The sequence below is a fragment of the Bombus flavifrons genome, chromosome 6, assembly GCF_040668555.2.
Source record: "Bombus flavifrons isolate JBK064 chromosome 6, iyBomFlav1_principal, whole genome shotgun sequence".
In the NCBI taxonomy this organism is placed as follows: Eukaryota; Metazoa; Arthropoda; class Insecta; order Hymenoptera; family Apidae; genus Bombus; species Bombus flavifrons.
In genome coordinates, this window is record NC_138447.1 from 11,531,799 (window position 1) to 12,018,109 (window position 486,311).

At 41.1% G+C, this 486,311-nt stretch overlaps 8 protein-coding genes across 36 annotated transcripts; 6 read left to right on the plus strand and 2 right to left on the minus strand.

The window, feature by feature from the left end:
- Positions 1–73,983: 73,983 nt before the first annotated feature.
- On the plus strand, positions 73,984–250,786 carry LOC138180910 (irregular chiasm C-roughest protein). 4 transcript variants are annotated; one of them, XM_069115262.1, is made up of 14 exons: positions 73,984–74,102; positions 94,526–94,659; positions 196,094–196,434; positions 217,637–217,869; positions 231,417–231,617; positions 232,421–232,548; positions 234,751–234,902; positions 235,846–236,156; positions 237,352–237,592; positions 238,620–238,775; positions 239,372–239,619; positions 240,311–240,546; positions 241,218–241,347; positions 241,643–250,786. In XM_069115262.1, exons 2-14 carry the CDS (start codon positions 94,532–94,534, stop codon positions 241,739–241,741), a joined length of 2,604 nt encoding a protein of 867 aa, XP_068971363.1. In that variant the 5' UTR covers positions 73,984–74,102; positions 94,526–94,531; the 3' UTR covers positions 241,742–250,786. The 4 variants fall into 4 exon arrangements, with proteins under 4 accessions (XP_068971363.1, XP_068971362.1, XP_068971364.1 ...); XM_069115261.1 differs by lacking the exon at positions 73,984–74,102 and having other exon boundaries at positions 93,707–94,659; XM_069115263.1 differs by lacking the exon at positions 73,984–74,102 and having other exon boundaries at positions 93,707–94,659; positions 238,632–238,775.
- A 1,417-nt stretch (positions 250,787–252,203) lies between these two features.
- LOC138180914 (GPI mannosyltransferase 1) lies at positions 252,204–253,609 on the minus strand. Its single transcript, XM_069115272.1, has one exon. The coding sequence runs from the start codon at positions 253,473–253,475 to the stop codon at positions 252,324–252,326; it is 1,152 nt and encodes a 383-aa protein (XP_068971373.1). The 5' UTR covers positions 253,476–253,609; the 3' UTR covers positions 252,204–252,323.
- Positions 253,610–254,601: 992 nt separating this feature from the next.
- EMC6 (ER membrane protein complex subunit 6) lies at positions 254,602–255,926 on the plus strand. The gene is made up of 5 exons (XM_069115275.1): positions 254,602–254,823; positions 255,138–255,298; positions 255,365–255,457; positions 255,564–255,583; positions 255,704–255,926. The coding sequence occupies exons 1-5, from the start codon at positions 254,787–254,789 to the stop codon at positions 255,732–255,734; spliced, it is 342 nt and encodes a 113-aa protein (XP_068971376.1). The 5' UTR covers positions 254,602–254,786; the 3' UTR covers positions 255,735–255,926.
- A 926-nt stretch (positions 255,927–256,852) lies between these two features.
- Positions 256,853–263,959, plus strand: LOC138180911 (transforming growth factor-beta-induced protein ig-h3). Of its 3 annotated transcripts, none has more exons than XM_069115266.1 (14): positions 256,853–257,049; positions 260,977–261,031; positions 261,134–261,232; positions 261,302–261,366; positions 261,443–261,588; positions 261,665–261,838; positions 261,909–262,209; positions 262,277–262,486; positions 262,562–262,699; positions 262,778–262,893; positions 262,965–263,155; positions 263,221–263,392; positions 263,459–263,581; positions 263,658–263,959. In XM_069115266.1, the coding sequence occupies exons 1-14, from the start codon at positions 256,920–256,922 to the stop codon at positions 263,811–263,813; spliced, it is 2,076 nt and encodes a 691-aa protein (XP_068971367.1). In that variant the 5' UTR covers positions 256,853–256,919; the 3' UTR covers positions 263,814–263,959. The 3 variants fall into 3 exon arrangements, with proteins under 3 accessions (XP_068971367.1, XP_068971369.1, XP_068971368.1); XM_069115268.1 differs by lacking the exon at positions 256,853–257,049 and adding an exon at positions 258,725–260,570; XM_069115267.1 differs by lacking the exon at positions 256,853–257,049 and adding an exon at positions 258,726–260,570 and having other exon boundaries at positions 260,767–261,031.
- An 86-nt stretch (positions 263,960–264,045) lies between these two features.
- LOC138180915 (U7 snRNA-associated Sm-like protein LSm10) lies at positions 264,046–267,094 on the plus strand. The gene is made up of 3 exons (XM_069115273.1): positions 264,046–264,306; positions 264,376–264,493; positions 266,563–267,094. The coding sequence occupies exons 1-3, from the start codon at positions 264,167–264,169 to the stop codon at positions 266,755–266,757; spliced, it is 453 nt and encodes a 150-aa protein (XP_068971374.1). The 5' UTR covers positions 264,046–264,166; the 3' UTR covers positions 266,758–267,094.
- Nt5a (5' nucleotidase A) lies at positions 264,751–266,566 on the plus strand. Its single transcript, XM_069115269.1, has one exon. The coding sequence runs from the start codon at positions 264,967–264,969 to the stop codon at positions 266,446–266,448; it is 1,482 nt and encodes a 493-aa protein (XP_068971370.1). The 5' UTR covers positions 264,751–264,966; the 3' UTR covers positions 266,449–266,566.
- Acat2 (Acetyl-CoA acetyltransferase 2) lies at positions 266,754–269,919 on the minus strand. The gene is made up of 8 exons (XM_069115271.1): positions 269,714–269,919; positions 269,062–269,183; positions 268,716–268,828; positions 268,255–268,454; positions 267,913–268,142; positions 267,656–267,844; positions 267,430–267,592; positions 266,754–267,354 (listed from the first exon to the last, which is right to left on the minus strand). Exons 1-8 carry the CDS (start codon positions 269,760–269,762, stop codon positions 267,236–267,238), a joined length of 1,185 nt encoding a protein of 394 aa, XP_068971372.1. The 5' UTR covers positions 269,763–269,919; the 3' UTR covers positions 266,754–267,235.
- A 197-nt stretch (positions 269,920–270,116) lies between these two features.
- LOC138180909 (ensconsin) lies at positions 270,117–479,403 on the plus strand. Of its 24 annotated transcripts, none has more exons than XM_069115235.1 (19): positions 407,339–407,486; positions 411,728–412,296; positions 413,149–413,411; positions 456,224–456,292; positions 463,642–463,701; positions 465,131–465,199; positions 465,526–465,715; positions 466,398–466,744; positions 468,326–468,508; positions 470,448–470,882; positions 472,321–472,500; positions 472,972–473,279; positions 473,362–473,575; positions 473,641–473,762; positions 473,845–474,086; positions 474,181–474,304; positions 474,410–474,741; positions 478,139–478,395; positions 478,477–479,403. In XM_069115235.1, exons 2-19 carry the CDS (start codon positions 411,998–412,000, stop codon positions 478,488–478,490), a joined length of 3,708 nt encoding a protein of 1,235 aa, XP_068971336.1. In that variant the 5' UTR covers positions 407,339–407,486; positions 411,728–411,997; the 3' UTR covers positions 478,491–479,403. The 24 variants fall into 24 exon arrangements, with proteins under 24 accessions (XP_068971350.1, XP_068971354.1, XP_068971359.1 ...); XM_069115240.1 differs by having other exon boundaries at positions 407,340–407,486; positions 470,448–470,603; XM_069115251.1 differs by lacking the exons at positions 407,339–407,486; positions 411,728–412,296; positions 413,149–413,411 and adding exons at positions 279,189–279,322; positions 279,773–279,845.
- Positions 479,404–486,311: the final 6,908 nt, after the last annotated feature.

Below are 486,311 nucleotides of genomic sequence, written 5' to 3' on the forward strand. Positions count from 1 at the left end.
GGAATATTTTTTACGAGTTATACAAAAGTCCAAAACGGGAGGAAAAGAGAGAAAACAAGTTAAGAAACGGACACTCGCCGAGAAATTTCTACGGTTTATCTTGACCCGTTCTCTGAGTCACATTTAAGGCTGTGCACGATTCGTGTTGAATATTCTTCGTTCTTAGGCCGTGTCTTACTTTCCAGGAACGCGGGAATAAAAGTATGCCATAACTCACAAGCTGAACACCGCCGCTCCAAAGCGATCGTACTTCTGCTCGAATATCATTGTTTTCAACTACCGGATGATAGTTGCGCCCGACAAATTTCTCCCGTTTTGTTCTCTTCCTTCTCTTTCCGTCGTTCGCAGCGTTCTATCCGCAAAATTGTTCCGTTATAAATGAATTTCCATTGACCGTTGCTGTTTATCAGTCGTGGAACATGGTAGAGCCACGATCGGAGAGAAGCTTTTCATTTAAAAGTTCCACGCGACCGAGGAATCTCGCAACGAGTCCCATTGTAAACCGAGCCGACGCGACGTCTCGGAAATATCTTCGGTGGAAACGATTCCGTTTGATCGTCGTCGCGCATTTCCTCGAGTTCTTACAAATCGAAGTTGCCTGTCTGTGCAAGACTAAACAAACAAAAGGGGGAGGAAGAATTTATTCCACGTTTAATAATCTTCGTTGTGGATAATATTGGATAATAACGCGTTAGCATTATTACACAGCGAATCGTCTCGACTCGCGTCTATTATAAAGCACGTACGCACCCGGGGCTGGTTGACAAAGAGAGTCGTCGTACAATCAGTCTCTGAAGCGACGTTCCACGCGGATACCCGGTCGCTTTGTATATACTCATAATTGATTTCTAGTCACGTGCCGGAAAAACACGGTCTCGCGGCCCTTCGACCGATCGCGTATTCTTGCAAAAGCAATTTCATCGCTCTTCCCCTCGAAACGACCATGATTCGCGAATTGCCTTCCGTCCCCCGCTTTATTTATTTTATTGTTCGCCAGCCTTCCGTGTACACAATGATGCTCCGACTGCTAGCCTATTTCCGATCGGCTTTGTACGATGGTCAGTTGCAAATATCATTGACAAATCCGGTCCGCGCGGTGTGGCGCGGCGCCTCACCGTCTCCCAGATCCGAATTCGTTGTGTTTTTTTCGCGTATCCGTTCGTTTCGCCTCGTTGTCACGTATAGCCGGAATCAGAGATATTTTGTTTTTCCTATTTTATTCAAACTCACGGGTTCCCATATGTTCCATTTTCTTTTTCTCTTTAAGCATATGTTGATCATTCGTGAATAAATTATCTCTGATTTTTGTACAGACTCCGGATGCAAATATATCTAAGTTCTATTTATAAGCAAGTAGTAGGTCGTTTGAGAAGTTCATGGCGTATTTGACACTTCGTATACGTTTCATGAAAATGGAGAAAATATGATAAAAGAAAGGAGGTATTATTAGAGCGGATTCTTTCATGATTATTTAATTACAGTTATTTTATATTACACGCTATTTTTACGATTTATAATATAACGAGGAACGTGTTTGCGGTATAAAATCCTGAAAATGTCTTACAGTACTCTTGCATTTGATCGATATCCTGGATATCGGTAAGGATCGATCGTTTTCTTCATGTTCTATCGTCTACCGCGATACACACAGGTTTTGACATTCCACGCGGTAGCTGTCACATGCTCGCAACACTATCAAGTTCTCTGCTCCTAGTTGAACAGAGAAATATGCGGAATTGATTAACTATTTAATTCCGTTCGCAGAACGTAGTATACTTGTAATCATCGATTTCGATTTTTATAAAGCTCTTTTTATTACGAGATATTAAACGTTTTAAGGATTTGAAGGATCTCGTTGCGGATGAGCAGCTTCTTGAAAAAGATTCCTGAAACTACCATATAAAAAAGTCACCAAAAAGAAAAAGAAAAATACATACATTATTTAATTATTTAATAAAATATAACAATTTTCTCTCGTATAATCGATATTTCCACTTCGACTCTCATTTAAGAAAAGTAGATGGTATAGATAATGAGAATTCCAACGAAATAATAAATGCTTCCGGTAATTTGAATAATTGACAAGCCTCATTCACGACGATTCCCTGGAAGGATCGTAAGTTCTATTCGACAGTAGAATTTCGAGTACGAATACCGTCGTTAATAAGACGACTTTAATTCAACGGAAGCTTTTCGTCCAGCCCTCTCAATAATTTAATTTGTCGCTATGCAGGCTGGGTGTCGTGTGCCAGGTAATAATGCAATTTGTTAACCGCCGCAATTTGTTGAGCCCGCAGACAACGGTTAGGGACGCTTGGATAGACCTTTTAGCGAAAGGTATGCACCTTGAACGTTAAGACACCTCCTCCGCAGTCAGCGAAGTGTTCTCGCTCCAGGTATAATACCATTCGTATTTACCTATTCGCCATCGTCCTCGTCGCAGTCAGCATCTTAGGGCCACCAACGCGTCGACGGTGGCCCGGGCAATAATAAGAAATTGATAGTAAAGGAGGCATAATTCCGAGTATACCGGCACTCGGCCTCATGAATTTTTCATGAATTCCAAGGCTGTATATATGCAAATCGGACTATTTTCACGATTCGGAATGCTTTAAACGGTTTAAATATACGACTGGGAATAGAACGTAACACGGTTTGCCTCTCGAGGCCATTAAGTTTTCACTTAACCCTGGCTTTCTTCCCATTATCTTGTGTCACAACGCCACCAAATTACGCGTCCCATTGTCTCGACCTATGGCTTTTTTTCGTTCGACCGTGACCATCATGCAACTTTTCAGACAATTGCGCTACGAAGTATTCTCGGTTATGCTACACCTTGAAATAGCTGTACACTGCCATTCGTACGTATTAGTATATCTTCTAGTGTATATATAAGACTCGATATGATTATCGCCAAAGAATCGACGAATCGATGACGATTTTGCATTTATGCAAAGTAACGATAGGAAAATTCATAAAAGCTAATTGTGAGAATTGAATCGTTCGGAAGCCACATTGATCGACTCCATAAATTGTTACAGGGAAGTAATACCGTCACGATTATTATTATTAGTTTATGTTAAGAATAACTCTTTTAATAATTTCCTAGTTATCTCTAATATTAACCTCGCTCTCTATCAGTATACCGATATTTATGAACGGTGGTGTACGTTTCATAATATCGTTTCGCCCAAGAACGAACGTTCGATCTATAGTTACTCGATTTTGAAGCCAATATGTATGTTGTATATATGTGTAGCTATATCCGAGAGATCATCGAGCAGCACGTTTGAAATTCGTGTCGGATTGCAGTTTCGTGAGCCTGGTAACGCTAGACGAATTCTGTCAGGATGGAACATCGGCAACAGGATATCCTGCTGCCTATACTTGGTCTTCCATCATGTTGAAATTTAACAAAAGTTTACGTATCGTGAACTACGAAAAAGACTAGAATCGGTCGGTGTAGCTCACTTTGCGCGCGCCACTACGATGTTAACGGCCCCATAAGGATACGCGTAAACCGTGGAACGCGTAGCCGGCTGACGTGCATACACCTTAAACGTTAACGACTTCATAAGGATATAGGAGATGCGAAGAAACTGTCTGCGTTTTATTGGCAGTAAAATCGGCGGGTGAAAAACGAACGAAAGGGAACTTTTAATAAATAGATCGCAGAAACGTAGTTATCGACGTACCCGACAACGAGCTTCTCTTTCCTTCTCGAATATTACAACCGAAAGATAGCGCCGTCTTATAGTCTGCAGCTGACTTCGTAATTTACTGGAGAAGTAATTTGTTTAATTAAAGAACCTCTATAAAAGAGGAAAGACTGTGTGATAAAACTGATGGCGAAAAGAAAGACGAAACTTGCCGAAGGTTGACAAGCTGTATACGAGAAATAATTTAGTCAAGTTGAAGGAGAGGGGCGTAATTAGAGTAGAGATCGTAAAGTTCCTTGCGGTTCGCGGTACCACGTCGCGTTACGAGTTTGCGAATTTTATTTCTCTCCGAATACCACGCTGCTACGAGACGATCGTGCGCGGCTGAATAGCATGATCAAGCGTGTCCGGTATATTCGGCTCACGTGGTATTGATTAAAGGGCCCTCTTTGAACTCTTTCACCCGGTTCTTCTCTTCTTCGATCCATCGTCAGAATTCCCGAAAACCTTTTTACTACCCGTTCCTTGTGTATTGCGAAATCTGCGGTTTCGAAGGTAACAGTTTGGAAGGCAGCATGCATAGCCGAAACGTAGCATCGGTTATTTGGCCCTGCAAATAGCGGTACAGATTTAAACGTTCCCTCTGACGTAAAATCGTGATCGCGTGCAGTACCTACGTAAGATTACCGTAATTTTCGGATTTTCTGTTCCGTCCAGAGGTTTTCGAGTATTCACCACCTAACAGACGATCCTTCTCGAGAGCATGTTACCTGGAAGATTCGAACCGCAGCTTCTTATCTTCGAATCGCACGAAAAATTCGATGCCCGAGAAATAGACGATGGCTTGAATTAATAAAAAATCCGATCGTTCCCAGCACGCGCCTTGGACGTAATAAAAGATCCGTTGGATAAATAAAACGACCCGGAGAAGAACACGCGGTAACTTCGAGATAGTCTGGTGCAGATCGATCGAAATACTTTAGCGGAGGAACGTTCGCCCGCGGCGAGCCAAACCCCTTCCCACTCTTTCCATACTAACTGGAGGATCTATAAACGCAGCGATCTTCTGAAGGTATTGTGCAAACCGAGAAATCTGTGCCGGATAGAGGGTGGGGTTTTAGAAAGGGTGGCTTGGTCGCCGGTTAAAGACGGCACCGATTAGGGTAAGCGATCCCAGAGGATTTCTAAACTACCTTCACCGATACGACCTTCCAATCTTGTTCACAAATTGACATTAAAACTTCTTCGAATGCCGAAACGCGTCTGTTTTCAGAACATCTTGCTATTGTCGCGACATACGACCCGATCCTAATTTTTCATCCCTCATCTCCAACTAGTTCAGCTCGTGTACTTTGCGTGGATTAGAACGTCTATCCGATTTTGTGAGATATTTACCCTCCGATTTGCATAGCGATCTGGTCTCGTTCGACGATTCCATTGAAAAGTCTCCGTTACGTACCTACCGTGTCCACTAGGCGGGAAATTTATCCGGTTATTACTGTTTCGAACATCTTTACGATCGACCATTGCGACTCGTTATACTTTGTTACGGTGTTATTCCGCGGAACAACATAGATTAAAGGAACAAAGCTGGTAACAACGAGGTCACCGGGGGTTGTATTTCGCGGGGTATATTTCACAGTATATCGGGTTGAAATATTTGCGGAAGAAAATATGGAAACAAAAATTGTGTTTGCGAGCAACCAGGCGCCTTGTTTCCTACCCGAATCAGTCTAGTGTTTCCTTAGTTTGACGAAACTCACTCGTCGCTCGCGATACGCTTTGCAGCGGAAAGTTCGTTGCGAGAACTGAGCTTGTTATTGGTTATCCACGTAATTCGTTCGTTTAACGATACTTTAAACACCATATCAACTAACATCGTACGATTCGATGAAAGTTCATCGAGCTGGATTTTTGCGTTGGTTGACGTCGAACGGGAGGAAGGATCCTGGTCTTGCGCGTGCAAAAGGACGCGAGTGCGGTTGCAAGATGCGGTCCTTTTTTCGGTCTTTGAGTCCGGACATAATTCGCGGCGTGCTTTTCATCTTTTCGAAGAAATCCGCTTCTCGCGGTATGCGAATTTTTCAAAGCCGCGTGTCTGTTGCGCGACTTTGCACGGGCAAATTACTTTGCCGAATGAAACTTTTATTCGACGTTTCGAAGTTTGTCAGTGATGTATGACTCCGAATTTAGGTTTTTAATTTGCTACTCGCGGCTGTGTATTTGAGTTCGGTTGTTTTCGCTACACGCGTAGAGTTTGGAAATGCTACGTGGTGAATTCTCCCTCGCGTTATAAACGTTATGAGAAATTCTTCTGAAGTTAATAACTTTACGAGTAACCACAACTTTGCTCAAGAGCCAAGTTCTTATCACCTGTTTTGGAATAGGGTATTGTAGAGCCACACAATCATGTTTCCTGCTAATAGAAAATTACCTTATTCGTAGAAGAAATACACCTTACTATTAACAACAGATTATTTGATTTTCAATCGTCGAAAATACAACAGTCTCTGTGAGAAACAAATTAATGCTGGAACTACTAAACTGCTCAAAATTCTGGTCACTTTTTTATAGATATTTTATAGGTTTATAACAGGTACTTGAGGGCTTGTTTCCCTCTTCGCGTTATATACTTAATTCATTCGATTTACTTAGATTTCAAATTGATTTTTTGACCACAAATAGTCGGATACCTAGTGGTTGGTAGTTTCAGAAATAAAGCTCTATGGCAAGGATAATTTAGAAAACAAAATATTCCACAGATTACAACGACGTTGATAAATAATCTTTCACCTTATACGATTAAATTTACAAAAAAATCCAAATGGTTGACGTTACACCGCGAAAAATAATCTCGGAGAAAGCTGTTCATGCGAATAATTGAACACAGCGCCTCCGCGCCGTTTGTTTGAAGGACCGCGACATGGACGCTTGAAACACGGCAGAATTTCTCTCCTCGAAATTCAATTTTACCGATGTATTTCCGTAGCTATGGCACGAAACCGTTGGAAGAAGATTCTTTTCTCTCGTACAATCAGCCGCGTACGTGTGCACAAGGCCGAGCTCGTAAGTTGCCGCGCCAAGAACTTTCTCCTTTTTTTTCGCTCTTTCCTCCTTCTTTCTCTCGTCCTACCTTCCCTTTATTCCGCGTCTTCTTCTTCTCTTCGTGTATACTTCTTTTTTACCCTTGAGTGCGAGACGTGAAATACGCGATATGCATTGCTTCCTCCAGGAAAAACAGTGGAGCTGCTTTTGTGCGAACCACGACGTCGATAGGCGAGAGTCGACTCCGCAACTTGTGTACGGCGGCAGCCATCTGAAAGCAAAACAAATGTTTTCGCAATCACAGCCTTTGTGACGGAGCGCAAGATTTTTACCCCGTCCTCCCCTCACTCCCTGCCGGGAAAAACTGGAGCGCACCGAGAATTCGTTTATTCGATAGAATTGCAAGGAACCAGGCGCCACCGAGCGAAAGAGGTAGTTCAGAGGGTGGAAAAAGGTTAGGAAGGGGTTGAAAAAGGAAACACGCGGTGTAAACGCGTTTTCTCCGGCTACCGGAAAGAAATATCATTCATGAAGACCTTATGAATGGAAACAGCGATTCGTCGCTCTAATAGGATTCCATATCGGATCCGTCTGTAAGCCTTGAATATTTCTTTTCGAGGATCGAGCGCCTTTGACGATGCCGCCGTGCGAGTGAAACGAGGAAAGTCGTAGAACCGCCGGAAACGCCTTTTGTAGGTAGAAAAGCTCGCTGTCAGGGTGAACGACGATATTTATGGAGTGGTACTAATATTTCACGCAGCCCCACTTTCCTCCCTGCGGTGTCATTAATAATAAAATACCTTGCGATTATTTCGCGATATTATTCGCGAACGAGTCGTATAAATAATATATGTATTCGAGGGGAAGTAAGCAACAAAGGACCATGGAAAATATATATGACGGTTAATTTATGAAGCAGAACCCCGCCAACCACTCTCTGTCCACTCATTTTTTCCAATGAGAACGAAAGGATCGCTGATGGATTTTAGAATTTTCTAGCGAGATCTTATTAACGTGTAACCATTTGCCCACCTCTGTCTGTCTCTCTCTCTCTCTCTCTCTCTCTTTGTGTTCTTGTTGGATGATTTATTTTACATTCTGTTTGGCCGATTCAACTAATTAAAATGAAATTGACCGCATATATCTAATTGTAATCATGGCGGAGGAGAAATTCGGGCTGGCGTTGCAACATGCCATTGAATAAATCAATATTTCGATATCGTTTTCACACAAAGGAAGCAAACGGTGAAAGGTTTACGATGGCTATTGTAACTGGCATTTGGTAAATGAGGAATAGGCAGTGTTATGTACCCTGTTCGTTTATTATTTCGGAAGAACCTGTGGATAGGAGAATATAATACGAATAACAACGAGGAATCGGCTGTGGAATATTATTTAAATCGGATCGACTATTTAAATCGGCCACCGTGGCGTTACGTAATCCCAATCATTTCGAGTTATTATTAAATTAAGCGTGAAAACATCATCATCTTATATCTCTCTTTGCTAACAGGTTGAAGGCGACAACGCTGTGGTAGCGATATCTCTGAACATTGTTACACGATCGTTGATTGTACACGATTCCGCACTTACTTTTAATTCCTTTCTATGTGGAGAACTCACTTTCCTCGTCAGGATTAATTTTTACACGTCAAACGATTCCACTAGCGAGTCGATCCAATTATATAGCTATTCTTTATAATAAAACGTGAATCAAATAGTCTATAATATAAAGTTTCGCGAAAGACGAGTAACGGAGATGCGAGGCGAAGGGGCGAACCGTTCGAAATGCAATCCATGAGCGGTAATTATCTGTAAAGTAAAAATCTATCTTTAATCACGCCGGTTCTGGTGAGTTGTTAATTGCAAGCCAATCGCCGGTATACCTCCCTATGGAAAATATAATTGAAACGTCGAGAGCTCGTACACGATCGAACCTCCGTGTAACCAACAAAAGGTGACCATTTTCGTGCTTCCATTCTCTTTCGTGTATTTCTTTGGACATGGTCAGAAGACAGATAGGAGAGAAGCCGAACGATCGCGTGTTGTATCATTGAAAAACCGTAGATCGTGAAGGATGAATGATGGGAATTGGAAGAAAAAGCGTGACCGTTACTCCTTCGATGATATTCTTCAGGCGAAACGAAGGAGCGCGTGTACGCGTTCGATATGGAAAATTGTATTGCGCTCTGCACGCGATAACTAAACGTTTAACTTAAATTAATACTAATTTCCAGAGTAAACGCGTTGTCGCGACTGTCGTCGTACGTGATATTGACTGTCGCTATCTGAAATTAAATGTCCACCGACTAATTTCCTAAAGTGAACCCGGTCGAAACATATACGAAGGGGAGTAAAAGGATTTGATGTCGTGCACCGATGGCAGTGACGGGATGCGAAGAAATGAAACGTTCTGTCCCTCGGAAAGATATCATCTTATTCGAAGACGCGGTACCATATCACGTGTCGTTCGATACAACGATGCGTATCGATTTTGACAGCGAAACGACATCGCACGGAATTGCATATAAGGAAACGATAGCGCGAATTTTCAAATGTAAATAATCAATAGACGATTCTAGAGGAACGGCGCGTTTAAAACCAATCGAAGCAGTCCATAAATTTCGAACTTTGTGTGCGTTCATAGCGCATTCATAAATTTCGATATGAATATTTATATATATGTATATGGTCTTGCAGGATTTTAACAACTGTATGGTAAAACGAGGCAGGTGTTAATTTTGTTCTGGAAGAGCGTCAATTGGAGCGACACAATTTTAATGCAGACGAATACTGTTCATGGTAAACTAGGATATGTGAACCTTCATGGGTCCTGTACATGCTCTGCTGATCAGAAATATCACAACATGTACTCATTTACATTTTTTTAACAAAATTTGTTTTACTCGATATTCCAAGTTATACGGCGTACATAATACAAATGAAACAAAGAAATTTCTAATACAATAACAAGAGAGGATTCGATTCATACTCAGCAGGTATCAATTAGGTATTCTATACACCCATTGCTGAAATTGGTTTTTAGATGATAGTTTTAAGATTCTTACGAAGAACATAGATACAGAAGAACATCGAAAGATTATTTAACCAAAATCGACAGACAATTTACGCAATTCGATCTTCGAGCAATATCGTCCAGGCTGGTACAACAAAATACTGCTGAAAACGAACATGATCGAAACTCGATAGACGATTTAGGACAAGGAGTCGGATGTTGTTGACGCGAGTCAGATATCAGTGCTCGGGAAAGCATTAGGTAAAAAGATACCTTCCACGAGAAAGACGGTTAGAGGGACGATAATTAATTTCAGTTTCGGAACCAGGGCTTTCTCGTTTCACTTCCCATTATACTTGGTAGCTTCTCCGCTATATCGTCCTACATAGTTGAACACCGATGATTGAACAGGAGAAGCTGTACAAACGAGAAAACTCGTTCATAGGAGAGAATCAGGACGATAAAGGAAAGGAACAGATCAGAATTCTCGCGAATCGCGAACTCTTTGTTATTGTTCCAATAGTCGTTATAATTAAATTTATCGTTCGAATCGGCTTCTGTGTATATACCTGTATACATACGTATAGGGCAATTGCAACAATTACGGTCGTCGATCGCCTTGGCGTTTCCTTTACGCGCTTTCATACCGTTAATCACGTAACGCTACGGATCTCGATTGATTCCTGTTCGGAGTTCCGCGCTGAATCGAGCATCGTCGATGCTACGTCGCCCATTTCGCGTTCAGGAAACATTTTCGTTGGAACCACGCCGGAAATGATCGCGTCCCAGTGCTATTATGGAAGCGAGGGTGCGGATCGACCGATCACAGAGAGGGGAGACAGCGTATTAGCGAATACATGCCCGTACACATCATAGTCCTGAATTCGTGTTATGATTGAAACCAGACAGATTCTATGGGCCGAAATTAGAGGAATCTTAAGAATAATAAAACTACGTCGAAGACGTATATTTTCAAGAAAATCGGGTATGAAAATTTGTCAAGTGTACTTGAATTCGTCCTAACTTGGAAGAAGAGAGGTGCAGAGAATCGACAGAAGATTATTCGATATGCGACGTATGAATTAAATTTTCAACTAATTTTCATTTGTAGAATAATCTCCTCTCGTATATTTATATCAGCCTAGTTAAGAATTGAACAAATTCACGCATACTTGATAAATTTCCAAGCTCGATTTTCTAGAAAATAATATCTTCCATGTAATTTTATTATCCTCGATGTTATTTTCTACCGTACGATTTTCCTGGCTTCAATTGTGCATATTACGAATATAGGGGCAGGCTGTGTAACGGTAATCTGGTCGATACGTTTGATTGGATGTTAGAAACAGTTACAAAACACGACCAGAGAAACAAATTTTGTAGAAGAAACCTGTTAAATTTTCATCGTTATCGTACCGCACTGAACAACGCTGAAATAAAAGGCAGAATGGGTGAAACGTGTTACGATATTTAGCAGCAAACTTTTCGTCCGATTGCCGTCGTTATTACGATCATTGCCGCTTCTCCCGTTCTTATTTCTCGCTGGGATCCTGTTCAGAGTCTCTTTTATCCAATCTAGCGAAGCGCATCTCGAAAATCCCTTCGCTTATACAGTCGCTCAACGATACTTCGCCCCACTTCTTCTCAGCTTTTCTCATCCTGTGTCTCTTTCTGTCGACGCTGGTCCGATCCCAACGTTGTCGTACTGGAAGCAAGCTTCTTAACAGAGTTTTCGCAAGAATCTCGTAAATGCTGGGTTTCCAAGCTAGACGCGCAGCAACAAGAAAGCACGCACGTCCGAAATGGAGGTGGGGTAACGTGAAGAATGGCGTGTTACGGTGTCCGTAGAGGGATGCTCGAAAGGGTAAATGGACGGGCGCGTTGGAAGCTCCGGCGAAGCGCCAGAACCAGCAGGGATGCTTGAAGAAGAGGAGCTGAGACTAGGGGAAAGACGAAAGACAGGAGAGAGACAGAGAGAGAGAGAGATAGAGAGAGAGAGCGAGAGAGAGGGACAGAGAGGGCGAGGAGGGGTTAGGCAAGAGGATATGGAGGCTTCGTTCGCAAAGGAATGATGTATGATCTATCCGTGCCACGCTCTGCGGTAGCGAGATTTTCAACCCCTTCATCTTCGCAAAAGGCTGTGCCGTAGCCAGCCATCGGACGAATTGATGGTGACGCTGCTCATAAAAATGGCTCTAATGTATCCTCGTCCAAAAATTTATCCGCTTTTGTATTCGATACACTTGTGGGCCATTCTTATTTGTTGGCCAATTCGAGAAATTCGTAACACCGACAACGATCCGCGTCTTTATCTATCGGGTGGTTTGAGTTAACTCGACCGAAACAGATTTAACTCTGACTAGCCCCTTAATGCTCGCATTTCTCTCGATAAAACTCTGCTGTTTTCGAGTGGGATTTTTTCTTCTTTCTCTCTTCAAAATTATAACTTCGTATCGTATGCGCTTATGACGATTCGTTCTCGCTATAAAATATAATTTTTAATTGTTATAACGTAAATGTTGAGATTCAAATCACAGTGGGAAACACGAATCAACATTGGTTTTCGGTAACGATATCGTATTTTTCTGCAACCAGGTTTCACGTTGATTGCTGGAATTGTTATTAATTGTTTATCGATACGTTAATATAATATGAGAGGAAAAAGGAGACTTTAAAATATATGAATCTACAACCTCAAACTACGATACACAGGAGCTTACTCTGAGAGCTGGAATAAATGAACCGCTAATAAAAGAGCTTATATATCAACTGCAGTTCGCGTGGGAGCGGAACATGCACATTTTGCATGCATTGCAGGGGATAGAGCGTTAAGAGGTTAAACGTGTTGTGCGATTCACGGATTCAAGAAACAAGGAGTTACGCAAGGAACGCGCTATTTATTACCGGTGACGAGCGTTCATTAAGGTTGTACAGCAGAGGTAGTGGGCAGGTGGAAACGTAATTACTCGACAACAATTTCATTTGCCGCGTGAAAGCGGGCCTTCCATAAAATTTGTCCGGATGCTTTCAACCGTGACATTCACCAGTATCGTTTAAAGCGGTTCGCATACTTATATTTTCCGCGGCGCTTAATTTGATAACTAATGCCGTGCGGCTTTCGATAAATCGTGCAGCGGTCGGATGTCCGTTTGCACGCGGAGAATTTTGCCGGCTCGCTTGCTCGCCCCTTGTCAACTGGATACACCATTAAAATGTGTAATTGAGCCGGTTATTCTAGATGCATTGCGGTTTTCTAACGAACCAGGTTCGTATCAACTTATTGGTGTGCACCATTCCCCGTGTTTTATCCAGTTATTTTGCATTTGAGAGATTTCATATCGTAACGAACGCCGGCCATGTTCCAATCGACGAGTTTTTAATTGCATATTTTCGCGGAAAGCCCGGTCCCATGCTGCGTTACACGTGTCAACCGTTTGATATCCGCAGACGGATAACGCACACAATCGAGGAATATTCAAATCATAACGAATTCGTTATTTCAACGGCACCGTGGCTTTAATTTCGTATCCTTTCGAAAATTGAACTAGTCTCGCTACGTTTTGCGCCGACCCGCGAATCAGGCTATTTTTAGATGGAAAATGGCTGAATTTGCCCCCGATGGGGCGGTCGCGACCTGAAAAGCCGCGCTTTTTAATTGTTTCGAGTCCCAGTGCCGCCATAAAAGCCGTGCCAGTTAATCATACTTGATTAGTCCGTTTGTGCCGAGATATCTGTCAGTCGATACCGCGTAAACCAGGCCGCCGCTGGCCAGTGCTCCATAAATTCCAAAGGGAATAAACGTGTCAGCATATTATATGGGCGTTCCGCCGGCTGAGAAAGTCGTTTTTAATGTCGACCTCGCGAAACTGACAATTCTTTTTTCCAATTTAATGGACAAATAACGAGTCGTAATGAAGTTCCTGCGTCGAGCTCGCGTGAAAATAATAGCGTCCCTGGCGGGATGCCACGCTATCTCGGAAACTTCCAACCGGTCCTGTATTTCGACGTATTTTAAAAGTAAAAGTTCCTGCGGTACGTGCTGTTCGAACACGTTCGCGAATAAATATCGCTGACCGTTTTCATAGTTTTCTTTGTCGAACGTAAGGAACATCGTCGAAAAACACGCAACGATATCCCCATTTAAAGATATTCCGCGTCGCGTGCTCGGTTTCTCGACGATCGGCTTCGAATTAACAACGGCGAAACGAATCAACGATACTCAGAGAAACGAGACCGGTCGGAGTCATCGATTCCGTGACACAAAGCTTCAAGATCGTCGATGCAACAAGAAAGAAGGGGGAGAAAAAAGCAGAACAGAAAGAAAGGCATAGAGAGATAGCTCTGTATAACGAACGCGGGATTTGAATTTTTGCGGCTCGTGGATGAGCGATTAACGAGAACGAAAAAGGGGAAGAAAACAGATACCGCGACAACGTCAGAGGTGAAAGGGTGAAAAGGTGGAGTGGGTTAAAAGGGGCTTGCGGATGTGTACAAAGAGACAGACAGTGGAGTATCGCACAAAGCTCCAAATCTTCAGGCCACCATGAATGAGTCGTCGAAGGGATGAGAAAATGGAATATAACCCTTTGTGCAACACGACATTGGTGTTTCCGTCGGCATGGGATTTGTGCGGTGCATGCAGCTAACATAATACAGGAAGATTGTAGATACAACATACCTGTAGGTCTGTAGGACGTGTGGCGTATATCGTTTGAAGGGTGGCTGGCGAGATAGGGGTGTATTGGGTGGCAAGAGGTGGTCGTGGGAGTCAACAGTGGGTGTCGAACGGAGAGTTAAAGTGGTCCCAGGCATAGGACGACCAGGGATAGTAGAGAAGTAATAGAATCAGGTGCCGCGTGCCGTGAATCGTATACGTTTGTAGGGGTTCTCATTTATAGACAATGGTCGTAACAGTCGCAATTCCACCGTCTAATTACCAGAGTAACTACCATGGATAATAAAAAAAAAAAAAAGTTTTATAAACAGTTGCCTGTAGCTGTTATGCCTAATATCCTCCGCGCTCGAGTTCGTTCGATCGTCGATTCCACGATCAGAGCTTCAATTCGAAACCAGTCGACGAGTCAAGATTGATATTCTCGTTGTTTCGAGGACGTCTTTTGTCGCGTTTCATTCGGACCGATGTTTTCATCGCTGTTTATCGGTTTATGTATGCATCGCGAACACGTTTCAGGGTTCTCGTGAATACTGCGATTTTTTCGAAAGATACGTGATGATTACGTGGACCGCGGTATTGTGCAGCTGGATTCCTTTAAACAAGCGGAATTTTCTTCTTTATCTGTTCGGTATGGTTTAATCGCGCAGCTTCAACGGCGATAACCTACTTTCACGAACGATAACCGATGACGTTTTTTCTTTCAATGACAAAGACTCGCGTTCGATTCGATGACATATCGAAGTCTTGACAACAGACGAGCTCTTTACGCCGCTATGGCGGTTGAAACGCCGTTATCGCGGTTAGAAGCGTCGTGCCTAGAACGTGAAGCCTACCGTGAAACGCGATCATGCGTTCGCTAAGTGCACTCGTTTGCGCCGCCGCTATTTCAATGACGATCCGACCGCTTGGAAACGTTTTGCAAAACGCGCGATCGAGTCATTGACGTGACGTCGAATACGCTTGCTGTGAAATCACTCGTCCCCGTTTTCTACTGTTACTTATTCGTGGGCGCTATTAAACTCGTTCAGTTTCGATCGAATCGATGGCTGCAAAATTGCTCCGCCGGAAAAATCTATCTCGCACCTCTCACCCTCACTTGCTTTTTCCAATTTAAACCTGATTTCAGGTCGTAAACTAAGCGAGCGTTATACCGTCGAAATAATGAAAATATTCTAGTTAACCTTTTAGGTACGATGCGCCACTATAGTGACTTTCGCGGATGTCACCGTATATTACGACGTGCCACTATAGTGGCTCACTCTACTGACTCATTCGTCCACCGTTTGAATTAAATGATCCATTTCATTTGTCGTACTTCACACTTTTCTTGTTCTCGCAATGTTTTATAACAGTGTTAACAATATACAGGTAGAATGTTATATATAGTCTTTGTTTTTGATGCGCCAGTGTCAGATATCAATTGTTGTTTTCTGTTAAAATAAACATATCATTATTGGATGCTCTTTTTAACATGCCGATCCGTATCCTTGTAATTTTTTAGAATCTTCAAGCTGAAAATGTCGCTACAAAATAGAAAAGGAATAGCAATTTGAAAAACACTATCGCGCTATGAGTGTGAAAATTGTGACGTAGGTCTATGTGTCGTACCGTGCTTTGAAATATAATATATCACACTCAATTGTATTGTTAATTATTAAAGTGAATTATTCGAGTTAAAGTATATACACCATATCTTTAAGAAAAATTATAATTCAATTACCAAGAACTTCATTCCAATGTGCCTGCGTAGAGAATACCATTATCCGTCATACATTGCAATGCTGCTGTATCGTTTACGCGTAATTCGCGTCAAACTCTGCCGTACAGAGAAACAGCCTCGCACAAAATTCAACTGTACCTAAGAGGTTAACAGCGTCGAGATATCGCCTGTCTCGTAAACTTGACTTCGCAACAAGTTTTATGAAACGTCGTCTAAGAAACGATTCATGGCGACAAATTACAACTTTGACTATGCCAAACATCGTACCTTACGACAAAGCGTACGACGATACGCTATAGTCGCATGATCTCGACGATATGTATCTAAAACGCATTATTGGAAAGTATGTTGTTTTTTCACGGAGGTTGTCGCGTCTTAGGAACCACAGAAAGAGGCATGAAACATGTAACGTACAGTGAAAAGCAAAACTTTATGGAGTAACGAGGGTTCTTTAAACTTTATGTTACGATTTCTTCGCGTAATCCTTTAGATGGCCGTTTTCTCACGTTCTTAAATCGCCGTGAAAAACTGTTGTATTACGATATTAAAAGCTATAGCTATGGTTATACCGCTGTTTGCTTTACAAAGAAAACAAAATTTACATCGTAGCGCGTATGCCTTTTAGATATTTCGATCGTAAAATATTCAACGATAGAGAAGGCAATAGCAAGAATAAAAAAAAAAAAAAAACGAGAAAGGAAACAGAGGAAAACCCGCGTATCGCGTTGGATTCGAGGAAAATTCGTCGTTTAACGCGACCCGTTTTATCGATGAATCATTTAATAGAACAGAATTTATCATCTCGTGGGCAAAGGTGTGCGGGAACCGGAAAGCTCCGAATACCCAGATGGGTTTTGTTGGACGGTTTCCTGTCGGAAACCCGAAAGTTTCTGGCTTTAAATTTTAGCTAGCCGTTCCGGGCCAGGCTGAATGTTTCGGATTTGCAGTTTTCCCGTTGCCCCCTGTAACAACGATTCGCGTCACACCGGCAACTTTACAACGGTAAAACTTTATAATATAAAATAATATTTTTTATTAGTGGTGCTGCATTTTTATTCGCCACGCCAAGCCGTCTGCGCGTTCCCGTCCGCTTCAGTTCTCGCTCGTTCCCCGGCGTGTTCTTCGTTCTATTCTTTTTCTGTCTTTTCTTTTCATCTTTTTTTTCCATACCGCCTCAGTCTCCTCCTGTTTCTCCCTGCTGTGGCTAGTTCTCGAAGCACCGCGAAAGTTTCGAGCCGACCTAGTCGCCATGCCGCACCGGAGTTGAAACTGGCGAGCGAGCAGAAGCTCGAACGATCCCACGGTGGTACACGGCCCGCATTATTTAATGAAACGCGAACTATCGGTCTTTGAGTGTGTTTCGAGTTTGAATTTGCATGATGAAGTCAGTCAGCGTGCACAGAGCAGCGCGCCGTGCGGCCGCAATTTCCGTGTCATTGACATTATTCCTGGCGAAGACTATAAATACAGGGAGTCGATGCACGACCTATTCATACAGCCGTAAAACAGAATTTATCGAAACCGTTGGTTAACCCATCCTTCCGCTAAAATCGCCCCGTCATTCCTTTCCCGAATCCCATCCTTCTTTCGTGAGAATCTCCTGAAATATTTTATAGTGGTTAAATTACGTAAAATCTCGTTTGGCAATGTTCTGTCATCTTTTTCAATTCTGCGTATCCGGATATTTTCGGTTGCCCGGCTGTCTCTTCTTCTTTTTACGGCAGCACCTACCTTTCTCGCTGTTGCATCATTTGCTATTCCCGCATCTCGTCTCTCTGGGGTTGGAACGAGAACCGAAACGCCACCCATAATTCCTCTGTGGCCGCGTACCCTTCGTTTTCCACGAACTCGGTCTCATTTTCGACACGACTTTCCTCTTTTAAATGTTTCCTGTTACGCGATCGCCACGCTCATACTGTAAGAGACCGACTTCGTGACTGGCGCGAAGTTTCTTTTCAACTTGTTACCGGCTATGCTCCCGTATCGGACTCTTGGCTTTAAATTTTTAAAAAGAGCAGATAAAACCTGCTGACCTTCTTAATACTTTTTCCAAATCATCTCATATTTCCACAGCAACTGACACGTCGATAAGGTTTCTCCTTTTGGTATACAGCCGGTCGAATTTGTTCGTATACCTTCGAAAGAACGACGTACAGTCATAACACGAGAATTATTATCTTATCGGATCGCTGACAAGAGCCCTGTTCCCGTCAACGTCCCGAGACTGGCTGCTTCGATGAAGTAAGGTCGCTTCATCTTGCCCCTGTAATCTGTCCGCTTCCTTTTCAGCCCTCGAGCCTCTGACACCTCGAATTTCCGCTTCTCTCTCCGCTTCTCCCTTTCATACTCTCTCATAACCTCTTTCTTTCTTCCCTCGGACAGATCTAGCTGTTCTCTTCAGCTTCTCGAACAATGTTACTACCCAGTGAATGCGTGACGTTCGCCCATGTCCCATTTCACATTTGATAATCTTAGGATAATCCCGGCCATATCTCGACGCTCGAGGAATTTTCGATTAAGGGTTTTCAGAGTGAGTCGCGTCATTGTTCTCTCGTTGAGTGCTCATTTCTTTTTTTCTTTTCGGATTCGTCGACGCGTGTGACATCGAAATCGACGAGAGAGAGAGAGAGAGAAAAGAGAGAGAGAGAGAAAAGAGAGAGAGAGAGAAAGAGAACTGAGATGCAGTAAACGAAAAAGAAAATCGATGTCACGCGGAAAGCGTAATCAAGAGTTTCCACGCAACGAGTGGGAAATTTCTTTTATTTCTAGTGGACTGTTTGTCGTGTAGATAACGAAACGACCTTCTAGGCCGACTTGATTCTCTCTGATCAAGCGGCGCATCCGCTGCTCTCGGTTTTTCATCTCGTGTCAGGGTAATCTGCCTCGAGGTACAGCCAACTAGAATTCCCGTTCCTCTTCCTTTTTCTTAACGTTTTCTCTGCCACGCCTTAGTGTTCTCCTTTACTCCCCCTTGCTGTAATGTACGTCGAGTTAATTGGATGAGGCGGCCTCATCATGACTGTGTTCAGGCCATTTCTATGGCCGGTCGCCAGGTTAAAGTCGCAGAGACTCGCGATTCTTAAGCATGTTACCGTTCCCCGCTGTGATGGAGCAGTCGAACCGATTAAATGACTGCGCTCGACATTAGCGAAAAAAGGTAATTAGCTCTAATTTGATGTTTCTGCATTTACTTTTTAACGTCTGGAACCAATTACGAGATGTTCGAATTTATCATTAGCCAATGCGTAAATGTTTGAACAACGCGACGCTCTTCTTGGTTAACGTCTTATTTTTCTCTTTTCATGATCTCGATATACACATAATAAATTCGTAACGACAAGCAAAAGTTCGATAACCATTATCGCGTAATACTTATTTAATAAATTTCTACCGAAGTTATTTGTTCCAGAATTATCGTTAATATCATTCTCTGCTAATGTTTTGAGTGACGTTGACAGAAATAAGATACGTTTCCGATAACGAATTTAACTCTGCCGCGATTCTTTTTTGTACCGTAATCTCGTTGCACACCTTTCCCGTTTCGTCGAACGAAATGACTTTTCATATTAAGGGATGACATTGGAACAAAATTGAAACGTATAGGTATTAATCTTTTCTAGGCAAACTGAATTGTCAACAATCAAAATGAAATTTTATTTGAGCTTTGTCGGAAAATCTTTCAATTATTAGTTAGATATTATTTGATATCGTTGATAACCTTTTTTTTAGTCTCATTCCCGATGAGGTAGATTTCTACGTTTTAATTTGACAAAATCGCGTATTTCGATAGAAATTAACATCGAAGAATCATCATTCGCTCGCGACAACATTACGTCGTGCTTTCTTTCTGTATCGCTTCACATTTTTACCATAACACTCTTTTGGAAATTATATAAAGTGTACGAGAATATCCTAAAATCGTTTCAAATATTGTACATAAGGAAACCCATAAAGAAAAGCGTCTGCTGCACGAGTACAAAACGGTCAATAACCTACAGATCGATCTAATATCGTTTTTAATATCTTCGATTTCAAAATAACAATATACAACGTGTATATCAGTTTTACACGTTAGATAACTTTTTAGATCATAGGACTGGGATATTAAAGGGTTAACGATAGAAAAGCGATTGGATCGAAAACGATTGAACGAGTATAGCAGGGTTAATCTGAACCTTCGAGCCTCATAAACGTATCAAGACTTTCAGCTGCTATTGGCTATTGACCAGTTGGCGTTCTTCTTAATGCGACCCTTGTCTCTCTTCGCAGTCCTGTTAACGATTCAGGCTATCTCGACTTCGATCTGGCCGTAAATCGGCCAGTTGGAAACGGTTCGACGGGAAAACGAGCCCGATAGAATTTGCGGACCGGAGCGGAAACGCGCGCGGAATTCTTCCTCGTTCAAAGGCCGTCGAAATTAACCAAGGTTTTATCGGTTCGTAAAACGGAGGAAAGATAAATTCGCTTTTAATGCGGCACGATCGCGATCCTCTCGTTTTAAAATTCCCTTCGGCCGTGGCGGCGCGGGCGTGCCGAATGTGGCCAACCGCGAATTCATTTTCGCGAATCCGTTTATTCCCGGTTAGCACGTTTCGCGGACGATTTTCTTTCGTTAACAAGCTACACTCTGAACTAGTAAAAACTTGCACTCTTCCGCGAATCGTTTCCCATTGGGACTATCCCACCGGGCAATCATCGCGGGACGTCGGAAAGTGTCGTTCGTTGTGTTCTCACGGCCACACACGGATTAAGTTATTCCGACTGGTATAGTAGTAGTTTTACTTCTGCTATACGCTCCAGGGAAACGAATGTTTTATGAGCCTGTTATTATTATTCATCTCGTTGCTGTTAATATGTACTTGCGATTGAGATACAGTGGCTTGTGAAAGTATTTGAATATTTGCACATAAAAGATCTTTTATATATACTATCGTCCATAATCTATTTGCACGCTCTGGCAAACTGTTGAAAATATGTATATGAAATGTATTTCTCGACTGAAACTCTGATCTAATATTGATGTTATTCCAGGGAACTATATATTTGTAGGTAGATAGTATATCGATAAAAACAATATCTAGTTAATATCAATCGATCTAAATAAAGGAGCGACGATGGAACGGTAAAATATTTCATTTCTTCTTTTTCGTCGTATTATTAATATCTCTATAATAATAAAGGTTCAATATTTGAAAGGCTATTACAAACTGAATTTTACCCGTACTTCATGGCAATTTTGTTTCAATACTATCGACCCGTAATAATTCTATCGTAAGATTATTTATAACTGTGAAAAATAACTTCTCTTATTCTCATGTAGATAAATATTGAATAATAAGAGATTGAATTACTATTGTTTAGCTTTATTCATATTGCTGAAATAAAAGTACATATAATAAGGTACAATTTCGTTCAGAAATGCTACTGTAGCTTCACGGACATGTCGATGAAGTTTCGAACAGGCATTTCTATTTACGTGATTATTCGTTGTCGACGAGCATCGGGAACACGTAGCTTCCGTAATTTGTTCCTTTGTTCCTCAGAAAAATTATATTAGCCGCTGGCTGTTCCAGTAACAAGCCGGTGAGTATCGGTCAAAGTGGGGTCGAGAGGGGATTTTATTTAGAGTTTTTTCTCTTTCGATGTCGCTTCTGTTGCCCAGCCGCAATGGAAGCAAACTCGCCTTGTGCATTCTGGCGGTAGGTTGTCACTGTTGTCAACGTGACAACACGCGTCGTTGTTACATCGCTAAAGTATTGGGCGTACGTGTTTACATAGGCAGATCTCGTAAGCGATGGATATCAACCGTCAGGCGGCCGCGCGCAAAATTGCTTCGTGACGTGTTTGTCGTTTCGTTCTGTACTGTGTGCGAACTGCGGCAAAATCACAAACCATTCGTCGATGGGAAGTGAGCCAACGGGACAGAGGAACGCGCGTACCATGGGAGGCAGGGAATGAAAAGCTGCATGAGGGAAAACGAGCCCACGACCTTCCAGTTCGAAGCCCCCGCTCGACCTGACCATCCAATCATCCCTTTATGCGAAGACGTCTCGTTCTTCATGCGTTTTATACGATATCTCTTTACATACATATAGCTTGTGTACGTTTATGGAGTATATAAACGTGCGAGACACTGTTGACCCCATCTCGTTCTTCGATATTTCGGGATGGAGCAGTAAAGCTGTTTGCTAACGTAGTTTGCTGTCGTAGCGATGCCGTGGACTTTACGAAAGGTGTTCTCGTATTGTGTTATATGTTTGCTGGATACGCGTGTGATAACCGTGACGAATATCAAAGAAAGGAGGATTTATCGACGTCTCCTGTATAGCTTAATAATCGTGAATAGAAAGGAAACACGTTGTCCAAGTATGCGGTAGGTTATACGATGGAAAGACGTGTATATACACGTTTACAGTTCGTTAGCCAGTCTTCGGTGACCAGACAGATGCGCTCTTCGTCGTCTATCATCTAGTTGCTATGGAAGTCGAGGAATACATTATCGACGATGCAATCTCCCGGTGGTTAAGACAGATATATTGGGACGAGGGGCGCGTCGATCTATCCACAGATTGAAATCTTCGCTGACGAAAATTGCCGCACGGTAGCTACGTACGATCAGCTTTATTGAAACGTTCGCGTGTTTGGAGACCCGACCTTGCCGATCCCCGCGAGATTGCCGTCGATTAAGTTGTTATCCGCGCCAGGACGTATTTACTAGGTAGGGACTGCGATCTTTTCTACCGATCAGGAAACGATTAAGATGGATCAATGCGTGCAACGAGTTCTGTGTGTCTCGGGAAACGAAATGGCAGAGAAAACGAGCTGCGAAGTGTTTAACTAATGAACGCGTACGTTCGTACGTGCTGTATTATCCGTTTACGATCTCGATATCGCCAACGTAGGTCATTAGATTCTACGTTCATTTAACGATATTGCACGTCTCTTCGAATGAAAGTTTATTATTACATTGATGTCGATGCGCGTATTAATTCACCGTGTAACTCACGGAATGAGCATTCACGGCCCATCCATTGAAGCACGTCGCTTAAATAGGCCGGATGTTTCGTTTATTTAAGCGGATGTCCTGCCTTTTCTACGAGCTGCTTCTTCTTTCCTTGCTTTTACTTTTTTCCACGAGTACGTTTTATAAATAATATCCTCTTGCGCCTTTGACGTAGTTGCGTAGAATTAACGATGTGGCCGTAGAAGTAGATTGGAAATAATAAATAATTCATTTATTTTCATACGTATACGTTGTGTCATAATATAAAATCATTGTTATTCCGTCTTGTACACTCTACGTCATAATTAATTACGCAAGCCATTTAAATAATCACGCGTGTATTTTTTTCGTATTAAAAAGCACACGGCACAAAAGTAATGCAGACAGATGAGAAATACATAGGAGGGACTGTTTGTTTAATCGCTAGCACGTTTATCCGCGCATATTATTTTCCTTTCTCCTTTTGCTCTAGCTATTCTTTTATTCTTCTACCTATGCAGCAACAGCTCCAAGGGTACCGTAACGAAGGGGCTAATTGCGCATTTTACCTTTGTCTAAACGCACATCGTATCCGATCAAACCACCGAACATCAACTACCAAAGAGAGAGAGTCATTATAACCCAACCGCTCCTCTTGTTCTTTAGTACTTTAAATATGAAACATAATTAAACACGACGAAGTAACTTACTAAGGGCGTCCTTTGAATTTTCAATTACATCCTTCGAGGTACCTCGTCGCCGGTCGTTTATGACATAAGCGGCGCCGCGAGCGACCGACCAACCCCTTCACCTAGTCTCCGTTGAAAACGCAACATACGTTTTTACGCTCTCGTTTCACCGAATTGCTCATCTTGCGATTCACTTATTCCGTAGGACAACGAGCTCGTTGTAAGGGTTGAACCGCTACTGACATCAGCGTAACATGGTTTCCGGTTCCGATACGCGGCTTCGTTCGCGATAAACTAAACCCGCGTGACTCGTCTTCTACATGCTACAACCTTATGGTCCCGTTATAATTCATCCCTTATGTCTCGTCATTTCCATTTCAACTAGTGGGCGAAGAAAAAAGAAATGTACGGTGGAAGTCAGGGCAAATTACAGGGACGTAATTGGAGAGAAATACACGTTGCGGGAGGAGAGCGTGTCGATTAATCGAATTAGTAAGAGTAGCTTGTTGTCAAAATACACCACCGCAAATGGTACCCCGACCAGTGTAAACGCGCGCCCGTCGCGTTTATTTTCCAGTTACAGTTCGTATCGGCATTTCTGCTTCAATCAACGCTTCGGATGTTCGATTTTCGCGCGATTGACCGTGCCGTTGTTTCGTGGCAAGATATATCTGTACACGCGGTGGGATCATGGTATGTAGCGATTAATGGGAAAGGAAAGGGAAGTTAAATAGGGTCATAAGATCGTGTGAACTGGAAAATATTTAAGGGACGGAAAGAGCTATAACATTGTTACGAGTTGTCGATATTCGGTTTGAATGGCTGAAAGTTTAACGATCATCGATTGATGCGTTCACTGTGTCCATCGCGGATTCTGATCGGCACATATTTAAATTATACGTATGATATCAATTTTAATATAGGACGTGAATCAAAAATTACAGCATTCTGCAATCAGGATTTTATAATAATTTATATCAAACATGTAATCGATCTCATAAGCATCCATTGATATACGGTAATCGACATTTTCGATACATTATGATATATACATTATATAACAAGAATGAATGAATCTCCCGTATGAATTTCACAGAACGTTGCTTCCTTTCTATGTTAATAAAGAATAACTTCTGTACTTTTTACGTGCATACGTTTGTATAATATACAGTGGCTGACAAAAGTATTCCATTTCATAAGTATTTCATTTACCATAAGAAACTTTTACGTATTTACTGTATATTTTTTCAAAATTTCATTAACACTGTAAGGAGACATGGCTATCGTGATCGTACTGGACAAATACGAAACAAATCTGGAAATGTATATAGAAATTACAAATCGGATTCGTAGTAAACGCGTGAAATCAGAGAAATCGAACTGCGATTCGATGTCCTACCGGAAAGAGGCGAGATTATCGGCACTGCACGATTATCAAGGGATCAAGATACCTCTGATTTACATCTTCGAACACATCGACTGTCGACGTGGCCGTAAATCTATCCGTTTGCTATCTCTGTTCAGACACCGAATCAATCCACGGGTTTGTTGTTTTATGCAAGTTCGATGAAACTTGTCGCGAAGATGCGATTAGGACGGAGCTTGGCGTTAACCTGAATGTTATTAAAGTTACTGCACTGTGTCGTTATCGCTTTCCGTGGATCGTATAATCGGACCGATAAGTCGATCGTTCGAAAATGACAGAAAAGGAGAAAAAGGAAAAGGAAAGAATAAGCGGATCGGAGAAACGTGGCTGTTGCGATAAGTAAATGAAGGAAGCCACGATCAAATTGACTTAGAGAAATTTCCGATTCTTCTGAAGCAACGACGTTTGAGAGGATTCTAAAGACGCCTCGCGACAGACATCGATTTCCTCTTGGCCACTAGTGGAACGCAATAATTCCGTGTACTTTTCTCGATCCTCTGTCTAAAGCCTCGACGACGAATCAATCGCTTTAGAGTTCATTTCCTCTACGACCCGATCTTTCGCGCTCAATTTCCGAACGCTTGACGCGAGCCACGCGGAAACAGATCAACGCATTCCCATCGTGACTCTTTCAACGACTTCGACGACTGACTATCTTGATTGCATTAGTTAAAACTGCTCGCTTACTTTTATCACGTAACTATTGGATTGGAAATTAAGTGATTGCGGATTTTGTCATTAGGTGGTATTGACAAAATTCGCAATCGCTTAGTTGCCAACCCAATAGTCTTTCAACTCAAGTCGACTAGTAGTCAACTCAAACTCGATGAAATCGTATTTGTTTCTGACAAATGGAAGGTAATAAGCGATAGAAATATTGAGTTGACAACTAAGTGATTGCGGATTTTGTGAATATCAGCTAATGACAAAATCCGCTATCACTTAGTTGCCAACCCAATATTTCTATCGCTTATTACCTTCCATTTGTCATAAACAAATACGATTTTATCGAGTTTGAGTCGAGGAACCAAACTTTTCTGCAGACGTTCAAAGTATATATGTCTGTATACATGTGTATATGTATATGTATATGTACAAAGATTTTAGGTGGTCAGCTGAGCAATTGAAAAATGTAAAGAGAGGGTAGCCTAAGCTGAATCAGCTATCCAAGAATACTTGGTATCACGGGTTTGGTCGAATAATCCATTATCTAAAATTGTTCGTTTATAATTAATTCATCGATGGAAAGATTGAAATCTATGATCACCATGGCCAATACCGATGTTGTTAAAGTTGCATATCCATTTTCTGATGAAACTAGCTGCAATGCGTACAATGAAAAGCTTCGAATATTATTGATTAGTAGATACGTCGTTCGAAATAATTAAACTATTGCGTTTCATGGTTGATGCAACAGTTAAGTACATGTTAGAATTATAGATACATTTCGATTTTTTTACATTTAAAATTTATATTCTACTGGGCATAAATTCGTAATCATTTTGCTCGGTGTACCTATATTGAATGTACTGGTAATTTTATTATTAACTCAAATTATAAATTTATTATTATATAAACTAATCCTGCGAAAATATTTACAGTAATTTATTTTAATTCCTCTTTCAAGACTTCATCAATTTCCGATGAAAAGATGTTGAGAGATAGCAGAATTCTGAGTTGATATTTTTTCAAATTTTTTACTTTTGTAGGACACACAGCAGTTCCAAACTTTTGGACGTCCATGTATGTATATTTCCCATTGATTTATTTTGTTTCAATTTGTTGCGTGATATGGAAATACTCAACTTTAATTATCAATATCGTAGAAATCGGAAAATGGAATACAAGTTTACGTATTTGGTGTATCGAGTTGTACAAACTGGCTCGTTAAAAAGTTGAGTCCTCTCTTCTCGTAAAACCACCTTGCCGCTTATTTCGATAATAATTAAGTTTTACACGGGAAAACCCGTTTTTCTTTGGCCACGAGCAGCAAACCGTAAAAACGAGCCACGTTTCTGTTGTGTACCGGGCGTAACGAGGCGCAACGAGATGCAACGGTACAAAGTAACGAGAAAGAGTAAAGCTGTCTTCGAGGTGCGCGTAAATTTCCGGTCGCGGAGGTGGCAGTGCATGATCGGCCGTACGACCTGACGAACACTTTCGTGGCCATTTTTACCGATGAATTTTATTGTGATTTTTATGATTTTTCTCGTCGTGATGAAATCTACTTTCATTATTTTTCATTTCTTCCTGATTGGTTTTCGATTTTTAAACAGAGCTTTCGAATAACGTGACGAATGAATCAGAGGTTATTATTACTATTTCGGAATAATTTATCTATCCTATCGAAGGAGATTCATTTTAAAACGTTAAATTGTCTTATTATCAAACGTTCGATATTAAATTGCAAGAAATCAGTATGAGTCTTTTTCCTATATGTATACACGTAGATCACCTTTTTCTATATATAATAATTAATTTTTCTATCTCTGATCTATAAAATCTGTCTGATCTAGAAATTGGTCAAAATTTTGTGGTTAAAATTGTGTGGTATCTATAAAAATTTTGCATCAAGGATCAGGAAAATCATCGTCGTGCGAAGAATTCACCCGCATAATTTAAGCTTTTGGTTGTCATTCTTTACGTTATTTACGAAATTTGCATTAATTGAGGATCGAGTACTAATTTTAAAAAGTACGCAATTAAAAGACGATTTATATTATAGAACGCATAATATAAAATCAACAGAACAACAGAAATTTTAAATATCCTCTTATTAATATTAGGTGGATTTTATCTCGAGCATTTCCTGCAACGAGCAACAACTTTGCAGGAAATATTCCGCATAGACTGAGGATATTTGTGAATCTTCGAGGCAGAATACGCGAGACTAACAACTCGTTATCGTCATCGAGAAATTTATAGGACTTTAAAAAGTTTAATCTTTCCTAAACGGTCGTGTTCGACGTGCTGGTGCGAGAAACGCGTTTTCTCGTAAGTGGTATGGTGTGCGCTCGTATTCCACGGGGAATTATCTGGCAAGTATCTTCGAACGAGCAAAGAACGTTTCATAATAAAACAAGGTCTCTTTGAAAAATTTCACTTCGCCAGACAAGATATTCTAAGGAATTATCAAGGCATTCGTCGCACGAACGATCGTAAAAGTGAAACACCTTGCACTCCTCTTCTGCGAGGTGATGAAATTATGCAAATATCGCGTCTCCGATTCGAAATAGTAGAAAATCTACCATTGAAAGAAAAATATTCTCACTTAACTGTTACATTATCGTCCATAAGGCCTTAGCTATCTTTATTTTGCGGGAAATATACAAAATACAAGTGAAGATTTTCTAACGTAACTTTTCCCATTGTTCCTATCTTACGTGGGTCTTTCATATATAGTAATTAATAACAATTAATAATATAGATATTGAAACAATAAAATATATTTCATAAAGTCTAGACAAAAATTAATTCGATGAAGGTATGAGGTGTGGCGATTTCAAGCGTGTCTTTAGAAACATATCGATAGATGAAATTGTCCAAAATCAGGGAAGTAGTCGTAGATATATTACAGGTCATCCGAAAAGTCACATTAAAGGTAGACACATTAAAGAAATTTGTTGTTAGATCATTTCGAATCGTAAACGCTATTGGTATTTAGCGTGATGAATATAAGTACATAAATACGTATAAACGAACAAAATATTTAATAACTTTCGTAAATCTGTAATACATTCTATATTTCGACACGTCTGTAACACAAATTGCTAATCGTTATACTTAGAAATATTCATATTATTATAACAACGATATAAATCTTGTAATCTAATTTCATCCAGTGACAAGATATTTAGCACGTGTCATCCAAAAGTCTTTCGCAAATGATTAATATCACTTCGGAAATTTTCGACGCGAATCGCCAACCAAATTCCAAAGTAACATGAAAGAAAATTCACGGGAAAGTGAAAATTGGAGGAGAACTGGAAACGTTGGGAACGGCGAATTGTCGGAGCGCACGTTTACGCGTTACCGGATCCCTTCAGCCGAGAGTTCACGAAGTGTCGCAACGCAGAAGGGAGGATTTGAATGTTAAGGATGCTCTGGGCGAGATTAGCGAAATCTTGGAGCCAAAGTGTACAACGATTTTCGGCTCTTAGCAGGCGTCGGTAATCTACGGGCAAGTCCGCTAGAAGAGACCGGAAGACTACGAAGAGGAGAAGAGTAGAAGACTCTTTGCGCTCTGGGAAGTCCAACTAAGTTTCAAACTAAGTTAGTAACGTAGATCCTATTAACTAGTAGGGTAATATGGGCCAAGAGTCTTATCGTGAAAATTATCTTCGCCTTATACGATTCTTTTTTAAACTCCACTTCTTAAGCTTTGCTTCTACCCCTTCTTTCTTTCTCTCTTTCTGCCCCCCCCCCTATCTCTTTTTCTCTGTCTCTGGTCTATTTTTCTTCATTCGTCCTTCTTTTCGGGCGAAGAAACGAAAGTTTCCTTTCCCTGAAAGGCAATCCAGAAATACGTTTTTCTTTGAGCTCTCTTTCGCGCATAAATTGAATAGACGCGATTTATCGCGAGTGACACCTGGTAATTGCGAATAGAAACACGATCTTCGACTTTTTTCTTTCAGCCACTCTAGAAGCTAGGCAAGATTCTAGAAAGATTGAAAGAGAACCGGTTGAAATTGACTGTAACATCGTCGCCCATAATTTAGTTTCCTGACACTTATATTCGAAATTGTACTTCGCATGTACCGTTCTCTTGATACCTTCTTTTTCATTTTAAAGCTATAAAAGGAATGATTTTATACGCTTTCGGCTTGAACCAAGAGCATGGAATAACGTTAAATTCGTTTTCGTGAAAATTGAATAAGCAATTTGTCGCAAGAGACTATGTGTACGTTTACGTTTATCCAGCATATTTCTAGCTCGCCCTTAAACGTACACAAAATTGGAAAATCCGAGTATGGTAATAGTTATGACGGTGGTGGCGTTCCACGCTAATTTAACGAAGCCCGGCTTCTTTGGTTTCAGGATTAATTAAAGCAGGCTTGTAGCTTCGGTTGCGGGACAGCGGCCGTTTCGCTCGCGTATATTTTATCGATTCTTGGTAATTCGGTCGAAACGTCCGAGGAAAAAGGGAGGAAACGCCAGCGAAAAAAAAAGACGACTATGTTAGTCCACCGACTCTTTGCGATCCAATGAAACGGGGGCTTTCCAATCTTCGACCAATTAAGGATTCGATTGCCTCGCGGTTTAGCCAGCGAATTCCAGCGATTTCCGTTTCCACGTTTTCGGCTTCTAAAAGACGACGTTAATCGATGGTATACGATAATAGAATATTCTCGGGACGGTGGAACCGCGCTAGACGATCCGATAAATCGGAGTTTCTCGATTAATTCGCTATTCGAATTCGTATTGCCCGAGACCGCTGTACGTGTGTGTCGGTGTGTACGTATCGGACGAGTGTGAGTGCGGCAGTAGTGAAAAGCAAGTTTTTCAGGAACCCCCCATGGTCGATGATAAATTCCGTCCGTTCTTCGGCTTCGTACTTTTGTGCACGCTCGCTGCCGGGGTCAGGACGATTCCGGTTGTCAGGTAGGATTCATGGTGACGCAGGTGGCGGACGAAAAAAGTGAATTTTCGGCGTGACATCGGTTATTCCGGTCGTGGCTCCGACGACATAAATCGTAAGCCACCGACTGCCGAGCAATCAATACCAAGTGTCTGGTCGCGTGTATTCCTACGCGCGTCGATATACGTATATATGCCTGTGTTACGCGTACGTACGCCTATGCGCGTGTCACGTTCGTATGTGGATCGCTCGACAATCAGACCTGCAGATCCCCGGAGATAAGACCGGGCAAAATGTAACCGGAGAGTCCATCATCTTCGATATGTTCGAGCTGGATATTCGCGAACCGATCGATGCACGACCTGCTCGCATCAGTCGCCGGAAAGTACAGACGATCTGATCGTAAACAAAGAACAGAATCACCTATAGCGAGCAACGCAATTCGCGTATCCTCGAAAGCAAAACGCTCGTTCGACGTTATTTCTGTACGGTATTCGACGGGTGAAACAGATTTACGACGATCGAAACGTCTGGCGAGCTCATTTCGTAGTCATTCTTCCCCTTTTCATTAGTCTCCTCGAATCGTTTGGAGAAAATCGTCAGAAGTTCTCTCCTTACCCAGGACTTTCTTCTTTCTCTGGCACGCACCATGGACGCCCGGCGTCTCCGTTTCCCGCCACTCGAGCAGAAACGCTGCCGCGGCACTCGCCACCCTCGCTCGCCGCTCTTTCCAGCCCTTCACCATCCTCTGTACCAGACCTCTCTCCCTCCCGAGACCCTTCACATCCAGCGTCGTCGACGCCGTTACCACGACTAACACCCTCTTTTCCTCTCTTCTATTCCACACCCTCTCTCGGACTTGCAGTCACTACTAGTCATTTCAGGGGCCACCACTCGCGCTATCGAGCACGGTTGAAGCGCGTCTGAAACCTCGCCGACGTCTGCGAGGTTTTTTACGATTGCATCGAGAAAAAGTAGGAAACTCTTGTTCTTTCTCTCTATCCCTTGATCCACCCTCGCGCTGGTACGCGCCTCGAGCGCGCCGCTAAACGCCACGGTAAACGTCAAGGGCAACCGGTTACGGAGGGGCGTCGAACGGAGTGCAGGCTGTTTTGTAATTGGAAGATTATTAAGCTGCCACGCTTGTCCGACACAATACGAGTTTTCTACTTTCTTTCTCTTCGTTCTTTCTCTTCATTTCGGCTGACTTTTTCGCACGATAGCGCGAGATGCGGCGCCACGTTGCATTTCGTTAATTGAAACGCGCGAAGAACGTTATCAATCGGAAAGATGAAGGTGTCCCGGAGCAACGCCAACGGAATAAACTACCACGTTGATTCTGGAAGGCGTACGAGAAAGTCTACTTGACTCGCTGTTAATTGAGATGAAATCGCGCCCTTTCTCTGAGATCTCCATGAACCCAGGCACACTCGCAGCTTCTTACAACTCTACAACCGTGTAATTTCATTCGGCGACTGACGTTTGATACGGGCCGTGCCGAAACGAGCAAAGTTTTTTCATTCGTATTGGAGTTCGACCACCACAGTTTGGTGAACACGCTCGCGCAAACGTTATCAAAACTCGTAGTTTATTCTTGCTGAAAGCACTTCTGGTTAATCCGTTCCATATCCCTAAGCTTTTTCGTTTCGCGACTGGACCACCGACCGAAAGCTCTTCGAATTTTTAATGTGGCTTATTTTACAGAGAGTAAATGCTTTGTAAATCCGCTTTTCGCCAAATCGCCGTTTAAACTGTTCGCTTCGCGTCGTTCCATGAATCCAGTATTTAGAGCCGTACAATTGGATGATAAAATTCTTTTTCTTTCTCTTCCATTCTCTCCCCCCTCTCTCTCTCTCTCTTTCTCTATTTTCTACGTTTTTTAAACGAACTTCTCTATCAAAAAGTTCACCGGAAAGCCTCTGTCGAGTGTATTTCTTCGATCGACCATCGAATGGCTAGTGCAGCGGGTGTGCGTCTTCACCGACGAGAAAAGAATCCGGACGAAAGAAGGAAATGCTGTCGGTTTTTCAAGATCCTCTCGTCAGCCTCTTCGTCGACCCTTTTACATCCACTCATTTCCGGCATGCTGGTCTTTGCCAGTCGTTTCATGGACGAGAACCTGGTGCTCGAAACCGAACCATGTATATACAGGGATTCGCGCGATTGCGCCGGTACGCGTAAGTCGCTCGCGTCACTACTCTCGTTATTAGCCGTAGGATTTAACGGTCGCATGGAAAAACCGTGGCCCACTCGAAGAAAGATGAAAGGAGAGAAGAACAGACGAGAAGAACACGGAGTAGAGTAGTCCAGTGGATAGACGATGATGGGATAAGGGAAGAGGGACGTTGTCTGTTTCGCGAGGGTCGTTCGAAAGTTCGGGAACCCGCGTAATCCAGCGGGCGTTCGCTGAATGGCGTAATCGGGACTCGTTTGAATTTAAAATGCCCTCCCTGTGAATGTTTTTCCCCTCTTTCCGGAATGCACGCTAAAAGGACCAGCGACCTATTTGCCAGTCTTGACGAGGGAAAAGGGAGAGAGAGAGAGAGAGAGAGAGAGAGAGAGAGAAAAGGGGGTGGAGAGAGATGGTCTGGATCGTAGAAACCTGCTGAAGCTTCCGACATTCTCTTCCGCGCCTTCACTCCGGCCAACGTTATCTCTCCTCATCGCTATTAAAGTAACCACCGGTTACAGGCGGCGCGATTTGAATACTAGGATACGTTTAAAAGTTTACGCTCATCGAAGGTAGGTCTCTACCGAAAGCGGGACAAAGGGGATACGCGAGGAGAAAACCCTGTCGGGGGGTGGCCGAAGGGAGGAGAAAAAAGTTATGGGACGAAAACAACGTCGATCGGTTTCGAGGGCCTGCCGGGGCGAGATCGAAGCATCGATATGATTGCAATTTGCATCTAAATTGCGTCCCTTTTTTTCTCTCTGACGTTTTTCGAGGAATACGCTACGAATTTTCCTGCGACCAACTATCTCGCTACACCGAGAGTTCTGCATGTTGGTTAACACGATACGGAACCGGTATATGTGTATTCCCATTGCATTTTGTACTTTGAAAGCGAGAAGTGTGTACGCTATTTCCGAGTATATCGATTATAAATAATAGAAAACGTACGCTCGATCCGGAGTCGTGTGTTGAAACATGCTTCGTCGAAAACATACGTCGACAAACGAACGAAAATTTGATGCCACGTCGCGCTAATAAAACGTCCGCCAAAACAATTTCGCTAGATCGTCCAGCGATCGTTTTACGCGTCGAGTACACCTTCTTTATATTCCGTCAACATTCGTCCCCGGAGCGCCTTCCCGCGTGGCCGATAAGATTCTTCGTTTTATAACTCGACGAGGAATCGAGACACCAACTTAATACTTCCGGCAAACCGATATACGAACCGTTGCGAACTTTCTGTCATCTAGTTGACCTCTCGGACTATCGAACGGGACGCACCGTCGCATGTCTATATTCAGTCGTATTTACGGCTAAACTGCTCGTAAACACGAGGAAGCCGCTCGTAAAGCAACCAGTTATTCGCGATTTCGATCACTGGATTCTCTACTCTTCGAATCTGCTCGACCATACGCGTGCACGCGAGTTCCGTTTTCTACGTGTCGTTCGAGGATTGGAAGGTTGTTCAGAGACATCTACGTTATAGATCAGGTGCGTTTTATCGCGGCTACATCAGCTGCGTCCGCTTCGCAACTTCGTGGTATTCAATTTGCAACACGCTCGAGTGGAACGCAATCGAGGTTACTTTGCTATGGTAGAAAATGACCGCTGTCGACACACATTGCGAGTAAGTTAGACGTGCGTTTCTCAGATTATTCGCGATAAACGTTCGTTTTATTTACTTTAAAGCGTATAAAGTAGAGTCGACCTTTGTTTCGATATACAGACGTATTCGAAACGTATAGAAATATATACGTAATATTATAGTATACGTAACAAATATAAGTTAAAGTTACGTAGGCTACTTTATGTTATAAAGGCTAATTTATATCGTAGACAGATTGTAGGAAGAAAGTTCGACCGATATTCCGCGTAATTACATAATTGAGATTCGCTTTAGGAACACCCGAGACAGAATATTACGTAATTTCCATACTAGCTTGTGCATCATGCTATTAAGCATCGCTTTAAAACCGTCGAACGTAAATTCCTCGGGCTCGTTTTTCATAGATCGGCCGTTATACGAGAACGGAGCGTCACCTGAACGGTATAACGTTCCGAGCAGACTCAATACGTTACGTTTCGCATATTATAAACATATCGCACATGTTTCCTCTAGCTCTCTATTAATATCTCCTCCGTACGATATCTCTCGATAATTTCGCCATAATATCGTCAAATAAACAAACGCATGCTTTTTCAAAGTTTCCATGAAATCAGCAGGATAAGAAAATCGATCGGTAACGGGTTACGACTTTCGAAATAAGTAAATCACGAGGAGCCTCCGGTGAAAATAGTCGACGCCCGACGATCGGCAGAGAGCTTATTCTCGAAACAGCTGTTCTTGCGACGCGAACGACGCTCGTGCTCGTTGCTGGAAAACTCATGGAGTTTCTTCCCTCCCGAAGAAGGAAAAAGGCCCGAGGGTGGCGAGAGAGAAACGGAGGTTGGTTAACTCGTCGAGGTCAGCCCCTTTTCCCTATGAAAGACAACCCTTCGATAAATCTACCACGAAAGACCTTTGACTTAACACGGTGTTAGCCGGCTGGAGAGAGGAGAGTGTACAGTCAACGCGAAAATCCAACCCCTGCGGCCCTGTCTAGACGCTTACCCCTCTATTATTGATCCTGCCGCGGCAATGGGATGAAAATCCCATTGACGTAAAGCGTCGAATTTGTGGGAATTTCTAACACGGTGGATAGAATACACAAACCGCAGGATTTCACATATTCCGCGACTTGGACGAACAACCCTCTTTACAATGCCAGATTTTCTACGTTTATACATTTATTCGTTTATTTATCTATTTATCTGTTTGTTTCTTCTCTGTTCTAGCCGGTGGTCAATTTCCTTTGTACGTGAATTCGTCCAACCTGAGACCTCAAAGAACACTTTGTATCCGTACACCCTCCTTGCAGCGCAATCTCGCGATGATCGCCTCGAGCGTCGCTCGGTTTACGAACTTTACCCTGGACGATGAAAGACCCCGACGTGGAGTTAACGAGCAACTTCTTGATGGAATTTTGCGTGTTTTTAAGAAAAGACCAAGGTAAGGGTAGCTCGGGCTAGTTTCTTTTGCCCGTTACGAGGGTTGAATCTAAAAAGGTAGAATCGGAGCCCGAGGTCCCACCTGTTTGATGCGTTCCTTGAAACGACCTGGGCGGGATGGAAACTTACACAGGGACTTGGTTTACGATTATTGTCCGTTTCGAATTGGCGCCATCGGCTCTGCCATTTGTTAGTTACTTTATCGTGCTTTAGTAGCGCTATGTAAGCCTACGATTCTTTTCTTTTTTTTTTTTTTTCTTGAATACAGGAAGGACGTTCGATCTTTGTATTCTTATCTGATCCTCATATTTCCCATTTATATTTACAAATTTTTGCGTTATGTTCAATATTCTTTCAAGAAAGAAATAAAAGTAGGATTCACGGAGGAGGCCAATTCGGGATACATTTACGTATCCGTCATTCGATAAATTCGAAGGTAGCGACGTTTACTACACAACAAGCAACCATCCGAGTCGCGGAAGTTACGTCGTCGGAAAGAAAAACGAGAAACTTTTCGGTGTTTGTTCCCGCCGCGCGGTCGGGCGCGAATTCGTTTCAAACTTCGAAGTTTATCGTCGTTTTAACGACGAACCTCTTACTCGAAGATTCCGCGCATGTGTCGCGTATTTAATCCTCGAGGAGCATCGTTGTCGTCGCTCGAATCGCACCGAGGATACATTTCCTTGATATATCATCTCGTGAAACGGAGCAACGTTGTCGGCCATTATCGTTGGCCATTATGGTCGAGCAAGTTGTCAGGGCTAATCGACGCCTCTTCGTAGCCGACGATCGTTTTGTAACGGTGGCGCGTCCGGAACAGAGGCACGGCGAAATCGCGCGTACACGCGAGAGAGGAGATTTGTTTCGAAAGGTCGGTTGACAGGGCCGCCCCGTTGCCCCGTTGGGAAATGGGATCTCGATTGAATGGAAATGACGTTCGTACCAGACACGTGTATGCCGCGCGGAATGCACGTGAATAGTACTAATCGGTGTCTATAGCAAACGGCCGCGGCTACGTGTTCCCTTCGTGGAGTGTTAATTTCGGAAACAACATTCAGCATGCCCTTACACCTTGTTCTACAGCTACTAAAGCCTGCTTGATAACGATAATGCCGTCGGTTTTCGACAGTAATACGATTTCACTGATAACCCTATATTATACGTTGTATCCTCGTTTGTGATTCCTCCGCTATGGTTCCTGGTCATCGAATTAGAATCACATTCGAAAACTGCAATTTTCTAATCGCGATACTACGTCACATAAGTGATAAATTCTCCTTGAGTATCTAAATTGTTGTTAAATATATGGACGACGCATATATGGAAATTATTTAATTTGTCTAATTTATTGTTATACTATCTCGTTAAAGAATATCATTGCAGTGTCAATTTATCCTGATTCAATGAGAATGGAAATTTTTCTCTCTGCCACCGATATTTTTTTTTCTTTTTAATTATTTAATTTGTACTTTACAATTTGTGTCGCTGGATATTCGATAAATTTGTCTAGCTTAATTGTCAAATAACACGTGGATGGCTACCCGCAGCGGGATACCATATTCCAGTTTGTCTATTTTATTTCTTTGGTGAGGTCAGTGGGCTGTTTTCTCTTTAGTCTTCTTTTGCTACCGATATTACCCAATTTAAAAATACAAGTTTTGTTCGTTAAGGTTTTTTTTATTATTATTTAATTTGTGCTTTACAATTTGTCCAGCTGGATATTCCGTAAATTTTTCTAACTTAATTGCCAAATAACACATGGATGGCTACCCCCAGTGGGATACCATCTTCGAGTTTGTCTATTTTATTTCTTTAGTGAGGTCAGTGGGCTGTTTTCTCTTTAGTCTTCTTTTGCTACCGATATTACCCAATTTAAAGATACAAATTTTGTTCGTCAAGGTTTTTTTTTATTATTTAATTTGTACTTTATAATTTGTCCAGCTGGACGTTTGTTAAATTTTTTTAACTTAATCGTCAAGGTGATGAGAATTAGTGAAAAGTGTGAAACGGGCAAGCATAAATAATGCGTATCTATAATACTTTATTAATCCGTAAACTTTATCATTAGAATTCGTTCGTGTTTCTTAATTTAAAAAATTGGAAAGTAGCGGGAATTTTCAATGATCCTAATTTGATAATCGGAGGCTATACCAAAACAATTTGAATCAAAATGATCTGTTAATAGATCAGCAAATTTTACTTGTCACAATTGCAACATTTTGATTTCAGGAGCATACAAAGTATTCTTCTATAACGTTTAAAGATAACAAGAAATTATATTTTCAAAATCCTTTCTCTCGTAATAATTTTAAAAAAGATCTACTTGATGGTAATACTTGCTGACAGTATAAAGATGTAATTACTATTCTCACTGAGATAGTAATTGGTATATTTGATAGAACTAAATGAAACGCTGGTATTTCTATTATTAACGACGATTGATTCGCGACCCAGAGATATTTCTTGAAGGAAATTTCTTCTGCTTCTTAAAATCTCTGGTTCATATACTTACAGAATATTATATAACGCTCAGCTAGGAGCTTGGCGCCCTAGTGTACGAAGGACATCCACGGCTCGCTGCACATTCTCGAATGACACTTTGGGGAAACAACCTCGAGACTCCACGTGTTTCTTCATAAATCAGCCCGATAATTCTTTCAACGCTACTTTCCTTCGACCGTCGAGTAGCCTTGGTAAAATTCCTGGAATGTCTGAGCCATTGTAATCGAAAGCCTGTGACGCTAAACGGGCAAGCAAAAGTTTCAACCGAGCTCGATACTTTTCGAAGAATCCGAGGTTTCATCCGGCGATTCGACGAAGCGCAGATCGAAATCGATGTCGATGCAATCGGGGTGCAGAGTTTCCAATTGGCTACTCGATCAATTTCTAAAGCTTCCCTGAAGCCAAGGGGACGTCGTTCAAAAACGTGGCTCGCGCTGTTTGAACACGATAACTTGTCTGTTAAAAAGAAAATCTGATGGAAGTTGTAGGTTCGAACAACGTTCGGAACAACGCTCGCGGATATTTTTCAACAGGAAGAATTTGTAATTAGAGAAAAGAATTGAAGTAATTCGAGCTATTTGGCAATAAACATCGAAACGAATAAAATTGCGTAGAGTTTTTGCCGAATGTGCTCTCGAGATAACGAATACTTAAACATCGCCGTGTAACAGGTACATCGGTCGAAGACTCTTACCCCCTAAGGTTCGGTTTCTCAGCTTGGCGCATTATCGAGTTGCGGTTAACACGCACAGACAATGTAACGCAGTTAGTAACGTCAATATTAATTTGTGCCGATGTGCAATTTGATTACAGCACCAGGGTGTTCGGTTAACACGCTATAATAGCGGGTTGCATTAATATCCACGCCCAGTCGTAAGATCCCCCTCTTCCCTCAGCTCGCTGACAAACACGAGAACGAGAGCGTGCAACGTAATTTTTAGCTTGGCAGGCCGGGCCCGGTTCACCGTTGCTATTTGCATAATTCTCTTCGCCGCAATACACCACCTTCTTCTGCTAGCAATACACCGTTCCGCGACGATCCTCCAGGTTTGGAAGGAGGTTGTCCATGACAGCGGAAGAAGCGAAAAGTATGACGAAAATTTTTCACCGTTTTAAAGAGGACTTGGCGATGTCAACGGTACAACAACGAAGGGATCGTTCTCGTTGATACTCGAGCTATTCGTTAAAAGTTTTTCGTTGTCGTACTTTCGTGGCCTCGTTTTAATTTCGTTTTACCGCTGAGATCGTCGAGTGGGAGGTTTGTTCGAACGCGTGCTCAAACGTGTCAAAGTTCGAGAAGCTCGTCGGAAGGTAGAAGTAGTTGGAAAAGTGTACGTTAAAATTCACTTAGCCGCGACTCGCGTTATGCAATTCGCACGATTTCGCCCGACTTCCTCGTCCCGGTTACGTCCTCTTCCGTCTAGTCGCGACCGCTCGTTAAACATTCCTCGCGCGTCCTCGCGTCACGTACTTCGCTTGCTATCTTTGCCGATGCATCCGTAGAACACCTTCCGAGCGAGATTCCTTGTAAAACATCAGCCCAGCCGCTCGTTCGCCACCGTCTTTCCCTTTTATCTAACGGCTCGACTGTGTTTAAATGGATCCCCTTGCTCTCTGGTTTTGCAAAGTGCAGCCGAAGACGTGGCATCGGTAAACAGGGTGATAAGGGATGAGAAAAGCAGCGGGAAAGATCAATCGTTACGAGACAAGTAAAAGTCGCAAAAACAAAAGACATCGTCTTATTTAGTCAGCGGACAAAGATTTCTCGCAATAGCGAAATTTATAAGGTAAGATCCTCGTGATAAATCCGTACTTCTTATTTATTTTTCTTGATCCCATTTTCGTTCCTCGTTGCTTGGTATCGATCTTCCTGTCGGTATTTTTTCAAGCACCGCGTGCCAGGATAAATACGGAGAGAATAGTCTGCGGCTTTCTATGTAGATGGGTGAACGTAGTAAGAAACCAGGACGCAGCTGTTACGGTGTCACGTTACACTGAAAATCTTTGGCGTTTTCGGTGGGTTCTGATTCTCTGTCCTCTGTCATTCGATTGCCACATAACGAACGATAAACGAAAGATGGAGAAAGGATCGATGGGAAAAATCGGACCACGCGTTTTCCATACAAGGTTTCCGTTCGTTCGTACAGTCGGTTCGTTTAATGCCCTTATCTAAATGCTAACTACTTTTAATCTCGACCAGTTTCCACGAAGGGCGAAACTACGAACGCCGGATATTGGCTTCGTACCGGTAACCAATGGTTCTCACGCAACTGCGGTTTCACACGATATTGGAAACGGGCATAAGCCTGTAAAGGAGCCGGTCGTAGCGGCACGGATACGTTCGTATCGGGGAACTCGCTGTTAAACAATGCAAACGGACTGCTTCCAATTGAGCGGAAGCCGCTAGGAAAAATTGATTTATTCAGGATGGACGATTTATCGGCGATGCTGGGCTTCGAGACACGCTCGAATAGAGACACGTTGCTTTCATCAGTGTTATACGTGTTCTTTATATTGGAATGAATTTGTTTGTCCGGCGAAAATTTACGCGGTGTTACGTTCTCGTTACTCATCGCTCTTGGATAATTTACACGGTGTAATTCCTCTTCGATATTCATGAAACGGAGTTACTCGTCGTTTATCGGCAGGAGAATGCTTTCTAATTATGTGTTCGCGATTTGACGCGATTACAATCGAAGAAATTGATCTTTAGACCAGCAGTCGATGATCGGATGCTACATTTTAGATGCTAAATTATTCAGGAAACCAGTTTAGGAAAAATTGCTTCGAAGATAAATGCAGCAGATTATAAATACATACATCGGTGCATTCCGGAACAAATTGCCGTTAAAACGACTGACACGATCGCGGTGAATTGTTCGTAGAAATTAAAAAGGCCACGAAATTTGGCAGGTCGCCAAGATTAATTATTGAGAAACATTATCGTCGAGGCGGAAAGAATTCACAGACATTTAGCCGGAATATTACGCAGGCTGTTTAATAGCGGAATAATGCAACCTTTTGTTGCCTGGGTTATTATAATGATTGAGGACGCGTTAGCTATTTTACCTCTGCTGGTTTTTTAATTGTACGTCGTAATGAAGCATTGGGCGTGACGCGTAATAAAAGCCAGAACAGACGTATCACGTAACACGAGAAAGATACGTAAAAATTTACGAACGACGCGGGAGCAGAGAGTTTGGCGTCTGTGTTTCTCGTGGGATTTCGCGCGCTCCCAACGTAGATTTTCACGTTCCACCGGTCTTATCTGACGATCGTAATTCATTGTGACCGTTCTCGATGATAAGGTTAAGCTAATTAGGGCATTTATCGTTGAGTCCGGGATAATTATGGGGTTCATGCGGTTCATGGGGCGCGGTACGAAAGAAACGGTGGCGCGTTATCTTATCGAGGGTGGATTTGTCGCGAGTTTGTCCGATGTATCTCGGTCACGAGCTTCTTTCGTTTCGCTTGTGGCCTCCATCGAGTTTCCATTAAACGAAGCGGCGCCCAATTACGAGCGTCTTCCTGGCTATCGCAACAGAAATAAACGATCGGTGTTTCGTTTGTTCAACGCCGCGCACGCGTGTAGCGTTAATTAATGATACTCTTATTTTTTTGCCGATCGCCGCTATACAGTTTAATTACGGCATTCATAGACTGTCGTAATTAAACTACCCGCGATCAAACATTATACGAGCCTGACCAGCGTCTTCTCCAGCTAGAGATACCTTCGGTAGCCGCGTTATTTGTCATTCTGCAAGTAGAAAATTATCATTTCACGGCTAATAAATCCCGCTGCTTCGAGTATGCCGTCGAGAACGAGTCGATTCCCTCGTATTAATTTTTCAAGCTGACTCAAAGAATTTAACGTGGGTGTTCTCATTAATAGCGGAAAACGCGTACATCAGCCGCGATCGATATTATCAAGCTTCCTATCGATAATATCGGAGCAGCAGTCTTTCTATCGGTACGTTAGGATACCTCGCCGATGATTCTGCGATTTCAATTTGTCGATCGCGCGTCTATCATCCGTGGAACACCCATGGAGCGTCCGAGGCTAGCCAACAGAGAATCGAATAGCCCGTTTCGCGACTCACAGCCATTTATATTCAGCCGACGCCAATGTCGAAAAGAAACAAGTTGGATCGTTGGCGAGATCAGAGCACACTCGAGGCCATAATTCTCAGCTGCCCCTCGCGACGTTTCCACGTCCGTACGCAGAAATAGAAGTTCGGGTAAGTTCAGGGTCGTAGCCACGGTCTATGCCCAGACCTATCCCTATGCAAAGTTTAAACGATACGCGATACTCGGAGCGTCGGATCGGTCTCACAGTCGCATTTAACTTTCTCTCCCGTGTATATACTCCTTGGTTTAAAGAAACCTACTCACACGCGCCCCACATAGAACACATGTGTTCACACAGACACGACCGGAGTCCATCTTCTGTCTGAAGAACATCGTCACATCCGTCGCATCTGTGCATCACCATTCACTTCTCTTTTTTTCGGGGTCTTTCCTCTTCCCTTGTCTCGCACCCCACCCACTTACCACCACATGACGCCCTTCTCTCGTGCCACGACCCCGTACCCTTAAACGTTCCATCAGCGCGGTCCGTACAGGTCCGTACAAAAGAGACGCTCCCGCCACTCGACATTGAAAGGAGCTACCAATAAAGAAGGAAGGACATGGTTCAGCGAGCCCTTGCTCGCGCCCTCGCGGTGTTAATGCTTTTTATGGACCTTGACGCGCCTAGTCACCTCCCGTTGCACCTGCAATATGCACTCTCTATGGGGAATTCACGGTCCCTCCCTCGCCTCTCTTTTTTTTTCTCTTTTCAAGAACACCCGTCCTCTCTCTATCACCGTACTCCCTTTTGGGGTCTCGATGCGTGCATGCTTCTTTTTCGTTAATATTTACGCGCGTCTCTCGTTGGCTGAATTTTCTCTTTTTCAGACGCCGCGTTCCACCCTCGGTAGTTGGGTTCGTGACGAGTTAATTAGCAGCGGATGCGCATTGAATCCGCAAGGTTCTCGTACCGCTAGATTTATTACATATTCGACTGCTTTAATCGCTTTTTCTGCTGGTCAATACGAATAGATACGTTCTTTTTAAAGCCAATAGAACGGACTAGACCCTGGATCCTTTCGCGGATAAAGTTCTTGTTCCGTGTATTTCGAACTGTATTGTAAATTGACGTGAATTAAGCGGTGTTAGAACGGCTGAAGGCGGAACGCTTAATGCATTCTTCGTTGATTTATTCGCGTTGATTAGGAATTTCACACCGGCGACTTTATCTAGCAATTACTCTTTGTTACCGAAGCAAATATTTCACTGGCGAAGTTTCAAGCGGCCGCGATAAATAGGGAGCGAAATGAAAAAGCACGAAAGTTTGATGACACGGTTAGCTCGGTGCTACCTTTGAAAGTAAGTTAGCACGAACAGACTATAGGGAAGGCAGAGCGGGGTACGGCGAGGCGGCCAGAAATTTTAACAGGCCGGCAACCCGGTAGACATCCGCTTTCATGAAAATGAATACGCGACGTCCATTCGCTGTGAACGCGAGCGAGCCTTCAGCTTTCAGCCGTATTCGATTTATTTACATTAAACCCGGGCTTGTACATAAATTTGTCCTTTTTGGTTGTCTTTCCTTCTTTTTTCCCCTCTGTCTCTCTTTTTTTATGTTTGTTTTTCTCTCCTTTTTCGCTTCATTTTTTATTTCGTTAAAACTCTGTACGCCATAAATGACGCATCGCGTAAACGTCAGTCAAGTGGCGCGTAGACACAAGCCGAAATATAAGCGCGATATCATTTCCCCTTCGACACGGGTGCAATTTAATATTTCAACGATGCAACTAGTAGGCATCTCGTTCCGTGCAAATGAATTCGTCGGCCTCTGGCCGCGATCCGGAACATCGGTTTAAATTTTAACCATACTCTCTCCCTTCGCGTTTCCCAAAGCTCTCGTGTTTTATTTCGTTCGAGCTGCCAAGCAGAATAGAGATTGGGCGGAGTAAAGAAAGAAAAAAAAAGAACAAATGAGCGAAAAAGGGAATCGGACGAGGCCGCCTTTGATAGCAATTTTTCGCTTCCATAGTCCTCCATGAGAGCCTTCGTTTCCTGTACAACGCGTACTCCGCACGTTCTAGCTTTTCTACCGGGTAATTCGACTTTTTGATTTCTCTTCGGTCTTGTGCTCGCTGTCCAGGCACAATTTGCCCCGATACCTTTAATTTTCCCTCGGTTGTTATTATTTTGTGAAAGGATTTCGGGTAAGTTAGACCTTTGAAAATATCACCGGACGAAAGGAAAGGCGTCGTAGCGAGAAGCTGTGAGAAAACGTCAACGAAATATTATACCCGCGTGAAAATAACGGCGCAATATCGCAGCCGGCAACTGCTTGATATTTTAACAGAACATCTAGTAGATGTCCGGCCACACGAGAATGAATGCGCAGTCCTGCTGGCAAGTACCGTGGCCATGAAGAGCACGCTGTTTCGTGCCAGTTCATGGCACTTTTTGCACCAACCGTTACCCTCTCCAGGCTTCGTACGATCAACCAAGCCAGCCCGAATTGTCGTAAACGCTGGTTACGCTATTACGTTTATTAGTACTTTTATCGTCGTCGTCGTTACCATTGATAACATTTTTCTGGCTCCCGAAATGAATTATCTCTACTTACATCTTTTTTTCGAACGTATTACGATATTCAGAAAAACTTTATAGATACTAATCGAGGTGTAAAGTTAAGAGAGAATTTAATTTTTTTTTTTTTTTTGGAATGAAGGGGGATCAGTTCATCCATTTACTTTGACGATGGCTTTCAAAAGGTAACGTTCATCGGCTTACTTTCTGTTTTGAAGGACTAAATCCGTGCGAAGTCTGACTCGTTCACTTACAGCAGCTGACGGCTCGGGGTATCCTTTCCCCTTTAAATACTCTAGCATTCATCTGTCTGCGAAAGCAGTGCTCCTCTCTTACTCAGTCACCGTCAACAGCAGTTAGCTCGTGTCAGAAATTCGTCAGATTGACTTAGCCTTCGAACTTTGCCGTAACCCTCGTTATCGTAGGACGCCGTTACTGAAACACACTTTCTTATTGGAACATAAATTACCTTCTCTTATATCCGATGAACCAGTTTTGCATCTCCCGCGTCGGTTCAATTGTTCCTAGCTTCTTTTAACTTTTTTTAGATAACTAAATATCTGCCACTGTTGCAATTATTTATAGCGTTTTTATTTGAGGCGAAAGAATTCAAATAGGAATCTATCCGCCAATCGAAAGAATTTTATTAAAAATGTCCACGTTAATCCATTTTTACGTCGATGAAATTACGTTAATTATTTCATAGTACTTACTTTCATATCGATCAAATTAAATTAATTACTTCATGGGCAGTTCTTTCCACATAAAATTATTTTACTCGTTCATTATTAATTAAAAGCATCGTATTAAAGTTATTCTTCTCATATGAAATATCAAAAATTCGAAAAAGGTACGATCCTTCCGTTCGTAAAAAAAGTAATACGTGTTCAAGGGAATGAAATTAACACTCGCAGAAGGGAAGGACCTCTTTTGATACGGTACGGTTTTAAAGGGCGCGCGAGAAACGATTGAGCGTCGGCGTCGTCGCGTGGCACCGCGGCGAAGTCGCAGCGTCAACATTTTCTGTGACAGGCTGGCAGAAAAATTTGCCGAGGAAGCTCGTTACTTTCGTTTCCGCGGAGCTCCCCCTTTTGCCTTGCTTCCTTCGCGTTCTTGAATAAGCGAGCCCAAAAATAATTCCAGTTCTCAGTCATTGCGAGGGCAGCGCGCCGAGACCATCGCTATCCATGAAACGTTTCTTGCGAAACGTCGAACGACAACTACAGGAAATGAATCCTCGAGCGTGGCAGTTTCGTGGAGGAACTCTTCAGGAACTCTTTTCCACGGTCGCTGCGCCTCTGCAACGTTTCTGCAGCGCTTCTGCAGCGAGCGAGCGATGTCTGGCGTACGCTGATCTTTTCGACTTCTTTTTTCTTTTTTCCTTTCTTTCTCTCTCCCTCTCTTTCTCTCGCCCTCGTTCGTCTTCCAAAAGGAAGGGAATTCCCCTGGACGAAATTATTGAACCGAAGCACATCTTCTCGATTCGGGTTTTCTTCCCTTCTCGAAGTCACGGATAGTACGTGTCGGTTCGCGATCGAACCGAACAGACATAGAGAGATGCTAATGGCATCTCGATAAAGCCTCGAATTGTTTTACGAGGACGCGACTGTGACGTTTAAAAGGATTCTTTTACCGTACTATTGTCGCTGTTACCTTCAAACGACGCGTTAGGGGGTAACAGCGATGCTTTAAAAATAATATCGACGAATGAAAGAAAAATGAGACAGGAAAACCGAGAAGGAATAGGAACGAAGAAAAGAGAGAATGCGGTCGTTACGAGCGTAATAATGGAACCGTCAACTACTACTACGTATCAAATGGGCCTGAGCGCAAAATGAATACGAGGAATAGCCGAGGAAATAAAACACTCGAAGGTCGGTGGGAAACGACTTTATCCAGCATTACGTACGCGCAGCATCGGCCTCGCCCGCGCTGTTTATTACATTTTGAATACAAAGCGAAACAAATTGCCGCGGCGCATTCGACGATGTTATCGATTTAGCCGCCGAGTGCCGGACTCGTTCGGTGAGAATGAAATAAAAAAGAAAAAATGAAAAAAAAGCGCGCCAGACTTTTCGGCTAGCAGTTCGTTTCATTATACGGCTCGCGGGATTTTTCCACGACTATTAAAGCACGAGCCATCGAAAACGGCGAAGAATAAAAAGAGGCGGCTCACGCGCGTTTCGTTGTATCGAGTGGCCGAAGAAGAATCGATTTTATCGGCGCGCCGCACCGCGCCTCTTGCCCGCGTCTTCAAGGTTTTATTCGACAAACAAGCTCGATGAACGGTGGCTCGCGCCGCTCTTAAACGAGCCGCGATTAAATCCGTCGGCGTGCAAACATTTGCCTCTCGATCCTCAAGCTCCTCCATCGTTCCACGAGCGCACTCGCAACCACACAGATTTTTAAGCCGATCGAAAAAGATCTTGACGGCGTTTCTAAAAAAGATGACGGTGACACCGGCCGAAGGATGAAACCGATAAAGCATCATGGATTCGTTGGCTAAATCCGTTGATAAAACCGAAGCGCGCCTTTTTATCGTGTGCTCCATTTGAAACGACATGGGGGATTTTTAGCTTTCTCTGCCTCTCCTTTTCCCTCTGCCTTCCGCTTTCGCCATTCTCCATCAGATCCCTTTTCTTTCACCCTCTCGCTCCTTGCCTGTCCCCTCGAGTCGGCTCAACTCGACTTCACTCTCTGCTCGCCATTCGCGAACTTTCTCGAGGACTTTCTTGCCAAGCCAGAGAGGGACAGAGACAGAGAGAGAGAGAGAGAGAGAGAGAGAGAGAAACGAGGGAAGGATCGAGAGAAATAGGACGATAAAGGGGTGCAATGGACGCGGAGGATAGGGAAAGGAACATAGAAGAGCGACGAAGCTGGAAGGCGAAGGGGGAAGAAGGAGCAAGGAGAAAGGAAGAAGGAAGAGGGCGCAATTAATCTCGAGGCTGAAGTTTTCTGGTGCAAGTCGGTCAACTAACCGGGCCAGGCAAAAGGGCTCCCTTTGTTTTAGCCAGAAAATAATAAAAAGGGGTAATGGTCCAACAGGGTGAGCCTTGGCTCCGGTACCGAGTACCGGCTCTGTCAGTTGTACGCCATTCACCACCACCACTTGCTCCCCCCATTCTCATCCCTTCCCCCAAGTTCCTCGTCGTCTCGTTTCTTTTTTCCTTTTCTGTTCTTCTTTTTCTTCTTCCCTTCGCTTCCTTTGCTTCTTTTTTAATGGCTTCTCTCGTGGCGTAGGTATTACCGACGCGGCCTATTTTATACACTCTGTATATTTATCCGCCTTTTTCGTTCTTCGAAGACGCTGACTGTCGTTGCTCCGAGTTTTATTGTCCCAGCGTTTCGCATTGCAACGCCACGAAAGACGTCGGGTGAATCGGCTCGAAAGGAAAGAGAGGAAGACGCACGGCACGGCATCCCTTGAATACATCTCTGTGAAACAAACAGCGAATACGGTCTGGCTCGTGTTTCTCTTGAATAAGCGCTGAAAGATCCCGTTCGTCGAACGTTCCGCTCTGTGTTCTCTTCTCTACGTTCCCTCGATATTATCGCTCACCCCATTATACCACACAGGTATCGTCTCGTATCCTTTTCGCATACACATCGAACTTTGCAATATCACGTCAACGAAGCGCGATCGTTTAAACTTTTGTATTTATCATTTCATGATTACGATGTCGATGTTGACGGGCTCGTATCAGGATTAATTTATTTCCTACCGTCCTCTCGTTATTAAACGTCCGATCGGCGAAATAACGGGCGATAATTCGAAAATATTTGCGTAATTATCGGTAACGTGGCATTGCGCGCGCGTTACTCGATCGCATTAATCCAGCCACGATAGAAGGCAACCATTGCAACTCGAAACGTCCGAAATCCCGTTCAATATCAATTATGGATTACGAAATCGTACGCCAGCTTTTCACAGTCTCGGCTATATGACCGTCCACCCTCTCCACCCTCTTCACCCTCTCTGCCATCTCCGGTTGCCGCCTCTCACTCGTAGTTTCATATTGCTCGTGTGTTCGAAACTAACCAGCGCTGCTGGCCGCAGTATAATTTGCTTAATTCTCGCGGTGCACCGGCAACGAGCTAACTTACGTCTCAGGTGTAACGACCTAACGATAACTCGGTTTCCATCGGAGAACACGTCGTGGCTGGGCAGCTTCGGTGAACTCAACTATTTGATAAGGCTCTCTGTGCGGTTTCGCGACTGGATCGGCACGACCCGTGCACGAGTATTGGTGGAAACGCGTTCGCTGTTCACGCGGGACACAGCACCGTGGAATTATTCATCGAGGTCCGATCAACAATGGGAGAACGGTCGACGTCCTGTGGAGAAGAGAGGGATGCACATATATACAGAACGTGCCTTTCCAGAGGAAAGCAATTTTTAATTGTCCGAGCGTTGGGTCGCTTTTGCGTCGCATCGTCGCTCTAATTAACTCGCGACCGCGTTGCCACGGAATAAAATTAACCGTCACAAATTACGCGAAGCCCTAAAGGTAATTTTCGCGAACGTTGCACGTGTCAGCCCGAAGGATGAAAGGGAAAGTAACGATGGTCTTTTGTCGTTCGACGCTGCGATCTCAACGATCCGGCGATGTTGAACTTTTCAGCTCGCCCGTCGTCGCAACGTGAACAGGTTGTCTCGGAAAAAGTATTCGGTGTCGCTCTGTCTACCGTTTGTGAAGTGCCCGTTGCTTTAATGATACCGCCGTCGAGGCTGGTTCAGATAGCTCGCCGTATCGGAGATTAAGTCGAAAGTTGCCTAACAGGATCCTACAGGATGGGTTGGTTCGATGTTGTTGCTGGACCAGATTTGGCTTCGGTTTATCCGACGATCGGTCTCGACTAATTCACCGAATCTGCCAGCCAATTCCACACGATCGATCTCCTCTTTCTCTCTTTCTCTCTTTCTCTCTCTGTGCTCGATATCTTTTCACATCTCTGTATTTCGATATCGATCGATGCTCTATAATAGTTTTCGAGTTTCAAGGTTGTGACGTGTCTCGTTCATACAATATCTTTAGCAAGTTTTTCCGAATCTCAACAGAACAAGATTCCAAATTCTCGACAACTTTTAAATCTCGTACGTGGCGGCGGATTGGAATTTACGAGATACCGCCGCGACCCATACGGAACGTAATTTCGATGCCGTTTTAAAAAGTATCGATCGAGGTGGAAGAGGGAAATTGAACTGTAGACGAGCATCGGGGGGAAGCTATCGCGTTGGTTTTACGGGACTTCCTTCGCATCGCGGAGAAGAGAGGGTGGATCTGTTTAAATGGTATCGCCGTGCTGGAGCCATCAATAGCAAGCAAAAGCAGGAAAAAGAACGATATATAAATATCGTTTTCGCGTAAGCGAGACTCCTCTCGGTTCAAACCAGTCGCCTTTCATAGAAATTCCGCGGCGATATTGAGAGGCCTGCGTACACTTTATGCCTTAAACTTCGATATAATGCATCTATATTTAATCTTTCTATACCGTGTCAATTACGAAGTTAAATTACTTCATTCGCGTTTCGCGGCGGATTATTTATTTTTTCCTCTTTTCTTTAATCACTTAGACCCTTCGTGTGGCGGACATGAGAACGTGGCTCGACGCTTCGACTAAGACGGATTAATTACCGAAGACGCTGTGTAACCAGTCTTTGAGGACGTCGAAGGGAATGGGTCACCATTGAAAACGAAGAATCACTGGCGTCGAGAGGAAAAAAAAGTAGGTGGAATTGGAGCAAGGATTTAAAAAAAAAAAAAAGAAAAAAGAAGGTTAGCGATGGAGAGGAAGGCGATGGAAAACGAGAAGTCCAGACTTTGTTCGTAGCATTCAGACTCGTTCCCGGAGCATTGGAATCCTTGCGACTCACCTAAGGAACAACAGCAGACGGGACTGGTTGAATTCGTTTAATTACCCTCATTATTCATTTTAGCTTTGTCCGATTCAAACGAGACTTAGGCCACGCTTCGTCTGCGAAGCATCGTCACGGATGGTAATTACATCAGTCTTCCGGCTTGCAGTTAGATCGCGCGCGATCCGACGATTTTTCCAAACGAACGTTTCCTTCGTTGCTCCCTACGTAGAAATAAAACGAGAAGGCCGAATTATGGAATTTCACGTATAAAAATGTCCAATAGTCGAATTCATTTCAGACAGCTAGATATCGAAACGTTATCGTTCAATTCACTGAGACGCGGCTGTGTTGTAAATAAAATACGAGAGCTGCGGTGTTTTTAATATTGGAAATTAAATGTGAAATAATATACTGATTGGTGAACTGATGAAGTGTAGTTGAAATAAATGAAAATAAAATGGAAAATTAACGGTTTGTAATTTAAGCGTATGGAGATGCAAAGTCACTGACCGATAGAAGTTCATTTACAGGCTCGAACGAGAAGGAAATGTTTCGCTTAAAAATAACATTTCGTTATATTCCGTTATATCATAAATTAATACTCGTCAATCTTTGAGTAAGAAATAAACGGCCGACCTTTCGTATAAATTTCCATTACTTTGGAGTAATTCGAAATTTCTAGCATGACCTAGAATCGACTGGAAAGAAATGTCGCGTGTTGTCACAGGTTTTTTCATGCCCCATTTTCGTCTCAACTGCTGCGTACACTTGCAAGTGAGTGCACGTATTTCGTTTAGATTTTTGAATCGCGGGACGAGCACATTGTCCCATCGTTGTTTTGTCCTTAAACGTTGATACGTTTTCGCGTGACGACCGAATGAGTCAACCATGGATAGAATATCGTCATAAACTGCGGGCAAAAATATGGCGTTCGATGAGCAACACTCACCCTCGCTGTGAGTCACGACTTGGTCGCCGGTACACTCGTTAATTCGCCGAAAGATTCGCACACGAAGCACCGATGAAAAGATCGCGAAATAATTACGCCACTACCGATCATTTGAACATGGCGTGAGGTAAAGAAATATCTAGAAAAAAGAACAAGTATAAAGAAAATATATGATATATGAAATATATAAATAAATATATAATCGTCATAGATGGTCGTAGAATATTCGTATTAATTTATTTCTGCACATTTTTGTACCTTTTCCCTCGCCTCGGTCGCTGCCTGGTTAGTCGTTAATTAATGGGAACGTTACGATGAGATTCCACGAGCCAAACGGTATTAATGCCGAAACGAGCACGAAATTACATTTTGCGGATTTTCAAAAGCTTTCGGTTTGTAAACCAAATTAATATCGTAAGGTAAATACTAGCGGAAACAGCGTTTGAAAGGTATAACGGCTGATTAGCCCGGCACAGGTATTATCAAATCTATTCGATTCGTTCGTTGATACGCACGATATTTTCTATTCCACGCGATTCACCAAATACAATTCCCTATCAACCAAAAACTACCTAATTTTTCGCAAACACCAAAGGAATGGTTAACTTTTCTCTTTGTATTGCGAAATCGTGAAAACAATCGTGAAACGGACATTGAAAATCCCTGATTCTATCGAGTTTCCGAGCAATTTGTTCTTAACACGAGCTCTGTTCGGTGCGATTGATCGGCCAGCAGGAAGCATTACCACGATTCGCTCCAAACGATTCGACATCGGTGTCCGTGGTCGATGTCCGAACGGCACGCATCGTCTGTTATGACTCATTACTTTGGCCCGTGTGTACACGTTAATGGGCCGACAGAAGGAGGCGAGCTGCGGACAGCGTACGCGAGACCGGGTGTAATCACTTACGCCTCCGCGTTCGCTAGATGGTGGCTCGTCCGAGACAGGGCCAGTTGGGGTGAGACAGAACGTGGAGGGGTGAGTCAGAGGCGCTCGTGCTGTCACGCACGTGACGTGTTGCGCGATTATCATATAGCGAAACCTCACGTTGGTCGTGTAGTCGCCGACGAGGAAAGTGACACGCGACACATTTCCGAAGGTCGGACGATACAGTGTTTGTCGTTCCGTGTTATAGACAAGTCGAAGAAAGGGTGGTTACGTTAATTGGGTGGCACGTGCACGTGGTTGCTGAAATTACCTCTCCGTTGTTGAACGTCGAATGTATTACGCGCATTTGAGGTTAATTTTGAATTGAAATCGTAACGTGGAATCAATCGATAACGTGATTTTATTAATTAGACAATTAATACTTAATTAATATTGGCCGCGTTAATACGATACGATGAACGATAATTAAAGCTACATTTAGTTATTAATTGCACAGCTTTCAATTCTTTAGCCGTTTACACGAAACCGCAGGATATTCGTTAATTACGCTCGTCGAGCAAACTTTATCTTCCTGAACGGCGCGTGTTTGTTGAATCACGCGTGCATACTTTTACCACCCTCTTTTTTCTACAAATATATGTACATTTCTCCCTCTCTCGGCCCTTTTTATATTCTAATTTCACTTATCGACAAACCTTTATTCACGTTGCCAGCGATATGTCCATTCTCGGGGTTCGCCACGCGAGCCAACACAAAGGAAATTACAAGGCTGAACCTTGAAGATAATATCGAAGCTAAATATTTGAGCAGAAATAGCGCGCGATCGCTTGTTTGTCCTCCATGTTTAAAATAGATTTAAATCGTCACGATTTGAAAACCAGCGAAAATCAAGATTTTACCCTTTGAAGATTCTGTTCTGTTTTCGTTCTCCGACGTATTCCACTTTTTTCCTTTCTGCCTCTAACCGCGGTACGTTCGTACGCCCGCACCATGTAACTATCGTGTGAGTATTAATAACGCACAGAAGCAGGTAAATTTTGGAATTATTAACCAACGGGATGGAACGCACGTATAAGCGCAAGTATATTTAGCAGTCGTTATATTCGGGTTAACGTGGTAAACGTCGTTGAGCAAAGCTAGTAGTTGCAAGTGTCGTAACTCCGTAGACTGGACCGCATTGTCAAAGGACATTATCGATTGAATCGATGGCGAATCGATATTCTAGCAGCGTTATCGGTGCCAAAGGAGAGGAGAGCTTCTTTCGTATAGTTCCTCTGGCTCCGCTCTACGAAGGGTAGATTCTTCGAAGATCAATTTCGCGGTCCCAAGGACTCATGGTCGAGGATTTATTAACGCTGTAAACTTTGTCCTGGTCCCGTTTACGTGAAATTTAACGGTGGCACGTTCAATCGGTGAATAAAAGCTCTTAAAATACCTTACCCGATAGCCGCGAAAGCGGTTTTGGCGCATCGTGGTACGCGCGCGAACTATGGCACGCGATGCATCCGGCAGTGAATTATTTTTTCTCTCCTCTCCTCTTCCTCGTCCTCCACTTGCCACTGCTGCCACCCCCCCCCCCACCACCACCACCCTTTGCTCAACCATTTCCATTCGCTTCGTTTTCATACCGTTGATCGAATCAATTTGCCATGCGTCGCCTGTGTATTCCGTGTTTATTAAATGGCCTCGTCGAGCATTTGCATGAAAATGTTAAAAAATCCAAATTGGCCGAATTATCTGCGAGCACGATCTGCCCAGCCCGTCGTGGTCCGCCTCGCAATTACTTTCCACTGGTAATGCATTTCCGCTGGCCGCGTGACTCGCCAACGAAAAACGAGGCGTCCGACCAAAAGAACAGAGTAGAAGACAAATAAAACAAAAGAAAAATACGTGTAGAAAAGAATCTGGAAAAAACGAGAAATACAGGCGGTCACGAAAGTATCCGGCTACCTGGGAATTTCACATTATCACTTAAAATGTAATTTTGCACCTTATACTCTTTGTTCTCCGATCCTTAGACCGTCGCTGTTTAGCGAAACAACAAGTAATTATCAAAAATAGATTTTCATTAATTTTCTCTTCGTCATTCGTATGCAGTACTTCGTAACAGTAGTTCGTCAGCATTTTTCCTTTCCAATTATGCGATATTAGTATTCTTCCGTTTAGTCATAAAGCCACGTCAATCAGAAAATCAACAAAAATGTACTCGTCGCGCGTCTCTCCCGTGATTCTCATGTATATAAAATACGCTATCTGTTCAAGTACTAATACGTTCCTGCAGCGCATATTATTTTCATTTTCTTTTTTTCGTGGAGCCGTTCTTCCGTTTGGGAGTTGCAACTGTCAATGGGCGCGTTTCAATCAATATTCAGGAGGAGTCGTTGCGGTCGTAAATCAGTATCCACTGGGTGCACCGAATCATGTTCGATCTTGAAAATTGGTTAACCGCTCGTCCCGAAAAAGCCAAAAGTCAACCTCCGATAAGTCGCGGGCCATGCGCGCAATAAGTTCAAATCTCAATTTGGACTTTCATATTTTACACGAGAGAATATAAACGGCGCTTAATACGCGTTGGAAATCGCACACGTTGTCGATCTCTATTGCTTGCTGCTTGCGATAAGATATTTCTAACATACGAGTCCGTTAGGTCCATACGTTTCGCTCGATTATGTGCTCGATAGTAACTATTGCGCCAAAATGGGCTCGCGAATGGACGATGATTGACTCGTTTCATGGCTGCTGTTACGATCAATTAATATCCTCGCCGTGTATGGTTACGGCGTAACGAATTGATCGTTTAAGATCATCAGGAAGCGAATTTCCAAATTGTTACTCCGTCACCGTTGAGATTTAAGTGCACTGTTTTCGAATATATCTTGAAGTAGTTTCGGAAGCGACAGTAAACTTGTGAGCGAGGAAAAAAATGGTCACGCGTGGCACCGTTCACGGTGGGTGGCTGGGTGGCTTTGAATTCACTCGATGCGAAGCAAACAAGCATTGTATTGTAACGATACACGAATGTTTAAACTGTAGGAAATTAAAACACGTTTGCCGAGTCTTGATTCATTTGTTTTATCGACTCTATTTTGTTTTATTTTTATCTTCTTTCGAGTTCCATCAAGTGTACAAAATTCCTCGTGGTTCTTTCATCCTCGGTACTTTTAGTCGGTCGCGTTTCCTATAGCAAATTGCTTGTAATATACGTTTCCAGATTTGGTTTATACTTCAACAACAATAGGACCAATTAATGTTGCGTATAACACATAATATATCGATAAAAGATTTCTACAAGTGGTCGCATACTTTCGTAATATCTATTGATTTTCTGATTTTACGTTGCTTTATGATTAAGAGAGAACGTTTTAATTATTAAAAGTGAGAAGAATCTGTTATAGCGAAAGATATAGTTAATGAATTTTTGCTGAAGATATCGGTATACGTATTGGGCTGAGTAATATTTTAACGTTAACGGTCTTTTATAATATTTCGAAAATTTTTGACGAGATAAAAAGGCGCACTTTAAACTCCAAAATCAAATGTAAAGACAATTTGGTGATATATCAGGTCTGTAAGTATGAAACCGGAATTTGCCTATAGATGGCCCTAGCTAATAATGTAGTTATCACTAAACTACGTCATTGATGCCAAAAGTCTTTGTTGACATCTCACAAACATTTTCGACTCAGAACAATACAAGTTTCAGACAACAGCATAGGTTGTAATAGCGTTGAACATGTCAAATTTTGTGCCTGGAAACTACGATTTGCGGACAGCATTGATTTTCTGTTACCATTTGAAAAAAACTACTGCAAAATCGCATCGAATGCTTGTCGAAGCTTACGGTGAGCATGCTCTTGGTAAATCACAGTGTTTTGAGTGGTTTAAAAAATTCAGAAGTGGCAATTTTGACGCGAGGAACGAAGAACGTGGAAGACCACCGAAAAAGACCACCGAGCTGTTAAAACCTGGCGAAACCGTTAATACTGAGCGCTACCGACAACAAATGATCGATTTGAATCAAGCTTTGCGTGAAAAATGACCAGAATATCAAAAAAGGCAACACAAAGCAATTTTGCTTCGTGATAATGCACCATCGCATACAGCAAAACCGGTCAAGGAAACGATTGAAGCGTTCAGTTGGGTAATATTTTCGCACGCGGCTTACTCACCAGACTTGGCTCCGTCCGATTACTATTTATTTGCATCGATGGGGCACGCACTTTCTGACCAGCACTTCACTTCTTACGAAAATGTACGAAAATGGCTCGATGACTGGTTTACCTTAAAAGAGCGACAGTTTTTTTGGCGTGGCATCCACCAATTGCCAGACAGGTGGGAAAAATGTATAGCTAGCGATGGGCAATACTTCGAATAACATATTTTTAATCTTTTTCATACAATAAACGTGTATTTTCTATACAAAAATTCCGGTTTCATATTTACATACCTGGTAAGATCGATTAACAACGTAATGAATCTCAAAACTGCTTCTCTGTGAAAGGATAGGAAATATAACGCATCGTTTTCTTGCTTTGTAGTCTCTATATTATATCGATATAGGAAATATTTGGAAGAATTTGACGATGATTACACACGCCGGCCAGTAATGCCTTTAATAATTATCTCGATGATATTTCAATTTCCAACGACAATGTGGTAAAATGGCGAAAGAATTTCACGCGGCTTTTCGGGGATTTGTCGGGGATGTAAGGCGCGCAACTTCAATTTCTTCGTTTCGTCGGCTGGAACAACGTATTCCCGCGGCGTGTATTCACGGCATATTCGAGGAAAATGAAAACGCCCACCGACATTGGCTACGAACTGACGTATTTCCCCGTGTATTGGGAAATATCCCGGTGATTCTCCTCCTCCCATCCTCTCGTCCATCGTAGTCTCTTCAAAGCCGCGTTTCCAACTAGAAATCATTCGCACCGTCAGCTTGGAGAAGAAATCCGGGAAAGTCAAGTGTCTCGGTTGAAGATTATACTCTTACGTCTGTGTCGCGAGGAAATTCGGGAAAAACATCGAAAAACGTCAAACTTGCAGTATGACGCACGCTCTCTGGCAATACTCACATGTCATGTTAACAGTTTGCTGAGACACGAGGCTGTGGATAGGATGCTGTTCGATCTTCTCTGTGGATGCTGCCTAGGCGTCCCTGTGATGGATTGATCCAGCAGGGATAATGGGTGAAGACCTGTCTAAATTTCCAGATTGACAGAATTCGTGTGTTTATAGAACGTGCGTGGTGTAATATTGGATGAACCAGGTGCGTCTGTGATGCGCGTGGAATCAGAATCTGACGCGAGGTTTAGCCATGCCACGACTGGGATTTTTGTGTCCGAATGTCGATCTCATTTTTCCTTTCAACGGACGATGCTTTTGGAAAATTCGTAGGCATAATTGGAAAGGGAATTGACACGTTAACGACATTCACGATAATTCTTATATATTTTTCTCGGAAAGAATTTGTTAACGATAGAAACACGCTACATAACTGAGATAAAAGGATCCCTGGAAATATTAAAAGCGATCTTTCATTTTATAATGCTTCTTCAAACGATATCAAACTAGGCACAAGAAGAAAAGGCAAGATAAAAGGAATTGAATTTAAAGTTTAAGAAAAATAGCATATAATTGGATCGATAAGTCAAGATATGTTAATAATAATACTTCTTCGATATTTTCCTCTAAGACTAAGAGAAATGTTTTAACAATAAAAATAAAGTTGAAAGTGCCTTAAAGAACGTAGCAGGGCTAAGGACCTATAAATGTTAAGAACGTTCTTTCCTTTTATAATTCTTATTCGAATAGCATGAAAGCACGCGGTGAAGTAACAAGGAAAAAAGAACTAAATTCGAACGATCGGCAATTGTAGTCGTTCCGTTGATAACACTCGCAACGGTCGAGCGTTGTCCCGGCCCGGTTTGACGAGTTTATCAGTGACACGCCTCCGGACATTTCGCCGGAGTTACTAATAGATCCGAAAGCGCAATGCTCCGTCATTTCCATGATTAAGCTGCCGTTGGCGGTGTTCCTCGAACGAGCCTGAACGCGAACCGCGTAATTGCGGTGTTGCGACGAGCGAATGGGTCTGGCGATGCCATTTGGCTCATTATGATCGCTTTTGTGAGATAGTTGCCTTCTCTAGTGGAGCAACGTGTATATTTTCGTGCGAAGATTATCTAATCGATGATGTCTAGCACTTTACGAAAGAATTCATGTTAAATTTCTTAATTCGTTATTTTCAATTTTCCTCGATAACGATTCTTACCCAAACCAATCGTAGAAATTGATAGTCGATCGAACAATTCAGTCAGCGATCGTGACAATTATCGTATCATGATTGAACGAAACGACTAGTTAATTTTAAAATCGACTTGTCTGCCAGTTGATAGATCCGACGAAGAATTGAACAATCGTTCAAGTAAAACGCCCCAAACGTTTGAATTATATAACTGGATCGATTGTATCGCATTTGACTTTAAATCGAGTCGTACCGATGAAATTTACGTCTGACAATTGTGGAAGCGACATTTAGTGAATGAAAAAAGTAAGTGATCGAGGTCGGAGAATACGATTTCATTTAGACCTCGTAGAAAGTGAAATTTCCATGATTTGTGTATTTAATGAAACGTCAATCTCTGTCTTCTTGACAGACGAACGACATAGACGTGGTAGCTGATGATTTATCGATAGCACACGTTCGACGCGATGCTGGCTACATCTTCGACGAGCATCGAATCGAAGCGCGAATTAATCGTCGTCGAAACGGAGTGAAATATCCGACTCTTCGTTGATTTTCAACCGATGCATTCTGGCGGCTATTGTTTCTTTGCGACTTATTAGCACCGAGTCAGTTGAGAAATGTTCGAGAGCACCGTTTTGCAAGAATCGAAATCCCCTGTCTCTCATTCTCTGTTGCCGCCTCCATTTTCGGGATGAACGAGCACCAGCGTTGCTTATTCCGCGTGTGACCGCGCTGAGGTACGAAAATTTTCCAATCGAACTTTTTCCCGCTCCCCTCTTTTCTTTCTCGTAGAGTGACGGCCAGAAAAACTAACCGACAGACATTGATTGTTCTCGCGCGACCCGAAATTCGATTTCGCGCTCCCTCCGTCTCTACAACCTCTAACCGTACATTGGCGCTGTTAATTGATCCATTTACGATTTGACGTTCGATCGAAGTGGATTTTAAACGACGTTTGCGACGCTGCAAATATTTTCTAGTCGATTCGTATCATAACGACCGTAATCTTCCGCGTGGGCTCGTCTGGTTGTTAACGAAGCTGAAAATAAACGATGGACGAGTTGAGCTTCTTCGATATACAAATAGGAATTTGTCGAGACGTTCTTTTTTGAATAACGACAAAAACTATAGTTAAAGGATAGGATGATTATAGAGCAAATAGCAGTTCCTAACAATTTCGATCTTCAGACGTTAAGTAATGGAAAGATAATGTTAGACGCTAAGTTAGTAAGTAAAGTAGTTAAATGTTTTATATCATGTTTAGATATTATCGAATTTATTCTCTTGAGATATACCATCAAGACGCTAAAGTTCTCTTTCATGCATACGGAACAGCATCGTGCAACGTACAGATATTTCATTTATGCAAATTGTATGACTAATCAAATCAACCTTGTCCATCAGCCAGATTTATCTACCTGGTCAATCCCTATTACCTTTGAAGCGACTATTTCTTTACGAGTATATCATAGTAATTTATATGTAACTTATTTTTTATTCCATCTTTTATAGCCCCCTAGAATTTATCTTGTAAATAAGTAAATAAATAAATGAATAATAATAGTAGAGATGTACCGAATAGAGCTTAATAGACGTAATGAATAGCTGACACCTTTTGAGGTTTTGTTATCTCGAAAGATGCACAAGATGACCGAGTAGATTATTCGGTTGTACGTCGAGTGACTTGTTTCGAATTCTCTAGAGACCGGGGTTAGTCTAACCTTATCTTATGTAATTTGCCTTTCCCAAAGGACTTCTTTGGTCAGTTGCTCGAATCGAGTGTATCTTCAGAAATGGAAATACCAAGCGATACGGTTACCTTTGAAGCGTTATGGACGGATTCTATCTTTATCTCAAAAGTGATCCGAATTTTCCAAGCTGTATTTCATATGCACTTGTTGGCAAGAAAAGTGTTCGAATACTCGACATATTATATTATTAATAACATATTACATTGACAATTTTTATGAATATACCATGTACATTGTGCAAGACTTTGAAATTTCATTAGCGTTAGCAGACTACAGTGGAAAATCAAAATGTATATACAAGTTACAAAGCGTTTATCCCAAACATTTGATTAAGAAAAAGTTACTGTATAGTGTGAATAATTATCTTAATGGTTCCATTAAATATTGAGATTTATATAGTGGATAATTAAGTGATGTTTAAACTAATGTTAAAAACACACTTGATCAATGTGTCATACAACTTTTCTTTACGTTCCTTTTAATTAAATTTCGTACATTTCATTTTCAAAGTATCAAATAATTTTTGTAATTATACAAAAGTACCTACCGTTAAAGTGATACCAAGAATAATATTTAAATTAGACTTAATTAATACGTAAGTAAAATGGCATGCAATATTCCAAGTACAGTCACTGTAGCCATATCAAAGTAAGTTTCCACAGATGTTCAAATACTTTCACGAACCTGTATTTAACCTCGACTGTTCGAACTCTACCACGTTCGATCAATTCTAACGTCTTGTTATAACCTGTATGTAACTTTTAATGTAACTTGAAACATACGAAATCCTTCGGGTCCAATTTATCGTAATATCGATACCTGGATGGGATAGGCAATGATACGCGCAATATGTGCGCGCAAACACCATCTGCATCATTCGCTGACGTATAACTACCGCGTTTACGGCTCGTTATTTCGCACCGTCGTCGTCGTGTCACGTATACTTCACGCGTATTTCGAAAACCAGCCCTCGTGTCACGGCTTTCTCGCGAAACGTAATGCCGCGGCCTGTTTATAGCGTTCGCAGCGTCGACTCGTTTTCCCTAGTCGGCTCTTTTGCTTACTTTTTCAATCTTCGTCATGTGGAAATACGACCCACGGCTTCTCTTCCTGTGGAACTTGTTCCAGCCGATACCGGTTCATGCGAGTCACTCGACGTCTTAGACTAGTCTGGACAATGTGTCGTTTTCTCTACTTCTAGCTGGTTACCTGTAATCACGCATTATGCCGCGTTCACGTTGATCAGAAGTATCCTGAAACAGTTGATAAGCTGCTTGCGTATTGATTGTCGATGAAGGAAGCATTGTGTTCACGTCTAGAGTGCGCAACATAAACTTTGATACACAGTAGAATTCCATGTATATGAATCCATAGGGCATAACTGATCGTATAACTGGAGTTTATGCAATAAGAGTTCGGTGTTGGAAATTATCGAGAACCTTAGTTACATTCATACACTTGGGACGCTCGTACGAACGATTTACACGCTCGTGTTACGTCTAGAACTACAACGTCTTTTCTATATATTTCAGTAGCAACGCCGTACGAAACTTTATAGCGTTTTTGCTAAGATAAATAGGGTGCATACTAAAAACCAGTAGTTCCAGTGTTAACGAACGCTATTCGCGACCTGTTTGCTAATACCACTTTAGTTTTCCTAAAAGCGCATAACGAGCATCCTCGCACTTCCCTTTCTTTCGAAATAATTGAATTGCGCATCGTTAACCACATAGCGCTACGTACGGACTACCAGCCTTCGCAATAACATCCATCCAACATAACGCCGCCAAAACTCTATGTCGTAAATCCTACTTTACCCGTGAACGAAAGACACGAACGAGCCGGTCGATCGACGGCCCGAAATTTCGTCCAGAAACGTTTCGCGCTTTTACGACGTCGAACAGGGTAGTAGAACTCGTTGGCCCGGCTCGTTTACCGTTCACCGGATTACTGGGTCCGTAAACGTTCTCGGGCCGCCGCTTAACGGCGAGATCCTGGCTGTATTTAAGCCCATAGGATATTACTCGGTTCGGTGGAACGCTAATTACGACCACCGTGTTCGTGGTAATTAGAATTTACTTTCTTCCTAAGGGTGCCACGGCTTCGGGTCGCGCAATTCGTACACTACCTCTCCTCTCTCCCTTTCTCTCTCTCTCTTCTTCTGTCTCTTTCTCTGTCGCGCGAATAGTGGCGAGTTTCATGCAAGCTCGTCTCGGAGCACCGCTGGGAACGCGGCATTATTTCGTAGATTAAGCGGTAACGCGAGAAGGCAACGGCGCGGTAACGCGAGCCCCTGAGTTCACGGTTGCGCGGATTTTCGCAACTCAAGGAAAGAAGGGGTCAGCTCGAAAAGATCTTGGAGTTTTTAATTCCGGTATAATTGTCTCTCGGGGTCTGCGGGTTTCGTGGCCAGCCTGGGACGAGTAATCCTCCCGGTGAAACCGGCCGTCTCGATTGTTAAAGTTTCTAGCCGGCCGGATGGTGGGAGAACAAACGAAACTCCGGAAAACGGAATATCGAGTTGAGGAACAGCGTGCTGTCCGTTAATCCCGGCGCAAACGAAAGCGTTTTACGATAATATTAAATAACTCCGGAGCTTTGTTCGTTGTCGTTGTCGTTTGATCTGGCGACAAACGTTTGCCCTTTGTAACGAAACATGTTTCGGTGCTGGAGGAACGGGCACGGCTCCAATCCTCTGATTCTGAACGAAATTCCATCGTAGGATTAGTCGTATTCCTACTTCGTTCTTGCAAAAACATCGTATCTTTTTATATTTTGGCGAAACGAAGCTTAGGAATCACGAGACCTTTCGAGTTTCCAACTTTTCGCCAATCGACTCGCGCTTCTCGCGCTATCACCGCGACTCTACCGGGTTGCTTTGAAATGCGACGTGGAAATCCTGCGGTTGACCCTGTTCTCGCCCGCTTTCCAGGTTACGTCACCTTTCTTGATCGCTTTTTGAATGTTTCCGAGAAGAGAATTCGACCGTGTGGCCTGGCGCCGCGCTGGTTATTTACTATCGTAACTTGGGGAGGAATAGGTTCGGGGTCGAAAACCCGAAGGAAGACACGGGCGGGAAGACGAGAGCGGGAAGAAAAAACGGGGTGCTGAAAATCGCTAGTTCCGTAGAACGCTACCAACTCTTGGTATTTCAGACATCGAACACGTGATTGAAAAGACAAATAATTTAAGATTCATTCCCGGTTTCTAAGCAAATTCATTGACAACGAGAATCAGTAATATCATCCTCACTATGCCAATTTTAGACTATAAAATTCCAGCCTCGGTCTAAACATTTCACACGAGTCAGGAATTTCAAACAAACCACGGAACAATTTACATTCCGTACGAAGTAGAGCCCACGCCAAAATTCCATCCAATCAAACAACGTCTATAGACATTTGTTTATTTTCAAACAGTATTTCAACGTGTTTCACTTGTAAATAAATTTGCAGTTCGTAAAGGGTAGAGTTGGTTTTGTGAAGGAATGTCGATTTTGTTCGTGGCTCGTTCTCCATAGCCGTGGAAGCGCCTCGTCTAGGGGTAAATGGTTAACGGCTGAGGAAGCTTAAAAGGGCATCGGTTTGAACGGGATTCCGTGCAAGCAGCTGATCGACTCGAGCCCCGTAGGGTTGTCGGAGCGTCTGGCCTGGTTATTTTCGGAGTTCTCTCGCCTCGAGGAAAGGAAACGGAGACGGATGGCGCGAGACGGGGATCGCGAGCCGAACGTCTCACGGATTTCCGGACAGCGGAGACCGTTCGCCTGTAACCCGCGACGGAAATAAAAGCAACCGGCGCGGCGAGCAGGGAACCTGGGATACGTGTACGTGATGTCCTTTACGTGAGCCGCAGCTAGAAAAAGCCTCCCTCCACGTACGTACGCGCGCTTCGCATTTATTATCGTTCGAGCCTCGAGATTTCGACGTTTAGTTTCCCCGAAACGCAAGCGCGTGTCTATTTTCGAACGGGCGAGATTTGCGTTGCTTTCGGGCCAAGTTGGATGAAATTAGGGCTCCCTTGCGATCAGGCAAGGAGATTTCGATGGAAACCAAAGTGAACTCTCTGTGGAAGCTCGAGCATTCGTGCGAGACTAATTTGGGATGAGCGATGTTAGCATCTTATTGTTTATTTATTATCACATTTACGACGGGCTATGCTAATTGGAGTTTTGTGTGAAATGATCACGTTGGCTCGAAATATTTCAAGATTTACTTGAAGAACCTTTCGTGAATGTATCGTTCGTGTTACTCGAGGTATATTATTCGAAGAACACATTTTGAAATTTCATCGACGGGACAACGACTGTTCTAATTATATTAACGAAACGTATCGTTATATTAATAAGTTTTAATAATATGCAGTGAAACCATCTTCAGCACTAATTAGGTACATGTATGTTTAAGATAACTTTCACCAATGCTGTATTTAACACATAGCTATATTACCTTCATGGAATCTACGTTTGCGGTAGATCTTGTAACTTCTAATTCTAGGTATATATGCACGTATCCAGATTTGTGTAAAATCTTCTCGATACAATCATGATATTCGTGTCTTATTACAATATTAACGCAGCTTTAAAAAGTTTTACATGGAACACTATATTTCGTTTCTATATATATACATGAAGATTTCTATAATAATGTTGAAATTATTGCAGTTGTTTTGTATATTAAATAATAAAATCCTTTTTAACGTATCCTTAAATTTTTATACTAATGGATCGATTAATTTAAATGACGATAATATAATTAATTACGTTTGTACACGAATAAATTGTTAATAACGTAATAACGCAATAGTAAAAAGCGCATTAGAAGTGATAAACAAAAAATAATTAAGCAATAAATAACATACAAGTAATAAAACAAGGTATAAAAACGTGAAAAATAAAGCACTGTAAACGAAACAAACTTTATACAACAGCGAAGAGACAAAAACTAAAATAGATAGCGTGGGTTGATATAATACGTCCGGTCTATTTTCTTTCTACCTTCTTCCTTGCGTACTTCCGCTGGATTCGCAGAAAATTTTATAAAAAGCACAGGTTAAAATTTGCTATCGTTTCCAGAGCATTGTACCAGACGATTGTCTCTCGGCGATGTATTAGTTGCTATTCTAATTTCAGTGATTATTAGTCTTCAGTTAATATCCAGTGATTATTCTGATCGTTACTAATTTATTGGAATGGCTAAATCACGATAAAAGGTTCTTCTTAGAGAGTTTTATACTTAGCTGACCTTGACTGACGGAATCGAAATAACTTGCGCGATGTTTGCTGACTCGTACAGTTGCACACGTTCGACTTCATTTACGTATACCGCGGCTACGTTTATATTCGTATCAATGTCAGTAGGATCATCGATACTATTTCGTATTACGGTGTAATGTCCTGAGGATTCGAATTATCGTATTATCGATCGTTTAAAGAAATCCTTTTTGTCAATGTTGCGCCATTTAGGTGTAATCGCGAGGCGAATCTAAGAAAAAAAGAAAAAAGGAATGAAAATGGACAGAATGAACGAAACTCTCGTTGAAATGAATCGTCCATGATTTCATCTGTTAAAATTCCACGAATCTTCGATGCTGTGGATCACCGTCAGGCCTTTTGAAATCTCAATTATCGTTTAACGTAATCAACAAACGAGCAACCAATCCGACTGTTTGCAATTGTCGTGATAACGTATCGTGAACCCTGTAATATCGGTGGGCGTTCTCTGGCGTTGGTAACTGGATCGTGTCTCCCTTTTCGTCGCTCTTTCCTCTCCACGTTCTCTTCTCTGTTTCGTTTATCTCTGTTCATCTGGAATCGGCGCGACCCTCCGAAAATCTGCAGGTGACAGGTCGTCCCTGATCGTATCACTCGTAATTAAATGAGTCACGTGCATCCTATGTCCGCGAATATTCGAACGAACGAATATTCGTTCATCAGTGAACTTTGTAACGCGTTCTCTAATTCATCAGAGCGTCGGATAGCCTTATATTAGTTGAGTTAAGCCAGCTACCAGTGACGCAGCTGACCCTTTTGAAATCGCAGCCATGGTATGGCACGAATGATTCAAGAGTAGAGAATAACTGGTTTAATACTATGTTTGTGTCTCGAGGCGTGATGTTTTTGCACGTTTGCGGAAAACGTATCCTCTTAAGATTAAACGAACGATCACCGCGAATCGAGTTAATAGTTTCAACTTGCTCTCGTGAGAATCGCGCGGTCTTTCAAAGAACAATTTACTTTAAACATCGCGATGATGTTTATCAAAAACGAGTACGTAGAATCTGAACGCGTCTCTTGACGCTTTTCTAGTCGCGTTTCTTTGCGCGTTTCTTTCCATGCACACGCGGCTGGAAATCTTCGGATGATGATTCTTTGGAATCACGTATCGTACGACACAGGGCGAACGTTGGCCCCGCAATTACGATTTGAGAAACGCATTGCAACGCGAAACATTTTATTGCCGTACGTGACAAATCCCGCGGCACGTCGCCTTAACTCCGGTGAACTCATAAAACTCGCGAAATGATTTTATAGCTCGAAGTTTCCGCGACTTACGGCCCGGCGTCTGGTTAAATCGTCGAGGGAAGCACGAGAGAAGGCTCCGTGAAATTGTGCCGTGACCAATGGTAAATAGCTATCGGCCGATCTTGTACGCCGCTTTATACGTTTATCTTTATATCGTCGTGTGTCGGTAACATAAATCGTCGATTTGTTTGTCTACTAAGCGAGGAAAAATATCGCTTGATTATATACAATCGGCGAACAATGCTACGTCGATTAACCTATTTTCGGTGTGGCGAAACACGAATAGGGGAAAAACAGCAAACCGCCCTGCTTTTTTTTAAGAATAAAACGAACCGACATATACTAGGAGCGCGATATCGATAATCCTTGACGGATTCGTTGTATTTTTTAAAATTGAAACTATGTTGCGATTTAAAAGGATTACGATGTAAAAATAATTCGAAAATGGAACGCGCGCTTGCTCTATGTTGAAATTTATCAGCGTCGGAAACCACTTCGTACGCAAGGTAGTGCGAGAGGTATTGGTAAATGGATGCGACAGGTCACTGATCGGAGAGAGAGAGAAAGAGAGAGAGAGAGAGAGAGAGAGAAAGAGAGAGAGAAACTCCTTTTTTAGATAACAGATACATAAAAGGATGAATGCCGCCCAAGCTGCAATTTTAGGATTTCAATTTACTAAATCAATAAATCCGCGAAGCTTATTATTCTTTTTGATAAAGTACGTTAATATATCGACAGAGATAACGATTAAAGACAAGAGAATTTTTTTAATTTGCGCATCCAATGATGGCGATGCGTAGTTCAGGCGCAGTTCAGTCCGAGAAGTCATTAAGAGCACGTAGCACAATGTAGTTGTAGCTGATCGTACTTCTCGTTCTTTGCTCTTTGCACTTGGCAGTGCAAAATTTCTGCTAGACGCGTTAAAACGCCTATCCGTTCGCGAGAGTAACGCGGGGGCGGTATGCCAAGTACACTGGCCAGATGGAAAAAAGACGTGGAAGAGAGTAAACGGAGACGAAGGGGACGAGCAGGGGCAGGAAGGAGGGACAAAGTTTATCGTCCGACAAACGACACGGACTTCGCGCCGACGAAAATATCCCGGAGCAGAGGAATTCGTTACCGCGAGAATCTTGTCGTATCCTACTCTTTTTCTCCTCGGTGTGTGGCGGCCGTTGGTTTCGCGCGGTTTTAAGCGACCCTCCGGCTCTTTGATGCACGCTTTCCGGTACCTTTTTTTTCCGGTCTTGGTTAATTACTCGCGTTCGGTAAAAATACTCGACGCTGGAGGAGATTTAAGGATATATGCACGGCCGATCGTCAGAGTTCGACATTCACCTTGGGTTCGCTACTGTCGTTAACCTTTGCCCCGGCCAGTTCAGCATTGGCGAATTTTATTCATAGATTCGCGGCGTGGAAGATGAAAGATTCATTTTTTTCAAAGGAATTCGCGTGAACGCCGGGCGCTTTCACGAATTCCTAGCCTTCTCGCGTGTTCGTTTAAATTCAGAGCGCCTCGCCTACGTGAAGAGCGAGTCGACGTTGACGAGAACGTTCCAAAGCGAAGACCCAGATTTCAGCGAGGCGTGAAAGCCCAATAAAGCGGTGCCATCCGTCAAAACGGATGTTTACCAGCGCCACGTGTCCGCGAGACGTTTCTCGATCAGGCGTGCACCCGCGCTGCGGAAGATTCGTCAAACGTCTGGGGATGCCTCGGGATTCCTCCGATCGCAGGAATTCTCTATTAACTCGGTGAAGAGCGATAGGAATTCCGCGTTATCGAACGGTTTGTTCATCCTTACGTGAATCAAATACTCGAGTTATTAGCAGTCTTGCGGAGTTCTAAAAAGCGACTGAAATGCGAGGCGCCACCGTGGGTGACGCGCGACGAGAATCGCGAGACGCAGAGGAGAAGTGGGAAGCTGGAGGAGGAAAAAATGGATCGCTGGTCGAAAGCCGGTTGTTCATGGAGGAACGAAGACAGTTGGAGAGATAATTTTAGGCCACCCTCCTTTTCCGCGTTTCCCCTCAACTTGCTTTTTTCCTTCGATCTTCGCATCCGGCTTCAGCCACGAATATTTGTAGAAGTATCGTTGACGCGATCGTCCGATGCTCCCGATGGATATTTTAGGTTGAATGACCTTGAATGGTAATAAAAAGTAACATATTAAATTCTCCCATACGTTTGTAGGATTTTTAGAAATTACATAGTTACATAGATATCTTTCACTATCGTTTGTAACTTCGTTTCGACAGCTTTCGAACTTGTTGCTTGAAAAATGCTGTTCTTTTTAAAGCAAATCAATTTCCAAAGCATATTTGGAATTTCACATCGTCGTGAAAGATAAGAAGATTTGAAACATTATGGAAGGAAGAAATAAGATAGTAGTCCACCAAAACGAGAATGTTAGAAAGCTTCTCATCCAAGATCCTGAAAAGCCACTTTCGTTAAATTGTCGTCGTACGTGTCGTTGATACGAATGTTGTTGACAATTCCACGATATTCAAACGTCGACATGAAATTTATATCTTATCATTAAAATAAAAGAACGACTCGAAAGATATCGAATGGTGTATAACAGATGGATAAATATTCCATACAATGCGATAAATATTCCAAGCCATGCGAAATTATGGACCAATCTAACGGTACGAGCGGTAATAAGCAATGACTATAATATTATCTAAAGAAGAAAGTATTCAGCTTAATAGTCGTGGAGAGTCGGTGACATCAGGACCGACGGTCGTAACCTTCCACTTACAGTCCAAGCATCCACTTAAACCGTCCGTCTTATTAAAACGATCTCGAGAAATCCGACACGGTTGCAACAGCTGAAAAACGTTAAAAAGTTAGACCGACTACGCTATCTTTACTGTGCCGATTCAAACTTCCTTATAACTTCAATCGCGTGCCTGCGAGATTTTAACCTACCGCCAGTTCCCAAGAACTCGCGAGTTTTCCTAAAAACTCGAAGGTGGCCAAAGTTTGATTGCTCGGAAACCTTCTTCCACGTTCTACGCTTCCAAGTGTCTCCAGCTTCCTGTCGCACAACCACCCTCGTTCATCCCTCGAAAACGTCATCGAGGTCTATAGCTTTTATTTCACGCGTTTCCTTGCGACAGCCTCCGGTACGTTCTATTCTCGTTCATTGGGGGAAACACGACGACAAGAGACAGATTCCAACAGCCGGCGATGAACTCCCTAAAAGGCGGCGAGGAACGCGTAACGAGCGCGTGCCACGCTGGTATTTACGAGATAGCGGGTATTCCCGCGTCGATCGTTCCCGGGTTCTTGCGACTATTCTCCTGGAATTTCGGTCTTTTCGAAACAGGAACGCTAAGCGTCCGAAGAATCGGTGAGAATACGCGGTTAAAAAGAAATTACCGGACAGACTGTATTTTTAAGCAAGAACCTGTTGTTTAGGTAAGTGGCGAGTGGAGACGATTCGAGTTTGGAAAGGTGAGAGAGTAAATATCCTTGTTAAAATTCCATAAAGGCTCGTTGGAGAGATGTTTCGCTTTGTCTATCGTAGTATCACTGTCCCACCTCGGCGACGATTATTGTCGTGTGACGCGTGCTACACTCGTAAAAAGCAACCGAAGAACGCGGTTATTTAGAACGTCGCGGCGCAATTATAGCCTCTCGTGATTTATTGTCGACGTAAAATCCACGCTTCATCCTCTTGCATTTCCCCGATGCTTAGATTCTCTTAGATTCCGACCTTTGTTTTCAACGTACACGTACACAGAAATTCACATGTAATTTAGACAATTTCTATTGTACGTATCTAAACGATTTGGAAACGCAGCATGTGCGACATTGGAAAAGTAGTCAAGAAATTAGATCATAGCAGCCGTATCGCCGATAAAACCGTGCGAAGCAAAATACACGCAATCTGATATAGAGCCATCAGAAATGTTCGTGATGCCGGTCAAAATTGTCTTTCGACTGGATACCTGTTCGGACCGAATCGATTAGAATATTCAAAGGGATTTTCATGGTTATTCGTTGCGTGCACCTCGATTGGATCGATTAGGTCCAAAACTGAATGTATCCAAGAGCAATCTCCCGGCTCGCTTGCGGTTGAGTCAACGAGCGATATCCACGTAACAGTACAATTACGATCGTAGACGCGGGCCGTAACTTGTCCGTTTGTCTCCGCTCAATCATTGCCAAGATCTCTGCCGTGTATTCAGCTGGGCATGGGATGAGAGGCAGCGACGTTCCGTGTCGTTGAGCGCGTCGTCCACGTGCACGAGAAGGGACACACGATTCGCTGCGACGGCTAGGCTGTCCGAATTCGCCGAAGCAATTACTCCGGAGGCGAGAGTTAAGGTAGGCCGCGCACGAAGATGAATTTCACGCGGCTTCTTTCAACAGGTTGTCCTTATACGGACAAAAACTTGATTGCATCCGAGAATATACAGCGGTTAGCTGGATGGTCTGGATTAGACGAACCGGCGGATGGCCAGCGGATAGAGTAAATCTCGGTGGTGCGGCGAGTCGCGCGACCCGCGAGCAAAAACCTTCCCCTAATTAACGCGAATGAATCACGCAATGCTTGGTCGGCGGCGTTTGATCACGCGTTTCCCACTGGCCACCGCTTCTGGGGGGCTTTTATAGTCGATAGCGTCTAAGGAGTCTCGCAAATGCTTCCGGCGGCGGGCATATCGCCTTGCCACCGCTTGATAAACGGTTCGCTGGCAGAACGAAAGAGACAAAGCGTTTCGTTTATTACGTGTGTGATTGCCTCGACGAACGGAAGACGACCGTGCAACGGATGAGAGTCACTGGCTCTGCAGACCGATTGATTAACGATGCGACTCCTTTCTCAGCGCCGTTTCCACCATCCGAAACCAAGAAACGGATTAAGATCGCTAATCGGTTTTGATTCGCGATAAATCGTTCGGGAATCCTTTGTTCACCACCGATACGCTCGACCTATTCGTTGTCTTACCGCTTGCAGGTTTATTTTCCCCTGGTTGATCGTCGCGCCTCGTTTTACCGTGATTTAGGACGAAGTGGGAGGTTAGATACTTGAACGGCTTGGTCGCGTTCAGCCCCTCGACTCGACGAATCGCTGATCGAGGAAACGATCTATTTCCATTTTCTTGACCGTTTTCTTCGGACAATAGCAGTCTAGTTTAGTTTGGTCGGTAACGATCACGTATCTTTCAGATTTTAGACCCTTCTCCTTACGATTAAACGTAAACGTAAACGAGTCATGGAATTCAACGAGTGACATTTTACGGTTTCTACGCTGATAAAATACGGCAAACGCTCGGTGATTTATGTTTTCTAGCGTAGTTTCCAGCAGGAATATTACTCTTTACTCTGCTTTAGTATCGCGAACTAGATCGAACCGGTGCGCGACTACGAAGGACGCCCGATAGGCCGAGACGTTTACCAAGAGAGAGAATCGAGAGGGGTAGTTTGGAAATCACGAACCACGATACCTTGTTTGCGAGCGTTCGAAACGGTCTAGTTACCGGACTCGGATTCGAGCAGTCGTAAAATACCCATGTCCCCGGGGGCGAATAAGATCGATACCGCGATGGCTAATTAAGGAAGAAAGGCAACGGTACGGGTTCAATATTTATACTTGTTTGGTAGTATGAAAGGCCGGAACAGAGATCGGAGTCAGACCGAAAGAAGAGGTGGAAAATATTCTGAGAAGAAGAAAAATTGAATTGCTCCATTAACGTAATTCGCGTGACTATTTTTCTTTCGCTCCGTAATTATTTGTATTTTACTTTTGCCACGGCTTCTCTATATATTATACTAATATACTTATATATTATATTAATATATATTATATATATTATACGTGGCGTCCCTTTCATCGGCGACCCTAACGAAGTTAATAGCTCTATTTACACGACGCTTGAAGTTATTTCAATACGCATACTGCACGGGCAATCAGGACGCGCGTTTTATACCGCGAAAACTCATTTCATGCATGTACCACGGTTGTAACATTGTTTCGTTTATTAGTGGATCAATGCCACGCGCAATATCGCCAGATTTTACCGTGGCAATCGCGCGACTGCCACGGAAATGCAATTAATTCATCTCTTTCGCCCTTTTGCGTATTGTCGCGAACGTTGTCGCGTTGTTACGATCGGAAGCTCGTTCCTAAATGAACGGTGTTCCAGCTTTCTATCCTCCGTCGTTTTGTTATTATTTTTTTAATCATTTTTCTCTTTCTCCCTCTTCCTCGCTACCATCCCATTTCTTTTTCACTGCTTCGTTTTGCGTCGTGTTTCTTTTTTCTCGCCTTTTTCACCAGCTACCACCGCTTCAATGGACTTTCGATTCTAATTGAAGCTGGCTTACTCGCGCGAGCCGCGAAACACAGAAATGCTTATAAAATTTCAATTAATCGACGCCCGGAGGGCTGAGCGTTGCTATTTCTGGTCGCGCGTACGAAGGTAAAACTTTTCGATTACGTAATAGGATTACCAGCTGCTCCAGTTATCATCGTTGCCGCCGTTTTATCGTCATTACGGACCAACAGCTACTTTCGCCAATAGCCAGATATCTTCCACGGTACCCTCCTCCTAACGAGCTTGCAGAGAGCGCGTAGACAACGACTGTTTCTGTGTTACAGGGACGAGGACCGCGCTGCGTTGTTGAAAACGAACCGTTCCACGGAAGACCCGCTACGGCATTTCCTACGAAATCCAACAGAAATCCAATCCTCGTCATGGAAACGTTGCACTTTCAGGTAAGCTCCTCATCATCCTGCAGCGAGACAAGTTTCTGAATTCGCAAATTGCGGCCCGCCTGCAGATCCTCCAACCGAATTCCAGTTTTCGTATTATTTACATTTTGCACGTAAATGCCTCCTGTCTCTTCCGAAATGAGAGCTCGAAAATACGCATGGCGCTACTCTATTGCGAGAACTTCTTCTTTCCTTCGCTTCTTTGATACATTTGGAATATGACATTATGAGAATAACCGTGGAGGTCGGATGACACGCAAAAGGATTTTCAACTACAATATTTGGGTAGGTTTTCAGCCACGGTTATCGACAGAAAGACAGACATCAGCTTTTTTATTCGATCTAGATCGTCGAATGACTCGTTACTCTTCGTTCGAGACGTCTCACGCTGAGGCATCTGAACGAGGATTCAGGACAAAGACGAAGAGACGCATGTTGTAATGTGCAGTTTGTTCGAAAATTGATATCAGGGGATCCGACGCGAATAAAAATTTGTTTATCAAATCGTTTTTAGTATTTTCCCTACTTCCTGGCTCAGTTGAAATATCTTCTTTCCATCGCTCAAAAATATCGGTCACCTGCGATCGTCTCATGAAAACCTACCTTAAGAACAAATTCTAATACGTAATGAGGATCGTGCGCTTGCGAAATTCCCATCGTCTTTACACTCTTGCGTTTTTCTCGACACACGTTTAGGATACTTGGCGTAAGTTCGGTTATTAGTTTGATATTGGCGAGTGCGGTGGAAGAATTGATCGATCGACGATATAAAAAAAAAAGTATGATTAATGGTAGAAGCTAGTGACGTATGGGTGATAGGTACTAGGTGGAAGTTAGCGCGCGTGTGGCTTTTTTGAAGGACATAGCTTACCTCGGCTGATCTAAATTACTTTTCGAGGATATATGCACGTACTGTGCTCGAAGCGACGAGTTTACCGCAAGTGCTTAAAACGTCGTCCAGCGAGGTTTAATGCATGCACGGACACGTGTCTTCGTAAAGTACTGAATCAGATCAAAACTGCCGGAATGGTTATTGAGACGCTTTGGTGAGTCAGGATAATGCAACATCACGAGCAAAAGTTCGATCGTGTTGAATCAGGAATATTCGAGGGTTTGATACCGACTGGAAATAGTTTTTATTTAATACTCACGAATTAAAGAAATATTTGCCTGAATTTATAAGGCAGAAGTGGACATTACTGTTCGAAACTTTGCAAAGTAACTAACCTGTGTTCCAGCATTTTTAATCTACTTTTTACTATTAAACGACACTAGTCTGTGTTTGACAGATCGCACGTGTATTGTTATTTCACACCTGTCGATTATATTTCAAGAGTGCCCAGTTAACTGAATCTCAAATAGCGATTATTTGTATAAAATATTTGCACTGCGGAACTCAATGGCTAGCCGTTTAAACAGTCCGAACACGTTTAAACAAGATCTTCCCATCGAGCTAGACCATCCTTCGGTTGATCTGACGCGAAACCATCGTCTCGCTTCGTTGAGTTCTTCGTCCATCGTCGATCAAACCTGCGTTATACACACACACACGTATATTCTTTTTACATACGTGAAATGAACGGCAGATGTTACACGGTTTAATAAAATCGCTGAAACGAGGAAAACAGAGATAATTCGGGGCGTTAAAACCATCGACATAAATCTTCTCGAACGATTTTTGCAATTAGCCCAGCCCATACCGTTTGTTAACCGGTTCGGTAAAATACGACGGAACTTTCGGTGAATTATGTCTCTCCAGGTTGGTCCTGACGATCTTTAACTAAAACTTCTCTAAGGCGCTAGAAAAGATGCCGCTTAATTCGCTCTACAAATTAACCTCTCTTGCCTCGGTAAATTCGTAATTAGAACACCGTTACGGCGACGAGCTACAGCCAAAAAAAAAAAAAAAAAAAAGAAAAGAAAAGGAAAGAAGATGACCGTATGTATGTTTCTCGGTCGCGAGACTATGCCGATGATCTTTGGCAGACGACGCGACGCGACGCGGTTGTCCTGGAGATCCACGATCGATAAATCTTTGAAGAAACGAGAAGGAAAAATGTCTCGTGTTGTTAGACGATCGCGAGGGGATATAAACGGAGGGATCACGAGAGAGTTGGGCGTCGTTTCAGCGCTCTGAATTTCCATTTAAACTCCTAATTAATTTTCATCGCTCATACGGCCTGAGCCAGTGGTATTTATTACATGGTTTCGTGGGCGGAGCGCAAAGGTTGTTTCTCGAAGCTAGGCGGTTTCGTGAATCGTAAATAAAATTCGTCGCGCGATATTATCGCGTAAACGGGCTGGCTGGACCGGCCATTAGTATTCTTTCGGATTACAGAAACGTCCCCTGGTGTGTTTCTCAGCGGCCCTAGGGTATAATACCCCCTCCCCCCTCTCGATTAATGGCGAGCAAGCTCAGAGAGATAGATTCTTCGGTTAGCGTCTTAATGAATGCTCGTGCGAGCCTGGTGGGTTCGTGGTTCGTCACAGGAAATACGGGAGGATGAGAAGGAAACAAATAATCGAGCGACAGGAGACGCGCGAGGCGCAGGGGAATCAGCAATGAATATTCAAGCTGATTATTTTGCAGTTATTCATCGGTTAAGTTCGGGAGACGAGACTACCAGCAAGTTAGTTACAGTGGCGCAGTTAAGAAGTTTGTCGTCTCGTGCTCCACTACGGCAAACCGATCCTGGATTTAACCAACCTAGCGGAACCGCTTAATTTATCGCGATCTAATATCGCGACAACGGGACCCAACGCGGGTACTAGCTTAAGGTTCCACGGTATTTCGTTGTATGTCGATCGACATAGGCTAAGAAGACAATGAGGTTGAACACGCGAAACGAAGGTAGAGCGTTCGACTTTCGTCGCGGAACAGGCATCGAAGTAGCCAGGCATATCGGTGCAGTTTCGATGTTAAATTCAGAGGCAAGAGGGACGAGATGCACTCGAGACGTCTCCAAGGTGGAGACTAAAGTTTCTCTTGGCTCCGAGGAGACCCTTCTTCCCTTTGAACTCGCTCACCGGGAGTAAATCATGGATTTAGCGCATGGGCGTAGGAGCCGCCCGATCGTCGACTGGCTAACCGGTTCATCGTATGAGATGGTGCTGCTTGTTTGTTTCTACTTCGTTATCATTGTTTTCCTTCTTTCTTCGCTTCTTTTTCGTCATGTCACGCGTTGTTTTCTTTTTCGACGCGATTAGCAAACTAACGAATACCAGAGTTTATTCGGATCTCGTGGAAACTTTGGAAAAAGTGAGGGGAGAGAGAGATAATTCCGCGCGCGCTTTTTGCGAAATTCCCGGTGGAAATTTTATTTTCGTACGTTTCGAGAAACTCGCGGCTCGACTGTATGTCGTATAGGTTCGTTTGGAGAAGTTTGAAGCGGCTAGAATTGAAAAAGTTGCGGCTCGTCTCCGCGGTCGAAGCTACGGGGGATTTTAATAATTCGCGAGGTGACAGAGGGCCAGGTAAAACGGAAAGTGAACGAAAGAACCGTTCCAAATGCGACGAAGCTGGAATAGAAGAAATCAAAAGTTAGCCGGAGCCAACCCTCTTCGCCTTTCCCATCCCCCCGGCGACTGTCACCTCGTATGAAACAAGTAGCGAATCGTCTATGCACAAGTTCGAAAACTACGTGGCGATGAAAGAGTTTACCTTTGGGGATATTCGTTCTAACTCGACGTGTTGCAAAAAAGAAACGGAATGGGAAAAAGCTACGAAAGTAGAGCACACTGGACGAGTTTCGTCGAGTAATTGACGTATCTACTCGTGCGGCTACTACGTTCAAGGTGCTCGATATCGTAGTACGGTGCCTGAAGTATCGCGAAAATTCTGTTGGTCATCGCTGTTATTTATCGAAACAAACAAGAAAGGAGCGGAAAATATAGGATCGATAAAAAAAGAAAAACCATACATATATTATAAAAAAGGCACGAGAAAAGCACGGAGCTTCTGGTGGTAGCATTTTGTCTTTTGAAAACACATATACATACATATGTATGCAAGCGCACACGTACGAACGCGTATCCACGTTTCGACTGAGGTATGCACGCGTAACAAGCGACGTAAATCAACGGGAAAATTTGTATCGTGCAGAGTCCAGGATTCGCGGAGATCCCCGGACGAGACAGAGTTGCGGAGAGCATCGACGTTATCCCAGAAGAGGCAAATCGATTCGATCCGAATAGAGGAAACCCGGTCGACTGCGAAAGCTTCCGTTCGCTTTTCGATCGGTGTTCCTTTTTGTTTGAAACTTCCCGCCCGAACCTCCCTCTTTCATCACTGACTCCCCTCTTCCTGTCCGCTGTTCAACCATCCGCCCCACATCTCCTCTATCTTTCTCTTTATCCAAGAATAGCTCGACTGCCATAATAACCGCGTGGAAAGAATACACGAGAGGAGAGTAATTTCTGCTCTGTGAAGAGTCGCGTCGCGATATATATTCATCCTCTCGGCTCTCTCTGGCTCTCCTTCTCCCATCTCTCTGGACTGCTGGCCCGCTCGACCGGCCCCTACCTCACCCCATTGCGCGTTTGCGCCCCTCTGCCACCTCTTTGCTGGCTGCAGTCCACTGTTTGTCACCGCAGTCTCTCCGGTTAGCATTGTGCTCGCTTTTCCCCTTCTTCGCATTTCCCTTCCCTCTGGCCCGCACCCCGATCTCAGCCCTCTTGCCGCGATCGTTGCCGTCGTTCCTTCGTTCTCTTGTCGTCTGCGTTACGTTTCTCGTTACGACTCTGTCGTTCCTCCCTGACTCCCCGTGTATTTTTGGGCGCGGACCCGAAGAAACGGTTCAACGACCCCATTCGTCCCCGAACTGGGACGTGTACGTATGCGCCGACTGACGAGCACCGAGGAAAATCGTGATTGATCGTCGTTTTACCAACCACGTTTTCGCCAGGCTTGCCCTTAACGAGGCCTTGATACGATTCCTTGCTTCTTGCGGCCGACTATCCCGCTTCGACGCTTCTATCGTCGTCGTCGTTCTCAACGCCCGACGAAAAATAATCGCCCGATTTCCACACCTCTACTAATTAGGCGGAAGTCATAGTTATGATCCGAGAAATCCACTGATTGGTGTTCTTCGATCGAGTAGAATCCCGCGTCGATCGAATCGATCATCGATGCAAATAATCTCCTTTCACATTGTTCCTGGTATCCTGGCGATTTAGTTTTGCTTCACTTTTGAAACGCGTTTAAAAGTCGCTTATCCCCGTTGCTTAAGATTGTCCCAAATATCTTCGGTTATCCAAAGTTCCACCCTTCCGCTTTTTAATTTTATTCTTCGACGAAATTCTACGTAAATCCGAATTTTCTTTGGATTCGGTATTTTTAGACTCGGAAGAGGAAATGACGAGAAATAAAGGGTTTCTTTTATTCCATTTTTCTTTGTCAGCCAACCTCTTCTCCGGTATCGTTGAACGTGACGATTTCGACGATTATAGTCGTCGCGGTTACATTGCTCGCGTGTAGACAATTTAACAGTTGAAAAAAAGAAAGGAAAGGAAGAGTAGGGAAATAAAACGTGGCGACATTGCAAAATCACCGCGCCCACAAAACCGTCAGAAGTTAGACAGGCATCATGGAATTACATCTAACTTGGCGAAAAGCTGGGAAAGTCTGCTAGTGGCACTTTTTCCGCGTGCATCGCGATTTCTCCACTAACACACGCAAACCGGACACGTAGCGTGTTTTCTAAATTTTCCTCGCTGCCGAGCTGCTGTCACGTAACCGATAAATAATCCCCGATTCTCTCGTTCGACGATGACTGGCGAGAAAAAGAACACCGAGACGAATCGTACTTGCTCGTTTCCTCCACGTATTTGCGATTTGCATTCTATAAACGCGCTCGTCGCGAAAATTATCGTTCGTCGCTAACGTTAGCAGTCCCGGGAAACGTGTTTCCCTCGAAATTTTCCATCTCATCGTCGAGTGTCCATGTCTATCATCGCGATACAAGTGGTTTCTCAAATATTTGAGTATGACTCCACTCGAATATCTTTCCCCCGTTACGATACACACGTGTATTTTAAAATATATGCGTTTCATCCAACCGAAAGCCATTTTCAAATAAAATTCATGATACCGCGGGAAAGTCGAGCGAAATCAACTTGTACGAGAATGGGTTGCATAATTAAAATCCGTATTTTCAGCTTTGGGCGGAGTCATGCGCCTCGCTATATGAAACGCAAAATTGATATTATGGGTCGTTCGCCCGTCACGATGACGAGTAATTAAATTCCATTAACGTGTATCTAAAGATACGAGCATAAAGTAGAACTTCATTTTGAATTTTCTAGCCGAAAGTGACGTTTCAGTGATAACGTTGCCTTGTTCTTACAGTATAGCAGCGTTGTAAGCTCAAACATCTTAACATTCGATCTTGCAGTGTGATCCAACCTATCGTATGAGACACCATTGATCCTTGTGAGTGAACTAATACGATGCTATTTATTGGGTTGGCAATTAAGTGATTGCGAATTTTGTCATTAGTTGGTAATGACACATTGTTGTCAACCCAATAAATCTAGCAAGAAATACCGTCAGAGAAGTTAGGGTTATTTGAGTCAATGACAAGATATTATATAAGAACTAATAAAATAAACAACAAAATAATTTTCAGAAATAAAGTAATACATACGTACTATTAAATGATGATAATTACAATTAATAAATAGATGTTACGTTCTGGTAAAAAAACTATGATCTTCTAGCTTGCAATGTATGTATTATTTGTATCGCGCTACAAATAATAAGCTAGTTAACCTTTTAATAATAAGCTTAGATTTTTCTATTAGAATTCGGCGAATTACAAGATTAATGGCTTTACCCATTCGTTTCTGTACCAAGAACAACGTATGCTTAACCGAGATATTCCTAACTGAAATTTATTTATACTGAAGAATATCTAATACGAATAAACTTGTGTTATTTATTTATTTTTCTACCGATAATAACGTACGAGCAAGATATTGAAATATGAGGTCCCAATTTGAATCGTTAAAGGGTATGCTGCGGAGAGTAAATCGATAAGATTTCACGTTTCAGTGTCTCGTCATACGTCCATTCTCCGAGTGAACGTTCCTTCGCGGACGTGGTACCGATCGCGAAACAGCGTGCCGGCCACGTTTATCGATCTAGCATCAGATTAATGCGGAGGGAACAAGTGTAATCTCGTGCATGAAGTCCGCCGCCGCCGTTGGCCTCTGCCTGTCTCTTTTCCGCCGGGGATAGAGGGACGTAATTCCGGGTCTGTACGCGTTCCGGACAAATTGACCCCATAGTTTAATGGCGCGCCGAGTTTCGAGTAGTTGCGCCGCGCCAGATAATGGAGTCCCGGGCTATATTCGAATGATAATATTCGAAAGGCGGCCTCTGCCTTCTATTTCGAACGAGTGGAAATGGGTCGTGGCGGAACCGCTTCGTTGCCGCGCCATCGTCGATGGCGAAACGGACCGTAAATGACTCGTATAATCGGATCCGCCGTTAATTCGTGGTCCTGAAAGCAAGGATAACAAAACGACCTGACCATCGAGGTTGGTACGTACGCCCGCACGTAACCTTCCTCGTTCGATTTTCGAACGTCCCGATCCAGAAGATGGTTGGAGAAAGGAAAAATAGGTCGGCGAATGGTTTTCGTTCGGCTAGGAAATTGAGAGAGGATGAAGGTGGCACAACACATGCCGCTTTTTACGAGGACATTTACGATCGCAGGCGATTCGCGTGTACAGTTTTTTATACGTTCAACGGTACGAAGGATAAAGCATTTAAGAGTGGTGTTTATGGATTCGAATCGAACGATAATTTGCCGTGGTTCGGTTCGTACGCTCGTGATCCGAAGAATCGTTAGATGTTCTCATGTAGTGGATGTTAACGTGTGCACGTGTGCAACGAGCGAAGGGAAAAAGGAGAAAGAAGCAGAAGGCGCAAAAGAGAATACCGGCTAGTCGTTCGTCGAATGTACGATACTTAAATCTCGATAATCACGATCGGTCGGGGAACTTGTATTTCTCGGCTATCGACGGTCCCGATCGTTAAATCCACGTAGGAGGCGAGAGAGAAAGGAAAAAAAAGGAGAGAATAGGGGGAAACAAAATGGTCTTGCTTAATAACGTGCACGTAATGAAAGTAACAGAGGTAGACGAGTAGCATGCTTGATAAGAAATACCTTTGCGAAGAGTTAAGAACGATAGAGAGAGAGAGAGAGAGAGAGAGAGAGTGAGAGAGGATGAAAATACTGAGGGCGGCTGCCGTTTAACCTCGACGAAGAGAACGAGCCGTGTAATCGGACTGTCTACTAATTCAAACTACTTAACACTCGATAGACGTACCCCGTGGAACTTGCGTTGCTAATTACTTCGGAACTTTCGATAACTTTGATTATCCTTTTGAATAATTCCATTAAAATCTCGTAACTAGACCCCTCATAGTTAATGCATACGCGCTGCGTCTCGTGAACGAATCATACGCCGACCATTACGTTCACTTTCATCGAACAAGTTGTTATTAAACTTGAGTGACACCGATGAAACTGCTACACTTCGAACTCAAACCCGTATCTTCTGCTTGTTAGACAACTGCTTTAGCCAATTAAACTCTCTTTCTCTCTCTGTCTCTCTCTCTCTCTCTCTCTCTCTCTCTCTCTCTCTCTCTCTCGAATTGTCGACGAAATTCCTTCGCAACAAACAAAGTTCAGTATGTACAACGAGGAGCAAACTTTATTTTGTTGCCTACGAGACGAGGACTCTTCAACGTCTGCCGGTTATGTTTTAACACACCTCACGCAGCTTATCCTAACCGTTCTAATCACCGATTTAGCATCGTTTCGCCGTTTCCGTCGCATTTGCCGCGTCTCCCCTTTCTGTGTCCTCCTGTTTAATTTAATGACCAGCAGATAACGATTTAACGTGAGATATTTTAAGCAAATTAGTTTTCGCAGAAACGCACCGTGTCATCTCGCTCGAGGGTTAACGGTCGTGTACTTCGATCGAGCTACGCGGCGTAATGTGTCGCGCGTGCACGCATAGAAAATCAGCGACGACGCGTACTTATGGCAGCACACAGTTCGTTCCTCGTGACTTGGTCCCGCTACGCGTCAAAAGAGTTCTTTGGAATTTCGATAACGGGCACGGATCACGCGACCACCGGCATGCACGCAAGGACGAGGGTGGCGCGAATTTCAGGGGAAACCACGCTCTCGTCCGCATCTCTGGATCTTCTCGTTCGGAAATAACAGTGATCCTCGACAAAAGAGCCACGCTTCTCTCGATATACCTGCCTCGAATTTCTGGCATTACGGTATCAAATTGCAGCCTTCATACCCGTGGCTTTGATCCCGCGTAATCATTTTTCCCTTCCCGTTTCTTTTTTCACCTCTTTTTTCCTTTTACCCTTCTCCCTGCTTTCTCTTTTTTTTCTCTCTTGTTTCGTGGAGTTATCACAAAGGAGAATCCGGCAATATCAGTGTCCACGGGCGCTTATTAATAGGCGAACATCGAAACAGGGAGAGGAGAAGCAAGCGAGACGAGAAGGAAAAGAGGGTCACTGACGTGTCCCACTAAAAGAATTCATTAACGCGGAAACCGCGCGACGGTGACCGATCAAAGTGTCCGTCGTTCCTTTCAAAAATCGTGGTTTAACTTGTTATCGTACCTCTGTCGTGCCACGTGCACACAGATTTCCCAGAACTATTATTTTTTGCTTCCTTTGACTTGCCCGACTTTCGATTCGATCCTCCCTTTGCCTCTACCAGGTACACTTTCCACCAGGCTACCTACTAACGACTTCAAGATCTGTAACTCTTTCTTGAATTGGTAATTTATTCGCCAACACTCTTTCGAAATAACGTACAGTACCGAGAAGTTGCCGACGACGAACGTAGAAAGAGAATGTTTGATTCGCGACGGGCGTTGATAGAAAAGGGGGCGAGGCCCGTCGCGAGGGGTGGTAAAAGAGCAAGGGAACTGCAAATAGAGTGTGGCAGGGATAATTGCTCTCGTGATGTCATGGCATTTATCAAATCCACTCCCCGAGGCTTGTTCGAACCCCTTCCGACCAACTGCCCCGACCAGAACAAACTCAATGCTTTCCTTCGCCTTTGCCAACTACCCTATCGCAGCCCTTAACGATAAGGCCAATTCTCCCTTCGACGCAGTCGGCCGATCGTTTTCTCTTTCCTCCCTCCATTTTTTTCGCGTTGTTCAGCCGTCAAACTTTCGTCCTCGTCGCTTATTCCGCGATTAACGTCGCTACGTGTCACTAGAAACCGAGATGGCGTCAAACGAGCCATCTGGTCTCGGAAAATTTGTGAAGGCTTAAGAAGACAAACGGCTACGCTGTGTCTTGCTACGTAACGAATGGCTGCGCCCGACGAAAGTGTATAAAGACTCGGTAACGATTTAGATTTAGAAGAATATTTCTCGAGAAGAGACTGCAGGACGCGTTACATATCAAACAGTCGGAGTCTTTCATGTCCTCGACTATATGCGATCTTCGACGTTCTTTGCCGAGTATGGAAACTGAAATTAGTCAGATCGACGAAGACACGTGTAATTCTCATGCAGCGAAATAGTTTGGATCGCTTGGAAATTTGGCAAGTTTGAAAGTGTCGTTGGAAGGGAATGCGCCAACCATGGTCAGACTCGTTTTAACAAGTAGTCACGGTCGACTATCGACACCGGCTTCCTTTCGCTCTGTCGCCCCACTTCCAGGCCAGTTTGTTCGAACCGTTTCACCTGCGATTCATTGGCGTCACGTGCTGCCTTCAATTAAGATACAGAGGAACGTGTTCCCCGCTGATATTAGGATCAGGGATTAAAGAAATCGCGCACGGCTAGGCTGGCTTGATTGGTGGAGCAAACAAATGGTTACTTGTGCAGAGAGATTCGTTTCTAGATCGGATGAAATATCTTCTTTGTTTCGAGGAAACAATTATTAATTGTGAAGGAGATTTTCTTGGATTATTTCCAGCAGAGTGGAAAAGGTTAATCCAGGAAGAGTTAAAACAATTCCAAAATAAAAAAATACTGAAAAGTTGTGCTCGTTCCTATTCCGATTCGTAAATATAACTATTTCATCTAATAACGAAAATGCGTATACTTTATTTTTAAGATTTTGCCATGGAATGTGACTGTATTACGTTAGAAACCAATCAGACCTACATAGCTTCCATTAGTCAACTTTCCAGTCACGAATGGGACAATGTAAGTTGACAAATCTCGACTACTACTGTTCGTAGATTATATCAAGTACGCATCTTTAATAAATTCACGTGCACATTTTTCTCCTTGTATTACATTTTCTTTCGCTTATTTCAAGCAAGCTACGCTCTCGCTACATTCTCACAATACATTCCACTCGTGTCCATCCAAAGCCTCGAATAGCCAGCGCGCTCATCTTTCCTACCCTAACTCCAAATATGTACTTTCAGTCGTTCTTCTTCTTCCCACTCATCCTGAAACTCACAATCAGTATTTGAAATTCGATACTCGAAACTGATCCGAAATAAACAGTACAAAATTCCCATTTCGACAGTCGTAATATTTTTCAACAGATACATTTTTATACGATGATCGGCACTCGAAAACGATTCGAACGATTGCAATATTCTCGAACAGGGAGAACAGCATTAAGCAGAGCTATTAAAAATGATGCTCAGCCCATTTTTCCCCTCTCATTAACATGGAGTATTCGCGTGATTCGCGCGTTTCCACGATTCTCGGCCGTGCTGATTTCGGATGCTTAATTGAAGTGGACGTAATTGGTTGGAGCGAGAAAGGAAGTTTCCGGTCGCGGAACAATGGAGAACAGTTCCAATACGACCGCATTATCTGACATTTAGTCCCGACGAGTTGCGCATCGCTGCTGTAGCTTCGATCGCTTTCTCGTTATTCTATTGCACGTTTGCGATTGGGCATCTCGCTGGATCTGTCGATTGATAATTAATCTACGGTTACCCCGAAGATACCTGGGGCGTAACTTCTTGATCGGTTACCGTAGAAATCATGTTCGTTGTAAAATGATTTCGCTCGTGAAACAGGATTTCTCTTGATCCACGTACGCTCACCGAAAATTCATATTATCGACTTGTTGTATCGTAATACGTGTCAAAAATCGGCAATTTTTAAATATTTGAAAAAATTAACTTTGAAAACGAGCTACTTATTATCATAGCAGTATCATAATTCACTCTGAAAATTATGCTGTATATAACAAGAATAACTTTACAACTCGATTACTAAATTTATTGAAAAGATCGAAACGAGACGTACATATGAAAACATATATTTTAGAAAAATCCATTTAAGAAAACAAAATTGTTAAATTGTTCAAATGGTTCTATAAAATGGAATGAACCGTTGAATCGTTGGTAGTACTTGTAAATTAGGAGTTGTCGCTATAAATGTTATGCCACCGTTTGTTTATGTTCGCTACGTTTCGCGTAGTTATGCAGTAAATGGTCTCGACGATATATGAAAGATTATCTGGATAATGGGATAAATAACAGGACAAAGATTACGAAGTAGTCACTGTAGTAGCACTCGTGAGTGTAGATTATCGCACAACGTGACAAATACGAATGGCACTCGTAGCGCGTAGCAACGAATTCTCTTGCCATCTGCCATAATTCGAGCCGCACGACTGGTGGAAATGTAATTTTTTTCACTACTGTCTTTATCTCGTCATGCATTATTCAAGAGGCTTGGTCGCGAAAAAATTCGCGAGGCAACAGGTTAACGGAACATACGAAGCTGTAAAAACGACGAAAAAAGAATAATACATAATCGTGAGGAGAAGGAGGGGGCAAGTGAAGGATCGTTTACAGAGTTTTAAGAAAGACTCGAGGGGTTAAAAATCTGAGACAAATACATTACCACCGCATCTATAACCGATGAAACGGCCACTCGAGAAACTACACAAAGTCGTTAAAGAAAACTCGCGGACAAAAGTAATAAGCGGTTTTATCGTCTACTCGATGCGAGCGCCGATTGGCTTTTCAACTTTATCGAAACTACTTTCGAGTCGTAATATTAATTTCGACTTATCCGGAGTTGAGCTGGAACGTCTGTGTCGCGCGGAGCGTCTTTGGCGCGAGGAAATGGGAAACGATTAGGAGAAGAGGCGAGCGGAACGGTTGTCTCGCGCATAAAAGTCGGGAACAGAACTGAGCGACCCTTTTGAACGCAATAATTCGACAAATTGGTATTTCTTTGAAAGCGCGCCACCGAGCGCGTCGCATCGGGGAATGGTAGGCGAATAAAGGGATGGATAAGACGGCGGTAAGAGGCGAAGGCAAAGGGAAACGCGAAGCGTCTCGAGGCCGACAGAAACGGTAGGCAGAAGGAAGAAGCTCGAAACGTATCCAACGCCACTCGACACAGTTCTCCAGTCGAGAAGAGGGTTGTAGAGGTGGAAACGAGCGACGCTGAGTCGTAACATTGCCGCAAGAGATCGCGGTGAAAATGAAATGGATGAATCGTTGGCGATATATCGTTACGGAAATCGTTTTCCCGGCTGTCGATAATATAACTTTCAATAAAAGCTAGGCCATTGTTCGTGCTCTTGATCGGACGAGAATAGAAGTAAAAAATGAAAAAAAAAAAAAGAAAAAGAACGGAGTGTAAAGATGAAGAAAAAGCTGCTATTGTTTCTCGCAAAGATGCTACGATTCGGTGACTTGAACAAAACCGCGTTTATTCGTAGAACGAAGTTTTCCTGACACGCTTTTTACCACTTTTTATATACGCTATTCCTTCTCCTCCTCGTTTCTTTCTCACCACGAGAAAGAAAATAATGGTTTCTCTTTGATAAAATGAAAACTGCTCTTGGCGCGCAACGCGAGTACGTTGCGTACGTTGCGTGAGTACGATCCGAATCTGTTTTTACAGGATCGCTGCCGCGATGTTTGCTATCGACGCCGGTAAAGGATTACTACCACCGAGCTGCGAAGCCTCAGCGCCAGGCGGAAATTCGGTTTAATTCCTCCCCGAACACATCTTCGCCCGTTAATTAACTTGCAGCGGTGTAACTTCCATGAAAATGCGGCGCATTAATAAAGCTTATATCAATAGACGATGATAACGAAAGATTCCGAATGGAGATACACGTACGGTCCGCGTACGGTATCATTACACATATTTGAGCACGGTAGAATAATATTGACTAGAGAAAATTGCGAAAATCGCCGATTAATAATTCATCGTACTCGACGAACTGAATGGTCCAAAGTCAAACAGGAAAAACGGAAACGATACGAAAAGGAGAGAAGGAGGGAAAGAAAGTACGATAGGCGAGAGGAATGGTTATTATAGGTGCATTAAGGACAACCACAAGTTGGCTTCTGAATGATCGTCTCTTCGAATACACAGCACCGAGAAAATCTGTGAGAATTATTCAACGTCGAAATGCACGATCAAATTTATGTCGGCCTCGGAATACGCAGCGAAGCGTGATACACGAGAAAATGTAGTTAGGAAATGGCGTGCATGCTACCGAGTGACGACAAAATAGCTCGATTAAGAGCCTATAACCCTACAAGGAAATATATATTTCTCCCCTCTATAGCTTAGCGTTATTGGCTATCATCCCCGTTTCAACCTGAAAAGCTTCGGAAATGCGAAAGCTCCTCTTATCGGGAATAAGAAATCAAACGTATCGTAAAATAAATATATATTCGGCACGAAATAACGATGAATTTCGAGACAGATATAGATCTTTTCGCATAGGATCTGGAAAGAAAAAGGGAAGGGACGAAAAAATCCATGACACTGAAAAGGGAACGATCGTCGTGTTAGGAATCGATAAAAGTCAGTTTCGTTCGCCCTCTGATTTTATTATTTTGGAGAAAAGAGCAGCAGCAGCAGCAGCAAGCTTTCTGTAGTCGAGACCAAGCTCGATTGAATATCCAGTGCGGGGGTTGATATTGCGATCGAACGTGGCCCGTAATCGAGTTCTTTGGTTCCATTCGTTCGGTGACATTACGATGGCTCCGTTGCAGAGCAGATCTCGAATTATCAGAGGCTCGAATTTATAATATTATCGGAAAACACTCCGATTCTCTCGGGAATCCTGGTACCTCTTATCTCGATAATACGTTGGCCAGTACGTTAGGTGTCCTGAAGGACGCCTAAACACACCTACGTAATCACTCCAACTATTGGCAAAGATTAGACACGAATAAAAGCCAATAGTTTGGCATCGGACGAGCCATAAACATACTTTCGTATTTATCCAGAAGACACGGGATGCATCGATTGAATTCACGTGCGACCGAGTCGCGAACGAAATTTCAAGTTGGCCTTCTGCCACAATGGCAATATGTCCGAGCGTTTTTTCGTTCGTCGACTCGTTTCTTGCCGTCCAAGTCCTTAGGCAAATACGGACGAAGTTTATATGGAGGCGCGTGCTGCAAAAATCCTTGTCCCAGAATCACCGTGGCTGACCACGTTTCTCGTTCTTGCCGTCTACCCCTCGAATAGAGCGATTTCGAGGCGTGACCTGGAATTTGTCCGACTTTTGAAATTTACTCCGGTGTACGTCGCGCCAGGAAAGAAAAATTCTTCATGGAATAAGTAGTTTTAAATCTGGCTTACGACTAACGCTCTCCTGTAACATATTGTTCCAGTATAAATTCGCCGTTTTAATAGGCGCGTCGCGATATTTCACCGGCGGTTGCGCCGGAACTACCGGATATACAGGGGATGAACATTACAAATAACGATCCACCGTCGTGACACAGGGGCAACCATTAATTTATGAGCCCGCGAATATTCTTGTTAAGAAAGTTGAATAAAAGATGAGCGAAGAAATGCAGCGATACGAATGAAGACGTTCCTTCGTTAGGAAATGTGACGGCTGAACAGGACGAACTTGCGATTCTCGTTTCTTTATTAATTCTTCCTTTATCGTGGAACTCGTAGAGAAATTGTTAGTATCTTAATACGGTAGCTGGTGAATTTAATAGAATCAAATTCTGTTATCGATAAAATCGATGTTAGGTGAATATGTCAAGTCATCGATTTACAAACCCTGCTAAACGGTTCTGTCGTCACGTTTGTATCGATTGTATTAATCGTCTATGATGATGCTTGTCTGACGGGAGATATCTTGGTGATGCTGGGGTGCCCGGAGCAAAACAGGAAGACGACGCACGGCGCTATCTTTTTAAATCATTGGATCGTAGATGGAGAATCTACCTGGTACAATATCGCGAATCGATCTTAAACGCTTGGACGGCGTGGCAACGATCGTTGAACGTTCCCGTGATGAAATCTCTGCGTGATCTAAAGTGCACCTTCTAATGTATCGAGTCACGTTACACGTTGCATTACAGCGGAACGGGCGCACTCCCGAGGCCCGCAAAATGTTTCTGGCACGATCGGTTTTAATGGCGTCGCTCGGGACCACTTTTACGCTCTGCCTGTCGATTTCCACGGTACGGAGATGAATAGTACGGGGAAAGATGGAACGGAGGGCAAGCAACAAGAGATATCGGAACAGATTTCAAAGAAAACATCGAGAACAAGCAAGAGTGACGAGTGAGCAATAAACAGTTTGAAAATTTAAATCGTACGAAACGTTCGGGCGGATACCATTAAGTCGAAGAAATTCGCTCCAAGCATCTGTAATATTTAAGACTAAGTTGAGCTGAACGAAATACGTAGTATTTTTCCACGAAGGAACAGTAGAAGAAAGCGAGAGTTCTCGGTGAAAGCTGTTAGACTAACAAGCAGTTGTCACTTTTTATAGACGGAAGCGGAAGCGTTCTTCGCATTTATGACGGAAAATCGTGCAGCCGCGAAGCGATGTTCCTCGTGTTTGTCACCTGACAAATACCGGTCGAATAAAAATTTCCTCGTCGTTGAAGAAAATCGAGGAAGAAGTCTCCTTGTTACGAGAAATCGAATGGGATTAAAAAGAGATTGCGTATTAAATTAATTGCTGTATTAAAGTAACAGAATTTTCGTGGCATTACGTCGTTTCTTGTGACGTGGTCGTTACTTTCGGATAATTACTCGTCGTTTCGCGCGGTTCATCGGTTCTATGTCGCTGAAAGCGATAGCTAGGTGGCTGAATGATTTCTAAGGACTGGCGTGTAGGTGGGTAAAGGGTCGATATTCCCGTTGGTCGAACGCGCGACAATAGCAAACTTCGAGGTCGTCGCCTCGGATCAATCCATTAATACGGCACATTAGAAAATCAATTAAGCCGCAGTCCCGCTTAATCTCGTGTCCGAGGATTTGCCTGGTAACCTCCCAGCCAGGAAAAGGATGGAGGAACTCCACGTCGTCGAGAGCTGACGGTTCTCACCGTTCGGGGCAAAAAGAGAGAGTGGTGTTCCAGAAGAGATCGAGACTTAACCTTACTCTCTCTCTCTTCCTCTCTCTCTCTCTCTTCCTCTCTCTCTCTCTCTTTCTCTCTCATCCTCTCTTCCTTTATCCCATACATTTTTACGATCCCGCAGGAGTTCACTGCGCAAGCGTTGTTCGCCTCTTACGAAAATAGAAGAAGTAAATCACTTCGTTGCTCGAGATTTAAAAAGGGAAATTATGCGGTAAAAGAGAAAAAGCCAGGAAATATGAAATTGCGTTTAATTAAAGAAACTATCTAACTACATACGTCACAAAGATTGTCGCAGATTTGATTTCCTCTAATCATTATGTTGTTGTTTTACGTTCGAAAGCATCCTATTATCGGTATTCTGTCTAACAAGACAGACGCACGACAGACATCGAGTCAGTATCCCTCAATCAATTGATACGGCTGGTAACATTTTAATCGAGAAGACCAGGATCGATAAGGTGCAGTGTCCCGATCGAGTGTATTGACAGTATTCATGAGGGTGAATTTCAATGAAACTGGTTGCTATCGCGAACGCCAGAGTTGCAAGTTCAGATCCCCTGTCGCAGTACGCGGCGCGCGCTCTTCCTTGGCCTCCGATATCTCTGTGTCTGCATCGCAGTACGCAAACTTGGAAGATCCAGGCAAGCTGAGTGCATCATTACGGATTAATATCCTCTCGAGGAAACACGTAACCTAGCACTACCACTTCTCGTTATCACCGTCGGTTACGTCAAACGAAATGTCATTTTACGGTTCCCTCTACCGTCTCATGGTCCTCTGTTGAAGTCTGGCTACTACTCAAACTAAATTAAACAGGATCGTGGGTTTCTTCTAAATTCTTAACATAAAGTTTTCAGATTAGCCGACTAACCTTCCAGGCGAACGGCGTTCCTTTTCAAAGTAAAAATACTCCGACTCTTTCTTTCGTTTCGCTTTACATTAGCCGACGTTGATCTATAAATATCCTGGCAAAATGAAATTTGAATTACAAAAAGAAAATCGTAAAACGGATAACATCTCTATTTGTCCTCGAACGGTGATTTCGAGCCATTCAGTAGGAATCGAAGCATTGCCCGTCAGGCGTTGTCTGCCCTTACCATCGCGTATGAATGTAAAATATTCAACGGCGCGGAGTTGCCGGTTACGAGATGATATTCCCTCTAGACAGCGCGTAACACCGGCGTAACTCTCGTTATCATCATCGTCGCTGTCGCTGAAGAGCTTCCCACTGGCACGATCCCCGTCATCGTCACCGTCGACGTCGACATCCCTGTCATTCTCCTACCTATACGCGTTTACCTACATTTCTTCCTGAGGACGCATGCCGCAGGATCGAACGGCGCACGCGCGCCGATCCTCCCGTTACAAGCGCACGGCCAAACGATACCGAATGTATTCGAAATTTAATGACGAGCCTCCGTACGAGTCAGACACGTTTTGGTCCGAAGGAAGCGGCCAAGTATCCTTGCCGCGAACGTTGACAAATATTTGTCGATGGCAAACGTTTACCCTTCGGCAGAGCGAAACCTAAGCTCTAAAGACATATCGCGCTCAAGGCTGCGCTATTATACGAGCAAACTTCTACCCAGCCTGTTTGACATTCCTCTATGTCCACCGAGCAGACGCTAGGAATTCTCTTGTCCACCGTCTTGTCCAACGCTCGAACAGTACGCCACGAGGCGCGAACGTAGTTCGAACGGGACATCTCGGCTTTCGGTATTTTCATCGGTAGTCGCGGCGGTTCATTTAAAAATCCCACGAGCGGATCAGCTGGCTGTTTTTTAACCTTTAAACATTTCAAGAACATGGATCATGGTATACGCTGTATACGGTACAATGGTGTCTGTACGCCATCAGTGGCGTAGACCGTAGTAGAGGTCTCTGCACCCCACGGTCTTCGTTATCCCGTACGTACTTACCGTACATTTCACGGGGATACATTCCCGCAGGAGAGCAGTGCGCCTGCGCGAACGCGCCGTGTCTACGTATCTCTCTCGTACCGCGTGTCGCTCCCTTTTCGTACGGATTGTACCCCTTGCCCTCTCTACCCCCACGCGAGAGCAGCCCGCCACGCGACCATTGCCCCCACCAGAAGCGTGAGCGTGTGTCACGCTCCGGGTAGCTCGGTGCGTGCCCATTAGAAGGAGGGGGTAAGGGGCGCGTGTGCCCTACGCGAGGCCAGTGGTGGGGTGCAGTTGCGCGACCAGTGGTGGGGATGCAAGTACGCTCGACGAAGAACTCGCGAGTAGTTTCCTACCAACTCTCGCGCGAGTCGGATGACGGGTTACTTATGTCGAACTCGTTCCGTTGACGTCGTAGCTCCGAACAAACAATCGTATTCGAGCGAGCACGAAACCACGCTAAAGAAACTTGTTCGCCGATCGGACGCGTCACTTACCGTGTTCTCATCTTTCGTGTTGTGCACCAGTCTTTGGATCTTTGCCTCCGTCCGTCAGTAGAAACGCGTAGTCGTCGTCGAGTGCGATTTCGTGTGACCCCCATCGGTACGATCTACGGAAGACACGCGAGTGTGAGAAAGTTCCGCGACGCGAATGCCGTGATGCTGCACGGTGGTGGCGGAAGAAGATCGTCGGGGCCGCTCGACACCGTCTCGATCGCTTCCTCCTGACAGTATGAGCCTCGTGCATCGTCCTCGCCGATGAGATAGAGTGGCGTACCCGCTCCTGGGACGATGTCATTGCAGTGATTTACACACACGACACAGTGGAGAGGTTCCGATTCTCGAGGTTTTGTGTGAATGGATCGGGACTACGTCGCGGACAAGTGGCACTGAAGTGAGAAGCGAACAGTGTGTCCGCGACGTCGGATAGTGATTTGCGTACAACCATATAGTGAACCGTGGTAACTCTGTAACACGTGTGACAGTTCCCGTGAGGGATAGAGCATATCCGGGGTGTCGGGAGGTTGGCTAGCGAAGGAGTTGATTTCGGACGTGGCTGTATCGTGTCTGTCTGTCGTGAGATTACATTCTCTGATGATCTGGTTAAGTCGGTGCCGGTTCAAACGCCGATCGTGTCACGTTATGCAATGTTGATATAGTGCGTTAAACGTTGATTTCCAGTGAACAATGGTCGGATTCCTCGCGGCGTACACCATGGATTTCTCTATTTTCAACGCGGTGCCGACGCGACGCACTACGACCAGGGATAACACGGATCTTGCAAGAAGTAGATCGAGACGACACACGACCGGCAGGTAAGTGCAACATTCTTCTTTAATCAGTCAATGCGAATGGTTATCGGCGTTCTTGTTGGTTTAGAGGGTTAAGACTGTTATTGCGGCGTTACGCCAATGTTCCTATATATACTGCTGTGGTATTTTGAACGGGAATTCCTTTCCGGACAAGTAACTCCATTGACAATTCTCCGATACTCATTCTCGTGGATATTTTGGAGCGCATGTGTAGTCGTAGGGAACATACGGCACACCGTGCAACCGCGTGCTGACATACACGTGATAGCAGAACGGTACTTGAGAAAATCTCACGTCATTCGTAGTCTTTCAGACGATCGAGGAATATAAAAACATATAAAAAGATATCACCCGATCCAGTTACCGCGTTCGTTCGCCGATGGTATATAAAAACGCGAAATACACGAAAAACGCGCGAGAGGTCTTTCACAACAACGATTTCCGGCGGCTGGTACAACGCACGTTCGTGCCGCGCGTGTTAAAACATTCACGCAGGATCGATATTCAACGATTGTCGCGATACGTGACTTGGACTAAGGTATATGGGACCGAGCGTAGAGATTGCGTTTTCGGTGATTCCAGGACAAGGGATAGCGAGACTACGACAGGGAGATAAATGTAAGGCACGCGTCGTTATGGTATCGATTTCTGTGTGGAATAGGCTGGCGCTGCATACAGGGCGCGGGAATTAAATGGCGCGCAAGGGAATTTAATGCCATTAGCCTGCGAAGAAATTTACGCGGTCGATATGAAAACGCGTAGCCCGTTAGATACGCCACGGGCAAGACGTGCTTTAGATTTTCGCCCCGTTGATTAATGGTTGCGTTAATGCTTGGCGTATAATTAACGAGAAGAAGGATTTGTCGAAAACGATCTCGCCAATTTTCTACGTGCTCATCCTCCCACTACTTCGATGTACGAGAAGACGCGTAGTCTCTCAAGGGAATAATCACTTCGCCGTGTTGTCGTCAAATATTTTCAATTTGCCCTATGGAACGGCGAATCGAAATTCCATGGAACGACAAATTTCAATTGACAGATATATATATACACGAGATATGTCACACCGTGCTTCTAGAGTCTTTAATAAGCGCTGCACGTAGATACGTCAAAAATCCCTGATAAGCTCCTTTGGAATCGTTTTTGAAAAGGAATCAACGAGAAAGCTCGTATCCGGAGCATTTTATTGCTTCAATAACGAACTCACGTCGGTCGTTTCAGCTCCGTAGAAAATCCTGAGTCACCGGATTACTAAAGCAGTTTCACGGCAGCGTGCACGTACAGAGATAGGAGAAGATACGTGGTGCGCGCGATGTGTTTCGTCCGCGTCAAAGCCACCGGGAGTTGGTCAAATTTTAATTTCATTCGTTCTCCGGCCACGATATTAAACGACGGCTCGAACGAGGGCATCGTGTAATCTCACCTTAAAGATACAGGATTAGGTCTGGCCGCGTGCGGTGAAAAAGCCGCGGGAGCCTTGAATAATTTCAGAACAAAGGCAACACGAAAGCTGCGGTTGTTCTCGGCTGTTCGCCGCCGCGTCAGTGTACCCTTTTTGCTCCGGGGCCACGAATGTCAATGCGTCCTCTGCGTATCGCATTTGCCTAATGCTTGAAACCCTCATGACCCGGCATCTCGTAATCCGACCGTGTATTTTAATTGGCTCACCGCGGCTACATTTTCGGTGACGCGACACGAAATGACGTCAGAGAAGATGTAACCCTAGTTTTAATTCCTTCGTTGTACGACCCCCAGCTTATTTCATCCTCTTTCTCCGACTCTGTCTCTCCCCGAATGCTTTTCTTTTTTTTTTGTTCTCTTCAAATTCGCGTACTTACACGCAGTACTCGTATGCGTAGTTCCTTCGCACAATGGCGAAACACGGACGAAGCTCTCTGTAGCGCTCGCGTCTCGCAATCCCATAGTTTCAATTGTATTATAAGAAAAAGGAGTTTTTCGAAACATCGACATTTTTCCCGCGTAGCTGAATTTCTGCGCGAAATCAACCGAACAAACGAAACGAAAGGAGATAATCCAATTTTCGTTACCGCCAGTTTTATCGACGTATCGCCGTATTAACTTTCGCTTTTACTTTTTTTGAAGCCGCGTATTGTTCCGGCGTTTCGATGATAAAAAAGAGGCAAATAAATAGGAAATAGATTTTCAGGCTGAACCGAACCACCGGGTACCCATCCTGTGTTCTCCTATGTACACGAGGTCGTTATATCATCTCCTTTTTGTCGATTCACTATTCCCGACCCAAAGAAAGTCTCCGCGTATACACGAGATTGATTAACAAAGTTCTCTTGTACTAGCATCATCCGTACATGGATGAGAAGAATGGATGAATGCAAATAAACTCGTCGTACGAACGCCAATAACGGATCATACGTATTGATAAGTATATTATCCACCCATTACCGCTTCGAGAAACATCCATTATATTTTCTGAAAATTTTAGTAAAATAGGACGGTACGGTACCGAGTGGTGTAACAACCGTAAGGATTATTATTATTCGCTTTTATTTGAAAATAATAAGTCACGTCGCGTAAAAATCAACAGGGCGGTCAATGCTGATGAGCGCGATACCCGCGCTTATCTCTCCGAAAGCATAAATATTTTCATTTTCAATACAGCAGATTGGTTTCACCGCAGCACCTAGTTATTTACAGTCGTGTCGCAGAAAAAATAAAAAATAACAGAGAGACAGAGACAGAAAGAGAAAGATAGAAAATAGGGGAAAAGCTCAGAGAAACATACGCACAGGGCTAGAACGATACAGAACAGAGGAACGAACGTAATACGCAAGGGGAATGGGATATTACTGGGACATTTTAACGGGCAACAAAGACTCGTCTCTGCTGAAAATTTGAACTTGGATACGACCCTCTCGTTTCGCGAAAACGCGCCCTGCCCCGTATCACCCCCAATACGATTGTAAGGGACGATGACACGCAGTATGCTCGAATCACTGTGCCAAATCTCGTGCTCTCGCGAACAGGAGCAATTTCGAATCGAAAATAATCCATTTATCTCTCTCGACTCGTGGATATTCGGAACTCTCTTGGCCAGAGCCAAATCCTTTCGTAGGCGTCTCTCGGCGAATCAAGTTAGGAAATATAATCATTTAGGAGAAAGAAATAAAGACAGGGAAGGGTGGGGCCAAAGTGAGTGGGATACAAAAACGAAGTTGCTCGTGATAAAACAAGGAAAAGGAAAACGCGCCCGACGTACTCGAGCGTCGAAAGTTTGACCTGGTTTCGCGAAATTATCCCTCCATTTGGCAGCGATGCAGTCAAAGGCTTCCGTTGCGCCGTAAAAGCTTACGAAAAGAAGGGTAGAGGAAGCACGATGCGTCTGAAAGTAGTAGAAGTGGAAGCGGGGTTTACATTTCGTCTGGAACCAAACGAAAGGAATCGTAAAGTAACATATGTCGTCGCAAAGCTAACGTAACGTCGGTAACTTGGCAATTCTTTTATGGTATAGACAAACGGTCCAGCGTCTTCCTACTTCTTACTGGCCAGGCTGTTACTCTGTCACCAACGTACAATGCATTGAAAGCTACGAAGAGCAAAATTAGAACGAAACGTTCTATCGCGAAACTCTGGTCATCGTGAAAATCATCAACTGCGTAGATACATCATTATTGGTGTTCGATGGGCGAATGACGGCATCCTACAAAGGAGTATCGAGGATTGGTGATACCATGGATACGCCATTTCGAAATCGAAGGGAACTCTGTGTGTTAGCGCGTTATTAACACAGCTCAAATTCGCCTTAACGCGTTGCGTTTCTAACGGCTGCGTATTTCCGCTGTACAGAATTCGAGCTATATAGAACGAGAGAGAGAGAGAGAGAGAGAGAGAAAGACAGAGACGTGTTGCATAGTTGCAAAACATTTCATTGGTTAGGCCGAATGAAACGTTGTCGGAATATCTAACGCGGTGGGAACTAGCGCGAATTATGTGCGGATTTGAATGATACCGATGGAAACACCGTTGCGAACAGAAGTTACCGAAAGTTGGAAACCACCACCGCGATCGAGCCGAGTAAGGGAGGTGTTGCATTGGGAACGAGAAGTTGCATCGGCCTGATCGAGCGCACGAAAACCTTCGGTTTGTTATTTTCGGCCAGCGAATTTGTGAAACAATTTTCAACCAGTCAGCGATAAACAGGTTAAACTGTGTTTGTAACTCGAACACGATCTTCCTACCTGCTAACTTTAATTTCATTCCGCAAATTGTTTCAATTCTGAACATCCGTTAACGGGTAATGCGTATTCTCGACGAGCTTCGCCGAATCTCTCCTCTTCTATCGATATATCCCCCTCCTATTCATAACGTCGAGGTCCTCAAGAACGTACCGAAGAAGTATCTGCACCTTACTACCGTGTCAGCGTTCACGATATCATCGATTGAGTTTCGTACGCGTCCCGTATCGTGATCCGGTTGCCGGATATTTCGAGCGTGGCGAAGAGTAAAGAAAATCGAGCAGCAACGAATGGAAGATGGAAAGCGGAAGGATGGATGGAAGAAGAACGCGGAAGTAGATCGACGGGACTATCGAAAACATTGATAAACGAAACATTATGAAGACGGCCACGTTCGAGCGAACATTATATTACAGTAATTCGGTGGAAAGTGCGGCAAGGCGACGAACCGTGAAACGTCAGACAGAGAGAATGAGAAGCAGAGAGAAGCAATGGGAGAGACTGAGAGGGTAAAGATCGGTGGCGATGTTCGGGCCGATTTGTCTGCGTAAATTCACGGTCTCGAAGGAAGTAGACGATGATATAACGTTAGAGAAGCGAAAGGCCGGCGGGGTAGTGAGGCCACGTAACTCTTGGGTTCGCTTTGCCAGGGTTGCCGGTGACCCAGCAACCTCTCTTCTTCCCTGCCTCTTGGCCCAGCCTCTTTCCTTCGTCTTCCGTGGTCGATCGATTCGCTAAAAGTAAATAAAATTCACCCCTTCGATTGCTGGCGTAGCAGGCCGTGGGCGTCGGTGTAAGTGTCAGTGCTAGTTGTAATGCAATAAATCAAGTCAATGGAGAGCCGAAAGTCATCGAACAACCGAGGTGCACCTGATTCTCGGTTTCGCTTCGCGCACCGCTGAACAAAGAGAGGGGCAATATCCGCAAATAGGTTTTTGCCACTATGGTAACCATCGATGATTCTTCTTGTAAAAGCAAATCAAGTAAAAGCACATAAAAACGGATCCTCGGCATGGTCGAGTTGACCCAGCTTGTTAAGGTTCGAGTTTAAAAGATGTTTCGTACCGCGTCACGTTTACTGGCTCTTTGCTACTTTACGATCGAACAGACGTCACTGTTGCGCCGTTTTACTTACAAAGTCGTTTCGATAGTTAGGCCTTAAAGGGCAACGAATTCGTCGATGGCCTAGATGGCTCAATTGGCTCAATCCTTCGTCGGAGAACGAGCCACGTTTATATCTAATAATTCAACTGATTAATTTCTTTTCTTCTGGCGGGGCAGGCTGCTGTGTTTTTCCTTATCTCGGTCTCTCTCTCTCTCTCTCTCTCGCTCTCGTTCTGTCTTTCTACTCGATTGTCGAGGAACTTTTCTTCCAATACTACGTTTCCAAGTAACGAATTTACCTAGGTTATTCCACGGTGCAATCCAGTTTGGCGAATTGAGTTTTAAACTTGATTACCGGGCCGACAGATATTCTCCAATATTCATGAAACACTTGTTCAACGAAAACCGCGTTATGAGGCGAATTAATTTCACACACGGTTAAAATACGCGCAGGCCCATCATTTATGGATTAATAATAGTGAACTTATCGTCTATTTGTCAACGTCACGACGCGTTAGGATTTAGCACAATTTTTATAAGGAGCTTTTAATATCCGTGCATTTCGCGGCAGACTGCGCTCGATTTCCGAGCTCGTTGAAACGTCGGATAGAGGGGCAAAAGGAAAAGAAAAGTAACTCGCAAGCCCGCCGGGATGCAGTTCGCGGTACGGGCGAGAAGAGGAACGCTTGTTTCTTCCAATTCCTCTGGTTGTTATTCTTCTGCGACGACAACCCGCACCGCGCCAGGTATCGCGCGCCAGAATACCCGTCGATAAATCAGGCTGCGAACGAAAAGTCAAGTGTCGTCGAGAACATCAACCGACGAGTGCATTTCGCGCTGAGGTGCGACTGAAAAGATGAAACAAGTCACAGACGAAACAACCTGTCGAAATAATATTACGCGAGCACAATCGCAAATCGTGTAGACGTTTATCCATTTATTAGTTTTCCAACGTAACTGTTGGAATTTCTTTTCTTTTTAGAATGAAATTGTTTCTTTAATTATATAGTAATATGTTTTTCCTGTAATATTTGTATTCTACATTTTTTTATATAATCGTATTGTAAGTATTAGAAGTTTAGTTGTGCATTTATTTCCATGTGATTACACTTTATAACGATTGGTAGAAGGATAACCAGATATATCAATGTCAGAAATCGTCGAAATTATTAGAGTTCATATATCTCGTCCGTAGATATATTTTCTCAAAGAATCATATACGCTACTTATTTCAACGACTAGAATAAATAAAAACGTATGAATTGCTATCCGTGTGTCACAGGGATTAAGAAGCAAGCAATGAAATTGTGCATAAAAATTGCACATACATAAAAGCAACGTTATTGGAGGACATAAATAAAGTAAATTTAAACATCGTTTTGTCTAGATACGAGATATGCATTAGCATAGTGGATACCCTGAAAAACCTACTATGGAATTTAGAGACAAAAAGTATGTTCACGATTTGAAAAAAGAAATTATCACGGTGTTATAAATATTTTAATTTCTCCATGATATTATACATGGAACAAGAAACGATGTTAAAATGTTAAACCACGAATAAAATATTAAACATTCACTTTAAATGTTAAATAAAAAATTTTTAACGTTGAATATCCCACTTCATAAGCACGATATCAAAAAGCAGAATTCAATAATGTAAATTGATTGAAGAAAAGCTGCGTTAATACACCCCGTTGGTCTGAACGAGTTAAAACGACTAATGCATTAAAGCGAACGACGAAAGAAGGAATGTCATTTGAAATAACACTTCGTTCTGATAAAATACAAAGATCCACGTCCACCTTGGACTTTTCCATCGTCCTCGCACAGCCGCTTGATCGATATTTGACGAATAGCAAATACATTAAGAATTGGCGCGTTAATTTCTACGTATTAATAAAGTTTAAACAATTTCCATGGTTATTCTCGTATGAAACAATATTTTACGAATACATAAGAAACATAAGTCTGCTTCACGTCAGGCGCACGGTTTGCGTAACAGGTGGTTCTTCGCGGAATGAAATAAAATTAATTTTTGGTTCGGGACAGCACGGTATAACCAGTGTACGACACAGTTCGTCACTGTCGGTGTTAATGGAATTACGGCCGCGAAATACCAACGATCGAAGGTTGGTTGATTTCTTTTCGAAGGAAAGGGACAGCTTGAAAGGTCGACGAAATTAGTTTCTCACAATACGATAAATTGCAATAAAAGAGCGATGGTGGCGGTTGGAAAAAACGTCAGCCCGAAAATCTATTGAGATCGATAGCTTCAGGGATGTTCGCCCGCGCGATAAAACCAGTCGTCGTACCTTTTTCCTACTTTGTCGATAATCTTGACTTTAACTCTGTATATATTAAGAATTCAATGTATGAATTTTCCATTACTTACCATACGATAAACATTCAAATTCTCCCGATTAGTTTGTTAAACGTTGGTCTAACAACCTCTATTCGACTGAAATTCGTCAGTGAAAAGAGAGAAATGCAATGATCCGAAGTGTGACTGTTTGCTTCCAATCCTTACGCAACGTCTCGGTTGAATTTGCATAAATCGAGGAAAATTCAACAACCGGTTCACCGGCTCCCGGAACGAAATGCAAATATCCCCTGGCCCGGTCACGAACTTATAAATCGAGATCTCGAATCCGGACTCTGCTGGTAGTGGTGGAGTAAAAGTCATCGAATGCGGCGGGCTAACTTGATTCCGGCACGAAGGGGAAAACTTGCTGGCGAACGGTTTGATTTTCGTCGAGATTCGATTCGCGTCCGGCGGATTCGCGCGGGGCTAAACGACTTACCTGGCGACCCAATGTATGGACGCTGATCGAATGTGTGTACTTTGAACGGGTACTCGAAAGGAAAGTGTCGAGGAGATGAAAGCGTCAGGATATGGAAGGAGATTCGTTTCGAAAAGAAGAGAAAATTCATGCACGATGAACTGAACGCATGTGGTTTAACGCGCGACCAAACGACCGAGAGATTTGTCGAATAAAGAAATGGCGAAGCATTGGAAATATAGTAAAAGCAACCATCGGATGAAATTAACGTTCATTTGTTTAATAGTTGTGCCGGTTCTTATTAAACGGTACGAGAGCTTGTTCCGCATGTCATCGCTTTTCTTCGGTCGTCGTTTTAATACCGTATGAGTGTCGTATTTTTCCAGTGATTAACTAGTTGAAACAAGCTTCCAGCCGTTAGTTGAGAGTTCAGACCAGTAGAATTTCTTTCGACGATCGACGAAGCACGGAAAAGCTTTCCCGCAGGTAACGATTTTGTCCTAATGATCAACTAGCTTGGTGTTCCAACATGGGATGACAATTACGCGTAATCGATTAATTTGCGAATACTAAATATCCTCGTGGCTCGCGTTATATTCCCATTCCCAGTCGCGCGAACAGCATAGCCGCGTGCTCGTCCATCACTTTGTCCAGCCGCAAATTAATTATCTCGTAAGCATTATTTTAATTAACGCAGCCACCTCGAAAGCCCAGCCCGGCTTTTTTAACCCAACCAACGTTTCCGTTTTTCGTCCAACGCTATCATTCTTCTCATTTTCTTCTCCTTTCTCCCCCCCCCCTCTCTCTCTCTCTTTCTCTTTCACCTCATTTGTTCATTCTTGATGACTTTTCATGGAAATAAAAATAAACGATATCGCGGAAGAATTAGTACGTTCATTTCTTCCACTTTAAAACGAAATCAATCAAGTATAAACGGAAGTCGTCAGACGGACGATGAAACATTTGCTCGACTTTGTCGTCTGCGAGTCTTTTCTCCGGCCGCAAAGGGAATAACTATAATTAAATGAAATCAAATAAAGCGGCTCATACGTTTTTCATGTTTGTTCTATACGTTTTCTTTCTTTCTTTCCGCCTTCCTCTCTTTTTCTCCGGTTTTTCCCTCTTGCTTTCCGCTTTACGCAATACAGAACATCACAGAGAGAAAGACGAGCCATACGCGTAGCGTCGTTCTCTGTGACTCGTCGTCGTTAGAAGACGCTAATTGCAAGTTAGGCACGAGGATGCTCCATCTCTGAGAACAACGTCACTTTATCGTCGAAAGAGAAAGGAAAGAAAGGCTGGCGAATCGCAAACGTCCAACGTAGACGACGACTTTGCGACGATTTACTCGTAGCAAAGAAAAAAAGAGATGAAAGGGAAGGTAAAAACGAGGGGAAAAAGAAAACTAGAGTGCGACGGAACGTTTGCGAAGGAAACGTCTACATTTTTAATTTCTATCCGTCGTCGCCCGACGATCGCACACGTGTGTGTTAACCGTAACATGCTTCTATACACGATGAAATATGTTCTATCGTTATTACGTGTCTCTCTCGTTGTTACTTTAATTATCGATATTTAATGTATTAATAATTATCGCGACTCGCGGTAGCGACGCGTAATCAATTACACATGTTAAACGAACATGCTTAATTGAGAATAAGCGAGTAGAACAGAGCGAGAGAAAGAGGGGAAAGAAGAGAGAGAGAGAGAGAGGGGGGTCTCTTTTCAAGCAGGGTCGTTACACGAATAATTCCATTTAATGCCGTTTCACGTAACTCGAAACGAAGCAGAGACACGAATAATAGAGCGGAGAACAGGGTGGTTAAAGGTTAAGGCTACCTTCGAAACATAAATAAATGTTTGTATGGATTACTTGCATAAACATACATTTTCTCATCGTATATTCCGGCTGTTTGCATAAATAACGAACCGGGAAATATGGAATGTAAAATAGCTCCAATATAGTTTCCTCTGGCGCGCTAGTTTCCACTCGAGGGATGCAACACTTGAATTAATCGTAAACCAAGAAGGACGCATGGTTTTTGCCTGCGTCTGCTATTCTCGTTTTTATTTGACGCCCCCCCCCCTCTCTCTCTCCTCACTGCCAGATCGATCACGAAACAACACGTTTATTGAAACTGCTCCAGCCTAAATGCTGGCGTTTAAGTGCAACGTGCGCCGAATCGACTCGTCGTTGATATCGTAATCGTGACGTGGCTTTCCAACTGGTTGACCGTTGATTACTTGTCTCTCCACGCGTAGCCAAGCTTGTTCACATTCGAATGGAAATCGTACGGTATACCAGTAGAGTTTGCAACGACCAACTGTAAGATAATTTTGTAGTCTATCCGGTCTTCGATGACTGAGAATCATGACCGTTAATCAATAAAATCGCATTCTAGATAATCTATTGCTAAAAGTAACGTAGATAAACGGATAAGAATAAGACACTTCCTGTTTGTATCGCTTCTCTTCAAACGTTCTGTTTTTATATCTCGTTAACGTTTCCCATCGTTGTACATCTCTAACCGTGATTAAAAATAGTAAGATAACAGGTTACTGACTAATCGGGATTTTCAATCAGGAAACAAAGGGAACAAAAATTCGCGTCTTCACCAACGAGTCAGATCTCTTCCTTTCTCGGTGATGATCATTTAGATTTAAATGCGCAAGTTACAATTCCGTGTCGACGAATCGAAAATGTTGGTAATTTCATATCGATGAATTACATTACGCCTGGTCTCATAAGTTGTTTGGAAGTTGAGCAAAGGTTTACGCTGACACAGCTGGATCGTGGTCATTGATAAGGTCGTGAAACCGGGGCGGGTCGAGAAGTTGGAGGAAAATAACGGCGCGGGAAAGTTGCTCAAGGCAGGGTGGCAATTACCGGAAGGTCGGCCAGAAAAACCATCAGCGCCTGGGCTAGCGCGGATTGTTCAAAGTGTGCCGAGGTAAAGTAACTATTCTCATTGCGGTGCGATAAATGGCGATCGTTTAAGCGTCCACTTTTTCCCATCCTTCCGGCCACGGCGATAAATGACCGGGCGTTCCAAGCGTCTTAGCATCGGTTTGCATTTCCGGCCAAAGCTAGCTTAAGATCACAGAACTCGAGCATCGAGAGCGTTCCTTTCGAGGACTCGTCCCTTCCCACGCTTTCGACCCGAGACGCCATTGAATCCTCGGCTAATCCGTGACACTTATTATCCTCCTACTCTCCCTGCTTGCGGATAAATCGATCGTGTTGGCATCTCCTGGCAAATATTCGATTAACAAAACACCCTCAATGATCGTCGCGTAAAAGAAAAGAAAACGCTGCAACGAATTGTCTTTCTGTCTCTCTACCATCCTGCTTTCCCTTTCGTTGCTTCATCTCACATCGATGTTCTCCCACTTTCCATTTCGAGGGAATTTTCTACGTCGTGGTCCCAGGGAACGATATATCAAATGAGCACGCCGCTTTCTGAAGTCCGCCTTATCGTGACGGCTCGCGTGCTCAGACGCGTTCGGGTAAATCGATCAATTGCCGTGAATTGGCCCTTTCGTTGTAATATCGCGGCGTTGGTCGTTAATCAGCTGGCAACTGCCACCCACGCGGTGCACCTGGTAATTTTCGAAAGGACGAACAACACGAGACTGAAACGTGTGGAACGAGCTCGTGTGCTACCACTTCCAGTCATTTCGTAAACCGAAATCTGATTATTTTTTTTCTTCCTTTCTTTTCTTTTTTAGCCAATGTGACACGTGGTTTCTCGACCTGCTTTTTTCCCACTTTGTGTATATAGAGCCTGAAATCGATTCGTTGGAACAATCCGAGGCGACGCGTGAATCGTTGTTCGTTGTTGTCGCTCGACGAAGCAACCCCTTTCGTTCTCTTTTTTTCTTCTCTCTGTCCTGCCCGCCCTGCCACCGCTCCTCCACCTCCGGCTGCCTCTTTTATCGGTGGCCGTGTCTCGTTTTCAACGGATGTATGTATACCCTTCGATAATTCATTGGCCGTCGATACTACAACAGGTTCCACGCAGCGGTCGCGACAGATCAATACGCTTTTACAATCGCTGCATGGAACAATAATTATTGCTACACGCGCGATAATTCACGACGATGTCCCTCGGTAGCCGTATATCGGTGCGCATCAACGATAGAAAGAGACACAGAGAGGAAGCAAATTATAGAGCGCCGGTGTATAGCACGGTACATTGTATTTTATTAACGTCAACGTATTAACGCGACGATGCCCGGGTTATCGATGCTCGTGACGCTCGAATTTTGCGGCGTAATCTCCAGACGAACTTACCACCGACCCGACGATACATATCTCTATAACCATCGTAACCGTGTTTCGGTGATTCTAGAGTATGCATACTTGCAATTTTCAGCCTCGAATCGCCGACTAAATTTTAATATCGCTAATTGAAAGCGTATTACCGCAAATTTCCAAGGATTTCACGTAAATTGGTTGGATCGTGATGAGGTATAGTATAGGCAGCATCTTGGTGGCAGATAATTTTGATTAAAAATTCATAGCGATAGAATATACATCGTAATCCTAAATTCGTGGCACAGATGCAGTCAGGGAAATTCTATGATTGAAAATATGACGAACATAAAAAATAACAAGAATTAATAATTACAAGAATACGAATTTCTTTACTTCGCTGGTAATACGAATTTTAAGAGCGACGTGTAGATACGCGTTCATGTCGTGAGCGGTCGATCAAAGTGAAACGTTATCAGCGTTCATTTACTAAGAATCAAAAGTCCCCTCGAGTACTCGATTCGTCGTCAGCGGAGATTCGTTTCTTTAGTCAATAATCGAATCGTCGTTTGCGAATGATAATCGTCTTCGCGTCCTTCCGTTTCGACGAGAGACGAACGAGCAATTTCACAGATAATACCGTACGATAGGAGCAACAGAAGATCCTTCTCCCTAAAGACCATCAGCAAACGGTGATTTATCAGAATGTACGAAAGGATGGTTTGAGGCGTGCATTCGCGTTAGGCACCCATCAGCTTTATCCGTTTTCTCCGTGACGCCTTCTCCCCGTAATCGGCGAACGATTTATTCCGGATTCTCTCTCGATCGCAGCTACACGTTTCACAGCCCGCGTTTCATTCTGGTATAAAGACCCGTATACTCGTATCGATTCGTTTGTATTCAATCAACTCGTTAAGTGGTCTCGTCCGTTGATTCTAAGTCGTTCCAAGAAGATAATTATGAAACTTCAACTAAGCAACCGGTCCTGTTTGCGCAATTCAAATACCATATCGTGGATAACGTGTTTCATATAGAAATAATGATTTAATGTATAGAACCATTTGCTAGAAACATTCCTAAATCTTAGTAAACTTACAACAAATAGCAGCATGAAGTAGAATTTTATTGACATTGGTTTTTTAATTCTCTAATATAGCATAAGCGACAAATCTACCAGTTTTATGACTTTATTTCCCACCGTACTTCTCAATTCACCGTTTCTTTCTATACTTTTTACATGTGATACAAGCCAATTTCATTTACAAGATTTTCTATCTAATTAAAGGTTGTCGACTCTATCGTTTGACAAAACTTCACGTTCTTTTCTATATATTTTATAACGTTTGCAGCATAATATGTTGCTGTAATTTTCTTATTTTTATTATTTACTATATAATATTATTTAATTAATTATTATACGTATGATATACAAGCCTGCACATATTTTTATATTCTGTATTATACATTTTTATATTTTTTATTACATAGTGTTATATTTTGTCCGTAACAACATACATATAACATCGTAGTAATATAATCTTCGTTTCAAGGCTTTGACAAAGCTGTGTTCGCAAACCTGGTGTTTTTACACACGCAAAAAAATTACTCTATTGTGCGAAAATATGAATATCTCACACAGTATGATAATAATTAAAATATAATAACTAAACTACAGAACCTTTATGCAAATTCGTATTATCATAATCACACTCGAAGAAACGGAACCAAACCGGGCATTTCCTCCGTTCTCTAAATATTTTAACGAGTATTTTAACTTTAATTTGAATATTTCATATATTATGCGCATCCTGTATATTTTCGCACATTTAAATTTCCCATAAGCGTGTAAATATCCGCGGTTTAATGATAACATGACAATTACAAATTCGTTTTTTCATATTTCCTAGAATTTCTAAGAGTCCAAAAAAAAGTATTCACCCGATCGTACATTCATATATTCATGTGTATTGATACCAGATCTGCATTAATAGAGCGGTTCCAGTTACCATGAAAAATTATCACTGGAAATGTAAAGCGTTCTTCAAAATCCCGATAAACCAATGCTACGTCTCTCAGTTGTCTAATAAGTGGAATCACATTAATCATTCCTTTTTAGTTTCCCGCATACTTTTTCTCGGCCGAAGAAAGGTCTCGTCGCGAGGAAATATAACGGGCTGCTATTCCGGCCAGATTGCATCCGACGTCTCGTATTTATGGCGCGGATCGGCAGAAAGTATTGCAGCGTTGCATGCGCGGCCAATATGCATATCGCGTTGAACGTATAATTAACAAGCCCGCGAGAAACGGGATTTCAGTGTGGTAATCGAATTACTTGGTTCTACTTGGAAGAGCGTGGCGAGTACGCGGCCGCCGATAGGCTCTCGGACCACTGTCGTCCGATCGATTTTGCGGCCGCTCGTCGCTGTCGAGTCTAGCCAACCTATTACCTGACGTATCTATGCAGTCTATCATAAAAGAAGGAACAAGTTCGCCAGAAAGTGAGTTCCCTTCCCTTCGAATCAATAATCACGTTCTAACCTTCGTAAAAAGTGACAAAAAAAAAAAAAGTAAGAAAGAAAAGCGAGATGGTTTCGTGGTCAGCTATCATCGGTTCTTTTCGTAATGTACGAAACATGTCTCTGGAGTCGAACATAATTATTATGACGGTCATTCGACCATAATCTACGATCGACGATTATTTCAGGCAAAGTTACCAATCCAGTCCAAACCGCGAATTAAACGTACCGGTAATACCTGTTAAGCGTTCTCAGTCGTCCATGTAAATTGACGTTAAGCGACCTTGATCATCCGACATTACTCGCTCGTCGAATCGTTCTTGGATACTTAACAGTTTAATGGACTTCTATCATCTCGTGGGGAAACTTTATTCTAAATGCGAGCAAACGTAACTCGTACGTCTGCTAATGAATATCGGTAGGTCGATTTATATTCCAACGACGTTGATCCGTAAAACGCTTCTACGATATTTAGTTCGTGACAGATAGTACCAAATAACTCGTAGGGGAACGAACATCTCATCCTGGTAGCCGTTCGAATCACAAGCAATTCCGGGTACGACGGACGGTCGTTTCGTTCGATTTTCGTTGCGCGATACACGAGTTTGCGGGCGCAGGGCACACGGGCCTCGCGTGCGCTACAATCGAGCGAGAGAAAAAAGAAGCAATGGGAAGGGAAGGGGGAACAGGGCAAAAAAAATCGGAATGGAGGAAGGGATATATATATATATATATATATATACAGAAAGAGAGAGGGGATTGAGAGAAAGATGAATGGCAATAAAACGTATAGGATTCGAATAACAAAGCGGTAGAACCAAATTGATCGTTAAGTGCGTGGACTGCGTGACTCGACTGATCGGTCTGCTGGATGGTCGAACAAGAGGCGCGGCTCTTCGTGCCTGCAAACCTCTGGAGATGCTTGATCATAGGGACGAGCCAATTAACAGTGGATTATGCGAATCAAAATTAGCGCGTGCATCAATTTCTGCGTGGCTACCGGGACTACGATAGCGGAGGGGAGGGACCAGCAGCGTTGTTAATTACACGCCGTTAATTGCATAGATATCCATGATACACGGGCAATCTCGGTTGGAGAAGGCGCGGAGCGTACGATCGTGTGCGAGGAAACGTACACTTAAACGACGATTCGTTGTTCGACCGATTATCTATTCGCTGGTCGGAAAAGGGTTGGAATTCGCCGCACGTCGCCCGTACGCGATATCCTTGGTTTATATTGTGTATTTTGGGTTTGTTTGATCTGCCTGCAAGGCGTTCGCAAATTGGATGACATCGGTACCACAATGTAACTTACGATTACGGTTTTCATCTCGCTGGTATTAACCAGAAGATTTCGCAGACACACTCACGTAAGGTAACGAATGGTTCATCTAACTTGTTACTCCTCGAGATGGAAGCTGCTCCAGTAGAGTGTTCGGTAGAGGGAAGATCCTTTAGTCCTTTAGTGGGAAGACTACTTCAGAGGAATTTGAAACACGCTGTTTGTCTCGTGAAATAGAAATTTTCAAGTAAAGTCAAAAGTACCAACCGATATCTTGTCAGATTAACCATCGGTATACTTATATTTACCATGCAAGAAATTGCACCAAATATTTCTGCTTGCACGACCGTAGAACCGTGCCAAACGGTTTGAATTCCAAGGCGCGAATGCAACCGATCTTATCGTTGGGCTGTTCTCGTACACGAGAACGATTGTTTCGACCGATAGTAAAGGCAGAGCCGCGGTGTGTGCCGTGTTCGCGAAGAGTTCTCGAGTCTTCCTGCGTGGAGCAAGAAGCGCACGCCTTTTCGTGGGCCAGCGTTGTAGTAGCACGGCCGATAGAAACTGCCGGCTGGGTATACCGCCATCCATCTCGAGTAGAAATAGAGCGGAGGATAGAACGGTGAAACTAAGCGAACGTCAGGTCCGCTGGACATACCCGGAGGATATTCGATAGTCCGATTGTAAAGCTGGTTCGGGACGTGGAACAAATAGAGAGCACGTCTGTGCGTCGTTGGAACTCTCTGCCTAGAGATAGACATATATGTGTGTGTTTCCACACGTTGAACGTGCACGCGAAAGTGGGAGAATTCGGAATGGCGCAGCGCGTACCTAGACCGCGTCTATTGTACTACCATCGATAATTTCCACGAAAGCAATTCGAGAATTCTCTCGAGGATCCCACGCGAACTTATCAAGGAACGAAGGAAAAACCGCGAGTCGTTCGGAAGAAACCAGATAATTAGCCGCGTAACGAGCGATGACATTTATTAGCGCGAAACAGTGGATGTTCGGTCTGCTAGCCATATTTAGCTATGCTACGCACATTCCTCTCATCCCGGATAGGCGAAACCAGTTTTTCCAAGGAGATTCGTCTTCGGCCATGGAACACTTAATGAGAACCTTTCCATCCGATATCGATAAGATATTCTCGTATTCGTAATGCGTATGTCTTCGTTCCATTCACGGTGTGCTCGTAATCCTGATTTTCTCTTCTACTGGTCTCGTGGGAAGAGACGAGCACCGAGCACCGAGAAGAGCTCTATTCTTTCTATAGGTATCCCTTGGTCTTTCGTCTGCAGCTTGTTTCGTTGGCAAAAGTGAAAAGTCGCGCGAAGCTATGAAAGGTAGGAGAATGGGAATACGGGAACGGGAACGCGACGAAACCGAGTATAAAAACGCGAGCTCCATTACGTCCCAGTGGATATATCCGCGTTTGGCCAGCAGAGAGTATCCAGCGCGCTTCGTCATAAAACACTTTAAACGGAAAACATTGTACAGCTTTTCGTCGGTGGGAGTAGCTAACACAACGCAGCTGGCTCGGTTGACCAGTTGAAAATTTATCGGCGAGCGACGCCACTACGCCAGACCACCCTCTTCCTCTTTGCTCTCCTTTCGAGTCAGCTTTATGAGTCGGTGCCAGCACGACGACGACGTGCCTCGTTTCTTCACCAACCGCCACCAACAGATGCATTTTTATCGCTGCTCGTTCGTCTCGCGTAATTCCGTAGAGTTACGAGGAAAAATTGCCACGGCGCGGCGCCAACGTCGATCGAACAAAGTATTTTATACTTCGCGGGAGACATAGACAAAGTTTGAAATAATCGAGAAATTAAACGAGACGTCGTTAATCTTTCTCTCTCTATCCCCGTTTTCGCCTCTTTCTCGAGGTTCCATGTAATCTCGTCGAACGATCGATCCGTTCCTTTTGAAAATTCATCGCGAAATAAAATACGTCGAGCGTGGTCAACGTAAAGGCTCTGTCACGCGCATTTTTATCATACCTCCATCATCCCACGTACATTTTGTCGTCGAACGTTCACAGGCTACCCAAGCGACCGGGCAAGTGGCGCGTGTGTCAGTTGAGTGCATCCTCATTATGGTCACGTTGTGTAATGTGTCGCCGAGAACGTGAAATTTTCACGTCAGAATCCATCCACGTCGTACTACCTACGTTCATTCAGAAACATCGATTCGTTCAGACATTCGTAGTTCCGGAGAACTAACTCGTACATATGATCGATGCGAGCGTGAAACGTCTAAAGTTGTACGCGAAATTCGTAAACGAAGATAGTTCTCTCGAACCATCGAATAGAACGTTATTCGAACTTTCGTGGTGTAACCGTTGCCGCTATTCTCCGCATTCAACGCAAATTCGTCTGGGCGTCCTTGCGTTCCTACGTGGTGCGATGCGATCGAACGGATTCGAACGCATTCTTATTATTCATAGCGGTGCACTCGGAGCAGTCACCCGGTGCACGAGCGAACGCGTGAAATTTTCACACCGTTGCTAGCTTCCTCGTTCACTTTAGCCGCGTTCTCCCTTTTTCTCTCTCATATGGTAACACCACCCATATCCGATTCTATTCCGTACGCCGGATATTCCGGGACTAGCAACGCCAGATATCATTCGCCTTATTTTAGCCCATCCACCTATCCGTCATGAATTTCCACGCGAACGATGCCGCACCCTGCCACGTTTCTCTGTCCAACGCATGCCGTTCATTCTCTGCTGCATCCTGTCCTTTTCACGATACCCGGCCGGTCGAAACACGACCATCTACGCGGCCCGGAATCGGTCAAAGGGAGCGGCGAGTTCCAATCGATCCACACCTTCATTATCCGTCGCGGACGATTCGCCGTCACACGAATGCCGATTGCGTGAAATTTTCATCCTGGTTTTCTCTGTGCTTCCTGTGTACGGCAAGTTTTCCATGCTGTAACGAAACGATGATCCATGTGGCATCGCATCGATCTCTTGTCAGCGATGCATCTGTACATTCCCTCTGTCTCTCGAAAGTTTCCCTCTCTGTCTTTCTCTCTCAAAAGTTTCTACCTCTATCTTCGCGTAATGTCGATGAATCGAGCCACTAATCTCTGCGGCAAATACGTTTCATGCTCTGACGTTTCGCACGGAGTCCTCCTGAAACGTTTCTCGCGAAGCAACTCGTTACAAACGCGATCCATTTGCGTCACCGTGCTTTCGAAAGCTTTCCTTGCAATCTCGATCCTGTCATTCGAGAGACACGCTGCAACCCGAGTTTTCAGGAGGAGCATCGCTCGACGGCTCTAGATGATCGAACGCCTCCTCGATCGAGGATAGAACGATCATCGCGACAGTTTCCTCGTTCATTGTATAGTAATGAATTGTCACTTTTACGATATGTCATTGGGCATATATTACAGGTATACAGGAGCAGTTTCGATCTTTCGTCTGTCTTGCTTGTCGCAGTCGACGATGGTGGAACCGAGAGGAGAATCCATTGAGCGATTGTATCTCGGATATTCGAAACTCGAGCAATTCTGATACATCGTAGGAAATGTATCACGTTGTTAGCACATTTTTCCTGTAAATTTCTATAACGTGATATCTAGATATTTTTGATGAAATTTTGGTAATAATTTGACAATAATCGCCACTCCATGATACATGTATCTCGATTTAGTATTCTGTACCACGTATTTAACGAAAATTGATACTTTGGTAACGAAACCTATTATACGTAAATAGATCAGTATACATATAGTCTATATAATAATAATTCATTGACGTCATATACCAGGATAAAGTGTCGTTATAAAATAGGTGTAAAATACGTGTAAATAAAAAGATGCAAAAGTTTAATTACGTACGTATGCTTTAAAAAAATTTGTAGATGGAAATTCCGAAGACATTGGTAGAACCGAAGTAAAGATCTAATATATTGCCAAATAATATATTCACGGCATTACATAAGCGATTCGTTCTCAGTGTCTGAGATAAAAAATTTTGATTTACAATGACAAGGGAGAAACGGAGATTGTGAGAATTTACGCGATCTTACGAGAAGCATAAAGATGACGAATAATATGCCGAACACGTTGACCAGATTTGTCGATCATCATCACACAGAACACTCTGTATATCGCAACGAGTTTAAAAGTAATCGGAGCAAAACATTGGCCCGTATAACGTCGTTATTCTAAACCATTCCAAACTGCTCTGGATGCCTCTCGATCTCTCCCAGAAGCTCATCGAAACCATCCTATGTCACTGTTAACAAATTCCATTTGTTTCGCTCGTTACTCGAGTCCGGTGTTCTGACAGGCTCATACACTGATAATTGGTTCCCTTGAATAGTCGCGAGATACGAGACCCGTCGATTGTGTCCATTGTACCGCGAAGAGAGCTCGATGCCAATCACCGTTGACCAGCGTGACACGAGGAACGTCGCGTTAGAGAGCCCTTCGAAAAACGCGGGCAACGCGCGAGGATCGTGCGCCTCGAATCGATCAATCGAAGCGTGTCGCAGTGCCAAGACGAGCCGCGCCGCTAACAATGGGTTAAAAACAATTATCGAGCGACGCGGCGGGAACGAGACCAACCTCGCACACCCTATCCTTGTTGATCCCAGCCGGACGATCGTAATTGTCCGTCGTGGCAATTAATAGTCGTCGGACCGAGCCAGTTATGCGGGACGCGAGCAAACGGGCCAAAGGTAAATATAATTACAGTTGTATTATTCCTGTAAAATCGAGTGTACGTATGGCGAGAACGCTAGAGGGTGGTTTAGAATGTAGACGAGAATAGGCGAGAGAGCAGAAACGAGCGGGTCCTCGAAAATTATGAGTCCGCGCGTTTTCCGTAACCACCTTTCCACCGCGTCACTTCCCACCCCCCAGAGCTTTACGTTCTTCGTTCGGCCTGTTCCAACGGGCGGTGCATTCATGCGTCGTGCTCGTGCAACTGCAGCACAAAATCTCCCTCTGGCAGATCTCGCCCCTCACAGCCCATGGTCGCCATTGTACTCTACTCCCCGCGAATTTTTCATCACTTCTCTCTACTCTTCTCTCCTTTCCTCTTTTGTTTTTCCTTTCTTTTTTTTCTTTTTTTTTTTATTTTTTTGTACAGGCTTCTTCTTTCATCGTAGACGTTTGTTCGTGTCATTGTGACTAGGTTTAACCCCTTCGAGTGAGTAATTGCAGCGGAGATTTGACATATTGGCCATCGTTTTTATTAGAATCTTCGTGAGAACGACTTTTTGTCGAATATTAGCGTTCTTATGTACGATAAGATGGTGACACGGATATAAATATTTTATGCAGCAATTGAGTCGTTGAAAGAGACAACCTGTAGGGCTTTGAATGGCAGACGCGAATATCAGGCTGTTTGGAAAGGCGAGGCGAAACGATGGCGTGTTAACGAAGTTTACAACGTAACACGGCAACGTTATCGCGACTCGTTACAAGGGAATTAAAACCGCGAGATAAACGAGTCACCTGCACGTACGTTCCGTAGAATGTATCCGACGCTTTAGTCCGTAACTCAACTCCGTAATTCCGCGTAATTAAAGCTTTCGATTTCGTACGTGTCCCCGATTCAACGGGTTTTCAGCCGAGCATCGATGGAACCACGGATTGAAATCAATCTCGTGTACTTTTCTTCTCGTTTTAACGCACGATTCGTCGTGGATAGCGATCCACGCTCCCATGAACAGCAGCCACTCGAAACTACCGCACTCTCAGTCTCGTTACTGTATCGCGAAACTTTCACCCACAACCCCCGTCGCTGGCATTGTCCCTGCTACGTCGCTCGAAATTCCTCTACAGTAATTCGCGATCTAGTTCCGCGAGTCGACCAATTATCAACGAGGAAAGTTAAACCTCTTTCCTACTGAAACACGCACGAACGTCGAACGAACGACACACCGCGATCGTAGCGATAGAAGCGTCAACGAGTATCTTGTAAAAGCAACGAAGCGACAGTCGTGAAAAACGAATTAAATAGAAAACGTTACTGCTATACGTTTTAGTAAGCCGCGTTCACAGAGTTTTTATATTTGACTTATTCAAGTATTCGATTCTTCGTACTCGTAACGATTGCCACTTATCGTCTGTAAAGCGAAAAAGGCAGCGGTTATATCGATTGTGGGAGTATTACGAATTTAAAGCGATTTCGACGCAATACCGGAAACTTGTCGGATCGAATGCGTATCAATAACACTCGAATTCGAGGAACTTTTCTAGGTAGCTTACAAAGGGGAACCAGTATTAGAAAAGTTGACCTCCTTGGAATTTATACCACATTTTTTCGACCTCTCTCTATTATGACCTCTCAACCGGAAGCCAAGACATTATTGCTAAAGGCAAGACGAAAAGCGTCCACTTGGAATCGAACGACAAAGGGATTTCTCCGGATGCAGAGACTAACAATAGCAATTTTTTATCGTATTCTCTACCGGTACCCTTCTAATGCTTCACGTCGTATCAATGAAATGGACGATCTCTCTGATTAACGAACCGCGATACGTTTGTGAACTTGGATCGCGGAAACTTACTTTCAAAGCCGTGTGTGTACCGGTGACGGCGTGGCAGAACCTAAGGTCGCTTTCCCTTCCATTTCATTCGGGCCGGACGTGACTTTTCACGTCTCAACAATGGTGCAAGCTGTGTTTCCGCAGTAGCACGTGATACGAAAGCGTACGCGGCTCGTTCGTGTTCCGAGAGACGCGGTACGGCGACCAGCACACGTAGCAACGACCGTTAATTTCCACCCTTCGCCCAAAGAAGTTCGGTGGAACTTACTTTACTTATGTTTCAGGTCGTGGCACGAGAGCCACGCTTATCGTCATACTTTTTCCCCTTGTCTCCGTCGTTTCGTTTCGTTTCTCTTCCGACCGGCGCGGCGCTTGTTTTCTCTCGTTCCGGCGGCCCATTTCCTTCCGTGACGCCGGATGTTGGCACTTGTTGCAGAAATTACGAGTTAATCCGATAATTAGTCGGGCAGGACCTTGCACTTCCGCTTCTGTTTCTCTCGTGGTCTCTGCCTTCGTCGCGGCATTTACGCGATACCTACGTGTCTCAGAATGGCCCAGTTTCCTCTTGGTCTCGCGTCTCCAAACATGCCCGTTCATTTTTCAAACTTTTAACGACGCAATCTTGCGACGAGTCACGGAAACGCGAGCTTCGCCTTCCGCGTTCCTTGGAGAAGCTGTCGTGGATACGAGCGCCTCAAACTCCGAGACTCGTACACGCTCGGAATAATGGTGAATTGTACGCTCCAACATGCCATAGAACGCGCAATTGAAACGCTATCCTCATTTCTGCACACCGCGGAAAATTCGTTCCGCGGTTTACAAGTTTCGAGGTATTCTACGGATTCGTTAGATCGTGCAGCTTCTTGCATTATGCTCGCAATAACGATAGTATTACTCGGTCGTCGAGTTTCTCGTCTTGTAAGCGAACGAAGCGAACATTACTAGTTTATTGCGCGGAGATGGCAACAGTTCCAAGAATGCGTTGCGCCAAACGGAATTCGAGTGTATGGGATGATGATCTTCTTACCTTTCGCATCTTACGAATAAGTATACCGTATGTATCGCGTCATACATAGAATGTCTTTTAGAAACGCGAAGCTTTTGTGATTTTTATACGGAAACCTACATATATCGGTTAGACATCTTTTGTTCTTTTCTCAACGAATGCTACGTACATTTCCAAAATCCTAAATCCTTGTTCTTCAGTAGCATTCTGTACGACCAATGTTTTACTATTTCATTTCAGTACCAATTCTAGATGTTTCTTAAACCTCATCAGATCGTGACCTGCGTATCGACAATTCGTTTCGTTACCAACGTTTCCGACGAACAATCGTCTCAATTAACCTCCCTCCCCCGCGCGCATCCGATCGAATCGATTTCGGAAGCTTCGAAGACCAAATAGTTACAGAAGTAGTTTACCTTAATCAAGATCCGCGATTGCCTATTACCGCACAAACGGCGTTCGATATTATTGGCATTATCAGGTAGAAATTGTGACGCGACTCGTGGGGGTCCGCCGCAGGCTTCTTAACGCGATCCCGGATCTCGAGAGATCCCACGACCGCGGTTATCAACGCTGCTTCCACTGTAATTGGATCGTTTCGTCGCAGCCGGAACGCGGCCGGATGAACTGGAAAGCTCGTTCGAAAGAACCAAGCTCCCCTACCAGGTTCTTCCGTTTTTTAATTACGATCTCGTCAGACGTTAAGGAAGAAACCGACTTGAGGATGATGGGACAAGTTTCTTTCGGTAAACGTTACGGAAATGTTCTGATAATCGACTCGGACTTCGACGTTGGATGAAATAATTAATTTGCACGCTAAATCGTGTAAATCGGGGGATCTTATCGAAATCGTACGACAATAATTGGAGACTCGTTCACCCTTGCTTCCAACCTTAAGTTACAATAAATATAACGAAACAAGTTATTTCTGTATAATTGTCGTTAATCAGATAATAAACTGTCGAGAAAAACAGGAAAGCTGGGAAAGAGACGGTCGCTTCTCTTCAAGCACGTACTTTAAAACCTCGATTATCGTGTTTCTTATTCGAGTGGATATTAGAATTCACGGCAACACGGAAGAAATTTTTAACCGTATTCCGATCGTATCCCGTCAAAGTTCATCGACGCGTGGCGGGAATACGAGATCGCGATCGCGATATTTACGCTGTTGAAGGCCAATTAAAATTACAAAGAGAAACTGATGCGCGCGGAATCAGTGGACATTAACGAGTGAGACCTAATTCGGCGGTTCGAAAGCCAGCAAGTTCCATTCGATCAAGCGTATCCTCGTTTTCAGCTAGTTAAGCTTGCCAGAATCTGGCGAGCAAAGGGCGTATCAACGGACGTTTCCGATCCAGTTGATCCGCGAATGAGAAGGAAATCAACGCTCGTTCACCACCAAGTATTCCTCTTTTCACGCGCGTAATAAAGCGATCTTTTCTTTTAATTATCGTGGTTCCTTCGGGAGTCGAGAGAAGAATCAACGTAAACGTGGTTAAGTTCCAACCTCACGAATTTTCTTCCTATCTTGATAGTACTTGCGTGTGAATTGTTACCGATAACGTTAATTAGGTCCTCGTTTCAATTAAAAATTTGCAGATTTTTCAAAGTCATTGCTGTTGTGGAAGATTTTAGTCTGAGAATGGGTCGTTGAAGTGGAAGTTTAATATTTCAAATGAATATGGATGGCGACGAATAAATCTGAAATTTATTTCTTGAAATAATAAGGAGGAAGGAAGAGATTAGAAATAAACGAATACTTTGAATGTAGGGATGTTCTATAGATCTTTCTGTTGCTTCTTTTCGCAGCAAAACACTCTACTTTCTTTACATTTGTCCGCGTTAGCCTACAGTCAAGATCCCAAGTAAGGGAAGATACGCAAAGAATGTTTTATTTGAGCATCCCTTACGTAAAATTCTAATCTATGATTTTTCATCCGTGATACGATCCTTGCACGATTCAAATACCCATCAGAGTTCGTCCCTATTCTTAGACTTCACTTAGACAAAATTCTCTTTTAGGTAGCTCGAAAAGACCAAACGGAATATCAGAAGACACATCTACGTCAGTTGGAACTTTTACGATTCGGTGTAATTGTGGTCATTAAAATTATATCAATAGAGAAGTTCCAATTTTAAATAAAGCTCCTTTAAAACATTCTAAATATACTAAATATTCGCTATCGATTCCCATCCACGAATTCTTAATCATCTGCCATCCATTTGCAAACCATATATAGAACTCCATCGACATTTATCACATTCTACATTCTATAAATACATTCTACATAATACACATCCTATAGTAACTAGAAATTCAATCGAATTGACCTATCTGTCTGTCATCCATTTGCAAACTATATATAGAAGTTCTACAGGCACTTACCACACTTTACATAAATTAATAATCACGCAAATCAAGTGTGTTTGTTTCTACATTTCGTTCGACCAAAAATAGAACGAATTATTTTTATCACAGCCATAGATGCTCGCTACCTGACGAGGAATAAAATCACGATAAGATATTGCGAGAGAACGAAAAAACGCACTAATTTTTAATGCTCTGCCGAGAGAAAAGAGGAAGGAGAAGACACTTTGGCACGACTTTCTGAAGGGTTGCGACTGTGTCTGGTATGATTTATTCAGACGGCCAAGCGTATACGAATAAATAATTCGCGGACTTGCAACGACAACGAGCCAGCGGATAAGAAAGCATCGGAGTTTCATAAACAACAGGCTCAACCGGTCGAGCAAAAACGCTCGTTCCCCGAGTACTTGCATCGATTTCGTTACCGGTAAAACCATAGCCCATTGAACGTCGGATCGAATCGCGAAGATATTAAATTCAATTACGTGTTTATCGGAAAAAAGAGGATGGTCCGTCGACAACGGAGGTTAGATCAAATCCGCGATTCAGCTCGCATCTTCGATCGCCATATTCGATGCGGTTGCATTATCAACGCAATTTTCGGTGGATTTCGCTGAATCAGGGGAAAATAAGGAAGATTAGAAGCAATTCGACGGGAGCGGAATAAAAATAGAAATAAGGATGCCTGGTTGTAGAAGAAAATATTTGAAACAAAACGGTAGGAACCGAATGATCGCGTTCTCGAACGGTTTTGTTCCGTTCCAAGTAATTATTTGCCAATACGTTCCCCAGTGGTTGTTTATATTGGTATTTTATCCCGTTCGTGCCGTTTCTTCGATAATTTGTTCGATACCCTTTTTGTTCGATAATATAACAACGTGGAGTTTCAATAACAATGAGAATAATCCATGAAAATCACGTGAATAAAAGGTAATTACCTAGACGGGGGGATAGGTAATCGAAATAACCAACAACAAATTTGCCCGACGATATCCAATGTACATAAGATAACAAAATTATTCGATTCGTTGGCTGAGCACGAGGGCTAATATTAATGAATTCTGCTCGGCTCGAGAAATAAAAGATTGCCGACCGATCGGAATCGATGCGGCACGAAATTTATCAAACGATTTGTTCTGGAAATCTAGTTTGTACGGTTCTCTATCCCTGGAAAACGGAGGTACATAGCGAGAGCGCTTAAAAGGAATCAACGAAAATTTGACGTCCCTTCTCTGCGTTTTTGCACTCTGGTAGGATTTATTTCTCGGTGTCGGATTTAACTACAACTAGAAAATCGCTGCGATTTTTTATTCCCGTTTCCGCGCGAACTCGCGACACCGGTTCGTTGCTTTCGATAATAAAAATTTAGTGCAGTTACCGCAAACGCGATCCCCATTGTTACCGGTGCGCGGACATCCGCGCGAAATTGCCTTCGATTCGGTCCACCTCTCGATACAGGCCAGCTCGAAAATGGTGCCTGTGCGACGTGTTTCCCAGTTATATTTTACGCCTGGAAACTAGGCAAAATGCCTCCAATAAGCGTGAATACGCTTACTCTTCGTTTGCATTGCGTCGGGTATTTTAAAAGATAAACGCTCGTTAATCCGCGGATTTAGGAATCAATTTTCGTATATTCATAGTTCAGGATTTCAAAATGCATTAAAATCGGATGTTAATCATTTTTTAATCATTTTCAGCCTTAAACTGTTAAATTTCCAATATCTGAACTACCAATTTCGTAACCCAGTTTATCGTCAGATTTGTCCGATAACTTGTTAACTGCAGCAGATGAGTTAACTCTACGGTCAGGTTGCTAATCTTTTAAACACGGCAATTTTTTTTTTGGAAATCTCTTCTACCTTGTTTTATTTTCCTTAAAATGTCGTCATACGTATAACGAATTCACATTTGCAAGGACGAAAACATTGATCTAACTTTTAATTCTGTGATTATAGATATTTCTATTTAACCCTCTCACGTGTCACGTTGCAGTCTACCAAATTATTAACGAACTATTATTGCATCTTCTTCGCAAAGACATTGGAAAAGACGCGTCTCTACGATTAATAATTCATAAACAAAAATTGTTGTCACAACGCGTGAAACATCAAATCTTTAAACTGGTTAAGAGCCCAGTTGTCTGGTTAGCCGAATACAGACCTGTAACTTGTTCCTCCAGTATAAGTCACTTTAAAGTTCCACGTTATCTGTTTGCTATAAAATTTAATCACAAGAAGGGATCATCTGAAAACATCTTAACCTTCTTGAAGTGATCCTAATTTTAATATATTACCTTTTCTCTACAAGTACGTCGGAAAAAGCGTGTTTCTATCACTAATAATTCCCTAAAACATCGAATGTCTTGGTTCACGGATTACCCAAGCTCAGATTCTTTTTTCTTCAAACACACATCATCGTGAAGCTTTCTCTGTATGATGTGGTTCTTACGAAACTTAGCCACAGGAAGGGATCATCTGAAAACACTTTAACATCTTCGAAACAGCAGGGTCTTGGAACCCTAGCTTCAACCTCGATACACACAATACCTCAAATTCCCTATATCAGTGCTCAAGGCGCAATCAACCGACAAACGAGGGACTCGGGTCCGGCTGTCTGTCAAGCACGGATCGTAATACCTATCTCCGCCTATATCGCACGCTCGATTAGCCTCACAGTCGGCGTACGATAGTAAATACCCTTGTCGACTTGCCATCAGTTTGCGGAGAGAACTTGGCGCGAGCCGAAGCTTCGCGAGCTTCGAGAACGAAGTTTTCCAGCCTCACCGCGAACGCGTTTAAGCGATAGAACCGACAGCGATACCGCGAGCAACTCGGTAAATACGATAATAGACAATGTCGGCGATGTAAGTTGCACCGCTGTCGAGCTATAAATTTCCCAAAGTTACTGCCAGTTAAGACTTTCTATACGGCCAGCTCCGTGCGTCCTGGATAGATACTCTCGGTTCCGGGACCGTCGATCGTTTCTCCGAGACTGGCCTCTCAAAAATGTTCGATCGATGGCAAAAATGAAATAAGCCACAGCACTACGCGCCTGAAATTCGTCAGTTTTTGATTCGCTAATGTGTACCGATAATAAGTTTCACGTGGAACAAGCCTTTTCGATCCCTTTAATGAACCGTCCTTTTCGGTATATAATTTCACGCGAAATTAATATTTTACTCTTAAAGTCGAAGCTCGACTTCTTGTTTGTGTAGAGATAGTTCCGTGTCAAATATCGAGACTGGATATTTCCAAATTGGGTATTCTCTTGTGCGATGGAATTTAATATTCTTAGAGAAATTGTATACGTCGCCAGTTACAAGTTACCAGCGCTGATAAATTCTCTTGCGTAAGAGGAGCAAGATAATTTTACAAATTATTGTAATATATGAAATACCTATCTACGTTAACAAGTCGTACTTCATCGGATCCTAAAAAGGATGTACAGAAAATAGGAAATTGGTAATTTTCAAACGATATGTAAAGAGATCTGATCGTTGAAAAAAGAAGGTTCGGAAAACGGATACAGCAAAATCGGACATTTCATACGACACTATTTAATACAGGATAGTAAGTTAGATCGTAGATACTATCGATATAAAATTGTGAAATTTTCGACACAAATCTACGATTTCCAACTGCTCACTTTTCAATTTACCTATTCTATTAGTTACTAAATTAGTGTGCAAGAGGGTCTCCATCGATTTTGGACGATCAAGGGGTCGCTAGAAATCCATGCAAAGCATCAAGAATTAGAACGGGGTTTCTACACGCCACTGTTCTCTCCGATCTGTGCGATGAAGCTAATTGTAAGACAGATCGCGTGATAGTCCCGTTCCCGTGGTTTCCGACGTAGTGTAGTGTTCGGGCTGAAAGGAAGGGCGCGTTTGATCGAGCAACGGGGCCGCTCGCAAATCAGTGAGCGACCGGGTTAAATGTATGCACGAGACCTGGTAAACTCGTTCCATGCTGGTCCTGTGAATACGTGGCACTTGTTAACCGAAGAGGCCATTTCGGCCATGGCGCAAAACACGCGTGACTGCTTTTGCAGCCGATGGAATTGCGACAACAAAGATGACCAATCGCGGAGGATAGGTGGAATGGTCGTTGACCTTGAGGTAGTCGAAGAATTTTGGTCGACCTGTAAACGGGTTTCGAAATAATGAAACGTGTCCTCTCCTCTCTCTCTCCCTCTCGTTCTCTTTCACTCGTTTAGTTACTCTCTCCGTTTCACGATCAGTTGGCTGAAGAGGTACGTGTTGCATCGGCGTAGCCACGGTCAAAGTATAGTCGAAGCTTTGTCGAGGCTTTTGCGGCACTTTTTGCGAGCGGAGCTTTTAATTAAGGCGAGATATCGAGCTTTTCCTTTTGCCTACGGGCTGGTCAGCTTGGCTGTTTCGGTGTTCGATAAATCGAGCACAGGGATAGGCGCCATGGTCTTTCCAACTTCCACCGGGAATTTGTTACTTCAGAGACAACGATAAATTTCAACCCGGCAAAAACAGCACGAGCTTCGTAAATCGCAAAACGATTGGAGAGGCGAGAAACTGAAACGTATCTGCATATGTATACTTGGTGTGTAACAGCGTGTACTCTTGGGACACGTTTCTGCAATTTCGTTTTGCGGGTATTATATATAAAAAGAAAAGAAGTGTGTGCCAGTTGATCGATAAGATCGGAAAGCAGTACGGTTTGTATCTCAACGACGAGCATTAACGGGCACAACGTGGATCGATAGATCCATTCGGAATATTCGATGTCGCCGTTTTCTTTTTTTTTTTTTTCTTTCCTCGTTTTATTCGTTTCGTTTGTCATCTCATTCTCACCTTCTCTCTCTCTCTCTCTCTCTCTTTCTCGCTTTCTCTTCCCCACTCATGGCCTTTGATCGAATCGTTTCGCGGTAAAATTAGCAATGTCCTAGCTTCGTTCTTCTGCTCCTTTTTATTCCATGTCCATCTTTTCAACGAGGTATTCTTTCTCGCTCCGATGGTCCCTTTTTTTCTTCTTGTGCCTTTGTCCGAGTTGGGGACAAAAGGAGAATGTAATTTCTCCAGCTTGCGTTATTTCTACGACCCTCTGGGCACTCGCGTTGAAAAGAGACCACCGATCCTTCTCTCCTCTCTCTTACACTTTCACCAACCTCGCTCCGTCTCTCCCGCCATTCACCCGCTCGTTTTTCTCGTTTCCTTCTTTTTTCCTCCACCCTTCCTGCCTTCCCTCCCTTTCTCTCCTCTTTCCTTTTTTCGTCTCTTTTTTTTGTTTTAGTCCTTTTCTCTTTGCAGACGGTTGTTGTTCCCGTCGCTATTACCGTGCTCGTCGTTGTCGATGACAAGATTCACGGAATCACCGGCGTCAAACGCTTCATGCCGCGATGGGCGACTTTTATTTCAGCCCGCCGACAGCTTCGGCTTCGTTCTTGCTTGAAAGAAACCCACCCTCGTTTCCACCTGCGTCCCCTCGTCTCTACCTTCTAACTACCTTCGTATTTAACCGAGACTTGAAATTTGTTTTACTTCTCCACCCTCTAATAGCGACGAGACGGAACCTTAAAAAATACGACGAAATGTCTAGTACGTTGGATTTCGCGAAAAATTACTCCCCCGACTATATGTTTCCCTTGTAAACTTTCAACCTTGTTACTCCAGTAAACAGTTCACCTCGTTTTGAGAAAGGAAAGAAAAGATTGAATTTTTCTTTTTTGGTTTTTTTATTCACACTTTCGTGGCAATGTCAAATAAGGATAAGGTATCCGAAGAGCGGCACAAGCCAAGCACAGACGTGTACGAATCGTCTCGCAAGTGCACGCGTCTCTTTCGCAATGAAGAGACGAATGGAATGCGTTGAAAGTTTGAAAATGAGAGGTTCTTGGTTTCTTCGTGACAAATTTTTCTCGATCGTGTCGACATTTAAATGTAGGTCGCCTGTTATGTTAAAATCTGTCGAGTTTATAAATTGTCGCATTGGATTTGTCAAGTTAAGTTTCAATATTTTATGTTTCAATTATATCGGTTTGTCAATTATATCATATACTATTATGTATATTAAATGTATATTAAATGTATATTAAATGTCAGACAGCGATCGACGAACGATCTTCATCGATATTTTGAAGGATATCGTAGACAAATTTTTATCTTTGCATAAATACTTTCGATAAATATGAAATAAAATTTTTATTCGTCGTATTACTTCGTATTTCACTTCTATCATATTTTTACTGTATCGCTCAATCTCAAAAATCTGCAGCACACATTTTCAATGATAAATAAATAATTATTATATTAAATTCAGTGTTAACGTAGTATATAAATTATTCGACCAATTGCATACATAAAATACATATCAAATACATCTTTATGTAACAAAAAAAAATGCGCATCTTGTTAAACGTAGTGTACTCTCGAATAAATAATTATACATTCAATGTCGAAAGTGTTAAAATCGTTTATCGATAGCAGCGATTTTCTGGACACAAACTTTTAGTTTCTTGAATGTAGTTACTTTCATTTCCAGCTAAGTGTTTCATTATCTCAGCGATTGTAGAAATTATGAAACTGTGTTCAAGCTTGACCGATCATGCAGGACGTGACTACATGATGAGCGGACAAACCGTTATACTGAGACTATTTGCGAGATTAATCGAGTTTGGAAACGAGCTAACGGTGTTGCAATCATCTTTTTTTTTTTATCTATACACCTTTCTTTGCTGGAACCGAATATCTTAATATTTTATTGAAAATAAAAGGAACAACGTGGGCCGTGTTGAAAAATGACGGAGAATAGAGTTTGATACCGGTCGTTGCTGTCTCGTCAGGTTCCCTCCACGGCCTTCGTAATATATTTTACTTGGTCTCGTTTTATTTCGTCCCCGTCATCGATCAAGACACTCTCCAAGGCTCGAGGTGGAACGAAAAGCCTCCTGGCGAAAGAGTAAACCTCTTGCACCGAGAAGTAAATCGAGCAGGGAGAATAAATTTCCGCAATTTGCGCGGTATGATCACCGTGCCACGTGATTCATTAATCATCACGAAGCATTCGAATTCGGATTTACCAATAACACCATCCATCTTGACAAATCCTATCTCTCTTAAAACTACTTAATCAGAACGGCTATTGGTACACGTTGGTTACTTTCAAGCAACTACCGTATTTCTCATATAGATCCAAGTTAATTCTCGAAATCATCAGTAATATCACCCATTTTGAGAAATTCTCTTTTCGTAAAGCTTCCTTAGTAAAGCGGTTTCCGACACATGTTGGCCATTTTCTAAAAACAACTTCTTCTTTCATCGTCATCTATCACGAGAAAATTTTTCTCTTAAATTCTTCAACCTTCTTAATCAAAAGTATTGCCAACACGCTTCGGTTATTTCAGAGAAAAAAATGATCGTTTCTCTAGGAGCAAAATTTCATTCTTAGATACATCGATGAAACTATTCGTCTCAACATATTCTTTTCTTCTAAACCTTCAAAACGTTCACAATACGCGTTGGTTGTTCTCAAGAAACAAGCACCTTCCCATCTGGATCGAAGTTAATTCTCGAAATCACATCGTTCAAAGGATTTCCAGCTTTTTACCAGGACGCTGGTGGACGTCTGGCATCCGGTTCCGAGTCCCCTGTAACCGGCTGCCCGTAATCTTGATGGTCACCGGTCTGATCGACCGCCCGCGGCTAGAACGAAGCTAGAACAGAGGGAAGTCAAAGAGAGGATGATCTTCTAACGAAGAGAATCGATCTTCGGACGACGTGTCCCGTCGATCCTTCGTCAGCCACCCATCCAACGTTTCCTGTTCTCGCGTTTACCCTTCGTGCGGCGTCAGGTCGCTTATAAAAGTGGCGCAGCATCTGCTGGAAGACTTGAGGGACGACTACAGTTCCTACGACCAGCTGTACGCTTTTCCATCTTTAATAGACGTCGTAAAACATTTTACAACGGCCTTCCTGGGAACCGACTTTTCCACCGTACGAAAGCATCATCGCACCGAGCTGTCTGTTTTTTTTCCATCCACGAGGACCACCGACAGCTTCAGAGAAGATACGACAAGGATTATCCCACTCTATCGATGGAAATATGGCTGTCACGTATGGACGACTCTTTCACGACTCACGTACTTGTAATTCGAAAGGTTACGGTTACGGTATTTGTCAGCTATCGGGATTCAGTTGCAGTACGATCGTAAAGCTTGCTGCGAGATGGTGAAAACCGTTGAAAATATTTCCCAGAGATGTAGGGACTAGAGATGTAATCGGTGACCGACAGTGGATTTCACTGGGGGCTGGCGATTTCTATCTCGTTTAACGCTAGAACTACCAAATCCCTCAAAATGGCGAATATCAATTATTACTAAGGGTGTGCACATATAGATTCCGGGCGAATTAGAGCCACAAAGTTAAGGGTAACTACAACATCATGTCATGAATGACAAATTGTGCTTAGTTGGCCAACTTGATACTAAATACGAAATGATAGTAACTAATTTATTACTACACCATGTTTCGGTGCTAAACCTGTCACAGAGTTCCTTTCAGCGAAGGATATTCCAATACTCTCATTGCCAAGCAATTTACTCAACTTAAGTGCTATTAGAAATGTCTACAGCTTGTTCAGATCATTTGTATACTAAAACTCCAGACCATTGTATTACCTGGTTTGAAAGGAAAGAAATTCAACAGGTTTGATAAAATAGTAGGGAAGTAAATCGCTTAATACGGTAGAGCGTATTGTATTGCGTGGAACATGTTAGAAAAAATATAAGCTTTAATCTCAGTGCTAGAGAAGAGAACGTAAATTATTAACACGTATATATATAACACCTTAGATTAATAATATACTTAATTAATAGAATTCTTAATTTTGCAAAAAAAAAAAAAGAAAAACTAAGAAATGTTGAAAATACTGACAGTGTCAATACCTATTCTCATTCAAATGAAATTTATTTGTAGCATAACATTTTCATTAATTACAATCGTCCACGTACAATATACCTACTCGGGTACGTATCAGAGATCGGTAGTTTTTAGTTTTGCTAACAACAGAACTACTTTCCTTTTTATTCCCGCAATTGAATAGTAGCAAAAGAAAGTCGTCACTTCGTTTTCATTCGCCTTCATCCAGGGCTTCATGGCGCTGTCCCGCGTAGAAAATAAATGTCGTCAGCCGTGCTCCTCGTCCGTTTGTAACGTGATTACGCGCAAGGTTCCTCTTAATCCTCCATAGACCGCGGTGCCGTTGATCAAACTGGCCGGACAGTTTTTAATTCGTCGACTCGCCGCGGCCTGTGCGTCGAACACGGCGCACGAACGAAACCAAATTACCGCGTGGGTAATGAACGCGAAATTATGGCAATCCGATGTCGGTAATTCAGCCTCGCAGTGACCGTGCGCGTAGAGAGAGGCCTCTCCGAATCGTGCACGCGTGAAAGACCATCCCCGTAATTGACATGTTCAAAGCGTCCCGACTCGAACGCATAGAAGTCGTTCGATAATTGAAGAAATTACGCCGCGTTTTTTCGCTGTCTCATACCATCGCAATCATGCCCTCTGTTATTACGAACTTAGCTCGCTTAACTGCGAACGATATTTGTTCAGCGGCGCGGCGCGACCGTGAGTCGTGACCAATTTGTGCGAACGAATCGATTGGTCGTGCAGGATCGTTGCTCAATGAGGATTAAGAAGCAACGGAAGCGCAAAATTGCCACGAATCGTGGCCAAGATAAGGCCGTGATGGCGTGTCGAGCATTCGTTGAGAATGCCAGGCTCGATCATTGCGGCTTGACCACAACGAACGGGGCAACGCGTTCAGGACGAGGCACTAGATTCCCGAGTTATGCGCTGGCTATTCGAAACGATGGATCGAGCAAAGGGAAAAAGAATCAGGTCGATCGGATTGCTGGAATCGAGGATTCCCTGCTCTGCATCTTTCGACTGCTCTAACGATCCAGTTGCGAATATTGGGTTGGTTGGAACATTCCTTCTTATCAAAAAGAGGGCATTCCTGCGCGATACGACTACTGTTGAGATAAACTCGACAATTTCGTAAGCTTAAATTGTAACTAACGTTTAATATGACGATGTTATTCGCTAAATTTAATGTAGATATGTTATGTATGTAGAATTAAATTGTTTGCTAGAAGAAATGGAGAAATTAAAGTAGAAGATGATAAACCAATGCAATTTAAAATTCGTAATCTACGTAAAACAGCGAAATCTTTATAGAAATAAAAGATATTGCATGATTTTTTAAGCGAAAGTGTGTATGTGCATGTATATAGATTCCCTTTCTCTTGAAATTAGAAAGCTTCGATAAAAGGAAATCCACTTATCGATCGCTTGATATTTAATTATGGAATAAATCGGCAAAGAGGAAGAAAGCAATTACGATATCGTGGACTGATCGTTCTCTAAAATGTACGTTACAAACAACCGCGACGGCTTTTGTTTTAATTAGACGAAATAACGAATGATAGATAACTGTTTGACAATGGCAATAAAGTGCAGACTGGCGACCGAATGAAATAACGTTGAATAACCATAGGCCAGGGGATGAACTAGGAATTACGCGGTGATTTGAGTGAGTTACATGCTGTATCGGCACGACCGTATGAAAAATTAGTCCGTGGTCGACATTGAATTTTCAACAGCCGACTGAACTAATCGATCACTCGTTTGTATGACACGCGATACATATCTCAATGTCTATATATATGCATTTTATTAGCTCTCCCGTGAAACTAATTATCAAGGCCACCTTATACAATTGAACTACTGTCATTAGTGAAGTTTTATAAATCACAAGGTATAAATTATCATTATTAATTACTTTCGCATAAAATCAACAAGTTTGATAATAAATAACATGGAATTTCACAAGTAAATTTTACAAATTACATCGAGTTATCTGATTATCGTATTCGATGAAAAATCATAAATTCGTCGGAAGAGAGGTTCATAATCTACGCAGGTTGATGAAAATATTCGAACATTTGTAGAAATTTATTCTGAATATGGTGTTCGTGCTATATCAACCAGTTTATATGAAATATAGTTTATGTGATATAATTATCACATCGATAAAGTTTAAAACAAACCCGAAAATGTATACTTACTGAAATCACAAGATATTTATTGCGAACATACAGTTGACAAAGGTTAGAAAATTATTTAAACAATGAATGAATCATTATAGCAAGAAATCTCGATATTTAATATACGACCTTCGGTATTAAATATAGTTTATACTATATACTCATTTTTTAATAAGTGCGTGTTCACGATAAACACCTTGTAACTTATATACACATTTCGAGATTGACTTCAAATTTTACTATAACTATGGCAGTCATACACATATTCATAAAAATTGTCTATAAGTGTTCGAATGCTATACTATATAAGTGTTCACAAACCACTGCACGTATATGTCACATATTATTGTCACATATTATTGTATAATATTAACATGTTTATGTTAATTACGTTTGCATTAATCGCATTTAAATACATTAATCGCATTTAAATACATTAATCGCATTTACGTTAATCACATTAATTGACATTGTATTATTAGTGAATAAATTATCATACACGGGAGGCGAGAATATACCATTACAACTACTATCTCCAATTTCGCAGCGAAGATTGGTCGTAGTAGAGCCCGCGCAGTCAAAGTAGAAGTAGAAGTTACTAGGTCAGACAGCGCGCTACAGGAGCTTCCTTCTCACTAATAAAACGTGTATTACGACGTTGAAACGCGGGGTAATATTAAACATGGACCGCCAACGTTGCCCTCGCCAGCAAATACGCTGTCTCTCTCCCGAAACAACTCTTGTAGCCCAACTAGAAGTTACTTCCCGAACAGGGCAGCGCCTCCGTTTTCGCAGACGTTAAATGTTAATCCGACAAATCCACCGAACTCGTTTGTTTCACCGTGTCGATTCGTCGAAGAAACTTTACCCGCAAAGGCAAGTTAAACATTACCTCGCTAAGAAAACCTTTGATGAAGGGTGAGGATAAAGAAAGAAGGCAGAGGAATAACGCGCTATTCTGCTTCTTCCCGCTTGACCACGAACGTATAAACCGTGCCACGGTTTCGCGTCCACCTTCACGCTTCCTTGGGCATCGAAGCAAACGAACGCTCTCGTATATCGCGAAGTTCACTAGACTCCGGCCCGTAAAAAGAAGAATCGAATGGTTTCGCGTCGAACTGGTGGAAACTACGCCGGTTAAAGAGATGAAAAAAAGGGAAAAGATGGGTACGCCGAACGATACTCGTGGCGCCATGTGTAGAATCGAATTAACACCGGTTAACGCAGTTACAATTACTATGTCGATCTGACAGTAATTCATTGGAACTAGCCCGGCTGTTGCGGCACGTTTACGAGAATGTCGAATATCGAGAACAGCGTCGAAGACAGACGGTTGTCATGAATGGCGGCGGTAATGACGATAATTCATCGCGTTCTATGTCACGCTTATGAAAAGCTGGAATATCGAGAGAGGGAGAGAGAGAGAGAGAGCGCGTGCTTGTCTAGTCGTCGCGGCTGTGTAACGCGTGGCAGACTTCATGCAGAGAAAGGGATGAGGGAATGAGGATGTAGAGAAGGAGAGGCAGCGGAATAGAAGGGACAGAGAGGAATTGGAACAGGGAGAGAAAGAGAGAGAGAAACGGGGAGCCATCGACTCAGTCCGGCGTAACGAAATATCCAAGTCCCGAGGGCGAAATAAAAGCAAGATCGTTTCCTCGATGGGATACGATCGGAGGAGGAAAAGAAGCGCGGGAACGAACGGAAAAACCGGCATTTGGAAATCGATACTTCCGATGTCGTTCAGAGACCGATGCCTTTGAACCAACTTATTTCCTTCGTTGGTTCTTGCGGTGAAAATTCCCTCCCATTGTACGCTCCCATAATTGGCTACTTCCGTGCGTCGCTGTACCCACTCTGGGTTTGCCAAAAACTCGTCGAATCGAAAAACCAATGAACTTCCTCTTGTCTCAACGCCATCTGTATCTTTCTATTCACAGCTCTGCGAAACTTCTCCGTTGATTTCTCCGATCCTTTCCCTCTCTCTCTCTCTCTCTCTCTCTCTCTCTCTCTCTCTCTCTCCCTCCCTCTTATCCTTTCCTTGACGTTGCTCAGTTTCACTCTTAGCGTCTATTTCTTGGGATTTTTCCATGAACGATGTTAATTCATTTTTGAAATAATATTTCGAAATACCGTAACAGGAAAGTCAGATGGCATTAAAGCATCGAAAGCCAACAGTGTGTTCTCTGCAAACTGTATACACTGGCGGACCGTACAGATTTAAGTGATTGCCATCGGGAAAGTTCCGACAACAACATCCCAATCGATCGTGATCCATCTCTTTTATTGTCATCTCGACCGATCTCTCTCTCTCTCTCTCTCTCTCTCTCTCTCTCTCTCTCTCTCTCTCTGAAATGCTCTCGTCTGCTGCCAGAGTCAAACGATACTTAGCTATCGTTGGCGTTGATCCGTTCGTGGGAGACGGCTTCGAAGCGACAGGTGCTGAAATTTTTGACCTTCGGCTTATTCACGTGCCACCTGTTCAAGGTTCGTTTGTTATACGTTTTTCGACCTTGCATGTCCTTGGCGAAGTTGTTCCACTGGTTTTTCGACGTAGCGACAACCTTCTCCGTATCGAACGCTATACATATATACACACATACACGCTTTCTACTCTGCGAACAGGCCTTCGATACAATTTACCAAGTTTAGGTATCCTGTGATAATAATCATCGACCATCCAACAATAAGTACTTATATGTTATTTTCTTTTTCAACGAGAACCAATTTCATTTTCAATTAAAGAAACTATCTTTGTTGAATCTTTCCAAGCTTATTGACCGAGAACAGTACTCGACCGAGTTTCAATTTCAGTCTCTACACACTGCTCTCATTTCACTCGATTCGCTCGAACAGAATACTTCTTCTTTGGTGCATTCTACGAATTCGTGGTCACGTATCGTTTAACGCCTCCTGGATCGTAGATCGCACGGCCGTACGTACGTACAGTCGTCGTCCGTTACGATCGATACACAGCCCGTCTCTTTATAATACAGAACATTCGATTTATGCACTGTTCGCGCTGCTTAGGTATATCGTTCGATAACATTGTCGGTGAATATCTAATTCGGCCGATGTTGTAGCTCGTTCGTTTCCATTGCGTTTCGGCCGCGACGACGCCTCTACTCGAGCTTTGTATTCGTGGAATATCGCATTTTGACTGTTCGTGCAACACAATTCGTGATAGCAATTATGCAGCCATACAAAGACCAATATACGTATACGTATATACGTATATACGTGTAATCGTAGTACAACCGGACAAGAAACGTTTCCTTGTGAAAAAATATACACGTGGAAAATATACAGTGAGGTTTTTCCAATGGAAAGAGGCTTGGTTTTTGAAAAAATATTTTGTTTATTTCAAAAATTTCCTCCGTCCAGTTGCTAGTAATTGTAAGTTTCGGTGGATTTCTGTTTCTACTCGTGTTTGTATTTCTAGGCACGGACAACATCATTTTATCTGCTTTTTTGTCCTTACTGCAATCATACTTCTCGTCGATCTGTACTACAAGTCCCTTTTATAGTATTCAATCCGAATAATTTCATGAATAAGGATAAGGCTGTCGCTTCTCGAAATTCATTTGGTTAATGTAAAAACTATCGCGAACAAAATGTTGTCTTTGTAGCGTATAATTTGCATTTTTAATTCTCCGAAAACAAAAGCTTTTGCTATTTTCTCTATTACGGTTCTCTGACATTCTCATTATCTCTAAAATATTCTCTTGATTTAATGAAACTCCATAAACAGAAGTCCGGCAAATCGGATTGGCACACGTGTAGCCGACAAATTTTCGCAGTAGCATTCCCCGGAAACAAAGCTTCATACGGAGAAGCTTCATTGTACATTTTCTGCGTATTTCTTCGCGAGGAACCACTCCTGCTCCGATTATACCGCTAATATTTTATATCTGCAATATTAATTGTATTACGAACATTACGTGGTAGATCGTGTTTCTACATCACCGATAGGCTTTCGCAAAAGATCGGAGGAAAATTCGTGTCCTCGACGATGCTCGACGGTGCTCGCCGCGGCTCGAGTGGTTCGACCTCTCAAGCTGATTTAATGAGGAGAGTGGCTGAGGACAAGAGGCGGTTTTCGGTCGCGTTGCGCTTTCCTCGCAGCTTTTGCTAAAGCGTCTCGACGATGCCGTGGAAAATCAAGAAAATCCAACCAATCCTGGTACGCCGCGACGCTTTGTAATTTCTTCTATTTTTTCTTCCTCTTTCCTCCGGCTGATATTCCAGAAAAATATTCGTCGAGTCAGAATGCATGCCAAGGGTAAAAATTCTAAAGCCCAAGAGGGTGGGGTGTGTGGGCGACGACAAGATCTGGATGTCTCCATGACATGACATTCGTCGGTATAACCGAACGACGCCTACCAACGGGGCTAACGGAATAATCGGGCGTATTTGACAGGTTAATCCAACGGATAATGAGGACAAAAGTTGAGAAAGACTTTCGGTGTCCGTTAAGCTCGACGTTAGACGAATAATTCAGCGTGGCGGCCTGTCGGCTTTCGTTATTGGCATGGCAGTAACCCCGTAATGGATTCTTACTTAATAATGAGGATCGACGCGACGCTTCGACTTCTTTCGGCCGTGTCTGGTTATCAATTCTGTCGAACAACTTCTGCGCGATAAGTTTCCTCTGCATACCCTCTTTGCCGAAGATTCTCGATTTATTTGACAGAGAAAAACACACAGAAGGATAGAGGGAGAGAGAGGGGGAGGGGGAAGGGGTAGAGACGGAGAGCGAACAAAGAAGAGAAAAGAGGTTTCCTAGGGTCGTAGAAGCTAAAGACCTTTTCACTGTTCCTCGTAAAAAAAAAAAAAGAAAGAAAGAAAGAGGGGAAAAAAAAGATCGTAGGAGGCGGTGGATAAAGAAGGGTCGCTCGCGTTTTACAGTCGATGAGGGTGCGTGCCGGTGCAGCGTAATCCGGTCTGATAAAATTTATCGCCCGACGGGAGTTTCGTAAAAACAAATCGAAAGAAGGCCGATTAAAAGAGTTATCGGCGCACGTACGAGCGTCCTGTGACGCGACAAAATTCGCGTTTGCGTTTTCACGTTTATTTATCGGAGCAACGCCAAAGGAAAACTGAAAGAACTGCGTTGCGGTCGGAGAACGCCGGACAATTACCCCGAGAATGTTTTAATTGAAAGGAAATAATCCCGAGCACGGTTTTTGTCCGCGCTCGCTCCCCCGGCAAACGACCTGTTCTCACGCTCCATAGAGACACATGGGATCTCTATTTAGATTGAGACGCCTTGTCCCGTCGCGCGCCTCCGTGTTTAACCGTGCATCCACTGGCGTCGACACCAAGAAAGAACGAGAGAGATAGAGCGCATTTACCGGGGTCGCTTTTAATTCGAATGTCGCGGCGTCGGTCGCGCGAGCCTCAAAGCCGCGAGCGGTCCAAAGGTCGTAATGGGTTGCGCGGTACAAGAAAATGCGCAGGATACAAATTGCTTTTGTACTACTATGCGCCCCGGTGAATGAAGAAAGAGAGAGAGAGAGAGAGATAAAGGGAGAAGCTCGTGGTACAAGGAAGAAGAAGAAGGGACGAGCTTGGCCAGTGTCTTCCAAAAAACGCTTTTAATTCGACGTCTCTCGCGAAACGCGTTCGTCGCGGTTCTGTTCATCGTTGGACGTGGTTATTTTTCGTGTTGAACAACGTTTTAACAGGACGGTCTTTACATCGTGGTAAAAAGCTTCGCAGGGAGACTTGAAAGCGGTTGTTCTTCGTGTCCTCTGGAGATTTTCCTCGTCCTACAGAAACAGTGAGGAAGAAAGTGGGAGGAAAAGGAGAGCGAGAGAAAAGGTTCACCGTATAATTTCACCCGCGTCTTCTTGTTGCAATTTTTATTCGAGTAATTAAAAAAATTCGGAGCAGAATAAAGGCGAGTCTCTTAACCACGGCGCGGCGCAAGAGCACAGTTTGCCGCGAGTTGTTTTATCGCGGAAGCTGGACGACGAGCCTTGGCCAGAATGTGCAGGAAGAGGGAGAGTACATCATCGTATTTCGTGGCGAACCAACCCTCGAGAATCGATACTCCACGCCGCTTTACGCCTATGTGCTTCGCGATTTCTGCCCGTTGCCAGCGCGTCTGGCCAAAAATACGCTCGTTCACGCGGTTGTTGATCCTGCAGACAGACGCGCGAGGATCGTGTAATCTCGTATGCGTGCGCTCGGCTGTGGTAAACACGTACGTGTAAGGTTTCCGTTACTTGGAGTCGAGTGGCGCTCGCGCTGTGCAAAAACCAAGCGAGATTTGAGATTTTCTAGAGTCCTTCAACGAAATTACGTTTGAGGGCCAGCAGCTGCCGCGTACGCGCGCGATAATTGAAGAATTCTACGTTCGCCAACTTCTGCAGTCTTTTAGTCTTGACGCGAAATTCGCTGGATCGATGTATTCTGCCGATCGCTCGATCGCAGTTTAGCTTCCGTGAAAAACGTTGAAAGCCGACCAGCAGTTTCATTCGCTTTGTTTTCGTTATTTGATTTCATGCAGATTCGTGTATTCGTTCGTATTTACTCCTGTCAACGATAAAACGTTGTATTATACATAGCGTAAATTGGATCGATAAAAGTCTACAACCGAACTATTTAAGTTTTCCTCCTTTTATCAATCTACTTTTAGCAGTTGAAATCTTACGAAAGTTACATCCTCGCCGTGCTTTATGGCCGTTAGATCGTAGTGTGTTGCATTTATGACTGATTCTTTCTTTATAGAGTTTGCAACGTTGGTTATATCACAGCTCATTCGTCACGGCACGGCATTCATGGTATTTTCATTTATTCGCCTCTTTCTTTCGCTTATTGATTTATATTTGCCATGTGAGCGACTGTATAGCCTAATGAATTTCACGTCGTTCCTGTATTCGTCGTAGTTTTCATCAAATATTGGTCTTGTCTCGAACACAATAAAATATGTTCGCTTGATTTTCAGGCGCATAGTTATCAGCCGCAAATATCGGCAACTCAAATGTTCTACGATTCATTAAAAGTTCCTGAAATTGACATGATGGGTTAGTCAGAAAATGACAAAGCTGCCGATCTCAATTCGTTATTAACTATATGGTTTTGTAGGGTATTTATATTTGATATTTGCAGCGTATTCATCGCGTGACTCTCTAACTACGCGGAAACAAAAAAAATGATTCGAGTAAATGTTATTAAGCTCGATAAGGGCAACTCAAATAACAGAAAATTAATTTCCGTTTCCATCAAAAAAAGGAAGGAACGAAAGGTTCTTTCTTTATCTCGCTAGCGGCCGTATCTAAAAAAAGTTTATTGCACTCTAAAAGAATAGCCCTCCTACTCGTTTAATTTAACTCGGCGACGGTGAAATAAGGATATGACATATCTCCAACGCTTCTAAAAATAGTATTATACGTACCTTCTTACTAGACATTTTCAGTGCTGATAATTTTTAGTATCTTTCTTTTACACCATGTCCTTTTATTTCAACAAGTGTGTGCTATGATACAGTCGAGGTTACAAATAGAATTCATCGAATCACAGCTCCGATAGAACTTACTAACTTCAAACTTTTCCATCTTCTCGACACACTGTTATTTAACCCATTAAGAAGCAATCAATATTGTTTCATAACGTTATAAATACTTCGATCTTCTTTAATTTCATAAAAATTGTAATATCTAAGCGAAAGATGATGAAGAAAATATCAAACGAATCCTTGGATTTCCCTTTTATAGTTATCACGTTAAAAAGTGGGATTTCACAATGTAAATTAATTGAAAATAAGCTACAAGTGAAATGCATTTACGCAACGTTGGCTCTTCTTCTTGGCTACCTGCAGTAATTTGATAATTGTTTAACATAATCGTTTATAATGCTTCGTTCAATCCATCCTGTATACATTGAACTTAACGAAGATAAAGATACGAGATTTCCTGTTTTTCACCTTTCGAAATTGAGCTTCCACTTTAAGATCTATATTCACGGAGGAAACGAGCAAGCGACTGCCCGAACCGCTTCTTGTTGCTGGTCGAAACGTGGCCTCCCCGGCCTTGGCGTTTCATTTTCCGTTCCGGGAACGGCAGATCTTGAATCAGGATTAAATTGACCCGAATTGGCTGCGCCGTGGCTGCGTCTCGCGTTGGGCGCGATCGACGAGGTTCTTCTTTCTGGCGGGACGACGACTCGGTCGAAGTAGCTGGAAGGAAAAAGGGCCCCGGAGCAAAGCCCCTATAATCCGTTTACGGAAGCGCTGGCGAGAGGATAGGCTGGTCTGGGTGGGGCACCAAGAAGAAAGCTAATAATCGTGCACTTTTCATCCAGCAACTCGCTGCGCTTGCAAAACGTCATCTTTGTCCCTCTTTCCCTCTCTCTTTCTCTTTTACTCTCACTATCTCTTTTTCTGTCCCACACACACATACACACTCTCTCTCTACGTTATTCCTCTTCTTCCTCTCGTCTCTTTTGTTCTATTTTGCGCTTACTCTTCTTAGCTCCTTTCCCATTCCTTTCGTTGGCCCGCCTTTATCCCATGGCTGTCTCTTCCGTTAGGGTGACTCTGGTTTATATTTGGAACGCCACTCAGGGCGACAGACCTTTCGTCGGTCCCTTTTAACGCGGAATTGACTTACACCCGCGCATAGTAGACAGAAATTACTGGGAATTATTAAGTGTAAACTGATTCTGCGGGAAATTCGAGTCACGGTGGAAACGGGGGAAAAGTTGCATCGCAGGGTTGGGAGAAAATTGGGGAAGCGAGGCTAACGAAGATCGGCTTGAACTTCGTTCCGTGTTACCGGGACAGGTAAGTCGATAGTTTCTCAGGCAACGAACGACAGAGTAAAACGGTCGAAGGTAGAAAAAGGTGGAAAATTCAGTCGCGTGGAAGTCGACGGCGACAACCTAGTTAGTATGATTCGTGTTACGAAAGCGCAGGAGGGTTAGCTTCTGATTCGCGGACCGCGATACGCGATCGCATCGATAACAAATTTACGACACATCACGCTAAAAAACGAACACACATACACCTGCTGATAAACATTCGATGAATCCGTCGATTGCTGATTATAACAAGGCTCAACGTAGAATATGCAATAATGTGATTAGTCGAGGGTACTACACGTTATTATTCCGATGGTAAATGAAACTGGACTTTCAAGCTTATCGATGACGTGCATGTTTTACAGATTCGACCGTAAATGTTTCTTTTACGTGCGATCGATCGTAAATTTTATAAACAGCTGCCATCCGAAGTTGCATTTGTGGTAGGGAAAAAAGAGAAATTCTACGGTTTTGCTTTTTAGTTCCATTTGTAGAGTTATCGAAATGGTTTACGTTTTTAGCGCTAGAAATATCAGAGTGATCAAAATGATCAATTCGTATCTTTCCATGAAAATTTTACAGATTTACAATCACGCGATCTGAACGATCCTTTTTGTTTAAAATAAAACACAGAGATGAAAGTTTATTGTTTTCCTCGTATATTCCTAATATTTCATACAGTTAGCCATAAAAATATCAAGTATATCAGGTCAAGCATACATCGATAAAGAAGAGAAAATAGTTGAAAATTTACTCTCAACTGATATTCATTATTCTAATTCACATGTATGAATCAATTACATTCTAGAAACTAAATATAGATCTCGTAATGCTTCGAAACTTAAGTCGCAGTATTCGTGGTGCTAACGATCTCTGGTTTGAGAATAGCTAGAACAGGCCATTCCCATAATCGATTGTACGCAAATGGAATTCGTAGCTGGAGCTTGTGGTAATCAGTTTCTGATAAATAATTGATCGTTGAAATGCGACCGATTCTTTCGTAGCCGTAGGCATAATGGAACACTGCGGAGGGAGTCTCGGATTCGGTTTAACCGGTTGAAAAGCAATTAACAGAGATTGTTCAGCTGCGTTTGCCGTCGCTTTTCATCTGGAATTTCGAATACGGGCCGCAAGGTGGCTGCACGAAAATGGCCAGAAAGTCAATATCGCGGCAACGAGCGGTCGCGTGAAAGATTAATGAAAGTCCCGGAACTTGTCCAGGACATTTGTCCGGCGGGGTTGGTTCGCGTTTCTCCCAGCGTCTCCCGATTCCACGAAGGCCCGGGTCGTTCACGAGCAGGATGAAAAAACAAAATCGAATGGAATCGAATCGGGTGGAACCGAGTTAGATGGTGGGACACGAGAACCAAGAAAAGAAGAGAGGATGATACCCGTTAGCGAAACTCTTTCGAAGCGACAAATGAATGAACGTCTGTGCCACGAACCGACGTTGGCCATTGTCTCGTACTAGAACTCGTCTCTCGTCTATCGGTCGACCGTCATTGATTTTTCTCAGCTTTTACGCGAGCTCAGAGCTCACGTAAGACACGCGGCAAATCGACCAGCATCTTGTTCGCCGGCTTTTGTTCGCCCTACTCGGCCGACAGATTCGACTCCTACAATAAATCGCGCACGCTACTTTTTTCGCCTTCGAGGCGAATATATCGACTTATGATACGTGAAACAGGTCGCTTTGTTACGCGTAACGAATGGAAGGGAATCTAGCCGAGGCTTTAAATTAAAGTACGGATTTACTGGAAAATCGCGTGGGTCGCGTGTTTCGTTATTTACCAGGGCCGCGCGGCTCGGGATTTATTGTTGTCGTTTTAAAAAGGAAACGGGGGATGCGCGAGGGAGTTGTAAATCCTCGGACAGTGTCGGGCGAACTCCAAGCTCGAGGAATTCCTTTCGAGCACCTGTTTTTTTCCTCATTTCGACTTCTTACCCTCTTTTTTGTATCCTAATCGCGTTTCCTGCTTCGATTTCACGGCGTTGTCGAGGTAATCGCGAGCGAAGCTATGCAACTTGGACGTCGCATTTTTTCGTCAACTCGAAATCCCAACAATCTTGTTGAGGCATCCTTTGTAAATTGCCGTACTGGAAACTACATCCAAGGAAACAGCCAGGGGGTGAGAAATAACAACGGTTCGTCTCGTCCCGTACGTACAATTTTTAATGCTGATTTCGAACACGACTAGCTGCTTCGGTCGATGGTCGTTTTGGTCGTCCGTGAAACCGTGTGATCGCCTAATCTCGTGGCTGTGCGTCGTCTTTCGCTTTGAAGCAATGGCACGACGGCACTAGATACACGTGTCTCGTTTTTGTAATTAAAATTTTTGTCACTACAAGAATGTCGTTCGTGCCGTTCTCTTTTCTTTCAAACATCGTTGCTCTTGTTTTTTCACCATTCTCGCTGAACTTCGTTTCGCTCTTTAACCTGCCGGCGGTAAAAAGGAAACGCGTGTCGTGCGGAAGAAAAGAGGACTGTCCGAAGCGAAATAGCTTCAGGTGGCCGTGGAAGTATTCTGTTTTACTTGTATTAGCAATTTCAACGCGGCTGGCTGACTTTTAGCTAGAAAGGAACCGAGTCAAGGGGATTACCTCGACTCGTTACTTCCGTTCGTCATTTTTTCTTTCCTCATCTTCTCTCCTCTTCTCTTCTCCGCCCCAAGATTTCTCCGTCCGGTGTTTTTCTATTTTTCTCTTTTTTCTTTTTTCTAATTTGAACGCCGCTGTAATATCGCGGCTCACGCGCATATAGAGCGGCGTAAAACCGAGTTTCCCGTAGCAGAAAATCTTTTAAGGAAACTCGAGGCGCGACTGCTAAAATCAGCGGCGGAAAAAGCGTTAAATTAAAGCTCCCAGAACACTCGAGCTACCGCAACATCCGACTTAGTCGCAGTTTACTCTTTCTAATAACAGCTCCCTCTCTCTCCCTCTCCTGCTCTCTTTCATCTCTTTTTTTCATCTCTTTCTCATTCTCTTCTATTTCTTCGCTTGGCACTTGGGCCGCTGATAACGCAGCATCTCGCATTGAAAGCGAACAACGAGTAAGGTGAATGAAAGAAACAACCTTGTTACGGAAGTCGTTTGAATCTGACAGTTTGAAGCTGTATAAGCGTTGACTCAGGCGTTCGGGATGCCGTGTACTTACAGAAAATATTGCAGTAACTATGCTATGAAAAGTCTTGTGTTTTACTGGAAAATACAAAGTGGAACAATAGCAAATTGCATACTCTGTAAGTAATGATTTTAATGAAAAATGTTTCAGATAAAAGTTGAATATTTTCGAAAGAAACATAATTCCACGTAATTAGATTTTTCGCAAGTGGATGTGTAAAGGACATAAAGTTAACGAACCTGTCCCATTTAATGGAATTATATTTTTTATATATTTTTTATTTCATAAATCAATCTTGCTTTTCAATAACTTTATATCCGCTAATAACAACAATCTTTATTATTCGCAACATTTGCTTTGAAGAAAATTTCCATTAAAAAAGTTGAAAATTGCTTGTTGAAATTATTATGTGGTCCGAAATTACGTCAAATTACATTCCATTCGAAAAGCTTTTATAATAAAATATGTGTCATTAAAATCACCACTTATAACGTAATTGACATTCTCAGCTTGTACGTACGTTGAGCTCCATTAACAAAATGCTTAAAATTCATCGACATCCTTGGCCAAACTGTATCACCATATTTATAAAACGCCATGAAACTTTATCAGTTACATTTTTCCTTGTCCATTCCCATACGCTTTAAACGCGCATTATTAAAGGACGACGAAACAATGAGAAACGATCTATTCCTCGTTTTTCCCCCGTATATATCGTCGAACGAGGAATCACGACGATCTGATTACCCCCGAAACGGGGACAGACATTTCTTGTCGACGGGTTTTTTGCCAAGGCGCTCATTTTCCCGTGACGAGCTGCCAGTATGAAAAATATTTCCAGTATTGCCACGCAGAATTAAATCGACTGCGAGTAATTACGATACCCGTTGTCGCCCGAAAACGGTGGCGCGCAGACAGCTAAAAAGGGGTCGTCTGGTGTGGGTAGTAAGGGAAAGACAGAAAGAGAGAGAAAGAGAGAGAAAGATACATATTATACCGACGATAAGAACATTTTACTTGAGCCGTCGTTATTCCTCCCTCCCTCTTTTTGTTTCCTACCTCCTATACCATTCATTCTCTCTCTCTTTTTTCTTTATTTATCCTTGGCCATTCCAAAGAATAATTTCCTGCGCGAAACTACTCGTCCCCGGCGTCTTTTCCTTTCGCCGTGCTGCAGACCACCGATCGATATATTCAAAAGGAACCCCCGTACAATGCGTAGATTCACGTGTATCACCGTCACCAGAAGCGAAATTCATTTTCCCGGTGAACCAATTTCTACGATTACGCCTTCCACCAAAATAGCGGGAAAAAATGAAAGAAATAAGGAAAAAATCACATGGACTCGTATGAATGCGAGACGGGGCCGTCTCGACCAGTCGTGAATACGTGGAAACGAGCTACGGAATTAAATTTCTTTCTGCCTGGTATATAGTTCCGTTCTTTCTTAAGGTTAATGCCTTGTCGTTGGTTAGCTCTGATACGAAACGACGAAGCGGGAAACGAGAAGGAATTTTCATCCGGTATTACAGCATTAGCTGGTGCTTTAACGTGCCGGTTTCAACCAACTGATCGGACGAAAGCACGCTATTAGCATACGTTCAACGTGTATTTCGTGGAATCACGATTTATTTCATGGTTGTCGGTCGATGATCGTGTAAACACAGGGAAATCGATCGCGGCAACAAGAACGCACCAGGGGTTGCGATTTGTATCGGTGCGGTGGCAGTCGCAGATGGTGTCACACGTCGTTACGATGAAACGCGATTTTTCCCACTGGATATAGTATCTGCATGGTAGACGACACAACCGCGACTAATACCATGCGGTGGACGTGTCTATATTATATGTACTTGTTTCTACGTACGAATATGCGGAACTCGTGTTAGTTTCTCGGAAAACGTGGAACGTAATGGAATACAAAAATTGGCCGAAGGCGATTTTCGCGGGGTTAAGGGTCGCGGTTCGTGATTAAACGCAACGACTCGATCTCACGGCGTAACGATAATTGTTTGGCAAGCTTCCAAACGAAGAGAGCACCGAAGGTAAACGATACGTTGTTACTGCTTTAAATTGCCCAATAAAACTCGCGCTGCAAGTTCGTTAATATTAAGTGAAAAAAGGGTTTGCGAGAAAGAACGCGTAGTCCTGCTTGCCAGGATTTAATATTCCGGCAGAGAAGGTTAGGTCAATTTCTATTTACGAGGATATTTCACGTTTATACTTCGTAATCTACATTTGTATATCGTTGTTCTACGAAACTACGTATAATTTGATTTTTTCAGTGAACCGGGACAGACTGTTTTCATTTCGCTGTTCGCTTTAGTGGTCTGGAAATGCTTGTGACGAATATGACAAATAGCCTTTGTCAAACGAGGATTATCTATTTGTAGTTAGAGAAAAAATTGCATTCGTTCTATTTAATATGATTCATACCCGATAAAGGACTATTTAAACTTTTTCACAATCTCGACGAGTTTCCATATTTTCGTAACCTACTTTTATTAAATTGATAACATAAAAGGGATATATTTCGCATGTACTGAAACATCAGAAAAGAAACAGCGGAAAGAATCGAATAAAGTACAATATCGGATTTAATCGAACTTATCGTTCGAATCGCAAAGATTGAAGCTACGACGATAACAGACGATGTAAGATCGCCAGCCGAATTTCCAAATAATAAGAAAGTAACGATTGGTAGTTGATAAGAGACAAGCAAACGGAGCGTTCGCGAACGTCTTGGCATTTACACGATCGGAATCTTGTCGACACACTTAATCCGGTATGCTCTTGTCGTCGTTATCCTCCGGGCTAACGTACACCGTCCAGACACGTATATTTGCGATGCTGCTGCATAATCATCTTGCTATATATCAAAGGGGTACAGTACAGATGGAGCGGCCGATGCGATGGGTTCAAAGGGACTAGCCGATGCGTTTTCGCGAAAGGTACTCAAAGCCTGGACGCGGAGAACGGTCGTGTACATGATCTCGACATTCCCGGCGCCGTACAGCTGGCTAAATGGAGTGGCGTTAGCGCTAGTACCGCCACGTGGTACGCGTTACTGGTCTACGGAGGGATAAGACGGACGAATACGAGGAGACAGAGGAGGATAAGCGCACGATGATGGAGAGCGAAGACTGCGCTAGGGTAAACGAGAGAAGACCGACCAGGTTGAAGGAGACGCGCGACCCAAAATGCGAGTTAGAAAGAGAAATCGGTTGGAGAAACGGACCGAGGGGAAGAACGAGACAGGGAGAGGTTGGACTCGTTCGAGTGAACATAGCAGCGAGTAGAGCGCTATAATACTCCCTAGAGGAGGTTCGCAGTGTGGGTGGATGATGTAGGCAGGGTGGGTCGAGCACAGTAGGGGCAAAAGGGGTACGGTAGGAACGAAAGGTGGGGTTACCGCTCGATACCACTGCGGCACAGCCAAAGTTGAAGCTATATCGCTACGGCTCTCCTTCTCTTTCTCTGTCAGCTACCCTCTTCGTCCATCTTTTCCATCTCTCTCTCTCTTTCCTTTCCGGTCGTATAACTTTCTCTTTCTCACCCGATCTCACCGTCTCCGTCCTACTGTGTATATTTACCTTTCCGTTTCTCTCTCTCTCTTTCCGTTCCTATCGTTCGTTCTCCTGCTTGTTTCTCTTTCTCTCGGCTCTCTCGCCTTTCCTCGTACATACGAGGCGCTATAGTAAACGGCCTACAGCCTTTGCCCGGTATCTACCCCCGAAATCTACCCTCCGCTTCCTCCGTCACTCCTCTCGCGCTCAACCGCCCCATCCCTCGGCATCCCTCGAGGGGATCTACCGACTGCGCTCTTTAAACAACGAGACACCTTTCCCTCGGCTACGTCTCAATCCTCGCCCGGAAGAGGCCTGATCTGCCTCGTCTTCCGGGTAACTTGCACACACACCCCACCGCATTCGTCGTCTCCGTGTACGACTCCCTTATCCTTCCATCTTTCTCTTCTTCTCAACCTCCTGTTTCATTTTACGCTTCCTCCTGACACTTTTTCTCGATCACGATCTCGATCCCGTGTCTCGTCACTCGGTCGCATTCGCTTTCACCCTTTATTCCTTTGCGATCTCTACGACCTGACCTTTCTAGCTCCTCTACCTACGAGGATCGATTTCTGTAATTCCGAAAAAGAGCATCGTCGTGAGATCTGCCTGTCGCACTTTGAACGTTCAGACGACGCGAGAACAACGTTTCTCTCGCTGCTTCGCCTGTTCCTTTGTTTTCGCAGCTACGGCAGCGACGCGCGACGATAGCTTCTTTCGAGGATGGGTAATTACAGATGAGATGATTCGAGAAGGCTCGAGAGCGCGTGGATGATGGTATTCCGCGTTAGTCTCGGGACTTGTGTAATTGCTGAAAGAACATCGTCGGGTGTCGAACGCGAAGAACAGCCACCCGGGTTAAACGAGAACGCGACGTCACTCTCTTACGTTACGACGTCGCAGGGGGTCGTTAACCGCGCTAAACGCGCGCCGAGGCGAGTAAACTGCCGCGAAACGCAAACTTTTGATGCGATCGCGGCTAACGTTGGTAAATCATGTTTTAACGCGAAACACTCGAATCACCAGGGAACGAAACCGGGAACGTGGTACATTTACGCGTGACTAGTTCGTTTGCAACGATGGATGCGTGTTTGTCCGGTTGACGGTCGATAATTCGATCGGTACATTTTCATATAAATGAAAGATATTTAGGAGACCAACGATACCCTATAAAATCGAACATATCAATCATCGCCGCGTGACCGTATAACATCAATCCAGAATCCTTTCCAACCGCTTCTCGCTCTTTTAACCATATCTTTCTTTCTCCTTTCTTTTCTCTTTTTCCCCCCCTTTCCATACTTTCCCTCGTTCCACCCTACCAAATTTATCGGAAATTTATATTTGCGGAGCGTGAATTATATCCGGCGTCAGGTGCTCGATTTTTCTTCGCCGCGAGGAGCTCGCCCGTACGCTCGTCCTATTTTTCACGTACACGCGTTGCTCCCTGTTCCGAAAATTCTTCCCTACCATCATCGACTGCTTTCCTCCGGCCTCTACACACACTCAGCCCTGCTCCTCGTTCTCGCTCTCCAGGGAGCAACGGAGCCTCGTGTGCGGTGCGTCCAAGTCGGCAACGGAATTTTCGCGGTGTACCTTGCGCCACTCGACTCGATCCGCCGGTTTTCAACACATGGAAACCAACAACAGTAAAATTCTACTGATTAAATTCTCTCGATTCTCTAGTCGTTGTAGAACTTTCCTGTATTTAACTTGAAGCTTTAATGGGGTACATTTCCAATATACACGTTACAATGTACGTCGACTCGATCAGATTTCCCCGTGGAATTTATATCGAGTGTCGTAGAAGAAATTTTGCTTTGTTTTTAAATAATGTTTAAGTATAATATACGTATATATATATATCTTTGATCAATAGTTTTTGAATCATTCCAATTATGTGTAATGTATGATATCGATCGAACGACCACTTCTAGCTGTGTGTGGCCAGCACCACAAACGTGTACCCTTTCGATAATATTTTTAATAACATTTTTCGTAATATTTTGATATCTTTTCTATATTATTTGTTCAGTTTTCTTGCGAATATTATTCTACAACTACCCAGTTGCCTGCTTGCGTAGACCTTCCCTTTTAAATGTATTCAAAGAAAAAGTCTGAATTCAAGCGAATGAGGGTGTCAATCAATGTCATTTCTTTTTTGCATAATTCGGATGATCTATTCTGATAATAAGAATGGTTCACACTGTGCGAGTGTTATCACAAACCTACCATAACATCAGCAGAAAAAAAATTACGACGAAACGATAAGCTTACGTTTCTTTCATGACACACTGTATTAGATCATCCCATGAATAATGCGGTCGTTGGTTTTCCTATACCAAATGAAAATAAATTACCTGTTGGAAACTGATCACCTGTGATCTTTCCTGTATCTTCTATCTTATTTAGCTTTTCTATTCCAATTTTATAAAGCTTCGATAGTAACAACTTCCATTGCTTGAAACTTAGCTTCCAGAGAAATCTTATTACTTATTGGCTGACCTAATATTTACAATATTTGCCGGTGTTACGAGCCACTATCCCCTCTTGGCGGCTTTCTCCTACTCGATGGCCCCGCGCACATTTTTCTCTGGCAATCTCGTGCACGTTCACCCTCGCTTTTGCTTACTCTCACTCGAATTCTGCTTCGATCACCCTTCCATCCCTTTCACTCTCTTTTGCCCTCTCGCATTCTTTCACCTTTCTCGTCTCTCGTGGCGGAGCCCCTTCGCTCTTGATAGCAGCGTCAGGAGGTCTGAACCCTCTCGTTTCACGTTTCTCCCGTTTTCTTTGTTCCAACGATTCCTCAACCCTGTGATTCTTTCTTTCTCGACGACCATCGTGTACGTTAGGCGTGTGCACTCGCGAATTATACAACACTGCACGAAAGTAGCATGGTGGCTAATTTGATTCACGGGCGAGACACGGGGAGCATCATGCATGCAATGAAGCGAATACCAAGATCAAATAGCTCGCAGCGTTTCCCTCGGCGACCGCGTGACACGGCGCTAAGTTCAAGTAACGTGCACCGCACGTTTTCCAAGGGTAGATGCGAAACAGCGCATTAACACCGGCTAATTACTCCTTAGGTGCTTCGTTATTTAAATTCAGCATTAGAAAACGCAATAGCTTCAGGAAGAAATAGGGCGAGTCTGTGTTAAAACGTTCCCTGTTCTATACATACAGTACATACGTAATCAAACAAAAATTCATCAGATCACGTTAAAACATATCATTTCCGTAGAAAGTCTGAAATTCTGCAACCACATGCTGTGAGTCTCATACGGTAAAAGCAAATATTTAATGGAAAATCATATATTACGATAACAAAATACTTGTTAATTAACGCCAAGGTCTAGATAATGAAGAATACATGACCTACTTCATTCATACGCAATAGCGTACAACGCGCATGAGGTAATAGACTAACAATGAAATAATTAAAAAACAAAATCGATGAACAGCATTACATAATACAATACAACCTGTATATAATATCAGTAAATGCTCTAATACTTACGACCAGCGGTGTGGATACGAATGTTAGATATGCCTCTCCAGCGATTCCGAAACAATAACCAAAGCGAAACTTGATTCGTTCGGCACAAGCCATTCATCGGTTGGAGGCGAATCCATCCAGATAAAATTCCTCCATTCGGCATTAAAATCAACGTTAATCCATCGCGTGGAATCAACGGGGTTCCGAAATCGAGTGGATCGGATCCACCTAACTCGGTGCTCGATGCAGATTCGAATGGCCGCTCGCGTGGCTATCGGACGATTTATTTCGCACCGCGACAGAATCGTCGGACACGTCGCTGCCAACGGCGTGGACGCTGATTGTTTTTTTTCTTCCTCTTTTTTTTTCTTTTTGGTTGCACAGACACGGCTGTTTCACTTGCCGGAACAAAGCGGTGGAAACAAAAGCGACTAGCATTTTGCCGGCAAAGGTAAAGGGGTGAAACGGCGGTAGCGGCCAGCGTTGTTTTCTTGCTCGTTATATTTCCAGCCGCTTTATGTGCCAGCTCTCTCGCTATCTGTGTATCCCGGTCTCTCGCTCGCGCGAGTCTGCCCGGCCTCCTCTCCCTTCCACCAGGATGGGAGGGCTCGATAACGATTAATAATTTTTTCATCGCGCTTCACCCGGCCAATGGATCTCAAAGGGAGATAACAGCGAGTAGTAGCCATGCCGGGGAAACCGTCGAAGCAAGGGTGTTACAGCGCGAGTCTGCGGAAAATCTTGCACTGTGTTTTCTCGTACAAACCATCCCAGCATGCCCCCGTTTGTTCAGGTTAAAATGTTTTTTTTCCACTCGATAGATGGTGAATGGCGTTCGCGTTTGCGAAGATTGGATCCACGTATCTAGATTAATTGTTTGACCATTCTACAATAGATGGCGAACACTTTCAGCTGCCTGACGAGTCAGCAAGGAACTATTTTCCTTTCGTAAGAGCGAGGATCGTTGAATTTCATTGGATTAAAATTGACTTACAGTACTTTTCGTATGTTTTCCTTGATTTGTGGAAACTATTCGAATTTGATTGAAGCGTGCAAATTGGAGCTGAAGTAATTTATAGAAGCAACATTTGCCTCCAGAGACCTATAAAAAGACATAGTAAGAAACTAGATACTATATGTAATTTTTACGTTGGAAGTCTCAGTATATTTAGAAGAACGCTCTTGATCTGATTTATACTTTATTAGAGCCGGTTAAAGAATCTATAGATAAAGAGCTTCTCAAGCAGCAAAATCTGCGAAGTCGACGATTACAACCGTCAGCTTTCATACGTATTGATCTATACTGGCTTCTAAAAGTAAACTTAATCTCGTAATAATATTCTATTATACGTTACTGTAATGCTTATTTAAAACCTGATACTTAATACTGTAATGTTGTACTTCGTAAAAGATAGAACCGTAGTCTGATCTATCCGTAATTTGGTAATTAGAATGCACATTGTCAAGTACGAGAAAGAATTCGGATACTTTTAAACGATACTGTACATCGTTTATTCAGAGAGATTCCAGGTTTATTTAAACGTATGTAATTACGGATAAGCGAGCCGTGCTAAAGAAGAGATTGCCTAAGTACGTGTCTGATACGTGGAAACTGCACAGCACTTTGAACGAAGCGAGTTATGATACCGACTAATTAATCACCGCAGTTCCGAAAGGAATATATCATTAACGAATCAGTTGGTACAATTTTAAAAAGCTTCCCCGGAAATGCGGACCTGCGAAAGCTCCAGCCGATCAAACTCTCCAAATTATTCAGATCATCGATCTTACCAGAGAATATCGCTGGGAGCGACGCGCCGGATATTTCCGTGAAATTTCTATCGTCGTTTTCTTTCCTCGATTCGTTCGCGCAAAAGATGATGGAACGATCATGTCGCGAAGTAAATCACGGCTGTCTGACGAGAAGTTGGCCAGCCCCGATGATCGATCATAGTCCGGTCGAACGCTTTTCAAATATGCAACCCGACAAATACGAAGTCGCCGTGAAATCAATGGCACAGCACGCGCATCGGTGGCAGGCCGCGTTTGTACACGAGCAATTCGCCTTGTTAGCGAACGTTTATCGAAACGTTTGAACCGCGTTTCGGGTTAAGGGTCGAACGCGCGTCACGTGCACCCACGATCGTACGACGTGTTCCATTACGATTGTGCCGACGGTCATCCATCGAATTCGCCAACTTTGTGCACTGCAGCGAGTTTTCTTCGATCTTCGTCACGAACATTCAATACGAACGTTATTATACTTGCACGCACTTCGTGAAGCTATATAGTAAATAAATAAAAAGACTCGTCTGGTAATTGCTTCTCAATGCTTTAATTTACAACCGCTTTATATCATTCCCATCTAGTATAGTCCGTAATCATCCTTTTGATAGTACGATAGGCGTATCTGGGTTAAGCACCGAGGCCACAAGGACTAGACACCTTTCAAGTGTCTTGACCCTCCCATTTTAGGTCAGCAGGAGTCTTCATTGTCCCTGTTAAAGACCTACTTCAAATTCTTCGAGATGCCAACACTCCTCTCAACCTTACCATAAACTTGTCAAACCTTTAGCAGACATTTCCGAAGAGATTAAAAGATCCCTGGAAATTTTCACTTACACATGCGTATTTCTTGCACGTGTCATTTTTCAGGCTGTAAGAAATCTCTGTTCTTGTATCGTTCGCAAGATTTCCAAGTAACAGCAACGCTCTTCAGCAAGCGTAAACAAGGGTTGGCGATGCGTGGATGTTTCATGGGAGGAGCAACGTGGGAGAAATCGTGAGGGAACGGTGAAGTATCGGCAAATATTTAAATAAGCCGACGAAGACGGATTCTATTTTACTCTCCGTCACGCAGCTTCGTCCCACTCGTCTATTTTCTTGAATATAAGCGACTAGACGCGACACGTGTTTATGCAGCGGGGAGCGTCTCTCGAAAGTACCACCGAATGTGGATGGTTTGGGTTAAAAACAAAACTACAGATGGAGAGCTAAGGCGCATTTGGAATCTTTATGTATGTAAACTACTCGGTACTCGATGATCTGTGGCAGATGTGTGTCTTTGAATCTGCGTTGGATGATTCTTGGTGTAATTTCTAGATGTTAGTTCACACAAGATACAGATGACAGTTTATTCGTCGATGTTTCGTTCGATCCATTTTCAATCGAAGGACAGTTGATCCATTCGAGTGAAATACAAAGTTTTTCTTTTAAATCCCTTTCTTTCGTGGACTTTCCTTTGGAACCATGAATTTACATAACGTTCATCGATAAAGTGATTTATACCCTTTTTTTCAATAACTTTTAAATCTTCTCGTTTTCTTAAAGCTAAAAAATTTCTTTTAGACCGAAATTCAATTTGGAAAAGATTCGTTTTACATTCGCAGCAGCATTCTACAATCCCTATTACAAGATACAAGACGAAAATTTTCATTCGTATTAAATCAAGGATCACAGAAATCAGCCATTTCTTCCCAAAGAAACACGAATTCGTGACTTTAACCTCGCTGAAACGAAGACCATCGATCGTAAACGTTTCCAAGATTCACGCCATCGTTCAAACGTTTTACGATACCGTCAGAGCAAATCGACTCGACCTGGTGCTAGACCGAACGACTCTTTTTATCATGGAGTCTCACTCACGAAGATCGAACAGTGCTTTAATAATTGCAAAATTAATACTCGTTCACCCCTCAACCTGCGATCGATCGTTTTCCTTCTATCCGGACAAGTTCGATGCCAGACTTTTGATTCACGAATCAAACTATTCGACCAATCAACATCGGCGAGTTATCCATGTTTTCTTCATTTCCATTCGATAGTTTGGATCGATGACTAACTAAAAGGCATTCCGTGCGATTTAATAACGTGGAATTCTTGGTAACGTCGAGGAAAGGAAAGGAAAGGACGACGTAACCAGAACGCTGAAAAAGAAAAGCGCGGCAAAAAGGAAATATTGGAGAAGGGGCAGGACGAAATAGCGAATTCTCCGATTTCTCGGTTGAAAGGGCAGATTTCTCTCCGGGCTCTATTCTATTTTTACACGGCGACTCCCCGTAGAACTTTCGATGCATTGTGCATTGTTCAGCAAGTTCGCCGCGGCTCATTTCGACCAAGTTTCCACAGCTTATTGGATTCGCGAGTCGCGCGACACGTTTCCGCCTTGCTTTCCGGTTCGCGTAGCCCGGAGGAATGAAATTCTATCTCCGGAACTAGGATAGAGAAGTAGGACCAAAACGGTGTCCGTTCGCGTAGAACATTTGTTCGCGCTCATCGATTGATGACTCGATGATTAGCCGATAGAAATACGCGAGCGTGGTCCTTTAATTAGCTTCGAAGGATTCTTCGTTACCTGTAGTACCTATATAAGAAAATATTCTGCGAATAAAAAATACTGTAATGTAACGTAATAATATAATACTTTAATAATAAGAATTGTTAAAGTGGTCATCACTTCTAAGAAAACTCTACATCTGGTCTTTTTAGTTTTCTCAAGCACCGAAGCCATCGACAGCGTATAGACAAAAGACTGGGACGAAGGCACACCATAAACAGTAGACAGGCGATGTTGGCTTCGGGGTTTTCAGTTATAGGGTAACACTGCTAGCCTGCGGATCTGGACCAGCTCAAATTGTATTCCTACTTGTAATTACACTTCTGTGTTAAAATATATTTTCTACCTTGCAATTTATCCACGCGTTTCTCTGTTTATACGTCTAATAACCTCGACAATAATAATGCAATATTCTAATAACAATAACGCACAACAACGAAACAAACATATTTCCAGGTAAAAAAGCCGAAAATATGAAGAAATATTATATCTATGACTGATTAATATAAATTGTAGTTAAAAAAAATTGATCTCTCTTTCTCTTTCCCTCTTTAAAGGACAAAACAGCTTCCCCATCAACCTAACGTTTTCTTCGGCCAATCTCGTATTTATCGAACATTCTTCCTCAGCTTTCGCTTGCATCCCTTGACAATACAACGTATAATAGCTCCAGCAAGGTAACTGCAGAATCGCAGATGAAAATCACTAGTGAATATTTCCGCCGGGACCTCCGTTGTATTTCGAGTCTGCAGAAGTCTTTCGCAGCGAAGGATCGTCGATAATTTAGCAGCGCATAATTAATAGCTGAAGGCGGTGCGGCCAGTTGCCAGGTTGGCAGTCTGTCGTACACGGGCCCACGTTGAGAAAATTCGTGGACGGAAAGGCGTTGGGACCATGCGCAGCAGAGGAGAGAAAAGACGGCAAAGATTGCTGCGATTTGCATAATTTATCGAGTACTGGCATTTGGATTACTTGCGACTATATATTCCGCGAGAAAAAGTAGCAGGACGCCTGGGTGTTGGCCGAGAGGGAGAAGCTCGACGCCGTGCTGTGAACAATACTTTCTCTTCCTGGTTTGCGAGGACCAGGTCCCCGGTTACAAAAGAAAATAGACCGTGCCCTGCCACCGTTTCCTCCTCCATCCGGTGCTCCGTAGCTTTTTCAAATATTATGAAGTCCGTAACTTGTGAAAAATTCAAAATCCAACCGAGTTTTCCGCTATTATCTCACGGTTTTTCCACTGCTCTATCTTTGGGCGGACCCAACGTGCACGAGAACGAAAGAAATAGGAGAAGAAAAAGGGGAAATAAGGAGACGGAGAGAGTGTGGAATACGTCTTCGATCCCTCGTCGATGATGGAACGACACACAATCGGTGACTAGAACTGAGAATTGTCGAATTCCAAGCCGAGTGACATCGGCTTTCAAAGTTTGTCACGATGTACGCGCCGAGGGTGCCGAGTGTGTACGTGTCACACGCGACACGGCATCTTGTAACGCGAGTCCTGAATCCGGGTTAAAAGCTGTGTACACCTCTCGCGTGCGAGTTGCACAGTTGGAAAAAAGAGACGACCGCCCGGTGAGAGAGTAGAAGGAAAGGTTTCTAGACAAAGAAGTCGCAAGAAAAACGAAATGTCAGACAGATGGAAGAGGAAAAGATAAGATGCAGGAATTCTGTGACAAAAGAGGGTATACGGTATCTGAATCTTGAGGACTATGCGAGCGCGATGTACGATTGGATCGAGAACGGAACAAAGGGCTTGAAATTTTTTGAGAATACAACGAGGAGCATCGTTGGGAGACGAAGAAAATCTTGCAGTGGCTCGTGGAAAGGAAACGACGCACGGGATAGAAATTAAAAGAGAGACGGTAAAAAAGAAAGAGACTAGGAAAGCGCGACGTGGAGAAACGACACGATCGAGTAAATAGCGGAAAGCAGAGAATTAATAGAATGGCGAGGGTAAGGAGGAAGGCGGAAGGTTCACGTGAAACACATGGCATCAGTGCCGGGGCGTACTTCTCCCTGGTTTGGCTGGCAAACGTTTCGGGACTCGCGCGGAAAATGTTTACCGGCAAGAGGCTGCCTCGCGCTAGTACCTCTCTTTCTCTCTCTCTCTCTCTCTCTCTCTCTCTCTCTTCCTCCCTCCATCTGTTTTATCCGTCTACTCATGGTTTAATACTGAGAGACGCGAAACGAGAAAAGTATGGAAACAAAAAAATGCAAAACTGCGAACGATTCGCGGTCGACTCAACTCCGACGGAAGTGTGTTGATATTTCGCTCGTAATGAGCTCGTCGAACTTTTACGTCTAGCTGTGCCTGGTTGCGTTACTCGTATGTCGGTTAGAGACGTATCTACCTACGTGTTTAGAAGGTGGGGATAGCAGAAGGTGAAGGAGGTCGAGGTTGGCAGGCACGTACGTATCGTTCGTACGTATATCCACCTCGCCAGAATCCACGGGATAAGCTCGCGACGACCGAAGCGTTTCCGTGGTTGCGCGAACCGCCGCTGTGAAATTAACAGAATTTCGCTAGACGCTCCTCCAGATCCGCCTCCGACCTTCCTCCTTCCCCTCTCTTCATTAACCCGCCACTGTGTTTCTCTAATTCGTTTTACGGGGTAATGAAAACTACGGCTGGAAATTGCGCGACGTGACGCTTTGTCTTGGTCCCGTGAAAATCGAGCCTCGAACCCAAACTTGCGAACCAATTCATAATTTCGGAGCAACGGTAGTGCAATGATGGCTACCAACCACATCCAGCACATCTTTTACCTCGTTTTATCACGCACCGTTTCTCCAGTTTACCGTGTTCCTCGAGACGCAGCTCGTATCGAAACGATGACGATCCGACGTTATCGAACAGAGACTTCTTGCTCTGCCGATGCGAGGCTGTTTGTAAGGTGTATGGCTTATGGAAATATTTAGACTGGAGTGTCTGCCGGTTAGTTTTGATTCAATGCGTTTGTTTGGTTGCGTAGATGCCCTGAGATTCTCAGATTCTGGAGGCTAGAAGTTGCAGTTTATTTTCTTATGCATCTCGCAACGTTAGGTATTTCGAACTTTCACGTTCGTTAATTATCAGGCATCCGGTGGGTATCTCCGAGGCACCGAGAATCCAGATTTAACTACCCTTTCTTCGTAGTTTCTCTCGCGAAGATACGGCTGTTGTGGAATTCTCCGGGTATTTCCAGAAAAATGTGCAAAGGGTGCACGGAGTCACCAATGCGACGATTTATTCTTTTCTTCTGGCTCGTGGTGTACGTTTCTCGTTTCGTCGACGCATCCCGCGCGCGCCACCCGTAATTTCTTTCTTTTGTGGCGTAAATGAAATCGCGCGGCGTGACATCCAGTCGAGAAAGGGGACAGACGGGACGTACCTTCGTTCTGTTTAGAATACTGGCACGTTTCTTTTGCCCTCCGACCGTGCTGGGATTTTTACGAGTTAAATTCCGAACGCTAGCTGCCGATGCTCCCCATCGGGCTACCGGTCCTTTTGTCTCTCCGCGTCGTTAATTATAGTCTGACCACGTACACGGGACGTTCCACTACAGTCGAGGCGCAAGAGTCGGAAGTAAGGACAAAAGAAGGAAAGAGCATAGCAAACGAACCGATAAGAAGTACCTACAGTGATTGGGTTTTTCTAATTTTGCAATGTTCTGCGAACGAAGTTAAGGAATTGATGTCACCTAGTTTTGAATCACACGATGTTCGATACGTTAAGCTGTATTCACACTGATGTCTGTAAACAGATCATGGTCCGTGTTCATTAGCGGTGTAGATACTTTCGTGAAGAGCGTTCAGCGAACTCGTCGACGAATAGAGAGAACATTGCTCTAGAGACCGTATAGTGGGTGGAATCGATATAGCGAAATTGTGAAATAGATCAAGGGTTGAAGTACATATCTCTATATATTTCGAAGGCAAGTAATTCGAAATAGTCTGAGGGATCAAGAATTTAGAGCTTCGTTCAAGAAAATCTATCCGTTAATAGAACAATCGATTGTTGAAGCACCAATTGATAGAAAATTTGGCAATGGTATCTTTTAAGAGAGATTGAAAAGCAAAAATAGAAAGCGATAGAAACTGTTACACTTTTTTCAAAATTATTCTTTCCGTTTGCCTTCAGAGTATTTCGGAAGATGTACAATCGAGAACATCGAATCCTACGTTCTTTACTTTGACACGAATATTGATATTTGTGTAAAAGTAGAAACGTCATACTGTATAGCTCATTATTCAGATACGTATCACTTGCGCTGTAAATATCGATTTATATGGATTACCTATACGAAGAAACGGGAAGTTAGGCGAGCAAATAGCGAAAACGAAGAGAGTATCTTCCTTTACGTATCAGCATACACGGTTCACTCGAATTCAGTCAGACATCATTCGCTGCTTGAACTGGAAAAATTCGACTGTTCGATTCGGACGATCGAGCGACCGGCTCAACGTGTCGATATTGGTCGACGCCTTTTCAATTAAATCGGCACCGGTAGCAGGTCCGAAAGCACACCTATCATTGATATCGAGGCGCCTCTAAATCCATGAAAAGGGACAGGGGGACAGGGCGTTAAAGAGAAAAAGGAAAAGCGGAAAGCACACACACATACATGCTTTATATATATACAGTCGGAGACAAGAATGAGTGAACAAGTAGTGGAAATAGATATCGTTGAAGTTTCGTTAAATACCGCTTGTTTACACAGCAACGTAAATACTAATTTCAATTTTCCTAAATAATCTATCTGCTATAAAGATACATAATAAATCAAACTTCGGTATACGACACTAGTATAGTTCGATTAAACTTTATCGTTACTTACCTCTACTATCTGTCCACTTATTTCTGTCTCAGACTATACATCCACTTGTATATATATATATATATATATATATATATATATATATACGTATATACAAGATCCAAATGGAGGAAATAAATCGTTTATCGGCAAAGACACCCATCGCGAGCGAATCTTCACGGTTCAGAAGGATCGGGCCACGTTTCTCCTCGGCCTGCATCCTTTTCTCTTCGATAAAATATATTTAAACCGCGCTTCGTCGAACTGTTCTCTCTTACCCTTTCTCTTTCCTTCATCGGTTCGCTTTTGCCTTGAAAAATATATGTGTATCGCTATTGCTTGAAGAAACACAGGGCAAAAGAGGACACCGATGCAAGCTAGGTGTGCAAAGCCGACTGTGGAGGATCGTCTCTTTATACGTACACCGTGCGCCTGAATTTACGATACAAGCGAAGTCAGGGAGATACAGTGACTGGAAATGACACGAAAATCAAGAATAACAAAATTGCTTTGAAAGTACTATTTTTAAGAAAATCGAACTTAAAAAATTGTCACATATATATGCATAATTCTCGTTTAGATAGAAGCGGATAATTGACAGGAGGTCGTTCTTCGTATGTGCGAAAATAATTGAAATTTCTTCGTTCGAAGTCTCGTTTCCTTTTTGTTTTAAGAAAATCCAAATCGAACACACTCGATGGCTTAATTTTCGAATTCAACTTTTACAATTTTCTCGTTTTGATGTCCAGAATCGATCTCATAACGTGCCTCCACATATTTTGTCACATCCCGAATATAAGTTTATGTATGTGTAAGCGTTCCAGGCATCGTTGGTTGCACGGAATTTCTTCGACTCGGTTGGAAATTGAGGGCGAATCGACGCGAAGGCGAGTCGACGTCATACCCCACCGGAACGGTGCAATAAATATCCATCGGACGGGCCAGGTGTTAAGAAAATGGATCAACTTAGTGTGGCGGATAAAATTGAGTGCAGCCAGCGAGTGCGTTTGATTTATAGCCCGATCCGCGGGATATTACTCACTCGACGCTGACGCGCGTCTTTTGCCTGACCTTACGACGCCAGCCTCGTCTTCTCGTCGCTTCGTTTCCTCTTTTCTTTTCACCTTCTTTCCATTCTTATCGTCTCCTGCTCCTCTTCTTTCTTGCGTTTCGCGCGAGGCGATTACCACCGTCAACGCGTCTCGGCAAGGAAATAACGCGCGGTTTCTTTCGTCCATTTCGCTCGAAGGCGGAGGATGTCGCGGAAGATAATTTATCGCGACGAATTCTCGCGACGGTATTGCTCGACGTCGCAACCTTCGAGACAGCGATAACGCGACCCGACACGTTTAGATGCGCGCCGCGTCGAGTCGATCGCGAATAACAAATAATTCAGCCTTAGCGACGAACAGCTGCTCAATGATCGTCGGAACGACTAATCGCACAGAGGGAAACGCGCTCGAGTATGGCGTGAGAAATTAGCAAAAAAATGGCGGGTAATTACGGACCTTGGCTTGGAAAAAAAGGTACGCGAGCCAGTCACCGAGTGCGCTGGTTATTATTCCAAGGATGGACTCGTGCGACGTGATTAAATCAGAACTCTGGCGCACTGCTTTTGGAAAAACAACGAGATCCGATGTTTAGCTGGCTCCCTTTGAATTCGTCGTTAAATCATGCACCATCCGGCTGCTCGTTCCACGAGGATTAACCACGCCCCTATGACATTTTTTACCTGCAGCGCAGGATGAAAATAACGAAGTTCACGCTGTGAACTCTTTTTTTCAAAATCTGTTACTCCTGCCGAACTGAATAATGAATTTAATTAATCGCGGTTCTTTTAATCGATATTTTTCTATTTCCTTGCTTTAGCACGGTACAAAGAAGCTTCTTGCGAGCTAAACTGATTAATTCTACTCACGCATTCTTCAACTTTATTGCTTCGATTATTGCGTGATTACCGCCCAACTTTTCAAAATATCGGTTTCATTTTATAACTTCCTTTATCGTACGCACATAGCGTGTGATTCGTAGCGTAACTATGATTCGGATTTAGTTCCCTCTGCTACGATAGATGCTGAACGAAAAGTTTTTCAAGATAAATAATTATTAATATAAATAATCGTAGTATGATAATTCCAAGATTATAGGCAAATATTTACAAAATGATTACTTTTCTCTATTTTTCAATTTCTTTTTTTTTGCGGTAATCCAGTATAATTTCCGTGCTGAAATATCGGCAACGTAAACTGTTACAAGCAAAGAATATAACAGAAACGTCGTTATACCGACGGACTTAAACAATTTGTCGCAGCGGTTCCTCGAGATGCGCCTAGGAAATCTCGTTGCACAAACTCCTGAAGCTTGCAAATTTGTAGGCGTGTCGGTATCAAAGACGCAGGTTATATGAAGAGGAACGAAAGAGCAGCGTTTAAGCTCGTGGAGCGTGGCAAAGCTCGTGGGATCGTCGAGACAGTGGCGCAAACGGCGTCGCCGGATTACAAATTAAGAAGAACTGTAATCCCAGCCTCGCGTTCACGACCCAGCGCAAACGATCTAAAGTGGACAAGGCGAAAGCTCCGTCGTAAATTTGCGCTGATGTTCGGGAACGCTTTTTCGAGCGACGCCCTTTGATGTTTCGTTTAGTTTAATGATTCGAACGAATTTCCTCATATTATACCTACTTAACATATTTTCTGCTACTAAAATATCATCAGCCATCTCTGAATTTTTTCCTATCAGAAATTTCTTTATTTCATGCAATAATTCTGCTGCTGTACGAACATATTTTCAAGTTGAAAACCTATCTGCCAAATCTTTTGTCATCGTTTAAGCTGAACATCTTTTAAGCTACAAATCCATCTTATTTATCTATCGTCTAACTGTCTGCCTTTCTATAATTGTAATTTATTTTATTCGAATTAATAGCAACTAAAATATAACGATAGTGTCAACAATATTACTTAAATAACTGAATCGACGCGACATATGCGTCAATGTTGGCAAATGGTTTAAATCGGATTTAAATTTCATTAAAAAAATTCGATATTGGAAATTCGTTAAATTAATATGCTGGCAGTTCAAATCATAACAACGCATTGAAACGGGCAGATTCAAATCGCCGTCTGTTTGCTGTCATTCTTATAATTCTCGCATCACGATGTAGCGCATTAAAACATGACGAACGACTGCGCCCATTTATTACTACGAATAATCAGTCTTTCGAGATGAAATAATAAAAGTACACGGTGTTTCTCGTATAATACGAACTGGCAGATCGAGAAGGACAATTTCTATCGATCGTGGTTTTGCGTAGTGGCTCGAGTACCCTCTTACCAGGCAGGGGGGTGTCAAGTCGCCTGGGGTCGTTCCTATCTGTCGTGTAAAAACGTCCCTCAGTACACACGTGTGTTTTTGCTCTGTCTGACGTATCCTGACGGTTGCAGACTCGTCACGTGGAACGTGACGTTGTAACAATCACCGTAATCAACCCCTTGGTCGTTCCTCGATAGGGAAACCAGTGGCATCCCAGGATGAGAATTCTTCCGCGTTATCACATACCTCTTCTCTACTCTTCAGCGCATCTCGCGTGAGCGCCGCTCATCCCCCGTTCGTTTCGTTGCCTTTACGACACACGCTTCTGTAATCTTGCGACAAATTTCAGTCCGCTCGACCCCCGTTTTCTCCACTTTCGTTTTCGTTCCGTTACGGATGCCTGAGGTTGTGAAAAAAAAAAAGAAAGAAAAAGACAAATGGGCCAAACATTGGGTTGGTAACTATGTGATTGCGGATTTTGTCATTAGGTGGTAATGACAAAATCCGCAATCATTTAGTTGCCAACCCAATAGTAAAGAAATCAAGTTTCTGGAACGGGCGAATGTATTCACGAGCGTGGAAAATCGGGTCTTTGGCCTTTCCAAGAATCGCATTCGCCTGGCAAGTAGTTTGGAATTGTCTTAGTCAGACCTCAAATTATCGAGAATCTCCTGGAGGCTTTGACGACCGACCAAAAGCGTCTGTCCATAGGTCGATAGGCGGAGAAATGATAATTTCGAGCATCCCCTCTTCCACCACTATCGTTCCCCTAATCGTGTTCTATAACAGTAGTTCACTTGCAGTCTTCTCGTCGTATTATCGTTCCAGCCCGATAAATGGAAGTATAGATCGATCATCGATTACTACGTTTGTCTCTGCAACGGATAAATCGAAGAAGTCTTGGTACACGTCCCTCGTTCTTTCTTCGGTGCAAAGATATTTTCGTTTAAAGGCGAATCATTAGAAAAAAAAGCATTAGTTTCTTGCCGCAGAGAAAAGTACAGTAGCGCGGGTTCTCTACTCAAAGGATACCCTCTGACCGTTAGAGGGTCGTTCCATGGGACGTGACACTCTAACAATCGCCATAGTGCCTTCATCCCCACCTGCCATCCCAGCGGCGTCCTTTTTCGAAGAGGAAAATTGCGACGTGTCCTAGCGAAAACGTGACACGCCGTCTCGTTCTTCCTCCTACATTCTTCTTGCGATCTTTTCCTCCTCTTACGAGTGCCGGGCACGATCCTTGCTGCGTAACCCCGTCGTTTCTTTATTCCGGCTACGTTGTGTCTCGAGAGGACCGGTTACACTAAATGTTTCTCTCGATATTGACTCAGCCTCGATAACGACGGACGAGTGTCGTTGCCACGCGAAATTCACTTTGGTCCTGTCTCGACCCGCCTCCACGAAGAGAATGTTCCCGCGAGAATGCTAATAACGGCCACTACGAGACCAATCGGGAACACGGCGAACCAGAGGATGGTTTTTCACGGTGGGGCCGTGCCAAGCCCGATAACCTCGAAGCATATTTTACCCATTAGGGGTAGCTGGCACGTTTTAACGTACATCGGTAGACCGTTGCACCAGAAAGAGAAAATTATCTCCCAACGCGAACGTGACGCGTCCCCCGATGTGCACATCTTCTGGTTTCAACCTCCGGCTCGTTTAGTCGCCCTTTCTCCTTCTTCCGTTAAAGAAAAGAATGAAAATCAGGCGTTCGTGTCAGATCGCAGAAAGATAGACGAGCGTATTCAACATTTAAGTCACGATCTAATTCAGCCAGTGGCCAAACACCGGCTGGATTTGAGTAATTAAACGCGACTCGGCCGATGTTATACGACGAGGAACCAGGTCGGCTTATCCAAACGGTGGAACATTCCGCGACGACGAACGCGTAGTCTTGTCGCTGCCGTCTCTTCCCAGCCAGCCAACACGAGCCTCGTAAATCTTCGCCGGCTGGATTATTAAATATACTTGGCATGTCTTAAGCGAATGTTATTCCGACCTTGAACCGTTGTCAACGCTCCCCGTGAACAATTCTCGAGGGTGCTTGGTGAGATTCAGGTAATTGAATGTAAGATTTCGACGGAATACTTTTATGAAAGCAATTAACCCAATTTCGTGGTACACATGAGCGAAAAATGTTATATCTCTATAACTGTATAAAAATTATCTTCGTTATATCTCTATACAAATACTTCAATGCATTTAAAAATGCCGAAGCATATTTCAGTGATTTGTGGACGACATATTTGAAGAAAGAAATATATATATATAGGTACATACATATTTACGTATATGCTGACTATAACGTAGACAATTAATTTTGTACACTATGAAGGTATTTAAAATGATCAATACATCACACTATTTGATAGTTGTATCGATATATTGTAGGTTTGCTTTCAAGACGGGTAATCATTATTCTTTTTCCATGAAATCATGCGCATCAGTCGTCATGTGCATCATCTATAATCAGAATTATTAATTTTATCTAAAAGAACCCACCTTTTTATGCTATTCAGTGACAATTGCCAGTGTAGTTAAAAAATATTTATACGAGTTTCAGTTGCGAGTAGTTTGATGTCTGATCCTTGAAACTTGATTTTAATTTTATAATTCGTGTACCTGAGGACGTACTCAATTCGAAAGTACGATGAATCTCGATCGATGTTTATATCTTTGACGACATCCCAGCCTTATTGACATTGTTTCCAAGTATTGTGCTTGTACTCCTGAGGTTCTGAATTCCTAAATCACGAGCGGACCAAAATCTCTATAGATCTTGCCGTGTTCCATACAGGTTGTCCAATCAAACTTGTAACCAGAGGAGAGGAACGCCGTAACCGACGTAGCTGGTACTGTGTTCCATGCCTTAGCACTTCTCGTAACCAAAGCGAGTCCTGCAAGAGTCAGTGGAGACAGTTAATTGTACATTTTCTAGCTCCGCTTTGTAACGCAAGCATAAGCTTTCACCGCAATTGCGTTCGCTTTGCTGCGTTTCGGAAACGGAAGATGCTAGTTACTTAAGCCAAAAGGCCTGTTTGCAACTCGAGCTCACCACGTTCCCAACTACGAATTAATTCCAACGTAATAATCTCAGAAATATCGCCGTCGGAAATTGTTAAAAAGTCTACCTTCATCTTGATCTCAAACATGCCGCGAATAAGCAACCTTAATGGAATCGAAACCATGACAAATCCTCTTCTTCGTCCAGCGCCGGTGTATCTTCGTAGCTTCACCTTTTCCTTTGCATGAATTTGCAATTTTTCCAGCCAGAAACCACTCCGATTCCTCTGAAGCGAACGAGAAAGCAAACAAGCTTCCGTTTCACAGTTTCATCCTGATGCTCCCGAGACCGCGGTGATTTCTCAGAAACGTTATTTTCTACTGCGAAAGTGGAGCGCGACGTGGCTGTTTCTGACGATAAATCGACGCTCAAAGAGCCGCTCAAGAGCCTGAAAACATCCGGTTCGCCGACGTGGCGTCCGCGTCCGATTCAAATCGGCGGTAGCGGCCTCGAAAAACGATTAAAATTCATTGTAGCTGTGAATCGAAATTCCAGCGCGGTTCATGACTTCGATCCGTATAATTAAATGCTCGTCGCGTTGCGCGTACTTTTTCAGAGCCGTGTGAAAGTCGAGCATGTGCGTGCAATCCCTCCACGTTCTTGCAAAGCTGTGCAATATAAGCGCGATGCTTGCCGAGCTTTAATCGCGAGTAAATCGCGTTTCCTCGATGCGCGTCTTCGTTACTGCGAAAATTAAGGTGTTTGTAGGTTAATTTTCATGACTCGGCTCTAACTACTTGGCTTGAGATTTAATTAACGAATATATGACTCAGCGTCTATTTAATTTTGGAAAATTTGGTTGAGAACGATCTGGCATTCTTGCAGAATATAGTAGAATAATATTACATTGCGTAGAGCGAAAGAAATTACAATTTTGATCGACTGCATTGTACAAATTAAAATCGAGTTGTATAGTAGAAATATTCATTTCCTTGTTACGGAAATATTAAGGATAGATAACAAGCTATACATTTAGATATAGATATCTATAAGTATATTGTACAAATTATTCTTAAATTCCACTAAAGTCTTCGTAAGTATGTTAGGAATACGTAGAAATAAATTATAACGTGAGAAAATCCCTAATTTTATTCAGCGTGATATACAATATCTTAAAACAGTCGGAAATAAATATACAAAACATCAAATGGTTGTTGGCATTTCCAGGTAATCTCGTTCCCCTTTCTCAAAATTTAAAAGAATGGAATACCCGCAATTTACTTATATCCTGAGATTTCAATCACGCGCGAGAACTTTATTCCGTGTGGTTAAACAATTAGCTGGAGAACGAAAAACAAGGAACCAAAGCAATCGTTCGTATCCGTTTCGAGGTAACGGGATTAGTCGTGTTAGATAAGGAAATATTTAACTACGAGAAACACGTAGAACTCCGGAACTCCAGAACTGTTACTATAGAATATTATCTCGAAGACGGACTTAGAGTATTATCTTAAAGCTTTACAAATGGCTGTGAACGTAGACAGCGGCTGTTACAACAGAGAGAAACGCTTCTCTCCTTCGTCGACACGGTTCAATAAAAATGGCAAACCCGCTAACCGGTGCGGCGATACGCGGAGAGCAAAAATCACGCTCGTCACCGGATATCTTTACGGTCTCCATCTGGCCGCGAGGAGCTTTCGCGCGCGTCTTTACGACCGCCGCGAACGATGCTATCCGTTTTCGCCGGTACGCGATATCGCCAGCGTCGGCGCCGCGAATACGATCGCGTGTTACCGGGAGCCGCTTTCTTCGAGACGAAGGAACGAGCTCTCCGCGCTGCTTCACCAGCTAGCCGGTCTTTACTCCAGACGCGTTTTAAAGGCGCGCGAACAACGTGCGAAATGCATCGCGACCTGTGTTCATTCGACGTGTTAATTTTCTTCGTATATCTCCCAGCGACGCTTCGATAACATCGTAAAAGACTTTACGGTGTTGTCGCGGTAAAGGGGTGATGTATCATTCAGCGATTTCTCGGTGATAAAAGTTTCCAGACAAGTTGGAAGTTCGGCGACTTTATGAAAGTCGCTTAAATTATCGGTTTAAACGCTACAACTGTATTATGTAAATGCACATTAACATTGATGGACAAATGAAAATTAAAAATTGTTGTTGATGGAGGGGCAGATAAAGTGAGATTATAAAATCGAAGGGGCAGTAAAGCTTACGTATTTCGGAAATTGGCACAGAGATTTGGGAGATATATGTATATGCGAAGAAGGAGATAAGGAATCCTGTAAACCTTGTGCGGAATTGTGTGCTATCGATTTAGAATTGTTTCTTCTTTTATAATGTACATATTCTAATAAATCGTATATAACCTACAAATTTAGAAAGCGGATATTGCGCCATTTATAGAAGTTTATATACACTTGGTTTCAAATACAATTTCGTATCGTTTAATAATAATTTCATGTAGTTGCAAAAATTGGATATCTACTATGAAAATGGAATGCAGAGAACTTAATAAAGGAACGCTTCATTTTAAAATAAAATGTGCACTTATATTTATTGTATGAAACATACATATCGTAAGGAAATTTGCTAGATCAGAATAAAATTTTCTACCTGAGATTCAAGATGTTTCCATAAATAATTGTAGTTATCATCTCATATATGTAATTATTTAAAACTCCGGATGCGTCTAGGTTATTTTCTGCCACCGATGAATAATTCAACTAATTGGTACTAATTAGTACTAGATAATTTAAACGTACAGAAATATACAGAGTACCCAGGCTAAAGTTCTCGTTGTAATCTTCAATGCGTGTAAAAGATCTTTACTTAAGTTCCATTTATTTAATTGCTACTAAAAATATGAAAACTCGGCAATCTAATTACATCTGTCTTGTTAAATGTAATTTACTTTTGTAAAATTACATTCTTCCTTTCTTTTCTATGAAACTTGTTCCTGTCCGCCACAAGTATGCTAGTCCAGTATAGACTGTTTCTACTGACGGACGTTTGCTAGAAATCGTAAAGCTGCAGAACGGTAGTAATCTGAAAACAGTGAGCATCCATAATCTCGGTTAAGGGGTAGTTATTAAACGCGAGATACAACTCGCGAGTTGCCTTTTCCACCATCCGGATCCCATGAAGCATTGAACGTTGAACCGCGATAGAACGCGAAGCTTTTAATAACAGCGATCATCGAGGAACGGATGTACAAGTGTTGTTTGGAGGAATTTTTAACGAGCAGCGAAACCGGAGTCTGTCGCTGGAAATTTATAGTCTGATCGTTTATTAATACCGAGGAAGATTTCCCCAGGCTGTGATCATTGTTTATGCAAAAGACGGCCACAGAATGTGAGCGCGGCTGCGGCTGTCTTGTTGGTGCACGGAGGCTGCAGGCGTTTCGAGGCCCAATTAACGGCGTGTCATGCGGTCTGCAAACGAGTTTTCGTCGGCGGAGAAGCGTCAAAAGGTGGCCGGCTTGCCCGTTCAACCCTATAACATAGTTACGCGTTAATTGCGAAAACCGCTTGAAACGGGATAAGAATTAACATGCGAGCAGCAGCCGCTATCCTCGCGAATTTGAATCAATGCTGATCGTACCGCGTGTTTCCACTTTGCTGTTGATTCTACGGTCCGTTTGGAGAATGTATTTCGTAGGATTTGACGGGGTTGGTTAATTCTCCTTCAAAGGGATAAGTTGAAAATCTATTTTGTATATAGAATGTCCCGGGGTTTCACAGCTTTTCGTCAATATTTTCTATGACGTATAATGAAGCAAAAACGTTATACGAACATGCGCCGTTTCAAGCTTTATGAAAAAGTTACAATAAAAAAGAAAAGAAGAACAAAGTGCATAGAGAACATTACTTTGGCCTGCAATATCGTTTCCAATTTCGCGTCATTGGACTTTTATGTATGTATAACTTTCAAAAAGAGATATATTTCGAACGAAAATGACACAAACGATGGAAACTTTAAAACGGTTTACCAACAGCTAATAATTACGTTGATTATGCACATATTGTTGTTTCGCAGTATAGTAACTGGACGTCTATTATCGTTCCCTCTGCATTATATACCTTCGTTACAACTTTTTGACGAAGCTTCAAATGACCCACGTTTATACAATTTACTTGACTATACCCATAAAATACATGTACAAAGTTTTGCCATTAAACTTTGGACACTCTATATATATTATAAAACCTTCCATCCGAATGCTTGATTATAAAGTAGTTTGTACATCCTCTTGATTGGTTTTCTGCACGTTTGAGGTTTATAAATCGCATCCCGGTATTCCACGTTTTTATTGGAAAAGAATCGCTCCACTTGAGAATCCAATTCACATCGCGTTCCAACGGACCCCGTAATAGACGTATTGTCGATCACGGAAGAAAATCGACGATACGCCGCTTTATGCCCCGCCGCGCCGCGCTGTCGGGAAACTCGAATGAATTAGCTGGATCCAAGCGAGAACCGGAGATATTCAACGAGTTTCCGTAAACCGTTTGAATGTGAATAGCCAGCGATGAACAAGCGAACGAGAGAACAAGCGAACTTCGACTTCGCCGCGGTCTTGTCTCAGTGAAAAATTAATATCTCCCGGGCGCGCGTCATCGTTTAAGCTACAAAACATTAATGGAAGACGTTTCGATGGAATTACGGAATAGAAAGACGGAGAAAGCTATTAAAATGAATTTATTGAAGGCATTTGGCCGACGTTCAGCTTTAAAACCAGTAATTCTGAGTCATTTATGGATGGTTCCGCAGTCGAGACAGTACGGACAGATTCGTCGCTACGGCGAATTATCTTTCGCCGACATACGTATTCGTAGGTGAATGACATTCTACTAGGCTGCCAGGGCATATTGGCAGCGAAACAATTTCTCGCCCCGAGGTCGTTAACCATCCCCACCGAAGCATAGTTTTTACGGCGACCGAGTGAAACCGAAGGCCAACGACGCCGACGATGATAGCGGTAGCGGCGGTTACACGACGAGGATGACGGTCGATCTGAAAGTACTCGCGTCCGCTAAAAGATTCATCGTTGAGAGGGAAATGGCGCGAAAAGAGAAGCGAGACGAGAGACTAGACGAGAATGAAAAAAGGAAGAGTAAGGTCTCGACGAGATTCAATCGTTCCCCCGGTCTGCAGGCAGCTTAATAGCAGACCGGTCACTCCGGCATCACCAAATACCTATATACACTTGTGTCTGTGTCAGAAAATGGTGAATTTCATTCAATATAATCTATTCTTCGATTTCTTTAAAATTGATTTGTCGCTTCATATAATCGGTAATTCCACTAATATGGCGCAAGACACACGATAGTAGACAGAGAACGTGTAAGGTTGAATGGCCTCTCCGCTTGCAAGCTATTCATTCTCTTCCAAGTCTTCCGCGTGTTTAATGTTGCATCGATATTCTCCAACGTCGGCTGAAGAATGGAAGCTAGCCCGTGTAACGTCTGCCAGGACGAGAATAAGTATTCCGCGTAACGATCCGGTTCGGGCTAATTCCGACCGCGATAACGAGAATAATGCTCGACAATGAAACTCGAAGTAGAGGCGGCCGTGTCACGGCATAATAATCATTCCAGGAGCAAGCCGTGGCTCAACGTCCACTTTCCCTGACCTGAAAACTTGCACAATTTTTTATACTCTGACAGAGAGTGCAGTCATTTTTCCTCGCCATGATGGCTAGACTACCAAATTAGACTATAGACGAGTAATCGTCTCGATTCTCGGAGGGTGCGCTGTTTACTCGCGTTACACGGCCACTGATATCGGCCCCGGATTGTCTAATGGGGTTCTAGACGACGCGGTGCGAGTACGACTATCTGCAATTCTCTTTTCCACCAAGCTTTAGCTACCGCCAACCCCTATGGGACACTCTCTCTTCAGTCGGTGGACAACGCTGCTGTTTTCCAAGCTGGTTAGGTTACTCGCGATAGATTGCGAAAAAGGACAGGTCTCGACATGTGTCTCGTCGTACGAGGGATTACCGGTGTATCGTTCCTGAACCGGGTAGTTTGCGGGGTTCTGCGGTTGTTCGGTGATCTATCGATCAGTGCACCAGCAGTAACGATACGTTTAGCGCTAAGAATATTCACAGTTTCTTTAATTCGTCGAATTAGGACGACAGACGAAGACATGTCACTTTTTTATCTACAGTGTTATATCATGCAAGACGTTCGAACGTCACATTGATTAATTTCATAAATTGAAAAGGAGGCTTACTTTCGCATTATAAATTTAACATTCTACAAACTTATATAGGTCAATATGAGATTAACTCTAACTTGGAAGAGAGCGTGTTCCAAATTTATGATCTCCAATCTGTTCTCCGATATTAGAACACCAGTGATAAATTTGAAGGATTTCTTGATTTTGTCTTTCAGCCTGGATATTTCGCTTGGATACATTCAAGTTCAACGAACCATAGTTCCGTGTAGTTCGCTTAAGCAATCAAGCAAGTTCCGTAGCCGGGCTGCTTACATTCGAATCGACTGTCGTGGGTCATTGTTGACAGAGATACAACTCTGCCGTGGTAATCATCGTAGTTTGCACGAGCATGCAGCTGTGATGACTAGTTGCGCTGCAGTCAACCTCTCGAATCCCACCGAATCGTCTCGAAGCAGAGATTTCGTGCGGTTATAGGCGAAATGTGTGGCTAAACGCGTCATCGTGGCGAAATCAAGGGAATTCCGATCGTCGATTGCTCGTTTGGTAACTCGTAATCCACGCTTCAACTGCCAAGTATGCTAATTGACCGAAAAAAAGCACGTAACAATGGGGGAGAGGGAAAAAGAAAAAGGAACGAACGTAGAATCAAGGAAAATGGAAAACGATGGTGCGTTTCATCTCGAGAAAAGGCGTACAGATAGGCAGCCGCAATGCGTCGAATAATGCACCGATGAGGAAAAAAAAATAGGCGAAGAGAAAGAGGAAGAAGAGCGAATGTCACGCTCCACGAACTGCCAGCTCTTTTTACTCGTTGCACGCGAATGCATTCCTGTCAAGCATACCGCACGCGTGTGTATTATGTGTTCGAATAAATTTGAATACGAATGAGAGTACGATGAAAAAGAACAGGGGCGGTCGGAGGGGCAAAGAGAGAAAGCAGGGCGCGGTGGTCAAGGTAGAAAGGGAAGAGAAATGATAAAGAGGAACGGAGAAAGAGCGAAAGATAGCAGGGGTGGAAAAAAAAAAAAAATACGAGAGGATCGAGTGGTTGTTTCTCTCTAGATCCGGAGAGTCACTATCGCTGCCGAGGGGAAAATTAAAATAAATCGCGGTTCGCTTGGAAATCGACGGTCGAAATCGACAGCTGCCAATTAATCGACCGACTGTATCCTTTCGTTCTCGAGCTGTGTTGCCCGGATTTTATCTTTTAATTGGCGGGGGACATTGGCCTCGGCCGGATTAGCCGTTACTCTCCAGACTTTGAAAGATCAATAAAGCCTGCTGCGCTCGTGGTACACTCGAAACCTCGCTATCTTCCAGCTACGGCAATGCTCGACTTCGTGCAAGATTGCGTCCAGCGTACGTCAATATTTTTCTGTGTCACGAAAACCTGGTGGGTAGAAGGGAGAGAAAGCAAGGGGTTGCAGCGGGAAAAGAGAAAATACGGGAATGAAGGATGCATAGTCACCGAAACCCGGGAATCACCGACATCGTCTCCTCTTTCCATACGAATTTACGCAACAATTCGCTCGTGTTGTTCGTCGTTTCTCGACCGAATGCCACGCGGCGCTTGTCTCTGCTCGTTGACACGAGAACGTCACTTTAGAAATCAGCGTCGGATTCATCTAAATTTTCTCCGTTCGATGGTTATTTTTAATCACGAAGCATTTAATCATTCGATCATTGAAACGTCTTTTCAATCGAAATATTTTATCGTTTGGCATTAAACCGTGGCACATATTTTCTACAAACGGTAGACATCGTTTCAAAAATCGACGTATGATAACGCGCTGATTAAAAGCCCGTCCCAGCTCGAGGAGGCTAGTGAACTGTCAAAAGGGGTAATTGCTCGCGGTGGAAAGGACGAAAAATGGTCGCATTTAAATGCCAAAGCGAGGAGTGATAAATTAATCGACGCCGGACAGCGAGTTAATTGTTCCCTTCAGCGGTAACAAATGGGAATGCAGAGGGTATTATCGTTAGGCTGGGAAAAATATCACCGGATAAAACCGTGCAGTCGGCTTATAGAGATATATATTTAATTAGCGGCAACGTGCCGCCTCGATCCGCTGCCAGAGAGAGGGGTTCGTTCCTTTCTTACCGCAGGCCCTTTTGTTTCACCGTTATTCCATATAACACGCACACAACGATATACCACGATACGGGATATCGCCAGAACTACGAGGGTGAAACCACCATATTGTGAACGTGCGTGAAGGGTATACCTGAACACGCTGTTTCCATTTCGTTCGACAAAATAGACCGTCCCCTCTCGCTAACGCGACAATGTACTGTACTACCAATTGGAGACCTCTGCGCTATTCTTCACGCATAAACGTGCGCTCAGAGATACACTGGGGTGAATTTATGGATTGATATCTTCGTGATAGTCTCGAGTGCTACGCCTCTCGAATGTCGCAACCGTGTCAGAAAGTTTATGTTTTCGTGGGTTCCTCCCTATTCTTCCTACTACAAATGGATTGTCGATACTACATTTACTGGGGTTCGTTTTATTGCGAGATATATAACGTTTTCGTTAATATATTTTTTATAGAGATTCTGATTTATTAGTAAATAGATTCGCAGTCACGCATTTTTCAAAATGTGCTTCATGTTTAAGGAGTGTAGTATCGTAAATATAATATTATAATGACGATTTATTTACGATGAATGGATTGTACAGATGTTGATTAATCGCTATAACGTATTATGGTCTAGACAACGCAATTGTTATTTTGTAACTCTCGTTTTTTGTAACTCTGGCAATACTCTCACTTCTTGATTTGCACTCTCTGAGTCCTCAAAATTGTACTGCGCGCCCTTCGATCATGTTTGTCTTCTCTCGGAGACGTCGCCCTACTATGCTCGGGTCACGCCACCGTTCATTCCTATGATCGCGTATGCACCTTCCTTGTGTATGTGAAAAAAAAACGGACCGAAGGCGAATCGACGTTTCTTGAACTATACGCTAGTCGTTACATTGTATGCATTTCGCCGGTCCTATACGACGATCTGTCTGCGGCACTGCATTATACTATCCCGAGAATCTCGAACTTAAATATATGATGGACCAAGTGTATGCCCCCCCCCTTTTTGATATTACAGGAGATACACGGAAAGTAATTAGTCGTCTGATCTTGTCTAGATTTCTATACTCGTATCCCTTCTGACTTCACCGAACTTGATTTACTTCGAAGATCAGTCATGATTGGTAACTGATTCATAGCTGGCGCGCGTTGCGCTCTCTCCTAATTAAGCCGCAAGCCTTAGCCGCGATTTGCATACATGCATAAGCACGTGCGTGTGCACAGCCTGCATAATCTCCAAGTTCGGAAGATTCTCGACGTGCCTTCGAAGGAACTGCCTATGAAGATGGTGGTACGTGCGTCGCAACAATCTATGTGCATTAATGTGGAATCACGTGTTAGATAGGTGCTTGATATACATATGAGTCGTTCACAGGGCAAAGTGGTCGACTTGTTGGAACTATCCAAATTTTAGTAGCAAAACGCTTGATCGTTTGATGAGTCCTTTATATGATCTTATCGATTTTCTTTACCTTTTGTTTGGTGGAATCAACTAATTTGACAAATAAGCGATTCGTATGAAATTGCTGGCGAAAGTATACGAACAATTGTCGAGTAAATATGACGTCTTAATGATTCTCTTAATCTATTATATTAATAAGCCTAAATTTTTAAATGCGTATATAAAACATACAATATAATATATCGATAAGTATCCAAAAATATTTCCATAAGCCATTGTATAGAGAATGTTTGTGTTAGTATATTAATAGCATTTTATATATAATAGCAAAGAGTAATTCAAAGAATTCGCAAGGCTGGTATAATTGATTGGCTATAAAATTCTGTATGAACCGTTTCGAGAGCATATAGAATTATCCTTAGAGTTAGTACCGTTTCATTATCGAATATTCCATTTCAAGAACAATTCGACAGCAATTGTTTGATAGATCGATAAAGTTTTATACGTTCTCCTTTGTTACCAAACATAGCACTTTTCGTTTTATTTTATATTTAACGAATGAAAATCTATTCGCAACCAAACTCTGACAGCTTCTACGGTTGCAACGTTCGAGATGAACAACAGAACGCTCGGCGCCACGTACGATTTGGCCGGGAAAGGGACTTGTTCCAGACGAAAACGGGAATCCCTGAGGGATCGATGCAAGGAATGCATAGGAGGAGCCGCCAGCACGGGTCACCAGCGACACAGGAAGTCGGTGAACGATCGTCGAACAAAATCACGGTGCGCGCAGCGATGCAGAAAACTCCGGGGCTCGTCCGTAGCGAACGCAGACACATTGTGGTCGAGGAAAGATCCGGTCCGTGGAGCTCGTGCGTTATAACTTTTTTGGGACAAGCATCGATGAGAACGAAAAGAACGGTGCCAGTATCCGGGGTCAACATTTTCGAATCCGTGCCAGATTTCCGCGGTCGCGTTAGTCACGTATACAGCGAATTAATCGGGTTACACGAATTCTCGGAACCGTACAACCAGAGTCGATCCAGGAAATCTCCAACCCCCTGTTCCACTTTTGTAGGAGATAAATTATTTGATCGTCGCGACGGGTTTAATGGATCGTCGAAATTTTTCGTCTCGATAAGCCCTGAGCGATTTCCCGCTTGTAATTTCCTCGAAGAAGAAGGGCAATCGAAATTTTCGAACGGTGTAATTCCGCGGAGCAACGATCCCAAGGAACGTTCATATGTCCGGCTGCCGATGGTATTACTCGTGGACAAAACGCCGAGGAATTCAGTTCCTTTTCTTGCTGGAATTGAATAAATGAATCAGAACGATGCCCACGGTAACTGGTCGAGATATTACTTCGTTAGGTGATCGTTGCCTGTACTCGCTAGTTCTTGCAACTGATTTCGCGAAGTAAGACTTTGCGGTTGTATGTAACATGTACAAATATTCCGTACAAACGAAGAAGCACTACTATACCGAAATTCGGGTACGCGAAGTTAAAATATCGAAACGTATTGAAATTGCACGTTGTACGTTGTAGAATGTATATAACTATGCAGACGTACGAAACTGATATGGTAAAGTACGCTCGGTCAAGTGTAGCTAGAGTTGGGAATCGTCAGAGCGGAATCGCTATGTATATCGCGTTTCTCGCAACAAGGGAACGTTGAAACACACGCGGATATCGGGAACGAAAATAAAAATGCATTAGAGACATATATCTCCCGCTGAAGGAAACATGTTCTTTAAACGGGCGAGTCTGAGGATCGCGGTGGAAGACAAAGCTTGAAAAGGAGAACGCGGCGGATTTCTGAAAAGAATCCATATACCGGTTTTATTCCGGAAAGCCGCAATGAGCTCACGTCCCATCGATTTCTATGGTACACTATACACAAAGACTACTGTTCTGTTTGTACGTAGTCCTTCCTCTTCTGGTGGAACTATTTTCTACCTTGGAATCTCTCCCGACCACGACTCTTCGTCTATTCGCAAGTGTACTGTACGAAACATCGTGCGGACTGATTTCGACCAGTCGATAGAGGTGGTCGAAATTAGAAAATACCGACACGCCTCGAGTGGAAACAATTATTTCGCTCCAAAGTCTCATGAAGTACGTGCGATGACTGAAGAAACATGGCATTGCCGCCACCCGTCTGGACTAAATAGATCTCTTATTGTTTTCTATTTCGCACACGGCTCTCTCTTTCTTCCTCTCTCCTCCCCTCTCTCTCTCTCTCTTTTTCTCTTTCTCTCCGCTCTTTATTCGTCTCTTCTGTAACGTTCAGAGCGCGCTAAAATATTTACAAATTCCTTAGACGAAACTTCTGAAAGAGAATAGGAAGAAAAGAGAGGAATACGATGCAGATGGTGAAGAGGAGGTGACTTTCGTATATCCTTCGTTGGTCCGTGCATCAAGTTGCTTCTCAGTTGCCAGGGTTAACAGAAACAAAGAGCTTACGAATTTCTTGCGACTATGGCCCTTGTTCAGCTTTGCAAACAAGTCTGACTTGTTTCTCGAACCGCGTGTTATTTGCCGTACGTTCCTTCTGTTTGCGGATAAATATTGAACCGTGTGCCCTATCCGATGACCGGTTGCTAGGACGAAACATGTGACTTCCTTACCATGAATACAAGTAACCACGTAGGATTTCAATAAACGAGCGGGCAAGCTCCCCGGTGATGTTGAGAAGAGATAGCGTGAGCCGGCACGCGGTCGGTTCCCGTGAAATATATCGAAACCCCCTCGTGGGTTTTAATGGCAATCTTAAATATACGACCTTCATGCGAACTTCTCTTTTTCACGTGGTTATGTAACGGAGACCCGGCTAACCCGGCCCCGGTTGGGTTTATTTTAATAGGAGAGCCCTGCAAAGTTGAAACTTTCATCGATAACATTGCCTGTTCCAACGGACGGTTATAAAGTAGTTAAGTCCCGCTCGTGTGATTTATGGACGACACAGCAAATCTCATTTCGCCTCTCCTTTTTTTCTTTCGCTTTTCTTTCTCTTTCTCCCCCCCTCCCTTTTTCTATCTTTTATTTCCCATTTATTCTTTTTACTTTTGCCTTGCCGTTTTCCTTTCGCTTTTTACTTCCATTCTCGCACACCGATATCAGGCAATACGCACGGGAGAAGTTAGCGAGCAACGCTCCGTTGGGAGCTTAATTTGGTATCGAGGATAGATTATCAATCATTAAACAATTTTCCCTGGCAAGCGCGTGAAATCATAGACGAATACCTCGACGGAACAGGAACCCATTAATCTTCGACCGGTCGCGCCAAATAAAAACGTTTCGGTGCATTCTTTCCGCGCCGCAGCGGGCTACGCGAGTATCCACGCCAACGTGGCTGTCGTTTATCGCGTTTTCTAATAGAATCTGTGAATACCGGAAGAACTTACGATCTCTATGATGCCGCAGGATGGAGAGTCTTCTTTTTGTTTGAAATCTCTGAGTGAAAATTAGTTTTAGTACCACTTGAGGCACAATCAATAGTCAGTTGGTGAATTATTTCGTGTCAGCGTGATAGCACGTTGCAAAACGGTCGTCGACTTCGGTTAACCGGAAATACGCGTGGTTATTTCTATTTGGAATAATGGGAAGCTGGTCGTCGATACTTTCAAATAAAAGATCAATGACATTCGAAACGTCCAGTCCTTAACAAACTATACTTTATAAATTCCAAAACAAATGTATTATATTCGTAGATGTTGAACAATTAAACTCGCATATATAAAAGAAAAGTTTCACCTTGCATTGAATATATTATTAAAACTTCAAAGATTCATATAATTGATGCGATCAGTCTGACATTTCATATATTACGATCTATTAACCGTGTTTAATAATATAGAATAATACTTTATTCCTATTTCTTTAAATACATAATTTGAATTTCTAGTCTCTTTGCTTCATAATAAATTACTAAGTATTAATTTGCCATTAATTATTTAATCCGATTGTTTCAAATACTGTTGTCAAATACAAATGAGCTCTTTATCTCTAATCTTTTTCAAATTTAATATCAGAATATTTGCGAATGATAGTATACGCCTACGTAATGCTTACTGTGCCGGACCGAATTAGCTGCAAGTGGAAAGAAAGATGACTGGAGTTTACAGTGGAAACGGACGGCGCGTTGTCAGACACAGTTAGACGCGGTCGACGGAGGATCGCGCTATTCTTGGAAATACACGATCGCCGGAACGCGTTCAAGCACATGTACGTCGTCGCCATAATTCGTTCAACACCTTTTGTCCAATTTTATACGATGTAATTGAAAAGAATGAGGAAAGAAGATCGCGTCCGCGTAATACGTAAAATGTACACCTAGTGGTATTGAATAATGTTCAATGCAATTGACACTCGAGTAGTCGCGTAATAAGATCTCATTAAAGCGTGTACGACGCTTTCAACTCAAACCGGAAACATTTCACGCTCCGTTTCTTCCGTTTCTTCATCTTTTGCCGGTTCGTTCAAACGAAGATTGCATTCATCCAAACCAATGAGATCATTATTTCTGGGAATCAATCGAATAATTTTCTTTTTTCCGCCTTGAATAAAACGTTTGACAAGAATATGCACGATTTTGCGGTTCAGAGGGTCGCTGCATAAAGACGCGCGGAATACATTTTATCGCGGTCGTTCCTCTTTCGCGACGTTTTCCTTTTTCTTTCATTCGTTAAAGGCACGCTTCCTTCCTGTTCGTAGGTTTCGTAGTAATTTTCTGGTAACCTTTCGATTCTCAATGTTTCCGCCATGATTTATTCATAACGATGCCAAGCATCACCAAAAGTTACGTGATACGTTAAATATTTGTAAATATTCATTGTAACCGGTTGAGATTTTTGCATGCTTCCTATGTGGGTGTAGCCGTATCGCATTTGTTAGTCGACCATTGAGAAAACCAAGTTATCGCCGAACATCAAAGCCACTGCGAGACACGGAAGGCACACGACCACGAGGATCAATTAAATATTCAACGACGTCTACTTCAGTCTCGTGACCCAGTAACGTGATGCCGATGTGCGGTGATGCGATACCGTGCAACAGTATATGTTGCTTATTGTGCTTTTCTCTTTCCAAATCGAGACAATGATCAGCAAATGTATACGCGGCTCGTATTTACCTTCTTTTTTTCCACGAATACCGACGCTTCGCTAAGACCAGGCTTATTTTTAATTATCCCGGTTGGCGGAACGAGTGGATAAAGAGAAAGAGAGAGGGGGAAAACGCGAGGAGAGATAAAACGGAAGAGGAGGCAGTCGGCGTAAAAAGAAGGGGAGAAACGTCAAGTAGCGAGGGAAAACGGACACCATACGCGCGGCCCGTCATAATCTTCCAAATATCTACGAATTACGGTTTTTAATTCGGCCTTACCGATTATGTCGACAGATACCGCCGCGTGTCTGCTTAAATTTTTATTCTCGTTCCTGGGAAGGCTTCTTCCCAACATCGTGTGTGACGCGATTCCGTCGTGATCGTACTCCGAAAACAAGTATTATTCATGGCCTGTCTTCCACGAGTTCCCTTGCATCCTTCTTTAGTCACGGAAACAAAGAGAAGACAATGGAAAGCACGCGAAAATTGGAGCAGTGCTCCATCGAAATCGCGGAAATTGTCGCGTCGCTTGCCCGACGCTCTTCGAATTTTCCGACGACAATTTTCGGCATTCAGGTAACGGTTGGAGAAGTCGACTTCTCAAGAAATTTCCCAGAGAAAATTCCCGGTTAGTTAGATATTTTAAACGAGACGGAGCGAATGTATCCCATTCAACCTTTGTAGATTGTAAACAGCATAATAATGACCATTCTTATTAACATCCGGAATGGAACGGGGAATTTGGCGAAAACTTGCCAGGATTCGCGAAGCAGCTCGCGGAAGCAGTCTAATTAGCAATGCTAACGAAAGTTGGCGAAATAACGGAGGCCGAAATCCATATCGAATTAAGTGGTGTTGGATAGGCGAACACGTCATCAGTGCTACGGCACGATACTCGAGACATGGTTGAAATGTCCGAAACGCCACGATATACTCTTCCTTCTTCGTCCTTTCCACGTTTCTATCATGTTCTTTTCACCATCCTCTTCTTTACCTTCTCTTTCTCGTGCTTCGTTACGAACGAACGCGACGTTAGCTGCCGGAAGGAACAAGAAATTAATAGCAGTGGCTGCTAAGCAAAATTGTGCGCGGTATTACCTTCTTTAAAAGGTGCGCTGATTAAGAGCACCCTCGACCTACTTAACTCTTTTTCCAGAATAAAATAATCGTGAAATTAAACTCGCGATGACTGAAGCTATTTGAAAGTTAAATCCGCGTCGTGATGAGCTAGAAGGGCAATCGTGTAACGTAACTAAATGTTCCTCCTGCTCTTCTTAACCTCTCCCATTTACCTACCTTTTGCCACCTTTCGGACAGTTTCTCTCCCTTTTCTGTCGAGTTTCATTCAAGCGTGCGAAGTGCTTTTTACGATACTGCTAGTCGCGTCTAAGACGGCCATACCAACCGCGAAGTAAAACGCAACGAAAACAAAGTTTCTACGACGTCGTTGAGTGCTCGTACCGCGTTATTGTTCGCATAAATAAATACCATATATATATATATATATATATAATAGAAGTGCCTAGCCATCTTCGATAATGGAAGTCTATTTATGTCGCGTTTCTTCTACGACCATCCTGTCATAGGGCAATTCTTTCGCTTCGTTGCATCTACATTTTTTGTCCCTTCCTTGCTCTTCGGACGACGTGTTAATCTATTACCGGGTCGGCAAAATTAGCCATACTGTGAAAGCTTCTTCGTCGTTCAATTATTTTCAGTCGAGAGAAAAACGTTCATTCATAATCCATTTAATTTTATCGTGCACGTGTATCCGCTTCGTAATCGATTCAAAGAGAGTAGCTCGGCGTTACGGCCGTCGCAGAAACCAACCATTCCGATTAATTAGCCGCTAAGGCAAATCCTTAACAAGTTTTAACCGAGAAATCCTTTTTAATCACCGCATCGAATATCGTTACTCGACGGGGATTAGCAGTCGTGACTCAACGAGACGACATTGCGACGCGAACGATGGCGCCGTGGCACCTCGACAAATTGAGAATCTTCGCGAAGCTAGCCAATGAAGCGTGCTCTCGCGAACCACTTGTCCGCGCGAAACGGATTATCGATACTTGGTTTACTTCACTTGCGCGACCTAACGATGTTATTGTACGATCAATCGTTTGTTTGAACAGTGGCGATGCTGACGCGGTTCAAAATCACTCTCTGCTCTGCCCTATCGTTCCGTGATCCTTCGTCCTTCACCTAGTTCGCATGGGCTGCTCGGTTCGTTATCGAGCTCGTTAAATATCTTGGAAAACCGCTGAACTCGCGGATCGATCGAACGCTCGCGACACTCGAGGCGAACGTGTTACCGGAGACAAGTCGATTTGTTCGATGCCGAGAAAATGAAATGGAATGAAGAGAACGATGCGTTAATTTTGCAGGCACCTGCGCTTGATTAAGTAACACCGATCGATTTCGTCTCCTTCCAGGGATATCCTGGGACTGATCATAGAGTATATATAATCACCTTCGACTATTTGCAAAACGGTCCATTAAGTATGGCGTCACGTCTGGAATTTAGTCGGATGAAACCGCAGCCACCCCTCGAGCGGTAAGCCCGAACGTTATTCTCTTCGCAGACACTTAAGTCATCCGCAATAAAGAATTTTCTCGTTCCAAGGGTACGCCCTCGTAGTTTGTTTCAACCTTTCATCATTGCAATCCGACGTAAGAAGCTTACGTCGACGAGAGGTGAATTGCTACGCGTATGTACTTCTGTCTTGTAACGTATACAATTGTTGCTAGTAATCGTTGCTATGTTAGCATTCGCTGCGCAAACCATTATGTACGAATTAATTACGATCCGAGGCTCGTAATTAATAGAGAATCAATGGAATTAGTTGGTATTGCAGTGGCTATGATAGCTTCGAGTCGATCGAAATGTCAGTTCGAAAGGACATCGAGTCCGAAGCTGGAACGTTGGTTAATCGGCTTGGCTAAGAGCGTCGACACGCCTCGCTTAGGACGGGAGAACAATGAGAAACGCTATAGGCGACGACGATCCACGATGGTAACCGGAAAGCTTTACGGGATAACCGATTCATTCCGGCGGTCGTTTTCGAAGTTAAAATAATTTGCGACGTAAATGGAAGCGCACGCCCGCGTGGATCATAATGGAATAACGAAGCGCTGTTCTATGATAATGGAGTGTAAGGTAGTAGAAATGGGTAGCGTAGCCGTCGTAACGAGCGGCACACAGTCGTTTAAGCAGCGAGCAAAATAACGCTGGACGCGCAATAACTTTATTCCGCGCAGAAGTATTTCATATTTCCGCCGGTGGATAAGATGAAGCGCGCGCGGACCCGCCACCGTTGCTCTTCTACCTCTTTTTACAGGGCGCCGCGTTAAATTTTCATCCCGCTAAAAGAATTACTCGCGACGAGACGTTGCTCTGTTCCTACTCATCCTTGCGTTTATTAAAATCACAGAAAGACGGTGTAATTACCCCGAGACAGCTTTCTCCGGCTATACAAAAACGGAAACCGAGACAGATTTTTCGTTTCTTCCATTCTACGTATTTCTACGTTTTACCTTTTCTTCGCTCAATATATATATATATATATATATATATATATATATATAATATGCAAGCATATACATACATGCATACCAGTTATATACCTACATATACCATACATATACGTATGCATGTGAACGTATAGATACGTATTTGGCATACAGTAGTTTCGCATGAATCATTGTCCTGGCGGGTGACGCAACGCGCACCGGTAATAGACAATCCCCATTTTTCCGGGCTTTTTCCCAAATTCGCGGCAGACGCGCGCGACGCGAACAACCTAGAATAGGTTGCGTGCTCGCAGCGGGGGTCAAGCGACGACGAGACGCGTCTGACCGTTTTTTCGGCGAGGAAATTTATACACCCGCCGCGAACCGAGGTGGCAGCGCGCGACTGTAATGAGGAAATATCGTTTCACGATATCGATCCACGCGGCGAAAGGTCAACCCTAGAAGGGGTTGCCGGCTGACAAACCCTCCGTCACAGAGGCGCACACGTACACGGGCCGGCGAGCACACGCGCGGCCATGCGCCCCTGCCACCTATCTACATACTTACACGCCGCGCCGCGGCGTATCATACACTCTGATACGAGCATTGCGTCTCTTACGGATATTTTGATTCTCGTAATGAGACGGCCTCCTGCGAGTGATTAACACGAAAGCTCGCGGTAACAGGTACTCGATCGAAGGACCGTGTTCTACGTGTCACGTTCTTTTTCTTTCTTCCGTCTCTTTCTCCGCCCCTTCTCTCTTTCGCTGTTCGCGCCAGGCGATGCCACCATTTAAATATGAATTAACCGATCGATCGACAACTACGACGCCACGTATATATACGTACTCGGCTTTCGGCTGGAAGAGAATTTCGCGTATACACCGATCGTGGCGCTATAAAAATTCAAGGGGATAGCCCAACGAATGTCTGGAACGTCGGTAGAGTTTTTCATCGAATATTCGACGAAATCCACGATTATACCGTGATACAAGAGCAAAATACGCGCGGCCGCTAGAAAGTTCGCCACGTTCGACCGTTATCGCGCTATTTTCACGTAGAAATGATCTACTCGTTGAAACTGCAAACCGCTCCATCACCGACACTGTCGTCTTCCATCGTATATGCTATATACGAAAGCTTCTCTCTCTTAAGTATCCGACTATCGTTCCCTCCGCGAAATGATCATTCCATCACGGCGCAAATATTGAATTTACATGGTCGTCTCGTTTCTGCATTGCAGATGTATACGCTCTAGGGATGTGAACCGCGGCCTCGTACATATGTACCATATGCATGTACTGGGACACGTAGAGAGAGAGAGAGAGAGAGAGAGAGAGAGAGAGAGAGAGAGAGAGAGATGGATGCGAATACGGAGATAGATGGTAGGGGGTACTGTAGCGGTGTTTACTGCCTCTTTGCGACCAAGTCTCGCGGTCTCGTTGTATCAACTCGTGTCTAATGAAATCTGACTCACGGAACGAATGCCCCTCCCTTCCCCTCACCTTCTGTCTCGCTACGATTTAATTCCGCTCTCGAGTACCATCGCAAACCGACGACCGTTCTTTAAGCAGCCTTGATTGCAACATTAACAATATTTATCGTCGTATCGCGTAACTATCTACCCTTTGACAGCGTCTCAGTAACGGCACTGGTTTACGCGTTCATAATTTACATCCACGTGGTTCGCCATCGTATCTGCCCGAATTACGAAGTTGAAGCAATATTTCGACAGTTTCGTTCGCCAACATACTTGTAAACCTTTTGTACTTGCCGCTTCTCGTATCAATCATATTAATTAATTAGCAACAGCGGGAACGAGAGAATTAATCAATTGGATTAATAGGTTGTAGTTCAACGAGGGAAGCTGTTTCGTACGCCTAACGATCCAGCTTGCAGGAATCGAGCCAGATATCTAGGTCACCGACAGGTTCCTTTCCTCTCCGTTGAATATTCGAAAATTGCTGCCGCCTCCTATAATTTGGAATATTAAACTCGGAAAACGAGAAGTCTAGCGACGGCTTGAATAACCTCCATTAGTCAGCCATTCTGCCGCGCGACCGTTCCACTTACAACCATGGGAAATCTTCCTATCGATACCGTTATATCTTTCCACGTATGACGCGTATACGCTCGTACACATGCACGTTCCCTTTTATTTCTTTCCTAAATACTACTGGAAAAACAATGAGAAACGTCCTCGTCTAGAGAATAGAGAACGGAGTGACGAAGAGGAAGCGAAAGAGAGTCGACGCTGCGTTCTCTTGAACGATCGATATCCGCTTCGCGAGTTCACGATCTTAAATCACCGGGCGCAGCTTGAGCCCGGACAAGCAAGGATTCCCTCATTGTGAGGCAGCCAGCGTACTGTCACGGTGCATAACTTCGATATTATATGTGTCCTGGGTGTGCGCGCGGCTTTCCCCAGTCTCCTGTAACTCGGTTCGTCCCGTCGAATCACGACGTCCAAGAAAAGGATACGACGCGACCCGACGGTGGAACGGTTAGCGGTCGAAGGATGTTTTCTGGTGCATAAAGGGAACACGTAACGCGCTTAAGCCCCCCAACATACGCGTGGAATGGAGCACGGAATCCGTCTGTCCATTGTCCCGTGTCCCACGGAATGTCTTGTCAGGTGTCTCCTTCCGAACTGGAGAACCCCTTCTCTCTTTCTCTCTCTTTCTCTGTAGAAAACGATTCCACCAGATAAAATAGGGATCACTGTGTCTCCTAAGCTTAATTCTTCTTACTTCGTGATTCACTTACGATGTAAGTAAGCTCACGTTGAAGTTAAAACGGGATATCTTTAACTTGTTTGTCAAATCTTACGCTTAACTTCTTCTTTCGTCGCGAAATTGGAAATTAATAGGGACAGATTAATTTCAGTGAGGTTCTGATGCTTGCGAATGATGCTCTCATGGAAAAGATGAGGTCGATTTGTGTAATTTTCTGACTTTTGTGACATTTGGTGGCCATGAAATAGTTGAAGAAGAGAGACTCGAATATGTAAGTCTTCGGAGAATAAGTGAAAAATCCACCTGTATAGCTTTAGTCGTTGCGTTAGTTTAATTCAATTAATATTAATCTGCGGAATTAATGTTATCAATATCTTTTAAACATTCAAGGAGGTGAAAACAACACATATTCAATCCCAAAATTGAATGAGAAAATTTTGAAAGCTTCGATGAATAGATAGAGAAATATAACTTATCAGGTTTTCACCTGTAGTCTTCAAATATTTTTTATAGAAATAAAACATCAGATGAGAAGATAAAACATATAACTATTATGTTCAAAAGATTGATAATCTAAAAATGACAAATTAACTCGTCTTTAATTGGTAATAGGTTAAAGGACTGTTTAAAGTCAGTATGTGTTTTAAAGGATGGTTTGCTTTTTTACTTGCAAAAGTTTGTAACTCGAGCATCTTGTTCCTTGCGTATTTTCTGTTAGCTTGTGTCGCTTTTTCTAACGGAGTTACCACAACGTCGTGAATAGCGTACGTGACATTTACACAAACCGGCCAGCAGCTTCTTTACGGTGCACCTGTATGTTTCCAAGGGTCACAGGGTAATTGTTGAAAGGCCAACTTAAAGCTGTCGATCGCCGACAAAGCGGTGCCGTACACACGACACACCTAGCTTCGTATCTTCCAATGAACCGTGGTATCGAGTTATAAGCTATAGCGCCGAGCCATGTTAAAAGCTATCGTTAAAAAGGGAATTCGAGCGAGATTCGGTGTACGATGGATCGTCACTGGAACGACGTTATTAGAATGAGAGTGTTGAAAGAAAGAAAGGTCAATAAAAAGAACACGATCGTTATATCTGAGGAACGTAAACCTTGCCCTATTTCGATCTGAATTGTCTCTCTTAAATGGGAAGGATAGAAATCAAAAAATTATTAACAAGGCCAATATCATAGACATATAAAATCAGAATCATCGAGTTCGTAATATGAGTTGCAAACGTTAAAGGAATTATAATGACCGCAAATGGAATTTTATAGTTGGAAGAATTAAATATAACCGCAATTACAACTTACTCCTTTGGCATGATTTTAATTCGTGACACGATTAGATGTCGATTAAAGTCGAACTCCGATGCATAACGGAGCATTTGCTAATTTTAAACATTAGCTTTAATAAAATAACATTATAATTAAGTTAATACACACGGTTAATAAGTATCAACGTCATGTTATAATTACAACATCCATTTACGTCTATACTACGTGTACGTAGTAAAGTGAATGTCCAGTGAATTATGGGTTATGATAGTGTGCAGCATTTCACGCCCTTCTCCTCTGCTCAGCTTTCCCTGCAGGGTGTAGACGCGTTCCGTGTATAACGTGTATGACGTGTTCCGGTATCATCTGTAATGGAAACAGAGTTATCGAAGGCTAAAACTTTCGATGTTTATGGATTCCGTAAAAATAGTAGTTCGCAGCCGAACTGGTGTCGGATCTCACCCACGTTAGTACAACAGTCGTCGCTTAAATAAACAACGAAACCGGGCCGCTGCTTGTGAACCGCGTAACAGCCGCGAGCGTCAAGGTACCGCGCTACTTCCGGTGCGGTTGCAGCGCGCGTTACAGACAGTGGAAAATAGTCGAGCGCGATGTTAATTAAAACGAGATCGAACGGAACCAAGGGAACTCCCTGGAGGAGGCCGGCGAACTCTGCAACGCCTGCGTCCTTTTTACGGAATCGAGGGCTTGGCCAGAAACAGCGGAAACCGCAACAGCTCTCGATACCTCGTGCTCGTTCCGAGCTCTATGACTTTGTCGGTCGTTCGAGATTGTGCCTCGAGTTTTCGCGTACGAAGCCCCTGGTTGTATCGGCATTTCTCGTATACGCATCCACACACACACACACATACACACACACACACACAAACTTATATATGTACACACTGTTGCACAGAGACGCGCGTCAATTTGGCATTGTGGTGTCCGTATGCAACGGCGGACCACACACAGCCAATGTTGATTGTTGTGTGAGCACACAATGCGTCCCCGTTGTAACAGTCAGCCGCATCTAGCCCGACCAGACTGCGTACGGGCAGGCTTGACAGTTTTCGTTGCACCATGAATACTGATACGGGCAAACATGGTCCGGGAAAACGGTTACGCGATAATAAATCAATTTTCCGGTGACACGTGCGCCTTGGGAGCCGAATTGGAAAAAACAATCGTGGCGCAACGTGGTAACGCACGAAATGACTGGGACCGCTGTAAGAACATCGAGTTCGAAGGGGACCTTTCGTAAAATCCCTGGTATGACCTAGTTTTATCCCCTATGTGCTTTTTGCTGCATCAGTCAAAAATCTCCCAGTTAATAGATATTTAATCGGGATCCGTCGAACCGATTATAGATTATCGCTGGAAGGAGGAGCCTGGTAGCTCGATAAAAATGATATATTTCAGCCGGTTCTCGAAGCTGAGGGTTTTTCGCGCGTCAGCTGGTCGTTGGCGAGGAACTCCGTTGCTCGTGGAATCCGCCTGAACGGCTATGCTGCAAAGTTAAGAAAGTACTAATGGCTTCGTTAATGCCGTGCAATCGGTCGGAGAACGGAGCTCGAATTTTCAGCTCTTCACCGCAAAAGCGTCTGCTTTTAATATCTGCCAGTCTGCTTGTAGATGCGATTTTATGGTCGTAGATGACGCGTTATTTCGAGTTCGATCAAAAATTAGGCGACACCCGGGGATTGGCCCAGAAACGTTTGACGACGAATAGAGAAAAAGCGAGAGATCACCAAACGGCACGTTCCGATTGTAACGGGCTGTATGGTCGGGCAAATTTATTCATCGGATTATTCAAATTGAAAGCCGTACACGCCAGAGGTATTGCGGTTTCGTAGTTATCGGCGTTTGGCGTGCCAAGGCTGAAGCGAAACTGAAGGGAGAGGTAGCCGAGGATACATCATCGTGGACGACCAACAATTTCATCCCTTTCGAAGGGGATGATGAGTAGCGCGTAGGCGAAATTAAGAGGATCTGGTGTTCGACCCACGCAAACGAGAACATTTTTCGGATTGTCAGTGGAAATGATTGGACTCTTGTAATAAAAAGCAACGAACGGTGAGAACGAGTGCGCTGTATCTCTTTCATAAATGATATAGTTTAGAAGGGGGAATTGTAGCTTGAATTTATGAAGACTAAAATAAACAAATGGCCAAGTATTTGTCAACTGAACAATAAAAATGAGCGTGATATATCCTTTGCAGAATATGAACTTTAGCGTGAGATATCGTAGTTTAAGTTCGTAATAATCAATAGATAAGATAAGCAAATTGTCAAACAGTTATACAATTTTGCAATTTAAAATGTGCTATCATAGCTGAAATTCGTAAACAACAGTGGTTAAAATAAGCAAATTATCAAATATGTTTCAATTGCTACGGCTATTTCCGTGCATGACATAGTCGTTATTCGTAGCCACTTACTGTTTTAAATTCGTCCAGATTATAGAGTTCAACAACCTGTCGTAATATTAGATTTCTCATATCTTCCCGCCTATTTCTTTTTTTCGTGACACATTTGGTTAAAATAACGTTCACCCGATTTTATTAGAAAATGATCGTACACTGTATTTAATTTACCTCGTGGCAACCGCTGCAATCGCTAGCCGGGGACCCATAGTTTTAGATGAGTTCCAAAACACTAATATCAGTAGCACACGAAGTTCCCAGATGATCAACCATATTGCCGGTAACGGTGACCAAACATGCCTTAACTTTACCGATCAAACGACAATCGTAGTCGTTAGCTGACGATACTTAAAAACGCAACACAGCATGTCGCGTTAACAAATTTCGTCCGGTAACAAACTGATCGACAATAACCGTATTCCATTTAGCCAGCTCAGATCAGATTACTATACAAGATAAAAAAAAAAAATAAACGAAAATCGGTTACGATTGATCGTATCATCGTTTATAGAGCTATGAAACGAGAGTAGGTGGAGTCAAGCATCAAAATCGACCGCTTTGTGTGTATCGTTTCCAGCAGGCTCTGTCGATCCTCACGAATATCGAACAGCAGCCCGATTGCGAAGCGCGTGTACACATCAATCGGACGTTTCCAGAAACGACGACCCGTGGGACTCGTATCTTTGATTCTGGGTCATGCGATGACAAATTGATCAGAGACGCACTGTCTCTGTTCGACGACTCGAGGACGGCTACGACCGTGTTTCCAGTGACCCGGTCGGGTTTGTGCACGACTTCGATTTTCAGCTGTCAAACGCAGTCGCTGTACCGCGTCGCCTGGCTATACGTCGACGTGGATTTTTCCATGCGGAAAAACGCGTCACCATTATCGAGACACGATGAGATTACACAATTTCCGTAGCGAGAATGTCATTCTTCGGCGTGTTTCACGATGACTACTTGATTACGAACCTCTAGATGAACCTTTTTACAGGGAAATACGAAGGGAAAAAGGGATGGAAAAGTCGCGCGAGACAGGGTAGACTCGTCAAAATTTCGATGACAATGGGCAAGCAACCACGCGACAAACGAGTGCGTTTGTTCAACGGCGAGCGTCATCCCTGCGGCACGCTGATAATTGCCGCGGCATTCAGGTGTAATTGTTCGGATGAACAGCGGCCAATTAATTATCACGAGGCACCGACCGGGCCGCGCCGTTTTATCGGCGGCGCATGATCTACGAATACATGGTGGTTGGCAGGAATATCTATACTCAGGGACGTGTTAGCGTATGTAATAACCAAGTGGTATATACGTGGCTAGGAAAAGCAAGAGACCGATCGAACACGTGCCCTGCAATCGCACGAAATTTTAACGCGGGCCAACGATATAAAGCAAAGGGGACGTGCGAACGAATCCCATCTCGATAACAAACGGATAGACGCGTGCCGGCGCCACTTGGTTCTACGATCTACAGTCATCGACGGATTATATTCCGATAAAATTGAAATCCGTACTTGACTTTTATAAACTCCCGCCATGATGTATCGTATTATCTTCGTTACCTGTCTCGTCGAAACTTTTAATTACCTTACAGGCGACCGTTGCGTAACAGAGTAACGAATGTGTCTCATTTGTTTAATTCCCTTTATCATTATGCCGCATATTTTCCTTGTTTCTCTTACATCTCACGGGTACGTGCATCGGGAATTTTCGTTAACTATTCGTCGAAACGCTTGTTTACCGAGCTCGGCGCGATTATGCCAAAATTCCCGAACGTATAATGAACGATCGTATCGAAATTCGGGATCGCGGCGGCTGGTATAATGGTTAAAAATCGTTGATTTGCGAACCATCGTTTCGTAGGTTGGGATATCGATGTAACGGAGCGGGATAAAAAGTACTGATCGCTGGACGATAAATAATCTGAAATTTTTGCCTCCGGTCCGATGATTATTTATCACGCCACAGAGGAGATGCAACGTTATCCTTGAATTATGATCTCTGACCGGTTGATGTTCGGTTTAGATTGAAATTAATTAAAAGTATTAAACGTGATTATAACGAATGAACAGGTAATCCGTGATCGAGCTTTGTTTTAACAAGCACTTTCGAATCGTAACTTCGTGCTCCGGTTAGAACGGGTTAGTACCGGTTTGAGGAAAAAAAAATTCCGCCGGCAATTAAAATTTGGAAAATGGAACGAAAAATGTTGCACGTTGATAACATTCTGTGTGACGGTGTTTGACGATAACATTGGAAAGACGAACGTTCGAAATGGTAAAACGTGGTATTTCTAAATTAAATATCAGACAACGGTTAACCGACTGTCAGCCGGAATTCAATTTTTATCAATTTTAATATGAACGAAAAATCGAATGATTCTCTGTTATTGTTGTATTCCGTTAATGGACTGTTTCGTAATTCGCCCACAGGCTGATTCGCGACCGACCGTGACGCGATTATTTTCACTGTGAAAATAGGAGGAAAATAATTGGAGGAAAATATCGCGGAATTTATTAAAATCCCACTTTAACCTCAAACTTTTTTACTTTCCGCGGATTGAAACGTAGACTCGGTTATGAGATCGGTATTTCTCTCGCCTTTTTCCTATTTTCTTCTTATTTCTTTAAAACTCCTCGACAAGACTGCGAGAGGTTTCGTTCGGGTAAGGTGACTGTTTCGTGTGATATTTTCATTTCCCACGGCGCTAGACGGGAATAGGTTGGTAAAACGAGAGAAACATCGGCGAACGCGTTAAAGTGGCGCTTATCGATTCAAGCCGCAAAGCCGCAGCCGATCCAGGCATTTGTCAACGACGACAGGAAACGTGGCCCACATAGGACGCGTCGCGTTACCCGGACACATTTCAAAGTTCCGTGGTGCGTACAGAGTCGAGGCAGCTTGCAGGGGCAAACAGCAACGACGAAACCGAGAGGCACAAGCGCAATTATTATTACGTCCATTAGGCTTGTATTCCATTGAAATGGTTCGACTGGTAACGACCAGGCTGAGGTTATTATCCTATTGAGCTCGTAAGCAGTTGAGCCGCACGATGTCGTACGACCGTCTTACGACATCCTCCCCCTGGTCGAGCAAACGGAACATGGCGCGACAAGAAACGTCCGCCTCCTCCTTGCTAACGTCGTCTAACTCGTTCAACGAGAAACACGAACGCGACGTGTAACGAGCGGGGCCGCTTTCTTAAAGGGTGCGAGCACCACGATTCACTGCCGGAACGAAAGCAACGGAGGAAGTTGGTGTGCCCGGACAGGACGGGATATGCTTTCGGGGATTGCTTTCGTACTCGAAATATCGTGGTTGACAGTGTCTAAAATTTAAAGGTGTATTTTGGTCTGAATTGTTCGCTGAAGACGGGATATCGCTGCGTTAAAAACTCGAGAGCGATCTTCTCTTCGTTCCGTCTGAAGAACTCGCACGATGAAGATGCAACGTGGTCCGATTCAAGCGTAAGCCAGACGAATAAAAGTTAATTGAGAGGTCGATGAAACGATTAAACGAACGCTTCGTCGGCTGACTGGCGCGTTTCTCGACGTGACCACGTTGAACGTGTTCGCGTCATTCGATAAGGAACAAGGGGGAACACTTCACCGAGGAGAAATTGTCGCGTAAATTGCAACGCGAGAAACGTGTTCACGTATGTTATTAGAGCGCCGAAGCGAACATGTCCGTGGATATATTCGATTCGAGTGATAGAGGATCGAACATCGTCGATCGGCATGCTTCTTTGGTCGTTGGAGATAGGAAGTACGTACGTCGCGCGGGGCCGTCCCGACCAAGAATTTCAATATCGATCACCGCTCACGCCGAGTCTCGAATAAAATTGTCGCAGCAACAACGATGAAAGTGGAAGAAAGCGAATTGATCGAGTTTTATTAAAACGTTTCTCAATCGTTTAACGCGTGCTCATCCTCTCGTCTTCCTTCTCCTCGACAACATGCCACCGTTCCCTTTGTCGTCGTAAAACGGCTACCGTAATAATTGCCAGCAACGGGTATATTTTTTTTTTTTTCGTTGCATCGACGAAACGGTATTACCGTCGTAAAAGAAGCGGAAGAGAAAAAAAAACAGAAAATAGAGGAGGAAGAAGAAGGATATAGTCTCACCTGGTCATAACAGTGGCATCACGTGTACTAACAGCTATATATGCTCTAAAAACGCAATAATAAATTGCTGTACTGGCTATAGTTTTATCGTTTCATTTACGGCGACGACTTCTTGGTCTCCGCTCTTCTAATCCAATGGGACTATAAAGATAAATAAGGACGGTTCGAAGGTAAACGGGCAGAGCAGCGTACGACCGTCTGCAAGGTCGTTAAACAATGCTCGGCTAGAGGACTAGGCGGTGCGCGTAAGCGAAGAGAAAGAGACAGAAAGAAAAGGGCGGGGAAGGGAGAAAAGTTAAATAACGAACTTAGACGCTTTTTACTTCTTATCGACAACCAACTCTGGAATATCATTGCGACGCCGTAAGTGCGTTATCGCCGCTCCACTATTAATTCTACCCTTTATTTTCCCCTCTGATCCGTAATTCGACTATCGACTGTTCTGCCCCCGTTGCTGTGCCGGCGGTCCAAGTCATAATTTACGACAGCTCGTTCTCGCGCAATCAACCGTAAAGTTTAACGTGGTAATGTAGTTCCACGCTTACATAAGGCACCTGGGGTGATTTTTACGCGACGAAGAGGGTTCAGTTATAGTATAGTGCGAGGAAAGTATATTGCGTGGATTAGGAACCGTTTGTAATTATTGGAATCGCTTTATTTCTTTTTTTTTTTTCTTTTTTTCCTATTGTGGAGAGTACTTGGAATAAAATTATTTTCTGCAATTCTTTCGGCATCGAATATTTTTCGGTGTGTGGGAAAAACGTTTTAAACGTATTAATGATAGAATCATGTTTTCTCTAAGGCTTTTATAGACAGAACATAACAAATATTAGAATTGGTCTTACTCGGAAGAAATACATTTTATAGCTTTGTTAGTAACTTGTTGCTTTGCAAAATAAACACACTGATCAATAAATACATTTATCGCTTATTTAATTACTAACTTGTTGAAATACAATATTGCGTTACGTAAAACGAAGGAGTACAGAATTATTTCGTTTCTGCTTTCAGCACGAGAACAAGAGGCGTAGCAAGATCAACGCCATCTATAATCTGGCTATCGTTGCTACTGACGCTAGGAACGAGGGTAACGTCATCAGCGACGAACATAACGAACGTGTCACCATTGGCCTCGACGGTGAAGCCGATCACGACCACGGAAGTAGTTTATCAGCGATTCGCGATTGAACCGATGGATCAGACCGCGGTGATTGGCAGCCGAGTGACGCTTCCTTGCCGGGTCCTCGACCAGAAGGGACCTATTCAATGGACAAAGGACGACTTCGGTCTTGGCGCCGTCAGAAACCTCACGGGATACGAGCGTTACGCCATGATCGGCAGCGACGAAGAGGGTAAGTGAAATTCACTTAACTAACTCGATCCAATATAAAGATCATAGGAGAAAAATGCAATAAGTCACAATTTTTATGTTTTATAGAAGTAGAATTTAAACATTCAACATGTTGTCTGTTAATTTCATATTACCAATTTTTCTCATTTTATATGAGTTTATATATTTTATATTTTATATGAGTTTTCATATTAAATGCAATTTGTATCTGACACTTTTTTAGACATTTGAAAGATACTGATTATCATAAGATTATACCACTGATTTCTTATGAAACTTTGTAGATTTACCAGCTATTTTTAAAAAGTTATATGTTTGGATTTAAGACATCCCTCTCCAACTATGTAAGTATATGAAAATACTCTCTTCTTGCCGACAAATAGCATCAGAATTAGAAAATCAAAACGAACAAACTTATCATGTATTTTCTCTTTGGTCTTCATATACCTATAGACAATTCTCTATTCTCTTTTTACCTGTATAGCTAAATCTAAGATTAGAATATTATAGTCTAAGCTATATATTACTAGGCCGATATATATGCGTGAAAATAAAGCTTGCATGCGGGAATGAGTGGAGCGAGTTTCACGAGAACGTATGTTTGTAAGTTCCCAATCGATTTGCATAATGATTATGAAGTATACGTGATTGGTTATTTCCTGATAGAGCCAGTACAATTATAAATATAGACACGCCTACGGGCCGAAAAAAATCTACGAATAAGATCGTAATGTAATAGCTAAACCGCAAATTTTTATGCATTTATTGGAAAATTTAAAATGCACAGAATGCACGTAATATCGAAAAATACTATATATAATATAGTATATATAATATATACAAATATATATAATGCTAAACAATAGCTATTTAAAGTAAAACACCGGTTAGAATATTTAACGAATGAAACTTGAAAATCAATAGTGTTCGAAAAATACAAATTTACATAGATACCCGAGATCTAATAACAATATTATTATCATGTTGTTAGTCATCCTCTTATTTTTCCATACTACATTTTGTATATGCGCGTGGAACCTCGCGAACTTTCGTGACGCGTACGAGAATTAATGAGGATTGTAATGATGAGAATTAATGAGAAAATTTTTACACGAAGAAGACTTCCCGTCGTTCGGTGAAAATTCGGTAGTCGAGATCTCTCCAGTGCATATTCTAATTAAAAAGGACAGTCAAATAGTCTAATATTGAGCGAAGCAATTGGCCGAATGCCCTCTGTATCGCCGCTTGTTTTTAATCCAACGCTACGGCTGACTAGAAAATCCATCCTTTCTTCTTTCGTGCCGTCTGTAAAAAGGAAGGGAACGGAGCGTTCCACTTTTCCGATGTGTTTGTTGCGTTTAAATTACACGATGTCCTTAAGGAGAGGCGGTATCTCCGCAGGCATTCGCGAAATTGCTTTCCCCTTTGTTGCACGTAGGAGACGAGGAAGGAACAGCGATATTGGAAAATGCTTATGTGCACGAACAAATTGAAACTCCGTATTTGCAAACAAGCGGGACAAGAAAACGGCCAAGACGTTGTTCTCCCTGTTTCGGTCTCTCCTTTATTTCTTCGGTCGTACAAGAGGAGGCTCTTTTTCGGTTTAAGCTAAACTTACTTCCGCGAGGCCCACGTATTTAAAGTTTCTCCGAAACTAGGAGATTACCGTTTCGTTTGCCTAATTCTGAATTTCACGGCGTTGCGATAAACCCCCCTCCCCTCTCTTCCGAAGTCTAAACTCATTCCGGGGATAAAGCTTCGGCTCAGGATAACGACCCACCCTAGCGAACCGCCCGATGAAATTAACCGCAGATTTCGAGGGGAAAGCCAGAGAAGTGTCGATATAATCGAATCGAATACGCGTCCACAGATATGCCGTACGAAGGATAAAAAATGAAAAAGAAAATAGTTCCCTTTTCATCCATCGTATTCAGCACCGTATTTCGCGATGCAAGGGATCAGTGTGGGAATATATATCCAACTGAATGACCGGTAACAGACGTACGGATGCAAAGGGTAGAACATATTTTCAGGGGTGAGTTAGAAATCGAATGAATCTCGATGGAGGCTTGGTCGCGTTCGACCGACAGCGCCATTTCCTTCGCGCTCGTTTTCCGTTTTTTCCCCGGCGCCGTTGGCCAGCGGCGGCACGCAGCTGCGATACACGACGGGTCAGTTTGCACGGACCAAATTCAATTTCCTGCGGCCTATTGATTTTTTCCTTTTTTTTTTCTTTTTTTTTTAGCTGTTCTTTTTGCCTTTTTCCCGTAGCGTCGTGGAATTGCGAAAAAGAAGGAAGAACGAAAAAAATATGAGCGACTGAGTGAGTAGGGAAGAAAGATAGAACCAAAGGGGTGAGAAGAAGAGGAAAAGTTGCACGATGCGACGAAATATTTTATGTAGAGCGTGTACACGGGTCGGTTCGGGAGGTCGAATCGTCGTGCGAAATTCATACGGGACGGACGACGAACGACCTGACGTTTCACACAGAATGGAATCGTACGTTCGCCCATCTTGTTTCGTTCATGACTCTTCGCGTAACGTTTTAACTCGATTGTATTTCGATATATACATAGGCAAGTCGAACGGTGAAATAAATAAAAGAAAAGAGTATCTATACGTATATTTCAAAAGAAGAAGCAAGATTGGGTGGTAAAGGATCGTAGAATGCAAGACGTGGACGAAGTGTGGAGAGAAAAATTCAAATGGATTCCCTTCGAACATTATTTGGAATAACAGTATACTCGCGAGGGCAAAGTTCGAAGCGGGAAAGTCGCGGAGAGAGTCGATAACGCGGTGGTATTAATGGGCCGCAAGCGGCAAGTTAAATTGCCTTTTTAACGAGTTCCGAAAAATGTGTGCTCCGCTGACGTAACATTTGCTCGTCCGCGTTCGAGCGTTCGTAGCATCGCGTCGTGGCCCGGAGCGAGCGTTGCTCTCGAACGAACGCAGTCAGCCATCAACGAGGCGGGTACGTTGAAGGGTGGTATCGGTCAGGGTTGGAATTAACGACGATTCACCGGCGAAAGTTTTCTTTGGTTCGTTCGAGATCGCTGAATCGGTAAAATTGAAAGGCCCCCGAGGGATCTTTTTCAGGCCGTATCAGGCAATTGGAAATTGGCCGGTTACGCTCATCCAGCAAGGATGGACCGACCGTTTATTCGATTACCTGCCAATTAACCACCGTGCGCGGCCGCAAAGAATTCCTTTGGCAGAACGCGGAACGGCCAATCTAATCGATTCGTAGCCGCAGGCTATTTTGCGCGGCGTCGCTCGTGCTGGCCGACAGATTTAGCAATTTCTCCGTGACCGACGTGCGGCTGCGAATGTGTGTCATTGCGCGGCCATCCTACCGATACCGTAATATCATAATACACGGGGAACTATCGTGGCTGCTCGGTCGCGATTTAACGAGCGAACGCGCGCACGCGTCGTTCTGTCGCGTTTTCGTGTTCGTCTCGGCTCGACAGCTAAATTCACGCGACGCTTTTTCCCTCCTCTCGTCCGTATCTAATGCCGCAAAAAGCGAGGCTACAAAAAGCTGCAACGTTTCGAGGTTTATCCAGTGAAAAATTTCCACGTTCCGCCACGATAAAACATCGCTTGCCGTACGGTACACGCGTATCGGCCAGAGCTTTGGCCCTTTTTCCCTCTCCCCGATACCGGTTACGCCATACGCTCTCCTTTGCCTTCTATTTACACGCTGCTACCCATTTCGCGCGGCAAGGATTAGTCCAACAACCGATTCTACGATACACTCTATGCGCATTTTCTCTCTCTCTCTCTCTCTCTCTCTGTATCGATATTATGTAAGCAGTGCTCGCGTACAACTCACCATATATACGTGTACGCTAAACGCGAGCGAAAGCCAGCAGCGTGGAGCGGAGCGACGTATCAACGGCACGCCATGCAGCCGCCGCCGTGTGCTCTCGTAACAATCACGCCGGTTCGAAACGATAAGATTCGTGGCAGGCGAGAGGCAATTTAAGCCAACGCCACCTGATATACAAGGTGTACCAGCTAACTCTATTATCCGAGCTATTCCCTTTACTTTTCGAGTTTCCAGACGATACGAACCTTTGGTTCGCGGAAGTTGCGTGCGTGGCCCCGTTGCACGCCGTACATTTTCGTTGCCATTAAGCTCCGATATCGGGGTCACCGCGCCCTTTTATTTCGCGCGATTTCTATTTTCAACAAAGACAGCGACTCACGAGTACATCGTACTGTTAGTTTCCTAATTCTGTAGATTTGTAAGGAAAACGTAGATCTTGTTATGAGAAGCCTTACCCTGCAAGTTTCTTATTAGATATACCTATTCTTATATACCTTCTTATTAGATATACCTATATAAAAATACAAGCGGTCTGCGTTCACCTAAGAAGCACCTAGAATCATCGGCCATTCAACTTGTCTTAAAAATTCCATCGGACACTCCTACGTTCATGGAAGAAAGAAGATATCCACTCAATGGCTCAATAGCTGTACCCGGAGCGAAAGCACTTTAGCCGATAAGGTCAGCTGGGACACCCTATACTCTTCTCCTTTAGCGAGTTTCGTTGGTAACAAGGGGAACGATGTGTTACTCTCAGTTTCCATAACATTATTGCAACCCTCACAGTGACCATTTGCACTGTAAACGTAGAACGCACACAACACGATCCATATTGGTTTCTGTTGTTTGTCCGACGATCGACAGCGGTCTTTAACTTAGTCGAGTTCTGTTGTTGGAAAGGTAACATCCCAGTACCGTGGCTGCAAAGTTGATAAGTCTGTCCCGGCAAAGTTCCCGCCGTTTAACTCCTCTTAATTCCACCGGGATTAATTAATTTAGAAGCGTTTCGTTGCAACGGAGGAAGAATCGTCGGGTTTCGGTTTTACGAATTCCCGATAGGGACACCGTAGCGTCGAATCGACCGTAAATTGTGACGCGTCCTGTTTGTTTCTTCCAGTTAACGCGAGTCTTGATTTTCTTCCCCAAAGACAGTGTATCTTCCGTATAGAATAGAACCAAGGTATCTCTCGGTTTGTGTACAGAGAATTTCGGTTAAATAAGTTCCTTTAAACGTCGGTTCCTCCATTCTTCCGCAAATAGTACAGCACAGTGACCAAAATGTCTTCGGTACTACACAACTCGTAACTTCCCATCAGACTCGAAACACGGGAACAAATATTTTCTCCGCGTCTCGGCGTGCTTGCGATTTGCCTGCGGTAAACAAATCCTCGAGCGCAGAGTATCGAAGCTTGGAAAACTGTCGATACAAGCGGCGACGCTTCCAAAAGTCGATATCGGAAAGTCGAAGGCACAGAGCACGATTCCTGCGGCTCGTCGATTTCGCTGGCTCGGTCGCGAGTTCCGACCAAGTAATCGCAATCAAGCGCGCTTAAAGATGCAAACATCGGTTCGAGAGGGTGGCGGAACTCAGCAGTTCCGGTTCCGGGACCACACTACTACCAGTCCCTCCTAGATTGTGCCCACGACACGAGTTCGCGAACAATGGAGTTCGAACCTTCCTTACGCTCGAGTTACTCTCAATTTGCGCGGTCCCGTGCAGATTAGTAAACAGCTGCAGTGCTACGGCTGAGCAAAGCGAAGCAAAACGATAACGGAGACACGCGAAGGCGACGAAGTAACTTGCCGGCGAAGTTGAACGAGCTGTCGACAGTGTCGCGGAGCATATCGATGCATCGACGTGGTCGCGAGAGGTCTGGCTGGATGATCGGTGGCGCAGTTTGTGATTCATCCGGTCGATCGCAGCCGGTGTCATGTACGTGTCTCTATTTTTAATCGACGGAGTCGCACATATCCGTTACACGTTGCGTTCTCTGCAAAATCCTCGAAAGAAATAGATACGCGACGTGTGTTGGCCGGGCCACGCCGAACCCGCGGATAACTTTAAATTAGTTCCGAAACATTTGTCGCGTATACGCTGCACCCGGCTAATGCAGCCCGCTGGAGATCGATAGGGGAGATCGCGGAATGTTGGAAATGGCCGTGTTACGAGGATGAGGGAAGCGCTAATCGCTTGGCAGCCGCGTCAAGCTGCAACCGGTTGCCCCACCGGATGTCCTTCGATGTGTCTCTAAGCGGGGATTAGAAGAGGACAGGGTCGATCGCGGAGAGGATCCGTAGCTAAGATCAATATATATCTCCTACAGGATACGTCCGCGGACAACTCGTTCGGCAAACGAGGCATTATCGTGATTATATCGAGAAGGACGTTGCAACCATTGCCAGTACCTCCCATTGGCTTATATCTATAGGCGATTAAATTTCTAACAACTTTTTCTTCTTTCTTCTACCGTGTCTTATTTGCCCATTAATCAGACGAGATAGTTTTTATCTCTGAAACATGCCTCGATTTCGTGATCACTCGTCATAGTTCGTTCGTGCTCTCGTTCACGAACTCGAGAAGAGGACGATGGAGTTCGCGTCTGGCCTCGCGTAGAAATGGATTGCACCACAGTTGCGGTGCGGCAGTCCCGTAACAGGATGCGAAACCGGCACGACCGGCTTCGTCGGTTTCCGCGGAGATTGACGAGAAATCATCGAGGAAGGCCGCCGTTCGTGTACGAAGAACGAAACGTTACACGAACCTGAATATCATCATCCCTTTCGCCAGCTGTTTCCACCGTAAGACTGTGAAAGGAGCGTAATTTTCTACGGCCACTTAACGTCGCAGTGGTTGTTTATTTATTAAGCTAAATCCGCAAAGAGAACAGATCGTCGAACACAACAGCATAAAATAAAAGCCCTTGAAACGGTGATTTCCTATAAATAAGCGAGTTATTGCTCGTTAATACCTGGTGGAACGCTATGCCAGGACTGATGGTTTCGAGCGTGCTTTTATTCATCCGGCTCGTTATCGATCGGGGCCCAATAAATACGATTAATTAACACCGGTATCTTTACATTTGCCGGGTAACAGAGAAATTTGTGATCGGAACGAGGCAATCTACGAACGCGATCCCACACGGGCATAAATTCTCTAACTGACGTGTATATTAATTGCCGCGGCTCTATAGCCTTACCAAGGTAATCCAAGGATTTTTCGATCGGCTGGCCAACCGGTCGATTGGAGTATCAATTACCCGCGTCCGCGCAGCTTAGACGGTGGCAGGGCTGCGCGAACGGCAGCAGAAAACGGCAGCAACATCGTCAGCAAGCTCGGTAGGAGCGGTGGTTGCGGGTCGAGCAACCTGCACGACCGGCTCCGCCCGCTTCTGCTGCTGCAACCGACTCGATTAATCGGTCTTACCGGTTTTCACCGAGCGTCTCTCTCATTGCCAGCGGCTCTCTCGACAGGTACCACATCTGCACCGTGTCTTGCCCTTTTAAATTGCCATCTCCCTTTCCTCCACCTCCTTTTCCTGTTCTTTGTCCCTCTGTTGCTGCTACGTGGCGAACGAGAAAAACGGCATGGAAAGCTACGGAACAAATACCGTAAAAAGTGCCATAGTGGCCGTGAACTATTACAATGGAAAGAAAAATACGAAGCAGGTGAGACAATGTGACCCGATGCAAATCCTCGGCCATTTATCCAACCGTGCTCGATCTCCTTTTATAGCACCGTGAAATCTACGCTTCGTGTGAATAACAGATTAACTTCTTTGTTCCGAAACCTTTTATTTGTTCAAATGATCTTTCGATTGCGCGTTACTGCGATCACAGCGTGTCACAGGCATAACGACCATCGCTTGATAGAACCAACTCTGTTAAGAAACAGGCAGTTAATCGAGAACTGTTTTCATCGATCGCACGGTTAACGAATTTTTGTTCAATTGATTTAGTGGAAAATGGCATCAATTGTTTGAGCAATTCAGAATAGTAACTCCCAATATCACAAAGGCACGGGTCAAAACATGATTGCTAGGTTCAGATGCGGGATCGAAGAAAAGGAAAATACGTATTGGAAGAAGATTACAATCTGCAGACTACGTGAATGGGCAAGAGAGTCACTAGAACATATGCTGCCTGAATGTAAAGAGCCGAAAGGAAGTTAACAGTAACAGAAATACTAAAGAGAGAGGAAAAAGTAGCGGAATGGATGCGTTTAGTGCTGGAAAAAAGGAGAATTAAGGAAGGATAATTCGAAGGAAAGGAAGAAACAGAATTAAACTCTTGGAATTAGATCTCCTTTCTCCCCACACACACACTTACTCGAGTAACAAATGCAAACTCCCCATTTTGAAACTGCAAGGAATCAAATAAACCTAATTACTACTACTAATCTCCATTATTGATTTTTCGAGGAAAACAAGCTTTCGTGAAATGGCGAATATTCGGTGTAAAAGAATATCATCTCTTTTAACACGGTCGAAGTAATACGTATAAAGATACTTCGTTTTTATACTAATATTTAAAAATTGTCTTCAACACGTACATTGCATTTCACGCAGCCCGCGTTAAAAGAACCCTCAACCTTTCATTGAATCACCAGCGAGTAGTACCTTCCTCGAATCGCTTGGCATTTTCTCTCTCTCTCTCTCTCTCTCTCTACCTCGATCCTCCATATTCGTTAACGACTTGGCCGATACATATCCAATTCCTCGTAACACCTACCAATGTTGTTTATTCTTGGAAAATCCGACGCCACGCTAGAGAATATTTTATACCACGATTTCACAGTAAACTCGGTTTTAAAACTTGCGGTAGCCAGACTGAAAAAAAATTTCGCTACTTCGTTGGTGGGGTGGCCGAGGGGTAGAGCGTGGCGGGCGAAACAAAAGCTCCATTTAAGCGTTTCAACGCAATTTTATGAGCATTGCCGGTAATGAAACGTAAGAGGGGAAACAGCAACGGATAAGACTGTCTCGTTTTCGAGATTTCAACGGAACGATGAAGAGGCGGGAGAGGAGTACCGTGCGAACATGGCCCGATTAATCGTGCTATCTCTCCTGGAAAAATGCCAGTGTGAGGAAATACGGAGCCGAAAAACAAGAAATTGCGACCGGTAACAATTGGTTCCGCGAATAATAGGTTGCGCGGTTCCGTAATCGCAGATTTGCCGTGATAAAGCGAGACCGGATGTCGGACGGTTATCATGCTCTCTTCATATTGACGCCACTAAAGTTCCTCTTGATTTCACGGCCGTTTCAACCGCGAGATATCGCTGAAATCTAGTGTCTCCCTATGCATATGCTAATGTCTGAAAGTCATTCGGCCTGCAGCGACGATGGTGCATTTTTATATACCGGGACTGGTGTATAAGTCCGTATGAATTCTGGCACCTAAATCAGTAGCGATAACCGTAACAGATCGGTATCGCTGCGACCTACGACTGCTCTAATTATCCGTTATCACGTCCGCCATAAATCTGTGGACAATGTCCAACAACGACGAAGCCTGATCTTCAGAAGGCATCCGTTATTAGATACACCGCGGTCGGCAATATTCCAGTAGCGTAGCGCGCGTCCGTGCGATATCTGATTAATATCGCACGCTCCCGAATATGGCACGTGTTTGCTGGTGGCAACAATATTTGGACACCCGATAGGTATCTGCTACAAGCGGCTGGTATAATTGCCGGCAGCCAACACGTGTCACATTCGCGATCGAACATTCTATGAATTGTTCGTCTGGCGAAGAATTCGTTACGGTGGCATTTAAATACGAGCAAATTGTGGTTACTAGAAAAACGAATGGTTTTAAGAGATATCGATGGAAAGGTAATTTAACCTCTCGATGCTGGTCTTCGTATTTTGTATACGAGCTACGAATCGTTCATTTCTGTACAATAGCACGAATCAATTATCTAATTTATCTTTCAACTCGTAATTTAAAATTGAGAGTGAAACTGTTTAAAAGTTTATTAACAAATCCCGTAAATATGATACCTGAATCTCTGTTTAGTGATAGTGAGATAATTGGAATAAAAGTACGTAATATGCAATACGAAAACACGGATTATGAAACATTGAAAATTTATGCAGCTTTATGTTCAAGCGAAGCAACATAAATGTGACTGAGATGAAAGGCATGGATTAGTGATACGCATAGTTTTCTGAGTATCGGTCTCCCTCTCTGCTCCTCTGCTTCCATATCCTCGTTAGAGCTACGTGTCAAAACTCGTCATGTTCTCCGTAAGCCTTGCTCTAATAGAAACATTCTAAATATTATTTCATTTACGCTGAGAGAAAAAAAGTTTATCACTCTTCCGTCATGGACACAGTCAGGCATCGTAATATCGAAACCCTTCAAAAATTGCAATCTGAAATACGCTACCAATAAAAGAATTCATTGCGACTTAAAGATGTCCACGGTGAAAGAAGAAATTTCGAAATTCAGCAACCGATATACTGCACGCTTAACGAATTATTGGAACCCTTCGTCGTTAATCACTCAGCTTACAGACAGTACAGAAAAACCCATAGACTAACCATCAGACATAATCATTAGAATTACATAATAGGTTTCATCGTATAAATTAATCTGTTTCGCGTCGACTTAAATTGCCTATAATTCTTCACGACAATCGACTGTAATTAATCCAAAGAGAATAAAAGAAATTAATCGTCGAAATTGTTATCCCAAAATTTGGCTCTATATAAACTTTCTGTCTCACAGTGACTGTCACAAGGTTTCATGATTTTCCTATAAAAAATTCCTCGTTATCTTCTCGTGATCTCACGAGTGATCACGAGTTGCACAAAGCGATCCATGGATGTTCTATTAAACGTCTCGAAATCCGATGCAGCACTATCTGAATTTCCATTACCCTCGAGTAAGTTATCTCCTCGGCATTCTTGGACGGGATTAAAAAACCATCTCCGTGGATCGACGTTCCGGAGGAACGTTTAACCTCGAAGGAGGACCGGATGTCTTTATCTAACGTTTACGCTGAGAAGTTCCCGGAAGAAATGGAGCAAAGCCGAGGGAAACCCCTAATCGCTGGCTCCTGCTGCACCGTTTCCAATTCTCGATTTTCAGGGTTCGATGATCAACGATGGTAGTAGGATCGTGTCGAGCAGGCGGGGTTAGTGTTTTCATGTCGTCGACCAGCCCGTACTAGCCCGTACTCCTGGCGATGTGCTCGCGCATACACCTAGTTGCGTTCCAAGTACAGAGACCTATGCCGACCGTGCTTTCCTGAAATTTACAGACGCGATTAATGTCACGACTGGCTCGTCCGGCGCAGTGGTCAGTCGTTTGCTTAAATGCCGTTTGTAGGCCTAACTGTTACTAATTTCCTTGTCGAATTATTGCCTGGCCGTGTATACTCGCTTTTCATGCATAAAACGTTGCTTTGATATGCAGGAGAATTCTTGTCACAGCTTTTGAAATAATGTAATGTCTCCTACATAGTAGGTATTAGATATTTTGTTACGAGTTATTGGAAATTAATAGAAAACCTGAAAGGAGTAAAATTTCAATTGCTTCTTGATATAGAATTGACAATATCAAAGTCGAATGTTATGGCTTATTTTTATATCTTAAAAATAGGTGTTTTAAAACTTTCGAGAAACGTAACTCTATTTATTTGAATCCATCAATGAATAAATTATCTACGTACACTGGAGTGGGTGTAATAGGAATCCGATTAATCTAAAATTTTTCATTCATATAACAGAAATTCTCCATTTATACTTACCAAAATTTCATTGCGATAAATAGATCACGAATGAATAGAGGATTACGACGTATATACATATATGTATACTTCCGTATATAGGTGAAAATGTAGCTCCATCGAAGTTTAAAATAATCGATGAGAGATAGAATTCATTGGCCATCTATCAATAAATAACTAGTAAAAGCCTAATTCGAATCCCATTTTTCTCCTATAATATTTTAAAATATGATCGTTCTATTCTATCTTTCTTTTCTCTATTTTGAATTTGAAATATGAAGAATTTGAATTTAATCGTTCGAATTTTTGATAGTTCAGAAATTCAAGTACATCGTATGGAACGTCTTAGAAAATGTAAAGGAAAGTTCAAAAGAATAGCGAGTAGAATAACCGAGACGGTTTTTGCATCTTTTTGCAAGCTTACATCGATCAGAATAAGAGAAATAATGCATGCATTGAAAGTTACATGAGAAAATACGCGATCGACGGTTAGGCCGTGAGTCAGAAGCGGAAAAAGCAGACGGATCGTTCATTGTCAGACGCATTTGCCTCGCCAAGCTAAGAAGGAATATACCTGGCTGATTCTAATGCATGCATTATTTAAAAACCGTTTCGAGTAACGCTTGTAACGCGCAGAAGCGCGATGTCGATATGAATATTTCGTAGAGCACCGTTCCGTACAGCAGAGAATTTTGCACTGTATATAAAATAAAAAACTTCGAACGAAGTTGATGAAAAATTTACGCGCCTCATTCAAAATATATTAATCCATGTAATATACTTTCGGGATTGTTTTCAAGAGGATCCGTTCGAAAAATGTTTCATAGAAGCGCAACAAAACGTACGATCTATTGTTTGTACTTACTTTAACGGTTGCGAATGGACGAGAAATTCGGCATGCGCGTGAAAAACCGGCAGTCAGGTCGCTATTTCGATACACGTTTGAAACTGATATCTTTGCGTTTGGAAATAAAGCTTTGTTTTCTATCCAATTTTTATCTTGACAGTGTAAATTACATTTTTCAATAACTATTTTCTCTGTTCGAAAAGTGTTGTTAATCAATATTTGGATGGAAAAAGCAAGCGTATTTATGATGTACAGATGCATGATTTAATTGAAACCAAATATGCGTTATAAATTTATAAAACACATATACGATATTACTAAAATATTCGATAAAAATGTACGCGACATCACCGCGCCATTAATCATGCATTTTTCCTTGAAATAAATTCCATAAAGGAAATTTAGAAAACAGTGAGCATCTTTTCGAATTCTCGCGAATTTTCACGTCAAGTGTGTACTATTGTAACTGTGGGTTGTCGAACAAGGAACCTTTGAGTGTAGTAAAGCAACAGGACAGGAAACTGCAGAAAGTTAGAACAGCGCAGAAAGTAAATATTTGAGAAAAAACAGAAAACGATGTAGCAACATACTAACAAGGATACTTACACGTTTCCCCGTTGCTGGTTCGATAGATACGAGCTGCGAAATACAGTGTTTCTCAGTTGTTTGCTCGCTTGCGTGCCACCGATCAAATGTGCCGTTTTCTTATCGCTCGTTGTATGACAAGGAGAGTCAGTAGAAATAGCAAAAGTAAGCGAGACCAATCGATTGTAATGCTAAGTACCGGCTCACGCTCTGAAATACCACCAACGAATACATACTTTCGACGAATACAACGCAAAAGAATAAGGATCGAAATTAACCCAACTTTGTCAGTAGAGAGTTAATGCGCCAGAGCATAAAGAAACTGTGTATATGAAGAGTCGCACATTATACCAGGGAGTACACTTTCCACTTAGAATGAAGATTATGAGGGTTATATCTCCGAAACTTTTAACGCTTATACTCGAGTGAAACTTATTCGGATTAATAATTCATTAATTTCAAATTCCATTTAAAGTTCACGAACAACTCGCACGAGCCTTTGGCTCTCGTGCGAGAAAAACTTGAATGTGTTTTTCGTTCCGCGTATAAAGAGGAGCATAGAAAAATCTTGGTGATGTAAATCGGTAAACTGGCTAATGAAACAGGCTATACACCTGTCGTGATGCGTTATCAACGGCTCGTTGATTTATTCTCGGTAGAAAAGCTTCCTTCTCTCTAATCGCTGTGCCTCGTTCGTTCTAGAGTGTCGCAAATTTTCGCTCCAACTTCAAAATTTTCGATGACGCCTAAATAACGTAGTCGATTAAACAGTGGGAGAAACGATTGCCTTTTAATTTCTGTTGGTCGAATCACGATACGATCGTTAACCGAGGAAATTAGCGGTGATCGATTTCTCATTTGGCACCGATTCGTTCCAGCATTTCACGCGATATCAAATCGGCAAGCCGTGAGTCGTAGGTTCTTTTCCAACGAAAGGGAGGAAGCGAGGAAAATCAAGGTATCGATTCGACGATAGGTCGGAGCTAAGAAATTATCACGGCCGTTTCGAAATTTACGACGCTAGCCTGCCCCTTATAGGTAAGGTCAACTGTGCATTATCGAGATCCGTTTGATTTACCGTAGCAATAAATGCTATGCGTAGCCCTAGCGTGCCGTTAGTATAGACGTTGTTTGCCCAGTTGCGGCACCAAACGGTCGATGATTATGCCAGGCGAACCAGAGCTACGTTCCTGATTAAAGGATTAGTGGGTCTGTGCCAAGAGATTCGTGATTATACATCGTGATGTCGGTGATTCGGTCAGGATCGCCTCGATCGGCGAGAGAACGGATGTCACACACACACACACACACACACACGATGATGATGATTCGACGTTTCTCTACGATTTCATCTACGATAAAAGCAACCCAGCACATCAGGGCAAGGACTTAATACCTCCGGCAGTGAACACGTCGACACCGTTTAATGGATATCGCGCCGGTTCGATCGACTCAACCGCTTAGTTCACCTCGAGTAACACGATATCGCGATATAGCCGCGAGAATATTAGCATTTCATAACGGCTAATTGCCGATCGCGGAAGGTGCCACGAAGAAACGGGCCACTTTACGGGGCGTTAAGTAAACACGCTATGCTACAGTTTCCCTTTAATGGTAGTCGTGTAGCACTATCGTAACCCTGTCTGCTCCTGACGTGTGTACGTTTCATTATCGAGTAACGAAAAAATCATCGAAACGTTTCCATTGGTTCTTTCGTTATTTTCTCGAGTATTCGTAGGCGGGCATGTTGCTTTTTTTCCTTTTTCTTTTTAATGGTTCCATTTGTTCCATTTCTTTTTAATGGAACGCACGTGATTCCGCTGACGGTGTAATTATACCAAACGACAAAAAAAGTGCGAAAAAAAGGTGGAAAAAAAGAAGCAGCAGGGGAAAAAGAAAAAAAAGGCGAGAAATGGGCAGACGGAGGCGGCGGCACGACTGTGTCGCGGTTTCTCTCAGTGTGGCGAGATTCAAAACGATAATACCATATAATTCCTGGTGTATGCGATTGTAACGGAAAATTGCGATCCAATTAACCGAAATAATAATGATGGTAATAGCTACGCTGATTGACATACCGCCGCGGCAAATCTGGATTATTCGTTTTCGTATATGTATAAAACGGTGCACGGATTAGTAATCTATATATATATATATATATATATATACATAACCTATGTATACACGCGCGTATCCGCGTTGTCCATTTCGGAGAAAATGCGAGCTATGCAAACCCAGCCATTTTCGACGTTTATTTAAATTTTTCGTCCTCCGATTATTGGACCGGCGCCATCGAAATCTGGCCGGAAAAATCGTCCGATTTTGAATACGAAATTTCCGGATATTGCGGCTCCCCGCGTGCACGTCCTTCGTTTTCTGTCGTATAAAAGCGACCTTGGCCTATATCTTCTACCTCGGAACTTCGAAGAATCTCGCTGGAAAATTTCTCCGTTCGTTCTTGGTTCGTGCGAGCCAAGCTCAAAGTCTTTTCAAGGAAAAAACGTGACCCGAAGAGATAGGGGAATAGTGTCCGGTCGTTTTTCGGTTCCTTTTTAAAGCGGTCTTCGCGTTTTAAGCGATCTCGAGCTGAAACCGTTCCTCGTTGAGATCGAAGGGGAGGGAATCGTCTGCGATTGGTTCCTTGAACAAGAGAACTCGAACCAATTGAGTAATTCTAAGCCAACCATGGATGGATTCCTTTTCTGTAACCGGTTAAGCTTTGTAATTCCTCGGATGAGTTAATTTTCTCGATTTCCTCTAAACCTCGATGGTAATTGAAGCGTAGTTATATCGAAATGTCGGAACGTTGAAAGGTTCACGAGCTTAATGTCCCTCGTATAAAATTGCTATTTAAAGTCGCTCATGAGCGTGACAATCGATTAACCGGCCGCGTTTCGCTTTAACCGTAATACTAGCTTCTATCTGATAATGGATGTCGTCTATAAAACTGAGGAATAAGCTTGGAAAACATCGGTGACAGCAAGACGAGTGAACTATTAAGACGCGTGGGTTAACCTAAACGTATAACGTAGGAACGTTCCGGCGGATCCAGGCAACGATCTATGCCTTCCAGCTTGACTATACGCAATTAATCATAGTTGTCTGTAGTGGAGTGCTCGTTACCTGTTCCGTATAATTAAAATTAATTATGGCCGTTTGTAATATCACCGACTGCGCCCGCACTAACTAATTGTTAGTGATGCATTGTTTCGCCGCATCCAGTTAGTCGTTAAAGCTCTTCTAGTGCCTTCTCCACGTAAAGGGTTGCGTCTCTCGCTTTCCGCTCATCCGTTTTGCCTCATCCTCGCCTTCCTTCCTCGCTTTGTCCACCTTTGTCCAAACACGTGGTCGGAAATTTCTGGAATTGTATCTCAGAAAGCAAGGATTTCTGACCTGAATTGCTTGTTGTCCGTTCTATGTCGAGCTATATGAATACCGTACTTTTCGTGAATACGTTCAGCTTCTGCTGCAAGCCATTCGCCGACTTTAAGATCTGGCGCAGACGAACGATGGCGACGTCGTTGCAATTCCTGGGTGATTCGTTGCATTTATGTTTCCAATAATGCAAAAGTGCGATTCCGCTGTTAGAAACATTACATGGATCGGATTCAATCGGTAGATTTTACTTTGCTACACTTGTTACATTTATTTTATTTTACTGTGTTTACAAATTCATTTAAATATTTTCATAAATTCTGAATAGTTAAAATGTATGTACACTTTACTTCTTAAAGATCAATTAAATTGAAATAAAAAGGTGGTGTAATATTGGTGCAGAAATAACTGTCGAGAAAAGTTGAAAATTTCACTGCAAATTAACATGTAACGATACTCTTGGTTGTCTTTCTTTCTTTTTCTTTCTTTCGCCGACTCTCTTTAGTTAATGAGAACGACGTTGCATGTTTCGAGAAATTCCTCGCGGACTTTTAGCGAGACTTCCGATCGTGCCAGTGACCGCCAGCTTTGTTTACGCGAAAGTTATGTTCGTCGGGAAGTTCCAGCTGGTTCTTCGAGTCATTGGCCCTCGTCGTCGGTGTCGTCGTCGTCGTTTGCGAGAAACGCGAGCACCTCCGTGCGCGCACCAGCAATTACCAAAGCAGGGCTGCAAGGAGACGTCGCGCCGAGCTGCTTCCACCGAAGTTACCAAAAGTTGGCTAAATGAGCTCCAGAGGAGCGCTAATTATTGTCCCTCATAATGCAACGGAATCCCTTCGAGCTGCGTTCGCGAGCTAGAAAGGCCAGGAGTTATTTTTGTGTTCCGCTAGACAGAGACACCGTATAAATACAAAAGATCGCACAAAACGATAACGTCATGGCGAATTCTCGCTAGGAGAATCCTTCTACCTTGCTGCAGTTATAGATTCGTATCTATTTGTTTAATATTTTCATATTATCATTTGACGATACAGTGCAACGATTTATAACTTTGCTTCGTACCATAACTGCGTATTTCAAGACAGAGGACACTGGTTTGAAAATGTACGGGAAAGATTTTAGTTCCTTCCGAAACTATGCATAGCGAGTTCATCGCTCCAGTTAGTTACCGATTCACACATTCTAATTTATTTTGCATCCATATTTTACATCGGTATTTCGTATTTGGTTTTGCACTCGTACGATTAACGATGCGAAAGTTTGTGAAGATTGTCTGTCGCAATAGCAGTAAGAATATGGTAAATTAAGAACCATACGTGTTGGTCCTTGCAATCCCCTAATCTAAATCTCATTTACGGATGAACAGATAGAAAAAGAATTAATAACACGAGTGTAGGAATTGTATAGAGCAATGAATTAATATAAATAAACGAGAGGAAAATTATGTATATACATATACATGTATAAATATGAAGAACCTGTATATAAATATCGAGCCTCCTAAATAATAATTCTTAAAAGTTGTATTAATTTCCTAATCTCCTTTTCTGTAAACGCCTTAATAATTACGAACAAGTATCTACATTGATATTACACGATGATACGATACACGGATACGTAAGAAATGCATATTGTACTTACGATATTGTACATTCGATCGATGCTATTGCTTGATCGTGATAGCGTACACAGAACAAACAAATAAACGAATAGAATGCAATAACAAATGAGAATGAAAATTCTATCTGTTCCTCGCGGCGTCTAGTCTGCTATACGATAACGCGCGCCTTTATCGTCAACGTGAAACGTTTTCCGTTCAATCTTCCGTGATATTGCAGCGGAACAGTCAGACTCCGCAGCTGAAATCCTTTTTCGTTCGCAATGGCACGCTAATACGCATCTCGTGGTGTTTTCAGCCCTGTGCCGCGCATGAAAGGAACGCAGATGCGATGTTTATTGCCTCGTTGGCTAGTAAGCCCATGCAACCCCTATGAATATTTGCGTTTCGTGCGAGAAACCTTGCGGCCCCGGTTGATCCACTTTCAAACAACTCTTTATGCACTGCTAAAACAGGTCTATAGCCCCGCAAATGGTATGCCGTTTGTAGGATTAGTGTGGCGTAAGTGGTTAGACGAATGCCATACACGTGGCTTCTATTAAGAGAATACGCTGGGACCTGGCTAAATCACTCACGCTATCGTTTAACTTAAGCAGAAAAACGTGTGAACAAAATACACCGTGTTTTATATAACCGCATTGTTTCTTTGATATCTCATCGCGTTTCTAATAATTTTACAAATAACGTTAAAGGGTAAGAATTAAAGGAATGGCTAAAGCTATGTGGCGACTGAGAAAGCGAAAGCTCTTTACAACTATCATTTCTGTCGATAACGTGGATTTATCTGTTAGAAAATTCTATTTTTGTAGAAAATAATATACGTATTTATATTTGAGAACCACAATAATCCGTACATCTATTCTTCTGTTTCTCCATAAAGATTGTATTCTAAACAAGTCATTTAAAATTTCAAATGTCCGATTACAAGTCCGCAAAGATAGTTGCACGTTCAGCGAAAGAAACTTTTCGTCACTGTGCAGATCGCTGTTCTAAAAACGCCCACTTTTCTTCTCCTGCTTCCTTCGCGTTCTTTTCCTGTTCCCTTGTCTCCTTATTGCTTCATTCCAATATCGCTATTAGATATCACCTTAGTAGATCTATCTAAGTAGACGAAAGCACCGATCGAACAGTACAAAGACAAATCCCTGAAAAAATCTCGCGGCGAAGCTCGTACCACTTGAAATCAGCGAGAGACGAACGACTATGGACAAAAGCCGAAAAACGAGAGCGAAAGTTAGGTCCGCAAGGGCGCGATTTATCGCTGGAACGATCAGCCGCTGCGTACAAGTGAGACGATTCCATTTTTCCATTTACTAGTAGCGGCCCACTCGTCACCGCAGCCCGTTGTCCTCCCGAACGTCAACCCCATCTCCGCATCTGGATCCACGTCCATCGGGATCGTCCGGTTGTACGTACCGTTCATTCGTTCGTTTCGGTTTCATTCGTTCGTTCGAGCCGAAGCACAATTGCTTCGTCGTGCATGCCACGAAGAGAAGCGGCTCGTGAAAGTTGCATGAATGGAATGAAAGAAACGCGAGAGGGAATTGGGTGGATAGATGAGACGAAGCTGTGGCACGGCAATAGGGATAAGAGGAGGAGGGGGGGACAGAATGATAGATGTTTAGATGGATAGATGGATGGATGGATAGCGGCTGATAGAAGTGGTAAGAGAGGAGTGAGACGAGGAGGGGGAGGAGGGGGATGCTCGGTGCAAATAAATCACGCGCCAGACGAATTTACTTGATCGCGATCGGTTGTTGCTGGCGGCGATAATCGGTGCCCGAGATACTTTCTCGCGGAAAAGTTCGAACACTTGCGGTCTCGTGGTGTATCCTCGTGATTCAACGATCGAGAACCTGGACCGTCGGACGGGAATGATGGGAAAAGGAAGAAATCAACGAGTGGATGGAACCAGGACGAAAGTGGAGAAGGAAAGAGGACGAAGTAGGTGGAGGAGGAAGGGGAGAAGGTTGCAGAAGAGAGAAAAATTGGAATTTTGCTGACGCGGCCGGCAACGGGCCGTTCTAATTCGCGTCGATTCGCGCACTGCACAGCCGCCGCGTTGTTTCTGACAGCTTACACGTATATGTGGAGATTTCAAAATAAAACCGTCAGTCGGAGAAATTTCCTACGTACGGGCCGACACGATACGATCGAGCAGACGCTCGTAAACCGTTAGTTTCAATCAACGGGGGTAAATGGTTTTCTATCCGAGCACACCCCCATTCCCGTCACCTCGTCTCACCCTGGTCCACCTCTCCTCCACCATTTCTCGTTCCTAGTACCCGATGTTGCGATACCGGCCGCGTATAAAGTGAAAATCTCCGGCTGGTTCAATTTGCACGCGGTTCACCCCCGAACTTTTGGAATTCCGCTGGTGGCCTGACACCTGGCCCGACTAAAAATTCGTCGGCCCGGACGTGCTGGTCAGACAGCTCGATCGGAGCTTGTGGACCGAAGAAGTTGGATTTTGAATTGGATTTAAATTTAGATTTCGGGAGATAGAGTTGTTTCGGATTCTATATTTGCACGAGACACGATTTATTCGAAGCGAATGAACGAAAGATACATCAAAGTAGGGACGTAATGCGAGCACCAGCTTAGATGGTTATCTCTTGCGTAGCTTTCATTGAATTTCAAGTATTATGGATCTGTGGAAAAAGCATATGCTTGAATTTACGGAATGAAAAGCGAACGTATAGCGAAGCCGAAATATTGCAGTCGCTGAATACGTTTCGAAAATGCCTGCGTAGTTTATCCGAAGTGAGTGAAAGAGATTGTAATATACAGATAAAGAGAATATATGAATAGTGGAAAGAGATGCGTAGCGTGCGACAATTTCTAAACTATAATCATTGAATTGCTTTATACCTTTACTCAAAAATTCTCTCAACGTTAGATAAACCGGTAATGATATGAAAATATGCAACAAAGAAATCAAAATGACACGCAATGTGACAAAATACAACGAGAAAAACGTTCATTAACTTCTACTCGTATATTTTCTAAAAATTCCTTCGAATCTCTAAAAATTCAGCAAATCTATAAAATTTCCACGAGAAATGAGGATTTACTATTTTCGCACTATTCTAACAATCCTAGAGTTAGTAACGTATTCTGACATTTTCACATTTCCAAAAAAATGTATGAAGCAGATTCCTACGATAATGTACAACAACTGAAAAAGATCGTGTCTGTTTTTGTGTTCCAGGTGATTTCTCGTTACATATTTATCCGGTGGAACTGGAGGACGATGGCACATACCAATGCCAGGCATCGCCCACGAACGACGGCCAGCCAGCATTACGCTCGAGATTCGCCAAGCTGAGCGTGCTGGTTCCGCCTCAGAAACCAAAGATCCTTCAGGGCGACTTTCTTATCACGACCGAGGACCGGGAATTGGTGATCGAGTGCGTCAGCGTGGCTGGCAAACCGCCCGCGGAGGTAAGTCTCTCGTTTCTCTTTTACTTTGAATATCGATTGAACCGGATGGTAAGAAGTGGAAGATTGTACGAGGATTTACGAACACCGACGTAGGTGAGCTGTTTGCTGAGAGAGATAAAAGAGGAACTGGTGCGAGTTCAAACGTTTCTATCTCGTTGAGCATCTCGCGAACAGCAAAGGGTATATACACTGTCTAAAAGTATCAGAGAATCCCTATTAATGATTCTGTTGCATCAATCAGACGGCAGTAGTGAAAAAATATTCTACAGGTATCATAGATCGATGCGTTATTTGTACGAGACTGTCGTAAAGATTGGTTTTAAGATAATTGTTGCTCCTTACGAGACATTCGACAAGATAGAAACCTTTGAAGCAGATTCTTTGTTACATCGGTCAACAATTTGTAGGTACCGACACATTGTAGTACGAAAATCGATCGTTCGAATTTGATCGAACTAATCGTGTCATTTATATTTTTGAATATACAACCACGTGAAAATTGATCGTCGAAGAAAGAAAGATTTCTTAATGCTCAATCGTGGTGTCATTGTCCGAGTAAGATCCTCTGCAAAGCGCGAAGAAATTCACATAAACTTCGAGTAAAAGCTCTATAAGAACAGCAGGGAGCCAGTTGGTCCTGGCTCATAAAACGAGTAGGTACTAATTTAAAAGCGGAGAAAAGAGCTGCTCGGCAACGAAAATGCATAAATCTAGGAGCCGCAATAACGCGTTAAACCGCATTACGCCAGACACATAATTACCGGAGCAAAGGCTTTGTCCTTTCCACGGAGCGTATCGTAAAAGGCTCCTTCTCTCTGAGCGTTTGTGCCACGAGTCGAAAAATCTTCGCGAAAGCAGCCCGAGGCGAGATTGTTCGGGTTTGTCGACGTTGGTACAACCAGCTAGAGACCGCGATACCTTTTGATGGATGTGTTGGCGTTCGTCTCGCGGCGATGACGGGACCGCGCGCCGAAACGCTTTTAAACCGACAAGTAGAAGTGACTCGACGATATGGCGGCTTGACCGACTTCGGATCTGCTTCGCGGCTCGAACTACTACGTACGGTTGGATCATGCGAGAAAAAAGAGAAGAAAAAGAGAAAGGGGAACGCAAAAGAGATCTTTAAAGGCGCTGCAGAGGGACTGCGTGCATCGCGGTGGGAGGAGAAAAAACCGGCACGAGGTAAAAAGCGCTGGGGAAAAAGCGACCACCCAGCTTCGATCCGCTCGTCTTTGTCTATTTACTTTGACGGCGGTGTTTTTGAGCTCGTAGGTACGTGTGCACGGTGAAATGGCGAAGCGCGACGCGGCGCCACACTAGGAACACCCTTTCGATTCCACCTAGACGCGATGACGCTCGAATAATGGTATCATTAATCCCTCGGCGAGCTAGCGGTGCACGTACGCTAGTGCCATCGGAGCCAGCTTCGATCGAATTATCGAATTATCGAGCACGCAGGCGAGAAACCTTCGGGAAACACTTTGGACGTTAGAGACCTATTTGCTGATTAAAAATCGAACGTTAGATATCGAGGAATATTAACCTGGAAATCCTAAATCTACATCTGAGCCTATTTTCTTTTCTTATATATTCGATAACTCTGACACAACGTGGATATCAGGGTGATAGAAAAATATGTACGGTAATAGTCGCTTAAATCTCAGCGAGTTAAGGTGTTATTAATGTTATTATGGAGAACAGAAATGTTATTTCTCGCCCTTTGGCGGAATCACCATATAAAGAAGGCGACAGCGCCTTCGCGAAAACAAAGATTCACCAATTGCAACACGCCAATAGCGATAAAAGTCAGAAAAGACTGAGAAATAGACAATTGAAACAGACATCGCTTATAGAACGCTTTCGAATTTATTCGGTAGCCACATATTTCAATCGAAGTCAATCTATCATATATTTGTCTTATATTGTTCCGCATGCGAAGCGGCAATAACTTAGATATAGATAGACAATATAAATATATTGATAATAAAAATACCTCGTATAGGTAGTTAGTTATAACGAAAACTCGTCAAGCTTTCATCCGCGAGCTTATTGAACCCTTGTCGTAATAAAGATCAGGTCGAGGGTGGGAGGGTAGGAATATCGATGATGCGGCGATAATGCGCTGGCCGATTCGCGACACCGCGAACAATTTCGCGGTGGGCCAGCCTCGCCGCTAATTCACCGTTCGTTCGGTCGCGATTGTAGTCACTTTAATACAGAAATCCGCTTTCGATGGTGGTCGAACCGTTCAAGCCGCTGTTCCTTTCGGCCTAGATAAATAACGAGTTGCCGGGATTGTCGTCGACGCGGGGAATCGAGCCGCGGCGCCAACCGGTGAAAAATTAATTAAATTTGTTTCATGGTCGTTCGCAGGTCTGGCGCGGTTTTTAATTAAAATTACGCGAATCCCTTGATTAATGTCGTTACATGGGGATTCGTGATGCGAACGATGCTCAAAACGTGCTGGCAAACATTGCCGCTCCCCCTCCCCTTGCCCGGAACATCGCCGAATCTGAAAATCCACCGATTTATCCGATTTCGGAAAATTTCTTTCGGATCGAAGTACCTAAAGTGCGAACGCGATACGCGAGTGCCTCGTTGCGAATCCACCTGTGAACGAGATTCAATTATCACCGACCGCTGTGTGTTATAATCGTTTGCCTGGTCATTCGAAGCCTGGCGCTTCGCCGATTTCGTAAATATTATCGACGCGCGACCCTCGTCCGACGAGTCGTGTTATTCCATACCTTCGAAATTAACTCGTTGCAAACGAAAGATTATACCGAAATTTCTAAACTAAAAGGCGGAAACCTATGGTATAGCGATCGGTTACATCATTATGCCGGTAACATGTAAATTGAGAAAGCGATTGAACTTGCGGTTCGTGGATCTGTTACACGGCTATGTATATAGTAGGTGTTATTCGCGTATGGTAGCAGTACCGTTTCCAATAGTGAAATGTTAGCTGGAAAGATAATTTTCTTGTTTTCATTCGTTTCAATAAGAAAGAGTTATTGTGCACGGATTTCCTAATGGATACCTTACCTAGTTTAAATCACAGATTATTCAGTGATTAATTTTCATACAGACGGCTCTGTTCTTTTATAGTAGCGTGTCACGCGATTGAACGTTATTTAGTTTGGTCGAAAAACAAGGAAAACATGTTGCAACATGGAGGATGGATCGTACAGCGAATGATCCATTGCAGTCGGTCCGGAAGCAGTGATTTTATTCACCGTCCCCTCTTCAAAATCGGCTTCGCGCCGCGAGGTGAAAAAAATATCATTGCCCAACATACGGTAACACACGTGGAAAGATAGTTATTCTCTGGTTTGCGTTATACAAAAAAAAAAAAAAAAGGAATAGCCTCTACATATCCGAACTCTCGATTCCATTCTCTTTCTCCGATAACAACAAGCGAAAAGTAAAGCAGAAAAAATCACGATGGAAGGATAAAAGGCAAAGCGAGGGAATTTAATCGACGACAGAGTGATGCATTCCGATCCATTGTAATTCATCAATGACGCGCGGTCCTCGGCGGTACGGAGCGGCGCAGCGTAGAAAATAATCGTGAAAAATCTCTGCAAAAATTCCGGCTATTGTTCGACCGCTGAAAGCTTCGCGGTGGTACACAAACGCAGGTGGATTGATCCCTAAGATAATCCGACTCGTTGATGCAGTCTGCTCGTGCTCATTTTTCTTTTCCTTAAAAAAAAGAGCATAAAATACTTTTCGTTGTGCATCGGGACAAATTATCTCAAATTTTCCTCTCTGTTAAAGTAGCGTGGAGAAACGCGTCGGAACTGCGACGCCATCATAGCCGTCTGCTTGTCGATGGCGCCGGAACTTGGTGAAACGAGGACTACAATTGTCGCGGTTACCGTTAGAATGGCGTATATCCGATGAATTACGCGTATAATCAAAAATTGCGGGAAAAGCTATTGCGAAGGAGAACGAGAGAAACGAAAAGTAGCATTTATTCTCCCGTGGTTGAACAATCGCGATTACAAATAACGTTTGTTACGACTAACAGCATCTGTATCGATTACCAGCGAGCCAGAGATACCGCCGATATCCTCCAATGATTTGCCTGCTATCGCTCGAACAGTCTCGTGAATTATTTTTACTTGACCACGTTGCAACGTCTCGTAACGGCAAAGATATTCGCGAAAAAGCAAAACAAAGGAGGAAAGAAATACGACAGGAGGCTGATTTATCAAAATCATGGAGGTAATTAAAGATAACCGGTTTCTAACGAGTCTGAAACGACTCGAGTTATTTAATCGGAGCAGTCGTTTTACAGATATCTAGAAAGATATAATTTTATAGGTGCCTTGCAAAATCATCGGCTTGGTATAACCATATCGTGTGTAAATACGATACAATCTCATATTCTACAAGCGATACAAATTCATTGTATCTGGCTAGTTCTAATAAAATGTAATCTTCGTAAAATGAATCGCAGCAATTATAACCGCAGGTTGTGTACGTGAATAAATGGCGCATGTCGAACAGTCCTTGAACTTAAACATTCATAATAAAAAGTTTCGATTCCAATACGAAGATTTTTGAGTTTCCTTTCTGCAATACCGGATCTTCCGGATCGAGTAACTGATTTAACGGTAAACCCGCTCGTGATTTACCTTTCAACGAAACACCACCGGCACTCGTGTATTTTTTCAAACCGGATGCAGATTTTTCGATAAACGTTTCATTATGTTAAAGAATTTTAGAGGGGCGGATGTTACGGTTTCGATGTTAAATGCAAAAGTTCCACGAATTTCACCGACCCGATTTCCATGAATTTCTTCTTTTCTTTTTCAATTTCTGTATTACCAAACAAGACAAAAAACTAGTCGATGAAGTGTATTTGCTGCGATCGTTCTTGAAGTTAAGCATCGCGCGCCCGTTAATTAGCCGTTAGAGCGAAATATAGGATTAGAACGCGTCCCTATTTGGTCGTTGTATGAATTCATGAATTTTCAGTGGGTGAATAAATCAGCCGGACCCTCTGACCCTCGAGAGCACAGGATTGCCGCTCGTCTTTGTCGTGTAATTCAAAAGTTAATATTAAGCAGCTGCTCTCTCGTATTTTAGCCGTTGCATCGACTCGCCGTGATTCCGGTGCAGTTTCAATTATCGCGAGGCTTCCGTGATTTTTCCATCGACGCCGTTGGCGCTCTCGAACACGGCCGACCAACCCCGATCTTTCTCTTCGTTCCACCCTCTCGCGAAAGGCAGCCGCCTCTTCTCTTTCATTTCCTCGTAACTTCTCTCAGTTCCGTGAATTTCTTTCATATTGTTGCGGAAACTTGCCGCGAGAAGCATCGCCAAGTTTCTCTCGAAACAAAATTTTAATATCGCTGTCGCGTTCTTAATTCTATTATGGCCAGCGGGATGGGGTACAAGATCAAAGGAAAACGTTTTCCGCCGACCTTTCGCCGCTTCTTATTCCCAACCTATGCAAATAGGACGAATTTAAGGAAAGAAAAACATCCCGGTAGCTCTTGCATACATTCATAAGGGACCAAAGGCGGAGGTTTCATTAGAAAGAATCCCAGTCTCGAGGACGAAAGGTCCGATAAAAATTAGCCACCCCTGTTGGAGTTGGACGAGCACGATTCGTTCGACCTCTGGATACGAGCCAATTGCACCCAATGAAATGAACGCGATATTTGTTCGCCGCTATTGCTACGAGCGTTTTATGCGTAACGCCATGATGGAAATGTCGGGCTACGTTAGGTGCTTGGGATATTTAGTGAGTTTCGTAGCAGCTAACAATCGTGGTTGGAATATCATAGAATATTTAAAGTAACTTACTGCTTTTACGAACGGTTGTAGCACCTGTGAGAGAAGTAACTCGTGCCTTCTCTCTGAGATATATTGTTGACGAATGAACGAAACGTACTTTGAATACGAAATACGCTATTAACTGATTTCAAATGACTACGTGTTCCGTACGATCCAAAAATTAAAAAGAAATTCGCTTAGTGCCTTAGTATCATAGAGAGCGTTCTTGTTAAAAATCAAAGTCAGAAATCGAATTTTTATTCGATTTCATCGTCTTTTTAGACGAAATTAATGACAAAAATAGCGACAGATGCAAGCGCAATTGATCAAGCGATGCTATATTCTTGGCCAGTAATACGTATCAATGTTAAGAAAAAGCTTCTTACTTGCACACATCCATAATCAACGATAAACGTCATTCCATTTAATAAAGAGCAAATACCAGATTATAATAAAATACAAAAAGAAGAAAGGAAGGGAAGAGATTACAGATAACAGACTGACACTCGCACTTTGATAGGAAAGCGCGTGAATTTTTTTTCTCTGACTTATCCTCCGTAAAGCGTAATGCATTTTTATAATAATCTTGAAATATCCGGAGAAACGTAGTGCCTGGAATATCGGCTGACGTTCGGTAAACTGCCGCGTAAGTTCAACGTGTACTCGTTGCGCGACACGTTCCAACGCGAAGCCGAGGCTCGTTGACTATACGGACAATTCGTGTACCGTGTTGGGAAAGAAGTTCTTGCTACGGCTTTTACCACGAAGGAAGACTCTCTGAATTTATGGGAGAAACCGTTTCCATTCGCCGTCTGCTAATGTCAAGCGCACACCCACGCGCTTGCTTTCCTTTCACGGCTGAAAACAGTTACACGAGACCCGTCGAGACGAGCACCGGCAATTATAACGGTGTAACACGCGTATGTCGCTCGATGACGCCAGGCTAGATAATTAATTTCATTAGGAAGGCAAACAGTCGTTTTTGCCGGCCAGCTGGCTGCTTTACGGGTTTGTCGCGCGCGACTCGATTCGTATCTAATGAAACCCGATGAATTTTGTTCGTTCGTTACTACGAATACCTTTTTCGACCAGTCTACGTCTGCTTAATGAGGCTCGACTATACAGTTTTGGAATCTTTTCTTGCCGTATTTTTAGTAGGGTTTTAACTTTGGAGTAAAAATACAGCCAGCTCGAACGATACGATGCGACATACATGGAAAAAAAAATAACTTAGACAAACGTTAGGTCGTCCGAAAAGTTTCTTTCGTTTTATAAAGAAATAATGGATGCACAACATTTGTCCGTTTTATATTATTTTATCGAATTACGTATGATCAAATTTGTTCTATCAAGATAAAGATTACAACGTTCGACAGATTAGGTTTCATGTTTGTATAAAGATGCATCGTTTTAAAAGACGTGTCTGTAAAAGAAAGACACTTTTCGGACAACCTAATATCTTCTATACTATACAGTGGCTTGCGAAACTCTTGGAACACTTAACGTGGGAAATTTTTATGAGTGTATTATGTATGTTGTGCGAAACTTTTTTTATATTTCACGAACCATAATGAGGCATGACTATCATGATTATGATATAAAATGTACATAAAATTAAGGATATCTGTTGCAAAGTTTGAACAAGTGTTCAAATACTTTCATGTACCGTTGTATATTCTAATATTCTTCCATTCTTTCTTTCTCTATTGTATAATCTTCGCAGTACGCATCGTATACGTGTTCATAAACTTTTCTTTCACATTCTAATTTCAAGCACGCGCTCCTAACACTTGAAGCCGAGTCACAGACAATGAACAATCATGCAAAGTTTCTATTATGGTATAGGAAGGAGAAAATGTTGACGATTAGTTTCGAAGTCTACACACAACTATGTAGATGTAGGTGTGTCATTAGGGGGGGGAGTGTGGAGAACAGGAAAATTCTAGCGACAAGCCGCGAGAGCGCACGCATTTCCATAAAACTCGCGACGTGACGTTCCGACAGCTGGGTCGATCTGTCGGGTGCCCAAAAACAAGCACGCTAGCCGAAAGTTCTAATTCGCCAACTGTTGAAGTAGAAAGCTGCTCGTTAGGAAGAGACGCGAAGCCAATTTATTCGATCAAATTACTCGGCGGGGTGCAATTAAACGCAAAGCCGTCTGAGGCTGGTGGGGACAGAGGATGAAGAGGATCGTCGTTGATGTTTCCAGCTATCCGTCCGATTCGATTTCGTCTCTCGTAATTTGAACGGATATTTCCAGCTTTCCAACGGATCTTGTCGATTCTATTTATCAATAGAAACAACTTTCGAATTATTCATCAACGTCAGTGTACACCGTCGCGACTTGTACAGAAACTAGGGTCATTTTCGTTCGACTGTCGAACGGCTAGCTAATAATTTCCCGTGGGTATTTGCGAATAAACAACGTCATGAACTAACTAGAAGCCACGTTGAACGGGTCGAGATCGTACGAGCGTTGTTTTTCCTTGTCGACCGTTGCTTTTCTCTGTCGGCTCTATTTAATTACCGTCCACGTTGAATGCCAGAGAAGGTTCGTTCGAATAAAAGGTCGCCGAACAAAAAGGAGTTCTTCTAGGAGACGTTGAATTGATGACGGGATCGCGCTATCTCCCGCTTTGGTTTCCCAATTAACATCGATAAAGGCGTCATGATAAAGACGAACGACTTGACTCCGCAGGGATACACGTGACGTTGCTATTTCGATGACTCTCACGGAGGCGAGGCTAGCGACTAATGAATATGATATCGTTCATTGCGAGCTTGTAGCTTTTGTGACAAATTGTCCGAATGAGAGACAGTGTTTCGTAAAGTTTGTAAATTAATTCACACGAATTTCCAGATATAAATTACACAAAGCTGCTCTAATTGTAACCGAAGTCACACGTGTCCATTTCTTTTACAATCTCGGATATACGGTATAGTGGAAACATTTTCGATTATCCTCTATGAATAATAATAATAATAAGTATAAAGATACTTGTTGAAATTTTAAATCTATCGCTAGTTCTGAAATAGAGTTTGAGCTGAAAATGTTATTGGTAATTTGTTAAAAGGATATCGATTCGTTCAGAATAGTCGATATTGTAAAACTTTCTTGCCAAATAATTTTTCGATGAACCTATTTTGTACTGTCTGCCGCACCATTATTCAGCATTTGAAATAATTCACTTACGGTTTCAACTTTTGTTCCCCTTATAACTTCTAAATTCTTTTATGTATATATTTAGTAACATTTTGACCAGAATTACATGTCTAGAATTAATTGTTTAAAGGATTTTCTAAAAGAAACTATTATATTTATAACAACGATCCAGCGACTTCATCTCTTTCTCATCAAATTATCTCATAAATCTTGTCACTTTTTTTGTCAAAAGTTAGACAAGAAATTGCTTTTCTAAATTCTATCGCCGATATTCATCTAGAAACTAGCTACCCTTAAAATTATGTATTTGATTAAAACTTTTTAATAAGCGGAATTTCGTGATACAAATTCCTCTCTTTCAACCTCTGAAACTATTTTTAAATGGCAAGTACTGTACAAATATTCGAAAGTAAAAGCAACTCAAACCTCCGCGGAACCATCCTCCGCGTTCTCTTTTCTGGTTCTTAAGTATTTCTATAAAAGCGTATGAAGTATCCTTTAACGAACCTGCGCGGAAACATTAGACGGAATTAACCGCTTACGTGGATTTATAAAAATATAAAGGCGTTAGGGGAGGCTAGTCTGGAAATAAACGAGCGGAGCCAAGGTTACGGAGGCACGGTTTTACAAAAAGGGAAGACCGCGTTCAGGCTGTCGCGTTCACATCGTTATTTAGGTCGTAAAAAATCGTTGAACGGAAGAATAGGTGAACGGAACGCGGCTGGTTCACGGTGTATTTATTTAGGGTGAGACTGATCCATTAACGCTTATAATCATAATACCAACGTACCCTCGAATGTCGATCATCTTTCGTCCACTGCAGCCGTAAGTGAAATACGCACGGCAATTCGAAACGCATTGATGAGAAACGGCGGTGTACCACAGAAATCTGGATTCGTGGATTCTGAAAATTGTCTAATTAAAACGAACCAAATGAATTTATCCGCGAACTCGTAATCGTCATCTTCGTCGCAGTCGTTGAGAAAAGTGGCGTTAAACGAGTCTCGGCGGAAAAATTAAGAAATCACCGGAGAAATCATCTTGATTGCGCTCTTTCTTTAACAATTTACGTCACAAAATAGGAATAAGAAGTATCCTTTAATTTTTTCCCCGCGACATTTTCTACTGTTATTGTTCGCTCGAGAAGGAAGATTCATCGGATGGGATGGCCAGTGCCACAATCGCCGACGCAGCTGGAATTAAGTCGGCGACCGTTCTCAAAGAAGTCGTACGTAAGGGCGCGAAGAGAAGAACGTATATTTTCCGAGGTGAAGATGCAAGAAAAGTTCGTTGCCAAGAGGTGGAACCTGCTCATCGAATATTCATCGAGCGACGAAAGAAATTTCAAAGACCGTCCATCCAGTGCTGAAGATCTTGCATCATTATTTCTTTTTCCTCTCGTTTTCTTCCATAGCTCGGTTCTTTCCTCATTCTTTCTCCCTGTCCGCGACCCTTCCGTCGTAATTGCGCCACGTTTATTAAAATTATAACGCGCTGTAACAACGCGGCTGGTTCCGCGCTATCGCGCCAGGTATCGTAAATAATATTCGAGCAAAGCGAATCGTAACTCCAAGTGATATGAGAGTACAGGAGCATTGATGCAGCATGCCTAATTATAGACGATACGATCGATTCGCGTCGGTGCAGCTACGGCAGAGCAGTGCTTGCTTCCCGTACGTAGAGGTGCATACGCCAACACGCATCGATACATAGACGCGGTTAGCCGTATATCATCGTATTGCCTAGAGGAATAATAGAAGAGCCGTAGGGAAAGTGTGCATCGATGTTCGTCAAAAAGGCACTAGTGAGATTTTTTTTCGGCGATTCATACTCTGACGAATACACTTTCATTATCTGGATAGTGGAACAGTGGCTCGATCGTAGAAGTTTCGTGCTAGATTGCATGCAACTCGTTGTTTCCGCGGTTTCGTCCAAAATCGGCTGGAGCCGACACGTCGGCCGATTTTCTTCCCGATTTCGTACCGTTTTAATCGCGCCCCTGGTTAATTGCAAATTACTCGCTGGCGGTGATGATGAAAGTTTACCTACGAAGAATTCGTGCAACAGTTTCAGTTTCGTGCAAATGGGTCGCGTAATCGTATTATATTCGCTTCTTTATCTACAATCTGGTGGAAATAACATCACACCAGCATCGTTGATCTTTTAAGATATTACCGCTATATTTAAATTTTATCTGCTGTCAAGTACATTACACTTTGGACAAATTAGGAAAGTAGACCATACTTTTTGCTACGTGCAAGTTAGCACTCCTGGTAGTGAGAGAAAATTATTAAACACTGAAATGCAATACAGATTATGGTAACTTAAGCCTTCCAATATGGAGAATACTTCAAGGCTTTTAAAGAAGGAATAATTTATATTTCTTATATACAGGGAAAAGCTATCTGTTTCCACTCTATTTTTCGTAGAGGCATCAGATCATTTTTTTTACCTCTTATCGGGATATTCATAACTTTCTAACAAAAATAAACGGCTTCTGGTAACAATAATCCAGCGGCGCTTCTTAACGTTGCTAATAGCCAGACTGCGAGAATTTATTTCCCGAGCATTTATAGAAATATTAAAGGTGCAAAAGCGCACAGGATGCGCATAATATGCAAAAGTATATAAAATATTCAAAATACTCGTAGCAAGTAACGTAAATCTCTATCTAACTTCTTTACTTATATCCATCAGAATTTAATGATATTTGCAATCTACTAATAACTACGCTCTTGATAGGATATTAATCTCCCATTAAAAAATGCAAAAGAAATTTTGTCGCTCGTCTGTACCATAAGAAGTAGTATAACATTATTATCTACATATAACCTCCTATACATAGCGTAACACCAAGAATACTAACTAGAAGATAGAAATCCAGCCACGAAATCCCAGATTAGCGTCGATTACACGAAACTGCGGAGTAGCGTTTCTGATCGGAAATATCGGTATCGGTGTCGAGCCAGGTTGCCCCAGCGGCACGAGATTTCTAATTAGAACCGATTAGATCGATCTCCGCTCGCTGGAATCGCCGCTACGAACTTAGGCATTCCGGGCGTGATATCGGAGAAACGATATCATCGTCGTTTCGCGGAATCGTTCCAACAACGAGATTCGCGCGTGTTTCCAGGAAAACCAGTCGACTAAGGATGAAAGAAAAAAACAAAAGAGAAGTGTCACGGTGCTATGCATATATATATACATCTGGTGGATCGGCTCGGGACGAGAAGGGGTTTTCAATCAAGTCGGCTGCAGGCTGAATTAATTCCGAAGAAAATTCGAAAGTTTGGAAAGCGAGAGCCGCAGATGAAGCTCGCGGTTGCCGGAAGCTACGTGCAAGCCGAGGGATCCGAACTACTTGCTGGCCCGTTAGAAACCCGATCAAGAGGATCGATCGTAGCCGAATTATTGAATAAAATATATGACGGAATCCGTTATAATGAAATAACTTCCGATATGCGCGGTCCATCCCGGTTCTCTCTCATCCCCCTTGACTGTGTTCAACCTCGACTTCTGACGCATTCTTCCTCTGTTCGGTCGATAAGCTGCACTCGGAAAATCCGACGGATCTCTTGCTGAAACGAGGCAACTGCTTTTAAATTAATGATCGAGAGCGCGGCAAAGTAGGTGGTAACTGGTATTCGTTAGGGAAGACGAATGAGTTGGCAGTTTGTGGCAGTTTAAAACAACGAACTATCATTTTTCGGGAGAGCACCGTTGCGATTGATATAGGGCACGCTTTAAACTGGCTGAATATTATACAGGGTGATTTTGCAGGCAAAGACAAATGGAAAATGTGGAATAAAATATTTTTCGTATACCTGAGTCTTTGTTTTCGTGATAGGCAATTGATTCGGAATATTCGTTTGATAACAGTGATAACATATCTCATTGTACGTTTTGATATCAAAGAGCACGCGATGATGCAAGAGATTAAAAAATAAATTTTATTACTTTAGAGACTGTTGAAACTATTTCCATTCGGCTGAACGTACAATTCCCTTGAAATATTTGTGAAATTAAATTTACTTCGTTACAAAGCAATGAAATTAATCATACGCGAATACGCTATACTTGTAACTTACTTTTCCATTTAAAATTACCCTCTTTCCGGTTCCATTCCCAATTGAAAAATACCTTGTATATCGTTGATAAAGTTCTTCGACTTTCGATTAAGTTGAATTTAGGTAGAGATATACACACGAGATAATCACGGTAAAACTGTAAAACGTATTAACGTGTGAATAATTGCTTTAGGTACGAATGAAATTGGTAAAATCTCTCATGCATTTCTAAGTTCAGGTTCCGTGACATCACATTGTCTGGACAACACACTTCGGAAGAACGAATTCTCGAAAAATAAACAATCTGGCAACTCGAACTTTTCAGCTTCCTGTTCCGCCTAGCTGCCTTCTTAACTCGTTAATCGGATTAGATGACCAACCTCGATATCAGATTAATAGGTTTCCTATTATTCATTCGCTGTTGCACCTGCCGCCCACCATTCGAGTAGAATTAGCGAAACACTAAAACACTGATCGCCCACATCGAAATTTCATCCCCGATCCAATTAATCGCCGTTTAATTACAGATCACATGGATCGACGGGCTGGGCAACGTGCTGCACAGAGGCATCAAAACGACGAAAGAATTATTCGACGACGGCCCCTTGTACACGGTGAAATCCATCCTGAGGGTAATGCCGCGAAAGGACCACGACAACACAACGTTCACGTGCCAAAGTCAGAACGCGGCCGACCGCACGCCGCAGAATGCGAAACTGCGCGTCGAGGTAAGTGAAAACGAGAGAAAGGGACTGCGGAAAATTGGGCCATCAAACACCATTGAAACGTCGGCTTTGATAGTTTTGGGGCGGCTAGCTTACGCGCACTTTTTTCTGACAATCCATTTTTAAAAAAGAGAAACCAGGTTAACATAGCAGCAGCGCGCGAACCCGGCCAGAAACGCGGTAACGAGCTAAAGAATAATTAATGTCGCGTCCCGAAAACTGGTCTGTGGCGTAATCGCTATCCGACACAGAGAGGATAAGCTCTGGCCCCCTGCTGGCCCGAGTTTCTGCTTTCTTCCTCCGAACAATGGAAGCTCTGCGGTTTTCGTTTCGCTAGGCTACCTACCAGAAGGGAAAGAGAATCAAGGGACGCCGACAAAGAGAAGATCGTTTCGTTACTTTTCGCGACGATGTTAATGATTCACGATGACGAGGTCGTAACTCTGCCTGTGTGTCGCGCGAGCTGCACAGCTTCGGACATAACTGGTATACGGGCTACCAAACGATGATACGTTGCGTGGTTGCAGGTTGCCGGCTACATCATTTACTTACCGACTTGTCAACGCGCGATATTAATTGCCGAGAAATTACGTCCGACGACAGAAAATAAAGTGCAACGGCGGCTTGTGGTATTCGAGAGTGTCACGCGAGCCGACGCGAACCGGAGAGCCGATCGATCGACGCGACGACGATGGTCATGAAAATTTGAGCATCGGCTCGCGTGACATTTCAAGCATCTCTCTTCTCCCCCTCTGAATCGCATTCGACGCGTATCCATATCGAACGCCTCGTATCTCGTGTTTCAGGTACGCTACGCGCCGAAAGTGTCTCTGAGAATCCGGTCGGGCCTGGGCAAGAATGGCCGCATCGTGGAGGGTAGCGAGCTCCGTTTCAAATGTCGCGCCGAGGCGAATCCACCGAATGTCGAGTACAGGTGAGTGGGAAACGCGCGAGTAACGCGACTACCTCGCTGCTTCCATGCACCCTTCCTCTACGTGTATCCCTCCCATTTGGCAAGAGACGCAAACGATATCCTTCGATGATCGATACCCGCTACAAGAGCGCTCGTCGAATTTGGAGCGTTGTTGCTGCATGTGGCCAGATGTCGATGTAGGTGGTTTCATGGTTGCATGTCCGTCGACGATAGGCCGGTACATGATGAGCGTAGACGGCCTGGGAATACAGGCGTTCCTTCCTTGATAGATCATGCTACTCCAATTCTAGCACGTTTATTATAAAAAGAACATCGTTGCTTCGAATGTCGAGTTTACTTAGGGATTAAGAGCTTCAGACTACGCCATATGATTAAAATAATTATTATTTCTGAACGACAGATTTCAGGTTTTCTATTATCTGGTTACTGATACATAGGACTTTTAATATATATTTTATTATAAATTTCAGAATTTAATATAGTTTCAAACAATCCTTTCATCAAAAACACAATTTCAAATTATTACACGAAACATAGTTTCAATTTGTTCTAGTTTTCAAATAGAATATGGGCGTAATAGCAAATGGAATATGAAACAGAGTTGTAACAGCATCGTAGAAGCAGCAACCATTGGACTTGTCATTCGCTCAAAGTTCCAAGTATATCAATTACCTTCAAGAGAACATCGATATATACTCTATCCGTATAAATTTTCCAATAACGAACCACGAGCTATACCAGCGGAATTTTCTCATCCTTTCGTTTCTCTATTAAAGACTAACGGTGTCTCATAATACGCAAAAATGTGCAATGTTCAAGATAGAATTTTAAGATACCGAAGATTAGGTGGCACAAATCATTCTACTTTACTATTCGCTAAGTTAGAATATGCTTAATTCGTCTATTTTTAACGATAACAGAAGGAGTCGGATGAAAGAGAGAAGCATTGGTTTATCAAAGAACGGAGTGGACCAGCACACACGGAGACAAAAGGAGAATTAGCAAGCAATCGGTCGTGGCTCGTAGAAAGCAAATAATTGATACTCCTTTCAAAGAGAGGACAATGCAAAGTTTAGGACAATGTTGACCGGTCGTACGTTGCGTTACGCGTTGCCTTGTTGTCTGTTTCGCTGTCCTAGCGATCTCTCTATGTGAGCGCATACGAGTGTACGCGAGTTTGTATACGTCGACGTATATCAGTTGTGCCGTTTGTCTAGCGAGTTCGATAAAACACAGATCGCGAAACGAAAGCGAAACCATACTGTCCAGTGTGAATGGCTTTACTTTCGTATACGTGCGATTCGAGAATAATCGAGCAGTGACAGGAAAATAGACGAGAGACTTTTACATGGTTTCATTTAAGGTATAGCCCTCGACGAAACATCGATTTACTCGGGTTCGTGTGAAATCGAAACCGTAAAAGCCGGCTAGAATCTCCGAGAAACTGTTTAAGACGTTTACGGCGGAAGTTTCTACGACGTGTAATTTCGCGAAAATAATAAAAGCCAGGTAAAGAGTCACGCCGAGAGACCCGAGTGCTATTAGCGACGGGACTTGGATGGTGCTAGAACGTGACCTACTACGAAAGGTGCGAGAAAAAGGCATCCTTCCTAGGATACACGAGCCACGAAAGTTTCGTGATCGTTTCATTCAGTTTCTTCGGTTCTTTGCTAACGTATATGAGCACGCGATTTGACCGGTTGAAAGAGACCGCCTCTCCCCCGCTTTTATTGCCATCCGGACCAATCCTCGTCGCTCTTTTCATCGATTGTACCGGCGAACGAGATAAATCTTGCGGCCGGAGAACGGCCGTAAACCACGATCTCTCGACGAAGATCGTTTCTAAAGGACTCGCCACTAATTCGACGGGGGTTATCGTTCTCGCGTTTCCTTCGTCCTTTGTGGCCCGACCGAAAACTCCTATCGATCGAATCTGAAAAATGAACGAGGAGAATCGTGCTCGAGTATTATAGAACGAAAGACGATCGTGGTAAGAAAAACGAATTGTAGAATGGATTAGAGGAGATAGAAGAAGAGGAAGATCGAAAGAAGCAGCGAAGAATTTTCAAAAATGCATAATTATTCCTTCAGACTTTTTCGTCGCGTCGATCGACCGGTAGCAGCAGCTTTTTGCAAAGCTGCCGCCTGCAAATTATACAGCAATTACACGTTCATCAAGGGTCTATCCTTTTTACTCGTTAGGTGGTTCATCAACGAGAAAAAGGTGATCGGCGACTACACCACGGAGATGATCATCCACAACGCAACCCGCGATCTTCACGACGCGATTGTAAAGTGCGAGGTTCACAACGATGTCGGGAAAAGCGAGGACACCGAGACTCTGGATATCACGTGTGAGTATGCAAACGAGGTGAAATGTACATGAAGGCATAAAGGGAAATAGGAATAATTTTCGAGTCGTATCACGCTGACGATTCGTATGAAGAATTTCGTTTCGTGTATTTGCCCCATACGAAAGAAAGCACGCGTTTAGTATTCGCTGACTCGGCCTCTCTTTATCCCATTCGTTCATCCGGAAGGGTGCTTCGACGTCGTTTCGTCGTGTTATTTAGCCGGGATCCGGTTGGCGGGCATCAGCGAAATTCGGGATAACGCTTGTCAAAAGCCGAGGCCGAGAATAAATTGGACTTCTTAGGAGAAAATTTGCCGTCATATTTTCGGAGATAGTTCTTCACGGATCGTATTCTCGATTTATGGATCTTCTCTTCAGTGTGTGAACATCGCCTCCTTCAAAAGATCGGACCAACCAAATTCGCGTTTCGTGACTTGTTTTGCGTTAAAAGCTTTGTACTGTAAAACACGATACAACGAACGACGCGTGATAGAAGCTAGGTACGATCAGAATTCTCTTGCACAATAATTTATCAAATAACAATATTAATAAATTGAAGAGTTACAAGTTATAAGTTTCCCTTTTACGATTTCATAATTCTTTATTATGTAGAATAATCATATAACTTGTAAAATTTAAAATAATCAAATACCTGTAAAATTTCATTTCTTCCATTACCATTTGTATCGTAATTATCTGTATCGTTATTAACACTGCTAACGGCTTCACGTGTGAAATTGTAACATTTCGCTAATAATATTACTTCAATCGCACGAGAGATCTTTGACCGTTGCGCGTTTCATTCGGTACATTCGGCCGGTTTGCGAATATTATACGTATATGATATCACAACAGTTTAGAAGGAGAGAAAAGAAATTCTTTTCTTTCGCTCCCTGACATATCAATCTAGAAAAATTGTATGAGGTGAAAATTAAATTTCACAGACGGACCACAGTTCCGGCACCAGCCAATCTCCGTGGAGACGCAGTACGGCGCGACGGAGATCTTGCAGTGCGACGTCGACGGAAACCCAACACCGGAGATCCGTTGGTACCACGAGGACTCGGAGCGACAGGTCGCTAGCACGCCGAACATCAGCGTGGTGGTGAACCACGAGACAGCCGGACGGTACTTTTGCAAGGCACACGTACCGGGTTTTCCGGAGCTGACGGGCTACGCGAATATCTACATCCGGGCGTCACCGAGCATAGTGTCACAGAGGGTGCAATATGTACCCGACGAGGGCGTTGTCAAAGTAATTTTACCATTCAGATTCTCCTTTATATCCATAGTTCATATCCACATTCATTTCTTATTTTCTGTTCTTGTTTCCTTCTTTTTTTTTTTTTTTTTTTTTTACAATCATGCATAAGTATTCGTCCATCTATCGTAGTCGACTTTTTCAACACATTATGACATGTCATACAATATTTTGCCATTACATAACAGTTATAAAAGGAATATCACTCTTTCCGTAGTAATAGAACAATAATTTCAGTGCTTTTGATTTCAATTTTATGCGCATACGTATAAAATTTGATACAAATTTTATTAATATATATAGAAATTACAAAGCTATTTAGTACAATGTATATTTCGCAGAGATGACAAAAGTATTTAAGCAGTGATTTATCCATTGCATTAATTAATTAATTAAACCTCGATATTTAGTGGCCACCATAATCAACGCTTATTTTTATTGAATATACGTTTGTATAATAATAAGTATCTTGTAATTTTCATACACATTTCCAGATTGATTTCAAATTTGATAGAAAGATTTTTATGGTAAGTGTTGAAACAATTTCGTGAGCCAGTAAATCCATTTACCTACATGTGTGTACACCGGGTGTGCTAGGTGTACGAATACTTAGATATGCGATCAACTGTATGTTCCATTATATATAATAACAAAGAATGCGTCAAAGCTTCTGTGGATTATTGAAAACAGTTATTTTTCGTTTGGTTTTCGACGTCTCGTAAAGCCGACGAACGTGACGCGGCTCCGATTTATATCAGCCATAACTTGCGCGCTGGGACCAGAAACGAGGCATTTATGGAAAATATGCGAAAACCGCAACCGCATCGCTAGACTCTGTGTCTCCGAAAATCGAACGGCCTCGGAATCTATGTAACAGATGGTTTAGAATAGCGACGCAAAGCGACCGGATATTTTTCGACAGAATTTAGACTAGACGGATGAACATTCATAGGGCGAATACAGCCATCGACTAACCATATTTTCTCTTTTTTTTTTTTTTAACTCGCTTGTTTTCCTCTCTTTTATTCTTCATTTTTACCCATCAATGTACAACCTCGCAATGGTCTTAAAAAACGAGACACGCGAGAAAGAGAAGCACACACGGCTATCGGTCGATTCGGCAAGAAGGGAGTAAATGTCTGGCAATTGGAAACGATTTTTATTCGACTATTCCTCGTCGATTTCGCAGGTGAAGTGTACCGCGGTATCTGTGCCAAAAGCGGACTCGGTGGTATGGAGCTTCGCCGGTCGCGAGCTCAATTTCTCGTCGAACAATACGCCGTTCCATGTGCAGGAGGAATACACCGGCGAGAGAGTCGTCAGCACTGTCACGCTGCTCGATCCCATATCCACGTACTTCGGGGATTACAACTGCACGGTCACGAATAGCTTCGGCACGGATTCCGTCATAATCAAGCTGACGGCACACAGTAAGTTCATATCCATTATAAACGACCTATCTTTCTCTTTCTCTCTTTTTTCTACCTTTCTTACTCTTTCTCTTTCTCTCTTACTCGCTCTCTGCATTCTTTCCTCTCGCGATTTCATGCTTTTCTTCCATGTATGCGCGACGCGTCCTCGAAAAACTGCTACGTTTTCGGTCCATAAAAAACGCTGCAAGCGTTCCAGGGACAAGACGAGAAATATATCAATGAGAAAAAATCGAATCTCGTTCGACGACGGAGTCACGCGTTTCGAACGCTTCGAGATCGGCACGGAATTCTAACCAACCGCATTTCCAAATCCGTCAAATCGCGACCGTTCGTCCTACGATGAAATAAAAACATCGGTGACGGAGTATGGAGTGAAACCACAGAGTGTGTGTACGGTCGGTGATTTTGCATTTTTGTGAAACACGCGTCGGTATCTGATACGTTCGATCGTAGCAGTGACAAGATGAACCGGCGATTCGTTGGCCAGTCAGACAGGCTGTAGTAAAATACGAGTCGAAGTTTTTTATTTGAACATGTCCGATGGAAACAAAAATAACGAAAACAAATGGCACTCTAAGTCTCAATTTTTGCCGCGATCCTTGTTCATCGTAACTTTCCATCGAACCTAGCCAATTTTTTTCCCGATAATTCCGACCGATCTTTCACAGATCCGTCCGTTCGACTGCACGGCGTTCGTTCTACTAATTCAGCCGGTTGATTCTGTAAATTTTCATCGATACACGCTCCGGACCACGTCATAAATTCCACGGGATTCAATTAACCGACGCGCGTTCCACGTGCACTTTGCAAAAATTTAATCCGCATCGTTAAGCAGTCGCGCGCACTCGCGTCCGACAATTTTATACTAGAGTGAACTCGTCGTCGGGCGCAAACACCGATCGTCGCGCAATTTTAAGAGGAAAATTGAAGAAGAAGTGAAAATATAAAAAGGAAAGAGATGAGAACGATATTGTTTCACTCGTTGAGCCAAACAGCCGAGATTTTAACCATTCGTGACGCTTAGCGTTGATTCCAGTCGATTGGCAACTGATTCTCATCATCGGTGGATTGGTCGTCTGCGTGATCCTGATTGGCGTGATCATTATACTCATTCTACAGTGCCGCGACCGCATCAAACAGCCACGACCGAGGACGGCCCAGACTCAAGAGACTGATATGCGTGAGTGAAATATCATGTTCGAACGAATTATAACGTCATTAGTCACGTCCGTTTCCCATTGCTTTTATCGTTTTTCGTGACTCGAGATTTCATCATTTCTACCCAGTCGCGGGACTGCTTCGAATTCTTCTTGTCTATGAACGAGACACCAACTTTATCGTTCGGCATCTATCGTTAACGATACGGAAAAACGTATACGTATAACCGTGGATGAATGATAGCTCATTGAATGCAAACGAGTCTGATAAGTAGCGAGCTGGTATTCAAACGTACTTGGGTGGAGTCAACGCGCGATATCTAGTGGTCCTTCAGTAGCTTTCTAAAGCGTTTGTTTATGCTTGATCCAGCTTAATTTTTTCTTCCGGCGATTATACGCTTTATAGTTTCGTAACAGAGTTATCCGATATATTTTTCTACTTAATACATCCAAGTACTTATTTTCTCGATCGTAATCGGCATCGACCCCATTTACAGACCGTTTCGTACTCTAATCCTCGATAAATACTCGATGCAATGGACAGTCACGCAGGATATAACTCTCGTCTGGAATCTTATTTTTCTCTATGCTGATCTTTTCGAATTTCTTTCGCCGACAGAGGAAACAGATTCGAACGCGGATAGATATCGAGAAAGTGACAGAAGCAGCAACCTGTCGGACGTTAAAGCGGATATACGGGCGGGATCGAGTGTCAGCAACGCGGAGAGCGTGACAGCGCTTGACAGCGAGGGCGAAGGAAGCACGAGAGGTGTGAACGCTTTGGCGCTGGCCGGACCGGTACCCAATCCCTTGGGTTATCGTTACAGCGCCGATTACACGGAACCTTCGTTCCCGCCGAAGAATAACGTAAGTATAATATAACCAATGCCATACTCGTTCGAACTACCAGTATTCACGTCCGAAAATTTCTCTGCTCGCAATCTCGCGTTTTGCACGAGGAGGATGCCAAGAACCGGAGCCAGAGCGTAATCTAGTTTATTTCACGAAGAAACAGCGAGCTTCTAGAGTGCATATTAAAGCGTAGAATCTCTCCCCTGGGCATGCACTCACGCGAACCGTGTAGATTTAATTTGCAGTTTTTAAGAATTTCCCCACCGAATCCTAATACCCTTTCCAAGCTTTGCTGCGTGGAACATTTGGAATTCGACCACGTCTCAGATCTCCCTTTTACTATGATAATCTGTACCGATCCTAATTTCTGTACACACTGAACGAATTATAATGTCGAGACCTAGAAATGTTCCTGGGTCGCGGAACCCGTGCCAACGTCGACCGTGCACGAACGTCTTACGGGTCGATGCCACGACCTTACGTCGCGAGCGTCTAGAAAATTAATTTTATATTCGGCACGGCCCGCACGTTCCGTCTTTCGTGTTTTCATAAAGCAATAAGAACAAACTTTCTGTATATGGTAATTACCAAGTGTTTTTGATCGTTAGGTATATTCACCTCGTGCCGAAACGAACGGTTTGTAAGAATTACTGGGAAATCATGATATCTGTCGCTAATATTTGCCCTTTTGTTTCGTTTGTTGCAGGACGGTAGTAACAATAATGGTTACGTACCGTACGTAGATTATACCCGCGACTATATGCCGCCCACGACGCAAGGAGTGGGTGCATCACGGGAATCCTTAAGCAGGATACCGTCTGGCGGAATACTAGCCTCAAAGAAGATCGGTCTGAGTTCTGCGAATTTGGGCTCCTCCACTCCGCAAACCACCCCAGCGATCGACCCACGTTTCTCTGCAACGTATGGAAACCCCTACCTCAGGTAAAGTTCTCAGGGACTTGGCTGCCGCCTCTGCCATGCCGGGACGGTATCAATGGAACTCGCGCCCCCTGTGTCATCAAGCCCGCAATCTAGTTCGACGCTCTGGATAATAGAGGAAGCTTTGACCCACTGTAATTGTGTTTTGGCGCAGTAATCCTACAGAGGCGCGCACGAATTGCACCGAAGACGATGAAATTATAGTCGACGGTAGTTTGGAACGTGATATTCCATGAATCGACGGCGGATGAAAGGAAATCGTTGAAAAGAATAGAGTTCGTAAAGGGATGATCGAACGTGTCGTGTAAAGATGCGACAGGGTAATAGAAGATGATACGGCCGCTATTTCGAGAACTTGACGTTGGAACAGCGTACGCGTTAACGTTATAATATTTACGACGTATTGATTAACGGATTTGCCGCGCCGCGTGTGCAATCGTTTCCGGGGATTAATTATATTCCACGTAAATTATGAATCGTCTGTCTTGAATATTTATAACGTCGATTCGAACAGATCCCAGTCACGTTTAATATTAATCGAACAAATCCGCGCTTCGTCGTTCGATCAAACAATTTTCGAACGACCCATACACACTATAATCGCGATATTTTATACGATAATATAGATCACGCAAGAAATTGTTCTGATCGTTCTTTCCTCTGCCAAACAATAGAATGTCAGCCGCGGAGCAACTGAGACACGCGCCACACACGGCTGTGCCGGGAGTAACGCCAGCACCACCGCCCTACACGCAAGCAATGAGAATGAATAGCTTGAATACCTTGAACGGTGCTGGACCGCAGGTTAGTACAATGGCAGTGAATGTGTGTCAAATTCCGAGGCACAGTTACGACATCTCAGGTACATTCCTACGCTCACCTGAACTAGTTCGAGTTTAGATCTTGTTCGAGATAGTTGTGCAACCAATTGATTCTAATCGCGCCGATTAAACCAATCTTGTTTTTAATGTTACACCGCCCACTCTTATTCAGTGCTATGTGTATTAAGTGCGTTCACTGCAAAGTCCTTATCGATCCAAACGTTACAATTCCTACGAGCTCGATGCCAATTTTCTGTAACTTTTTGATAATCTTCCAGGCACCACTTTCGGCGCACTACATCACGGGCGGCCCAAACGGTGGAGTAGCAACGGTAAAGCGCACCTCGGCGGTAGGGACGTTAGCGACGCACGTATGAGGCCAGGGGGTCTATCCGAACTAGAACCGTCGACGTTCGGACCTAACTAGTACCGCCTTCGAGAACCGTGAAGCCATCGAATGGACTCGGCAGTCGAATACGCTCAGGTCGCACGAAAAGTTTCTCGCGGAAAATTTAGAGCAGAACTACCCTTATCAGAGCTACGATAGCGTCGAATTTGAAGATCGTGATATCGTTCGGCGAGCTTCCACGATCGCACGCGTGCCAGAAGTCGAACGATTGCTCGGAGAAACGAAGTCGAAGGACGAGACGAGGAAATTTCGATTGAAGGGACGAGCGCAACGAATGGCTGAAAACGGCGAAGCATTGAAGTACATCGAGATAGTGTTACGACAATTACGAAGGGCCAGCCGTGATCATCGACAACTCGTGGAGCAGCGTCATCGGACCGTGCAACCGTTTCCTGCGTCTTCGACGATCGACGAATATCTTTTGGATAAGTCGAACGTACAAAGTTTGACGATTCCACGCGGGCAAAGCGAGGAGAACCGGATTGTCCGTGACATCTCTCGGGACACGATCGAAAGGTTACAAGAAGTTGGAACGAGCGAAGAACCGCAAGAGCTTACCGAGTATCCCGGCGTTGATGTTACGAAGAAACTGTTGGCAAAGAAGAAGACATACGCGAGAGGCATTTACCTACTGGAAACGATGCCCAGGAGGATCCACGAGAGGATGAGCGTGGCGGGCCGGCAGGGTCTACGATACGTTCCTGCTTACGAAGGAATTGACACTACGATTATTCAGTGAATGCGCTACGAGCTGGTGAAACAACGGGCAAACGTGAACGCTTAAGACTGCTTGAGAACATAGAGTCTGGCAAAAAATAGCTCTCGTCAAACTTGTAAGCTATTCGACCGGTATGGGAAGATCGTGAAGGATGCGAGGAGAGTTGTAAATTTTGTTGGTCGACTTCGAGAAACGGCAGAAACAAGAATCGAATTAATGGCGAACAACTGTGGTAACGACAATGACCGATCGAGCTTGTCGAGAAGAATTGATTAGCCTTGACTACGCGTGGTACTCCATTTAAGAAGACTGAATCGTGGGATAAGAAGGTTCCTTCATCGACTCGGGAACACAGTGTATTTTTCTCTATCGTCTAATAGAAATAAGATAGTCGACTTTGTACATCGAAGAGACTGGGCTAGGATAAACGGGGTTATCGTAAATGTCAAAGAAATACGTGGCTCGACGTGGCTCGATAGAAATCAATTAAACAAAAGAAAAAAACAAAAGAAGAAGAAGAAGAAAAGGAATGATCATCGAAAATGGGTAGTTGGTGGATTAGCGAGAAACGAAGGACGGTGGTTAGGTTCGTAAATCGAAGGAGCTCTTCGGAACGAGAACAGACCACTCGGTATCGACAATCTTTTATTCGCATACTTATAGATCTCGATAAGTATTTAATGTTCATTCGAAACGTAACGAAAAAAAAAAGAAGAAACGATAATCGAATTTCACCGCGGATCATTGTGGTCGTAGTAGCAGTCTCCTAAACGAGGGAAAACGCCACGAGGTGAACAAGAAAATAATGAACATCGAATAATTGTGCTTCGTACGGATAATTCGCGTTTTGAACATGTGATACGTAGACGGATGTCCAGGTAAGAGTGACGTGTTGAATACGAAGAAATCGTTGGATCGCGTCGTCAACACGGATAGGCATAACGTCTCGGCTGCTACTTCGACGTCACGCTGTGTCTCGCTGCCTTTTTTTATTTGTAGGAAAAAATGTTAGGTCTCGCGCAGTATTCGCAAGTAAGCGCACTAGACGAGAATAAAGGACACTTCGAACGGATCGTGCTGCTTGTCTGACAAGATTGATCGCGATCTCGTGTCTCCTTCCGGCCTGAGGATTTTCAATCGTGAAAATGCGCGCGTTTGGAAAGCGATCGAAGCGTTCCACGGGCCGAACTTTGTAAAATAGATAGCTAAAATGATTAGATATATACATATATAAATATATCATCTGTTGTCAATACGAACATAGGGCCTATAGTTTGGTGGCGCTACAAAAGCAAAGCTGTATCGGAATAAGCTCGTTTGTGAATGGAACAGCTTCGTGTAAATAATATTATAACGATATTAACTAATAGACGATCAAGCAGAGGAAACAACAACGTGTTAGATGTAATTGGTCGTGTATCTCGTTTCGGGAGAAAAAAATGGAGCGCGATTTAAAATGGAAAAAAAGAAGAGAAACTGGCCGAGAATTCTTCGTTCGATTACAATCGTTATTAAGTTATCTTCGTTCTTGTCGAAAATGTTTTCTTGTTCGTTTGCAATGCCTGTAGCTCGTCGAACGAGGATCCAGACTTATTAAGTTCTCCTCGACGATGATCTACAGCCTCGAGATAGAGAATCCTCAAGTTCAAAGAAAAACACGGTAAAAAACGAAACAAACAGATACATCGCTCATTGACGTCGCGATGCTATGCAGCGAGCATAATACCATTGATTACGATAACGAAACAGGGTAGCCTATCAATTACTAAAACAATTTCGAAAGAAAAAGGCTGCACGCTACGGATTGGCCCCATACTCGCGTGGTGCGTCGGTGATTAACAGAATTAAAAAAAAAAAAAAGAAGGAAAAGGAGAAAAGGAAATGTAGAGCTCGAGCAAACGTGTCGGTGACGACGATGGGATTCGAATGAACGATGACGGTGATCGTGGCGCATTCAGAGCTAAAAAAGCGAATGAATATACATTTGTATTGTGGAGAAAATATCTTTATATTCAGACGTATGTAACATAATTTCTGTACATAACTGGAATTATTGCTCACCGTATCTCGTAAGATTTAGTTAGTTTTGTAACTGTGAAAAAGAATGAAAAGATAAAACACTATGTGCATATCGGATACTATGCGGACAGTTTCGCGACGGACAGTTCCCCTCGAAAGTTTTCGACCCTGTCGTCGTAGATCGAAAAAGAGAAAGAAAATCAGTATTCGTAATATAAATACTTCCTTCCTATCGAGAACTCATTCTCGATCCCACGATCGACCGCGATCGTGCGCAGTCCGTCGTCACGAAACGATCAGTTCCTCTGTTCGCGCTCGAATCGTTTCGTCGAGAAGAACGCGGTCAGATCGGAACGAAATTACACAGTGTAGTATTATCGTACTCGTAAGTATCTTTCCTCTCGTAATTCGATCGCCGTGTTCTTCTTGTCGCGAAATCGACCAGCCTCGTCGACGGAGTCTCCCATTTCCGGGCCATGGAACTGTCCACCGGAAGTCCAGATTATTGTACATCAATCATTCTGTACAATATTCATCCTGATGTTACTGTTAACTATTTAAAAGAATGAGAGCGTACGTGGGTGAGTGTTAACGAGTGTAAAAGCAAAAAAGGCGAGAATGACTGTGAGAGAAAGAGAAAGAATTTTGAACTTTTCACATTCAACGCGCGCAAACGAAATACTGTGCGCATGCGCGTGTGCCATAAGGCCCGGGCGCCGTTTCGCGGCACGCGCGCTTGCGCGTACGATCGCACACACGTCACGTGTAAATGTATAAATGCTTGGTGGAATTCCGGATTGTACAGGTTCAACGGGCTGAAGGAAGAAACAAAAGACATGAAAAACGTACACGGTGGAAACACTCGTTCGATCCGTGGAAACGAATCCGCGTACATTTACAGACGGCACGAGGCCATGTCAGAAAGAGGAAAAGAGAGAGATCTATACATACAGACACATGATTTCTATTATAAAAATGTAGGTTATAACGAAGTATACTGCGGGAAGTAATTACAATCAATGTACTGGATGGTCCAGGGCAATGTTAAAATTAGAAAAGTTTATGTCGTTTGAACCTTAGAAGTTTGCGCCTTCTTGCCACAGGGCCATCCTATACGTATTAATTGGTTATCTGTCAATTATTAATTAAATTATATCGATTTCTTCGCCTTTAGTCAAAGAAAGGAACGAGAGCCATCGCGAAGTTTCCTCCTCGAACGTGGCCGTGCGATTTCACCATGCGAACTGCATGCACTCGAGATATCGCGCGCGAATCTCTTCCTGCGAAGCTTCTGTTCGCTTATTCCGGTTTAAGGAAGTTCGCGGGTAAGAGCATGATCGATAACTTCGAATAGTTTATTTTTCTATAGTGCAATCATTTCGTTTCGTGCAATTCCCGACGTCGTTGTTTTCATTGAAAGGTTTATTCTCGCGACGCGCAAACTCGCGCCTCTCGAAAGAATTTCGAAACGTTCGCCGCATCTCGATGAGGGAACTTCGCGCTCGGCTCGGTCACGCTGTGTGTTATAAAGCGCGATATTGTTAGGCAATTTATGACGAGTCCTGTGACGAACGGTTAAGCGTTCTTTAACTAAGCGCGAAAATGGACAAAATGTCAAAGAGAATGAGTAGAGAAAGGGATGAAGAAAGGGAAAATATTGCCTAATAGGGTGAACGAGGGAAGTTTTTTCAAATTTGTTGATACATTTCATACTTTACGATTAGGGATTATGGCCTATTACTAACTATTTCGCAAACCTTATCCGGCGATCCGATCGTTTTTACTATTTCACGCGACAGAGTTAAACGAATGGCGATTTAATCAGGATTCCCGATTTTGAGGCGTGAACGAGAGGAAACACAAGAACGAAAAAGGCAACGTTTTAATTCAATGAGATGTGCCATACCGTTCGTTGCGTAAATAACTCCTTAACGCTCTCGGGTTTAATAGCGAGAACACTTGAACGAACAAAGAAACAAAAATAAAAAAAAACACTGTCAACCTTCAAACGAGATATGTGAATTACCGTGCAAAGAGCTCGATATCGGGGAGCATATATTTTAAAAACGATCGAGTCGCCCGTCCACGCATTTGTGAAATGGAAAGTGACTTTTTAGAAAATGAACACTTTTTCGCGTGCTATCCATAAAAGCTACGTTAAACACGTTGCATCGATTACTGAGTATAAAGAAAAAAAAAAAAAAACGCTATTTCGAATTCGACTGAGCGACATATAGGAGATACGATATATACCCCCATATTTTTCTCGATGTTAAAGCTTTTTTCTCAGAAAGCGTTACGCGGCGTGTAATGCTGCCTGCGAAAAGGAATTCAAGCGAATCGTTGCGAATCTTTAAAAATTAATCGGCGTATCGTTTGTATAATATAGCGGTGAGGATCCGATCGACAGCGATCGTTATCGTACGAGTATCGTAAGGGCGGTAGGAAAGAAGATAAAAGAAGGATGATCGTTCTGAAGCGACGCGAGCACTTCTGATTCAGACCGACCATCCGTTCGATCGAAGACTTGCACTTTGAATTCTCGACGAAACGACGTTTCTTTTGTTTATTGTGTACGATAATCTTCTTGATCGTGTCGTTTGTATGAAATCGAAGGGAGAGTATCGCTAAGTTATCATCCGACAAATCCATTACGTTTTTACAGAAAGAAACTTTTCAACGTACACCGTGTGTAGTAATCTCGACCAATAATTTTTGATACGAACGCGCCAGGAATTTATTCGACTTTTGGTACGTCTCGAACGACAACGCTTGGGAACAACTTAACGAAAACGCACTCTTATCACACTCGTCCCCGGTATGAAAAATCATCTCGTGAAACAATCTCTTCCAGTCAACGTTTCGGTCAACGCGCATCAAAAAACAAACACACCCTCCAACATCGATCCACTTTTACAAATACAATAGACTGTTTTACCGGTACACTAAACAAACGAACAAAACGGGAAAGAAAAGACTGTAAACGACTGCTCGTTGAAACTGCATCGAACGTTAGCGATGCATGATAAATTCGCGTACGAAGAGGTCGGTGCACAAGTCGCGTGACTCGGTTTGGATCAATCTCTCATATAAAATGAGAAAAAGAGAGAGAAAAAAAAGAACACGACAGAATAGCTCGTGGTAATAATTAGGAACGTTCGCGATATCTATCGAAAGATCATGTTACGACAAACACGTTATTACCATTATTTTTCTGTCGTCCGTTACTTTTTTGCTTTTTCTTCCTCCAGTTTTCAAACGGTAGCTTGGCCTTCCTCAGCCTCTGCTAATGATGTCTGAATCACATTCCTTCGAATCGAATTTTCCTTATACATACAATTAAACCGCGCACAATGGAATTTCAATTACGTTACGGAGATGCAACGAAGTTCTTGTAACATTAGACAATTGGCTCGACAAAGTAGCTCGACAAAAATTCCGAACATCTCGTAGGAAAATACGTTTCGAGGCGAAGGCTCGCCTAATGCGCGGTCATAATGGTCGATTACGGTAATAATGCGTGTGCTAATTACGGGGAACGTTCGGCGAAGTAACGATGGAAAAAGAAACGACACTAGGAAACGGTAACGATGTGTAACACACGAGGTGTAACGCGAGGAGTCGCGTGGCGCAAATGCCACAGCGAGGCGAAAAGTAAATTAACCGAACGAAGGGTAACTCGATCTAAAAGAAATACACCGAAACTCGAAGGAAACTCTCGTAACGCGATTAAATGCAAGAACTTTTGTTGCGAACCCGTTACATCCCCGACGCTATCGCGCATCGAATTGGCAAACTTCACAAGCCGAAACCTGCGCCACGAACGAAGTTCGCCGAAATACTATTCCGCTGACTATTCATCCCCCGAATCCTCCCTCCGTATTTGATAACGAGTTATTATCGATCAGTTTACTTACGCGCGTTTAGCGTAACTCGGCATAGCCACCCAACCGCAACCTTTTTTTAACTCGATCGATTTTTCGAACAAACCGACCGTTTCGATTGAAAGTGAACTGATATTTAATTGTTAAAGAATAGAGGGAAAAACGAAATTATATATATATATATATATATATATATATATATATATATATATAATTATATACCTACGCAACATCGCGTACACACGCCTTGCAGCCGATACTCGGTACGTTGATATTTCATCAGCGAATCGGTCAATATCGATGATCCTTTGACGAAACGAACAGAAGTGCACCAAGTGGATTATAGGATAATTCGAACGAAAGGAGGGTGAATAATAAACATGTGTAAATATTTCGAACACTAGAGATTTGACTATGAACAGCGAATCATACTTTTTAGTGTACATTACTTTGTATCATAATAGCCTAACGAAACAATTTAGCTAGACACTTTTTTGAGATCTCCTTATAAAAAACGAAGGGAAGGAAGAAGAGAGTCGCTGTTTCTGGGGTTTTTGTTTGACGATCGATCATCGATCTTACTATCGCGCTGCCTGACAGTGAATTGAATCGCCGCGAACGCGATATGAAAATCAACGACCGGCCATCGTGAATTTCGTAGCTTCGTATTTCGCGATCAAGCACTCTTTTGTGACAACAGGATACGTCATACGCGGATCTAAAATGCACAAACGAATTGCTATCGCCACTTTGACGGTTGGACGCATCCCTCTCTACGTTCTAACGGAAACCAGGTCGATTTGTCAGAAACGATACACATTTTTCATCCGCATCGGAAAGAAAGATAAATATATATATATAAAATATAAAAAATATATGCTTCGAAAATCATGAAACTTTGATCCGTATTGGTTCGATCGCAATTCGATCCAAAATTCCTCGCACGTACATACCTGTAGCGCAAAGATTGGGCGCGAAAACGAAACCCACGGGAAAAGACAAAGCATTGTTCGCACAAGATCTTCCGTTAGCGAGAAAGAAATTTTAGTAAAAACAGGGAGAGAAAGAGAGAGAGAGAGAGAGAGAGAGAGAGCGCATTTTAGAGTGAAAGGAGCGAGAGAGTTAAATAAAGATTTTCTTTTCTTGAGAATCGAGGAACGTACCGCGAAAAAGCTACCGAGTCTTACTCTTCGATATCGACAGTGTGCCAATGAAAAAAACTTTTTATTCCAAGTTTAGCTAACGTCTGTCGCATTTTCTCATTCCCCTTCGATCACTTCGCGAAACATACACACACGCGCGCGCGCACCATATAACCTTAAGGACATGTAAGTACAAAGGAACAAAGAAAAGAAAATAAGAAGAAGCTTAGAAATTTTCAATGTTTTCCGCGTCGCGACAGTCGATAGGTATTAACGCGTGCCCTTACCACTAGTGTACACCTGGCCGATAAAACTGACATTGAAACTTTCATCATTTCCGTTCAGCCCACTCGCTTCCCCTCACTGCCATAAGTACACTCACCCTTTGATCGAACTTCGTGTTCTCTTTTATTTTCATTTTTGTCTCTTCTAATTTCTTTTTCCTTGCCCGGAGGACTAAATTTTACGAGACGGGACACGTTTCTTTTCTTTCTTGCAACGCGAATAAAAGAAAAGAAACGAAAAGACCAAAGAAATGTTTATTTTAATGTTGTGTATATTAATTGAGTTTATGTCGTATAAATTTGACGATGCATTTATTCATGCGTTACACCGAGTGCTTTAATTATTCTTTCTCCTCTTTTTTTAATTATTATTGTTAGCATAAGTACATATTCATATATATATATATATATTGAAGTATGTTCTTTTTTTAGATAAGTATCCATCGTCTATTATCGTAATCATCGTGATCGATCGGCGCAAAAAATTTCGTACTTGTAAGGTGTACATTTTTGTTTACGCGACTTTTATCATCCATCATTATAACACAACAACGATTTTTATTATTATTATAATTATTTATAGTTAATTGATTTACATACTAATTATTAAGCAGCCAGTGCCGTTTATTTTATACTTCTCGTAGAGTGTAATGTGTATCACTGCTGTTATCATATTTTATTAAATCTTTGCCATATAACAGCCCTCGTAGTCTCACGTTTTCACCCTTCATTCCATGCAAGACGATCCCATTTCTTGTCTGCAATCGCAACTCTCCTCCCAATACCAATACCTTTTTCACCAACCCCTCTTCGAATCTCCGTGCACCACAGCCACGACAAAGTCTATCTCTGGAGCACGTATTCGTGGACTTTTTACGTTTTATCGTATTTGCTTTAATTTTTTAGCAAAGGACTAACCGAAGGCAAGAAGAGAAAAGAGTAAAAGGAATAAAAAAAAAAAGAAAAGGGAAGAGGGAAAGAAAAGGGAGGAAATAGATACAACGATAATATCGAAGAAATGAAAGTCTTTCGATGCGTGGAAAAGCAAGAAGGAACGAGTGGTCCGGATGCGCTTAAAAGTTGCATCGTTCCATTGTAAAAATACGCGCGTGTTAACCGCCGAGTACGTGCAATATCGAGTGATTTCACGTTTCTCTACGCACGTCTTAAAGCCGCATACATCGAGACATATTGTTGCTTTGCGACCTTGTAAATGCACTTGAGCACGCATATCCTCTAACGAGCGCCGTCTTTCGTACTCTTTTGCTCCCCTCGTGCAGAAATAAGAGTGAGCGACGCTCGGGCTTTATTCGCCAATCCTCTGGGTATAATAAGGAGTATTTCGCGTCACGCAAACCCGGGGTGTTCTCTTCGTTTTCCTTATTCTCTCAGAGATGTAACTTATTCTTCTGTCTAGAATGGTGACAATTGATTTATCTATATAGCGTAAAACTTTAAAACCGAAGTACGTAACTTCTGGACCTTGCAGCCGGTACACGAAATTTACACCGACTATTTAGAGATTCATGCGTTTGTTCGAGAATCGCTGCAAGGTTTGGAATTATCACTTCTTCTGTTAACTTCCTTGTATTATCGGTGATTTGTGTCCTAGCCGGTGAGACCGACTTCGGGCAGAAATCAACTGTCTGTTCACGTCAAGGGAAATAAAATAGATTATTTCACATAGCACACAGTTCAATAAACTGTAAACGAAAGCAATGAAAGAAAATAATGCTATTTTTATATGTTGCATCGTCTGCCGTGATGACCTATAGTTATACGAACTATACTTGAGTTACTTTTTTCATTTATGATTCATGTATCCATAGGGTCATTTCGTGTCGCACTTCGGATAATTTCTCTTTACGTTCGATGTTTGTCTCTAAACGTGATCGTAAATATATCGCGTTCGAATATTTACTAAAGAAATGCTATTTCTTTCAGTCTGAATCGTGATTTGATCGATGATATTTTGTTATACTTTGTGTAAATGGAATAATTAGTATCGTTTGAATGATGTCGTTAGAAATTGTGAGAAGCATTCTCGTATAATTTGATGAGCAATATCCCCATAATATTAAATATCATCACATTAGCAGCTTAGAAATAAACGACAGAAATATTTCTAAAAATGATCCAAAGGATGCTCTTGCTCACAATTGATCTAGATTACTACATTAAGATTTACTATTATTGTATTATTATTACTATATCTACATTCCTTTTAAGAATCTACCACTATTACTTTACGAAACCATCTGTAAATAAGTATTTTGTATTCCTGCAAGAATAAAATTACGAATCATTAACCACGTATCTAATATTCCTACCACTGTCACTAAACTCGTGATAGTTTCGGATAGGGATTTGGAGATTTTTCGACTTCAATTTTATTCTCTTTTATTTTCACAAAACTTCATTTCGCATTGCACGGATAACATATATTTTTATTACTAATTAATATTTAACTTCGACAATAATAATGTCTTTTTTTAATTTCTAATTAGTACTTATAGTACACGATAATGTCGTTCAAAATTTTAACGTTGACAACGAAAAAAAATAAGCTAGCAATCCAAATATACGTAAAAGTATTCAACCCTTGAAATTCCAATAAATAAGCAGCCAATAACCAAAAGCTTTGGCTGAGAATCCAAACAAAACACAAATATAATGATCTACGTAAGGTTAAACCAAACCGTGGGAGACACAATGGTAAAAGAGACAAATACCAAAAAAAGTATTGTGATGTTAGTACTGGATTATACGTCACCATTACCATGGCTTGTGTGAACATTGCAAATGGCAGGAGAGACTTGCTTGAATATTTATATGACAATAATAGTAGTAGTATCAGTTGTGGCAAGAAAGTGAACATTTTTTTAATTACGTTAGGTAGCTCATTAGCACATAAATATTGCATGTAAAAATAAACGGAAAAGTTATGTTTGGGATCTTTGCGTATGATATGATAGATGAGACTTTCATAAAGAAATTTATAACCATAGAAATAATAATTTATAGCTGTCAAAAAAATTATTAACGATACGCAACTAAATACCAGTTTTAACTGATTTTTGGTTGGTATGACATAACTTTTATCGCGAAGAGAAAGATACATAGGTATACTAAACACTATAGGGTATAATCTAAAATGAATTGACAAAGCATGAAATAAACCTGCTAGAATAAACTTATCTTGCAGATACAAATACAAAGTTAGCATAATTAAAAGGACTGTCATAGTGTCTGCATTCCCTCTGGTTGAAATTACAATTGTAAAAGGATTATAAAGCCATGTGAAGGCACACATACGTTGTAATTTTTTATTACAATTTTGTAGAGCCACAATTTTTTTTATTAAAATTGTTACCAAAATATCAATAAAGGAAAATAAGATTTTCCCAAAATTTTCATTTACGAAAATATTAGGTGTTAAAATAAGCGCTAACAATGGTGTATAGCGATATGTGTCTCGTTTAAACGGCGATGATCCTTCTACCATGTGTCTCGCAGCATCGGTAAATACCTTATAATCTACATCAGTATATGGAACATTAAATGTTTTATCATGAAAATTTGAGTAAAAAACTAAAGTTATTCTGAAAATAAAGGCTAATACACAGTGTGCCTTAAATGACAAAAATTCACTCATTTTTAAGAATTTAAATATTCTTCTTAAATAAACAATTCTTTATAGCAAATAAAGTTTTACTTTATAGTTTTGTATTATTTTTTGCAGCAGCTCTCATCAAGCATGTCTTAAATTCCTTAAACTCATTTTCACAGTCACCTTTTTGCAAATTAGATTTTGCTAATACACATGCAGCATACTTAGCTCCAGATTCATGGCATTGCGCAATGATAATTGGGTACTTTCTAAATCGCTCTTTTGCTTTCTTTACTGCTTCCATCTTCAACTACGTGTTATTATTTACCACATATTAATATCTATTACATCTGTATTTATTCATACATTACTTGTGTTAAAATGTCAAAACATATTTATGTCTACTTGTTTTTTGGAATTTGCGGTGTTTGTGTCCATTGATATAATGTTGATACAATAACAGCCACTGATATTGCAGTACACACTTTAATAGTCATTAATCTTTTGTTGTTTTCCAAGCGTACAATTTTGGTCTTCTTATCCATAATGAATTTTATTTCTGAGCTTTTCTCTGTAACAAAACGAAATTACAGTAAATCAGTAAAAATTTTCAATAATGAAATAATTATACATGACAAAATTATTTGTACATACGTAATCGACTGTATTATGTTCGTATGGTTTGGAAGTATCTATACCATCACAGACTAACGAAATAGCAGAATGTTTTATACAACACTGTCTTAATTCCTCTATAACGTACTCACACCGTGATGGTTGATAGACGTTGTCTAAAATTGAATAACTAATCAGCACATGTATAATCACAAATACAATCATTAAAATTAGAAATAGAAAATTTTACAACCTAAAGCAAAATTACGATACAAACCATTTAAACACTGCTGTAATTTACATGCAAACTTTTTACATGGATCAGCAGTCGACATGCGAACAAATCAGATCTTTTTAGATATGCAAACGTTTAACGACGTACATCTTATATAATCTGAAGTTACAACTGGATCGATCGTACTAGTATCACAAAGCTAGTGCAAATAAAGGATATTTCAAAACTAAATTTATTGGTTATAAAATGTATAAATTTAACTATTTAATTAAGAACTCAGGAAATACTAATAATGGCGTATTAAATTCCAGCAGAATGAACAAAAATGATCTGAATAACCTAACGTCACGCGTAACAAAATCTTGATAGCAGGTAGATGGCACTCTAAGCGTACTTTATCATAGCAGCCGACAAACGAACTTTAATGTACACATATACATAGTCATTAACGAATGTGTTAGGTTAAATTATAAAAATCTTTCGCTAATATCAACAGAAATATAACAATGTTGGGAAAAATTAAAACAAAACAGGAGAAAGGAGGTAAATAACAGAGTATCGATTATTCTAAGGCTATTTAAATATTGAATGCATTTTATTAAATATTTGTAACATCTCTCATAGGTTATATTTTTATTTATTAATATTATATATAAATCCAGAAACGTTAAATTGCATAGGAAATAAATCTTGTAAAATAGCTTTTTAAATAACATTGAAATTTATTTACATTTTATTTTCATCTTGCTATTTATTAAATAATTCTGTTTTTTAATTTTTTAAATTATTCAGAAACAATACTACTTTCATATAAAGTAAACTTACTGTCTGGTACTAAATCTTCTTTTTTTTTTCAGAGATTATTGCATATAGTGAATCAGCTGTTGTAAATAATGCTGCTGTGGTAGAATACTGTAGGATATCAATGGCAGCATTATCAGGAGGCACAGCTGGTTTATTAGGATTAACTGGATTATATGGTTTTGGTTTCTACATTTTTGCTGTATTTGGATTATGGGTAAGAATAATTTTTAAAAATATTATTGTCATGTAATAAACACTAAATAAAAAATGCTTTTTGTAGGCAATGTTATTGTTAAAAGCTGGAGGTCAATGGAAAAAATATTTTATAAGTAGACGAAATCTTTTAACTAGTGGATTTTTTGGAGGCCTTTTTGTATCCTTTATACATAGTCTTATTAAAGGAAGAAATTGAAATATTAAATACTTATTAAAACGGGCAAGTATTTTCCTTATTACGACTTATTACAATCATACAACAGACATATGTGCTGTTTTGGACGTATCCTTTTATAAACAATTGAATATTCTTATTCAAATACAAGAATAAATGACATATTTATGTAACTCATCGCTATGTATCAAATTTATGTTTTTTATATTTTCCTTAATATATTATTAGATTCTTATATGGTATGGTACATGTATACTGATTAAAAGGATGTTTAGATTTAAGGGTTTATATTTTTTAACTAAATATGTCGTTAACTAATTAAATATATCACAAACAATTGCCAGTTGCTGGTCAGAGTAATAATATTGTTGATAAAGCACTATGTGATTTATTGTATATGTATGTACATAGAACACTTTCGAAAATACATTTATTCCGTCTGTTCCACCTGCTTGAATTTGTTCATTATTGTAATATTCCTAATGTGTATAATAATTATAAATGCAGTTATTCTGTATTTATTCTTCTGTTTCTATAATATACATATAATAAATAACATGGTATATAAACAATGTTAACAAAACAATGTAAAATCCCAAGGATGAATTATCTAATACAATAACAATTTATTGAACACAGTTTTTCAAAACATGGTTAGAATAAAATTCTTTATTTGATTATTAAAATGAATAAATGATAACACATACATAATCTCATAACAAGTTAAACATTTCAGTTCATACATAAAAGCTACGTTTAATCCTCTGTACAATACAATTTTCAATTAATTTTCATCAGTACTTAATATATTGCAGCATACTGCAAGAAAACAGTTCAGAATGATATTATTTTGTACTTAACATGCTCACATTTTTATTACTCTGTATAACAATAATAGTTTGACAATATTTTTTTTAATAGTCTTAAAACATTTGTAACTTATCAACAATTTTTATTTCATCAAAAATCCAAAACTTTGTTGGCAGTGAGAAAATAAAGTTTCATTTCTACCAATTTCATTCGATACCGTGGTGATAATTCCTTGGTCGTGCGAGTGAGCAGAGTTTTCTTTTATGTTACCGTACAAGGAGCTAAAGAGAGTGTTCGGAGGAAGATCAATATTCTTGCAAATCAAATCTTTGTTTCGGAACTTTCCTCAGGAGCAGGTACGCTCTCGCGTTGACAACTCTCTGAAATGTCCTCAAGAGGTGTCCCCATTTCAAGACCCTCTAATTTCCTTTCTTGATCCATTTTCTCCAGTTCATGTTTACTCAAATGATAAACTATTCCAGCTCCATACCCGTCACCCAAAACGTTGATCGAAGTCCTGATTCGATCCCTTCGAATAATAAGATATGTTATTGAATCTGGTTTTCTGTCACCTGTAGTATATGAATATAAATAATGGACTTACAACATCCAATCAACTGCAAATAATAGAGAAATGTCGTTCGTCGGTAAACCTAAAGCTGTGAGCACTAATAACATCGTAATTAAAGCTGCGCTGGGAATACTTGCTGCCCCTATACTGGCCAAGGTTGCTGTGAGACTATATAGGCGAAGGAGAACTATAAGTAAGTAATAGACCTGGGCATATTTCTGTCACATCGATCATACAAACCTGACTGTTATAACTTCACCTATTCCTAATGAGATTCCATTCATTTGGGCGATGAAAATTGCAGCAACCGCCTCATAAAGAGCCGTTCCATCCATGTTCACCGTAGCCCCGACTGAGACTACGAATCGCGTTACACGTGGATCGATTTTATTGTTTTCTTCGAGGCATCGGAAAGTTACAGGCAAAGTTGCAGCGCTAAAGGCATTAAAAAATATATCGTACAGGTTACACAAGCTTATTTACAAACAAAAGAAAGAAGTTATCATCAGGTACCTTGATGCTGTTCCCAAAGCTGTAATCCAAGCTTGCATCATACCCTTGAAGAACACGGCAGGATTCTGTCGAGTTATAAACCAAAATATCGCTGGCATAGTGATTATAGCATGAATCAATAAGCCCACGATGACCGTCACCATGTACAGGCCCAACATCTGAGCAGTTGCCGTCAAATTGTTGATCGACATTATCTTACCAGCTATCAAACACATGATTCCGAACGGAGAGAACCTGCATAATATTAATACTCGAATTTTCTAGATTTTTCTTTATGTCAAATCACAAATCAGATAAGCAGCAAGATAATCGTAGCGGGCTGGAAATTAAGTCGTATCTCGATCGCTCACCACATCACAATAATGCTGACGAACTTCATGATTATTTCGTTCAGAACCACGAAGAAGTCGACCATCAATTTTCCTCGAGGGCCGATTTGTCCAGCGAGAAGGCCGAACGTAATACAGAACACTATCATTCCCATCACGTTCGTTCCATCCTTGTATATTAATGTTGGCTGGAGAACTTGACTGATTTCATTTGTTCCTATGGCAATCACTTCCGTCGTCACGTAAGTGGTCTGCACCTGCTGGAAGCACGCCTGCACCAAATTTTCCGGCACCATGTTTCTAAAAATGGTATTCGTCGATGACGATTTATGCGATCTGTATCATGTATATCACGTACCTAACTATGTCGAGAATTGCGTCTAACGTAGACATTTTTGCGATATCCGCCTTAGGCGCGGTTATGGTGGATTTGATTCTAGGATCACCGGGGTGGATTATAAGCACCATTGCGATACCAACTATGGCCGCAAGAATGGTCGTTACGGTGTAATATATCAATGCTCTATATCCCATTCTTCCCGAACCCCTAGGGTCTAATTGCGCCATTCCTACAAAAAAAGGATAACTTAGAGAGAGACTAGCTGAATGCAATGATTTATTGGATGTTGTATAATCACCGGAGATAAGCGACGAAACAATGAGTGGCAGAATGAACATCTTCAACAGTCGCATAAGGAGTTCTCCAGGGAAGCTGAGAAGAGTAATGGTTTGCGGCGAAGGACTGGCTAATCGACCAAGAAATCCAAGAACAAGACCCACCAACACTCCAATGATCGTAAGAACCAAGAGTGTGTTCTCTCCGAACCAATCCACTACCTATATTCATGTTCAAATAGAATTCGAATGAAATATAAAAGAAATATTGAAAGAAGAAAAACATATGAATACAACTAACTAGTTGTAATCTGTCAAGCGGTGTCTTCTTATCGGGGCAAATCTTTTCTTCTTCCACGGTCGTTATTTTCTCGATCTCATCGGAACATGACCTAGAAATTGTTCTAGGTAAAAAATCAAACTGCAAAGAAGGTAGCAGTTCGCAAATCTTACGTTTGTGCTTCTTTAACTTCCGAAGCGCCTCTGAGGACGGCGACGGCTCCAGATATACGTTTTCCAAGAGACATTTTGGTCAATTTGGTAATATATCACTTTTAAGACTTCTTGAATACTCTTCCTCTGTATACGAGGAAGATCACGGAGAACTCGTACTCGTTCATCCCGCGGCTTACCACCGCTCTGGCGTCTATGTCTGTACAAACCAAATAGATCGTCATTGTATAAATTCCCTTTAACGACTAAAGAACTACACGTTCTCTTATGCGTATATAACACAGAGTCCTTGTGGCTCGTTTATCAATCGATCAAAGTTAAAAAGCGAATATTAAAAAGCATAATGGAAGACCGACACTGTGCTAAAACGTAGAAAAGTAGATTTTCCATAGGAGGCCACACCTGAATCCTTAGTAGCAGATGCACAGTTTCAGAACCACTGCACCAATGCGATGAAATCGTATAACGAGCTAAATGGCATCCGTAACCGTGGATCTTGGCAGGTCTTTTACGCGCAATGGACTACCGAGTGACTACCGTATGATCGAATACCCGGGACCTGGCTGGGTATCGCGTCGTTACGATCTGCCATCACGCAGATAATATGCCCCATCCAGGAAGCTGATTAGAGCTCGTGAGGGGTCAGAGGGTGAACATCGTAAGAGTGAAGGGAGACAGATCGGAGAGTAACAGAGATAGTCGGCTACAGGAAGAGGGCACTCATCAGAACGGGTCGCACGGCACTGAATAAGCAGAAGGGAGAAAAATGTGTACCACGCGTCTGTTTCGCAGAAATAGACCCGTCTCTATTGGATCTACGGCATCGGCTAAATTGTTCTAAATGGAGAACTTGAACAGTTCATCCCTTGACGCACAACCCCCTACGAAGTGATTAAAATGTATTACAATGTTGCATTACCTCTTATGAAACGTTCCGACATTTACTATTGTAGTTACACGATCTGTTTCTACGTTTTCTCTTTCTTATATGTAAGATGCATTTGAAATAAAATAGGAGCTCTTTGAAAGACGTCGTTGCGTCTTAACAGGTTAATACGTTCTAAGTACAAAAGTACATTCGAGAGAAAAGCGTGGTTGTGGGCGTAAACGCTATGTACCACATATACATGCCACTTGCAAGACTCGTTAATTTTATCGAATTAAAGGCAACATCGTAAATCGTGTCATAATGCTAGACTGAAAAGTAAATTACGATCATATCTACGAAAATGGACGCCGCGTATCAGTTTCCCTTGCTTGATGTTATTTTAACGGGAAATTCGAATCTGTGTTGCCCTGGTTAATTCATGGAATCATGGAAAGTGCATTAACAGTCGTATGCATCGTCATATTATTATGCGATTCTATTTATACATAAACCACATATATCCGTTTTGAAATGCAACATGAAATTCGAAATTAATTGGAATCTCATGTATTTCACTGCGATTACTAAATTCGAATTGGAACGTTCATAATGAATTATTTTGAAAGCATGTAGGATATGGGCCAATTTATAGGGCCCCTTTGTATATCCGTTGTAAGGTAACCCAATTTCTCTTGCAATGATGGCTATGAGTGACTATATACAGACTAATAGTTCATAACACTAGCAGTTCATAGAGCAGATGTACAATACAAGAGTAAGTTATCTGTCACCTCGAGGGACTGTTTAATATTTTGCTACACATACGTAACAAGAAATCGTGAATATAGAAAACGTGTATTTCGTAGAAGTGAATTTCGCCGTTGAAGATAGTGTTATAAAAGAATTGATAAATATGAATGTCGAAGGCATTTCAAGGTCAGTCGTATCCATCATTTAAAATTGATATTCTGATAAAATTGCATATCAATGTGCAATACTTTGCTATGCAAGTCTTAACATATGCAAAATTCATCTGCCTGATGCAAATGATTTCTAAAAATTGAGAAGTGCAACATGTACTAGATTTCTCAATATTAATTCACGTAGATAACATCGAAATCCATTTTAACAGATATATTTCCCAGATGGGATGGGAGAACATAGCCCTTAAAATACGAAGCATTTCGAACCGAGTCATTCTCAGATGTTCTGTTCGACCAAGCAAGTTACGCTTGTGCCGCGAGTCTTTTCATTTAATCGTGCCAATATTTTCATCATAGTGAAAACATGTTCAGTGAAATTATAACAAAAATATTCGTATCATTAACGGTGTTTAATACAGTTTATGCGTATCAAGGAAACTCTTGGTGGAAGGTTGACAATTCGCAAAGACAAGGGTAATACTTGCATAATTGTATATATATATATATATATTTTTTTTAAATTTATATTAGTAGTAAATGTTTATGAAACTAGTTTTATATTTCTAATCTCTGTAGACCTAACGTATGCGCCGTAGAAGTGAACGATGACATAAGCTATGCTTATTACACTGAAAGCAAACAGTGGAATCCTCGAAAAATTTGTGGCAAGCCTACGTAAGTATAATTATACTTTTTGGATATGACGCATATTTGAATACTTCACTGCTTTCATTCGCTTCGCAGATTCGTAAGATACGAATGCTGCGCAGGATATTATAGAGTTCCTGGATATATTGGATGCACAGGAGGTAACAGATGCAATTACATATTATCGAGTCTTATATTCGTCTCCAAACTGAATTATATTTCTATTATCCCTTTCAGTAAAACCATTAATAAATCTCATAGAAACAACGCGGCGAGTGGGTGCTACGAAATTTGCAAAATTAATCGAAAGTTCGTCCTTCGCGGAAGAATTGATCAGTGGACCACCCTTAACGTTATTCGTACCATCCGATGATGCTTTTGATGTATGTTTAACGAAAATATGCGATGTGTAATCATCTAATATATCATCTAATATGTTTTAATCGTTTTCCTTTTCAGCACTACTTAAAAGTAAAAGGTATTCACCAAGAATACGACGGTAACAGATATGTAAATTTAATCGCGAATCATATAATAGACAGACGCGTATTATCAAATCAATGGCAAGCAAATCTTTTAATTCCATCGCGATTACAAGGAAACGTTTTAAGAATCAACAAATTTTCCAGTGGAGTAAGTAACATGTTGAATGGTAGAAGCTTATGTATGCACAATTGTTCAATAAACGCTTCCATCTTCACAGATGGAAACAGTGAATTGTCATCGAATTATTCGCAAGGATCAAGTTGCCACTAATGGAGTTGTGCATGTTATTGACGGAGTTTTGGATCTTGCTTTGGCACAAAATTCGGACATAATTGAGCTCGCTTCTAGGGACGGAAGATTCGAAATATTTACAAAAGCCCTTAAAAATAGCGAGTTAGGAAATAGAATTAGATTCAGTGAAGTACCCTATACTATTTTTGCACCCACGGATCAAGCTTTTCATCATATTCCTAAAAGACAATTGACCGATATGTTGGAAAACCCGACAGCATTAAATGGTAATTGAATTGTGCCGAATACATTTATGTAAGTTTTCTCTCTTGTATAATATATTGTTTTGTTTAGCATTAATTGCTCATCATATCGTAACGCATCCTGTATGCGTGCCAAATATAATTTCGGAATATCATGCAAGCACGATGCAACGACAAGAACTAAAATTAAATTGCGGTCCGTATGGACCCATCGTAGACAATGCAAATATAAGGAATGAAATGTATCATGGAAAAAATGGATTACTTTACGTTGTTGATCGTGTGTTACTTCCGGATCGAGGTAAATAATTCTTACTTGAATGGCATTTAAGAAGATCTTCTAAGAATCTTTCATTGTGAATATAACATATTGCAGCTAAAACTATCTTGGATGTGATCAAGGAGGAAGGATTATTTAAATTTTTAGAAATAATTAAAACAGCTGAATTGGAAGAAAGTTTGAGACATTTGAAACACTTCACAATGTTTGCTCCCTCTGAGACAGCAATGTATTGTATGTATATTCGATCTTTATTCTTGACAAAACTAGACAAACGTATTTTGTTTCTTAATATAAGATGCTCTTTTATAGCTTTATCAAATCAGAAACTTGTAGAATTGCAAAGAAATCAAAAGAGTGCTCGGAACTTTGTTCTTAATCATATAGTTACGGGAACGTACTTCACCGATGAAATTAGTAGCAATCAAGTAAGTTAAGTGTAAAATTGAATATTTCAATATATTCCTCAATAACTTTTAAAGATTATAATTCATTACAGATCGCTAGAACGCTTGAAATAGGAGTTCCATTACGCTTCCAAGTTTATCGTGGTAATTTTGGAATAGAAAACGCATTAATTATGAAAGCTGATAGAGAATGCAGTAATGGCGTTTTACACATTATAAGTCACATTTTACATCCTGCAGAAGAATCTTTAGATTATATTTTGAGAAAAGAAGGCAATTTCAGGTAACTCTTTTCCTGTACACGAAAATTCCAAGACTCTGAGAAATATAAATGAAAAATTGTTACAGTATTTGGTTAGACGCTATGGAAAGAATTAAAGGCATTCAACCACAAATGTATGACCAATTTAAGCGCGCGAATTCTTCGTGTACATATTTCGTTCCTTCGGATAAAGCATTTAAACAGTTAGGAAATGCTAAACTTCAAAAATTATTGGAAGACAGAAACTATCTAACAAGGGTAATACTATTTTTATGAACAAATTGATTGATTCAATTAAAAATGTTTTTCGTTGTTCACTTTCAGACACTACAAAATCATATCGTGGATAATATGTTACTTGCTGAAAGCTTTATGCCAGATTTACAATATACCGTCAGAACTAAAGGAAACCCGATAAATATTATGAGAAAAAATAACAGAATTTTGGTAAGGACATAGTTTTTTAGTGATTTAATAAAAATAATAAAATGAGCGCCTTACAAAATATAATTTTTCATTCCAGGTAAATGATGCCACTCTTGTAAAGAGCGACATTTTGAATAAAGCTGGAGTTGCACACGAGATAAACTCAGTATTACTACCTGATCAATGTCCTAATGGTCATAGAAGAATACATGATGGACCATTTGTAAGAAAAGCTTGTCTTTACGATAAATAATTAAACCTATCTATATTACTGACTCACGTCACTTATAATTACAATACTATATGTCTACCTACATATGTGTATGTATATAAAGTTCACAAAGTATGTAGTAAGTTACTCATGCATTTATGTACTGCATTATGTATTCGTTTGGAACAATATATATTGAAATTTAAATGATTTCTCGATTATTTAATCGTTCTTTCGTTAACTGTGTTCAAAAGGCATAGTTCCTTTTGGTTATATTTATAGAGTTGGCTACACTTGTAACACGTATAAATATTTCTTGTAACACATACTCTACTAAATATTTGCCGGCGTATATTATCAGATTGATATTATTATGCTTGTACTTGTATGACATTATGGCTCCTGATTCAAAAGAAGAACGGTATTTCTATTTTAATACCTTAGCCATTTTATTAAAAGCAGTCCAAAATGAACGTACGACAATAGATCTTCGAAATGAAGCATCAGTTTATGGAATTGTAGAGCACACAGATGCGTGAGTAATTTTCCGTTACATGTTATCATTATTGACCTAGGACTATTTAAATTTTTTGCTTTTTTGCAGTTACATGAATATTGTAATGAGAGATTGCATCTTCACAGACCCTAGGGGAGACTCGTACAGTTACGACATGTTCTTTGTGCAAGCAAGAAATATCCGGTTCGTTCATATTCCACCAAAAGTAAGTAATTTTAAAATATAAGTCCTATTGTAACATTTTAGTTTAATTGTAGTACATGATATTTAATGTTTGATAATGATATTGTAAATGAATACGAGTCAACTTTATTTTATTGCAATTGTCGAATGTATATTGTACGTTGCAGATTATTTAAAATATGCTCTGTTAAATTCATTAAACTTGTTATTGTATGAAAGTTTTACATAAAATGTCTTACGGGATAAGTATTACAAAAAATAGGTATCACTTTGTTGTTGCGTTTATGCATATTATTATTGTGTTGTCTAGGTACTTTTGAAATTATAGGTTGCTTATATATCAGATAACTGAAAGTTAAAGTATAAATTTAGAATGATTTTATCTTTGCGTAAACATTGTTTCTTTACTAATAAAAATGGATATGTGTTATGTATGTAGTATGTGTTAAGTGCTTTAGTTATATATGAACATATACATACAAACAAATAAGAGAAATGATAAAATCTTGGCATCTGCTCTACAAATCATTAGCATCTTATTCACAAGTGCAAAGTATTTTGTGGTATAACACTGGTGACAAATTAAAATTTTTCACACATTTTCGGGCTCGTATAAGTTTGAAATATTATTCTACAACAGCCTCAATTAGTCCATCAACACAAGTCAACATGAGTGCATTTAAGTTCCTTGATTATGATTGTATTGGATTTGATTTAGACAATACACTTTTGCGTTATAATGTGACAAACATGGTACACTTGATATATGAAACTTTAGCCAATTATTTAGTTACAGAAAAGGGGTACAACTCTAAATATTTGTTAAAGTCATTAGAAGATAAAGATTTAGATTTTATGCAAAAAGGATTATTTTTAGATTTTGAAAGAGGAAATATACTTAGAATAAATGCTGATGGTATAATTCAAAGAGCATGCCATGGAAGTAATCTATTAAGTACTGAAGAAATCAAAAAGATATACCCTGGGCAGAGATGGGAGACTACAGATGTTTTTTGTAATGACATGTTATCCACATGGAACGGTCCTTTATCAATGAAAATGAGAAGTTTGTTAGATTATTTTGATGTTTCTTCATCTCTTATTTTTGCAAGATTAATAGATACACTTGACGAAGAACACGGAGGACCTTTGAATGCATATAATGTTTGGCCTAACATGTTGGATGGATTGATTGAAATGTTTAACAGAGATCATCTTAAGATGAACAGAGGGTACTTTTTTCCTAGCCTCAGAGAGAATCCTCATAAATATATGTATAAATGTACTGCAAGAACTATAACATGGCTTCAAGAATTAAAAAGACATCGTATTACTTTCCTTATCACTGGATCAAATGTTGATTTTGTTGATTTTACTGCTACTTATGCTCTTGGAGAAGATTGGAAATCTCTATTTGATATTGTAATTTGTTATGCAAAGAAACCTGCTTTTTTCATTGAAAAACGTCCTTTTCTTGATATTGTAAATAATGAAGAAGGTAATAATATCATAGAAAGTAAAGATTTAAAACGAGGTGGTATATATAGTCAAGGTAATTGGAAAGGACTTACTGAATTCCTTGAGAATGTATCTGGAAAACAAAATCCTCGTTATATGTATATTGGTGATAATCTTTTGCAAGATATTTATGTACCAAATTCATATGTACAATGTGATACAGTAGCTGTAATTGAGGAACAAATGTCTGAGGGAATGGTTCATCAAAACTTATCACATCCCGATGAAAAAGTATTAAATTCAACATTTTGGGGCTCTTATTTTTGTTTGAAAGATCCTAACATTAATATGGACTCATTATGGGGACATGTTATAAAAAGATACTCAAAACTTTGCATACCTAATATAGATTTAATAGCTCAACAGCCATTAGAAGAATCTTACTTATGTTTTTATAAAGATGGAAAGAAATATGATGGATATTATCCTGCAGTACCGCTTAGTATATCTACGTTTTAAATTCATAAATTTATCCCCAATTTATTAACCCCCAAACAGAAGTTTTGTAGTTTTATGTTAACTTGCATGCTATAACATATTAGTACCATATTTATAATATATTCTTAATTCAAGATACGTATTATACCAGCTATCAAGGAACAATTGCAACATTTGCTAGTGCATAAGGGGAACATAACACGTACTAAACGTACATTTAAATCAAAACATACTGAACAAAAACAACGAGAAGGGCTAGCGGCAGTGGAGAAAATTTTAGAAGATAGAAAAAAGGCAGAGCAGAGATTGAACAAAAATAAAACTAATTAATAACAAATTAATAATTTTATATTTTTATTAACAATTACATTTTCCATTTACGAAAATAACTTCTATATAAACCTACATTGCATAATATAGTGTACAAGTTTAGCATAAAAATGATTGTTTTGTACAAATTGTAAGTACAGTTGCCAATAACTGATATATAAGTAAATATAGAACAGGTAAATTTATTTAAATATATTAGCCTTATTATAATGATTCAAAATAAATAGTATTATAAAAGCATGTTCTCAACTTCCTATTATGGCCTTGTATATTTTTTAGAATAATATTAATTAATATTTGTTGTAATAATATATAAACTTTTAATGATTTAATAAATGTGTAATAAAAGCAATATTTCATCATAATAATCCAAGAAGATAATAAAAATCTTATGTGACACACCCACATAGTATTTTGTTGCAAAATAATAATGCACAAGTATTAATGAAATGTAATACCTATTTGGATAAAGTATTTGTTATTTTCTTTGAACAGCAATTGCTATTCCCATTCCTCCACCAATACATAAGGCTGCAACACCTTTGTTTCCACCAATTCTTTCTAAGGAATGCAATAGAGTTACTAATACTCTAGCACCTGTAACAGAATATAGATTAACAAGACTACTACAAGTATATAATATTTTCGATTATTATGATCTTGCTGTCATACCAGATGCACCAATAGGATGCCCTAAAGCAATAGCTCCGCCATTTATATTAACTTTGTTAGGATTTAAACCAAGAGTTTTTACGCAAGCTATCGCTTGCGCTGCAAAAGCTTCATTTAATTCATATAAATCTACTTCTTCTTTTGTCCACTTTGCTTTTTGTAACTAAAATATTCATCTCTTTCATTACATGAATTTACATATCATAACTAAACTTTATCTACTAACCACTAACTCAACTGCTGGCACAGGACCTATGCCCATAATTCTTGGTTCCACTCCAACTTCAGCTACTGCAACAATTTTAGCTAATGGGGAAAGTCCTTTTTGTATAGCAGTATCCGCAGACATAAGAACTACTGCTGCTGCTCCATCATTGATGCCAGAAGCATTACCAGCTGTAACTGTACCTTTAGCCTGACAATGTATAATTATTATATGATGAAGTATTTCAATTTATGAAAAAAATATGTAATTAGTCATACTTCCAAAAATGCAGGTTTTAATTTTTGAAGACTTTCTACAGTTGTTCCAAACTTAGGATATTCATCTTTATCCACAATAATAGGTTCTTTTCTAGTAGGTACAGTTATAGGAATGATTTCCTTGGAAAAATAGCCCGCAGTAATTGCAGCTTCTACCTTCTGTTGAGATTTAGCTGCATACTCATCCTGTTCTTTTCTACTTATAGTGTAGTCTTTAGAAATATTTTCAGCTGTACATATATATATATATATATATATATATATATATATATATTCACAAAATTATACAATCGTAATACAATGATTTTTATATGATAGAGATGTATTAATTACAATCTATACCTGTTACTCCCATGTGAATTCCATGAAATGCATCTATCAAGCCATCGATTAATAAAGTGTCTATTAAATTACAATCTCCAATTTTTACACCTTTTCTAAGGTGTAATACATGGCAAGATTGACTCATACTTTCTTGACCACCAGCTACAACTATTTGGTTCTCTCCAGCTTTTATAGATAAGTAACCATTCAAGACTGCTCTAAAGACATGTGTTTTTTGTAAAATTTATTCAGAACATATTGCAATTGGACATATTGCAACATATGGAATAAGTTAAAAATTATAAGAACTTCATTAAAATACTCCTTTTACTATGACAACATTATATAAAGTAATGGCATGCATGATGTAACGTGACTAAGAGAAGATCAAGATTTTTTAAAAAAATTGTGGTCATGAAGTAATAACATGCATGATATTGTATAACTAAGTGAGGTTTGAATTGCAAAACTGCATTTACTTTAAACCTGAACCACATAGCATATTAATTAGGTAAGCAGGTACAGATATAGGAAGACCAGCTTTCATTGCTGCTTGTCTTGCTGGATTTTGTCCTTGACCTGCAGTCAATACCTGTAAAATAAAGTCTCACGTATATTTTAAAATAATTAATTTTATTATGTTTATGTTCAGCTATTAATATATCAAAAGATTTATATATAAATTATCTTATATATTATCACAGGTTTTTTTGTAGATTTAGGAATTAGTATTTGATTAATGTTTGACAAAAAATACTTACGTACTGAATAATTTAAAATAATTAGTGCATATAAACATCGAAGTTAATTATTAATATAGATTACCTGTCCTAGTATTACTTCAGAAACATCCACAGGTTTAATATGAGCTCTTTCAAGACTCTCTTTAATAACTATACTTCCTAGATCTGATGCTTTCAATGATGATAAAGAACCACAGAACGATCCTAAAGATAAGATAAGATAAGATAAGATAAAGATAAGAAGATCTATAATAGAAATTAATTGATTAAAATTCTAATGATTTTATGTTATATGGTAGAAGGTAATAAGAATAAAATACAGAAATAAAAGCAATATAAGAGTAGTGATATAGGGATGAAAATAAACAGAATATAGAAATTAGCAATATCATAATAATATGCTTATGATTTGTATACAACTTTTGCATTTTAGATCAATATTATTTAAGAAAAATGATGTGAATAATTTTGTCACGAATGTGCAGATGTATGATGTATTTTTAAATGAAAAGATATCTAATTTGTTAGAACATAACTAAAATAGCAAGAAAACAGTAAGTGATGTGCTTTTTTAATGAAACACGCCTTTATTACGCATAACAAAAATTATTGTGAATTGAAAATTTCAGTGTATAATGACATTTAAACTGAGTTATTAGTATAGTATAGTATAGAATAAATGTTATTATTTTCAACCGTTATATCATTCAAACTTGTAAGGAATAAATTTATACCTATAGGTGTTCTGACCGCCGATATTATTACAACGTCGCTATTGCTCATGTTGAAAACTTATTAAAAAATACGTGTAAACCTGCGAAGAACTGAACGAAGACTACCGCCACGATCCAATATAACGGAAACAAGTTAGAAGAAGTATTATATAGTAATATATGCCAGTAACGGCTTATTGAAAGTGTGTCAATCGAAATGTAGGCACATTCTTAGGTAGATAGTTCCGCGTGTGTCTCGATGAATAGTTTCTGATACTTTTAAATTAATATGACGATGAAAATTAGTATTACTGCAATCAAGTTGCAATCAATTATCAGATTAATTATTTTATTATATTTTACTTCGCTATTTGAACGAGCACTTTTTTTGATCTATATCGGAACCTCTACTGCCTTAGATGTGATACGTTCCTGACCAACGTCATCGGCTGACTGACTTCTAATTCAGCGTACAGGTGGCGCTGAACCACCAATCGCGGTGTCGTGGTGGTGCTCGTTTGTTTTTACCCAGCGTGCATTGTGAATAGTGACTGGTGCTAAGATGGCCGACAACAAGGAGGAGATTTCGGAGCTCGTCGAAAAGCGAGGTATTTATTACAGTTGCCCGATTTATTTTTTGTGATCACCGTTTAGAATAAAAGCTCGATACACGGCGAACGTGTCGGTGATCTCGGACAGACGATATGATCCGTAGTTGCGATAAAAATCACGCCATCTGCACGCACGGTGTTCAGGAGGAATGATCGCGAAAATCGACGTGAATATACTAACGAATCGGGCCTGTTTCCCGTGTCTCTCGCGATATTCACGTTATTCACGGATAGTTAACCTACGTTACGTTGACAGGAACGTGTGTGTCAACGCGACGTCACGTTCAACCGGAGCCAAACATGCCACTTTTTGACAGGCTACGTGCACATTCGGTTGCACGATACCCTTTGTACAGTGTTCAGTACGTGCGAGCAGACAGAATACCGTGCTCGTTCTCGTGTGTCCGCCTAAGCGCTATGCTTGTTACTCATTAAGGTCATACGCCGACGGCCTTGCAATTCGCACCGTCGTTGAAGTAATCTCACTCGAGATTACCGTTATCTCTTACCGCGAATTTATTGCCGGTTGATTCGTCTATAACACCTACCGATTCTCTAGCGTGCGCGTGTTGCCTATGGGTTAAGTTTTCAATTTCGGTATTTGGGAACATCAGCAACGGGAAGCGAACGTTCCAATGGTTTCGAAGGCGCAACGTGGTTAGATCGTAGTCGGCTAGCAATAAATGCACGATGTCACTATAAATTTTTCTTTGACAGAAATATCTCTATGATCGATTGTCGTTACGTGACACTTGATGTATCGCCGACGTTTACATACTGTTTGATTTGCACATTTTCTTGTTTCCAACTTTGATAAGAGTACGATAATTACGCGCACATTGAGATAGTTCTTAGCTTTGTTTTGATATCGTGGAAAATTACTGTGTATAGTAACACGTGGTGTATCTTTCAACAATTTAGCAATCTACTACTACTGTATATAGAGCAATAACCGTTTTATTCCTAATCTTCTTCGGTCTTGTGTATGTTTAACAGACTAGGGCGTGTTTAATATTGTCATTTGTGAATGTATGTATATGTAAATTAGCAAACCAGACATTTGCTCGATACGTGATTATTGTTTATCGGCATTCCATTGGCTTCCACCGTATATCGATCGTTGTTTCTTTATTCTTCAATGAGTAATTCTTTCTTTTTTTTTGTGGGAACGATACTTTTAAACATAAATCGTATACGGATCATAGAGTAGAACGATCAACCGACGCGATTAGCCTCGCACAGTGATCAATCGTGATTTCTGCTCGTCTCTGCTACATAATGCGATTAACTGTTACATGCGTCGCGGTATTATGCGGCTAGTCCTGCACCCGTGTGCTTCGGTGCTCGTCGAACCAGTTCCCATGCGTCTTTATCAGAATTTTCTTGTGGACGTCTCTCCTCGGTTGTGCTTTTAATATGGATCAGTTCTAGCGTACATCTTGGCGAAGACCAAGGATATCGGTGAACAATTAATTTCGGCGTGAATTCTAAGATGTGGCGCTCCCAGACCTCGCGTGACTCTGTTCCTCCGTTCCTCGCAATATTTTTCCGTTTAATATCCGCTAAATCCATTCGGCTACTCCTTTGTCGTTGTTCGTTCCACTGATATTCCAGAAATATCGCGATGATAACGATCTTATGCAGACTAACGGATCAATATTCTCGCTAAGTATTTTACTCGTGTGCCGTTTCAATTTTCCTAGCGAGTCACGCGTGCTCTGGTTATGTATTTACTGTTGATTTTTTGAAATATGTATTATATGCTTGATGCCATTATTCTTTTGTATCTTTTAAGTTTCTTAACGAGGCCATGTATAATGCAATATTCAAATCGAGATATACTGACAGTTAATCTTAGAACTTCGAAAGAAAATATTTGAATTCAAATTAAGATTCATATTTGTATATGAAACAATTTTAATTATCCGCTTTACACGTATCTTTATGAAATCTAAAAGCCTATCGTTGGATCGTATCGGTCAGCTGACGTTAGATACGTACATAGTCTTGGTGGGAATTTTAACGGGTGTTCATTCAATGCTAGTTTACGAATGCACATGTTTCCGGTTTTATTGGAAACCAAATGTTAGTTACTCTAATAACGTAGGTTTTCCAAATTGTTCTCGGTGTTCATCTGCACGTGATACCAGGTATTCATTTATGTTCGTATATTGCGTAGGAAGGTCTACGAACCACGAGCGAATAGTTCGAAAATAAGGTCGTCGGGTTTATGAGTCGGTAGCGTTCTCAATTTTACTAATAGCCTGGTTAATAATCGCCACGTAAATTATCTTTTTCCGGCTTGGAGGAAGATATTAGAATATTTAACTTTATCCATTTTAAAATTTGTCGTGACACAAATATCTTAGTTTTTTACATCGGAGACTACAGGAGAAGTTCTTATTTTTCATAGAGAACTTTTAAAATTTATTATATTATACATTATGTTATCAAAATTGTAACTCTTCAGAATTTTAAAAATGTATCTCACCATAATGTTAATCAGCTATTTTTAAAATATAGTTAATAGCTTGTTTCCATCTCCAATTATGCCGTATTAAGATCTTTACATAGCGATATTATGATCAAGAAATCAACAAAAATGTACTCATCGATGTATCCTTTCTTGTAATATTCAATTCATCCACGACCTGCAATAACCTAATCGAGGGAATAGTTAATTAGCGAACAGACCGTCTAAGTTTAAATCACGGTCCAGCGATCTGATTGATCAAATTTGTTCTTCCTAATTAGCGGTAACGAATGCAGAATTATACACAATTAAATCATAATCCGAAATTACCATCCGACCCCGTTAGCGGTTGCATGAATGTCAGGAGTATTATGTGAGGCACGAGTACTCGTATTATAATATGAACGTGACTTTCCACGCGGTGATGCGGCGTCAATAAATGAAGCCTCGATAGATATTCTTCGCTGATCTGCTCTATTTGCCGTCCCATCCGTGCGCATGGTACGTGCTGGCAATAGCAAAAACAACGCGATATCGAGCGTCTTTTATATTTTCTATTAATATTTGCCTCTATACACATACGCATTTAGTACAGTTCGAATGCAAGTCGAATACGCACAGACAGTCTTTGAAATGTCAGCAGATCTCTACGCATTCGTTTCCTCATTTTCCTGTGTGTTTCGATATTTTCTCTAACATAAATAAGCTATGAGCCGGTCACAGGATGCAACAGATGACGGAGGATACTCAAGTAGGTTGCATTTATTTATTCGTGGTGGCGTAGAACCGCGTTCGGTAACGGTACATCATTGTTTTGGCGTGGTCAGAAGTCGCGTTTTCAACGTCAAGCCACGATGTAGTAACCGCTGAAATAACTTTTCTCCCTATTTCAATCCCGTTCTCGGTTCCGTTCATTTTTTTTTTATCCCTCCGATTCGTACACATCGTACGCATCCTTAAACGAGCAAATTATCGACTTTCGAGGGCTCGACAGCGTGCGTGCTGCAAATGATGCTCCTCGTCTCGTTCCACTTTAGTGATTCGAATGGTTGGTACGCGCGAAAGTACGCGCCAGTTACTGTTAAGCAGAATCGCTGATAATCTGTCCTTTCGTTCTGACATGTAAATAGACGCTTTTCATTCAGGCTCATTGACGAGTCTTATCTTTGTTCCGCCTATGTATTTTCTTCCTTTGATACGCAAGATCAATGTTGTGTTTAAAATTCATGGTTAATTTCGTGACATTCACCGTCTTAGCGTAGATATCGTGTAATATTTAGGACGAACGGGGAACGAAGAGCGCGCGGTGTCCTTGTGTCGTGTAAAGTTTCGATGGTTTGCCACGGCCACGTGAGGGATGGTATAAACAGGAAACGATGCAGAACGTTTTAAATTAGTCGGCATTTGTCCGACACTGAATCGGTAAAGGAAGGGGAGGCTCTAGCTCTGACCGTTTAATAAATCGTCCCATTCTATTGATAAGTACCTAGTCCGGGGAGACGTGGCGCAGTTCCACGCGCGTTCTTCGTGCTTTAGTAGAATCAATATCGTGCCCTCTCTTCGTTGTCCTGTGCGAATGCGATCTCGACGACTTTCTTCTATAACACTTACTTTGCCGCGTTCGATCTTCGATGATATCTTCGAGTTTTCCAACGAATACACCGTATGTTATAGTCCTTAGACACACAAGGTATTATTGCACTGATCTAAATCAGCGCTTCGTTCTAGCTGCTCCATACGAGATGACCATACTAATTACGAGTGTAACGCTGCGCTATGTAATATGCACTAATTATTTTAACACCGTTACGTAATCGTTGACCGAACACCGTTTTCGATCAGCATTTCCTGCCTTGCTCTAGACGTTTCTCTGAAGATCTCTCAGTATGGCGAGAGAAAAAAGCGAAACTCGCGAGATAATCACGATATTAATTAAGACTGTAATTGTAAGCGTCGATAACGAGTAATAACGAATTCGATTTTTTACGCATCGTTTCGTCATTCTGCCTTATGTTTTAACGTCGCAATCTTTGCTTACGGTTGCATCGTTATATTAGTCTACTTTAAGTTATGCTAAGTTAATAATTCGCTTTGTAATTCGCAGTATTATAATATTTTACTATTTGATAGATACTTCGTGCATTTTTCGTATCTCTAACTTGTTTGTTTCGTGCAATGGACACGTACTTTAGTATTGTCGCGACAAATTCATCCACCACAATGTATACCTCTTTTGTTTCGACGTCGAATCTCGTCGGAGAGTTGCTTCGTCACCGAACGATTTTTATGGAGAAGAACCAATACGTCCTCGTTTACATATAGATAGCTTACCTTTCGAGCAAATGATCTTCTCGATGGTCTTGAGCTTCGTTAATTTAGCAAAATTTAATCTCGCGTTTGCCTTCTACTTAAATGTTTTCGAATTTAATTGGACGTTCTTGAAATAAATTGCCAAGAACGTTTTCACAAGTCGTGTCACGATCCTTCTGTACGTAAGTAAACAGAATACACTACGTTCTTTTCAAATATATGCATTATTTTGCGGTAAACATAAACACTAAGTTATTCCATAAATTCTTCTCCGCTCCTATGTTTATAAACATGAGTAGTGTTTAGCAACGCTACGAACCGTACTTCTACTGGAAAACTAACATACAGAGTTCCATAATAATAGACCTGGTATAATCAGATAACTGTTAATAACTTATTCTATTATTTATTTATATTGACAATTATTTGTAATCTGTGGTTTAATAGACTTAATCGAGGCGCTGCTTACGTAAGTTGATTTTTTTATCTCGCCTATCATACCAGTTCTTCGAGTATCATCGCGACCGTGGTAAAAATTCAACGTTACGATTCGCTCGATGTGTTCGCGATCGAAGTGTATTCGATATCAATGTGTCTAGCCAGATAAGATGATTATCGATGTCATTTCTACAGAAAGTAGAAAGAACCGCTGACTTCGGTGCATAGAAGAACGAGCAAATTGGCTGTTCGTACGATTTATTACGGCTTAAATTGGCGCATGCGTCACACAGTGTACGTGACTAACCGGAACTTTCCTTCCACGGTAACGCACGTGGATCATGCGGTATGCAGCGTGGATCTCTTGATGGCCAGGCCCCACGAGAAATCGCCGGAGAAAAGTTCGATGTCTCTCGAGAAACCCATATACTCCACGTTTTCACGTGTTGCGTCTGTTCAACTCGGACTTAATTTTGACGATTTCTGTGTCATTGGCCCACTGTATTCGTTCGTTACTCCTTGGAACGAAATTGTATGATCGCAGAACTGCGGACAGATTTTGTACTCGTTAAATATAAAATAGGAACTATACATATAACGGTAAGATGGAAATAATAACAATTTAACTTTATAATGGCTGTCATTTAATTTACTGCCCACTTAGGGATTAAAATATGCATAATTAAATAGGAATTTGTATAAATTTCGTAGCTTCGATGGGAGTTTTGATACGAGTATCTTTTTAACTAGTTAACTCCGTTCGACGTGTATACTTGTCGTGTAAAAAAAATTACCATTTACTATAAAAACTCAAAATCCTCTTTGGTATATCGGTAATGCTCGGTTATAATGTACTGCTTTTTAGAAATTGAGTTGATTATTTTCCCCAATGCATCGGCTATTCCTCAAATTGTTTTGTGTACTTTATAATTTTTTGGCAATTTTTAAGATTTTAATAACAATACATTTCTCCAATAATGATTCGTTAATATTTTACCCAATAAAAATGTAATCCTTCCTCTTTTTGCTTCACTTTTTTCTTAAAATTTATGATAGGAGCATTTACTCGGCGGTCGACGTGTATACTCGTCATTGCTTGATTTTATTTGCGCACCCCGTAAGGGAGTTTTCAAACTGAACTTCGCAGTTAATACAATAGGTTAAATCGAAAAATAATATATATATACATTTAATGTTTGAATTTAATTATTATTAACATTACTAAATTATTATTATTACATTTATAATTAATTATTATTACATTTATTGTTTCGTTGAAAAGCAACGAAAATGTATAGAATTATGTAATAATTTTGAGAAAATAATAATCAGATTAACACGACCAGGATCTCTTAAGCTTTGGTTTTCTCCCAACTCTTCAACGATTTTGTTTCTCAATCATATGTGCTCTTGGAGACCTCACACGTACAACGTATATTCTTGCCACGTGCAGCCAAATTTCCACCATGGGTCCTAGTCTATTCGTATTTCCTCTGAATCGTGTCGCTCTTGCTATCACTATTCTGACAGAAACGTTCTCTCCATTCTCAATCATTCGTCATCCACACGAATTCTTACTTCCACAAGATGATCTTGAAGCGAAAGGTTCGTAAAAGTTTGTCTTATCATTGTAATATGTATTTCTGTTTGTATTTCTGAGGATGATTCAGAAGAACGTTGGGAAATTTACAACGGTCTTAACCAAGTTCTGTTTAACCTACGCTTTATCGATTACATATCTGAGTGTGTACACGATTATCTAGTCGATTAAGCTAGTATCGATTTAAAATGACTGTGAAACTGGTAGTAACTTTGACGTGGAACGTGAAAATAGCGGGAAGTTGAATAAATTCGAGTCATAGGAATATGCTCAGCTGGAAATCACGGATTTTAAGGATTAATAAATATTTCTAAAAACCTTAGTTTATACGTTGTCCAAATAATGCATCACAGAGGAAATCATATTTTTTGCCAAAATTCTGCGTGACTGTTATGTTTCGGAAAGTTTGGATATCGCGCGTCACTGAAGCTAGTTCTCGTTACGTAAGTTATATTTAGGGAAAGCTGAATAAGAGTGGCGATTTGAACGTGTTAGCCTACGAACCTCAGGCATGCGATAATTATAGTCTCGCCGGTGGATAGTCAGAATGTGAATAGAAGAAGCATTCGCGTTATATTCGAGCATACTTAACTTCAATGTACAAATATTTTTCTCCGACAACGTGACGTTTTGTTTAAAATCGATGTATATATATCGTGCACAATATACATATATTTCGTTAGGGCTGGCGATACAAAATTCCTAGGAATCGTAAAACCGTCCAGATGTTGCGTGTCGTAGGGACGGGGCCACGATTCTCCAACTTTTAGGTGCTTCCTGCGCGCGTTCTTGACGCATTGCTTGACTCAGTCGTTGGCACGTTGCCTGTTTAGTGTCGTCACACGATGTCCCAGGGCTCGACTGAAAAAAGAAGAGCTGCCTGCATCCGCAGACGGTACGCAACCTTCGTACCTTCTGTATGCATCTTTCCCTCGTTTTCCTATAGCACTCGGTCTAATAGAAATTCCGCTAGTAATATTCTGCCTTGAATTATCTCAATTGGCTTTTTCCGTAACCTTTTCAATGTTTGGTGCGTATGGGTAACGCTAGAGAGGACTAACGCTTCCTTCGAACAGTGCAGGGGTGATTTAAGAAACTTACAACAATTAATGTAAATTAATTCCTAATAAAGTAATTTATTAGGAATTCAGGATAATGCATCGGAATATAACGAATAAATACATCTAAAGTTCCTATTGCGTTGTGTGCTACTCGATCGAGTATTAGATTCTTAGACTTTTGGCATCGAAGAATTATAAATGTTTCTCGTTTATTAGAGAATCGATAGCTGTTCTATGCGTCGTTTGATTTCGCTGGAGGCGAAACAATTGTTGAACGGTTCATTGATCCTGGCAGACATTCAGTTACCTCCGTCTCTAGATATATGTATAGGTATGCGTGTGTTTGACGTGCGAGGGGAAAGTGAATGAGTAGTAGAACATTAAAGGAATTTGTGGATTAATCTATTAAACGGATTCCCTCGTCACTGTCGACATTTTTACAATTACGGAATCGATACATAGATACCAAAGAAAATCAGTTTTAGTTGAATTTCAGTTCTTTTAAATATAAATGGAACGTAATTTGTTTAAAATAAATATGAAACGACACAGTAAAAAAAATAGGACATCTATAAATAAAGAAATTACAGGCGATAGGAAGACAATTCTACTTTTAAATAGACTTATTTTGTGGCCTTCGTTATCTTCGAGAAAACTGAGCGAAATCGGGCGGTAAGTTAATTCGTCTTCTCCGATTAATAAATTAAAGGTATACGGGAAATATTTATGTTTTCGTGGTTCTTGGAGCAGGGTTGTGTTGGTTGGTCGGACGCCTGGCGTCGCGACGCAACGGCCACGTTGGTACGTTTACTAAGACGGTGAAAGAATCGCGAAGGTGAAGGGGCGGAGTAGAGGTCCGCGAAGCGGTTATGGGGGGTGGAGGTGGCGAGAAGGCGAAAGAGAGGAAGGGGGAAGCGTGGTGCATCGACTCGACATGAGGGAAGGGGGTTGATTCATCGTGGAGGTTGCACTCAGCTTCACGCAGTCGTAGAACGAATCTCGTTCATCGCGATCCTGGACGAGCGGGACGAACCAGTTACGCGTCTTCCACGCGAAAGTCAAGGACGCGAGCCGACGGAATTCCCGCTCTCGCATTCTCGAAACACGCGAGACAATCGAGAAAGTAGTCGTCTGTTGGTACGGCACATGTTCGACGTTATTTTTCGGCGTATGCTACTCGTTCGATTCCGCAAGGAAAGAGGAGACACGGCTTCTTGATCTCTAACCTCGTGCCATTATTTGTTTTTTAAGGAAGAATCGTTTGCAAAGATCTAAGGTTATCGCGATCTACGAGTTCGTGCTATTTCGGAGAATTATTTGTTCGCGTCGATAATGGAAAACGAAGAAACTGTCGGACGTAGAGTTTCTATGACAATATGTGCCTACACGTTATTCTAGGCAGATGATTCATCGTTTACGTTCAATCCGTCTTTAATATTCAATTTGTCCTAGTTACCTTTTTCGGCCAATCAGTTGCTGTCATCGGGATTTTCGTCTCCTCTTTCCTCTCGACGAGATATTTCGATTAGTTACAATTGTTATATTCGTCGTCACGTTCGATTTTAAACGATGTTTGGTGTGAAATAGTTCATCCAGGCAGGCTCGTGAGTGCTCGCAATGGTCGTGGCGATGCTTGCTGACTACGGTCAAACTGATTTAGGTATGTGATACATAACAAACCATCGTGTAAATGGATTACCGTTTCTTTTTAACTTAGCTGTCCTATAACGAGACCTAGTTATCATTTCATACCAATTTCATATCATATCAATTTGCATATTCACGCAGTGTGACACAATTATTTTTTCCAATGACACTAAAAGTAGCAGAGGCATGATTAATGCAACGTAAGTAGCAAACAAACGTTACGTTTCACGTTCCCTGAACGTTTATTATAGGGTAACTTTGTAATGGTGCTATCGATCGTTCGCTAGTTTTTGCAACTGTTCTCTAGCTACACGTACGTAAAATACACGTACGTTCCTTCTCTCTTTAGAAAATTGCTGAATGTAACGCAAAGTTCATGGAAACACTTGCTAGAAAACACGATCGATGTTTTCGAAGAATCTAACTATTTCCTTGTATAATAATATGTTCACTGTTCGATAGAAAATGGAGGAAAAAGGTAGAATAATTATACGAACGACCGTTATTGTCAGAGCGGAAGTTTTTATGCAAACTGGTCGAGAAACTTTCTGTTTGAATTCGTCGCGGCGAGTTTGCAATCTCGCAACGTTCAACCGGTCCTATGGATTATTCCGTTAAATTGTACAGAACAGACAACGGTACACGAAACGAGCGTCCTGCCGCTTAATTCGCCGCGATGATAAAAATTCCACGAGCTATTTAGCGCTCCGAACCACCGTGACACCAGTGACATTGTTACGAGGTACGAATCAGGCAAAGACCATTTACCGACTAATCGATTTCACGATGAAATTCTTTGTACGTTGCATTGAGAACTGGTTTCACGGTGGAACAAAGGCCATATGTCCGTACTCTGTTGTCTCCTTGATATTATCGTGCTTTTTAAGGCGGCAGCAAGGCGAGATCCTTTGTCGCGTTTCAACGTGGTTCCGACATGGCTTCCGCGGCTTTCACAACCCGGACACGTGCTTCAGCAATTGACCCGAAATTTTTTTTTAACTATAGAAAGCATGAAAATGGTTCGGTAAACGTGGCGAATCGTTTGATGGGATTAACTAGAAACTAGCGTTCCGCTTTAAATGAGTCAAACTAGATAAAATTTCAAAATACAGCTACTTCCTTTTTAGAATCATCCTGTATCTTTTTCGTTAGGGATGTGTCTTTATTTTAAGCAATAACGTTTGTTACAATACACTGTCGATTGTCTTTCTAAATTATTCGATAAACAGAAACAAAATCGCAATAATTGTATCAATACAACTGCGTATTGTTAAATAATCGAAATGATGTAGTTTATACGTCAATATCAGCAAAAGTATAAACCACTGAGTTTCTCTCAAATTAAACACTGATCGTGTAATGCAGTAGCAAAATTAACAAATTTTACTTGGATTTGTAAGTGTTCTGAATATTAAACGAATTATTGTAAATGAAGCTTAACGAAGTGACCGTACAGATTTGCCAATGAATCATCAAGCAAACTATCTTGCATTTTACATTTGATCGCAAGATCTTGCGAGATAAGTGAATCAGTGGTCTTTGGCTCATTGCCCTATGGTCACAACGACACATCGCACGAATAACTCGTAATCCACCCTAGCGATTATTCAAAGACGTCGCACGTGTCCTGCTCGATGAGTGACGCATGCTGCCGCAAGGCGTGTTCATAAGTCGTGGCCTAGGTCAATAACAGAAACCGTACTGCACATTTAAAAAACCCAAACGTTTCTCTTCCTCCATCCCCGTACATGTTCGTCGTTTGCTCAAAGGAACACGTTTCATGTCGTTCGTTTGTGCAAGCGCAGAATTGGTCGTATTGTTACGTTTACTTAGTATTGTTCTAACGGCTTTGAATCGAAGCACAGCTGGCGCCTTGTTTTTCTTTCTGTACTTGTACTTGTACTTTGGGAAAGTGAAGACTTTTACACATCGGAAGGCTGGTTCCAAATTTGTTTGCATCGTGTTCACCTTTCGAATGTGTCAAAAGGCCTCGTGCTCGTGGTATCGTTTCTTGGTACGCACCGTCATGTTTGACAGGTAAAATCAAATATTTGTTCGTTGATTGTCGCGATTCGTGGTAGCTTTATCTTGAGGCCGGCATCCACCCGTTGCTTACGTGAAACTGCAACGGTGTGTAATTTTATCCTGTCATCATCATTGTGTATTCGTATTATCATATTTTCCTCACGTAGCTTCTAAATGGATACTCGTCTTTAAGGTTAGAGTTTGAACAGATCAGCTCGCGACCGGATGCTAGCAAGCACACGTAGCACACGCGGTTACACGGAAAGAGCCAAAGCATTCTACGCGTGCATTGTCGCGTCGCGATTCACGGGGCATTGTTCTTCGTGCTTTTCAGGCCAGGCCAGAAAAGTGCAGCTGCCTTTTCCTTTTGTATGCGCCATTCTCGTGACAGTCTAGATTTCGCGAGATCATAGATTACACCGTTGAATGAAATGCTTCGATAAGTGGAGAGCCTCCGCGGACGTTTCTTTCTTCTAGCTTTATATTACCTTTCTTCAATTTTCTCCTATCTCGGTGATCCTCTCGTGTTTCTTCCGATAAGCGAAATCCCTTTGAACGCATGTAAATTCTCCACCGTAAATTTGGCTCGGACCTGGCCGAAAGCGCGATTTAATCGGCGACGCGGTGTAAGGTTGATGCGAACCATAGCTTCTCTTTCTAAATATTCTAAGTGGTAACCAGAAGGATACATCACTGTTGTTGTATGTACTATCGATCCCAGATAAAGTAGTCATTTATAGAATTATCAATGGCTAAAGCATGAATTTTGCATACTGCATAATGTAATGAGAAGCATAGGTTCTTTTTCTGTATACAATAGACTCGTTTTGTATTGAATTTTGTCAGTCAGACACGGTACAAAGTAAATTTTTGTGCACTTATAATTTAAAATTAAATCCAACAAATTTACTCTTTCATTGTGTTAAAATGTATTGTCCTCTTACGAGAAATGACGAACGAATTAATTTTTAAATTGCTTCCTCGTTGAAACAAACTGGTCTATTTCGTGTTTCTGTAGGGAAACAAAAGATACTCTAGCATTTCTAGTTTCTGAAATACATATTTCGATTTTTCTTTTAACAAAATATTTATTATATTATTTTAAATTATATTCATTATATAATTCTTATAAGACGAGTAGGTATTTATAACTATGTCGCAGAAGAACCATATTTAAACATATAAATCTTAAAGTTGTGGATCCCATGATGAAAATTTGTATAAAACAAGGTGATTCTAATTCAATAAAATATGGACTATCTTTTGTGAATTCAACTTCTGTGTAACAGAATACGTTATTCTCCAAGTCACAAAATTTGACAAGAGCCGTTTCTGTCACGTGCTCCTCAATTACCTTCTTCTGCTTGATAATATGGCCCATTAAAGAATCTCCAGAAATACACCATTTTAAATTTACAAAATTTTTATGAAAAATTGCGAATTAATCATTTTGACTAATATAACATTACCAATCTTTCACTTCAAGGTAGCAGTATATTTCCAATTTGAGCCAAAAGATTATTCAGATAACCCTTTGAATCGCAATGATTGAAGTATTGTCCATGAACTATTCTCAGTTGATACGATCGGTGACTAAAAGTCATCTGATTAATCGAGATCTGATTAATTTCTGCACTCGATTGTCATCTGTCCGTTACTCTAATTGCATTTGCATAACTGGCAACGGGCCGAAACGCGGAAACGATTCTCGCGGTAACGCGTCCCACACGCGAGCTGTGGCGAGCGGATGTTGGCCAGAAGAGAATTATTATTCCGTACTTTGTAATGTGCGCGCGTTCCGCGGCGTAATCAGTGACTTCACGCCGCGTAATTGAATATTAGAAACACGTATCATGAATCATGTGAGTGGCGTTAAATATGTATGTATCTGTGATTGAAAGCAGCCAGACAAACGTATAAAAGGCTACAAATAGTTACAGTGCTATCGTGCAATGTCAGTGTCGTATTTTGTCTATAACTTAGAATCAAATTACATTAGATCGTTTGGAAAAGCGATATTGACAAGTGTTATGTATTTCACGTATCGTGCTTCAAGTATATTGGAATACTGTCACTTGTAAATATATTTCTTATAACCACGTGTTTTAAGAACGTTGGTAAAAGTGTCAGGTATAGAAAAGCATGTAGTTACGGTTTTTATAGCAAGTAAATATTAATAATTGAAGAATTTTTAAAGAGTATTCTCCAATTTCCATAGGGTATAGTTACATTCATTCTGTAGCATAAATAAATTGGTAGTTTATGGATTCTAATTAGAGGTCTCTATTACATGTGTAATTAATATATCCGTGTATTAATCGGTAACTTTTAATTTAATACATCGGTGCACGTATATTAACATATTCATATTTTGATTCGTACAATCTATAGTATGTATATAGTATAAAATAAAGTTCCCGGTAGGTTCGGTTGGCTAATCTCGAGAATCAATGAGCGAATTTGGATACGATTTTCACCATTTTAAGGAGTATTTAAGCTCTAGTATAGTATCCGCACTGTAAAATATTCGGTTACAGTGATATTTTTGCACGATTTTGTTGAGATCGCCGAAGTCAAAATGGAAAAATTTCGGTTGACCTATTGATGTGTGATGTTCTCATGGATATGGATAGTATCTTTTCTAGAATTTGGTACTCTTAATCGATTGTACGGCTTACTCTGTCGAATTTTTAAAATCGTTCATTTTGTAAAAAATGACCCTCCTTTTTGGCTTTGGCAACCTAAGGTATCCCCGAGAAAACACACCCAGACCAAACATTTCACGTACTACAATATATGTACCTTATCCGAGTATTTCTCGAGTAAGGTTCAGATGTGTAACTTTTGGAAGGTTTTGGGAAGGACTGGGGAAGTAAGAAACACTACGATATGACCATTGTGGACTAAGCTGAAGCCGAAAGTACGAATAAGACACAGTTTGCAGATATTCGCTCGAGAGATCTTCGTTACGATCATATTTTGTTTATGATCGGGGTCATCGTATAGCGAGGCAATATGATTTCGTTTCCGGGCAATGTTTTCCTCTTTTCGGCGTGCTGCGTGCCAGAAGCTTCACGATTTCGCTGTATGACAGTCGATGTTGTTTCACAGTCTACAGAACGGTTTACAAAGCCAATAGGAATTCACGAAATTGTCAGACATATTACTAAAGAAGATTATATAAAGTCCCGATCAAAGACCGGATAGATCAGCTGAATAATACATAAATAAATATTTTACTTCACAACCATGACCTCTTGTAAAGGTCAGTTATTTTTTTGTAGCAGTTTCTTTTACAAAGAATGTATTCTTTTCTATGTACGCTGTTTGAGTATTTTAATCTCTGTCATACCAGGGAGAAGCTTACATAATTAGATAAGGTTTATATAATAGATCCATATAGAATTCGCTATTTTTCGGACACTCGAAATTTCGTTTACATCTGATACGTTTTGATATTACGTAAACACTGCATAATATTGTGATTTTAATATCGCTACTATGATTATCTTCTTTACTTTCTTTCTTATTGTAGAGTTAAATGCTTTTGATGTTTACTAAAATAATAGGATATATTAAAAACGTTTTTTAACTCATAATAAAAACAAGAACAAAAATATTTCATACGTGTTCGAAAACTAATTTTGGAAATTTCTTCCATTGCGTCACTAGAAAAATTATTTAAATTTCCCATATTATATACATACTATATACATATACATGGAACTATATACATGGAAGAGACTTGGCACACATTGAGCAATAGTTATCGTACTCTTATGTCACTGTGGTCTCGTACTATGTGTCTGACTTAGATTCGAATTAGATTAGTTTCCCCTTTTCATTAATATCTACAAATATTACGTATTTCGCGTATCGTAGCTAAATCATACTGGAATATTGTCACTTGTAAATCACGTGTCCGCTCTAATCATGTATTTCAACGATATTGCTACAACATTTAGCAAATGCCTGCAAACAATTACTCGAGTTTGCACGTTAATTCCCAGCCGGGTGTAAATCTGCATTCAATTATAGCGAGCTAAGCTAAACTACGCTCGAGAAGCGAGGAAATTTTAGAAACGTGTCCGGTGAAACACACGTCGACGTAACAAAATTCCATCGAATCTATTTCTTTACGAAATACGGTATGATCGCTCGTCCTAATGGTTCTCCAACGCGGCGCGCTTTTAATTAATTGCAATTGCGCAATCTGGGGTTTCTCTCCGAAAGTTTAAATACCGAGAGAAGAAGTGAAAAAGAGACGGAATATAAATGGCATTAGTCGATCGAGGAATCTCGAACGGGCCGTCGGTCTTTGACGTGTTTTCGATAATAAATCGATTTTACGTAGCCCGATCTCGCGGAGCGTTGCGTGGCTGGTCGGCGCTCGCGTTACACGGCTGACCTATTCGCACAGCTATTTGCGTGGAACGCTCAACAAATTGCTGCGCCTCTCTCGTTAGAAGCCGACTAATTTGCCGCGAGTGCCCGCTCCTCGTTCGCGCTCGTATTTTTGCGTTACATCATTCCCCATTTTGCTCTACGCCTTCGTGACCCGTGGCAAGATGTAACGAGCACGAAACGCTACGAACAAACGAGTATTCGAAGTCTACAAAGTCTCAGGCTGACCAGAGTCGATAGGTGAATTTACCACGAATGGAAAGAAATATCATATTTATAAAGCAAATAAAATTTTATAAATATTACATTTATACATACGGTCTTTGACCGTCGAATTAAGATCATGCAAAAGTTTCAATCTTTTAACTGCAACATAAAAATTACTGTTGACTGTTCAAGTTGTATCTAAATACGTAGATAATTATGTGCGCAGTTAATATTCTATTACGCCGTGTTACAAAATTATGTAGATCCGTTCGTCTGTACTAGACTGCAGTAGGTAGTTTCTTTCATTGTCAGACAAATCTAAATTGATTGCCATATTATCCAATTCACAAGATAAAGATTCCAGATGTTTAACAAATTAACGAAGGGATAAAATATACGATTGTATATGCAGTATATGCGAAGCGCAAATGAATACGAGCTGTAATCAAGTATTGCAAGGAAATGCAAATTATGTAGATGTTTCGCGTCGGTCACGCAACGTACGTGTTTTTCACGTGTATATTCCTTTACTTAATCCTATTATGTAAAATGTCATGTATTTGAGAAGAAAGTTTCTATATTTAAATTGATAATTACTCTTTACGAAAAATATTTCAAACAATAGGAGGAAGATATATTTTTATGTTACTAGCTGAAAACTGATTGTATGAAAAACAAATATTCTCATTTACCTGGCACGGAATGTATTAATATGTATCTACATATAAGTGTACAATATCGCGGTAGTTCATAAAAACTTGCCATTATATAGAGTTCGTTCGAGCCTCTCAGTTTTATTAATGTAAAATGATATTCAATGGTATCTTTATATTTTCAAAAAAAAAGATCGGACATTTTTACTGATGTTAATTCCGTAGCCAGAGGCGGTAATATCGCGTGACGGAGAAAACGGACGGGGAATATCGAGACCAATCATTGATATATCGACTGTAATCGTTTCGACTATAGCTACGCTTGATTCCGTCTTCGTAGTGTAATGCGTGTGCGATATTGCCACTATAAAAAAAAAGAAAAAAAAAAAAAATAATCGGTATAGATATCGGATCCGGAAATCGAACAAATCGACTCTCCTCGAGTTTGCATATATTTCTCCGGAGGCTACCCGTATACACGGCGAAGCGTAGCGTGAAACTAAACTGAATTGGTACGTTGTACGCTTTTTACGATGATTTGATCGCCGTGTATGAAACGATACGATACACGAAGATCACGGAGATCCGCTTCAAGCCGACGTTCGTAGAAATGCATAAACTTAGCTGGGTAAATCGGCGAGTGCCTATGTATATCATATTAGGCGGATTGTGTCGTTTCTCAGAAAACTTGGCGTAGAAATCGCGGTCACGATCACGTTAGGGTTACCGGTTAGCCTCGTCAGTAATATATAATAGAAAGTTCCGTGTGGTATTATTAATTGGCGTTATTGAGACTGTTTTCGTGCGTTTCTAATGGGATGGTCGAGGCTTTCTAGGCTCCGCGAAAGGCGTTACTCTTTATCAAGTATGGTGATCCGATGTGGTGTTCCGCGATATATGGCTGTTTGATTGGTTGGCTAGTTCGAGTTGTTTATTAAGTCGAATGTTTTATTATTCTTCTAATCTTGATTATTGCGTACGTGTTAATTCAAATATGTTTTGTTTATTTCAGGTAAGCAAATAAAAGCTGATCTTCCAATGACGGTTTCAGTATAAACTTAGTTAGTCTTGCGCGCGGTGAGTTTAATACGTATAATGTATATAATCGTCTCACATAAAAACTGGCCGTGCCTTTTTTTTTGTATCGGCAAGTCGTATGTTACGGTAATTCGTATCGGTTGTTGCTTCCATTCTATTCCTCGTAACGAGAGATCCAGTTGCCGAGATTCGCTAATTAAAGTTTCATCTTGGCTGCCAGTTTTTCTGTTTGTTTATACGAGAGCTCATGCCGCGTGAAGAAAATTAATGTAATTATCGCCACGTATGGTGATCCTCGAGGATCGAGCGATTCTTGCAACGAGCAATCCGATGATTCGAGGATAAGGAGATCTTGTACTGTGTTAATATTTCGTACTCGGCCGCTTTCGGTCACGGGAATTAAACCTGTATTTTACTCGTTTTACGCGATGTTTACATCCGCTACATTGCGAATCGACCACGATGAAAAACAAATCGTTCTCTTTTTCGCCTCGGTTCTCGATGACAGCGTCTCAATACGGTGTGCTATTAGCACGACGATTAACGCGTTCATCGTTTCGTGACAGAATTCCGTCGCCGTCGTCTAAACGAGTCTCGACAATTTCAACGGTGCAACGAATAAAACGTTACGCGAGATCGGTACGATGCCTCGTTCCCATGCCGAGGACATTTCACAGGGTTTAATTCCAAGCCGACCGAGATAGCTAGATCGAAGCTGATACCGGTGCAAAGAGGGTTAACGAACGCAATTTGCAAGCATCTCGTTGCGGGTTTTCGAGGTTGAAGGATAGGTGTGTTCAGGTGGGACACCTGGACGCGTGACACTCGCGTACAGGTCGAGGGAGAAGGCTTAATTCCTGAGAAAGTTTCTCACGATAGGAGGTGCGCCACCGATCTTGAGTTCGTATCGGTAATCGCAGAATCCATGCCGGGGAAAACGGTACTGTGTAGCCTGTTATCTCGGCCAATAATTTCTCGCTGTTATATTTGAACAGCTCCCACGTACGGCCGGCTAATCGTACCCTGGTTGCGTTTTGGTATCGATCTTTAACACCAAAAGCACGCCAGAATTACCTTCTCCTTGATCAAGCATTGCGCACCAAGTTAGGAAACAAGGAATGAAAATGGACAAATACCAATCGAGTCCATATCTTAAATCAATTTATCCGACTGAGCGGCTACGAACATTATTTACTGGTAAATTAGTGTTGTCGAAAGACTCGTAGTATCTTGGAAAGATCGTAAGCAGTTTGTGCACGATATTTCCAAGAGTTATTACGTACGAATACAGAATTATCACATATTTTGATTGAAATTTCCTTTGATTATAGTATCTCGCTATTTAATCGATAACGTTCGATAATATGATAAAAAAGTACGTGTAATATATAGGTTTATGAATGACGATGGATAGTTGTTAGTAAGCTTGTTAGTAAAAACACGCAATAATTGTATGTAGAACGACCTTGTTAAAACGTGTCCGCGCGAATCACGAGCGAGATACACGGCCAGAGTCATATTAAAAGACGCAGCAAGCCGTTTCGGCTACTCATTAGTATCCGTGAACAGAAGAACTTTAATTATTTCCATTATTTCCACGTTGAATAAGTTAGACTCCACCGTGACGTGTTCGTATATATGCACGAGGAGTACAGAAAGGGGAAAAGGAAGGTCAATCGCCGATGGAATTCTTCAATTTCGTGGTAGAGAGGTATTAAACTTCCCGCGGAAACGATGAGCTTCCTTAAGCGTGTCCGACTAATTTTCTGAATCGCACTCCGCTCGAAGATAAGGGGCTCGTTAAATTCCTTTTAATTGCTTGGCAAGCTCGCGCGCGCGGCCCGAATGGCTTTCGTGCTTTTTCTCGACGGAGTGTCTGTGAGCTTAGATTCGTAGAGACAGTGGGAATATTTGGAACAGGATACGTTATCGTTCCTCTATATGGCTTCATTAGCATCGCCACGGACGCTTGTTTTCTTATGCCAATTCTCTAGCTTATTTTCATTTAATTATACATTGCTATGATTGGAGGCACTCTGCGTGATTAATTAAAGTGTCTCGATAAATAGGCGATCGCTCGAACGACGTGTTCGATTTATGACCTTCATTTATAGATCACGATTTCCGATAGATCGTCAGTTATAACTGTAATTAACATCGATAAACTGAAACGACACGGTTTCGCTGACGGACACGTTAACTACGTTTTATTCTTGTTGATCTGTTTTTCGAACTGCGTGCATCGGGAGATAATTCTAGAAACAGCTATTTATCGATGCGGTTTCGTATAGTTCCAATTGGTATCGTTCATTGGTCCTGTTCTGTGTTTTTGGCTTCTTTTTTATGTTCGGTGGCCTGTCGTGCGTCAGATCAGAGATAAAGATACGTAGTCGGCGATGCTTAAAAATCTCATTGATTCTTAACAGCGACAAGTCGATGCTATCAGATGTTGTTTGGACGTTTCGTATGGTTAAACACGTTCCGATAAATACGCGATTGGTTCGTCGATAATCGACTAGTGCCGGGGTTAAACGACTCGCCCGGTACAATAAGACACCTAATTCTCTAATCGGTGTTCGAGACTCCGAAACCACCCACGTGTACACGAACTTGTCTCGAGGCTTTCTCCTCGGCCGACCCTTGTGCAATCGTCATTGCAGATCGAATGCTAACAAACGAGGAAACTTCTGAGAACGGTTTTCTGGATATCGACGGCGGTTCGGCTAGGTCGTTCACCTTGATGGATTTCCATTGTGCTTCGCGAAATTGCTTATTCGGTAACGTAGATGGAATATAACTAAATGGTATTTGGAACATACGTCGGTGTGTTAATCTGTACACAAATGATTCGACCAACAGTTCCATCACGGTGACAGCAATCTTACTATGTAGAAACACTAGGCAGAGAAACCACAAAGAATCGCTAGTTTATCGAAGAATGCGGTTTTAGTTGTCTTTTATACGTCTGATGAACAACATCGTTTCTCACTGTGAAGACACGGGAATCGTGTTAAACGAGCACCGGTATTTGTAATGATCGTTGTTGAAGGGTTCTTCACACGTCTCGTTGACCAGAACGAATCCATCAGGCGTCCATCGACGTTTCACGTAATATGGTCGAAGACGCGAGGAAAGGCAGGATGGACGACCTCGCCCACGTTCCATTACCCGATTACATAAACCTGACAGACACAGAACTCCGTAGAACGGCTGGAACGAGCGAGTTACTCAGCCAGCCAATGCCGCGACGTGTGGAGGCCAATGATGTTAAATGCAAAGGCCTACTTAACGTCACTTTAGTCAGCAGGGTGTGACTGCCTTCGCCATCGCCACGATACGATGCTTCAACCTATATACCTCGATGTCAATGAGCGACATGCTAATTTGCCTCGCGTACTGCCGACGTCTTGACTATTTTATTTCGATCAACATCCAACAGCTATTTCCATTACATTCCATTCCGATCGATACGCAGCAACTTTCGATTTTACCTTCTTTTTTCTTTTCTATCGGTTTTATATCGAGTGTAATCTACGAATGTACGATCTGCAGTTGTAGCATGTGGTAGCAGTGGTTCACGAAGGTATGTGAACACTTAGCATAGAAGGCTTTTGTATGTGTATGTTGCGTGCGTGTGTCTGTTATGTGAAGCATTTTGGAATTTCATTGTATTTAGTACTTGCGGCAGGATGTGACTGTCATGATCGTGTTGCTAAGGGTTGGTCTGACTTGTTCAGAAGCGACATTGATCAACTCCATAAATCGAAGAGTACAGAACGACGTTGCAAAGACTGTTTTCCAAATTTACCTTCCAATCAAATGCAATGAATTTGAAAAATGTTTCGTATAATATACGTAATATATCTATATATAATATATATTCACAAAAGATTTCACGAGTGTCCGAATGCTTTGGTAAGCTGCTGTATAAGAGTCGTGATCGCAAGAGTTCCAATTTTCCAAGTATTGCTCTCACAATACTGGGAAAGGTTAGTTCTGGAACGCTGCTCAAGGACACTGTATGCATGGAAGGTGACGGTATCTCATATTTTCTTGACGATGGTCGTCGTAAGAATTCCAGGAACGATCAAAGAAAATTACTCGACTGTCCGGCATTTCTTGCGTTTGGTCGCTTAACTTAGTGATGGAATTAGCTCATTACCTCCCTGTCCACGTTCTGTACGATTTACCATGCTCGATTCTAGCGTGCTGCTGCAAATCGCTCACCGTTGATGCATATCGCGGTATCGTTAATCATCTAGACACTTGGCAAGCTTGCGTGCGATATTAGAAGAAAAGTAGATTATGGGCTATATATATTGTCCGAGAGAAAAAGAGTCGTGCGAACGAAACGATAGAGGAGAGTCTTTGGCGAACGACTACAGCGCTAATTACTTGTTCAGATTCAATTCCCTTTCGACTCGTTTGTCCAGTTTATGGGTGGTCTTCCGTGAGTTAGACACGGAGCATCGTGCGTCGTATCGTGAGACTAACTCTCGAGCATTTGTTCGATTTCGCGAAAAGTCGACGCGCATCTTGTCGTTACTTCCTTGAAAGGAACGAAATCTCTTGAAACGTCTCGAAGAAAGTCGTTCCTCAAGTTTCCCTTCTTTCGAGTTATGCATTCTGACCATATATGGGAAAAAAACGATCCGTGACATAATTCTCTTTCTCTCTCTTTTCTTTTTATTTCTGGTTAATATAAACGTGCCACTCAGCTTAGGTTATTTATGAAGATTTATTCATTTATGGAGAATTTATATATGCGTCAATATACACATTGATATATACGTACATAATATGCAAAGATATATAAGATATCCGAATTGTTGTAATTAGGAAAATTAAAATTGCAAAAATGCATAGAATGTATACAACGTAAAAAGATACATAAAATATCCGGAATATGGCATCCGTGACGATATTCAGTACATGAAACAAATCTGTCCGTAAATCCCATTTCTTTAGCTGTTTCCATAAAAATATCAATCTACGTAAAGACCCAGTGTAATTATTTAACAAATGGCAATTCTTCGGAGGTGACATGATTTTGAATTAAAATTCCGCATAAAAAATGCGTATCATTGAAAGTTAATTTAAAATAATCGAGGATTTTTTGTTGTACGATTATGAATCATGGTTATCTTTTTATTTACATTTATTGAAGATATCAGTCGAGTTTCTTTCGGGCGACATATGGTTGCTTGATAACGTATCGGTACGTAGCCGTTTGATACCATACGGTTTGCTCTTGATTTGTTTGCAGCCGATGAGGAAAGCTCGTTGAAGTAATATACTAACGAAATGTAGATAGTAATTAGTTCCGTAACATACTAACGAAATGTAGATAGTAATTAGTTCCGTAACATATTAACGAAATCACGGGGACGCGTAATCGAGTGATTGAAACATGAAAAAGTTGCCGATGACCCTGAAAATGGAATGCTGCTGGGCGAGTGTGACTCGACAACTGGTGTTTGAGGTCCGTCAGACGTTAAAAGAAATTTTATCCCGATAGCTATTTTTTTTTTCAAACCAATGTAAGAAATGTTATTAGATGGTACTAGGCACATTCGTGGATAAATGCGTTGCGGATAATTGATAATTGTAGAAAGTCTCGATAACTTGGCTCGATAGGAATATTATAGAAGATCTTGATCGTAATGATTCAATCAATGACGGCCAGCGAAGCGTTACTTGTATCGACTGATTCGTTCTTCTAAATTAGCGTATAATTGTCAGAAGTTATTTTAAAAGGTTTATTACGGTCAATTGGAATCTATCATTGACTGTAAACGTGCGATTCTAATTAAAACTCTACCAATATGAAGAGTGGCTCTGTGTTGCTTAGTCGCTTATTTAAAACCAATTACAAAGGATGGCTCGATTAGAAGGGGAAGAATGCCAAGCTAACGCGTAACTCGGCAGTAAATGAAATACAAATATATTACTCTCAATCAGCGTAATTAGAAACCATTATTCAGTGAATTGCTAATGAAGGTCACATGTAGCAGAATGAACAGTAAGATCGTATTAACATGGCGCAAATGCCGATGCATAGAACAACGTTATCGGGCAAAGGGTGGGGAAGAGGCAGGCAATGGTAAGACTGGCCGCGATGATGACGTGTACGTGATAAAAATGTTTCGACTTACATAAGCACGGAAATCGTGCATTATACTTACGTGGCGAGTTGAACAGACACAAGACAGGTAAAGGCTCCTCTCGGTTTGTCTGTCCGGTTCACCTTTGCTAGGACGGTCGGTGCTCTTCAAGGTCAAGGTGAAGGCCTCTCGTAACCCGTCGTCTCGGCACTCGGTCTAGGTCGTCGGACCGGATGGACGAACTAGTTGTTTCTCTCTGACTACTATTCGTTCCTTTTTCTAGTAGTGATTTGTTAGCCTTACAATTTTATTTTCTTTCTAGTTCAGTTTTACTTATCTTTTTCGTTATCTTTGAACTAAATGTTGAAAATTCGCGTAGATTTGGGGTTAGGTTGGGGTTAGGTTGGGGTTAGGTTAGGTTGAGGTTAGTTGATTAAGAGTCTCTATCTTTGTCGTATTTATCCTCACTGTCTTTACGAGGAATTCGTCTATTTTCACGATTAATGTAAATTCTCTGACGATAAAAAAAAACATTGTGCGTACTTACATGCGTATAGTTGAGAATATAAATCGATGGCATACAACGCGTCTCTCGTGACTTTCCGATAGCGGTAAATGTTAATAGTTACTGCAGAGGTTTCATTCTGTCCTCTTTTCTATAGACAACGCAGTAAGTGAAAAGTTGAATAAATTGATACGAAATCAGCACGCAATTGACCTAAATTTTCGAAGGTAAAAATCTGCGTATATCTGGAATTGCCTTGTTCAAGCATTACTATCAATTGTATATCCTACTTTCTTTATAACGATGCTTATCAGAAGATCGGTATGCATTGCGAAATTGCTATTCCGTTGAATAGATATTTGCTTTCATTGCAGAAGGCAGATCTGTTTTCCTTCTAAGCTGAATTCCTTCAGTTTGATTTACTATTCAGTCACCAGGTGGAAGCGTTTGGTACGAGGTTCAACTTGTTTTATCCCCTCCTGCTTTTTATTCGTCGCGCTCGATCGACCGATAAATCTCTTTGTTACGATTCTCGAGCTACTCGATCGGAGTTCCTCGTGTACCACCTGACGTGTCCACCACGCTGCCTGTTGTGTCTCTTCTTATGGAGCCTGGCGACATCGACGTAACAAATATCTCGAATTTCCAGCAGTCATCGACGATACATTTCTCAACGAGGCATTTCTATAAAGTGTTTCAAACAAAACTTCATCTATTTACCTACCTGGTTTTGCAATATATGTTCAAAGCGTGAGTGCTTTACGCTGCTTCAAACTAGCTTAAACTTGGAAACGGTTACGTTTCATTGACTCCAAAGGCTGGATATGATTAAAGGGTTCAAAGCGTTTTCTCGTGGGACGATGGAATTACGTATTAAACACTTAACCGAGTTTAACGGAACAAGTTTCTTGTTGCTGATTCTATTACAACGGAATTGTGGGACATTAATCTTCCTCTTATCGTTAATTTACCTTGTGCTAGCTTCTGCTTCGTTTCGTACCGTATTCTTCCACCGGTGTTTGTTCGACGGGTCGAACTTTTGTACACGTTGCACATCGTCCAAGAGAATATCGTTTACGAGAAACTTCGAAGCAAGATAATCTGTCCGTATTAAAATTTATGTGCTTCGGTAGAATGCGCGATGAGAAAGGCAAATATCGAATTATGTTCTGTATCACGTATCATGAAAAGAACAGCTCTCCTGCATAACCGAGTTAAATATAGTAGAAGCTTACCCGTGCGCGAACCGAGGAAGATCTCGGTTTGCAAAGATAGTCGTGGCGAATTCTTTTACGTACGGAAGCTCGGAATATTCAGCGTTTATCGCGAGAAATCGTAAGTTTCTTGGATGGAGTCAGCCTCACTGGTAACTGCATGGTCAGCACAACGCTACTTCATTTCAAGGACGTCTGTCGTCTAATTCAATTCCTTTTCCTTATCTACCGTCCTTAACGTTGCTCGATTTCTTTTTTTTTTTCTTCGTCTTCATGGCTCGCTGGTGTCGTTCAGCGTTCATTCCACTCAGTGAAAAAGTTTCCCTTGCTTTCCACGGCGCCGAACCCACTGCGCGCATCTAAAAATATGCAGGTATTTAAAGAACGGAAAATCCGATAATCGTTGCCGTTTGACATTCTTGAGTGTCGAAGGAGAATTGGTATTGAACCCGGCGGAATTCGCGACTCGACCGGCAACAAGCGACCGCTCCGTACCACGACCTTTTCAAACTGCATTTCCACGAATAATAAATGGTTATCGCCACTATCGAGTAACATTCAAGGATTATGAAACGCGGCATTAAGCTATGCGTCGATATATCAGCCGGCGGAGAAAGCGTCGAATTTTTTCGCGTCGACGAGTTCGCGCCGCGTCACCTCTCGCGAGTCGCGAGTTTAATTTATCGTAAAAATAGTTGACGAACGATCTCCCCTTCGCGCGCGCTCTTTCTGTCTTTCCTTCTCTTTCTCTCCGTGTTCGTTCATGTTCCACGAATCGTGCACAAGCGGGCGAGGGTACGTCACGTTTGATCGAGAGGGTTGTGTCGCGCACAGAGCTTACAAGAACGCGCTTACTTAAATGTCCAGGCCCATTCATAGAAATTTATATTGCGAATCGAATACTTTTTTCTCCCCTTCCTTCTTCGCCAACAATGTTTTCTCATCGAATGATGAAAACCGGTTGCACGCGCCAGCCACTAGATCACTGTCGAGCATTAAAGCTATTCTAGAGATTACGAACAATTTAAGCGCGGCATGTTTGTCTTTGTACTTTCACTTCGGGCTCTTTACCGTTACGGCCCGGGGAAAAAATCGATTGGTCGTGGTGCTCTGCGAGCTTGTACGAATCGAAATGATTTTTAACCAGGTTGAACGGTACCACAGTTGATCGTTTTTCTACGAGAAACTCTCGTCTCGTCTCGTCTGTTTTTGTTCGCAAAGCGATCGCAAAAGGGATGTTACGTTAGGTATATTCCGGTTAATGAAACGGGTCAATTAATGGATTTGCTAACACGTCGGACTCTTGGCAACTACAGCGTACATAGCTTAGCGATTAATTATAGCTTCGGTTTCATAATGAACTGGTTGAGCCGTGGTATACACTTGAACGATCGTACGTGGCAGACGAAATCGTGTTCGAGCCAAGCCGATTCCACCAGCTAGAGCGATATCCCGATCGTAACAAATTACAAACATCCCGTGTTCCTTTCCTTTAATGCTCAATGGGCAAATCGTTCAATTTCACGCGATCGCACGATGATACCGTCTTATCGATCATTTATGTAATCTGTGATCATCTGCGAACTCAGTTATCGAGATTCCGTTGCGTTTTAATAGCGGCGCAGAATATAACTGTCTATTCTAAGAATTGTGTGTCCGGCCTGGACCGGATGTTTCGCGAAAACGTATTTCCGTTTCCGCGGCACGCCTTGAACTTGTCCTCGTTGCAACGGAGCCTCGGGGTGCCGTGAAAGTTATTCGTTCGCGTAAAATTCACGGCAAATCGTAGGAAAACAAGACGGGGTTCTGCTTTCATTCTCCTTCGATCGTTACGTGTGTTTAGAATAGTTTGTTTAAAATTCTATCGTCTTCCTTCAGAATTAATCGTTTGATTTCCTTTAATTTAAGCACTAGTTATGTATTCAGTTGCGAAGAACAAATGAATATCCAGTGGCTATGTTAAGTGGCTTGATAAGAACAACGAATCATTTTGTATATCACGGAATCAATTACTATTTCCATAGATTATTTTTCATTATGATATCCACACATTATTTATAGATTTATTTCATTTAATATTTGTTTCAGATTTATAAATTGAATTAATCTAGGAATGTTTCGCGCCAATGGCATTTCGAGATTTAAATTTTTCCACAAAAATCATAGATTTCATCACAGAGGAATTATACATAAATAATACGTCCTTAACGCCTTCATCTGCCTTCAATATCTCTTTCGATATCTCAATCTTTTGGTTCAACACTTTCCAACACAAGTCGACTTGCCTATATGTTATGGCAAAGTCTGCCATTTCGAAAACCTATTTATCACTTATGAAATTACAATATTTCGGCGACAAGTTGTCGCTTGTGTAGGCGTCGAAGTGCGTTTCGCGGCTAATTTTTTCAGCAGCGCCAGGCGCTCGTTGAAAGGAATGTAGTCGGTGGGTCAGGTTCTGGAAAGCCCAGACGCGAAAATAGCCAACACGCGGCGAATCGCGTGTTGCTTTTCACCGACTCTCTACACTCTACATCGTCTTCGAGGTTCGCCATCGTTGCCAACCGAGAACCGCTCTGATTCGAGAGTAATTTCGCGCAATTCGCCGCGTTGTCCTGCAACAAAGTGCACCCACAAGAAACTCACTTGTTTATCTCAACCAACAATTCGAAGTCATCGGCTACGCTTACGTAAATAGTATAATGAGACTGTTTTAGCTGTTACTTGCGCCCTGGTTTATCTAACGAACGAACGATCCTAGTGCGATCAATTAAGCATTCTTACATAAGACGATTAATATCGATTATCCCCGATTTGAGCCGATAATTGCACGATAAAACGATCGGTGATACTTAAATATCTAATAATATGAAAATTATGGAGAATATCTAGCGTGCGTCGATATTGAATATAATCTCGTATAAACCTCCCAGAAGCTCGATATAATAATAATAATTGGCTCGATATAATAACAATCTTGAACTGATATTTATTGATCGATCCTATATCGATCCGATAGCTGCAACTGGCTTAATCCTCCAATTTCTATACTTTGTATTTACTCTGTAATTTAAGCAAATTGATATCTTGTGCTGTTTATAGATTATTATCTACTGCGGTGGCTATTTGAATATTTATTTCAATATTCAAAGTACTGTTAGTCGGACTACAAGGTCTGTTTATTTTTAACTTATTATAATTAAAGTGTTGATGCATATACAGATTTTTATGATTACGAGCAGCGGAACAGTACTTAAATCGAGATTTGTTTTATTTTCTGAATATTGTAACAAATAACTTACTATAAATACTTTGTGCATTTACGTATAATATATATGTTTTGTGGATTTTCTCGTACCATATCATAATCTGATTTATAATAATTGTAGGATCGAGCTAGACTGCTATTGGCTGGAAATAAAAGATAAAAAGCCTGAGGAACATGAGATAAATCACGGATAAACGATCGTGATTCGAAACACAGGAGTTTAACGTGACACCGGGTAGCGGGATCGGAAAAACGATTGAACCGGTAGCTGGTTTGTAACGCGACGTAACCGTAATGACGATTTACGAACGATAATTACCTTGTCAAACGACTTCGAAGCGCACGCATTCTCCTCGCGATCAACACGCGAACTCTTATTGTTCGTCACGGTATTCTCTCCGTAGATAGAGCCGCGTCGTTTCGTTGCTTTGTTTTTTCTTTTCTCCCGGTCAAGCATGGCGAGGGAAGTATTTTTAAGAGGGACGATCGGAACAGAACAAGAGCAGATCGGTCCCGCGTTCCTCGACGCGACTAGCCGGAGATATTAGCAGCGCGTTGCGCTCGCGACTGCGCCTGCTTCGATATATTACGCCCGGTAACACGCGTTGCCATCTGCAAATGCACGCTTACACTCTTTATCCGCAAGTTCCGCGTGTTTTCGTGCTTGACAACTGGCTCGTACCGGCAAATGAAATATCGTGGAAACAGAGTGCGTGCGAACGCCGATGCAGCTCGACTTTGTTGTAGTTTACGTTCCACGTTCGAAATTATGCACGCGCCAGGTATATTTAGTCCCGGTGAACGATCCTCTCGGAATTTTGTTAGATAGCCGTCGTTCGACATCGCGAGACTTTCCACTGACCGAATCAAACTACCGATCGTCTGTATCGTATCCTGATTCTTCGCTATTTATTCTCAGTTTTCTTTCTATTATACCGTTCGAGATCACTGGCATAAATGGTTCTATTGCATTAACAGAATGTGATCGGAATTTGAACAGAAGCGAAGGAGTTCTACACGTGTATATATATGAATATTATCGTCGGTAATAATATCGTCACAGCGTTGTATGTACTGGGATGGGATTTTATCCACGATATTATAGACTTCCTTCGATGATAGCTCCCATGAGTTAAAATAATCAGTAGAAAACACTATACAGAAACAAGGTGTCTATATAAAAATGAAAGTGACGGAGTTCTAGCAACTTCGAGAAACTTCACCTTTCCATGGTAGACTTTTTTCGAACCGCCATGGAAATAAATAGAACCACAAGCCCCGTAATTGACGCCGGAGCTCTTAACTCGATTAGACGCCCTTCGTCGGTTTTTCTTCCTTTCCCTTACTTATTCCTAGAATTTCTATGCAAACACTTTAGAGAAGCTTGCTTGTATCCAACCACGTATACACACTTTTCATTTATTTTTTCTTCTTCTATCATTTTGTATATACATATCGTAAGAATTCATTCACTTACATACTACTCTCATACGATTGCTTTCCACGCATCTGGTTCTTTTTTTAGTCTGTGCCAACGCGAAGTTTTCGTTGGAAATATCGGTGAACGGCCAGTGGAGTCCTAACGGGAGAATACGAGGAGCAAACGAACACCATCCTTTTTTCTTTTCTTTTTTCTTTTTATCGAAGATATCGACGCAGCACGAAGTCGAAGAAAGGGACACGCGTTCGAGGATTTTGGCATGGGGATAATTACGCCCGGGTCCAGCAGGTGCAATAAATTACCTCGGGCCACGTCCGCGTACCCGTGGAATTCACCGGGATACCGCGTCTTCTGCTTTATTTATTTTCACCGGACCAGGCCTCCTGGTCCACCGTAAACCCGTAATTTGCTCGTTTAATCCAGCCGTACCACTATTCGTGTACTCGACCCAAGTAGAAGCAACCTCGTGCTCAGCTTCTCGCGCACCCTTCTGACTTCGTTTAGAGCTCTGTGCGCCGCCTTTTGTTTCCTGGACGAAATTGCCGGTCTATTACTCCTTCTTCTACAATTGCAGCTTCTTCTCTAGGTGCGAGTCGTTTACGATTCTGCATAATACACGTGGATGCATCGACATCGACGATATTCAACTTGTAAATTGTGAAAGAGAAGTCAATTTTTTGATTTCGTACAATTTATTAACTTCGCAAGCACGTGTATGTACGTTTTCTGAAAATAAGTGATAGACGTAGGAAATTTTGTGAACGATCGAGTAAAAAATCATTTTTTATTTAATAGGGTGTAAAATACAAATTTAATTTTGTAATCACCGAGAAGGATAGTTATGATTATTGAATTTTTAAATTATTTACCGCGTTTTATTGTTTAATTTTTATTTATTTGTCAGGTGGTGTACTCCTTAATTTCTTTATTTCTTTATTTTTCGTAAGTAAAAACGGCATATGTATAAAAGAGCAGTGAATACGCAGGTACACAGAAATTATATTATAATAAAAGTCATAAGTACAACAGTGCACGACACGAGAAGCCACGTCTCCTTTGATACTGACAGCATTACACGGAACGAAGGTGTTTCGAGTAGGTACAAGATAAAACGTACAAAATATGTAAATGCAATTCCGGACACTCAAGGATGTACGTTGGCTGACGTGTTGAAAGAGGCTCGCATTGTTCGAGACGTGTCGCAATCTTGTTCCACGCATTACCAAAGTACTTCGATGTTATCAATTGAATGATACCAACCTGCGCTACCATCACGAGCAGGAAGCATTGCTTCAAACAAGATCGTATCACGAAATCGATGTTCCCTCCTTGTCGTCCAATTCGAAATTTGCATCAGTGGCACTTGCTATAAGCTGAGAAAATGGTTACGAAATCGAGAATACTGCACGGAGTTGGAAAGGGGAAAGAGAAATGTGTTTTGCTCGCTTCCCTAACGAAGCGATGCAATTTACAGATAATAATTCAAATTAGTTTCCAAAGTTCATAAAATATCCTGTATAACATCTTTATGAAAAGTCGTGGATTAGTCATTTTCACTATCCTGGTAATACTAGTGTTAATTCTCACTACTCTGCACGTTCCACTCGTTAGTAGTAGATGTAGGATAGTTTAACAATTCCTGGCTGAACTATTTGCCATTGAATTATTTTGTAATTAATAGATGTGATCCTTTTGTTTTATAAAATGCATGCGAGATTTACGTGGATCCAATCTACCGCAAATATTGACCACTTAGACCCATAGTCTTTTTCTTAACCTTGCTCCAGTTCTGTACAGTACATTTTATAGATGCGACACGGCCTCCAGATGCGGTTAAAGGGTACGAATAATGTAAAAATGATGCGAGTCGCCTTCGTAACTTGTGTAATCGATAACCGGGGGAATGGAAAGTAATGATACACGGTAGGACAGGGTGTGTGGATCGGCTATATAAAAGGACTCGGAAAGGACGCTGGTGCATTCACCTCGTCTTGCGCCTGTCCAGGGCAGTCAGTCCGTTGCGTTCGCCTGCTTTTATGGTGTTTCGCATCTCCAGCTGTCTTTATGGTATCTAGCACTGCTCGTCTCTAGTTTTTATCCTATCCTCCTTTCCTCCCTTTTGATATTTATGTCTGCAAGGCTATTTTATTCGCGGTATCATCGCCATTTTCTTTCTGAAGCATCCCGATTCGATAGCAGACACGCAAAACAAGAGGGAACACCTTACGACCTCGACTCCTTCCCAGACTGCATTCTTGGTCCGTCTTTTATCGGGGAACCAGCGTTGCTTCGCGTCGCTTTAAATTAAAGTCTCGCATAGGTGCTTCCGCGAGTTAGTTAGGCGAAATGATTAGATTTCGATGGCACGTCGAATGTAAGAGTAGTAGGGACAAGGGAAAAGAGAAACCGATAGCATTTTTAAGGTCAAGCGAACAGCCTGCGTTATCTCGTCGGTGGTCGTGGGACAAGGATCAAGGCGGAATTCACATAAATCGAGTCTTCCTCGTATCCGTGGTGGAGGTGGTGGTCGTCTCTGATTCGCTGAGAAAGATCCGTCTCGAAACCGCGAGGCTGAACCCATAAATCGATCGATCGACGCGGTAGCAACGTGTTCCGAGGTCTCAGGGGTGTACTTACCAGAACTCTTCACACATCGTACCGTTTAGCTCTGAAAGCAAGACCCCGACCGAGGTTAATATTAACTCTGCACGCCTGATTGTTCACACCTCCTGTCTGCAATTTCTCTTATATCGGATTCCTCTCCGGAGACGTTTATAGCGCGTGTGTATATGTTATTGATAGAACGTTGTCGATAGAAATTACCGATTCGTCAATCGGTAATAAATGTCACGTACGGTCAAAGGGACGATTCGCAGAAGGTTCTCGATGGTAAGGAAGAAAATCGTTTTTCTTAGGTTAGGTTAGGTTAGGCTACGCCACGAGGATCTTATTGACGTCAGAAAAATGGCGTCAGCCATGACGTTAAAGGTATAAACCGGGGAGGATAAAGCGCACGAGGCGAAACCTCAAGGTCTTCGTGACGGGCCGCATGGCAGCCGACCAACCCCAACACCATCTTTTGGTTTCCCATACGAACCTGGCTGCGTTCCGCCGTAGAAACGGAGGAAACCAACCACCCACCGATGTGTCTATCGACCACAGACGCCATTTGCCGGCGCCGTGCTCCGTCGCGACACCAAGTTCACTGCGCTCCCCCTTTCGACTGCCAGCCGGACTGTGTGTGTTTCCACGCACGAGCCGCGACACGACCTCCACGCCTGGGTTCATTCTCGAGAAAATCATATATCCGTCCGTTTTCCTTCTGGTTTTCTAACGAATTTCTTTTTCTTCTGGCTCGTTGAAACCATCGCTGCGGCATGTGGTGTTGTAAGAGGCTCGATGCCTCCGATTGGCCCGTCACAACCATCGTTCGAGGTAATGCTTCCTTTTTGCACGTCGCTAATTTTTCGATACTTCTTTCCGTTCGACGAATCGCATCGTCCGAGACGGGCTTTTCACGCCAGTGCTTTTTTTCGGTTTCCACGCTCTCTTTTTTCTGTCCAGCTACTTTTATTCCGGTCGTTGCCATCGCAACGAAAACTTGGCCACCGAGTCGATATAAAACGATCGTTGTGATATTTGACTTTTTGGTTCTCGATAAGATTTCGAATGAGAATCTTCTTCGCACGTTGCTTTCTGATTCATTTCGTTTCGCCAGTTTCGTATCGTCGGAGAAGCTTTACACAAACGCTTCGGCTTTTATGCTGTTCTACACTTGTGCTGCTATTATTACTCCGCTCGGTCAAAGTCGCGAATCTAGGATAAGTTCTAGGAAAGTCTATGCAGACTGTTGGTCGATGAACTACTTACTTTAGATTATACCGCAGGACATAACCGGTGCTGCGGATGGGACTGTTAATGGAATTCGGTAGGACCTCGAGAACGATTCGGGAACAAGACCTTAGTGAGAATTAGCTGCGTTTTATCGCGTTTGCGGCAGACGAAGCCGTACAGTCAACGCCAGAAAACGTTTAGTTAATCGCGTTGTTCGTTCTAATTGCTTGTTCGATCTAATCCCACTTGTGATGCAAAGAACATGGTGTCTTTGGTATATCTTATTGGCGTTATTTATTCTCTAATTCTTCCAATCTTATTATTTTATCTTATATATTATATTATTTGAGATCCACACGTGATCTAATTTGAATCTAATTTAAATATGTTTCACTGCCGAGCTATACTAATGTTAATATCCACGTAGATTCTAGTTTTGTTATTCATGGCTTCTCTCTGTACTAAGATTCTACGCGGCTGTGAAATATTCTTCTCATTCCACTTGAAAGACGCAGATGCAAATGTCTTCTGAATAAATAGCTTCTCTCTTTCTCTCTCTTTCTCGTGTGATCTTGCTTCTCTGCAACTAACAACTACATCAAAATTTCAAATTCAATGTTACGCTCTTCAATATTCTAGTAATTTTTTTTCTGAGCATTGACTTTGAATAATTGATATTCCATTTTTTTCATTATACATAATTTCAACGTTGCTTCTTGTCTGGTGCGGTACAATGTTTTACGATAGGAGAGTTTTATGCAGTTTCTCAGAGACAGATCGAAGCTCTAGGAAACGAACTCGCATCAGGACAGAACGAAACGTTTTCAACGACGAACGTCGTAAAGCAATGCCACCGGATTTAAATGCGCAGGACATCTGGGACGTCTTTTTGGCTGTGGCTGCGCTGCTTTCTGGTGCCTCAGAAAGAAAAACAACGGCCCAATGGCTGCATAGTCATGGCTCTGAGTCAGCGTTCAACGACTGACGCAGGAACAGTGGCGCGTTGTTGCGCTGCGCGCATCTTCTCGGTCGTAATTCCTCAAAAATTATGTTCTCCATTATCTCATCCTCGTGTCTATTTTTTCCAATGTTAATGAACATATCATAAATAAACATCACGTTGATGTATAACGATGAATAATTCATATGACACTTTTGCACTTTGTACCTGCGATTAGCGACAAAACAAAAATGAAACTCAGGAGTGAATCGATCAGTTATATCTGCAAATTCGAGGTGACTCACTCTACTCTGTGCTCACAATAATGTGACGCGTGTCATTGAGACATTAAATTGACACACTTCTGAGTATCCGCCAATGGTCAATTACATCGGACGTGGCCGGTTGCATCAGGCGTAATTGGATGAAGACGTACCTTGGAGTCCACGAGTCTCGAGACGCTCGTGTTAAAAGCGTTCTCGAGTTTCTTGCTCCGTTTCTCTGCGAGTCCGAGTCGCACGATGCTTGAAAATACTTCGACAATGACCGTATTCTATTTTTGGTGAGGTAACAGAATTTCTAAAAGATTTATATGGAAATCGTCAAATCGAAATTGGGGATTGGAAAGTTGGCACCTAGTCGAAACAGGGCGTGAAATATACGATTATGCGGCATTCACTATACTTCGGTATGTTCGAATTTTCTGCTTTCGATTCGAGTCTATCTTCGTTTCCATTCCGAACGCGTAGATCGTCCGGAACGGAAGGAAATAAACTACATAGCCCCGAGGCAGAAACACACAGAGTGTAAAGATGGTAGTTGAACGCCGTACCTGAAGAAGCGGAAAGCAGGAGTCACGGTGTAGGAATAAAGACTTTCATTGATTCGCACTGTCATGAATCCTTGCAGTACGGTTTGCGCGGAAGAAAAAGAGTCGCGGTAAAAATAACGACTTCCGTTACGAGGCTGCGAAAGTATTTGGCACGCCAGTGATGTCATGTCCGTCGTCTGAAGGCGCTGCCGCTTTTTCATGTCTAGCATGCTTATTTTTAACCGACTGATGATGGCGCCACTCGTCGACAAACGTGTCTTAGTTAAATACAAATTGTTACTATGTAACGCGCAATATTATTGTTACGTAACGCTACTGCAATTTGTGATAATTTAAAAGAAGGAAAAAAAAGAAGGAAAAAAGAAACTATTGTTAATTTATTGAGTCACTTGATGAAGTTCCACGTATTTTGGAAGAACTCTTGTATCCTCTAACTTTCAAAGCAAATTTGTTTTAGCGATTAGATTCATCGTTCATAAGCGAACTCCGATATCCGTATTTCAACAATCCGCTCTTTCGATTGGAACGAAGTCGACTTACTCGATTCCGGTCGATTCGATTCGTTCCTCGGACATTTCATTCACGAATCGTGACTCGGCTTAGCTACCGTTCTCCGTGCGTTAACTCTGATTTATGGTGAAATCTTTATCAGGTAGATATCGGTGCCCACGTGTTTCAACTATGGCTCTTCGAGAACAGACTTTACAAGGTTTCCATGCAGATATTCCCATGTGTCCGCCTACAGTGCGCTATTCTGTTCATTGTATGCGTCTCGTCGCGTACACTGCAGACTGTAGACTATAGACGATCGATAGATTTCTACGTTCTACTATCTTGTGCTAAACGGGAGATTCGCCTATGGGACACCTTGTTATGGCGTTTTAACCCGTACACAGGCAAACAATGTCCTTGCCGTTTTTTTTTTAATTATTCTTGTCGATTTTGCTCTTGCTTCGTACAAGTTATAGTTTCGTATTTTGAATTTAATCTTTATCTCATTTGATCTTATTCTTCTCTATATTCAACTTTAATTTGAATCTTAATCCGATCTTCCAGATATTCTAGGTACTATGTATTCTTAAATCCTTGCTTTAGTTTAATAATAACGATATTCCACTGACTGAAAAAACAGTACGCAAGACGTAGCGTATTTACGAGTCACAGCTAAGTATATCCATATTTCAAATCTCCCCGGTTTTTCTTCCTCGCGCGCTGTTATTTTCGTCGTTCGTCGGATCCAACCTGCGAACAACCTCTACGTTTCTTCCATTTTGTACTTTCTCCGAAGTGCAGAAAAATTTAGTTTCTCGTCAGTCGCGTCATAAATCATTTTCTCACAAACACAGTGTACGATACACAAACAATTTTGTTTACTTGAGCTCGTGAGAACGAAAGGAAAAATGGAAATGTCGGTAACGCATGACTCACGGAGGAAATGGGACACGACGCGCGATGTTTAAGTTCACGAGACGTTATCTAGCACGAAACGATGCCGAGCAAATCGATCGGACGAGTTCACGAGCGCCACAGTGTCTGGCCCGTGCCCGTTCACGGACACGTAATAACAATTATATCGTGACAACCTAAGAAAGATCGAGGTCACCGGCAGACAGGCTACGATCCTACGAACCGTCGATCGGAATACGATCCGTGTTCGCTCGTGATCGATCGAGAAGATCGTACCCTCCGCTCTAACGTTTACTACGATTATCGATCGCTGATGATCGTTAATCGACGCGCTACGATCCTCGAAATCCCGACAGACGTGGTCTCCCGATCCCGTAAATTCTAACAGTCCCGTAATTTTGCCATAAACTATTAAACACCGTAATTATTGCCGATCGATGATCGATAGCTGTTTATAGTTACCGACTTTCGATATCTTTCTACTAGTATCTGTCTGTAATCAGATAGAATTTCTAAACGATACATCGCAGTGTACTATGAGTTTGAAAATCAGTAAATATATCTTATTTGCACTTGTTGATTTTTTTTTCGCAATTTTTAATTTCGTTATGTAACGTAGAAATATATACGACGCACGTGCGTGGACGATGGTTATTGCTCCATTTCGGTGTTCACAAAAGTTGTAGTCGACGGCCAAACGACAGCTTACACGCGTTTCATTCAGTCGGAACGATTTCTCAAAGTACACGCTCACGCGTTCAAGTATCGGATTGGTTGTCGTTTCGAAAGCCAAGATAATGATACGGTTCGGTGAAACACGATGAAAGAGAGTCAAAAGTTGTACGACTATCTCACCATGGCGTGTTTCTATGATAAACCAAGTCCGTAAGCTGCTACGTATCTGGCCGGACTAGATACAAGGTCCTGCCTAACGCGTAATTGTGCGGTTAACGGAGAAGTTCCGACCGGTTTGTAATTAGACCGCTAATGAGTAAGGTTACCACCTTAGCTTTTCGATCGCTTCCTTCCTCTCGCGCAATCTATCGCAATCTGTTCGTCGAACCGCCAAGTGATGCAAGACTCGTCTGTCCTGTTTAAATAATCCGTGGAAACGGGGCCTAAGTTGGACACGGTATCATAGTTTTCTTCTTGTCAGAATTTGTTTAGTTTCTAGTTCTCATCTTTTGGTCTTCTATTCTCTTTTGAATATTCTTTGTCGAGAGATGAATCTTCGAAGAGAAGATTTCTTTCTTTCTGTAATAAAAATCGTTTTACAATCGGTTATCGAGGAAACACTTGTCGAGATCCATAAATTTTCTACTTGACTACGTTGCAAACCGGTAGACGCGAAGGCAAGTCGGTCGTTAAGTTATACAGACGCAAGAATTTCCGATAGGAAACAACTGAATGCACTCAGCGTGCTGTCCGCTTTGTATAACAGGCCTCGCAAAATGGCAACGAGATTATGGTTAATTAGCTGACCCCGGGAACGGTTGGGTCATTACAGTCACATATGCAGTCACGTTTCTGGCAATAATCGTTAGAAGAAAGAGAGGAAATACCGTGAACACATCGTATCAGATTAAACAGCGTATAATCTTTGCCGTATTTTTATACTTTGTTCTTCTTTTTACATCATTTTCTTGCGTACGTTATGAAACTTGGTTTTAATCGTTCTCCGCTTAATCGACCAGAGTCGCGCAATTTACTGCTTAATGTCTGTCTAATTAAAATAGCGATCGTGCTCGACGGTCTATCACGGATATTATTATCGAGAGGGGTTAAAGTTTTAAACGCGTGTGTAGATCTTTACGCGAACAAAAATCGCGACAACGTACGAATCCATCCGTCGCGTCTGTCTGAATATTTTCGAAAGTGAAGCAGGAAAAAGGTCAGTTCGTGGCTGGTTCTAAGAATCGTGTCGCACCGTGGTCGTTGCTCGTGCCTCTGTTTACCGAGAGTCTGCTTTTACAACCGTTAATTACAATCGTTGTACTCGTATTTCGGTCCGTTCCATTTCACGTCCTTCGTCTATCTTTCTCCTAGCTGTGTCGGCCGTTTTGCATCCATTGTGCAGCCACTGCTGCGAGTAATTGGTCCCCTAACTTGCAACTATTAGGCCTTGCAGATATTAGAATGCGCTTCATTCTCTCACGATTAGACAACTTGCTCTAGGTTAGGTAATAATAACGACAGTCGTTGCAACTTAGGCGCTGATCGAGAAACATTTCTTCTTCCCTCGGTGAACGTTTCTCGATTATAAATCGAGCTTTTTGCTGGATCGAAACTTTCGATTATTAAGCTGAAAGAAAAGAAACCTTGTTCATAGTTCAGTTGCTATTGAATTAATGTAGCAACTGAAGGATCTAGCGAATTTAACGCTGTGTAGTTGGTTACTGATAAAGCCAAGGGAGCGATAAAGCGTATTTGAAACAGTATTTGTACGAGTCCCGATAACGACGTGGTAATTTACCCAATTCCATTCTTGGACCAATTCCTTGTGCGTGTCGAAACCTTATCACGATATTACTTGTGCTTAATCGCTATCGGAGTTTTGTTACGAGAATTATACGTCGAACGTTTGCGTTCATTTGCCTTCACGGGCTACTAGAGAAACGTCAGCTACTAAATCTACAACCGGGTCACTCTACCAACGTAATACCGGAGTTAAGAGATTTAATCATAGAATGGTAAATGGAGCGTCGAGCTGCATCAAGAATTCCATTCTCTCCACTCTCTAACTTCGCTTAAAATTCAAAATTCTGAAGCCCCTATAAGCATCTACTGTCTCGAAACCTTTCATTCAAAACCTTCGACTTCGAAATATCTTACGTATTTACTAATTAAAAGACGATTAAGGCAAAATATATACAGCGGAATTAGCGCATTCAGTTTATTGTGGCAATCAGCAATTATTAGATTCATTCGCAAATAAACTTTCAGCTTTTTATATTGTAACTATGATTCTTGCAGCGAATATACTCTATAAACGATCGTGTTGAAGTTAAATGCTTTCGTCCCTCGTTGGGAGGTAAACAAAAGCATGATGAATCAAGGGTGTTCGAGGCACGAACAAGTAGAGAAATAGGATAAACGAAGGGAATGCGAATCTTGCGTAGCATGTGGGGTTCTAATTTTACGTACGGATGGGTCGTCTTTCTCGATTCCACCTAACAACGGCCGCTCTAAAAGCAGTCTTTTCGATAGAGGCGTGACTGCGCGCCACGGTTCAAATATGCTCGTAGGTTCGCGTTTTTTCCACCGTAATATTCGTGGCGCTCTGGTCGACGATCGAGTTGCGCCTCCGAAGTGGAGGCTTTCGAACTTCGCTATGAAAGTTTCTTTTACTGTCGGTATAGCAGAGCACTGACGTGTCGGTAATCGTTGCGACAGCCGGCAAACATGCTATAGCGACGTTGCATTTTATCGAACGGGCACCGTTTCTATTCGGGATCATTTATTTCGACAGGGGAAAAGGGATCTTTTTGATCGGACCGACTATTCCTCCGTATTACGTGTACGAATATCGTAACCCAGATCCAGTAAGACGATTTAACTTTTAATTTAACGTTTCTAATTTTTAGAATTTAAATTTTCTAATAGATTGGACCATAAAGTATAACCATAAGCGCGTGCAATGTAAATAGAAGACTTTGACATAGCAACCGCTGAATCGTAGATTCTTTTAAAGAAAGGAAATACTTTTATATCTAATCGCTTTGTCGCGTCAATTTACAAAGAATGCAGCATCATTTTTATCGAGATTAATTTAATTACGAAAACATGTTATGGCAGCCAGGGAAAGACTAAATTGCGAGATACGATATCAATTAAACGTTTTAAAGACTGCAAAGAGTAGTATAATCCCAATCAGATCACCGTTACGATAGTCGGGTAATTACCTCATTGTTGCGATTTGAGGGGGAAAAGCGCATGTCGGGCGATTCGAGTTGCGTGTTTCTCCCCTCGGAAAGGCTAATTGCACCCCTGCGGTCATCGGACCACGACACCTTAAACATAGCGGTTTTTCCAGCCGGTTTACGATTGACAAGTGTCCACGAATGATTCAATTAAATTTCTCCCTGGGGGAGGACGCAGTCGATCGATCCGCCGTTCCATTACAAACAAACACGTCGGACATTCTCTTCCTTTTTCGTTACGTCCCGCTGGCTCCGTTACGATTGGCAAACATCGAAAAGAAACAGCGCGTAGAATCGTTTCTTGCGTTTGTTACTTTTCCAATTTTCATCGAGATTAGAACCGTTCGTCGAGGCAGTTATTGAATTTCAAAAACCCCCACTGTGTTTTAACCGATCTAAAAATAGTCCGTTAGCCATGTAGATCGACTTTTACAATTCGTTTTCTTTTCTGTTTGTTACAGGTGAGTCCATTGTTGTATCGAATTTAACGATTCCTGCGTGATCGATGGTTAAACGATGGATCAGACTTTCACTGTAATGGGGTATGCATTCAGACGTTCAGGTAAAACCCCGGCATAAATTCTAAACGCACGTTTTCTTTGGACATTAAGCAAACAACTTAATCGAACAACGTGCAGCTACGCGTGTTATTATCATGGCTGATGGAAAAAGTAAAAGGGACTGGCGTTGTACGATCGCGCTTTCACCAGGATTCTGATATTTAGAGACGCGTTGGCGCGAGGATACGTACGGTGAAAATAGCCGCTGTGGTATCGGCCGGCCGTTTGACATTTATGCGTTTCGTCCTAATAAGCGTAACGCAATAAATACTCGACGGGATGAAACCCACCAGTGGAAACAAATTGCAATACGCGCGCGCGACTTCTTCTTCATCTTCTTCGTGCCTGCTGGCAGCAGCCGTAGCAGCCGTGCAGAAAGTTATTACGAAAATGACCCGTAACCGTGAAATAATGGTCGTGTCTTTTGTAACGCGAAATCACGAATGTGATTCCTTGTTTCCTACACGTGTACGATCCATGGATTTCGTCTAGGAGAGCGAAGGTTGGGAATGAGCGAAATGATTAACTGTCAGAGATAGATATAATTTTTCCTCGTTTCCATTGGATATATCATGGACGATAATCGTTAGGTCTATTTCTTTTTATCTCGTCAATGTTGGAGTATACGATCGTGGAAAGCGATTTCGCGCTGTTTTATCTATTTAATTATTTATTTTTCGATTTAAAATATCACGGGCAACAGCAACTAGATCTATTACGTTCTTTTTTTTTTTTTTTGTTCTATGTATGTTGAAGAAAACGTGGAAAGCGGTATCCATATCCATTTTATTTATTTATCTATCTGATTTTAAGATACCACGAGAAACGATCGTTACATCTATTACATTTTTTCTACCTCATAATGTTTGAGAATAAATGAGATGATCTCTTTTAATACGAAATATTACGGGTAATAATCATTAATAGATTTTTCCTACTCTAACGATATAAGAAAATACGTGGAAAGCGGTATTCACCCCGTTTCGATGCGTTGCGCCGAGTTTTCTCTGCGTTAATTGGTGTCAGTAACGAAATTCCTATAACGCGAAACTTTTCCTTTTAATGTTATTCCTCATGACGTGATTGGTATTCATAGTACACTACGCTTTAATATTCATTAATTATAATCTAGCGGTCTATTCGAAACAACCGCACAACCATTAGAATTCTAATATTCGATAATTGATTACGGACGAACAATCTGTAGCTAATCGATCTCTCGCATTAAATTCAGTCGTTTGTAAACATATTGCAGGAAGAAAGCAGTTTCGTTATTATTCATAGCCCTAGAAATTAAGGTCGCGTGGCATTATTTCAGTAAGACGACGTTCTGTGGATCGTTGTTGGAGACGGACGTCCGCGTCGCTTTCTTTTAGCCATTTCGCGGACGATTCATAGAGAAGCGTCGCACTTTTTAGAAACCGCGAAGCATATTTTCGACGTTGCATGAATTTTATGCGTGTCAGAAAAAGCGACTTTCTCTCCCGGCCAGGATAAAAATGTGTTCCGTTCCTTTTTTCTCATGTCATTAATAACAAACCGCAATGGTCCACTCGTTGAACAGAACAAGACGTTAAATCTTCGTCTGCCGTTAATTATCACTGTGCTACGGAGAAACGATTAATACCTACAACCATGGCAACGGTCAATTAACCTTAATTATGTTCGTTAATTGCTACTCGGACTTGTAGTCTCATTACTTCGGCTGTTTATTTCTATATTTATTTCCGTGAATATCGATATCAGTCATTTTTTGTAATTCCCGCATCGTCGTTTGAGAGCGTTTAGTTTAGCTTTCCTCGATTTCTCCACGAATTTATCCTAAGGTTTTAATTCGAATCGTGGAAGCACGGAAATTATATCGGCTACCGTTACGGGGATTTTGCCTTTTTGTAATCGGATGGCTGTTTGTACTACGAGAAAGCGAATTATTTTTCTAACCCGGCGTCCTAGATTCGAGTTTAATCGTCTTCTTTCTCGTATATTTGTGTTCCAGCTTAAACGAACCCGATTGCTATCCAAACGTCGGCTTGAAACGGGTTCTATCTTTTTCCCACTAGTTCGGTTCCCCTATTTCATCGGCGTTAATCCGACTGTAGTAATTTCTGCTCGTTAAAACGGTTGCAAGCTTTGCTCAACGTAGAAAAGATCCTGGCGACGATCTTGAGTAAGGAGAACCACTATTTGCGACAATTTCATCTGAAAACCTTTAATGAAGTTTGTTGCTCGTTGTCAGATCCTATGTTCAATGTTCGTTTCGTTTAATTAATCTTACGATGCAATTAATGGAAGAATTGGAAATGGTTAGGGATTAAAAGCTTTCACTGTTATTCTGGAAGAATTCGTTTCTCAGACCATTTTATATCCAATTTCATTAAACGTAGAGGTAATTGAAAACGATCAATTCGATACTTTGCACAGAAAGTAATCCACCTCAAAGAAAAAATATTATACAGGACTTTTTTAATACCCAGTAACACAGCTTTTGTACACAGCTGGATACTTTCTAATTTCAAGCAAACAGTTTTCCGATAACCGTTGGCAGAATTTTATTATGAACAAAGCACTCGCTGATTTAATTAATTTATGTAGTTATCTACTAGCGCTTATAAACGCTGTAGGGTGTACTCTATTTACTTGTTTTATTGTTACTTTACTTCGTTAACAAAAGTGCAAAAATCGCGTGAAAAAGTTAAAAATGAAAAGTATGCAAGATGTATAATTCAAGGATAAAAAGGTTAATTAATAAGTGATCTTATTAATCGCATTTCTTTATTTTGTAATACGTACATTCATGATACATTCTCGGTATCATTGAGTTCCTTTAAAAAGCAGTTAAATAAAATCTTTCATAGCTCAATGTTGTCTGTATATCTTAACCAATCGCTACAATCTTTTATATATTTTTCCTCTTTATCGCCTTTTCATAATTTACATAATATGTAATGCTTAGTTACAATTCTTATCATTGATAACAATAACGTTAATGTCGACTCTTCTGGTATCGATCAGTAACAGAAGAAAGAAAAAGAAGAAACAAAACAGAAGTTGTCATAAAGATATCGATCAAAATCGCACAAACCTAGGATATATAGAAAATAAACATATCTGGCCATCGGAACACTCGATTCTTGGTCCAGGACAAACAGCAGCATCGATGTATCGCGATATAAGACGCGCTATAAATTTCGACGACAACTTATATCGAAGCTAACCGTATCTTTTGCCACGATAAGTGTGACAAAAGATCGGGCATGCACGCGTACCAAGGTAAGTTTCTCTTCTCGGGGGCTGGTGGATTCGAAGTCCGTAAATCACACAACTCGAGATCGTAATCGATCGATAAAGGTCCGCGCGGATGGAACAAATTGACCCACTTAACGATCGTTTCGTCTCGGTAGTATCGATCGCGAGGAAGTCGTGTAGTGGCTGGTGTTCGAGGAGAGATGCCGTTTTATTGAGACATTACTCATTCCTCCCGGGTTGCACTTGTTACGTTGAGATGCACTTGCCGTGAAGGATAGAGGGCGCGGTCAAGGAATGTGAAGATTCCTCGTAGAAGCAGAGGCGCGCTTTTGATTAATGGCCCGGCCGGGTAGTTTCTTGACTTTACGCTTCACGTGCCTATGAAATATTTAAGCGCTCTCTTTTCTCCGCTTTTCTTGTAGCTATAATTCTGGATAGACTTGCTTACCGTGGATTTCGAAGTTTCTTGCTCTCTATTTTTCTCCCTTGGTTCTGGTCACCAATCTGAACGATACGTTTGACATGTACGTCTACTCGAAACGACAGTAACGACGACGCTCTCTGAGTAAACCGTCATAATGAACCCTTCGCGTGTGACGAGTGTCATGCGAAATCAGGTCAGTCCTTCTGTGCAATCACAGATGAATCGAATATAGGTAGCGGAACGTAGCGATGTGAAACAGAAATCCGTTCGTCCGAACGCCAACTAGCTTTGACAAAACGTACCATAACGATTGATATATTCCATCCATTCCTGCCTTTCTTCTTTCTTTCCTTTTTTGCGTCTCTTAGACGTCACGTCGGCTCGCAACGTGCACGTTATATTTTTTTTTCTTTATGCAATTCGATTTATTAACAGACAATTTGAAGTTAGACGCAATCGATAATAGACGGTATTCTTGCCCCTATTTCAATCTCCTAATTGCACATGCGCCGTGAAAGCATTCGAGAGATAGGTCACCGTTTCCATACGACACGTACGTGTCTCGTAATAGCGCGGCTCTCCTTTCTCATACTTCGATTCGACCGACTAAATCGTTTTCACTTTGAGGCTGTCCACAATCGACACCTGACTTACCAACTTCTGACAGCAATTCCCTTCAACTTGTCGCATGCATTGGATATCGATAATATCGCGGGTTGTCGGTTCTCGCCGAACGTTTGTTAGTTCGTGCAAAGGGAGAAACGTAACGGTACATAAAATAAATCGAAAAACTTGCCTAGAAATTGATTTCACGGACTTTGAACGCTTGTTTGCACACGATGTTGTTTTACAAAACCAATGCTCAAGCGAAAGTTGACGTCGATGGAAAAAAAGCCTATTTACGTGTGTACTTTGGTCTTGATGCATAACATACGTAATTGATCGCTACGATTTCGTATTCTCGTGCGTTCCCAATAGCTTCGAAGCAGCAAGCTGGTGCGTGAAACGCGTTCTCTTTTCGCTCTTATACGCATTCCGCGGAATATATTCCGATGAAATTTTACTTCGTTCGGTTCAGCTAACGCCTGTATAATACCTTCTTTACTGCTTGAACATAACCGTTCGTGTTGTGCTGGGGTCGAATACCGGTTGGTTATGGATTTTTTCCTCTTGACGTATACCTTTTTCCGTGCGTCAAAACGAAACATGACTCGCGATCTACTTAAAATCGATAATATTCCACGGTTCAGTCGACGCCTGGGTCCTCGTTCAACTTACAAACGATAGGTGTCGGTATCTCAGGCACGATCCGAGAAAACATTGTTACGTTGTGGCAACTTTCGAAAGCATCTAATTAGTTATACTTTCAGCAAGCATCGTAACTAGGACAGTGCAATATGGCAAGATTTAGGAGGGTGTACAACTTAGCACGCGCGTCATCGGGAATCTTATTTTATAGAGGATATCCCAGTAATCATGGTACAATCGGAAGAGGAGCGATTTTACGTGAAAAGATAAGTCGAAAATATAGGATAACATTTTTCATACGACGTATTCACTTCCAAGAAATCGGAGTTTGAAAATTTGTCAAGTATAGTTGAACGTGGATAATTTTGGACTTGATAGGGTTGAATAATTAACGAGGTTATTCTACGTGCGGAAACAAGTGAAAGGTGCTGAATAAAATATTTTCGTAGAACGATTCGTTTTCGATAAAATAAAATTTAAAGATTTATCGTAACTAAACATAGTCGGCCTAGTTCTTTTCTACACGAGGCTCTAAGCGGAAAAGATTTATTCTATATTTTCGATTTATATTTTTACGTAGAATCGCCTGTTTGCCGACTGTACTATGATTACAGGGATACCCTGTATATGTCTCTCTATATGACCAGCTGCTGTTCGTATTTCCATCCGGTTGCATCTCACGTATGAAATAAGGTTCATCGAAGTTATTTTGTACGTGGCGATTTTCGAAACTGGAACGGTGTACAGCAACAATAGTGAAGACTTTTAGATTGTTCTAGAGGAGATTCGGTTTCCTCCTTTAATCTGGTTATTTCGACGTTACACGAATTGCCAATCTTTTGGGTGTAATATTATAGGATAGAATAAAAGCTAAGTAATTCGTTTAAATGGAAATACATTACTCCAAATAACTAGAGAATTATTATTATGAATATTTTTATTGCATCAACCAAGCACACAGAAGAAAACCTTAATTTTTTTTTATCTATGTTAAACACGAATTACGTTATATGTACACCTATAGGAATCAAAACCAAGTAAAATTAATTTATATTTAGAAATTTTTAATTTAATTACAGAAGTTCTGCTTATGAAACTATTCTGCTAACACGTTAATATAATATTTCCCCCATCGCATAACATCTACGATCTATCCGATATATTGCTAAAACCGTTCTGAAAAACTTATTTTTCATCTCGCCGTAACGTAACTTATTCAATACTTAACTCCCCTTCGAGAATACCCTCGTAAGGGTGACTCACTACAGTTCGAAACTAAGCTAATCCAATTGCTGCGTAAGATAGCCATTCCGACCTACCGGATCTACCAAATTCCCCTATGCGTCTGACTCATGCACGGCCAGATCTACTTAACGTATTCTAACAAAGCCTCCAAACTTATAGCGCCCTAGTGGGTCATGTTTTCTCGTTGGTTTCTTACGAGCTGGTCGAGACTAGGATGTTGCCACCTAACCATAGAGCCATAGTGCTTGTTAACCATTCTACAAACGTCGGAACTTTGTGTCTTTGATATGCAATTAGGTCTGCGGACTAACGAATGATTGTTTTTCGTTTAATCGTTGAATGGTGGTTTGTTGTTGTATACTATCTTTGTTGCTGTATACTTTAGGCTCTCGAAAGATGACAAAACGCAGATTAGACGCACCATAATCCCCTTTTACGTGCCTAGATCCTGACCTCAGAGTGGTTATCGTACACGAGGAACAAACGAACGTTCATCGCGAAGGTCTGAGCCGCCGATCGTTCGGCACGAACGAGCATTGTTCTCGACCTTGCGTTTCTTTAATCGCGTTTTTCAACAGGCTGCGTGAACATAGCGTCCCTCAGGTGGACGTAGAATATTTTCTTTCAACTGTAGACTCGACACGATCGGTATCAACAGTCCTGTTCGTGTTTTATCTGACCTTAAATCTGATCCTCCCCGTGCCCCAAACGTGTTTATGTGATCGGATCGGGCTTTGGTAACGTTCTACTTTGTAGAGATCGTTTCAAAGAGAAAGTCCCGTCGACCGTTTTATTCTATATGTATAAAATTAGCAGTTCTTTTTTTACTCCTTCCCTTCGCCAAGTTTGGAACAATAGGAGTCAGCTAGTAGAAACTAGCGCGTTGTAATGACAATGGGGGGACGGCGGCTAGGCCCGAGAGAAAGATACGGATCGACGGTGTCAATAAAGTCGGATATTATCTTTATGCTTCCCCGTAGTCGTAACAATGCCTCTCGTTCGCGTCGTTAGGCGTATTTCGCGGGTTACTAGGACGTGCCGCGCTCGTAAAGCCGTGCACGATCGGGACTTCCGCCGCGATTAGCCGGATCTTTTCCTTCAATTGCAAAAATTATTCGGTTCGTGGCTCGTTTGCGCAACAAATACGTTTCACAATCCGTGACTGTGTGTGCCAGCTCGTGTTGTTTCGTTCGATGCGCCGGAATCCCGTTTGGCATTCGAAATACGATTCGACCGCCGAATCGCGAGTTTCCGTAGACGCGCGGAGCCATCTTTATCGCCCTGGACAAGAGGACATCGTTACGTCCCTCGTGCAATCAATTTGCCCGCATAGTCGAATTTTCTTTCAACGTATTCCGACCTGGTCTCGACCAGACAGTTTTCTCTCGAAATATCTTGGCTCTGTCGTTCCGAATGTAGGCCAGATCTGACTAAGAAATCTGCTTACCCTGCTAAGACGACGTTTTTTATATTAGTCCTTGCGACCTCCCTGAAGTTTATGTACATGATTTTTAAGACTCTTCTCTCCGTTTACCATCGTGGTATGTTTTTCGATAGAATTCTAGCATCTAAACAGGATCGTAACCTAGTTGTGGCTTTTTATAGGTGGCCATCTTTTCTGCATGTAAATATACTACTATTTATCTCTACTATTTAAAATACCCCTTACTTCGTTTATACCGAACGAAACGAAGAATCCAAGATGAAATTAACGAGAAAATCAAGGTTGCTCTAAGTTTATGTTTCGCCATTCTGCAAACGTTTCGCAAATAAACCGTTGTTCCAAGGGTTGCGTTTACCGCAGTTGTCGTTGCATTAAAAAACAAGGAGAAATGTGGTAGTTCGGGGAATAAATTCGGATCGCCCTCTTTCCTCAAGGACGCTGTCACGGGTAAACAAACGTTCACGCTCGGCGAAGATGCCGGTTCTTCTCTCTGGACGAGGGAACGAATCGGTGACGTAGACGTGGTCGTATCGACCCTTGTTGGTCGGGTGCTGGCTACCGTCACCGTGGCAACCCTCGCCCATTTCCTTTTGCATAGGAGAGACCGTGTACCGCCAAGACGTCGCCCCGTATACGTTTTAGCCACGCAACTAGAACAACGTCTTTCCGACTGGCTTCTCTTCATTAGCGGCTAGAACCATCGGGCGCTCGAGCACACTCGCGATTTTCGCCAGGCTTATCGCTACTACTCCACGGTACGTTGAATTTTTCCTCTCGAGGTATTCTTCTATTTTCCCTAGTTCTGTTCCCCCATGCGGAAATGTTGAATTGGAAATCTGACTTTGGAATAGAAAGGTAATTTTCTTAGAGAGGTCGAGATGCCAGACACTTCCTAATAGTCTGGTTCATGGTTGGCTCGAGGTAATGTAGCGAGGTTGGATTGTAGATAGGTTTTTGTTCGGTAAATACAAAGTAAAATAATGAAAAGTGTACTTAAGAATGGGTAAGATAGCAACGTCTCTCAGATTAATTCAATATTTTTAAAATTCTCCGTCTTTTATTGATCTTCGAGTGACTTTTGCCCGACTATCTCAATCTTTGAGCGACTCACTTCGGACATTCTCGTTTTCCAATCATAGAATCAATTATCGCATCTTTATGCTGTTAAATACAGTGCTTGTTTGAAAGTAAACATTATTCGATCCTATTTCGAATCAGAATGATGAAATTTTATTTAATCTTACACAAATCAGGAACGATAATTAACGATTGTGTATTAGGGCATGGAGGAAACGTATCGTTACAAGAGTTAAGAATGTCATACATACTATACATATACGTGCAGCCAAATTTCCATGTGACGTAAACACTGCTCGTTATCAATAATCTAGCACAGACACTCTTATTTCTCAATCAGCCGTCACCCGTGCGAATTCTTGATCTCACAGAAAGCGATAATTTCCCAGGAGAGGGAACCTGCCAAGTAAGATGCAGGGAGATAACGATGCAGGGAGATAACGATAATGAAACAGACAATGAGTAATCCGCCACAGTCAGCAGAGCACAGAGAGTGTACTCGTTTCTAGCACACAATCATCGTTGGAGTAAGCGAAGAAGAATGCGTAATTCGAACCTGTTAATGATTAATATCTCGAACGCGTTGTCGAAGGACGGTGGATTATAAATTCTGTAGCACCGCTAACGAAGTACGAATTACTACATTGCTTTTGTAGCAGCTGTTCGATAAAGATTACGATTTAACGGGGTAGCTGAAACGATAGCAATTTGCCAGGATGGACACGGAATCGGCCCGATGATCTCTCTAATTGAGTCTCGAGCTTCACCAGTGACCCGCATAATCGGTCGATGATTATTTATCGTCGAGCCACGAAGGTAGCAGAAAATGTCGACCGTGCCGCGGGCAAAGCATCCATCTACAATCAGATGCGATCCATTATTCACGACATTGTACCGCGATCTATAGTACAGTGTAGCCGAACTTATCGTTCGATGCATATTGCAAGTCTCTCGTTCATTGCCTCACCCTTAGCTGGTTTGTTCGCAAACGTCCATGGGAATGTTTCACTGACGTTTCTGACTGCCTCGTACATTGTTCATGCACGTAAAAATGCTCCCGTGTAATACTCGTTTCAAGAAAACGGAGGATAAGTCACGTCAACCGCGTTAACTTCTTGAGATTACCTTTTCCATTGAAAACGTGGAATAGGAAAGAATACACGAACCAACTTGAGACGTGATTTTATTTCGTTGTATATTTTAAACATACATATGCGGGATTGAGAACTTAGGTGTATGGGTGTGATGACTCACGTCACTTCTTTTTAATAGATTTGTATCAATTCTGAGATATTTATCGATGTTTTTACTATATGATGCAATTGCTCGACCAATCAAGCGTATCAAACTTTTCTCCATATAAAGGAAAGTTCGGAGGAAAGAGATTAAAGAGTAAAATTTTGCTGTGTTCACTGGTCTAGAATCTGAATTTACTGGCTCGAAATTTTGATTGCACTTGCCAGATCCATTATAGCAAAGAAGCTATATTTCATCTTCGAAACAGTGCCAAATTAATACAATTTCAAGTTGCTTGTTTCGCGATTTAAATTTGTTGGAAAATAACTGTAAGGAATCTATAAAATAATAAATTTTATTGGATAGAACTACTTTATTATCTTTTCAAAGTTTTCGTTTATTTGTCACAAATAAATTTCATTTATGAATCAAAACCGTCAAGATTATGACTGAGTTTGCTTAAGGAACTTTGCAAAGCCTGCGTATAACCAAATATCCCTATAGTATTAAAGCAACGAAACGTTGCAGCGGAAATGCGCGTGGATTATTATCACCCTTGAAACAGGCAAAAGTGGGTCGTTGTTTCCTCTTCTTTGACGTTCGACGTGATCGAGAATGTAATTTAGAACGATGCTCCTAATTGCTTCCGATTAGGCTGTCTCTGTGAGACACGAGAGCCCAGCCCACGTAGAAAGACGGGACTTAACGCACCACGACATCGGTGTACGGAGTGGAGAGAAACACAGGTGCAGCAGGAAGTCGATAAACCGTCCTGCACCTGTGTGTATTGGGTTCGAACGTGAAATCCGAGTTCGCACGGTCCTTAGCCAGGTCGAGTCAATTTATTTGTCAGTCCTCCTGTGCTTAGCAGGTCGCATGTGTATCGTGTCTCTGTATTGTTAACCGTAATATCGATTTATCCTCGAGCGTCACGCAAGATCCTCGTCAAGGACTGTCGCGGATTCATTTGAAAGTATGATATTAGCCGAAGCTGGTTATCGCGATCAACGATCCAATGACCTGGCAAAGGCGGTTTAACTTAGTCGTAGTGGCAAATGGTGAACAATGTGAACATTAATTAATAACGTATTTCGTGTGTATTTTGAATGTTATAATTTGCAGCCAAAGAGTTGACATTTGAATTTGTTGACATATGTCCAGTTATTTTTCTGAACTAAGGTATTTTGACTTTAGAAGGTATCCAGTCAGTCATTAGAGTCCTCGTACACTGTATAAGTGGCTATCTTTATTCAAGTAATATTATAGTTATTTATTAACGTACGAAGTACCAATAGTTATTTCATAAAAATATTCAAACAAATAGGAAAAACAAGTTCTTGTGTGCTTGCTATTTTTAACTTTAAGTTAACTTTAAGTTTAAGTTAATTAAGTTAGTTGTTTTGTCTTCTTTTCTTGTAATATAGAATGTACTAATTTCATGGTGGAATTTGATGGAGTTTAATTTAATTAAAAATTATTGTAGAGTATACGAAAACTAGTCGTGAGTGTTTCGTGACTATGTGTACTATGTTAGGAATTTTTATTAGGCAGACAAATTACAGTGTGACCGCATCACTTAGACATTCGCTCTACTATATTCCAAAATTCTGGAGCAAATGCCATGTCGCACCTCATAAAGAGGAACTAAATTACCTCTCATCTATCAATCGAATCTTCGATACCCAATATCTACGAGACTTCCAGTCACTAGTCATTTGCATAGTCTCATTCGCACTTTCACTGACCACACACAGTTTGGATATCTATCGTAAATCATCCGAGAGCGGAATAATGTCAGACCAACTGCATTCGACGACTCTTAAAAATGCATCGTCGCTGACATATACAATTTTGATAAAGTCTACAACTTTGGACTTAGTCCTTATCAGTAACTCGCTCGTTCAGATATTAAATGCTCCGATGACTAATACGTTTTGGCTTTACCGTATAAATTCACTTCGTTATCTTAAATGAGTATCGTGACTCAAAATCGAGGTAGAGTTGGTCATCCAACGTTCGAGTCGTATAAAAACACTTCGATATCGATTCATCCTATATTGAGGGCTTACCAAGCGTCGATTTCATTCTCTGGGAAAACCTACCCGATAAATTTGAATTGGAAAATCGTTGAATCTAACAGGATTCATGGTGATTGAATGGAGAAACGATGTCACGGATACCACCGAGGAAACGGAACGCCTCTGCGCGTGCGAGACGAATGTCAGGAGCGCGAATGACTATCACGCGTTACTTTTAATAGAATGGGACGCGCATCGGCGCGCACGAAACGGGAAATTGACGGCGGCGTGCGCGTACGCCTAGAAAATTTATGGTAATCCTGTGTCAGTTGCTGCCACGTTTCGATTTTTCCACCCTCGTCCTACGTGTACGACATATCCTACTGAATGTTTAATACTGCTTTTCGCTCGGAGCTTTTCTTCTTTTTTTTTTTATCATCCAACGTCTTTTTTATCGTTGTTGTACGATCGTATTATGACAACACTATTACCCTATGTATGTATGCGTGGGACATTTACCTTGAATCGTATGTAAAACAGCAAACCCGAGACAAGTCGTACGAGTTATTCATTGAATAGTAGATACATGTGTGTTTGATCAAGGGCTGGATGATTCCACTTAAAATAATTTGTATAGCTTTTCGTATATGTTTGAAGTGGTTCATGGGTAATTGGCCACTTGTGTAAGACTTTCCTGGACTAACAAGTACACGCGTAACACGCATCCTTCCGTCTGTCTAACAATGATGTACAATTTGCTATGACCCGGTGATGCAGTTGATGGGAAGCCCCCCCACGTGTGAGACCAGCACTGGAATGCAGCTCGAATAGCTGCGTATGTGGTCGCTTGTCAACCTTAATCCGTTTATCAGCATCCAATTTCTCGCGTAAGAGGAGCGATACATTTTCGAGCGAGGCTGCCGGAGATTTTTGAATAAAGTGGAATAATTTATATAATCAGAATTTAGATAGTGATCGATGTAATCCACAAAATTTAAAATTATTCGTGAAATTACCTGTATATAGTTGAGATGTTAAAACTCAATGGAAAATAGCAAATGATCACGCTTTAAACATAGCGAAATTTTACAAACTACAAATTAGAAGTTACTATCTAATAAATTCTTTTGTCTAACAATAATAGGTTTAACAAAGAAATAAAGATTTGGGAACGAATTTTATAAATCATACAAATCGATTGTTTACTTTTACATAAAATTGTACATTCGGACGAGGACTGTATCTGTTTTTTGAACTCTTACGAACAATCATAGCTGGTCAAATGTTGCTTATGCCGATGACCGACACATATTGATCTAACTTTCTTAATTCGAGGAACTTGCACCGACATCGTGCTATTGTGACTCAAAGTTGACAGAGAATTCATCATTCAACGAACTCTCAACACCAGACGTTTCTAAAGTAGACGAAAATTTCTCAAGAAGTGAAACGACACATGGCGTGATGGTAGCCAAACGAAAAGAAGCCTGTAGAGACACGTGGTGTTAATTAAGTGACGGCGAAGGCAATCGAGTCTGAGCCACGACGCACGAAAGTCGAGGAAAGTGGACGAGAATCGCGTGTCGTCGTTGTCGCGCCTCGTCACGTGTTGAAATGCAAACGTGAGGCAAGACTCTCCGTTTCGTACGCTCGAGACATCTCGTCTCGAGATCGAGCCGTGCCCTCTTGTCTCTTTTCGAGGAACTCTGAACGGAGCGTGTCCGAACGCGTGCATCTTGATTTTCTGCACCGCGTCGGTCAGCTTTCACTGCTCTTGTCTACTTTTCGTATAAAATAATCCATCAATTATATTTCTGTCATGTCTATATGAACTTTCTGTCATCAATTAACGTAGACGAATAACTTGCAGACGTGTCGGAATTATCGATTCATAACGAATGAATTTTGATATTGTAGTTTCTTTGGAAAGTTCATAGTGAAATTTAGGAAACGTGTATTTGTAGGTATTTGGGAAATTTCATGATCGTTTCTCCGAAAAAGCTTGTCATTGTCAGCAATGAATTTCTCGAAGTAGTTTCTACAGGCTTCTCGACTATTCAGCTTCCTGCAATGGAAAAATGTTTTGTAAAGAGCGAACTATGGATAATATGCGATAAATTCTTGATGAACATTGAACACTTTTTACATGGTCTTTCTCCCTGTTGGAAAATACCATCGATATGGATCAGTACGAGGATTTTCCCTTTAATTGATGCATTTCATGTCCAACTGAAAGCAGTACATATCAGTCAATCAATGATTTGCTGATCGGCTGGTATGTAATAGAAGTTGAATGCTCTCTACTGAGCTTTTATTTTCTATTTATTTTGTTATATCTATTTCCTGCGCAATAAAATGAAAGTAAAGCTCCATAGATTTTTCCAAGTATTTATGTGTATGTCCTAACACTTATAGCCAACGATATACCTGTGCATAATAAATAATTTTTTTCAGTTTTTCTGAACTGTACAATACATAGGGTATAATAAAATAAACCGACTGTAAAAAACAACACGAACTTTCGAGCAATAAAATAACTATCCAAAGAACAAAACGTAGTTAAACACAAAAGGAGAAGCGGTGTTATTCACTTGGCGAAGCGCGTAATTCGCATCCTTTCACGGGAGTCGCATTGATCTTTAGGCAAGGAGCAGGTATAGGACGAGTCGAAGCGTCACGTCGGTCACGTTTTCTCTTTCCTCTTTCTTTCCTGTCCCTTCCTTTTTCTTTTTCTTTTTCTTTTCTCGCGCAGCCCGTTTACCCTGTGCTGTCTGTAGGCGTTAAACGCGAGCCAAAGGATACCGTCGATCGATCGAACCTATCATCTGGGTCAGCCTCGCGCCACTCTCCACGTGTACACAGCCCTTTTTATTATCCTCTGCGCTCTCGAACTCGCCACATCTACACGCTGATATCACAAGCTAACGAACTTACCCGGAGATACGGTGCGCGATTAATCAACGAACTCGAGGAATCTGCTCGATTACCTTGTAATTAGTTACGAGTCGCTGTATCCTGGAATTAAGAACCGAACGTGCTTCCATTCGGTAGGTCCGTTTGATCGGTCAGAGATCTTCTAACGGACGATGATCGAGGATTTTGTAGTGTACGTTGTGTTATGTTCCGTGAGATCCACGGCTAATGGGGAACCAGTGTTTCGCAGGCGCAAGAACACTGCCGGTTGCGGAGTCGTAACGAGACGATACTCCTTGTACTATGGTATAATTACGCGGAGCAACTGTTATCTATGGCTTGTAGTTCGGTGAAAGCCTAAAAGGGGTAGACAACCTCGGTCACGCCTACATCCTGCTCGGAATGTTTGCGGTTTAACGAATTATTTCATTCGACTCCTATGCATCCGGCTAGATAAATTTCTGGGCAAGCGAAGTTAACGAAAATCTCTCATTAAAATAATCGTTAATTTCCTGGAAAGAGGCCAAAGCTTTTAATTTGATGAATTCTACGATATGTCGAGCTCGAGCCGTTGTCCTTTATTCGATAAAGAATATCGCGTAATACGACATGCAGGGTGTCATAGAAGAGAACGTAAAAACGAGCAGAGAAAAAGAGAGAGAGAGAGAGATTTTGAATCGATAAAAGCAGAACAGAAGCTAAGGGCGAAGCGCACGAGAGTCGGGGCAATTTAATCAAGGAGATGGAACTAACGAGCCCTCTACCTTCTTTCGATCCTTTAATCCTTGCTGAAAGAGAAAGATAATTCTTGTGTGTCTTGGTCAAGAACTGAACAAGGATCTTTCTTGTTCATAAAGTGGTTAAATATGGCCGGACTTGGGTGAAACCGTTGTCGGCATTAAGATAGATCATATTGGAAGCAATACTCGATCGTTGTTACCTTGTTGTCTCGTTTATCGTTAAACTTTCTTCGAACGACTTGGAGTACACAATAAAATGTATAATTCAGTTCCCCTTAAGCGCGTAATCGGCCAGAATATGAGAAAGGAAAGTTGATCGATGTTTTCGATTTAAGTTAAAGACTTTCGTAGATTATTGGCCGGTTATTTATCGAAGCAATTCTCCACCAGCTACCACCGTTCGCGTAGAACAATTTTCCATCCACTTATTCCCGCGGCGATAATCTTCTCACCGGAGGAGAACATTCGCCTCGATCGCGATGGTTCGACTTTCGACGAGAGCAACGAGATACGCCAGCCGCTGACCGGACGAGATGCGATACCGCGGATTAATTCGCCGAGATTAAAGACACACGAGGACGATTGTTCGTGTTTCTCCGTGTATGTGCACCCTCTTTAGATTTCTAAGAAGGAAATACACTGGTGCTCATTGTACACTTCATTTCTTATTGAAACGAGAAACTGTAACGAAGCCGCCAGCAAATCCGGTGAGATTAGCTTCGGAAGAAGAGATTACACACCGCGTCGAAAATATCGATTATCAGATCGATACCACAACAAACACCATCATCGAGTTTCACCTAACAAGTTCACAGGGAGTTATAGCGAACGTTAACACTATGATGACCGATTGATGATGCTATATGTAGCATCTAGTATCATGTGAGTGTTAGCTATGCGTACGATACATACAGCGACTCATGAAAGTCATTGAACATTTATAGAAATCTCCTTACGGACCTAGCAAAAACCACATTTACTGAACCTTTAACGTGAAAACTATAAAACTTGAGATTAGCTGCTCGTCATAGTGTTAAAGCGACTCGAATTGACTAATACTAGTTAAATAACGTTAACGTAAGGTTAACTAAAATTTATAGAGAGAAAAGTCTGGATCAAATTTCTCGAGTTTCAACGTTATCATAGTTTCTTTGACCTTGCTCCAAGATTTCTGCAGACTCATTTAAATTCTTCCAAGCTTCATTCGTTAATTTGACTCGAAGGGGAGGGAAATGGGAGCAAAGCGCAGCAACGATTCTTCTTCGTGTCTGCTATCAAAAGGATCTTCGTTCGTATCTTTCGCCCCCACATAATGTAAGATGTAGGGGACGGTCGTGCTTGTTCGTGAGTGGAAATTAGAAGAGTGCATTTCGTGTAGCGAAATCTAGCCCCCGTCGTGGATTTTTCACCCTCGAACGTTTGATTCCACGTTGTTGTGTTGCTTATATCCGGCAACCTCCGGTTCTTATCTTCTCCCCAAGATCTTTCAACGGGTTCGAGAGGCTCGACACGCCGTGAAAGATCGTTTTTCCTTGGCCCTGGTTGCTCCACTTTCGCCGACCGTGGTCGATCGTTTAATTTACAGAGAGCCAAGAACTTGCTTCGCGGAAGCTCGGAGGAAGGAGAAAGAGAACAATATATATGAAAATGGGGGGAGAAAAAAATAGAAGAGTGAAATAAAGAAGCTGGTGAAGTCTTTTTGGTCATGGGTGTCTTGGTGCCTCCTCCACCCGAGATATTTATTACAGCGGAACGAAGTTATTGCCTGTCGAAGCCACGATCCTCGGCAACGATCATAGGAACGAAATTATTTGCGTTCCTTTTGCGCCTTCCGGGAATCAGCGAGGTACGACCCAATTCTCGTTGATACAGGTTTCGCCTAGTCGAGTTAGGCTCGTATTGGGCCAGATTCAACATCCACAAACGAATTTATTAGGAACTTGGGTACAAGTGTTATATAGAATCCTGATAGAAAATTCTACGATCGCTAGACTGTGGCTGTTTATGCATCCATAGACGATATAAAACTGCAAAAATACATGGAATGCACGTAATCTGCGAAAGTATTAGAAATATCAAGTTACATTTAACGTGCGAAACAAGCCTCCGATTAGATTCTATTTCTTTAATTGGACTCATAAATGTATAAATTTCTTCTTTACATCGATCTCGTTTTTGGAACAAATGCACTTTTTTCGTCTACCTTGTCGCCACTCTTGTTTATTGGCAGATCGTTGGATTCCATACAGGGGATTTTGTTGCGTACACGAATCGGTCCGTGAAAATGAATCGATCGTAACGGAATTGGATAACGCGTGGCAGCGTTTCAGTTAACTCCCTTTAATCCCGATTAGCCGAGCAGACACTATGGCTAGCGTGAGTGTGGCGTTGGTAAGTCGTGCCAATTCGGTCGGTTCTTACGATCATCCGAAGATAAGCGAGCCCCCCGTGTTATCGATAAAAGTGGGTCGATCAGGCGGGGCCATTGATTTTCCTTCGTTTCCTTCACTTGTTTTTGAATTTCTTCCCGATGATTCACGCGAAAATCTACGACTCGTATGAGTCGATTAGCAACGGAAATTGTTGATTACTGGAACATATCCCCGGCCTGTTAAACCGTTCAGATCGTATCTTTTGCCACGCGTGTATTACGCCGCGAAATTGACTCATTTATCACGTGGAGTAGAGAAAGAAGAACGCGCGCGCGCGCTAACGCGACTCAACCATTGCGACTCGCGAAAGAATCGCATCGCAGATTGCGTATCATCGTGTTGCCACTGAAAAACAGCTCGCGTCGCTTTCACCGCGTGCCATCTGCTCGTAACACGAGACCACGTACATACGTACGTCACGGCAGATTTAAACGGTTTTTGTTTTAATTATTTTCGCGTCAACCTTAATTACGGACGGTCTATGGCTTTGTTTACCTTGGAGGCTGCACGGATTGGCGTGTGGGCTGGATTCTAATACGAGTAAACGCAGATTGCTACAGTGTTCCGGAAAGAATCCGAGGTTGCGACGTTTTCAAGCTATCCTTATGTTTTATACGATACGTAGTTACACTCCCGTTCATAAATAGTAGGACACCTACCGATTTCGAACAAAACGGGATACAATAGAATTCCGCTTATCTGCATCTGTTGGAACGAATTTTAGTTTCAATCAATTTAGTTAATACCCGATTAATTGAATTATTGTCGATTGAATCCATTTGTCTGAACGAAAATTATATGTACGAAAAATGATAGATAATGGGGAAAATGATATACTATGAACTCCAATTATATAAAATGTTTGTTCCTCGACAAATTCAGGTAAATGGAATTCCACTATAATCAATCCAGATTGACAGGTTAGAATTATATTATATTCATACCAGACACATAATTCAGAATAGACAGAAAGAGATTTGTCAAAATTACTTGGAAGAATTATAAGGAAATACGCGTTTATCGCATTTCTTTCTAATCCTAACTTACTTTTATAGATATCCTAGTAGGTACTTCTGAACGGGAGTGTATGTATAAAGAAGATCGTGAAATTCGCGTGGAAAGCGGACGCAATTGGAAACGCGGTTATGACACATCCTCGATCACTCGTAGAAATCAAGCGTTCGCGTTATTAAAACACTCGTGGCTATAAATAATCGGATCGGACGTTAAACGATCGTTGGCTAAGAGAAAGTCATGTGTACGTGACGTAATTTTTGTAGGGTCCCTTTCGGTCGACTCCTCGACGCGGAAGAGAACGTTTTTCTTCTATTAGATTTTTTCTTTTCTTGTTTTCTTTTTTTAACGAGCAATCGGGATGATGATGCATGGTCAGTGCAGAGAAGAAGGTCATTTTTGCGCTCCTAGTCTGATGGATTTTTGCGCCAACTGGACGATCGTAAAAAAGATAGTAACTAATCCGAACGGTACACGAAGCTACTTTTGGCTCATGGTCTCGCGGATTACCGTCACGTCTCGGCGTCCCTTTTCTGGACGATCGCGCGTATCGAGCATCACAATGCCGTAATATCATACACGCGAGCTGCGAAATAACGGGGACTCGCGTGACGCGTCAATTTAGCGATGATTTAATCCTCCGCGCCAACCAGTTTTCTATGCATTCCGCGCTTCTCGTTTGTCGGCGCGTAGCTGTGCCTTCGGATTATTGACATTTCACTAAGTTTTCTGATAGCAGTCGCTGTGCGAACCTCTCAGGAATCAAACCGATCAACTTTACTTTTTGCAAACTTCTCAATTTCATTATCTGGATGCCTTATTATCATTAAGCATCTCACGGAAATAGATTATTTCCTTCCATAAGTTTATTTGTTTTCCAAGAGAATAAAATAAACGTACGTAAATCCCAATAGAATTATTAAAGTATTGTATCGTTCCATACATTTTCTTTACATTCTAATTTATGGAGTTAATCAATATATCTCAACGTATTACACACAATTTTCGCTACTTGATCCGATCTCTTCGAAACGTTAAAAATATTGGATCGTATTGAAACTTTTCACAGCTTCGAACCGACCTTCGAACCGTTTTATCGAATATTCCTTCGCTGAGATCAAGCATTTTTATTTTATGAAACCATAATTTTATTAGACTCTTCTTGAAAGTTTTCTGTCTAATGATTATCTGAAGTTATCGCAGTTTAATCATCGGCATCGCAGATCATCCGAAAATCACCGAGGGTTACCGAGGTCATATCGTGTAACTTCATTCGAAGATTTAAGATGCCATTAAGATCTCATTATAGGAGCCTTAAGGTTCCTCAAAGATCTCTCAATCATCATCAAGTTCATAGCAAAATCGTCGTAATAGATTCTCCTACGTACGAGATGAGCACTTTAATATCCTATTTATAATCAATCATCCATTCGTTTAAAACGACCAGTTCAAAGGTCATCGTGAAAGCTTTTGGAGCGACCAAATCCATCCGTAGAAAGGATGACAATTCGCCTGAGCCAAGCAACGTGACAAGATACCGTAATCAAGAACGAAGAGGAAGTTGAAGAAGAAGAAGAAGATCTCTGTCAATCCTTGGCCTGTCGGCAGATCGTGTGTCTGGTTCGATCGCGCCATGTACGAGGGTCGCCGCTATCAGACGAGTCAGACTGCTGGACTTGGCATATTAGTCTCCATAAAAGGGACATCGATCGCTATTTCAGTGACTTCGTATACGAGGCACGCACGCGGAAGATCAAGCCGCAAGAAGCTCCTCCACCGCGTGGGTAACAGTATACGATCGATGGAACTTCGGTTGGTTGTGAAGTATGCAGCGGTTTAACTTCTCGGTCAAAACTTTTTTCTTCTTCTTTCGATTTCTCCGTGGGATCTGGCAAGCAACTTGAATTTTTCAAGTTGTCGCGTCCCACCGCCACGCCGCAGACACGCGCCCGTCTGCTTGGAATATTCATCGACCCTCGGTCTCAGTTTCAGATTCCACGAGAATTCGGTGCGGTTGCATAACGAAACTTTTTGCAAGCAGCGAGCAAGGACGAGGCACTTAATCGAGCTCGATCGAACTTGATACTGGAAACTCGTAGCGGTAGACCACTTTCCTCGGCGCAGATAACTGCTTCAGCGTTGTAATACGCTTTTAAGCGGGGCATCCAATTAACCATCCAGGTAACAGGATCAAAGGAACACGCCAACGAATCTGACAGAATTTCAGATACGGTTGTGCCATGTTGATTGGCGGGGATTTTATTTCATTAGCTGACCCTCGCTATCTCCGCTGGTTTTCGAAGAGAAGAAACAAATGAAAAACGAACGAAAAAAAGAAAGAAACAAGTTTGTCAGATATTCGTATCCTACTCGCGCTCGATAGTAAAGAAAGATGTTCTTACGAATATGCTTCCTTTGATAATAATTAGAAATATATCTAGCTCTTCGATCTTTTGATTTTAAATGTACATTTTTTAAGGAGGAATTCAAACCCGACAGTGATGGTTTGTAATAAGCGTATAAGACTTAAGCGTAAAAATGACTTGAAATATACATACAGTTACTCTCAAAAGCCCTCGTACACTTTATAAAATGTAAACTGTAAAGAAAATGCCATTTCTATTTAAATCCTGTATCTGTTTCTTAATATGTAACGCAGTAATAAAACAGTAAAATTTTTACAGTAAAGTTTCGTAGCATATATTTCAACACAAGTGGCTACTTCATAAAGTGAACGAAGGCTTGCGAAGACTTCTATGATACAACACTCGACACCATTATTTACATCAATGTAACAAGAAGCTAATTCAAAATATACAGTTAGTTGTATAACATGGTAAAATATACCTGACCTAAGTGATGATCAATGGTTATATACCTACTTTCTTAAGTCATTGTACGTTAAATGGACAAATGTGTCGGCTATCCATATTCCTATAGCGCTCAACGTAGAAAAAAATTACTCGCGATTTCTTGGAATCATAACCCCCTCGATACCTGGTCAGGTAAGGTCCCGACCAATATAACACTATTATAACGGTTCTATCGTCGAGCATCGAAATTGTTCCCCATTTGAGACTAAAACCATCGTTTCAACCAACGCATTCGTTTCCATATTCCTTCTCCAAAGTTTTGCAGTGTCAAGTCGTTACATGCTTCCGAGAAACGTTCTAACGATCGTCACGTTATGCAGTATAGGTTCGGTGCAGCTTCATGAAACATTCCCTAGCTATAAAAGCGAGCTTGGCGCAAATTGCCAACCGCGGTCGGCCATGTCGTACGCTGGGGATATTCTCGCATCGCGAGCTTCTCACTCGACCGGCTCGCGCGCCTCCTCCCACCTTCCTCTTGTGCGCGTTTACGCTTAGCGAACGCGACGCTCGGTTTATCTTCAGCAAGAAAATCGCGGCCTGCCTCAACAGATCCGATGGATCGATCGAAACAGCACGCCGCGTTGTCATGCTTCGATAAGAAACACAATAAAAACGTGTACCAAGTACAATCTGGCGTTGCTCGAGTTGGCCAACGGTTTATACTGTTCAGGTGAAAGTCCATGTCTGTTTGTTTGTTTTTTTGGTTATTTACAATTGCTATAAACTATTTGCTACATGAAGGGTAATATATAAGAAGCAGACATATGGTTATACATGTGTAACTTGAGAAGAAACTATTATTCACGAAGGTATTCGAACATCTGTAGACTGTTTTTTATTTGAATGTGTTATATGTGTTATACTAGACGTTTTGAAATTTCATTAGCACTGTTACGAGACCCGACTACTATGATTATATTAGCAAAGCGTGAAACAAATCTGAGAATGTATATAGAAATTACAAAGTATTTAGTTCAAGTAAAGTTCCGCACAGATCAGAGAAGTATTTAAATCAATCATCTTGTATTATGTTAATAAACCTCGTTATTCAGTGGGGCCATATTTAACACATATTATATCTGTTTAAGACGGCTATTTATACAGTATGATACTTTTTGTTTTTTTTTTTACTAGACATACATATGTTTGCAATATATATCTTGTAACTTCTATGTATTATATACGTCCAGATTTCTTTTAAACTTTATCGATATAATTATGATATCGATTGAAAAATTAGTAAAATTTGGAAATATTTTATATAACACGCACAATGTATTCATGGAATATTTTATAATATATTTTTATAGTAAGTATTCAAGTATTTCCACAAGTCACTGAATGTTACTGAAAATTCAAGTTCTACTTAAGACATTTATCCACCGATCCTGTTCCTTGGATATGTGTTCTAGAAACGAATTCTATTATAAACTCGTTTTTTCCATTTCTTTTTTATTTGCCGAGTCAGTGAGCTTCCAGTATTTTCAGTGCTGTATCCGCTGCACACGCAGTATAAATATGTATTCACCTGATTGTATGTGCGTATTAAAATGCGCATTAACGATCGCATCTTTGAGATCACTTCCTTTGCTTTCTTGCCTGTTGGGTATCGCGATACGCTGTAAACGGTCGTAATTACCGTTTAACTGTAATTCTAGGCACAAGTAATTGCCATTTAGCCGTGCGTAGAATAATGTTATAATCATAATTTTTTACGACTCCGTTAAATCTTTGGAGCGTATACTGTTAAATTGGACAATAGTTACGCGGGGAAATAAAATTACACGCATTTAGCAATTGGAAAGCCTTAAAATCTTGGAATATTTTTTAAAGAGACGGGTATCCATCTTTGAAACAAAACATTGAGCTTCTAGTTTTTTCGAGCAATGGGATCCAAGATACACGAGTGCATGGACTATGAATAAGCTTTTACAACAGAGTACAGAGAGCACAATTGTGCTATTGAAGCAAACGTATCATGGGTAGTGGACATTTACGCGCAGAAAGTCCATCAGTTATTGGAGCATCTCGATCGATGCAGGAGTCAGGTTCAGTTAGCCAGTGAATTCTTTTTCAAATCTCCGGTCCAACGATCTTTCTCGTCCATTCAATTTCGTTTTTGCCATCCGCACAGACCGAACGTGTATTTCATTTTCCACCTTTCGACCATTCTACCATGGTCACTCATCCGTTCAGCGTCGATTCTCTCTTTGGTCCAGGCTGCGCGACGCAATTAGATTCCGGGAATTATATTCAGATGCATAGGCACATGAGTATAGGTTAAAATTACGCGGAATGAATTGAAAGCTGATGCTGTGCTTTTCAATCTCGTTCCGAACGAAACGAAAAATCCGTGTGTCTGTCGGGCGAATCGTGCGTCCGCGTGCTCGGCAATTTCCGGCACCCCTCGGTGGGTCTCTCGAACGCGCCGCATCGCGGCGTCATTCAGTTGAACGCTGACCGCCACGCGCGAAGGATCGCGTTACGTTCAGTATCTGTACGACGTCACGAGTCACTCCCGGCTGTCAGCTCAGCTGTTCGTGCACTTTGACAGCGAGTCACGTCTCGCGTTTTCCCAGCGTGTCCTCGTTCCATCGTAACGATCTGCCATACGATCGTCGATCAAATTCACTGCGAGAAAGTTTGCGTACGATTGTCGAGCCGATAAATTGCGTCGAATATTCGCCTTTCGAGTGTCTGTTCGCGAGGCACGTGCTCCTTTCGACGGAATTAAGTATCGTCAAAGAACGCAGTGCGTTGAATTATTCCCTCAGACGGACGATTAGAGGTTTGTACGCAAACAGAGCTGCTCCGTTTGCGGACGGTCTGTTGGCAAACACGCTTGTCACACAGAGAATACGACATCGAGAAGGCTGTGTCTCCGATCAACGTTCACCTCGAGCACGTACACCGTTGTACGCGTTCGAAATTGCGCGCCTGAAATTACATTCAAAAGGGGACATCGTCGGGACACGTTCCCAGCCTCTTGGTAGCTACTTAACGAAGCACTCCGCCTTTTAAACGAATTCAACAAGGCCACTCGTCCGCGGTCAATTCGTACCAGTCCGCGTGGACGGATTCGTCCCGCTCGTCTCCTCGCTCCATTAGGGTTGACTGACCGACCGATTCACGAGTTATCGTGCTGGTCCGCGCGCAGTCTAAGATACACTCGCGAAGCGTGTACGATGCGCTCGTTCCGTCGCGACAACGTGATATATCGTCAAGGAAAACAGAGCGCGTGAAAGGGGAAGAGAGCAAGATCGTGGACACAGAAGCGTAACGCCGGTGGCTATACATCGAGAGAAGAGGATTTCGAGGCTGCCACGCGAATCCAGCGCGTAGTCGTCCGCCGAGAATCGTGAGCCCAGACGATCCGCAGTTAACGATCAACAAAAGTACTGGCCGGTAATTAGAGGTGGATTAATTGGACCGCGAAGCAGCTCGCGTCGGACGCGATGAAAGAGAAGAGGAACGTTGCGAGGAAGAGAGGATCGCTAGAATAAGCGCGCTGTGTTGCTTTCTCGCTTCAGGGATTCTCATCTGCGACGAATTCCACCTCGTCTCTACGTGTAAATATTTACCGCATTGTCAGTGAACTCATTGGAACTGAAACACTTCTTCGTGTAATACGGATCTGTAAATTGGAACTTGTTCGCGAACAGGTTGTCCTTGTTCAGATTGCAGTTGCATTTCCAATTATAGTAACTGCTCACTAGTGTGTTTATGATACAGTTGTCAACCTGTATCATCGTTTTTTCAACTTTTACAAATTATTAGCCATCGTCCTTTTTTTTATACAAATCTCCACATTTATCGAAAGGACTACTTCCGAGCTTAATTACGATAAGTGAAGCTGGGAAGATCGGAAGATCGATAGATCGAAAAAGGGTGGTCGATCGATTGATCACGAGCGCGAGTGAATCGGCGGCGGTCAGCGTGTCGGGGATCGGGTCGGAGGATGCGCCGTCGCGCGACAACGCGATTTTCGGCGATCGTGGCGATAGGATGTTGACAGCCCGTTCTGGGCCTTTTGGGCTCGGCGTACCGCGAACCCTGGGGCCCGCGGAGGGGAGTGATCATCTCTTCCTACTACCTGAAAGGGCACTGATCATGGATAGCACCCACTTGAGACAGGACCTGGCTGGTCTGGACTTCAACTTGCACCTGAACCTGCTCCACACTGCGCCTCGCGGCAACGTCTGGCTATGTGAGTCTCGCTACTTTGTACTAGGTCACTGTCTAGGGATGATAGAACGCGCGCGCGCGGTAGACTCTTTTTATATCCTGTGAAAACCAAAGGGGCAGAGATTCCGGTTCCATGGAACTGGTCTTTGATGTAGTTTCTCTTGTTTGTTTCGATGATTTGACGGTGTTGCTACAAACACGCGTTCATAGTTGAAATGTAGACAAATTGCAGGATTCCTATGGTGTGTATAGCAAGTATGTTTGATTAAATGGCTTCGTTCCGTCGATGATTTGGCATTCTAAATACAAAAGTAGGATCTTTTGTTTTTCCTCGCTCGTTCACCTGGTTCGTTTGTTAGAACGACTTTTACGATCGAGACGGAACGAAATGTTTAACGCGTAATCAAGGTGCATTTGTTCGGATTACGTGTTTTTCGTCTGAATGGAGAACACGTTCGAGGTTACAAGAAATGCTGTTTTATTGGAACAAGTATTCTTTGAATCGCGTGCTCAACGCGGCTTCTGTGTGTTTCTAGCTGTTCGTTTTAGTCGTTTAGCGTTTTCTTTTTGAATGCAGTGAAAATAAACCATAGAGAATTTTTATACACACGCAATCATTCAAATATATATACTATTCATAGATCTTCATAGCAACCGTATTGTGTAATGTTTTTTGCAAATCTCTCGTGTTCGGCTTTGTGCTTTCATAAAACGTACCAATTAATTTCTGAACGTAACCTAGAAATTGTAATGATCGGCGATTATCGTAAAGTTTTTACTCCTGCATCAAAGGATCATTAAATTGCATCCACCCTAGAACATAATTCTCGGTTCAGCTTCTTGGCATAAACTTACCAGCCAACTGTCACGAGTAAGAAAAGCTTTCCAGATCGATTCCTTTTTCGCTTAATGAAAGTAACGCAGCAATCCAAGGATACTTCATTATTATGATGAAGGCTCTGGTTAATGCCAGATGTCAATGCGAGATGCATTCTGAATATTTTTGCTTCTCCTTTAACATTAGTATTACCGACCACTCTAATGTAAGACTTGTATCAAAGAAATCAAAGTGAACGGTACATGAAGATTATATAATCATATGTATTATAAAAAATCATTTAAATTCTCAAAAATATGTCATTGTAAATCTATGAAATTTCTATGAAAGGCTATAAATTGCTTTATCCACATATTTTGTAAAAAAATCATTCAAGTTCCCAAAAATGCATCGCCATAAAGATATAATGTTTCCATGAAACTTCATAAATTGGTCATTTTGTCTGCCCCAATAATTTTCATATTGAAGTTACGTGGTTCTTCCTGATGATAAACTCTATTATTCAACATCCAATTTCAAGCTCTATTATTACAATTTATTACAAAAATGCATTTTTTTTTTAATATCGTCGATTTATCACACAATACATATTCGTAAAATTTCCGTTGCAACGTTCGTAAAATTTCACCATTTTATAAAAACATCGGATGATGTCGCGATGACAATCGTGCGTGTCTATCGATGAAAACGTTACGCCGTTCGTAATTTTCGTTACACGGTGTTCTGTCACTTTTTAATTTTTGTCAGGACGTTTCGGTGGAGCCAGCAAAACAAGCAGCATAGAGCACGGAATTGTACTCGAAAATGGAAAACCCTTGCCTCTGTGCTGCCGAGGGCTCGGAAAACAAGGGTGCGCGTTATTGGTCCATAAAAGTAGCTGTCGTACGAACACATCTCGTGTTTCACGTTTCGTGATGTCTTAAACCTGCTCTTCGGTCGACTTTCTACCACACATATATTTTACAGGATCTTACGTAATCTTTTAATTATGTTACTGTCAGAACAATTTACCTTTGTATCCTTTAAAGAAATGTATTAAGTTCGTGTAATTTTGCGCTAGCAATTTTTAATGCGTTTTTAATATGTTGCACTTGAATGGTTAGAATTAATATAATACGATGAACTTAAATAGGAATATATGAATTTCTTCGCAGCCAAGTCAAACAACTCCATTTCTGCATGTTTCTTTATTTCATTATCCTAATACACGATAAAAAATTGATTATTCTGAAAACAAATAATTTATCACCACGTGTTTATATACTGTAAGAGGAGGACACGACCAGCTGCAAATTTCAAACTAACTCGAGAGAAATAATTCTTGAAGTTCACCGATATGTTGCATCTGATACAAACAGTAATTTTGCCAAATGCGCTTACGCATTGTAACTAAAATGAACTCATCCCGGTTGAATCCATTTATCCAAGAGTGAAATTTTATTATATAAACGAATCGCAGCTATATCAAATTTTTGTCTCCTCATAATTTCAGACAAATGAAATTCTGCGGTAATTACAACGAAAAATCTGAAGCCCGTGAATTTCGATTACAGTTAAGTAGACGAAACTACTCCCCATTTAGACCACCGTAACATCCTAAATGTACTCGTAAAAAATCAACATCCTCGTATATCTCATCGTGCTCGTCGTTAGAACGGTATCATTAATATTCATCGTTGACCTCGTGCTGGCCATTATAGTTTTCGTTCCGACATTTGTTCGTGATGTTATTGTCCGCGCCTGTCAAGATTGATAATTACTTTTACCATAAACGTGTTCCCTTTTTTTTTTCCAACGTGATGGTCGAACTCCAGGGCTTCATGGCGCCGTCAAATAGCATTTTCTCGTTGGATTTCTCGCAATACAGTTAGGTCACTTATCGTACCAGGACAATCTGGCTGTTTTTAATAGCTTGCATCGTAACGTCGCATAGGTAGAGCTGCTATCCCAACCGTGGTCTAGAAACTTGCAGTCTTATTTAATGGGACTACAACCAGTAATTTCTGTTTACGTCGCTGTCCCCTTTCGAATGCAACGTTGTGTTCTTAATAACGCGAGGCATTCGCACAACGCTCCTAACCTAGCTTTTTGCTAATTATCGTTAACACTATTACGTTTGCCTCGATACGTATCGGCAGCTAAACTAACAAGGAAGCAAGCGTACAACTTTCGAGTACTGTTATAACTCGGATTTTGCATCATATTTTGCGCGTTACGAACACGCGAGTTTTTTAATCATGCCCCACAGTTTTTCAATCCAACGACACGCGACCGATTTACAATGGGACATCGAGAAATCGCATGGAACACCATTGCGAAAACTGGCTTGGTACAATCACGTGTAATTTTCTACATTCCATCGAAATTCCCTGAAATTCGCCGACCGAATGCGAAAAATTGTTCGAACGTGTTCGCTTGTTTTCAGCCCGTCTAACTGAAATTAATTGCGATATTTTGAAACTGTTGAATGTGGTCGATGGACGTTCATGGGCCAGTCTGAAAGTCAGTTTGATTACGGATAATATTGCTGTGCAACGTTCTTTTCCTTACGTAACGCGAGAAAGGTGGAAACGAGCTGGCGACTTTTTCCCCTTTTTTCCTCCGATTGTAAATGAACCGTTCAGCTGTGACGCGATAGAAGCACACCTTTCAAAAAGAACGAGAATTTCTTCAGGAATTCTAGTCGAGCAGACTCGAGCATAATTGCTGTACGAAAATTCCAAACGCTCGTTCGATCTTATCTTTGACTACGTGTTTTTTTAAACTTGTACCTTTATTTTCCAAAGTATTTAGAACAGAGTTCTAGTCAAGTATTCAAACACTTCCATATCTTTGACAAAATGCAATGTAGCCAAAATATGTATAGACAGATCTGCAATGATTTTATCCGTTACTATAATTATAATTAGCGGCGATGAAATTAATTTCCAATAGCTAATATACAATGACAGAATCGGTGTACATAGCTAAAGATTGGTAAATTATGTTGTTCTTTAAAATCCTCTTCGTTCTCAGGTTGCTTAATTGCGAAACTATGAGTCAGACAAACTGACACAAGCCCGCTAACACTATTTCAAACAGTGATATCTATCAGTAATTACATCAACGCTATACACAAATGTACAGACGTACATCAATGTAATCGTAAAGAAGGAAGTATATACCGCTACCATTTTTTGATAGATAATTTCTATTTATAATCTGCTAATACCATAAGAAGGTGACAAATACTACATCTAGTTGCTAATATGTATATTTTGATAAAATTTATTATATTCCGTCGTTGCATATCTATTAAAGTGTCTATAGATCTATGGGGACTACGAAAATTTGTAGAAATTTGAATGTTCGCCAACAACACGATTAAAAGAAGATAGTATATCTAGGCAGATATATTGTTTTTCACTCGTCAAATATCATAATAATTACTATACTGTGCGCATTTTTTCCATCTTTTAATTTTCTCTGATGGTACTCTATAGTTGGTTCTCTACTACCAATAGTGTGCCACGTGTTTCAACAATTTTCAATAGTCGTAATTTAAATAGAAATTTAAGAATCTAGTTTGCATATTCCTCGTGCAAACGAAGGAAGTTATCCGCGCAATTCCATCGAACTAGGTATAGACCTTGAATCGACCGATGCGTAATCCTAATAATGAAAACGTTATTACGTTGTCGTTGCAGGATTGTCGAGATCTCGTTCACCGTTGGTCGAGCAACGTAGGAACGCGATAATGATTAACAAAGGCTCGTTATTAGGCTAGTTATTAGGCTCGTTATTAGCCTCGCTGTAACTCTACGCGAAACGAAGTTAGCCGAGACACGAGAGCACAAAGGTTCCAACTAAAACGTGGAGATAGTGTTTTCCATAGTTCGGGTGCGGTTATGCTGTCGTAATCGCGTCTTTCAACGAGTAGTAGTCGACTTTGCGCTTATCCCAGATGTTTCAGGCGTTCGTTTCTCATTGTTCTCGATAAAGATCGCCGCTTCTGTCTATTCAATTTCGAATGCTTGTTTCGTGTTTTGAGGGTAAAATCGTTTGATCATCTTGATTTAAAGCCAAGAATAGAGTTCAAGTTGGCGTTTCGTGTTAGGGTTCACGATTATCGGTTCACGTTATGTTTACCAAGATCTTAACAAGCGTTTAGCGTGATTTGTTTCTTGCAAGATATTTTCTATCATCGATGTTAATTACTATTCTAACACGATTTTTAATTTTTTAAGTCCTGGATTGTATTATTATTGTATATTGTCAACGTTTCTAAACGAATTCTAATTCCGGTAAATTGTTTAAAATCTAGAGGACAATGTTAATAGAAAGTGTACTAGTATATAAGTTATTTAATCATTTAGAAGCCAGTTGACTATTTAATAATATTATCTCTTAGTTGATTATTTGACAATGTAATCTCTTAGTAGTTGTCCAAGTCACGTTTAACAAAATCATCAGGAAATGGAAGTTTCTGTGTAAAATAATTATTTGGTTGTAAAGTACAAAAAAACAGTACAAAAGTTAAATGATCGCATTTATCATTTTACCAATAAGCAAGCGACGAGATTATTACCAGTGCCAGTCTGTGTTATCTTCGTTAGTTATTTCAACCGCGCTTGCTTCTATCGTCTACGACGTAATTCTCTGTTTATATTAATAAAATTCCTGGAAGTTCGTGATTTCTAAATTCAAAATTTTTCAATGTTTAAGTTTCATATATTTTATCTCGAAAAAATCAGAGCACACTGATGCGATCGCAGGACCATCCTTTTTCAAGTTCAATTAACGCAGTGCATCGCTGTGAATTTTCACCACAAACTTTGCCCCAGGCGCAAATATAGGCTAATGTCTGCAAAGTCTGATTAAGCCAGGGTTTTACTACTTACATAGTAGCGTGATTTCTCACGTGGAACTTCGTCCAGGAGGTTAATCTGGAATAGAATACGGATATCTCAGTGCCTCGTTTACTTGTGCACATTGTATCCATTAATTCAGTCGTCGAGCACTGCTCGCTGAACCGATAAATTGTCGCACGGTTTCTCGAAGAGTTTGTTCGATTCGCCGCGCGATTAGTATCAGTCTTCTTGCAGTTCGCGTTATCACGATGCCACGCCTTTATTCACTGTGTGCAAACAGCTTCACTTGTTCGATATCGAGAATTGGAATACGCTCGACGAAAGCAGAAATGAAGTGGGAAAATAGAAAGACTTTCTCATTTATTAGATAGAATCGCATTAATTATTTTTAATCCGCGCTCGACGATCGGTTTAATTAAAGATTCGACCTTAAGTCGGGCCTTGGGATCGCAGAGCACAATTTACCAGGCTTGCTGCACGTACGTAGGATATCTTTAGTAGAAAATTTCCGTGTCCTTTGTCGTTTATCCCGGCTGATTGATCGCATGCCGATCGTTCGTTAATCCAATTACTCGCACGGTAATTAAGCAGTTACGTAGGATTGTCGATTATCGTGTATGGTCTTGCGTACGCTGCAATCGACTATTGACACTGTGAGCCAATAGTTCAACGATTCTTTTTTATATCGCAGGATGAAGCCAGATTCTATTCGCGATAGAATCTGTGATACATTAGGTACAAGTACGGCGATCGTATATTAAAGCTTTCAAAAGGTATAGCCATTTATGTATTGTATTATAATTGTACCCATGATTGCACCTGGTTTATAGAAGAAGACGTAGATTTTTACTCGTTGACTGGAAAAATTATTTCCAAATTAACTTTCTCGTTGTGGTACATTAGGAATAAATATTTTTGATATATAGATCAAAGATGTGTTCTGTTTTTAATTAACGATGGAGTAACGAATAGAGTAGAATTAAATAAGACACCCTTTGTATCGAGGATTTTAATCCTTTAATATTCTCCTTATAATCTTTAATTAAAGCTATACAGTATTATGTCCCCATCACTTTTTGCTCACTTTCGTATTAGGAATAATTAATGAAGTAATTGTTAATACATTATATGTTACTTGTATATTATATTATAACATAGTCGAGAGAAACAGGAAGGGACAATTGACACATACCCTTGTTTTCCAATGAAGTATTTTTTTATCGAGTTTTATACATTTCATTTGCATAGTATCAAATTTTCGTAGTTATACGGAAGTTCTACGGAATGATAACAAAATTAAATGTACTCGCACCTAATCATTTAATATATAAATACTACATGTGTGTCAATACTTTTTATAGCTCCTGTAGTACTCTCTTTAATCCCCGCAAATGGCTCCCATTACATGATTCGGTACTCGCATATTTCATGACCGCAGTGTGTCGTTTACAGTCACATCTGGAAGTTTTAGGATAGTCGACGAGTTTATTACATTGTTAGTTAATTGGATTAATGTCGTACGTGATACGTTATTGTCGTGGGCGAGTAATACGGAGAAAGAACACGAAAGGCTCGACCTTGGATGGCACTTTTCAACGGCTAATTTTTACGCCAGAACGCTCGATATAGTCTCTGGTGACACCGAATAATCCTTGTCACCTTTGTCAAACTCCAGATCGATATCGCACCGCGCTGTGATACCTTTCGATGCATAATTGATTATAGAATGTCTTCGCTAGCAGTGGAGCGAAACGTGGAGCACGATATTTCGTGTGACTCGGTTCCGTTTCTGCACGAATGATAAAGCAAAATTGCAGACTGACCCAGATATTTGTATCTCTCAAAACAATTAGGAGATCGTTGGCTAAAGTTATTCCCGGTATCCAATCTGATAAGAACTTCAATGAGTTGAAGCATCGGTTGATTAAAAATATTTCCAAGGATCTACGAAAAATCAGGCTGTCGAAGCGATTTAACAATTTGGGATAATCGGATTATTCGGAATTAGTTTGTTTAATATTACACGATGATCGACGTTTCCCTTATTGAGGATGATTTATGCTTCTGGACTAACTTGTGTCTTGGTCTTGAAACCAGTATTTTAGTACCTCCCTGTCATAAATATGTATGTCATAAATATATATGTATACTAATGACTGGTATCTAAATTACCCTTCATATTCCACGTTATGTATCAATACTTTTTAATAAGTTACAAACTAATTAAACGAAACATGTATTCGTTTCCGGTAAAACTGGTTCTAATTTACCTCCAAAAACATCAAAGTAAATATGTTTGCATTAGTATGAAATGACAAAAAGAAACCTTCTGCACAACATAAAACGACATTCAGCCTCGAAAGAATTAGAAGTATAGTCGTATTTAAAGTAAAATTGTTTAATATTCTTTTAATATTATAACAGTGATGTAAAGCACTAATTGCATTGTTAAGCGCTTGAACAATTTATCCTTCGCCGAAATAATCGACAGCCGCTGCAACGAGCAAAGCATACAGAATGTATTCTGCAATCAACATGTTAAATCAGAACATAATGATCACGGTAATCCCAACTTGTTTATAATATTTAACTTCTTATTAGCTTTCTAACTTCTTCAATGTTTCATAATATAAGTCAATATGTACTTAGAGCAGATCGTAACTGATCTTCTTTCGTTTGTTTCAGGTGAGTATCCTTTCGAACAATTTAACGACGCTTTATCACGACATCTGGAAAGCTGCACGTGAGTATCTGGTTCATTCGTTGCGCGTCAGTTTCCAGCGAGGAAAAAGAGAAGAGAAGACAAGCCTTCGTCAAATTTCTTAACTATCATTAAACATGTTGAAGCGCGGCACTCGAACGAATTCCTTCGTATATATCGACCGGTTCTTTTCGCAATTAACGCGCGTAAGGGTCAAACCGATAACAATGAGAACCGAATTCCGTGACTAACGATGTTAATGAACGTATCCAGCGGTTTAGCCACGCCCTTATTGACGAATCGATGCCTCTGAAACCGAATCGAAGCGTCGATCTCACGAACCGGAAACGCGCGTGTGCCATAATGACGGGCCACGTGATCGATGAATTCGTTTTCCTATCCTTGAACACTTATCTCGTTATACAATCGCGCGTTACGTGTGTACGAATCTTTGTCGAAATTAACAAGGCGTGGTAGCGAAATGATAGATTCGCCAGGAATTCCACGTAGGAACTGGTAAACCTCTTAATCGATTGAAAATTCGATCGCGATTTGCGATTACGTTACACTGAATGGTCATTGGGATATTTACAGAACATAGAGGAAAATCGTGGAACTATATATCAACTATATATTTCTCTTCTTTCTTTCTTTTTTTCTTTTTTTACCATAATGTGGATTAGATATTATGGAAAAGAAAGAAAGACGAATCAAATTGACAATCATTATCGTTAATTAATTCTGAAGAATTGATCTATGAATAATCTCTTTCTTCGTGATCTTACGTTTTAAAATTGCTCAAATACAATTCGACACGTGGAACGTCGTCAATATAGTATACCACTGAGTTGACACTTTATCATAATGGAATTTTGATTAGGTATATCATGACACGACTGATGTTTGGGTAGAGCAGTAACAACACTGAATTGCTAAGTCGCTGGTTCGTGTTTCACGAAGAGGTATTTGACGAAGGAAGGAGGTTCGCGAGCTGTACGTAGGAATGTAGGAGGTTTGCGTGAATGGATATTGATAAACAGCGTTCGTCGGTAGTTTAACGAACTTAGTAAAGAGCTTCGTTGTTAATATACATATCGTATAGAGTTGTAAATTAGATACAGGACTTGAAGACCGCTTCAGTTACTTATGTCTCAAACGATCCCATTAAGTTAGTGCATATGATATGTTGCTTCTCCGAAATTGGAATTTTACAGACTAGTGCTAACCATTAAATTTTATCTTGCATTACCACACTAAGGAGCAACTCCATTCCAAGGATTTTTTAATGTGCTGATAATATGCTAATAATTCTGCTGTTTAATATCCTACGAAGTATTTATACGAATTTAGCATTTTGTTGTTTGATGGACATTTGTAACAGATGATCTTCGTGCCAATCAAACATACGATAGAACGTAATAGTAATAGACTTTTAATATAACGAAGGCAAATAAGTGTAATATACGTAATTATGTTTCTGAATAATCTTATGTGTCTGACTAAAAATGAACATTAATATTATCAACAACACTTGCATGTGTCTAGTACGTGCACTGATATCAGCCACTTTGACTGGTTTAATAATTTTAGTATTAAACATAATTATCAGAAATACAAAAATTCTGAGCAATTTAATATATGTAACGAAAATTTTACTTAAAGAAAGAAATATCTCATTCGCATCGATCTAACACACCCCCTTCGATAAATTATCTTACAAATCCGTAGATAATAAACAGTTTGCACACAGAATTTTCTCTGATCGTATAATATAATTCTGTAGATTCATACGCGATCACATTCCTGTCGTTCGACACGACGGTTGAACGTCAATAACGGCAGAACGTCCCTCGAGTCCTTCCGGTCGAGCTGTCGATCTAATGAAATTCTCGATAGCTCGACCTCTTTTAGGCGTCGATCACCGCGGTTTATTCAACAGGATTGATAAATATCCCCGCGAGAATCGAGTATTGTCGACGAAAAATACCGGTGAATAGAACGGACCAGTCTCTTCTACTCGTGAATTCTTCGCGAGTCAACCGGCGAAGCTTTTTCTCGTTTTTTCTCGACGATCGGATCGATGTTGGAACTGCGAATAGTCAGACAGAGGTCTAGTCGTCGTATTCCCTCGTAGCCTCGATGACATTTTGTATTCGATGTTAATGGCGTAATAGCTTCTCGAAGCGTGATCAAGAGGAGCGGTATCGATACAGAGACCGCCATTGTATCGCGTTATCAATCGACTACGATCGCCGTGTTCAGAGGCGATCCACGAGCTCGAAGTGTGCTATGATAGTTATCATAGATCTTCAAAGGAGTAATTTATTCGGTTATTGGAACGAATAATTTAATGAGCTTAGCAGAGTATCAGGGCTATATCGACGAACGAGATCGATATTAATTACAATTTGGTGACATGGTTCTGTCTGTTGATGAACAAGTGTTAATGGCGGCTGTTGAGAAGTTCGAGGATTTCGAGTGCTCTCACGGAGACGTCGATTGAGTTAGATGTGCAGCAATTGGGGTCGACTTAGCTTGAGTTCGAGTCTACAAAATTCCGCTGCGAATGGAGCCAATTCTCTCGATAGATTCTGACAAATTATTTTTGAACGAAAGTCATCGGAGCTTTGCAGCATCTAAAATTGAAAGAAATTTTGTAGAATAGGATAGAACTTCGTTTATATGAATCTGTTGAGTGATAAGCAGTTCATAAAACTAATTGGCAATTATATTTAATTATCTGCAAATATTAGTTATAAAGTAAACTATTTTCTACGATAAGAATGCCATTATCTTACCCAACAAAATTGTACTACTTAACAAGAATTTAGAAACTGTTTTAACCATTTCTTAAATAATAATTAATCTGCATAGTCGATATCTTGTTAGGTACTTTTAAAACTCAGTCTATTATTTATATTCAAAAAGAAAGAAAGGATTTAACCGTGGTAAATCATTTTATCAATTTTCAATTTAGAACAATTTCCCGAGAAATTTACTTTGAGAAGAGTTCACTGATCGCTTCTTCTTACTATCATTCTTCATTCATATAATGAATTCATTTGCATAAATCGATTCACTCGATTGGTTCATTTAATGGGACATTGATAAAGATTTTGTTTCAATAAATGTAGTTGGTATAAAGAAAGTTCTATTTATAAATTCTAAATGAAAACACGAAAGAGCTAAATCAGATGCTACGAACAAGAAATCGTTTCAACGACGAGACATTTTTATCCCGCAATTATTGCAAATAAAAACCAAAGACTCGCTAACTCTCGTAACAAGCCGAAACTCTCGAATCGTATCGTACTCGAGGAACGTTCACAAAAGATGCACTCGAGAATCTCGCAATAAGGTCATTGAAGCCACCAACCATCCTATATTTTTTACTCTCCAGATATCTATCCAGGAATCTCGAACAAATTGTATTGAGCAAGAAGATTAAATATTTATATAGACAAGGATCATCGCGAAAAGTTTAACTTTATCGCTTGGAGCTCTTTCGGGTCTCCTTGACTCTCTCTTCCTCCCTCTCTCTCTTTCTCTCTTTCTCTACGAGATTTTCGAAAGATCATCGAGTAATTTCTCGGTTAATTTCGGCCTTGGTTTAATACCCAATCGTTTCCAAGCGGTTTGCCAAATTATGTGGTGCGTACACAATGTGTAATCTGATTTATAGATCAGAAATTGGGCTAGGCGACCCGGCACGCCGGATCAATACCTTTTCTCGTTGTCTTCGTTTCGTAGGATTCTCTCGAAAATCAGGGAATTTCTTACGATTTCACAAAATAAGACAATATAATGTTTGTCTGTGTTCTACTTCAATATTATAGGATGTAATAGATTGCTGAAACCCCGATGTTTACGTTGTACATATCTCGAAAATCGCAGTATAAATAGGGTGAGGGAGATTCTGTGACTGAAAATAGGACGAAGATGAAGAAATTACTTTGAAGACTTGATTCTTAGGAAAATAGAGTTTGAACATATTTGGGCAAGAATTTGCCCGACGTACGTGTATTCGACAAATATTTAAACCCTATTTCATGAAAACCGTGGTGGCTCTCTACGTTATGGATTTATTCTCGCACGTAGACCAACTTCCCATTCTACTGGGAATTCAGGAGTTATACAGAATTGAAAAGGATGTACATAAGTAGCAGAAGTGAAGATTTCCAACAGACTTTTACATCTTCTCTAGTCGCTTATCGCCTGAACGCCATGAACTTTTTGAAAATATATCGAATCAGTTTTAACCACAGTCTAGTTGATACTCAACTAGACTTCTTATTTGAATGGTGATTTTTTTTATTCGACGATAGTCTTAAAAGCTAAAACCCGCGACTCTACTTTCAATTTTCTCCGTCATACTTCACATTCACATTTATATTCTTCCTACAAGAAAATCGTTTTATATTATTTTACTTTCTAGTAAGTTTCGTACAACGCACATGATATATTTATAGAAAACTTTTATGATAAGCGTTCAATGACATTCGTGACTCAGCGTATGTAAACATCAGTATTTACTGCTGGAAATGCCTTTAGTTTATTGAAATTAATCTTATTAAAAATATCGTTTTACAATAGAATGCAAGATCGCTGATCAATTCTCTGCCATTCTGTTACTCACACCAGACGATGAGAGTCTCGATGACTCGTCCCAGAGATCGTAGCGTATTGATACAGTCGACGAGACTCTCTTGAGAACAATGTACACCGACGCTAAATGACGAGGAACTTAGGCGAACGTTTCGAGACTTCGAGACTGGTTGGCGCAATAAGTAGGATGGGAGTGATGAAGTGGAAACGGTTCGTACGTAGACAGACGTGGTCGTTGGACGTTTATTCCGTTTGGCGCCGCGAAAAATTCCGATTCCGAATGCTGCTCGTAATGTGCACCACTCTATAGCTATTCTTTGTTGCGAATCCTCGATGCATTTACAATGAGCGACGAACGAGGTGACTCACTCACTGTTCGGTATAATAACGACGCCAATAAACTGTTCGCAACTTCTGACTTTGATCTTGAATTGGCTTTAGGAAGTTCGAAATTGTTGTACGTGATTTATAGTACTAGGAAGATCGAAATGAGAGACAATTCTAGTTTGAACTACATTCTCTTCGATTTAATTTCGTATTCAGTATTAGGAAATTAACAGATTGCGGATATCGATGGAGATTTATGTTTTTGTATGGATAGAACTGAAGGGATAGGACACAAGCAGAGATTCGTTCTTTAATTCACAATTTCCAAAATGTCTTAAAAATGGAATCAAAAAGTTAATTTTGAAATGAGGCGAGGTTGTAAAAAGCGACGACTAATGTATCAATTAGAAATAAATATAAGTACTTACTATTCTTTTCCATTGCAAGCTTGAATCAAGAAATATTACCTCTGATACGAGTTAATATTATAACGAGTACTAAAATTTGTTTTACGTGCATCTCATCGTGCATTTCTGCATTCTCGTGCTTTTAAATTTCCAATAAATATTCAAACTCTAGGAAACCAAGAAAAAACCACAAAAAGTTAATGTGAATTTACTTTGTTAAGAACAGAGAATTATTTCAGTTCCACGAATATTTTTTTATTTTATTCCATTCAGTCTGTCCGTTTGTCTTCGTTAATACCTCGCTCCATTTAGTTCTTTTTCTTCAGTCAATGACAATCAACAGAGTTGACAAGCAATTTTGTCTTAGACCACCTTTGAAGCTTCTCAAGAATTGATTTAATTTCTCGAGTATCCTCGTTGAACGATAAGGTACAAGGTAGGTGCAGCACAAAATGATCCCGGCTTCATCATTCATACCTTTGTTCTTTAAACGAGGCTCCAAAAGAGCGAGGTAAACTCTAAGCCCTTTTCAGCTTCTATTTTCACTACTTCTTATTCGATTTCTCAGACGTCCACTCTTCCTCGATTCTTCCACTGAAACTCTATAGATCTCTCGTTTTCCTGTCGTAGCTCGACGGAAATCAAGTGGTTTCCTTCCGTTCCTTGTTATTCGCGTCATGGAAAGTTCGGGGCATGAAACTCAGTCGTAAATTCGAGAAAGAAAGCACAGAATTCCTCTATTAGACCTTTCTCCCGCTTGCAATAAATTATAGGACAATGAATGCTAAAGAAAGAATTTCCTCAAATACGTACACAGCATAAATTGTTTATCCTCGCTATGATTCCTGAATATTTTGTCGAAACTTTGCGCTTTCGTTTCACTCAAAGAAAGACTTAATTTTTTAGGAAAATTTTTGGCATAAAATTAAAACGAGAAATCGCACTTTTTTATTTTCCCTAAACTCGACTCTTATCGAGCAAACGCGGATCTTTTCTTGTCTGATGCGCTTCTCAGTGCTTGATCCTCAGGACATAATTATTTTAGAAAAATGACCCGAAGTGTGTAGAAGCGTTAAGATTGTGCTACGGTGCATCTATTCAATCGTTATCATTTAATTCGGACCGAAAAGACACTCGATAAACCTCGTCATTACGAAAGTCACTCGGCAGCCTGCCAGGATGTTGTGCTGGCTTCTCTTCCTGCTCACGAAGACCGTATACGCCCAGCAATCTCAAAGTTCCCGCGAATCCAGCTAATGCGTGATTAACCTTGATCTTCCGGGTTGACTTGTAACGACCGACAATTATTTTGCCGATGATGTTCTTACCGGCACTAATTTCATCGACATTGTTTATTCACCGACAGTGTCTTTGTCGACGTTGTTTTCACTGAACCGAACGAGCGTCAACGAAAACACTGCCAGTGATGTCAACGTGTTGGTGAATAAACAATATCGACGAGACTAAAGACGGTCAAACTGTGTCGATGAAAACATTGTCGGTGAAACGATAGTCGGCGATTCCAAACCAAATTGGTTTTTCCAATTCTCCGTACAACTATCGATTTTTCTATCATATAGACGCACACACGCGTATACGCATTCTCTTTTCACGTTCAAAGTTTCTCTCGACCTTCTCGCGAAACATCATAGAATCCTCTTTTTCTAGGAGAAACCCGTCGAAGATGGCATAGCATCCCATCGTAGGAAGCATTTCTGACCTGGACGCGTGGAACACTGTTTCTTTCGGGCTTCTGCGTGCGCTTAAGAACGAGTTTCGCCGCGTTCCTCGCTTTTTCTCGATTCCGCTTCTTCTGTCCGCGTTAACGACTTACGCGGAATTCACGGTGAATCCAGGTGGCGCAATTTCGCGCCATGGATTCACCGATCAAGGAATTTCCCTCGTCGCGATTGCTTCAAATGCCCTTTCATTCTTTGTTTAGTTGAAATTGTCCGAGAATCTTCACTGTCTTAGCCGTCTTTTAATGGTCTCCCGGTTTCTCGAATCGCTCGCGATCCTTGGAAATTCGTTCATCGATCTGCGCTCCTCTCGGATGCTTCCAACGATTCTGCACTCGATCCGCACGATTTTCCTGAAGGAATCTGAAAGAATGTCTTTTTGTAAATTTCTGTTGCTTGTGTCGTTTGTAGATTTTGTCACAGCCTTTTATGATGTTACAAGAGCTTGGTATTAGACGCTGGAAGTTTTTAATTAGCAAACAAATCCGAGCATTGGTTCATTTTTTTTTTTTAAATCGTTAAGTTAGATATTGTAACTGTTTTTATAGATTTATAATGGTATGTTATTTTTTATAGTATCATAAATAATTATGGACCTGATCTTATATCCATATGACGTCGTCTATCATTTTTACGAATCATTAAAAAATTCCTTTCGCGTGGTATGTTTTTTGAGATCTAAGGAACGTTTTATATTTTCTCGTTTTCCAAAATTCATGATCATGATGATGATTTAACCTTTTACGATTATTTGTTGTTACGAATTTTTAAATTTCTACTTAAGTTTTTCAACTGAATAATCCTCAGCACAAAATAATTGAAATTCAAAGAAAATTTCGTTGCGTATCCAGTCTACCTCTGTCCAATTATAAACATAATTCTTATAACGAGCGTGACTCGATATTACATCCAAAGCAAGAGGTTAAATTTCTTCATGGTAAACACAATCTAGAAAAGAACCAAATACTTTTTCAACGTTGCGAAGCTAACTCACGGATCGCTTCAATTCTACGTTCAACGAAATATCATAAAAAAAGATCCTCGTCCACGAGAGTAAGAAAAAAAGAAGAAGAAAAAGGAAGAAAGGAAGGAAGACTGGTCTTCTTTCCCCTATAACGGTACAAAAGTCCACTGGGTTCATGGAACTCGTGAAAAAACATTCAAACGTTAATTCGCAGTTGCCCAAGTCACTACCGGCCGCTGAATACTTCGTGCTCTCTAATAGTCGAATATTTTCGCATTTTCAGTGGTCGCCAGCCCGGACTAAATTTTTCACAAAAGCGAACGAGTATATTACAACGTAGAAAACGAACCGTTCTCGAATTTGGCTCGCGTAATACGTTTCGTGTGGTTGGAAATTATATTGTGAGGGTCCAACCTGCCTGGCTTTTTTTTCTCATTTGCCTAAATTGCTGTAATAGGATAGGTCGAGTAGTATCTCTAGTTGGTGTGCGTGCGCCCTGCTCTCTTTCAATTCCTGTACACGCTCACGTACGTATGTACGTGTACTATTGTGAAATACGATGCTTGGACGCGTGTGAGTGTCTCGAATCGATAGTACTTTGTGCAATACACCGTGAGTAAAGCTAGAAGCATATCAGGTTACTAGAGAATCGACTAGGAACAACTCCAGTGACACATTGAGTATCTTAATCGTTTAACGCCAGTCGCATGTGGTTTAATTGATGGACTAAATTCTCCAACTGATCCTGACGTTCAAGATGTTCGGAGAATATAGAGACAAAACGAAGACGTTTATTCTGTTTTCTCCTGAAAGGTGAATCTCGCGTCACCCCTTGGTGTTCATCGACGCGCTGAAAATCCTCCTTCAGCGATTCCCCTCCTACATGAAAATAGGAAACCTCTTTTTAACGAGGCTTTGCGGTCGTTTACGCAGCCTCTGTTTATTCAGTTATTTTCCAACCACGACTTTTCGAATCGATTATCTGTATACGTTGTGTATTTTACTCAGAATATTTTCCGCTTTTTATCATTGTTCTCGTTGAGATCAATTTTTCTGTTTGGACAGTTGATATAGTAAATGGATAGCAAACAACGATACTAAAATTTATTTAACGCGTTCGCTGTACATTGAGCATCACATTCATGCATACTTATGTAGGTAAGATTAATGTACAATAAAGTTATCGCAATTGTAGTCGGTAAAATGAATAAAGTACGATCTTCGTGCTTAATTAAAAAGAAAGAAAAAAAAACGACAAATATCAGTTATTGTTTAAAGTAAAAACCTATTTCATTATTAAATGCATTATACAAAAGTAGAGAAAGAGAACACGAACTGCGATAATGTACCAACATGTTGGAATATTCAGTGTATATTTCGGATAGACAATGAAATTATTTCAAAAATCATCGTGAAGTAAAAACATTGGGGAATATATGGGTTAATTGTTTAATATGTTTGTGTATTCATTGATTTTGGATTATGTTACTGCTTACCGTAATACACAACGTTTCGTAAGATTGCATCAGAATACCGAAGAGAGAAGTTTGGAGAAAGGAATCTTGTTGTAGGGTCGGCTGACGGGTAAATTACGTTAAACGGTTCGTTATACCTGTTAACATAGTAAATGTAAATATCCCGATGTCGAATTAACCGAAAACAGTCAAAGATCAAGTCTGATATCCGAACGTTAATTGGACCGTAACAACGAGCCTTTTCGATACAACCGACAATTAAGCTCGCGCGTGAAACGTCCCATTTCCATCGACAGCTGCGATTGAATCGCGAGCTGTCGCAACATTTGTTAATAAAAACCAGCCTTTTCGCGTATTTGTACTTTTTTTAACGTATGTAACCATGCAAACACCGCTATACTCACTCCCACTCCAATATGATTTCTCGTTTCAACGATACTTCCAGCGACCTTTCGCGTATTCTAACTGGATAGGCACCCTACCGTGTCGTATTAACTGCCGTGTCGTATGAACTTCATAGATTCTCTGTGAACGATTCACCTAGCTTTGATTAGTCTATTAGAATAACAGCTTTGCGTAATCCACTCGGGTGAAACGTGGATCGTATCGTTCGTTATATAACTGTTAGTGAAAAACAAACGTGCAGACACGGTATCCTCGATGTCCGTGCGTAATTTCGTTTTTCTGCGCGAAAGCAGTCCGTCCGGCGACGATAATTCGTCAAGGATCGATCGTGAACGCAGTTGGGAGGATAAAAACGACGGTCGGTCGAATGGTGAATCGAGAACCGGTTTGCGAACGGACCAGCACGTGCCGGATGACGAAGCGTAGTCGTCTCTCTCCGGGAAACCTTCCCAATTTATTCCAACTTCTCGTTTAGTCGTCGAACACACGATATGCTAGAGTCGATACACGCACGTGATCTTACTTGGCAGTGAATGTATTTGTCTGTCTGGTCTGTATGTCTGGGTCAGACGGAGTCTATATTGTTGGTCGCGCAAGGTGAATCGATGAGACGAGAGACGAAGAAAGAGCTTCCTTCTCCGTTTTCTTCATCTTGGAACTCTGTTGTTTGAGCTGCGGGGGCGAGATGGTACGCCCACGTTGTTACACGACTCTTTCGTCTCCTTACGTCGTATATTGTGCGCTTTCGTACCGGCTTTATCGCTGCGTTTGCACCCCAACGAAGATTAAAAACGTGGTAGAAATTGCTGAAGTAAATCGAGATGAAAGAGACTCGGTCTATCGAGTCTGCGAGTAATAATTGCATGGGGAAAAGGAAATATGGTTGCTTCTAGACGTACTTTAATTTACTGAGAACTGTACTATCTTTTACCGGGAGGTATTAGGTAAAGTATTCCTTCTTGTTGAAGTTATCGACGCTATACTTTTTAGGGACATTGATTCGTGTTCTTCGGTGCGTGGTGTCGATAAGTCGGTAAGGAAGCTCTCTTTAATATTCTGTGACAGTGGCGACATTACCCAATGTAAGAGTAACTCTGCAACTATTCACAGTAGGTAACTGGTCTGTACGAACTACTAGCAGTAGGTAAAGCAGAGTTCCTCAATATATATTACCAACGGTTAAAAAGTTGCCCGTCGAAATAAATCGTTATTGTTCGAGGTATAAGTATGTAGTTCGCTACATTGTCTTACCACACGTTGCATTTCCATTGCAATCCATTGCATACCATGCAAGTATCGTTTCTCCTTACTCTGTACGTGTACACACGGGTGATACAGTTACCTATCTCGTTGAATCACTCGAAGCATTTTTGATTATATCTAACCATCAACACGAAAACATCGAACTTAGAAAACCTCTCGCCTCTCACGAATGCATCGAGAATATGCATCGATGACCTCGATTCGATTCTGCTGCCTTGCGCAATAGCATCTCTATTTCATTATGCATAACCCACATCAACGAGCTAATTAACTGCAATTAGCGAACGTCTCTGTTATCCGTACGCTTCCTGACCTCGAATTTCTGGAAGATCGCCATTTTACTCCCTACAGCGACCACTCTTTCTCTCTCTCTCTCTCTCTCTCTCTCTTATTTCTTTTGTTTATTTTCTCCCTATATTTTCCATATCTGTATTTCTCGTTCCTGTCTTTTCTCAATTTCTCCCGCGTTCTCCGCGACAGCAACGTTTCCGCTCTGCGGAACCGGCGTATTTCAAGAAAATTAACAGGCAGGCGCGTTTTTCAGCCCGCGTCGATCTCGTTAGCGACTCGACCGGGTATCGTGGGGATATTAATGGTATTAAAATTGTGCACGTAACCGCGATTCGTTATTCATTCCCGCGACCGCCGCTCCTTTGTCGATGAGACGTTTCCCAGCCAGTTCCTGCCTGGTCCCGCATTGTACTCGCGAGTTCCTCTCTTATTGTCCCGCGAAACTGTGTCTCTCCTTGAGGCCCATGACGTAGAAAAAGTTCTAGAGCCACTTGGACGTACCAGAAAACACATCGTTCTCGCCCTACCAAGGGATTTGCCAGTCTATCCGCAAGTTGCGTGCCTCTGAGCGTGTTTACAGCGTCGAATCTCTATATCGGGGAATTAAAATACGCGCAAATTTAATTTCGCTTCCGCTCATTATCCGACCTCGTAAATTTTCCTGATTTACCACGCCACAGCTTATCGATGTTTCAAGGAGCTTCCAATCAATCTATCGTTACACTTGATATGTACAATTACAAACGTATCTAGGCATGTGTGATTATTATTATAAATCGCGTAAGAAAGCGCGAAGCTACGAATATTTAGTAAAATCGTCTGGTTTCCGTCATTCTGAGTTCTAAGAAGGGAAAACGAAAATTCTCGAGGATGCCACTAGTGAAGCCACTCGGAAGTCAAACCGATCGATTTCACCCTTTATTAATTTCTTAATTTAACGATGCGAATACAAGATTCCCGATCAATTGTCGACAAACAAACGATTCACTTTGATAAGTTTACTTGTTGCAAAGAGACGATACAAATAGTTGTTAAATCTTAGGATAAATCTCAACAGGTATCGCTATTTCTCTGCACTTTCTCATTTCTTCACATCTATAGAATCGATCTGTGTACTTTGAACGCTTCCACTAGGTGTTGCTACCGTATTGTGTGCCGAGGAATATATTTATCCATATGCATACACTGGTTATACTCTCAAGCATGTACAAGTATATTTTTCGATCTTTCTACGTGTTGCTCTACTCTGTCGAAAAACGTAAAATATTCCTGACATACTTATCGAAGTCTCTGCTACGTTATACGACATATACCGTACGCTATACGCTACACGCAGTTTAGCTCAACTGTTTTAAAGTGTTCCAGGAAAAATAAAGATTCGCGTGAAGCTTCTTTGCTTACAGAGGATTAAATTTCCTATATCTTTGCTAATTTTGCTGCGCGTAAAACAACGATCGCCCGAGCAATAAAGCCAGCCAACTTTGCAGAATGGTAGCGCACGTGTGGAAAATTCATTCCCCGACAAGTATCCCTGTTTAGGCTCGCGTTCAAACACGCGTTCTGCTTCTCTGAGAAAAAATCCAGTAGAATAATATACCACCAAAGCAGTTTTGTTGGCGGCTTTTCTGACTGTCGGAGCGGAGAGGCGCACGCACCGCACCTCGGTTGACCCATATTCCGCGCAAAGCCTCGCTGCTTTCGAGCACCATCACCTGGCTCCGAGCTCTGCGTCACGTGGCGCAGCGGCCTCATATTCGCGCGGTGGAGCGGGCAAAGGTGGAGCGTAACGGGAAACGGAGAGCTTGCGTCGACCCGCTCGATTGTTCACCACTGGTGCATGGCAACCCGCGTATGCAAAGAGAGCGGTCGCGAAAAGGCAAATGGAAAAAATCGCGGAGCGGTTCCCGACATCAAAGTGGCTTTTCAATGCCGTTCCTGTCGCGTCGACCCGCCGAAGTTACGCAGCTTTAGCTTCTCGCAGGCGTAAATGCCAACCTAGCTGCGTAAATTACAGGCAGATCGATCCAACGAGGATCGTTTATTTTTCCTTGAATAGTCTGCACGAGCTTTGCCGATCTTAAGTTTTTACTGTTCTTGTTGTATGCTTACGCGAGGACGTTTATTAAGTTTCAGAGGCAAGGAGATTTTAGAAATGCAAATATTTGAAGAGCGAATTTTACTTCACAAGCTATGATTACATTTCTTTTTATTTATATATTTATTTAATTTGTACTTTATAATTTGTCCAGCCGGACACTTGGTAAATTTTTCTAACTTTCTGATTAGGTGGAAGTCTTTTAATTTCTTTATGCATTTTACTCGGTAGTTCGTATATCATATTGTCGTTAAATTGTTCTACGTAGCGTCATAGTAAGAAGTTCTAGCGGCAAGGAGATTTTAGAAATGTAAATATTTGAAGAGCGAGTTGTAGTTAATAAACTATGACTAGGTCTCTCTTTTTTTATTTATTTATTTAACTTGTACTTTACAATTTGTCCAGCCGGACACTTGGTAAATTTGTCTAACTTTCTGATTAGGTGAAAGTCTTTTAATTTCTTTATGCATTTGACTCGGTAAAAATACTTGACTCGGTTAAATTGTTCTATGAAGCGTCATAGTAAGAAGTTCTAGCGGCAAGGAAATTTTAGAAATGTAAATATTTGAAGAGCGAGTTGTAGTTAATAAACTATGACTAGGTCTCTCTTTTTTTATTTATTTATTTAACTTGTACTTTACAATTTGTCCAGCCGGACACTTGGTAACTTTGTCTAACTTTCTGATTAGGTGGAAGTCTTTTAATTTCTTTATGCATTTGACTCGGTAAAAATACTTGACTCGGTTAAATTGTTCTATGAAGCGTCATAGTAAGAAGTTCTAGCGGCAAGGAGATTTTAGAAATGTAAATATTTGAAGAGCGAGTTGTAGTTAATAAACTATGACTAGGTCTCTCTTTTTTTATTTATTTATTTAACTTGTACTTTACAATTTGTCCAGCCGGACACATGGTAACTTTGTCTAACTTTCTGATTAGGTGGAAATCTTTTAATTTCTTTATGCATTTGTCTCGGTAGTTCGTATATCATATTGTCGTTAAATTGTTTTACGTAGCGTAATAATTATTTATTTATCGACGAGATCGAAATTCAGAAGCTTTTGATATTGCAAGTAACAACGAAAGGGAAGACAAGACGTTGAAGAGAAGAAGTTGCCCGGAGTATTGTCACACTGAATGAAACGTTAGTTAAAATGTATCAAAAGTACGATCCGAAGTTTAAAAAACTTTTGTTCCTGTAATACATTTGAATTCATAAAGCGTGTACAGATCGTGTATATTACAAACATCCCTACAAACTTCAATTTCCTCCTTGAAATTGACGAACAGAAAAATATTCTGATTATTACGTCTTAAGAGAATAATCTATGTCTATATATATATGTCGGAGATGAAAGGAAAGCCGAAGCCGTTCCTTGGAAATTTTGGGAACATCCTCTAGTACTCTAGCCTGGATTTTATCATAGCTGTAATTGTTCGAGATTTGTGATATCAAGATTGGGTTCGAGGTGACAATTGGTCGCCGAACGTAGCCACGGTCACGGGATGTACGTTTTGCCTAACGGAGGTCTGGAGTGGTTGTATGGGTTTTCCGAAAAATGTGGTTGTGGCGGCATGCGGCCTCGGGAGCGGGCCTAGCCACGTGTGATACAGTGGATCATACATTGTATTACTAATCAAACTCCAGGCAGAAACCGCCTAACAACGGCGTTTGGAACTTTCTCGATGCTTCCAACGAGTCTGCCTAGCAACGGCGTTTGAAACCTTCTCGATGCTTCCAAACGGGCATAGAAAAACAAATGCAATCGTACAGCGAGAAAAATCTCGAGGAGGCTGCCATTCTTGCGACTGCTTTGGAGAGTGACACGTCGTGTTTTCAACCATCGTATTTCTGTGCTTAAGATCAGTCTACGCTTAGTAAAGAGTTATCCCGTTGGCCGTGGATTCGTTTGAACTCAAAAATATTGTTAATAGCGTTCATTAAACTTATTGTTCGTAAATCATACTATTCATTGAACTTACTATTCGTTAAACTTATTATTCATTAGACTTATTATTTGTTAGACTTATTATTCGTTCAACTTATTATCCACTAACTTTATTATTTGTTAAGCTTATTATTCACTAGACTTATTATTTGTTAATCTCTGTAGTAGACTCGTGTATACGTGTAAATATAATCTCGATTGTGTAAAACAATGGTTAATTCACGTGAAGAGTTGTTACGCGCCCAAAATTCCAACCATAACCCGACATATATATATATATCTATGTCTGTTTCTACCGTGTATGGTTTGCACATGTACGACCACGATACCGAAGGAGTTCGAAGCGTTTCCCAGACGTATAAATGCATTTGATAGAAACAAGATTCCAATAGATCGATGCAACGAGCAAATCGTTTAATCTTGTTTGTGTATTCGTCGTGAATTTCACCGTTCTGCTTTAAATTGGTTAGGCGTGGGTGCTTGGTAAAAGTTTTCGAGAAAATAAACGCGCTTGAAAAAATCTTACACGGATTAGAAGTTACGTATATAAACGTGGTCTTTTTTCCGTAGCTGGCTCTTTGGAGTTGGTTTTACGGCGGTACAATTTGCTCATTACTGTGTCGTAAAGGAAATTGCAGGCTCGCTGAGCTTTCAAGGAGAGAAGGTCGGGAGAAAAAAAGGCGGGTACGCTTCGGCCTGCTGTCCACCTTCTCAGAAGTTGGTAACGCGATAGTAGGCTGTCGAAGTCGTAAGAACGATCGTCGTAATCCAATGCGCGCTCCAAGACATTTAAACCGCAGCGATTCTGTTCCAGTGGAACTGTTTTCTTGTTCTTTTTCACCGATACCACTCATCGTCGATACTCGCCAGCTGACAGTTTTCTCTCTCGCTCTTTCTCGCTTCTTTCTGATTCCCTTCGATCACAGATAAAGTTATTCATTGTATCTGGCTTGTCTGATCCTAACCTTCCTTTGAAACCAATCGTATATCGGTTACAACGTAGTTAATGGATCCGTTTCGTCGCCTTGTTCTGGTCTTGTAAAATTTGAATCCCAGTCGTTGACGGTTCAATGACAACACCTGTCGATTGCTCTAAGAAGCAGCGACGAGTCGGCATTCGAAGCTGGTTGTAGTTAGAATGAAAATTCTGACTCGTAAAACGATTCGACTCGATGAATACTCGAGACGACGAAGCTAATCACGCTGGATAGACGTTAGAATTCTTTGTGTCTGAGCAATCGTTCTAAATGATTGCCACCCACATTGCAATCTAACTTTACCTTCTGCATTCTTATCTATTTAACGCACGAGATAGCACGGTTTTTTCTTTTCTGATATTCCTCTTAAACTCTTAATGTCACTTCTAATTTATGTGTTAATACACGTAATACCAAGTATTTGCTTTGTAAAAGATCCGTAATTCTTTGTTCCTGTAATTGGTTACCATTATTCTATGTTCCTAATGTACTTGTGTTGGTTGCAAGCGATCGCGCGAATGTTTGCCATAGCGTTTTTACCTGCTACAAATGTCCAAGGTTAAGCTCACGTTTGTCAAACAATCGCCGAACAGCAACCTGTTGTTATACATTTTAAACAAAATACGAAACAAAGCTTGCCTTTCCCCTGAAGTAAGAAATTTGTGAATAATTATATTTGTCATTAAAAATCGTGCTTCTTGTCAGTTCGTTGGTGATGGAAAATGATCTTAGCGCTATCTTTAACGTTAAATGTCGACGAAATTAACTGTCAGACGTAGAATTCTCGTTCACCGTTGAGAATATTCCGAAACGCCTAGAACGTCAAGGAAGAAAATGATTCTGGTCGCGTGGTACGAACCATTGCAGTGAGACGGTTCGATGCATTCCAAATATAAATTCCATCCCAATTTCGTCGGGCAACCTTTCATACTGGCGAGAGAAAATAAGATCGATTATGCGTACATGCGGAAAAAATGATATTATAGAAGGTCGTGTTGCGATCCAACTTTCCTACAGATTCGATATTACCGCGACTTCTGATTTCATCTTGTTGCGTCGATCAACTCGGAACTGCGGCTGAATCGGTGATTTTCCACGAAATTGATTTCTGTCGGGTCGTCACGTGCCGAATTAACGAGAATGTGTTCGGGAATCGCGCGAATATGTCGGTGAATTCGAAACTTTTTTCGCATTTTTCCTCGATTTATCCTTTGAGGTGCAGTTACAGGTTTTTGGTGGGAGATGTGAAACTTCGTTTAATCCTAAAACTATAGCAGAATACTACACTGTATTCTTCACCCATTTTTGCTTCGGAAGACTTTCAAAAAGACTTGTTTCATACTATTTTTTAAGAAGTGGATTTATTTAAACTATTATTATTTATTGTTATTGTTATTATGTTATTTAAACTATTCAGAAGTAACATCGATTAACCTGATGAATGAAAAAATTGAAAAATAGCAACGTGATACGAAATTTGAAATAAAAATGGTACGCGTATATGTAAGTAAAAAGGATAATTATTTTAGGAAGCTTCTTTTTTCAATTTATGGAAGTCAATGATTTATACTCGAGAAATTTCTTAGTGCACACGGTATTAACAGGATTGTGTAGAGGCGTAATATTACAGAATTAATGATAGCAGCAGGAAAATTTTCTGAAATTTATTACGATCAACTGTTGCACATGTAATTCCGCAGAAATTAATCTACGTAGTTATTTGTATTTGCACGAACGCCTCTTGGTTACCTTACAATTTAGTTAATATTCGAAGATCCGCGAAATTCCGGCGAGTGTTTACCTCGCAAATCGTAGTTTGTCTCGAAAACTGTACTTGCTTATAATTTGTATTCCAAAATCCACCCTCTTGTAACCACCCGCCAGTGGCAAACTTTCGCCACGAAATCCCGCTCTAACGTAAAGCAATTTCAACCTTTGTCACCTCGCGTAGTTAATTTTCGCGACAACGAGGCACACGCTTGCACGCTGTTGCAAAGTACAAAGAGTGAGCAGCGATAAAACACAACTAATTTCCCTTTCTTGGTTGTTGATCGACATTATGATCGTTGTTAACGTTAGATTATCGGAGAAGTTCGTAATATTTTTATTACGTGTAGTATAAATCGCGAATTTTTATGCGCTCGTTGGAAAATTAAAGGTGCAAAAATGAATAAAAAGAATGCACGTAATATGCAAAAAATATAGTAAATGTCCAAGATATGGTACCTGTGATAGTTTTTATGAGATAAAATAAGTCTTCGTCGAAGTTTCATTTTTTAAACTAATATTTACAAAAATATAAAGTAACACAAATATTCGCGATACAATTGTACATTCCTGTCAAGTAATGAGATTTTCGAGCAAACGCTGCTTTCGCTAAAAAGAAACTCCGAAATCGATTAATGAAATAAATTTCTTTCTTTCAATGAGATAACTCATATTGCGTTTGATATTATGTCTATGAGAAGTAGGCAAGAAACCTTGAATCTATTGATTCTATTCATCTCGTTTTTTACATATAAAATAGTTTCACAAACGTATTATTATTTAAATTATCCAGACGCCAAACTAGTCAATTCTACTTTATAACGATTATCGATTGTATCGGTATTTCCTGTTCGATCGTTGATCGGCCACAAGTTATCGAAAGTCCCGTTAGAAGCTTCAGTTCGAAGCTCGATTGGTGTCCGGTCGAAGGAATTTTAACGAATTTTTTTCTCAAGAACGTAGCTTTGTGTGAAGACGAAAAACTCCTCATTTTGTTGACCTACATTTTGATCAGGGACATTTCGATAGTTTGGGCATCATTAGGCGTCCGTTAACGGGCTGTAAGGTCCTTCGTTGGTTCTTTAGGGAATTCTGATGCTGAGGTAAATTTCAATGTCTTTAGATACAGGTATCGTGGAGTAAAGGTCGCAGAATTCTAGAGCAAAGATCGCATTAAAGTTCTAATAATTTTGAAAATGAGGAGAGTTTTCGAATTTGATAATTATCTCTAATAATCGTTGGTTTATAGTTTCTCCTCGATAGAAGTCATATTATTCTATCTCTTCACTGTTGAGTCTATACAGGTATGTCGAAAGGTATAAATTATTTAACTCGTAACGACACCTGTACGATTATGTGTTTTCTACTCTAAAATCTACCAAGTTACGATATCAACCAATAGATAAATAACTATGTATAAGTTTAAGTAAGATCATTTCTCCTTTAAGTTTTATACCATCTAGAAACATTGTCAAATATAGGGAAAGACGCACGTTTTATTTTAATTAATTTAGTTTAACCATTATATAACAAAAATTAAGTCAGTATTCAAAAAGATGAACTTTTTCGAAGAAAATATCGTTACTTCTGCCATATAAACTGAAAGGCATAATTGAATCGCACCATAAATCATCCAGTCCGGTCACGTAGTCGAGATCCAGCGCAAAACGAATCAGAAACCAACGTTTTACGTATCTCGTAGATCGAAAAACCGTCGATATAAATTCGTCCATAAAAATAACCTTGCCAGTGGAAAGCGTGATCAGGGATACGAGTCCAAAAGCTTCGAGTCGATCAACTCGTTTTTGTCTCTCGTGAGACAAGACACTACCTTCGTAAGACGTTTCCGGTTTTTTTTCCTTTTTTTGATATGCTAGAAAGTCGTAAGAAAAATGTGGATGCTTCCGTTCAAAGATTCCAATTATCTCGTGATCATAATTTCTATATTTAGGAATTCTCTATGCTTTCACGTGCCGTTTCATTTCTCTTAATGTTTGCACATCGAGTTGCGTATCTTGTATAGATCATTGTTTACGTGCAATAACACGAATCATTTATCTTACTTGTCCTACTTTTATTTTGTTTCTTTCTTTTTTATCTATCAGTCATTTAATTTATACCGACAGAGAAAGAGTCGCCGTTCTGTCAATTATAAAATATATCGAAGTTCGGCTCTGTAAAATTCCTTTGTCTGTGGTGATGGACGACAACAGGCTAAATATCAAGTACAGCATGTTTACACGTAAAAGAGACAGCGATAAACCCAGCTAAGATTGATTCGTTTTTACCAACTTTTAATTCAATGGCCATTTTCCTGCTAAAAACCGATTCAATTAACCGGTTAATCGAAGCAAAGACTTGTTTACCTCGTAGCAATATTAATTTCTGATAAAGCAAAACACGTGGAACTTGACATTTACAAGAAACTGTTCGCAACGTGGTATTGGAATATTCATTGAAATTTCTCTAATTACCGCCCCAAGAAAGGCTTTTAGTTGGCGCGTTTGTAAATGAAGGCGTTGTTCAGAGAATTCCGACTTCAGCATCGATTGTAAGACACGGTCGTTCGCTGGGAACGTTGATGGAGTGGACGTCTCGTGAATTACACGGAAATCGACGCGGTTGATTACGTCGAGGAAACGGGGCGAGTCTGATGGGAACTCGGCTGTATATATCTTAAGCATGCGTGATATCGCGACGCGACGAAGCAAATTGAGCGTGACGATCATGGAATGTGTAAAGCTTCGTCACGTCTAAATAAAAAAGGATACGTCAGAATATAAGAATTGATGCAAATCTGATTAATCGCTGTCCGTGTTCTTCGTTCCTTGAAAGCAGTACGTAACTTTTACGCAGAATCACGAAACGATTCAAACATTCGCAGACGTTTTTTTACGAATATATTGTGTGTGGTATATGTGACGTTTAGAAATTTCATTGTCGAACTTCTAATTATATTGGCAAAGCGTGAAATTACAAGACAGTTACTATAAGTATATATTTCGCAGAGATCAGAAAAGTGCTTAAGTACTCAATTATCCATTACGTTAATAAACCCCAGAATATTCAGTAGGGAACTACGACTGAGTTCAATAACAAAGTCAATTATCGCACTGTCTCCTGTATATATTTGCGTTCTGGTACGGAAACTCTCAACTCTTCGACTCTCTACTCTTTTCAAATGCAACTACAATTTGCAATAATCGCTCTGTGGACACGTAGCTATTGTAATGCCGTAAATAAATGGTTTTCATTGAAAACTTATCTACGTGGCCATTCGTCAAATATGTAGCTATTATGTGACTTATATAGGTATGTACAATAATTAGATACTTTGAGAAAATCCGATCGTAGGATTTTAACGCAAAATTACTCCAAACAAACTTATAAATATAGTTAAAGCTGTAATATACTTCTAATTCTTTTCGTACAATTCTATTTTGAAATTATAGACGAAATGAAAATATTCAAGAAACGAGGATTCGGAGCGATCCAGTGACGTGTTCAACGAAGAAAACTGTTAAGTGAAAAACTGAAAAATTGAAGAATTGATTAAAAAAAGAAATAGATGGAAATGGATACCAAGATGCATAGTTGCCAGCGTAAAGGTTCGAAATATCGAGAACGTCGATTGAAACGTCCGGAGATGGAAGACGAAGACGTCGAGAAAACCTTAAAACGCCTGCAGCTACTTAGAAACGGCTCCGCTGGTTACGGAGTTTAACGCAATTAGGCGGATCCCGTGCATCGCCGCAACGGCTTCCGATTTCTTTTTTGACCTTCTACTCGAGATACACGGAAGGGAACCATGATCGGATCGTGGCCGCCTTGCTTCCCCGAAAGTTCATCCACTTCCTCGCCGCGATATGTTATCTGGTTTGTGTAGGATGCTAGTAAACGGAAGGATGAGAAGGAAACTACTTTGAAATTTATGTTTTTTATGTTCCAAGTTTTTATATCGTTTTAGATGAAAAGGCGTTGTGATATTAAAGAGAGTGATAGTAAAGAAAGAATATTTATTCTATAAATTATCTATTTAAAACTTTATAAGAGATTTAATTTAATTTAATATCGTAATACAATGTAGTTGCGTAATTAATAAGTAATTAATGTTGAAAATACAAATGTAGAGGTTGTTGGATATTTACGGTATTACAAAGTACAAAAGTTTTAGGTATTGCAATTTCGACCAATCGCGGGGAGACGCAATCGCGAGGAGAGACGTCAACGGGAGTCGTAAATTCCCGTTACGATTATACTAATCGACACCACGAGTTGATCGATCCCCTGATTTCCGTTAGGATAATAGGGGTGATTAAGTTTATATAACACTGTGATTCACAGAATTATAAAATATATATATTTCCAACACTTAAACTACACTGTTGAGTAGATACAAATCGTCGATAACCACTTGTCGCACGAATATGGGATATACACGAATGATAGAGCAAGGTTCGTACAATCGAATTTCGTATGTTAGTGGACGTAGCACTAGAGGATACTTGATAGACGTTAGATTTTGATGCTAGACTTCGACGTTGTAGTATGTAGAAGAAGTAAGTTGACTTGACCTAGCGGTGTTGACGAAATAAGTTGACTTGACCTTCCTGATGTAGCAGGAGAAGTCTGCGACTTGACCCTCCTAGTGTCGTAGGAGAAGTGATGAGTAGGAAGCCTCCTACCAACGTGGTTCGTGAGTGACTTTGTGCATGGGAAAACCCAGCCTGTTCTATTAGATAGATGTTCGGTTTTTCCTAATGGGTGCGTACCTGCTTTCTCCGTGTTTTTAATTGCGCCTAATAAACCCAAGGACCTCTCTAAAAACCAGATGTGCGTCGAAAATATTTTTAGCCTTAAGAAATCTTTCAGGACAACGGATTGAACGAAGACACATGTGTACACAATGAAAGAGAAAAGTTATGGTTGGTCCTTAGGTTTATTGAGGGTCGAAATGACGTTACGCAGGCCATTGGCTGCCCGATCGCGAGAGCTGCAGCGCCGATGTTTTAGGCGACGTAACAGGTATTATACTACGGAAATAGCATTTTCCGTAGAACGATTAATCGAATAGAATTTGTGTTTTAAATATTGTTTCGTGATTTTGTTATATTATCTTTTTTCGTTATTGCACCATTGCTTTGTTAAGAAATAATCCACTTCCAGCGGGTACCTGTTTTTAATTCTTCTGTTAGAATAACAAGCACCGATTGATATTAATTTCTGTTCTTATGTGAAGGAAAATCCGAATACGGAGGTTTAACTAAAAATTAGTAGAAACGAGTATTAGACAGTTTTTCTTCAAACGAGACGGTATTTTACGCTCGAAAAACTTTTCGTTTGTGCAGGGAATAATGAAGATGGCGGAACCTGGTCCCTAGGTTGTTCACCGTATAACAGAGCAGCGTGTCGCGACACAGTTTTCTTCAGAAACTTTGAAAGTTTACCTTCCCTATGAAAAAACTTTCGCCATTCTCGAATAAATATCCTTACGTTAAATTTTCGCCGTAATATTGGTAGAATTCGGTGAACGCGGAAAGTACAACATTTAACCGTTTCATGCTGGCCGACTCGGAACAAAAATATCGGAGGAAACGTTTGGGAAACGAGCAGCCGAAAAGAGTAGAGGAAATAATACACATCGAATTCGCAGTTTTCGCGTGGTGGAAACATCTGACGGATTACTGGTTGCACGGCCAGCCGGTTCCTCGAGTACTCGAACAATGAGAACTCCGGAAATACAACGAATAGCTCGGTGACTGTTAAAACTCGGCCTGTTCCGCGTTTCGCGGTACGTTTTTCATGCAGAAAGTTCTGTCTAATATCGTATCTGTTCGCGATTTCATTGAAACCGTACGGATATATCAAGAGTATACATATTTTGTCGACCTCTTTCTGTTTTGTTTCATGATTTTTCTGACGAAAAAGAGAAAAGACAGAGCACAATTAGGAACGTATCGATGGATCGATAGAACAAACTGAATTTAATATCCAACGAATATACATACAGTAGCTAACGAAAATTATTGGATGCTCGTGGAAAACTTTTTTTTTACGAATATAATTATGTACGTTATAGAAGACAGTTTGAAATTTCATTAATACAGTAATGAGATCCGATTATCATGATTATGTTGGTAAAGTTTAAAAGAAATTTGGAAATGTACATAGATGTTACGACATGTTTAGCGTACTTCTATATGTTACAGAGATGATGATGGCATTCGAGCGGTCAATTACTAGATACGTGCAAAACATATTATAGTAAGCTACAATATTTAACGAGATCATCTTCAGCGCTAATTATATCTGTAGGATCGCTATTTCTCTAGTGTATTAATTTTTTACCGAGCGTATGTTTGCAATAAATGTCTTTTATAAAAGCGTAATTTTTATATACATTTTTGCATTGCTTTCAAACTTTACCAACGTAGGCACGGTAGTCTCATTTGATTATAGTGCTAATGAAATTCACAAAGTTTCGTGTAGTTTCTCAGAAGCCAAACTGGTCAGCTCCACTTTCTAGTTTCCACTCTCAGTTTCGTTATCTGTATACGTGATTAATAATTTATTTCCATAAGTTCATTCCTTGCAAGAAGCTGACATAAATAAGTGTAAATTTTGTAGAAGTTCTTTAGCAATTGTCCCGTTCAATACACTTCTGTTTACTTTGCAATTTATGGAATCGATCAACATGACTTCTGGGCGGTTCATACACTCATACAAATTTTCTACAGTAATTGGCCTTTTACCCTAGCAACTTGTTAGTTGTAAATAATTTTTCCGCGAAATATAATATCACAAATGTTTTTGGTGCATAATGAGGAGCAACATGCAATTACATATATTATATATATTAGTATTTAGCAATTACATATATTAGTATTTTCCTCGCGTAAATACTATTTCGAAATTCCATCGCTTGCGGTCGATCAAATACGTCCAACGTGACGCGAAAGTGATGTTGGCTCGAATAATCGTGTTCTGTCTGTGCGCTGTTAGCCGGCGTACTTTTCGCGTTTTCAGTGCATCGAATGTATGATCACAACTGGTAAAATACAGTAATCTGTATAATGTTTAATAACAGTTAAGCCACGCTTTGCTCTGCTATTGCATTTTACACGGTCTGCCGAAACCGTTGAAACTGATACTAGTCTCGCTTTCAATAGGCGTTATTAATTACACGTGAGTTTCCATTGCGACAAAGTCACGGAGTACATTTTTATTATACATGATAAAGTGTAGTATTTTATGTTGCTTCCTTGAAAATAATTCTATTTGTCCAGACGCATATGCAGCGATACTGTATTACGTATGTGGGTCGAACTGTCGCGTGTGTGTTAATTGAAAGATATTTGCTCTGCTGTTCAAAACGAATCACGAAACAATAAGAGTTCCATCATAATATATTACAGTAAACAAATACAACAGGAAGCACGAAAAAACAATGGAAATATACACCTTTCTAATTATTTCGTTATATGATCTTAAACGTGAGTTTGTATAGGTGAATTCTAATTAATTGGGATAGCAATATAATGTATCTATAATACGATACAATGCAGTACAATATAAGCTGATAATTTGTGTTTCTCATTTAACATTGAAGTTCTTATATTTAAACGTTTGTACTAGGTAACTTTACTTATCCCAACTTTAAGTTAATCCGTGGGCTTGAAACAGATTATACTTAAATACGTACATAAGTCATACATAAGCCAAACTGTTTAACTCCATCGAGGTTAATCACATGCCTTCTAAGAAATTAAACGTCGATCACACATTCTAGTATTGGAATTAAACAAATTTAGAAAACGAAATGGAATCATTTGTATTCTAAATTTTAATATATGCTGCAACGAACTTATGCTGCAATGAGCAAGCTTTTAGAATCAATTACTTCCTTCTAACATATCCTACAGTACCCTTTTACCTTCTCTGCAGAAATGTGGGTAAAAACCTTTTATTTCTCAAAATCAATCTGTTTTACCTCAGCTGCACAATAGCGTACTCGTATCTACAGTACTTCTAGAAACGGGAAAGCACACACCTAAAGTTGAGTGCAATATTTGTGTCGAAAAAATCGACAATACGTAACTATGGTACAATACGATATTTGTGTGAATAAAAGCGGAGAGAAATCTTCACGTTTCAAATGCTAAGAAAAAAAAAGGAGATTCTTTATTTATTGCAGCATAAACTAATTTGTAGTGTGAATTAATTACTTTTGAACGTAATACAGGGTGGCAAAGAACATTTCACGCCTGCAAGGTGGTCAACAATCGAGAAACCGGCGCTGAAAGCAGTTACGTAACAGCGTCGAGTCGCAAAGCGGCATCGATCCGAAATTAATCAGAACCGCGAGGTCGAGTCGCGTTAAAATCTCGAAAGCTCGCTTGGCGTGCGCTTTTAAATTACCAGCCGCGCCGCGGCGAGAGTTAACGGTCTACCTGGCGTACGTCAGCCACCGAAAAAGCCTGCATAATACGCACTCGACGGCAACCCCGTCGCGTTTCTCCCGTTAACGAACCTTTTACGCGCCGCGCGTATCCGCGACCAACGCGGCGCGTCGCCGCGACGGAATTTTTGTCCCTGCGATTGGACATTTCGTGGGGAAGACGTCGAAGGGTGACTGACAAGATTATCCCTCTGCCGAAAGTAAAAGTTCGCGTTTCCGACTCTGATCGCTGCTAGACGGGGTTCGTTTTAATGGAGTTGTAGCGATTTCAGGGTCGCTGAATCGAATGTTTGGTTTATTTGAATTAATCAGAGGCGAGGAGAATGAACGAGAGATTGAAACGGATGGTCGGGATGAGAGACGGGAAATCTTGTATAAATTAGTTTAGCGCGGAGTTCATAGATACGTTGCTTAATTTTCATTTGTTACGGAAGATTTACAATGTAAAGATGGGAGTATGGAAATTAGAAATTTTTTTGTGTAAATAAGTTTAGCATAGGATTTAGAGGTATATCGATCTTTGTTATGGAAAATTAATATTGCAAAGGTAGGAGTATGGAAATTTGGATTCACTTTTACATAGGATATAAAATCTTTGTTTGCTTTGTCTCTTGCTTTGAAAAATTCCCACTAAATGAAGATTGAAGTGTAGGAATTTGAAATCTTTCAGCGTGAATGAGTTCGGTGTAGGATTTAAGGTGTCAATGGTTCGGATGACCAAAGGTAGTACGCAATTGATGAAGATTCGGTTTTTTTCATCTGCTTTCCATATGATCCCTTGGTTCTTTTTTTTTTTTTTTAAATAATAACAGGGTGCTACATCACCTAGCTTTGTCGATGGATGACAACTAAAATTAATGTATCCTATGATCGTTTAAGATCAATATGCTTTTACTTGGAGAAAAAAAACGTAAATCAGATAGAAATTATGAAAAATTGAAACTGCAAAATGATAAGCGAAAAAAATGGAGCTTCTCTATTTGGCGCCGCGAGAAACTTACTGAATGATATGACTGATGTTACTGATATGGCTTATGATTTCTCGTGATACTTAGGACTCTAGTGTAATAAAAGGATTATTATCGCAATATTCTCTGCCCTGCTATATTGCATAATATATATAAAAAATCTAGCTTATGACCTCCTGCTGTTACAGAGTTGATCGAGTAGAAATCTAATTGCGACCTTACCAAGTTTCCGCTCGACCTGTTGGTTCGTGGTTATTACGATTTAACTGACCTACGGAATCCGCGCAAGCTTTTCTACGAGAAGGGAAAGAAGCAGAGGGAGAAGGAGAACGGAAATTTGCATAGTTACTCAATTTCCTTCGCAGCTATTACCCGAGATTGTCACTCAACGTTAACTTAATCCGATTCCGGGTATTCAGCCCCCGCTGGAGATAGATCTGTTTCGAAAGAGTCGTGCGTTCAATTCTTCCGATATACACAAATAGTCTGGCGGATTAACATGCAATCATCGCGCCCCATGACGAGCTAAACTATTCTTCTGACGTTTGTGTCTGACTAACGTATTCGCATACTACTCGCTTACTATTCGCTTACATACTATTTCGCTTTTTAAACATTTCCGTTTACAAACCTTAGGGCGCATCTTATTTTTAACGAAACTTCGGTATTTGGTGTATATTGTCAATTTTAAATTACACAAATTTTAATTAACCTATTGTATCATAAGTGATATTTTTTAATGATTTTATTATGCACTTGATTTTATCCTATTTTGAAGTTCAGAATTTTGAAAAAGTGTGCAGGTTTCGATAAAATGGCAAAACTGTGGACAGCGCATTGAAACAAACATTACTACATAAAGCAAAGGCATCTCTGATGGAGAAAAAATAAAAAATGGAATTCTACTCGTTGATAGTCGCACTTTAGTAACGGCGAATGTTTTAATCGACGATTCTTGAACGAAAGACTACAGTTTCTTGTTATTTCTGGACTGTTAGAAGATTTTTAAATGCGAGATGCGTTTTTTCCCAGAAACTTCAACCTCACTTTCATCGAGATTCTCTGTTCCTATCGTCTGTTTCTGATCGCTTGAATTAGTTACGTGAATTTTCGTCATTGTTATTAGAAACGTGGAATTTTTTCGTGTGAACCGTGGGCTACTAACTAGCGTACAGACAAGAATTGCAGAGAACTCGAGTATCTGAGATGCAAGATCGTTATGCCATAGTCGTGAGAAACCGACAGCTGCGAACTCGATATCCTTCGAATTGGCAAACTCCTTCTCATCTGCGACGTCTTTTTCAGCGACACGCTTGCGTTGATGCATCACTGCTCGGGCAAATGGATCAGAATGTGTAGCCTATTCTTATAGTTTTCATACACTTTGACTAATCACAGTTCAGAATTTCAAATTATCTTTCATCGTAATAAAGATTGAACGGAAAATACGCAATCTTAAAAGAAATTTTAATAAACTGTAATTTTTGAACGAACAATCTGGCTAATTTATCTATGTAGTCTTTCTATTTATATTATACATAAGCTGAAATACAAAAATTTAAACAAACTTACTTTTTTCTTGGAATCTCGCCATGAAGTTACTGACCGTGCTCATTCTGCTTGGAGCAGCGAGCTCGCGCGTCTGATCAGCACGGGTTCGTTTTCACTTTGTCGCGTTCCGAACTCGTGAGGACGACATTCTTTATTTGGAGAGCTGTATTCACGTTTTCCACCGATTCCAGAACTGGTTCCTCGACTTTTACCGCTACTGTATCGATATTTATATATCCCATTAAAAAGATATCGTACTATTAAATAAACTTCTTCAGCGATGAAAGTCCAGGACAGCGAAACTGCGATGGTAGAACGCGATTAATCGAGAATCTCGCCAAGTTTGCACTTTTTTCTCGTCAGTTTCGTTGACTTACCACAGCTTGACTCGTACGGTATGTAAATGACAATCACGTTGACGTTAGGATTAGAGAATCCGCATACGACTGCATGGCCCGTTCGGCAGAGAAGTCGCTTGGCAAACAAAAGGCTTCCAGGCTCGCATACCGGTCCAGTAATTCTTACGAGCCATTACTGTCACGTTTATACATAATGAGCAGCGTGTAACTGCTCTCGTAGCATTATTCGGCGGTTTGTGAAACGTTTCTACAGCGGTCGTTGTATGCTCTATGTTGCATTCGCGATACCGTGTCATTTGTTCTACGCTGTTTTCGTTGTCGAGATTCTACGTTTTCAATTTCTACTCGAGGACATGCAAAGTGGGTTTCAGCTTTCGCAATTTACAACGCGGTTGGTTAGCAACATTTACAACAATTAGAAACAAATTAGGATTAAATGAAAGTTATGATACTGCGGAGGCTGTCTGTGTCGGAAACGCGTTGAGATCGATCAGTAGAATGGAAGAACCTTTTTAACGTTACCTAGAAGTGGAATGAACAAATTGAAAACGGAATACCTAATTAGTTTATAAACAGGATGGTCCTTTCGGTAGTCCTTGTATTGCATGAATATTAATAAAAATCTACATCGTCGACGAAATCACTTGACATAAATCTGCGTTTTATTTTCTAAAGATTCAACATAAGGTAGATCGATGTACGTACCATGCTTTGCCTGCTATTTTATTTGATTTTCTCTTCTGAAAATTATCATCGGAAATTTTTAATTCAATAAAGGACGAATGTAAAGAGAATACATTGTAAATGTATTACATGTAAAGATTAATACATTGACCATAATTCAATCATCAAATCAAATCAATGCAATCATAATGCGATCATAATTCAAGTAATACGAATGTTATGTTATATAAATTATAGACGACACAAATAAACAAATAACATTATATAATGAGAGGTAAGTTACTATTCCATAATTAATAATTTTACTACAAAGATTGGAATGTTCCGTGGTACTCAGGTTCGAACATATAGACTTCACGAGATGCTGAACGATTTTTTTTCGATATTGGGAAGTAAAATGATGACGGAGATCGATGCGCAGAGAACTAGAGCAAAAAGAAGCGTCTCGCAACAGCCGTAAAAGAGAATTGTTGATCGGTGATAGTGACGGGAAGGCGCTTCGACTTTCAGTTATGTAAAACGTTTCACCGGAGTGCCGTCTAAACGCGGTAACAGACGGTTTCGAGATTGCATGCTCGATGCGTGACGGGTTAGAGATCTATCGAATTATCTGTAGTTGAATAATCGTACGTTCCTAACTAGGCTCCTTCTGTTCTACGTTTTTTCCTGTTCATTGTACTATTCTGCAGGTTTATATTTATTAATTTCTTGTTAAATGTGATAATGATGTACGAATATGAATAGAAAATATTGAATACGAATATATATAACTGAAAATGATACATCGAGATGCTTTCTTATCGAACAAAATATTATTGATACGAAATAATTAAATATTATCCGTTCCTTTAATTCGATCGAATCTTTCTATTTGATTTATATATATTAAATTTATTTATTTATGTATAATTCCGAGGATTAACTAATTCTATAATAATTAACTATTGTAGTATATTAATTCTATGTTAATTCTGTAATAACTAAATAACTAAACTAATTGTCCGTGTTGCACGTGGATATTTATTAAAAGAACGGTTTTTGATCGTCGGAGAGCCGTTGGTGCAGCATTTAAAAATTCACCGGGTTTTACTGGACCAACAATAGGAAGAGATTAATCTTAACCAAGAGTTAAAGCGTTCTAGCTAAAGCTCTTTTGAACCGAGTAAAATGCGGGGAAATTCTATTTGTCGGCTGGTTGATATAAAAATTGACTACCGTTATAGAATTACAAAAATGAAAAAAAATACGCGATCAAAGGATAATTCCGCAATCCTCGGTGCACGGGTAAGCGCATTAGTCACTCTAGTTCAAAGGAATCGACGTTGCAATCGTATTGGTCCATTTGAATTAATGAATCGCTTCTATTCGAATTAATCGCAAGAACCGTTCCGTTGTAACTGGTCTTGTATCGAAACGATGTTAATTTTTCGCCTATCAAAGCAACTATTGTATATGACGATTGCAGTTACAAATGACAGCTGCTCATTAATCAGAATGACTGCTCTATTCATACGATCACTATCTAAGATCGTGATGCGACGTTCTACGTACGGACTCGAGTACAATTGCCTACGCAATTCGAGAATCGATTCACCCAAATGCTACCTGCGCCGGCACCCGAAGCCTCGTGTCACTATCGCGACAACGCGACGCCACCATAGACGTCGTGCAGTTCGGTTTTAATAGGCTGTTGCACAAGAGGCTGACTCGCGAAAAAAGCCGAGGATTACGCAAACGACAGACCGGGATCGACAATTTTCGTCCTTCGATGCGAACGAGTGCTGCTTTGAAAGGTGAAATTCAACCGCGCCAAGCCCCGCGACGGGAAACGTTCCCTACGTTTCATGCATTTGTAACTGGCACGCGCGGAATAATTAACGGCGTCCATGCGCCACGCAACGATCCGCCCGGACAAATTGGGGCTGATTGCACTTTCACGTGAATCAACGAGTTTTACGCGTCTGCGGTCGTTGGTCGAATTTGTAGCGAGATACAGGGAGAGAAAGGATCGTTGGATATATTTATAGTTACATGAACGTCAATCGTATCGTCTCCATTGTTCAAAACACGCTGAGTCCATTTTTATTGATTTTCCAGTTTTAATATTACTTGGCAACTGGAAGGGGATATTTTAATCTCCTTATAAGGAGATGACAAGAACTGCGACATCTCGAACGAGTTGGCTGTGTGTGCATTCGATGCTTTCGGTTTATGATAAAACAATCCCAAGAGGATTTGAGTGCACGGCCCTTTGTGTTCGAGAAACTAATAAGTTTCTTTTATATCTTATTTTGTAAATTCTTTTGTAATATTAATGTTCTGTTGCTTTTAATATTAAGTTTTTACAATTCTTTTTGGTAAATCTCAGATTATTTTTATTTATCATAGTACTCCTGCATATTATACATACCAAGAACATAATTTCTCGATTAGTTTCTCGAAAACAAAGGGCCATGCACGCACATCTTTTTGCGACTGGTTTACCATCGATCTAAAACATCGAATTCACGTACAGCCAACTCGTTCGAGATTTCGCAGTTCTTGCCATTTTCTTCTTAGTTAGGCAGAAGATCTTTTAGATGAATCGAAAGACACAAAGTTTTCAGAAACAGCTGATGAATCTACGAAGTTTCGTAACAAACCAATAGCATATAGTTATGGCAATATTTTTAGCATCAAGATATACCATTTAGAAGCTTTATGAAGAACTTAGGAACTCATTCAATCTCGTAATCACGGAATTCTTAACTCTCGTAACTTTCCATTTTACGTTGCCGTTACTAAAAGCATATCTACCGGAACTTACCACGTGAAATGAAATTGTTATGGCGAACAAGCTAAGTACGAAAGCCTTTCTGAAACAACGAAGGCCAACTAAACCGTTCTCTTTCAAGATATTCGTCTCGATTCGCGTTCTTGCGAATTTTAGGGTGGGGGGCCATTTGCACGCAATCGTCTCGCAACAACAACAGAACGAAAACAGTCGCGGATTAGAATTTTAAATGGCGTAATATCGGCGATCCGTGAAAACGGCGATTAAGGATGCAGGGAAGTTGGTAGGCAGCCTCCGGGTTGAAACTTCCTAATGGCTCTTTTACGAACTTGCCGATAGATCTCGCGAAGTTCACACTTAAAACGGCCCCAGTGGCGTCCTCCTATTTTTCGTCGGCTTCCCCGGTAATTACCTTGATGGCCTTTTGTCACGGTTCCAGAGAATTTCCACAGGACCATTAGCATCTCTCACGAGACGAATTTCACGAGATAAATAAAAGTAGACGAAGTATGCCGGTCATCGATCAGTGAAAACGATTTGTTTTAGTTAGTCGATCTCTTCACGTTATTCATACGCTCCTCTTTTCGTTTTTATTTATACAGACGTAGAAACTAGATAATGTATTCCATCTTCGTGACTTAAACGTATTAAGTTACGGATATCCACTGTCTTTTACTCACGGAGAATTTTAAATTGTCCAATAATCTTGGAGTTTCTAAATCTGTTTCCAATAATATATCTACTTACCTATTATGTCTTTTTCCGTGATGTCCAGATGTGGTAAGTAGACCGTAAACGTTTATGTATTCGTGGGAGATTGAAAAGTGTAAAAATATACGGATATAGTAAAAGTTCGTTATAATATCTACTTCGTAGAACGAGTATATTTAAAGTTCATTTTTTTTTTTTTTTTTTTACTTCACATTCATAAGAATATGATGTTGCCTAGACATTTGCAGTCTAGCGATAGATGTAGTTGGACGACGAGCATGTTAAGAGATTTTTGCAAGTAAAGATCGGTTCCAAGAATAGGATATTAGGATGCATAGTAACACGCTGCCAATTGACTATACAATGACACGCAGCAAGAATGTATTCTGCTTGTGAAATCTTTAAGTGTACATACATTATGATTGGAATAGAAAGAGTGAGGTATGAGTCATTAAACAGTTGTTCGAGAGTTATGATATAATCACGGACTACTCAGAATTATTGAAAGGCGTCGTAGTAATAAGGAAATAACGTATATTTATCTACTTATAAGAGTGCACGATTATTGTTGCCTAATCCAGTGACTCTATATAGCGTATTTGCGAAGAAAGAATTTTTTCTTGGCGAAACCGGTTCCAATCGACAAGAATTAATCAGAAATCGATAATAATCCGATGCTGAGAGGTCGAGGATAAAAGGAACGCCGACTGAACGTTTTCTCGACCGCGTGGATAGTCGGCCACAAAGGCCGGATGCCATCGGTGGTGCACGCAGGTGGGCACAGTTCTAATGCCAGAGACGCTTTGCATTGCACGTGGCATTGCAAGGCCAACCGGCCACAAGAAATCGTTGTCAGGAATATCGGGGCCTGGCGACCAGTTCGAGGCGTAGAAAACGCCGCCGCGATGCGAACAGATATGTTTCGTTTCGAGAAAAATCGGTTGCGTAATCACGCGATATCGTCGCAAAATCATCGGCTACCTCCATCAACCAACCAGTTTCCATACGAGCAGTATGTAGTCGTGTTCAGTCGAGACAGACTACTGTAACGGAGCGAAACGGAGACGTTCAGTTCGCAACGACGCCACATAAAATCGTCTGATGTAAGTGGCATGATTTCACACCGGAGCACTTCACTAAAGATTATATTTCTGATAATTGAAGAGTTCGTGAGAATAACGATTAAGTAGAGTGTCGTAAAAAGTAAAATTTTTAGTATTTGGGGTTTCGTGAACTTCTTCTCGTTGTACAAAACTCAAGGTTTAATATGTTCCTTTCTTACAATATGAATGCCGCTTCGTTAATATTTAAATTTTAAGGGGTACGAGATTTAATGTTCTGCGATTATTGTTTTTATCTTAAGAGAAAGTTATAATATGCACGGTCTTGATTAGTTCAGTTGTTTGAGGATCGTAGAATTTGCATTGGCAGGTTGTGATTTATGCTTTCTAGAATGAGAATTTATAATCGTTTTAAGAATATTAACTGATCATAAACTTTCCATGACTGTTCGTAAATGCTCCACTATTGGAAAGATATGACATTGATCGGTTTTTTATTACATTACAGTCTAATAAGTTTCCCTACTTCTAATATACGATATAATAAAATCTCAATTTTTATTTCAGAAGGATTACGACTGTTTTCCCTCGGAATACTTTAATTGTTTTTCTTTCGCACGAGAAACCCGAGTTGTAGCGCAACATGTGATAAAGGTTTTATTGTATGCGGGAAATGTAGTTCATAGATTAAATAGTGACCCAGATGTAATTGAACTTAATCCGGAGATACCAAGATATGAGGAAACATGATATTAAATGGTAACTGAGATTTATTGGTGAAGAGAGAATTATTGAAAATCAGAAGAAGAAAAAAAGAAAAAAAAAGAACATTTAATACTGGAACTAAAACCTTTCGAAATGAATGTCATACTTTTTGTGTTTGTAATTACTAGAAACACGCAGGTACTTTTAACGAAGTAAAATATTGACTGTTATTGAAAAATAAGCTAAAGTAAAAGAAAGTGTGTCGTTCGAATAATTATAAACGATTTTTTGAAATCTGTAAAATTACAATTTCGATTTCAAATGGATTGTTACCGTTTTCCTGTTGAAACCTTCAAATATCATCAAATATCATTGTTCCTAAAATATAGTGGGTGGTATCCGCGTTCGTTATTTCTTTTCCGTCTCATCTGGTAGAAAGTCTGATAAAAAACGTGTCGTCTGTTCCGTGCTCGATTTCCTCCGTGTGTTTTCCTTGCTTTCCAGGACGCTCTCGGCAAACCGTTCGGCAAAGATTTCTACGTCACCGGAAAATCGCCCGCAGGTTTTGCCGGCTGAATGAAAAACGAGGTCAGCTTCTCGAAGCATTGCCTTTTCAATCCTCAAAGAGTTCGTTGCCGAGTTTCTTAGCTTCTCGCCCCTGTATGGATGCTCGCGAGCGCGACTGCATTTTCCCCGAGTTCTTCCATTCCAGGCAATACTACTTTTTTTTTCACGTTCCCCGTCATGACTTTCATGGTCATTAACATCGAAGAAGGAGAGACTCGTTGCTAAAGTTTCTGGAGAAGACCCGTCTGTTTGTTTCATTGTGTGTGCAAGCTCCTAGCCGATTGTTTTTCACCTCTGATTTTGATCTAAATCAAGACGAAGCGCAAAACCACGACTCGAGTTGGAAAGACATAATTGTCCTTAATGCAACGACTATGCGGCGGTATAATTTTTTAGTACATCATCAAATTTGTTTTCTTCATCTGTGTACAAAATAACTGGACACTTTGTTCTTCTTTATAGTGAAATGTAATGGAAAATACAAATATGATTTTTCTATGGAACATCATTTAGAGTCATACGATAGTTGGATGAAATAGCATTAAATTATTGAAATTTACCAGTCGCTTTTTCCAATCCACTATTAATAATGGCAAAAAATATAAACATGTAGACATTATAATAATAGTACTACTCACATGCCTTTTCTTCGAGTTTCTTGTCGAAGTTTTGCTCGAGCTAGAATTAAACATAACTAACTGCATAACGCTAAATAACCATGTACCAAAATAAAAAGTATAATTATAGAAGAAAGACAGAAAAAATGAACAGCACCAAGAATCATTATTCCTATCATTATTCTTAAAAGTGTTACAATATACCATACCCTATACCACACGATCGTAAAGTTAATTACCGCGTTCGCAACGCGTGACGTTTGCCTTGCGTGACGCATGATCCTCACGAAAACACATCTTCGACGCAGCATCGCGGACCACTATGGAACCAGACTCGGAGCCGTGAACCAGATTCTCCGAGTCAGTTATTTACAGTTGGTCCCTAGTTCATGGATGATTTCAGATTTCCACGCATCGACGCTCACGCCTCGCGATAATTCGTCGAAGAAACCCTCGTCATGGCGATTCCGTTTGGCGGAGATTATCACGCGGTGATCTCCTCAGCGGGGAAAATAATTAGCCCGGAAATTGCTTGGCAAATTTCTCGGGGTTAGAAGATATATAATAGAATAATCGATGTTCGTGAAACCACCGTGCCGGACGTTCACCATGATTCTCGGCTTATAAATTGCATTTCTACCCTACCAACGGGGTGAAGGAAGGGAAAAGGCCATTCCAGAGGGGGGGAAAAATGTGTTGCCGCTTCCGTTCTCGTTTGCGGGGTCATCGATGAGCCGAGAGCAATTGGACTTGGTTATGGGCGATTCGCGCATTACGGATGATTTACGGTATTCACGGCCCGATGCGTTGCTTGTGTGGGACGAAATTATCGAGAGATAACTAGTTGGATGTTACAGTGCGATCCTAGGACCCGTCCATTGTGACGGGACGCGGAGGCTATGCTTTATGAAAACGCGCTTAATTGCCTGTTAATCGCGATACTGCACGATGGAAATGTCAGTGATCGTGAGTAATTATAGAGCAGGGTTTAGTTTATTTTTCGCTTATTTTGTTGCAGTGCATTGGGTCAAGAAGGTTAGCAGAAGATGGAGATTTAGCGTGACAGGGTAGAGGCGTTGTTGAGGCGGCATGGAAGAATGAATAAACATTGTAAACGTTATAGGACTCGTTGCACATAGTAGTTAGCACGGCTTTCGATGGAAGCTTTCTCCTCGTTTGCATTGAACTGGGGTTTATATTGCAAGAATCTCTTTGGGTTGTCAATAGTTATCAACGAGGTGTTAACGAATATTTTTATTGAAACGACAATGTATCGATTCGGTAACCAGGCCATTTCTTTATGCAGGTATTTTTATAGCTACGGGACTAATAATTGAAACAGTTGTATCAAACTCAGATTTCTTCACACATGTCAATATGGTATCGTTTATTTGTGACGGAAACGGCACGTCGAGAAACGGAGAATCTTCAAGTAAAAAAATTATTACGTGCGGAAGGTATAAAAGCTAGAAAGTTCCTTCTTTCATTTTTTATTAACTAAGGAATCCACTGTCATCGTTAAAGACTTCGATCCCATCTGACCTATCCTCTCAACGTTAATTTATACCTGAGAAGCTCGTACGTCGCTTCTTCGGAACGTAGCGATTACCAAACCAAATTAACGATCGCTACAGCGTCGATTTCTCGTTGCAAATTATCCGTGCACCACAGATATGCACCATAGATATTCTATCTATTCCTATTAAACAGTCTTGCATTCACCGAAGTCTCTTAAATCGAGCGTTACACTTTTCCCCAACAGTTTACAAGCTTCTTTACGACTTTCGATCAACGTGGTGTTTAACCAAGCGAAGAGATACAGCGGGTTCAAAGGATTCACCGAGAGTGAACCAACCATTTACTTCTAGAAAATCGACGATGCTTTCAGTATCGCGAATGAATAGGTAACTTCTGAAGCAGAAGAAAAACAACCACACTTATAACATTGGAACTATCGGAGTGGACGAAATGACCACCAGTTCATGATCTTTCATAGAAATTTTATAAATTTACAATGTGTAATAAAATGATACTGGTGTAGCACTGGCGAACATAGCAGAATGCTGTTTCCCTCAAGAAACTCTTTACACGTAACATATGCGATGAAAAATTGGAAAATTCAGTCTGAAAGTTTGTATAAATCTTAATCGCCAGGAAGAAAGCTAACGGAATAGGCAAAAGGTCCAATTTGCAACTTTTCATGAAAATTGTAGATTTGCAATAGTGTATTTTTAAGAATCTGAACGATCCTTGTATAACTTTTTTATTGCATTACGCGTTTTATTCCAAATAATTTTCGTGTTTATTTCTCCAATATAAGTTTCATACTCGTCGTTAGTTCTAGCGTTAAGGCTGTCATTTGCAACGAAAAGGAAAACGTTAGCCGATACCTGATCGTCTTCCTTTTGTTCCGCATTCAGGGCACGAAAATGTCTTGGAAGCCAAACGTCTCGTTATTCTTATCTCGGAAATGACAAACGTCGCGTAATCAAGAAACGCCAGAATGCTTGAGAAACGTCGCAGCAATTTGAATATCGTGGCGAGGCTCGTCCGCGTCATCTCTTTTTATCTAGTCGCGAGGTTAGCCGTGAATAATGAGCCCCGTGATCGACGTGGATCGATGGAATATTCATTGACGCGCCGCGTTTCGTCTATTTTTAATGCGAGAATGCCACGTCGACGTATTTCAATGTTACTTGCGCCGCGAACATGGCTGACCAGTAACGGAAGCAATTCTACTGATCCCAGTAAGTGACGTAGCGAAAGTAAGACGTTTAATTTTTTTGCTAGGAATTTCTGATCGTCAGATTGCTGACTTTTCCGCACTTGTATGAAAATTTAGAGATTTAAAAATGCACAGAATGTATGTAACAAACAAAAGCGTATAAAACATCCGAAGTAGAATACTTGTTAGAATTTTTGATAGATAAAATGCAGCCTCATTTGAGCTCTGTTTCTTTACTTGTGTCTATAGAAACTTCAGATTGATCTTAATCTTCGCAAATACAAGTATGACATGATTTATTCCCAACAGAAATATTACGACTGATTAGTAGATAAAGAAACTGTTATATCCAAGCGATTAGAAATTCAGACAACATGTTAATTCGTCTTCTCGAAGAACAAGTTAATTTATTACCGACTGTTATCGCTCATTATTGACTTATAATTTCTTTCTATGCATGTGATAAATACGAGATATCTAGTAAAAAATGATGAAATACGAATCGCCAAGTATCTTGCCTCGTTATCTATCCATAATATGTCGAGCGTCTAAAACCATAAACCGTTAAGTGGCATTCGGAACACTTGAAATGCAACAAAATAATCGATAACAGCAGAAACGAGGTAACGAAGACAGCGTTGGCAAAAAACGGACGACCATGTTTACTGGATCGGAACTCGAACCTAGGGCACTTGGCACTCACCGAGTAATTTCTCCTTCCAGAATTTCTAACTCTAATTCCACCGCTAAACTGGCAGTCTACCAGCGTAACTAAAAGTTACTTAGAACAAAGAACGACGCAGAAAACGTAATATTGTTTCTCCTAATACTGTCTTTCAACAATGGCGCCTGGTGGATAACAACGTGTAAACAGAAGTAATCTATTTAAAGAAACCGAGTAGTTATACAACCACGGCTCGTAATTGTTCATACATACATCGTATGTGCTGTTCGAGCGTGGTGTACGAGAAAATGGAAACATCGATTCCCACTCCTTTGAAACAGACAGTCGGCACGCTGTCCAAGGTGCACGCAGAGCTCACAACTGTCCGTCGTCGAATCAGACCGACACAGAGAGGTGGGAGAGACTCGTAGAAGGAGCAAGAAAGACTTGCGACGAGTAAGGAGGGACCTGTGGCTTCTCGAGCAAGTCAGTCACACGGTCGAGCATGTTCCACAGGGACGTCTTGTTACCGCGATCGTGATTCCATTTGAAAATCTACACTCTCTCGCTTACGATTCTCAATCGATACCACAAAACTCTTCTGCCGTTCGTTTAAACCATTGTGATCGAATACAAAGTGGTACCGTATGATACGGTACACAAGTGCATATATCTATATATAGTTACATATAAAAGTGGAAACGATTCTTACGTGTATCACTGGTATCGGGAAATTTGAAATCGTTTCACGAATCGCAGTCACGTGGTTACCTACTGTTTTTAGTGTACATATGTGAACACGTGTATTACGTGGCTCGAAGGAACACAGCAAAGTGGTTGGTTGCGACGAGTCGCGACGCTCGTCGATGTTTTCCCGGGTGAAAAGTGCGAAGTTTCTAAATCGATCTAGGAGAAAGGTACTTTCTAATCGTGACGAGGATGGTGTCGGTTTTCCGAGGGGACACAGGCCGTGGACAGCCGGATCGATAGCGTGCGTCGAGCCTCGTATGCAGCACCGCGAACCTACGCCCGCACGCGACCTTTAGCGCGAGCCATCAGCCGCTAAACAGCCGATTAAATTTACATGGTGACGTAACGTGCCGTCGCTGCTGTTGGTCGTCGGCGATGGCCTATGAAGAAGCCAGTTACGGGCATCACGGCGAAAAGAGGCGGCTCTGTTACGCGACGATCGCGTTCTCGCTCGACGATTCACTGTTAACGATCGTGTGACTCTTCCTTCCCACACTTCTGTTTATTTACGTTGACTTTCCGTTTCATCTGGAAATAAATAGAATCATCAACAACGTAGAGCGTGGTCCACACGCGGTGACATTAAAGTATCGATCGTTTGATCGGAGGAGATCGGGTCGCTTCGCTTTGTCGAAGCGCACTAAGCATCTCCAAGCGCGCGAAATTTAATTCATCGACACGGAATATTCGAGGAATTGGTGTTGTTATTTCTTTTTAAATAATTCGTACGAGGATCAACGAATATTAGCGACGACATGTCAGTGTTAATGAAACGTCGATGATATGGGAGCTGACGACATGAACAGAGAGATTCCGAGCAGTACCCTTGCGACTCTCAGGGGGATCCTAGTGAGTTCGTTGTCAAGGGAGAACCTGGGACCGCATGATCTACCTGTGCAGGAAAATGGAAGGCATCGACCGTACAGGAAGGTGCACTTTCGTGAAGGTACATTTAGAAGTTGCTTCCTGCGAAGCGGTAACCGATGATCATTTAAATATAAACGGAGGAAGCGGCGCGCCCATCGCTCTGTCAGAGACCCAGCAACGTTATTGCTCGATTATCGAACGCTTCCAAAAGGGATTATTGGACGACTTGTTCGAGATTAGTGGCATTCGAGATAGGAATTGTGGATATTCTGGGACCTTGGACGATCTGTATTTGGTCTAATTTAATGCAGAACGTTGGCGCGTTTTACATTAATTTAAAATAATTTACATTGGTATCGATTTGTTAGAATTTCCTCTATCTACTGGTATAGATAAAGTTCGTCGATATCGAGTTGCTTCATTAGGTTGGATAAATTAATATAATGGGATACTAGTAACATCGAAGGAAAGTTTAAAACGATTCTGCAACGTTTTAATCGTTTGGTAGTAAAAATGAAGAGTCGAATGCTCGATAAAGTTTTATACGTTTCTATATCGCCTAATTTGCCATAGCGATTTCTACAATCTTATTGAAGCGTGCCTGCGTGTCGAGTTGCACGAGTCGCAAATACGTGTACATTAACCCATAGCGTCATCGAGCCTTCAACTTCTGAGATTGGTCATCGTTGAATTCGTTATTCCATTCACGCTGTCGTTGTCGTCCTTATGAATCGAGGATGCCGATTGAACTTTCCGGCTTAAGAGACGCAAACGCGAGGCGTGGTTTATTGCGTAAATTCGGCGTTCGAACGGTGCTTCTGCTTCTTCTTTAAAAGCGGCTCGAATGAAATATTCACGAGATTCTCGTTACCGGATTGCTTTAGTTTCCCGATCGGAGGCAGGACAGCAAAACGAACTCGCTCTTTTTCCACTCCAAAAAGAGACTATTGTACACGTTAAGTCGGATTTACCTCGTTCCAACGATCTTAGCTCAGGACACGCCTACGGCTGCTATTTCTTTGGCTGTCATTAATGGGATCGTATGACGTTTCTGTGATTAAATCGATTTAGATAGAACAGAACAGTATTTTAATTAATATCGAAGGCTCTCCACTATCTTCTCGAGTTAATTACAGCAAGTTTCGTAATTTGTTCGTTCTTCTTTGCCGGTCGTTATTTTCCTTGGATGTTATTTATTTCGACGCTTCGACGAAAGACGATTCGGTTAAGTTCTGCACGTGACGACAAGTCGGCTCGCTCGACTTTTCTCGTTAAACTCTAATGAAAGGCTTCCAACACGGGTAACGTTAGCCTGGCATTGTTTGCCCTTACGTAGAGACGTCGCTTCCTTTCCAGATTCGACGTAATTGCCGCACGCGGCTGCCGTCAACCGACAGAACTCATCGTCAGGCCCGTGACTAATAGATCTGCTGATGTCACGCGCTAAAAAGTACGTCTCCGCGCTTGACGCCCCTGGAAACGCGTTTGATAAACGACTGCCACTCCTGTCCGCTCCATTCTCCTCTTTTTTTCCCCTTCCTTGTCCTCCGCTGCTTTAATGGTCGACGATATTTTCTCGTAGAGTCTATTTGTTTGGCTCATCGATACTCGAGTATCGTAAGATTTTCACGTTGCCTTCGAATCGCGGGGACATCGGATAGCGTGATATTTCACTGTTCAGGCAACGCTTTCGTAGCCTGTTTTCGAAAGTTTTTACGCTGTTCGATTGCTTTCAGCGGATGTGGTTACATATCCTTCTGTATCGACGAATCGTATCGAGGTTCGATTACGCGTGGGAATTGGAATCTTTCTTTTTTCTCCCATTTCCTTTTGAAAAAGTTTTATCGAGTTTACAACGCAGGCGAAAGGTTGAGGCTATGGGGTTACCTGTTTCGATTATCGTTCTTTTGGAAAGTTGAGAAAGAACGAAAGGGGAAAGCGTAAAAATATCGTTGTAAATGGCGTGTACTGACGTGAACGCCCTCGTGCGCGTGACCTTTCCCTTCTTTTCTCTCGGATTTAACGTGAAAGGTTAATTGAAATTAGCCAGTTTCTACCTCCCGTTAAAATTCCATTCTCGCGGCATTGTTGGATTTATCCTCTCAGTCATAACAATGTTTTGTCGCCATTCGGGGTCAGCGTTCCAACCGGAACGATAACAGGAAATGAAAAGTTCCAGTTGCTTTGCATTCCGCGTCATTCCCCCGCAAGGGGTGTAAAATGCATTAAGGAAAGGGACGATGAAAGAGGGACGAATGTCGCGGGGAAATCTGATCGGTGAAGGTAGCCCGATGCAGTTGCGTAAATCCAAAGCGATGGGATTATTAATCAAACCGTAAATTGATTTATCCGGTGATTAACGATTACTATCTTGCACGATGTGTGACATAGTGAGGCGCGAAAAATAACACTTGATCGTTATCATTTTTCAATCGTCGATTGGCGCTCTGCTGGGCTGTTTTTCTATGTATAAAAATATTGCCACAGATCAGCTTTTCTTGAATGTATTTATAAAAACGTGGTACTTTATTCAATTTTTCTTTTTGCTAAATGCAGCTGTTGAATTTAAAGTTTAAATACTTAACAAAACAGAATCGAAACAATCACGATATCAATTTCTTAAAATAATTATATAGAACCTTTATGATGGTTCCATCATATATGTACATTTGTAATGAATTGAAGTTTGTAAAATCATTGTCTTACTTAATCGAAAAATAATGCCATTCTTCTTTCCAATCAATGCATTTTCGTTGGTGCAGAACCTATTACTCCATAGAAAAAGAAGGATAAAAGTGGCGTGTTCGTATATCAACTCCGACTGACCTCTAGCACTTACAGCGTTTAAAGCTTTATTCGTCCTCTTCCATTAAAGAAAATATTATTTCTATATTTTTCATCACGTACATCGTTCAACATCTTAACCTCTGAATTATGGTTACAAACATCGTTTTCCTCCATTCTGTTCCATTATTATTCAAACGATAAACGGCGGATGTACTCTAGAACAGAATTTACGGGCGCTCTGCAACAGCTGGTTTACGCAGTGGTGCATACAGTCGGACTGGTAATAAAACGCGGAGCATGCGTGCGCGTGTCGCGAGCTACTCTGTCTCGAGGAACGTTTTAATAATCGATATCGATATTTCTTTTCTGTTGCAGGTGAGTACTTTATCGTAAAACAGTGGCCATATACGAGTACCTGGGAAATTGCGGTACGTAGAGAGGAACCGAGAAGACGAGAATATCTGACTTGACTCGTAGTAGAAACTCGATCGAAGGGATAAGTGAGCCGTGATAAATGAATTCATTAGATTCACGCCGCGTCATCGCGTTTAATATTAAACACTACCCGTGAAATCGGGCTAATTGCAGAAGCTTGGCCAAGGGAAATTGGAAACGAATGCATTAACGTTTCTCCGCTCTTCCATTTTTATCGTGTCTCCTATCCTATTGCTAATAAAATTCGAACGTCGAAAGATTCTCTGTTACGAAACAATTGTGGACAACTTGTGTAAGATCTACCTTACTTCGAGTGGATGTGTATGAATAATGAGTAACTTAAATCGAGTAAAGTGAATCAAATTATAGAATGAAATTTAGAACACGTGTTTGTGTTCTTACAAGGTTCTTTTCGCGTATCGTTTGTCATCTCTTTACTATTACAGGATTATATCGAACAAGCGTTTTAGTTTTGATTATAATGCATACCGTGGTAGATTGCACAAATTTTGTCCATTAGTTCGTATGTTTATCAAGTTACGATATACCATACTGAGTAGTGTTAGAATTTGTGTTTATTGGCCAAAGCTTCAATACAGTTGAGTTTCAGTGTATTCAGTTACTTCTCAGGATACAGTCATTTAACTAAAGTATATGGATTATATAACAATCTACCGATATACTTGTTTGCATGCATAATAATTTCCTTTCTTACTTTTGATATTTGAGATCCTCTTCTTATTACATTGTTAATCACGAACTATGTATATTGCATCGTTGTTCTGTAGAATAGTATAGCGTGTGGAGTCTTTGATTCAATTCTTTCTAATATTTCTGCGCTATTTCTAAAATTTAATACCATAAATCCATACTGATTAGAGTATATATATATGGAATATAAATTTGGATTTTAATACGAGTAATCAGTATACTTTTTTCCTTTTTTCAAGCTACCAATTTAATTTGAATAACCTTGGCGAATCGCCTTAGAATTTATTGTCAAAATAATTGCATAATCAGAATTTATTATCACATATATCTCAATAGATTTTGGACTATTAGTTCAAATTCAAATTTTCCAAGCCGTTGATCTACAAATACGAATAATCCTTTACTATCTGTTATAATTAACTGCAACATCATAAGCCTCTATCGGGCCATAAATATATTGCCATAATTACACCTCGCTTACGTTAACGAGATCGGAGAAGCTTCGATTAGGAAAATTTTATATTCGCTACGAAGGAATGGTAAATTTACCGTACGTTCTTGGACCTCCCCTTCTCCCTCCCCACTTCGAGTAATAACGTGTTCGTGCGAAATTGCCCCACGGGATGCAGGCACATCCCACATTCTCGTTATATTTCATATGCACTTTGTCAAGCGCGCGAAGGCTCGAGATGAGACGAGAGGATCTCGCGAGCATGAAGAAGCCCTCTCCCTTGACACTTTATCCCGAGCTCCGTGTGCGGCAAAGGGGAACGGGCCGTGACGAGCAATTAATTTCGTGCTCGTCGAACATTCGACGCTGTCTCTCGCGGAATTTCCTTCTGTTCTACGCGAGCCTTGCTCGATAACTTTGTGACGGAGGCCTCATTAACAGGTAGCCTAAATCACGGCGAAGATGCTGCTGTTCTTTCTCGTTACGAACCGGCCGAGAGTCTTAGAAATATGGTACAGAGTAGAAATTTTAATTGGTAGCGGAAAAATAAATAGTTACTGCCCAATTAAATGAACTGTCGTCGAGTGAATCTATTTATCCGAATGTGATCTACCACATTGACTATAAAACCATGCTAAGATTTTTGATTATTATACACGTACGAGGCATAAGATACGGTACGATAAAATCTCCTTAGAAGTACGTATAAAGCAGTTAAACTTATAAACGATTTTGTTAGAATTTCATTTTCTTGTATATTGAGTTCCTGTTGTAAGACAAGATTGAAGTAGTTTTCTAGCGCGTTTTGTCTTTTTCTGGTGAATATAATCTTCTGTGGATGAGAAGGATGAATCGTTTTTTAACACGATTTACAGTTACGATATAGTTTGTTTCGTATCACATTATCATACGAAAATGAAAAATTCTTTGATGATTTTATAGTTATAAGACGGAATAAATGAAGAATCGTATGGAAATCGTATGTTAGGAAAATCAGTGAGCTTTCGTTATGTCAATTAAATATTTAAAGCAACCTTCAGGTGAACACAATCTGTCATTGTACGCTCCTTTGATAAAATAACGCGCAAAAGAGCGTTATCAAAGAGCAAAGTGAAGGACAAAAAGTGAAAACTAGGAATGTAACACATGGCCACGAATTTGGCGACGTTTAATTTCCGATAAGAACAGTTCACCGACTCATCAATCGTTTGTAGTGGTGCGCGTAATGCCGGCTTCATATTTTAAGCGATACAATTTACGACGGTCGCTGTTGTAAATAATTGCGCTGCATTAAAATACCTTGTCGCTGAGTCAGCGTTCGCGACGTTGTCGTATTCGTGGTTACGTCTGACCAACCTTTTCGTTGTCTTTCTGCCGTACTTCCGTTCTCTGCATGGAATTACGTGTTGCACATTTTTCCCCCGATATATCCTTCGAGTGGATCTTGCAATGGGATTAAACGATCTGTCGACATCCGAAACGTAGCAACACGAGCATGGTCGATTAATATCACTCGTGGGAACGACGTTCTTTGAAATCTATCGTCGAACATCATGGAAACTCTCGTCGACCATACACGATCGAAAGTATTGTTCGACTGATTGACACCGCCGGATGTTACGATTGGCACGATGATTGACGCCTATCCACGAGACGAGTTCCTACCGTGATAGCGATCAAGAAACGCGCAGTGGTCATTTCTAACGATTCTTATTCTCTACGTTAAAGTGTCTGAGCGTTACGTTAGGTGATACATTCTCACCGATATCGTTATGTTTATACTTTCCGTAATATTATTCTATTCCTTATAATTTTTCTATTTTTCTTATTTCTATTCTATCGTCGAGTCCATGAAAAATTCTGCACACGATTCTATGAACCGTTCTATCAATGATTCTATCGGCGGTTCTACCGACGATTGGTTCGCGAAGATGATAGAGCGCGCATCTTTTACGGGCGATTTGACCGCGAAAGTAATTTCTCCAGCGGAAATTTATCAAGAATCTAATGTCGATGAATTATTCATCGGTCGCCTCGATTGCGTCTACCATCCGTGAGACTGTTCTTACGAGCGCCACGACGGTCTTCAATGGCAGGATCCGTGTGCTACATGTAGCGCTCCATCGACGTAATATCCTCTTATGTTTCTCATAAACTGTTGCAATTTGCGCGTTCTAACACCATTGACGTCTCTCGTGTCGGTTAGTAAGATTACATACTGGTAAACGTAACTTCAAGAGAAGATTCTACTGGTAATGTTTATCGACCATTTATTGCTCGTACGATCCGCAAATTCGCTCATGTGTAAGATTGCTGGCTTACGAAAGTACTTGAACACTTGCCATAAAAAACTTTTACGTTCGTATTGTATATGTTATATGAAACACTCTGCAATTTTATTAGCGTTGTAACGATACACGAATGTAATGGTTACGTAGATAAAATTTGAAACCAATCTGAAAATGTATAATACACAAAAATTGCGAGATATGTAAACATATATTTATTGAAAAATTAATATACAAACAGCACGTCTTACATCTTACGACACGTTTTAAATATATAGGTAGTATACTACTCGACATTGAGGCTGATTGGTACAATGCATAATGGAATATGTAAATACTTTTGTGATCTCTGAAAAATATACACACACTCGTATAAAAGTCATGTACAAATGCTTTCGCGGATCTATGTACTAATAGAATCAAGTTCGTGAGAGAATGATACGAATATCTTTCATCGACAGTTCGCCACACGTGTCGATCCGTAAATTCATTCATTTGTATGTATCATTCGTACGCATTGTACAAGCAATGACAAATTGCTCGGAGCTCTCTATCAGTATTCTGTATCGCCTGCCTCAATGAACCCCGTGGCACGTGGCTGTTTCCACGGCTGATAAGATCACAAATCATCTATTCAGTTGATCAAGCTGGCGTGCGCTCTTAATTCGCACTATCAACCGATTGCTCTTAATGAACCGGCTGATTTCTCGACAGGCAACGAAAACGAACGTCAATTCCCATGATCGCTTCCCAATAATACCAGCGTTATTCTTATCAGCAGGTATTGAAGCCGCGTGAAAATCCAAAGCGCAGAGTTCCGTGCACAAGCGGCAGTCAGTGTAAGTTCATCTTGTTGAATGGGAAACGGGGAATGATCGGATAGGTTCGTTTATGCATCTTAATCCGGGCATTGTTGGCACGATTAGAATTCGTGAATCGCAAACGAGGACACAATATCTCGCGAGACCTTCCCCGGTGAATCGAAATCCGCGGCATAAACGGATCAGGAAGATTATCCTGGATCGTCGTCTGCCTAGGGTCGGCCTTTCATTCGTGCTTTCTCGTCGAATTCACGCGCGAGCATCGTCTCATTCTCTCTACGAATCTGCGCTGCGTGTTGATTCGTCTCGACGAATCTAGTTAGTTCTGCTACTTTTTTTATTTTCTTTTTTATCGTTCGATCGTCCAACGGGACTCGGGGCACAGGTGAAAGTTGCGCTAACAAAAGAAAGAATTCGGTTTCTTCTTGGAAACGATGTCGGACAGCATTCTACCTCGGAGGTAGTGGTAATTGAAAAGTTTACGGGATGTCGCGGTTCGCAGCTGGACGCGGAAAGAACTTGCAACTGTGGAATTCACGGTATCCTTGTTCCGTTGCGTCGAGTTCGCTGTTTTAATTATGTATTTACTTACTCGCTCGTTCATCAACAAGTATAAGCACTTTGGTATCGTATACACAGCCAGTAAAATATTTAGAATTACGTTTCTAGTTGTATCTGTTTATATTAAATTCCCTATTAACGTGGTGTTAGTCGAGGACTATGTGGGGAAAGTATGCTAGTCGACTGCTTGATTTTTGCGCTACTTGATGGCTAGAAAGATGGTATTTTAATACGAAATGATTGAAAAGAGTAATAATCTGGTCGTGGCATACTGCGTTCTTCTGAACATAGACTATTGATACAGTCATTCTATTGGACTGTTAAAACGGTCATTTTTGGAAATTCTCACTTATCGAAAATATTTTGTATCTCATTGTAAACTTCCACAATGAAGTATTAATTTCGACGTTGGTTGTTTTCTGAATCTAGACAATCGCGACTTCATAGAGGACGAGACTCGTGTATTCGGCGACGAATCCAAAGAGAAGCCCACTGGCTGAGAAAACTTAGGACTCGCATCGATTCATCTTTACGGATCGCGTGTTTGGCAAAGTTTGCCACCTCCGGAACAAAGGCGCCACTCCCGGAATAAGAAAAGTAATCACCGCTGTAACCAGTCCGTGAAACTTTTCCTTCAATGCAGGAATCGATGGCCGACCGAATTTTTCTCCTATCTAAAAACCACGTCCGTATTATGAACGTTCTGTGTTACAAGTACATTGTCATAGTAATCTTTGTTCCGGCGAGTTTCAAACTTTTGAGCTTGTCATTTTTCTCCGTGTCGAGTCCTCGCTTACACAGACTGAAAAATAGCAGGATTTGTATTTCCCTAAATCGTTGGGCAAACGCGATCTACAAATTTTCACTGTTATTTTATGTATATCAATTATTCATGGATGTCAAACATATAACAGACAAAATAGTTGCTAAAAATAAATGAATAGAAACGAGGGAAATCCTATTTATAATTCAGAAATTGACTCGTTATTCTTATAATACTGTAATAAAGATTGTCTGGAAGATAATCATTGACGATAATCTTTCGTATTAATTTAAATAACGTTCAATTTGTATTGGAAATTTTCAACGATTGTTCCTACTATATTCGACAGAGTAAGTAGATTCGGACAGCGTCTGAGCAGCACTACTGTTATTGGCTTTAATCGTGATATTATACTGTGATATAGCCAGTTTAATTGAAATATAATGAAATTTTCTTTGTTTAGTTTTTATGTAGATACTATCCACAAATTTTTACGATTGTTTTAAGATTATGTCTATATATATTACTATCAATATTCTATGAATATCAAATATATAATACTATAATGATTAAAGTGTATTGTATGAGAATTTTTTGATAAGAATCCACTATATTCACCTGATTTGGCTCTCTGTAATTACTTTCCTAAGTCTCCAAATTCCAATCAAAGATTCGTAATAAGGACACTACAACTATAGAAATCTATTCACTTGTTAGTTAATCATTTTCAGCTTTATATTTACATTGAACAAACACGCGTCGAATAAAATGAATTATCAGTTACTAATGAATGAATTTACTTAAATGAAAATATTGAGAATCTTATTACTTTTCAAACAAGCTATGTACACTTTCGTTAATGCGAACCAATAGTAGACTTGTTTGGATTTCGCAAACGAAACTTCGGTCAGAATATTTAACATTCAGCGGAGAATAAAAAAAAAGAAAGAAAAAGCGAGTAAGCCAATTCTTTTGAAGACGGGCCAAATTCTAGAGCGTGTCGGCGGCTTGTTCGCGACCGTGTTTTAATACTATCGGAAAACACGGCTAAGGGATGTCGGATGGTAATAAAATTTTTCCCTCGGTCGGTGCAGTTCGTGTCCCTTTTTTCGATTCACCGCATATAGTCGCGGGATTTTGTTGGTACGGTTCCAAGTGGGCTGCGAAAAAAGTCGTCGGACGACCGGTAGATTTAGCTCGGTTCCAACGTCGGCTTCTTCCTCACGACTTCATCGTCTCTGTACCCCGAGCAAGATGTATCTACACCACAACCATAATTTCTCGGTTATTAAAGCGTAGAAACCGGAACTAATTCTCTTGGAATTGCTGGAACGTCCATCGAGCGCGTTTCACCGGCAGAAGCATCGTCGTTCCTTCCGCAAGACAGATTCTCTCTTATGTCTTTAAAAACGAAGAAAGATTAGCTCGTTGGATGCTTTGCATAAGTTCTCCACATCACATTCGATCGCGCGTTAACGAGTTCCCGCGCTACTGAACTTCTCCATTTGGAACACGAAGGAGATAGATCACCGATGCTCATTAACGAGCGTTTATTAGTCGGTAAAAAATGTCGAAAGCGGAGCACAGGAAGAAACGTGACACGAGTTCCTCTGTAATTTCTTTCTCCGCTCGCTACGTGTAGAAAGCGGTTCCCGTGTGTATAATTCACGGAGCATCGTGAGTTACCGAGAGGGGAAAAAATTCCGTACGGATTTTAATTAATCAACGGAAACGAGGAAGAAAGGAGGAAGGATAATAGAAAGAAGGGAAAAAATAGAAGGAAGGAAAGGTAAGACTTTCGACGATGCAATTATCGTCTCGACGCAGGGGGCCGGGTATATCGAAGCGTGACATCGGAGTGCATCGAGGCGCTCCTTGGCTCGGGCAAATCCCATGAAGAAACGAGGAGAAAGAAGCTTCCCTCTGTGCTCGATAACTCTCGATAACTGGTCGTGGCCCGGTCCGTAGAATCGGCCACTGTAGCGAGGAACAAAGGAGCTGCGACGTCGACATTATCTCGATCAAATAAAAATGCCCGAGTCTTTCGATACACTTGACATAAATCTCGCGAACGATAAAGCGATACTGCGGTAACGAGCAATACGTCCGATCGTTAATGCCAGCGCCGTGTTTGAAACTAGAAATATCCCGATCGTGGGGAACTCCAGCCATTTCGCGGAACCATTTTCCGCCGAGCTTTCCGACCGCCTTTGTGGTCGTTCGCTTTCGAACCTCTTCGCTACCTTTTTGCGTTCGATTAAAACGAACCGAGAGAAAGAACCATGTCCTGGATCGCGGTCTATCGTGGTATATGTATTGACGAGGGTAAAATGATTTTTAAATGGAACAGGATTTCCGAGGTTTGGTGGGTATACAATGGGTAAAAAGTGTGCTGTGTAACTCGCTCCGAATGCCGGGAACGTTTTATGCCTTAAATAACGAGCCACGTCGAATCCTTCGATTTTTCATCTAAACCGCTTTAAATCTAAATTTCGAGAAACTCCTGGTCAGAAGGCGAGTGATCCACGAGGGTGAGCTCGGAATAAATTACAGCGCAAGTCGTCCAGTAATTTTGACCCGGAACAGGTCGTGTTCCCCAGTGTGCACGAATGAGAAGTTCCTTTCACGTTCGGGTCTCGGCGATCGATAATCGATGATCTATTCCGACTGTGACGTACACGATTGCACTACCGGGATAGATTGAACCAGCAATATCACGGAATATGGTGGAATCGATCGAGAGGGAAGATCGGACTAGACTGACGCAGAGACCTTCGACTTCGAGACGGATCTGATAGCGAATTGAACGCCGCTTTTACCTGAAATTCGTTTATCGAGTTCGTAGGGTGCAGCCGCGTGCTTTCTATGCCGACCAGAGATACATACGGCTACACCGCCAATTTCATCAGTGCGCTTCATGGATTTGTGAAACGCTTCGCTATCGCGTGGATACCCACTACGTTCGAAAATCTTTTTTGCGCCAGACAGACGAAATTCCACGGGTGAAATAAAGGGGAAACTTGAAAAGGTTGCTCTTTGTTTAATATTCGTTTCGCGCGTGTCGTCTAATCCTATTTAACACTCGCGAACAAAGCAGCTGCTGCGTCCGTCGTTTATGGAATCCACTGTAGAATAATACGAATATCTGTACGGTGTAATAGCAGCACTTTAGCTGCAAAAATTTCTAAGCACTCGCGAGAGATTTAACGATGTACACGATGACTCTGCTGTTAGCCTTTCAAATAATTTTTATGCTCAGATGTTAAATCTTAAGCGTTTGTATAAACTTTTTTTGGTACGAGGAAAATTATCATAGATCATCGATTTCGATGAATTTCATCAGAGACAAGTGGTCTGCGATTAAGCGAGTAAACAATAGTAATTACAACGTATAAGACTATAGTCTTTCGCACATGTGTTTTCCCTCTTGTCTCTCGATACCATCGAAAGCAACAATCCAACAAATTTTTCTAATCTATCAGAAACGTGGAAGGATCGTTTCAACGTGTCAGCAAATCTCCTTACGATTCTCTTTGGAGAAAAAGCGATCTTTCATGCCGGACGAAACGCTAAGTCACTAACGACGTTTTCTCTTCCCGTATCTTCGGATCGTGGCGGTGAAATCTCAGTAGAGGGAATTGTGTATCGCAGCAGGGCAACGAATCCTCCGTTATTTACGTAGGTAGCGGAGACGAGTCACGGCAGAGTCACGTACCAGGAGGTTTCAATTTTCTCTAGGACTTTTTCCTACCGGCAACGTCAGATGAGAAAAACGCGACTCATCTTCGAAATATCATGCTGGCCGATGTCCAAGAGCCACGTCCATTTTCAGAGTGCATTTCTTCGGTGTAATCAGAACGCCGTAGTCGATCAATCGAACTGAACCGGGCCAATAGGCCCGTTGAGATAATGGGAGACCAAGTCGTGCGTATGAAACTACGTTAAGACACAGAATGCTTGATATTTTGGACATATCTGTAGTTTTTGTTCTGCATTGCCTGTTAGAGTTGATAATCGTCTACGTACAACAAACTCTACGTTTTGAACTACGTTAACACTTTGCCACTGAGATACACTGAGATAAATAGGTGTTTAAGTAAGCTTCGACTATTCACTGTTATAATACGATATCAGGTTCAAAATAATAAAGCAGTATACATTATTCATATTTGGTGATCCTTGTTAAAGAATTGAAGCTTTATTTAGCGTTGAAATTAAGCTTCGTTATGAATACAATCTGTCTTTGTTCAACTGGAACCATAATCTGCTGCACGAGTGTACTTGACATTATAATGCAATGGGTTAAAATTAGGTTGGAGCTTGGTTTAATCGTCAAGTTTAATAGCATCGAGGGTCTGTTATACAGAATATTGCACGTAATTGTTCCATATTTCTTAATTGTTTCGCCCCTTTCTTCTTAGTACAACTAATTAGGAAAAGAATTTAGTCGATTTTCCTCCTACACGATGCAGTACTCAGGGGAGTTTAATTTACAGCACCCTTTAGTGCCTGCTGTTTTATCTTCCTAAATCTTATGGTACAGAGAAACGAACAACCATTTTGAATGCTGGAAACTTTACATTCTTTTAAGGTATGTAATCGCTGGTGTGGCGAATAGTTTGTCGTCTGTTTGTTGTCTGCTTGCATAATACTCGCAAACATGTTCTGTAAAGCGTGTACATCCCTTGGAAAGACAGTATTGTAGATATACAAAATTATTTTTGTAGCTTTCGAGAACTGCTGGTAACTTTGTTAGATACAACATTCGCGAGAAAATCGTAAAGTAGTCGTAAAATGTTTACTAATAACTTGCGAGTTTATGCTGATCGTGAACATACATATTTGATGGTGGGGAAGATCGTCTTTTCACAACAATAACACGTAGAGTAGGTTAACGAGCAATGATTCTCAGTAATCACTTGCATTTGTTATTTTCACCCGGCTCTAAATTTGCTCACGCTTGGTCCTTCGAGTTAGAAAAATAGATTTAATCGATAGTATCGTGCGATATCCATTGACCAGTGCCACGATCCAAAAGTCGTTACCAACGAGTGTTATGTACCGATAAGAATCTCAGCATGTCGCGTCACATTTGTCGTCTCAAAGAAAGAAAGATCTCTCCGATGTGGTTTATGAAAGATCGATCTCGATGTGCCTAAATACGAGGCTCGCAGATTCACCTAACTCTCGTCAGAGTCACACGTCGACGAACGAGTTCCCGAGGGATAGACTGCCATTGAGAAGGAACACGTTCGACCCGATTCGTCTTGTAGGCAAAAGCCGTACCATTGAAGCCGAACATTGGCGCAACAGTCGTATCTTTAGGAAAGGTAAAAAGCAGTCGACAGATTGTTACACGTAACCGGTGACAACTATAGCCGCCCTGGTTCCAATGAAATTAATGGGAACGAATTCAGTAGAATAAGGATCACAAAAGGGTCTATACTGGGAGCAAAGAATAGGCGTCAAGAGTCTATAGAACGTCGGACGAACTTATCGATCTCGGTTTCCTTTTTCGTCGCTGAAACGACAACGATTTATTTACAATTTATCCTGTCACTTTATTCCCAAGTGGGAATAACGCGAGAGTGTGAAATCGGCGCGGTGGAATTCGAGCATAAATCGAAGGCAAGTCTATAGGTAGAGAAAGTATCGATACGAAGATAACGCGGTCGTTTTAGCGCGTGAACCTTAATTAGGGGGATTAGAGTAGCAGAGCAGGCAGTTCGAAGGAAATGGGAAATCGATGGCCCGGAAAGTGTGCGTTCAGTGTACGGGATATGGAGTGCTGGAAGTTACGCTTGGATCGTTTGCTACTATTGTATAGAGAGAGAGAGAGAGAGACAGAGAGTTTAAATAGCGGCGTTAAATCAGATTATTCCCGAAGCAAGGGTGAAACACGAGGAGTTTGATCGTTGAGGATCTTGGAGAATCCAGATCCTCAATCTGTGAATCGCGACCTCTAAGAAGATCGCAATATCCTTTCTAGAAAGTCACTGCGCTCACGTTAAGAATGTCGGGAATACTAAATTATATTCATTAAGATAATTCTATACTAAGCTAGAATGGTGTTTCGAAATGTCCATTATTAAATTCTCTTTACCTTGTTCAGAAAGGTTTTTGTTTTATATAGAACGCTGTAAAAGGAAATCGCACAACTCATCGTCAGAAAAGTTCGATTCGGTAGCGTAAAGAAATCGCGATCTGAGAGAAACGTTTGGAGAGAGCAATCTGTAAACGAACACGGTGGGAACGTGTTGGGAAGGAAAACACCGTTCAATGACGCCGCCTCTCGATTTTTCATCGAGCATCCCGTTCTTTCCCACTTTCGATTAGTACACAACGAAGGCGTCCGATTGAGACTTCGTCGCGTCCCTTTACCCCAATGACGCCTGTGCTAGAGACCCGAAATTAATCCTCGATAATTAACCTGGTACAACTGCGAGTCTCGAGCACGAGTTGCTTTGCTCTCAAGCGCCTACCACTCGATGAGATTTCCGGGGAATCGAAAAGTTCTTCAATAGTACTGTTCTAGTCGACGAAAAAAAAAAAAAGAACCGAGGCGAAGTTTGGAAGAATATCACGACTATCGACGCTCTTTATGCTAGTGCTTGGAGAAGCAAACAGAAGCTCTGTAACCATTCGTGAAATCTTTCGATCAGATTTCTGCAATTTATGATGGCAAATACCTTTACTGAGAATATATGTGGGATTTATGTATTTACATAATAAACGGAACGCGAAAAGAAGCGTAATGAGGGTAGTTATTATAATTCTTTCAAAACTAGGAAGACTAAAGTATCTCTTAAATTTAAAGATTATTTCATTTGATACTTTATGCAACAACGAAGATATAAAATGAAAATTAAAAAATGCATGCAATTCATGCAGTTCGTAATATGCATCAGATGCCATTATTAATAACAATAGATTTTCTATGGTTTTTAAACAGAACTAATTAAAAGCAATTGTAATTATATTTACAATTACAATGATATACGCCAACTCTACCGATTTGTTGTACGTCGTTATGATTCGTACAAGACTCTCCCATTAAACTTATTCTATTTTTCAATGATTCACATAAAATTCTCTAGCTTTTCCATTATGCTTTTAATTAGACTTTTATTCAAAACTTACATTTATTTGAGATTTCACACGGGTACATATTTACGCATATCCTCGCCAAATCTCTGTGTGCATCTTTCGACAAATGAATTGTTTGTTTCGCTATCTATCGACATGCTAAGTTAAATATTCTCTCGTGTGCACGTGGATACATTTAGAAAATAAAGTTCAAAGTGCATCATTGAAGGTTCTTATCACGTGCCGACGGAAAGCAAATTTTCTAGGTAAAACGCGGCACGTTTGCGAACAAATATTTAATCGAAAGGGAACGGAATTACTTAGATATAATCTCTTGCAAATGTTCGTTTGATTAAAATCACGCGAAGTAACACGTGTCATGGAATTTTTTGAATTCTATCCAAGGAAAGAAATTGGTGAATGGTTTCGCTGGATATTTCTCGAGTAGAGTACATGGCGTCGTCTCACATTGGACTCCTATTACTCTGGTTTCTCGAAATGGACGACGTCGGGAGCCTACCCAGCTAGATACGTCTGGAATTTCGGCAGACCCGTACGCGGATTCCAGTCATGTCACTCACGAGAGCAATGTGGATGAGTGGAAGAGACGTGCCGAGGGATCGACGAACGTTTGTCCCCGTTCAGACGCGATTTCGCAACCGGTTGGATGCAAAACCACTAAGAATTCGTTCTCGTTCTGCATTCGCTACGAGTTATCTCTATAACATGCACATGCCGGTCCTCGTTAAACGCCACATTTGAATTTTTACCGTCAAGGAAAGAAAAATTCCAAAGGTGTCTCTCGTCCAAGAGAAAATTTGATTTTTATTCGTCGAGGTTTTCGAATATGAATTTTATTTGCCCGTCGATTGATTCCAGTTTGCTGTTTGTATAAAACGCAGGCTTACGAAAATATTCGAACACATGAGGACACCTTCTATGAACACTATCGGTGGTACATGAAACGTCTTGAAATTTCGTTAGCGCTGTTATGACGTACGATTGCCATGAGTATCTCGATAGATTTTGAAACGAATTCGTACGAATATATATAGAAATATAAAGAAATTACAAGATATTTAGTATACAAGTATAAAAGTATTTAAACAATCAATTATCCGTTATACAAATAAGCCTCAAATTTCAGTAGGACCATATTTAACATTTGTTGTATGCTTGAGTTAGTATAGTTGAGAATGTTTTTGATTCTTTATACATCATGTTGCTCTTGTATCTCATACATGTGATTTTGTTACAAATTCTTGCATCGTTATCTTGTATGAATACGAAATCGTGGTCGATTAATCGTTTCCTTAATAATTTAAATCAATCGTCGTGTTTTATATATGGAACCAGAAAGTACCTTGATATCTATGAACGAGAGTACATAACGTTTTATATAAGAATACAGTTTATCAATATTGAAGTATCAGGAAGTACGTAGACCGGTTAGATACGAGGGGAAAAGTTGCGATATTTGGAATGGTTCGGCCGAGACCCGATGGAAAAAGCAGGCTTGTTATCGAAACGCGGCGGCGGCGAGCGAGCGAAGTGAAAATTTGCCTCTGTCGAAATGCATCATATCTGACCGCGTTGTTATTGGAATAGCCCACTCCCGTTTCATCATTCCCACGAGCAATCTCTTTTACCTGCGCAACAAGAGAATCTCGCACGTGTAACCACAGCACGAACATAAAAAGTGATAAAAACCCAAGAGGACTACGAAAAGAAGGAAGAAAAGACAAAAAAAGAAATCTGTTGCTTGTGTTAAACCGAAAGAGCAAATCGTCTTCTATACTCGCTCTTTGTTGTGCTATCCTTGACGCTTATAGCGACCAGAGAATAAGCGAGATTCACAAGAAAAGGAAAAAGATAATACCTCCATCCGGCATCGAATCCGCCTCGCATCTGCCCGTAATCTGTCAAGGGAGTCGAGAGGATTCTACGTCGTCTTCAAGGTTATCGATCCTCGAGAACTTCGCTGGAAGAGGATGGCCGTACGAAGAGAGTATCGCTGCGTAAAGACTGTTTCTCTCCTTTTCGGGATGAGGTTCGCGCGACCCTCCCAAATTCCTCTCTTTCTCCACCAGTTTCAAGGTCACCCTGTACTTCACCCTCTTGGAGAGTTGCTCTTAAGAAGCAGGTGTTGAAGTTAGGGGATGTCTGTCAGAGGATGAAGAAGGTTCGCCGAAGAGCGGAGATCGATCGACGATCCTTCGACAAAGTAATTCCGGTTTAGTGCGACGAACTGAAACAAAACTGAAAAGCTGTCCTACGAGTGTGCTTTAATAGTCAAGGTCAGCTGTGCTAGAACTACCGCGATACGACAACATTCGGCTGCGGAGTCATGTAACCGATTGAAATTGTAATAAATCAGTACTATGGCGATGATAACGTTCGAGAAAAGAGACGAAGAGAAGACTGTTAAGGAAAGGAGGACGAGAGAGATAGACAGGTAACGTAGACGAAGATGAACGAAAAAATTAGCCGGCATGACTCCGGAGGTGGTGGCAGGCACAGGTTGCACAACACGCAGTCGATGGGCGGAAGAGAGACGAAAGAAGGATCGAGCGAAGAAGAGAGAAGGAGTAGCCGGAGGTGGAGGGTTGACCATTTCGGGAGTGTCGGAGGTGGCGGCGCACGGCTGATCGATGCAACAGCAGCGCCGCTACGAGCAAAAGGGTAGGAGGCGTAGCGTAGTCGAAGAGAAAGGGCAGAGGGTAGCGTTCGTCGACGGTAGAGAGCCTCCCTTCTACCGTATGTCGGCCTCCTCCGTATCCCTCCGGTTCCCTCCCTCGGACCGTTGCACGCGTACTAACCGATCAGCGCGCGTTGGGCTTCGCTGTTGGACTCCGGTGCATCCCCCTCCAAGTCTTCCACCACCGCGAATTTTCAGATAGGGGTTGCTTCGACGCGACGCGACACGACGCGACGCGCGCCCTCTCTCTTCCTCCATTCTCCAACTATCCCTTTCTCGTTTCTACATCCTCTACCTCTGTCCTCTCTCTTTGTCGCTCTCGTACTCCCTCCCTCGCGGGCTCAGTTCTCGCCTGAAGACCGTGCGGTGTACAGGTGATCCGGCTTGTGCGTATTCAACCCTCTCTACGCTTGAGTTTGTCCGCCTGCTGATCGGGATGACGTGCTGCCGCGTTGCCACGAGGAGGACGCACGCTCTGTCCTGTCGTGTCGTCGACGAGGTGCGCTTCCTTCTCCTTTTTCTATTCCTCTGCAGATCCTTCTCGAGGACACGCGTTCCTTCGTCCGCGTTGTTCCGGTTGTGTGTCGTGTGGTCGGCCTTCGAGTGAACGTCGAGCAAATAGCCAAATCCTGACAGGTTGCCAGTTTTTTTTGCACGCGAATTTTCTTCCTAGTGTTCATTCCTGCGTGTTTCGCTCTTTCTTCGATGCACGGCATTGTTTCTATTGTACCAGGAATTACAATACAAAGATCGTGCAGGCGTAAGATCCTGTGCGCGAAGTGACTCGATACTTTTCCTCTGTGAGCCTGCTGTCTGGACGTCAGGTCTCCTTTGATGTTTCGATCGTAGGGACGGGACGATGAATCCGTTCGAGATTGTGCAGGACGTAATAATTCCTCTGAGATGAGTTTTCGATCACGTGGGTGGATGGTCGGCGGCGATACGGGCCTGTGTCTCGATGATTGCGCTAGCCTTTGAGAGTCCGGAAAGTATCTCGTTACTAACGTGACGGTCTAGTTATTGCAGCCTTTTCTTTTAATCTCGTTCCTTCAAGGAAGGTCCTTTCATCGTTTAAGGTAATTAGAAGTTCATTCGATAAAAGCACTCGCTTAAAGTACTTCTTTTGATGTTTAGACTACGAAACATGTAGTAAATTTGCATTAAAAACGAATCACACGATTCTTGCATCACGTGGTCACAATATGATGCTCGCGATATTCCAACTTTCCCGTCGCGTTTATCGTGCCGTGACGAATCATCCGCACACCTAGTGATTATCGAGATACTTGGTCCAGTATCATCTTTGTCGTTCTTCTCAATTAATAGGTTAAAGGCGTTTATTTCCAGAGGCGCGCAATTAACGTGATTAATACTCTGGCGAATTATACATTCGCGTATCCCGGGACAGAATGATTTATCCTTGGCGTACGTAAGCACCGGTATTAAGCAGCTAGGTGATTCTCACGGTGCTCTCTAAATAATAGGGAACGCTAAATTGGTTCTTGGTCTTGCGGGATCTAGCTACGGCGGAATCCACGACTTCACCAGCGTTTCGCTTTTTTCGCAACTTGTGTAACTTATCCCACCCACGTGTCTTTAAATTGGCTTAACCGCGAAGCTTGTTCCCGTTTGGAATCTCGTGCATCCTTTTCAAATTTAATATCTTTAAACTAGTCGCTCGACGGAACGTTAGTTTTTTTTTATTCAATGTAGCGGAACGATCCGTGGGCGAGAAAAAACAATAGAGCTTACAAGATAACCGATGAAACGTCTGGAAAACGGGAATACCGGTTACACGCGTCACGCGTCAAAAGAACGGAACCATTGTGCTCCATTTCTAAGGCCTGACGGAAGCTCGATGATTCGTTCGCCAGCTGGCAAGGCCGGCTCGCCGTCGACGAGTCTGTTTTTAGCCGAACACGTGAATTAGCTATCCTCGACCGAGCAAACGATCGGTCGGTTGCTTTTCAACTTCTTTCTACGTTTAACTCGTATCGATCCATTCCCCGCCTAATCCTCTCAGCACTTTCTGTCCGTATATTCCTGTCGACGTTTCAATTTATCCTGGGCGCTTCTGCCACCTGACCACGTGTCGAAATTGTCCTCTTCAACCGATGAACTTCCGCAGAAACGTCAAAGACAATTTTCTCATTAATCTGACACAGCCTGAGAACATTCGACGTTTGCGGTTGGATTCTCTTCCTCCGACTATATCTTCGTGTAGCAGTCGTCGCGGTTGGCAACGGTGACGGCGCCATCGATGTCACAGACACGCTATAATCCACGAAAATTAGGAGAGTGTCCGGTAGATCGTGAAGGTCACTGGTCCAAGTACTCTCGTGGACAAACGTGCCAGATTCAAACGATTTTACGATAAATCTTTCGTTATACGCCCTCGTTAACGCGTTCGCATTGAAACGCCACAATCCGATGGTTTGACGCACGAGCGAGCATACCAATCACATTTAACGGAATACGCGATCGCGAAATTTTTCCAGTCGAGCGCAACGCGTTATTCCAGCATTCGTATGCTACAATCGCGTTCTCTGTTCGGATCATAATTAATCCAGCTGGATTCGACGCGTGGACGAAAAGCACACAATCGCGGGGGTTTGTGTGGAATCTCGCGCGTTTTTATCGAGTGGTTTTCCGCGCGAAAGAGTTTTCGAAATACCCTTGAGCGACCGTCATTGAACCAACCTTTCTATACAGGCTTCGACTATAGAGAGCTTGCTATAGAGTACAGAGGACGAAGGGTATACAAAGCAGTCGAAAACAACGATCAGAGACGCGTACATTGTCTGATGGAAGGTGGGGTTAAACCGACAATTGTCTCGAGAATTTCCGGGCAAATGGTACCGCGACAGAAACAACGGCCATCATCGTGGCTGTATTCGGCACGCGGACGTTTATCGGGCAACGGATAACGCTCCGATTGTCGTAACGCGTCCCAACTGCACGTCCACGATTTTATCGTACCTTCCATATTCCCATCGGTAAATAATTCTTCGTAATTCTTTCGAATCGATCGTGTTCTTGCTCGGGAAAAATCATTTTGCCCGCTGTTGTTCTTCGTCGATATTGTTCCGGAACTATCGTGTTTTTTTTATCGTCGTACGATTTCTTTCTGCCGGATAATTAGCGCAGTTAGCGAAGCGTGAAGAACTCGCACGATGACAGTAAACTATGTCAGTAATAAGATTCTATTAAAGTTAAAATGAAATATTAATTTTACGAGGCTCGTTAGTGAGTTATTAGAGTTCTTCTAGAGGAGCGCTGTATGGCTTTTCCCGGAAGTAGAAAACTGTATCATTACCAAGTTTTATTAGCTGTCCTGGGATATTTGAATTTTTACATGTCAGTCTCGACCTTAGTTTAGCAAATAAAGAAGATCGCAACGTATTAAGAAAGTGTTCGACGTACAACTGAAACAAGAAATTACGTATGGCAGATTCTTCGAGTCTTTTTAAAATTAGAAATATTTTTGACGTCAGAAAAAACGTTGCAGGATTCGTGTCAGAATGGAATAGTTAATATTGCACGAGGATCTTTATCGGATTATCAAAACTCTTCCAGGCTTATAATATATGATTCTATCAGAAAATAGAATTTAAACAGCAAGAGCGCTTTTTCTAGCAAAACCAATACCGTTCTTCCATCATCAAACGCTTTCCCCTTTTCATAATATTTGTATTGGACGTTCGAGCGTTCTTTCGAATACCGGCGCTTCAATCAGCTTTGTTTGCGTTGACACAACCACTATCGCCAGTAGCGAACACCAAATACCGCAAACATTACAGTAGCAGTTGTACAGTTACGAAGTCTTGACGTCTGAAGAAAGGCAATCGAATCACCATTGACCAATATTTTCACGATGGCGTTGAATTAATAGCGGAAGGTTATAGCGAACGCTGGGCGTAATGCAAACGAGTCGATGCACTTTCGTGCAGGATGGCAGGCCGCGTGCTCTGTTTCAGCTTTCACGATATGCCGTTCTCGGTGCTGTCGTGGTCGAAAGTCGCCAGTAAATTTTCCAACGGTTGGCAGTTGGCCAGACATTTTTATTACGGCATACGCCTCACGGAATGTTTCCTGGTCTTCGTCGCTAACTAACGCCATTTCCTGGACGTATCGTTTCCACCCTTAGCGTTGCTAGCCGCTCCTTACGCCGATAGCGCACGCTCGTCCCGTGCTTTATGGAAACGACCCAAACTTCTCGATCAGCTTCTCCCTCTAGCTCATTCCACCCTTATATTCTCGTAAACGCGTTTACATCGAAGTTACGTGTGGCCGCTGCGGCGGTACACGTCGGCTACGAGGGATTTGTAGGCCGCGCTCGTGAGCGTGCAAATCAGTCTACGTGTAAAGTTTTTATCCAGAACTATCTACGTGCACGTTGTTCGCGATGGTGCTCCGCCGTTCCACCCTACGCGAGGACGAGCTTCCTCTTCGACCGTTGTAACCGCAGCGTTTAATTATTTCAAGCTGGCTGCTCCTTGGAGATAATGTTTCTTGATTTTACCAAAGTACACGGTGAAATTCGAGCTGTATTTCTCTTACTACATACATATGAAATGCAGGGGTTGGATAGCGTGCATCTGCCGTGGGAATTTTAAATTTCAAGATAAGCCTGTCAGGATGGTAACTGGTCGCTTGAGCATAAGATCCCCGTAGTCGACCACGCATACATATTTCCTTCCTCTGCGTTTATTTCGTTTAATTTAAACGTTGAAACAATAGCTGTAGACGGGGGTCGGGTAACGATGTAGTATCGAGCGATTCTTGCGACGGTGGAACCGCGGGCTACGGGTTCCCTAGAAGCAGACGACGAGGATGTCGACGTTGGAAGCACGTGGCCAGGATTGGTGAAACGTATCCGACGAATACGCCAAGCACCGAGTTGAACGTGCGAGTTCGAGTGCGTTCGAACTTGGTGAACGAGGGAACAGAGGAGGAAGTTAAAGAAGAAGAAGGGTGGTCCGTAAGGGCCACGGCCATGGGGGAGGCAGTATGTTCTCCGAGCTGTGCAGGGAGACTTTGCGGAAGGCAGCCGTGTGCTACAGTTCTGGTCGTGCAGGAAGTTCATCACCATCACCACCAACGTCTCCGCCGCCATCTCCCGCCAAAGAAGCAAAGACTACTGCCAACGTTGACCTGGCAAATGTCCGTGACGCCTGCCACGAAGCCAGAGATTCAGGGACCAGCGGAAGAAGATCACCGCAGCAGCCGTCGTCGTCAGCAACGTGCACTACGGAGTTCCGTGACTTCACAGGAAGGAGATCGCCCACAGCTTCAGGCGACTCCAGGGAGTACGTTTACAACCGTCGCGAAATGCTTGCCTCTCTGGTATACGATCGCACGTCGCGTTGCTTTTGATCTCGGCTCCTTTCATATTCTTGTCTGTTTGTACAGATTGAATGACATGATAATCTAAAGAGGGATGAAGTCAAATGTCAAATGTTTATAAAGCACGTAAGCTTAAATGTCAATTGTCCGTGAATCAAGAAAATATGCAAAAGTATGCACAATTTGTTTGAGAAGCAAGGGAATTGCGAATATATTACGTCGAATATTGATCATATTTGTAAAAATTGTTCGTTTTATTCATCGTTAGCGGTTAACCAATCATCGCCTTAATTTTTAATTTTATATAGTACTCTAAAAATTGTATATGGTATATAAAATACGCTAATTAATATATTCGTGTCATCTTGTTAAACGATCTCAGAACGAACACTAATCAATAATCGAAGAGATATAAATTTCATTCCTTCTCAAACAGACCGTGCGTATACATCTAAGTAGAATATCGCAGTGCTTACAGTGGATATAAAGTAGTGCCGAACCAGACACAGTCCAAATGTACTTATTCCCTATTCCATCCGCAATGACGCAGTTCCTCAATGCGGGCGATAATCTTTACGCTTATTGAAATCTTCCCATAAAAATTCAACGTTTTTCAAGCCAATGAAAGAATATCGTCGAGATCGAGCCACGTGGGGAATCGTACCGGAAATTCGATCGTTTCTACGAGGCCCGGGGGTTCGCGATTTCCGCGCGGCTAATTTAAGTTCCCGTCGAGATCGAAAGTTCGTTAACGATCGAATTGGCCGTCTGGCGAATGAAAGCGCGTAAACGTATTCCCGTCACGGAATCCCCAGGAAGCGTTCAACGGTGTCCGGCGATTTCGGGAAAAGATTGGGCTGCCCCGAAGCGAAGGACGGGAAGCGAGGTTCGGTTACGGCAGACACGAGGGACGGACGATCAGTGTCCCCAGAAAAGGGACGACAGTGGGAAGACAACAGGGGATCAAGCGGAGGATACGAGTATGGCCGACCAGACTCGAGACTCGGTAGACAATCCCCTGGATCTCCAGGATCGTCGCCCGAACCAGAGGACAACTCCTCAACTTCTGGCGACGAAGGTATTGTTTCTCTTTGTCGTTGATGTTTCCTTGCTAGCGTGCCATAGTACGTGCTACAAATAGAGCATTTATTTTTATGGAGAGTAGATCAATATGAGAATAGTAGAAAAGTGTCTATGTTGGATTTTTGATTGTTTATACACCCTCGTTCACAAGTATTAAGACGCCTGCTAGTTTCGTACAGAACCCGATAACTGATTCAAATTATTATAATTAATATTTCGTATTTCGAATTTGTAGAATTTCGTATTCTGTACAAAATATAAGGCGTAAAATTGTGAAGATTATTTGCGACAATTTCAGATGAGAATAATCAATTAACAATCATACGTTGGTATTTTCATAACTTCCTGGTTTGAAATAGCCGAAAATATCTCAGATGAACTAAACAACCCGAACTTTGTATCTGACATATGGAATCAGTCAATGAATAAGGATATATAAAACTCGATAGAACATCTAATTACTATATTAATATAAATATATATATATTTACAAATCGAATAGTATAAATATCAAAATTGACTAAGACAATGGTCGAAGGATACGGCGTTTAATTAATTATCAAACCAAACAGATGACACTTAACACTGATAGCACTGATTGATTGAACGATTAAATCTAAATTCTTAAAATCTAATTCTTAAAATCGTGACCTACAACGCTAATTTTCAATCCACCATCTACGGAATGAAAATTCGGATGTACCTGAAATTATTTATAAAGCGATGTTACGTAAGTGGTACATGGTCTACAGTCTGAACAATGTGTGTTTATAAAATTTAGGCAGCATAATTGATAGGATCGTTAATGGCTTTAAGCAAAAACGAAAGTAGTTATGTGGGACAAGTTGTCCGTCGTATTCGTCGTCGATACACGGTAATTAACGGAGGAAATCGAGTTTGCCAAGCCAGTGGCCATCGTGATAGCTCCATCCAGGCAAATTAGCAGCGCAAGGACACGCGAATTGAGTTTTCGAAGTTTGTCCGGAACATATTCGTCATTTTTCTAGATATTTTTCCAAAGCTCGTTTGCAGTGGATGATAAATATTAGCAAACTTCGATTGGTAAAAAAAAAAGTTAAAGGAAATCACAGCATCCGCGAGAATTCTCTCAGCTTCGTTTATCTTGTTCGTGTATTCGTCGCGGCACGAGTACTCGCACTTTAAAAAACTTGACTATCGCCCGTTCAGAGAGCAAATATTCACTAAGTTTACGTACGTTCGCAGTCTTTTTTGAATTCTCGAAATAGTAGGCGGGCACGTGAACAATTCACCAGCCTTTTTACTGCTCTAACGCGATTTTCGTTTCACAGAACTAACTTTCCACGAGGGTTGTATGGAAGCTTTTATGGCATCAAGCAAACGCTTTCAATACGATTAAATGTTGAAAGGCGCGTGAGGTATTTAAATTTCTAAATTCCCAACTTAAAAAATTTCAAATATTTTAATATGCAGAACATTAAATAATTAGATTTTCCTAGTTCCTAAATGTCACAATTTTCTAATATTTAAATATTCCAACGTTAAGAATATTTGATTTTCCAGATTTTTAAATAAATCAAATATTGAAAGTTTTCAATTTTAAATGTCTTACGATTGGACTCGAATAAGAAACTTTCCACTTATCGTATCATCTAATCACAGATATACTTTTCATATGATATCGTTAAATGTATCACTGAGCAACTTTAGCGATCTCTTTAAATCATCTGTCTCCGATCTAACGATCCTTCAAATCCAAAGGTAGATTACGAACAATTAACTCACAGTCAGCTCGACTTCTTGTCGTCTGCGGTATCTCTGTGAGAAATTCGTTTGTGAAAGAAGAGCGCGATTTACCGCTACGGCAAACCAGCCGGAAGTTCCTTTCCCGCGACGCTTTCTTTGTCAGACTTCAAACGACTTTCCGCCTTTTTATCGAGCTACTCGTCGACGATCTTCTTTGCCGCGAAAATTTGTCCCGTTCCGGAAAGCGAAGGCGAAGAATTTCGTTCGATAAAATTCAGCTGATTGTGAGATACTCGGTGATCGACCCGCATAAAACAAATGAATCCCATTATCGAGTCTCTTTCATTTGTACTTTGCGTACTCTGCCATGGATGTTTATACGAACGTGTTCAGCGAGCAAACTTAAATTGGCATCTTAAATAATTTTTCGTATTTTCATTTTTCTGGGAACGAACGAAAGTTAAAGGCACGCTTTCGGAAATTTCACTTCGTTTAATGCTTTGAAGTTTCCAGTGAAACTCGATGCTTTCCTTCATATGATTTTGCATACACTGCATTACGTTCGCGATAGATACAATGCTGTATGCTAACAAATATTCGTATGATCTTTCTCTGTTTTATAAAATTTAACATAAGTACAGTATCGGTCAGAAGCATTTCGACATCTGTCCGTTACATGTATTGGAAACCTCTAAGAAATTTTAGTTCATTTTGTATAATATAGAGAGAGAAGAAATAGCAGCAAAATATATATATATATACGAGGAGTATTCATAATAATTTATATTGAATATATACAGTGGTATAATAATTCTCCCCGAAGAATTACTCGTATCGATTATTCAGGATCACATTAATCAAGCAGATAAAAACTAAATTACTATATATCAAATGTCCTCATGACAAATAATATACCTGCTCGCGCGCTATTTAAAAAAAGAAAAAGAAACAATTCTAGAGTAAAATCGGTACGATACGTATAACCTAAAAATACCTATCGACTCGAATCTACATCGCATTGGTTGTCAGTGACCGTGTTAAAAGTAAATATACCAAAGCGTTAGGAAATCCCAGGCAGTAAAATAACAGATCGCAGAATACCCTTTCGCTCGTTTCTTCGAAACTTTTCCCTCGACTAACTAAATCTAAAACAATTTCTCGCCGTTCGTTCAATGCGTCGGCGCAACTAATCAACTCTGGAGTCGTACCTGTATCGCAAACGTTCACGTAATCCCGAAACAAATCACTTTTGATGTGACGTTTTATTCGATCAGGTCGGATAGGACAGGAATTGGGCCGCGATTCAACTTCTCGCCGTTTGAGAGTCGAAATTTTGCCACGCCATCCGATATTTGTTTGGCCCAATTCGCTTTCTTTCTTTCTTTTTTTTTTTTTTTTTTTTGCCGAACGCTTGGCGAGTCTCGCCAGTAGCAAGGCATAATAACGAATGAAACACGATGTTTCGATGTCTCCCATTTTAATTCGAGCTGACGCAACTTCTTTTCGTTTCTGAACGAGACTGTTGGCTCGTTGCATCGAACGATTTCGATCCTGGCCGCCGAGAAAGCTCGCGAATATATGCGGTGTGCTGATCGGCAATGCCTTCGAGCGCAAGAGACGAGCTGTCTAGAATTCACCGAGATATTCGAGGGTACGAGGAGCTCCGCGTCGACAAACAATTTTTTATCAACGCCCGGCGTGTTCTCCTATCGATTTTGGCTCGTAATCTCGACAAGGATTATGCGGAAGTGAGCGATACCCGTGTGGTGAGGGAAATCAATAATATCGTTGGACAATGATGCGCCAAAGGTAGAACGATAACGCTCCGTAATTGTCCTGTACTGGTTCATACTTGTAAAGACTGTCCATTAAATGTACAGGAATGTTTACGATCACTGAAGCGTTACAAAAAGAAATCTCAGATCTAATGAACTTATAGTATTCAACAGAGAAGTGATAAATATTTGACCAATGGAAACCTTGAAGTAAATCTGCTTGGAATTATATGAAATCTTGTATTCATTATATTTACAAGTTATATAGAATCGTATTCATTTCAAACTTTGTCTCTAATATTTAAATTGAATCTTTGAAAAAAAAAAAAATATGGATAAGATGAAGAAATAACCTGATTTGAATCTTCCAAATTCTTATCAAAGACTTATCAAAAACTAGTGGAAAATATAAGTAATACAAAATACAACAGGAATATTTGAAGACATATACCAATGCATGATTCTTAAATGTCATTCATAATTTGAAATGAAAGAAATATACGTCGAACATCTTCTACAAATGAACAAACAAATTTTTTATAGAAAATGAAATCTTCGATAGATCCTTCCCTTAACATTCTCTTCTTCTTGATGATCCTCGTAAATAAAAGACAACACATCTAACCTCTTATTTTTTCGAAAACTTATTCCACTGTATTTATATTATATTTCCTACAAAACTTTATACTTGAAGTCAAATTACTTCATAACTGTATCACCATATTGTTCATAGCGCGCAACGATATCCGAGCCCTTGTTCGCTCTTCGTAGTCTTCCGACAACTCTGACGCATAATCTCCGACGGATTACGGAGGTAACATCGGTGATAAACGCGAATCTGAAATCGGAATTGGCACGGAACCGCGACAAAACCGTTTTGACGATCGATGCTCGCCTTTGATCGGCGTAATTGTTTCGAAAGCAAGTAGTAACGAAACGTAGAAGCTAAAGCTTGTTGATGGAATAGGATGTTCTCTCGTATCTCACTTGAACGTCGTTACACGCTGGGATATCGTGTACTTACGCAGGGAAATGGAGAGAGGCAAATAGAAGATATGGACAAGGAGGAAGTGAGAGAAAGGGGTTACAGAAGCCTGTGAATTATGGGCGTTAGCAGGTCGACTTGATAATGCGGTCTCGCAATGCGGTACAGTCGTTTCCTACGATTTGCGTTGTTTAACGAACTTGCGTTCCGCCTGCTTCCCTTCATCGATCGAAGATTCATCATAATCCTACAACGAGAAAGTACGTTAGAACGTTAATGCTCCTCCAACGTGGCAACGTCCACGAGAAGCCTCTTCAACTTGGAGATCTTGTTTGCGATCGCGGCGAACCAGTTCCGGACTTACATCGAGCTCTTGCTCTATCTTTGGTATGTAAATGCAGATTACGCATCTGATGAATATTTATGGGATATATGTCGGCGATTCACGTGCAAGTGGTTTTTTCTTACGGTGTACTCCCTCGGAGTTGAAGAGTTTGTAAATACATAGTTGAATAGTCTAAGGGTGTAGCCTAAGGGGTGGTTGGATGTTGTTCGTGGGAGTTTCCGTTCCTCCGTCGAAGTAGCAATTTCAGCATCGTGCTTTTGTGTCGATGATAACATGAACAATCGGTGGTAATTGATTAAAAGGTAAATTTTAATTACGTTGCAACGCCACGAAATTAATATCGATCGCGGCAGGTTCGTGGTCATAGAAACTAGCCGATTAAAATTATAATATCCCCGATTTTCCTGGTTCAGCTACGCTGCTTTCCCTCATTTTGCCCAAATAATTTCCAGCATCCGATTCCGGCTCCTCATTCTCAGTTTACCGTTGTCGAAGTTTCGTTGCCGTTAGAATTTAGGATCTGTGGGTATCGCGCGGAGGAGGAAACTTTCCGCACTTTCATAGACTTGTCGAGAATTCTATCGAAGTTTCCATGTCACGAAAGGGATTGCGATGAATTGTTTGGTCGCAGCACGTGGAAACGTTCCCCGCGGAAGCTGCCGGAAACGTGTTTGCGCGTTGTCTTCCGTGCCGTGTTTACGTAAGTTCAGACCGCTCGGCTTTTCTTCGAAACGGATTGTCGCGAAAAACGTGAAAGAAAAAAGGAATATTATACGGAAAAGTAAAACACCCGATAAACGTAGAGGATACCCTTGCTCGCTCGTTTGCACGAGGATCATCATCTATATTTCTCTCGTGATTTTCTTCGCGAGGATCATCATCTCTATTTCTCTCTCGTGATTTTCTCCCACGCTTTTCGAAAGGAGAATAAGTCCATAGAAAATCACAACGCGCTTCATCCTGGCAAACACGTCAACATCGATATCCGTGGCGGCGTTATCGATACTGGTTTTTAATTGCATCCCACTCGTGTAATCCTAGATTAATTGCCCTAATCACGTGCGATGAGCTTGAGCGAAGCACACGAGGCAAACGGAAATTTCAGTATCATATAATATCGTAGCTTTACGATCCTGCTACTAGAAGGAAACTTCTTTTGCTATTTTCTGAGGAATTAAGATATGAAATATTCTTCTATCTGTATAAAATAAATACGAAAGATATCATTTTAATAAATAAATAATATATTTATACAATAACTTTTAACAACTATCATCAAGGCAAATCGTTTTTTCATCGTGGTAAATTTTTGTTGTTATTTTAAAAATGAATAAAGTCAAATGAAATTAAGTGTCTTATTATTGTTTAATATCAGATAAAAAATAGAAATGTCATCGTAGGAAATTTTAACCGTGTTAGCCTTTAAGGTATAACAGGGTGGTAAAATCGGACGTTCATTCTCTGTTATACAAAAACAATAGTTACTCTTCTTGGCACTTGTATCGTCCCTTTTCGACGTAGCTATGCTGCTGACTAGCTGTGGTACGAATATATATTGTTCGTACATAGCAAGATGGTTAATGGAAGAAATGTAGGTCTGATTGATTTATGATGCAATAGGACAACCTTCCGTGACATATTCCTAAAAATAGGGTACTCGTATTTTTCGTTGCTGACCGAGATGCAAGTCTGTTATCTACATCTATAGATCAGAGAAAGAGTGAACAAAGTATCGTCTGATCGAGCAAAAGTTTCTACTTTTGTTCGACAGAAGTTGAAGCCAAAAAGTGGAAGGCACAAAGATCTGCGCGATATTTTCGACTGTCGGTTGACCGATTGTAGTATGAGACTTCTATTCTCACAGTTAATAACCAACGCTATATAATGCACTATATAAGATCATAATTACTCGAATAACATCAAGTAATAATTTCATTTAAAACACATACAATTTCTCATCAATAATACCTGAAATAGTGTTCCAGTAAAGCCTGCATGTGTTAACAGTAGCGAAGAACCCTACTTAGCTGTTATTTTATTGACTAGAAGTTACGTATGGTATGAAACATATATTAGACGCTATTTTTGCTTAGTTAAACAGTACGTATCTTATCGCTGCACCGTCTCAAAATGGCTGATAATCAGAATGATACTCGAGACTCTACGTAATTCAGTTGATGGGCCGTATCGATGATCGAAACAAATGTCAGGTCCCTCGAGAAGGACGAAAGTAGCAATTTCTCGGGGATCATTTGAAGGGTGGTTTCAGTGATGGGACGTAATAAGTCGGTAGTCGGTGTCGATAGGAATCGCTGACTTCGGTCTGGCTCCTTCGAGCCGGGCTAGTCCTCACGATTGAAGAGGGAAGCCTTTTCTTCCTCTGCCGCGCGATACTACAGCAGCCGAAAGTGCCGAAGTTACCTCGCGGCTTGCCAACTTGGAACACTTCAGACCCTCTTCACCGCTTTGCTTTCGTATACGCGATTTCTCTCTAACCCTTTTGCTCGACTCGTGCTCCATCTCGCGCAATTCTTCCCTCAGAGTCGAGGCAATTTCGCAAGGACCGTACTCTTGCTCGGAATAACGAACAAGAAAATACCTAGGTATACGTAAGCTTCCGGCGAAATTCTGTCGCGCCTTATCTGTCTCCGCGATAAATTTCTGCGCCAACTCCGAAAATGATTTGTGGCTCGTATATAATTCATGTAAGAAGTTATGCATATATATGGGCTGTCGTGTATCTGGTGGAACAGTCAGGTATAGCGTGACTGTACGTGAAGAAATGTAAAATGCAATTTTTTCATTCATTCTCAGGACGATATTTCTCGACTAGATAAGATATTGAATTAAAAAATTTGTCGAGTTCGATTACATGTTCGAGCTCTATTTTCTCAAAAAACGAAAGTCTTAAACAAACAAGAATTTTACCGTATGTTTTTGTACCTTTTCTCGCGCGTAGAATAATCTTCGATCAATTGTTATCGAATTATACATGCACGTGTGTTCAACGAGTTTTCAAACTCGATTTTCTCAAACACAGAGCCTCGTACGAAGAAACTTTATCCCATATTTCCGATTCATGTTTTCAGTAAAATCATCTCGCCTCTAAACCAAACACCGGAAGTACGCTCTTAATTTCTTAATGCTTGTACATACCTGAATCTTCTATTCACTTGTTGTCTGTTGAATTGTTTTTTGATTCGTGTCTTTTCTTTGTTTCGTTGCAGGTGAGTATTCCACGATATGGATAAGGAAGCCCGTTTAATTCTGAAAAACGAAGAATCCAGTCAACGAGTGCACATAAGTATAACAGAGGTTGAGAAAAAGTAAATTAGAAGTACGTCGAACGTTGGAGAAATTCCATTTACGTGGCTAATCACGAGCCAAGGGTGGCTCTTACGTTTTTCGTCGAGACCACTTTGCGTTTTCGCTTTTTTCCTGCTTTTCTACCACCACTATTGTACCAAATTAAAAGACCTAGGCTTTCTCGTGCCGAAGCCAATTCGTAGTAGGCTTCTCGAGCCTTATTCGAAAACGCGGAGACACGGCCTCGTCTGTAGGCTATCCGCGCTTTCCTCGGCATTTTTCATGAAAATAGAGTCCATTGTTCGCGCGGTGATCGTCCGTGGACGAATAGCTTCGTTCTGGTAATTGGAGCAGACCTGGCACGGAGTACCAATTAAACTTATATCTAGCGATGTCTTTGTTGTCGCCGGTTGAATGCGGTCGCGTGCCTAAATTCCTAGCTAAATGAGTTTGCCGGCCATTGATTCGGTAACGATGTCGCGGTGAAAATTCCCTCGCTCGTATTTCGATAAACGACGAAATCGTGGTAGCTTAATCGGATCAAGGAAGAATATTATCCAGTTAACCGAAGAAGACGAGATAACTCGTCGTTCGTATCGTGTTCGTCTTTTCGGGAATGAAAATTTATTCTGATCAGACATTTTTTTTTATGGAATTTTATTAGTACTATTAAATTTCCTTCTATAAAAATATATATAGAAAAGAATTCTATACAATATGTATAGAAGAAAGAAATTAGAGTTTAGAAATAAATTCTAAACGTTTACCTGTCGTTTAATTATTCCGTGCGATGTAAAGTCGCAAAATTGTAATAGATAAATCTGTAATCTACGATTTGTAACTTGCCAATTGTAAATTGATACTTATACTCGGTAAATTTTTGTATAAAAGAGGCTGGGAAAGATAAATGGACAACGAAGAGAGATATAGGAAATAGTGGTAACAAATGAAATACTTAAAAACACAAAAAAGAGTCTTAAAAATCAAAGAAATCGTGGCTTTATCATAAATCAAATCTAGCTTTAATTACTTCCATTCGATTGCCAATCTCTTAAACATAGGAATAAATGATATCGTATTTACATTTACATGGACTGAAGCCATTCTGAAACCAACTGAAATTGATTTGTCTTGACGAATTTTTAATTTCGTAATCATAAAAGTTTCTAATTATGGGGCGAACGGTTTATCGTATTATGCGATATAATACACCTTGATATTTCAAGATAGATAAAAATTATGATTTATAACGATACCGACGGAGGCGAAATGGAATTTTTTTCCAGTTATAAAATGTCTACCTTTCCTTGGAGGAAAACTTACTGGCTTTATCGCGGAGAAAGTGTCACTTTCGTAGCTGTTAAGCGAGGCGTGGAATTTTCATTACGCTCTCTATACTTGGTAGTTTCGCGTTTCATTCGCCAAGATTTTCCCGGCGAATTCTCCTTGTTACGTAGTCTTTATATAACCGGCATTTCTCCACGCGGTACGCGCGATAAATACATTCTTAATCAGCGTTTCGTAAACACCGTGCTGAGAGTGAAGTTCTCGTCTCGGAATAACAGGCTCATCGGGCTCGTTTCGAATGCTAATTAACCGTAGCAAATTCTAACGAACGATCCGTTTTATAAACCGAGTTAAGAACATGGCTCTAAAGACGTCGTACGAACGTACCTACGAGGAAGCAGATCGCTTCACTTGTTTCCTCGTTTCTATCGAGTTCGCTTCTTGCTTCGACGGCAGATTTGATAGAAATGGAAGTACGGCGAAACGATGCTGTAGATTGATCATCGCGAGATTATTATAAAGTTACCTGGATGGAGGATCATCTTCGAACATTTCGCTGTATATCGTAGCGAATCGCAGAACGTCCTTCCAATATCGCAGTAGAAAAGTGTAAATACAGGAGGATTTCAAAGTTATCTCTATTACAAGGTTATTCTGTTACGATCAATTCTTCGTATTCTTTGTCCTCGTTTGTTCTTTTTTTCGTCGTTATTATGCAGTGACTACAAAAGGTATTGGCACACCAATGTATTTATTATAGCATTTACATGCCAATAAATTAGTTCAAGTTATATTAAATTTCGTATTATTTAACAGCAACGTTTACTCGACCACAAAAATTTGATGCCATGAGAATGAAATGGCAGATTTAATAAAAATAAAAACGCTTGATTGGAAAATAAGGATATATGCAAATACTTTTTGTAACTATTGCATATCTGTCTGCCTACTGTCTACACTTTTTGCATAATTGGATTTTAGTGCGTTTTTTTTCCACGATTTTCTATACATGTATAGTCACATCTGGAGATTGTAGGTAATCAAATTCAATCGGTTTCCGTTCTAAATCCTGGTAAACACTAATTGCAAATATATGCACGGATTTCACAAAATACAAGCACATGGTGTATCAGGAAGGTGAACCGAGTGGTTTTTCTCATGGCTGCTTTCTGATCGATCGATGGAGGATGCATTTCGTTGATAGTTTCTTTTGCTCGGTTGGTTGCATTTACGTTACGTTATCGCTTTTTCCTTTCTTCTCGCACTCGTTTAGTCGAAGTCGTTTAAAAATTGCACCACGTGAAAAGCTTTTACCATAACTATTGCATTGTCCGACAAGGTTTATTGTTAATTCTGTCGTAGCCACGACCAATGGTTTTCGTTCTCCGTCATGCACTCTTTATTATTTTCCCTGTTACATGTTTCATTGTTCTAATACTCTCAAGTAAGAAGGTTCTCTCCAGCGAAACAAAATAATTACGCAACGTTTCTGAAAGCGTTTATTAAGCCGTTTTCATTTACAAAGATCTTGTGTTCTAAATACGTTTGCCTTTTATTTCCTTTCAGACTTCTCGCGTTTCATAAAAAACAAAGATATCAAATTCTTTCAAACTCGGTGTTGCATGTATACGTAACATTGTACTTTCGTAAGTTATTGATTATCTGAACAATAAATGTATTTATTTTCGGTAAAAGTACTTCCAATACAATAATACGTTGACTTTATAAAACCGCTTTACCGACTTTATAAAAGATATGTTTCTATTGATAATAAATAAAATAATTTTTATACAGAGTATAGGGAGAGAATACAGTAAGTCACGTGTTTTATGTTTTAGGGAAGGACAATGTTTAAATTCAGCACGTTGTTCATCGATCTCGTCTTCCCAGAATTGTCTGCCTATTTGGCTTTCAGACTAGAAGTAGTGTGTTTTTTCACCCTCTTCATGGTTTTACAAATATTTTATAAATACGTATCGACGTTAAAATATTGGAAATATTAAAATATTTTTTCTTAATAGTTATACCTCTATTTGATTTATAAAACTTTGTTAATCTATCAGTTACATTGAAAGACCTACATCTTCCAGCTCAACAGGTTCTTTCCATTTTCTACTCCTTTTTCATCGCAAAGTAACAAAATCAGAAGTCATCAAAAATTAATGAAAGAATCAGTATTCTCCTTTCCTATTTTATCAAACCAGTCGTTTTCGGAACAAAGGTGTTTTTCGCACTTTCCTTTCACTCGTTAATTTTAAATTATCGATATAGTCAACAAAGTTATCTACATGGGAGTACTCTGCTTAAAGGTTTTACCATAGGCGCAGCACGTAATTCCACGGTGTTTTAATTAAATTCGACTTAGGGACACGAGGGTGCATGTGTTTCTCGATACGTGCCTAACATTTCTCGTGAATCGCGTTCACGGAGGCTCTCGTGGCTCCCTCGAGGCAGTCCCGACGACGATGACGACGACGACGAGAGTGCTCGTTGCGCTGACATGGTGGAAACGCAATGAAAATGCTCGAAAGTTAAGAAACGCAGACATCAACGATGTCCTACGTGAGAACGCGCCGTTGACCGACAGACTGTGCAAGAAGAGGGTCTGAATTGAGTGGCGAACATGTTGTTTGACGAAGAATGGTCTGGCAAAGAGGCAAATGCGGAAAATATTTGGAGCATCCGAGTAACGTCGTAGTAGAGGGATGGAGATGATCCATGAGATTCATTTGATACAGAGGAACTCTCTTTATCAATGGAACGCTTCATTTTTTATTAACGCTAGAGTTATTAAATCCATAAAAATGGTATGATACAGATTGTCTGTTCTTGTAATTAGTACACTAAAAACATGCAAGTGCTTTCGACAAAAATAACGTTGACATTTATTGAAACAGAAATGCAATTACATATGTATATATCTACTTATTTACGTGTGTACAGTGTACAGCAGTGAGCATATGAATAGAGAAATACTCGAAAATTCAGGCAATTGTATTATGAAAAATCGCATTGTTATTGTTATTGTTTGGAGAAAAAATTCTTTTAATAAAATAACAGAAAATCTTTATATGATATCGAACTTCGTTAATAATTATCAAATACTCAATTGAATAAAAATTTGGAAGCAACTCTATATTTATAACGTTTCAAAGTACACGGAATATATTTTTAAATGCTTTTATAAAGAAAAATAGGACTAAAAATTTTCACAATGCGATTAATTGAATTTACAAGCGAGCATTTACCTATTTGTACATTCACTACCGTACATATTACAAATAGGTAATTATACTGTTAAAGCTGTTCGTGAAGGGGGAAATACGGTACTTTCTCGACTACTTGTTTCTTTAATTTACGCATTTGTCTCCGAATGGTATACAGTTTGGCTTTGTTAATTACTGATCCTAGCAACGAAGTTTCCGTGTATTTATTACCGGCAACTTTGTCCTGGTTAGAGCGTTGCAAGCTCGCGGAACTAAGTTGTAAACCGCCACAGCTTTTTATTTATATCGCGTTATGTTTAAACTGACAGGCCAATGTACGATCGCGTGAGGGGCTGTTAATAAATTTTCAACGACGTCAAACTGCCATTATGGAATACATAAAATGCACGGGGGCTTGCTAATGGAAAAGATGTCTACATGCAATTAACGTATTTCCACAGGGATTTAGCTGATCCATTTAATGGTCGAGTGAGACTCGTTTTATGCCAAATTGTAGCAATCCTGTAAACGAGATCGTCGAAAAAGAAAGATGGTGTCAGCCGTAAATTTCGTGCGAGATCCGTTTCTTAAAGATAATTCTAATGAGGAATTAAGGCGAAACGATACACGCGTAAATTCTCGAAGGAACTGCCTCGAGATGGCTATCTATCACTCGAGCTAGCACAATGTGTTCCGTGTAATAATTACCAGAGATTTTTTTCTAGTCTGAGGTTATCAATCATTTACGCAATACAACAGACACGGTAACGAACCAAGCGTGCTATTAGCAATGAAAAAATCCCGACATACGCCAAGCTGATGCATACTCTTTTACTCACTTACCGATTCGCTGAACACTTCGAATCACGGACTACCAGCGATCATATATAATATAATCATAATAAATAATTCATTCTTTACATTTCCAATTCTTTAGTTGGCTACGCTCCGTTTCACAAGTATTAGGGCACCTACTAATTTCGTACGAAACGTAAAAATCAGTCTAAAGCATTAAAATTTTATGTTTTTGCAAGATTGAGATCTACTATACATAGAAAGTAAAAATTTGTTTAAACTGTTTGGAAGAATTACACTGGTATAGTAAATTTGTAATATTTATGTGCTGATCCGAACAGATTTCTAATGTAGGTATTGAGAAAATTGAAGATGGATTAGATAGGACGCTGGAGAAAGTTTCCTTAAAATCTGAATCTGTACTGCAAAGTTATCCGTAGCATGAATGGAGCCAATTGACAAGAAATACGATGTTGATGCGAATGTCAAAATTGATCAAACTGATGGTGAAAAGGTGGAGCAGATATATATGGACAAAAAGAAAATCAATTTCGTTAACGTTTCAAGTGAAATAATAGCTTTTAAAGGTTTTAGCAATTTCCTAATGATTTTTCGAGTGTACTTAAATTCTCATAAGTATACTAATATTTATGCATGTAGCTACTACAACTGGAAATGTGACATAACCGCCCACTTGAACATGAATGTTTAAAGTTTAACAATGATTGGTTCGAATCAGATCTTTGTGGACGAAGTTGCCTTAGTTTCTTGTATCTACTGTAATTTCGTGGTCAGACATCGTCGATTATGGAAAGTGGGCTGTCGTTAATTTAGATGTACTGGGCGAGCATAGAAAATGACTCGTTTAATCTCGTCTCCTTTTTTCCCAGGAACTCGACATTATTTTTGCTCGCGATCTCGCCGAGAATGCGAAAAATACACCTTCGTGGAAAAAAGGAGCCTCATCAAACGTTTCTTTATCTGCAATTACATGCTTCACTAGAATGTGATGGAACGAACGTTCCATCAGCCTTTGTTTTCTGATTTTCGGAGCAATCCGCAAATAACGTAGGTGTACCATGTAGCAACTCCTGCGAACTATTTCAAACATAGGTACAATTATTTCATTGAATTTAAAACGCTGTTGATGGTAAAATGAATAACTGATTGTTCGTTTGAGAGAAAAAGTGGGTAGACTAGTTGGAGATAGTCCACGTTGAATATGTTGATTTTTTTGTTTAACTGTGAAGGTAGCAATTTTCAACACGAATGAAGGAAAAATGCTACGTAATTAATGTTCTCTGGAAACGAGCGTGGGAGAATTTCCTTGAGTGCCTGTTGGTTATTTACGGTCTCTCTTCCTATTTTTTCGGTTTCCACAATGCCATCTTACTCGAGGTGAATGAATTTCTATGCTGGAAATTTCAACTGCGTTATCAGCTAGTCGCACTATAAGTCGATTGGTTTTTTACGATCACTTGTAGAATTTTCGAATCTTGTTTATAATTTCTTCTTTCAAAAAAATATCCTGTATTAATCGTAAATAGTATTTGAAATATTTCATAATAATCTGGTATAAGCAAGATATTATTGCTGGCTGGCTTTCGAAAGTTAATTTCGGTTTTACATGAATCTTCGAGTTTTCATTTCGAGGGATCATATGACTATCAGAATATTCGAGTGTTTGTGATCTTCGAGTGCAATCGATGGCGCGTTTGCGTTATTTTGAACCAGTGCATGGAAGAAGGCAATAACAGGACGAGACTCCGTCCGAAGCATTCGCGATATTGCACCAGGAAGATAGCCCTGGCGTATGTGGAACTTGTAATGAAATTCTATTGGTTAGTAACTCCGACCACAGTCTCCGTATCCTTTGCTCCCTCTTTCTGTTTAACATGCGTGGACACACGTGCACGCAACGTGTACACGTCGATGCCAGGACACGAGCGTGTCGCTTGGTAACATGACTTAACTTGGTGCGACGCGTTGTTCGTCCTTGGATCAAAAGGATATTGACCTTTGTCAGGTGGCAGAAAGAATGACATTTTCAAATTAGGTAGAAAGCTTCAGATTAGATGGAAATTTTCATATTGGATAGAAAGTTTCATATTAAACAGAAATTTTCATATTAGGAATATTAAAAGTATTAGGAATAGGAATTTTAAGAATATCGAATTGTTTGTCTAACTGTAAAAAGAAATTATATTACAGGAATTTTTATCGTCGCATTTTGAGTAGGATTTAAAAACATAGGAATTGAAATAGTTTTGACGCCAAAATAAAATTATGACTAAATGTATTAAAACAATTGTAAGCTGTACGGTGCAACACAAGACAGCTCGACAGCCATTATTCATTAAATAACCCTTTCACGTATCTTCCACGTAATATATACTGACATCCGCACATTCTTTCTTTCGTCGTATTACAGTCTCAGTCACTTTAAGCAAACTATTCTCAGGACATATTTAGTCACATCCGCCCTAAACCTTGCATGGGTATATTGCTGGTCATGGTGTTTATCTACATTTTATTTTCTTATTTCTTTACTCTTCTTTTACACCTTAATCTCAAGTATAAATACAATCGTTCAAAATTTTCTTCTTCGTTCTTGTAATATATCTTCAAAACTTTGTATTCTTATTAAACATCAAAGTATATATCAGTATTAATAAAAATACCTAGTTCCTTCAAAATTTGATGGTTTGAAGGGAACAAGATCCTCTCAAATATTTACACGATCCTTGGATTATTCTCTTATTTTTCCACGATTAATTTTGATAATAGAAACATAGTTTGGTCCTTTTAACACAGTCGACGTCCACAAATCTCTTCCACCAGTCCATTAGCTTTTTCTTGCCAGCTAGTTTTTTTCCCGGACTTTTCCGTCCGAGCTTGAATTTCAGTTACCTCTACGCCTTTCCATTGGTCTGACGAGTTAAGACCACTTCTACTGATACGGGCTAACGCGATGAAAGAAACTACTCGGACGGAAACTCGACCTCGAGGTGTTGTCATTGAAAATAAGGTTATCGAATTCTATTGAAAATGGCGTAGAATTTTCAACCCTACATCGCATTCACAAAATTCGAGCAATCGATCATTTTTCCTGCCAGATGAATCGTCGTAAACGGATTCATCGAATCGGCATTCACAATAACATTTGATATTTCTTCGTGGCAATAATCTCGCTGACGCATGACGGAAGCAATCGATTGTTGTACGATGATCGTGGATGATGAAGAGCGCGGTTATTAGTATCGACACTCGTTGGCTTCTCTCCCTTTCGTAAACGATTCATGGCCACGGACCCGAAGCAAAAACGGCGATTGTGCTGCGGGATATTGCGATCCAATCATACGTAAAATCAGCCGTGTTACTCGACCGATACTTTTCCATCCCAATGGTATTTTACTGTTGCGGCTGACCCTTTCGTATCGACGACGCCCAAAGCGATATTCGATGCTCGTGTCAGGGATTTCGTGAAAGTTTGCGCCGTTGGCTTCCTCTTTTTCTCAGATTTTTATCGGGACAAGCGACGCGGTGCTCGCAGTGATTGGCCGTAATTTATATGTAGATCGTGTGTACAGCCACCGTGCCAGCCCCAATTCTAACGAATTTTCCTCGGATACTATAATCTGCATATTTACAAGCCGCTTCCGCCCTTGTTTCCTTCTCATATTGTCTTTTCTCTCCCTCGCTTATCTCCTTCTTGTTTTGTCATTGAAAATACAAAGTGCAGTTTTTCATAGAATAATGACGGAAGTTGCTCGCAACTTTCTTGATCTGATCAGGCGGAAGCTATGGCAAAGATACGTACACGAAACATAAGTCATTCTCTTTTTCTTCTCTTATTATGTACACATTGTATTATATATTACATTATATTATATATATCGTCTTTCATCTGCCTCGCTTATTTACTGCTTTTTTTTTTGTCATGGAAAAAACGAAACTCAGTTTTTCATAAAATAATGACGCAACTCCCTCGTAAGTCTCGATCTGATCAGACGAAAGCTATGGCAAGAATACGTTCATAAAATACAAGTCACTCTATTTCTCTTGTCTGCTGTTCGGATTTTTCAGTATTCCAGTATTCCAGTATTTTTCATGCCACTCGAGGAATTTTTCTTCTCGCTGAGGCCATAAATAAAGAAAACGCTGCCCTAGCGTAGCAGAAAATTCACAAAGCTACGGTCTAGTTCCAACAAAGAATTTCTGGAAAGAATTGTTGCAACTTCTGAAACCTCTATTGCCAGGACGTTCTGTCATTTTCTTAACAATTCGTGATACTTAATAATGTAACTAAGTTAATAATTCTACAATTCCAGAAATATATTATAAATCTATTGTAAACCTACAAAATATCTATGAAAAATCATAAATCGTTTATTTTAATCTAAAATCCATATATTCTGCCAATTCTACCAATATATTCTGATGATTCTTGACAAATTAATCTTGGCAATCAGAGTGCGAATATAGATTGAGACCAAAATTTCCAATTCCATACCAACTATCCGATGTAGAAACGGTTTCTCGTAGAGAGATACCGTTCTGTTCTCTTCGTCAATGGATGATACCATTAATCAGCTGTATGAGAACAGCAGGTGGAATATAGCAGATGGACTTGGCTGGTGCGGTGGATCGTCCGACGCCTGGCCACATGATGCTAATGACCCGACAAATTTTCCAATTGTTCCCTATCATCGAAAGGATCTCATCCCTGGTGGCGTTTGATAAACGACCTTGATCACAATGGGTCAAAGCTTCCGCCGCGGAAACAATCCGACGCCGGTGTCTGTCCGATTTTTCACCGGTTCTCATAGAACTTCACTCTTTTCGGATAAAGAGAAGGAACATTTGACCAATTTATAGATCGGACAATGGAGAGCTTATCAGTCTTCATGGTCCTTGCGCGCCTCGTCTTATTATGCGATAATTACTGTACTCTTCTTTAGAACGATATTGTGGCAGACCATTTTTCTTTGAAGATATCTGTAAAGAGATTCCACGAGGATCTGTTCGCGGGATGCTTGAAATGAAAGTATTTCTTTGCTTCTTCTTTTCGGATTGGAGAGATGTATATCTGTGATGAAAATGCCTTAGCATAGTTGTTATATTTGAAGAAAGTTAGGAATTTCAAAGTTGAAAAGATTGGAAGAAGTTCATGGATTGTCATTTAACGTTAATTTAAATTTAATTTTAAGCTGCGAAATAAACGAATATACGTGTAATTGGCGTACTTGGTTAAAGAAATTCTCAAGCAGATACAAGATGGATATAATTTCAAATTAATCATAATCTATATTACGTATTGAATCTTTATTAAAAATGAAAGATGTCCTACGACTTCTAAGCAAAAATGCATCGGAATGTACTGGAGGAATGTACATATATTTTCTATGAGATACATATTTCAGTATAAAATATCGTAGGCTGAATGCATAAAAATCAATGGCTGATATAATCGACTAAACTGAAAATAATCTATATACGTCTACATACTTCAAATGCGCATAAATATCGTTTGCAACGTGTATTTCTATATTAACGTCGCTATCATTAGAGGTTGCTTATAGACACGCGCGTGGAATATCAAGTTTTGATTTACATCAGGAGTTTGAGGTTGAACACGTGCCTTTGGAGAGGGACTATACAGGACAGAAACAATTGGCCCCGCAATTAGGAGGTACAAAGGGCTTCAAGCGAAGGAGAACACGACGATGAACAATGCGTTTGGGCTGCAGCTCGTGACAGCTTCTTTGAACGTTGCGCAGGCGCCACGGCGTTAATCTGGCTCGTGTTACACAAACGGTAATCCGATAAATTGCAACAGACTCGCCGATTGAACTCTGCACTAAGTCATAAAGATCATATAAAAGTTTCCTCTATACGTTTTTCCTTCGAGCTCGTTGGTCGATTTTAATCTACTGACCTAATTTCACGGCCTGTCTGAAGCGTTTTGTCTCGGGAGCCGGGACCGCAAGAGAAAAAGGAGCCTCTTACGATAGCTTCTTACTAATTGAAATCCACGACAAAAGAAGACAGAATGAGACTGGCGAGGTGAAGAAGCTTCGCGGGCAAAGGGGTGGCGGGTCAGTTCTTTGTGGAACAAGACTCAAGTAATGGACGGTTTCATTGAGAATCGTCTTGTTCTTTTTGCTTCCTTTCTTTCTCCGGAGACTCCTTTGATTTGGAAACGAGGAGCAGCCTGTTTTCTTCGTAAATGAAAATCGAAAGTAATAATCAAGCTCTTTAACGTGGAAAATTCACCGAGCAACGATTCTCGTTGATCCTCTTTGCCGATCGTAGCAAACGACCGATAAGAAGATAGTAGTCTCGCTGTTGAAGGTATGTGGCGCGATTCACACACGTCGATGAAAACTTTCAACTTCGTATTCTACGAGTTAGTGTGTTTGCCTCTCTATGCTCGTCGAGCGTTGGTTTTCGAGCGTAGATGGCAGGGACAATCGCGTTTTATCCCCGTCTAAAGCTCCGTTTCTTTGTCTACTTCCGCGCCCTCGAGAACTTTCAACCCGTTTAAGGTAAATCCGTGAATATTGCTGCTACGCGTGGCGGGCAGAAACAGAAGAGTTACTCTTTTCTTCTTTTTTTTTTTTCTTCTTTTTCACGTCTGAAATTTGGAACGCCGGGTATACCTAGCTATCTGTGCGCGCGTAGTTGACGCGCGAGTGAATAGGTGTTTGTATTTGCGATTCGACAGGAACGCGCGAAATAGGTGGATCCGTCACGCTGATACGTTTCGAGATTCGAAACTCGTTGGCAAGGTATAAGCCCTCCTTTGTCTCGAAATATGAAACGATACGCGCACCGTTTTCCCGTTCGTTCTTTTTTCTCTCCTTTTCTATCATTCCTAAACCCTTTCTCGCTCTCCTTGTTCACAGTTTCATTTCGTAACGAACAACTCTTCTGACGATGGAATGGAAACTGTATGTGTGGCGCACGATTCGTGGAATTTTCATCGCCGCTCCATCGGTCGTGAAAAATCCATTCGCCTTAACTTTTGTCTCTTGCAATTAAATTTCATATTTTTCTACGCTCTTTGTTCTCTTTTTCTTCGCACTTCGTTTATTGTTTGCCCGTACGCGGTTGTTTTCATGCGTTTTGTGCCAACGAAACGGTTACCGAAGAGTAATTTAGAAAAAGAAAAGAGAATCGTCGTTTCTTGCAACGTTTCAACCTCTCTGAATATTCGAGCTGGAATGTTCGTGACGTGGGCTTGCAAATAAGCTGCTGGATCAAACATCCGTCGACAATAGTCCGAAATGAAATTACTCGGTCGCTTCTCGAAGGACAATGCGTTTAGTCGCGTGACACACAGGTGGCCAGAAGATTAAATCGAATCAGAGCACGAAACTGACGTGCATTTAATTAGGTCGTAATCACGTTCCACGCTGGGCTGCGTGGTTCACGCGTTCTGCGAAATGATCTCAGTCGTTTCTTCGGACGTCTTCATGTAATTGAATAAATTAGCAACAACCTAGAAAACCGTTTTGCATGCCGTGTCCACTTCCAGGACTTTCCTCTAACGTGTCCGAGAAAGCGTTGAGAACGTCTACAAGCCCGTTAAATATTTACTCCTCTGTACTTTTCCCGACGTTTACGCTCTGTTGGGGGTTCATGCGAGATTTTATGCTCGTCACCTAGACGTTTGTAGTCTCCGAGGCAATAAACTTTGTTCCTGGATGACGTATAAAGTGTGATATATCTGAACGAATAAGGCTTCTTATTTTCTTGGTTGTCGATTTATCAGAGATTCGCTCTACAACTATCGACCCAAATTTAAAACTTTTCGTATGACCATCTGATATGATATGATCTGACGTGACAAAGATCTCAGAAACTAAATCGACTTTTTCACTTTTTCTAACTTTTTTAATTCTATTCCTTTGATAAACAATTAGAATAATAAACGCGCTATTTTTGTAAGTTCATTTTTCGTAACGAAATAACGTCAGCGTGAACAAATTCTGAGCCAAATTGTAAAAGGTAATATTTATAATATCTTGACTTTCCTCTATTTCCCAGTTTATGCTTTCTGAACTTATATTATATACTTATATAATTAAAAGAAAAGAGATTTTATTCATAATATCTTATTTAAAAAAAGAAAACTATTCAAAGTCCTAAAAATACGACATTGTAATTATACAATATCATTAATTGATCATTTTGACTACCGTTGTTTCTAATGGTAACGCTCACGTGTGACGTATCATGGAAAGAAAATTATCCCATTTTGGCTGATTTAAATCGTGGCTTAAACTTTCTCTTTAGCTTTAAGTATAATTAAACATAACGAAGATGAATTTGCCTTCACTTTCCTCGAACTGTTAATCAGTAAAACCGAAGATCTCGTCTGCATAACGCATCATGAAACGCAGCGTACTTTCATCGTGATATCCAGATAATTTCGTTTGTATTCACAGTTTTATAAGGAACGCAACATGAGTAAGCAGAACAAAATGGAGGCGAATTAAGTCGTCATGGTGATACGATCAAGATCAAACCATCTACAACTCCGGAGAACAAAGTTCCAACTGTTCTTATTAAAGTTTCACAAGCCACGATGGCGTGTGCGAAGAAAATCACTCGCGGAGGCAGCCTGTTTTTTCTTTCTTCCATGGAACTTGCAAAAAAACTTTAATCGCATGTCCCGTTGCATCGGGGAAATTTAAAATTACAATCGGTGCGCGAGGAATCGGTTGAGCGCAAGTAACCAGCGAGACGACGCCGAAAAAGTTGCATCTCGCAAGACGAGAATCTTGCTGTTCTTGCCAGCAGCCGCAATTTATTATCGTACGCTACGCGCGATGCTTCCTCGGCATATATAAATGTCATGACAGCCGTGGCGAGTCATCTTCCTTCGTTTTAGGTTCCGCTTTACGAGTCGCCGAGAGACGGCAAAGATCGCGTGCCACATTGTGGCAATTAAAGAAAGACGAGCTGGCCGTAGGAACTGTAGTTGTCATTACGAACTCCTATTCATTGATCGTAACATGAAAGTCGTTGCTTGGTCAGATGGCAAGCTGGATGTGCAAAGAAGCTTCAATTAAGGAAATCGAGACGAATCGCTGATAAATAATTGAATTGAATTTTTTCATCTTCGTACCAAAGATCGAGGTAAAAGATGCAGTGGTGTGTGCCAAGTGTTTCGTGTATACGGTGTTTATATATAATATATAAATACAGTTATTGGAGTTTTTAGAACTGTTACAGACAGAAGCGAATATTATAAAGTGAAATTAGATGGTCCAGAATGAAGCATATATTTCTCGGGTGTACTTGTAAGGTGCAATTAACTGCAGGTTTTTTTAAATTGCACTTTGTATATTTTGTATATTATAATCGGTGCGTTCACTCATACGTTACAAGAATGATTAAAAAGTGCAAAAGGAGCACAATTCGTGTCTTAAGTGACTTGAAGAAAAAAATGAACAATTGTTTTAGGAGCAATAGAAAATTATGCAAACATTTGTCATGGCATATAGATAGTCCATGAATACGTAAAAACAATTTAATAGACCTCGAACTGTAATAACTTTTAAATTAACAGTTCCAAGAGTATCTTACCCTATTTTTTCGGAGAATAAAAAATACATAAAAAGTTATGAGATAAAATTTAGAAAATGATACATTTATACAAAAACACATAAAATTAATTAATTAGTACATACTATACCAGACTGTGAACCACTTAATTTCATCTCGCAACATTCTTCCCTATAATCGTTTTAAAGATATCGCCAGACCAACTTAAGTGCGACACTCTATGTCCTACAATTAAATTCAACTACAGTGGTATTAAGCGCTGTGCATTACGGTGCCTTGCACCACATCACGCCGCGTTTACCTGACTATGATAAAAGGGAGGTTTAATCAGAGCCGGGCCTATCATTTGAACGCACGCGAACACGAATGTTCGATCGGACAGCGATACTTCTTTTTGGTCGTTGATTACGATATTCTTTGCTCTCATTGCCTCTCCAAGAAACCCGATAATAACCGACTCATTTTATTGCTGTCTCGATGGTCAGCGAGCCGTTCAATTAATGCGGTCCGACAGAAGGACTGTTGTAAGTGTCATCCTTATTTTTCGCGATAATAGCGTCACCGAGCTCGCTTTGCGGTTACACTCTCGCCTGTTTTCGCGCGTTAATGACGATCGTGGTCATCCGATTCTTTTTCAGTGTCTGTCTTCTTGAAAAAATTCTGTTCGCAGAAGCCGCCCAGTCGTCGATCACAAAACGACAACACCGGTTGAATCTCGGATTAATTACTCGACGAACAGGCTCATCGATCAACTGCGATACACTCTCTGCCTGTTGATTACTGTTGCGACGCATATTCATTGGTTAACAGGAGACGTCATTGGTCGTCTTTGATTAGCGACGTACGCGAAGTTGTCATAGGAATGTTGAATAGCTTTGCCAAGAGTGTCTGCCTCGTTTTTCCTTTTTTCTTTTTTTTTTCGAAATCCAGGTCAGATTTTCTCCGTAGAGTAGGATTCTGTCTAACGCGATCATAAAATTGCTACTAGCGTCGTGTAACGCGATTTGGAAGATAACAATGAAAAAGAAACGCTTCTCGAGGAAATAATATCAAATTTACGAATGGAGAACACACAAATTCTGAAGCTGAAGGAGATTCATCCGGCAAAGGAAGTCTCTAATGGAAAGAAAAACCATAAAGCGATGTCGGTGGAACTGCCTTTCCGCTTTACGTTATTCTATAGATTTAATAAAGAAAATTTTATGCTTCTATTACTTAAAAATAAAGTAAAATATACATTGTTTTCTTCTATGTTAAGACAAACTTTTTATTTGATTCTAACTTTTCACGCTCTGGATTTCGTACAACAGGAAACATATATCTCGCGTTCGAAAAGCCTCTTACGTGACAAACGTTGGTTTTTTCCAGGTACGCGATGAATTATCGTTGCTTCCAAAGCAATCATTTTTAAAGATTAATATCCATTGTTAAATCTTCTCTGTTTTCCCTATAGAAACTCGATCGACCAAGTTCGTCGATAATTCAATTTAAAAAGGGAAAAGAAGAGTTTGGTCGTTCGTGTGCACGTGCCGTAGATTTAAGTATTGTGACTTAAGCGGATTTTCACAAAGAGAGTACGTCCTCGATAATTAAACCGGACGCCTAGGGCGTAGAAGGGAAAGTAGTTGCCGCTTTCTTCCCCTATCTCGATTTCGAAGGTTAATTAACTCCCTGCGCGTCTGATAAACCAGCTAATGCTCGTGTAGATTTAAGTTGGCGTCGTGATCTGAACTTTGCTTAAGAATCACCGTATTGCTTCCTCTCCCCTTCTTTTCTTCTTCTTTTTAACATTCAACAGCTCTGCTATTACGAAATTAATTTAACTAATCGATGACCATCCATATTTAAATATGCTGATTATTTAAAATTACTATAATCATCTACACGGCTAGTATCTGATTGGCAGTTTAAAGGTAGCAGCATTATTGGCGAGGTAAGAATTACAGCAGTAAAAATACTCGATGCGATAAGTCGATATTAAATTGCAAATGGTTGCGTGTTACAGAATATTGCCGCGTAACGTTCATGCCTTTGTGGGACGAGAAAAAAATATTGCTTTGAGGAAAAAATGTTACCGCAAGTTAGCTGTTGGCCGAATCGATTAATTTTCGCTGACTACGAACTCGATAGAATTCTCTAGTGCTTTACCGCCGCTTGTCAATACTTCTTCATCCTCCGAAATATAGGACACGTGTTTAATTGAAATCAATCTCGTTCGCGATAAAGTCGAATGTTCTCGAATGGAAAGAGAGCTCTCTTCCACGACCAATATAATTGTTGCTCAAAGCGCGTGATCGTTCAATGAATCATCTGTCTTTGAGGGGAAAACAGTTTTGTTGGTCGGAAAACGTGTTTTTATTGATTCGTTAAAAAAAGCTGCAGAGGACACTTGTTGATAATAAAAGCCATGAGTACGGTCTGTCTCGATTTCAACCCTTGAAACCGATGAAGGATAATTCATTTTACTCTTTGTTCCATACTTGAATTTTAAGATCAGTCTCTCAATAATGTTCATAAATGGACTGTGCATATTTCTGCATTTCTAAAGAATTTAAAAATTCTTTTAGAAATGTATAGAATGAAAATAGCGCATAAGATTATATGTATAGGGTGTCGTAGTGATATTATTAGACAGAAAATAATTTCTCATGCACGAATTAATTTTAATCGGAAAGATGTGAAAGTCTGCCAAGTACACGTATAAGTACACTGTATGCTTTTCTTTATATAAGAATAGTTTTATTAAGTAAGATAATAATCATGACAGGAAGCAGGTAGTATTGTTTATTTTAACATTGTTTTCATGTTAATAAATATCAATACGGACTGAGACCAAGGTTCGTCAACTAAAGCACACGTGTAATCGAAAAATTTCCTATTTTGTTTTTGATTTTTTTTTTTTTTTTTAATTAAAGCTTCACGTGCAATTCTATGCTTTCAATTTATTTGTATGTGAAAAACTTCTCTCAAGTCCAGTGTACCACGATTGGGACAAACAGAATATTCAAAGCGAAATTTATAAAATTTAATAAACGAAGCATATTTCTATTTAGATTTTTTCAGTTATACCTATAAAAAAAAAAACAATTTACATAGACTCTATCCCACTGTATTCATAAACATAAAACGTTTCAACTAAAGATAAAGTACAGACAGCCTCGTCGATGACGTTTGAAATACGAACCAAATTCTGTTCTGCAGGTTCGATGGAAAGGATTTAGTTAGGAATTAATCATCGATCACGAGTACTACGAGTCACTTCGAAGCCTCGGAAAAGTGTGTATCTTGGCTAGATAGAATGGAGCATTTACGAGGGCTGCGAGTTTAGTTAACACCCTAGTAAGCGTATTAGCCTATGTTTGCCAACTAGTTAACTGGTTGGTATTTGCTTGGCCATCCCTGAAACGTATTCGAGGCGTAGGTCGTGGACGAGCGCGGTCAAAGCAGACGTCACGTCGGAATAATCACGACACTCCGTAACGACGAGCAAATGGACTCGCCCCCCTTCACCACCCTTTACAATCCGGAAATGAAACGACGAAGAATTAACTAGTCGCTGCAACGTGTTCATATTCGTGGTACTGTTCGTGTTATTGGATTCATATTGAACCCTTGTACGTTATCTGTGAATATTGACTATGGACGATGATCTACCTACACGATAGACTTACAATCAATGATTCGATAATTTTGTTGCGAATTTCAAATCAGCAGAAATGTTTGAAATTAACAATATTTTAACAGCACTGGTAACTATACCTATAGTATGTTTCGCGGAAGTGGGAATTTTGATGTTTCTCCAAACTGGAATTTTCCAAAGAGGTAATTTTGAGAAACATATTTTCATGTTTTCTTAAATTCATTAAAAATGTATTTGTCTTATAAACATTCAGAATACTCATGCGCATAAGATATATCAAATCATTTTATTCTTACATTTTTACCACTATTTATATGCAAATTAATTCAAGATTACAGTGTAAAAGTATGTATAGAATGTCATGCAAGATACTCACAAGCATCATCAGAATTTTGGCCACATTTAACTCATTCTAACGTAAGCGCTTCTTTAAGGTACTTTCGCTAATTGCGACCTTAATTTCTACCATTCTGACATTAAAATCTGAACTCGGCATCGACTTGTACTACGTCTGCAACAGTTTTTCTCACATTCTGTCTATGCGTCTTCTTGGACAAATAATCGCAACTAATTGGAAGGCACGCTAGGTTCGATGTTCACGGACAGAGACAGAGAGAGACACGACGAAGAGAACGCGACGATTGCATTCGTTGGCCTCAATAAATTTTCTCGTGGCGCGCGATAGCGTGCATGCGACACTTGCATTAACGGGCCACCGCTGCGGAACACATTGCGACATTCGATAGTTCGCCGTGGCCGTGGCTTTGTAAATTCGAACCGCGCGAATGCAGATTCGACGAGGCAAGATCACCTCGGGTACACCGTAAGAGATCCTTTTGTCTACGACAGGAATTTATGGAGCGCGAGCCGTTGTCGTACCACGAGAATTACGAGCTTGCTGCTCGACCAGGATCACCAAGGATCGGCTTTAACTGACGTTTATGGGCTTCGTGAAACACTTCGTTGCTTCTTCTCTAGATTATTATATTAAAACAATTTTCTTTTTAATTCTTTTCTAGATTCTTTCAATTTGAAATTGAAAGTATTTCCATGCTATTAGTGTTGGAACACGTAAATATACAGTGAAAATTGAAGTGAGATTTGCTATAATCGAGGACGTTTCTTAACCGCGGACACAGTGAAAGTGATTCATAAAGTTCATTTATTATAGTTCATTTATTATAAAGCAGTTATTGAGAGTATATCGTAAAAGGTGTATCAACTTGTCTACGTAAAAGTTATAGTTTTTTGGTGATCGCTTCTTAAAGAAAATTAGGTGTTTTATATACTGTATTTATTTATTATTGTATTTCTTCTTTGTTCATTCGCACGTTTATTTCTATTGTCCAAATATTTCTTTCTCTGCTATTCACGAGTTCTCTCTCAAACAACTATTTATCGATAAATTCTGTTCAACAATGAAGTTCTTCAAATAGATTTTGCTTGGTTTAAGTAAGCGCCAGAATAAATGACAGTGTGACTATGTTACGTACAATGTAGGAAATTATACATTCCTGGTAAGATTCTTGTTTTTTCCTAATCTTCCTCCATATACCAAACTCAGCATTAACTAGTTGAAGACTGAAAACTTTGTAAGTAAAGAGATAAAACTTAGTATTTCATTTGATCGTGCTTTATCGAAATCCATCAATTACGGTAGTAGACAAATTGTAATTTTAAAGTTGTTAAGTAATTTATTTATGTGTATAGTTGTGTGTAGTAACTTTTATATTAAATATATATTTCATCGTGTTTCTGACAGCCGTCTGCTCTACAAGATATATTATATTTATCGCTTTCATCGAATACAATTCCATCTTATAAAATTATAGCATTCAACCGCTTAGAGTTAAACTTTGTGTGCTATTGTATATCAACTGTCAAATGCGCTACGAACATTTTTAACAGTTTAATATAATTTCACGATTTCCAGTCACTGTAAGAAAAGTGGAATTTGTTGCATCTCCTGATTCGTAAAAATTCGAGAGACGTTGATTGCGCGAGACACAAAGAAGAAAAAAAAAAGAGTCAAATACCTAAATGTTGACTTGAAGCTCTTGGCAGCAGATACGCGTAGTTCAATTCGCGCACGGAAGCGAAAACGAACAAGAGGCAAAGGAAAGTTTTAATTTCACCAAATTATTTCAGTGTCGTTAAACATCCTCGTAGCGGGATATTAATTCCGGAAGGTAGAACGTCAGAAGCGCGGTTGGTGTGCTTCGCGCAAAAGCGAACTGGAGCAACGCGAAGTGACTATTATTTGCTATTCGCGGCACGAGGCAGTAAATCAGAAGATTATTTAGCACCGCCAAAATGCTTCGCAGGGGTGTTCATGCGGAGACCGGAAGTTGAAACGAACGTGCTCGTTATACGAGTGGCTTCGTGTATCGTGTTTATTCCTCTGAGTGTTCTCTTATATTACTCTGTGATCTTTCTACCGTGTTTTACGCCGATCCATGCCACTCTACTCGTTGTTTCCTTTATGCGTTCACACGTGAAAGTGATATCAATTTCCTCAGTGGATTCGATTCGATTTTTGACGTATTCATACCAACCGGTACATCTCTTTTTAAAGTGACACGATGCATCCTCGACTACAAACCCAACGCTTTTATCACCATCGGCCCGTTTAACAGCTATAAAACTGTTTTTTCTTTTCAAGCACCAGTTTCATTCCTATCGCGTTATTCTCGTCGAAAACGCTTTATTGCCGAAACCATTTCGATCGACATTATTTGTCCAATATTGTTTCGTTATTCGTTATATTCTTACTGAAACAATCAGCCGGTTTCGACCGATGATGAATATCCAAATTGAATAAACACAAATTGCACATGAACGACCTTTTCAAAAAGCTGACTCGTGTATCGTGCTGTTGCCGTACTATTCATGGCAGTAAATGAATCTACCTGTACTAGACGCCGACATTAATTTCCATTCTTCGAAAACGCATCCAGACGAAAGGAAATTCTAACCCTTTTCATCGTGAACATGGACGTAATGAACGGTTGACAAAACGTGATGCCACCTTCGAGGAAAGTTTCATCCACCCATAGTGTGGCATTTGAATGAGGATTTTGGGCAAAAATCACAATTCGCGGACCATGTTCGCACGTTTGCAGGCAACGTTCGCACGTTCACAGCCCACGTTCGCCTCGTTCGCAGCCCACGTTCTCACGTTCCACAGTGTAGCATTTGAATGAGGATTTGGGACAAAGATAAAAAAGAAATGCATATAATCTGAATGTGTATATTTTCCTGAAACTAAATAATCAGAGGATCCGAGGTGGGTAGAAGTCTGTTTATCAAATCTTTGTTAGTATTTTTCCTACTTTCTGGCTCAGTTGAAACAGCTTGAATATTTGTTTCTTTGTCTAACTACACACGATGTCGTTTGAGTAAATCTCTCCATTTTTGCATAAGTGTTATGCAGAAATAATTTATACTTCCATTCTGTTCTGTCAGATATTGTGCTGACATTTAGTAAAGAACAGAGCTTTTGTGTAACTTTTAAACTTTTGTCGGAACAAATGTGATCAGAAATTCACTCTTGATGCAAGTCGAGATTACGAGTGGATTTCACTGAAAGAAGTAAAGAACGCGCTGTGTACCAGTTTGTAGCAGAGAAGGATTATGTAGCAATGTAATACAATATCTTTCTGACACAGAACAATCAAAATTGCAGGATGGTTTAAACCTTCCTTTTTAAATCGCACTTTAAAGAGAGATAGAAATTTTTAAATTGCCAATTAAAGTTATACGTATCTTTACTATAATTCCCCATATTTAAAGTGTAACAAACACTAATTAAGAAGAATTAACAAACAAGAATGTATAGGAGCAATTTTCAAATGATTAGATTTTCATGTGCAAACGATGTTTACTAGTCCTCTGTCGACTTTTTGGGGAATTACTCTTTACATCTTTTATATCATTTACATACAGACTGATAATATCGAATAATAAGATCAAAATCGAACAGTGGATTATTTCCATTTTTGTCCACTGCATGCCACGCAGTACCGTGCCACCCGGTTATCCTTCTGACGAGGATACTCTCCTTAGAGACAACCATTCGCGCGACTTGAGCCACGCCGACGAGTAATGGCGGCTTGTTCGCTCGCACGAGTAATAATCTCCTTCATCCATCCATTGAAATTACTGCCGAGCCTTCGTTGGAATTACGAGCTCTCAGTTTTCATTATCGTGCCACGGCGATCCACGATAGTGACGTTTTAATAGCTTGGATCTCCGTACGGTGGATGGGAGATCGACCGAAGAACGATTTCTCAAAGGATACGGAGACGAAGAAAGGGGCGACGAGCGCTTAGACGAGAAACTCAGCTAAAGAGCCGAGTTCGATAAAACGATTTTTTCTTTAAAGTCTCCCTGCTTCGTTCGACGTCGATTTCCATTTGTCTAGAGATTCAGTGGAATCTCGCTTATCCGGCTTGTATGGAACCGAACACCTCTGACTAGTTGCTACGACAATATATATCTGTTATCATTTACCGGTTAATGAAAAAATAAACACATGTATGTTCATTGTTTTATATGTATATATTGATGTGTTGGTGTTTCGACCGTTCGCGTCAAACGTCAAAGCGCGTCAACGGGAGTCGCAAATTCCCGTTACGATTAGATAATCGACACCACGAACTGATCGATCCCCTGATTTCTGTTACGATAATAGGGGTGATTCGCTTGAGGTTATACTGAATTAACAGGTATAAATTAATATTTATTCCAACAACTTTACACCGATGCGTATGTATAAGTTACGTAAGTGATTGATTTAAGGATAGAAACCCGGTAATGACATGTCGACTATTCTAACGATGAAGAATAAGTAACTTAAAGTGACGATGCTGTGTCGGAGTAAAGCTAGTGATGGGAGTGTCTAATGCAAGGGACCATAGGATTTGTTGATGACAATTTTGGTTAGAAAAGTGAGGGCAATAGACATTGCTTCTGATCGGATAAAGGAAGGTTGGTGGACTAGGAAGGGTCTTAGCCGCCCTCCATAGAAAGTTGCTAGTGGGAAGTGTCATACATGAGAAAAATTAACTTTCCCGTGTCTTCCCGTAGTAAACAATAAGCTTTAGAAACGATTCAGTAAAGAGATATTTGTTCGGTCGGAAGGACCTTAGGTAGCAAATTCCTGAGATTTATGATGGGTCCTTAAAACTATTGAGGGTACGCAGTAAGGATGAGCGGACATCTGGTTCCCATCTTACCTGCGGTGTGTAGCCTGGTCTAGGTAGAGTGTCGGCCGAGGTAACAGTTGGTGTATTGGTACTGGTCAGAAGTTTGGATCCATTTTTCTATCTATAATAAATCTCCTGCTTCTCTTATTAATTTCGAAATTAGCCCTCTGAGATACCAATGGTAATTTTCTTTACTTCAATACGTACTTCGTTGAAAAGTTTTCTGAAGCAATAGAATTCTAAGTTAACATTTTCTTTAAGTTTCCAAGTTTGATAACGATGATCGATAGGTAAAAGGTATACGTTATATATACGTTTACATATGTGTGTATATGAACTAGAAAAACTGCATTTATGCGTCAATGATATTTCTGGTCAACCTTAATCCAAACCAAGATCGCAATCGGTTAAAGCCGAGCCGGATAACCGAATGTCTACTGCGTTGCGATCTGTAAATCAAGAAACTCGTCTGGGAGAAGTATATAAATTTTTAAACTTCATCGGCTGCTGTAAAGTTCCTCGTAGTATCTTGTTGGTAATATTTAACGCGTCCAGAGTCGAGTCATTATCGTGGCCTAGCCCAGTTCCAATTTACGCCCTCGCGTAATAGCTGCAACGCGTTAATTCCCCCGCAGACGTGCCAGCAAATATTTTTGATAGCTCCCAGTAGGAAATCCATGGTTGCACAGTCGAACGAGTGCATTCAAGTTCCAGAAACTTGGCTGCTATCTGTACGTTCGTTTCAACGATGTATTAAGCGCCGGGATAACAAAGTTCTCCGTGCTATTGCAGCAGCACTTAGAACGCTTAACTTATGATTTTACTCAGATATCCTGAGTTTCTTGTTTACGATGTTTTTAAAGGAAACAGCATTTCTCTTCTGTTTGGAATTTAAATCAAACGTATATTGACCAAAGTTTAGTCTATCGTTAATTTAATATTTCAAAGGAAAGACTTAAAATTGGATGTATCAATTAAATTGTTGTATTATTGTTTTTTATTAATTTAGTACTCCAACTGTTCGATAATAACAATATTTATAAAATTCTTAGAATACAAAAATTATCCTCCATCGTACTTCTGCAAGAATAATACGCATATTTAGGTTAAACGGTCACTTAGCTGTTATCCTAGTGTTGATGAAAATTCCAGCAGTTTATTCAACGAATTAACATAATAACACGAGCAATTGGCACGATCATTAGCGAGGGAATTGTCGAGAAGCAAAATTGGCATCATCAAAGGGATTCACAGCAAATAGACGAATGCCCCGATTATACACGAACGTTTTCATATATCCACCCTGAACTCTATCCAGATATGCGATACGTGGGAAATTATAATCAGGACGAATTGTATTATTAATCTGTCCTGGGAAACTAGTTGTTAGTTGGTCCTTTCCAAGTACAAATTTATTTATGGGCCATCACTCAGGATAATATTTCGTTAAATTCTCCGTCAATTTCCGGCGAATCGATTTATCCCTCGACGAAATGATCAATCTTCTTCGTCGTTCACGACGCAGGCGACTTCCGCACCACTGACTTGGCGAACTTCCCCGGATAATGGCGGAGAAGAACTGGCCAAGGATAGAAATGTCGAAGTTCGCCGTCGTGTTCGACCGCAGAGCTCACCTGCATGCAGATCCTATATGTGGAAACGATATAGCGCGGTGATAAAATCAGGAGTTACTTTTGAATATTGAAACATTAGTCGGAGACATTTTTGGAGAGCTTAAGGATCTCTGCGAGAATTGTTTCTTGCTGTTTCTTTTAAAACCACGCATCCTAATCTTCGATAACTACAAGTTAATCGAGAGACTCGTAACAAAATGTGTCGTCGTCAAGTTTCTCCACGTTTTTCATTTTAGGTTCTAGCTGTCGAAAGCAAAACTCACAACATAGTAGAATCGATATGATTGATCTTGACTTATTGTCCAAGGAAACTGAACTGGTTTTGCTAAAACAGCCTATGTCACGAGACCCGTAACTTCATGATTTAATAAAATGCAATTCTTCTACGATATAAGTAAAAATACATTTATAGCAATTGTATCGTACGGTCAATATCTTATTAAGAAGGATTGACATCTTCTATTAAACAACAGTACTTAAAGATACTAAAATCTTCTATTATTTTCTTAGAAAAGTACAAGCATGGACAAAGTCCAAGGTTGTTTCTATTACAAGCCCTTCAATTTTTCCTAATACAATTATTGGCAACTGTTGTTCAGTAAGAAGTGGAAAGTATTTAATTCCATATAGATTCGATGAAAGATTGTAAGAATATTAATTCGCAGATAGTTCTTGCAGTCCAAAATTCAAGTTGTCTCTACGTAAAATGTACTCCGTACTCGACACGGCTATACCGACCGGTTGTCTCTTAAAATTCTAATTTGTAACCACATTATATCGTTTCCACCTGCTCTCCATTTGTATACGAAAGGGTTGTTCGACTAACGTGGTTCATTTTCGATAAACTAACCTATTTCTGTATGGTCGGCGTTCATCGATGAACATCGTATCTTTGGTAACAAAATTTCAATGGACAAGAACGAGGCTTTCCCGTTTCATAGAAATTTTATAAAGGATGGTGGTTTCACCATGATGGCTACTTCGACATGGCCACGGCCGGAACGGAAATTAATTAATGTTTAATGTTCGCTGAATCGCCTAACAAACTATTAACTTGCGCGAGTGTGGCACAAAATCGCATAATTAACTTTTAGCGACAAAATCCTTGGCGATTACACGGAGTTTATGCAGTGTGCTACGCTACGCGGAGAAGCTCGTTTCACAAACGATCGAGATCGATTGAATCGAACAACTCGTATCCATGGTAGCTCGATCAATTGACCGCTTTCTGATTTCGCTGTACGTACAACACACCCTTGGACGATGTGCAAAATGTTGAACGCGTCAGCGGATCGTTTTCGCCAGCGATATACACGCGTGAACGAGTACGAAACCCCGAATCGATTGCCAGAGAAATGACCCGCGAAGTGTAACCTGTTCAACGAAATTACGTTATTATACGCTACAAACCTTGAAACCACCGGCTTCGACAGCTATCTCCTAGTCAGAGGCTTGTATTTAACGCTTTAAGAAAATATAATGGTTGTAGTATCTTTTTTAAAGAGAACTTTATGGCGAGGAGAATAGTATGGATTCTTTCGCATGGTACAACCAGATTTGGAATTTTTATGTATTTATTTTGATATATGGCACAGAAAATGCATGTAATATGCAAGAATATACTACATATGTATAAGATTTTTAAAATATTGTACGTCCCTCAAAGAAAATGCACTCGAGGCATGAAAGCAAGAAACATACTCTGTATATTTCCCTTCTATGCAATTTGTTGTATATATATCTAGATATAGATAATAAATTTATACATGTGTTTGCTTATCTTGGTTAATAAGGAAAATAACGCGTGCTTTATTTTGAAAAATTACATTGAAGAAGGTAAGCTTTACTAGGATGTAGTCAATCAGACCTGCGTATTCCTTTCAATGTGCCCTCCTCTTGTGCGATGCGCAATTACTGATATTTAACGAGTGAGAAATTCCTATTCAAATTCCACTTCTTCAAGTGCATAATGTATATCAGGTCTGTAAATATGAAACCGGAATTTGCCTATGGATGGCCTTAGCTGATAATGTAGTTATCACTAAACTGCGTCATTGATGCCAAAAGTCTTTGTTGACATCTCACAAACATTTTCGACTCAGAACAATACAAGTTTCATACAACAGCATAGTTTATAATAGCGTTGAACATGTCAAATTTTGTGCCTGGAAACTACGATTTGCGGACAGCATTGATTTTCTGTTACCATTTGAAGAAAACTGCTGCAGAATCGCATCGAATGCTTGTCGAAGCTTACGGTGAGCATGCTCTTGGTAAATCACAGTGCTTTGAGTGGTTTAAAAAATTCAGAAGTGGCAATTTTGACGCGAGGAACGAAGAACGTGGAAGACCACCGAAAAAGACCACCGAGCTGTTAAAACCTGGCGAAACCGTTAATACCGAGCGCTATCGACAACAAATGATCGATTTGAATCAAGCTTTGCGTGAAAAACGACCAGAATATCAAAAAAGGCAACACAAAGTAATTTTGCTTCGTGATAATGCACCATCGCATACAACAAAACGATCGAAGCGTTCAGTTGGGAAATACTTTCGCACGCGGCTTACTCACTAGACTTGGCTCCGTCCGATTACTATTTATTTGCATCGATGGGACACGCACTTTCTGACCAGCACTTCACTTCTTACGAAAATGTACGAAAATGGCTCGATGACTGGTTTGCCTCAAAAGAGCGACAGTTTTTTTGGCGTGGCATCCACCAATTGCCAGACAGGTGGGAAAAATGTATAGCTAGCGATGGGCAATACTTCGAATAAAATATTTTTAATCATTTTCATACAATAAACGTGTATTTTCTATACAAAAATTCCGGTTTCATATTTACATACCTGGTAAAACTATGAATTTGCATACATACCGGCGATCTAAATAGAATGTACAAGTGCCTTCTATAACACGAGCAAAATGTTTAGCAAATAGAAATTGGCAGAGTACTTGGAAATGATTTGCGACGATTACCGATCGAGAGCAACGGCGTTCACAATGGAAGAACGCAGCGGAGAAAGTGACGAGTGAAAACTGTTACGTCGTTGGATAACCGTTTCATCAGCTTACAATATACGTACGTACAGTATATAAAAACGAAACTAGCGCGCAGGTTGCGTAAAAACGTTCCCGACGATATTTACATGGCTAATTTCACATGGTGGAAAAATAATTGGAACGTGGCTCGCAGTCTGTCTGCCGGAAAGCTGAATTTCTCCGTTGAAAGTGTTTATTAGCAGCTTGGAGAGAGAGGGGATTAATGAAGACACAGTTAATAAGCTTGTTAGCAACGTGGGCGAAAGACGCAGGCATCGTGATAGTTAGCCTTATATGCAGAGTCAATGGATGCTCCGGCATAAAGGCAGCTATTCTCTACGTTGTCTCTCTCTTTCTCTCTCTCTCTCTCTCTCTCTCTCTTTCTCTCTCTCTCTCTCTCTCTCTCTCTTTCTCTCTCTCTCTCTCTCTCTCTCTCTCTCTCTTTCACGAGTAACTTTGATGAATAGTTAACCACGAGTGGTCGACGCAAGCACAGCACTTGACGATATTTAGAGACATGCGACCTAACAGGATGAAAAGGAAACCGAATATCAGCGGAGAATTTGTAATAAACTTAATCTGTAAGCGAGTTTCTGATGGAATTTTCGTCTGAAAAATTATAAATTGGATAGTCTGTTTCTTCATCTTAAAAAACGACAATTGAACACCTGATGGGAAAAGTATAAGTTCTGACGATGAAAGAAAAAATTCTAATATCGAATAGTTGAAAGATGAACAAACTGGTAGATTCGAAGATAGATAGAAGATAGTCTTTTGAAAATAGGTGAAAAAACCACAAGATTTTGTAAAAAACGAATAATATTAGTTTCATTGTTACGTTAACTTGATTAATATAACTAACGTTATTAATATTTTTTTTAATGTTCAAGAGATTGATTACATCAGTCGAGCCTTTATATATGTCGGAGATGAAAGGATATCGGAGCTTCCCTTTTAGAATGTTGGGAAAGACCCCAATTAAAATTAAGTAATAAAACTAAGAAATAGTTTTAATGTTCTAATCCGATTTTATGACGATGGGTTTGGGCTCGAAGTGACATAGCGGGTTACTAAACGTAGCCACGGTCACGGAAGGGACGTGTACCTGACAGAGGTATGGAATAATTATATAGCTCTCCTTAAAAACAAAGACAGGTGGGGAGAAGAATATATAAGGGCAGTTCTACTTGGACTGCAGATCAGTTGAGTTTTACTTATATGTGGAGTCATACGTGTATCATAACGTATTCGTCATCCCATTGACCGTGGATCAGTATCTCGACCTATCACGATGGTAATTTTGAGTAAAGATTCATCAAACGCGAAAAATTTCAACCCGACATCAGAAAATGGATCAGAATTTGTGGCAACAACGCAACAGCTCATGATCATTGTGCGCGAGTTAACGCAGCCTAGAGAGCAAAAATCTAATGTGCAATTTAAAAAATTATCGCTACCGCGTTTTAATCCCGAAATCGCGGGCGCCGATCCGGCTGCATGGTGTGCAACTGTCGGTCTACTCCTGGAGAGAAGGTCTGTACAAAACCGCGATTTATTCGTCACTATAAGTGATGCCCTAGAGGGTACTGCAGCACATTGGCTTAAACAAATGCCGATCCGGAGAGGCTTTACTTGGTCAAGATTTAAGAAACTTTTTCTCGCTCATTTTGGTGGCAAAGAGACGGCAACCTCAACACTGATAAAGATGCTTGATGAACCACCACTGGAGAACGAAAGCACGGGAGCTTTCGGTATTCGTCTTCGTTCTTTCCTGCAGTCGCGGTGGAAAGATTTAACTATGGCTGAAGTAATCAACGCCTGCGTCCTTTTTCGACTGACTTCACATGACCAACGGGTTAAACGAATAGCGCTTACGAGTGAAATCAGGACCGTGAACCAATTCCTAACTGAAATGAATGCTCTCTCCTATGCGAGGAAGAGGCAGGCGCCTTCATCGGAGAATTCACCGGCGGGCCCTGATACTAAACGAAGCAGGCCATCAGACCGCGGGGTTAGGAACTACCAATGTGAGAACCTCGGACATAAAGTGACGAAGTGCCGCAGGAAGATAGAATTGGATACACAAAGATCAGGGGAGAACCAAGTGGCCACATCGTCGAAGTCGTCATTCTTCAGGTGTAACAAGGAAGGACATAATTCGACTAATTGCCTGTTTTTGTGGAAAAGAAACTATAATCCCCATAATAAGCGTCGAGTTAGCTTCTGCGTGGTGGAAGCCCCGACTGGTAAATTAAGCCATCTGGGTAAGTCGTTCCCATCTTACTTCGATTCTGGAGCCGAATGCTCGTTAATTAAAGAATCCGCAGCCCCTAAATTTTCCGGCAAAAGAAAGACTGATCTAGTAGTAATGCGAGGATTAGGAAATACTTGTATTAATAGTACGTCTCAGATTTTGTATAACTTTCCACGTCCTTGCCGATAGTTACTTAAAATATGATATCATGATTGGTCGCAAAATTTTAAGCCAAGGTTTTGACGTAAATATTAGACAAAATAGCCTCGTTATTTGCAAAGCAAAGATAGTTAATGCCTGTAGTAAAACCGCGGAAGACGAGATCAATATTAATGATGTTGACACTGATGTAATTGGTAACGATAAAAGTCGATTAATCTCTATTCTCGAAAATCTCAAAAATTCATTCATTACGGGTTTTCCACGTGCTCGCGTAAGTACGGGCTAGTTAGAAATACGGTTAATTGACCCTAACGTCACCGTCCAATGAAGTCCTTATAGGCTTAGCAAGGAAGAGCGGAGAATAGTGCGCGAGAGAATAAGCGAATTAATTAGAGCAAAAATCATAAAGCCTAGTAGCTCACCGTTCGCGAGCCCTATGTTACTCGTGCATCGATTTTCGAGAGCTAAACAAAAATACGGTCGCGGATCGGTACCCCTTGCCTCTTATTGCGGATCAAATCGCGAGATTACAAAAGGCGAGATACTTTATTAGCCTGGACATGACTAGCGGGTTCCACCAAATTCCCATTCATCCTGATTCGACGGAATATACAGCGTTCGTTACCTCTAACGGACAATATGAGTACATAACGATGCCGTTTAGATTGAAAAATGCACCGTCCGTTTTTCAGGGGGCCATTCTAAATGCCTTAGGCGACCTTGCTTATTCGTACGTTGTACTTTACTTGGATGACGTCCTAATTATTTCCGACTCGATAGATCAAGCTTTAGAAAGATTGGATACCGTATTAAATACCCTCGTAAACGCCGGATTTTCTTTTAATTTTTCCAAATGTTTCTTTCTAAAGACATCGGTACTCTTTTGGGATATGTAATTCAGAATGGAGAAGTTCGTCCCAACCAGGGTAAAATACAAGTCTTGAGTTCGTTACCTGCACTAACGACCGTCACACAGCTTAGGCAGTTCATAGGTTTAGCTTCGTACTTCCGGAAATTCGTTCCTAAATTTTCACAGGTAATGAAACTCCTGTACGCGCTTACTTCCGGTAATAAAAATATAACTTGGACGGATAGGCATGAAAAAATAAGGCAAAAGATAATTTCCGTCCTGACCGACGCGCCGGTGTTAATGATATTTGACCCGAACTATCCGATAGAACTTCATACTGACGCTAGTTCGGATGGATATGGGGCTATTTTAATGCACAAGATTGAAGGTAAAAATAGAGTAATAGAATATTACAGTAAAAGAACTAGCCCTGCGGAATCTAGGTATCATTCCTATGAACTAGAGACGTTAGCAGTTGTAAACGCCGTCAAGCATTTCCGTCACTATCTACACGGACGAGAATTTCTTGTTGTCGCTGATTGTAATTCCTTGAAGGCATCCAGTAATAAGGTACATTTAAATGACAGGGTTTACAGGAGGTGGGGTTACCTACAAACTTTTACCTTTGACATTATGTATCGGGAAAGCAAACGAATGGCCCACGTAGACTTCTTTCCGCGGAACCCCGTAGACTTGGATCACCGTACGATCAACAAAGTCGTAGAGAAGGAAATCAATTTGACCGAAATCTCCGTAGATTGACTATTAGCGGAACAACGTCGCGACCCCCAAATTTCTGAGATCGTCGATAAATTGCAAAACGAGGTGCTCGCGGAAGATATCGCGAATACGTATGAATTACGGTTCGGTACCCTCCATCGTAAAATACAAAGAAAAGGCAGAACTCTCTGCTTGCCCATTGTCCCAAGAGATTTTAGGTGGTCCGTTATTAACCATGTGCACCAGTCCATTATGCACTTAGGTTGGGATAAAACGCTTGAGAAACTGTACGAGTATTACTGGTTCGAAGGAATGGCGAATTATGTTCGTAAATTCGTAGAGAACTGTCATATTTGTCAAGTTTCGAAGGCAAGTTCAGGTAAAATACAAGCTGAATTACATCCTATACCTAAGACCAGCATACATTGGCATGCAGTTCACGTGGACATAACTGACAAACTAAGTCGTAAAGGTGATTCGAAAGAATATGTCATTGTTTTAGTCGACGCATTCACTAAATTCGTATACCTGAATCATACTCGTAAAATAGATTCCCTTAGTACTATTAAAGCACTTAAGTCCGCTATAGTTTTATTCGGAAGTCCTTGCCGGATAATAGCGGATTAGGGTACGGGTAAAGGATTCCAAGATTTCTGTAAAGGTGAACTCATTGAACTCCACTTAATCTCAACCGGTGCGAGTAGGGCCAATGGACAGGTAGAACGTATTATGGATAAGCTTAAAAATATGTTTACAATAGTAGAAACGATCGGGGGTCATTGCAAGACGCGATTGGGGAAATACAATTGGCTTTGAATTGCACCACCAACCGCGTGACTAACTCGAGTCCATTGAAACTATTAATCGGTAGAACAATAAGACCTTATGACTTGTTAAACGACAACATCGAGGAAAAAGAAATAGACATCTCTGATGTAAGACGACAGGCAATAAAATAAAAAAAAAGAAAAAATATAGAAACTAGCGCTAGATACGATAAAGATAGGTTTGACGAAACTAAAGCTAAAGTGGTTAGGTTTAATCCCGGTGATTTTGTATTACGCAAACATGAGGAAAGAAATCAAACTAAATTAGATTCAAAATTTAAGGGTCCATTTGTAATAGCAGAAATTTTGGAAGGAGATAGGTACATTTTAAAAACAGTAACCATGACGATATGAGTACTCTAATCTCGGAAGATCAGTAGCACTATAGCTATAACATCTAGCGGAGCAAGTTCACTTGCGTCTCGGGGCGACAATGTGGTAAAGCTCAGTGAGACCGTGGAACGAAGCTCTATGTGCTCGTGCGATCTAGTAAAACGAGATTCATTTGGGTACGAAATCCAGAATGGTCCATCATGTCATTACGATCCGACTGATAACTCACAGGATGCAACTAGCACCTTGAATACTAATCATAATGTTACTAATTTTTGTTTTCTTTTATTCCTTTTGCTATCAAACCTCCGAATAAAGTTTTGTTGATGAACTGGACCCTTGGCTTATTTGGACATTTAGTTAAATTGTAAATAATGTCAATTGCATCGAATTCAATGTAAGAAAACACGATATTTTAGATACACCCGAGGACGGGTGATTGTTAGGATGGCCGTGTCGGAGATGAAAGAGCATCGGGGCTTCCCTTTTGGAATGTTGGGAAAGACCCCAATTAAAATTAAGTAATAAAACTAAGAAATAGTTTTAATGTTCTAATCCGATTTTATAACGATGGGCTTGGGCTCGAAGTGACATAGCGGGTCACTGAACGGTCACGGGAGGGACGTGTACCTGACAGAGGTATGGAATAATTATATAGCTCTCCTTAAAAACAAAGAGAGGAGAAGAATATATAATGCAGATCAGTTCATTCAGATAAGTTTTACTTGTACGTGGAGTCATACGTGTATCACAACGTATTCGTCATCCCATTGACTGTGGATCCGTTATCGAACCTGAATTCGTTGTCATCAATATCTCGACCATCCGATCGCCGCTATTACGTGTAGCCTCTTATAGTGACCACATTTATATCAATGAATATCAGCTATAACCGCGATGGTAAATTTGAGTGAAGATTCATCACACGCGCAAAATTCCAACCTTAGCCCTACATATATATTACAGTCGTTGTAATTGTTAATTTACGTTAATGCACTTATTAATAAAAAATCAGGCTTGCATGTACTTTAATCGATACGAACCGCCTATCGCACTTTAATTGCGCTAAAAATCGAATCGTCATATTGAACGATGTAACAATAATCGGTCAATTAAAACGAATAATTTTGTTACAGCTGGAGCCGCTTCTGAGGAAACTAACCAAAGGTCCAGTTCTGCACACAATCGCCACTCTCTCACGAAGGGTAAGCAATCAAAAATTGACAAATCGCCACGATATATTAGAATCATGGCACGACTGTATCCAATCGATCAACATCGTTGCGATGCTATATCGCTTCTCTCCTTTTTCTTGTTATCTCGTTCGCACACGTTTCCACAAATGTTACGAGAATTTTATACACTCCATGCATGATCGTTTATACTTATATATACGTGTACGTGTTAGTTAGGAAAGGCCATTTAGGATTTCGTATCGCATGTCGGTGGAAAAGTATCATTACGTTTTCCTTTTATCGCGGAAGCTTCTGGCAAATATTCCTGTTGCAACGCAGCTATCGTACAACAGCCACGGATGGTCTTTCTCGTTGATCAGTGGCTGTAAATTCGTGAATAGGAGCCGTTCGTACCAAATAAACTGGCACGAAGGTCGTCGTTGTTATTTTCTATTAAAAACCTAGTAAAGCAAAGCTTTGACGAGGTATTCGGTTGAGTGATCGTTATGAAATATAATAGTTTCCTCCTGAATTATCCAGCTAAGAAATCGGGTCGTCTTTCAAGATAATTCTCAGTTTTCACCATCCTCGAATCGAAACGTATCTGGTGAATATGCGATTCAAATACGACCGAAAGAAAAATACATAGAAAGTACGACAGAAATAAATAGAAAAAACGATGTCGTGTTCTATTGTGGAAAATGAAAAGCGACATACGACGAGACGCACTCGTGGAGTCGAATAAAAAATCGTCCCGCGTATCGATCTATGAATGTGGAATCCACATCGTGGATCCATGCGCTTCTGGTCAACGCCAGATAACAAACGCAATATCTGCACACACTGTGAAACGACAAATGGATTTAATAACGTTTTAATCCTATCGACTGATCTTCGCCGCAAATCTCAGCTCGCGCTCGAAAAGCCAGAAGTTTAATCAACTGTGACAGAAGCGTCCATGAAATTGATAATAACGTGTGCATTTGTTTGGAAGAATACCGAAATATCAGTGACCGTACGCAGGTCTGAAAAATTCGTTCCACCGGCGAGCCTTGAGAGATTTGTTCCAAATGTTTACTCACCCGAACTTTCGATTCGACGACAGATCGCGACAAAAGCATTTCTAATCAAAAACGTCCGCAAAGTGGAAACACACATGTAAATAGAGCCACTCTTTGCGTGTTAAATGCTGCAAAGAGATTAACGATCCGTGGCAGCAAACTCAGGTAATTGATCGTTATACGTATACTGGGTGTTTCCTGGCGAATAATAAATTTCGTTAGCGTGTTCAGAATGTTATTCCAAGTAAAAATGTTACATGCATCATTGGCTGATTCGAGTTCGTTCTTGAGATATGGAAGATGTATTAATATATAAGCCGTAATAATCAGCCATAATTTACATGTATTGTTAAGTAGTCCTGTTTCCATTCACAGCATCCATTGAATATCGACAATGCTAATTATCCAACTGCTGATGTGTATCATGTTTTTCATTTCATGCACGCTTGATCCGATACACCTGGTAGAAAAAGATTAATCCTTATACAGGCAACCAAGATGCTATTGTTATCCAACGAGTACATAAATAAATTTGAACTTTAATATACAATATCAAATTTCAAATTTGTATATAAATTTCTATTTAATAATATGTAAGAACAGGAGTCCGGAGCGATTTCGTAATGTTTTCACTGGAACGTAACAAATTCTTAAAAGCAATATAGAAATGGATACCCGTGAGTACTCGGTTGCTCGTAGTAGAACTAAATGCAATTTCGTAGAATTACAAATAAATAATTAAACGAAGCTTAAGTCCAGACCTGAATAAATGGGACCATGTTGTGTAACATTTTTTACTTAAAATAATATTCTGGACATGCTGCCAATGTTTGTCGGTTCCGGCGTGGAGCCAACGTGTATGTGTTTTATCGTACATAATACAAATTTTACCCTCTGGCTGTTCGTGCATTGTATACCTGCGATATTTCCACGAAGATGCGATAAAGGGGCGATAAAGGGGTGGTAGATGAGGGGGTGGGGAAAATTAAAGGATTTTGTTTTGCCGATAACGTTATTAGAGGTGTGCTCGCGAAATATCCAGCCAGGTGTTAAACGCGAGGACAATTATCAGTGCTTGAGGTCAGAAACAGAAACGAAGTCGCACGGAATCGTTGCACACGCGAGGCTCGTTCGCTCGTTAAATATTAGTAGAACACTCTGGTGGCGCTAGGATGAGAAAGCAGGACAATTTCGATCGTCACCAGCAGACTCCCGGCGAGCCTCCATTAAAATGGAATACGAGCCACTCGACGCATTGCATTTAAACGTGTGCACATGTGTGCCGACCGGGTGAAACTGAATTCAACGAATTCACGGGTGCTCGACGAATAGAAGCTACTTTAACATAGCTCAAGGCCGTTGCTACCGGGTTCGCATCCGTAAGCGTGTGTTTCTCTCATTCGTGCGATTCATTCCATTTTTAAAATCGTTGAATTTCCAATCGTTGGCCATTGTCAAGAAAGAAAATTAAATGTTTAAAATTTGCAATTACTACTAGTCGATGAGGTATCGCTGAATTCGATTGAAATAATAAACGAACAGCGTTGAGTGGCACGAGATATTAAAAGCGGGATGATTCTTAACGCAATGACATTAAAAACGAAAATGACGAATCTCGAGCATTGGATCGACCGGTGATAATTGGCTATGTAAATTAATTCTATTGCTTTAGATTTATTCAATTGTAATAACTACTTTCTAGTATTGTTTTGATATTGTATTGTAACAATTTATCATTATTTACGCGTAATTTATTTGTGACGTATAATTACCTTATTCACATGATCCGTAATTATATTATATATTACATAATTAGCTTATACATATACACGTAGACTACGAATAAAATTTCAATTTTATTTAAAAGAGAGCGAAATTAATTTATACACGTAATAAATCACCGATCATTGGCATGTATTCGTGAAAAGAAACGGATACTTCTTGGTATTGTGTATATATTACTCGAAAAGTAGCTTGAGCATTATACCGATGCGACAGAAGAGAGGAATAGCTGAAGGAGCAAGGATAGAAGAAAAGGTGGTTGAAGTGGAGAGGCAGTCGACTCGAGAAGTGCCACGAGCACAGAAAAATAGTAAGAACGATGCGCCAAGGTAGATGGGTAGAACAGATTCCTATTGTTTTCCGACCCACTTCCTAACGTTGGAAGATTAACAGAGTCCCTTGCCTGTATCTACTGGCAGATTTTTCAACGTACAGCCTGCGAGATACTTTCGCGACCTTGCCAGTGCGGAAATAGGAACATATTGACCTAAAGAACCGCATTTCAACGAGTTATAGCCTGATATGACCGAATTATCGTTTTCAACATCTTCGATGGATCATTTTTATACACTGCGTTTATTTATCAATCAATGGATTATGGATTTACGATTGAAGCAATTCCGAATTTCGAAATGGACACGACTAGGAATTTCGATGCATACGTTTCTTTGATATCATTTTGATATATCTATTTGCCTCAAATTGGTTTCCTCTTTGAATAAAAACTTCGAATCCAGCGACCATTGTAACTGGAAATAATTTGCGTGAAAGTATTCCGGAATATTACCCAAAGAGAGGCGTCTAAAGAGAGGGAACGAGGGGGATTGGGAAAAGGCTTTTGTGTGCACGTATGCATTTTCCACCTTCTGAAGATCCAAGATAACACCCGCTACGTTGTTTCATGCAGCGTTACGTTGCATTGTAACGTAGCGATTCAGCGAAGCGCATTCCTATTGACAACAACAATAGACTAGTGTATACGGGTGTTCAATTGGCGATGCGTTCTTTGTCATTTCTTTTTCCACGGAAGAAAATAGCGTGTCTTTCTGTCGCTCGGTTAAAGAACACGCGTACCTTTTTATTTGCACTCTCTGAAATTGCTTCTTTGCGAAGGTAGTCAAAAAAAGAAAGAAGAAAAAGAAAAGAAAAAAAACATACAGAAAAGAAACTAAATAATCGCAACTTATATAGTTTATTTAAGGGGACTGCATCGATTATAGCCAGGATTATTTGTCGACCTATTTTCGCATAAACTCGTACTTTGTAAAGATTCATCCTTTTAATTGTTAGCAAACGATTAGGGGTTTTAATTTTTCATCGAGACGAGCATAGAATTGAGAAAAGATCGGAGAAGTTCGGCGTCTTATCGAACTTTCAACGAACTTAAAATCGTTGATAAAGTAACGAAACGGTCGGCTGGACGAAGACAAAATCGGTTCTCGATCGAGTAATAAGTTTGCAATCATAGATTGCCGGCTAGTATCCATAGAAAGATTGATAGCTTCCGGTGAAGCTCTAAATCTGCAATGAAACGTTCCCGTAGAGATAAGGGAAATGCTTTTAGAAATAGCTGGGAACTATTGCGGATTCCAGAGCTTTCGGTCCACAATTGGGTTTCTTCAGAGCGAAATTTCAATTCCAACGCGGCCTACGGAACCCGATGAAAAGGCTGGATTTCCATTGTTTTCCGACTCACTTCCAGGCGACGGAAGATTAACAGAGCCGACGTGTGTATATCCACCGCCGAGGGCCTCTCGACGTTTTTCGACCGTTTTCGCGGAAAGCGGAACCCATTGTGACTCGAGACCGCTGTAATTTAAAATCATCGTCGAAAGTTTTTTCCCTCGCAACTTTTTTCCCCTCTTTTTTTCCTCTTCATCTTTCCTCCTTTTTCCCCTCTTTCGCATAATCACTCTGATTTATATACTCGAATATCCAACGAGTTCCTCGAATTTCTAATAGGGACTCGATGCAAATGTTATTGATTCCGGTAACGCGCAATCGATACTTCCCATGAAAAGTAGAGCATTGATATTAATTACGTGTCGTACTTAGAGTGCAGTCTTTCAATATGCCATCTTTTTCTTTCTTTTTTTCGTAATCCGTTGACACGAATTCCATCGACAACCCTCTCCTTTTTCGAGACCGCATCCGACAGAACTTTATATCCGTAACATTATCAGTAACGTCGAAACGCTTTCACCCTGTTTCCCCTTTTAGCTTTCCAGGCGTACGTTCCCCGCCTGTTTCTATCGCTCTACCGGTAACTCCTCCTGTTCATGCAATGTCTCACTCCCTCTCGCTCGATTCCGCATCCGCATTGCTAATGAAACGTCCAATTACCATCAACGGCTTCCACGAAGCGGTCCACCAAGCTACACATTCTCTCTCTCTCTCTCTCTCTTTCTCTCTCCCCTTTCGCTCTCACGCCTTTTCCTCTTTTCTGACATTTGCAATCAGCAGCCGGAAACAACATCGGCAGGTAGCAGCAGTTTCCCTCTACCTGACGTTCGATGGAAACGAATCAAACTACCTCTTGCGAGCTTCCCGGTCATCTCTTTCCCTCCCCTTTCGCATTCCTTTTTTTTTAAGCAGCGCGAGGTCGCGAAAATAAGCTACGCGAACTGCAATTAATCAGAATACATCAGGGGCTCTGTGCAATCAATAATCGAATGTAATTCCATTTTACGAGGAGCAGCAACGTCGTGCGCCTATCCTTTTCCAGCTCTTCTCGATCATTCGTTCTTTCCATTGCATCGCGTCGATATGCAATCGGCTATTATCATCGCAACAGCTGAAAAGAATGGAGTCTACCAGAGCGATAAACAGCCAGTCTTGATAATACGAATCGTTGGGAAGGTGGGGACGGAATGCGGAGGATTTAAACAACTTCCAATGATATAATTGACCACGTGATAACGCGAGTTCTTCCATTTCCATTCGCTACTCCCTGTAGACGGTTATCGAGCTGCGATCGTTTAACCGAAGAACACGGCTCTCGTATGCCTTTTTGTAATAATGCGCTCGTCGCCCATTCATCGGCGCTATACGTTTTGCAATTATCAATTATAGTCGACGGCTGCCGCGTTTTTTCCTCACGGCATTTGCAATCAGCCGGCAGAAGAATCGATGTTGGGTGAAACACCCCTCTTTCTCTCTATCTCTTTCTCACTTCAGATGTCGAAAATAAGCGAGCAGGTTTATAATTAACGATCCTCGCAACAACAAATCTGTGGCCGAGCATCATTAGAGAAGACACAATTTAAATTCTCGTTTTCAAAGGTCGATGCGCAAGCTTTGAACAGGTTTCCATCATGAAAATTCTCTCGCTGATCCCATCTGTTCCGATGTCGTTATTCTTCATGAACGACAAAAAGAACTTTGGGAAATATTTATGAGATTTTACGCTTTTTTTAATTACGAATATCAGGTGTACAAAAGTTCGTTCCTTTTCCCTATCCTACTCTTTTATCCTTTTTTTTCACCTTATCCCATACCATTCATCCCCCTGATTCTAGAATATATATATATTTTTTTTTATGAAAGAAGATTAAATCTGAATTTGGAATTATGTACTTTCGCATGGCATGAAGCAGAGTAGAGTTCGTCTCTTCGGTGCGCCAGCTTTAGGGATTTTCTTGAATTAAGCCTGCGCGCTCCGAATTTTTTAAGCCTTAATCTTGATTTAGTTTCAACCGAGGACAGAATTATTAATATTTCTAGAAAATTATCATACAATTGGAGAGATAATTCACGCGTATCAATAACGATTCTTCCGTATTTTTCTCAAATTTAAGAAATTTCTCGAGGATATGAAAATACGGTTCGATCGGAAATGACCTAAAGTGGCTCACCGGGATTAAATTAATTTTCGTATATTTAAAAGGAAACGAGTAAACTGATAATTTTGATGCTCTTATATTTGAAGGAAATTTGAAGCTACAAAAATGCGCGGATTAGACATAATATCAAAAAATATATAAAATATGCAAAGTATAATATCTGGGTCCTCTAGCACAATAATTTGCCAATTCTATATTAGCGAATTGGCAAATTTACAAATTTGATCCTACAAACTTCTCTGTTAGAATTGTACAATTTTGTATCGATTAGGATAGTCTGACGATTTGTGACTTGTTTGCGAAACTTCGAAGAAAATTTATTAACATTGGTAATAATTCCGACTCGTGGCTCGTCAAATTTCACTAATGACATTGGTTGAATTGTGCAATTGAGTGTTGTAGTAAGTAAAACGATACTTTATCTAGATTCTATTTCTATAATTGTATTAATAAAAATATGGATTTGCGTATATAGATATTCACAGATTAGAGATAAATTAAACTAAACTGAATTAAACTGATATGTCTTGAAATATTTTTAACTGGTCAGTGTGAAGCAATGCCCAGCAGTGTTCTCTAATAAATGTAACAAACGCGGCAATCAAGGACGCGTTTCGATGGGAATTATAGGGATGGGATAGTCTATTTAAACAAAGAATCCTATAGGAACGAACTTCGAATTTATCTTCCGCAGAACAAACGATGCACTGGTTCGCCCAAATCGGAGGTGACGAAGCCTCTCCCGATTCGTCAGGTAATAATCAGCTTGGTAAATAACGGAGTGTGCTTTGCCAAATTCGACGCTACGTTTGCGCTGAATTTAATGCGTCGCGTAACGAGTGCGTACCTATTAATAGTAATCCTCCGTGGAAATTGGAAATGACCGCATTCATCAGCTGCGAGTTTTCCCAGGCACGCGTGTGACCAACTTTCTTCGAGCGTTTCTCTTTATTAATAGTTTGATGTGACATTGACGGAAATTGAGAGAACTAACAAAAACAATTAAGTCGATGGAACATATAATACATCCATAAGAATCATAAAACTTACCAACTTTCTCATTGTATTGAACTTTTCAGGTAATTTGCAGAGAGATTTAAAAAGTCTTGAGAGACAATGCATTTTTATGGAATTAATATTTTATTGAATTACGCATGTGTAACTTGTTTCCTTCGATGACTCTTTGTAATAGTATCCAGCTTAATTTTTTGAAAAAAACTATTCCTGCTTTTTAGTTAGGAGTCGAAGTAATTTTTGCAAATTTTGGAGACCTGCAACTATACAGCTTTTCATTATTACTAAACATTCTATGAACGATTCCTTTCTCGAATGTGGAACAATATTTATCCTAAGCTTGGCATTTAATTATTTATCAAAAACTTGTAATGAATCTCATTCGATGTAATCTAATATAAAGTCACGTTCTACACCCAGTGTTTTCAGACAGGCAAAAAGAAAGAATTCCATTCATAACCTATATTCTGTATAGAAACATAGGAACACGGTTTCGCGACGTGAACTCATAACGATAAATCGAATGTTTCCATCCCGAGGTGCGAAACACGCTTTTTACTGCATCCTGTTTTTAATAATCGTATTATCCAGGCGAAAGAAACACGTTGGTATCACAGAAAATGGACGGGTTACGTCGGTGAAGCTGGAATACCGTACGTTGAGAGACAGGGAATCTAATAAAGAATTTATTTCATGCGGCCTTGTCACTTCTTTGCCAACTGATAAAACAGCTGCTCGCCGTGGGAAAGGAATATTCGCGTTTACTCGTGGAAATTGATTATCTTCGTAGTAGTAATCGAATCTGTGCGAGAAAGTATACCCATGGAGACCACAATTTCTGACCTTTTTCTCTCCTAATTGTATTTCTTTAATTTCGTTCGGTTCACGACGGAACTTGGACCGAACACGTTTAACACACGTTCTATCGGAATGAGATGAAAATTCGCATACCGAAACTATCATACGCTAGACATCACGTCGACTGCATGAAGCATGTTTGTTTGAATCGTGTCATTTTGAAAAGTGTCAACCGCTTTAAAGGCATGCATTTGTAGCTGCAGTGTACCCGCAGAACTGTATGCTTGCAGTGCGTCGTGATTACGCGTGTTTTGCTCGTAATACCCGAATCTCACGTGCGTACGCACATGTTCTCGATTTCTTCTCGACAGATGTGAAGCGCCGGCAAAGTCTCTACGACGAGGACTCCCTCGATGGCGATCATCCTAGCGAGAACGAAGGTATCACGTTTTCAAGGGCAGTGTCGAGACTTTTCGTTTTTCACATTTTTCCCTCGGTTGTTTAAACATCGAATGGGCACCAAAACTTTGGAATTTTTCGCGTTGTCTATTTGTAATAATCAATCTTTTGTCTCGTGGCGTACGATGGATTGTAAATAACTGGGAATAGTTTCATTAAAATTGATTTCGGAGTTTAAATGGGCAATGTGTACTACGCTTTTATTATCGAGAACTGTCTGGGAAACGAGTAAACGTCGACGTGTTTCAAGCAGAACGCGAAGCTCGTACGACAAGAAGAAGTAATCGGTCTTCGCGGTTGTTCTCAGGACGGGAGTCGACGGGAAGCGCGAAAGACGTGGACAGGGCGAAGCTCGTCCGTGAGAGACAAAACGAAGAGCGGCAGCGGAAGTTGGAAGAGCTGAGACAGCAAGCTCTCGCCGCGCAACGTTTCCGGGAGCAACGGGAAGAGGAACGCCGAAGGCGCATCGACGAGCTCAAATCGCGTGACAACGACAGGTTTGTCTTTTCTTCCTTTCTTTTCTCCTTTTTCTTCTTTCTTTCGTTTCGTTTACTCAAAAGTAATTCACTAATATTCACTAATAGGTTTACTGATACGTAAAAATTCGTAATTCTTCAGTTGCGTCTTTTTTCATCTTTTTATATTCGCACTTTTTCTTTCTTTCCTTTTTTTTTTTTTTTTTTTTTTTGTAATAAAAGGTACAAGTCAGAGTGAACTTACGCTCGAATGGGAAAAGGATGAGGGTTTAAGCCGGCTTTGCGTTTGAAATTGGGTTATTTAATACGATCCAGTTGCGAACGATAGAGCGCATGCCTTGAGGGTAGTTTTTTTTAATCTATGACACGCGAATTTAAACCGACACGGAACCACATTGATGTGTTTAAACGCGCTCTTTACGAGATTACGTGCTCTCTACGAAGTTATAAGTTGACCTGGTTAATATGATGCCGGGCTAAACTGTTTCGCCGCCGCAGAGAAGCCCGGGAAATTACCACGACACCTGCATAAAGTTCACCCACGGCAAAATCGCTTTTCCGTCCCGTCTAAAAAAAGAATAACAGCCTATTACGTGTACGCGAAGACGTACTTTCTCGTTCGTACACGTAGCTCGTCGTACCTTGAGAACCTCTAGTTCGAAATCTGCTTTCTGCAAAAATATTCGTTTTATATTTATTTTAGACGAAACCAAGTCGGGGAGAGAAAACGGGCGATATGCGAGGCGGAAAGAGAAAGAAGAGAGGCGATCCTTCGAAAAAATCAAGAGAGAGAAGCTCGTATAGAGGCGAAGAAGAAGAACGAGAGGTCGCACATCGTGTTTGCGTTCGGAAGTTCTACACCGAGGATGTTGGAGCCAGCCGATACCGGTGGCTCCACTTTCTGGGGAACGCGTCGCGCAACCTCTACCACCAATGTAATGATGTTCTCGGCTGCACAGCCGTTGACAAGGAGATCCTCAGAGAGAGAGCTCGATGGCAGCAAGAAGAGAGCCACGTCAGCTGGTGGACTTGACCGGAAACCCGGCGAAGGTTAGTGGGAATTTCTCAACCGGATACAGATACGAGGATGTTATTGATATTTGCGGATACATGTATTTAATTTAATACGACAGACGTCGGTGATAATATTGTAACATCAAACTTCTATATTCGTTTGTTACGATCATTTTCTGCTTATTCGTGTCATTCATGTCGATGTTATTTTGATTGGTATCTGGTAGTTGAGCGATGGAAGCACGTACAAATTGTTCGACGTCTGTCGTTAATATCGTCAGTTATGGATAGTAACGAAAAGATAAAGAATCGCGAGAATTCGTGTAAAGAAAATTCGTTAGCGAATATCGTGTCGTTGGTGTAATAATTATTCTTTCTTCGTGTTGGCACTCAAAAATCGTCGAGCTGCCGATGGTTGAGACGTACAGCGAAGGCCGCTTCTTTTCTCACTGCGTTCTTTCTACACAGCGCTTCTAGTGCTATATGTAGTTGCGCAATCGATGCGCCGTAACGCGTAACGCATGGATGCACTACGTTCCAGAAAGATTACGCAGAAGGCGAACGAGACATTTTTATACGTATTTGCGTGCGTGGCTTGTGCGCTACTCTTTTCAGTTAAAGATTATTTACTAATCATTTACGAAACCGGGTTAAAATCGTGGCGCCTCATCCTAGCGATAAATCGAGCTTCCTTCGACGAATAAATATTTTTACGATGATGTTTGATTACCAAACACTACACATCAACCACCAACACACGACTTTATTCAACTGTACACGATATCTCCATGTTGATGGTTAAAAAAGAAAAAAGGAAATTACGGAGCATGAGAGATCGATTCTCTAATGTTGATAGACAAAATGATTCGTGATCGTATTCGTAATGTGTTTTACATTCTCTGTACTTTTTTCAGGTTTTTCGTTTAAATTTCTACAGTTCGTATTGTATGTTTTTCGCAGCCAATTCCACCGGTTTTTAATTTCGCTGCGTTTCCCGACGAATGCAATTTGATTTCAGCGATAAACGAGATGATGTTATTGATTTCTTCCTCTCTTATTCTTTTTTGTTTCTTTTTTTTTTTGCTATATATCATGTTCTTTTGCCAACATAATATCGCTTCATGTACACACACGAGAAGCACCTCATCTTCGACGCGCTGACTTCTCTGTAATCCGTACACGTTATTACGCAATACAAGTGTCAAAAGTACATAGACAGAGAGACAGATAGTTGTTCGTAGCGAGAATATATGCCTGAGTAAATGTAATTTCACTAGAATTGTAACATTGACCGGAGAGAGATAGATTTCCTTTCGTTCGGTAATTAAGATCCTATTGCATCCGCTCTATTTATCTCTGTACTTACTGGTGGTGGCTCTGTCAGGCAAAGTGTAATTTTAAAGTATCTGTGAATCGCACTTATATCTAACTCATGCTAATTCCCCCCACCCTACGTTTGTTAATCTGTCGAACAACCCCACCCTTGCCCACCCCTGAGAGAATTAAAAAGAAAAAAGAGAAATTGAAAAAAAAAAGGAATAAGAACAAAAAAGAAGAAACGAAGAGAATTCGATTGGAAAGTACCTAATGTTGCAGCGCTGAATGGTTTGTTTGCAGATATGAGAATGTCCTCGTCCATGTACGAGGTGTTCAATTGGAATTCTAGCCCTGATCCTCCCTTAACCCCCGCCAAACATAAGAGAGCCAGCCTCTCTCTGCCTCCTACAACTGACATCTTTGCCATCGATGATAAGTCTGATAGCGACACTAGGCGTCCGATGATTCAGCGGGCTGCCAGTGGTGAGTCCTGAAGTCGAAAGAAAGAAAAAAGTCTGCAACGGGGAGATTGTTCTGTTATCCCAGAATGAGCTATCAATATAACGTATCCTTGTCTCTCTTTCATTAGCACATCGGAATATACTCTCTTGCAAGCATGTCACTTTCGTTTAACGCCATAAAGATATCTGTACAGACCTATGAAGTCGTGGAACACCGATGATGTAATTCTAATTCTATTTTTAGATTGCGAAAGCTTATGCATTTATGGGAAATTTAAAGGTGCTAGAATACATAGAACGTATACAATATGCAAACATATACATCAAATATCAAGAGCAAAGTCCTCGCTCTATTCAGATCTCATTTCTTTAATTGTGTTCACTATAGACGTAGATTTGCATAAACATTCGCAGTCTATCTATTAGATAGTTGTCATATATATTTCTGGTAACATTGTACTTGGATATCTTGATTTTTGTGTAAATTCAGATTAACGAGGATCGGTGTTGGACGACGTATACCATTAATTAGTCATATATGCATCCTAACGCTATTCAGAATTCTATACTAACAATTACTAACATTTACATACGTTTAGATGGGTTATTTACTGACGAATTTAGAGTAAGAATTTAGTGTTATATTAGAATACTAATTTTGATATTGCTCTTTCTCTCGTTAATAGCATTACTTTATTCAGTGGCAGTTTTACGAAATGGAAATAAGTATCGAGAAGCTGAGGTGCCTCAATAGTCGAATACGAACTTCAAACGAGACACGCTATCGTTTAATTGTACTTTCCTAACATTTGCCTACTTATTATAAGAGGCAAGCATTATACACTCATATCATTCATAAACTTATTACATCCCTACATACTGTATTTAAATTGAATTTCCATTTAGTCTTCGATCGAGATAAATATTTCTTTTTACGAATTTTTCAATCATTTGAATAGAAAAACATTTTTTGACGATATCAAACGGTCGATTCGATTTTACGAGATTCTTTAAAACGCTTACTTTTTTCGCAACAGCTTCTTTCATTTTTTCACTCGATATATGAACATACGAACACGTTGATGCGTTAATTTGAATGCTATAACACGAGACACTTTCTCTGTATATATAGCTTTCTGCATGCGTTGAGATTTTTACCGCCTTACCGGATTTTTACCGAATATCGTTTGCATGTACCACCGTTCTGTTTTACACCGCTTCCGTAACGTCGTTCGTACACGTTCCCAGTTTCTCATTGTCCTCTAATTACTGTAATATCTATCTGCCATAATGTATATATCACTTTATCCGTAACAACACCATTGCTCAACATTCCGTTCCTGGTAACGTTATCGAATGACGTCCAAGCTGTATTATGCACAAAAGTTCTTTCTATCTGCTTCGTACATACACGAACACTTACACGCACACGCACATACATACACAGGAAACAGCATGAAGAATATTGACCAGTAGAGAATATTAGTAGTCGAAAACGGAATGCCAAATGCACATCACTTACACATACTTATACACAGGCTCACGAAAGTATTCATATAGTTGTAGACACCTTTCATGAATATAAGTATGTATGATGTGTATTATACGAAATATTTTGAAATTTCATTAACACCGCGATGAGACACAACTATCATGATTATTTTAGCAAATAATGACAATCGTGTCTCGTTAAAATGTGAATGAGATTTCAAAATGTTTCGTATAACACATACAATATGGACAGAAAAGTTTTCAAGAGCCAGTGTATGTACGTATATCATCCACACATATGCACACACCTACCCTACATGTACACTCGGTCCATGCAAAATGGAACGAATTTTCTTATGTTTGCGATGTTCAGAGGATGTACGCGCGCCTTGTACACGTTACGACTGTATAGTGCGCAGTTTCCGGTGGTCGCTTCTCGCGCTTCGCTTCTAAGGGAAACTCCATTGCAGGTGAAGAAAGCGACGGAACACCGGGAACCCCTAGCTCGGTTTATCTGCGGGTGAACAGGAGGCGTACCGATCTGATGCCAACGATACCATCGCCGCGTGATGGACCGCCATCATCAGGGCGTAGTTCGAGCGCTAAGGCCTTCGCACGTTCGCCAGGTAGGACTTACTCCATGTCCAGGCTGGACCAACTGGCGCAGCCTAGGAAACGTCCGACAGAACTTAGCACACTGACGGAACAGCAAAGCCAGCCTCTGAGCGCTTCTAGCATGAGTCGCAGCATGTCACATTTAGCTGCGTCCGGAGGCAAGAGCCTCAAACGCTCAGATAACTCTCGTAGCATGGGTACATTGCCAGGCGCGGTTCCAATGCCGAGACCAACCAGAGCCGAGAGACTTCGTCGCAAAGCCCGCGAGCATCAGAACCAACAGCAGCAAGGTAAGATCGTTCTTGTGCACTCAACTCTCGGTGACATTCTGTTCTTAAATATCATATTCATTTTATCGACATATCGTCATTCACATAGAAATTCATAGACAAACTATGTAAATATGACCAATAATATCATTCTATATTGTACATGTTTATCCCTATGGGCATTATCACGCTGACAGTATTATTTACTGACAATAACTAGACAGATCTTCAGATTTATAGATTATAATAATTTTCATCAACCGATGTTTTACGATTGAGAATTGGTTTTTCCCCCTTTCTTTTTTTTTTTTTTTTTTTTTTACATCCCCGAATGAATCTATTTTCAGATATTAGTCACTATCTATGCTCGCACTCCTACCGTTCTATATAACTTGAGTTGGGTGCACATGTGCATGCGTACGAATACAGTGAGGAGCTATTGTAAATCAATAAGACAGAAAATCCTTGTATACCTCGGTTACTTTTCGTGCAACTTCGTGAGACGACGGGTAGAAACTAATGCTTAACTGCTTGCATATCGAACAGAGACTAACAAACGATCTTCAAAGCGCCTAACGCTTCAAATATTTCTTTAACCATCGATTTTGTGTTACTTTATATTATCTTAATAACGATATATATCCGACTGCATGGAATTCTTTTTGTGTTAATTATTGTACAAACTGAATTGATTAACAAAACGCTCCTGCTAAGAAAACGAACTCAGATCTTACCGGCTTTTCGGTACCAAGGGTGAAGGTACGCTCTAACGTTTTCCGGTAAGCCACACTTTTTTTTTTCTTATATGTGTATATATATATATATATCTTATCACGTACACACACGTTTTACGCACAATACTAGACTGTGTACAGACGAACCGCAATCGTATTTAGTGTGCAATACATTTATATCGCTCCACTTTCGTTCTTTGATTCTTTTCTTTCTTGCTGTTTTTACGAGGTCTCGTAATTTCCCCTAGTTTCTTTTTATTTCTAATTTATTTATTTCGGCCTCTTTTTCTCAGTTACTCTCGATGTACATATACATTTCACATACGACACGATCAATAATATTTTTGGTGGCGGTGCTTGTTTTCTATTTAATTTCGCTACTTGTACCTCTTAATATATTTAAGTCTATTCTAATATATACAAATCAACGAAAAGACTGATAAGAATAGAACGGAATGGAAGAAGGAAACAGAAAATACGATTTGTTTGTCGAAATATACAAATACTCGTCAGCATTGTGCATCGGCGCGATCTGACGCGATAATCTAACGAAAGAAAATAGAAAAAGTAGAAAGAATAAAAGTTCGGTTCTCTCTGAAATGCCGCGGCAACGCGATGCTGCCGTGCATTTCACGGCGTTTGTTTGTTTAATGTTTAACGTGCAACGAACACAATGCATAAAATACGTAAATCAAGAGATGTTCACCTTGGGTGGGTACGCGTAGGCATCCGCAGCGGGGAGGTGACACCGAACAGCCCATCACGACCGCACAGCTCCATGAGTCAGCAAAGCGCCAGCAGTGTGGGCAGCAGTAACGTCAATCTGCGTCCTCGTACAGCTGCCCCGCGTCGACCGCGACCTGCTTCTATTGCCGGTACCGGTGTTTCGGTCACAGAACGACACAGTGAGCATGCCTTTTTTTGAATACTTTCTTGTTATTAAAAAAAAAAAAGAAAAAAAAAAGTCTTGTACACGAAGGGATCAAGCGGGCACCGCTCGAGTGTGTTCATTTCGCACGAAAACGTGCGAATCCATTCGACGCGACGAGAATCCTTTTTGCCCTGCAGTATTTGGACCCGAACTTCTGTTTGCTAAACACTTTGTTCGAAAAACAGTTTGTTTTTTCAATTTGAATTGTCGTTCCAAACGAACGTTGATTTTCTCAATTTTTCTATGCAGTGTTTCTTTTTTTTTTTTTTTTTTCATTAATCACAGTTTTAGTTTTTGTACATGGCTTACATGTTATTTATCTATTTAATTTGTTTTTTATCCTTTTTCTTTCAATACATGAGTCGAGATTGCACATTCAAATACCGCGTGTACGTAGACACAACGTGACTCGTGTCGTGAGTTTCAAGTTTGTAATAATATGTAGATCTAGTGAGCGAACCGAAATCGACGAAGGATTCGAAACCGCCACTGCCAAAGGTCCATAGCACTCCAAAGAAATCATCTACACCGAAAGCGACGGAGATCAAGAAGCCGACAGAGAAACTGGTGAAGAGCGCGAAGGCTTCACCGCGAATAACCCCGAAAGTGACGCCGCTGCAAAGCCCTGGAGCCGAGAATGCTCCGCTGATTCGTGGTAGTACCGGAGAGATAATAAAAAGCGAAGTGAAAGAGGATACAAAATTAGACGATAAATACGAAGAGAAGAAAGACCAAGGCACCGAGAAAACACAAGTAATTAATTTTTTCCATTAAGGAAATGCAGGCTATGCACACATGAAAATGATCGATATGTGTTATGTGTTCTTAATTGTAGCAGGAAATAAGCGCCGCGGAGCAGGGTAACGAAGAAATGAAAAAGTCGGTTGTTATCGAACAATCCAATTCTATATCGAAGCAAACGAAGGACGAGACTAATTTGAATCAAGAGAATCAATCGACTGTGCGGTCTCAAGAAACACCCAAAGCTGCGAAGAAGGAAGCTGAGGCGAAATCCGAGAACAACGTGGAGGAACAGGTCGATATGTCAGGTAAGCTGGACTTTGGATATTGAAATATGGATTAGGAGATTAATAAATAAATGGCCCTTTTTTAGCATCGATGATAGCAAAGATCCGGATCACTACGGAAGAGGAAGCCAAGGCAGCTATAGCTGAACGTAGAAGATTAGCTCGAGAACAGGCTGAACGAGAAGCCGAGCTTGAACGCCAACGACAGGTGCGGTTTTAAAGAGATTTTTCGCATAAAAGAGTGGATTATTCGCGAAAAGAAGAGACTTCATAGAGAGATCTTTTCACAGGAGGAAGAAGCCCGTTTAGAGGCCGAGAGATTGCGCGCCGAGGAAGAAGAACAACGTCGTTTAGAGGAAGAAACGCTTCGTTTGGCTAATGAAGCTCGTGAAGCCGAGGAACAGAGACTGAGACTGGCGATTGAGGAAGCGAAACGTCGCGAGGAAGAAGATAGGAGAAGAAGAGAAGAGGAGGCTCGTCAGAAACAAGAGAAAGAAGAGGCTGAGCGGAAAGCGAGGGAAGAAGCGGAAAGGTCAGTTGATTTCTTTCAGATGACGTGATTTTATTCGATCAACATTCTCTGTGGTCAAGCGTTTAATGACCACTATGTAATGTTTTTGTTACAGACAGCGGATCGAAATGGCAGAACGCCTTAAGAGGGAAGAGGAAGAGAGACTTGCTAGACGTAAACGTGTCGAGGCGATCATGCTTAGAACTCGGGGCAAGAACCAGAATAATACACCTACGAAAGTAAGATTACACATTTTTCGTTCATTGAATAATGTTAATGTGATCGTTAATTAAACTCTTGTTCCTGAAAGAAATATTTACGATCGTGTATCGTGCTTTGTATAGGGTGAAGGTGGTGATGGCGATAAGTTGAAAGAAGACAGTCCTAACGATGAAAATAAAACGGCACCAGGTAGCAAAGTCGAAGATGTTATGACAGCCAGTCTGATATCCGAAGCGACTCAACAATTCATTAGCGGAGAGCAACGAGCTCATCATACAGAAAACAATACTACTACGGACATTGTGCATAACGGCACGCATAGTAATGGCATTAATGAAAGTAAAATTGTGTTGGATAATAATCAGGGTAATGTGGAAGGAGAACTGAATGGTCATCATACAAATCACGGAAACGGTATCAACAGTCAATCAATTACACTGGATAATGCCACCGTGTAAGTATATCAAATTCAAAGTTACAGATTTGTAACAAACATTTCTATTAACCTAAGAGTTACATCCTGATACTTACCTGACCGACATTAAAACAAAAACAAAAAATCCAAGATATAACTGGATTTCGCATCGATAACAAAAACTGAAAGATAACATCGAAGAGCATCTCAAAGAATTGTAAGTTCATTTGGTTTTTAGATCATTCGACAATAATGTTATTACGAATGCCCATGCAAGGCTTATATCAGACTAGCGTTATTTAACATTGCTAAAACTCTCCTTACACATGTATACATCCACGCATTAGTTATTTTCATAACATTTTATGAGAATATTTATTTCATCCCTTTTCCCCCCTTTTTCGGCGCGCATTCGTCGTATAGAATGAGAAATATTTTTTCAAAAGAAGAACAATCCTTTTAATCGAAAAAGAATGAATAGCGAACATTTTAGAGTATTATTTCTATCAAATGCATATTTTATCTAAAGTTTCGTGCGAATACAATATATAAATATAAAATACACGCGATGTTACGTCATATATTTACTAAACTCGAATGTAGTTTCATTCAAAATGATGCAAAATTATGGCTAATATAATGTAACTAATACGACATAATTATTGCACAATATTAGCCATTGTATACGTAAAACTATTGACTGACTTTTAGTGCCGTTCATAAATATGTATAAACGTATTCGGCGTATAAAATATATCTAAAAAAAAAAGTTAAAATGTATGTTGCAATTATGGAAAAGGAAAAAAAAAGAAGATGGAAATATAAATCTGAATCAGAGCGTGCATTACATGTAACATTATAATGTCACAAACGTACATGCTAATATGTGAAAAACGCAGATTCGTAATCATTATAAAACTAGATGTACAGTACTTTTAAATCTTGATTTAACGCAAATATACATATAATACTTTGTATATTGAATGATTCAGGGTAACGCTCTAGTCATTTATACAATAAAAGTTATTTATAGATTCATGACGAATTAATAGACACGCACATACAATATGAACTATAAATAACAATTTCTGAAGTATCTAGTAACTAGTCAATTTCGAAATTATTGCTTATAATGTCGCCTTCTATCTATTTTTATTATCACTTAATCCTCCGTCGTTATTACTACAGTTTTAATATAATTTGTTGCTACAGTTTTATATCATAATTTTTGGTTTCTCCAAGTAGAAAATGAAATGCTGAATGAAATGGCTAGAGTGTGAACATTTTTTTCTAAACGAATATATAATAGAATGAAAAAATGTGCCACATTAAATATACACATAATAAACATAATGTATGATTTTATGACCAGCATTAAAACAAAGAAAAAATTAAATATAATAAAGAACCGATGCTTAATTGCCCTACAGAAGAAGAATTAAAAAAGATGTTGAAAGATAATCCTGTACGTTTATTATACATACATATAAAAGCACGCGGTGTGTTTAGAATTAATCGTTAATATGTGTATATAATGAATTTTGTTGTTTGAGATGTTTTTTGTGGTGTTCGTACGATAATGGAAAAATTAAGTTTGAAAATATATCTACGCTATATGTACACTATACATAGTTATCTCAATAAGAAAATTTATTGCGCTTTCCTATAATACACATCGGAAGGAATTGCTTATAAAATAACATTTAGCTCGATAAAAATTGCTTCATAATAAATCACCAGTATGATGGAAACGATTTTACATATATTGTACATTGCAAAAGTAGTCAGAGCAATGGTTGACAGATATGAGAAACAGATTTATGACAATTATTCAATGCTATTGAAAATTCATCTAATCGCATGATTATACCAATAACTAATAATGAATTATATGGAAGATTATAATAACATCGGTAACTCGAGAGGTATACTGTATTATCTATTATACTTATATATATATTTTATAATTTATATTTAATCGTGTAATAGTTAAAAATATACTATTTTTAGGTAGACGTCTAAAAGAATAATGAAAGGTTTAACCTATATTGTGCGTCGATTCTTTTAGTAATGCGTTAATGGCATAAAACATGTAATGTTATACGAAGCATGGAAACGTTAAGCAACTAACAGAGCTATAGCGTTAAATATTAACTAATCAATAATAAATTCAGTGTACATAATGTAAAGAAAGATAAATAGCATAAATTTAATGACTCATCTAAAAATTTTGTTTGTAATTTTATCATACAAGTTCATCAAAGATACACTGTTTCGTATGTTACTATGTTTGTATTCAACTTTATAGCTGTATACAGTCTGTCATCTTTGGTGAGCTATTACTTTATCTTACCTCCAATTAGTTACCATTCAAGCTCGACGTGTGTGCCTTAAGTACAATGTTTATATCAACATTTCTTCTTACCGATTCTATTACCACTAATGCATGTTGTGATTTAATTGTATCAATATGATGTGGCTTCTACTTTTCTTTGCTCTACTTTGTACCTGTTCTTTATGTTTGCGTTGTATATCATCCAGCAGTACGTGTCAACTTACTGTCTACTTTTGCTATGTACTATCGACCTTTACACGTTTCTGAAATTATTCTTTTGTTGTACGAAAATATATATTTCACACAATCCATTCCACAATTCCTACAGGAAGTTACCTATATCGAAACAGGGCATGAATATTTTCGAACTTATTCTACCTATGAATAAGAGAAATCGAAAATAGGGAACTACACAGGTCAAAACAATCGTTATCGATCTGATCTGTGAAACCTGCTGTATGGTAGTATCATGTATTTATACATTACATAATGTACATACCTAATTTTATTGGGTATGGCTAAAGGGAAATTCTTTTGTATGTTAATTGTGTTTTCCATGTACACTTTACGTTACGCCATAGAATTTTATATAAGTTCACAAGCATATATAAAATGCTTTTTATAGCTGCTTTACAGTATTAAGGTAGCCAGGAAAATAGTGCTGATGCAAGATAAAATATTACCATCAACCAAGTCGATTACAAAATATGTTCCCAGGATAAGTGTTTGTTTCCGAACAATTTTTTTATACTTATGGTTTGATATAAGACGAATGACTTGAAGAAATTCAGCAAACAGCATATAGTTGTTAATTTTTTATTTTCCTCGTTTATTCGTTTTCTAGACACATTAGATACTTTGAACATAGCTTTTAAATTAAGAGATTAAAAGTATAGTTACTAATAAATAATCGTATGTGTATTGTACATACTAATTCTAGTAAGATAGCGTTCAATGCGAGTTGTCTATAATTTAGCTTAACCAATTTAGAGATTGTAATTTCATATTAGAAATTACAATGCGCTGATGCAGTAGTAACCTAGTGTTACTGTAATTGCCTATTATTTAGTATTTGTATGTTTCCTTTCGCTGATTTTATAGCAAACAAAACAACGTGACCAACAACCTGTTAGACCTAACGGAATTCGACTCTCTCAGTAATAGCAGTAGTGGTCCAATACTCCAACTGACATCCAATCTGGCCAATGAAGACACCCTCAACTCGAACCTAAATCCAGCAGCTATACCTTTCACTCCAATGGCCAACACATACATGCCTACCGCTGCTAATGCCAATGTAAATCCGTTCCAGGATTCTTTTATGAACAACAAGCCACAAGATAATAGTCAAGTACCAGGTATGTGTGCGTATTACTAGCGCGATATTAAGATATATCATGTACAATGTGAATGTAATCATCACTGTTCTTGATCTGCAGATCTTTTATCATAATGCGCGTATTAAACATTCTGGTGAACGGATGAAGAACGATTGGATTCGAAAATATACCGTGTTGCTTTGCAGCGAGTAATAGGTATAATACTCGAGATGATGTCATTTATGAGATAATGTAAATATGCGCTATCGATGTGTAGAAATGGAGACCTAAGTAGAGAAAACGGGGGCACTACGTCAAAAAGAAAAAAAAGACTACTTTGTCCTTAAACGTCACGAGAAATGTAAAATAATATATAATGTTAATTAATAATATTATGTAACAGCAAATAGGCACTCAGTCCATTATAGTATGCTATAGATATAAATCTAATCTTTTAGAAGACCTTAAAGGGAATAAGGCCTGTTTATAACATATTGATTTAAAATACGCGTATATATTTTATTGTATTAAATTTCATTAAATTAATTTCACACGTAATTTTCACCCATACTGTAACATGTCGCGTTCAGAATGTTCTAAATCCTGGCAATTTTTAATGGAACGAGATTTTATCGAATTTGAGAAACACGAATTAATCGGTACAATGAAATCTTTATACGTAAACGAACGTGTAAAACGGCTTGACAAATATTGCACAAGATGGTGAATTGGTTGAAATATTTTACGAAACTTATATCTGCCAAAATGACGTAGGAGGTAAGCTCCAATGATTATCCTTACATAAGAGATAGTATAATATTACCTTATAGAATTTGAATATAGAAAACGAGTATATATATATATATATATAGTCATATCTAGTAAGATCTTCTGCAGATATGATGTAAAAAAAAAAAACACATTTCTTCCATACTACATTTTGGGGCGTGCGCTCACTAGTCAAGCAATTTTACTGTTTTTATCATATTCTTCTCTTTTCCTTAATTACTACCCTTTTCTTTTTTGTTTTTCTTTTTTTTTTTTCTTTTTAGAAAACTCATCTAATATTGGTACTCTAGGTATCCACTAGATTTCATTACTATTACGTTTTCGTGAATTTAACATAAATTTTCTAGCTGTGATGTGACGACGATGATGAAGACGACGATTGCTTTGTGAAATAGCCACTGCATACGTTTATGAAATAAGAAACTGTCGACTATATTACTTTATTTATAAATGATATTTTACTAGTTGTGGTAGGAGACGAAATGCAAATATACGATTAAACGTTTCAGTCAAAAATAAGACATTAACACAATTATTAATGGAAATCCTAGCGAAGATCTCGGGAAATATTTTGTAGCAATTGAAGTGAACAAAATTTAAAGGTCGCGTTGTGTTAATCATTATATACAGTAGTGGCTATTCATTTTAGTGGTATCATACTAGTATACAGATAGAAAATGATAATTTTAAAGCCTGATGTTATTGAGCAAACATTGTAATTGGTGTCTAAGACATGAGTTATTTGTTACTATTGTGGCATACTATTATAAAATCAATACGATTAGCATGCTTTGTGTTTAACACTTGCGCAATCGCAGGTGCATAATAGTGTCTTATACACATGGTTGTTTATACAAAGGTTAATAAAGTATAAATCTGATTAACCTAGTTTTCAAATAGCAGAAGTGAAGAAGAAAAAGAGAGAGAGAGAGAGAGAGAGAAGTCATCGACATGCCTGAAAGGATTATCACCGATCTATACAAACTCTGTATACCGTTTGTTGTCTCTTTTATTTTGTAATCTTTTTATGTTTGTGCTACGTACAATATTAGAAGTTCTCTTGAACTCTTTCCGCATATGTTCTATTGCGATTGATTTAAAGGAATTTCGCGCTGCATGCTTGCTATCAGTACTTTTTCCTCGAAATTGTTTAATTTAAGGACTTTGAGCACATATATTTATGTAATACCGCAGTGTGTTGTATCCCAAAATAATTTCTATTGTGCAAACAGAAACCTAAGAATCGATATTTTAACGACACAACAAACAAACAAAAATCTGTATTTTTATCGACAAAGATTGTAGCACACTGCTGTACAGAAGCATACGATCCTAAGACATTTTTAATTGCCTAAGCTTCGTAAGCGCGTAGTTACGATACCGTGAGGGAACTCAAATCAGTTTTACGTATCATAGCTCGATGCTCCACGTGGACTATTTTTAACCATAAAACTATCGTCGTTGCTTTCCGTGACAGAACTATGCAATGACTATATTATCGAGTTTATTTATTCAAACTATTTTATTCGGTCTAACTAAAACTATTCTATAAGAACACGTAATAATAATAACTATAATAATAATAACAATAATAATAATCCCAATACATACGAACAAATGTTTCTAAACATACAAATACTGAGAATGCTAAAGATCATCAGTCATGTCTAAAAATACTTCGTATTGTATAAATGCTTGTATGTAATAAATACTTAATATTGAAAATAAATGAAATATTATTTAATAAACCTCCTAAACTTTCTTCCATTTCGTCGCGTTTACGATCGCGTTAACATTACAATGCGTATCGTAAAGTCAAACGATAATATTATAGCGACTATTGTGTTGCAGATTCACGCAAGCATCCCTTAAAGCCGTCTCTCGACTTTAAGCCGGCGTGGAATATGTTGAAAGTTATACAAGTGTATCTTTTTATTTATTATTGTAGTAACACGTGCCACATCTATTTTCATTTTAAAGCGTAACAACTAACATAGCCACAAGGTAATACCCGTTGAAAGCAACAGGGTATGAAATATGGAGCACATACCTAGATGCGGTTCGTCTCTAGGGTGTCACTCTCGTAAAAAGTAATGCTCCTGTCTAGGAAAACTTTGTCTGCTTTACCCAACCGTAGCATCTTTGACGAACACTCGTTTTCACGCAACCGAATCGTATCTGTAGGAGTACGATTCCATCTTTCATCGAAAGTCGCTAACTTTAGCCTCCCAACATATTTCCTTTCTATTATTCACATCTGTTTCCAAAGTATTGTGTGCGCGCCGCATCTTTCGAGTTTTCTGTTGCCTTTCGATCTTTCATATTTCATTACTAGTCTCCTCGAACATCGAAATATCAAGAACAATTTTTACGGTAAAGTGCAACTTATCTCGCTCCGCTCGAATTTTGAAAATCGTTCAGAGCTCTGTTGCCTCGCGCGATACTCAAACATTGGCATAGGGAACAATTTTTGTTTCAGTTAAAAATATTTCTCTCTATCCCTATGATTGTTTAAGAGACGATGCCATAGGTTTTCACATAATTTTCCATACTTCAGAGGTAAGTAAAGTTTGATACATATAGAGACATTTTTCCCTTTTTTGTATGACGATACATTTCAATGTGAGTTGTGTTCAAAAGGAATGAAATCGCTTGTGAGCCTCGTAATCCAGTGTTGCGTCTGGTGTAAATTAATTAATGAAACAACGTAATATCGCGAGTGTTCTTTCTCTTTGCCACGTTATTACGACCGAAATAGCGAAAAGGATCGTCGCTGCAAAATGAGGATTTTAGATACGCGCATGTTTTCCAACGGGCGCATAATTCCGGAAAATTAAACCGCAGCGCGAGATTACACCGAAAACTTTCCGACTCCTTCTCAACGTAATTTTTGGCCGACGATTTCGTTTCCCTGTTCCGTGCCATCCTTAACGCGACTAGTCTGGTAACGTTTAGCGAAACTTGATTCTTTACAAACCATCCTTTTTCACGGAGTGAACACACGTTTCTTACATGAAACATAGTATACAAAGTTTAATTAGCAGCTAAACTAAATTCAACCGGTTCTTAATCTATTTTCGTTATCGAAGCAAACTTAGAAGTATCAGACAGCATTACGATGTTATCAGAACGATTAAAGTAGAGCCGCGGAACATAGTAATTCATCGTTTGGAAAATCCATGGCGGTAATTCTGTAATGAATTTCCCGCAACTTTCGCGAAACGTGAATCGACCAAATGAGAAAGGACCGGTCGCGAATATTACAATATACATTACAATTTATGAAGAGAACGACTACATTCAAAGTAGCGTTTTACACGAGGGATTATGGTCTATATTTATCTTGGCGAGACCTTTAGTCGAGGTATCATGCTCACACCATTTGAGGAATATTTATGACGAATATTTCGCGAATAACGACCTTAATGGTTAATTTAAAGTCCTTAAAACGTATTAGAATATGTTCTCGTAAGCATCCGTATGATTAGTTGAAATCGTCTGGTCGTATATTTAGAATGGAAGGCGTTTTCGCGCTTTACCGAGTCTCAATAATTGTCTAGCAAACGACAGTTAATATTCTTCTCCCTAATTTATCTCGGAAACCCGGATCGTTCCGTTTTGGAGAAGGGCAGAGCGGTATTCCGGTAGAAGCTTTCGCAGTCAGGGCTGTAATCCAGCAGTCTTGGGCTCGCACATTCACGTGGCAGCAAGGGGTGGTACGGGTGTAATTTGCGGCTTGTAATACCGTGCCCGTCGTTTGTAACCAGTTCGGGATACGCAAGTACGGTTAAGGGGAGGAGAAGGAAAACGAAAAGGGAGGTAGAAGGAGGAAACCAACGTAACCGCATCGTCTCATCGAGGGGATGTTTTCCACATCTGAAATGGACGAAACTTCCCCACGCTCATTTCCTTGCCATCAGAAAATACATTTGTCTACTTCGTCGTGCTCCGTTACTCTTTCTCGACATCGCGTTCCGTATCGGTTGAATACATGTTTCAATTGCTCTGTACTTGTTTTCGCGGTAAACTTCCATTTATATCGGATCATACGCTAAAAGGGAGGGGGAAGAAAAAAGAGAAATGGTGTCAGGCGAGGGAATTATGTCGACTCTGTCCCCGGGTGCAATCTCTATGTAAATATTTTTATCAAGCCGTTGCTCCCAATTTCGGTAAAGATAAAGAATAAATAAGAAAAATAGGAGATGGAAGGGCGGGGGAAAACGCGAGACCGAAACGGCGAAAGATTCAAATGAAATTCCGTATTTCGTTTTACGAGCATGCTCGATTTAGCGGGTGGTTCAATGGTGGAAAGCCCGAACAGGGTTGAAAAGGATGCAACCTGTGAAGGGATGCATTCATTTTGCACGGGTCATAAGACCTTCTTGCGATGCTAGAGAGGGTTCGGCACTCTTCTGCCGAGGTTACTGCACTTCAGGGACGACTTATCCTCCTCATCGACCACCAGGAATTCTCGCGTAACATTTTCTAAGGAATTCTCGGGGAAACGTACAATTTCTGAAAAGTTTCGTGGATAAAACGTCGGTCGTTGTACCTTATGTTTGTCGATTTATGTCTTAAATGCCACTGTAAATTTCTTATATACAACGGCTCAGGAACTAGTCGCCTCGCGTGCAGGTAATTTCTCGATATCATCAATAATTTCATCAATTTCATCTTCTACCTCGACATTTCGAAAGAATCACGAAACGTGAAATTGTCGTTTAATAAATATTCGTTATAAAAACGATCGATGTTGAACGATGAGTATTTCCCTGAATATCGATGGTCGATAATAAAAGCTGATTTTACGTTTTCCAAGAAAGTAGAACGAACAAATTAATGGCAATTGGATGCCATATTTTCAATATTTATAACTGAAGAAGTGGCACAGAAATATTCTGGGACGATTCCAATTTTCTCTTCAAGATACGATAAGATAAATAACGTGCACAAAAATGTATAAAAAAGAAGTATGGAGATAGCGACAAACGAAGCAGCCAAAAGCAAAGGCACCAAAGAACTTTTTCCTATTACGCGTGGATTCATTCGTTTAATTATCTTCCGGGCGGCATTGCAGTTGGCAAAACATTAATTGTTCGGTTGATTGAAATGTCTAACGAACCCTTTCGAACTTCTTGCTTTACGAACGTGTCTAAACTTTTTTAATGGATCCGCATTTCATTTTTCTCGACTTTATCCTTCCTTCCATTTTCATCAAGGTAATAACCAGTCACAATGCTACCTCTTCTTCGTCAGACCTTCGGGGCTCTCAATGTTTCTTAAACACGAACGGATACTCCAGTCGTTTATCGATCGCTGGTTGAATCGGCGACAAAACAAGCGGACATGCCGATTTAATTTGCTCTCGGAGAAATATTTTAATCTTTGAATTGTACGGATAAATTAATTCATCGCCACTTCCGGGTCACGAATTACGCTCCATTTCCAGCATTTACGCGTCTCCAGCAGTTAGGTTCCATAGGTTCCATCGATTGTCTCGATTTGACGGATTTCCGGATAATCCGGATAACACGATCGTACCCGCGCAGAATCGGCAGAACTTAGTTGTATTGGATGGAAGCCAATACGGGCTTCTGGCGATTGACAATTGGCGGTGTGGGAATGATTTCCGATGAGCGGACCAGAGAGAACGATGGCCGATCGAAGGCGGGTCGAGGACAGAAGAGAACAATGACGCGGAACAGCACAGATATTAAAGGGGAAATATGATGAAAAGCGTCCTGGATTTACCTCCCGCGAACTAGACGGTTTTTTGTTCGCCGCTATTTTATGCAGAAAGAAGTCAAATAAAACTACTTGTAGGATGCGCAACCAAAAGGATGGCCCTGCAAAACGATACCGCGCCACCGGTACTCTGTTGAAAAACGTTTGTACCAGAAACAATTGTATCCGATTCGGGAAATGAACCAGGACAGGATCCACGAGAAAATGAAATGCTCGATCAGGTATCCGTTAAGATAACATTAACGAATGCAAAACGGAAACGCAAATACTATGAATACCGAAGGCACCCTTTAACCGTGATGCTTTTCGAATAACAGAGAGATAACGCGTTTGCGCCTGAGCCAATCCGCCGTACCACCAGCTGACAATTGGCGGCGTGGCAATGATTTCCGATGAGCAGAGAAATGCAAGCGAGAGAGGGAAAAGGCGGGGTGACGAGGAAATTCGAAAGGGGGGAAACTGAGCAGAAGGAGAAAGAGAGGAGACAAAGACACACGAATATACGTACGAAAGAGAATGAGAAAGGGACGAATATATTTCGTTCGGCATTTGCGGTTAGCCGCGCACGGATTGCACCCGATTTCCCTCTTTCTACCCAATAATTTTACAAACGGCCATTCAACCTTCGTTTGTCTCACTTTCCACGTTTTCCAACCCTCCTCCCTTCGTTCGCTCTCTCTGTTCGGGCGTGATGTTGGCGCGCGCGATTCGCAGTCGTTCGGGGGTGAGAAAAATTCTGTGAGAAGAGGCTGGAAATTTTTTTTTATGCTCACAGGTTTGTAACGCGTCGCATCCGCGCCGATATCATCGGTGTGTGGTTAAAATCGGAGATAAAAGCGACGCTGATGGTTTGTAAAAGATTTTTCGTACAACATACAGCGCAAGGTAAACCAGCATGCCGGGATTAATCAAGCGTTATTCGCAGAGCGTCGGCCCGTTTCCCTCGATAAAACTGAAATATACGCGAACATCAGCTACGAATTATCTTGCCTGTTTACAGTGCGCGTTTCAATTAATCCTGCAACATTTGCCCACCTTTCGTCGGAGAAAGAGAGGAGAAATTGCATCTATCCTACGTGAATGATTAACTTGTATTTCCATCTGAAATAAGATACCGTACAACGGTAGAGGAATAATTAATTTTTTAATGAATTCTTAATCCGTTACGTCCGAAAGAATAAACTAAAGCGAAATGTAAAATACATATTGGAGAAGTTATTAAGATTTCATAGAAAGAGCGAGTCGCAGACAGCTCGTCTCTAAATTATATTTTCCAGTGTTTTCATCGCGACTGGCGCGCCATAGAAAGATTTAAAATAAGATCGCTCGGTATGATAAATCCAGATTTCGGTTTCTATCGGTTACTCACACCGCAATATACGTAGCCGATGAAAGATTCAACTAGAAAATATGTTGAGACG

What these genes read in the sequence shown, in the direction of transcription:
- LOC138180914 (XM_069115272.1), bottom strand. Translation starts at nt 253,475, where the DNA reads ATGAGTGAATTTTTGTCATTTAAGGCACACTGTGTATTAGCCTTTATT.
- Nt5a (XM_069115269.1), top strand. Translation starts at nt 264,967, where the DNA reads ATGATAAAATCTTGGCATCTGCTCTACAAATCATTAGCATCTTATTCA.
- Acat2 (XM_069115271.1), bottom strand. Translation starts at nt 269,762, where the DNA reads ATGAGCAATAGCGACGTTGTAATAATATCGGCGGTCAGAACACCTATA. An exon ending in TAAAACCTGCATTTTTGGAA is followed by an intron (nt 267,845 to 267,912) that starts GTATGACTAATT and finishes ATACATTGTCAG; the next exon opens with GCTAAAGGTACAGTTACAGC. An exon ending in GCATCCTATTGGTGCATCTG is followed by an intron (nt 267,355 to 267,429) that starts GTATGACAGCAA and finishes ATTCTGTTACAG; the next exon opens with GTGCTAGAGTATTAGTAACT.
- LOC138180909 (XM_069115235.1), top strand. Translation starts at nt 411,998, where the DNA reads ATGTTCTCCGAGCTGTGCAGGGAGACTTTGCGGAAGGCAGCCGTGTGC. An exon ending in GATTCAGCGGGCTGCCAGTG is followed by an intron (nt 468,509 to 470,447) that starts GTGAGTCCTGAA and finishes ACTCCATTGCAG; the next exon opens with GTGAAGAAAGCGACGGAACA. An exon ending in GGAACAGGTCGATATGTCAG is followed by an intron (nt 473,576 to 473,640) that starts GTAAGCTGGACT and finishes GCCCTTTTTTAG; the next exon opens with CATCGATGATAGCAAAGATC.
- LOC138180915 (XM_069115273.1), top strand. Translation starts at nt 264,167, where the DNA reads ATGGCTCCTGATTCAAAAGAAGAACGGTATTTCTATTTTAATACCTTA. An exon ending in ATTGTAGAGCACACAGATGC is followed by an intron (nt 264,307 to 264,375) that starts GTGAGTAATTTT and finishes GCTTTTTTGCAG; the next exon opens with TTACATGAATATTGTAATGA. An exon ending in TCGTTCATATTCCACCAAAA is followed by an intron (nt 264,494 to 266,562) that starts GTAAGTAATTTT and finishes TCTTAATTCAAG; the next exon opens with ATACGTATTATACCAGCTAT.
- LOC138180911 (XM_069115266.1), top strand. Translation starts at nt 256,920, where the DNA reads ATGTCGTTCGTCGGTAAACCTAAAGCTGTGAGCACTAATAACATCGTA. An exon ending in AAAATTTGTGGCAAGCCTAC is followed by an intron (nt 261,233 to 261,301) that starts GTAAGTATAATT and finishes TTCGCTTCGCAG; the next exon opens with ATTCGTAAGATACGAATGCT. An exon ending in GAAAAAATAACAGAATTTTG is followed by an intron (nt 263,582 to 263,657) that starts GTAAGGACATAG and finishes TTTTCATTCCAG; the next exon opens with GTAAATGATGCCACTCTTGT.
- LOC138180910 (XM_069115262.1), top strand. Translation starts at nt 94,532, where the DNA reads ATGGTCGGATTCCTCGCGGCGTACACCATGGATTTCTCTATTTTCAAC. An exon ending in CCGACGAGGGCGTTGTCAAA is followed by an intron (nt 236,157 to 237,351) that starts GTAATTTTACCA and finishes TCGATTTCGCAG; the next exon opens with GTGAAGTGTACCGCGGTATC. An exon ending in AATCAAGCTGACGGCACACA is followed by an intron (nt 237,593 to 238,619) that starts GTAAGTTCATAT and finishes CGTGACGCTTAG; the next exon opens with CGTTGATTCCAGTCGATTGG.
- EMC6 (XM_069115275.1), top strand. Translation starts at nt 254,787, where the DNA reads ATGTTGGGAAAAATTAAAACAAAACAGGAGAAAGGAG. An exon ending in TTGCTGTATTTGGATTATGG is followed by an intron (nt 255,299 to 255,364) that starts GTAAGAATAATT and finishes TGCTTTTTGTAG; the next exon opens with GCAATGTTATTGTTAAAAGC. An exon ending in GATTTTTTGGAGGCCTTTTT is followed by an intron (nt 255,458 to 255,563) that starts GTATCCTTTATA and finishes ATCATACAACAG; the next exon opens with ACATATGTGCTGTTTTGGAC.